At 41.8% G+C, this 576,716-nt stretch overlaps 2 protein-coding genes and 1 long non-coding RNA gene across 8 annotated transcripts; 2 read left to right on the top strand and 1 right to left on the bottom strand.

Moving 5' to 3' along the window:
• Positions 1-99,043: 99,043 nt before the first annotated feature.
• PRMT6 (protein arginine methyltransferase 6) lies at positions 99,044-100,256 on the top strand. Its single transcript, XM_040359906.1, has one exon. It carries the CDS (start codon positions 99,170-99,172, stop codon positions 100,190-100,192), a length of 1,023 nt encoding a protein of 340 aa, XP_040215840.1. The 5' UTR covers positions 99,044-99,169; the 3' UTR covers positions 100,193-100,256.
• A 61,029-nt stretch (positions 100,257-161,285) lies between these two features.
• LOC120945604 lies at positions 161,286-181,157 on the bottom strand. The gene is made up of 3 exons (XR_005750603.1): positions 180,769-181,157; positions 161,789-161,900; positions 161,286-161,670 (listed from the first exon to the last, which is right to left on the bottom strand). It is a non-coding gene; the product is annotated as an uncharacterized LOC120945604 (long non-coding RNA).
• NTNG1 (netrin G1) lies at positions 178,908-568,987 on the top strand. 6 transcript variants are annotated; one of them, XM_040359899.1, is made up of 10 exons: positions 178,908-179,720; positions 226,189-226,940; positions 360,137-360,777; positions 469,320-469,492; positions 477,090-477,110; positions 479,491-479,529; positions 480,257-480,322; positions 495,558-495,617; positions 516,300-516,467; positions 567,554-568,987. In XM_040359899.1, the coding sequence occupies exons 2-10, from the start codon at positions 226,710-226,712 to the stop codon at positions 567,769-567,771; spliced, it is 1,617 nt and encodes a 538-aa protein (XP_040215833.1). In that variant the 5' UTR covers positions 178,908-179,720; positions 226,189-226,709; the 3' UTR covers positions 567,772-568,987. The 6 variants fall into 6 exon arrangements, with proteins under 6 accessions (XP_040215833.1, XP_040215834.1, XP_040215835.1 ...); XM_040359900.1 differs by lacking the exon at positions 480,257-480,322; XM_040359901.1 differs by lacking the exon at positions 516,300-516,467 and having other exon boundaries at positions 178,909-179,720.
• Positions 568,988-576,716: the final 7,729 nt, after the last annotated feature.

Here is a 576,716-nt window from a genome sequence, read left to right as displayed (position 1 = left end):
AAGGCTTAAAGCACTAGGTTGTCCAGAAGAAGTCATGTCAACCCTGCTTAACGCCAGAAGAAACAGTACTAACAGAGTGTATGAACGTATTTGGTCAAAATTTTCAGACCACATGTCGTCGAGGTCCAACCCTCCTAGCTCTCCAGAGGTTCAAGATATCCTTAGCTTCCTACAAACGGGCTTGGTCTTACCTTTAGCAGTCAGTTCTCTCCGAGTGCAAGTCTCAGCCATCTCTGCGTTTACAGGAATCTCTTGGGCTAACCATTCCCTGGTTCGCCAGTTTTTCAAAGGTGCCATTCGGCTCAGGCCCCAAAGAAAACCGAGGTTCCCCAAATGGGATCTACCTCTTGTTCTGGACTATCTTACCTCGATCAGCTCTAATCCGGATAAACCTCTTTCAGCTAGAGACCTTACTCTCAAAACCATCTTTTTAGTTGCAGTCACTTCAGCTAAGAGGATCTCCGACATAAGAAATCTGGGTTCAAAAGAACCATTCCTGACCTTCTTTCCTGACAGAGCAGTATTAATTCCTATGCTGGGCTCAAATCCTAAAGTGACATCCATTTTTCATGAAAATCAGGAAATTGTCCTGCCCACCTTTGGGTTGTCTGAAGATCAAAGTGTTCATCCCCTTGATGTAGGACGCACATTAAATCTATATCTAGAAATGACAAGTTCTTTCAGGCAAACAGACTTTCTTTTTGTCCTTCTCCATGGGAAGAATAGAGGGAAGCGGGCATCAATCAGATCCATCTCAACTTGGATAGTTCAGACCATCCAGAGGGCATATAAGGAGAAGGGCCTGGCTCCTCCAGAGGCAGTAACTGCACATTCAACTAGGAGCATCTCGACTTCTTGGGCAGCCTCACGACATGTCGCACCTGAAGTTATATGCAGAGCGGCTTTGTGGTCTTCAATTAATACCTTTGTCTCTCACTACTGTATTGAGCCGGCTGCTTTGTCTTCCTTAAATTTTGGTTTACAAGTGCTGTCGGTGGACAGTGTTAAATAAATTTATGTTCTCAGCATTTTTTTGCCCACCCGGGTTTCTTTTTGTGAGTTATTTCCCACACGTATGCTGCCATGGAGCCAGTCAGGAAAAAGGAAAATTTATTACCAAATACTTACCGTAATTTTCCTTTCCTGATAGGCTCCATGGCAGCAGGAGTCCCTCCCAAAATGCGTGGAGTAGGATAGTTACGGAACAAGGCTGAGAGCCCACAGCTAAGATTTATAGGGGAGGGGTCCTATTGGGTAGTTATGGAGGCGGGGCTAACCCACACGTATGCTGCCATGGAGCCTATCAGGAAAGGAAAATTACGGTAAGTATTTGGTAATAAATTTTCCTTTTTTAGCTAACAATACACTCACCAACAAACACCAACAAACAACAGAGCAAAAGCAACTTGCTTTAGGAAAGGGGAACACAGGGATGTACTTTTGCAAAGGAAGTGCGTTTGTGTGGGGCTATTTATACACATGGTGGATCTCACTTAGTCTGCTTGGCCTTTTTCCTATCTCACTGATTGCGCCGGCCCGAGTTCTGAGCATGCCCAGTGAGGTGCAGATTTGTGCGCGCATGAGCAGTACAGCCAGCCCTTCATTTGCATGGGGTCACGGCTCATTTCAATGGAGCACGCCCACTTCCTTCCCACTTGCAATAACCCCGCCTTACGTCTCGGTATTTACGTTACGCTGGCGCTCATTTGGGCGCAAATGCTCTGTGGATACGGCACTTACATCACAAAATTCAGCCGCCTTAACTTAACTGACATACGTTAGGACAAACTAAATTTGCGCCGCTCTACGTGAATCTGGCCCTATGTACCTTGCAGAAATGTAATACTGAATACTGTATCTCCCTCTCTTTTCCTTTCTTTATTCCCTTCTTCCTCTTTTTCCCATGCCCCTCTGCATTTACTTTGCCTGACTTAACTCACCAGTTATTATTTAGCGTTACGTCGCTTCCAATTATGATATCTATTTGTGTTACGTCGACACTTGGTTATCACGTTATCCCCTTCCCTTTTTTATTCTTTTGTGCCCATTATTGTTTTACTTGTAAAAAATAACAATAAAAATATATTTAACCTAAAAAAAAGTCTGCTTTAAAACAACATTTTCTAAAGTTACTTAACATTTTCCTGCTAGTTGGAGGTCATGTCAGTGTTCTTAAGCTTGGCTTCATATTAAATAGACTTCCCTTTTGAACTTTATTCTAACCCTTTAAAGTTTTTAAAGGTTTTAAAACCTTTAAATCCATAAACAACAGCTGTAAATCTCAGAAGTTGGATATGCACGACCTCAGAATGTGCCCATCTGCCTAGATACAATGACATGTCATAGGACACTAGGACAGTGAGCTGTCAGCCAATACATTAAAAAATAATTCCAGTCACTGCCAATTGGAAAAAACGTGAGGATGTTTTTGTATCCTGGTAGACGTACAAGGGTATAGTTCCATTCACACCTGTACATTTAGGTGTGGTGGATTTAAAAAAAAAAAACAGCTTGCTGCATCTTTGATTCACATGGGTGCCGATGCTCGCGACCGCCGGCCGCGAGCAATCGCGGGCACAAGAGGCAGAACAGGGACATGTGTATGTAAACACACAAATCCCTGTTCTGTGAGTAAAGACAGATCGTGAGTTCCTAATATCTTTGAACCCTGATCTGTCATTTCCTCTAGCTCAGTCCCATCCCCCTACAGCTAGAAACACACCAGGGAACACAATTAACCTCTTGATCACCCCCTAGTGTTAACCCCTTCCCTGCCAGTGACATTTTTACAGTAATAGTGCAATTTTTTAGCACTGATCACTATATAAATGCCAACGGTCCCAAAAATGTGTCAAAAGTGTCCGATGTGTCCATCATAATGTCGCAGTCCCGTTAAAAATCGCAGATCACCGCCATTACTAGTAAAATAATAATAATAAAGATGATATAAATCTATCCCCTATTTTGTAGATAGCTGCTATAACTTTCACGCAAACCAATCAATATACGTTTTTTGCAATTTTAGAGATCAATAGTAGCATGCCCAGATATGAACCAGCCCTAAACCCGATCTTTCCCCTAGCTTTACAGCTGCTAGAGATTGCTAGGGAGCTGTGACATGTTAAAGGGGGAAAAAGGTAAAGGGCAAGTCCAAAATAGGACAGGGAGACACTTTGATAGCTACTGGGCTGTCCTTTCTATTATTTACACTTTTGAATTGGTAATCTTCTTTTTAATGAATTTAATTAATTTGATTCATAAGGTTCTTTATGCCAGCATGATTTTCTCTTTCATCACATAAACTTTTTATGAAAAACTCTCTTAATAGTCCCAGAGTCCAGTATACTATTGTAGCAGCGCTACTCTCAAACCACCATCTGAAAGACCTCTATATGTAGTGCATATAGGAAACAACTCCTCACCTCTCCGGTCAGCAGGATTGCAGTTTTGACTCAACAAGCGAAAGCAAGTGGTGGAGAGTGTAACATCCAAGACAGATGTAGATGATGATTCCATGCTGATTTTATTTCACGTTTCGGTGAGTGCATCCCCAAAAGAGTGAAAGGAGCACTGATTAATAAATATCCTGATCAACCACATCTCGTTTACCTGCACCATTATTGTTTCCTGTATGCACTACATATAGAGGTCTTTCAGACGATGGTTTGAGAGTAGCACTGCTACAGTACTATACTGGACTCTGGGACTATTAAGAGAGTTTTCTATTACTGTTTATGTGATGTTTTATGTATTTTAAACAGCTGCTTTATTTTAATTTGTTTATTCACACTCACATCCTACTGCCAATTATCTTTATTGTTTACTCTTGAGCGCTGAGTAGTGCTAATTTTTAGGCAGGGCGAAACTAGCACTTTTGGTTTGGATGATTTTCTCTTTACTAGAAATAGTTTTGATCGGTCCATGAAGTCTTTGTTTACATTGAGGCCCCATACACACGACCGAGTTTCTCGGCAGAATTCAGCCAGAAACTCGATCGGAGCTGAATTCTGCCGAGAAACCCGGCCGTGTGTACACTTTCGGCCGAGGAAGCCGACGAGTTCCTCGTCGAGCCAAATAGAGAACATGTTCTCTATTTCCTCGTTGTTCAATGAGGAAAGTTGGCTCGCCAAGATCCTCGGCGGCTTCACACAGAACTCGACGAGCAAAACGATGAGTTTTGCCCGTTGAGTTCCTCGGACTTGTGTACGGGGCCTGACACATGTGCTCAGCTTGACCTTAGCTCTGCTTGTTGCACTTGTAATGACCTATGGGCCATGTATACAGCGATGTGAATGTGGGGTGCCCAGTATGCATTCCTAATGCCTGCCAAATGCTGCTTGAAATACACAGCACCAGAAAGACATTGTTTAATTAATTACATGACCATTAACTGTTGCAATTCCAGTTACTATTCTCAAAAAGAAAAGCAAAGCAATTGCTTGTTTATTTTTCAGTCACCATGAGCAGTAATACAATAAGTTTATATATGAAAAAAAAAGCAAGAAAAAAAGATTACATCAGAATCAGGTCAGCTGTAACATAGAGGGGAAGACCACTTGAACAAGATAAACCAAGCGGTTTTATGAAAGAGCCTGTTTAATTCCCAGATCCTCACTCCAATCTCTCTGTATTTTGTACCATGCTAATCAGAATCCCCCTGTGGCTGATTTATTATGCACTCAACTAAGCAATAAAATGATGCTGTCTTGCCAGCCTGTTTCACAAGGTCTCAGAAAGCTGGTTTAGATGTAATTTAGAGGTGCCAGTAAGAAGAACAGGGTTAAACGCTTGCACTAAATTTAGGAGACAGCAGGGCTTAATAGATCTACATCCTTCCAATAACCCAGTAGACATTTCTATTACAGGCTCTGTGCATAATGTACTTGAAAGGAAAAGTTCACCAAATTTACTACTCCATTAGATGATGCTGTTATGCAGTTTGCAGCAGCATCAAGAGGAGCTTAGCTGCTGAAAATGTTCATTTGTTCACATAATGTCTTGTCTCTTATTCTTGGCATTTAATAAATCTTAAAGTTGGACATTTTACCATTCGCCGTTGAAAGCCAACAGCTGTGTTTTCTTATTATTACATAGAGTCTTGAAATTCCATATCATTATAAGTTAAAGTGGTCTTGAGTCACTAAATTGTTCCAACATAAACATTAAGAGACCGATCTACTAAAAATTGTAAAAAGGTGAAGTTAAATGAAGAGATTTTCTGTACACTTCAAACAACAAATACTTTGTTATAAAGAAGTTGATAAATTTTTCACATTCCCCTGCACAAGTAAAGTTCTAAATGTCAAATTAGCTGTTATCACTTAATTTCCTTGTGTGATATTTCTACTTGACTCTTCAAAAGGTGGAAAACGTTCAAGCATTAATAATATGAGAAAAAACACTTGTGTATCGTATTAGCATATTTTTTTCTTTGTTTGCTGTGTTAACACCAAATTGATTATTACCAACACTAGGTGTTAAGTTCTTTAGTTTTTAACCTTCTAGATCTGATTGGGTTCAATGGGATTGCTGGGCAGAGATGGGTTCAGTCATCAGTGGCACTCACTTAACTCAGTTCTTCCTCCTTGTCTACCTCTCTTCGTGTGACTGCAGTGACACCTATCCTGATTTAATGAGATGGGGTCTCCTCACAGGGCAGAGACAACCTCTAGCTCCTCCCCCTTTATGGATCAGCTTACCTCTAGTTTCTGTCCCCCTGACTTCCATGCCCAATCTGCTTGCAGCTGTGAACTCAATGGAAAGTGTGACTTGAGTGTACTATGTTCAGGCAGCAGATCTCCCACAGTGGCGGAACACCAGGGCCTGCTCCCAGTTGTAAATGTGACCCTTGTGACCCTGGTAGCTCAGCGACTGGCGTGGGCTTAAGGGACAGCTGCTTTGCATCCCACAACATTGACTGGGCTCATGGCAGCTGCCCTTTTTGCCCCAAATTAAAGATGGCCCTGAGTAACAGATTAACTAGTGTATGTTAACCACTTGGTGCCTGCACTATAGCCGAATGACGGTCAGGCCACAGCGTGGACCCCAAATGCTGGGAGGACGTCAATAGACGTCCTCCCCTTTGTGCACTCCCCAAGCTGTGATCACCCGAGTCACTGTAAGGGGGCAGTCCCGGCCAATGACAGCTGATCATGTGATGTAAACAAAAGCCGATAATCGTTTCTTTTCTCCACACACTGACAGCTTGAGGAGAAAAAAAATCCGATCACCGGCTTATGTGAAAGGAACATCGGTCCCGAAGAGGAAGGAGGCACATCTGCCTCCTCTGTGCCGCAAGTAACCCCTGCCAGTACCCCCTGCTAGTGCCACCTGCAAGTGCCCACAGTGCCCACCAGTGCCACCTATCAATGCCCATTAGTGCCACCTATCAATGCCCACCAGTGCCACCTATCAATGCCCACCAGTACCACCTATAAATGCCTCATCAGTGCCACCTAGCAGTGCTGCCTATCAGTGCCCATTACTGCCACCCATCAGTGCCCATCACTGCCACCCATTAGTGCCACCTATCAATGCCACCTTTTAGTGCCACTTCTCAGTGTCCACCAGTGCCACCTATCAATACCCTTCAGTGCCACCTTTCAGTGTCACCTCTTAGTGCCCACCAGTGCCACCTATCAGTGCCCACAAGTGCCGCCTTATCAGTGCCCATCGATGCAGCCAATCAGTGCAGCCCATCGGTGCCTATCAGTGCAGTCCATCAGTGCAGCCTCATCAGCGTACATCAATGAAGGAGAAAAATTACCCGTTTGCAAAATGTTATAACAAAATATAAAAACATATAATTACTCCCTTGGGAACATATTTAACCCCTTGATCGACCCCTTAGTGTTAACCCCTTTCCTGCCAGTCACATTTACACATTTGTAATCAGTGAATTTTTATAGCACCGATCGCTGTATAAATGTGAATAGTCCCAAAAATTTGTCAAAAGTGTCCGATATGTCCGCCGCAATATCGCAGTCATGATAAAAAAAAAAACGCAGATTGCCGCCATTACTAGTAAAAAAAACAAATAATAAAAATGCTATAAATCTATCCCCTATTTTGTAGACGTTATAACTTTTGCGCAAACTAATCAATACGCTTATTGCGATTTTTTTTTCAAAATATGTAGAAGAATACATATCGGCCTAAACCGAGGAAAAAAATTATAAAAAAAAAAAGTAAAAAATATGGTGTTTTTTTTTTAAAACTTGTGACTATTCTTTTGTTTATAGCGCAAAAAATAAAAAACGCAGAGGTGATCAAATACCACCAAAAGAAAGCTCTATTTGTGGGGGGAAAAATTACAAAAATGTCATTTGGGTACAGTGTTGCATGACCGCGCAATTGCCATTCAAAGTGTGACAGAGCTGAAAGCTGAAAAATGCCCTGGGCAGGAAGGGGGTGAAAGTGCCTGGTATTGAGGAGGTTAATTGGTTAAACTGACCTTGTCTACAGACAGAAGTTTATTCCTTTGATCTAAGAACGGAGAGCTACATTGTATCTCTTCATTACCTCCCTGCTCTGAGCAATGTATTTTTCATGACAGCTCTGGCTCTGCACTGTTTATAGAAAAAAAAGAGTCGACATATAGTCATACATACAGTGACAGTCAGCGTCAGCAAGTGAGAGAGCCTGTCTGTACAGACTAACCCCTCACTATATGTACATCTCTTCTGCACCTCTCCTTGCACACAGCCCCCCCCCCCCCCCCTAAATGGCAGCTAAGAAACCTAAGGAAGAAAAAAGCCTGCAATTACATTTTAAAGCTGCAAGTGAGGGAGCCTGTCTGTACAGACTGCCCTCTCACTATATATACAGCTATACCGCTCTCCTGTATTTCTCTGCCACAACCCCCCCCCCCCCCACACACACACACACACACAGTGACTGGTTGCCCCTAACAACCAATGCAAAAATTTATGAAAAACTGACCATTTGTCAGTTTACATCCGTTTTCGTCCAATCCGTTTTTTTGACGGTTGGAAAATAGGGGTTTCATCCGTTCAAAAATACGGATGTTGACAGAAGCAGATGAAAATGGATGAAAATAGATGATCATTAGTTTTTCCAATGGAATGCACTGATGTCTGTTTTTCATCCGTCAACAGATGAATAAAAAATGGAAAACGGTCCTTTTGTGTGAAAGAGGCCTAACTCCCAAGCCCTTTCATAAACATTACAGAGAACGTGATACTAATTAGGACTCCCTGCAAACCACCACAATGGAAGATGGTTCTACTGTCACACTCCATTGGTAAGCACTTCTACTGTCTCTAGAGAAAACGGATTTACCTCGTAAGTGGAAAAAAAGATAAGGACATCACATGCTCTCTGTTTTAATTTTATTTTCTGAGCCAATAAGAATTATTAAAAATTGAAAAAACGTGCTTCCATATATTAAACAAATGACATCCACAGTGATTCATCCACCGCACATCACAGACAATCCTCTTGATGAATTTGTGACTAACTACATTAAGGTGTCACACAAGGCCACTCTGCATTACATGTTACGTCCTTGAAAGGACATTCTCAGAAGCTAGAGGCCAATCGGGTGGGTTAAACTTTGAGTGGGATGTATCTCATTATGATTGATTCAGCCTTTCCCTCCCTTTTTTTTGGGCTGTTTGGCACCTCTCTCTTGTTCTTCTTCTTACACCATTCCGAGACATGCATGAAGACCACTGCCCCTCACCCTTTTTTGGAATATTTATTTGAATTTCTTCATATTGGGGCTTGGGGATTCCATGTCCAGGCCTACAGTATGTGTTTTAGGCATATGCTCTTTGCTGTTTGTTTTCTAGCCTTGCATGAGACCTTTTGATATATATTCTTACATACAGTTTTTGCCCTTCATGAGCCCCTAGACATTTTTGCTGATATAAGTATCGGTATATAGACTATTTAAGCTGTTTTTCAATTGGAGTTATCATAAGCTCAATATTGTATGTTTTAATGGGTTGTATTTATCAAATTGATATTGGCGTTTGGTTGGCTTCGTTTGTCTCTCTTTTTCTTTCTTTCATGTTGAGTTTTAATTTTGAGGTAAGGGGGTTTCTTTATATTCCCTGGAACCCTCAGTGTTAAGGATTTGAGTGAACAGTAACTAACTAATCATTATAATGCCATTGTATCAATGGGCTATTATATAATCATACATATATCCTCTGGCGCTTTTAGTGTTACGGATTTCAGTGACCATTAATTTATAATTAGAATACCACTATATTGATAGGCTTATACACATTTTATATATATATATATATACATACACAGTACAGACCAAAAGTTTGGACACACCTTCTCATTCAAAGAGTTTTCTTTATTTTCATGACTATGAAAATTGTAGATTCACACTGAAGGCATCAAAACTATGAATTAACACATGTGGAATTATACATAACAAAAACGTGTGAAACAACTGAAAATATATTTCATATTCTAGGTTCTTCAAAGTAGCCACCTTTTGCTTTGATTACTGCTTTGCACACTCTTGGCATTCTCTTGATGAGCTTCAAGAGGTAGTCACCTGGCGCAGCACCCCATCACTCTCCTTCTTGGTCAAATAGCCCTTACACAGCCTGAAGGTGTGTTTGGGGTCATTGTCCTGTGGAAAAATAAATGATGGTCTAACTAAATGCAAACCGGATGGAATAGCATGCCGCTGCAAGATGCTGTGGTAGCCATGCTGGTTCAGTATGCCTTCAATTTTGATTAAATCCCCAACAGTGTCACCAGCAAAGCACCCCCACACCATCACACCTCCTCCTCCATGCTTCACGGTGGGAACCAGGCATGTAGAGTCCATCCGTTCACCTTTTCTGCGTCGCACAAAGACACAGGGGTTGGAACCAAAGATCTCAAGTTTGGACTCATTAGACCAAAGCACAGATTTCCACTGGTCTAATGTCTATTCCTTGTGTTCTTTAGCCCAAACAAGTCTCTTCTGCTTGTTGCCTTTCTTTAGCAGTGGTTTCCTAGCAGATATTCTACCACGAAGGCCTGATTCACACAGTCTCCTCTTAACAGTTCTAGAGATGTGTCTGCTGCAAAAGGTGGCTACTTTGAAGAACCTAGAATATGAAGTATATTTTCAGTTGTTTCACACTTATTTGTTATGTATAATTCCACATGTGTTAATTCATAGTGTTGATGCCTTCAGTGTGAATCTACAATTGCCATAGTCATGAAAATAAAGAAAACTCTTTGAATGAGAAGGTGTGTCCAAACTTTTGGTCTGTACTGTATATACCCCCCTCTCATTTTGTTTATTTTATATTTTTTAATTTTTATTTATCTTTTTCTAAAAAAAATTGCACAGTCGGGATTATTATACCTGGGGTTAAACTTTTGAAGCCTATCTATAGGTCACTCATTGATATATTTTCATTAGTGGCTTTTATTTCTTTGTTCGCTTCAAATCTGTTTAACATATTTTTATATATTTTTATTATGAGGTGTGCATATATATATATATATATATATATATATATATATATATACACACATATACATTATGTTGTTTATTTATGTCAGGAGTTTTTATGAATAAACTCTGCCGATTCAATGGAATTGGGCTGACAGAATTGATATCACGTGTTTGTGTGTGGTGTATTATGTGCATTGATTCATCACACCAATCAGCCTGTGCTTATAGGAAGCGTGCTTACTGGGGGTAATCAGCAATGAATAAGCACAGGAGTGTGAAACACATCTGATGACCACATTGTTGTTACTATGGGTTTGAAACAAAGTAGTGCTTTTATTCCTGGAAGTGCCGCCAGCTTCTTCTTTCTATCTTGCTCTGGACCAGGCAGCACCTGCAATTATATAGCAACCAGGGATCCCTACAGGTTGCCTTGAAGTGGTGTTTCCCTCACAGTTTTTCATTTTTCTGTGGATTACTGTTTTTCATTTCATCATCTGGATTAATTTATGTATTTATTTTTTTTAAAGAGTGTCGACATGGTGTTTTGAAAAAGTCATTTATATTAGTCATCCGAAGAAGGACTTGATTTATTATTTTTATTATTACAGAATATACAATATATTATGTTGATTATGTTTATTATATTATGTTGAATTGAATTTATGTATCTGCATTTGGATATTTATTGGCTATTTCACAATAATCACATGTACTAGAGCATAAGGAAGAAATAAAGGGGAGCGCTGCGCTGTTTTATTTGTTGTTTTATTTATATAATTGTGTGTAATGGCAAGAAACACACATTTGTGTGAGCAACAGTTTTGGCTTTTTGTGTATTTAAAGGAATGGCAATAAAGCATATTGTAAAAATGAAAAGAAAAAAAAAAGAAAAATAAATACATTATTACAGAAAAAAATTGCAAACAGTAATTGGTAGATTGATAATTCTTATAATTAACAGAAATAGCCAGAGGTGAGTATAGTACTGTATAGTAAGTTCCAACATTGATTAAATAAGCTCCCAACACTACATTTAACTCCAATAATACTGCAAGTGAATTATGCCTTTTCCATTATAAGAAACATTAGTCAGTAATAGTTGAACTGATTCTGGGGTCCCCATTCTCAGACAGTTTAGCCTTCTATACCAGATATTAGATAATTTATCTTATAGATTCCGCTAGACGACATATTCCCATTTCTATTAGTCTAGGAGAGAATTGACAGCTATAATTCATTAGCACAGAGAAGGAGGCTGAATAGACACTCATTACTTGGTAATTAGCTTTCATGTTTAAATGGAGTTTCTCTGAGGCCTCGTACACACGACCGAGAAACTCGACGGGCGAAACACATCGAGTTCCTCGTCGAGTTCCTTGTTAGGCTTGTCGAGGAACTCGACAAGCTTGCTTTGCGTACACACAGTCAAGCCAAAATCTCCTCATTCTCAAACGCGGTCACATACAACACATACAACGGCAGGGGAAGTTCGATTCCACTGGCTAAACTCTTGGGGCTGCTTTTGCTAATTTCATGTGTTTGCGTGTTAAATAAAAGTTTGGTAAGAGACGATTTGCACTTTTCAGTCTGTTACAGCTTTAAAAATGTGTTATCTCCATTACAAATGCTACTTTTACTCCCGTCTCATACTTTAATCTGAGCAAGCGCGGGTTTCTTAGCATACAGACGTCCGAGTTTCTCGTTGAAAACCAGCCCGTCGAGGATCTCGACGAGCCAAATCAGACTCCCGTCGAGAAAATAGAGAGCTTGCTCTCTTTTTGGCTCGTCGAGGTTCTCGACAGTTTCCTCGAAGAAAATGTACACACGACCGGTTTCCTCGGCAAAAAAATATCTCCCAGCAAGGTTCTTGCTGGTTTTTGCCGAGAAACTTGGTCGTGTGTACGAGGCCTGAGAGTTTTCTGTCTGATTATCCTATTACATATGGCGGTACTAAGCACTTTGGATCCAGTAGTAAGGCCAAATGCATCTGCATAGGTAGTCAACCAAAATCAAGTAAAATACTGAAAATCGCCACTAGGTCTATATTCCACATTTAGATGTGTATTTGTAACTATAGTTGGACACATAAGCAAAATAAACAATACATACCACTATCAGTCAGCCAAGCCAGTTTAGAATGACCCGATTATATTTTCAAAGAGCTAAAACTTAGTTAAACAAATTTGGATATCTGCTATAATTTTTTTTTTTTGATGTCCTAATAGTTCAAGAGTGAAAGGTCGATTTAGTGATGCATAATACAAAGATATCAACAACAGGACACTGATGATTTTCTTTAATGGAGGTACTTACTGTACATGATCAGGAGGCATGCAATATTAAATAACAAAGGCATAATGGAGCTGGAAATGTGTGAACATATCAGTAATGTCTTTTTACTTTGCCTGTCAACCCCAAAGCAATAAATTGGTATGGATCAGTAGATCATAGTGATGGCAGTGCCCAGTAATGTATTTATATTGCATTCTAAGGCCAGGATTCACGTAGAAGCGTGTATCTTTGTGCGGGCGTAACATATCCTATTTACGTTACGCCTCCGCAACTTTGACAGGCAAGTGCCGTATTCTCAAACCAAAGTTGCGGCGGCGTAGCGTAATTAGGCCGGCGTAGGCCCGCCTAATTCAAATGTGGTAGATGTGGGCGTGTGTTATGTAAATTTAATGTGACCCCACGTAAATGACGCTTTTTACGAACGGCGCATGCGCCGTACGTGAAAGTATCCCAGTGCGCATGCTCCAAATTAACCCACAAGAAGCCAATGCTTTCGACGTGAACGTAAATGACGCCCAGCCCTATTCACAAACGACTTACGCAAACAACGTAAAATTTTCTAAATTCGACGCGGGAACGACGTCCATACTTAACATTGGTACGCCTCATCTATGCCTCATATAGCAGGGGTAACTTTACACCATGAAAAGCCTAACGTAAACGGCGTATCTGTACTGCGTCGGCCGGGCGTACGTTCGTGAATTGGCGTATCTAGCTGATTTACATATTTCTAGGCATAAATCAGCGTACACGCCCCTAGCGGCCAGCGTAAATATGCAGTTAAGATACGACAGCGTAAGAGACTTACGCTGGTCGTATCTTAGTGAAATTTTGGCGTATCTGATTCTTTGAATCAGGTGCCAAGATACGACAGCTCGGACTCAGAGTTACGACTGCGTATCTGGAGATACGCCGGCACAACTCGTACGAGAATCCGGGCCTAAGTGTTAAGGCTGTATTAAAGTGTATGTATGGTCAAATGTTTTAGTAGTTTTAGATAGAGTAGGAAAAGGTTAAAACATCTGCCAGTTTATTTTTTACTGGAGTACCATTGGAAATTTCTTTGATTTCCTGTCCCAAAGATGAGGAAATTTCTACCGAAAATCAGAAAGTTTATGCGTTTTGTGATCTTCTTGTATGGTGATCAGCTTAGGCTTATGACATCATGCACAGCTCTTTCTCTCACTCTCTTGAGAGTTTGCCATAAAAGGGAGGGGGATGAGTCATAAGAGAGCCAATGAGAGCTGCAGGGCTGAAAAGCTGGAGGTGTGCCTCTGTGTGTCTGTGTAAATCCAGGAAGTGGAACAGGCAGCAGCTTCAGCTGCCCACAGTTAAAATGGCTGCAGCCAGTCTTAGTGGAGGGAGATTTCTGCAACATATTTGGCAAGTACAGAATCAAAATATATAAAATAATATGCAAAGTGGTTGGAGGGAAGCTCAAGAATGACAAAGATGTTTTTATTATAAATTATGTGTGTAGACTGCAGTTCCTCTTTAAGCTACATTTAAACACTTAGCTCCACAGTCCACTACAAACACTGCCTCCTATACCTATACTTTTGATTCAGTACTGAGGCCCTGTAAGGACACACCCCTCTATACCATAGGTGTCAAACACAGGGACCGCAGGCTGGATCCATCCCTCCAGGCCATTTCATGTGGCCCTCGCACCTCTCCTGTAGCTGCAGGAGAGCTCAAGCCCTCCTCTGGTCCTCCTCCTGACCCTTACTTTCTGCTTTTAAGCAATGCATCCAGCTTCTTCCCAGCAGCCAAACTGGATACTCAGTGATGTAGTGATGCTAAATATACACTAGATGGCGGTATATGGAAAATACCTAAATAAATGTGGTAGTAGAAATGTGATCAAAATGTGACTAGTTGTAAAGTGTAAAACCATAAACAATAATGATTCAGGTAGATACATAGACTCTTCAGTGACATACAGATCTATGCATATTATACACTGTGAACGTGGTACTACCATCCACAGCTGGAAGCAAAACGTGTAACAGATCCGTGGTCAATCAGGTGTTCATTCATCTGATAGTGTGATCAAAAAAGTATATATATAAAAATTGAAATAGTCCTTCCAATTTAGTAACTCTGAAGTGTAAACAATAAATAATAAACAGCAGCAGATATAAAGTTCATTCGGTGGGTGTCATCTTGGTGACTTGCTAGGTGAACAGACAAAATAATTTGAGTGCAGTCGCTGTGGCTCCGGTGCTCCCCCTTATGTATCCCCACTCACCAGAGTTGAACACCCCTGCAGGGGTAACAGGCGTAGGTAGGGATTTCCACCAGGTGCTCCTCAGCTCGGATCTCCAGGCACTCGATTCTCCCAACGTTCCCTTTAGATTCCACAGCGGGGCAAAAAATATAAAGACGGCTGTCTTTATATACCTCCGGAGATAAAAAGGACAGGGACTCCCATAGTGTAGTAATTTAAGTGGTAGCACTCAGGCTAAGATTTATTGGCTATGCCAGCACGAAATACAGGTAACAAGAGTACAGGGACTCAAATATATTGGGATAAAAAATATGAAAAGTAAAATTAAATAAAAGGTCCAGGCTGGTTGGATTTGCCAGCCGTTAGGGTAACCTATGTACCTATATAGTATGGGAATGTCCACCATACTCTCGATACTGTTCTACTTCTACACCTATACCCATATATTAGAAAATATTATGAGTTATGGTACCATCACCTACTAGCTCAGGTGTTGACTTTACCTACTTTATCCTTGATTTTATTTACACTGCATTTCTCCTAATATTTTTCTGAGTTTTTTCTTACATCCCTCTGAGAGATCTTGCATTCTTATACTCATTTTTTAGACTCCTCGGAGCCGTTTATAACATATGTTTTATTAATTATTGTGGACATAATGTGGCATCTCCGAGCCATCTCATCCATTATATTATTAACATACCCCCAACATTTCTCCTGCACGGATATAATGTTAGCCTTGTATTGAACATTATTATTATTATTATTTTTTACTACTAACATTCCATATATTTATGTACATATGAGGTTTCCCCTGTTTATGCATTGTTTTTTGTATGAATCGTAAGAGGTGATAAAACCACACTAATGAAGGGTTTACAAGATCCTAATATGTTATATTGTTCAGTCCGCGGTAACCGTAAACATCCCAAGGGAATTGACTGCTTTCAGCTAACCCACTGATTCGGAGGGAGCCCTGCAACAAAATCCTGATTGGTTGATGCCTTAAGTGGGCGGGAGGTTACACGCTGACGTCTCTTATATAAACTGGAGGAAGAGGTAGGCGTGTACCCGCTTCAGAAGACGTGATTGGACGAAACGATCGTCAAGCGGATACACGCACACCCCCACGCACTTCCGGGAGACGAGCTGGGACGCATCTGGAGCGCACGCCGCTCAACCAGCTCTGTCACAAGCACCGGCTTACAAGTGCATAGTGGGACACTGCTGGTACAGCAGTTTTTAGTTTTTTGTTTTTATTACCCTAACGGCTGGCAAATCCAACCAGCCTGGACCTTTTATTTAATTTTACTTTTCATATTTTTTATCCCAATATATTTGAGTCCCTGTACTCTTGTTACCTGTATTTCGTGCTGGCATAGCCAATAAATCTTAGCCTGAGTGCTACCACTTAAATTACTACACTATGGGAGTCCCTGTCCTTTTTATCTCCGGAGGTATATAAAGACAGCCGTCTTTATATTTTTTGCCCCGCTGTGGAATCTAAAGGGAACGTTGGGAGAATCGAGTGCCTGGAGATCCGAGCTGAGGAGCACCTGGTGGAAATCCCTACCTACGCCTGTTACCCCTGCAGGGGTGTTCAACTCTGGTGAGTGGGGATACATAAGGGGGAGCACCGGAGCCACAGCGACTGCACTCAAATTATTTTGTCTGTTCACCTAGCAAGTCACCAAGATGACACCCACCGAATGAACTTTATATCTGCTGCTGTTTATTATTTATTGTTTACACTTCAGAGTTACTAAATTGGAAGGACTATTTCAATTTTTATATATATACTTTTTTGATCACACTATCAGATGAATGAACACCTGATTGACCACGGATCTGTTACACGTTTTGCTTCCAGCTGTGGATGGTAGTACCACGTTCACAGTGTATAATATGCATAGATCTGTATGTCACTGAAGAGTCTATGTATCTACCTGAATCATTATTGTTTATGGTTTAACACTTTACAACTAGTCACATTTTGATCACATTTCTACTACCACATTTATTTAGGTATTTTCCATATACCGCCATCTAGTGTATATTTAGCATCACTACATCACTGAGTATCCAGTTTGGCTATTCACTTAACCTGTTGATCCTTGCTATTCAGCATTAGGATTGTTTACAGGTCCACACCCTGGTCACACAGGGTATATAACAGACAGCGCCACTACCCCCATCCCTTCTTACCTATATCATTTATGTTTTCCTTGGACAACATGTTTTAGGGGGGGCAGCAGTCTGTTACACTTTTCTTTTCCCTTCCTCATACCTACTTTACATACGCGCAGGCAACACCTTCCTTCTTCCCAGCAGCAGCATAAGGAAAAGGGTGGTAAACTGTGATGTAAGGGAGAGTGGGGGACTCAACTTCTGATGGCGGGGTGGCTCTTGACATCAAAGGTATGGGGAGGGGATGCGCTGGACATCTAATCTTACAGATACAACCGTCCCTTTTGAGGGCAATCATAATGCTAATGTGGCCCACGATGAAATTGAGTTTGACACCCCTGCTCTATACTATAACTTTGGTGCTTCGCAGGTTTACTCTCAAAAACTATTGATAAATGTTTTCATACAAGATTTGCACATCATTCACCCATTTCCCCTTATTGAATCCAATCAGAAAAATGTGTTAATCTTGATTGATATGTGTGTGACTCCTGTGTAAAAACATACACTATTATGCAAAAGTTTTAGGCAGGTGTGAAAAAATGCTAAAGAAGGCTTTAAGAAATATAAATGGTAATAGTTTATTTTTACCAGTTGATGAAATGAAAAGTAAATGAACTGAAGTGAAATCCAAATCAAATCAATATTTGGTGTGACCACCATTTGCCTTTAAAACAACATAAATTCATCTATGTACACTTACACACAGGTTTCTCCTTTCTTTTACTCTTTTTTTTTTCTTTCTCCTCTCCCTTGTCTCCTACGCAATCTCCGACTTTTTCTTTCCCCTCCCCCCGATAATGTACCGAGCCCTAGTGGTTATTAGGGACATCTCCCCTGTCATGAATTTATCTCTGGTGAAATAACAGACTTTGGGTGAAGTAAAGAGAAGGAGGGGTAGATCTATGAGAGGACTAGAAAATAGATATTAAGATAAAGATATAAGTGGTTCCCTCTCCAGACTCTCCTTTTTGTCTTCCTTTTGTCCTTTATTTTTATTCTTTCTCTGTTCTATGAAGGTTAAATAAATACATTGATGTGGAGACCCATGTTTTAATCATCTTTTTTGTTATAGAAAACACTGAGACTGTTTATGTATTGTGAGTATATGTATTGTTCTATGTATGTTAAATGTTGAAAAAAAACAAATAAAGAAACAAATGGCTGCTTTCAAGTACATCCATTAGCTCTCTAACCTGTAGAAGGTCATATGTGTTCTTCATTCTCCAAGAATATTGGTGTATTCTTATACCAATCTTGGGATGTGAACTATGGCAAATAAAAAATGTGTCCCAGGCAGAGCTGTACTGGTGATGGCAAGGTTTCATGAACAGCAAAAAAGGGTCCCCATAGGCCACTTACCACACTAAAACATTAAAGATGTACTCCTGATGCCCATCAGTCTCACAAATGCAGTCCCAACTTTACCGTTTATCTAACTCAACACTGCTGGTCTGGGAAAGGATTTCGATGAGGTGGCCATATACCTCAGGCAGAGGGCAGAGCAGAATGCAGGGTGCAATATATAGAGCTTGTGTGATGGGTCTACCTTTCCTCTCTAAAATCCCTGCTAAGGGTTCTTATAGTATAAGAAAATCCTTCTGATAAACACTGGTTAAAATGCTTACTTGCATAAAGTGGCCCATAAAGTTTGCCCTTCTTTAGAGCCAAATGCCTCAATACTATGTAGCAGCAGCAGTAAAGTATTTGTTACCCCAACACTTCACATTCCTGAAATGTGCCTGCTGTATCATCTACTTGTATGAGAAAGTATCCTGTTCTTTTTGTACTGCTTCCCTTATGTGAAATCTGTGGTGTCCCTGCCAGTCACATTGCTTTCCTATTAAAAAAACTGGTCACACTAAGCAGGAGAGCACATTGTGGTCAGTTCCCTAGCTATGCTCTCCTCCAATGACCAGGCTTGTCCTGACCCCCCCCCCCCCCCCCCGCTGCACAGCCATTCACTGAGAAGCTCATTGCACTGCTGCTTCTCCTCCCCCCAGCTCTTTTGCAGCTAAGAACAAAGGGCATTTGTGACAAGGTGATCATTTAAAATCACTTTAAAGCCCTCTTCAGATATTAAAGGGAAATATAAAAGGGCAGGTGTGGTTTTGAGTTTCTCAGAGAAAGGGGGGTTGGCACATTACATTATCTGGTTTTGGGGGACATTACCGTATTTTCCGGCGTATAAGACGACTTTTTGGATGCAAAAAAATGCATCCAAAGTCGGGGGTCGTCTTATACGCCGGTAAAAGTCTCCGTGCTGCGAGCGTCCATGATTTAAAAGCCGCTCCTTCTTCTCAGCGTGTCCTGTGATAGGCGGAACACAAATCTTCCCAGCAGCGCCTCTGTTCTGTGTTCCTCCTATGCCTTCTCATCCTCGTACGAGTGGATGTCAGTGATAGGCGGAACACAGAACAGAGGCGCTGCTGGGAAAATTTGTGTTCCGCCTATCACAGGACACGCTGAGAAGAAGGCGTGGCTTTCAAATCATGGACGCTCGCAGCACGGAGACTGTCACTGGCCTGGAAACAAATCAGCAAAACGTGAGTGATGGCACTGTTGGTTACAGTAGGGGCAAGTGATGACACAGTGGGGGCAAGTGATGGCACAGTGGGGGCAAGTGATGGCACAGTGTAGGCAAGTGATGGCACAGTGTAGGCAAGTGATGGCACAGTGGGGGCAAGTGATGGCACAGTGGGGGCATGTAATGTAATGGCACAGTGAGGCATGTAATGTAATGGCACAGTGAGATTTGAAAAAAGCCTGTTTCTGTCAGTGGTTCCGGCTGCCTCTCAGCTTCCAGAAAGACTAGTAGGAAGGGGGTAGTCTTATATGGCGATTATATCCCAAAACCAAATTTTTTCCTGGAAAATTAGGGGGTCATCTTATACGCCCAGTCGTCTTATACGCCAGCAAATACGGTAGTTAGCCTAGTCTCTTTTTAAATGTATGCGCATGCATCTGAGGGTAACTGTATTGCACTGCGGACATCACTTTAAAAGTTTAAGATAAAAAAGGGTTTCTTTAACATCAATTAAAACTTCACCAAGCAGGGGTCCTTATAATTGCAATATTTACATTAAAGTCATGTGGGATGTGACTTTCACATGTTACATGCTTGAACAACAGTTTCTGTAGTGTAGTTGTTATCGAGTTCACCTGACATTTTACATGCTTGCTCTTCCATATGTGTATTATTTATAGCAGTTTGTAGAATAGCCCCAGAGTGTTAAACACTTTGCATTCTTTGTCACCCTTTTTAACAGCTTCTCAGATAAGACAATACCCAGGGACAGGACTGCTGTTAGAAATCACGGGGGCCTGTACAGCCTACCTGGTAGAGCCTGCTCCCTCGTCATAGTGCCCCTCCAATCATAAGCATTCCCCGCTCTGCAGCTGTACATATACCATACCTCACAACATTTTGAGATGGAATAAGGGACACCTACTAGAAAATGTATGTAGGCATAGGACAAGCCCCCTGCCACATCCCCTTAAAGGAGAATTTGTCAAAAAAGGTTAATTAAATCCACAAGGGCTTTTTTTTCCCACTACTATTCCTTTATACTGGCTATTAAAATTTACAAATGCAGCAATTTAGAATATGAAAGATAAAAAGTAAATTTTATATACAGCTTTTATAGACCAGATTAAAATGAGGGACACATGAGGGGGAAAGAGGAACAGAGGGACATTGCTCCAAATCAGGGACAGTCCCTTCCAAATCAGGGACAGTTTGGAGCTATGTATATACAACAGGCATATACTATAGGTACAGCTGTGTAGCGGGGAATGCATTGGCCACTTATGAATGTCAGTGTGAACTGTGACAGCTTCCCAGCAGGTTAGATCAGGCGTATTCAGAATAGGATGCAAACACGCCTGAGCTCATCCTTGCTAACAAGAATGCTGCAACTGACTTTAAAGCCTGATAGGTATTCCCTAAGCCCTAAGGTACATCTAATAGATCTTTTCGCTACCAGAGTCACTTTGCCTTTTTTGCACACATCATCAAATTCATTTTAGGACTATAGATTACTTAAAAACCAGCAAACCCGATGTATTTTCTGAAGACAGACATGCTAGAGAATAAAATAGCAGTAGTTCCACTATTTTATGTCACACAATATTAGCACAATATTTATTAAATGTAAAGTTTCGGTAACAAATACACTAAAGCTAATTCTAGGGCACATAGATGCTTAAAGCGGAGGTTCACCCAAAAGTATGGAAAAATGGGGAAAGAAACTGCGCTAAAACATACTATAAAAATTTAATCCCAATATAATGAACAAGTGTATCTGTGAAAATAAGAAAGCTGCAAACCTGCTGATAAACAAAACCGTGAACAAAGGTGATAAAAATATAAGTTTGCGCTAACTGCAATATGTCTGCACAAAATATGGGCAAAAATAATAATTAATGTCATATGGTGCACATGGGGCACCATATGACATGGTGCCCCTATTGATGAATGACGGCTACAGCGCTTCACTTCCCGCTTCCCTCACCGATGATAGCGGCGGAGGAAGCCGACGTCGCGGGCGACCTGAACAGGTAAGTGTCCATTTTTTAAGAGTCAGCAGCTGCTGTATTTGTAGCTGCTGGCTTTTAAAAAAAAATTCAGGTGAACCACCGCTTTAACGCCTTCAGATCCGCACTATAGCTGAATGACGGCTACAGCGCGGACCTACTTTACTGGGAGGCCATCAATAGACATCCTCCCATTGCACTCTGTGATCACTGAGTCAATGAGCCCCTTACCCTGGCCCCTTACCATGTGATCAGCTGTCAGCCAATGGCAGCCCATCACGTGATGTAAACAGAAGCTCAGTAATCGTGTTTTTTTCTCCTCATGCTGACATCGTGAGGAGAAAAAAAAGCCAGTCGGTCCCGAAGAGGAAGAGGCACGTCCGCCTTGTCTGTGCCAACAAGTACCGCCTGCCCGCAATGTACCACCTGCCCGCAATGCCCATGAGTGCCACCTATCAATGCCCACCAGTGGTGTCAATCAGTGCCACCTAGCAGTACTGTCTATCAGTGTCACCTACCAGTGCCCATCATTGCCACCCAGTGCCCATCACTGCTACCCATCAGTGCCACCTATCAATGCCCTTCAGGGCCATCTATCAGTGCCACTTATCAGTGCCCTTCAGTGCCACCCATCAGTGTCACCTCTCAGTGCCCACCAGTGCCACCTATCAGTGCCTATCAGTGCCCTCCAGTGCTGCCTTATTGGTGCCCATCAATGCAGCCTAATCAGCGTACATCAATGAAGGAGAAAAATTACCTGTTTGCAAAATTTTATAACAAAATATAAAAATATTTTTACCGGGGTTTGCTTTACACTTTTAATACTTTTTTTTTCATCACATAGAGGACAAAAATCTCCCCCATGTGAAGTATTTCTAAGAAGACAGTCTTTGAGTCTTATGAGTCTTTTAGACCCCTGATGTCTCACCTGTGCTCCAATGTAAATAATGGACTGCAGATCCATCCAACAAAAAACAAGGTGTGACAGCCAACATTGAAAAAGTGTCCCCACAAATAGAGTATGTAAATAATATTGTGTGGCGCTAACTCAAATAAAGTACTAAAGTGAACAAAATAATCAATATGCAATGAAGTCCATAATAAATACAAACGGTGAATAGATAACCCAAAATGCATGTGCAAATTAAGTATATTTCTTTAATCCTAGATTCAAAGAAAGTGCTTGTGTAATCCAAAATCTAGAATTAAAGAAATATACCACATTTGCACATACATATTTTGCACATCTTATGGATTTTGGATTATCTATTCACTGTTTGGATTTATTATGGACTTCATTGAATATGGATTATTTTGCTCACCTTAGTACAACCACCAGATCTGAAAGGCAAGAGTTGGGTTTCCAGATTCCTTTTATACTTTATACTTCTGTTTGTGGGGCAGTAAGAACATGCATTTTTACTGCCCCCAAGCTCTCTCCTAAAGCTGCAGAGGCATTGACACCATGGTATGTATTCTGGTAGTGAGAGTGGAGGGTTTTACACACACTCCCAGTGGCTGCACCATAACTCCTGAACAGAGAAAAGGCTCGGACCTGAGCCGCAAACTGTATTAAAGTCTATGAGACTTGAAAGATCAAACATGAAAAATCAAAGTCCCCATTTTTAAGGCTTATATGTAAGTTATTGGCCATAAAAAGGGTATGGGAAGAATACTTTAAACAATTCGCCCAACAACTAGCGCCTTACCTAACAACGCTGACTTGATTATAACTCTACCAAATCCAGGGAAGGAGCCGATAGCCTCCCAAAACTTTTGTCTGATCTCTCTCCTAAACTTAGACCTGAAAATCTATCGAAAAACAAATCGCCACACGACTACTCAATAGTATGCCCACGCCAATACATAGAGATCAGTCTGGCTTCACCATTGGAGGACAAGTGTCAGACGCCACAAGGAGGTTGATAGACATCATACATTATGCAAAGGCTTTCAAATACAGTTATTTATTTATTTTGTAGTTCATATGCTTTTGTTTTGCTCATATGCCAGCTCTGTAGGTCGAGGTCTCACATTTTTTTTCTCCTCCTTTTTCCCATATTCCTTTTCTTTTTTTCTTATGAGGGATATTTGTTTTTGCTTAGGTTTCGATGGACTTGTTTTTTTTTATTGTGCTAACGTTCTTTCTTATGTTATAATGCTATGCTTCTTTCATTGCCCTGTATGTCTATGAGAGCTAATTCCATAGATACCTGTATGTACATATGGCGCTGAGGTTTATGTCTTACAATGTTATGGGTCTGAACTCCATTTGGAAACAATGGCTGGCTCTGAAGGAGCCTCAGGGGCGGATGTGGTCATTCTCCAGAAGACGCACTTTCGGGCGGCTCGTTGAAGTTTCCCTTTAAAAATGTTCCTACCTCCTTCCTTGCCTCCAATTCCACGGGCAAGGCTGGAGTGACAGTTCTAATCCAAAAATTGTGTCCCATTAGGGGTGATAGTGTACACGCTGACCCTCATGGGAGGTTTCTGATCTTGGAGTGTGGCTACATGACCTCATATTTTACCCTAGTCATCATTTATGTTTGGTCTTTGATTCTTCTCACTATCGATCTCAGCCCTTCATGATAGTGGGGGGAGACTTTAACCTGGTTATGTCCCTCACTAGAGACAGGCACGCTCTGGTGTGGGACATCCCTATGCGAAAAGTTAGCCAAATCCTTTTGTAAATGTGTTAGATTCCACCAACTGTTTGACTCATGGAGCATCAAGCATCCCTCTGCTAAACAATATACGTTCTACTCCATGGCCCATAAAATGTACTCCCGCCTAGACCACCTCCTCATTTCAGCCCCACTTATTCTGCATGTCGTTGAATCAGACATATCCCCTATCACATGGTCTGATCACGCCCCTATCACACATTGTGTTATCTCAAATCCCCGCCAGGTCATGTCATCGGTGTCTCAACGATCACCTTCTAAAATCTGAGATCACTCATGCTAAACTGGCGGCAGACCTAAAGGAATTCTTCCAATTCAATGTGGGTACTGTTTCAGATTTTTCTACATTGTGGGAGGCACATAAGACGTTTTTTCAGGGTGCATGCATTGCAGAGGGCTCCCGCTTGAAAAAAGATAAGAACAAACTTTTACAATCCCTCACGGCTGCTTTGGTAGCAGCGGAGCACCACCTGTTGTGTAATCCCACAGTGTCAAAACTGCGTAAGGTCACATTCCTTAGGGATCAAATTACATCTTTTCACCTTAGTAAGATTGATAAATCCATGTTATGTGCAAAACAGAAATTTTATGAGTTCTCTAATAAGCCACATAGGATGTTGGTCAACAAGCTTCGCCCTAAATGGAGAGTGGCACACATAGTGAGAGTGAAGAGTGCTGCGCATCCCGATAACGTAATGAAAAAAAGAAAGTTTCCCTGGTGGGGTTTTAATGCAGCATAAAGTTCCAAAAGTAGCAGAATTGAGAGTAAAAATGTATTTAAATATGTTACACTACATAGCAGTGATGGACATTAAAATGGAATCTCGGATCAAAGCACATGAATATTACACACATGGGTTGCAAACACAGCATTACAAATACAGTTGTACAAAATGAAAACATCTGCATGAATAACATTTCTGACGCGTTTCGATCCCAATCGGGGATCTTCTTCAGAGGATTGGATGTTTGCTGAAAGAAAATATGTAATAAAATTCAGCTAATTTCCTGGGTGTGTACCCAATAGTTAGAAATGCAAAATGTATATAATAACCGATCAGTTGTGTGTTAAAAACATAAAATATTGACCAGAGTTATGCTAGCGGTTGTCTCAAGGAGGTCCCACAGATCTCTCGGCCACTAGGTCGCCCGAAGTCTGGTGACACCATGCCATAAGCAACTTACAGGAAGCTATGCAAAAGAGGGGGATACCTCAGGGGGCATGCACAAAGCGACGTACAGAACCTGCAATGAAGCAAAGAGGCATCATAGTAGGAAGCAATAGTACTGCTTCCATAGATTAGTTAAATTGAAGTATTTTATGGATAGACCAGAAATCTACAAAATGCGCCCTTTGGAATTATATGTATATATGTATATAATGATGTGCTTTAGGAAAAATGTATGGATAATGGGAAGTGTCGACAATGTAATTTAAATTATAGGAAAAATAACAGTGTATGTTAAATAAGTGTGTCAGATATTGTTAGATTGAATGTTGTGTGAAAAGAGTGCCAATAAATATGTGCATAAGAAGAAAAAAAAAAAAGGTGAATGCATAAAACAATTAATTGGTTAATTAATTTAATGTGAGCAAGTGCAGTGTTGGGATAAATGTGAGTATACTGAAGTGTAAAGTGTCGAATGTTAATTAAATTAAATATGGATTGGTGCCGAGTGCATCCAAGCCACAGTGGGTTAGCAAAAATTTGTATGGTAAGATGTATCAAAAAAGTTGTTAAAGCGGGGGTTCACCCAAAAAAAAATGTTTAACATTAGATTGAGGCTAATTGTGGGAAGCACAATCAAGTTTTTTTTTTTTAAATCAATGCAGTACATACCGTTTTAGAGATAGATGTTCTCCGCAGCTTCCGGGTATGATCTTCGGGACTGGGCGTTCCTATTTGATTGACAGGCTTCCGACGGTCGCATACAGCGCGTCACCAGTTGCCGAAAGAAGCCGAACGTCGGTGCGGCTCTATACGGTGCCTGTGCACCGACGTTCGGCTACTTTCGGGAACTCGTGACGCGCTGTATGCGACGGTCGGAAGAGCTGCCAATCTAATAGGAATGCCCAGTCCCGCAGCCCATAACCGGAAGCCACGGAGAACATCTATCTCTAAAACGGTATGTACTGCATTGATTTAAAAAAAAAAAACACCCGATTGTGCTTCCCACAATTAGTCTCAATCTAATGTTAAAAATGTGTTTTTCAGGTGAACCCCCGCTTTAAGTAAAAATGTGGATTATTAACTTTGAAGTTAAAGTAACCAGTACGGCCATGACTAGTATATTTACAATGTTGGATTATGTCTGGTCATCCATGAGAAGGGGCCGAGGATCGTGAGGCAATCCGTACGGCTGCCTCTGCATTACATATGTTACCTTGTGGTAGGGGGATGTCCTGATTGCTACCACAGGAGGTCCCGCCTCCCCTCACACATCACCCCCAGAAGTATATGCCACAATAGAGGTCCCCCCGCCTAGCTCCCTCGGCGTTCCCGAAGGACAGTTGTCCCCGCCCACTGGCGTCCCCCCTGCCGCAATCGCGTGATGTCCTGGCGTCTCGGCGAGCGCACGCCGTGGCCGTGCGTGCGCGGACAGTAGAGGAACGTCCAGGAGGGATCGGGGATGCCGATGGCAGGAGGGAACGCCCCACAGGGTGGGCAGAGGGGGATACCCAGCCGCCCAAGGAGCGTGATAGGAGTACAGAACCCTGTGCTCCTCCCGCAGCCAGGAAGTTGCATGGAATGGAGCCACCCAGGTGCAGGAACAAAGCAGCCGGGATGACCTGTTGGGGAACCCCTGGGGAAACAAACAAAAGGAGAAAAAGCCCACATGGGAAAACCAAAAAATGTCCCAATACTGTATACACGCATATGTGCCTACTTAGGCACTATGGTGTAGTTGTAATGGAGTATGCATGGTCGTTAACATATTTATAATGGTACATAATAGATAGTCTCAGTATATACACAAGAGGTAAAAATTAATGGTTAGCAAATTCAATGCTGTCAATCAGATGTATAAATAATCAAGTAAATTAAATGATTGTATTCAATACCAATCGTATTGGGTTTCGTATTTTGTAACCAGGACGGTGCTGGACAACAAGCTTCGCCCTCGCCCATTTCATTCCTTTCCTGATTTCCTTCTTCAGGCGGATGGGACTCAAACTCATTGCCCCTTTGAAATGTCTAAGATTTTTGGCTCTTTTTATCGTAAACTGTACAATTGCCTTAATCCTGATAATCATTTTAACTTTACCCAAGCAAAATTTGTTGAGTTTTTTTCTAGCCTAAAGCTCCCCAGATTATCTTCTTCAGACTTAATTGAACTAAACGCAGCCATCACCTCGGAGGAACTCCTAAACACAATCAAGGATCTCCCACTCCATAAGTCGCCAGGCCCTGATGGACTGCCCTATTTTTATTATAAAACCTTTTTCGACATTTTGTCCCCCCATATGTTGACTTTGTATGTCACCCTACTCAAGGGGCAATCTTCTCATTCTCAGTTTTTCCACTCCTATATCTCTCTCCCAGATAACTATAGGTCCATAGCTCTTTTAAATTCGGATTATGAAATTTTCACCAAAATACTTGCATCTAGACTTTCTAAATGTATCCCTAAATTGATTAACAGAGATCAAGTAGGCTTTGTCCCGACTAGGCATGCAGGAGATAACACCGTCGTACCATAGACCTGGTTGATCTTTTAAACAGATCTTCACATCAGGCTCTTGTTTTGAGTTTTGCAGCTCAAAAGGCTTTTGACAGGTTGAGTTGGCCTTACATGTTCTCCACTCTGCTTACATTCAAATTTAAAGGTCCTTTTTTCAAAGCACTAGAGGCGTTATACTCACAAGTTACAGCCCAGGTCCAGATGTCCTCTTTTCTGTCGCCTTGCTTCCCCATGACAAATGGCACTCCACAGGGATGTCCTCTATCCACTTTACTCTTTATTCTATGTCTTGAGCCCCTTGCTGAGCCCATCCAAATACACTCAGATATCCATGGGGTTTGATGCGTCAGAGGGAGTACAAGTTGTCACTGTTTGCGGATGACATACTGCTAACTATCACCAGTCCGCTCTTGTTCCTTCCCTCGCTTCATAGTTTCCTTTCCTCTTTTGGGGCCATATCTGGCTATAAGGTCAACACAACAAAAACCGAGGCCCTACACTTACACATACCACCCTCTTTACTATCTCAGCTTATGGAGTCCTACCCTTACAAATGGTGTTCCTTCTCCTTCAAATATCTGGGAGTCCATCTCACCCTTACCTCATCCTCTCTCTACTCCGATAACTACCCTTCTGTCAGGGAAGACGTCTGCAGAGTACAGCTGCTGTCCCCCAGCGCACGCCTGTGCGCAGGCGCCAACCAAGGATGCTCAGAACGGCCGCAGGCACTTCTGAAGATGCGCATGCGCGTCACCGGAACTGGCGCCAGTCTGTCTATTTAAACAGAGCTGTGACACTGACTTGTTGCTGTTTGGTCTACAGCGTTTACCTGAAATTTTGATAGCTGTGTGACTCCTAATACCTTCCTGGCTTCTCCCTGACTATGTTCCTGCCTGCTGTTCTGTACCTGATTTGCCTGTCTGTTGCCAAAACCTGCCTGTGACCCGACTACGCTCCTGCCTGCTGTTCTGTACCTGATCTGCCTGTTTTTTGCCAAAAGCCTGCCTGTGACCTGACTATGTTCCTGCCTGCTATTATACCTGATCGGCCTGTTTGTTGTCTACCCGGCTCATCTGACCCTGCTTCCTGCTGTGCATCCCAGCCTACCATCTGTCAAGTCTGCCAGCCTATCTGCCATCTCACCTGCCTGCTACCAGCCAAGTCCGGCTTCCTGCCCATAAGTTCCTGGCTATTACCTGCACAGACTTCAGGATTGATCCTAGGCACTCTTACCCCACCGCGCTCCAGAGCCAGCTGTCTCACCATCAGCGGGCCTCGAGCCAGAGCCGTAAGAGAGGTCTTCCTCCACACGTTAGGCCTTCCTCCACACCCTCCATGTACGTGACACCTTCCCTGATTTTAGATATTAACAAGTCTCTGCAAAGTTGGACAAAATACCCACTTTCCCTTTCTAGGTAGGATTAATGTTTTGAAAATGTCCATACTACCCAGGCTTTTATATGATTTTGAGATATTATCTGTCCCCGTCCCTCTTTCCCAGCTCAAGGCCATCCAAAGGAGTTTTTTTTAATTCATCTGGAATGGGGGGGCCCACTGTATAGCGAGTTCGGTGGTCTTTTCTCTGAGGTCCAGGGGGGGACTGGGGCGCCGGATATTATTAAATATTATTATGCCTCTCACCTTTGGTGAGTTGTCTCTTGGTCGAGTCTCCTGTCTCCGAGCCACTGGTCCGATATTGAGAAGGGGGTGCTTTATCCATCTTTGATTTGGTCTCCTGCTCCCCCCACTGGCCCCATTTTTAGACGTCAGTGTACCGCCCCAATGAACTTTACTTTAAATATCTGGCGTAAATGTTTCAAAAATTTCTCTCTCGCTTGGCTTGCTCCCCTCTCATGAATGTTCTTTTTAATACAGCTATACAAGACAGCCTATCCTTAGGGCGTATCCTTCTATGGGTAAACGCCTCCCTATTCCAACTTTGTAACCTAGTACATCCAATCTCTAGCAGGCTCCACACCTATGACACTCTCCTAGAGAAATTTGACATCCCTTCACATCTATTTCACTTCTATCTACAAGTTAGGCATTTCTTCCATTCTCATTCTCCGTCCCTGACCCTGGATAAGCCCACCACCTTCGAATATCTATGTACCCAAGGCCCCCATCAATTACACTAGGTTTCCTCTATATATCACTCCATGAGTCTACCCCTCTTACTGAAGTTACTCATTTATATAGGAGGAGAAGGCCTATATTGCTAGGTAAGCGCATTAGCTTCCAGATGTAGCTCCCAGATGTGGGATAGGATATGGTCTTCTACTTTCAAGTTCTCTAAGTGTGTATCGCAGAGGGAACGTTCATTAAGGTTCTTATGCTTTGGTATAAGACCCCCAAAGTTATCCACAAATATGACTCCTCATGCTCAGCAGATTGTTGATGTGAACCAGAAGTGGCAGTGCTCTCTGGTCCAGCCTTTCTGTTTCGATGTGATGACATTGATCCAGACAGTTACTGGTCTGTCCCTTATGCTGGATCCGTTACACTACTTGCTGAGCCTTCCTTTCTCAGGTATTACCAAGAATAGCAATCGGTTGATTTCATATTTTCTTTTAGCTGCAAAAAGGCTTATTCCACTGTGCTGGCCATCTACCACTCCCCCTCCGTGGTCTAGATTTCTACAACTTATAGCTGACATAGAGAATAGAATATCTAACTGCCATTGTACAAGACAATAGTTCTTAATTTAATAAGATTTGGGAACCATGGGATTGTTCAGAATATGGGACGCCTCTGCCGACCGCTACACCTGAACGTACTCGGTCCCTTTCCCCTGAGGACTCTTGTTGACTTCTTCTTTGTTAAATTTCTATTGAATGGTACCCCTACGAAATATCACTCTTCATACCTTTATTCACTAAGTTTGCTTTTGTGTTAATTTCTTGACCTCATCTCTTCGTTGTCTTGCCTATGAGTTGTTTGCCTTTATTTTTGTGCAATGCAGTTCACCCTTGTGTTCTGTTTACGTGGACATTTTTTCATGTAATATTGCAACCCTTGTTACTCTTGACTGTTTGTATTCTGTAATGTTTGTCTTTCTGTAAAAATAAAAATACAATTATAAAAAAAAGTGGTTGTACACCTTAGGCCTCGTACACAGGACTGAACATGTCTGCTAAAACTGGTCCGCAGACCAGTTTCAGAGGACAAGTTTGGTCGTCTGTACGTCCGACCGGACAATTTTCCGGCGGATCGGACAGGTTTCCAGCGGACAAATGTTTCTTAGCATGCTAAGAAACATGTCCGCTGGAAGCCTGTCCGTCGGACATGTTCGGTCGTCTGTACGACTTACCGGACATGTCCGCTCTGCCGAAAGCCCTCGAATGCGTCGAAGTGATTCGACGCATGCGTGGAAGCATTGACCTTCCAGGGTCGCGCACGTCGCCGCGTCATCGACGGCGCGGCCACGTCACTGCGTATCCTGTACGTTGGGATTTTGGTTTGATGGTGTGTACAACGGCGGACCGTTTTCATCGGACAGTCCGTCCGTGTGTACGAGGCCTTAGACATGAAATATGACCAAAGAACATCCTTCTATATTGAGTACTTGTCTCTATCCAAAGCACGGAGAGGAAATTCTCATTGCTGCCTCGTTCCTCTGCTTTCAACCAGGGCTGGTGCCAGCATAACTGGGCATAGGCAGCCGCCTTAGGGTGCCGGGATGGGCAGGATAGTAAAATCTGAATCTGGATATCCTCACCTGTGTCAGCAATGATCCGCATCCTTTTCACAGGAGAGGACAGATCACAGAAGAATGTGTGACCAGTGTGCTGATTGGAGGTCCCTGGCCAGGTGTGCTAAGTGTTTTTGGCAGTTATGTGAGCCTTGTGTCAGATCCAGGATATGACAAGTGAGTTATATGTTGCTAGGAACGCTGGCCTCCAAGCAACCGGTGTCAAGCTCTGCAGCTGAGCACAGCAGGAGGAAACCTCCTCTGTGCAGAGCTGCTCCTCCTCCCTGCTCCACCTCCCGACTCTGGCTCTCATTTCCTGCCTCCAGGCTGCTCCTGCTGGGTAGGGCGAGGGAGTAGCTTCCCTTGCCACAACAGATTTCTGGCTCCAGAGAAATACAGTGCCCAGCATCTGAGCAAGTGTAGTGTGTCACACTGCCCCCTCTTGTCAACCTTCCCTCTCTTTTTATGACACTCCCTTCATGTGAAACTGCACCCTCCTTTCACACTGCCCCTCTCCTGCCCAAGCCTCATCCAGTCACACTGCTCCCCTCTTTTCACACTGCCCCCCCTCTTTTTACACTCCCCCTCCTGTCAAATTGCTCCCTCTTTTCACACAACCCCTCCTTACGCGCTACCCCTCTTTTGACAACACCCCCTTCTTGTCAAACTGCCCCCTTTTGTCACACTGCCCCTCCTGTCACAATGCCTCCCTCCTTGTCTTACTCCCCTTCCTGTCACAATGCCCCCTCCTGTCAACTGCCCTCTCTTTAAACACTGACCCCCTCCTGTCACACTTCCCTCTCTTTTCACCTTCTCCTTCCTATTAAACTGCCCCCTCTTGTTACACTGCCCCCTCCTGTCACACTCCTCCATCTTTTCATACTGCCCCCTCCTGTCACATTGTCCCTTCTTTTCACACTGCTTTCTTCCTGTCAAACTGCCCCCTCTTGTCATACTGCCCCTCTTTTCACACTGCTTCCCTCTTGTAACACTGCCCCCCTCCTGTCATATTGCCCCCTTCCTGTCACACTGCCCACCTCCAGTCACACTGCCCTCTTTTCACACTGCTCCCTCTTTTTACACCTCTCCCTTCTTGTCACACTGCACCCCTCTTGTAACACTGCCCCCCTTTTTTATCACTGCCCCCTCCTGTCAAACTGCCCCCCTTGTCACACTGCCCCCATTTTTTCACACTGCCCCCTCCTGTCATACTGCCGCCCTTCTGCCATACTGCTGCCCTCTTTTCACACTTCCCCCCTCCTGTCACTCTGCTCCCGTCTTGCCACAATGCTTAGGTACCCCTCTTTTGTCACAATGCCTTCTTACTGTCGCACTGCCCAGGTACCCCTGTCCTTCCCAGGTACCCTTCTCTATTTACCATGCCCCCCTTTTATCACAATGCCCAGATGCCCCTCTCCTGTCACACTGCCCAGGTATCTCTCTCTTGTCACAATGCCCCCTCCTATCACAATGCCCAGCACTTGAGCAAGTGTAGTGTGTCACACTTCCCCCTCTTTTCATACCGCCCCTTTTCTGTCAAGCTGCCCCTTCCTGTCAAACTGCCCCCTCTAGTCCCACTGTCCCCCTCTTTTCATACTTCCTCCCTCCTGTCACACTGCCCCCTCTTGTCACACTGCCCCTCTGCTATCACACTGCTCCCTCCAGTCATACTGCCCCCCTCCTTTCACACTGCCCCCTCACATCACACTGCCCCCTTCCTGCCATACTGCCCCCCTCCTGTCACACTACCCCATTTTTTCACACTGCCCCCTCCTTTTTATATTGCCCCCTTCCTGTCACACTGCCCCCTCCTGTCACACTACCCTCTTTTCACACCCCTTCCTTCCTATCGAACGTCTCCTTTTGTCACACTGCCCCCTCTTTCACACTTCCTCCTCCTGTCACCCACAACCCCCGTGATACTGCTGCCACCCTGTCAAACTGCCCCCCTCTTTTCACACTTTCACTCTCATGTCATACCCGTCACTCTGCCCAGGTATCCCTCTATTGTCACAATGCCCTTTGCTTGTCACAATGCCCAGGTACCCCTCTCCTGTCACACTGCCCAGATACCCCTCTCTTGTCACAATGCCCCCTCCTTTCACAATGCCCAGATACCCCCATTCTGTGACTGTCACACTGCCCAGGTACCCTTCTCCTCTTACACTGCCTCCTCCTGTCACACAAATAGTGTATTTCAATATGCCACTACATCTAACAACCCCCCCCCCCAAACAATGCTGCTGTCTGCTGTCTCCTGATGAATGAGCATGCATGCCCCGAACCCGGGCTCCTCCCCACTCCCCCTCCATCCGGAAGTGATGTGTACATCCGTCCCTGAGCTGTTTATGAGAACCAGGAAGTGCTGGGAGCCACCAGCACAGCTGGGATCATCAGCTGTCTCTTCATCTGCGAGCCTACTGCCTTCCCCCAGGAGTGGATGAATTAGATAAATCCTTCTATATGCGCTGTTATATCTACGATCTTGTGAGTTCCAAATTGTTTATCCTGTAATAAAATGTTTTAACATTGCTTCACTTAGATGGCGCTGCTCTGCTTCGTGTTTTTCTGTCTGCTGTGCTCCCTGTGCTCCTTCATCTGGAATACTTTTTGTATCACCTAATGCTAGTACATTATATGTGAGGGTTTTCGGATTGCAACAGTTTCGTAGTCAACATGTATCACCCAGATTAATATTGTCATATTGCAGTTTCCTCCTTGTGTAAACGGTTTGATGCCAGTCTCCTGAATGTAAACACAAAAGTGATGTCACAACGTCACTTCCGGTTTACTTGGCTGCCAATGGCGCCGTTTTTTTAAAAATATACAGTATTCAAAAACACGGTTTTTGCCGATCGAAATACTTTGAAGTATAAAGGATGGGCAGCACAGTGGTGCAGTGAGTAGCACTTTCGCCTAGCAGCAAAAGGTTCGCTGGTTCGAATCCCAACCACGACACCATCTGCTTGGAGTTTGCATGTTCTCCCTGTGTCTGCGTGGGTTTCCTCCGGGTACTCCGGTTTGCTCCCACACTCCAAAGACATGCTGGTAGGTAAATTGGATCTCGTCCAAATTAGCCCAGTATATATATGTATATCTGTGTGTATGACTGTGTGTCCCAAGCGTGTCATGATCCTACGGGGTAAAAATGACAGCACCAGCCAAGCAGATACTGGCTGGAAAAAGCGCCCAGAGGCGATTCAGTTCGCATGCGTTGCGCTATACAAGTCATTCATTCAAAGGAGGGATTTGGGGTCTTTTAGGCCCTGTACACACGATCAGCCCAAACTGATGAAAACGGACTGAAGTTCAGTTTCATCAGTCCAAACCGACCGTGTATGGGCCCCATCAGTCAGTTATCCTTCGGTCCAAAAATGTAGAACTTGCTTTAAAATTTAACTGATGGACTGATAACCGATAGGTCGAAACTGATGGTTAGTACGTAAAAGCATCGGTTCAAAACCCGCGCATGCTCAGAATCAAGTCGACGCATGCTTGGAAGCATTGAACTTAGTTTTTTTCAGCACATCGTTGTGTTTTACGTCACCGCGTTGGACTCGATCGGTTTTTGAACTGATGGTGTGTAGGCACATCAGACCATCAGTCAGCTTCATCGGTTAACCGATGAGAACGGTCCTTCGTTCCGTTCTCATCAGTTTGGACTGATCGTGTGTACAGGGCCTTAGACCCTCGATGCCTCCATAAAGAGTACCCGATACCACCTAATACTGTCACAAGGGATGTTTACATCCCTTGTGACAGCAATAAAAGTAATATTTTTTTTTAAACACAATATAAAATTGTAAAAATAAATAAAATAAATAAGAAAAAAAAAATTTAAAGCGCCACCCGTCCCCGCAAGCTCATGCAGCAAAGAAAACGGAAGTTCAAATCACACATGTGAGGTATCGCCGCGATCGTCAGAGTGAGAGCAATAATTCTAGCACTAGATATCCTCTGTAACTTTAACCTGGTAACTGTAAAAAAATTAAAGTATCAACCAAGGAAATCTTTAGGTACCGTAGTTTGTCACCATTCCACGAGTGCGTGCAATTATAAAGTGTGACATGTTTGTTCTATTTACTCGGCGTAACATCATCTTTCACATTATACAAAAAAATTGGGCTAACTTTACTTTTTCGTTTTTTTTTTTTATTCATGAATGTGTCTTTTTTTCCCAAAGAGTTGAGTTTAAAACACCGCTGCACAAATACCGTGTGACATAACATATTGCAACAATCTGCATTTTATTCTCTAGATTCTCTGCTAAAAAAAATATATATAATATTTTGGGGTTCTAAGTAATTTACTATAAAAAAATATGGATTTTAACTTGTAAACACCAAATGTCAGAAAAGGGTTAAAAAGTGGTCGTAAACCCTTAAGCCCTGTACACACGATCGATCCATCCGATGAAGCTGACTGATGGTCAATCGTGCCTACACACCATCGGTTAAAAAAAAATGATCGTGTCAGAATGCGGTGACGTAAAACACAACGACGTGCTGAAAAAAACGAAGTTCAATGCCTCCAAGCATGCGTCGACTTGATTCTGAGCATGCGTGGATTTTTAAAACAAGATTGTTTTTTTTTAACCTATGGATAAATAACCGATGGGGCCCACACACGATCGGTTTGGTCCGATGAAAACAGTCCATTAGACCGTTCTCATCTGTTTGCGGCATAAGGCCCATTCACACCTGAGCATAGCGGGCCTGATTCCCAAAAAAGCTGCCTAACTTAACTTTCAGCAGTTAAGTTACACTGACTTAAAATTTCTACCTAAGTGCCTGATCCACAAAGCACTTACCTAGAAATTACACGCCGTGTAACTTAAGTGCCTCCGTCGCAAGGCAGTCCTCTTCTCCGGGGGGCGTTTAAAATTTAAATGAGGCGCGCTCCCGCGCCGGCCGTACTGCGCATGCGTGTGACGTAATTTTCCCGACGTGCAGCGCGCGAACGTAATTTACGGCGGGCTTTGTGGATTGCGACGGGACACTTAAGTTGCGACGGGTGAAAAAAAAAAAAGCGCCGGGAAAACAAAAACAAAAAATAAAAATTGTCAGCGTCGCTCGGCATGCATTCCTGAGAGGGAGAACTCCATGCCAATTTTCAAAGAAAAAAACGGCATGGGTTCCCCCCCCCAGGAGCATACCAGGCCCTTAGGTCTGGTATGGGTTGTAAGGAGACCCCCCCTACGCCGAAAATTCGACGTAGGGGGTCCCCCTACAATCCATACCAGACCCGTATCCAAAGCACGCTACCCGGCCGGTCAGGAAAGGGAGTGGGGACGAGTGAGCGCCCCCCCTCCTGAGCCATGCCAGGCCGCATGCCCTCAACATGGGGGGGTTGGGTGCTCTGGGGCAGGGGGGCGCACTGCGGGCCCCCCCACCCCAGAGCACCCTGTCCCCATGTTGATGAGGACAGGACCTCTTCCCGACAACCCTTGCCGTTGGTTGTCGGGGTCTGCGGGCGGGGGCTTATCGGAATCTGGGAGTCCCCTCAAATAAGGGGGCCCCCAGATACCGGCCCCCCACCCTAAGTGAATGGATATGGGGTACATCGTACCCCTACCCATTCACCTGGAGGCAAAAAGTAAAAGTTATTAAACACACAACACAAGGGTTTTTAAAATAATTTATTAGTCTGCTCCGGAGGCCCCCCCTGTCTTCTTTATTAGCTCTAATACCAGGGGGGGCTTCTTCTTCCACTCTCCGGGGGTCTTCTCCGCTCTCCGGGGGGGGTTTCTTCTTCCGCTCTCCGGGGGGGGGGTCTTCTCCGCTCTCCGGGGGTCTTCTTCTATCTTCGCCGCTCTCCGCTGTTGACTTGGCGCACCCCGGTTCTTCTGCAGCTGTCCGGTGCCTTCTTCTTCAGCGCTGGCTGCCTGCTATCTTTGTGTGTTAGCTCAATTACTAACAGGCAGCCAGCGCGGTCTTCTGTGACATCAGGTTCTTCTTCTCCCTTCTTCCGATGTTGACACGTCGCCTCTTCTCACTGCAATGATGGAAGCGCGCCTTGCATCCCATTTATATAGGCATCACCGTCCCATCATGCTCCGGTAGGTACCCACGTGTGCTTACAAGAACATTTATTGTTGCCCACCAAAACCAATTGAAATCCTATCTTCATTTTTAACACAGCACTGTAAAAAAGCACAATGGATATACTGTAGGTAATATTTAGTTGGTTGCTCACTTTCCACAGTATGTATTTGATATTCTGGCGCAGCAGATTATTGTGTGACATGGATCAGACATCTGCTGTTTCAACACAGGAGAGAAATTATTAAAAAGTGTTAGTAGCCCCCTTTTTGGAACATATGCAGCCAGAAAAGACTCAGTAGTGCAATATAAAACACCTGCTCTTTTTCTAGCACAGCACAACATGCATCTCTACCTAGAGAAGTGGAAAAGTGCTGTCATTAGGGATGCTTCTTCAGACAGTAATTATGTATATAGAAGCACAGTAATGAACTGATGCACTTCATTGCCTTCTAGGTAATGTCTCCATTACCTGATAATACTCGAGATAGGAAAACAATTAGAACTTGTTAAGCTGACAAATGCTCAAAATATTCACATGAGAATGAGGGATCTGTGCTCGAGGTGATAAGACATCAACAAGAATTTGAATGTTCAAACATGTGTACAGGTATAAAGAAAGAGACACAGGGAACCGGGAAGCCAGAGAAAAGAATAGTGTGCGGAATAAAGCAAACTTAAAGGGTTTGTAACGGAATTTTTTTTTTTTATCTTAATAGCTTCCTCTACCTTAATGCAGTGCTGTTTTCATGTCCTCATTGTTCGTTTTTGCTCTCAAGTTGCTGTAATTCTTCTCTGATCTCCACACTTCCTGGTTGTCTGTTTCCTGATAACCACAGTACTGGGAGCTTTCTCTCTGTGGTCACTAATCAAGGAGGTGTGATTACTGTGTGTCTAAAACCCCTCAGCACCAATCAGTTCCATTTTCCAAACCATCACTGCCCTGTATTGGCTCTGTGGTTGTGTACATCACAGAAGCAGGAAACAACATGCAAAAACAAAACTAGAAACTGCAGGTACATTATATGATTGATTTTTATCTATTTTTAATCATTTAATCAAAAAAAATCATTTACAACTCCTTTAAATGTCTCCTGGAAGCTCAGAAAGGATATGTGCCAAATATTTTTGTGCTGTGCTATGCAGTTATTACTAAAGTGACTATTATATTTAGGACACTTTAACGACTGAGCTACTGCAAGATTCAAATAAAAATGAAGAAAAACATTGCCAAAATATGTTAAACCACTTCAGCCCCGAAGGATTTGGCTGCCAAATGACCAGGCCACTTTTTGTGATCTGGCACTGCGACGCTTTAACTGACATGGCTCTCAAACAAAATTGACCTCCTTTTTTTCCCCCACAAATATATCTTTCTTTTGGTGGTATTTGATCAACTCTACGGTTTTTATTTTTTGCGCTATAAACAAAAATAAAGCGTGAATTTTGAAAAAAAACTATATTTTTGTGCTTTTTGCTATAATAAATATCCTCAAAAAATATCTAAAAATACTTTTTTTTTCCTCAGTTTAGGCCGATACGTATTCTTGTACATTTTTTTTCTTTTTACAAAAAATATCGCAATAAGCTTTATTTATTGGTTTGCGCAAAAGTTATAGCGTCTACAAAATAGGGTATAGTTTTATGGCATTTTTATTAATATCATTTTTTTTTTACTAGTAATGCTGGCAATCAGCGATTTTTATCGCGACTGCGACATTATGGCGGACACATCGGACACTTTTGATGTAGACAGACATCGAGTCCGCGGGTCCCGCAGGCATGGTCACGGAATCCGCAGCAGAGGGGCGGGCACTCACACAGCGGCAAATTTAAAGGGACGTACTTGTACGACCATTTGCCTGTCCATGCCATTCTGCCTACGTAAATGTTTGTGCGTCGGTCGGCAAGTTGTTAAACCATAGTTTGAAGTATTTCAACATGATTAAAAAAGCCCTATTCAAGTTACATGTCTTTTGTATGATGATGGCAAAGTTGCATTGAATGTCTTTATTGGTCCACGTGTAAACGCAGGAGTGTCAGGACGGCCACCAACACACAGCTCCTTTCTCTATCTGCAAAGTAGAGAGTGTCCTGACACTCCTGCTCGCCCCCTCCCCCCTCAAGAGGCTTTGTTCACACTAGGGAGAAAGTGTTGCATTACTGTGTGGAGTTACAGACAGAAGAACAGGAAGTGAGGATTTCTCAGAAGAAATAAGGACACCATATGAAAACACCTAGAAAACACCTAGAAAACACCTAGAAAGTCCTACTCGTCCTCTCTCTTCTCCCTCTTCCCACCCCCCCCCCTTAGGCCCCATACACACGATAGAATTTATCCGCAAATACGGTCCAGCGGACCGTTTCCGCGGATAAATCCTCTCGAGGATTTCAGCAGATTTTAATGCGATGGAGTGTACTCACCATCGCATTGAAATCCGTGCCGAAATCCTCTGGCGATGATGTGTCGCGCCGCCGTCGCCGCGATTATGACGCGGCGACGTGCGCAACGCTGTCATTTAAGGAATTCCACGCATGCGTCGAATCATTACGACGCATGCGGGGGATCCCTTCGGACGGATGGATCCGGTGAGTCTGTACAGACCAGCGGATCCATCCGTTGGGATGGACTCCAGCAGATGGATATGTTTTGCATGTCAGCAAATATTCGATCTGCTGGAATCCATCCCAGGGGAGATATATCCGCGGAAACAGATCCGCTGGCGTGTACACACCATAGGATCTATCCGCTGAAACCCATTTGCTGGGATTTATCTGCAGATGGATTCTATGGTGTGTACGGGGCCTTACACTCCCTTTTCCTTCCCCCCCCCCTTCCTCTCTCTTCCCCTCTCTTTTCTCTCCCTTGCCCCCTCCCCCCCCCCCCCGCCCTTGCTTCCCCCACCCTCTTATTATGATAGATGGGAGTGTAAACTAAGATGTATATGTTGGGTAAATGAAAACGTTATCCCTTGGAGATCTGTCAATATCAGGAGAGGTTGGAAAGGAAACAAAAAGATGCTAAGATATAATACAAGCCCCACAAAAAAAAAAAAAATCTAGGATTATAAGGATGGATCTAACTGTGTACCCACACAAATATTTTATGTATGTATCATGTTGTATGTATGTTAAAGTATATGTTTTTATGTATGAAGAATCTATGAATTATATATGAGATGCTGATTTTTCTTTTTTTTTTTAAAAAGAGTTTCTAAAGATTTTTCTATGAGAAAAGAATAAAAACAATTTAAACAAAACAAAAAAAAAATGTTAAGGTTCTCCATCTGTGAAGACTGTAACTACCTTTGGTTTCCATTTTCTCCAATTGCTTTGCATCTAAAAGGTGGCTGGTGCTGATCTGTACATGTTGCTCCGTTATTGCCTAGGAGCACACTCTGAAATACTAACTTGGGGGTCAGGGGGTTGCTACATATGTAAATCCAAGCATGCCTATGCATATGACTACCAGGTGGTGATTACATTGTTTCCCTAGCAAATGACATCGATTGTCCATGAACCCTGTTACAGCCATGGCAACCTGCTTACTGACCCAACATAATAGAATAATATAGCTGTAAGCGGCTCACCACCATGAAGATAGATCACTAGTTCTACTGTAACAAAAAAAAGTAACACACATCCCATGATTTACAGCGACAAATTAAATCCAGTAATGAGTATTGGGGCTTTCAAAATCTAAGTGGAATCAAAAATACAGAAACAGATGGAAATGTAAGAATAAGTGTTTAGGGTCTGAAGAAAGCCGTATTGCTCCCCTTTAAGAGCACATGATTCACAGTTAAAGATGACTGGTAGAAAACTAAAGTACCATATTTTTTGCTCCATAAGATGCAAGAAATGGGGGGAAATGTCAATGCGTCTTATGGAGCGAATACTAACCAGGCCTCCCCCACCCATCGCCGCCGCCATGTTACATACCGGCAGAAGGGAGGCAGCATACACTCTCTGCTGAAACCCACTACTGGGGTCAGATTGGTCCGCAGCGGCACCAACCATCTTTCTTGGGCCTCTCTGGGCCCGGTAGAAGAAGCCATTGTGAAACTCTCCCTGAGAAATGTAATGCGGCTGTAGGAAAAACATGTTGAAAGGGAGGTGCTGCAAAGAAGCTGCTGAAAATCAGGGTGGAAAAAAGGATGGAAAATAGGTAAAAAAAAATGATATTTCCTTTTAAAAAGCTAGTTGTCTTTATACTTAGTGTATGTGCACCAACACAGGTTGAACTGGATGGACTATTGTCATTATTCAACCTTACAGTAGGTGCACGCGATATTGTGTCAATCTCGCTCCCTTTCTCGGCGAGATTGAGCACCTACGAGCCCCATCGCGGGAGCCAGCGCCGAGCTGGCTTGCCGCGCTAGAGACAAAGCCGTCATAGAAGGGACGGGAGATCCGACTTGGATTCCCGCCAATTCTACACGTGTGCGGCGTTTGTTATGAATCCTGAGGGGGAAGTCCCCGCCGGATTTTAAATAAAAATCCGGCATGGGTTCCCCCCTCAGGAGCATACCGGGCCCTTAGGTCTGTTATGGGTTGTAAGGAGAGCCCCCCCCACCCTGAAAAAACGGCGTAGGGGGTCCCCCTACAATCCATACCAGACCCGTATCCAAAGCACGCTACCCGGCCGGGAAAGGAGTGGGGACGAGCGAGCGCCCCCCCCCCCCTCCTGAGCCGTACCAGGCTGCATGCCCTCAACATGGGGGGGTTGGGTGCTCTGGGGCAGGGGGGCGCACTGTGGGGCCCCCCCACCCCAGAGCACCCTGTCCCCATGTTGATGAGGACAGGGCCCCTTCCCGACAACCCTGGCCGTTGGTTGTCGGGGTATGCGGGCGGGAGGCTTATCGGAATCTGGGAGCCCCCTTTAATAAGGGGGCCCCCAGATACCGGCCCCCCACCCTAAGTGAATGGATATGGGGTACATCGTACCCCTACCCATTCACCTGGAGGAAAAATGTTAAAGTCAATAAACACAACACAAGAGTTTTTAAAATAATTTATTAGTCTGCTCCGGAGGCCGCCCCCTGTCTTCTTTAGCTCTGTTTACCAGGGGGGGCTTCTTCTTTGACGTCTTCGGGTGGGGGCCGCTCTTCGCCGCCGTCCGGTTCTCTTCCACCACCGGGGGGGGTCGCTTTTTTAAAAGCGCCCACTCCTCGGCGGGTTTCCTCCGACGTCTTCGGCAGGGGGTGGTGTGCTTCTTCTTCCGCTATCCGGGGGGGTCTTCTTCGGCTATCCGGGGGGTCTTCTTCACTCTCCGGGGGTCTTCTGCTATGTTCGCCGCTCTCCGCTGTTGACTCGGCGCACCCCGGTTCTTCCTCCAGCTGTCCGGTGCCTTCTCCTTCAGTGCTGAACGTCTATCTTCTTCTTCCGTGCTGTGACGTATTCTTCTTCTTCCGGGCTGTGACGTCATCTTCTTCACTTCTCCAGATGTTGACATGCCGGCTCTTCTCGCTGAAATGGCAGGTGCGCTGCTTTCATCGGACCTATATAGGCCTCACAGTCCCATCATGCTCTGTACCTACCCATGTGATACCTACCCACGTGGGTAGGTATCACATGGGTAGGTACCAGAGCATGATGGGATTGTGAGGTCTATATAAATCCGATGCAAGCCGCGCACCCGTCATTGCAGCGAGGAAAGGCGACGTGTCAACATCGGGAGATGAAGAGAAGTGAAGAACATGACGTCACAGCACGGAAGAAGAACTCACAGCACGGAAGGAGAAGAAGACGTACAGCACGGAAGAAGAAGGCACCGGACAGCGAGAGGAAGAACCGGGGTGCACCGAGTCAACAGCGGAGAGCGGCGAACATAGAAGGAGACCCCCGGAGAGTTGAGAAGACCCCCCGGATAGCGGAGAAGACCCGTCGGGATAGACGCCGGAGGAAACCCGCCGGGGGGTGGGGGCTTTTTTAAAAGCGACCCCCCCGGCGGTGGAAGAGAACCAGACGGCGGCCCCCACCCACCCGAAGATGTCAAAGAAGAAGCTCCCCCTGGTAGAAGAGCTAATAAAGAAGACAGGGGGAGCCTCCGGAGCAGAAAAATAAATTATTTTAAAAACCCTTGTGTGGTGTGTTTATTAACTTTGACATTTTTCCTACAGGTGAATGATTAGGGGTACGATGTACCCCATATCCATTCACTTAGGGTGGGGGGCCGGTATCTGGGGGCCCCCTTATTAAAGGGGGCTCCCAGATTCCGATAAGCCTCCCGCCCGCATACCCCGACAACCAACGGCTAGGGTTGTCGGGAAGAGGCCCTGTCCTCATCAACATGGGGACAGGGTGCTCTGAGGTGGGGGGCCGCAGTGCGCCCCCCTGCCCCAGAGCACCCAACCCCCCCATGTTGAGGGCATGCAGCCTGGTACGGCTCAGGGGGGGGGGGGCGCTCACTCGTCCCCACTCCCGTCCTGGTCGGCCGGGTAGCGTGCTTTGGATACGGGTCTGGTATGGATTGTAGGGGGACCTCCTACGCCATTTTTTTCGGCGTAGGGGGGCTCTCCTTACAACCCATAACAGACCTAAGGGCCCGGTATGCTCCTGAGGGGGAACCCATGCCGGATTTTTATTTAAAATCCGGCGGGGACTTCCCCCTCAGGATTCATAACAAACGCCGCACACGTGTAGAATTGGCGGGAATCCAAGTCGGATCTCCCGTCGCTTCTATGACGCGCTTGCTGGGATGTGCTGTCACTATTCCAGTGAGTGCGAGATGTCGGCGAGATCTCGGCACCATGTCGCCGAGAATCAGCGCGATGCTGTCGTGCTAAAAACACAATATCACAAACACCTACTGTACCTACTATGTACCTATGTGGCATACAGCAAACTAAATCCTATTTATCTAGGGTTTACATCTACTTTACATTTTATGGCTGAAGCCATATATTTAGATATATGCCGACACAAACTTTATTAACGAATGAAACAATTTCTACAAGAGCTAAACATTTAGAATGATAAGTATTCTGTAATATGTAGAAAATAATCAAATTTCACTTTGGTTAGTGACCAGCCTCAGAACTTCTCTAGGGTATTTGAAGATTGTTTAAAGGGGTTGTAAAGGTTTTTAATGGTTTTTAATAACAAACATGTTATACTTACATCCTCAGTGCAAGGGTTTTGCATAGAGTGGCCCTGGTCCTCCGCTTCTGGGGTCCTCCAGCGGAGCTCCTGGCTCCTCCTCTTCTCGAGTGCACACACGGGGAGCCACATTCCATGGGGGCACTCCTGTGCTGCTATCAATCTATCCAATGAGGACCAGAGACAGTGGCTGGAGATGCTGTGTCCTTGTCCCCATCGCTTGAACGATCGGGTTCAGGTAAGTAAAAGGGGGGCTCTGGGGGGCTGCTGCACTACAGAAGGTATTTTACCTTAATGAATAGACTGCATTAAGGTAAAAAACCTTGACTGTTTACAACCCCTTTAACACTTGAAAACCATAGCAGGTATGCTATAGTTCTATATGCAATGCTCTTTGCATCTCTAGGCAGTGCTCAACTTCGAGGTTATATTTTTAACAGATGACTGAGGCTTCCTCTTTTCTAGTCCTACATATTAATGAATCAACCGAAGGACACTGGTCAGTTTCTCAGATTTCTGTTATCGAACCAACTAAAATAAACCACAGAAGAATTATTATGTTCTAGCTTAATGTTCAGCTCCTAACACCATAGCACAGAAATAGTAAATTAAAAATCCAACTGTTCATAAGCAAGCCTAAGCATGCCTGCTTCACTTCAATCACTGACCTGATCATCACTGTGTAGCCATTAGAAATTTAACACTACATTACACAAAGTAACTTTATCATCAACAACAGGACGGCTGTACAAAATGTATAATATATATATATATATATATATATATATATATATATATATATATATATATATATATATATAAAGCTTGCACCCGGATGTAATGATAGATACAATGTAGATGCTAACACAATTGCTGGCTGCAAACATACATAAAATAATCATGAGAAGTGTAGTCCTTAATAGGATATAATACAGTTACACCAAAGTGAATAAAAAGTCCATCCTTAGTCCTCATATCATAACAGTACAGTGATTAAAGATATGACCCAAAGAGAAAGAGATCCTCCACCACCTCAGGAAGCACACACAGCCTCTTACCAAATGGAGCTGACCACCTAATTACAAGTGGTCAAGACACGCAATAGTACTCTTGGATAGCCTACAGGGCACACGGTCAAGCGATATACAGCAAGTAAAATAAGTATTGAACACATCACCATTTTTCTGAGTAAATACATCTCTAAAAGGTAACAACCCATGCAATTCATATATACAAAGAAAACAAAAACAAATAAGTTAGGAATTAAGTTAGGTGTAATAAAATACAATGACACAGGGAAAAAGTATTGAACACACGAAGAAAGGGAGGTGCAAATAGGCACGTAAAGCCAAGACACCAGCTAAAATCTATCATTAATTATAAAGCAATCCTGCCCCTTGTCAGTGCAAATTAATGGCAGTTGGTTCAGTCTCAACCGATGGCCTATAAAAAGGTGTCTCATTACCAAGGAGTCACACAAGAAACATCTCATGATGCGTAAAAGCAAAGGCCTCTCTCAAGACCTTTGCAACATTATTGTTGCAAAATATTCTTATATTGGTTACAGAAGGATTTCTAAACTTCTGAATGTTCCAGTGAGCACTGTTAGGGCCATAATCTGGAGGTGGAAAGAACATAGGTTTACCATAAACCGGCCACGACCAGGTGCTCCTCGCAAGATTTCTGACAGAGGAGTGAAAAGAATTATCATAAGAGTTGTCCAAGAGCCAAGGATCACTTGTGGAGTGCTTCAGAAAGACCTGGAATTAGCAAGTACAATTGTTTCAAAGAAAACAAAAAGTAATGCACTCAACCACCATAGCCTGTATGCACGCTCACCACGCAAGACTCCATTGCTGAAGCAAAAGCATGTTAAAGCTCATTTAAAGTTTGCTGCACAAAATTTAGACAAGCCTGTGAAATACTGGGAGAATATAGTCTTTAACCTAATTTAACTCTTTGAATGCCATAATACACAACATGTTTGGAGGTAAAATGGCACTTCACATCACCCCAAAAACACCATACCAACAGTGAAGTTTGGAGGTGGGAACATCATGGTGTGGGGGTGCTTTTCAGCTTACGGTACTGGAAAACGTCATGTCATTAAAGGACGATGAATGGAAAAATATACCAAGACATTCTCGATAAAAATCTGCTGCCATCTAACAGGATGAAGAAGAAATGGGTGTGGACATTTCAGCAAGACAATGATCCAAAACACAAAACCAAGGAAACTCTCAATTGGTTTCAAAGAAAGAAAATAAAGCTGCTAGAATAGCCCAGTCAATCACCTGACTTGAATCCAATAGATAATGGAAAGAACTAAAGATCAGAGTTCATAGAAGAGGCCCACGGATCCTTCTAAATTTGAAGACACATGCAACTAGTTTCTCCATACAGGAGCCGTCTTTAAACTGTCATTACCAACAGAGGATTTTGTACGAAATATTAAAAAAAATTCAGTTAACGTGTTCAATACTTTTTCCCTGTGTCAGTGTCATTACACATAACTAATAACATAACTTTATTTCTGAATGCATTTGTATGCATGCATTGCATGGGTTGTTACCAACATGTGTTGAAAATTTCATGTCAATAGTACCTTTAGAAATATGTTTACATAGAAAAATAGTAATGTGTTCAATACTTAATTTTACCCGCTTTATATAACCAGCTTAGAACTCCCCCACACTGAAGTGGCCAGATGGTAAAAGGCAGTTATCTTCCAAGGATGTATCTCAGGGGAATAAACAAAACCCTCTCATGGTGTAGTATTTTATTAAATACAAAATAATCCAGATAAAACATAGCACAATAACAATGTTCCAAAGTTTCAAATCAGTAATATTGCCGCACTCCATTCCAGTATGTGATGACATCGCCCTATGCGTTTCCTCATCATAAGGTGTCATCAGGGACATGCTCCATCTCACAAGGCCCCTCCCATCCTGGAATTTATATAGGCACTAACTCCACCCATTACATCACTAGAGGAAGGTTTTCTATAAAAGTGGCCTAAGACCCAATTACCACTTTCCCTGTACCAGACTGTATTGGAGACATCTATTGGCAAGCAAGATAACTGCACCTGGTAACACTCTCCTGTTTACACTGAGTATGCTGGGGAGGAGGTGGGGCTCTTTACAGGTCCATTTTTTTACATTAAAGTTACGTTGGATTGGAGTGCGGCTGCCCTGACCATCTTTTGTTCTTATTTGCCATGTGCATTGCTAGCACCCTCAGTTCCTGAGAAGAAGATTGCACCCAACAAGACCTGCTTGGAGCGGCAATCTCTGTCTCTTTACAGGTACAACATAGATGGAGTAGCATTAAGGTTGGATTCTAGGTATGGAAATTCGAGATGGCCTGCCGGTTCGCGGCGAACTTTCGTCGTTCGCGGTCCGCCAAACCGTCTGACATCTGGCGATGTTCGCAGCGGTCCGCAATGTTACATGGGTAAGAACTTTGACCTATGACACATCTATCAGGTGGTGCAGGACAGCCAATTGAGACATTTCAGCACATGGACATACCCCCTACCTTATAAATAGACCTGATCTGGCGGCCATCTTACATTCTGCGGTTTGTCAGTGTAGGAAAGGGTGTAGAAAGGGTGCTGTGTTTGGAGCAGGGACAGGCTGTATTCATTCAAATAGCTATCTAAAATGTCCACAAAAGTCCTTTTAAGGACTGGTATAGGTGTGCTACTTGCTCTAGTACATAGGAGTCTAATACATTCATATACTTTTTGTCAGTGTAGGGCGAGGCTGGCGTTTCCAGCAGGGACAGCGTTTAGCGACACAAATCGCTACCTAACAGGTCCACAAAAGTCGTTTCAAGCACTGGTAGAGGTGTGCTACTTGGTCTGCACTGCAGTACATGATAGTGTGTAATAAATTCATAAACTTTTTGTCAGTGTAGGGCGAGGTTGGTGTTTCCAGCAGGGACAGCATTTAGCGACACAAATCGCTACCTAACAGGTTCACAAAAGTACTTTCAAGCACTGGTATAGGTGTGATATATACTTTCGAATATAGAAAGCATATTATAGTGGATTTGTATTGTGCAGCATTGTGACTGGCGGTGTATTTGGTTACTGCTGGATTTCTGCCTCTTTCGCTGCGTTTCCTCTGCTACACACTTTAAAAAAAAATCCTGAAAAAAAAGTTTCATAACTGGTGAAATAAACCAGTGGTCCCCCAAAACGACAGATTTTGTTATATACCTTCTTCCACATATACTGCGCTTCTCTAGAGACTTTTGTCACAGGGTCATTTAAAAAATGACAGGCAGAGGAAGAGGCAGGCCCTTATGCAGGGGTGGTAGGGGTAGGGCAGGAGCACCAGGCCGGGACCAAAGTGGGAAGTGGCACAATGTTCTTTCGATTACGTCAAAGGACGCACCATACTTGGTTGAGTGGCTCGCCACCAACACCACCACCACCATATACCCTCCGCTTGAGTCACAGGAATTATTTTCCAATCCATCAGAAGACATTTTGGATGCGCAGCCATTCTTGGCATTGGATCAGGAAGAGGAGGTAGCAACAGCCGGCACTCAGCAGTCTGACGACAGTACTCAGATCAGCCCTAGGAGGTTGGTGCCCGCTGTTGCTGCCTACTCCGAGATCTCTACTGTTAGTGATGGGGAAGGTGACGTTGATGACGACGTGTCTACAGACGTCACGTGGGTGCCCACAAGAGAGGAAGAGGAGGGGAGTTCAGAGGGAGAGATGTACCAACATATAGGGAGGAGAAGTAGGCCGAACTTACATTGCACAGGAGGGACAAAGCAGACTCCTAATTTATCAGGAGCGAGCCATCAACCATGTACAGTCACATCTGGCGCTCCCAGGACGCCGGCCCATGGCTCCGCAGTGTGGGCTTTTTTTAACGTGTCCACTGCAGACAATAGTTTTGCCATCTGCAGCCTTTGCAGTCAACGTATAAGTCGCAGTAAGCCCAACACTCACCTAGGGACGACCGCCTTAGGAAGGCACCTAGCCTCCCATCACCGAGCCCAGTGGAAGCAACGCCATCAGAACCCACAAAGCCACACTCCAGGCTCTCACCATCCAGCCTCTTCTCCTTCTCCTTCCCCTCTATGCTCACAATTGTCCTCCACTCCACCCTCCATCATGCCTTCCTCACGTTTTTCTGCAAAAAGGCAGGCTTCCGTGGCCCAAATGTTCAATCGTAAAAAAAAGATGACGCCGGAGAACCCTCTTGCCCAACGGTTGACCGCTGGCTTGTCGGAACTGATAGCCTGCCAACTACTGCCATATAAACTGGTGGAGTCAGAGGCCTTTCGAAACTTTGTGGCCATTGGAACACCACAATGGAAGGTCCCAGGAAGGAATTTTTTTCACAGAAGGGCATCCCAGAGCTATATGGCCATGTTCAGCAGCAAGTGAATGTACCTCTGGCACACAGTGTCGGTGCCAAGATACATCTGACCACAGACACGTGGTCTAGCAAACACAGGCAGGGAAAGTATATAACTTTCACTGCCCACTGGGTGAACCTTCTGACCGCCGTCAAGCATGTAACCCGTGGCACCCATGGAGATTTGGTTTTACCGCCACGGATTACATGCACGCCTGCCTTTTCTTCTCCTCCTCCTACTCCATCCTCCCTCTCCTCCTCGGCTGACTCCTCATTTTCCGATGCTACCGTCTCTTCCCCTGCGCCACCCAAGATCCCCAGAACCTATTCGACATGCCAGGTGAGACTTTGCCATGCTGTGCTGCGTCTGTTGTGCCTGGAAGACAAAAGCCACACTGGTCCTGCACTCCTTTTAGATTCGCGTTCACAGGCAGATCAGTGGCTAACACCACTTATAAGGAGGAAGACGCTCACAATAGTGTAAAATCGCAAGTAACTTTTAATAAAAACGCAATAAAAACACTCACATTTCAAATTCCAATAACGAGCATCAGATGCAATAGCTGTCTCCACTCCTGGCCGGGAGCGGAGATGACGTCACCGGCGGCTCACAGCTTTCCTCATGCGTTACGTGGCTGGTCACGCCACTTAATCATAGGATTCCAGCCGGGAGTGGAGACAGCTATTGTATCTGATGCTCGTTATTGGAATTTGAAATGTGAGTGTTTTTATTGCATTTTTATTAAAAGTTACTTGCGATTTTACACTATTGTGAGCGTCTTCCTCCTTTTATGCACCTTGTGGGAGCCATTGGTCCAATGAAAGAGTGACTGGAATTTTGATCATATGCTGCTGCTGGTGTGGAAGGAATAGTGACCCGCATACGTATTGGGGAAGTGAAGCTGCGGCCAGTGGGAATTCATTAAGGCTTATTATAAGCCTCTTAGAGGCGAGAGGCTGGTGCTACTGGTCACTTGGAGTGGAGCAGGTTTTTTGGATTTGTTTTTGAGCACTGCACTTTGTGATTAATCCTGTGGACATTCCATTACCTTTGGGCTGCATGTCTTGGATTTTTTTCCCTGGATTGGTATATTTTTTGCACATTAATATTTCACAATTGCATGAAGACTTTTTTCACATTTTTTATATGTTTGGACTTCAGTGATATTGAATATTCTATCTTTTTATGGATGCACTTTTATATCCATTTCTGTTGCACTTTTGTCAGCACGTATCACTTGTATGCACTTTAATTATTTATTGTTGCACATTATTTACATGGAAAATTTGTGTGATCTATTTATTGTTTAACTTCATTGATGCTATCACAAGTTTATTTATTTATATAATATCAGTGAGCACATTGCACTTTATAGTATTGATTGCTAGGTTATTTATTTGTTTAATATTGGTAAGCGCCCCAACACCCCCCCATTCCTCATATACTATTAGTGTGCGAACATTATTTAGTTGTGGCCGCTGCCTAGTTTAAAATACCCTTGTATTTCACTGTATTATGGTGGATTTCGTTTTATATTAATTATTAGCTATTCTCAATATAGTGTGGTTTTGCGCATTAGTTCCCCCCATTGTTAATGGCGGAAATGTTACAACCATCACAGAGGGCTATCAGAATGCAGCACTTCCAGGCCTTGCTTCGAGAAATGCTGCATTCTGCTTTTGCGTCCGCTGGCAGAGGAATTTCCACTCACAGAGAAACAGTTTTGGGTACCAATCCAACAGCGCCTGCAAGAAGAGGGCGGTTTGAAGATGTCTTAGTCACTAATGATATGAGATCATTCTTTCAGCCGACCCATCGACAGCTGTCCTCCGGATCCAGCATCAGGGAATGCCTAGACCGACAGGTGTCCGACTACATCGGGTTAACGGCCGATGTGGACACACTGAGAAGTGATGAACCCCTGGACTACTGGGTGGGCAGGCTTGATCTCTGGCCAGAGCTTGCACAATTTGAAATGGAACTGTTGGCTTGCCCCTCATCCAGTTTCCTGTCCGAAAGGACGTTCAGTGCAGCAGGGGGGGTAGTGACCGGTAAGCGCACTCGCCTAGCTCACAACAGTGTTAATTACCTCACATTTATAAAAATGAATGAAGCATGGATCTCGGAGGAACACATGTGACCAGTAGACCATGTTTCATTCAAATTCTGGTGAACGCCTGTGGGCTAATTTTTAGGGCCTGTAATGGCCGACACTTACTTCTGTATCCGGTGAATGGCTTAATGTACCACAAGCCACAGAATACAAAGTTGTTTGCTGTGCGGTGAACGCCTGTGGCCGTGGGATAATTTTTGGGGCCTGTAATGGCCAACACTTACTTCTGTATCCGTTGAATGCCTAATGAACCACCAGCCACAGAATACAAAGTTGTTTGCTGTCCGGTGAATGCCTGTGGCCGTGCGCTAATTTTTTGGGTCTGTAGTGGCCAACACTTACTTCTGTATCTGGTGAATGCCTAATGTACCACCAGCCACAGAATACAAGGTTGTTTGCTGTCAGGTGAACGCCTGTCGGCTAATTTTTGGTGCTTGTAATGGCCGGCACTTACTTATGTATCCGGTATTTCACTTAATACTTCTGGTAGGTCAGTGACCATGTTGTGGGACTATTTGTGCACAGCTAGTATTTTGTGGCTGCAAATATGACCTGAAGGTTTTTAATATACGCCTGCCATTAAAGTCAATGGGGCCCACCGCAAACTTGCGGTTCGCAGACATTTGCGATCGTTCGCGGACCGTCCTGTCAGATGTTCGTCCGACACTAAAGGCAATTTTTATACTGCAAGCATGTATGAGCCATACCAGTGGGATCCCCATGGAAGCTGAAAATCACTGTAGTAGGCATTACTACGACACTGATATCTGCTAGCTTCCAGGTTCTGTGCGGAGCAGCTGCTTTTCTGTTTGCTGAACACAGGAGGTTCCCTGCTTGGCAGGGACATGATTCAGAGAACACTATCCATAAACTCAAACAATGTGTTCTCTGATTAGATGAAATGGAGATTGTGACTTCACCACCCCGCCTGTCCACCTTTTGTTTTCTTAACCACTTACAGTAAGGACCGCTCACTGTATATATATATATATATATATATATATATATATATATATATATATATATATATATATATATATACACACACACACACACACACACATACACATACACGTCATTTTATTAAAGATGGATATCTTGGTAACGGCAGCAGCTGCTGCCACAATCGAGATATCCATCTTTTCAGTGAGCGATAACTGTGGTCTCCGTGGCGGATTAGCCACAAGATCACCGTTAACGGCAGTGGGAGAGGGGCCCCCCCCCGCGCCTTCCGCCGCTTACCGGAGCCGTCTGCAGCCGCGGAGGAGATCGGGTCCTTCCTCCTGCTTGGCCTCCTGCTATAGCTATTTTTTGCATTTTAGTCTAAATATGATATCTGAGGTCTTTCTGACCCCAGATCTCATATTTAAGAGGACCTGTCATGCTTTTTTCTATTACAAGGGATGTTTACATTCCTTGTAATAGGAATAAAAGTGACCCATTTTTTTTTTGTGTAAACATGTATAAAAAAAAAAAAAAAAAAAATAAGAAAAAAATAAATAACATTTTAAAGCGCCTCGTCGAGCTTGCACGCAGAAGCGAACCCATACGTGAGTAGCGCCCGCATATGAAAACGGTGTTCAAACCACACGAGTGAGGTATCACCGCGATCGTTAGAGCGAGCGCAATAATTCTAGTCCTAGACCTCCTCTGTATCTCAAAAGATGCAACCTATATAATTTTTTAAACATCGCCTATGGAGATTTTTAAGGGTAAAAGTTTGACGCCATTCCACGAGCGGGAGCAATTTTGAAGCATGACATGTTGAGTATCATTTTACTCGGCTTAATATTATATTTCACAATATAAAAAAATTGGGCTTACTTTATTGTTGTCTTATTTTTCAATTCAAAAAAGTGATTTTTCTTCCAAAAAAAGTGCACTTGTAAGACAGGCTACGCAAATACAGTGTGACAAAAAGTATTGCAATGACCGCCATTTTATTCTATAGGGTGTTAGAAATAAATAAATATTATATATATATATATATATATATATATATATATATATATATATATATATATATATATATATATATATATAATGTTTGGGGGTTTAAAGTAATTTTCTAGCAAAAAAAAAACTGTTTTAATCTTGTAAACACCAAATCTGAAAAACAGGCAAGATCCTTAAGTGGTTAATGAATGCAAAGCGTTCTCTACTTGGACAAAGTGTTCCCTGAATGGCACACTTTCTGTGTTCACAATGTGCTTGGTGCACACAAAGTTGCTTTGTATTCTTTGTGGCTATTGAGTAATATATTTAAATTACTCTAAACGTTTGTGTGCACAAAGTTCAGCTTTAAGGACAGAACGTTACTGCAAATACAAGCACAAGGGAACCCTTAAGAGGCCATAGGGGAACCAAAGCCTTTGAACCTGCATCCTCAAAGACAGCTGCACCAAATTTTGCACTCTGCAGTTTTAGTAAATCAACCCCAGTGCCATTGTCAGTCCACTTTTACCTGCCTATGGTTTGAATGGTCCTAGGAAGCTAAAACATATGATTTGCTAAAGGAAAATGCACTGGCAATTGCTTATACAACAGTTGTACGTCTCTCTGCATAACAATACATCAATATAACACTATGTAAGCTGATTATTGTTATCATTACCAATGAAACAAATGATAACCTATGTAATTAAATTAACCGATGATGGTAAAAGGGAACAGTATTAATCTGAAAGAGAAATAACTAAATCCATTATTCCTTGTACTAATCACTTACATTCACCTCCACATCCACCTTAAATATTCATGAATAGACCCTTCTGAAGAGAAACCTCATTTACAAATTAGAAAAAAAATGGTTTGTCTTATCATAAAATTACAGTCAGTAAATTATTATTAGTGAGATAACATAGTTCAGTGCTTAGCAACCTAGAAAGGTCATTGTATTGTTCAAAATGCCACTGGGTATTACAGAGCTTTTAATAAAAAAAATACAGTTCCTTCTCTTTTTTTACATACTTCTCAGCAGGGAAAGTTGTAAAAGCTTCTCAGTGGGTCGTACGGCCACCGTTTGAATTTGGCTTTGACTTAAAAGGATTGGAGTGGGTTGCCAAGAGAATGGCCCCATATATCCAATTGCCATTGACAATGGGATGTCTATTCTGCCCCCATCACAACCAGCATGTTTAATGCAGCTGTATGGATTTACACAGTGGGTTTTCCAAAGGACCTAGCATCAAACAGGGCTGAAAAAACAAAAACCTATTTGTATGTTTCAATTTCAGGAACTCGAGGCAGAGGATTGTGGGAAAGAATGTGTGTAAAATTCACTCAGTATTGATTTTTAGCTATTATGAAAAGAGAAAGAGCTAAGCAATTGAAATTAAAGCATTGAATGTCCTATTGCATGCAGAGCATTAAATACTGTTATGAAAGATGGTGAGAAGTTCATAGCCCTAAACTAGAATATATGTGCATTTTGTCAGATACTGGTGGATGCGGGCCAGAAGCAACAAATCAGTTCTGATGTGACTAAAAGATACTTCCAATGGTAGAATTTTTTTTTTCAATGCCTCAACCTATAACACTATAAAAGTCCAAGACATCCTCCAGGTTAACTAACTTAATTTGTATTACCAGTTTCATGGTGTAATTGTAAAATGCCTTGTTGCCTCCTCCCTTTGCAGGCACATCCAAGTGCCTGCCTTTTATGCTTTTGGGTGCAACATGCAGGCAGTGCTGGAGAAACTTGAGTTCCGCTTTAAGCATGGTCAACCCTGTGGGCGGTTGTCCACTGTGGGGTTCCATTTGCAGTCTCTTGAAATTTCACTGCATAGGTATCTCCTATTTCTTAATGTCAAACTAGCCTGTCAATAACAACCTATTCTACTTGACCTTACTTTGCGTCCCTCCTGCCATTTCAGATATGTAGCCCCTCTTAGTCAGACTTGTTATGGCTAATCACTTCTGTTCCATTGCCTTATGGTCCATTCTTTTTTTTTAACAGCATAGCACCAGCTCATTTTAATTTGGCACAATAAGGTAGTTTGAAACCTGGGGCACCTGAATTTGATAGTAGAATGACAAGCTTCGCTAAAAGTTGGCTGCAAAAAACAACAACATTGCAGTAGCAGTTTTTCTTAATAATTAGGGATGATTATCTTTCAATCTGGCCAATAGAGACCTGATCTAGATCGACCCTAACCCCCCCCCCTCCTTCACCACAACCAACACCACGATCCCTGCATCCAGCTCTGTAGCAACAGGTCACTTCTAATAATGATCCGCCAGCAATCATTTACTGTGGGAGTGATCTACTGCTGCAGGGAAAGGCTGGTCAAAGTTGCAGCAACAATTTTCTGTGCTCAGAAAAGGTGCCATGATGTAACTTGTGACGTCACTACACTCCTGATGTAAAAGCAGTGGCGCTGTGTTAATATGCTATTTTACAATGCACTCCTATGGAGTGAATGATTAGAAGTCTAAGATGATTTCACCTCCTGGGCTTAGAACTGTGTTCCAGGAGTTTCAGCCTTAGCACTGGGTCCCAGCTGCCATTTCCAGTGTTAGTGCCTGCAGGAGCAACCAAGTCCTAGTGGTGCTAAGACAAATAGCTATTGTGCCTGAGCCATATTAAAACAGGACCCAAGACTCAAATGTTTAATTAATATTTGCAGAATTATTATAAAAGGCAACAGGTTTATATACATTAAAAAATACCGTTACAGTATGTATGTAATTGTACAGCATAAGATCTGGTGACTTTTCCTGGCTGAGGTTCATATCTTTTTTTGTGATGCAATGCATCCATATTGATGTATAGCACAAACTAATGTCTAACACACAGTATGTGCTGTATTTTAGCGTAACCAGAGAAATAACCTTCCAGCATGACTATATGAAAATGGGGTAGAGACAGAAAGGTCAGAGATGCACTGTTTAATGCAGTCATGGTTTATGAGAACCTTCTGATACATTTTCTGCTGCATTGCTATCAACAGTCCTGGATTTAATGGAACCGTCCCACAGTGTGAGGGAAATCACATGGTCCTGTGCACTCAGAGATAATCCTTCTACGTCCTGCATTCTGTAACCGGACATCTTCCTGAATGCTTGTAGCTCCCTCAAATGCCAGGGCCCATAGTCCGTAGGCAAGAGGCTATCTTGGAGTCCCTACAAAAGCCCCTGTCTGGTTGGGTCTGTCAACCTAAACATTGACAACAAGGCATTTTTTTCCTTCCCACTTACAACAGGCGACCGTAATTCTTGTCTCCCACTGATCAGCAATATAAGGGGCACTATGACATATGAATATGTTGAATAGTCCATATTAGACATATGCAATTTGTTTTGTTTTGATTTATTACTCACTCATTCGTAAAAAAAAAAGTAAAAAAAAAAAAAAAAATTCAGAGACCGATTTTTCTGTTTTGAGAAGTATATTATTAAAAATAAATAAATGTCCCCTGAAGCACCATCAATCACAATGAACACCATCCCACAAGAAAAAAAAAAAACCTTGCCTCCTGCCAAACATGACGTGTCCCGTGGAGAGACACTCACCAAATGACAGGTAAACATGGGAGTGGTAGAAAAAATGTAGTTGCGCTGTGATAAACTGTAAAGAACTGTATGAACTATAACGAGTGATGATAAAAAATGCAAATGAAGCAATAACCAATTTGGTTAAATCATAAGTTCAGTGAATTCCAAAGAAAACACAATTGAAATGAATTCTTCTGCGATTCAAAAATTTAGGAAATCCACCATAAGGAATGCAGGCTTACCAGATGGCAAGCAAAGATGACTTGCGGCTGTAAACCCCAGCCCGGGCCTTTAACATGGACTGCAGCACACACCAGTGGAATTTTTCAATGGATCCTCAAAGGCACAGATGTCACCAAGTGGATGAGATACCCAAAAAATAATAGGACTCACAATAGTGAAATACCGAAGAAAAAAGTGTAAAATTTAATGAGATAAAACACTTACAAGAGAACGATCATATAGAAGCATAAAAATAAAGCTGGCCGGCTAAGCGAACGCCTGTCCGCTCGGACTGTCACGCGATAGACGTGGTTTTTATTTTTTGCGCTATAAACAAAAATAGATTGACAATTTTTAAAAAAAGGCAATATTTTTTAATTTTTGCTATAATAAATATCCCCCCAAAAAGAAAATCGATAAAAAACTAATTTGTTCCTCAGTTTAGGCTGATAGGTATTCTTCTACATATTTTTGGCAAAAACATAAATAAAATCGCAATAAGCGTTTATTAATTGGTTTGCGCAAAAGTTATAGCGTCTACAAAATAGGGGATAGTTTTATAGGAATTTTTATTAATATTTTTTTACTAATAATGACGGCAATCAGCAATTTTTATCGTGACTGCGACATTATGTCGGACACATCGGATACTTTTGGTGCTATTTTGGGAACATTCACATTCATACAGCGAACAGTGCTATAAGTATGTACTGGTTACTGTGTAAATGTGACTGGCAGTAAAGGGGTTAACCACTAGGGGGCTAGGAAGGGGTTAAGTGTGTCCTAGGTAGTGATTCTGTTAGGGGCGTGGCAACGAGTAACATGTCACTGATCACTGCTCCCGATAAGAGGGAGCAGACATCAGTGACATGTCACTAGGCATAACGGGAAGATGCTGTGTGTACACTGGTATCTCCCCATTTTTCAGCTCTGTGATCCAATCGCGGGACACCGGCGCACATCGAGTACGTGGGTCCCACGGGCATGGTCACAGAGCTCACGGCAGGCGCGCGCGCATGGTGGCAACTTCAACCTGACGGAAATATACGTTGATTTGCCTGACGTATATGTACAGGAGCCGATCCTTAACCAGTTAAAAAACCTCACCATGCCTCTTACTAAACACTTCAGACTGTCTACATTCCAAAAAGTGGCCATTTTGCAGGTATTTGTACTGACATTTTAGGGCCTCAAGAATGAGATAGGCCATCAGTACATTAGGATTGATACATTTTCAAATATACTGTATATATTGAGAGAGTGGGTAACCGCTCAAAGAGAACCAGGTAATCTGATTCCTGTGGTCCGAGCCAAGGGTGCAGGCAGTGCAATCAAAATGCAGGTTAGGATGAAGGAAAAAAGCTGGGACAGCCGCACTCCAAAAAAACTCCTCCTTTAATTAAAAATCACAAAATACATGCCACAGCAAAAAACAGCACAACAAAAGAAAAGCTGACGTTTCGCACTATGCCTTAGTGCTTCTTCATAGCTATGAAGAAGCACTAAGGCATAGTGCGAAACGTCAGCTTTTCTTTTGTTGTGCTGTTTTTTGCTGTGGCATGTATTTTGTGATTTTTAATTAAAGGAGGAGTTTTTTTGGAGTGCGGCTGTCCCAGCTTTTTTCCTTCATCCCAACCATACTGTATATATTATATACACACACACACACACATACCATAGTTTGTAGATGCCATAAATTTTACACAAACCAATAAATATATTTACCAGACATGTAGCAGAATACAGTAAATTTTTCCCAAAATGTATGAAGAATTTAGATTTGATTGGATATGATTGTATATGTTTTTTTTTTTTTATGTCATTTATATAGCCAAAAAATAAAAAAACAAGTGATGATCAAATACCACCAAAAGAAAGCTCTCTTTTGTGTGAAAAAATTATATAAAATTTTATTTGCGTACAGTGTTACAATTGCCAGTTAAAAGTAACAGTACTGAAAAGCAAAACAATGGCCTGGTCATGAAGGGGGTAAACCTTCCAGAGGTCAAGCGGTTAATGAAGTACATTTTTAAAGGTAGGAAAAAGGTTAGCTCTCTGCCTATATTCTGTTTTTTAATACCCCTTTAGGTTTACGTGTGTCTGTGAGACGTGAGACTCTCACTCACAATAGAGTAATTGTGGATGCAAGGACTGTAACAAATGTGCACACGGTATACTGTGAGTAGGCTCAATTTCTGAACACATATGGAAAGTACGATTTGGAACAGCATCTAGCCATCTACAGCTATCAGGAATTTGAGTCTGTATTTGATTTTAACTGACTGGTGGAATCATCTGTATGCTGCACCTGTGCCACTCTTGTACCCTGAAATGCAGTTTATTTGCAGTAGGAGCTAAATTGCTAATGTGCAGGTGCAATAAGAGTGTCAGACTGACATGAGAAAACACTGAACAAGACAGTCCATTATCCTTTAACTCTGAGTAAAATACTACTTTAAGGTGGAATGAAACTTCAATGTGCAGTTATTCTATACATTCTGTACTGTCTGTGTCTTACTGCTTGTTAAATGGTAGAAATTGCAGTGGTGTAGGAGGTGCTGTTGCTGCTAGCTTAGCCTGCTTCCACAAGTCCTTTTCATATGCATTCCTCCAACACAGAACAAGATTGTGGAAAGACATACCAGCGCACTTGGACCAGCACCAGAAGCAGCTGGGCTCACAAGGTTTGCTGCTGTGTCTTATACAATATTATAACACTGCTAAAGATTGTGCTGTGGGTGTTTTCTACTTGAATGCTATAATTATGCTGAATAAGGCTATTATAAAGGGGGTGCCATGATGAAGTTCCTTGAAGAGGTCATTTTTAGGAAGGCAGGAAAAAGGGTTGTTTATCATGATGATGGGGTTAATATGCTTGGGGAAAAGTACGCCAATGACAGCAATAATGTGATGGTGGGAGGATATCATGCTACTTAGTGTATTATGCTGTGGTGGAAATGTGATGATATCCTACGAATGGTGGGGTTATTAAGCTGGTAAAGAGTCTTATGCTGCCAGTGGTGTATTATAATGCTAGGAGGGGATATTATGCTGCAGATGGCAGGAATAGTAAGCGTTAGGTGTAAATATTTTGTAATAATGTGACTGGGATATTATCCTGGGGAAGTGAATATTATGATCTAATTCGTGCTGATAGAATATGCTGAGGAGGAATATTAGGCTACGAAAAATGGGACACAATACTAGTAGGTATAGTAAGCTCCAAGCAGGGCTGGATTTATATTATCTGCCCCCCTAGTGCAATTGTACAGGTTTTCCCCATTTCTACCCCAGTCAACTAGTATCATGCAGCGCTCATCAAGGCTAGGAACGAGGAAGGCAAAAAGAGAGTTTGTCAACTCTGTGCTAGCACTGAAAATTAGAAGAATTGGGTATTTTGTCACCTTATGCCGCGTACACACGAATGGAATTTCCGACCGTGTGTATGCCCCATCAGAGAAATTCTATCGGAAATTCCGATGAATTCCATTGGAGTTTAAATATAGAACATGTTCTATTTTACTCCAATGGAATTTGTCAGAATTCCGATGTGCTTTTGGCCGTGCAAAAGCAAGATCGTCTGCACGCGGCATTAGTCTACTTGATTTTGCCACTTGGAATCAAGGTAGATGAACTGTATGTAGACAGTACACAGGGCAGATAGGGTTGTCACCTCATCCCTTTAAACCCAAACACATATGAATTACTAGTTCTGAGGCTAATTTCATGCAATGTGACTTTAATTACCACCTTAATCAGCAACAGAATCTGTGTAATTAATATGTGTTTGGGTTTAAAGGGATAAATGTGGCAACCCTAAGTGCAGGGCCCAGCTGAATTGCATGGATAGGTTAAGAATGTGCTTAGGAAAAAGTTGCAACACACAGGCCCAGATTCTCAAAGGAGATACGACGGTGTATCTCCAGATACGCCGTCGTATCTCTGAGTCTGAGCGGTCGTATCTATGCGCCTGATTCTTAGAATCAGTTACGCATAGATTTCTATTAGATCCGACCGGCGCAAGTCTCTTACGCTGTCGGATCTTAACTGCATATTTACGCTGGCCGCTAGGGGCGTGTACGCTGATTTACGCCTAGAAATATGTAAATCAGCTAGATACGGGAATTCACGAACGTACGCCCGGCCGACGCAGTACAGATACGCCGTTTACGTTAGGCTTTTCCCGACGTAAAGTTACCCCTGCTATATGGTGGCGTACATGCGGCCTACCAATGTTAAGTATGGACGTCGTTCCCGCGTCAAATTTTGAAAAATTTACGTTGTTTGCGTAAGTCGTTCACGTCGAAACCAATATGTCCTTGCGGCGTACTTTGGAGCACTGGGATATTCCACGGACGGCGCATGCGCCGTTCGTGAAAAACGTCAATCACGTCGGGTCACATAACATTTACATAAAACACGCCCCCCTGTTCCACATTTGAATTAGGCGGGCTTACGCCGGCCTATTTACGCTACGCCGCCACAACTTACGGAGCAAGTGCTTTGAGAATACTGCACTTGCCCATCTAAGTTGCGGAGGCGTAACGTAAATAGGATACATTACGCCCGCTCAAAGATGCGCCGATCTACGTGAATCTGGGCCATAGTTTCTCCCTCCCCATCTAACATACAAGGATAAAAGTATTTTAGAACAAAGTACACTTCCATCTCAAACCTGAACTAATAGAAGCAGATTTGTTATGCCAAACTAGTTTTAAAACCTTGATGAAAGAATTTGCAAATCAAGAACAAATTATTTTAAGTTAAATACATATTAGGGTAAGTAAATAATTTACATAGAGGGGTTTAGGTTCAAAATGAAAAATGATTACCATCAAAGTAATAATTTATTAAATAAAAGGGTTTGAAGTGCATTTTTTTCATTTTTGTTAACATCAAAGTGTAAATTTGTGATATTGTGAACATCAAAGTGAAAACTGCTAATTCAGAGTGAAAACAAATATACAATATTTATTTTTAATTATCCTTATCAAAGAAGTGAGTTCCCTCATCAGTTCTATATAAAAGGACCTCAGTCAGTTGTTGATTTTGATCAATGCGCAATCTGTTAAATAAAATGAACAAATGATAAAATGAAAACGCTTATTTGTAGTATATTGTGGGGTTCATACATTTTCCAGCTTTTATTTTACTTTTAGCACTCAAGTCATAATGTATTGTCAGTTAAGAGCTGGAGGGCCGGAGAAGTGCACCATTTTTGGGCTGTGCTTAGAGTATTAGGGCACCATGCATGTAGGAATAAGGTCCCGGCTACAAGGTGTGGCGTTTTTAGGAACCTTTGCTGGGTGTTGTATTCAAACTTGCTTGGTTTTTCTCATGATGGGTTTGAGGATGATAGCACTGGTAAAGGGTAAAAGAGGTTTGGGTATGCTCACCGCCTCCTTTTTCTGGTTCAATAATTATTTTATTGGGGGGAGAGGGGGGTTGCAGAGTATTATGATTTGAGACTTGCTGAATTAATGACAAAATAAAATAATGATTACCAACACTAACACTTTCTCTCTTGTTTCTCAACCTCCTAAAACTGGAGGGTTCCTAAGTGTTTTCTGTTTGCCAAAAGGATACAGGAAACTTTCACATTTGTTTCATTTCATTGTGACATGTGCAAATAACATCAGTCAACATCAAAAACGTATGCATACTTTTATGACAATTGTAAAATTAAAATAGTTTTTATTTTTTTTAAACAACCTGCTGGACATTCCCACGGATTACTTTCTTAAAGTATTACTTAACCCAGTGTTTCTCAATTCCAGTCCTCGAGGCGCCCTAACAGGTCATGTTTTCGGGATTTCCTTCAGATGAAACAGCTGTGGTAACTGCTAAGGCAGTGAAACTGATCAAATCACCTGTGCAAAATAATGGAAAGCCTGAAAACATGACCTGTTGGGGCGCCTTGAGGACTGGAGTTGAGAAACACTGTTTTAAACTACGACAGTAAAATGAGTCTGTATATGCAGTAAAGCAGGCTTGGTATACTCACTGTGGAACCTAAGGGGTTAATCCTTGCATTGTGTAAAAATGCTGTTTGATCCTGTCTTCTCTGATCCTGCCCTTCTTCCTCTGTCCACAATCCATCTTCTAATAAGACAGAGCCTTTGGACACACTCTGCACATGCTCAGTTTGGTGTGTATTGCTAGAGAGTTTTTATTGTTATCTTGGGAGCGTGCATGTGATTGACACAGGTAAAAAAAGGACTGTCCAGACAGAGGGTCAGGGGTCATGCGGCCTCATAGGACGGTCAGAGTAGAAAGAAAACTCCTCCTATAAGTTTTAACCAGTGTAATATTTGGAATTGTTTAGCTTCAGTGTAGAGCTTACCAGTGGGCTGAGTCTACGCCAGATATGCAGTTTAAGGGCTTTTTTTGGCCCATGTTTATTGAAGTAAAAGAAAAAACAAGTCCAATGACAGGACCATTGCCCACACAGGGGTTTCAGCTTTCCACAGCAACAATGTAAGTTACAAACGAAAAATTCAAAGCCATCTGGCTCTCTTTAGCAGCACTCCTGCTCAGGAATTAGGCTTCAGCCCTCTTGGCCATATAACAGTTCAAACACTTTTCCAGCTTTTATGCTGCTCATTCCACCGGCTTGGGCCCTCTGTATAACTATACCATGCAGACATGCATGCTTCTCCCTTGCATGCCTGGACTCCTCGGGAGGGATGAACCAAGAACCATGGTCCTGACTGGACCACCAGGCCCACATACACCTGAACAATTAGTGTGCTGGCTAGCCCTAAACCCTGGTCCAAGGATTGGAGATTTCCTCCCACCCAAATCGCTGGGAAATCTCCAGGCTCTGGGTCCCCAACTGGACTTTACAAACCACAGAGGAAACTGACACACAGTTTCCTCCAAAACGACATAATTGTCCTGGAGCCCCCAACCTGCCTGGTTGACAATCCTGGGAGACACACCAGCTCATGGCTAATTGCACTGTCACACTATACACTGATAGAGGTTACAATGGAATTTAGCAGTTTATATTTACTAAAAATATTGCATTTCCATGTTCTGTGTACTGTGGGAGACCAGATATAGTGAATGCAGGTTCTGGGTTTAGTAACAAGTTAAAGCTGTGCTATAACTGATTAAGCAAAATCATAAATTCACCCACAGAAGCATGCAAACAAAGTGTTAAAAAAAATAAACGATCCATCACTGTTGTAGTTAGCTATCAGTCTTTATTATTATCCAGGCTATAATACAGAGTCTGTAATCACAGTAAGACAGTAAGTCCCAAAAGGTTTATATGAAACTCCAGGTAGGTTAAGGAAAAAGCAGTCCCCTCTTGGTGAGCTGTGTGAAAATTTTAACAAGCTTTTTTTTTACAGATTCTTTTATATATGGAAGCTGGCTACTCCGTAACATCTATTGCATCAATTCTTTATTGGCTACATGACAGGATAGAGAAGTAATAGGCTGTCTTACCATGTCCTTTCTCCAACTGACTGGAACGAAAAATCCCATTAATTTCAATAGAGAAGTGGTCTGTTGTTAGGATGCATAATGGGCAACCCCTCCATAAGGTTAAATAATTTATTTTTTTTCACATGCAAAAAATGAGGGACAGGCTGTAATGTGTGCAGCAGTCGACTGGTAAGTAAAATAAATAAGAAAACCCCTTGCCACAAGGTGCTTACTTATCTCTTTGTGACAATGGTGGCCGGTAGGGATGAGCCCTAAGTTCGACTCGAACATCGGGTGTTCGGCTGTTCACCGAATAGCGAACAATTTAGGGTGTTTGTGGCTAATTTGAAAGCCACGGAACACCCTTTAAAAGTCTGTGGGAGAAATCAAAAGTGCTAATTTTAAAGGTTAATATGCAAGTTATTGTCATAAAAAGTGTTTGGGGACCCGGGTCCTGCCCCAGGGGACATGTATCAATGCAAAAAAAGTTTTAAAAACTTTTTTTCAGGAGCAGCGATTTTAATAATGCTTAAAGTGAAACAATAAAAGTTAAATATTCCTTTAAATTTCCCATTACCAATTCACATAGGGGGGCTGGGATCTGGGGGTCCCCTTTGTTAAAGTGGGCTTCCAGATTCCAATAAGCCCCCCGCCCACATACCCCCACAACCACCGGGCAAGGGTTGTGGGGATGAGGGCCTTGTCCCCATCAACATGGGGACATCCTCCCAATGTTGAGGGCATGTGGCCTGGTACAGTTCAGGAGGGGGGCCGCTCTCTCATTCCCCTCCTTTTCCTGTGGCCTCCAGGTTGCATGCTTGGATAAGGATCTGAGATGGATTTTTAGGGGGACCCCTACGCCATTTTTTTTAATGGCTCAGGGTTCCCCTTAATATTCATAAAAGACCTGAAGGGCCTGGTAATGGACTGGGGGGAACCCATGCCGTTTATTTCAATTACTTTTATCTGTATTGCCGGAACCCGACATTTCATTATAGCTGCGAGCAGTTTTAAATTACTTTTTTTTCTTTAGAAATGTCATTTTGCACAGGGACTGTGGAAGAACGTGCCACTTTACAGGCATACTATAGCCCCCACCCAGGTACAAAATTTAAAGGAATGTTTCACTTTAAGCATTATTAAAATCACTGCTTTTTAAAACTTTATTTTGCATTGATACATGTCCCCTGGGGCAGGACCCAGGTCCAAAAATACTTTTTATGACAATAACTTGAAGGAACAGATACATAAGAGGAATACAAGACCCAGCAATACCAGGATATCTGCATACAAAGCACAGCTTGACAGTTTAATGGATACATCATGAATGAACATAACAGAAAGATAGCCTTTTAGGAAGAAAATACAGAGCGAGAACCAGGAGCTGTTTGTGTAAACACACAGCTCCTGGTCCTGTCAGGGGAGAAATGCCTGACCGTCTGTTCATACAATGTATGAACAGCGATCAGTCATTTCCCCTAGTGAGTCCACCCCCCCTACAGTTAGAACACACCCAGGGAACATACTTAACCCCTTCCCTGCCCCCTAGTGTTAACCCCTTCCCTGCCAGATGCATTTTTATAGCACTGATCGCTATAAAAATGCCAATGGTCCCAAAAATGTGTCAAAAGCGTCCGCCATAATGTCACAGTACCAAAATCATTTTCAGATTCACAAAGCACTTGCCTGTAAAGTTGCGGCGGCGTAGCATAAATCCCTCCGGCGCAAGCCCGCCTAATTCAAATGATCCGGGTATGGGGCGGGGATAATTTAAATTAGGCGCGTTCCCGCGCAGAATGTACTGCGCATGCTCCGTTTTGAAATGATGTCGCACCGATGTAATTTTTTGAATGTAGACGTGAGTTACATCCTTTCCTATTCACAGACGACTTGCGCAAAAAAAAATCAAAATTCAACGCGGGAATGACGGCCATACTTTAACATGGCAGGTCTATCTATATGCCATGCAGCTTTAACTATACGCCGGGAAAAGCCGACTAGCGACGACGTAAGAGAATGCGACTGCCGCGCGTACCTTCGTAAATCGCCGGAAAAAGCTAATTAGCATACCTGACGTGGAAAACGATGCAAACTCCACCCAGCGGGCGCCAAAGTATTGCACCTACGATCCAAAGGCGTACGCCTGTCGGATCGAAGCCAGAAGCCGTCGTATCTTGGTTTGAGGATTCAAACTAAAGATATGACGCGGCAAATTTGAAAGTACGCCGGTGTTTTAGTAGATACGCCGGCGTACTTCTTCTGTGAATCTGGCCCTAACTTTTTTTGACATATTATAAGAATGTCTAATCTGTAATTTGATGCCTTTTGGAGATTTTTCCATCTTTCCTTGGCTTCGTTATGCACATTAATACAAATTTTTACCTGGGGTGCCAAAACGTTCGATCCCCACTGTAAACTCTTTTGCTACTAGAGAGCATTCCCCTTGTAGGCACCTGCCCACAAGTATATCAGCAGTTCCCAGTACTGTGATTTACAGCTTCCACGAAGATGCTACAGTTATGGCGTATTCATGCTTACATTGATCCAAGCGGTAACCATGTAAAAAACGCCATACCTGGAACTCATCTTTAAACCATTTTGGGGAGGCAGTTTGACATAATTACCATTAGTTTCTGAAATGCAAATATGTGTTTAAATTTTAAAAAAGTACCTCTCAGGCCCCGTACACACGACCAAACATGTATGCTGAAACTGGTCCGCGGACCAGTTTCAGCATACATGTTCGGTCATGTGTAGGCGCGAGCGGGCAGAATTCCAGCAAACATTTGCCCGCCGGGCCTTTTCCCAGCGGGCAAATATTCCTGGACTTGTTTTAAAACCGTCCGCTGGAATCCTGCCCGCTCGGACATGTATGGTCGTCAGTACAGACCTACCGTACATGTCCGAGCGCCCGCCGTCCCTCGCATGCGTCGAATGATTTCGACGCATGCGTGAAAGCATTTAAAAGGCAGGCCCACCCACGTCGCCGCGTCATCGTCGCAGCGACGGCGCGGACACGCCCCGCGTATTGTTTACGTGCGGACTTCTGTACGATAGTTAGTACAGCCATCGTACAGAAGTCCCCGGGCAGACATGTACATATTTGCCCGTGTGTACCCGGCCTTAGAGACTCCAACATCTACAAATCCCAAGCAAAGATTCTTGCAAAATGTTATGCTACACCATGCACTTACATCGCAAGTCAAAATTTGTGAAATGTTCCTTACTAAGACTCCACTCATAGAAACATTTGAGGCAATGGTCTTTAAAAGGGCCATATTTCAAAGATATGTAATGTCCTTTTGGGAAGTCATCAAGATGCATTTATCATCCCTAGTAGAAAAGGATGGGAAAATAACCTGGGACTACTTCTGGAAGAGTCCTGGCAACAAACCCTGAAACAGGTTGAAATTATATCTTTATCTCCCACACAGTTTATCCCAGCTTTTTATTATCTACATACAATGGCGTATCCAGGGTATGGCACATATGGCAAAGTGCCATATGAAGGGGTGCTCGTGTGTGGCTGGGCAGCAAGGCACTGACTTACCAGGGTCTTTTCTTCTCAGGGCCAGTTTAACATAGGGGCTAAATGGAGCTGCAGCTCCTAGGCCCCTACCATGATATTGGCCCAATACAGACATTCTACACACAATTACTGGCCGGCCGCCAGCCGCTACATTGCCTTGCAGTCTTGCCAGACAGCTGAATTATAGGCTCAAGACAGTGAGCAGGACCTTGACGTCCCAGGCGGCATTATGTTATCCAGAGGCTGTCCCGAGAGGCTGGTGGGAAAGTAGTGTGGGCGGCGAGGCTGCAAGCAAGGAGGAGGAAGCGCTGTACAAGTAAGCTCTGCCTCTGCCTGGGGCTGGGGAAGTCAGACAGATAACTGCAGCTCATTGTACTGGCTCTGGCTGAATTGGGTTAACGGTTTAGGAGGGATGGAGGGTGAGCGGGGGGCGGGGCTGTCAGTGCCTCCTAGGCCTATCACTACCAGCTTATTAGTGCACCTCATCAGTGCCACATATCAGTAACAGTGTCACCTGTCAGTGCAGCTCATCAGTTCCATCTGTCCGTGCCCGTTTCACCTATCAGTGCAGCTCATCAGTGCCACCTGTCAGTACCAGTGTCACCTATTAGTGCCCATCAGTGCAGCTCATCAATGCATTTTTTTGTTAAGGTTATCTGAAAGATGGGTTTCAAATGTTTTGACAGGGCGCAGTTTCAGTGCTTGCCATAGTCGCCATATTCACCAGATACGCCTCTGTCTAGATAACATTTTATACTTTACTGAAATGATTTAAAAGTGGTTTGAAGGAAAGCCCTGTTATGCAAGTTGTTCTAGTTTCCTGGGTGTGTATGATAGGGAATTTAGCTGAGGAATTATATCCTAGTAAGATAAGGGGGCCAACATCCAGGCTTTTGTTTCTTGCCCGAAAAATCATTGCATTGAAGTAGGCATTTCCATATCTACCTACATTAGAGGACTGACAAGCACATGTGTTATGTACCACGTACCTGGTAGCCAGAGCCCGGTTGTAGGAGGAGGCCTCTCTTACAGCTCCGGCTCGGGAGCTGCTGGATTGGGAACAGCAGACTCAGGAGCCTGGCGGGGTAGGAGTGCCGGCGTGCTGAATAGATGAAGTTGGTGTAGATCCCTGCTGGAAGGTTAAGCTGGAACCGATGAAGCTGGAAGCGGGGGTCAGCGACCCTAACGGAAGGTTCGCGGTAGCAAGCTGAGAAGGTAAGCCGGTTAATAGACAGCAGACGGAAGCAGGGTCAGACAAGCCGGGTCACATCAGATAGTTCAGGTAATCAGGTAGGACAAGCAAGAGAGTGGTCGTGGTACAGGCAGGAAGGTCTGGCAGCGGTGGATCAATCAAAGGATAAGTCAATGGTAGCCGAGGTCAGGATCGGAGAGGTGCGGAAGGTCAAACAAGCCGGGTCAGAAGGTTTCAACAGGTTTTTCAGGTTTACGAACGCTCAGAGACTGTAGATCAGACAGCAATGTGCTGGAGCTGTCAGTGTCCATTTAAAGCCGTTTTGGCGCCAAGGGATCAATGTGCACGCGCGCGCTCCCGCCGCGCGAGATCTTGATGTGCGCGCACCGTAGGCGCGCGATGGCGCGCCGTTGTGTTAACCCTCTGGAAGGCTGACGAGGCTGAGAGGTGAGTCCCTGACAACATGTCAGTTTGATCCTTCTTAAAGGGTCACTAAAGGAAAACATTTTTTTAGCTAAATACCTTCCTTTACCTTACTGCAGTCCTGGTTTCATGTCCTCATTGTTCGTTTTTGCTCTGATGTTGCTGTAATCCTTCTCTGTTCTAAACACTTCCTGGTTGTCTGTTTCCTGATTAAAAAAGTAATGGGAGCTTTCTCTCTGTGGTCACTAATCAAGGAGGTGCGATTACTGTGTGTCTAAAACCCCTCAACACCAATCAGTTTAGTTTTACAAACCATCACTGCCCTGTATTGGCTCGGAGTCTATGTACATCACAGAAGCAGGAAACAGCATGCAAAAAACGAAACTGAAACTGTAGGTACATTATATGATTGATTTTTATCTATTTTTAATCATTTTTAAAAAGGAATCAGTTAACTATTATGTCTCTATACCCTGTAAACAGTCATTTCAGCAAAAAAAAATGTTTTCCTTTACAACTCCTTTAAGTGTTTGATATACCAACACAGGGATACTCTAGTCTAGATAAATGTAATAAAACTATGGGCACTTTGGTTCTCTGTCCTTGGTCTGGCACCTACTTCTTTGACGATGAGGTGTAAGGGCCCTTTCACACGGGCGGACGAACGGTCCGTTTTTTACAAGTCCGTTTACTTGTAATGCTTCCCTATGGGATTGCAGACGTTAGCGGATGATGCATCCGCAAACGTCCGTAAAGATCTGCCTCCGCAAAGATCCGCTTTTTCAGACGTAAGAAAACCCTATTTTTCTTCCGTCTGGCGGAACGGATCAGATGAATACGGACACACGGTCCGTATTCATCCGATTCCCCATAGGGGAGAGCGGAGGAAAGACAGGGCGGTCTCTGCACAGTGTGCGGGGACCGCCCTGTCCGCCGACAGCTCAGCGGGGATTTACGGATGATCCCAGCTGAGCAGACGGACACACACGGGGCGGATCAATACGGATCCGCTCCGTGTGAAAGAGCCCTTAAAGTCTCCTTGACCACTATCAGCTATGCTGATGAGTAGTGTCAACAATTACTAAGCTGCAATAAATGTCTTATTGCCTTTCACGCTGAAGTACAAAAACATAAGAGAATTTTTTTTAGGGGTTTGTAGGTGAATAGAGGTTATACTAAGGCAGGGCTCAAAATTTCAAGTCCTGAGCTACTAGCCAGGCCTCAAGAGTTACTCGCCACCAGTTGCCCCACCTAATTCATACACTGCCCTGCGCCTAATTGCACCCGTAAACACGCCCTCGTAGATTATCTCATGGAATGACAATGTTTTATGCAGAATCAAGTTACAAAATTAAATATTACCAACAACAACTTTAACAAAATGGGACAGGGCACTGGGGGCAGACCAGAGGGACAGGGCACTGGGGGCAGACCAGAGGGACAGGGCACTGGGGGCAGACCAGAGGGACAGGGCACTAGAACTGGGTCTCTTCCCCATTCTCTTGCTGTCTCCTCTGCAACTCCCATCCATCCTCTCTCTCTCTCCCATTCATGTCATCATCAGGAGCCTGTGTGTGCGGCTCCAAGCTTGCATGTCCCCACTTCTCCCTTTTATTCAGGCTGGCAGAGAGGAGAGGAGCTGCAGCACAGCGGGAGGGAGTACAATCCAGTGCTGAGATCCACACAACTGCACAGCCATTGACACCATAGCACAGCGCACATTGACACCGCACAGCACACATTGAGACCAGTCTGTTCACAGTGCTCAGGCTAAACTGTTGGACACTTACATAGAGCACAAGGAGAAGAAAACTGCACAAACTAGAAGGCTGCCGCTCTCATGTCAGGGCAACTTTCAGTGAGCGCTGCACCGGAGTGGTAATTTTGGCAATCCTCCACCTCACTCATTACTTTCTGCTCTCCAGATACATTGGTCGGGCCCGGGGGAGGGGGGCAGGCTCAGAGAGGTCATACTGTTAGGTCCCATGGCTTAATGAGAATTGTAAGTAGAGCACCTGTGTACTGCTCTGCCTGTGCGCGGCTCACCAGACTACTTTTCCCGAGCATGCACCTTTCCTCTTCGGCCGCCAATCTCATCGGGACTCTAAGTGTAGGCACAGATTGGAGGGAGATTGATCATGCAGCCCTGTCATCACTCGCCCCCAGCTTAAATCCACTCGCCAAATGCTAGTAGGCGAGTGGAAATTTTGAGGGCTGTACCAAGGTCTACTTTGCGTATTGTACCTTAATATTTTGCTTTGATTTATTTCATTACTGAAAGATAACATGACCGTGTATGTTTTTTGTTTGAAAAATTTAAAATAAAGCTAATGAAATATTATCTCCAATTAAAAAAGTAGAACACTTTTTCTAGTGAGATAATTAAACCTTTTCACATTGATCTACATTTCCACAAACTGGAAAGTAGACACCATGAAAAACTTTGTATCTGGGCCTACCCACTCAACAGTACAGTACAGCTCACAAAAATCAAAAAGCAGGAAAACATCATGCAAGTGTACTGTATGTGTGTATTCCTGTTTCAGGCACAACCTGCTGTGGAACAATTGCCTTATACTGAACAAAATGGAAATTGCATTATATGTAGGTGGCAGATCCATTAAATATAAAGTAAGTTTAAGTGAGATAAAGGTGGTAAATTCGAACATTCTAATGTTTTGGTCTTTGCAGACAAATAGCACCTAAAAGCATTTCATAAACGAGTATAAAACACACATAGTCCTTCATGACAGTAAGCTAGTAAAGAGCTGTGATACAAAGCATCAAAAGCACAGTGTTCTTTTAAAATATATAATACCGTTGACAACATCCACAGCCTTAGAATACCAGCATATGGGCGTCTTTACACCCACAGAGCTGCATTGACTCTACCGTCAGCACATCTCCGTTTGGCTTTTTGATGAATTGAGGTTACTGTATGACACATTGCTTATCAGGGAAGATGCATACATTAGTAGACCAACAATACAGATGATGTTGGATATTTATTCTCATGTAAGAGACCCCATAGTGTCTATATTCTCTATACATGACCTGTAAATTGTGTATGTGTTAAAAAAGCATCTTTTCAAATGTCATAAAAATATGTATGCTAATATTCTACATAAACTAGTTTGTATAGCCATTGGCATACGGCACAAGTTAGGCCCCATACACACGAGAGGATTTATCCGCAGATACGGTCCAGCGGACCGTATCCGCGGATAAATCCTCTCGAGGATTTGCACGGATTTCCAGACGATGGAGTGTATTCACCATCGAATCGAAATCCGCGCCGAAATCCTCTGGCGATGACGTGTCGCGCCGCCGCCGTGATGATGACGCAGCGACGTGCGCGACGCAGTCATATAAGGAATTCCACGCATGCGTCGAATCATTACGACGCATGCGGGGGATCCCCTCGGACGGATCGATCCGGTGAGTCTGTACAGACCAGCGGATCGATCCGTGGGATCCGATTCCAGCGGATAGATTTGTTGGCATGTCAACAAATTTTTATCTGCTGGAATTTGGAAATATCCGTGGATAAATATCCGCTGGAATGTACACACCATAGAATCTATCCGCTGAAACCGATCCGCTGAGATTTTTCAGCAGATGGATTCTATCGTGTGTACGGGGCCTTACACATAAGGCCCCATACTCACGACCAAACATGTCTGCTGAAACTGGCCCGTGGACCAGTTTCAGCAGACATGTTTGGTCGTGTGTAGTTACGAGCGTACAGAATTTCACCGTACATTTGCCCGCCGGGCCGTTTTTCAGCAGACATTTATTTGCAAACTTGTTTTAAAACCGTCCACTCAAATCCTGTCCGAACGGACATGTTTGGTGGTGAGTACACAAAACCAACGTACAAAAACCCCGCGCATGCTCAGACTAAATGAGGCCACGGGAGCGCTCGTTCAGGTAAAACTCACGTTTGTTTGGGATATGGCACATTCGTCAATAGAAAGATTAATTCTAGCAATAGAACACTGAAGCAAACCACACAATAAACAACGCTTGATGCCGTCGTTTTATTCATTCTTCTCTTGCTATAAATAATCAGTTATTTAGCTCATGTTATTTCAACTGAGTTGTTCCATACTGAAAAGTGACATTTGTTAGTTGTGATGTAGTAAGATTTTAGCAATCTTTTCTTGGCCCGACGTATCATATTTTTAGTGGTCCTCCACATGTCTAATTTTTTGCTTTTAATGTTTAATGTTTATCTTTCCCACTTTATTTATGTGTTTATAGTTATGTCACCATTTAGAATATTTTAATAGGAAATAGTTTTGATTTTGCTTTTGTTTGTATATTTAACTGGATTATTTTGAAGGTTGTTTAAATTGTCTACCATGTTGGCACACCAAATGCCCCCCCCCCCCCCCCCATGAGTTAGTGAATATTTTAGATTAAACATTTTATTTGTTTGTAATGTTTGATGCCTAAAATAATACCCACAGTATTACAAACAATAGGCACGTTTTTCAAATCAACAAAAAGGCTTTTATTTTAGCAAATGATAAAAAGGAACAAAAACAGAATGGCAGCACTTGAGCAGCTAGCAAAATACATGCAAACTTGCATTTCAAACATGGTGAAGGCTAAACTAGCCAACCTCAGGAGGCACACAAACTAAAATCTGAAGCAGCAGCACATAACCAAAGGAACCCAAGCTGTGGTAGTCCAAACAAGATGCCATTTGTGGGGGATCAAATGGAAGGCAGGGCATCAACGTCTCCTCTTCCTTGCAACCTTCCTTCCAGGCTGCCTTACAGCGGGTCTTCCCTGGGCCCTTGCAGGTGGGGATGATGTGGCAGCAGGAGTATGATGTTCAGCAAGCCGGGCCGGGTCACATAGCCCAGTGTCTGGGGTCAGCAGCTCCCTCTGCATCCACCAAAGGGCCTGGTTGATGATGCCCTTGGCCAATTGCCTCTGCTCCTCCGTGCCTTTATTGAGATCATGTGCCACGGAGGCACTGTAGGCCTCAGTGGGGTTGAGGGGGGCCCTCATGATGGCACTCGCCTCCCTAATCATTTGGAGGCTGGCTTCCTCCACTGCCCCCAATTTCTTCTTACGGCCTGGTGGCCTAATATAAAGGGGAGGAGCCTGGCTGGTGGTGCTTGTCCTGGGGAGCTGCTCAACGCCACTGGGCCCGGCCTCCTCCTGGCTGCCACTGACCCCTTCGGCCTGGCTGTCAGTGAGGAGAGGATCTGCCACCTCCTGGCTGGTCTCTTCTTCCTGTGTAAAAAAAAGGGACATGTTGTAATATATTTAGGAATATAATCACTCACATTTTCATGCTTGAATCTTATTTTTTGCCTTGAATTTAAACTTGAAAACAGACTCACCCTCTGACCCCTGCAGTTGTCATCCCTGACACCTATTTGTTTGCCCACGACTTTAGATTTTTACTTCCCAGCTTGTATTTTATTAACCAATATCAAGTCAAGAATCAAACAATAATTAATATTATTACATAAATAGTTATGAAACTACTATACCTCATCATCGTAGAGGCGCAGATCTGCCTCTCTGTCAGCCAGGCCCTCTTCATCCGACTCTGCAGGGCTGTGGTGATCTGGGGAAGTCCCGCTGGGAGGTAGCGTAGAGGGAAGGTTGGGATTCAGACTTGACATTGATGGCCTGCCTTCCAGTTGATCCCGCAAAAATGACATCTGGTTGTAATACCACAGCTTTGGTTCCTTTGGTGGTCTTGCTGCTGCTCCAGATCTTAGCTGCTTTTGGTGAGCTTTGTGCCTATATGTGCCCCTGAGGTTGGCAAGTTTATCCTTCACCATGTTGGCACTGCATTCTGGCACCCATGTCCTCATGTATGCTGCTAGCTGTTCAAGTGCTGCCGCTCGTACGTCCTTGTTGTGGTAGGTGGGCTGCTTTGAATCCCACAGGATGGGCATTTCCCTAAATTTATCCAGCAAGTGCTGGATAATCTCTTGGGTCTGCAGGAGATCCATTGGGAAATGATGATTTAGTGATTTTTATTCTAGATTGAAAAAATAAAAAGAAACCAAAAACACAATTAAAAAAAGCCTCAGCATTTACATTGATAGAATATGTTGTTTAAAAAGTAGTACCTATATAGAAATACAAACACAGTGTCTCTTGTTTAGAAAATGCTGGCCAGCTTGGCCCCATTGGTTGGTTGTAGCTAACATTATTTTTATACATGCCGCCCCTTTGGTTACATTGCAGTAAATAATTGAAATCTAGAACCATACACAATTATTACAAATGACAGCATTCATCAAGGCACTATTGCATGTGTAGATATCCTGCCCCTCAGCATTGATTACATGAAAGAAACTTCCTAATGACCTCTGTCCAACCAACACAGAACAATACTTGGCCTGATCTGAATACACCCTACATAATTGATAATGAGTCACAGCATTTTTGACCTCTCTATTTTGTGATGTCTACAAAAGCATTTGGGTACGAAAATCTCATTCTGGTATCCAAGAGACATAATAGCTTAATAAAACTGTGCAACCAACAGACCAAACCCCCATCCCATGGCTCTACATTTTATAGCCCGCTGCTGATCCCATGTTTAAATTTCTTACCTGCCTCTCTCAAAATCCTCGTTTGTTACGCTCGCTGAATTAACACGTAACCTACGTAATCACGTCAAGCGCCTTTTATCCACTCCGCGTATGTATGAAACGCCGCCCTCGTCACCTTTGCCATGCCCCTAATCAATTGAAAAAGTAAATATGGCGTTAACTGTGTAGGTTCTGGAATCGCGCGAATATTCTCCGCGTAACCTACGTCAATACGTTGTTGGCATTCGCGACACTCCGCATATGCAAGAATCCCCGCCCTCATCTCCGCCCCTGACGGGACATTTCCTCGTTTCCACGCCCCTAATCTCTGTGGGAAGGAAAGATGGCGATGTCACACGAGCGGGCACGGAGCTCTCATGGCGCAAGTGAAGGGACAGAGGCAGGACCGTCCCGATCCAGGCCTAAAAGATATAAAGCCACTAATATGGCGTTTGAAGAAATGGTGGAGTTGGTTTACATCATGAGGAGGAAGGATTATGATGGTGAATGTGGGCCCTACAAAACACCGAACCGTAGAAAGTCACACATAATGGACAAGGTGGCAAGGAGAATGAGGAGAATGTTTGGTGTCACCAGGTCAAAGGAGCAACTCCGGAAGCGTTGGTCCGATTTAAAATTGAGGGAGCCACATCACATGAAGAAGATCCTCAAAATTCTGCGTAAAAGTAAGTCCATATTATTTAAGGGGGGGGGAATGTCTGCAATAATGTGTTGACATGTATTTTTTCACATCTGCCTCCTTGGCCTGCTTGTACTTTTGAACACGTGTAGATACTGTATTGTGTTTATGTCAAATAACAACCCTTACCAAATTTCGTGAAATAGTAAACACGCGTAATATGACATTGTTTAGCAAAAATGCGACGTTACTCCAGGAACAACACACCTGGACATGGCTGACTGGCCCCAAACTTGGTTTTCCAACATTGTTGAATAGCAAAATCACAGAAATTAAATTGAGTGCATGTGACAGGCAAACAAGATTCATTCTCCAAAATGCAAATAAAGCTGATGTTTTAACATCTGGAAATGCAAAGCACCTGTGTCTCAATAATCAAAGTATATTTATTTGGAGGGTCGACGAGAATTAATGTTTTGGGGGGACATCCATGTGTGTCACTTCTTTGCAAAAAAGGGGCAGGATCAGAGCTTGGCCTAGAACTACGCCAAAAATGGAGGATTGCTGAAAGAATAAACAAACAAAAATCATCATAAATGTATCGTCTATGCAATGTGTGCGATTTATGATATCCAATATCTGTGTGCTGATGAGTATACCTTTTGTTTTTCCTTATTTCTTATAGGGGAAAGAAGACGCCAGCAATTGGAGGAGACAGAGAGGGCCAGACACCCACAAAATCAAACACCTCCACATGTTGAGGAGGAGGAGGCTGTGGAAGGAAGAGAGGAGGATGTGGAAGGAGAAGAGGATGTGGAAGGAGAAGAGGATGTGGAAGGAGAAGAGGATGTGGAAGGAGAAGAGGATGTGGAAGGAGAAGAGGATGTGGAAGGAGAAGAGGAAGGAAGAAAGGAGGAAGGAAGAGAGGAGGAAGAAGTAATTTTGGACTTAGAATTTATAGCAGATGAAGGGAAAGTGGCGGAAGAACAATTTGGCGAATTGAAAGAAGGTGGATTGATGGATGAAGGAGGAGTCGAAGATGATGGGGAGGTGGTGGAAGAAGGAGGAGTGATAGAAGATGATGGGGAGGTGGTGGAAGGAGGAGTGATAGAAGATGAAGAAATTGGGGATGTGGAAATTATCAGGCCATCAGGTCAGTGTCACCCCTATATTAATAGGGCCAAACATATGCAGATAGGCTGGAAACTATTTACATATTTTGAATGCCAATTTGTTTCTTTTTAGGGGATGAAGATGGTGTAGCACATTTTTCACGTGCAAGTGCTTCTATAATTGTACAGCAAGTAATGGAGTGCAGCACGGAAATGGACAATATGCGGGAAAGGATGCTAGTCATGGAGCAGAATGTGCGAAATGTCATTTCAGAGTGTAGCACGGAAATGGACAACATGCGCCAAAGGATGCTAGTCATCGAACAGAATTACAAAAATATCATTGACATGATGGGCTGTGTCAAAGACTGAACCACAGAAGCCCATCCCCCGCCCATCCCCCGCCCACAAAACCCTTTTTAATTTTTGTACTTTATAATACGCCAAAATTTCTAAATGCACACACAGTGTGCCAATATGTGCTATCTGCCATCACAGACTATCTATTGTCTGTGCTTTGTGGGTACAAACCCCTCCTCGATCCTCAAGTAGTTGAGAGGAAGAAGGGTTTGCTCCCACAAAACACAGACATTGATCACCCATGATGTCAGATAGCACATGTGGCCATTTGTCTGTTTAACCAATGACATTTGGCGAGTTTTCACTGAATGTGTGCATTTAGAAATTTTGGCGTGTTCCAGTGTGAAAGCACACCATCCATGACTGACTGCTGTTCTTTTTTTAAATTTTTGTTTGGTGTTGATCTTTTTTGGTTTGTAAATGTTTACAGTTTCAGATCACAAAACGAACAAGAAATCTCACCTAAAGAAATAAGTTAACGAATTTTCTTTAAAAAAAAAAAAATCTTTTTGTTGTGTTAAAATCTTGTTGAAAAAATTATACACAAACAAATACAAAGCCAAAAAATGTTTTGTATAAAAACAATACCCAAACATTTCTAAATGTAAATAAATGTCTTCGAAACAAATACAAAAAAAAAAAAAAAAAACATTAAAAAATAACCAAAAAAATTTCTACATAAATTATTCTGGGTTATTGAAAACCAAACTAAATAATAACTTTAATTTTGAACCAAAGTCTAAAAAACTTATGTTTAGAAGTGTGTATATATATATATATATATATATATATATATATATATATATATATATATATATCTATATCTATATCTATCTCTAGAGATAGATATATAGGAGACAAGCCCAAAAATTCTGGCGTATAGTTTCAGTGAAATTATTCTTACATTGTGTTTCGATCAGTATTATTGCTAATCACTGTCAATAAAGACAAAAAAATAAATAATTCAAAGCCAATATTTTGTACCAAAAATTTGCAGGAAATGTTTTCTGCAAAAAAATACACATTTCTTGTTGAAAAATGACTAAAATAAAAAAATTTAATTGTGACATCAAAAGCAGCAAAATTAGTGGCTTCTTATTTCTAGACTGAATACCCAGTTAGTAGATGAGTGAATAATGTGCAAATGTGGTTAGTTAATACATCTGAGTAAGTAAATTTGGCACTAGAAGTGCACTATTTTTGGAGAGAACCTGGAAGACAGAAAAATAGAGAAAAAGCAGTAATGACAAACAACTGTATAAAGTCCAATGGTCTAATTATTTATTAGTTGTGAGAATATTCCTTTCTTTGGGGGGCCGAATTAGAAAGAAATATGATCTGGCATAGCAATGGCCCCCCGACCCATGAAGTACTCAACATATTTGTCGCGTACCTCACGAGCAGATTGGGGGGCCAAGCCAGCGCGACCAGTGTCCAGGCCAGGAATGTTCTCTGAGGGTAGTCCTGCCTCAGAGCCCATGGAGGCTAGGTACGTCTGGGAGTGCCTGCGTAGAAAATTGTGCAAAATGCAGCAGGCAAATATAATGGTGTTCAATTTATATTCCGCCAAATGTATCGATGTCAGGAACAGGCGGAACCGGTTGCTGAGGATCCCAAAGGCATTCTCGACTACCCTCCGAGCCCTGGACAACCGAAGATTGAACACCTTCCTCTCTAAGGTGAGGGTCCTCTGGGGAAAAGGCCGCATTAGGTGAGGTCCAAGGCCGAAAGCCTCGTCCGCTAGGAACACAAACGGAAGTCCTTCCACATTATCTTCATCTGGTGGCAATGCCAGACCACCAGTTTGGAGACGATCATAGAAATCAGTCCGTGCGAACACTCCCCCATCTGACATCCGGCCGTTCTTCCCCACGTCCACATATAGAAACTCATACTGTGCCGACACCACCGACATCAACACAATACTATGATAACCCTTGTTATTATAATAGTAGGACCCCGAGTGGGGTGGGGGCACAATGCGGACGTGTTTCCCATCTATTGCTCCACCGCAGTTAGGAAAATCCCACCGCTCGGCAAATTGGGAAGCCACAGACTGCCATTCCTGTGGTGTGGAGGGTAGCTGTGGGGACAAACAAAAAAAGAGATTTAGTACTTTGGCACATAAACATTGCAAACATAATCCTACAAGCATCCTTGTGCAACTTTACATTTTTAAAATAGCATTTGCAAATTGTGAAGGGAGAATTTCGGGGCACAAATATATAGGCCCACTTAATTAATAAGAGACTCCACAGCCCTCTGATGGGGACAAAAACACTTTGAAGGGGGGGTGGGGGGTGTTTAAACTGTTTTTAGAAAACAAAAAAAAAAAAAAAAAAGTGGCAAGGTGGGGGTTGGCCCGAAGATAGCATGCTGGACAGGTTAATATTGGGTAAGATCAAAATATGCAGGTAGGCCAAAATAAAAAGAACATGTAAAAGCTGATATCAACATGCATAGGGAGAAAAGGGAACGTTAGTTAAACACACAGCATATCTGGGAAATAAAATAAAAAGTTAGTTTGCCACATTATTAAAGACACATTGTGAGGTTAAAATGAGGAAACTTACCTTCATATACTCCTCGTGCATAACTTTAATGATGGCAGCACACGTGTCCGGTATGATGACCCCAAGCGCCTGCGGAGAGATGCCTGTCGAGAACTTGAGGTCCTGCAGGCTCCTCCCAGTCGCCAGGTACCGCAACGTGGCAATAAGCCTCTGCTCGGCCGTGATGGCTTGGCGCATCACAGTGTCCTGCCTCGTGATATAGGGGGACAGAAGATCCAGCAGACTGTTGAATACGGGGTCCGTCATGCGGAGAAAATTCCTATAGTCATTAGGATTATTCTCCTGGATTTCCCTAAGCAGAGGCATATGAGAGAACTGGTCACGCTGGCGCAACCAATTCTTGGTCCAGAAACGCCTCCGCCCCCTGTTTCTGGCCAAAGTACTGGAATAATGAACATATCCAGCAGCCATCCCATAAACAGCACCAACTCGCGAAAATTGACGCTGCTGCTCCATCATGGCTTCAAACCGGCCGGCTGGTCAGTCAAGAACACACTCCAACAGAAAGCACAATCAAATCCAGCGGTACCTGCAAAGAACGCACGACACACAGATACGAACGCACAGTACGAATCTGCAAAGCAGAACGAACTGCACGCCTGTACCCGAATGCCAACTACGTACCCACAAGCACACGCACTGAACGAGAAAATACTACCTGCTAAAGCCTGGAGACCGAGAAGCGCGAATCAGCTCTAACCAAACCTTCACTAACACGAGCAAAGCCGTAACTAGCAAAAGCGGAACAGAGGGCGTCGCCATTGACTTTGGCCTTTCCCTTTATAGTGACGTCAAACGTGGATTACGTGCACGCGTTCAGGTCCGCAGGGAAATATGGTCCGCTGGTGTGTACAAGCCAGCGGGCCAAATGAAAAAACAGCCTTGTACGCCGGAAACAGCCCGTCGGACATTTCGAGCGAACATGTTTGGTCGTGAGTACTCGGCCTAAGAGGCAATTGAGTGAAAGTTTTAATCTGGCTGTAATAAAAAGCATCTTAATTATAATGTAGTTACCTATAGTTACTGTAGTTAATTAGGAGATAATTAGTAAATTGTACTATTGCACATTATTCTTAATTTTCCACATCCTTAATGAATATCCCAAATGTCTAAAAACACATATTTGTCTCTACCGCTTTGTATGCAGGAATAACATTAAATTAATCATGCCTATGAGTATGCATTGTTCTCAGGATTTTCAGTGCCCGTTTGCAGAGAAATGTTAAAATAAATGCTATACAGAGGGAGAATATTTTTATTAAATTTTTTCAAATGAGAAATGTAGGTCTAATGAGACACACACAGATGTATAAGGTAAACATGTGATTCTTTTAAAGGGAACTGGCTTTGGGTCATCTCCAATAGTGGAGAATGTTCTGAACTGCAAACAATTACTTTTCTAGTCCTTTTTCTGGCAGTTATGGTTGGGATATATGTTTTGACTCTTATGCCGCCTACACACAACCGTTTTTCATGACATGAAAAATGCTCCAGAGCATTTTTCTCGACGTGAAAAATGGGCATTAAAAATTTAGAACATGCTCTAATTTTTCACGTCATTTTTCACGTTGTCGTTTTTCACGTCGTGAAAAACAGTCGTGTGTAGGCATAACGACGGGAAAAAAACGTGCATGCTCAGAAGCAAGTTATGAGAAGGGAGCACTGATTCTGGTAAAACTAGCATTTGTAATGGAGATATCACATTCGTCACGCTGTAACAGACTGATAAGCACGAAGACTGAAAAGCGGCAATCGTCTCTCACCAAGCTTTTACTAACACAAAATCAGCAAAAGCAGCCCAAAGGGTGGCGCCATCTGAATGGAACTTACCCTTTATAGTGCCGTTGTACGTGTTGTACGTCACCGCGCTTTGCTCGAGCATTTTTTTCGTGTGTATGCAAGGCAGGCTTGACAAGAATCACGTCGAGAAAAACTTATTTTTTTTCTAGGACATTAAAAATGGTCGTGTGTACGCGGCTTTAGTGTAAAGTATTAGCTAGGGACTGACTGCAATAAATCCCATATGCATAGGAGCTACGTCTACAGTATACCTGGCAAATGTAGCTTTACCTTATCTAGACAAAGTCATTTTAGGCGGGTTCTGAGAGCGACAAGGTCCGCTAGTATATCAGTGGTTTGAAGCCTCGTGTGGAGAGTTTCCATTTGGTGAATTTCCCATAGTATTTTGAAGAAACATTGGTTTCTTTGTTTCTTAAATAATCCATCATGTTTAATGAAGGAGCCTCTTTTGTCCAACTTGAGGGCCTTCCATACTACATGTGGCAGTACTACTGAGCTTGCATTGGCTGTGAAATATTAGTTTGGGTTTAGTCAAATCTGTCACAATCTGTGGGCCTTGCAACAGGGATTCATTAAGATGTCAGTGCCAAGAGGTATGCAGAGCCAGGGAGACTGTATGATCAGTAGAATCATGGTCTGAGAAGGTAGGAGGTGGTAAGGTTTAACCAGGAAAAACAATCTATTCTTGTATGTAATGTGAGAAAGAGTAAATATGAATAATTCCTGGTGGTTGGATGGTGGATTCTCAACATGTCCACCAATTAGTGGAGATAAGGATATTGGTACGTTTGCACCCGAAAATGGTGAAATGAGAAGTGGCTTTTGAGGAGTCCAGTGTAAGATCGAGTATACAATTTAAATAGTTTCCCACCATGACAACACCCTCCCCGAAGCCAGACAACATTTTAAAAGGAAAACAAAATTGAGCCGGTAGCCATAAAAGGGGCGATAACAGGACAGGGTCCACATCCACTTAATATATGTCCTAAGAGGAGCCGACTATCCAGCATATAGCTGTATCAAGGGCGTTATTTGGGCTGCTTTATAATACTGCACCAGATTTGGAACGCCCAAACCCCCTGCATGCTTCTGTTTGTGTAACACTGTCTGATTCAATGTTGGCCTTGTCGAACCCCAGGCAAATTTTAAAATGTGACATTGTAAAGAACATATGACATGGGGGGACTGAAACCAGTATGATTCGAAAAGCGTACAAGAGTTTCGGAAGAAGGGTCATCTTGAAAATGTGACGCACTTATCCCATAATTCCAGTAAACGAGTGAGTGACCTGATAAGGGAGGGGTAATTAGCCATATATAGTGAATGGTGGGTTGGTGTTAAGTTAATCCCCAAATAGGAAAGAGAGGGTGACCAATGAAATGAGAAGTTTGTAGCCAAAGAATGTTGAACCGAGTTCAATAATGAAACATTTAAAAACATTCTGATACTGCTCCTAGTAGGTGGATACCACATTAGTCAGACTTTCACAGCCTAGTGAGAAAGAATCTAAGGAGCAGCTTCAGGCTTTCTATGGGCATAAATTACACATCTACTTTCCTGACTACGTATATTTCTGGAGGAACACCCGGACAATAGAAACACCCACAAATTGACATATTTTGGAGAATAAAGACCCCAAAGTATTTTCAGGAGCCATGGTAAGTCTTGAGGATTACATTTTTTGGAAAATGCAAAAAAATATATATATATATATTATTTTATATTATTATTATTATTATTATAATACATGGGCATACTTAGAATTTCACTCCAAAACACATTCTAATACTCCTAAGTATGGGGATACTAAATGTGTCAGACTTTTTAATGTTTTGACTGACTATGTACCAGAAATTGTATCTTGTGTATCACAAAAATCAACCAACATTAGATCAAAAACAATGTAATTAATTACCAAATAGGTGGGATGATGAATAAAGACAAAGAAAGTGATAACTGTGCTAACTATATATAGCGGTGTGTTATACCAATTTTTTTTAAACAGTGAATATACAATATTTACAAAGTACCACAATGTGCTTGAGACATTTCCTTAAAAAATATATCAACAATTATGTGAAGCCAATCCCCAAAGTCCTATTTCTTTCAATGAATCATATGATGCCACAAATAAAAAAAATATATAAATATATGTGTATATATGGAGACAAGGATAACAAATATATATGTATTATCTGTATATAATGTCTGGTGACATTGTTAATGGTGTGGCAGTGACCATGAATACTGTTTATGGCTTACACTGGTCTGACAACACTTGTACTGATGTGGTGGAGTTCAGGAACACTGTTGCCATCTTACACTGGTCTGGAGACACGAACTGGTGTGGCTGGCAATCAAGAACACTGTTACTGACTTACACTGGTCTGGTGACACTTGGATGGGTGCGACAGTGAATATTGGCATGAATACTGTTACTGGTTTATACTGGTCTGGTGACACGATGGCTTGTGTGGCAGTATACATAAACACTGCTGCTGGCTGCACTGGTCTGGTGAAACTGGAACTTGTGGAAGTGATCAGGAACACTGTTACTGGCTTACCCTAGTCTGATAACACTGGGACTGGTGTGATAGTGAGCAGGAATACTGTTACTGGTTTATACTGGTCTGGTGACACTGGGGCTTGTTTGGCAGTGAACATAAACACTGCTGCTGGCTGCACTGGCCAGGTGACATTGGAGCTTGTGTAGTGGGGATCAGCAACACTGTTAATAGATGCAATGGTCTGGTGGTGATTAGGAACACTGGGCCAGATTCAAGAAGCAATTGCGTCTGTGTAACCATAGGTTACACAGCGCAATTGCTTACTTGCTCCGGCGTAGCGAATGCTCCTGATTCAGGAACATCGCTACGCCGACTGCAGCCTAAAATCTGTGTGGCATAAGGCTCTTATGCCACGCAGATTTTAGGCTGCATTCTTGCGTTGGCCGCTAGGGGGCGCTCCCATTGTGATCTGTGTATAGTATGCAAATTGAATACTAACACCGATTCACAACGTTGCGCGAGCCCTGCGTACGCAAATTACGTACGTCGGGTTTCGCGCAAGGTTACACATCCTAATAGCAGGCGCAGCCAATGCTATAGGATACCCACGTTCCCGCGTCGCGAGATTTAAAATCTACGTCGTTTGCGTAAGTGAATCGTGAATGGCGCTGGACGCCATTCACGTTCACTTTGAAGCAAATGACGTCCTTGCGACGTCATTTGCTGCAATGCACGTCGGGAAAGTTTCCCGACGGAGCATGCGCTCTACGCTCGGCGCGCCTAATTTAAATGATTCCCGCCGGTTACGCCGGGCAATTTTGCCGGCGCGCCCTCGCAATTTACGGAGCAACTGCTCCGTGAATCGAGGGCAGCGCAAAATATTTGCGGGGGCGCAGGGCAAAATCGTTGCCCTGTGCCTCCGCAAATAAAGCGCAAATGTACCTGAATCTGGACCACTGTTTCTGGCTTACACTTGTGTAGCGCTCACCCCCGAAGGAGCCGCTGGTTGATTTTGGGATCGGCCTACTAAGTTACCCTGGCGGTGTCTAGGGGTGCAATTGTGAGAACAGCGGTAGTGAGCGAATGTCCAGACATCCAATAAAGAGTTTTCAATGCTTTATTGTCCAGGCCAAACACGGCCAACATCAACATAAATTGGGAAGGTCAAAATTGATGAAGGAAAGAAAGAGAACCTTGCGTTATCAGACCTGGATTTGAATGGAGCAGTCAGTACTGCTCTGCATAGTACCAATTTCTATAACTCATCGCCACTCTGCTTGGAGTGGGTAAAGTGCCCCCGGACAGACCCCTATGATAGGCCTGGCAGCCGAAGCATCACTCTGAACTAGCTGGGAGGAACAGGTCCCTCTCACAGACCTGGCTCTAGGGCCTTTGCCACAGGCCAATTTCAATAAAGGACTTAGGTGAATAAAGAGAGCGAATCCTCCCAGTAGACTTTTCCTAGATAGGCCCCCGGATGACAGCAATCATACCTGTCAGTGGTCCGGACACCTGATCCTAGATTGGGACTTTCTCAACGGGTCCAGGAACCCAGTGAAGCATTGGGGTCCCCTTTCTTCTCAGGATGAGGCTTGATGCAGTTTTCTGCTTTGGCCAGGTGGGCCGCGCCGGCGGGGTCCATGGATGCGCGTATCCTGAAGGTGGGTACCGCACCTGGAACAGGGACCCCGCAAAGATTTCTTAACACATGACCCCTGTCACAGATATACTCTTCCCCAGCATGCCCTGCGAGGGAAAACTCCTCCAATTGGCTGCTGGGGAAAACTCGCTCTGCCAAAACCCCTCTGGCGCCAACTGCCGGCCAGGGGTGGTATTGCACCCCAGGACCACAGACTGACCCAGTGGACATTTCTGGGATGACAGAAGTCCCAAATTTAGACAAACACTGAATAAGAGCAAAGTAACTCTCCCATACCACACTAACTTTAGCGTAGTGCCCATGCTGAAAGCAAGGGGGCGCTACACTTGTTTTGAGACACTGTATACTGTATGTGCGTCACTGATTAGGAGCACTGTTGCTGGTTTGCAATGGTCTAATGGCACTAGCCCTAGTATAACAGTAATCGCGAACACTGTTGATAATGGCTTACACTGGTTTGGTCACACTGGGGCTTTGGTGTCAGTGATTAGCAACTCTGCTGATGGCTACACTGGTCTAGTGACACTAGGACTGGTGTGTAAGTAATCAGAAACACTTTTGCTTACTTACGCTGATCTAGTGACAGTGGGAATGGCATGGCTAGTGATCAAGAATACTGTTGCTAGCTTACACTGGTCTGGTGATACTGGGAGTTGTGCAGCAGTGATCAGGAACACTGTTGCTGACTGCACAGGTCTGGTGATACTGGGATAGGTGTGACAGTGATCAGGAACACTATTGTTGGCCTACACTTGTCTCATGACACTGCATGGGTGTCTTGTTGATCAGGAATACTGTTTTTGACTTAAAATGGTATTATGGCACTAGCACTGGTGTGGCAGTGATCAGGAACACCATTGCAGGCTTACACTGGTCTGGTGACACTAGGGCTTGGGTGTGGTGGTGATCAGGAACACTGTTTCTGGCTTACACTGGTCTAGTGACAGTGGGACTGGTGTGGCAGCGATAAGGAACATTGTTGATGACTACACTGGTCTGTTGACACTGGGACCTGTGTAGTGATGGTCAGGAACACTGTGACTTGGCTGCACTGATATGGTGACAATTGGTGAACTGGTGGGGTGGCAATCAGAAATACACTGACTGGCTGCACTAATGTGGTGACATTGTACTGCTGTGGCTAGTAATCAAAGACAGTGACTGGCTGCACTGGCATTCAATGTCAGCAGAGCAGCTTGTCAGTCTCTCTGATCACTGCACTGCTCTGGTGACTAATTGTAAAAACAAAGAAACACTGTGAAAGGAAAGGGTTCAAATGCTGCAACATGCAGCTTTTGTTTACAAGTGTGATCGCTGCAAATTTCATTGGCCCTGTACCCCGATCTGTAATCTGCTGTGTCCAACGAGCACAGGGATCACAGAGCGTGTCGATGCATGCACTAGATGAGGTGTGAGAGCAGCAGGAGCAGGAGGATATTGAATATGCCCTCCCAACTCCAGAAAGCCATTTTTATAAAGTAGCCAGACGACAAGTGGTTAAAACCTGCCATCGTCTCCCTCTGAAACTGCAGCCTACTAAAGTTGCTTACATAGTGTGCATCAAGTCTGTACAGTACAGTGGAACCTTGGATTGCGAGTAACGCTGTTAATGAGTGTTTCGCAATGCGAGCACTGTATTTAAAAAAATCCGGACTCAGTTTGCGAGTGTTGTGAGCAGGATTCAAGCCAAAGCGGTGTGCAATACCGCGTTTGGCCTGAGGTGGGGCGACATTCGGAAAATCTGCTTGGAAAATATCAGAAATACTCCGTTACCGAGCCTTTCTGAGTTCAGCCGAGGTGTCTTCGGCCCTTTCCGAGTGTTTATGAGGCTCTCTGGCGCCCCCCCCCCCACCTCTGGCTGCATGCGGTATTGCATGCCATTGAAGTCAATGCGGAACAAATTATTTTTGTTTCCATTAACTTCAATGGGGAAACTCGCTTTGATATGCGAGTACTTTGGATTACAAGCATTCTCCTGAAACGGATTATGCTCGTAATCCAAGGTTCTACTGTATTTGTGTTTTTTCTGTGAAATACACTCTAAGGCCTGGATTCACAAAGCACTTACGCCGACGTATCCCGAGATACGCCGCGTAAGTCTATCTATGCGCCGTCGTATCTGTGTGCCGTGCCCACAATCTGAGATACGCCTAAAAATAGGCTTCCTACAACCGACGTAACTTGCCTACGCCGTCGTATCTTGGGCGCATATTTACGCTGGGCGCATTTGCCGCTCCCATTTATTTTCTATGCACATATGCAAATGAGGGAGATACGCCGATTCACGAACGTACTTGCGCCCGGCGCATAATATACGCGGTTTGCGTAGGTCGTACGTCCGGCGCAGTTATTCCCCATATAGGAGGTGCAACTCATGCTAAGGTATAGACCAGGTAACACAGCCGTCGTATTTCACGTCATTTAGGTAGTACGTGAATAGGGCTGGGCATAGGTTACGTTCACGTCGTAGGCAGTGATCCGTCGTAACTTAGGGAGTATTTCCGACGTGATTCTGAGCATGCGCACTGAGATGCGTCCACGCGACGGCGCATTCGCCGTACGTTATTCGTATCTTTATGGCGCTCAGTCCATCATTTACATGGGGTCATGTCTCATTAGCATGGCTCACGCCCACTTCCACCTTCGCTTGCTTACGCCGAGGAAACCCAGCGTATCTTTAACACCGAGTGGGAGCAAGTGCTTTGTGAATCCAGTGCTTGCATCTGTGCGTTGCGCCGGCGTAGCATAAAAGAGATACGCTACGGAGGCATAAATATGCGCCGATGTATGTGAATCCGGGTCTTAATATGTATGGCTATTATTTGTGAATTAATACACAAATTTTTATTTCTTGATAAAACCTGCTGTGTCTTTTTTGGGTTCCTCGAGTAAGACTTTCATATTCTAGCTGAAAGGTCAGTGCTCACCATTCCAACTATGCTAATGATACCCTCCCACCACATTGTCCATCACACCACAAACCTAGCGATGTTATGGAGGTCAAATAGAAAATCTGTACATCAGAGCACCATCATGTACAGATAACATCCAGAACATTCCTTGTTGCGATCACAAACTTTGCAAGGCTAGTGTCTGGGCTGGTAGTGTTATATTGAAAGGGAACCATTGTTTACATTTGTGCATATGGACAAGGTGGTGCTTAGGCCTAAGACTAGATAATACCCAGGTTGCATTGCCATCCCTGCCCATGTTTTCTTCAACACAGGAGGGATAGTCTTGCACTTAAATAATTCCGAATTGAAAATGATAAAGCAAGCAAGCAGAATCTCTGCCCCTCATTTTAGGCCTGGCAGACCTTGTTTTTTTATATAAAGGGGGTCTACTAAAAGTGTCAGATATTGCAAAAGGAGTTGCTTTGGTGCACACAAGTATGCAGTGACCTAAAAGAATAGCTTTGTCTTTGTCAAACAAAAAGCAGCTTGTGTTAGGGTGGTCAACCTATGCCCTTTAATTTGCTCCTTGCACCTATCTCTCCAGTACAGTTGATCCAGACACCAGATTTAATAAATGAGATGGCAGCTATGGCAAACAGGGAAACAACACTGAGGGTGCTTTGAGAACATTAATGTTGCCCACTTTGACCACAAAAAAGGCAGCTTTGCCCGTTTCAGCAAAAAGTGTCAAAGTAGAAAACTAGGCCAGAGTGGCACTTCAGGCAAGCAGAAATGTCCAGCTGGCAGGACTGGGCAGAAGATGTAATCAGGAACTTGAGCCAAAGGCCAGACACAGTAGTCAGACAGGAAAGTAGAAAAAGCGTAGTAAAGAGCAAGACAGGGTCATGCACAAAGAATCAACAACAGTGGAGTCCGTGGGAACAAGCCCAGATCAGATGCATGAGAGAAGCAGAGGACAGGTCCAGAGGCCAGATAAGTCGGTTACAGGAGATTCAAGGATGCAGAATACACGGGAGCAAGGAAAACTGAAGATTAACCAGCAATCTCTGAGAATATCTTCTGTCCTTGTATAGGTCATTTGGCAACAGCAATTGTTGAGAATGTGTGCATCATGCCACATGTGCCAGCGTCCATAGGCATGTGCCAGCGTGCATGAGCCCAACACGTAATTTCAATACGTCTGTGCGCATTCCTAAGCAGATGAGCATGGCCATGTTGGATATTGGCAAGTGTGCCAGGCCTTTGCTTGTGCACATTCCTTTTCCAGTGGATGGGAAAAATAAATGGCTTCTATAAACTCTTAAGGAGGAGAGGGAGGAAAAAGAGTTGATTAGAAGGCCCAACAATTAATGGCTCCTATGCACCCTTGAAGAGGGAAAGAGCGCATTATCAGAACTTATAGGCATTGGCTCAAATACTCTGGGTCAGCCCAACTGGGGAGGAGTCATTCGGGTGGAAGCTGGAGATGGAGGGTTAGGCTATCATGGCCTTTGAGGAAGCTCCCCAGTCTGGGGGGGGGGTGACCTTGGGCCTGGGCTTGGGTGCGGACAGGGGGCCCGATTCAGATACCTGAGCGTATCTATCCGGCCGGCGTAACGTATCTTAGATACGTTACGCTGCTGTAACTTTGGGCGCAAGTTCTGTATTCATAAAGAACTTGCGCCCTAAGTTACGGCGGTGTAACGTATGTGGGCTGGCGTAACCCCACCTAATTCAAATGGGGATGTTGGGGGCGTGTTTTATTTAAATTTTCTTTGACCCCGTGTATTTTACGTTTTTTTTTTAACGGCACATGCGCCGTTCGTGAAAAAATCCCAGTGTGCATGCCCGAAAATCCGCCGCAAAACATCATTGCTTTCGACGTGAACGTAAATTATGTCCAGCCCTATTCGCGAACGACTTACGCAAACGACGTAAAATTTCAAAACTCGGCGCGGGAACTACGGCCATACTTACCATTAGCTACGCCTCATATAGCAGGGGTAACTATACGCCGAAAAAAGCCTAACGTAAACAACGTAAAAAATTTTGCCGGCCGAACGTACGTTTCTGAATTGCCAGATCTACCTAATTAGCATATTCCTTGCGTAAACATACGGAAGCGCCACCTAGCAGACAGCCTGAAAATGCAGCCTAAGATACGACGGTTACACCAGTCGGATCTTAGGGATATCTATGCGTAACTGATTCTCTGAATCAGGCGCATAGAAACAACCAAACGCACTCAGAGATACGACGGCGTATCAGGAGATACGCCGTTGTGTCTCGTCTCTGAATCTGGCCCCTGATCTTTTCAAAACAGGATGCAGGGGAGCAAGAAGAGGACAGCGGGAGAACACTCCCAGGCGAGTCTCCAGGATGAACAACAAGGTGCAGCCAAGTGGGCTGGCGAGTGACACACAGTCAGGACTGACTGAGATGGAGCAGTCTGGGATAGGTGAAGAGCCAGTCAGGAGGACTGTGGTGGCACAGGCAGTGGAAAGGGACAGTTTCAGTCAGGAGGGCTGTCAGTGACTGAAGAAGTGGTACTGGTAGCAGTAGCCACAGATAGGACAGCTAGCCCTAAAGACTTCCATTTTTGCTACACCATAAGGTCTCAAGGTTCCTGCCTGCAATGGACATTTGTTCAGACTCAGCCGAGATTGTGCTGGATCTGAAATCTGTGCTAGCTGGCCCTGGGAGTGATAATTTGCAAGCAAGTGTGAGCTGGAGGTAGAAGAGGAGAGAATTTATATATTGGATTCTATATAGTTCAAGCCCCTACAGAGTTTGATCAATCAAATGGATATCCCATATGCACCCTTCCCCATCCAAGTTGAATTCCCCTAAATAAAAAAACAAACAAAGCTGCAAGGACTGCTTCTTTTTGTCTCCGAGTGACTGGAAATTCATGTGCCTGGCTGTGCAGGGTGGGAGACAACCACATTTACCAGCGACCCCTACGGGGGTAGCGCTACATGTAGTTGAAGCTACATGCACTACATACAGTGCTTAGAGCCAGTGCAGCATTAAGCCCTTGTTCACACCGGGCCAATTTGACATGCGATTTGCCAAATTGGAGCCTATTGCCGACCTTGCGGCGCCACACTGATAACCAAAAGTAGTTCATGCACTACTTTTGGCGACTTTGGGGCGATTTCAATAGACATCTGTGCAGGAACTGGCATAGATGTCTCTCAAATCTCCCCCGAAGTCGGACTGAAATGCCGGTTTAAAAAAACCGAACTCGCATTCAGTGTGAACCTAAGGTTAGTGAAAGAAACAGTTCATTTGGATCAGCTTGGTCCAAACAAACTATTTAAAGTGACAGGAAACATGGAGATTAGCTTTAAGTGAACAGAACTGCTTTACACATGCAGTGACTTATGAAGAGGGATCCACATTTGGATTACTTTTCAGAGGGCACTTGACAGGCAGCGAGGAGGTGTTCCAACGCCTCGCTACTACCTGATTTAACCCGGTATGCCACACTACCAGGCTGCAGCCATGACTCGCATGGGTTGTGTTTGGCGGCGGTAATGCCTGCCGCATAAAGCCTTAGGGGAAGATCCACAGAGCGAGTACGCCGGCGTATCTACTGATACGCCGGCGTACTTTCAAATTACCCGCGTCGTATCTTTGGTTTGAATCCTCAAACCAAGATACGACGGTATCTGGGTTAGATCCGACAGGTGTACATCTTCGTACGCCTTCGGATCTAAGATGCAATTCTTCGGCGTCCGCTGGGTGGCGTTCACGTCGTTTTCCGCGTCGGGTATGCAAATGAGCTATTTCCGACAATCCACGAACGTCGCATTTTTTTCCGGCGTCTCTAGTCGGCTTTTTCCGGCGTATAGTTAAAGCTGGTATTTCGTTGCGTATAGTTAGACCTGCCATGTTAAGTATGGCCGTCGCTCCCGCGTTTATTTTAAATTTTTTTTTATTTTTGCGTAAGTCGTCCGTGAATCGGGATGGACGTAATTCACGTCTATGTTAAAAAAAATGACGTCCTTGCGACGTCATTTAGCGCAATGCACGGCGGGAAATTTAGGGACGGTGCATGCGCAGTTCATTCGGCGCGGGGACGCTCTTCATTTAAATAAAACACACCCCCTAATCGCCGATTTGAATTCCGCACCCTTACGCCGCCAGAGATAGACTACGCCGCCGTAACTTACGGCGCAAAATCTTTAAGGATTCGATTTAAAGCCAGGTAAGGTACGGCGGCGTACACAAAAAAAAAATTTATTAGTGCTGAATCCCAAACAGGGCACAAATCCGCCACCGTGTGCAATGGCCCCTCACCTCAAATCCAAGGATTATGCATATCAAACCACCAAAGCAATCTCCATATGATGTCATCCATCAATGGTCATCGCACAATTACACCCCAAAACACTTTCTGCTACTCGTCCAACGTATGAGAATACCACTTGTGTCAGTGCAGCACATGTGCTTTGGTGGTTTGATATGCATAATCCTTGGATTTGAGGTGAGCGGACATTTTATTGCACTGCACTTTATTATTTGATTACAATTGTAATCTATTCACTGAGTAGCACATAAGTTAATTTCCATTCGTTCACATAATGCCTGCCGAATGCAACACGCTGTGCCATTTCTGCCATGTGTACAGCCCTGAATGCATGTCAGTGCTTAGGTGGGAGGTAAAACCATGGCTCAACGGCCTGGTTTCAATGCTCCCTGAACAAGCCCCAAAAGTCTGTATGTTTTTTTTTTGGATACCTCTCTGTAAGACCCCTTTCACACTGAGCCACCCATAGCGTCGGTGGTAAAATGCTGCTATTTCCCCGCCGACGTTATGGGCGGATTTGCGGCGCATTTCGGCCGCTAGCGGGGTGCTTTTAACCCCCACTAGTGGCAGAGAAAAGGGTTAAAACCACGCTGTTCCATTGATTTCAATGGTCAGTGGCGGTGGAGGTGCGGTAAACAAACCGCTCCAAAAATGCGGCTAGCAGGACTTTTTTTTACCGTCCTGCTAGCGCAACGCTCCAGTGTGAAAGCCCTTGGGCTTTCACACTGGAGACAATGGAGCAGCTGTTTGAGGGCAGATTGCAGGCGCTATTTTTAACACTATATCGCCTGCAATACGCCCTCAGTGTGAAAGGGGTATTTTATGGGATGTGGTACCTATACTTTGGAGCCCACATTAATACACAAACCCATACTCAGTTTTATTAACTTATTAATCTTAGAAAGTATTATTTTACCAGTAGGGGTAGAGAGTCTACTAAAACTGGGAGCACTCAGAATTTAGTGTAGGTGTGCATAGAAACCAATCAGCTTCTAACTTCAAATTATGGTTGTAAACACTTAAAACCACTTTTTACTACAGGTAAGCTTATAATAAGGCTTACCTGAAGCTACATAGGATATCTCCTAAACCTGCACGGTTTAGGAGATATTGCTTGTATCAGCATGTGCCGACATCATCAGCACATGCGCACTGAAGCAATGATACGTTCCCGACGTTGCTTCAGCTAGCGTGCCGTTACCAATGGCTCCCGCACACAGGCAACGTCATCGCGGCCCTGGCCATTAACAGCGCCAGAGACCGCAATACCCGGAAGTAACTCTGGGAACGATGTCGCTGGCCAGAGCTGTGTACTGGGACCGCTGCGGGGGGTTCGATCTAAGGTGAGTATTTTTATAATGAGCTAGTATGCTATGCATACTAGCTCATTATGTCTTTGTCTTGCAGTTTTTTTGGGGGGGTTTACAACCGTTTTAAGAGGTTGTAAATCTTTGCGTTTTTTCACCTTAATGCAACCTATGCATTAAGGTGAAACAACACCTTGCAGTGTATGGCCCCCCAGCCTCCCCGATTTACTTACATGAGCCCCGAATCCTACCGTCACTCTCTCCATGGGTTCTCAGGTCTTCATTGGATAGATTGATAGCAGCGCAGCTATTGGCTCCCACTGCTATCAATCAAATCCAATGATTCAGGCGCTGGGGGGGCGGTGCTGAGTCCTGCATTTGGTGGCTATGGACGCCGAATGCTGGACACAGGAGCGCGCCCGCAAGGCGCTTCCCAGAGCGGGTTATCTGATGCGGGGAGGAGCTGAGAGAGCCACCGTGGGACCCCAGAAGAGGATGTTCGAGACCACACTGTGTAAAACGAGCTCCACAGTCGAGGTTACTATGACATGTTTGTTATTTAACCAGTTGCCGACCGAGGCATGTACGTCCACAGAATGGCACGTACAGGCATATGGGCGTACATGTACGTCCCCGCCTTTCCGCAGGTCGGGGGTCCGATCGGGACTCCCCCCCCCCCCCGGTACACGCGGCGGTCGGTAACCCGCGGGGAGCGATCCGTGACGACGGCACGGCTATTCGTTTATAGCAGCTCCGTCGCGATCGCTCCCTGGAGCTGAAGAACGGGGAGAGCCGTATGTAAGCACGACTTCCCAGTGCTTCAATGTGGTGGCTGCATCGATCGAGTCATCCCTTTTATAGGGAGACTCGATCGATGACGTCAGTCCTACAGCCACACCCCCCTACAGTTGTAAACACACACTAGGTGAACCCTAACTCCTACAGCGCCCCCTATGGTTAACTCCCAAACTGCAACTGTCATTTTCACAGTAAACAATGCAATTTAAATGCATTTTTTGCTGTGAAAATGACAATGGTCCCAAAAATGTGTCAAAATTGTCCGAAGTGTCCGCCATAATGTCGCAGTCACGAAAAAAATCGCTGATCGCCGCCATTAGTAGTAAAAAAAAATAATAATAATAAAAATGCAATAAAACTATCCCCTATTTAGTAAACGCTATAAATTTTGCGCAAACCAATCGATAAACGCTTATTGCGATTTTTTTTTACAAAAATAGGTAGAAGAATACGTATCGGCCTAAACTGAGGAAAAAAAAAATTGTATATATGTTTTTGGGGGATATTTATTATAGCAAAAATTAAAAAATATTGAATTTTTTTCAAAATTGTCGTTCTATTTTTTTTTATAGCGCAAAAAATAAAAACCGCAGAGGTGATCAAATACCACCAAAAGAAAGCTCTATTTGTGGGGAAAAAAGGACGCCAATTTTGTTTGGGAGCCACGTCGCACGACCACGCAATTGTCTGTTAAAGCGACGCAGTGTCGAATCGCAAAACCTGGCCTGGGCATTTAGCAACAAAATGGTCCGGGGCTTAAGTGGTTAAAAAAATAATAATATATCGAACCTACAGTATCACTTTAAGCTTTGACAATAAAACCTGGAAGCGGATCGGTTTCTAAGCAGAGCTGCACCAGATTTTGCATATTTCAGTTTTTAGTAAATTTCAATCAGTAGATCTATACTTTGACAAAAAAAAATAAAAACACTGTATACATTATATAATAAAAGCACAGTGACCTGTGAACTTAAGAAAGAGCAGTGATGCCAGAATAAAGACAAAACAGGAGGATCTCATTTATTTTTCATGTTGCAATGTTTTTACACCCCGCTGGATGTTTTGGAGCATGGATATCTAATGGCTGCAACAGATACTGGGGGTTATTTACAAAAGGCAAATCCACTTTGCACTACAAGTGCAGACTACAAAGTGCACGTGAAATTGCACTGAAAGTGCAGTCACTGTAGATCCGAGGGGGACACGCAAGGAAAATAAAAAACAACATTTTAGCTTGCACATGATTGGATAAAAAATCAGCAGAGCTTCCCCTCATTTCAGATCTACCCCTCATATACAGCGACTGCACTTCCAAGTGCATTTTCAGTGCAATTTCAAGTGCACTTTGCACTTGTAGTGCAAAGTGTATTTGCCTTTCGTAAATAACCCCCATTGTTTGCCTTTGAGACAGAAAGTGGGCAGACTTGATGGACCTTTTTTTCTGCCATCATTCTTTTGTCCATCACGTGCCAAAGTTGCAAAACTTGATTCAGGTGTTAAGATTTGCTTTACCTTCCATCATAAAGGGATAGAGCTTCAGCCTTTCATACTAAAGTCTATTCAGGCTGTTGTCCTGCAGCATATCTATTACTTACGTACTCCAGACGGGGAGAGCTGCTTGCACAGCAGACGATACTATACACTTTGAAACAATGGTTCTTTTGTGTCACGGCTTACATAAAAAGCAAGCATGCTCAGACACAATAGTGTTCAGAGTGGAGGAATGAGACACAGTAAGAACACATAAGAGAAGCCTAGCAGGCAGGCAGCTTGTAGTGCTAAAACAAAGTGAAACCAAAACAGAGGAAGGAGGAGGGGCTGAACTGGCAGCAGACAGGAAGAGCTCCCCTTCCAATCACATTGTCCCTTCCTGAGCCAATAGACATTGCTGTTAGCTGTGCCTCGCTCACTACTACAAGGACTGGCCCATCGTGCAGGAAGGATCTAAGCATGGCATTCCTGAAGAAAAGAAAACTTGACAGAACGGAGCAGGACAGTGAGTACTTCCAGTGTTACTCAGACATCACAGTTCATGAGGAAATGCTCTCAGACACCGTACGAACAAATGCATACAAGACAGCCATATTTCGCAGCCAGGACTGTTTTGTTGGCAAAACCGTGCTGGACGTTGGCGCTGGCACAGGCATCCTCAGTATATTCTGTGCGCAGGCGGGCGCGAGTAAAGTTTACGCAGTGGAAGCCAGCACCGTGTCCCAACTGGCGCGTGACATTGTAAAACAAAATGGAATGGAGGGTAAAATAGAAGTGATCTGCAGCCCGGTGGAAAGCGCCAACATACCAGGTGAAGTAGATGTTATTGTCAGCGAATGGATGGGGTACAGTCTTATGTATGAATCGATGCTAAGCTCTGTATTATTTGCCCGCGATAAATGGCTTAAACCTGGTGGTCTGATATACCCATCCCTTGCGGATCTCTTCATCGTGCCTATTAACGACACTGTGGTGGAGGAGCGGCTGGAATTTTGGAGCGGAATGAAGGACGTGTATGGCGTTGACATGTCCTGCGTGGGAACGTTTGCACGTAAATGTATCATGGGTCAAGACATGGCTGTGTGCCCGATATACCCGGAAAATGTGCTTTCTCACCCTATAAAGTTTGCCACTTTGAACCTTGCCACTATCACGCAGGATGACATTGCTAACGTCACAGGTTCCTTCAGGTTCTGCTGCTATGGTTCTTCCTTGATGCATGGATTCGCTGTCTGGTTCTCCGTCAATTTCCCAGTCGAGAGAGGACTTACCTTATCCACATCTCCTTATGGTCAAGAGACGCACTGGAAGCAAACGGCGCTGTACCTGGAGGAAGAAGTACAGGTAGCGCAGGATACAGAGATTTCTGGGGACATCCGCATGTCACCTTCTGAAAGCAACGGAAGACACTTGTGTGTGTCTATCACTTATTCTATAGATGGAGGTGCCCGTAAGACAAGGAACTTCCAGATGGGAAATTGAGAACTGTGTGGGGAAAATAAGATGTGGCCGTTTTTTTTCTAATAAAAAACACATTATATACAAATATTATTATTATTTTATATTTTTAAATAATACTGGCTTAACATCATTTTTATTTTTTCATCTTGAGTAAGGAAGGGTTAGAAACTTCTATATTTTTTTTGTTGATATTTGTGTCCCCAGTGGTGAAATTCCGCTTACTTGTTCTGTGGTCACGCAAACAGGAAGTAAGTGAAAGCCCCAGAGACAGAGATGAAAATAAAAATCTTTCAGAGGTTCTAACACCTACTCACATGACCCAAGACTATCGCTTTTAGATGGGGTTAGGCTTTAAGTATTGGATTCTTGTGGGAAGAGTTCTAGCAGATTTTTGGTCTTGTGTGTCCCAGATGGGGTGTTTTTTTTTCCTCATTTCCTGCCCCCATGCCTGGTGGTCACAGGACAAGAAGCATGGGGAAATCTCAATATCGCCTGATTAAACATAAACTGAAAGTGATTAGGTTTGATTTCATATTATACTGTATGTTTTGATAACGATAAAAAAAATGTATAATATATGATAAGCCTAAAGCCAACCATAGATGGTTTCACATTGCCGTGCTGCAGTTTGGCTGGGAGCAGCACAACATACCGTATTTATCGGCGTATATCGCGCACTATTTTCCCCTTAAAATAAGGGGGAAATCGTGGGTGCGCGATATACGCCGATAGCCACTTCCCACGCTCAGTTTGAAATCCTGCGCCGACATATACCGAGTGCAGTACACTCGGGTACATTCGGCTAGTCTCGGCTTCGCTCGTGCTCACGCATTAACGTCACAGAGCGTGAGCGCGAGCGAAGCCGAGCCTTGCCGAATGTACCCGAGTGTACTGCACTCGGTATATGTCGGCGGAGGCGTTCGAACTGAGCGCGGGAAGCGGGGACTCGACTTGAGGCGCGCGCTGGAGAAGCCGGGAGGACACCATCGAGGCCGCAGACGGACGCCGGACCGGACGATGGACGCTGGGAAGACACCAAAACTGTAAGTAATAAAATCGTATAACTTTTTTTTTTTACAGGAATTTCGGGGGCAACTTTAGGGGTGCGCGGTATACGCGGGAGCGCGTTTTTTTCCCGCGATAAATACGGTACCTGTGGTTTTGGTGTGGGTTACTCGTGCTTTCTCAGAATTCTATTTAGATTGTGTGTTTTTGGTGCGTTTTCTGAAGGCGCGCCAAAGATGCAGCATGCAGGACTTTTGGTGTGTGTTTGCCAGCCCTTACATGTCTCACCCCCACCTAGAAGAAGAAGCAAACTGATAAACTCACCAAACCGTCACTCTGCTCTCTCCTCCTATCAGCATGCTTCATGATTCTCCTTGCACTGCAGCACAATCACTACTGCACACTGTGTTGCTTTTTCCCTCCTTAGTCTGAATTCTGCTTTACATGGACTGGAAAAGGCCAAGTAAAATATTTAATGATGTATTAATGAATGCTTAATTTGTGTCTTTTTTTTGTAGTTTTGCAAAAAAAAAAGTTTTGATTTGAGTACAAACATTTTGCATGAAAATTCTCAGTATATTTTATGACTTGGCAAATGTCATTCAAAAAGTATTTCAGCATTTCTTTTGCTTTTAACTCTCGAAAATTGACTTTCCTAAACAAAAATCAAATACAATGTTAGAAATGTGTTTGTTTGAGACAAAATTTTTATCCTGTTTCTTCAAACTTGCTCGTCGTTGCATTCCAAAACGAACATCAATTTGACCACACATCAGAAAATCGAACAAACATTTTTCAAACAAAAGATATTTATACAACACTTTACATACTGTACATTAACTACTTTAGGACCGGAAGGATTTACCCCTTAATGACCAGGCCACTTTTTGGTGATACGGCACTGTGTCGCTTTAACTGACAATTGCGCTGTCGTGCGACACTATATCCAAACAAAATTGACGTCCTTTTTTCCCCCTCAAATAGAGCTTTCTTTTGGTGCTATTTTATTACCCCTGCAGTTTTTATTTTTTTGCATTATAAACCAAATAATGCATACATTTTGGGGAAAAAAAAGCTATATTTTTTTACTTTTTGCTATAATAAATACCCCCCAAAAAATATAACAAACAAATTTCTTCCTCAGTTTAGGTCAATATATATTCTACATATTTTTGGTAAAAAGAAAATCACAATAAGCGTATATTGATTGGTTTGGGCAAAAGTTATAGCGTCTACTAAATAGGGAATAGATTTATGGCATTTTGATTTTTATTTTTTTACTAGTAATAGCGTGATCTGCGTTTTTTTTATGGCAGGACTGCAACATTGTGGCGGACAGATCGGACACCTATCTGACATTTTTTGCACTTTTTTGGAAACCAGTGACATTATTACAGTGATTAGTGCTAACAATATGCTCTGTTATTGTACTAATGACACTGGCAGGGAAGGGAGGAAGTTTTCTAACTGTATGGGGGATGGGCTGCCTGGGGAAACACACATAGCATAGCAGAAAGACAGGATCTGTGTGATCTCCCGTCAGAATGGAGATTTGCCTTGTTTACACAAACTGATCCCTGTTTTGTCACTGCAGAGAACGTTCGCGGGTGGCCGGCCCACCCGCTGATTGGTTCACCAAGTGGGCGTGTATGCGCGCCCACAATATAGAGTTCCCAAGCCGACGTACAATGACGGTGATTCGCGGGAATGAGCCCACCTGCCGCAGTGCAATAACGGCAGCTGGTCAGCAAGTGTCCCTGCTCTCAGGCTAGGTTCACACTGCTGCGAATTGAAAATCGCGGTAAAATCGTGATTTTACCGCGATTTAAGAGACATCTGTGCAGTGTTCAATGTAAATCGCGGCCCGAAATCGCAAAAAGTAGTACAGGAACTACATTTTGAAATCGGTGCAGCGCCACAGATGCGGCGTCGCACCAATTAGGACAGTGCCATTGCCGGCAAATGCCGCCGATTTGAGATGCGATTTGATATGTGAAATCGCATCTCAAATCGTACCCAGTGTGAACCTGGGCTCAATGAGCTTGCAATCTTATGTCACACCTCATATACATACATATAGGGGGCAGTTTGAACAAGGGCCGTTTAATCTACCAGCATAGGGAGAGCATACAAGATAGTGTCCTGACCTGGATATGAACCGTTGATGTCATTTTTCCAAGGCAGAAGTACCAACCACTAAGCTACTGTGCTGTCCATAGAACAAAATGGTTTTATCTGTGTTTACCTTAGCACATGCTCCTGGCTCATGTACTAGGGCAAATACACATGTATCAGACTAAGCTTAAAAATCTATGCACTGCTCTTTCCTATGCAAGCTAGACAGTATGGTTGCATCCCAGATCTGTTTTCTATGCCTAATTTTGATGAATGGGGAATAAGAAGTAATGCCGCATACACACGACCGTTTTTATGACAAGAAAAATTCAATTTTTCAAATTGGTCGTTAAAAACAGTCGTGTGTAGGCTCCAGAGCATTTTTCTCGACGAGAAAAATGGGCATTAAAAATTTAGAACCTGCTCTATGTTTTTTTTGTCGTTTTTCATGTTGATGTTTTTCTCGTCGTGAAAAACGTTTGTGTGTACGCTTTAACGACGGGGAAAAAAACGTGCATGCTCAGAAGCAAATTATGAGATGGGAAATTTGCATAATCGGCCCAAAGGGTGGCGCCATTTGAATGAAACTTCTCCTTTTATAGTGCTGTCATACGTTGTTGTACGTCACCGTGCTTTGCTCGAGCATTTTTTTATCACGATCGTGTGTATGCAGGCTTGAGAGGAATCACGTTGAGAAAAACTTTTTTTTTTCCATGACATGAAAAATGGTTGTGTGTACGTGGCTTTAGAGTTGGAGGTCGCTGCCAGATGAACTTGCAGCCATGGCCAAAAGTTTTGAGTGACACAAATATAAATTTTCACAAAGTCTGCTGCCTCCGTTTTTATGATGGGATTTGCATATACTCCAGAATGTTATGAAGAGTGATCAGATGAATTGCAATTAATTGCAAAGTCCCTCTTTGCCATGAAAATTAACTTAATCCCATAAAAAAACATTTGCACTGCATATGTGACGAAGACTTCGGGGCACCCAGGAAAGTCCAGAAAGCGCCAGGACCGTCTCCTACAGTTGATTCAGCTGTGGGGTCGGCACCACCAGTGCAGAGTGCTACTGTATGCACAGCAAGGAGAAGACTTTTGGAGGATGGGCTGGGGTCAAGAAGGGCAGCAAAGAAGCCACTTCTCTGATATTCTGGAAAAGGTACAGTGATTGGACTGCTGAGGACTGGGGTAAATTAATTTTCTCTGATGAATCCCCTCCGTTTTTTTGGGGGGGTCATCTGGAAAAAACCTTGTCCGGAGAAGAAAAGGTGAGTGCTACCATCAGCCCTGTGTCATACCAACAATAAAGCATCCTGAAACCATCAATGTGTGGGGTTGCTTCTCAGCCAAGGGAGTGGGCTCACTCATTATTTTGCCTAAGAGCACAGCCATGAATAAAGGATGGTACAAAAACATCCTCAGAGAGTAATTTCCCCCAACCATCCAAGAACAGTTTGATGAACAATGCCTTTTCCAGCATGATGGAGCACCTAGCCATAAAGCATAACGTTACAACTAAGTGGCCTGGGGAACAAAACATTGACATTTTGGGTCCATGGCCAGAAAACTCCCCAGACCTTAATCCCATTGAGAACCTGTGGTCCATCCTCAAGAGGTGAGTGAACAAAAAATTAGAAAAGCTATACCTGTGCTCAAATCCCAATAGCTTGTACATGTATTTAAACTATCAGATGCTAAAGGTGTGTGACCACATATTAACACTATAAATTCTGGATAGACCCTTTGCATACTGCTACCCTTTCCAGCAAACTATGCAATGAAAAACAGGGATATTGCAATACATGTTCCACTGTAGCATTTGCACTGGCAAGGAAGTGTAGGACTGGTCATAAGAGGCATTACATTGATGCAGTTGGTCAGGTTAAACATGTATTGCAATATATATGAACTAAATATCCCTGTTTTTCATTGCATAGTTTGCTGGAAATGGTGTAGCAGTGTGCAGAGGGTCCATCTAAAATGTGTGGTTGAACAAAAAAAATCACAAATTCTGACAAACTCCAAGCATTGATTATGCAAAATGGACTGCTATCAGTCAGGATGTAGCCCAGGAGTTGATTGACAGCATGCCAGGGTGAATTACAGAGGCATTCCCATGCCAGCATTCCATTGTTTTCTGTCCCAATTAGGGATGGGCGAACAGTTCGGCCCGAGCATATGTTTGTGCCGAACTTTCGCTGTTGGGTCGTTCGGGAAATAGCCGAACTGTCGGGACGTTTGACCGTTTGTTCACCCCCCCCCCCCCCCCCAAACTGACCACAATGCATTGCGGCGCTGAACAGTGCATTGCAAGCCCTAATTGGCTGAAGTAGTGAAAACTTCAGCCAATCAGGGCACAGAGCACTGGAAGAGTCATGATTGGACTCTCATCATGACTTTATCTAATCATGGCTCATTCCTGCCCCACAGTATAAAAGTATTCTTGCAATTCCAGCCATTATCAGTGTGATTTTGGCGTGGAGAGAGATGGAACAGGGCTCTGTTCAGTGCTGTTAGCTAGTTAGTGTGCTATACTGTGCTATTGTGCTTCAATTGTCAGAATATTAGTTTAGTGTCAGTCTAGAGATAGTGTGAGTGTTGTGAGGAGGACCATCATTCAGCTCTGCATAGTGTGCTGCTAGAGTAGGGACAGATCCGATAGTTTCATGGTAGTGTAGTGAGACTGTGTCTTTTATACATACAATAGTGTAGAGTAGGCATAGCTCAGATAGTTTCAGTGTAGTGTACTGAGACCGTATCAGTAATTTTGACATTAGTGTATAGCTAGAGTAGGGACAGTTCAGATGGCGTCAGTGTAGTGGCGGTTGAACACCATCTGTTTGATTGCGTTACTGCCAGTTAAAAGCCATTTACTTCTGTGTGCGTTACTAACAGTTTAACGCCATATAGTTTTGCGTGCGTTACTGCCAGTTTAATGCCATATAGTTCTGTGCATCACTGTATGTTTGGCGCATTATATTGCAGTATATTATATTGTATCTGTGGAGTTTGTCTGTGCAGAGTACTCAAATTAAAGGGCACCAAACACCTCTTTACATTGATTAAAGCGCATCTACGTACATATTTCAACTTCTCCTTTACATTTGATTATAAGCACCGCCCCCTCCCTCCCAATAATGTCTGGGAGGACAACAAGGAGAGGCAGACGTTCCCTTGGCACTGTAAGGGGGCCAGCAACAAATGTGTCCACAGGCAAAGGTGGACGTAGTGGTCAAAGACCAATGTTTTAGTACCTGTCTGACAGGTGCAAATCATTGTAATTTTTTACAGCAAGGCAAATTCTTGCTTTCATCAAGATTATCTCTATAGGGTCACCGACACCCAAGGACCAATTTTAGTCAGAGACACCAGAATGTATCCAAAAAATCTCAAATCTTGATCCCAGTGCACTACATTGTGGCCTCATCATACACACTGGCTCCCCAGCTGTTGCTGAGCAAAATAAAGGCGGCTTTCAGGAAAAATTTCATTTTTTTTGGGGCTTTATAAATTCAATTAGTGCTGCAGTAGATTATAGACATGGTACAGATCTGCCACGTTACAGTTAGACTAAGGGAACCCCCCAGGCACTATATTGGAAGGAATTTTTCATTTTTAGGCTTTCACTTTAAAAATCGAAAAATCACTGCTTTTCACAAACTTTTTCACAAACTTTTTTTTTATTGATACATGTCCCCCAGGGCAGGACCCGGACCCCTATAACCATTGTATGCCCAATTACTTGCATTTAAGCCTTCAAAATGGGCACTTTTGATATTTTACGTTCGGGTCCCATTGACTTTAATGGGGTTCGTTATTCGGGTCCGAACTTTCGCTGTGTTCGAACGTTCAGGTCCAAAACCAAACAGGGGCCTGTTCGACCCATCCCTAGTCCCAATATGGCACGCGGGTGCGGGTCCCTGAATGCACACAGGGTGAGTTCAGGGATAGGCACTTGCATGTCATAATAGGACTCAGCAGTTGTGTCCATGCAGCTATGTGTCTCAATAGCCATCGATGAGATGCCGACATGGGAATGCACACAACATTTGTGCATCCTCGTGCAAGGAAAAGATGGTCCTGCACAGGGCACAGATTTATTCATCCCATGTGAACAGGGCCTAAATAATGCTCTTAAGCACTTTTAAAAATATATATATTTATATATACATTTTGCCATGTTACAACAAAAAACATAAATGTATTTTATGTGATAGACCGACATTAAAGGAACACTAAAGGTTTGTTTTTTATTAGATCAATTGATTGCTGTAAGCTAGAGCATTTAAATATCACTTACCTCGTTTTTCCTTTTGACCTCCAAAATACAGTGATCCGGGTTTGAAAATGCCATTTCCTGTCTCTCCTCTTCTTGCTTTCCACCAGCATCTGAGCCGTTTTGCATGGTGGAAAGCAGAATGTGCTCACCCCCTCCCTATGACTACAGCCCTGCGTAAAGATGCTCTCTTATCCCTCACAGGCATGGAGGCTAAGCCTAATGGGAACTGTAGTTCCCATTAGGCCGTGATGTAGCAAGAATGAATGTGCACTGCAAACCAGGAAGTCAGTGAGAATATTGATTCAGGAGAGCTGGAGGTGAATAAAACAGCTCAATTTCAACAGGTATTAAACTAGTTATAATGCAAAACATTACTTTTTACTTTATCAGCTACTGTCAGACTTTAATTTAAGAGGAAAATATTTTTGTCTTTACAACCCCTTTAAGTGGCACATCATTGTGAAGTGAAAGAAAAATTATAAATGGTTTTCAATTTTCTTTACAAATACATTTCTGAAATGTGTGGCATGCATTTGCATTCAGTCCCCTTTACTCTGATACCCCTAACTAAAATCTAGTGTAACCAATTGCCTTCCGAAGTCACCTAATTAGTAAATAGAGTCCACCTGTGTGTGATTTAATCTCATTTATACTGTAAATACAGATTTTCTGTGGAGCCCATTCACACAGGGACATCTTGGGATCTGACTTGAAGTCGCCCCAAGTCGAGCTGTTGAGAAAAGCAATTGAAGTGAATGGAGCCGTGTTAATGTACACTACTGAAGTCTCTCCGACTTCAGAAAAGGTTACTGTACTACTTCAATTTGTAGGCAATGGAAGTCGCCTCAGAAGTCGGATCACTGTCTTAACAGAAGCAACAATACAGGAAGATAACATACATTTCTCAGGTAAACCCCTCCCTCCCACAGAGCTGATTCTTGTTTGATTGGCCACTGGAAAGCCTCCTGTCCTGGAGGCGACTTGAAGTTGCCTTGTACTGTCCTGGAGGCAACCTGAAGTTGCCTTGTAAGTTGCCTCAGGTCGCGCTGTGATTTACTCAACTTGTGTCCAAGTTGCCTCCCAAAGTCGCGCTGGAAGTCGTGTTGCCCCTGTGTGAATGGGCTCTAAGAGGCTTGTTAGAGAACCTTACTGTATAAACACCATCATGAAGGTCAGGGGACACACCAGACAGGTCAGGGATAAAGTTGTGGAGAAGTTTAAAGCTAGGCTAGATTATAAAAAAATATCTCAAGCTTTGAACATCTCATGGTTCACTGTTCAATCCATCAATTGAAAATGGAAAGAGTATGGTACAACTGCAAACATGCCCAGACACGGCCGTCTACCTAAACTGACAGGCCGGGCATTAATCAGAGAAGCAGCCAAAAGGCCCATAGTAACTATGGAGGAGCTACAAGAGATCCACAGCTCAGGTGGGAGAACCTGTCCACAGGACAACTATTAGTAGTGCACTCCACAAATCCTGCCTTTATGGAAGAGTGGCAAGAAGAAAACCATTGTTGAAAGAAAGCCAGAAGAAGTCCCATGTTCAGTTTCTGAGAAACCATGTGGGGGACACAGCAAACATGAGGAAGAAGGTGCTCTGGTTAGATGAGACAAAAATGTAACTTTTTGGCCTAAAAGTTAAATGCTATGTGTGGTGAAAAACAAACACTGCACATCGACCTGAACACACCATCCCCACCGTGAAACATGGTGGTGGCATCATTATGTTGTGGGGATGATTTTCTTCAGCAGGGACAGGGAAGCTGGTCAGAGTGTATGGGAAGATGTTTGGAGCCAAATAAAGGGCAATCTTAGAAGAAAACCTGTTCGAGTCTGCAAAAGTCTTGAGACTGGGGCAGAGGTTCACCTTCCAGCAGAACAACGACCCTAAACATATAGCCAAAAGTACAATGGAATAGTTTAGATCAAAGCATATTCATGTGTTAGAATTGCCCAGGCAAAGTCCAGACCCAAATCTAATTGAGACTATGTGGCAAGACTTGAAAATTGCTGTTCACAGACGCTCTCCATCCAATTTGACAAAGCTTTAGGTATTTTGCAAAGACGAATGGGCAAAAATGTCCCTCTCTCATTGTGCAAAGCTGATGGAAGAATACCCAAAAAGATTTGCAGCTGTAATTGCAGCGTAAGGTGTTTGTACAAAGTGTTGACTGGGAGCTGAATACAAATGCGCGCCACACTTTTCTGATATTTATTTGTAAAAAAAAATGGAAACCATTTATAATTTTTCTTCCACTTCACAATTATGTGCCACTTTGTGTTGGTTTATCACATACAATCCCAATGAAATACATTAACATTTTTGGTTGTAACATGACAAAATGTGGAACATTTCAAAGGGTATGAATACTTTTTCAAGGCAGATTCAGGTAGACGTGCCTAACTTTAGGCAGGCGTAGCGTATCTGTAGCGTATCTCATATACGCTACGCCGCCGTAAGTTAGAGAGGCAAGTACAGTATTCACAAACAACTTGCATCCTAAGTTACGGCGGCGTAGTGTAAATGTGCCGGCGTAAGCGCGCCTAATTAAAATGTGGAAGAGGTGGGCGTGTTTTATGTAAATTAAGCATGACCCCACGTAAATGACGTTTTGAACGAACGGCGCATGCGCCGTCCGTGGACGTAACCCAGTGCGCATGCTCCAAATTACACCGCAAAGACTCATTGGTTTTGACGTGAATGTAAATTACGGCCAGCCCCATTCACGGACGACTTATGCAAATGACGTAAAACGTGAAAAATTCGACGCGGTTCCGACGTCGATACTTAACATTGGCTGCGCCATCTTTTTGGTGGTTTATCTTTACGCCTGAAAACGCCTTACGTAAACGGCGTATATTTACTGCGACGGGCAAGCGTACATTCGTGAATAGGCGTATCTCGCTGATTTACGTATTCTAGTTGTAAATCAGTGTACACGCCCCTAGCAGCCAGCGTAAATAGACAGCTAAGATACGACGGCGCCGGCGGTCGAATCTTGGCAACATTTAAGCTTATCTCAGTTTGAGAATACACTTAACCACTTCATTACTGGGCACTTAAACCCCCTTCGTGCCCAGACCAATTTTCAGCTTTCAGCGCTGACGCATTTTGAATGACAATTGCGCGGTCATACAACACTGTACCCAAATTATATTTTTATCATTTTTTTTCCACAAATAGAGCTTTCTTTTGGTGGTATTTGATCACCTCTGCGATTTTTATTTAAACAGAAAATTTAGAAAAAATTCCCTCGGTTTAGGCCGATACGTATTCTTCTACATATTTTTGTTAAAAAAAATCGCAATAAGCGTATATTGATTGGTTTCCGCAAAAGTTGCGCCTACAAAATAGGGGATAGATTTATGATTTTTTTTTTTTACTAGTAATGGCGGCGATTTGCGATTTTTTTTTTTTGTCAGGCCTGCGATATTGCGGCGGACGTATCGGACACTTTTGACACAATTTTGGGACCATTCACATTTATACAGCAATCAGTGCTATAAAAATGCACTAATTACTGTATAAATGTGACTGGCAGTGAAGGGGTTAACACTAGGGGGTGAGGAAGGGGTTAAATGTATTCCCTCATTGTGTTCTTACTGTGTGGGGGGAGGGGACTGATGCTGTGTCCCTATGTAAAGGGACACAGATCGGTCTCCTCTCTCCCTGACAGCACGTGGAGCTCTGTGTTTACACACAGAGCTCCACGTCCTGCTGTGTCATCGACGATCGCGGGTGTCTGGCGGACATCACGGCCGCCAGGCACTCGCATCGGCTCCCGAGCGATGCGCCGGGCATGTTGTTTCCCCGCTGCGCGCCCCCAGCGGCGCGCACGGGGAATCACAACAACAGGACGTCTAAAGACATCCACTCGGCACTTGAGAGCCGCGCTGTGGACGTCTTTCGTCTATAGCGCGGCCCCCTAGTGGTTAAATATACAACGGCGCAGATTCGGAGTTACGACAGCGTATCTACTGATACATCGTCGTATCTCTACCTGAATCTGGCTATATGTGTGTGTGTGTGTGTGTGTGTGTGTGTGTGTGTGTGTGTGTATGTATGTATGTATGTATGTATGTGTGTAAAATATATATATATATATATATATATGTGTATGTGTGTGTGTGTGTGTATATATGTGTATGTATATATATGTATATATATATATATATATATATATATATATATATATATATATATATATATATATATATATATATATAGGGACGCCAAGTAACTTTGCTAATATATGATCTCTTATCTCTCCCAGAGCAGCACCTTGACTAAGACCAAGACTGAGAACTTTGGATTTTGGATTCCTCTTGTTGTGTATTGTTCTACAGTTATTTTTTAGCTAAAGAGTCCAAGGGCTTCCTGCTTCTAGCACCTTGCATGTAGGGCTCCCCTTAGTTTAGCAGCTTGTGTGCAGGGGCTGCCTGCTTCCAGCAGCTTGAATGTAAGGGCTGTTGCTTCTAGCAGCTTGTGTTTGGGGGCTGCCTGCTTACATTTTGCGTGTGAGGGCTGCCTACTTCCAGAAGCTCATGTATAGAGCTTGCTTGTTGTAGCAGCTTGTGTGTAGTTGCTGCCTTCTTCTAGCAACTTGTATGTAGGAATGAGCCGAACACACCCTGGTTCGGTTTGCAGCAGAACATGCGAACAAACGTGAAATATCAAAAGTGCTAAGTTTAAAGGTTAATATGCAAGTTAAAAAAGGGGGAGTCGGATTGTTTCCAGAAACAGATAAACGCACCTCACAATTCCAAAAACTTATGAAAATAAAGGAAAATATGAGAGAGTGAGAGACGTCAATGCTGTTTAAAGGTAAGCACATTGAACACAATTTGTTGAAAAAAAATATAAAAATGTATTAATAATCATTAAAAGCAGATAGACAAATATTGATCTAGACCACAATAGTTTCAAAAGCAAAGTTTAGCGGGATGCAGCTGTTCAAAAAGTTTCGCACAGTTGTGCTTCGTCAGGGCCTTGCAAACTTTCTTTTGAGTTGTGTGGTTTAATCTGCTAAAAACTAGTAAACCAGGACGCGGCCTATAAGTCCCAAAACTGAGAGGAGCAACCAATTCAGCAATACCCAGTGGTAGCCAGCTCCACTGAATCAAGATGCGCGGATATTAGAACGTTAAAGCTAATACCCCCAGGTACAAAATTTTAAGGAATATTTCACTTTTATTGTTTCACTTTAAGCATTATTAAAATCACTGCTCCCGAAAAAAATGTCTGTTTTAAAACCTTTTTTTTTGCATTGATACATGTTCCCTGGAGCAGGACCCAGGTCCCCAAATACTTTTTATGATAATAACTTGCATATTAACCTTTAAAAATAGCACTTTTGATTTTGCCCATAGACTTTTAAAGGGTGTTCTGCGGCTTTGGTATTTGCTGCGAACACCCCAAATTGTTTGCTATTCGACGAACAGGCGAACCCCCGATATTTGAGTCAAACTTATGTTCGACTTGAACATCGGGCTCATCCCTACTTGTATGTAGGACCTGTCTGCTTCTAGCAGCTTGCATGTAAGACCTGTCTGCTTCAATCAGCCTGCATGTAGGGCCTCCTTGATTTTAGCAGCCTTTGTGTAGTGGCTGCCTGCTTTTAGCAGCAATAAAAACTGCCTGATCAGAAGTGAGAGCATGTGATCTGGTAAGGAAACATTAAGTGGGGTTAAATAATCCTGCCAATGACCACTAATAATAGCACTTATCAGACTAACAAATGACGCGCCAAATTGTTGGGTATTGAGGTACAAACGCTGCCTTCCACTCCATTACAGTGGCTTGGCTTAGTGCAGGCGTGCTCTCCCTCTAGCTCTCCCTTATGTTGGCGATGGCCAATGACCATAAAACATAGGGTGGGCTGAGGTGGGCAAGTAGATGTGGGGAATTGGGTGCCAGTGGTATAGGGGAGCTTGGGTCACCCGAAAGGAAAGGGCAAGGAGAAGGAAGATTAGAGATTGTCAGATACACCATCAGTGACACCAATCAATGCCCATCAGTGATGCCAGTCAGTGCTGCCTAGGGCTCTTAATTGAGATAAGAACACACTATAGAGGATAATGCTTTATATTTCATGTCTGAGGTTTACAACCACTTCAATATCTACTTTATGGCTTCATTCACACTGGCATATGAGTATTTCCTCCCAGTTGTCTTCCAGGACAGCCCTTGAGAGATGGAGCTCCTCCCACTGGATATGAAACACATTGCTCTTAGCTCTTTAATAGGCACCTGGTCAGTTTTTTGTGTTTCCTCAATGAGGAGACATGTTGCTTGTCTAAGGTCTGTCGAAGCCAAGCGTTCCCCTCACCTTTTTCTTCAAGAGGCCATGGGTTCTCTCTGCACAGAGGTATGTAGTTTCCTGTCCCCCCTCTCTCCGGGCATGGCAAGGGAGAAGGGCAGTGATGGCTGAACATCAGCGAGCGGTATCAGCATGGGGAAGGCACGGTCTCCTCGCTGCAGGACACTGCGAACCCAGGAAAATGCCAGATGTCACTTCTAGGGGATGGAATGTCTTCACTGCGTGTTGGAGGTTGGGGTTCTGGCAATGGGAGGGCTGAACTGGTGTATTAAAGGCGCAACAGCACAGGCTTTAAAGCGCAAGGACCAACATGAAGGGATCCCACGCTCTGGGTGAGGCCATTGCCGGCTCATCACAGGTAGATTGGCAGTGACCAGAGTCTTTTTTACTGTGCAATTATTTTTTGTTTTTAGAAACAGGGGGAGCTAGGAAGGCCCCGGGGGAACCTTTTTTAGTATCTTTTTGGGCACCTTAAACATGGCACCGGGAAGAAGGGCTGGACTAGCTGGGGTCTTATTAAACAGCTACAAATTCCCCCTTCTCTTCCTTTTTTGTCCCCCTCTCAGAAAGAATCTTTCAGATCAGAAAATGCAGCTACAAAAACAGACAAGAAAAAGTGTCCTTCCTGTGGTGCAAGGCTTTTATCTAGCTACACTAAAACTTTATGTCCCGCATGCATCACAGCCGTGTTAAAAAGCAAGGAGCAAATTTCCTCAAGGATGAAGTGCAATCCACCTTCCAGTCATTACGGAAATTTATTGCGAATGCACAAGTCCCAAACACGGCCATCAGTCAGCTTGATCAAGTGCCCACCTCCCATACTCTGGTAGCTTCAGGCTCACGAGAGCCTTCAAAGAGTAGGGAAAATCCCCTTAAAATTACTGACCTGGATTCCTCCCAATCAGATTCGGGACAGGAGGAGGGTCAGGAAGAAGCCTCAAAATCTACTAAGTTCAGGCTTCCCCAGGATGAAGTGGATGAACTTCTGGGGGCAATCTAAGATACCTTAGAAATTAGGGAAGAAGAGACTCTACTCTTAAGGCATGATAGAACGTACCAAGGGCAAAATAAAAAGAAACTTGGGGTATTCCCGATGCACCAAGTCATGTCAGACTTGGTACTTAGGGAGTGGTCGGAACCATAAAAGAGGCCCTGATTCTCAGGTAGCCTAAAAATAAGGTTTCCTTTCGATGAGGACTCAAACTCAGTCTGGAACCAGTGCCCAAATCTAGATGTTCCCCTAGCGAAATTTTAAAACACTCCGACCTGGCCTTTGAGGGCATGGGGCACTTGGGAGACCCTATGGATAAAAGAGGTGACCTAATCTTAAAAAGGTCATGGGATACCTCTACAGCCAATCTGAGACCAGCACTAGCAATGACTTGTGTAGCTAGAAGTTTTGAATTTTGGTTAAAACAGCTGCAAGAGCATCTGACGGCTGGTTCCCCCCAGGGAGGAGTTGTTAAAATCTTTCCCCGTGCTCTTTAAAGCAGTATGCTTTATTGCAGATGCCTTGGTTTAGTCAGTAAAGCTGTCAGCCAGAGCAGCCTCACTATCAGTTGCACCAAGGAGAGCCCTTTGGCTCAAACCCTGGACAGGGAATACAGCCTCTAAGCTTTGCCTATGTAGCGTTTCTTTTCCAGGCAGATTTCTCTTCGGCTCTCAGCTGGATAAAGCTTTAGAGTGTATGGCCAAAAGGAAGAAGACCTTCCTGGCTAGGAAGAAGTCAATCCCCCCCCCCCCCCCCCAAAAAAAAAATCGTCCCTATAGGGGAAATATCAGAGATCAAGATAAGGGAAAATCAAAAAGCACTGGTCTTGCCAGAAGAGAAGGCCAAGGGCAAATATGCCTTTTAACCCTCCTAGCCAAAATTCTGACAAAAAGTCACAGTGATGCCAGGTGCCAAGGTAGAGGAAGATTGGAGAAATTCCTTTCCCAGTGGCAAAAACTAGCCTCCAACAATTTTGTCAGGGAAGTAATCGAAAGAGGTTATGCCTTGGAGTTCAGCAAAAGGCCTCCCGCGAGAGTACTAATTACACAGTTATCCAGGGACCCGGCAAAACTCATAGGGGAATTGTTAGACCAAAAGGTCCTAATACCAGTCCTAAAACAGGAAGAAGTAAAGGGTCTTTACTCGCATGTTTTTGGTACAGAAACCTTTAGGCAGGTACCGCCTGATCTTTAATCTAAAGCCATTAAACGCAGTCATACAGTACTAGAAATTTCATATGGAGTCATGATTTTTTCATGGCAATGATAGACTTAAAGGATGCCTATCTGCAAAATGTATTGTATTACGCTGTTTATATTATTTCTTCATGTTAAAATACCAATAAAAACGTTGAAACATAAAGGATGCCTATCTACACATCCCCATCAGAGAAAGCTCCCAAACATTTCTCTGAATGGCAGTACAAATAGGGGAAAGGATCTATCACTTTCAAAGCCTAGTCTTAGGCCCCATACACACGATAGAATCCATCTGCAGATAAATCCCAGCAAATGGGTTTCTGCGGATAGATCCTATGGTGTGTACACGCCAGCGGATCTGTTTCCGCGGAGAAATCTCCTCTGGGATGGATTCCAGCAGATCGGATATTTGCTGAGATGCACAACAAATCCATCTGCTGGAATCCATTCCAACGGATGGATCCGCTCGTCTGTACAGACTTACCGGATCCATCCGTCCAAAGGGATTCCCCGCACGCGTCGTAATGATTTGACGCATGCGTGGAATTCCTTATATGACAGCGTCGCGCCGTCGCCGCGTCATAAGCGCGGCGACGGCGCGACACGTCATCGCCAGAGGATTTCCGCGCGGATTTCAATGCGATGGTGTGTACACTCCATCGCATCGAAATCTGCGGAAATCTTTGAGAGGATTTATCCGTGGAAACGGTCCGCTGGACCGTATCCGCGGATAAATTCTCTCGTGTGTATGGGGCCTAACCCTTCAGCCTTTCTTTGGCCCCGAGGATCTTTACCAAGATCCTGGCAGAGTCCCTTGCACCATTAAGGCTGCAATCAATAATAATTATCCCATATTGGACGACTTTCTGTTCATAGCACCAACAAAAGAGGAACTACTGAAACCACCTAATAGTGGCACAACAGTGGTTATCCCAGTTATGGTGGATTATCAATATGGAAAAGTCGAATCTCTCTCCCTCTCAAGAAATCTTGTTCCTGGGTTACACTATCCGTTCCAAGGAACAGAAGATTGTACTCCCACAAGAAAAGGTCAATCGCTATGGACAAAGGATGGCACAGATGCAGAAAAATCTCCCAGTCACAATAAGTGAGATAATATCGGTCTTAAAACTTATGACAGCCTCCATCCTGGCAGTCAGATGGGCCAGGTTTCACCAAAAAACACTTTAATCCTTTCTCCTTCAAAATTTGGGGAAGAAGGACTATGGTGGTGGAGAAGCCAAGCCAATCTACAAGAAGGATTTTTATGGACCTTCTTAATCTCCCGAATACTGACTACAGATGCCAGCAGTCTGGGATGGGGGGCCCATTTGGTGGGACAATGGGTGCACGGTATATGAACTCAACTAGAGAGACAGCACTCATCCAGCTATAAAGAACTCAAAGCTGTAGCCAGAGGAATTGCAGCATTTCAAAAACATCTCAGGGGCCAGCACGTATAAGTCAGGTCTGACAATATAACCTCCATAGCATACCTGCCCAAACAAGGAGAGACCAGAAGCCCTATCTTGAGTATAGCACAGGGATTTTTTTCTTAGACGGAGTAGAATCTGCAATCCTGTTCAGCAATCCACCTCAAAGCGGTTCAGAACAACCTATCCAACTTTTTGAGCAGACAACCTCACAAGAGGAATGTTCTCTAGATCCAATAGTGTTTGTAGAAATAGTATCCAGGTGGTGCCTGTCAGAGATCGACTTATTTGCCAGCAGATCGAACACAAAACAAAATACATTTTTCTTGCTAAACCCAAGGGATCAGCTGGTGGCAGTCGATGCTCTTCAGACCGCATGGACTTTCGGGCTATGTTACACCTTCCCACCACCCTATTTTTAATTCCAAGAGTCCTTTCAAAATTCAGGACAGAGTATACATCTCTAATCCTACTAGCCCCATTTTGGCCAAAGAGGGCTTGGTTTTCGCTTCTGCTATCATTAAGGGATCAGCCACCCTGGATGTTGCTATCCAGTCAGAACCTACAATCTCAGGGAACAGTCCTCCATCCCAGTCCAGCCATGCTAAACCTAGCGGCATGGTATCTAAAGCAGAGATCCTGAAGTCTAAGGCCGCGTACACACGATCGGAATTTCCAACAAGAAAAGTTTGATGTGAGCTTATGGTCTGAAATTCTGACCGTGTGTAGGCCCCATCGGACTTTTTCTGTCGGAATTTCTGACAGCAAAAATTTGAGAGCTGGTTCTCAAATTTTCCGACGCAAAAAAAATACGCATGCTCAGAATCAAGTACGAAAGGGAAGCGCACGGTCTGGTAAAACTAGCTTTCGTAATGGAGATAGCACATTCGCCACGCTTCAAATTATTGGATCTTTTAATGCAGCGCATTCTTTTCTTCTTTATGATGCTAGAATAATCAAGTTGTTTTGCTGCTGATATTCACACAGAGTTCTGACTATAACTTATTTCTTTATTATTTCTTGCGATCTCCTGAATAATCTTTTTCTTTTTTAAAGCCATATCGCCATGATAATGTTTAGAATTTATTTTTATAGTCATCTTTTATCCCTTTTTTATTGTAATCAAGATCTCCTGTTTTTCTTATTACTGTATTTATCGGCGTATACCACGCACAGGGCAAAATCGTGGGTGCACAATATACGCCGATACCCGATTTCCCGCGCCGAGTTTGAATACTGCGCTGGCATATACCGAGCGCAGTACACTTGTGTATAGTCGGGCAGGCTCGGCTCCTCTGGACGTACAGGACGTGAGCGCGAGAGTAGCCGAGCCTGCCCGACTATACACGAGTGTACTGCGCTCAGTATATGCCGGCGCAGTATTCAAACTCGGCGCGGGAAAGCGAGGATCGAGCGGGGAGGATGCCGCAAAAGGACGGCGGACCCGAGGAAGAGGACACCCGAAGCCGCAGACGGATGCCGGACCCGACGAGGCCGCCGATGGACGCCGCGCAAGACACCAAAACTGTGTAAGTACTAAAATCTTTTTTTACAGGAATGTCGGGTCCACTTTAGGGGTGCGCGCTATACGCCGGAGCGCGCAATACCCCGATAAATACAGTATTTGAAAATTATTTTCCAGTGATCTCCATATATTTTATTTTCTAGTGATCTCCATATTCTTTTTTTGTGTGTGTCAAGTTACCACAACAACATTATTATCTTGTATTTTCTAACCTCAAGGAGGTTGGTTGGTGTCCCTTGTTAATTTGACATTGTATTTTTGAAATGTACATTAACCACACACAATTTTCAGCTCATGACTGTTGCAAATTGAATGTTAATAAATAGAAAAGACTGGGGGCGTGGCTTGCCGGCGCCGAAGATGGAGGCCTAATCTAACAGCTCCTCAGTGAGGGAGAACGACGAAGCGACTCCAGCCCACCTAACACGCAGGATTCGAGCCATCTTTTCCCCCACAGCTGCTGCACAGTCCGGATGACCATGTCCCGCAAGCGGATGATGGAACACAAGCCGAAAAAGCTTACCACATTTATGTTTCCACCGGAGGACCAGGTCAGTGACTCCCATCATGGCGGCGGAGGTGGCGGCCTTGCTGAGCCGCGTGACGCCTACACAGATCTTCCTGATGAAAATCAGCAAGAAGCGGGCATATCAGCGCTGCATAGATCCCCCACACAAGGCACAGAGATTGATCCCCTTACAAGCAGCCCAGCTAAGGCCCGGATGCGGATAGATGCACCACTCCCACGGCCACCCCAAGCACTAATTGAGCCCCAGGCCTTTAACCCGCTCCAATCCAACCAAGCCCTGCATAGCTCCATGGCATCTTTCCCCACAGGGCAGCCAGTCATGGACACAATACTGAAGGACATGCTCATGTCGCTCCAATCATCACTAATGACTGATCTCTCATCCCTGTTTCACAAGATGAACTCTGATATGCGTGATATGGGTCAGAGAGTTACCACAATTGAAAAAGGTATGAGAATGTACAACCACTGTGAATGATCTGATCGATACGTATAAGGGGGTGAGAGATGAGCAGGAATGGGTCCGGGCCAAGCTGGCCAATTTAGAAGTCCGCTCCAGACATAATAACATAAAATTGAGGGGGTCCCAGAGGCTATCCTACCTGCAGAGATATGCCAAGGATCTCATACACACTATTCTGCCTGATGTTTCGCCCAGAGATATTACTGTTGACAGGACAGGATCCTATCACAATTTTATCACTCAATGCCAAGGGATTGAATCATCCAGCAAAAAGACATTCTCTATGGCACACAGCGGAAAAACTCAATAGTGACATATGTCCAAGAGACACACCTAATGGCGAAGTCAACAGCCTTTTTTCTAATGCCAACTACCCTTATGTCTACCATGCCACTTACTCATCGAAAAAACGTTGAGTCCTGGTGGCTATAAAAAAAAAGCATGGACTTCCACCTGCAACAGGTGATTTCTGACCCCCAAGGTAGATATCTAATTCTACTCTGCACCCTCGACAACGTTAAATACACACTGCTCAATCTGTATGCTTCCAACGCCCAACAGATGACCTTTATTCAGAAAACATTCCGCAGAGCCCAAACAGTAAGACAGGGCCACCTCCTTGTATGTGCTGATTTCAATTTGTCAGTTGACATACATATGGACACTACTTCCGCAGCGAAAAGGAGAGAGTCTCCTCTGAAATAATTCCTCATATCACAGGACTTATTTGATGTTTGGAGATGTCATCATGGATCTGAAAGAGACTACACATACTTTTCTCCGCACCACAAGTCTTACTCGAGAATAGACATGTTCCTTACTGACAAGTGGCTGCTACAAAAAATCAGCGCATCTGTGGTCAGACCACGCTCCGATCACAATCTCTATTAATGACACTGAGTGCCAGCGAAATACTTTTCTATGGCGAGCCAACAATTTCATTCTGCAACATCCAACCCACTCTCAGGTAATTGCAGAGCACATTAAAGAATACTTTGATCTTTTTGGTGGTTCGGTGGGGGACCCCGCCATGGTGTGGAACGCGCACAAAGCTGTTATAAGAGTGGTCATTATGAAACTAAGCCACATACAGTAGGTGTTTGTGATATTGTGCTTTTAGCACGACAGCGTCGCGCTGATACTCGGCGACAGGGTGCCGAGATCTCCCCGACACCTCGCACTCACTGGAATAGTGACAGCACATCCCAGCAAGCGCGTCATAGAAGCGACGGGAGATCCGACTTGGATTCCCGCCAATTCTACACGTGTGCGGCGTTTGTTATGAATCCTGAGGGGGAAGTCCCCGCCGGATTTTAAATAAAAATCCGGCATGGGTCCCCCCCTCAGGAGCATACCGGGCCCTTAGGTCTGTTATGGGTTGTAAGGAGAGCCCCCCTACGCCGAAAAAAACGGCGTAGGGGGTCCCCCTACAATCCATACCAGACCCGTATCCAAAGCACGCTACCCGGCCAGCCAGGAAGGGAGTGGGGACGAGCGAGCGCCCCCCCCCCCTCCTGAGCCGTACCAGGCTGCATGCCCTCAACATGGGGGGGTTAGGTGCTCTGGGGCAGGGGGGGCGCACTGCGGCCCCCCCACCTCAGAGCACCCTGTCCCCATGTTGATGAGGACAGGGCCCCTTCCCGACAACCCTGGCCGTTGGTTGTCGGGGTATGCGGGCGGGAGGCTTATCGGAATCTGGGAGCCCCCTTTAATAAGGGGGCCCCCAGATACCGGCCCCCCACCCTAAGTGAATGAGTATGGGGTACATCGTACCCCTACCCATTCACCTGCAAGAAAAGTGGTAAAAACACAAATAAACCACACAGGGTATTAAAATATTTTATTTTTCTGCTCCGGAGGCCTCCCCTGTCTTCTTTATTAGCTCTTTTACCAGGGGAGGCTTCTTCTTTGACGTCTTCGGGTGGGTGGGGGCCGCCGTCTGGTTCTCTTCCACCGCCGGGGGGGGGTCGCTTTTAAAAAAGCCCCCACCCCCCGGCGGGTTTCCTCCGGCGTCTTCGGCGGGGCTCTTCTTCTTCCGCTATCCCGACGGGTCTTCTCAACTCTCCGGGGGTCTCCTTCTGTCTTCGCCGCTCTCCGCTCTTGACTCGTCGCACCCCGGTTCTTCGTCTCGCTGTCCGGTGTCTTCTTCCGTGCTTTACGTCTTCTCCTTCCGTGCTGTGATGAGTTCTTCTTCCGCGCTGTGACGTCATGTTCTTCACTTCTCTCCTTCTCCCGGTGTTGACACGTCGCCGGCTCCTCTCTGCAATGACGGGTGCGCGGGTGCATCGGACCTATATAGGCCTCACAGTCCCATCATGCTTTGTACCTACCCATGTGATACCTACCACGTGGGTAGGTATCACATGGGTAGGTACAGAGCATGATGGGACTGTGAGGCCTATATAGGTCCGATGCAAGGCGCGCATCCGTCATTTCAGCGAGGAGGACCGGCGAGTCAACATCGGGAGAAGAAGAGAAGTGAAGAACATGACGTCACAGCGCGGAAGAAGAACTCATCACAGCACGGAAGGAGAAGACGTAAAGCACGGAAGAAGACACCGGACAGCGAGACGAAGAACCGGGGTGCGACGAGTCAAGAGCGGAGAGCGGCGAAGACAGAAGGAGACCCCCGGAGAGTTGAGAAGACCCGTCGGGATAGCGGAAGAAGAAGAGCCACGCCGGAGGAAACCCGCCGGGGGGTGGGGGCTTTTTTAAAAGCGACCCCCCCCCGGCGGTGGAAGAGAACCAGACGGCGGCCCCCACCCACCCGAAGACGTCAAAGAAGAAGCCTCCCCTGGTAAAAGAGCTAATAAAGAAGACAGGGGAGGCCTCCGGAGCAGAAAAATAAAATATTTTAATACCCTGTGTGGTTTATTTGTGTTTTTACCACTTTTCTTGCAGGTGAATGGGTAGGGGTACGATGTACCCCATACTCATTCACTTAGGGTGGGGGGCCGGTATCTGGGGGCCCCCTTATTAAAGGGGGCTCCCAGATTCCGATAAGCCTCCCGCCCGCATACCCCGACAACCAACGGCCAGGGTTGTCGGGAAGGGGCCCTGTCCTCATCAACATGGGGACAGGGTGCTCTGAGGTGGGGGGGCCGCAGTGCGCCCCCCTGCCCCAGAGCACCCAACCCCCCCATGTTGAGGGCATGCAGCCTGGTACGGCTCAGGAGAGGGGGGGGCGCTCGCTCGTCCCCACTCCCTTCCTGGCTGGCCGGGTAGCGTGCTTTGGATACGGGTCTGGTATGGATTGTAGGGGGACCCCCTACGCCGTTTTTTTCGGCGTAGGGGGGCTCTCCTTACAACCCATAACAGACCTAAGGGTCCGGTATGCTCCTGAGGGGGGGACCCATGCCGGATTTTTATTTAAAATCCGGCGGGGACTTCCCCCTCAGGATTCATAACAAACGCCGCACACGTGTAGAATTGGCGGGAATCCAAGTCGGATCTCCCGTCGCTTCTATGACGGCTCTGTCTCCATCGCGGCAAGCCAGCTCGGCGCTGGCTCCCGCGATGGGGCTCGTAGGTGCTCAATCTCGCCGAGAAAGAGAGCGAGATTGACACAAAATCGGGTTCACCTACTGTATGTAAAAAGAAGAGGACGCAGCGTATTGATGACCTGACCTCACAAATTGCCAACATTGAGACCCTCCATAAACACAAGCCAAACCCAACACAATTGGCCCAATTGCTGTCACTAAGACAGGAGTTGAGAACTCTACTCCTCAACTCCTTCGAACAAGTGCAGCGCAAACTGAAAGCCACCTTCTACGCTACCTCTAATAAAGCAGGGAAAAGATTGGCACAATGACTGAAAGGGAGAAGGATCAAGGCAAAAATTACACACTTACAGTATATCAATCTCACACTAATCAGAAATTAACTAACCCTCAAGACATAGCCAATGCATTTAGCGACTACTATAGTGACCTCTACAACATCAACCAAGATCCATCCACACCTCAACCCTCACACGCTGATATTGACGCATTCCTGCAACGTATTACCCTCCCCACACTGACAGAACAATTTGCCTCTTTAAATGAACCCTTCACTGAACAAGAAATACTTGCAAGAATACGCTCCTTACCATTGGGGAAAGCCTCAGGGCCAGACGGTTTCACGGGGGAATACTACCGACAATACTCCGACCAGTTAATCCCACACCTGACGCAATTTTGCAATAACGCTACCTCCTCTTCTATGCTCGCTAGGGAAACATTGAATGCTATTATTGTTACACTCCCAAAGCCGGGAAAAGAACCAACCTCCCCTCAAAACATTGGTCCTATATCTCTTCTGAATCTGGATGTTAAGATATATGCTAAAACCATTGCCAGACGCCTACTAGAGATCATGCCAGACCTCATCTATTTAGATTAATCTGGTTTCACTAAAGGGCGACAAGTGCCAGATGCCACGAGACGTATGATTAACCTGAGTCGAGTGGAACGCCTTCTCTGCTGTTTTCGTTAGACGCAGAGAAGAGGTTCAACAGAGTGCATTGGTTATATCTGCAAAAGGGCCTCCTTAAGTTTGGATTCAGGGGTCAAATTTTCAGGGCTATTATGGCACTTTACACCAATCCGTCAGCCCAAGTATACTCGGCAGACATGCTATCCCAACCGTTTAATATAACGAATGGCATGCGCCAAGGATGCTAATTGTCACCATTGATATAAAATGTATTGATGGAACCTCTAGCTGAACATGCTCAAATCCGCTGATTGCGGGTCTGACTATAGGCAAAGTTTCGTATAAAATAAGTCTCTTCGCTGATGACGTTATATTGATTCTTTCAAATCCAACCACTTCTTTGGCAGAGGCCCACAAGCTGCAAACCTGGTTCGGCAAAGTCTCCTACTATAAACTGAACACGTCCAAATCGCACATTCTAGACCTCAAGCTTGACGCCACAACAAAAAACTTACCGCAGGCCCAATACCCATTCACCTGGCCAGATAAAAGTATCTCGTACCTTGGGATCCACCTCCCTATATCAGTCAAACAGCTCCTCTCGGTTAACAACAAGCCTCTCCTTGCCAAGCTAAAATCAGAAACTCAACCCATACTCAAACAAAATTTGTTGTGGCCTGGCAGACTGGCAGCATTTTAAAATGCTCCACTTACCACAAATCTTATATTTGTTCAGGACTCTCCCCATACCCATACCCAAATATTTCTTTAAATCTCTCCAAACGCTACTCAATAAGTGTATATGGAAAGGATCTAAACGCAGATGTGCCCACTCCAAACTTCTGAAACATAAGTCAGCAGGGTGTGCAGGGACTATAGACATTGCAGACTACTACACTATGGGAGCTCACCCAAAAATTGTCTCTGAGGTGGTACCTCACTCCATCAAAGCTTGCATCATTCAGCTCAAAAGCGAATGACATGTGCTGGAGATGTAACTCAGCCAAAGGTGACATATACCATATAATGTGGAAGTGCACCAATAGCCAACCCTACTGGAGAACTATTTTTCAGATCCTATTAGATATATCTAACCAGCTCATACCCCCAATGCCTGAACTGGCGATCCTAAACCTCACTATAGACTCGTTACCCCAAACTGTCAGACATGTAGTTACACATATTCTCTTGGCTGCTAGGCTAAGCATAACTAGATTGTGGAAAACAGACAGATCCCCTACCATTGAAAGTACATTAGACTTGGTAAACCTCCATTATGGATATGATATGACTTTGGCATCTAGCGCTGGCACTTTGAATAAAGGGAAGACCACATGGTCACAGTGGGAAAGGTGGTCTGGAGCAGCAAAGTTACTTTGATTTTGTTTTATCTCAACAAGTACTGTCATGATACAGCCGCAAGTTAGACTTTGATTTCCTCAGTTCGATGATATACGGGTTACGCTTTGATCAACTGTAACCTTCCTCCAGGTAACAAAAGAGATCCCAGTGGGGGTTCCTGGAGGAAGGTCATATTGACTCTACACAACAACCTGTATCTACTATAAACGTTTAAGATTTTCCTGTTAGTAGTTCATGAACCTGTCTATGTTTGTGCACAAACCTGAGATGTATTTTACCGTAAATTAACGCTGCACATTGTAGGTCTGTATCTTTCTGTTTCTGATATAATTCAATAAAAACCTATTGATGACAAAAAAAGATAGAAAAGACTATCATTCTGACCGCAGCATTTTTCATTCCTATCCCAATCATTTTTGGCCACTACTGTCTATTAAAATGTAAAACACTTTTTGTTAAAGCATTAATTTGTTATAAAAAATAACATCTAGTTAACATCATTAATTTTAGGAAAATAAATATTTTGAACAATACTATACCTGGCTCCAGCTGGGCTCCTCCACTTCTTCCTGGGTGAAAGGCCCAGGTTGTTCATCAGAAGCCTCAGCTGGGGTGGAAGGAAGTGTTGAAAGTGATGGCCTGACTTAAATCTGGTCTTTCAGAAAACGCATTCTGTTGTAGTACCACAGACTGGGTACATACACGTCTTCTGCTGCTGCTCCGGATTTTAGGGAATCCAGGACCTTATTCCGTTCCTTCCTATATGTGATCCTCAAGCCACCAATTTTGGTTTGCAAAAAGATGTCTGCCGTGGGGACCTGTGGCTTCACAAATTCCAGCAGTTTCTCCATCGCTGCCTGCCTAGCTGGTTTGTTTTTGTATAAGGGGTGTTTGACCTGCCACAAACAGGTCAACTCCATGTACATATCTATAAACTGGCCCATGAAATTTGGGTCGGCGCTTCCGTTACACCTTCCTCCGCTCACAGATCGTAGGTACGACACACGCGTGTTAGCTTTATATACACTGTGCATGTGTAAAACTCTGCACACGTCGCCCGCCCCTGACGTTCTATCTAGTATTTTCTCCGCCCCTTCTCTTTCATCGCAGTGGGAGAGGACACATATTCATCAATTATTTTTTGGGGTTTATATCTATCTATCTATATATATATATAAAAATTTATTCATTCTACACATATGTACATAGATTTATTCATGAGCACTTTATACAATCACATATGTTAGTTAAGGTCTTGATTGTGCTCACAGAATTTTTTGAGATTTAGGCCGGGTTCACACTAGTCCAACAAACGCTTGGACATTGGGGGCTCATGTCGCATGACGTCTGAAAGTGAATGTTTCTCTATGGGAGCCGTCTTAACTGGTCCGACACATGTCAGAGCTCCCTGTACTACTTTGGTCCGACTTTGATCCTACTTCACTCCATTGAATATCATTGAAGTCGGATCAAAGTCGGAACGCTGTCTTGCATGCTCCGACTTTGGCATGCAACTTGTACTCTGCTGATCTTGAGGGGGAACTCCACGCCAAATTTTAACTAAAAAACTGGCATGGGTTCCCCTTCCAAGAGCATACCAGGCCCATGGGTCTGGTGCGGATTTAAAGAGGAACCCCTACACCGGAGCATGCTGGGACTGTGACATCATAAATCGGTGCGAGCCACGCACCTGGCAATACAGCGGGAGGGAGCGTCGAGTCAACATCGGAAGAAAAGAAGAGGGAAGAAGAAGGCGACGAGGAAGAAGGCAACATGGAAGACCGGGCTGGCCGCCACCGCCGCTAGTAAAAGAGCTACAAAGAAGATAGCGGCGGCGCAGCCCGGCAGAAGGCACCGGAGAGCGAAGGCTCCCAGATTCCGATAAGCCCCCGCCCGCAGACCCTGACAACCAACGGACAGGGTTGTCGGGAAGAGGCCCTGTCCTCATCAACATGGGGACAGGGTGCTTTTGGGTGGGGGGCCGCAGGGCAAGGAGGGGTGCGCTCGCTCGTCCGCACCACCAGTCCTGACCAGCCGGGCTGCTGCTCGGATACGGGTCTGGTATGGATTTTGGGGGAACCTCCATGCCGTTTTTTTGGTGTAGGGGTTCCTCTTTAAATCCGCACCAGACCCATGGGCCTGGTATGCTCCTGGAGGGGGAACCCATGTCGGTTTTTTAGTTTAAATTTGGCATGGAGTTCCCCCTCAAGATTCATATCAAACACAGTGCCTGGTACTGGCAGGGATCCAAGTCGGATCCCCGTTTATTGAAAGTCCGATGTATTTCGGCTTCAAGTCTCAGGGCAAAGTTGGATCCAAAGTAGTACTAGTGTCGTGTCGCACCAGTGTGAACCCGGCCTCAGGCCGGGTTCACACTAGTCCGACAAACGCTCCAACATTGGGAGCTCATGTCGCATGACGTGTAAAAATCAATGTTTAGCTATGAGAGCCGTCTTAACTGGTCTGACACAAGCTCCCTGTACTACTTTGGTCCGACATTGATCCTACTTCAGCCCATTGAATATCATTGAAGTCGGACCAAAGTAGGAGCCTTGTCCTTACCATCCAACTTTTGACATCCGATTACAGCAGCAGTATAAGGAATTTATCTCACTCTGGGATTGTTTTGATTGGTCAAAGAACAAGTCAGACTATCACAAAGTCGGATCAAAGTAGTATTCTGTTCATGAAAGTCGGATAAATGTAGGACAAATGTAGGACCAATGTAAGACCAATGTAGGACCGATGTCGCAGAGCAAAGTAGGATGAAAGTCGTACTGCTGTCGTGTAGTATAGTGTGAACCCAGCCTCAAGGTGATCAATTGTATCTAATTGATTGATTAATTAACTAAGTCATTTTCTGGTCACATGGTCAATAATAATTTGTATTTATTCGAAATTCATTCTTGTGAATGTTAGCTATGATTAAGCACTGTTTGATAGTGTGAAACGCGTCAACTCTTCTGTTCGTTTTGCTGTGGCATGTATTTTTGATCCTATTTTTTTAATAAAAGGTAAATACCAGGGGACTTGAACATCTCTTCCACTTTAATTTTCATTCCTATATCTGCCAATAGTTCTGCTTTAATGCTTATTTTTAGCCATTTGTATTATATTTTATACTAGTTTAGACAGAATTATAACTTAATTTTTTGATTTACAGTTCTGTCCCGAGCAGTATTTTTGATATGCTTGGGTAATATTGTGATTCTTATTGCTATCTTGAGAACCAGTCACGCATTAGTTGTTGCAACTGCAATTTCTGCACTGTTGTTATAGAAATCAAAGTTCCAACAAGGGTATTGTAAGAGTCTAATGTTGTAACTGACATTGTTATACTGCTATTGTACTTTACAACCTTAAAAACATAATCTTATAATGTTATGGCAGTGCATTGATCAACATGTCTCTTGCCGTCCTGCTTATGTATCTATCCTTACCTGATAGGTAACATAACCCCGCTTGTAATAATATTATTTCCTGGTCTGTTTTCTATCTCCAACTCATGTTCAGATACAATTCGATTTGCTGCATGTCTGTTTCCTATCTTGCTTTCAAAGCATCGTTTTTATTTGAAACTAATTTTCTGTGAAAAGAACAATGATTTCAGTGGTTGATTGATTGTTATTTCAATGTTTATTTGTGGGGAATGTTAATATGGTGGCTTTCAAATGTATTTGTGTTGTTTTATTATGCATAAAAACAACATTTAGGCAAATAAACTGCTACAATGGGAGGTCAAAAGTGTAAGCAAAAATACAAAAAATGATTTAACCAGCTGAAGGTGAAAGACATGGGCTTGATTTCTTTTTTCAAAGGTAACATTTTGTTTATATTAAAAAAAAAAGGTAGATTTTGTGAAAAACATTGTTTTAATCTAATACAATTTAGGATTTAAAAAGTATATGCATATGTAACCTGGACTGTAGCTAATAACTGCTGCAGAATTGTTATCTTTGTTGCTGCTGTATTATTGCATATACAGCAATCTGTGACAGTGTTAATAAAAAACAATTAATTTATTGGTGGCATCAAATAAGAAAAGTCCAATAGTGTCCATATAGCAGTTAAAAGATATCAGATCCCAGGAGTGTACTGACAGCACTCGGCACCCTTGTCAACATACACCTGTGTAGTGCCCTGCTCCTGTTGAGTAGGCGCTAATTTGTAAATTTAGTTACCTGAGCTGTAGTTTAGCTCAGAGGATTATACCAAATTGTGGGTTTCTGTTCCAGTCCAGCTGTGTTGCACATGTTCCCCTTGCCTGCAGGTGTTGCTGTCACTGGGAGTCAAGGTTGGAAATGCAATAGGCTGGATGCATTGGGTGCCTTCTTCCCAGAAGCAGCACAGTGGGCGTGGTCAACTCACTGTGCATTCTGGGGGAGGGTAATTAAGGGACAGACACCGTTCTGGCGGGGTCTTCCAATCCCGACCTATTGGCCCTCCTGGCCTCAGGGATGTGTTGACACTGTTTTCCGGGCTCAGGGCCCGAGGCTCCGCAACTGATCCAGGGGTGGTCCTGTGCTGTCTTGCCTGCAGGAAGAAGCTGAGCAATTGGGGACTTAATTGAAGGACACATCCGGACCAACTTGCCTCACTGTGCTGCCGGCCTGGCTGAAAGATCCTGGCACCGTGAGCTGTGTACTTTCTTTAAAATTTTGCAAATGTGTGCGTGGTTACACGATCCTGTGGCAGAGGGCTGTGTAACGACCCAACAACATTCATCAAGTCTGTGGCAGAGATTTTGAATGAGATTTGTCCTCTGGATCTAAGACTACCCATGATCCGAAAAGCAAGGTACCTGAATCTTCCCTATCCCTCTACACCCCTCTGTTGGAGAACCTGTTTAATAAAACTCTTGAAGAAAAAGAAACCAAAGTGTTGGTGCGGACATTCTTTTGAATAACTCTTCAGGAGGGACCCCTAGATCGAGTGTGGTGAACAGTAAGCTAACGGCAGGCCCAAAATTAAACCAGCAGCTCCTTCGGGGGTAGTGCTACACCTGCTTACCGGAAGGATATGACCACATTTTTATAGCCGTCATATAGGCTGTTATATACCAAACAAATCGCGGGCATGGAAAACACTGGAGTCCCTCACTGAAAGTAGGATAAGCAAGACCAACCACTCTCTTAGAAGACCAGAACTCCACCTCCTAAACAGTTGTATCATCTGCTTAACTGGTCGTCAGTCAGCTCACCAACCCAGTAAAATACAAAAAAAGGAATAATAGTGTAGTAAAGTCCAGGCAGATTTTTTTTAAAGCAAAGTAATACACTCACATAAAACTCCTCTGATACACAGCGATGCACAAACAACTAGATTCCAGTTTCCAAGATGGTGGTCAGCCAGTGTGCATGGTGATGTGTGTCCTAGCTCCTGACGATACATCTCGTAATATGTGACATCATCAGGGGCACTTACAACACTTTCAAATCCCTTCTTGAACAAAAGTTATTCCAAGCTGAAACTGACAGCTATTGTTACGATGATTCCCTAGACTAACACCAATGATACTGTTTGGGCCATCTACAGAACCATCTCCCTCTTTAATTTAAACAAGATCAGGATATTAGCCAAGGTCCTTGCATTCTGCCTCAGTTCTCTTATCGGGTCCCTGATACATAAGAACCAGGTGGGGTTCAAACTCTTACCCCAGGCTGGTGACAACGTACGCAGGGTGGCCCCACTAATAAATGCAGCACGCACCAGATGAATAGCAACCTGTCTCCTATTTCTGGATATTAACATTCAATATGGCATCTTGGTCATACCTCCAATATATTCCCTGACACTGGGGATTTGGTCCCCACTTTTTACAATGGGCTGCATCCCTCTATGAACAGCCTAAAGCATATGTGAGGTATGCTGGTTACTGGTCTGATTCTTTTACAATCAGTAGGGGAACCAGACAAGGGTGCCCCCTCTTTGCCCTCACTATTGAACTCTTGGCACAGTTGATACAGTCCAATCTGAATATTAAGGTAGTAGAGATGGGGAGATTTTAACACAAACTTTGTCTTTTTGTAGATGATGTGTCTTCTTGATGTTCCTCCTCATTTCAGCGCCTAATCTTCTCTATATATTAGACATTTTCTCTCAACATTTCACTACCCCTGCCTGAACTTGCTCAACTGCAAAAGGCCCTTCAATTTACATGGGCACCACATTTTCTACCTTATTTCGTTGTCAACTCTCCAGCAGACTAGACAACTCACCCCCTATTCGAACCCACCTTACGTCATTACTCTCTTGTTTGTCCTCTATCCTAGTTTTATGAATGGGGAGGATTAATGCTGCGTAGATGACTATTCCTACCTGAAATTGTATTTTCCGAGTACTGCCTGCCCCAGCTATTATTTACGAATTTTGCAGCTTTGCATCTCCCAATATATATGGGGGAATGAGAAACCCCATCTTTCCAGACACATCATGCTAAGCTTCAAGGCAGATTTGGTCTCACCATCTTTGCAAAATATTATTATGCACCACGACTTCTGAAGTGCCATGTGGTGAATGAAACTTCCATTTGGGTAGGTTTAGAAGCAGCCGATTGTGACCCTCTTTCAGTTGTAAACTCTTTTTCGACTGTGCCATTCTGAACAGAATCTCTAACCCGATTACAAAATATTTTCTCACCTTATGGTATAGAATAGATTCAAAACCCCTTTTGGGCTCATCTCCCAACACAACCCACTGTTCTCCTACTTTAAAAACCTTTCATTTTATCCAGCATTTCTCTGGCATCTTTCCACACCTGGATGGCTGATAATAATAAACAGTCTACTGCTACTAATTTTAAATTTATGGCCTAAGAGGAATCCTATGGCTTGCTCAATACAGAAATATTCCACTACTTACAAATTAAACATTTCTATTTCCCAAATATTTTCAGAGGTTTTCTGAAATTTTCTACATCTCCATCCCTTTCTCTTCCATGATTTTACCCAATCCTCTAGCACTGTTCAATTTCTACCCCCAAACTTGACTCAAGCTCAATTTAACCTGGATCTACAAGTGATTAGGGCCACAAAACAGACTACTGGGAAGGCTTTTTTAACATAACAGAGTCTAAGAACAGAATTACTCAAGCCATTATTCATGCTAAAATCAATGCTGAATCAATGCATGAATCTATCCACGGCCGCCGTGACTGCACCCTATTTATGTATCTGGCCCCTTTCGGGTCACTGGCCATATGAATTAGAGCAGCTGTTGCGATACTGATTCTCCTCCCGGCCAATCGGAAAGCAGGTATGAAACCTGTTTCCTGATTGACCAAATCATCCTATTGGACGCCTAGTGTCGAGGGGGGGAGAGATGAGACACTGCAGAAGCTGCTCCAGGAGAGGACACTGGAGCAACTCTCCCTGAGCCCGCCATGCTCTCACCATCCACATCAAGGGTAAGGACAGCAGGTGGTGGTAGGAGGGGGCTGTCTTAATGCTGCAAGTTTTTTTTTGCCCCCCCCCCCCCAACAAAAACACCAGCCGCCACTGGTCCTGGTTACTAATAATCAGAATGCTGCAGGTGTTTAACCATATCATTATTGTCTTATTGACAATATTTTCCACTTCTTGATTAGAGTTTGAACACTGCTGATTGGCATTCTCAATTCCTTGGATACCTTTTTATATCCCTTTCCTGTTTTATACAGTTCAACTATCTTTTCCCGCAGATCCTTTGACAATTCTTTTGCTTTCCCCATGATTCAGAATCCAGAAACATCAGTGCAGCACTGGATGCAAGATGCAAGGGTCTGTCAGGAGTCCAGAAACTAATTGACCTTTTATATACACACTAATTACAAGCAAACAGATCACAGGTGAGGATGGTTACCTTTAATAGCCATTCAAACCCCTTTTTGTCAACTTGTGTGCATGTTATCAGGCCAAAATCACCAGGGTATGTAAACTTTTGATCAGGGTCATTTGGGCAGTTTATGTTGTCATTATGATTTAAAAAGAGTAAACACAGTTGATTGATAATAAATGGCTTCAGCCAAACACTAACCATGAGAGAAAGAAAAGTTTTTGTGTTAACATTCATATTCTCTGAAAAATGGCCAAGAAATCATACATTCTACCAGGGTATGTAAACTTATGAGCATATATAGCTTATAGCAATAGAGCTTCAACTTTTTTGCAGATTTTGTAGATGTAAGCAAAATGCAGTGCAGTTGATTTTTTATGATTCAATATATTTTTTATCGATAATTTTACAACATAGAGAAACATGAAACCTTTATATGAATATAAGGCTAATGTATGCATATTCAGTTTAAGGAGTAAATATATAAACACGAAGAAACAAATTGAGTATTCCCATACCACTCTAGCCAGTACAACCATTTATTGGATACTGAGGGTTAGTGGCCCTGGATACTGAGGGTTAGTGGCATTCATTCGTAAGAGTATGTACCAAGGTAACTAGTTTAATGTTTGGCTGGGATGTCAGGTATTTTCCAGTGGCAAACGGTAGTTAGCCTGGCAGCCTGTAGGATATTGGTGGATACATTGTGGAGACAACAGGGAATGTTTTCCATGCTAATGCCTAGAAGGGCAAGCTCAGGGGAGGGGTGAATGTTAGTCCTGTTACTGCTTTTAGAAGTTGGTACACATCATGCCAGAAATTAGATATCTGGGTGCAATTCATTAGGAGGTGGTACAGATTCCCCGCCCTTCCACATTGTCTCCAACACATGGGCTGCGTGGCAGGGTCGAATAACTGGATCATAGACAGGGTGATATACCATCTGAGGGTAACTTTGTGGACTCGTTTCCATAGGTTTAAGGACCTAGTGGCTCCAAAGTTGACTTTGAAGGCTAGTAGCCTTTGGGATTCACTGAAGGAGTGGCCAATATCCTTTTCCCATTTCCGTAAAAGCAGGAGATTTACTAAAGGAAAGCTTGTCTCCTAGTAGATTAAAGAACGATGATGCTTCCATACCAGTGGGTGCACCTCTATGTGTAGGTGAGGGTTGTGTAGCAGACAATGAGTAAATTGTATGTATTGGTAGTATTCTGTCATAGTCAGGGGGAAAGAGTTTTGTAAGGACATAAAGGATATAAGGAGGTTGTTAGTGTACAGATCTGGGACGTGTCGTATACCTTTATCTTGCCTTTATTGCGTCTTAAGTTTGGAGATAAGCATAGAGAACACAGATATTGGCAATGGTATTCTCCAAGGGGAATCTCCTTTGGGTGCGTTAGTGAGTAGGTAGTTAAATGCCAGTTTTGAGGCGACAATGGCGAGTGATAGGGTGGTTATCTGTAAGTTGACCCGGGCTGAGCTAAGTAGCCAGGTGCTTAGATTCTGACTAAGGACTTGGGATGTTTCAATGTTGACAAGGACATGCAAAATCGGGTGTAGTTTAGGCCAATACATATTCTTCATATTTTTGGTAAAAAATCGCAATAAGCGTTTATTGATTGGTTTGTGCAAAAGTTATAGCGTCTACAAAATAGGAGATAGTTTTATGGCATTTTTATTGATATTTGTTTTTTACTAGTAATGCGATCAGCGCTTTTTATCGTGACTGCGGACATTATGGCGGACACATCGGACACTTTTGATGCTATTTTGGGACCATTGTCATTTATACAGCGATCAGTGCTATAAAAATGCACTGATTTACTGTGTAAATGACACTGGCAGGGAAGGACTTAACCAGAGGGGGTGAGGAAGGGGTTAAGTGTGTCCTAGGGAGTGATTCTAACTGTGTGGGGGCTGGGCATACTGTGACACGACACTGATCACTGCTCCTGATGACAGGGAGCAGAAGATCAGTGTCCTGTCACAAGGCAGAGCAGGGAGATACCTTATTTACACAAGCATCCTCCGTTCTGCAGCTCTGTGACATGATCACAGGACACTGGCGGACATCGAGTTTGCGGGTCCCACGGTCACGGAGCTCGTGGCATTCAAAGTAATGTATATATACACGTTTCTTTGTGTAGCCGTGCCATTCTGCCGAAGTATAAGTGCGTGGACCGGTCGGCAAGCAGTTAAGTTGGGCTAGTATCGCACCATTATAGTAATCTCTGAAGTTTATAAGTCCTGCACCCCCTACCAATTTGTGTTTTTGGGAGGATGGGGCGGAAACATCTATCTTTTTTATTTTGTCATATGAAATTCCCAAGGACACTTTGTAAGGCAGAGAGGAAGGAACTAGGGACCCAGAATTGGTAATGATCAAAATAAGTATAGCAGCTGTAGTAGTTTGAGCATTTTAAATGCTGCTAATCTGCCTGACCATGATAATGCTGATCTAGAAAGCTGCTTGAGTTCTTTTGTGAGGTTGGTTAAGAAGGGGGTGAAATTAGCTCGATAAAGGGAGGATATTGAGTTGGTAAATTTTAAACCTAAGTAGGAAACGGATTCAGCACCCCATGTATATGGGTATTTGTGTGCCAATTCTGTTTGTTGTTCAGTGGGAATTCCTAATGGTAGAATGAATGACATTAAGAGCTGGTTCCCACTGGTGCGAGGTCCAAAATCGGATGTGATCTCTGTGCGATGCGATTTCAGCCATACAGATAGTAGACTGTTTTTTGTTCCACAGCAGAATCGGATCGCATGGGTGTTCACACATATGAATCATTTTGGAATTTGCAGTTTGCACTGTGATATGCAAATTAATTTGTGGGGTGTCATTAACTTTCAATTGACACTCCCGGCAGTTCACATAGGGTAATGTGAACTGCCGCCAGGAGACAAGCGATGCCGGGACCCGCAGTGGATTCGCAGGTCTTTCCCGCATCGCTGCAGTGTGAACCGAGCCTAAATCGTTTGCTTTGTAAAACGAAACTTCACTAAATCCTGATAATGTATGATGTACTGAAGCTAGGAAGGATGCAGGGTTGGCCGTGGGCGAGGATAATGTTGTCTGTCAGTAAATACATTTTGTGCTCAATGGTAAAACCTGTCACCTTGGGATCTAATTTTCTCTGCCAGCAGTTCCATAGCTATGTTGAAAAGAAGAGGAGATAGAGGACACCCTTGCCTGTTTCTTTTGCTTATGTAAAAAGATTTGGATAGCATAGAAGAACAATAAACTTGGGCTGAGGATGCGAATACAGTGCCATTATTGCCAAAAAGATATGTTCATGAAAACCAAACTTCTGCAGAGCCATAGCCAGGTACTGCCAGTGCACCCGATCTAATGCCTTCTCTGCATCCAGAGACAGAAGCAGAGAAGGTACTTCACACCTCTCCGCATGGTGGATGATATTAATCATCCCTCGAATGGCATAAGAAGTGTGACGTGAAACCCGATTGATCAGGGTGGATAAGGGTTGGGAGAAGGTTAATCAATCTATTTGCAATGACTTTGGCATATAGCTTCATGTCATAGTTTAGGAGAGATATGGGGTGAAAGTTTTGCGGGGTGTTAAGTTCTTTACCTGGCTTCAGTAACGTCACAATTATAGCTTTTAACATTTCTTGTGGGAAGGAGGCCGAGGAAGCAGCAACAATGATGAACAGTTGAACCAAGTATTTATTCAAGATTGGTTGGAATTGTTTATAGTATTCCCCTACAAAACCATCTGGGCCTGGGGAGTTATTGCTTGGTAGAGCATCTATGGCTTGGTCTATTTCTGAAATAGTAAAAGGAGCATTCAGAGCCGCAATTTGATCAGCCGATAAACACCGAAGATGTACTAAATCCAAATATGATTGGATAGAAGAAGGGTTTGGCTGGATTAGGGAAGGTTCAATTTTTAAGTTGTAAAGAGCGTTCTAAGTACTAAATGCATCATCTACAGTATGTCCTGCAGGTTTCTTAATGTTTCCTTTGTGATAGGGTGGTAAATGAAGGGTATATAAAGGGTATACATCTGTGCGTTTTGAGCCGGTGTGATGTTTGGAAAGGGTCATTGACTTTTTTTCCCTCAGCACATTGTTTAGCATGTAATAGACTTCAAACAGATCAGCACCAAAAATGCAAGTGTTAAGTTTTTGATGCATTTTTTAAGCATTTTGCTTTTTGAATTTTATAGGGTAATACTAGGAAAGCTTGACAGTTCTTTACACTCTCCGCATTCAAGCAGCATCAAAGTCGTATCAAAGCTAAAGATCCTACTTTTAATTCTTCTGGGGTAATCGAGTATGAATCCCTGACACCCCTTATGTTATCACTGACCTAAGAAGAAAGTATAATTCATTATTGTATAGCATCTAAGAAAAGTAAGCACTTTTATATTAGGCCACATGTCCCAGTAGGATGTCATTTCCTGATTTCTATTTAATCCTTATGAGTGACCAAAGGATCATGGGCTTTCTGCTTTGGGGCCAGGAAGGAAATTGATGTTGTTTTAAATCACTTCATCAGTTCACAGAGTCAGTCAGTTTTGCTAGCAGACCAAATCATTCCTTCCCAGTAATTCCCAGCTTGGAGCCAACCACATGGATTTGTTTCAAGGATTGGTATGTATTGCTAGATTTTTATGAGATTTGAAAGTGAACTATTGAGTCTAAAGTCAGTTTATAACTTAAGGTCCACTTTATATGAGCACTTATTGTCTCTCAGCAATAGCAACAATACAGCTTAGGAAGAAGACACCTCAACCCAGGAGCCTGTATTCACTAGGGATGAGCCCGATGTTCGAGTCAAATGTAAGTACAACTCGAACATCGGCTGTTTGCTTATTCGCCGAATAGCGAACAATTTGGGGTGTTCGCTGCAAATTCGAAAGCTGCGGAACACCCTTTAAAAGTCTATGGGAGAAATTAAAAGTGCTAATTTTAAAGGCTTATATGCACGGTATTGTCATAAAAAGTGTTTGGGGACCTGGGTCCTGCCTCAGGGCACATGTATCAATGCAAACAAAGTTTTAAAAATAAAAGTGAAATATTCTTTTAAATTTCGTACCTGGGTGGTGTTTATAGTATGCCTGTAAAGTTGCACATTTTTTCCGTGATTAGAACAGTCCCTACACAAAATCAAAATTCTAAAGGAAAAAAAGTTAAATCAAAACTACTCGCCACTATAATGAATTGTCGGGTCCCAGCAATACAGATAAAGGTAATTAAAAAAAAGGCATGGGTCCCCCCCCCCCCAGTCCATTACCAGGCCCTTTGGTTTTTAACATTTTTGACACTTTTTTTGTGAAATGGTAGGGGTACAATGTACCCGTTACTGTCATGTACCTGGTAGTAGAGCCCAACATGCAGGGAGCGGCCTCTCGTAAGCCTCTGACTTAAGAGCCCCTGGTAGAGTAGACAGGGGTCAAAGAGTGCAAAGGGACACAAGTGCCTGGCTGGTAAGCTGGAGTAGAGGGCTGGATGTGGCTACTAGAGGGTGTACCGAGGTCCAAGCAGGATACAGACAGCAAGCTAGGAGCTGAAGACAGTGTAACGTCACTTGTGAAGCAGGAGACAGGCAGGGTTGAACAGGCCGGGTCAAACACAGGCGGGCAGATCAGGTACCAAGGCAGAATCCATAAGGGAAGTCAAAGTCCAAGCTGGGTCAGTTCATCAGGCGGGCATTAATCAGAGTTGGAGGGAGAGCAGGAGCGAGGTCAGTAGTAGCCGGCATCAGGGACAGGCAGTGAGCAGGAGTAGTCAAAGCTGGATCAGGTAACCAGAAGGCAATCAGAGTATACAGGTAGCAGGGAATCTTCAGAAACACGCTGTAGACCGGACAGCAAGATAGTGGAGAAACTGGCTTCTTTAAATAGGCTGTTTGGCGCCAAGTTCTGTCATGACGCTCACCCGCGAAGCAGGCCGCGCACCAACACGGGCACCCGTGCGCCACCGCGCACGTGCTGGGGCGGGATTCCTCTGGCGCTGTTGTTGGTGGGCAAATTGCTGAAATGCCTTTCTTGACAGTTACCAATTCACATAGGGGGGGCCGGGATCCTGGGGTCCCCTTCATTAAAGGTGGCTTCCAGATTCTGATAAGTCCCCCACCCACAGACCCCCACAACCACCGGGCAAGGATCGTGGGGATGAGGCCCTTGTTCCCATCAACATGGGGACATGGTGTTTTGGGGTCCAGTGGCCTGGTTTGGTTCAGGAGGGGGGTGCTCTTTTGTCCCCCCTCATTTCCTGCGGCCTGCCAGGTTGCGTGCTCGGATAAGGGTCTGGTATGGATTTTTGGGGGAACCCCACGCCATTTTTTTATTTTGGCACAGGGTTTACCTTAAAATTGGTCTGGTATGGATTTCGAGGGGGGCCCCTATGCCATTTAAAAAAAAAAATTGGTACAGGGTTCCCCTTAACTACTAGCCGACCAGCCACCGTCATTATACGGCGGCAGGTCGGCTCTCCTAGGCGAGAGCCAGTAGCTATACGTCCTCTCTTTTAGCCGCCACTAGGGGTGCGTGCGTGCCGCCGATGGCGCGCGCGCGCCCCCTCGCCCCCGACTCCCGTGCGTGTGCCCGGCGGGCGCGATCGCCGCCGGGCACATGCGATCGCTCGGTACAGAGCAGGGAACGGGAGCTGTGTGTGTAAACACACAGCTCCCGGTCCTGTCAGCGGGGGAAATGCTGATCTTCCGTTCATACAATGTATGAACCGAGGATCAGTGTTTCCCCTAGTGAGGCCACCCCCCCCCACAGTAAGAACACACAGAGGGAACATACTTAACCCCTTCCCCGCCCCCTAGTGTTAACCCCTTCCCTGCCAGTGGCATTTTTATAGTAATCCAATGCATTTTTATAGCACTGATCGCTATAAAAATGCCAATGGCCCCAAAAATGTGTCAAAAGTGTCCGAAGTGTCCGCCATAATGTCGCAGTACCGAAAAAAAAATCGCTGATCGCCGCCATTACTAGTAAAAAGAATATATTAAGAAAAATTACATAAAAATACCCCCTATTTTGTAAACGCTATAACTTTTGCGCAAACCAATCAATAAACGCTTATTGCGATTTTTTTTACGAAAAATAGGTAGAAGAATACGTATCGGCCTAAACTGAGGAAAAAAAATGTTTTTTTATATATTTTTGGGGGATATTTATTACAGCAAAAAGTAAAAAATATTTTTTTTTTTCAAAATTGTCACTCTATTTTTGTTTATAGCGCAAAAAATAAAAACCGCAGAGGTGATCAAATACCACCAAAAGAAAGCTCTATTTGTGGGAAAAAAAGGACGCCAATTTTGTTTGGGAGCCACGTCGCACGACCGCGCAATTGTCAGTTAAAGCGACGCAGTCCAGAATCACAAAAAGTACTCTGGTCTTTGGGCAGCAATATGGTCCGGGGGGTAAGTGGTTAATATTCATACCAGAACCAAAGGGCCTGATAATGGACTGGGGGGAACCCATGCTGTTTTTTTCAATGACTTTTATCTGTATTTCCAATACCCGAAAAATTCATTACAGCTGCGAGTAGTTTTGAATTACTTTTTTTCCTTTAGAAATGTCATTTTGTGCAGGGACTGTTCCAAACACGGGGAAAATGCACCACTTTACAGGCATACTATAGGCACCCCCCAGGTATGAAATTTAAAGGAATTTTCACTTTTATTGTTTCACTAACTTGCATATTAACCTTTAGAAAAAGCATGATTTTTCATGTTCGTGTCCCATAGACTTTAACGGTGTTCGCGGCTCATCCCTACTAAGAATGACACCCCCAATGACCTGCAAACACAACCCATGCCATAATAATCTTCTTATAGTAGGTGAGGTTGAAAAAAGACATCAAGTCCAACCCACTAATATGTCAGTATAACATTGTATATCCCTGTATGTTGTGGTCGTTTAGGTGCTTATCTAATTGTTTTTTGAAACTATTGATGCCCCCGTTGAGAACAAGGGCTGTGGAGGGGAATTCCACATCCTTGCCACTTTTACAGTAAAAAACTCTCTTCGTAGTTTAAGGTTAAACCCCTTTTCTTCTAAATCTAATGAGTGGCCACGTGTCTTGTTAAACTCCCTTCCGCGAAAAAGTTTTATCCTCAATGTGGGATCACCAGTACAGTAAAATACAATTACAAATGACAGGTCAATGTCAGAAAACAGTCTGGGGAAGTTACATTGTTGACCATTTATGGTCATATACAAGCCAGCCAGAAGCCCGGGTCCAGTATATAGAAGTCTTGTGACTTCTATCAGTGTCTGCTTAAAGGAGGAGTTTTCATTCTCTCCTGATTGTCCTATGGGGATGCAGGACCCTTGACTCTCTGTCTGGACAGCGCTGTGTTGATCACATGCACCATCCCCCCAAAAAAAAAAACTCTCTAGCAATACAAGGAGAGTGCAACGTTTCAGAGTCACGCAGGACTCCTCTGTCAGGCATGTGATGACGAAGCGGTACTGCGTGACTGCAAAACGTTGCACTCTCCTTGTGTTGTGATCATGCAAAAAATAATCAGTTTGGATGCCACTTTTGTTGATCCATGGTGTGCTGGCACATATCTACTTTGTGACTTTGTGACAGTATTCAGCTGTAATCAGCTGGTTGTTGCTGCAGCACCCAAACTTTGAGAGCTTATCCAGGAACGTGTGCGAAGGGAATATGAAGTGTTACTAGTAACTAACACTGCCTTGACTCCAAACAAGCCATGCACATTGTGTGTATGGAAATGACTCCTGGGAGATGTAATTTCAGATAGTATGCCAATATCAGTAGAAACTGAGAACCCAGCAGCTGTTCTTTCAAGATTTTTTACAATCCTAGTTATGAAAATACAAGACATAATAAAAGAAGTTTCTAGCAAGATACAGTAATGCAGTAAAAAAATTATGGGGCATGCTCTTAAGGGGGAAGGGGAGGTTTGGGGTTAAATCTGGGTAATGCTTTAACGCGGAAGTAAACCCATCCATAAAAGTTTAGGTTTAATTTCCAGCATGTGACAGAAATGTAACGCTCCCATTGGTTGTGCTCTCAACCAAACTGTCAAACCATCCAATGGCTGTTGTCATAACTGATCACACGTGAAGCATCATGGCAGTTGTAGATTTAAACAGAGGCAAAGATGGCAGCTTCCTTGGCTGAAAACGATAGTGGGGTTTACTTGCACTTTAAGGGATATAGGCCTTTGGATAATATCCTTTTATGGTCTTGCCCATGGGCCAGTATTAGGGCAGCAGAATTTTTTATATTCTTCTTATTTGCAAAGTCCTTAGTCCTATTTTTTTTAATCAATGAGTACAAGGCTTTCCTCTGGTTGGCCAAGGTGGAGAGGTGGGCAGATTATTTCATGATTTCCATCTCGATCAATCAGAGAAAGTGTTTTTTGATAAAAAATACAAGGCTTCTCCTGAATGGTAGAGAAACTCTCAGGTCAACACTTTTTAATTCCAGGAGCAAATGGGAAGTGGACAATGTTGCCGCCACTTACTGTATGTAGCTATATATTAATGTTAGTGTATGTAACATATGCTTATAAAATTTTTATTAAATGTAATTCAATTTAAATAAAAAGTTTATTTTTACATTACATACCGTGTTTTAGACCCAGCAACATCATTACTAGGTTTCTGTGCTTTTCTAAACAATGCAGGTAAATCATGGCTGGTGGCAGGGACTGGCAGGGTGCTGAACATAGCTTTCTGAAAACACAGCATCTTAAAGCTGAGAAGAAAGGGCTAGATAATCCTTTATGTCCATCAGCCAGGAAATTATGTGAAAGTAGCAAAGTAGGCTTTCTGCTGCTTCTAATGTATACAGTGAGAAGCTCACAATGTGCAGTGAATTCAGACTATGCATTTTCAGTATAGGAGGAAAGTCTGAACAGCTGTACAAGACTGAAGATACGGCTAGAGTTCTGCTTAAAAGTAAAATCCACAGCCTGGACTTCCCTGACTTTATTAGAGGGAACATTTTAAATGACAGGATTTTTAGCTATTTGCCATAATGCCATGGAGCTCACACATAAAAACCACAGGGGTGGGGTTGAACAAGTTGATCCCTGATATAATAGACACTGGGCCAGATTCACAAAGAGATACGATGGCGTATCTCCTGATACGCCGTCGTATCTCTGAGATCCGACGGTCGGATCTATGCGACTGATTCATAAGAATCAGTTCCGCATAGATCTCCCTTAGATCCGACAGGTGTAAGTGACTTACACCGCCGGATCTTAGGCTGCAATCTCCCGCCGGCCGCTAGGTGTCGCTTCGTTTTTTTACGCGACGAATATGCAAATGAGGAAAACCGCCGATTCAGAAACGAACGCCCGCCCGTCGCTTTTTTTTCACGTCGTTTGCGTTCAGCTTTTTCCAGCGGATAGTTATCCCTGCTATAGCAGGGGTAACTGCGGCGTATCCTATGTTTAGTATGGCCGTCGTTCCCGCGCCGAGTTTTAAATTTTAACGTCGTTTGCGTACGTCAATTCAGAATTTGGCCCGACGCTAGTTACGCTCACGCCAAAACCACTGACGTCCTAGCGACGTCATTGTGAGCAATGCACGCCAGGAAATTTAGCCGGCGGCGCAAGCGCATTTACATCGGCACGGGGACGCGCCTGATTTAAATACTACACTCCCCCTAGCCGCGGAATTTGAATTCCGCCGGGGGAGTTACGATCCGCCGGTGCAAGTTTCGAGGTAAGTGCTTTGTGAATACTGCACTAGCCTCGCAAAATTGCGCCGCCGGATCGTAAATCAGATAGATTACGCTAATCTATCTGAATCTGGCCCACTGAATCTAAAGGTTTACCCTTTTTTTTGCTTGACATGTTAACATCCTTTAAATGTTTGTAGCCTTAGGACTGGTTCACTCCACAAAAACGTATGCCAAATTCATTCTGGATGCGTTTCTGCAGTCGTGTTTTTGATGCATTTCCAGATGCATTCCAGATGCTTTTTTCTTCTATTTTCCAGGTTTTTTTTTCACTGTTTTTTATGTGTTTTTGATGCGTTCCAGTGCGTTCCGGGGCCTTTTTGATGTATTTTACCACATTTCAGTACAGTCCCTTACAGGAAAAATGAGAACAACTCTTTTTTCCCCCTGGGATTCCTGGCGTTTTTTTAGCCGGCAGTTTCCCAATGGTAACCACTGCGGTGGAGCATACACACGGCCGGGTTACCCGACCAAAGCTCTCATGGCAGTTTCCTGTCGGGAAAACCGGCCGTGTGTAGGGGGAAAAAGCTACCAAGCAGGTTCTTGGTTTTCCCGGCAGACTTTTTTTCCCACCGGAAAAAACAATCGTGTGTATGCAAGGAGTAAGCCGGGGGGTTACCCAATGATGTGGACAGGCGACCACGCCCCTTCTTACGTGTCATGGTTGTTTCGTTTCTCGCTGGGAGACTGAGTTCGTGGAGACTGGAGCATCGCTGGTGAATGGATCATTATTGGACATGGAGAGACGGGATTACATCGCTGGACTGGACAGACATCGAGAGATTGGATTACATCGCTGGAATTTATTTTTTATTTTTAATAAAGGACATGTCCCAAGCTGTGTCTGTTTTTACAATTGTTTACACTTTCTTTGTGAAATGGTAGGGGTACAATGTACCCCGTTACCAATTCACATAGGGAGGGGCCGGGATCTGGAGTTCCCCTTTGTTAAAGGGGGCTTCCAGATTCCGATAAGCCCCTCGCCCGCAGACCCCCACAAACACCACGCAAGGGTTGTGGAGATGAGACCCTTGTCCCCATCAACATGGAGGTTGATGGCATGTGACCTGGTACGGTTCAGGAGGGGGGTGCTCTCTCGTCCCCCCCTCTTTTCCTGCAGCCTGACAGGTTGAATGCTCGGATGAGGGTCTGGTATGGATTTTTGGGGGGGAACCCCATGCAATTTAAAAAAAAATGACGTGGGGTTCCCCTTAATATCCATACCAGACCTGAAGGGTCTGATATGAAATTTGGGGGGACCCCCACGTTTTTTTCAATGACTTTGATCTGTATTGCCAGGACTCGACAATTCATAAATAGCTGCGAGTAGTTTTAAATTACTTTTTTTCCTTTAGAAATGTCATTTTGTGCAGGGAATGTTCTAAGCACAGGAAACATGCGCTACTTTACAGGTATACTATAGACAGCCCCCAGGTAGGAAATTTAAAGGAATATTTCACTTTTATTGTTTCACTTTAAGCATTTTTAAAATCACTGTTCCTGAAAAAAACTTCATTTTTTAAAACTTTTTTGCATTGATACATGTCCCCTGGGGTAGGACCCAGGTCACCAAACACTTTTTATGACAAAAACTTGCATATTAACCTTTAAAATTAGCACTTTTGATTTTTCATGTTCGTGTCCCATAGACTTTAACGGTGTTCGCATGTTCGAACAAATTTTTTGCCTGTTCGCATGTTCCGGTGCAACCCGGACCGGAGGGGGGGGGATTTTGGCTCACCCCTAGTCCCGATAGATGGCTCTTTCCAGGGTCCATTCCCTCCGGGTATCCAGGAACCTATCCCAAGCATCTTTGTTGTGAGGTCCCATCTGGGCTTTAGGAATGTGCAAATAGTCCCAAAAAATTCCTCTTTCCAGATGGCACAGGAGACCTCAATGATGTCCATTACACCTTGCTGGAAAGTACAATCCCTGCTCCAGAGCAGTCCTTCTTTGCACCTCCCTCTAAATCAGGGAAAACCTAGGGAGCTCCCTGAGCTTGCCTCTGCTGGGTAAGACACAGGCCTGTGGGGTCTAGGTGATCCACTTCTTGTAGGCTGTGTTTTGTGCCTGTAACCTGCCTCTGGTGACAGCTGGCTCTGTCCTGACCGGGGATGGGGCAGTGGCACTATGGGGTTATTGTCAAGGTGATAGCTGATCATCTGTGCAGGTCGATGTAGGCTGCTGCTCCTCTGCCACTCTGCTCCTTCGGGGTAGTGGACCTATCACCCCAACCCCCCCTGGAATTACTTCTGTTAGATCTTCAGCTTCTTGAGCATCCCCCCAAGTCCACTCTTCCTCTGACTTGGACTCTGGTACCAATCAGCCTCCAAATTCAGCTTCTGGTATGGGAGACCCTCAATCTATTTCACCACCACTGTCACTCCCCTCTGGCTCCCCTCTGGCTCACCTAAAGACCTGTGGTCCGTAACAGCTGGCTCCTTCCAGGTGGGGCTGACAGGGTGGACTTCCGCAGCTGGCTTCACCACTGGGACATACTGAGCTGGGTTTGGATCTCTCCTGTCATGGCTCTGAACTTTGATCTTTAAACAGCTGCGATTCTCAGGCACTCACCCCTGAACTTCCTCTGTCAGCCGGCTGAGATTCCTCACTCCACTCCACGCATAGTCCTGATGACAGGTTCAAAGCATAGGTCACTGGTGGCAGATTGCTGGGCATTATCATAGTTAAAGGCTCTTCACAGTGCCCACACTTCAGTCAGGCTCTGACCACTGCTGTAGGTTTCCTGCACCCAGGACACAACTCGCACAACTTCTCCCTGCCATTGATCATGCCGAGAGCAAATCCCCAATGGTGCTCTAGCCGCACCCCAGTGTCCACCATTTGGTACTGGCCGTCCAATGCCTGCATGTAAGGAAGGTTTACAAACGGGCTGCAGGGCAGTAGGTAAATAAAGAGAATATTCCTGTGCTGCCTGGATAATAATAAATAATGGAACACTAGCAGCAGACACCGGATTGGTCAATCCGTATCAACAATAAATAGATAAAAAAATCATTATGTGGGCTGTAGGTAACACGCCATAAAGCAAGCCTCCTTCATTCTCAGATTCTGGGTACGCTGGGTTTGTTCTAGGGCATGGCTCTGCTCCCAAGCCTTCAGATGAGTTGGTGCCAGCAGCTCTGATAAGCAGGCTTGTTCCCGCTTGCTCTGTAACTCCTTCCTGACCGAACTGAACTTTGCAGGCGCAGATGCCATCCATACAGTCACTTCACATACACTGTTATATGCAGGACTTGTTGCAACATGACCTAAGCCAGGCAGAATAGCTGAACCCAGGGGGCAATTTACATCCAATAATGGTTGCTAAGGGCAATAGTGCGTTCTATACTTATTTTAGCAGCACCACAGCAGTCTTTCATTGCAGTTGTAATTAGATGGCTGAAAAGCACAATCCCGCCAGTTCCCACCAGTTAATTCCGGTTGTCATGGGAAACAACGGACACATCCCTGCACTTTTTACTGGTTTCAGCAGGATGTTCCGGCACACAGTCACTTTTCCAAGCTATAATCAGACATCTGCACATTTTGTAATCCATGGGTGTGGCACACAATACAGTCCCCACTGATCAAGGCAGGCTCTGATGTAGCTGTCCCAGCCAAGGTAAGGGCAACTGGGTATGCAGTATAGCTGGTTGGCAGCAATCTCCTCATGATTGCTATGGACAACGACACTTGAACACCAACTTGACATTTACAGTTCAGCAATTTATAATGCTGTCTCCGTCATTTCAAAAATTTGAAAAAAACATTGTGGGGTCGCCCCCCAATCCATACCAGACCCTTATGCGAGCATGCAGCCCGGCAGGTCAGGAAAGGGGGGGGACAAGCAAACACCCCCCCTCCTGAACCATACCAGGCCACATGCCATCAACATGTGGCATGCTTTGGGGTGGGGGGCTCTGTACGCGGCATAAGCCCTCATGATAAATGGTGTCTAATTTGACAGCCAGTTCCCTTGTGTGCTGTATAGGTTGCCACATCCTTTCTGTTTTCTTTCCAGGTGCTGATCTCCTCTCACACATAGTTAGCTCAAATCAACATATAAGCATGCAGTGTTATTTTCAGACACTCAATAAAATACTCCATCACACTTGTCCTAGAACAAACCACCAGTTTCTAGTTCAGGGGCCCTTTGTACAAAGGGCAGACACCAAGGTCTAGACAGACACTACTGACTTGACCACATTGAAGTATTTGCAGAGACTCCAACATGCAAAGTCTCTGCCCTACCTACATGATATCACTTAGGCGCTGTGAAGGGTGCTCCAACCCACATAATGTATCTTGAGTAGATGTTGACAGGTTTATTCGCCCCCAGGCATCTTTTATGTCCTGAGGACTTTGGTAGTGATTTCTGTTGTTCTGGCATTCCCACCTCCACTTACCAGCTGCAGCCATTACAAGGTTGTCTTAATGTCCCATTGAATTGCTTATCTGTTTTTCATTATGGAGAAAGAAGTAATCTGAGTGATAATTAATGGGAAGGAAGCAGGGTCAGGAATTTTCTGCACAGATCTTGAAGAAGTAAGAAGCCTTTAAGTAATTTTGCCTATCAGCCTTTGCTCAACTGACCCTTTAAAAATACTGACATTAGCAATACTCTGTACCATGGAACCAATGGAAAGATTTACGTTTAATCAGGTTTGGAGCATTCAGTTCCACCGCATAATATTCTGTATATCTGGGATTATCCTGGTGTCTCTTTCCTGCAGTGGATTCAGATGTCTCTAGGACAGTGCTGACACAGTTAATATACATTAGCATTCTGTGATGGATAATGCAGATGTCTTAAATGTCACTTAACCTTTGACATGGTTAAGCTGGCCAGGAATCAATGCCATTATTTCTCTGCCTATACAGAAGGAAGAGAATGTTTTCCTGTCTTTGTACTATTGATTTGTCTGCTTATGTTAACTGTATTAACATACTGTATGCAGACGTCTCCCTCAGAGGGTTTTGCAATTTCCCTGCTGTATCTGTTTATCATTCCCTTTGTACACATATATACCGATCTGCAGAGATAATGATTTGCATCATCTTAGATATAATATGCTGTTATGAAAAAAGAGCTGGGGAGGGAGATGTAGCAGGGGTCAGTGAAGCTGCTTGGGGATATGTTACTTAGAGCTGATAGAGGAGGAGTTACTTGCAGCAATTACAAAGAAACCTACGGGAGTTTTGTAGTAGCTCTTGGAATAATTATGGATATTAATTATGCCATTATAGCACACATTAAATTAGCGTATGTGTAAACTCTTGTAGAATATTTACATACAAATATTAAAAGGGTAATTTCAATTGAAAGAAAATAATTTTCAGACAGTTATAATGGCCGTTGCCTATTTATATGCTAAAAACCCTTGGAGCTGTCTGTCAGTGTTCCTTATGTTTAACCACTTCACCCCCTGGAAGGTTTTACCCTCTTAAAGTGGAGGTTCACCCAAAAACTACATTTTTAACATTAGATTGAGGCTCATTTTGTGAAGGGGAATCGGGTGTTTTTTTTTAAATCGAAGCAGTACTTACCGTTTTAGAGAGCGATCTTCTCCGCCGCTTCCGGGTATGGTCTTCGGGACTGGGCATTCCTATTTGATTGACAGGCTTCCGACGGTCGCATACAACGTGTCACGATTTTCCGAAAGTAGCCGAACGTCGGTTCGCAGGCGCCGTATAGAGCTGCACCGACGTTCGGCTTCTTTCGGCTACTCGTGACGCGATGTATGCGACCGTCGGAAGCCTGTCAATCAAATAGGAACGCCCAGTCCCGAAGACCATACCCGGAAACTGCAGAGAAGATCGGTCTCTAAAACGGTAAGTACTGCTTCTGTTTAAAAAAAAACACCCGATTCCCCTTCACAATCTAATGTTAAAAATTGTTTTTTTCGGGTGAACTCCCGCTTTAATGACCAGAGCATTTTTTGCGATTTGTGGCTTTAACTGACCATTGCACGGTCGTGCGATGATGTACCCATACAAAATTGACGTCCTTTTTTCCCCCACAAATAGAGCTTTCTTTTGGTGGTATTTGATCACCTCTGCAGTTTTTATTTTTTGCGCTATAAACAAAAAAAGAGCGACAATTTTGGAAAAAATATATATATTTTTATACTTTTTGCTATAATAAATATCCCACAAATTTCTGCATCCGTTTAGGCCGATATGTATTCTTCTACATATTTTTGCTAAAAAAAACGCAATAAGTGTATATTAATTGGTTTGCGCAAAACTTATAGCGTCTACCATATTTGGAATAGATTTATGGCATTTTTATTATTATTAATGTTTTACTTGTAATGGTTGTGATTTTTATCAGGACTGCAACATTGCGGCGGACAGATTGGACACTTTTGACACTTTTTTGGGACCTTTGACATTTATACAGTGATCAGAGCTGAAAATAGCCACTGATTACAGTTTAAATGTCGCTGGCAGGGAAGGGGTTAACACTAGGGGGCGATCAAGGGGTTAATAGTGTTCCCTATGCTTGTTTCTAACTGTGAGGGGATGGGCTTATTGGGACATGACAGAGATCATGGTTCCCGACCACTGGGAACAGTTGATCCCTGTCATGTCACCGGTCAGAATAGGGGAAATGCCTTGTCTACATATACATTTCCCTGTTCTGTCTGTATACAAGGCAATCGCGGGCCGCCGGAGGACATTGAGTCCTCTCGACCCGCGGGGTACAGCTACGGCAATTCACGCAGGAGAGCCTTTGTGCTGCCGCCGAACTGCGGCTGCCGGTCTAAGAGCAGTTAAAGTAACATTAAACCCTTTGCTTGCCTTTAACTGGCCCTCGGGGCACTATTTCACCAACCGGCACCATCAATGGGGCACTCTTCTTCCATTGACACCATCAATGGGGAACTTTTTTTCCATTGACACCACAAATGGGGCACTCTTCTTCCATTGATACCATCAATGGGGCACTCTTCTTCCATTGATATTATCAATGGGGCACTGTTCTTCCATTTATACCAAACAATGGGGCACAGTTTTTCCCATTAAAACCAATGATGGGGCACTGATGTCAGAGCATTTTCTACTCCTACTGTCTGCAGTTTGGCCCCCCTGAAGCCTGAAGAACAGTAAACTGGCCCTTTGCTTAGAAAGTTTTGAGGCCCCTGTGATATACTATTCAGGAAACGTTTTGAATATATTGGCACATAGTGTGTTGGTTCTGAATAGTTTTGCATATTTTTTTATCAATACTAAGAAATTGTGACTGTAATTATATGGATATTATTTTGATATACTTGAAGTATAGCACCCTTTTATACATTTTTAGTATGGTCCATGTAGTTTACCTTTCAGTATCTCTGTAATATAACGTTTTGTGTTTTACTATCTACTCTAATGCTGCTTACAGACGATCGGAAATTCCGACAACAAAACCGTGGATTTTTTTCCCGACGGATGTTGGCTCAAACTTGTCTTGCATACTCACGGTCACACAAATGTTGTCAGAAATTTTGAACGCCAAGAACGCGATGACGTACAAGAAGTACGACGGCACTATTAAAGAGAAGTTCAATACCTGTCGTGCTAGTAGAAGTTTGGTGAGAGACAATTCACGCTTTTCAGTCTGTAACAGCGTGACGAATCTGCGATCTCCATTACGAACGCTAGTTTTACCAGACCGAGCACTTCCGTCTCGTACTTGATTCAGAGCATGCGTGGAATTTTGTGTGTCGGAATTGTCCACACAAGCTCTCAAATTTTTGTTGTCGGAGATTCCGACAGCAAATGTCCAATGGAACCTACACACGGTCGGAAATTCCGACAAAAAGCTCCCATCAAACTTTTGTTGTCGGAAATTCCGACCGCGTGTACGTGGCATTAGTCTTATGAGATTTAAAACCCTATACAAGCTATCCATTAAACCTGTATCTGCAATAGCTTCAGCATGTAACTTAACTTACTGCACAGGCCATGGGTTACAGCAACATGAGTAGAAATAATCCATATGTTGACAAAATTCCTAGGCTCCATGTATCAAACTGTCGCTACTAAGAACTATAGCAATTGCCCACAGCCACCAATCAAATCCAAACTTTTAAGTGACATTTTTCATAATTCTAATTGGTGGCTATAGGGCAATACTGACAGCAGTGTTGATAGTGCTAACACTTTGATATATGTACTCCGGTGTTAACTGCTTTTTAGAACACACTGCAGGAATTTCCTATCACAAACCACAACCTCCCCACTTACCTCCCTCATCTAATGTGTGTGTGTGTGTGTGTGTGTGTGTGTGTATATTTGGTGTCTGTAAGTCTGTAATTGGTGACTTTCGGTGCAATCATTTACTTTTGAGTGTGCTTTGATATTCGTGGATTATTTTTTTTCAAGGTCCTCTTTTAGCTTTGTGATAAACGGAATGTAGCTTGCTAACCTCGCTAGTCCTAAATGAATATAATGGAATTTTTTGTAATATAAAGCTTTGTCATTAATGTATTCTGTCCCATATAACCCATCCATAAATTTGACTTTCGGTAATTGTTTAGTGCTTAGATTCTATGAGACTGCAATTCGGCAGGCTATACCTTCATACCATTAAACAGCATCTTCACACATCATCTTAATGCTGCTAGAAAATCACCTCTTCATTAAACGCTTCTACATAACATTCATTTTAATAGCAGTGCTATCATTCTCTTACCTATTCCTCACAGATTTCTCGGTTCCCAGTTACACATGAAAAACCAATCAGGGCTGAAATTCTGTTTCATTTTTAATGAGCATTCTGACCTGCTTGTCCCTGAACAACACAAAACACTTAGAATAACATGTAGTCATATATATTTAAATTAAACACACTGCTCCAAACTTTCCACCAAAAATAACAAAACTAAACATTTCTGAAATCTGGATTTCTTATTTACTTGTACAAACTGATCATATGTTTATCCAGCTTATACTTTGTTTGAAAGTACGTTGAGTTCAGATATCACATATCAGTGCTATCAGTGCCAAGTTAGTGCTTTTCTGCTGTTAACAAGCAGTACTATCAACCCCTGCCAAGCCGGTTCAGGCTGAAAAGCTGATAACTGGCCTTAAAGCGGAGTTCCACCCAAAAATGGAACTACCGCTTTTCGGAAAACCCCCCCTCCATTGTCACATTTGGCACCTTTCAGGGGGCATGGGGGAGCAGATACCTGTCTAATACAGGTATTTTGCTCCCACTTCCAGGCATAGATAGACAAGCCACCCGCGACTATCTACACCACTTCCATTGCCTCCTCTGTCCCCCCGCTGTCTTCTGGGACACACAAAGGTCCCAGAAGACAGCAAGGACCTGTGGGATCGCGCAGCACGAGTCGCGCATGCACAGCAGGGAACCAGGAAGTGAATCTCCCACTTCCAGGCATAGATAGACGAGCCACCCGCAGCTATCTACACCACTTCCAGCACCTCCTCTGTCCCCCCGCTGTCTTCTGGGAGATACAAAGGTCCCAGAAGACAGCAAGGACCAGTGGAATCACACAGCGCGAGTCACGCATGCACAGCAGGGAACCAGGAAGTGAAGCCAGAAGGCTTCACTTCCTGATTCCCTTATCGGAATGATGATGGTGGTGGCAGCACCCGAGAGCAGAGGGACAGATTGGCTTTGGGTGCCGACATCGCGGGGGCCCTGGACAGGTAAGTGTCCTTATTTTAAAAGTCAGCAGCTGCAGTATTTGTAGCTGCTGAAAAAAAGTGGCGGAACTTCGCTTTAAACAATTTCTTTCACCGTTAACAAAAACAGCTTTGACTAAAGTTGAATAAAGCCCTTGCTATAGGTATAGGCCATTTATGTACCTCCCGAAGCCTGGCCAAAAACTCTCAGAGACGGCATCATCTGGTTCTGCTTTGTTGCTAGGACATTGCCAAGACAAGATTACTGCTCACCCCTGCTATAACAGGAGTGAGCTCTCTAATTCCTGAACATGTGTGGTCTAGTATCTCCTCTGCTGCAGCAATGTTGAGCCCAGAGCTACTGAATCAGGGAAGAGAACATACATATGAGGCGGTCCCAGAAGGGAAAAGGGACAGCTGTAAATGCAGAGATCCAGAGGGCATCTAAGACATCTTTTAACCCTGCCGGCCCTTTAAGGGGATTGGAATATCAGGGAGCAGGGTTTGTGACCATGTGATCACCGTGATTGGCTGTCACGGTGGACACGTGATCTGAAAACGCCCTATGAGCCGCCGGGAGCGCATAGGGTGCATGCTCTTGGCTCAGCACGGTTGGCGCTATTGCACACAAAAATGCAGCCACTCGCCCGGCAGTCGAGAGGCCACATATTTGCACGTGATTGCCACAAAGGTGTTAAGTATAGCCCAAAATGGATCCATCCAAGAGAATGGCCGGTCAAAACGCTCCAACACCAGGAAAGATTCATATATTTACAGCTTTCTTTTTTGGGATCTTATCACCATGGGATCACATCACCACACCACCAGGCTCATTGTTTTTAACTACCATCTGTAGGCTTGCAATCGCTAACCTCTCTATGAGTTTCCAGATGTATACTTTTTTCCCTGTTGAAAAGTGGTACTCGAAATGTGTCAGGCAGCTTCTACATCTTCTTACACTTAAACCTATGAGAATTGTATATGGGGCCCTGTTTCCCTATGGTCTAAGCCTACAATCTATGTTTTGTAATATGGGTTCATGGTCTGCAATAAACTGTTCTGTTATATTTTCTGGTTTTGAATTATATTTTTTGCTGGGAAAGTCCCATACACTAATAATACAATTTGTTGGATAGACTTTATATTATTTAGAACCAATTCACTGTTTTGCATTTCTAGCAAGCAAGAGAGTTGATCCAAGACAAGGTCTAGACAAGGTCTTATATAACCTACTTTCCCGGTGACCAATCTTCATTCTGATTCAGCAATTCATGTTTAAAAAAAACTGCTTTTGGGAATATAATACTTATTTCAAGCATATCCCATAATGACGTAATCAGATTTTTTTTTTGGAGCCAAGGGAAAATCATGAAAGTATGTTGTATTTCTACAAGTCATTCCTGAGCTAAATAGGCTGTGGGTAGGAGAGATGTGGAAATCCTAATTTATAACTTCTGATCTGTTTCTACTGTGATGCAGTGAAACACCTTCCCCTGACAGCTAATAAACTACAATCTCTATTTTTAGTTTTCTTTTCATCACCTTTACATGGGATTGAGAATTGATCTCCCATGATAGAGGTTGAAACAATCCACATGAACATTAAAAAGTGATGTGCAAATTACCAGTAGCTCAAGACCAGTATAGCTTCTTCTGATATTGGATGCCTAGTACAGTCTCCAATTATCCAATAACACAGTTATAGTTATCAAATAACACAGTTTTTAAAGATTACCTATTTATATACATTGTCTTTATCATTTGCATTACGTCCTTTCCTTTTGTTGCCTAACTGGTGTTGTTATTGATGTATTTCTCATACAGGTAATCTAGGAATATCAGCACATCAGGAATTCATCCAATTCAGAGATTATGCTATTAGCAAACAATAGGGATGTTAAGAGTTACATAATGACAACACAGTCATGGCCTGTGATCAAGACCTGGATGAGTGGAAAAACATTGCCATGTTTTTTTTTTAACCCTATGGGATGCTAATCAAGTAAGCTATTAAGTGAATGAATTCCCGATGTGATGATTGCTTCCTTCTTGGCTGTGCATGTACAGTGGATAGGGGGAGAACGCACTGTGCAGTGTATTCAGGTCTTCTAGTGAAGGAGAAATCTCTTTTATTACTTACCAAAAAAGACATGTTCTGCAGAAGGAGGCACATAGTCTTTGCTTAATGGTAATATGTTAATCATTCAACTAAATAAAGGTGGAGAACAGTGTTTCTAGGCACAGACAGGGTGAAGTAGGAAAGAGTTGCTCTGCATGATTACAGCAAGGAGATCTGCACCGCTCTATGCAGTCATGTCAGGTTTTATTGGATTGAAAGTCAGTCCTCATAGGTCACCGGTAGGAATGAATGCATGTAAAGGGAGAATAGCATGAAAATACAGTGTTTCAATAAAACAAGCCTTCTAGTAGATTCTTGTTAGAGATGTCTGGTCACCAAGGAAGCTCTATTCTCAGCCAAGTAGCAGCTGACCGAGAAACTGGGGATTGAAAAGAACTCAATCAACCTGTTCCCTATGAAGTGAAAAAAATGTAATGGAGTTTTGTACAGAATAATTCGATAATTGATTTTTGTTGTAAATAGGCTTTTTTTTTTAGAATAGTAGGTATGAAACACAAGATAGCAGACAATCTAAAAAAAGGTCTCCCCCACCCCAATTTATGAATTAAATTTTGCATGGAGGGTATATATATATATATATATATATATATATATATATATATATATATATATATATATATATATATATATATATACGCACTGTGTGTGTATGTGTGTGTGTGTGTGTATATATATATATATATATATATATATATATATATATATACACTAAATATATACAGTGGAACCTCGGTTTAAGAGTAACTTGGTTTGAGAGCGTTTTAATTTGCAAGCAACTTTTTTTTTTTATTCTGACTCGGTTTGCGGGTGTTGACTCGCAAGACGAGCAGAATTCAAGCTAAATATGCCTGCATTACCTCATTTGACCTGAGGTATGGGGGAGCAGAAGCCGAGCAGAGTCGAAAATAGGCCTGCTAGGGGAGAGTTTTTCAAGTTGATTTCTCAACATAAAAAGTAAAAAGATATGGATGGATTGGTGAGTTTACTTTGAATAATAAAAATGGGTTTAACAGCTTTTTCAGTTTGTGGTGCTCAGATACAGTTAGGTGAGCAGCCTCAGATGATACACAGAGATGAAACATATCCCTACATAAGTCCTAATTGTATATCTGCTGTCTTTCCCTTTATACATTCTTTAGAAAGTGCAGATCATGTTACAAATTATGTTTCCTCTTCTAGCAGTCGGTATGGAGTCTGGGCTTACACTGTGTGAGAGCTGATTGGAGGAAAGGCACACACCCCCCTTCCACAAAAGAAGAGGAATATGTGCAGAGCTGTATTCTGAAAAGACAAGCTCTCTGCTTATCTACCTCTAAGCTCCCTCCCTGACACAAAGCTGCTGTTATCTCATATGTTCGAGAACTTGTCAGCAGTCACTCTGCTGATAACAGAGGAAAGGAGCAGCAGAAAGACACAGCATTTAGAGCTTTGAAGAGAGATACGTTACCACTACCGATATATGTACTTAGGTCAGATTTCATGAATGGGATTTAAAAAAAAATCAGTTCTCTGCTAATGTGTGTTTTGTAGAAAATAAACACCTAACTAGCCATATAAATAGAAGCAGCTTGCAGAAGAGCCACTGGGATGTAGATTTAAAAAAAGAGATCACCCTTTAAAAGAAAGCCCTGGCTTATTCAGGTAATTAGAAACATTTTGTACACCTTTATTAATGTTTTCTGTCTGTTCTTCCTTACCTTGACGTAGGCCAGCACTGCTCTTGTTAGCTTCTAAAATACTAAATACCAACCTTTAAATTTTGATACTTTTATGCAACATCTTTGAGTAATCTAGTAGGCCACATGTATTTAAAAAAAGCAACGTTAGTGTTGAGCAGAATACGCCATATTCGATTTCGCGATATATCACGAATATATAGCCGAATATTCGAGAAATATTTGCTAAATTCGAATATTCGTGATATTTTATCGAAATGAAATGTTTGCGAAATTTCGCTATTGCGAATGCGAAAATAATTGCGAAATTTCGACAACTGCGGTAGGAGCTCAGAATATTCGTGATATTTTATCGAAATTTCGCAAAATGCGAATGCGATATTTATTGCGGAATTTCGACAACTGCGGTAGGAGCCCTCTGATTGGCTCAGAATATTCGTGATATTTTATCGAAATTTTGCAAAATGCGAATGCGATATTTATTGCGGAATTTCGACAACTGCGGTAGGAGCCCTCTGATTGGCTCAGAATATTCGTGATATTTTATCGAAATTTCGCAAAATGCGAATGCGATATTTATTGCGGAATTTCGACAACTGCGGTAGGAGCCCTCTGGCTCAGAATATTCGTGATATTTTATCGAAATTTCGCAAAATGCAAATGCGAAATTGATTGCGGAATTTCGACAACTGCGGTAGGAGCACTCTGATTGGCTCATTATGAAATCGAATATTCCTGATATTTTATCGAAATTTCGCAAAATGCAAATGCGATATTTATTGCGGAATTTCGACAACTGCGGTAGGAGCACTCTGATTGGCTCTGATGCAAAAGAAGGGCGGAGAAAATAATCGCGCGATATTCCGATTGCCGAATAATCGCATTGCGATTTTTCGGCAAGATAAAATGATCGCTTCAGCTACTCGGCCCAAGGTCTCTAATCATACCAGCAATGCTTTTAGACGTCGATGGAGATCTCTAGGATGTGATCTGTTCTAAAAATAAAATTGAAAAAATTCGAATATTCGGAATAGCGAATATTCACCGCAAAATTCGAAATATATCGCGAATACTCGAATATGCCATATTCGAGCCGAATATTCGCAATACGAATATTCGTGAGCAACACTAAGCAACGTCATGAACTAAGAGCAAACTTTATAACTTGTCATTTGTTTTTGTTTTATACGGAACTTTGTTTTGGGTAATTTTATTATGATTACAGAACACAGAATTTCCCTCTACTGAGCTGTTTAATTCTGTATCAGCACCGAATGGGTTTGAAAGATGATCACTCGAGTCCTGCCACATGAACATAGAAGAGACAAACCCCAAAAAATGCTACAAATGCTTTGAACCTTAGAAGAAGATTATCACTTCTTTACTCTGCATTGAAGAATGTGCAGCATTTTGAGTCCCTTGCCAGAGAGAAATATATCTGTGACCTTTCTGGGCATGTATGGGCTTGTTGTAACTAGAAAACCCATACCGTCTTTCTCATAGGTATTTAGATGGGTTCATACTTTGGTTCAATCCAGAATTAATGGTTAAAGGATGTTCTGTTTTTTTTTCTCCTTGCACATATCATTTAAACCAATATATACTGCTGTGATCTAAGGGCATTTAGGGTTCATTTGCTAGGTGATATGCCATATACTATATATATATATATATATATATATATATATATATATATATATATATATATATATATATATGTCTGTGTCATGAAGTATGTGGCTGATCCAATACAACATGTGTGAACATTTTGGTGTAGAACTAGCCTCATAACTCTTTGTCAGCTATATGTGGTCCAATGCTTGCGGTGAGTGTGGTGAGTGCTGACTGTCCCCAGTGGTGAGAAACCGTACTGCAGAGTTTCCCCATTGCGAGAATGGAGCTGGTTGACCACGAGTGAAGGGTCCTGTTGACACAAACACGCATGCTGCTGCTTTCCTCTGGCAGCTTTAATGTTAGCGAGTGCATGTTAGTTCTTGTCACGCGTGGTGGAGAGGACCCGGTGGAAGACCCTTTCTTTGCACTGATATTCATCACATATTTTGGACTCTTTTGCATTGGACTTGTATTCACACTGATTTATTTTTATTATCATTTTTGAATATTGTGAATGCTTTTTGCACATTATGAATGCTGTGTTGATAGCACATGCTTTAACCACTTAAGCCCGGAAGGTTTACCCCCCTTCACAACCAGGCGATTTTTTGCGATATGGCACTGCGCTACTTTAACTGACAATTGCACTGATGTGTGATGCTGTACCCAAATACTATTTATGTCCTTTTCCCCCCCACACAAATAGAGCTTTCTTTTGGTGGTATTTGAACACCTCTGTGGATTTTATTCATATAAACAATTTTGAAAAAATATATATTTTTTTTTTTACTTTTTGCTATAAAACATACCCAATAATAAAATGAAAAAAATTGAGTTTCTTCATCAATTTAGGCCAACATGTATTCTACATATTTTTGTTTAAAAAATCCCAATAAGCGCATAATGGTTTGCGCAAAAGCTATAGTGTCTACAAACTATGGGATAGATTTATGGAATTTTTTATTTATTTTTTACACTTTTTGGGGACCAATGACACTAATACAGTGATCAATGCTAAAAAAAATGCTCTGTCACTGTACTAATGACACTGGCAGGGAAGGGGTTAACACAAGGGGCGATCAAGGGGTTAAGTGTGCTCCTAGGGAGTGATTTATAACTGTGTGGGGATGGCTTAACTGGAGGAAGACAGAGATCTGTGTTTCTGCACAGCAGACACACAATATCTTTACCTTCCTCTCTGATAGAAGGGCGGTCTGCTTTGTTTTCATAGACAGACCGCTGTTCTGCCTCTTCTGTCAATGATCGACGAGTCTCAGCTGATTGGTGCCAGCTGATTGGCTCCCACTGTGTCCAATCACAGCAGGAGTGGGTCGCCGGCAGCACGCATGCGCCCCCCAGACCCTGTGCACGGAATCACGTACAGGTACGTGATTTCACATAGGAGGGCTGCTCTGCTGCAGTATATCTGTGCAGGGTGGTCCTTAAGTGGTTAAAGTGGACCATGGGTAATTTTTTTCATCTTTCCATCTATTAAATCTTCTGTCCTTGTTGTTTTAACTTTGGATAGTAAAACATTTTTTTCTGCCAGTAAATACCTTATACAGCCCACTTCCTGTTTCTTGTCTGGTAAACAGCCTAGGCTTATGACATCATGCACAGCTCTCTCTTTCTCAATCTTGTGAGAGTTTGCCAGGAAGGGAGGATGAGTCAAAAGAGGGCCAGTGAGAGCTGCAGGGCTGGAGGTGTGCCTCTGTGTGTCTGTGTAAATCCAGGAAGTTAACAGGCTAAACTGGATAACAGTTAACATGGATGCAGCCAGACTCAGTGGAGGGAGATTTCTGCTGCATATTTGGCAAGAACAGAATCACAGTATATATAAAATAATATGCAAAGTGGTTGGAGGGAAGCTTCAGCGTGGTACAGATGTTTTTATTACAGACTGCAGTTCCTCTTTAAGTTTGTAATATTCTATATTTGGAAGCTCTACATTGTTTTCTTTGATGGTTTGTTTGGGTACTGTAGATTTACCTATTGCCAGCTGCCCATTTTTTTTCTTTAGCGCTGACCCCCCTTTTATGTTTTCATTCTTTGTCAGCTGCCACAAAACTCATTTGCTTGCCCTTCTGCTTATTGACATCAATCTTCCCCTGGGGAAAGACTTATCCATTTTGCTTTATCCCAAAGATTTTCATTGGAGATTGAGATTCACTCTGATTTCGACATTCTACATGTAAATGACTGCTGTATCAGAAATAGAAGCAAACTCTGTTGGTCCCCTCAGAGTAGGCAGAATTCCACCTTTAAAATAATAGAATAATAAGGTATGAGACAGATCACTGAATCCAATGCATCTTTAATTTGTTATCTGACTATCTGAGGACATTCTGCTGACATAGACATTCTTGCCTTACCATACCTCTTTATACAATTGAACGTCTTCTCTAATGCACAACTCTAAAATATCAATATTCCAAACTGGTTTTCTCTTCTGCGTCTTATTTGGCTTACAAAGTTTGTTGTTTCATTATCTGAAATGACAAATACAGAATAAGAAGCAACGTATTCCTCACAAATCAAACTCCACATACACATGCCATTTTTAGAAAGACCATACATATTTGGAAAATGGATATGCACAAATATTTTTTTAGGAAGGTTTTGTAACATATGTGAATGACAGGCTTTTTGTCATGGTTAAATTTTGACATTAGACCATGTTAGTCCTAATCTGTCCATAATTGGCTTATGCATGGATCAATATCCATCCAAATATTGTTAGGGGGGATGAACATCTTATATAATAGAAGGATGTGCCGTGCATGTGGTCATCACACAAGCCCTTCTATTACTCCCCATGGAATCCAGTAATTCTACTTGGACAACAGTCACTCAAAGTTCAATAAGGCCATGTATGTTATAATCGGATTGTATCATCTCCTTGCATTTATTTTATTTATTACAGATACTTATATAGCGCTGTCTATTTATGCAGCGCTTCACACATATATTGTGTATTTACATCAGTCCCTGCCCTCAAGGAGCTTAGCAATCTATGGCTCCTAAGAGCTCTTTCACACGGGCGGACCGTATGTCCGATTTTTCAAAAAAGGGACATACGTTGATACCTATGGGATTGCGGGTGTCAGTGGATGAACATCTGCTGACACCCGATCTCATCCGGGTCCGGTTCTGCAGACCGAGGAAAACCCTATTTTTCCATCCGTCATCGGATCGGGTGAACACGGACAGACGGTCCGTGTTCATCCGATCCCCCCCATAGGGGAGAGAGAAGATCTGACAGGGCGGTCCCTCCACAGTGTGCAGGGACCGCCCTGTCATCCGGCGGCTCAGCGGGGATCAGCGGACCGATCCCCACTGAGCAAGTGGACGTTCACGGGGCGGATCATCACAGATCCGTCCCCTGTGAAAGAAGCCTAACTCACATTCATACATACACATATCAATAGAAATGGGATTCTGCGCAACCTATCACGCACACATGGTAAGTGAAAAATAATAAGTGACAAATAAATATCTAAATGTATGAATATATAAATAAATATATAAATGGGGGAGCTCGCAAGCTCAATAAGCAATGAGACCAACAATAAAAGTGAAAAAAGTCCCAAAAAATGATGAATGAATGAGTGATATCACCAATCACAATCACAATAGGAATGCTAAAGTGACAATGTGCAAAAATAGTCCTATATAGAATAAAAACTGCCAAAAAGGAGCTGCTGGTGTTGCTGAGTTCCACTTAGAATGTTGACAGAAGAACACACATATCCCTCCCTGGGCTCACAGAGCTCTTACCTCCAGGCCAATAGTAAGGGGCATCCAGTATAAGCCTCACTGGCAATCCTCTATGGGTGATCGCAGCCACTCTGTACCCGTCTTCCTCAGTAGATCCAGATAGTACTCAGACACAAGTGGAAAGAGAGGGAACAAAAGGAGGGGCTCCAATCGTGAAATACGTAAGAATCAGGGGTATTTATTAAAGAAAAAGCCTGTGCTTACATCAAAATAAATAAATAGTGCAGACGAAGACACGTGATCCCGTGTCGTAACGCGTAGGGATTGGACGGACGTACGTACACCTGGAGTGACATATGCTGGCGCCGTGGATGCCGCTCGTTTTAAATTTTTTGCTGCACTATTTATTTATTTTGATGTAAGCACAGGCTTTTTCTTTAATAAATACCCCTGATTCTTACGTATTTCACGATTGGAGCCCCTCCTTTTGTTCCCTTTCTTTCCACTTGGGTCTGAGTACTATCTGGATCTACTGAGGAAGACAGGTACAGAGTGGCTGCGATCACCCATAGAGTATTGCCAGTGAGGCTTATACTGGATGCCCCTTACTATTGGCCTGGAGGTAAGAGCTCTGTGAGCCCAGGGAGGGATATGTGTGTTCTTCTGTCAACATTCTAAGTGGAACTCAGCAACACCAGCAGCTCCTTTTTGGCAGTTTTTATTCTATATAGGACTATTTTTGCACATTGTCACTTTAGCATTCCTATTGTGATTGGTGATATCACTCATTCATTCATCATTTTTTGGGACTTTTTTCACTTTTATTGTTGGTCTCATTGCTTATTGAGCTTGCGAGCTCTCCCATTTATATATTTATTTATATATTCATACATTTAGATATTTATTTGTCACTTATTATTTTTTACTTACCATGTGTGCGTGATAGGTTGCGCAGAATCCCATTTCTATTGATTTCTGTATTTGTGTATTGTAAACACTGTAGGTTTTGCTGCACTGTATTTATTTTGTTTAGGTTAGCACTTATTAAGGGTCTATATTAGCGCAAAAGCACTTGTCACTTCATACATACACATAATTTATTCATACATGATATAGAGGTTGGGATAAAGAGCTCCATCTCAATATTTGCTGATGATACAAAGTTAAGCAGGGCAAAAACTGTACAGCAAGATGTGGAAACCCTACAAAAAGACCTAAATAAAATAATGGGGTGGGCAACTATATGGCAAATGAGGCTTAATGCTGAAAAATGTAAAGTAATGCACTTGGGTGCTAAAAACACAAATGCAAATTACTCGCTGGGGGAGAACCTCTGGGGGAATTCAGGATGGAAACATATCTGGGGGTCCTAGTAGATGACAGGCTCAGCAATGGCATGCATTGCCATGCTGCTGCAACAAAGTCAACAGAATATTAGTGTGCATCTAAAAGGGGATTTTCTCTAGAGATAAAATAATAATTCTCCCACTCTACAAGACTCTGGTCTGGCCGCATCTTGAGTAATCGGTCCAGTTTTGGGCACCAGTCCTCAGGAAAGATGTGCTGGAACTGGAAAGAGTTCAAAGAAGAGCAACAAAGCTAACAAACTGGAGGACCCCAGTTACAGGGAAAGACAACAAGCATTAAACGTACTCTCTCTGGAGAAGAGATGCTTAAGAGGAGATATGATAGCGATACTTAAATACCTTCCTGGTGACCCTAGCATAGGGAGGAAACTTTTTAGTGGGAGGGAGTTTAAAAAGACACACAGCCATTCATTGAAATTTACTGTCAGAGCTGTAAGGATGTGGAATTCTCTTCCACAAGCAAAGGTATCGGAAGGGAGCGTTGATAGTTCAAAAAACGAATAGATGGGCATCTTAACGATCACAACATACAGGGATATGTGATTTACTATTGACATAAACACACATACGCACACCCCACAGGTTGAACTGGATGAACTGGTGTCTTTATTCAACCTTACCAACTATGTAACATACTAGGGTCAATTTAGACAGGAGCCAATTAACCCACCAGCGTGTATTTAGAGTGTGGGAGGAAATCAGGGTTTCCGGTTGGGATTTAAACTTGTGGTTGTGATTTAAACTCTTTTTTATTTTTTCACAATTAAGAAGTGCAAAGGCCTCCCTATTTATATATAAAATAAGCAAATTGTTCAGGATTGGTCCTTACTACATAGCTACTGGTAAATCAAAAGATTTTTCCTGTTAAAGCGCACTCGACCAGGGCGATAAGAGCTTCATGGGCAGTGCATCATCAGGCTTCTATGGCACAAATCTATAAAGCTGGAACTTGGTCTTCAGTCCATACATTTCCCAAATTCTATCAAATAGATGTAAGAGGGCATGAGGATTCCGCCTTTGGGCATAGTGTGCTGCAGGCAGCAGTATAGGGCTTTGCGGCCGATGGCGGCCTGCTTGATCTGTGTCTCCCTCGCCTCATATTGAGCATTGCTCTGGGACGTCCCACTATGTAATGATTAATGATTGTGCAGATTGTAACATATACAGTATGACCTGCTTTTTAGATTTGTACAAGTTTGGATCGGTCTTAAATCAAACTCAAGTCTTGGCTGTGAACTGATTTTTTTATGTAATGTAATGTAACACCCTAAAGTTTAAAATCAAATTCAAATTTATTTTTTATTAGAAATAATAAAGTATAATTATGCATATAGAATTAGGATTGTGGGCATAGTGTTTTAATGGGTTCATATCCCAAAACGGACTCTGATTTTTGTTTATATGTTCACTGCATGCTTTTTAAGGTTCCATTTGGTATCCTGGCTTGTTCCCTGGTTATTTGGTTCCCACCCAGTTGGGTCCAAGTATATTTTGAATACCCGGTTAGTTATTTCCTCTGGGGAATGGAACTGAATGTAACTTCTATTGAATATATTGTTGTTACATGAATGAACACAATTATCAACTAATCATCATGTGTTGTTAGCATTCCAAGATTATCTGGTGTAATTGCTCATGGCTCTTTCGCTGTCCAGTTAGAAAACAAATGTAGTCATTGGTGCCAAACACAACCTAATCTTTTCTGGCACGTTGGGGAAACAAAATTATTTTCCCTCTTTACCATATATAAAAATTATTATATGTTTGCCATTACATTATAAAATATACCAATTTGAGTTTAAGTGGGGAAAAAAATCAAGCTACCTTCATAAATAAGGATGTTATCTATTACATGATGGGAATGGCATTGAATTACATTATATATAAAGATACAATATTATCTGATTTACTGCAACTAGTTCCAGCTACTAGTACAGTGTAACCCTATGGGGAGAGTTAAGCAGGACACTTCTGCCCAGTAATCTATTGTGCATTTTCCTTTTGCTCATTCTCCTTGCAACACCTACATTTTAATTCAGCAAATCCTCTAGAGTAACTTGTTTGACTTTTCCTGCTTTTCTCTCTCAGCTCCCCTCCCTTTCTGCCTGCAGGACACAGATCTATGTAGACGTGTACTGTTCCTATTGAAATGATAGGCAGCCTTCCCTACTATATATTTCTGAATCACTACTGCAGGGAACAGAGATGATATTTAACAGGTTAAAGGAGAAAGGTTCATCCTTGCCTAAAATGTAGCTGTGTCCCTATTTCCTCCCTGAATAATCCACTTGCTTGCTTGCAACACAGTGGGTTGGGTTTATGTGATTTGTAACACAGCTTGTTTTGACTTAATGCATTTCTTACCTGCCCGTCTGGAACTGACTTCACTATCCAGGTACTTAAATCCTCAATTGAGAGTGTGTGAGAGATGAACTTTAAGGTTCTTGTTTTGGACAGACTGATGAAGATGGGATATTTTGGTATGCTGAGACTATTTCAGTCTATACAGCTGTTGCATTATAAACAGGAAAGTGTTTTCATGACTTTTAAATGGTGCAAAACAAGTACTTAATTTTATAAAGAAAGACCTTTTTGCTAGTCATCATATAACAATCATTTCCATTTAGCTTGCCTCATAGTTATAGTTATACTTTACAATATATATAAATATATATATTGAGTATATTGAGTATATATATATACTCAAGTGCAAGGATTCCATCACTGCTGTCTTTGGGTGCAGGTAGGGGATGGCACAGAAGATCCTGGAACAGCAGAGGTGAGCCTGCAGACAAGATATAATTAAATTGAGGAATATTAGTGTTAGTGTTGCTGTTACAGTGAGGCTTAGTCTTAGGGCCACATAAAGGGTTAGGGTTAGTGATGCCGTTACTTGGAGGGTTAGTGTCATCAGGGACAGGCCCGGACTAGGACAAAAAATAGGCCTGGGCATTTTAGACTGAGCAGCCATCTTTTACAGGGACCGGGGGGTGCGGTCGGTTCTCCACAATGTAATGTGCAGGGACACTGTGATATAAAGGGAACTGCGCTCTAAAGGAGCACTGCAGTGATTACAGTGCCCCTATACAGTGCAGTCCCCTTTATATTACAGTCTCCCAGTCCTATTGTGGCCATACAATGCTAGTACTGTCTGTCTCCTATTGTGCCCACACTGCCCAGTGACACTGACCTGCTCTTTTTGGTGGTGCGGTACAGCATGGCTCTTCCTTGCTGGTGGTGTGGTAACAGTGTGGCTCTCTCGCTGGTGGTGCGGGAACAGAGTGGCTCTCTCACTGGTGGTGCGGGAACAGCGTGGCTCTCTCGCTGGTGGTGCGGGTGCAGCGTGGCTCTTTCTGGTGGTGCGGGTACAGCATGGCTCTTTCTGGTGGTGCGGGTACAGCGTGGCTCTCTGGTGGTGCGGTACAGCGTGGCTGTCTCTGGTGGTGCGGTACAACGTGGCTGTCTCTGGTGGTGCAGTACAGCGTGTCTCTCTCTCTGGTGATGCGGTACATCGTGGCTCTCTCTCTGTGGTGCAGTACAGTGTGGCTTTCTCTCTGGTGGTGCAGTACAGCGTTGCTCTCCCTCTGGTGGTGCAGTACAGCGTGGCTCTCTGGTGGTGTGACACAGCACAGCGTGGCTCTCTCTCTGGTGGTGCTGTACAGCGTGTGTCTCTCTCTCTCTGGTGGTGCGGTACAGCGTGGCTGTCTCTGGTGGTTTGGTACAGCGTGGCTCTCTCTTTGGTGGTGCGGTACAGTGTGGCTCTCTCTCTGGTGGTGCGGTACAGCGTGGCTCTCTCTCTCTGGTGGTGCGGTACAGAGTGGCTCTCTCTCTTGTGGTGCGGTACAGCGTGGCTCTCTCTCTGGTGGTGCAGTACATCGTGGCTCTCTCTCTGGTGGTGCGGTACAGCGTGGCTCTCTCTCTGGTGGTGCAGTACAGTGTGGCTTTCTCTGGTGGTGCAGTACAGCGTGGCTCTCTCTCTGGTGGTGTAGTACAGCGTGGCTCTCCCTCTGGTGGTGCAGTACAGCGTGGCTCTCCCTCTGGTGGTGTGACACAGCACAGCGTGGCTCTCTCTCTGGTGGTGCTGTACAGCGTGTCTCTCTCTCTGGTGGTGTGGTACAGCGTTGCTGTCTCTGGTGGTTTGGTACAGCGTGGCTCTCTCTTTGGTGGTGTGGTACAGTGTGGCTCTCTTGTGGTGCGGTACAGCGTGGCTCTCTCTCTGGTGGTGCAGTACATTGTGGCTCTCTCTCTGGTGGTACGGTACAGCGTGGCTCTCTAGTGGTGCGGTACAGCACAGCGTGGCTCACTCTCTGGTGGTGTGGTACAGCATTTTTCTCTTTGGTGGTGCTGGGGCTAGTTGACGCACTTCAGGCTATAATGCCTTAGTCATAACCGGGAGAGTTAGAGTTGGGGTTACAGGGAGGATTAGTGTTAGGGCTTGGGTTACAGGGAGAGTTAATGTTAGGGTTGGGGTTACAGGGAGGATTATTGTTAGGGTTTGGGTTACAGGAAGGGTTGGGGTTACAGGGAGGATTAGTGTTAGGGTTGGGGTTACAGGGAGGATTATTGTTATGCCGCGTACACACCATCACTTTATGTGATGAAAAAAAATGACGTTTTTAAAAACGTCACTTTAATTGACTGTGTGTGGGGGAAAACGTCGTTTTATGTCTTGTAAAAAACGACCAAAAAAAATTGAAGCATGCTTCAATTTTATGTGTCGTTTTTCAAAAGTGCACTTTTTACTTCACAGAAATTGACCGTGTGTACCAAAAAACTTCGTTTTCTAAGACGTTTTTTCATCCACGCATGCCCAGAAGCTACTTATGAAGCAAGCTTCAATGGTAAAACGTGGTGGAACGTAACCTCACTTTGCAAGATCATTGTGAGAAAACGATGGTGTGTAGGCAACTTCGTCTTTGAAAATTGAAGTTTCAAAAACGTCATTTTTTACTTCACAGAAAGTGTTGTTTTTTTTCATCACATAAAGTGATGGTGTGTACGCGGCATTAGGGTTTGGGTTACAGGAAGGGTTAGGGTTGGGGTTATAGCGAAGGGCTAGGGTTAAAGCTGGGGTTATAAGGAGGATTCGCTTTAGGGTTAAAGGGAATGTTAGGGTTGAGGTTCACAGGGAGTGTTATGTTTGGGGTTACAAGGAGGGTTGAGGTTACCGGGAGCAATATGATTAAACTTAGGTTTGCGGTTACAAGGTTCAGTGTTAGGATTAGGGTTACTGGGAGGGTTAGTGTTAAAAGGAGGACTATAGATATGGTTAGGGTTTAAGAGAGGGTAAAGCTAATGTATCAATATTGTTTGATTGCATTTTTTTCCCATATCATATATTACTCAACCAGAATTTGGAAAGACCACATACACCCCTTTATTAAGGCTACATACTCCCTGAATTAGAGAACAAAATCTCAGGTGGAAGGCCTGTGCCAAATATGCATTTATAAATATGGTACCTGTTTTGCCTATCAAGGCATTTGTAATTCTGTTCAGCCACTCTCACAATCCAGGTTTGTGATTACCCAAATTGTGAGTGGACAACTTGTAATTGGGCAGGACACTAACAAGGTCATCTCTATGCTTTCCCCCCTGCACCCCCTTCTGCAAGAAGAACGTTACCTATAAGCACTAGAACATTGATTGTCTCCACCTCTCTAACTTTCCGTGCTGCTATGCAGGAAATACAATTATGCTGATATCAAGAATATTCAGGTAGTTATGATAGTTCTGTTTTTTGTTGTTTGTTTTTTTATAATTAAATACATAATTTGTGTAAAATGTATTTATTTTTGCATTTAATATAGCTTTAAGCCAATCATTTAGTTTTACTTTACTGCCAAAATCCTTCTACAGTTGCAAAATTATCAACATGTTCACACACAGAGGGTTTTGTAAATGTGTTGTTGATTTGAATAAAACAAATGTTAAAGGATATGGAGTATAAATGGCATTATTTCACAAAGGAGTTGTTCAGTTAAACATACAGTAGCTGATAGAGTAACAAACATGATATATAACAAAAATAGAACCTTTAACATAAGATAAAAGATGGCGTATATTGGATATAGAATCATAGGTATAAGCTGTTTGTATAATATTCAATCCTTTTTGATCCAGGGAGATTATACTCTTTTATTTTTTATTTTTTTTAATCGAACTGACAGTTTTTAATCTTTCATAAATCATTCTGTTCTTTATTTCCCCTTTTACTTTTTTATTCAGTAATGAAAGGTTACTTGTCTTTCATTTTTCCAACAGTATGTAACAGTTATAAAAATAAATTCCACCACTTTATTTTTAGCATGTCTTAACTTGTGATAAGAGGATCAGCGCACTCGAAATGAAATAGCATAAGCTTTTTTAATAATTCACTGTTAGGTGAACTGATCTACTTGTGAACTGATAAAGGGGTCCTTTGGACCCCTAACAGTTCATTTATGTCTGCAGGGCAAGTGAGCAGATAACGCTTCTCACACTCATTGTAAATAGAACAAATGTTGTTTTCCCAATATATTGGATGACAAAATGCATTTGGGTTGATTTACTAAAACTGAGTGTTAAAATATGGAGTAACTGTGTATGGTAGCCAATCAGCTAAGCTTTGACAATTAAAATAAAACTTTTTTGCACTCTGCAAGTTTAGTAAATCAACATTACGGCTATATTGGTGCAGTACTGAATTGTAAGTTTCAAAGTATGAGGTGGGGGTGTCCCAAAGAAAACCTTTATTGATTTTTTTTTAATGATAATGACCCACAGTAAGCAACCTATGCTTTTAAATGGGTCACAGGGCCAGATTTCAGAGACTAAAGCCTCGTACACACGATTGTATTTTCCGCAGACAAAGCCTTGAACTTTTGTCTGAAGGACGTTGGCCAAAAACGGCACACAATCGTGGGCCAACAAACACGAACGTAGTTACGTACTATGTGAAACTTCAGCTCTTGAGCTCCACCCTTTGGGCACCTTCTGCTAATGTCCTGTTTGGTGAGCATTGATTCCGGATTTGTGTACACAGGATCGGAAAATCCGACAACAGACCATTGTCCGCGGAAAATTTTAAAGCCTGCCATCCAACAATTGTCCGCAGAAAATCTGACAATTGTCCGATGGAGCGTACAAACTGTCAGGTTTTAGGCTAACAGTCTGTCATCACAATTCCCGTCAGAAAATCCGATCATGTGTACGAGGCTTAACAGTGGGTAAATCCTTGAGGTTTATCATTAGTGCAGGATTTCCGACGGGAAAAGTTCCTGTTGGAAATCCCGAGGGGAAAGCCAAGAACCTGCTCGGTCAGTCTTTCCTCCTACACACAAGAGTTTTTCCTGACAGGAAAACTGCGATGGAGCATACACACGACCGGGATACCCGACCAAAGCTCCATCACAGTTTTCCTGTCAGGAAAACCTCTCGTGTGTAGGGAGAAAGACTGACCGAGCAGGTTCTCGGCTTTCCCCTCAGGATTTCCAACAGAAACTTTTCCCGTCGGAAATCCCGCATGTGTTATGCCCTGCACTTGTGTACAGGGCATAACACTTAGGGAATGCTCTCATTTTCTCATAGGAAAAACTGCCAAAAACCGCCAGGCAAAAGTTTGTCAGTTTTCCCGGCGGTAAAAAAGAGAGCTGGTTTTCTTTTTTTGTCTGGCGGTTTTTGGGCAGTTTTCCAGTCGGAAAAACTAAGAGGAGCATACACACGGCCGGGATTCCCGGGCAAAAGCTCTTCTCTCAGTTTTCCCGTCGGGAAAACCGGCCGTGTGTATGAGGCTTTATTCTGCTTGCTTCCCAAAACCTGTGAAACAAAGATGTGAAAGTTGCACATAACTTTTTTTATAGTATTTCTGGTACGGAATATGGCCTATGAAGCACTTAAAGTGACATTTGCAGGTTGGATTTTTAGTGACTACCTTTTAATCACATCTCACATCTCTTTTGTTGAGCCATTCTTAAATCATCATCGTGAGTCCCAAATCATGTTACTATAAATGTTTTTTTTGTTGGGCTTTTACGCACTCAGTAAATGTCGGTTATTTAACCACCAATAAAAGGAGAATTTAAAATAAGGAATAATGGCTCATATTTTTTTTTCCTGGACAAACCATTTGGGGTAATTTATTACATTTGCCAGCTCTGTAATTTTATGATATACCAAGCATTGTAATGAAATTCTGAAGAGACATTAGAGAGTGCACATTTACAAACAAATGTTAATTTATTACTGATCAACCTATCAAAGCTACTAGCCATGAATGCTAATGTATTCTTTAACTGATATATTTATGAATACAGTAGAACATTGGTTTGAGAGTAACTTTGGTTTGAGAGCGTTTTGCAAGACAAACAAAATGTTTTAATACATTTTGCCTTGGTATACAAGCAATGTCTTGATATAAGAGTAGCGTCCTGTCACAACTGAGTATAAAAAAGAAGAGAGGTGCCTCTAAGTGTAGCAATATGGTTACATTTAGTGAAGGTACAACATTTAGCAACTTATTGCTACACTAAGAGGTGCCTCTCTTCTGTTTTTTACCCTGTAAAAAAATGCTTTGATATACAAGTGCTTTGGATTACAAGCATGTTTCTGGAACGAATTATGCTTGCAAACCAAGGTTTTACTGTACTACTATGAGAGGTGAAAATTAGCTTCTCAATGGCTAATCATAACTGACAAAGGTGGTGCCCAATCCAGATGTTGGCACAAGGCCATTGGATCTTTTGTTAATCCATTATGCTTATAGAGATATGCAGTTTTAAATTGTTTTATAGTGAAAGTTTTAGAGATTTCTGAAAATAATGCCTCTGCTTAGCTGAAATCCAGAAAAAGCAAAAATAATCCCTTAGGCCCCTTTCACATTTGTGCGACTTGTCTTGCAACTTGGGACTGCAAAGTCGCATGACATGTAGTACCCCATAATTTCCAATGAGTATCATTCATATCTGTGTGACTTTGAGTCACACCAAATTCAAAGTAGTCCCTGCACTACTTTGGTCCGACTTTAATGCAAGTTACACAGGCATTCCCTGAAATCACGTCAAAATTGCAGCCACAAAATCGCACGATTTTGAAGTCGTGGTAGTGTGAAAGGGGCCTTACAGTGGGGCTGCCCCTTACCCTGCAAGGATTAAATGCTTGTTTATGCCTAGGGGGTCACAGAAAACTTCTCCATTCCTCTGCTCCCACAAGCTCCCTCCATGCGGTAAGAGCAATCCCTTCAGCCTCCTTTTCCCAATGCTTCACAGGTCTTCTGATGTCATCAGGTCCAATGCAGAGTTTATAGCCTTGCATTGGTTATGAGAACTCTGAGGGACAGTTCACTGACAGAGTGTAGGGAAATGGAGGAGAGTGCCAGCTCCCAGGCAGGCAGAGGATCAGGTAAATAAACTGCTGTTCCCCATCCCCTAGATCTACATGAACATTTAACCCTTGCATTGCACAGGCAGCCCAACTGCAAGGGGAATGCTCACTTTCCTGGAAGATGGGCATTAACATTTTCCTAGAGCCTTAATATTGTTTATTTAAATCTGAACAAGAGGCAGATATAAAAAGACACTAATTAAAAAAAAATGTATTATTTTTTATTGCAAATAGGCTATACTGCAGAACTCAGAGATGATGCAAGAGAAGCAGCAGAAAGTAGCCAATCAGGTCTGGTGCGGTCCAAGAACTATGCTGGTAGGAGGAGAGTGCAGAGGGTCAGAGTAATGAGCTAAATAGTCTACTACCACTGCTTTTATTATTCAGTCACAGGGTTGGGGATGTGGACGAAACCTATAGGTGAAATTGAAACTGCAACAGAGAAACATGAAGTCCCCTCCCCTGCCAGGAAGGACGGTGTACCTTTCACAACTGGATAGACTGAAATAGAAATCCTTTGGCATATGTATTTATCTGTCTATTTAGCTGTTTGCCATCTTTAATTGGAACTAAACTTCCACAAAAAGATTCCTGGTTTTGAAGGACCTTTTAAGCAAATTAAGATGGCATTATTTTTAGTTAACCACTTGAGTCCATGTTTTTTTATTCCTCTTGAGTCCCAGAGGGTTTTTCTTCTTTTTTTGTTTGTTTTTGTTTTAGCAATGTCTTGATTTCGCATATTATACCTTTTATTATACCTTTTATTGTCTACCCCAAAGTATTATGCATGGCTTTTTTTGGATTAGATAGGGCTTTAATTTGGTAGCAAATTGGATACATATATTTTTATTTCCTTGCCTTAGTAGTAAAAAATATAGTAAAATGTGTGTTGCTGTATAATATATTGCATAAACCGATAATGTAGCATTTGGTTAACGTGGCATTAAACCCAACACCAAAAATTAAATATATTGTAGCTTACATAGACAATCAATATATGTAGCAGCTGTATTAGTTTTAACCTTAACCCTGGGGATCTGGCCAGTAACACACCTCCTGTATTAGAGTGCCTCCACTCTGGATGAAGGAGCACAGAGGGCACATTTGGACAGCAGCATTGTCAATCTGGGGAAGGGGTGTGTTAGAAGTACTAGTCAATTTAAATACAGTAACAAAGCTGAGCTCTAGTTAATACCAATAAGCAGGTACAGCAAGCATATTTTTTTTCCTTTTTGGGATTAAGTTTTTACATAAATAAATAAAAGTTAAAGAGGGATTCCACCCGCAATTTTTTTAACAAACACTGTAGCTGCTGACTTTTAATAAGGACACTTACCTGTCCTAGGTGCCCGCGATGTCGGCACCCCCGAGGCCGGTCGCTCGATCCAAGCAGCTCCCGGCACCGCCATCCTTACTGAGGGAAACAGGCAGTTCACTCCCTGTTTCCTACTGCACATGCGCGAGTCTCGCAGCGATTTTGTGAATGGGCGGCTGCTTTCTGGGATACACAGTTCCCAAAAGGCAGTGCGCACCATTCCCCAGAAGACACCGCGAGAAAGACGAGGAAGAAGACCTGCCGCGGTGGATGAAGAGGTAGATTAGGAACTTCTGCACAGCAACCGCTCTTTCTGGTAAGTAAAAAAAAAAAAAAATTTTCAGTTTTTCTTCTATTTTTTTTTTTTTTGATTTTCTGTAAAAAAAAAAAAATTTCAGGGTGGAACTCCATTTTAATTATTTTAAGAACCCCTGCCAGTGATAAATTGTCTGTCTCATCCCTGTAACTGCAAGCGAGCTTTTCTGTTGAAAAACAACAGGCTTCTCCCCTTACTGTCCTATGATGCTGCATGAGCTTTGATTTTCTGTCTGGACAGTGCTGATTGGCCCTGTGCTGATCACATTCACCCTCTCAAAATAAAAAAAAGTCGCTAGCAATACACACCAAACTGAGCATGTGTAGAGTGCCTCCAAGGCCCTGTTCTATCAGCAGATGGGCTGGAGTTAGTAAAAGAAGGGGAGGATCAGAGAATACAGGATCTAACTGCTTTTTACACAGTACAGAGGATTAACCCCTTAGGTTCCACAGTGAGTATAACAAGCATGCTTTACTACATACAGACTGATTTTACTGTTGTGTGTTTAGTAACACCTTAATTTCCAGTTTCGGGACTATGAGTGGGCAGGCCACTTTTATTTCGAGCCAGGGTTTACCAATAAAGTGAGATTGATGGACAGTTCTGCATATTTAGAGGTGTGGTCTGGGTGAGACCAACCCATAAAGTGAGCACGCACCAGCCTGGGAAGTAAGCAGATAAAAGGCAGGTAGGGTTAACAGTGTCAGGAACCATCATTTTTGTAAGTATGATATGCATGCACAGTTGCACACAGTTCTTGCATGTTATAGATTCCCTTGGTCAGTCATATAGATTTATCACAATACCTCCATGGTATATTCAAGTTGCCTCTGAAGTGTACTTTTGTTCCTATCCTATGGCAGGGAGTGAAGAAATAATTAGCCCCATACCCAACACGGATGGTATAAATGGCAAATTACATGAATTGGGATAAAGAAGCAGAAACATTCACAGAGCTTTCATCTTGAGGGTCAGTGTTATGATTTAAGGACCTGATGGTGATCATCCTTTGTTGTCACCAGAGACCTACCTCTGCTTTCCATGCTCCAGATGTCATGTGCCATGTCCACTAACTACACCATGCGAGACTCAGAGAAATTGATCTAATACAACAACTAATAAAACACACTTCATGGGTCAAACTCAGTTCACAGAAAGTAAGGCTGAATGTAGGAGGTCTTCATCATTTTGTTTGCCATTGTTCTCTTGGGCTTTGACCACAGTGACCCAGGCAGCATTCGGTTTTTAATTTAAAACGTAATCCCAATCCCAAAATTCTAATATAAGCTTCAACATGGTAGTGTAATTTTTAAAAGCCATTTTAACTATTTATAAATCTACAACATTTATTAAAAATAATAGTTTGGTGACTTGTATGGTTCATCACGACACCTTGTATTGTTTTCTTTTGTTTATGTTGTTTTGATGTTCTTTATTTTTTTGATACCATGTCAATACATTTATACACTTTTATTCTATCTACTCTGTGTGAGTTTACCTACTCAGCTTTGTACCTCAATAGTCCTACTGCCCCCTTTTCTGTTTTGGTCTTTCGGGTGTTGGGGTCCCGCAAGCCCTATCTCTATTCTAAAAATAATAGTGCATGATCCTGCAGGGAAAGTCCTTGTTCAGGCACTACTGTTATAGGTGAACAACTCCCTAGGGGAGATTTACTAACAATAGTAGACACATAATCTGGGGCAGCGGTGCATAGTAGCCAATCAGCTTCTAGAGTTTATTGTCAAAGCTTAATTGAACCAGTTGAGGTTAAATGCCGATTGGTTGATTGGCACAGCTGCACCAGATTCTGTGTGCACCGGTTTTAGTAAAGTAAACCCCCCCCCCTGTCTCCTAATTGTATTGCGTTGTCACCCTGTCACAGGATCTTCTGAGGCACACACATTACCCAGGCATGGTCTACTGTTGTCACTATTAGGAAACCCCCATGCTGCCATCGCTGGAGCAAGTGAATGTAGACAAGAAATGGCAGCAAATAGGCTGCAGGATGTTAAAACGAACGAAAAAGGATGAAAAAAGGTGAAAATAACTATTAAAAAATAGCAATTGTGCTTTATCAAACAAAATGCAATTCAGTTAGGGTTTACATCTACTTTAACACGTCCTTCTTATATACAGATAATGGAGATATTTTCCCAGACCTTGAAATGTGATGTACAAAAAAAAATACAGACTGTGTACACAGCACTAGACAAGTCTGTGCAGTCCGAATCCCTAACACAAGTAATTCCATACTCTAGAGCCTGGACCAGCAGATAGCTTTATATTTTACAACCCCCTGCCTACGTACATGTTACATCGAGAGTTCTCCTTGTTATATGAATAGCTGGCTGCAGATGGCTTGATTCTGAAAAAGTTCCTGGAAATAAACACTGATTTCCTATGTTTGATTTACGCTTTAGAAAATAGTTAAGTGTCTCTGCTTACTTTCCAACAGGAGCAGAGTTTTCACAGCACAAACCAAGAAGAACCCAAACACTATGTCAACCAAGCTCAACTGTTTTGCACAATAAATTTGCTGAATTTCCAGGTCTCTCCATCTATCTTCCTGAGTGAGGAAAAATCTATTATCATTGATTGATGGCATAGATGAAAAATAATGTTCTTCTTTTCAACTCTCTCCAACCTTACAATAGGTTTAAAGTACGTCAGATTTACATATTATAAATAATATAATAATAATACATAAAGAAATAATAATAATAAATAATAATATAAACCTAGATAGATAGATAATTACATACACACCTATTTTTTTTCTTTATTGCATGTTTTAACACATTTTGTGGTTTTAACAGTTTTTACTTAAAGTGAACACTATTGTGTTTGTAGATATAGTAAGCATCATCACTTTATGGAACAATACAATTTTACAGTCATATACACTGTAAAAAGAAAAAAAGTACAGGTCATACATACAGCATAATACAAACACATATGGATCTTTTATTTAGTGTATTGTTTGTCATAAAAATAAATAAGTTGTTACATTCATAATTGCTTTGTGAATTAAGTTTATGACTACAGAAGAAAAATCCAACCCTTGCAGACAAATGCCTAAAATGACACTCGACACTGAACTATTGCTGCATGCACAAGCATGCTGAACGAGTTGGTGTCTACAATACCGCAGCACACCAAGGGTTAATATATGAGTTGGCAAGCACCCAAATTGTAAAGCTGGATTTTGCTGCAGATTTTTTATTCTTTTTTTTGCTAATGAAGTGAGAACTATTTCTTTCAAAAGCAAAATACCTTCCGTAACAGCTGGGATTCTACCCCTGGGAGAACCGCAGAGCTTGCAATCAATAATGCAGAGCTTGTCAAGGATAATCAGCTAAGGTCTTTAGGACCGCTCAGGAATCCCGGAGTAGAGCTAGTATAAGGTTTGCAATCTCTTGTTTGCTGGCATTTGGAAATCTTCTCTCCAAACAGCAAGACATCTCTCTCCTCCTCCTTGTGTGTGCCAGCAAGCACCCCCCCCAACTCCTGTCCTGCTCCCCGCCTGCTGCTGTGTGGTCAGCCTCTCCCCACCCCACCCAGTGTGGAGAGGTCCCTGGCTCCTCTCATTCCAGCATGTGTCCCCTTTCTGACACCTCAGAGCTATGTGTTTTGCAGTAACTTGGAGGGACAGACTGGTCACTACAAGGACAGCAAGGTCCCCACCCATCATGCCAAAGGTAATTGGGAGTGATTGATGCTGCCTCTCAATCCCTCTCAACAAATCTCCATTCTAAATACAATGAGAGCAGTAGCTCGTGTGCATTTCAGCACTCTGGACCAACAACATCTCCCCACATTGCACATCTGGAGGCCGAGAGTGAAGGGAGCTGTCGGAACATCTGGTGCACACAGCCAGGAAATCAACTCTTGATTCTTCCCTCCTCTTTTTTGGTATCTTTCTTCATTTTTGTGTCTTTCTTTTCAGGATCTAAGAGGATAACATTCACTTTATTTCCCAGAAAGTCCTGCCACATACATAGTATCCAAGGGGGGTCCCTGAATGAATTTTTTTGGCATGGATAATTGCAATTGAAGCTCTGCTGAACTCTTTGGATACAGGATCCAGCTAAAGAAGGAAAGGGGTGGGGGGGCTCATTCTCCTAAAAGAGAATCTGGATAACATACTCCTGTTTGCTAATGAGCACCAATAAAAGGATTATAACTCCTGAGACAGGGACTTCCCTCTAATTAGGACAGAGAAAGCCTTCTTTCAGTAAGTACATACTTTTTCCTGAATGTCGTTTTGCTCATTTGCATTTCTTTTATTGCTGAAATGTTCCAGGCACAAGCTGCAAGCAAGAGATTCAGGTGAACTCCCTTAGGGGGATGAGCAGGGGATGGAGGGGGGGGGGAGAGTTCTTTCTTAATTGTTCCTTATTTTTTTGTCAAGATGAGCTTTGAGGATGTCACTCTTTGAACAGGTTTGCTGCATCTTTGCTCTGTGGCTTGCTGCTCAGTGCCAGCTACAGCCTTTGAAAGAAATTCCTTCTGATCTCTGTTATCAACATGAGATGTGTAGGTGAACACAGCGCGATTGCTTTTTCTCTTCCATATAGATAGCGTGCACGGATTCAGAGACGGAGCGAGTTGAGAGTTGGATCTGCACGTATCCCTATACTATGCATTTTAGGGATTTCAATTACCAATCCATTCTGTATAAACCCTCTATCAATTTAATAATGTATGCATGTGTGCTGGAACTACATAGGAGGACAGAATACAAATTTATAGGGAACCTGTGCTAAGAGAAATGTCTTGTCTTTTTGGAAATGCCAGTTGCTTGGCTGTCCTGCTGATTTCATGTCTTCTGTACTTTTTTTGTTACCTGAACCAAAAAGGCAGATCAGGAGTTCTGACCCCAGTCTCACTTTATTGGTTGCATGCTTGTTCCAGGTCACAGTATCAGCATTATAGCCAGCTAGAATTTTTTATAAGGAGGTTAGTAACCTTGAGGTTTCTCCCCAGCACCGGTTACCTTTAAATCAGTGGATCTGAACTCCTGTCCTCATGACCCACTAACAGACCAGATTTTAAGTATTACCTTGGGGAGGTGCAGACTAGAATACTACAATAACTGAGCTGAGCAACTTATATCACATGTGATGTATTTCAGTTATCTTGCAAACCTGGCCTGTTAGTGGGTCATGAGGACAGGAGATGAGAACCACTGCTTTAAATGATAGATGGAAGCTCAGATTCTGCTCATGTACAATGCACAGGACGTATATGTGGCTTACTGTACTTGTGATAGCAGTACTTACAGTTTGAGTAAATGACTCCTTTAATCGACCTCCTTAAGAGTCAATGGATGAAGTCTGAAGTCATAAAAAAACATATGTCATAAAATTACAATCCATACGAAATGAAAAGCTTTAATTCCTAACTTCAAGCTGATGCCGCTCTTTGGCCATCGCACAGCGCTGCTGATGCTCCAGTTTTGTGAGGCTCTGTTATACGAGTGACTGTCTGTAAAGAGCATCCCGACCATTAACATCTCAGCATCCAGAGAACATTAGCAGTCAAATTGGTCCCTAAAGGACAATGCCGGTGATGTCTATTGCCATCTTGTGGATGTTACTGGTAAAGCATCTCTGGTACCAACCGGTTGCATGAGCAGTAGAAGCAGCACGATCCTGAAAGGTGGCGAGGAAACATCAAGTGCTTCTAGCTGTTTAAACAGTGTTATTTAACTTGCACATCACCACAGCAGAAGAAGAGAGAGGAGAAAGCATTTCTTCGCTGCAAGGCAGTGATGCAATTCACAGAGAGCTTGTTCTTTCTTAATGTACTGTGTGCACTACATTAGTGTGTTTGTTTTTTCATACCGTGCACACTACACAGGATAGACAAATCTAAGAGTACTGTCAAATATGCATCAGCATTATCTATATGAATTTTGACTTTTTTTATAATATATGATGCTGTGCACAGGGAGTCAGCTAGAGACTGAAAAACCCAAAGCAAGGTCATTGATTTACACAAGGAGGCTGATTTAACAAAGGAATCATTTTTACAGGTCTTGCTGATATCAAATGTCTGCTCAAGTTCAAGGGAAATTCCTAATATTACATTTCATTACTTGGCTGGGTATTGCAAGTGGGCACGGACTAAAGAATACATTATTCTTTTTATGAAATAAGTCCACATACAGTTTTAGCAGGTGTCCGACTAACTATATAATAGCACAACGGATAGAGTAAATGAAAATTATCTTTGTGTTCATCTTAAGTAAACTTTTACGAAAACACAGTCAAGATGCTATATATATATATATATATATATATATATATATATATATATAGATAGAGAGAGAGAGAGAGAGAGAGAGAGAGAGAGAGAGAGAGAGAGAGCTGCCTGTGTGTATAGATAGATAGATAGATAGATAGATAGATAGATAGATAGATAGATAGATAGATAGATAGATAGATTCAGGGTTTAACAGGGCTCCCTTACATATCATATACTGTATATTCCTCTGTTCGTTATCTTGCCCACAAAACCCTTTGCATTGACTAAAGTCAATTTACTTTTGCATTCACATCTCACACTGTAACTGAACACATGGAAATTAATGTGAAGCTGTAAACTTATGGGTGACACATCCTGTGAATATTTAGTAGTAGTGATCTCATTCCCGCAACAAGAAAACAGTCCAATTATCAAGCCAGAGTGATAGGATTGAGCTCTTATCAGGGCAGATAAACCCACTCAAGTGTGAGTCCATTTTTACAAATACAACAATAGCTGTTAAGCTTTGCAGCATGGGGTGTCTTATTGAATCTGCATCCATCTCTTCCAAAATACCAGGGAAGTCTGCCTGCCGCTTAAACATAGGAAGTGTAACTAACCGCTCCGGGGTATTCCATAAAGCACACATGCTTCAGAGCAGAACATCCCAAATGTCCTCTGCGCTCTAAAGAATTATTGCTCGCCCTTGATTGACAGTCTGTATATAATTAGTATTTTCACAATTAACAATACTCTTGGGGAAACATGCTGTCATTTCACTCTGACTGTTCAGTTCTGGAAGGAATGTGATTTATGGAAACTGGATATGCTTAAGCAAACTTGATTTAATAAAATAAATAGTTCTCTTTCCTTTACAAAAGTTCCATTTGCTTATTTTTTATATACCTATAATAAGAAAAAAATTATTTTATTGTTTATAACAAATCCAGCTGTCAGGTGGGTTTTTATATAAATACATCTATATGCATCAAATGTCACATTTTATGACAATTGCAAGGTGCAGCTTTTCATTTCAAAATGCTCCTTTAAGTATTACCTACAGTAAATGTCCATCCTTTTGCGTGAGAAAAAAATAAATAATAAACCAACTCTCTAGGTGTGAAGAACACTTCAGAAATCATTCTGCATGATCAGCAACTTGCAAACATATGTTTTTACCAGGAATTCTCCTTTATGCTACAATAATGTGGCTTTACACTTGTGTAGTACCAGTAAAACATGTCCTCGGGGCATTGAAAATCAAATCAGTTTGGTTTTTTTCTTCTGCGGTGTCAGAGGTGATAGAAAAACAAAGATTGATATAATGGTTGATATATGAATACAGGTGCAATGTGAAGGTATGCTGTTAATTTTAGGATAGGGTAGAATATCTTTACTGTCATTCTCATTAGTGATCAGTCAGCGGTTCAGGAAATGTAACAATAGAATGTAAAGCCTGCTTTAAAATTAGATGCCTATAACCTTTTAAACATGTTTGATGTAGCACCTTTTTAAACTGAAGATAGATCCAAATATTCTAACTAGTTATACCTATTATAGAAAACTGAAAATGTCAAGGGTCTCCTTGCTTCCTTGCGAAAAAGAAAATGAGGTCAAGAATATCTTAATTCTCGGTTCTGTTATTATGAGTCATTTCTGCTTCTTAACTCAGAAGATTGGAAAAAAAGGCCAAGAAATCCCACACACTTCTGATTTCCCCTTCATAGTCTGGATCTTGCTAGAATACGAATCTTCCCTAATTGTCAGATAAAAATATATCTTAATATGCACATCACTGGCAGCCAGCTGTTGCCGGTAGGATAATATGTCGTTTTATGGGAGCTTTTAGTGCAAATGACCTTAATTGCCTAAATGGTGTCGTATGGAAGACTTCAGATAAATTTATTTCCCTATTATATAGGTTGTAAAAGTACATGTACATCAGATTTTCATATTCACAAATCCACAATACCTCTGTATGACATGGTAAGGTTAAAGAGTTTGAGGTCTGAACTTTAATAACCACAGACACATTTCAGTTTTAACTCTGTGCCATCTAGTTGAATCTGATTTAAAAAAGGGTGATACTTCAGATTGAGGTTTACAGAGCTGTTTGCAGATACACATATGTAATATGAGTTGTGCACATATCATTGTATAGATCATTGGATGAGCAGTACACATATCATTCTTTAATACAAAGTTGTATAGATTGTACATTTACTGTTGTGTACTTTCGTAGCTATAAAGGTGTTCTCTGTAGATTTAGTAGTGTTAAAAATATGGGGCCCATCAGTCGTTGGGTATGTGGATCTCTCATATATATTCAAATACCAATATTGCATGTCAATATTTTCAGTACGCAGTCGCAAAATAATTAAATCTTTAACAAACGTGCCATAGAAAGATAAGAGCGTTCTATTGCTACACAGTGTCACACCCTGTGTAATTTTATCATGCATTTACATTACAGTAAGCCTAGATTCAAAATGTTAAAACTTGGCCACCATTACAAAGTTCTTGAAAGAAACCAAACATTTTTGACCTCTGTCCCTGCCCTTGGACGAGTTTACAAAACGTAAATGTTGTTACAGTACTCATAAAAATAAGCTAAGGCTCATTTAGGGAGCAACCAAGTAACCTGCGGGTATAGTGAAGGCTTGTAGGATGGAGCAGAGGCACCTTGAGCAAACCCGTGTGGGCTACGTGAAAGTGGGTCACATTGAGCATACACACGTATTTGGATAAAATATTGCCATCTGTGGACCGCATAATTACTTTCTCTGAAGTACAGTTTTGCTTCCATCAAATTAATGTTCATATTTGGTTGTACTAATAACAGTAGATACTTATCTACTGCCATCAGTAAAGCCCATGTTCCAGAATAAGCCTTCAACTGTCCTTTACCTTATCCCAAGATCATCAAATGCAGTTAATACATATACATGCTAGAAGTATACTCTGGTTGCAGCATTTACCTAATCTGATCTATGTATTTGAAAATGATCACACACAATACATACATTTCTGAATAAAAGACATAACACAATATGCCCAGCCTCATACATTTTAAGTACCATTTATAGCTTAAATTATACTATTACTGAAAGGTTGCCTTCTTTCAGATCTGCAGTGATTTTTGCAATGTTCTGTCCACTCCCAGTATGTAACTAGATCTTTTAGGCGCTAAGGAAATAAGGTGTACAGCCTATCAGAATATACAAAAAATAATAATATAAGGAATCCCATTTTTAGCAAACAGTGAATATACCAACATCGTGCTTGTTTTCCTTTGCTCTCGTCTAATTTATGCCCTCCACCAGACAGTGGCAAGGTCATTTTAGCTAGTCTATCTAATGAAGAACATGATATGGCATATGGTTTTTGGAATGACATAGTATTTATATAAAAGCTGGCATGTCGTGTCTGGGTGCATGGATGAAAAAAAAGCAAAAGAATCAAATTTTCTGCCTAGTCAAGCCATTTTCCTGTATATTTGTCGCCCACGTATGTCATTATTTTATATGGCGGGTCACATACCTCTTGTTGACTCTTCCTCATTTTTTTAAATCAGCTCTGCCCATATTAGTTAAGAAAAGTAAATGGTATTTATGTTGCTACAGTATTATGGCTAAAAACATATATTTTTTTATTTATTAGCATGCTATTTTCATTGTTTTTTGTCCTTTGCTGCATCTCAACAGTGCTGATCTGCTGGAGCCTCTTAGCAGCCCATTTCTGCCTATATGCATGCACTCATGCATTTTTTTTTAGCATAGATCTCCTGAGGGTGACAGCAGTTTACCATGCCTGGGCAATATGTGTTGGAAACGGACACTTTTAATTTCCATTGTAAGATTGTGTGACAGCAGCACAAGCACAACTGTAAGACAGGGACAAAGCATTATCACCCCATAACAGGAAGCGCCTGAACGAGGCCCCTATGGCAGGATCACCAAGTTGTATTTTTATCAAAATCTGCAGATTTAAAGTGATTGAAATTGTATTAACAATAAAAACCTATATGAGGTTTTAATGCTTAGATTTACATATACAGTAAAACCTTGGTTTGCGAGCATAATTTGTTCCAGAAACATGCTTGTAATCCAAAGCACTTGTATATCAAAGCATTTTTTTTTACTGGATATAAAAGAGAACAGAGGCACCTCTAAGTGTAGCAATACGTTGCTAAATGTTGTACCTTCATTAAATGAAACCATATTTCTACACTTAGAGGCTCCTCTCTTCTTTTTTATACTCAGTTGTGACATGACGCTACTCTTACATCAAGACATCGCTTGTATATCAAGGCAACATTTATTAAAACATTTTGCTTGTCTTGCAAAACGCTCTTAAACCAAGTTACTCTCAAACCAAGGTTTTACTGTACTTCATTTATGGATTTAGTTATATCTGTAGTTGTTTTAGCGTAAGAGAATATATTAAGTGCTCAATCATTTATTTCTACGGCAAATAGTAATTGTATATAATTTTACTATGGTGGCTTGCCTTGGAGCTGTTTATAGAGAAGAGTTTTTGTTAATCAAGCGTGTTGAATAAAATATACATTGCAATTTAGGGAAGCTGTATTACCACTAATTTATTTTATAGTTGTTTACAGGCTTTCTCAGGTTAATAAGCAAACTCATCATTCTGACTGTTATATGACCCTCAATGGATGGTTTTACTATCATTAATGATAATCTTTATTTGGCGGAGAAGCAAACCGTTTAATGGAATGTAGGGTGTTTTGTCATATGGTTTCTTTTTTCGTGTATTTTTTTGACGTAAAAACAGAACACGTTTTACAAAAAAAAAAAAAATTCAGTTGGGTAATCATGAAATATTGCATAGAAATATTTCATATTAACTACATCCAGCCAGCAGGCGGTGAGAGTGAGTATGGTGCTGTGGTGCTTTAAAAAGCTGGTTTACTGCTTTGCTGTAAATACTGACTTGATTCGTAGCATTTCGCATTGCACAGACATATAGCTGAATAAGTCTGCTGAACGACTCAGAGGAAGGACACGGCTCCTCTTCATCTCATAGTGGAAACAGAGCCAGACAACAGATGCAGAACTAATGCTCAGCTTTCTTATTAGGCAGCCAACCATGCACAGCACACGCTGAAGAATGGAAGCACCCTGCATTAAATTCTTATTTCTAACATAAATATTGTATACATATAATACAGTAATGATATATATCAGTTAAAAAAAAAACATAAAAGTAAATAAAATTTTCCAGAAACTACTATGGTTTCCCTTTATATGAGCTTTGTGCAGCACCATCCACATCTAAACTGACCACTTTGTTAACCACTAGCGCAATATATAATCATTTTTTAAAATAGGGATGAATCAGGTAAAAGCCTCTTGTTCCTTGAACAAATGTGTTATTCTTATCCGGTGACACTTCAACTGATAATAGGTTGTATTCAGAGATCAAACATCAATGTAAATACAAAATAAAGCAGTATTATATTCATACTAGCATTCTTTTTTTTTTATTATTGTATTTTGCATCAAAAAAAGATGCAATATAATGGGAAAATTGCATTTCTACACAATTGGGTTGATTTAGTAAGGCATTTAAAACATTTATTAAAGAAAATTGTGCAAAAATTCACTTCAATTATCCTGTCATGTGAAAAGCAAATTCATGCTCACCGTGAATATTCAATCATCTGCAGATGCTTTTCAACTGATTGGACGACTGAAGTGAATATTCACACAAAGTATTGAGTAAAGATTCTCAGACGCCTTAGTAAAATCAGGCCAAATGTGTCAACAAGTCCGTAAGAAGACAAGAGAGTGAGTTTCCGAGACTGTTTAACTGTAACTGTATTTCCTAGAAAAAATAAATAAATGTGTATATATATATATATATATATATATATATATATATATATATATATATATATATACATATACAGTATATATATATATATATATATATATATAGCAAAATTGCAAAAATTTTTGGGCAAGGGGATACATAGTCTGTGCAAAAGCCAACTCTGGGTTTAGATGTGCGTGTAATTATTTCTAAGCTGGGTTAAAATGTCATGAAGGCCTCCAGTCTTGTTTGATTAGACTGGTTATATATGATCAAAGCTGCTTCCTAACAGAGCCGGTATTGTCACACACCTTTCAACGTGTCTATCTCTGCATATAGCATCCTCCCTGCTAAATCTCTACCACTGATTTCTTTCACAAAGCAAAGGTTTATTTTCTCTTTATCTATAAAGGCACTTGCTGCTGTCCCTCCTCTATACATCCTTTTCATTGTATTGTATGTCTACAACGGCAAATAATATACTGTATGTAACCTCTACTGATAGGATGACTTATATATGTATTCATTTTCATTTTACTGAAGTCGATTGGTGCAACTCTTAAAATCTTCCCAACAGCTATCAAACAATTACTATTTCAGGAATAAGAACAAAGCGTGTTGCTTTGCCGCATTACGTAGTTCCTTTATGGTAGAGCAGGTATGACGCTCAAAGTACAGAGAGCCCAAGCCCAACTGCCCAGGTTTCACAATTCTTCCAAATGGAGCAGTCAAACAATGAGGAATTATTTTTGAATTGTTACTATGGACTACTATGCTAGCCATGATGCTATTGGTCCTGCCAAACTACGCTTTATGCATCTGTCTCAACTTGGGCCTCCATAAAAATGACGGTTTAGCAGTAGATGAAAGATAGATAGATAGATAGATAGATAGATAGATAGATAGATAGATAGATAGATAGATAGATAGATAGATAGATAGATTTTCTTTTGGGCACTCATTAGTATGAGCTCTTGGGTTTGTAATATTGTTAGTTAATTTAATAGCCTTCCATTCAAATCTTCTTAAAATCATAAACAGGTAGATAGATAGATAGATAGATAGATAGATAGATAGATAGATAGATAGATAGATAGATAGATAGATAGAACGTTTACTGTTTTTTGGATTAACATTTTATGACCTCTTGGATTCATATTGTTGTTTGTCCATCTAATATAGTTTAACTCAAATGTTCTAATAATCATATGTTCTCTAAAGACCTCATTGAATACGTACATTCTCTGTACATGGTTGAAAGTATGAGTGAGAAAAGATTCTTGTAGTGTATTCTGTGCTGCAGTGCCTCGCTGCCTTTGTTACAGAGGCCTAGTAACAAGATATTTTTTGTACTCTGAACTGTTTTATCTTCACAAGGATAAATATGAGTAGTTACTTCAGAATATTTCACTATGGTCAAAATGTAATTTTGGATGGCTCCATTCTAGGTCATACTGGGGGCACAAGTCTAAAATTAATCTGTGCATCAACCGCTGCCATACTGTTTCATTATGATATGTACTGCATGCACTGTGAAATTCTTTAGCAGTGGTTTTAATTAGAAAACCCTGTTCTATTAACCAGTTCTTCATGCTATTAGTTTTACATTAATCATGTTTTTCAAACACTTGAAAACTAACTTAAAAGGCCAATAAACTTAAAATGCTATTAGCTTATTACAGGAAAATTAAATGTCACAAATAGAACATTTGCAAATAAGTGAAATTTGTAAAAGCCGAGTGTCAACCCTTTATGCTTTCTCTGGCTCTTTGCATAGCCATTATGCCCGGTTGTAATACCTATGTGTTTTTGGACTTATCTATACTGACACCAGTGAATATGGGTAAATGTGAATGAGGCATAAACCAGAGGATCAATCTAGACCAGCCTTTCTAACAATGGTTCTGTGGCACCACAGAGTTCCCCAAGAGATTGGTAGGGATTCCATGGACTGATTTTCTACCTACCCGTGCCTGTATAGTTCCTCTCCCAATGTCACACAACAGGAGGCGCTACACCGATTACCGATGTAACGGGGCATTCCATCCACTGGCCACCAATGTGAGGGAAACCTCCCCTACTGATCAATCTAAAGGGAAACTTTTCATCTGATTTCCAATTCAAAGGAACATTTTTATAATGACCGATAAATAGGGGCACTTTTCCTCTAAAGCTGGGTTCACACTGCTGTCGGATGTGACTTGCAGCTGGGGGTCTGGTGCGTCCCTGTTCTCTGTTTCAGAGACGAATCAGGGTCAAATTTTTTGGAGCCATAGACCGCCTGTAACAATCTCCTGTCATGCAAATTGGATCCGGAGAAATCCACATTCAATTCACACTAGTGTGAACCCAACCTGACACCCAGTTTAAAAAGATCACTTTTCCACTTACCGCCAATGTAATGAGAAATTTCCACGCTGACCACCAAAGTAAAGGAACACTGCACTGAAAAACAAGGTAACAAGTTTTTTTTCTAATGACCACCAAAGTAAGGGGACACAAAAAAAAATACTATCTGCTGTGTGTGTGGCACTTGTATAATGACCACCAATGTATAGGGTCACTTTTTTATTCACCTCCAGTGTAAAAGGGTCACTTTCACTGAACATCAATAAAAAGGGAGGGGGGCTATTTCCCCATTGAACACCAAAGTAAAGGGGCATTGCATTGACCACCAATGTATGGAGGAGTTGACTACCAATGTTACTTAGTTAGTTAGTCAGGTTGAAAAAAGTCCATCTAGTTCAACCAATAAAAGGAAAATCATACCATCCCATATACACAATCCTTTACCCACAGTTGATCGAAAGTGAGGCAAAAAAAAAAAAACAGCAAAGCATGATCCAATTTGTTACAGCAGGGGAAAATATTCCTTCCTGATCCCCTGAGGCAATCGGATTTTCCCTGGATGAACTTTACCTATAAATGTCAGTACCCAATCATATTATGTACACCTAGGAAAGAATCCAGGCCTTTTTTTAAAGCAATCTACTGAGCTGGCCAGAACCACCTCTGGAGGGAGTCTTTTCCACATTTTTACAGCTCTTACTATAAAAAAAAACATTTTCCGTATTTGGAGATGAAATCAATTTTCCTCCAGACATACACCCCTGTCCTCTGTGATGACCTTAAAATTAATAACTCAACACCATGTTCACTATATGGACCACTTACGTATGTGTACATGTTGACCATATCCCCCCTTACTCTCCTCTTCTCAAGAGAGAATAAATCCAGTTCCTCTAATCCAGGGGTAGGCAACCTGGGGCCCTCCAGCTGTTGTGGAACTATATTTCCTGTTAGGCATTGCAAGGCTGGCAGTTACAATTTCTCCCAGAGTCATGATGGGCTTTGTAATTCTGCAACAGCTGGAGGGCCCCAGGTTGCCTACCCCTGCTCTAATCTTTCCTCATACAGTAGCTGAGCTCCTCCATGCTTCTTATCAGTTTGATTGGCCTTCTCTGCACTTTCTCCAGTTCCCCGATATCCTTTTTGAGAACTGGGGCCCAAAACTGAACTGCATATTCCAGATGAGGTCTTACTAATGATTTGTAAAGGAGCAAAATGATATCTCTCTGGAGTCCATACCTTTCTTAATCCAAGGCCTAGTACACACGAGAGGATTTATCCGCGGATACGGTCCACCGGACCGTTTCCGCGGATAAATCCTCTCAAGGATTTCCGAGGATTTTGATCCGATGGAGTGTACTCACCATCGGATCGAAATCCGCGCCGAAATCCCATCGCGATGACGTGTCGCGCCGTTGCCGCGATGATGACGCGGCGACGTGCGCGACGCTGTCATATAAGGAATTCCACGCATGCGTCGAATCATTACGACGCATGCGGGGGATTGATTCGGACGGATTGATCCGGTGAGTCTGTACAGACCAGCGGATCAATCCGTTGGGATGGATTCAAGCGGATAGATTTTAAAGCATGTCTTAAAATTTTTATCCGCTGGAAATCCATCCCAGGGGATAAAAATCCGCGGAAACAGATCCGCTGGATTGTACACACCAGGGGATCTATCCGCTGGAGCCGGTCCGCGGATCAATTCCAGCGGATGGATACTCTCGTGTGTACGGGGCCCAAGAATGAACTTTGCTCGCTTTGGAAACCGCAGCTTGGCATTGCATGCTATTATTAAGCTTATAATCTACCAAAACCCCCAGATCCTTCTACACAATGGATTCCCCCAGTTGTACTCCCCCTAGTATGTATGATGTATGCATATTCTTAGCCCCCAAGTGTATACCTTTACATTTAGAAAACATTAAATCTCATTTGCCACCTAGTTGTAAATGGATGTTAAAATGTTCTCTGTCTGAAATTATTTTCTCACCATTATTATTATTACTGAGAAAAAAAGTTATTGTGTAGTGAAGGGGGTGTTAATATGTATCCACTCTGGGTGTAAAATAAGCTAGGTACACAATATTCCATATTCTTTTATTCTTATATTTTAAATTTACTGAGCACACTCATGTACTGCAAGTTGGAGAAATAATTTTAAACAGGAATCACTGAAACCTATTCATTTATTTTAAAGGTTTCTCTATGTAAAAAGGTTAAGAAAAGATATTCAAGACCTACGCCTATGGCAATAAGCTAAAGTTATCTAAAGACAACGGCCCGGATTCAGATACATTTACGTATCTTTCGGCGAGCGTAACGTATCTCAGATACATTACGGCGCCGTAACTTAGGACGCAAGTTCCGTATTCAGAAAGAACTTGCGCCCTAAGTTACGGCGGCGTAGTGTAAATGTGTCGGTGTAAGCCCGCCTAATTCAAATGTGGATGATGTGGGCGTGTTTTATTTAAATTCCTTGTGACCCCACGTATTTGATGTTTTTTACGAACGGCGCATGCGCCGTCCGTGAACGTTTCCAAGTGCGCATGCTCCAAATTACGCCGCAAACTGTCAATGCTTTAGACGTGAATGTAACTTACGTACAGCCCTATTCGCGAACGACTTAAAATACAATGCTGTTCGTATGTTTCCGATGTCCATACTTAACATGACTTACCCCTGCTTTATGAGGGGTAACTTTACACTGGAAAAAGCCTTACGCAAACGACGTAAAAAATGCGCCGGGCGGACGGAAGTTTCTGAATCGGCGTATCTACCTAATTTGCATATTTCTTGCGTAAATCTACGGAAGCGCCACCTAGCGGCCAGCGTAAATATGCAGCCTAAGATACGACAGTGTAAGAGAGTTAAGCCGGTCGGATCTTAGGGAAATCTATGCGTAACTGATTCTACGAATCAGGCGCATAGATACGACCCCGCCACTCAGAGTTACGACGGCGTATCCGGAGATACGCCTGACGTAACTCGTCTCTGAATCCGGGCCAACATCTTTACGTAGTAATCAATGTAATACTACATTCCAATTTTACCAATCTGTTATACTGTAATACTGCCATTGTTATTGGTAATTATTAAGAGGAAATCTTAAAAAAGTCCAAGTTCTTATTTGTGTGTCTCTTAATGTCTTGTAATAATTACGCTACTAATATCTGTAACGTGATGTATGTGGGCACAGATGTGTGTTGACACTGCCTATGATAACTACAGATATAACAGATTGATGTACTTTGCTTGGAAGATGACTGAAAACAGTTATTCTGGGCAAATTTTCTAGTGATTTTGCTAAGGACAATCACTGCAAATTGCCAATTTCCTTTGGACCTACGCCTGATTGAATTAATTTCTCCGTCTCGCAGAAAATGAGCGCTTTAGCTAATTTAAGTTTCATTATTCTACGCAGAGAATCTGTTTAGAGTCTGAAGTGGGTGCTGTGAATGAGACCAATTTTTGTTTATTAATTGCAAGGCAGCTCAGATCTAATTTAGCATTTGCTACTTTTCGATGCACATTATGGAGAACCTATGATGGTGGTCATATTTAACTATCAGAGTTTTTTTTTTCCTTCTAGTCTTGAATTTCTCTGTGATATTTTAAACTGTGAAACACATTTAACATGGATAGAGGAAAGAAAAACACTTGGCTGCTTTATGATTACTTTCTGAATTTAGAAAATGGAATGTTTAAAGGGGTGGTCAGCTTTCACACGGAACTGATTAACAGCTCACAGCATGTATAACGAGATGCCTTAATCAATGCAAACAAGAAACAGGTGATGCGACTTAATAACAGGGTCCCGAAGCTGCCACTGAAGTACATGAGATGGTAGATTTAACTACAGCTGGAGCAGACAGCGTGGCTGTTACTTGGCTCAACAGTGCAGGCTCAAGAGTCTCTCCGAAAGTAATGTTTAACCCTTTCCCCGCATTAAGATCAAGGCCATTTGGGCCATTTTTACACCACATCGTAAAATGTTTTTAGGTTTTTGAGCAATTCTTTGTGTTTCAGCAACATCAAACTAGCATGATTGATGGCTTTGTCACAATGTGTGTTTAACCACTTGCTGACCGCCGCATGTATATGTACGTCCACAGAATGGCACGTACAGGCAAATGGGCGTACAGGTACGTCCTTGCCTTTCCGCGGGTCGGGGGTCCGATCGGGACCCCCCCGCTACATGCGGCGGTCGGATTCCCGCGGGGAGCGATCCGGGACGACGGCGCGGCTATTCGTTTATAGCCGCTCCGTCGCGATCGCTCCCCGGAGCTGAAGAACGGGGAGAGCCGTGTGTAAACACGGCTTCCCCGTGCCTCACTGTGGCGGCTGCATCGAACGAGTCATCCCTTTTATAGGGAGACTCGATCGATGACGTCAGTCCTACAGCCACACCCCCCTACAGTTGTAAACACACACTAGGTGAACCCTAAATCCTACAGCGCCCCCTGTGGTTAACTCCCAAACTGCAACTGTCATTTTCACAATAAACAATGCAATTTAAATGCATTTTTTGCTGTGAAAATGACAATGGTCCCAAAAATGTATCAAAATTGTCCGAAGTGTCCGCCATAATGTCGCAGTCACGAAAAAAATTGCTGATCGCCGCCATTAGTAGTAAAAAATAAATAAATAATAAAACTATCCCCTATTTTGTAAACGCTATAAATTTTGCGCAAACCAATCGATAAACACTTATTGCGATTTTTTTTTTTACCAAAAATAGGTCGAAGAATACGTATCGGCCTAAACTGAGGAAAATTTTTTTTTTATATATGTTTTTGGGGGATATTTATTACAGCAAAAAGTAAAAAATATTGCATTTTTTTCAAAATTGTCGCTCTATTTTTGTTTATAGCGCAAAAAATAAAAACCACAGAGGTGATCAAATACAACCAAAAGAAAGCTCTATTTGTGGGGAAAAAAGGACGTCAATTTTGTTTGGGAGCCACGTCGCACGACCGCGCAATTGTCTGTTAAAGCGACGCAGTGCCGAATTGTAAAAACGCCTTTGAGCATTTAGCAGCATATTGGTCCGGGGCTTAGGTGGTTAATGCTGAACAGCTTCACCTTCAGGCTTATAGAGTTGCATCAGGCCGGTTGTACCCAAGTTGATCAATCGATCAACTTGGGTACATTCAGCCTGCCCACACATGGTTTTGAATTTGATGGCTGGTTTGAGGCTCACCATACCTTAACAATCTGGCCATACAATCAACTTTATTTTGTAATATTAGGATCTGCCTAATCTATCCAACCAAGAAGACCATTGTACTACATACTTGTCAGTAGATCTAAAGGAGATTGTGCAATCAGATTTTAGTGTTTATAATGAGCGCTACTGGCTTGCCTGTCCCTTTCACTGATTTGATTTTAGTTTGTTTAATCATGAAGCCTGGGTTCACATTGGAGCGATTTGTCATGCAATTTGAGAGATCAAATTGCTTGACAAGTCGCAGCCTATTGGAGGAAATTACACTTCCAATTGGTGTGACATGATTTTGTGTTGCTGCACCGATTTGCAAAAGAAGTTCCTGCACTACGCCTGAAAACTGTCTCACATGCCTCCCCAGTGTGAAAGCACAAGTGCTTTCACACTGGGGTGGTACGCTTGCGGGTGGGGAAAAAAAAGTCCTTCAAGCAGCATCTTAGGGGCGGTGTAGGAGCACTGTATACAGCGCTTCTACACTGCCCCTGCGCATTGAAATGAATGGGCAGCGCTCCGAAGCACCGCAACACGGGTGCTTTTAACCCCTTTTTGAGTGTTAAAAGGACCACACTAGTGCCTGAAAAGTGATGTCTAAACAGTGGTAAAGTGTCGCTAACCGCTAATGGACCCGCCACCTCAGTGTGAATGTGGCTTTATACACACACAGCAGTTGGATGGAGCTTTACTTCTACTAAGATATGTCAATGCTTAACGATGAAGACACGTATAAACATGGTGGACATGTGATTATTCTACCAGCCATGTACTACCATTATCATATGGAATATAGGGCCAGATTCACGTAGACTAGCGGCGGCGTAACATATCGTAGATACGTTACACCGCCGCAAGTTTTCATCGCAAGTGCCTGATTCACAAAGCACTTGCAATGAAAACCTAAGCTGGCGGCCTCCGGCGTAAGCCAGCGTAATTCAAATGGGCATGTGCCATTTAAATTAGGCGCGCTCCCGCGCCGGACCTACTGCGCATGCTCCGTTTCGAAATTCCCACCGTGCTTTGCGCGAAGTGACGTCATTTTTTCGAATGGCGACGACGTGCGACGTGCGTAGCGTACTTTCGTATTCCTGGACGTTTTATGCAAGACAAAAATTTTTTTACATTTCGACGCGGGAACGACGGCCATACTTTAAACAGCACATACGTGTGCTGTCTAAAGTTAGGGCAGGTCAAACAACGCCTAAAATTGAGACGGGAAACTATACTAGCGACGACGTACCGAACGCGAAAATCCATCGTGGATCGCCGTAACTGCTAATTTGCATACCCGACGCTGGAATACGACGCAAACTCTCCCCAGCGGCGGCTGCGGTACTGCATCCTAAGATCCGACAGTGTAAAACAATTACACCTGTCGGATCTTAGGGCTATCTTTGCGTAACTGATTTTATGAATCAGTCGCATAGATACTCTGAGAGATACGACGGAGTATCTGAGATACTCCGTCGTATCTCCGCTGTGAATCTGGCCCATAGTTACTAGATCCAAGAGCCAGGAGCTGTTAGAAAAAGTAATATATTATACATAGATATAGACATCAGACCACCCCTTCCTGAGCCTATATTGAATAAGAGTGAGAAATGCACATCACTGGTCTAATTCACAAGCTCTGCTACTGACTATTTTATAGCAAAGAATGACTTTTAAGGAGACACATATTGTAATTTTTCTGTCATTTTGTAAAACCCTGCTTCGGTATACACTGCAACTGCTATATCAATAGGAGTAATATTCATATTGATGGCATGTGCTTCTGGGGTTAAATATTTAATTGGAGAAGTCAGCACCAGTTTCAGATGTGTCCAACTGGAAATAAAAGCTGCATTTATTAGTGTGTTCAAGATAAAGGACACCAAGTAATCTGCTGGTACACTGACAAGGCTTGTGACCCCAAGTGTCTTATCTGTAATGTACTCCTGGTCACCGCTGGTCTGTGTCAGCCGCACATCATTAAACGCAGGCCAGGTCCACACCGCTCAGTCTGTCTGACATTGCTAATACGTTAATAATGTCTATGTGATGTAAAAGGCAGATATTAAACATGTCATGTTTGTTGTGGAAATGGAAGCCCTTCAGCATAACACTTAAACCCAAGACCTTCCTGGCAGCTGGTTTAATAATGTTAGATGTTTTTTTCATACTTGTAAAGATTCTAGGGCTTCAGCTTTTTTTTCGTATTGTCTCAATAAACCAGGAGTAACTGACTCATTAGAGCAATGGTCTCCAAACTGCTGCCCTTTGCTTGCCTTTATCTGGTACTGTGGGCACTTTTCCTTGCATTGGCATTAACAATGGGGCACTATTCCTCCCACTGACCTCAACAGTGGGGTACTTCTCCTACCACTGACACCAATGATGGGACATTATTTCTCCCACTGACACACTATTCTTCCTGCTGACATCAATAATGGGACACTGTTCCTCCAACTGACACAAACGATGGGACACTATTCCTCGGACTGACACCAATAATGGGACACTATGCCTGCCACTGACATCAACACTGGGGCACTATTCCTCCCACTGATACCACTGATGGGGCACAATTCTTCCCACTGATACCATCATTTTTCTTCCTCTGATCTCTCTGTCAAGATTGATGGCACAACCATCAGCCCATCCCTGCATGACAAGGTTCTAGGTGTAATCCTGGACTCTGAACTACCCTTTCGGCCCCACGTTCAATCACTGTCTAAATCTTGCCGCATCAACCTCTGCAACATCTCCAAAATACACCCCTTTCTTACCAATGACACCACAAAGCTCCTAGTTTCTCCCTGGTCATCTCTTGCCACAACTACTGCAACTCCCTTCTCATTGGCTAACCTTTACATAATTTATCCCCCTTCAGTCCATAATGAATGTTTCTGCCAGGCTCATCAAACTTAGCAATCGCTCAGTATCTGCTACTCCTCTCTGCCAATCCCTCCATTGGCTGCCTCTCACCCAACAAATTAAATGTAAAATACTAACAAATTACAAAGCCATCCACAACGTGGCCCTAGCTACATCACTAACCTAGTCTCAAAATATCAACCTAATCTTTCCCTTCATTCTTTCCAAGACCTCATGCTCTCTAGCTCCCTCGTCATCTCCTCCCATGCTCGCCTCCAGGACTTTTCCGAAAACCTCTCTAATCCTATGAAACTCCCTACCCCAATCTGTCCGATTATCTCCTACTCTGTTTGCTTTTAGACAATCCCTGAAAACCCTCTTGTTCAGAGAAGCCTATTTTGCCAACACCTAACAACTGTATTTTTATTTTCTCCATCAGCTCATCCCCCACAACTATTACCTTCTTACAGTCCGGCCCTTCTGCAATCTTAAGAATAGTAAACTTGCCCTTTGTTTAGAAAGTTTGGAGACTCCTGCACTAGAGGATAAAGTCAGAGGCATCAATACTGGCCCATCACTTGTACATCACAGGGCTTAATGCTGGCCCTAACAATACATGAATGCTTGATCACATATTCAACCATTTCCAAGAATCATTTGCTTTGCTTGAAAATGATCACCCAACACAACATAGAAAAGATTAGACTGTTTTTGTAAAATTCTATTGGATTTAGCTAGGACAAATTGTCCCTTTTTTAAGAAAGCGATCATTTGTAGATTTAAAAATGAGTGTGTAGGGCCAAATTTAGGCCTAAACATGTAAAAGACACAGAAAGTGACACAATCTACGTAATACTTCTTGCATGTCCTTTTGTTTGCAGACTTAGAGCTGTGTAAGTTTCCATTAACCAGAGCAATAAATAATCATGAATATAAATGAGGTTGTAGACAACCCATTTCATAATGCCATGCAAGTTGTGCATTGGGGTTGATTTACTAAAGCAGCAGAACGCTGCTTCCTGTGAGCATTAAAAACAACTCTCCCTGTATGCCTTCTGGCACCCCCACAAAATTGAATTCCTTTCAAATTGCTGTTGACTAAAATTAATCTCATTCACTGTATTGATGACACAAAAGGGTGTTATATGAAACTTGAATACCTCGCATATACCTCGCGTATACCTCGCTTATTTAGTAAATTGGTCCTTTGAATCCCTTAACAATTTAGCCAAAGTAACTAAAAGTGATTAAAAATTCTTTGTTCTATAACACAAGAGAACAACGTGGTTGTGGGAAACTCCCAGAATCCTGTGTTTTGGTTACATTAAAGAGTCCCTGTTCTAAGACCATTCATTTCAAAAACAATATTCGCACAGGATTATATGCAAATTTAATGTATTTTATGCAGTTTATTTAGTTCTAAAAGCATCCCTAGTGTAGACCAGTGTTTCTCAACTCCACTCCTCAACGCACCCCAACAGGTCATGTTTTCAGGCTTTCCATTTTTTTGCACAGGTGATTTCATCAGTTTCAGTGTCTTAGTAATTACCACAGCTACACCATGACCTGTTGGGGTGCATTGCCTTCTGGAGAAACACTGGTGTAGAGATCCAAATGATCTAATAGAGCTGCTTGTTCCCTTTCACTAGATGCTGCATGGAAGTTTACGGGGGAAGGGTGTAAGAACTGGGTTAGTTAAAGTGGAGTTCTACCCAAAATTGAAACTTCCACTTTTTGGAACCCCCCCCCCCCCCCCCTCCGGTGTCACATTTGGCACAGGCATTTGCACCCACTTCCAGGCATAGACTCCTGTGGGAGTCACGCCACTTCTCGTCCCCCCCCGCTGTCTTCTGGGAACCGGGCAGTGAAGCCGAAACCCTTCACTTACTGATTCCCACACCGAGGATGGCGGCGGCAACACACCTCAGCTGCCGATATCACGGGCGCGCTGGACAGGTAAGTGTCCATTTTTTTAAAAGTCAGCAGCTACACTATTAGTAGCTCCTGACTTTTAAAAAAAAAATCGGGTGCACCTCCACTTTAATAGACACTCTTAAACAGGATAGAACCATATTGTGAAGGGATTAGTGCCTATGCTAGAGAATTGAGCCTTTAGAACAGTCATTCTCAATGTTTCTTCCAGAGGTTGCTAAGGGTACCTTGAGCAGTGGCTGACTGACCGCCCAAGTGAAGGTGCAAGTGGCTTTGGCAGAGGCAGCGGCATGGCGTCAATGATCTCATACGTAAGGGTGACATTGTCACCCTTATATGCAAGGTTACATTCTGACCACCAGTATAATTAATATACTTGTTTTGTTTTTGGTGCTTTTACCTTCCATTTTTTATATTAGTGACAGGGTCTATTTAATGAACTTCTATGAGATTAATTCATTTTGGACTCCAAAGTGAAGATATTTTATATAAAGTCCCCCCCAAAGTTAACAATAGAAATGGTTATTTAATGTACCAAAGTAACTAGCATTCTATAATAAAGAATGCAAGGTAGTTTTATTTAACAAAAAAGGGTTTTAAAATAGTAAGGGTCTATTTATGAATGTTTTCCACCCAAGACTCAACTGTCATGCAAGATTTACACATTTTTGACTTCACTTTTTTTTTTTTATCCTAGTCAAAGTGGTGTGAATCTTAGATGAGCTGCTATTAATACAGCAGGGGAATGTACAGTTCAAAAGAGGAGGGCTTACATTTGTTTTTGCATACAAATTCATTTAAAAATAAAATAAAGTAGAAAAAGAAAAAGAAACAGCTGATTGGCCTGCTGGTGGAGCATTTTTTTTTTATTTGCTAATTTCTGTTTCTTGTCCTTAGGGGGAGCAGTCATGGATTTTGTATGTAATAGTAGCCATGCTTGTTAGGTATCTGGTGTAATAGAAGATTATTCCTTTCTGACTTATCATTCAACTCTAGTAGATTAATGCTTAGAACTTTATATTCCAAGATGCATGTATGGGGAATTTCACTTAGTATGCTTTTACACGTCAGCCATCAGATGCAATTAAATTACATAGCTGCTTTTCTAACATATAAAAAGAAAATTGCTTTAATCTTAGTAATACCAGCGTTCGAGAAAATCTTTCTTTATAAGGTGTCCGAATACCTGTCCAATCTGTATTTTTCTAAATAATAATATACTAGACTTTGGACTTTTGTAGATGATTAAAAACAAGTCCTCAAGATTCAAAATAAATGATAAAAGTGATGTTGCTCATAATAGTTTGTTGAAATATACCCAGCAGCTCACAGCACTAAAATTATAATTATACATTTTACTAGTAAATTGATCCAGAAAGGTGAACCAGGACTTTATCGGTACAATTCCTCAGTCAGTGAATCACACATCAAAAGTAAATAAAACCCATGTATTTATTAATTCAAATAGATAAAACTTCCATTGAAGCATATCAATAGTACACATTACCGTATATACTTGAGTATAAGCAGACCCGAATATAAGCTGAGGCACCTAATTCTACCACAAAAAACTGGGAAAACGTATTCACTCGAGTATAAGCCTAGGGTGTCCATCTGCGTGCCTCACTGTGCCTCACTGTGTACATGTGCATGCCTCACTGTGCCCATGCCTCACTGTGCCCATGCCTCACTGTGCCCATGCCTCACTGTGCCCATACCTCACTGTGCCCATGCCTTACTGTGTCCTTGACTAGACTGACGTTTAACATGGGAGTCTATGAAAGGGGTGCCTGGCTTTGAAAAATTGGTGCTCCCCAGCCGTAGGTCCCCCAGACAATAAACTTTGCACACTTGTAGAAAAGAAATGGGCCTACATGTGTACCAAGGTCCGGCTGGTATTGGGTCCCCAAAGTCACTGAAGAAATGACCGTTTAACATGGGAGTCTATGGAAGGGGTGCCCGGGTTTGAAAAATTGTTGCTCCCCAGCCGTAGGTCCCCAGGATAACAAACTTTGCACACTAGAGAAAGAGTGGGGCTACATGTGTGCCAAGTTTGGGGTCCAGGGGACCTACGGTCGGCCAGTACGTACCAGGTCCCCAAATCTGGAAAATCAGGCGCAAAAAGGTGACTCGAGTATAAGCCGAGGGGGGCATTTTCAGCAGAAAAAAATGTGCTGAAAAACTCGGCTTATACTCGAGTATATATGGTATTTATATACACTATATTGTCAAAAATATTGGAACGCCTACCTTTACATGAACTTTAATGGCATCCCAGTATTAGTCTGTAGGGTTCAATAATGAGTTGGCCCACCCTTTGCAGCTATAACAGCTTCAATTTTTCTGGGAAGGCTGTCCACAAGGTGAGCAAGGTCCATAAAGACATGGATGAGCGAGTTTGCGGTGAAGGAACTTGACTGACCTGCTTAAAGTCCTGTCCTCGACACGATAGAACACCTTTGGGATGAATTAGAGACTGAGAGCCAGGCCTTCTTTTCCAGCGTCAGTGCTTGACCTCACAAATACGTTTCTGGAAGAATGGTCAAAAATTCACATAGACACATTCCTAAACCTTGTGGACAGCCTTCCCAGAAGAGTTGAAGCTGTTATAGTTTCAAAGGGTGGACCAAATCAATTTTGAACCCAAAGGACTAATACTGGGATTGATCAGTGACCTGTTTACAGTAAAGCCCCAGAAGTGCCACCAATCAATGCCCATTAGGGTCACCAATCAATGTCCACGAGTGCCACTAATAAGTGCCCATGAGTGCCCATCAGTGACACAAATCGGTGACACAAATCAGTGCCCATTACTGGTACCAGTCAGTGCTGCCTTTTAGTGCCCATCAGTGCCTGCTCATCAGTGCTGCCCATACATTTTCATCAGTGCCCATCAGTGCTGCCCATCAGTGCCGCTCCTTAGGTGTCGTCCATCAGTGCCTCCTATCAGTGCCCACCGGTGTTGCCTATCAGTGCCACCTATCACTGCCCATCAGTGCTGCATAATAGTGCCTCCTCATCAGTACCACCTAATCAGTGACCATACGTGTAGCCTATCAGTGCCCATCAGTTCTGTCTCCTCAGAGCACATCAGTGAATGAGACAAATTACTTATTTACAAAATTTGCTGACAGAAACTAAGATTTTTTTTTTATTAAATACCACAAAAAGAAAGCTCTGTTTGTGAGAAGAACTTTTTTAAAAATGTATATGGGTACAGTGTTGCATGACCGCGCAATTGTCGTTCAAAATGCGACATCAGGGGGTGAAAGTACCCTGTATTGAGGTGGTTAAAGTGGTTTGAAAGGGAGAATTTTTTTTTTATCTTAATGCGGAGCAGCCTCCCCAGCACCCCCTAATACTTACCTGAGCCCCCTCTCTCTCCAGCGATGTCCACTAGTCCCTCAGCCAGCCATGACTCTCCCTCTTGATTGGCTGAGACACAGCAGCGGCGCCATTGGCATCAAAGTCAGTTAGCCAATCAGGAGAGAGGGGGTGGGGCCAAACGACAGCTCCATGTCTCCATGGACACATGGACATGCAGGTCAGCTCAAGTGCCCACATAGCAAGCTGCTATTGTTGTTAGTATTCATTCTATTTTTCTATTTTAACTAGTTACCGACCGCCCACCGTCGTTATACGTCATCACTTTAAAGATGAATATCTCAGTAACAGCAGCAGCTGCTGCCACAATCGAGATATTCATCTCTTCAGTGGGCGGTCCGGTACACGATAACGGCGGTCTCCGCAGCGGATTCGCCGCAAGATCGCCGTTATCGGTGGCGGGAGAGGGGCACCCCCCCTCCCGCCGCTCTCCCGCGCCCTCCGCCGCTTACCGTAGCCGTCGGTAGCGGCGGAGGCGATCGGGACCGTTCGGCTGGTGACTGGGGACGAGACTGAAGGAAAAATCTCCTTCACTTGTCCCCATAGCTCTGCTGGGCGGAAGTGACGTCAAAACGTCAGTCCCGCCCAGCGTCTTAAAGCAACATTTTTTTTTATTGTCATTTGAAAAAATGACATTTCCAAATATTTTTTTTTTTTTTTTGCATTTAAGCCTAAATATGGGATCTGAGGTCTTTTTGACCCCAGATCTCATATTTAAGAGGACCTGTCATGCTTTTTTCTATTACAAGGGATGTTTACATTCCTTGTAATAGGAATAAAAGTGATACATTTTTTATTTTATTTTTATTTCAGTGTTAAAAAATGTAAAATAAATAAAAATAAATGCGAAAACCCCCAAAAAATGTTTTTAAAGCGCCCCGTCCCGACGAGCTCGCGCATAGAAGCAAACGTATACGCGAGTAGCGCCCGCATATGAAAACGGTGTTCAAACCACACAACCGAGGTATCGCCACGATCGTTAGAGCGAGAGCAATAATTTTAGCCTTAGGCCTACTCTGTAACTCAAAAAATGCAACCTGTAGAATTTTTTAAACGTCGCCTATCGAGATTTTTATGGGTAAAAGTTTGACGCCATGCCACGAGCGTGCGCAATTTTTAAGCGTGACATGTTGGGTATCATTTTACTCGGCGTAACATTATCTTTCACAATATATAAAAAAATTGGGCCAAATTTATTGTTGTCTAATTTTTTAATTTAAAAAAGTGATTTTTTTCCAAAAAAAGTGCGCTTGTAAGACCGCTGCGCAAATACGGTGTGACAAAAAGTATTGCAATGACTGCCATTTTATTCTCTAGGGTGTTAGAAAAAAATATATATAATGTTTGGGGGTTTTAAGTAATTTTCTAGCAAAAAAAATGTTTTAGTCTCGTAAACACCGAATCTGAAAAACAGGCCCGGGGCTAAAGTGGTTAAATATGGACTTTTCAGTAATTCTAAAAGTCTGCATAAAAAACTAAATCCAGACATAATCATAATATACAGAAACAGGATCATTTACCATAAAATATTTACCTTTTTTAATTGAAAAGTCATTCTTGAGCTCCAGTTCTCTGACTTTGACTAGGCTAAGGTGATGTCATCATTAGTCTCCTACAGGATTGAGGAAGTATTTCTTCTGTCCCCAAAGATTAGATTTTGCAGAAAGACAGAGGTGCCACAGGGGGCTGATCTGTGTCAGACATTTGTGAACACAACTAAGAACTGCACAGACACCAGGATTTACAGATTGTGTCATCCATGAACCAGCATTTAAGCTGAAAAAGTTGATAACCCTGAATGATATCTGAACAAAGATGGTTCTGTTCCTTTGGAGAGAAAAGCAAATCAAGCCAATGTCAGGGGGGAGTACTGTGAACTCCTTTAATGCCGCGTACACACGATCGAAAATTCCGACAAGAAAAGTCTGATGTGAGCCTTTGGTCAGAAATTCCTTGTCAAAAGTCTTTATTTGCGATTTGTCAAAGGAGTTATACAAACATTGTAGAATAAGAACACATTGTAATTAAGGAGAGAGTTCTTTCGCATGTTAGTTATTGTAGCGTTAACTTATAACAATAACAATACGTCCTTGCTAAAAAGGTTTATAAAGATCTTGCAATATTATATTTCCGTGGTGGGATAACTTGAGGTGTAACTTGGTATCATACCAACTATATTAATATTTCCACACACAGATCTGCTTATAGAGTATTGCAGTGAAAGCTTCAATATTGTTATTCTTCGAAGATACCTGGGGTGAGATATGTATCATAAACCTATTAACGATCCATATCACCAGGACGAAGACAAAAACTGAGTCAAAACAAGACAAAAAGAAAAAAAAAGGGGAAATAAGAGAAATAAGGGAAATAAGCGAGAGGAGGGGACAGGAGGGAGAAGGTAGGGCAAGGGAGTCTGCAGGACTAGGCCGGAGGACAACCACCTTCAGCAAGAGATGCCGCTATCGCTCCATTGGCTGGGCTACCATGGCATCAAAACCTCATTATTGAAAGTATTAGACATTGTATAAGTAATCCAAGGTTTCCATTCTTGTTCGAACTTGGTAATCGTGTCCGTTTCGATGGCCGACATTTTGGCGTGAGTCATTGCTGTGTTTGTTCTGGCGTGGACTTCCTCCACTGACAAATTTGGGGATTTCCATGCTTTGGCCATTGTTTGCTTTGCGGCTGTGAAAAGTTGTCTGATAAGTTTGAATTGTGTATTTGATACATCCACCGGTTTTAAATTGAGTAGGGCTATTTTAGGATCTAACGTGAAATTCTTCCCCAGTAAAATGTAAGCTATTTGAAAAATTTTCAGCCAAAATATTTGCGCTTTCGGGCACGACCACCAAGTGTGAAAATAGGTTCCTATATCCGTGCATCCCCTAAAGCATAGGCCTGAATAGTTGCGAGTAAATTTAGCAATTCTGGCAGGTACCAGGTACCATCTAGCAAGCACTTTGTAATTGGTCTCTGACGCTATCACATTTGGGGATGCAGTTTTGATGTTGAGCCATATTTGATTCCATTCCGATTCACTCAGTTCTGTGTTTAGGTCCTCCTCCCATCGACGCATGTATAGAAGTTTCCCTGTGTAGGGATGTGTGATTATTTGGGAGTATATGGTAGATATCAGGCCTCTAGCATGTGGATCCTTTGTACAGATGGTTTCAAAAATTGACATCTGAGTTGGCGGAGCAGGTGCATCTGCCAGGGGTTGAAAAAAGTTTTTTATTTGTAGGTACCTGAAAAGTTCCTTTTGAGGGATTCCCTGTGATTCACATAGTGTTGGGAAGGGAATAATGGAGGAAGAGTTTAGGAATTTGTATTTTTGTGTGCAATCCCTTTTCACCCATTCTTTGAATGTACCTGGGTATACCCACGCTGGATAGAATTCAGGGTTCTTGATAAATGAGAGTAATGGTGAGTGCGGGGATTGTAGACTGTACTTGGCTTTGATTTTGTCCCATAAGGATAGGGAGTGTTTAAGAATGGGGTTACATACATGTTTGCGTAATTTTGGGGAGATCCAGAGCATATTGGAGATTGAGATAGGATCGCTTTCTAGCGCTTCTATAGCCACCCATAATGGAGCTTCGTGTTTTGCGTGGTACTTCACTAAATTTGCTAGTTGTGCTGCGTTGTAGTAATGTAAGAAGTTGGGGTAACCCAGACCTCCTTTAACTTTAGGTAAATATAGGGTTTGGGGCTTAATTCTCGGTTTGGAAGATCCCCATATGAAGGATGAAACTCTTTTTTGGATTATTCTAAAATAATGAGCCGGGATGGGGATGGGAAGTACTCTGAAGAGATAAAGTAATTTCGGCAGGATTGTCATTTTGATAGCGTTTATTTTACCAAACCATGACAGCGAGAGTAGGGTCCAAGATTTCATAAGGTTTGTTATGTGTTTTAGGAGAGAGGGATAGTTAAACGAATATAGATCAGCTACTGCAGCTGTTAGGTGTATTCCTAAATATGGGATGCTTTTTGTTTGCCATTCAAACGGGAGACCTGACCTAGCGGCACTTAGTTCAATGGTGGATAATGATATGTTTAAGGCTCTACATTTTTTAGGATTTATTGCTAAACCTGAGAATGAAGCGAACTGGTTGAGGATAGGGAATAAGTTGGGGCCTGATACCTGGGGCGACGAGAGGAAAAGTAGGATGTCATCTGCATATAAGCAAATTTTGTGCTTGATACCTCCCAGTTCTATACCAAGAATTGTAGATTCAGTTCTGATCCTTTGTGCGAGGGGTTCTACAAGGAGGGCGAACAATAATGGGGATAAAGGACATCCTTGTCTAGTACCTCTTTGTATTTTGAATGTCTCTGATTTGTACCCCGCATATTTAACATATGCTTTGGGATTTTTGTACATTTCCAGAATCCACTGAATATAATTGGGTCCGAAACCCCATTTCCGCAAATTAAATGCTAGATATGCCCAGGAGACGGAATCGAAAGCCTGCTTTAAATCTAGGGAGACAAAGCACGCTGGGATTCCTCTTTTTTTAGCGATATGTGCAATTAAATTCGCCCTCCTTATATTGTCCCCCGCCTGTCTATTGGGCATGAATCCTACCTGATCGCGATGGATCAGTGTTCCAATGAATTTATTAAGACGACGCGCTAATATTTTCCCTAGTAGTTTAATGTCAACATTCAGCATAGATATTGGACGGTAATTTTCACTTAAGGTTGTATCTGTGTGAGGCTTAGGGATCATACAGATAGTGGCCATTAGTGAGTCTTGCCTGAAGGATTTCTGTTTTAATACGTCATTAAATGCATCTGCCAACCTGGGGGAGATTAAGTCCTTGAATGTTTTGTAATATCTAGCTGGGAACCCATCTGGGCCAGGCCGTTTATTCAATTTTAGGTCGTCGATGGCCTCCGCTACCTCATCTTGCGATATTGCTTCATCCAACTGTGATTTTTGGGTTTCGTTTAAGTGCGGTAATTTGATCTGTGAGTAAAAGGTTTCAGCTTCCGATTCATTAAACGAGGTTGTTTCCGAATATATTTTCTTTAAGTGTTCACTAAATTTCTTCACTATTTTGCATGGGTTACTGGAGGTATATTTATTTGCTATTTTTAATTTTATTGGGTTATAAGATTTGTTGGTCGAGTTTAGTGCTCTAGCTAGGTAAGTCCCTGATTTGTTGGCATATTTATAGAATTTGTGCTTAGACCTAAGAAGGGTTTTGTCTGCCGATTCTGTCAGGAATAGGTCATATTCTAAGCTCGCTTTATCGAGCCGCGCTTTGGATGTGGGGGTGTGATGCTGTTGGAAGGCCATATACGCTAACTCATGTTCTGTTTCAAGGGTTTTTGCTAATTGAATCCGTTTGCGCTTAAGGTTTCCTATTTGTCTCTGTAGGGTCCCTCTCAGAACCGGTTTGTGTGCTTCCCAGAGTGTGAGTGGGGAGATTTCTGGGGTTGCATTCAGTTCTAAGTATTCTTTGAAATTACGTTCTATTTCTGCGCAATATGTTGGGTGTTTAAGCAGTATCTCCGGGAGATACCACGTTGGGTCATGGTTCTTCGGAATTGCTGAAGCTACTGTGGTAAATACTGCGTCATGGTCCGACCAGGGGATGGGAATGATGCTGGATGCGATCACCTCCGGCAGCATTCCTGTAGTTAAAAATATGTGATCTATGCGGCTAGAGGACTGATGAGGGTTGGAATAGTAGGTGTAATTGCGTTTTGTTGGGTTAGTTTCTCTCCAGGAGTCCACCAGGTTGTATTTGGCTAACAGATTGGAAAGATTCCATTTGGATTGTTTGTTTAGGGGGGAATAGGGTGTTTTGTCTAGGAAAGGGAGGAGAACCTGATTGGAGTCTCCACAAACAAATAGGGCTCCCCTCTTATGTGTATTAATTGTTTGAAAGAGGTGGTCAGAAATTCCAACCGTGTGTAGGCTCCAACTAAATTTTTCTGTCTGAATTTCCGCCAAGAAAAATTTGAGAGCTATTTTACCTGCCAAAGGTTTTGTATTTCTGTCTATCCAGTCCCAATATTTACAAAGCTCTGTCACACATAGAGATGAGCTTTGGATTCGAGTCAACTATGATTTTAAGAGAACTAAATGTCCAGATTTGGGCAATTTGCCCCCCTGCCTGATTCCCTGGCTGCTGCAGCCAAACATTATTAATATTATACATGATTTATATAGCAGCAACAGATAACACAGCACGTTACAATATATCATTCATAAATAGTCAACAATGTTACTTCCCCAGCCTGTTTTCCAACATTGACCTGTCATTTGCAACAGTATTTTACCATACTGGTGATCCCACAATGAGGATAAAACTTTTGTGCGGAAGGGAGTTTAACAAGACACGTGACCTCTCATTAGAATTAGAAGAAAAAAGGTTTAACCTCAAAGTATGTAGAGTTTTTTTTTTACTGTGAAGCCCCATACACACTATCAGTTTTCCTGCTGGTTTTCTCTTCAGGTTTACCAAAACCATGTAGTACAAGGACCTGCCTAAATGCATACAAATTGAAACTCTTATGCCGCATACACACCATCACTTTATGTGATGAAAAAAAACGACACTTTCTGTGAAGTAAAAAATGACGTTTTTGAAACTTCAATTTTCAAAGACGAAGTTGCCTACACACCATCGTTTTCTCACAATGATCTTGCAAAGTGAGGTTACGTTCCACCACGTTTTACCATTGAAGCTTGCTTCATAAGTAGCTTCTGGGCATGCGTGGATGAAAAAACGTCTTAGAAAACGACGTTTTTTGCTACACACGGTCAATTTCTGTGAAGTAAAAAGTGCACTTTTGAAAAACAACACATAAAATTGAAGCATGCTTCAATTTTTTTTGGTCGTTTTTTACAAGACATAAAACGACGTTTTCCCCCACACACAGTCAATTAAAGTGACGTTTTTAAAAACGTCATTTTTTTTCATCACATAAAGTGATGGTGTGTACGGGGCATTAAGGTTTGACCTCATATTATTATTATTATGGTTTTGGTAAACTTGAAGAGAAAAACCTGCAGGAAAACTGAAAGTGTGTATGGGGCTTTAGAGTGGCAAGGATGTGGAATTCCCTTCCACAGGAGGTGGTCTCAACGGGGGGCATCGATAGTTTAAAAAAACTATTAGATAAGCACCTAAATGATCACAACATACAGGGATATACAATGTAATACTGACATATAATCACACACATGGGTTGGACTTGATGTCTTTTTTCAACCTCACCTACTATGAGAAAATCATTGTGGCATGGGTTGCTCTGTTTGCAGGTCATTGGGGGTGTCATTCTTAGTAGAGATGAGCTAAACACCCCCCCGATACGATTCGCAGCAGGCAAAAAATGTGTTCAAACACACGAACACTGTTAAAGTCTATGGGACACAAACATGAAAAAATCAAAAGTGATCATTTTAAAGGCTAAAATGCAAGTTATTGTCATAAAAAGTGTATGGGGACCTGGGTCCTTACCCAGGGGACATGTATCAATGCAAAAAAAAAGTTTTAAAAACAGCTGTTTTTTCAGGAGCAGTGATTTTAATAATGCTTAAAAGTGAAACAATAAAAGTGAAATATTCCTTTAAATTTCGTACCTGGGGGGTGTCTATAGTATGCCTGTAAAGTAGCGCATGTTTCCCGTGTTTATAATAGTCTCTGCACAAAATGACATTTCTAAAGGAAAATAAGTCATTTAAAACTATATCGCGGCTATAATGAATTGTCGGGTCCCAGAAATACAGATAAAAGTCATTGAAAAAAAACAGCATGGGTTCCCCCTTAGTCAATTACCAGGCCCTTTGGGTCTGGTATGAATATTAAGGGGAACACCAAACCAAAATGTAAAAAAAAAATGCGTGGGGGTCCCCCCAAATTCCATATCAGGCCCTTCAGGTCTGGTATGGATTTCAAGGGGAACCCTGCATCAAAATGTAAAAAAAAATGGCGTGGGGTTCCCCCCAAAAATCCATACCAGACCCTTATCTGAGCATGCAACCTGGCAGGTCGCAGGAAAAGAGGGGATGTGGCATGGTACGGTTCAGTAGGGGGGGGGGGCGCTCTCTCATCCCCCCTCTTTTCCTGCGGCCTGGTAGGTTGCATGCTCGGATAAGGGTCTGGAATGGATTTTTGGGGGGAACCCCACGCCATTTTTTTTGGTGCGGGTTCCCCTTAAAATCCATACCAGACCTGAAGGGTCTGGCATGGGTTTTTGGGGGGAACCCCACCCAATTTTAAAAAAATCCACAGGTTTCCCCTTAATATCCATACCAGACCTGAAGGGCCTGATATGGAGTTTGGGGGGACCCCCCACACATTTTTTTTTTATTTTGGTTCGGTGTTCCCCTTAATATTCATACCAGACCCAAAGGGCCTGGTATTGGACTAAGGGGGGAACCATGCTGCTTTTTTTTAATGACTTTTATCTGTATTGCCGGGACCCGACAATTTATTATAGCCGCAAGTAGTTTTAAATTACTTTTCTACCTTTAGAAATGTAATTTTGGGCAGGGACTTTTCTAAGCACGGGAAACATGCGCTACTTTACAGGCATACTACAGGCATACTACAGGCATACCCAACTTTTAAGTACACAATGGGGTTATTTACTAAAGCTGGAAAGTGCAAAATCAGGTTCACTTCTGCATAGAAACCAATGAGCTTCCAGGTTGTATTACCAACGCTTAATTGAACAAGCTGGGGTTAGAAGCTCATTGGTTTCTATGCAGAAGTGAGCCTGATTTTGCACTTTCCAGCTTTAGTAAATAAAACTCATTGTGTACTTAAAAGTGGGGTATGCCTGCATAGACACCCCCAGGTATTGTTTCACATTAAGCATTATTAAAATCACTGCTCCCAAAAAACAGCAGTTTTTAAAACTTTTTTTGCATTGATACATGTCCCCTGGGACAGGACCCAGGTCCCTAAACACTTTTTATGATAATAACTTGCATATTAACCTTTAAAATTAGCGCTTTTGATTTCTCCCATAGACTTTTAAAGGGTGTTCCGCGGCTTTTCGAATTTGCCACGAACACTCCAAATTGTTCGCTGTTCGGTGAACGGGTGAACAGCCAATGTTCGAGTCGAACATAAAGCTCATCCCTAATTCTTAGTGATTGAAGATGGAACTACATCACTGGATTGAGATCGTATTTGGAGGACTTTTTTTGTAATAAAATATTTTTTAAACTGTGTGTGTTTTATTCAATATTTTATTATTGAATTAGTAACAAAGTACTATGTACCCAATACTCATTCATGTTCATGAAGGGGAGGGGATATACGGTGGCCCTTTTTTTTTTAAGGGGACTTCCATATTCCATAAGTCATCTTTCTGCAGACCCCAACATCCACCGGGCAAGAGATGAGGCCCTTTTCCTCATCAACATGTGGACAAGGTGCCTTGCCGGGGAGCCCCCTTTCAAGTACCCTTCCTATTGGGGGTGGGAGCTGTAAGCTCCTTTTGCTGGCCAGCCCCTCCCTTTGCTTCATTTTGTTTAATTTTGTTTTCTTCTAGGCATGTGGCCTGGTATGGTTCAGGAGTGGGGGGTAGGGCTGCCACCTCATCCCTTCAAAACTGAACACATATTAAAGCGGAGTTCCACCCAAAAGTGGAACTTCCACTTTAAGCATTCCACGCCCCCTTACATGCCACATTTGGCATGTCATTTTTTTTGGAGGGGGAGTGGGTGCTTCGTTTTGAGTGGGACTTTTGGTCCCACTTCCTCTTTTCGCCTACGTGCCGCCTAGGTGACCCCTCCTCTCTCCCTAGGAAGCCCCTCCCTCTCGGTAATCTTCTGGGACACGTGACAGGCCTGAAGATTGCCTGTCCACTGGAAGAGCACAGCGCTACTCGCAGATGCTCAGTGCGTGCCTGGCCGTGAAGCCGAAAGCTGTCATGGCCGGGTACCCACAGTGTGAATGGAGGTGCCGAGGAGAGGGAGAGAAGCGGGGCTCCATGCGGCCACATCGCTAGACCGTGGAAAAGGTAAGTGTCTGTTTATTAAAGTTTTTGTAGCTGCTGACTTTTAATAAACAACAAAAGACTGGAACTCTGCTTTAATTAACGCAGGTTCTGAGGCTGATTAAGGTGATAATTAAACCCACTTGGCGCCTCATCTGCATTAAATTAGCCTCAGAACCTGTGTAATTCTTATGTGTTTAGGTTTAAAGGGATGAGGTGAAAACCCTAGTGGGGAGCTGCATGCTAGCCCACCCCCCCCTTGCATTTCTTGGCTGTATACCTTGATAAGGGTCTGTCATGGATTTTGAAGGGAACCTCATGCAAAAAAGCAGACCCTTATCAGTAAATGTATGTCCTTATTGTGGGGAGGGTATCTTGCCCCTATTTTGGCTTGGGACCCCAGATAACTTTCCCCCATAATTCAAAAAAAGTATAACATAAACAAATCACACATGTCATTGAAACATAAATTTATTATAAAAAAAATGTAAATCCAATGTCAGTTACATCATTCAGCAATGTGGATCCTTTATCAATCACATCAATCATGATGAATGATGCCCCGACGACTTGCAGATGCAATGACCCACACCGCGGTGATCCTAATCCATCAATGCTCTGTTGCAAATAGCAGTTCCTTCCTGGGCAGATTGCTGAATCTCAACAAACTGGACAAGCAAGTGACACTTTGCCTTCTTCTCCTATAACCATGCTTCTTATTAGCACTTGAGCACAAGTGATTGTGCTACTTCTCCCTCCCCCAGTCTTAGCTGCAAGAGACTGATACCAGGTCAAATTCAGCTACTTACACTGATTAAGTTTTCAAAATACAGTTGCAGTATATGTTTTTTACAATAAATAAATAAATTGAATTGATTTAACACACATAAGAGGCCTTCATGTGCCCTGCATGGGTCCAGTTCTTTTTTTTTCATAGTACTGCAGATAAAAATTATGTAGTATTTATGTTGACTGAGAAGCACAATTTCCACATACTGTATGTTTGAAACAAACCATTTTATTAACATTCAACTGGTTTCTATCTTTTCTAACTGCTATGGTTTACTGACAGAGAATTGTCTATTATGCACTTAGTGAATTGCCCACTGTGTTTCCTCTCTAGCTAGTTAGAATGATAAATATGCTTACCATTGTCTCATCTTTAAAAACAAGTCCTCTCCTAGAATACTCACAGATCACCCCTTAAAGCACATAACTTAATTTAGCTGTGTTTTTGCTGGTTATTTCCATTTACACTAATACACCCACAAGAAACATGGCACCAAAACTGTCTTATGAACGCAGTACAATGTAAAACTGCATGTTTGCGCATGTACTCATTATTGTAAATGAGTTTGCCATGGAAACACTAGTTGGAACATCTGCTGACATTTCACTTGTCTGCTTCCAATCTGAGCCAACATGAACCTTCTTCTACAGTGTGTGGTATATATATATATATATATATATATGATAAAAAGAAGTTTGCACTCTGGTAGCAATATTCTACTTTTCTACATGAATGGGTCCTAATTTTGTTCTGGTCATGATAGATAAAAACAGTTTTATAAAAATAAAAAAAAAGAATACCCACACCATTTTATAAATATAATGTACAGTATATTTACCAAATAAATGGTTTAAAGTGGATGTAAACCCGATTCATGAAATTTGAGCTGGGCACATATATCTGCAGTATTTTGTTATCTCTTTTCAATGAGCTAAGTCTTATTGCTCACTTCTGAACGGTTCCTCTATTATCAGCCTGAGAACTCCTGACATATTTTTTGACTTTTTAGACAAAAGCAGCCTAAATCTTTTGTCAAAGGAGGTTGCTAAAATAGAGTAGCGGAGAGCAGCTCCTATTACAAAACAGCTCTGAGAGTCTCTGCCTATGATGAGAGGGAGTGTGTGCCTTTCCTCCAATCAGCAATGTTAGCTATCTTGGCTGTATGCCCAGACATCACACTCTGGGGTAGATCCACAAAGAAAGTATGCCGGCGTATCTATTGATACGCCGGCGTAATTTCAAAATTCCTGCGTCGTATCTTTGTTTTGAATCCTCAAAACAAGATACGACGGCATCTGGGTTAGATCCGACAGGTGTACGTCTTCGTACGCCTTCCGATCTTAGATGCAATTTTTCGACGTCCGCTAGGTGTCGTTTCCGTCGTAATCCGCGTTGAGTATGCAAATTAGCTATTTCTGACGATCCACGAACGTACGAGCTGCCGTCACATTTTTTTACGTCGTTTCCGTTCGGCTTTTTCCGGCGTATAGTTAAAGCTGCTATCTGTTAGCGTACTCAATGTTAAGTATGGCCGTCGTTCCCGCGTATAATTTTGAAAATTTTACGTCGTTTGCGTAAGTCGTCCGTGAATGGGGCTGGACGCCATTTACGTTCACGTCGAAAACAATGACGTCCTTGCGACGTCATTTGGAGCAATGCACCCTGGGAGTTTTGACAGACGGGGCATGCGCAGTTCGTTCGGCGCGGGGACGCGCTTCATTTAAATGAAACACGCCCCCTACCCGCCCAATTTGAATTTCGCGCCCTTACGCCGCGAGAGATACACTATGCCGCCGTAACTTATGGCGCAAATTCGTTGAGGATTCAAACCAAGTCAAAGTAATTTACAGCGGCGTAGCGTATCTGACATCTGCGCCGGGCGCAGCGTATGTATGTGGATCTGCCCCTCTGTGTTAACCAGGAAGAGAAAATCTCCTGAACATGATCTCAACTTTCTAAACTGTATATAAATGTGAACAGAGCAGATATACATATAAAACCTATATAGGGAGATTTGGTAATTCTCTGTGTATCATCTGAGGCTGTTCACTTCACTGGGTGTATGGAGGGTTTACATCCACTTTAAAGTGATTGAAAAGTTGTTTCCTAAATTAATAAACATGTTATACTTGTCCTCTCTGTGCAATGGTGTTGCACAGAGCATCCTGAACCTCCTCATTAGGGGTCCTCCACTGGCGCTCCTTCCTCTGCTGCATGTGCAACCGTGGGATCGTGCCGAAGCTGGGCCGTGTGTGTCCACTAACACACATAGCGTTGCTCGGCCCCACCCACTTGTTCTTCCTCTGCAAATAAGCACGGTGCTAGTTCAATACTAAATTCAGGGAAATTTTAAGTATGGAAGGGAGGAGAAACAGACACTACAAGTTTTTTTACCTTCCATAGAATGCATTAAGGTAAAAAAAAACAAAAATGTATGACTTTAGTACCAATTACAGTCCCAGTTCACACTGGTGTGATGCGGGAAACCCTGCGATTCAGTGCTGGTTCCCGCATGGCACCTGAATCACACACACTGGTTCACACTGACATCTGAAAACTGCTGGGAATGTCAATGTAATGTAAATAATACAAAAAATTCTCCTGCGCTCTGGTGTTTTTGTTATGGGGTAATGCAGTCCAATCGTAAGATAAAATGACAGGTCTTGCAGCCCTCCTCTGAACCATGGCTGTTCACAGACTAAGAAAAGAAAAAACAAAACAGGGAGGGCGCACGACCTAGTGCATTATCATAAGAGATTTTTATTTTAGTAAAAACAAGTGATTTATACTCACAAACGAGAGTTTGAATACAGCTTTGTCAATTAATCAGACCAGTCTTCTTGGTCCCTGCCAGCAAGACTTGATGATACCGAGGATTCAATGGTACCCTTTAGCGGCGGAACGGCTAACTCACAGGCCCTCAGTGCATATCTACACACACACACACACACACACAGGCATAGGGCAACATAGCCATACAATATTGTACTATATTATATCACAAAGCTGGAACTCCATCTATAGCTAAAGCTATATGGTATGCACACAGTGGGTGGAACCTGAAGGAAGGAACATCCAGTATTGCCTAATATTCAATACATACAGATATAATATAATATAATGGATTAATAAATTACTAAAAAATTATAAAAAATTATATTATTAGATAAACCTTTCTAGAATATATAAAAAAAAATGCTCAAAATTTGAATACACAACCCAACATTTGAAATTTCAAATGTTTAGAATTTCAACATTTACATTTAATAAAATTAGTATGATAATTCATAATACTAATGCCAGGTACATCAATAGATTATTTGGGGGTGGGATTTGCTAACTCTCTATACACACACCCACACACATATATACACTGGAGGGCTTTCTGGAGACAGCCATAACAGACCTCTCAGGCTCTGAAGAAAGGGGTGCGCCCCAGAAACGTTAGCCGTTCCGCCGCTAAAGGGTGCCATTGAATCCTCGGTATCATCAAGTCTTGCTGGCAGGGACCAAGAAGACCGGTCTGATTAATTGACAAAGCTGTATTCAAACTCTCGTTTGTGAGTATAAATCACTTGTTTTTACTAAAATAAAAATCTCTTATGATAATGCACTAGGTCAGTGCGCCCTCCCTCTTTTTTTTATTCTTTTCTCTTAATGTAATGTAAATGACACCTCAGATCAGTTTGTAGATCGCAGGGCGAACTGTTAAAAGGTGCAGGAATCAGATCGCGTAGGTGTGAACACCCATGCAACCTGATTTCATTGGAGGCCAAAAAAAGGGTCCTGCACCATTTTGGTGGGAATGCGATGTGATTTTAGCCATACAGTTTGTATGGCTGAATTTGGATCGCACAGACATCGCATGTGCTCTGCACAGCAATGTGAACCCAGCCTAAGGCCCCTTTCACAATGGGGCGGGAGCCACGGTGGTGTGTGTTCAAACCCATGACACTATACCATTCTCTGGCTATCTAAGCTAGGAACAGCTGTTACATTAAAGGAGAGTAAGACCCCTTTCACACTGAGGAGTTTTTCAGGCGGTACAGCGCTAAAAGTAGCGCTGCTATACCGCCTGAAAAACTCCTGCCCAGCAACCTCAATGTGAAAACCAGAGGGCTTTCACACTGAGGCGATGCGCTGGCAGGAGAGAAAAAAATCTCCTGTCAGCAGCACCTTTGGAGAGGATTCAATGGATGTATACCGCTCCTTCCCATTTAAAACAATGGGAAACCGCGGTAATACCGCCCGCAATGCGCCTTTGCAGAGGCGCATTGTGGGCGGTATTAACCCTTTATAGGCCGCTAGCGGGGGTTAATGCCGCACTGCTAGCGGCCGAATCCCGCAGCAAATCCGACGGTATAGCGCCGCTATTTTTAGCGCCTCTGTACCGTCGGATTTGCCGCGGGATTCGGCCGCTAGCGGTGCGGTATTAACCCCCGCTAGCGGCCGATAAAGGGTTAATACCGCCCGCAATGCGCCTCTGCAAAGGCGCATTGTGGGCGGTATTACCGTGGTTTCCCATTGTTTTAACCCCCCTGGCGGTATTCCCGAGTCTGACTCGGGGTTAGATTTTCATGCTGCGAGCGGTAACCCCGAGTCAGACTCGGGCTCGCCTCGCTGGATCCACAGGCACTGTTTACTTACCTTGTCCCTGGATCCAGCGATGCCACCGCACTGTGTGAGCGAGCGGGACCTCGCTCGATTCACACAGCGTCCTCCTATGCCGCCGATCTCCGTTCCCTGCGACGTTACGACGCACGGGAGCGGAGAACGGCGCCAAATCCAAAAAAGTAAACAAACACTATACATACAGTATACTGTAATCTTATAGATTACAGTACTGTATGTAAAAAATACACACCCCCCTTGTCCCTAGTGGTCTGCCCAGTGTCCTACATGTACTTTTATATAATAAAAACATTTCTTTCTGCCTGAAAACTGTAGATTGTCCATATCAACCAAAAATGTCCCTTTATGTCAAAAATTGTTTTAGAGCAGCTAAAAAACAGCGATAATAAATTATAATCACTTGCAGAATTGTGCGATAGCAATTTGTGGAGAAATTTGTCATAAAAAAAAAAATAATGACAGCGACAATTCTGCAACTGAGCAAATTTCAGTGATTTTAATTTGATTACATTATTGAATCATTTTTATTATAATTATATTATTATTAATTGTTATAATTATTTATAATTATTTATTATATTATAATTTATAATTTTGTTTTTAAAAAAATGTCATACCTGGGATGCCTACTAGTCTCTTGATTTAAGTGAGTTATTCCTAAAAATTACAGGCCTACAATATAAAACGCCAAATTTCCTTGCAAATAATGGTACCGCTTTCAGCACCTTTTTTCTGAAAGAATCATACCGCCAGGGAGGTTAAATGGGAAGGAGCGGTATACATACCGCTCCTCTCACCGCTCCAAAGATGCTGCTGACAGGAGATTTTTTTCTCTCCTGCCAGCGCATCGCCTCAGTGTGAAAGCCCTCTGGTTGAGGTTGCTGGGCAGGATTTTTTCAGGCGGTATAGCAGCGCTGTTTTTAGTGCTGTACCGCCTAAAAAACTCCTCAGTGAGAATAGGGTCTTACTCTCCTTTGATTTAACAGCTGTTCCTAGCTTAGATAGCCAGAGAATGGCATAGTGTTATGGGTTTGAACACACAGTCATAAGGAACAGCTGTGCGAAGAATACAGAGCAGAGGGGACTTGATTAACCTTTTTGGTCTCCTCTTACAATAAATTATCTTAGGAGTGCTCAGTTCTGAATAGTTCTGTAATAATAGTAAACAGTGCAAGTGGACCAATCTCCTACTATGGATTGGATGCAGGCACTGTTGGGCCAACAATTTTCAACCCAGCTACTTTGATTTTTCAATCAAAGGATGTCGGCTGGTGCGTTGCCAACATGGCTGCCCATTGATCAAATTTCTGCCAGTTCATTAGGTGCCAGGTAAAATTTGTTCAGTGTATGGCCAGCTTAGGAGGGAGAGGAATGACTGCACTGCCTCAATGAGGGGATGTTGCAATTTGCTTCCCTTAGGAGTGAAAAGCTGATCTTATTGACAATTCATCGTTTTTTAATATCATTTTTTAACACTGTAAGAGATGTAAGGTACTTTGATGAGGGCAAAGCTATGCTGTCACATAGAAGTGATTCCCTTGTGGCATTATTAAAAAAAAAAGTATAAAATGTAACAAAATGAGAAATGTAAAAAAATGTAAAAAAATGCACAGATAATGCATACCTAATTACTTGCACCGAGACATACTGCAATTACAATGGACAGATGAACATAAAACTCTTACTGAGCCACACACATTTGTTATCCCTTCACACATTGAGGCTTAAGAATGCCCTTTTCAAGAGTGTCATTTTAGTTTAAGACTATTTATGGCACACAGTAAATAGTTTTTAATGTCATGTCTGTTATGTACAGGTATTTATTGTTATTTCCTAACTTCACCCAGTTTAATCTTTTACCAGGGATTTTGGAAATTTTATGGTGTGTGCTTTCATTAAAAACAATGCTGCTATAATTTTATTCAAACATAATCTCTTTTAATTCTATAAGCTTTTTACTTTCCAAAAGTATACAATTCTGGTGACTTCGGTCAAATTTTAAGCCTACACTATGCATTTCATCAGTGCATTGAAAAGGTAATTGTGGTCATATTAGTACGCCGGTTCAACAATACAGTACTTTCTATGATGAAGACTTGCGTTTGAAAAACAAAATGCTGGTTAGACCATTGTAGTGGAATGTAGACCATCATGACACATGAAGGGTTAAACAGTCAAGGTCCTTGTTGGCAAACAAAAAAAAAGAACATCTGAGGTAATCACATTGAAATGAGGGTAATTGAAATCAGATATCGTCATTGTTAATTTCGTCGAATAAAACCGGCTAAAACATTTTAGTCGACTAAAATATGACTAAAACTAAAACAATTCAGATGACTAAAACTAAAATGGTATTTTAGTCAAAAGACTAAAATGGGACTAAAACTAAAATGCCATTTTAGTCAAAAGACTAAAACTAAATTGAAATTTGATATCAAAATTAACACTGGTCTGTAGTGCATGTTCATACCTCAATACCATAAATAATAACATATTCGATTTTTCACTTCCGTAGTATATAATGAGTTTGGAAATTGTAGAGAAATGCTTTAAGGGTCACTAAAGGAAAACAATTTTTTTGCTGAAATGACTGTTTACAGGGTATAGAGACATAATAGTTAACTGATTCCTTTTAAAAATGATTAAAAATTGATAAAAACCAATCATATAATGTACCTACAGTTTAGTTTCGTTTTTGCTGTTGTTTCCTGGTTCTCTGATGTACAGAGACAAAGAGCCAATAGAGGGCAGTGAAGGTTTTAGAAAATGAAACTGAATTGGTGCTAAGGGGTTTTAGACACACCTCCTTGATTAGTCACCACAGTGAGAAATCTCCCAGTACTGTGGTGATCAGGAAACAGACAACCAGGAAGTGTCCAGAACAGAGAGGAATTACAGCAACATCAAAGCAAAAACGAACAATGAGGACATGAGGACATAAAACCAGCTAAAAAAAAAATTCCTTTAGTGACCCTTTAAATAATGCATTAAAATGTAACTACATCCATTAAATTTTAGATGAACAACATGAGTTTTAGTTGACTAAAATGATTTTAGTCGACTAAAATGTACTGGAGATTTAGTTAACTAAATATGACTAATACTAAAACAATTGCAGAAGACTAAAATGGGACTAAAACTAAAATGCCATTCTAGTCTTAAGACTAATGCCGCGTACACGCGACCGTTTTTCACGACAAGAAAAATTCTATTTTTTTAATTGGTCATGAAAAACGTGTGTAGGCTCCAGAGCATTTTTCTCAATGAGAAAAATAGGCATTAAAATTTTAGAACCTGCTCTATTTTTTCTCGTCATTTTTCACGTTGTGAAAAACGGTCGTGTGTGCGCTTTAACGAGCGGGAAAAAAACGTGCATGCTCAGAAGGAAGTTATGAGATGGGGAAATTAGCATAAGCAGCCCACGCTTTGCTCGAGTATTTTTTTTTCACGACCGTGTATATGCAAGTCAGGCTTCAGAGGAATTACATCGAGAAAAACTTTGTTTTTTTCCATGACATGAATAACGGTCGTGTGTACGTGGCATAAGTCTAAAACAAATATGAAATTTGCTGCCAAAATTAACACTGGAGAAGGTTTGAACTGTCACGAAAAAAAAAAAAATCCAACTGCTCTTCACAACAGAATATGGAAGAAGTACAATAAAGCCCAATTAACCTCCCTGGCGGTATGATTCTTTCAGAAAAAACATGCTAAAAGCGGTACCATTATTTGCAAGGAAATTTGGCGTTTTATATTGTAGGTCTGTAATTTTTAGAAATAACTCACTTAAATCTGACCAAACAAGATTCTAATAGGCATCCCGTGTATTACATTTTTTTAAAAACAAAATTATAAATTATAATATAATAAATAATTATAAATAATTATAACAAATAATAATATAATTATAATAAAAATTATTCAATAATGTAATCAAATCAAAATCACTGAAATTTGCTCAGTTGCAGAATTGTCGCTGTCATTACTTTTATTTTTTTATGACGAATTTCCCCACAAATCGCTATCGCACAATTCTGCAAGTGATTATAATTTATTATCGCTGTTTTTTAGCTGATCTAAAACTATTTTTGACATAAAGGGACACTTTTGGTTGCTATGGACAATCTACAGTTTGCAGGGAGAAAAAAAGGTTTTTATTATATAAAATGACATGCAGGACACAGGGCAGACCACTAGGGACAGGGGGGGTGTGTTTTTTTTACATACAGTACTGTAATCTATAAGATTACAGTATACTGTATGTAAGGTGTTTGTTTACTTATTTGAATTTGGCGCCGTTCTCCGTCCCCGTGCGTCGTAACGTCGCAGGGAACGGAGATCGGCGTCACACGGAGGCACTATGTGAATCGAGCGAGGTCCTGCTCGCTCACACAGCGCGGTGGCATCGCTGGATCCAGGGACAAGGTAAGTAAAAAGTGCCTGTGGATCTAGCGAGGCAAGCCCGTGACTGACACGGGGTTACCGATAGTAGCAAGAAAATCTAACCCCGTGTCAGTCTCGGGAAGACCGCCAGGGAGGTTAAAAGACATTTCAAAGAACCTCAGAAGAATATTTGTTCCAGCCCATATGGCTAGAGAAGGTCTTCTATTAGTTCACAGTGGTTACCAAATTCTACTCCACTTAGAAAGATCAGCGCAGATAATGGCGTATAATGTTTAATCTATAGTTAAACTAGAAGCAAAACTTTTTTTTTGGATAGCGTAAGGGAGGGTCATAACCCCTGTCAGATTTTTCGCGGAGTCCCATTTCAGAGATTTCCCTTCAGTTCCTGTCCAGTAGCCAAATAGGAGGTGAGAGAAATTCCCTAATGTAAGGGAATTCTTTGGTGATCCCCACTGGAAGATTTTCCCTCTATTACTTTTCTGGGGAGAATCCTGTTATTTTACTTTCAAGGATAATGGTAAACAGGACAAATAGAATTGGGTGAATCTCCCTAACAGAGGCACAGACTAGCAGGCGTTTTAATCCCTCTCTACTTTACTCAAAACTAAAAAAGAAATGTTGCCTTTAGTTATACACTAAACATCAAAGAACCCTACAGCACCAACTAACATAAATGCAGGGATAAATTGCACTTAATATTATCTGTGTTCAGCAAAGGATTTTCATGCAGGTAGCATTGGTCACAGAACCAACTAGTTAGTGTGCTGAAATTTCAGGACAAGGGAGTCCAAATACAAATCTGTAGCTGTATATTCATGCTAGGAGATAAGATAAGGTTATAGTTAGGGTTACATACTAGGAGTAAGTATCAGGGTGTTAGATTTCATTTCAGAGGTAAGGTGAGTGGTTATTGAAAGCATTAGTTTACAGAGTTATGGTTAGGGTGTGATTCAGGATTAGGTGTTGTGCATTGCCTGCAAGTGCTGAATGATTGCTGGTTTCCAACCAGGACTGTTTAACTGCGGAACTGGCCAAATTTAAATATGTGTATACCCAGCTTTTGTTTCTTGGCTAGGGTTAAGGATTAATTTCAATGGCTAGGTTAGGTTTAGATTGTGGATGATTTTATTTATACAAGGAAAGCCTACATATGTTAAACAAACAGACACCCCCCCCCCCCTCATCAGGAGAGCAGCCAATCTGCTCTCCTCTACTCGCGTCTGTCAGCGCAAGTAGAGGAAAAGCTGATACACGTTTTTTCTTGTTTACACTGTGATCAGCTGTGATTGGGCTCTTTACCTAGATCGGAGATGTGGTGTGTCAGACTGACACACCACACCACCAATCGCCACACTGCGTGCCATAGCTGCTTATGTCATATGACGCCCACTCAAGATAACTGAACCACTTCCTGGGGCGGGCGCAAAGTGGTTAAAGACAGTTGTTATCCTTGAAGGATCTAATATATCCACTTTAGTAGGCATATCATTTTTAAAACCTTCAACATTGTCAAAGTTAAATGGAAACTACTATGCTGTGAAAGGCATGACTCTAGAATAATAAATTTCACAATAAAAGATCTTATACTCAAAGATGAATAAAGTGGATTCCATGTTTGTATACTTCAAAAATTATTACTGATAGATAATTTAGGTAGAGCTTCAACTACATCGTTTTAAAGAGCTAAAGAAGATTCAAGATGTATGGACATCTTAAGGGTCAGTCTAAAGCTGGCCATAGAGGCGGTCCGAATTTCGGCTGATTCAACAGGGTCTGGCCGAGATTAGATCCATCTATGGGCAAGCTGATTGTACACAAGCTGATTCATTGATCGACTTGTGTACAACCAACATGTCGGATTTCAAGCATGCAATTATTGACACTGGCTATAGCCACTAACAGTGATTGCTGTGTTCCCCCCTCCGGGAGAGCACAATAGCTCTGCGGGAAGATTTAATTTCCTGCAAGCCATGGTTGCAGAAAAGAAAATCGCAAAATCTATTCTATGGCCTGCCTAGGGGTTGGGGTTATGGTTAGTAGTCAAGGAATGTGAAGGAACCCTTTTAAAAAAAAAATTGTACTGAGAACCCGGCAAAGGTAGTTCGTGGTGTAGAGCCCAAACTCCAGTGTACCACCTCAGTGGAAACACTTCTGTTCAACAATCACCCATTCAAATACAGATTTCTAAAACACATATGGTTTGTATTCTATTGACTGCAGATAGAAGATATCTTTATTTCTAACTTACTGTGTCCCAGTAGAAATCTGCTCTATTGCTATTGATATTGCTGGCTTATGTCAACATTTTCACTAAGACAGGCACACATATAGGCATTCACAATATTTAGGAGTCTGCACTATCTCTCTTTGGTGTGGAGGGGGACTGGAAATGAAAGAATAGTCATCTGTAAATAAGACAAATGTTATAACACATAGAGGTTCATTTACTAACACTGAGCAGTGCAAAATCTGGTGCAGCTATGCCTAGAAACCAGTCAGCTTCCAGGTTTTATATTAAAGTGTAATTGAAGAAGTTAGAAGCTGATTGTCTACCATGCATGGCTACACCAGATTTTTCTCTCTCCAGTTTTAGTAAGTCAACCCCATAAACTGTATGTACTGACAAAACTATTAAAAGCTCAAGGAAGGCTATACCAAATTGGCATTATTTTTATTCTTTCTCAGTTCAAGATCATAACTGTAATAAGAGAATACATCTTTATTCCAATGATTTGCAATCGCATCACTTTCAATTGCTCTGCTTCTAATATACAAGTACGGTACTTTGATCCTTTTTCATTTTGAAAAATAGCAATAGAGTCATATTGTGTAAATTATCATTTTAGCTGTTGGTAAGGTTAGTGGCTTAAGAATACGATATGGCATTATACATCTATTTTTAAATCCACGACTCTTTTCTTACACATGGCTTAAACCACAAGAACCTCTCGCTGAATGATTATCTGTTGTCCTTATTGATAAGATCCATCAAATGTCAGACTGTGTGCTGTTACAGAAAAACATTGATTTTTTAGACAATAAACTCAACCTGATTTTTTCTCTTTTTCAAAGGTGGAAAAGCCAAAGCTAGAGGAAGATTGATTCATATCAAGTGCTGAGGTAATCTCATCTGAACTAAATCCCAACCTTGGAACAAAGGATGCACTTTGGTTTATCATCTGTGAGATATAAGACTTCCCTTTTTGTGTCATTGTCATATTTCTGAGAACTTTCTCTGGACATTAAAGGAATAGCAAGACAACTACTATAAAAGGTAGTTAAAAATCAAAGGCCTAACAAAAATCTCAATAACCGGCAAAGGAAATTACTGTTGTGCACAAGCATTTAATTGACTCCAATTACCAGAGAAGAATTTTGACGTTTCATTTATTTCAAGTTCATGGATCTGATAAAAATAGGCCAGTGATATATTCATGATCCGTATTGCAAGGTGGATAGAGAATGTTGGTTCTCCATCAATATCCTGAACTATACTGTAGAAATATATCTCCCAAAATCAAGTTGTAATTACTTATTAACATCTTGGGAGTTTCTGCATTCTTCAAGAGTGGTCAACAACAAAGAATCTCAATATGTACCTTTTCTTGGTGCTCAGTCTCCACACCCTGTGGGTGGCAGTCTCTATAGCAATGCAGCATGGACACTATGACATGTGTAAGACACAAACAAAGTCTGACGAAGTAATTGTGTGGGAATATATGGCTTGTCAGCCAGAATCTAGAGACATGACACCATATCTGAAGGTAAAGCTGGATCCCCCAAATAGCACCTGTGGGGACCCTCCAGAGCCTTTCTGTGCTATGGTAAGAGATTTTATTCATTACATTCATTGTAAGATTAGATCAAACACTAATTTAAGTGTTGTAACTAACTGTTTAATGTTTTAGAAATTATGTTTATTCATAGTTACAAAGTTGGTAAGGTTGAAAAAATTCATTAATCATTCCAGTTCAACTTGAGAGTGTGTGTGTTTGTGTACGTGTGACCACTATTTTCGATATCCATGTACATTGTGCCCACTAGGAAACATATCTAAATGTTTTTTGAAGTTATCTACACTCCCTGCTGACACCACTAATTGTGAAAGGGAGTTCCACATCCTTATCGCTCTCAGGCCTCGTACACATGACCGAGGAACTCGTCGGAAAAGACTGTTACAGCGTGAAAAATGTGTTATCTCCATTACAAACGCTACTTTTACCGAATGTGCGCTCCCGTCTCATACTTTATTCTGAGCATGCGCGGGTTTCTTAGCATACACACGCTCGCGTTTCTCGTCGAAAACCAGCCCGACGAGGAATACGACGAGGAAATTGAGACTCCAGTCGAGGAAAAAGAGAACTTGTTTTTTTCCTCGACAGTTTCCTCGGTGAAAAACGTACACACCACTGTTTTCCTCGGCAAAAAAGCTCTTCCACCAAGTTTCTTGATGGATTCTATTGAGGAAAACGGTCGTGTGTATGAGGCCTAACAGTGAAGAACCCTTATCGTAGTTTGAGTTTGAACAGCTTCTTGTCCAACTTAATTGTTTGGCTGCATGTCCTCTTTAGAGACTTTAGGTTAAATTATTTCCTCTCAATGCTAGAGTCCTCCCTCAAGTGTATTTGTACTTCTCTCAGGGGGAATACATTTATTGATTGTAGTTATTCCTCATAACTGAAGTTCCTTTTATTAGCTTTATTGCCCCTCTCTGAAAGGCACACTCAAGATGTGACCGAGCCAGAGTTTTGTCAAGTGGTAGAGTTTTAGCTTTATCTCTTTAGTAAATACCCTTTTTAATGCATGCTAATAGCCTGCTAGGCTTGTTTGCTGCAGCTTGGCATTGCATGCTATTTCTGTGTCTGTTATCTACTAGGACACCCAGATCCTTTTCCATCCCTGATTACCCCAGTGGTTGTCCCTAGCATGCAACTTGCATGCATATTCTGAGCTCCCAAGTGCATTACTTTACATTATTCAATAATAAACCCTTATCTGCCACATCGCTGCTCACCCCTCAATTCATATTAAGTCTTCTTGTAAATGTAGTATATCCTGTTGTGAAGTTGCTACTTAGCTTTTTTTATCATCAGCAAAAACTGATACTGAACTATTCACAAGTATATAATTTATGAACAAGTTAATCAGAATTGGTTCCAGGACTGAGCCCTTGGGTACTCTGCTTACAACTCTAGAATATTCAGAAAGTATGCCATTAATGACTACCCTCTGGTCCTGAAACTAGTTTTCTATTCATACAATGTCAACAATGCCAAAATACCTTAGTTTGTAAATGAAGACTTTATGGGGTACAGTATCAATTACCTTAGTAAAATCCAGACATCTACAGAATGTTCCATTAAATGTTTGCAGAACATTGCCTTATTCAAGAATTTTAGCTTAAATCTGCAATCCGGGAAAATACATAAATACATATACAGTTGAACTACAATTATGGGGGCCATTTTCTTACTAAAAATTTAGCAATTTTGTCTGCCCACTTCTGACATTTACAAATAGACTGCATAGCCAAGCTGGGGACCTAATTTGCCTCTACAGCAGTTTAGAAGTACAGCCTGGGCAGTTTAGCTTGTAAATGGACAACGAAGGTGCAGCACAGACAAATTAGGTAATTTGAATCTTGCTTCCTAGTTGACTCAGAGTGCTGACCTTCCCACTCCCAGTCTTGAGTGCTGCTGTACAGAGGATTGTAAGATGCTGATATCAGTTAACATTCAGGAATTTACAATGATTTTGTAATGGTTGCATGAAACTGCATGGAATGATATTGTTATGAATTTGAAATAATAAGCAATAAGTGTAATTCACTTATTTTAATATGATGAAGAATTAGCATTTGTTGTCACATTCTTCTAACAATTAATATATTTTTTTAATATATAGTAAACTATATTACCCAAAGTATTGGGCCATCTGCCTTTACACGCACATGAACTTTAATGGCATCCCAGTTTTAGTCCCTAGGTTCAATATTGAGTTAGCCCACCCTTTGCAGCTAGGAGAGCTTCAACTCTTCTGGGAAGGCTGTCCACAAGGTTTAGCATAGTGTCTATGGGAATTTTTAACCTTTCTTCCAGAAGCACATTTGTGAGGTCAGGCACTGATGTAGACGGGAAGGCCTGGCTCACAGTCTCCGCTGTGCAGGCCAGTCAAGTTCCTCCACCCAAAGCTCACTCATCCATGCCTTTATGGACCTTGCTTTGTGCACTGGTCCAAATCATTTAGTGGAGAAGGGATTATAGTGGGGTTGTTTTTTGGGGGTTGGGATTGACCTCTTTGTTCCAGTAAAGGGAACTCTTAAGACATCAGAATACCAAGACATTTTGGACAATTTCATGCTCCCAGCTTTGTGGGAACAGTTTGGGGATGGCCCCTTCCTGTTCCAAAATGACTGCGCACTAGGGTTGCCACATGTCTAGGATTCACCTGGACAGTTGGGATTTTGAATCACGTGTCTGGACACAATATTCAGACAAGAATGTGGTTTAGAGTAGGGCCTGATAGGAGGGTGAGGGGGCATTATGCATGTCACATTACCATTCTCTTTGAAATGTCAAAAGGTGTCCCAGGTCTGCTACTATACTATATTGTATGCTCATTTTTTTGCTGTGCACTTCTAAAGTGTTCAGGTTTGGCTTGAAGAAAGAGTGGCAACCCTATTGCACACTAGTGCACAAAGCAAGGTCCATAAAGACATAAATGAGCGAGTTTGGGGTGGAGGAACTTGAAAGGCCTGCACAGAGTCCTGACCTCAACCTGGTAGAACACCTTTGGGATGAATTAGAGCAGAGACTGCGAGCCAGTCCTTCTGGTTCAACATCAGTGCTTGACCCCACAAATGCGCTTCTAGAAGAATGGTCAAACATTCCCATAGACACACTCCTAAACCTTGTGGACATCATTCCAAGAAGAGTTGAAGCTATTATAGCTGCAAAGGGTGGGCCAACTTAATATTGAACCCTACGGACTAAGACGCCATTAAAGTTCATGTGCGTGTAAAGGCAGGTGTCCCAATACGTTTGGTAATATAGCATATATTATATGTGAATGTTCATATCACAGAGACCGGTATTGTGGCAATATTGAAGTTCTACCATTATTGTTAAGTTATTGATAAGTAAGTTAGTGCTGCGCTTTCAGCTGTGCCTCACAATGTGTTTTGTTTTACCTTTTAGCACATTTTTTAGTTTAGTGAAAAATTTGCATTTAGCATAGCAGACCTAATATGGTTACAGTTTACATTAAATGACAAGCTGGATAATGTTCTGTACCTAGTTTATAGTGTGCATAAGTTGATTTAATAAATATTGTGAATATCTGCATGGTGCCAGGGAATTTATCAAATAGTGTAATTCTTAACTGCAATTCCCTATTTTGTGAAATTCACAATGATAGCTCACAAATTTGTCCAACATTCACAGTAAAAATTATTAAATACATCAACTGAAGCTAGCCAAGGTATAAAATTGCACATTTCTCCATTGCATTTCAGAATTTTCTAACCTAAAGGTACTTAAACAAGAGAAATGTTCATCTCCTGGTTAGTTATTGATATTCACAAAGTGTTTGCAGCCATTTAGGATTATTGATTAGTTGCAAGTTTTGTAACAGCTGAGGGTAAAGTTAAATGTACACAAATTAACAGTGTGAAGCACTAAAAACACTATTTTTAGCCTTCCTTGCCCAGCTTGCATCAGCCATAGAGGAATGTTAGCACTAAAATTTGACATACCTTAAAGCTGAATGTAGAAAGACAGGAGATGGGAGATATTCTTTTCAATGGGGACTAAAACCTGACAACGGCTGTTAAAGCGGAGCTCCACCCTAAAGTGGAACTCCCGCTGATTGGAACCACATTTGACACCTTTCAGGGGGAGGGGGGTGCAGATACCTGTCTAAAGGCAGGTATTTGCACCCACTTCCGGCCACACAGTCTCGGGCAGACTGCGGGCATGACGTCACCTCCCGTCCCCGTCTCCCTCCGTTGTGTTCTGGGAACACTCGGCTCCCAGTACACAGTGGGAGCCAATCGGCAGGCGTAGCGCGACTCGCGCATGCGCCGTAGGGAACCGGGCAGTGAAGCCAGAGCGCTTCACTTCCTGGTTCCCTCACCGAGGATGGCGGGGGGCAGCAGAGTGACGAGCGATCGCTCGTCCTCTGCTGTGGACAGCGCTGGACTCCAGGACAGGTAAGTGTCCTAATATTAAAAGTCAGCAGCTGCAGTATTTGTAGCTGCTGGCTTTTAATATTTTTTTTTCAGCGGACATCCGCTTTAACTCTCCTCATTCTTTCCAAAACAAGATACAAGTGTTATATGATATGAGTTGCAATATATGAGTTCCCTCCCAAAAATATAATTTTGGTTTCCCTGCCAGGCAGCATCTGTAGTGAATGATGTAGGACTTTCTTTTCCTATGCATATGAAAAGCATGTTACACAACATGTCCTTATAGGCACTAGGGATGAGCCGCACACCCCCCCGGTTTGCAGCAGAACATGCGAACAGGCCAAAAATGTGTTCGAACACGCAAACACCGTTAAAGTGTATGGGACACAGATATGAAAAATCAAAAGTGCTAATTTTAAAGGTTAATATGCAAGTTATTGTCAGAAAAAATGTTTGGGGACCTGGGTCCTGCAACAGGGGACATGTATCAATGCAAAAAAAAGTTTTAAAAACTAAAGTTTTTTCAGGAGCAGTGATTTTAATAATGCTTAAAGTGAAACAATAAAAGTGAAACATTCCTTTAAATTTCGTACATGGGGGGTGTCTATAGAATGCCTGTAAAATAGCGCATGTTTCCGTGTTTATAACAGTCTCTGCACAAAATGACATTTCTAAAGGAAAAAAAGTCATTTAAAACTACTCGCAGCTATACTGAATTGTCGGGTCCTGGTAATACAGATCAAAGTCTTTGAAAGTCATTGGAAAATAATAAAAAAAAAAACGTGGGGGTCCCCCTAAATTCCATTACCAGGCCCTTCAGGTCTGGTATGGATTTTAAGGGGAACCCTACACCAAATTTAAAAAAAAACAAATGGCGTGGGGTTCCCCCCAAAAGTCCATACCGGACCCTTCAGGTCTGGTATGAATTTCAAGGGGAACCCCGTGCCATAATAAAAAAATGGCATGGGGTTTCCCAAAAAAATCCAAACCAAACCCGCTTTTTTTTTATTATTTTTCAATGACTTTCAATGATCTGTATTGCTGAAACCCGACAATTCATTATAGCCGCGAGTAGTTTTAAATTACTTGCTTTCCTTTAGAAATTTTATTTTGTGAAGAGACTGTTATAAACACAGGGAACTTGCGCTACTTTGCAGGCATACTATAGACACCTCCCAGGTAGGAAATTTAAAGGAATATTTCACTTTTTTTGTTTCACTTTAAGCATTATTAAAATCACTGCTCCCGAAAAAACAGCCGTTTTTAAAACTTTTTTTGCATTGATACATGTCCCAGAGGCAGAACCCAGGTCCCAAAAACACTTTTTATGACAATAACTTGCATACTAACTTTTAAAATTAGCACTTTAAATTTCTCCCATAGACTTTTAAAGGGTGTTCCGCTGCTTTTCAAATTTGCCGCGAACACCCCAAATTGTTCGCAGCTCGGCAAACGGGCGAACAGCCAATGTTCGAATCCAACTCATGTTCGACTTAAACATAAAGCTCATCCCTAATAGGCACACTCTTGTGAAATTTTAAAATAAGCCCTAAAGTTCATAGCAGGTTCACAGCCTAAGTGCCTAATGAATGTAATCTCGAAATTTGGAAGACTTTAGCTTTGAACTGAATTTCATAAAGTCAGTTATCTTTAGTCAAATCAAAAATTTTGAGGTATTTCTATAATTTCCGATTCCAAAATGACTTCTGTCAGAAAGGGACCAAAGTCTGTTTCTACCTTATGTTTACTGTTGCTGTTGACATCTTTAGTTTGACTGCCACGGCTACTACCACCAAGTCCTACTCTACTATATCCCTAATAGGATTTTTAAAGAAAGTGTCTCAAGTTGTTTTTAGCCTCATCATTTTGTCAGGCATGGCTGCCAGGACCTTCCCAAATCATTCTGCACAGTTTTGTATGATTTGTGCACTGTAATACTGTACAAACTTTTCTGCAGCCTGGATTAGAATTCCATAGAGTACAATGAGACTTCTGGTTAGAAAATTCAAAAGTTGGCGAATTTGATTGAACCACAGCTGATCAAACATTTCTGAGGTTCTCTCATTTCTAATTCCCAGTGTTTTCATTTTTCACCCAGACTTTGCTGTAGTACAGTTCACCACATTCCCAATAGTTAGTCATTAGATGTCATTCGGGCATGTCTACTGTCTCTGATGCTGAAATACCCTCTTTGTTGGCTCTTTCAAGCAGAAAGCTTGAAGCTGGGTTCACACTAATGCAAACTGGATGCGGATTTCCCAGAATCCAATTCACATGAAAGTATGGCTCTCAATGGAGCAGGTTCACACAGCTCCGGGGCAGGTGCGGTCCACACTGGAAAAGGGTCCTGTGCATCTTTGGCTTTCTGAATTTAGGCAAACATTTAGACCCAATTCGCACTTGAAATGATGAACAGGGACGCACCTGACCCCTTGCTGCGAGCCAAGGCTGCAGCTAGTGTGAGCCCAGCCGGATAGTAAAAATCTCAGTACTGAGATGTGTATCTAGCCACCAATCAGTTCAAACCTGCCCTGGGAGTTCCAATATGATTGATGATGCACAAGTAGAGAACACTGCCATCCTACTGAGCCAGGATTTACTTGCTTCCTGGAATTGTTATGTAAAGGTTCAGAAACTGATGACTGCACACAGTCATATATAATGACCAGTCTCTATAGGTGAATAGTTAGAACACAAAGGCACTTTGTAATGGACCTCTGCAGAACGACTGCTGCTTCCACAGAGTACAAGGGACATTCTCTGCATCATGCTGACAGAAAACTGTCTGTTCTCTTTAGATTTTGGTTGCTGTCTAAAGAAAACAACCATTAAAAACTTTTAGTTTAAGTAAGCTTTAAAAAGTGAAATACTTTATGTTTTTTTCATTGCAAAAACTTATAGATTTATGCAGGCAGCATAAATCTAAATGTGTTTTAAACAATTTATTAAGAATGATCTTAGTGGTTAATCATTTATAAAAGGGTTGGCCTTGGGTTGTAGAAATATTAAATGTACAGTGGTCTTATGTATCACAGTAGTTTTGCAGAGAGGTAATACAGAAAGAAATGCAAGTTTCATTATAAGGGAGTTTCACAGTCTACCTCTTATAAAGAGATCAGAGTGAATAATCGACATTTTCTCTACAGCTTTCATTAAAAATGTATCGGCAGCATTATGGATTGGGATCTATAAACCAGGCGTTTATCAGTAGATAGTGTAATGAGTCTTTGTAATGTGACAGGAGAAGATCCTTCATGAGATTGCTACAATGTATATAAACAGGCACGTTATCAGCCGATCAGTTTCCTGACACCTTCATCAGGATCTCATGTCCCCAAGGCAGATTATGCTGGCCAGATAAAGTCTGTACATTGTCATCTGCTAATCAATACTGTTTGACACTTTGAGAGCAGAGCCGTTGCAGAATAAATTCTGCTATGGGACTAGCTCTTCTTTTTTCTCCCTTTAGACCATTGAATGAATTGGATATTTCTTGGCCTACAACAATTAGGCAATTCCAGGCAAACAACTAAATACACAAATACTGCCAAAGGATTTGTATTTTTGTTGAGACAGTCTTCAGATTTACATTGCCCTGCCAGAGAACAGAGCTAGGTTAGTGAGTCAACTTTTTTCTTCTGTAGATAAGCAATACAACCAGGCCATCGACTTACCCCCAGCCTGTGATTCATCAGTATGGATGAGCTAATATAAGATTTTCTATTGGTTTCAAAGCTCTTTTCCACAATTCTGGACATATCCTAATTTTTATGGGTTTTTACGCTAAATACAACCCTCTATTTAAAAGTACTTATTTTTTCACTTAAAGTGGAGTTCCACCCCCCCCCCCCACTAAAAAATTGATATTAAAATTTTAATAATAGGACACTTACCTGTCCTGAAATCCAGCAATGTCGGCACCCCAGTCAATGTTTCCATCAGCTCTTGGGTGCTGCCGCCACCATTCGTGGTAAGGGTAACCGGCAGTGAAGCCTAATGTGCATGCGTAAAGCGCACTGAGCTTTCTCAATGGCCCAGGTGGGGAAAGTCAGAGGGAAGCTAATTTTTCTGGGGGACTTTGCCGCATCTTGCTGCAACCAGGCCTCCCGGAAGTGGGGCTGGGTACCTGTGAAAAACATCTATGCCATAATGTTTGTCAGCACATGTGTTTTGGGGGGCTATGAGAAATAGCTCTCCCCAAACAAGATATTGCTCTAAACCTGTAGGTACAAAAGGGAAGAACCAGAACCTTTGTTTAGTGGAAGAGTGGGCTTGATAAAACATTTGGCAGTTCCTCCACTCATACCTTCCTGGGAAATAAATCAATAATCAAAACAAGATTTTTGGAAGCAGAAGAACTACTGCAACCAGCATATAACATAACCATAAGTATTGCACCCCAGTGTAGAACTAAAATAAGCTTTATATAAGGAAAGATTAATAACAGTACTTACATCCAATGTACAAACAGATATTATTAGCAAGTGCCTGGTCCTGGAATTGTATACATGTACCTAGGTATATATAGTTGTACATAGAGATACCTCCAGATGGATTTCAGCAAAGTGCAGTTGCAGGGGCCCCTGAGGATGATGCAACATCTGTCTTTGTGTCAGAGACCTGAAGACAAGATCTGTGGTCACAGAGAGATCCTCCAACTGTTGTCCAACCAGCCTGGAATGGAGCTTCTCACAGCAGGAGCTGTGTTGTGGCACTGAAACTGTGGCACTGGAACTCAGAGTCAGTCTATCCACTCTGCGCTTTAGTTCCTCCCTTATAGTTTCTAATCTGACATACAACTGGATCTCTAAGCCTATGGTATAACAAATACAAGACTCTGTCTGGTATGAGGATTTAACCCCTTTGCGCCGACCACACACATATGTGCTGCCCTTATGGAAGTGGGCTTTTTTAGTGGGGCTGCATATATGCGTACTTCCCTTTGTGCTGGCAGCACACTACACAGCCCGCTTCCAGCACAGACACCAGGGTTTCACTGAGAGCCCTGGGTCTCATACTAACGATCGGGACCCGGGACTGTCGGTGTAATAGCCTCCCGGCATCTCCCCGCAGGGATGTAGTCCCAAGGGAGGGGGCAATCACGCTGACTAACCCCCAGTTAGAATGGCTTGGGTGATGGGGGTAAGCTTACTGAGGCGAAACGGGAAGTGAGAAATTCAGATAAAGAAAAAAAACTTTTAGAAGGGAAATCGAAGGAAAGGGTAAGTGAACCAACAATGCACTCGCTTACAACAAAAAGGAATTCTGCGCTCATAAAGGTTTACCATTCTAATTCCACATAATGTTTGTGAGGAATAACATTCAGTAGATCTCAGTTTGTTCGGAAGAACCAGTTCTTTATGTAGAAAAGATAAACAAATGTATACAGCACAACGCAAAAAAATGTTCCCAGTGCCTGCATGAACACACACACAATCGTTCAGGGCTTCAAGGGTTAAAATTTTGCAATTTTGTTTCCAGCTGCATTCATAGAAAACAACCGTGCTGATTGTAATTGGAGTACATTACCCAGGACGTCACTATGGCGTTTGATGTCACTTCCTAGTTAATATCTGGCACCTGGGCTCCTGTACACTTTCCTGTATGTGTCCAAACGTGCTCCAGCCTCAGTGTTTGCAGCTGCTAGGAGCGCAGCACAGAGATGACAAATTCAAATACATTTTCAATTTTGAGTCCTAATGACTGTGACAAAGCCCTGGATAGGGCGAAACGCGTAGTCTGGGACTGTTTCAAAACCCCTCTTTTATTTTGGAAGACCTAAGTCAGTAATATCAAGAAAAGATTTTCATTTATAATCGCCATTTACAACTTAAATTTTTTTTCCTCAATGCAATTTGCACTTTGTCCACTGGAGGGCGCCTAACATTCGGCTGAACTTTTCTCTGCCTGCTTGTCAGCACGTTCCAACAGGAAGATTGTCTCTCCATGGCTGTCATCTCTGTGCTGCGCTCCTAGCAGCTGCAAACACTGAGGCTGGAGCACGTTTGGACACATACAGGAAAGTGTACAGGAGCCCAGATGCCAGATATTAACTAGGAAGTGACATCAAACGCCATAGTGACGTCCTGGGTAATGTACTCCAATTACAATCAGCACGGTTGTTTTCTATGAATGCAGCTGGAAACAAAATTGCAAAATTTTAACCCTTGAAGCCCTGAACGATTGTGTGTGTTTTCATGCAGGCACTGGGAACATTTTTTAGCGTTGTGCTGTATACATTTGTTTATCTTTTCTACATAAAGAACTGGTTCTTCCGAACAAACTGAGATCTACTGAATGTTATTCCTCACAAACATTATGTGGAATTAGAATGGTAAACCTTTATGAGCGCAGAATTCCTTTTTGTTGTAACTGTATTTTGGTGGTACTTCTAGGTACCTGGATTTCTGCAGCACGGATCGTTTACAGCCCATACGAGGGTCTTAAATATTATATTGGACAATAGTGTTAACCCATAGAGCGCCAGTGAATCTTTTTTGTATCAATAAATGCACTAGCTTAAATGAACATATTTAGAAAACAAAAAATGAACCTTTACAACCCCTTTAACGTGGGTTTTACTGCACTATGTGTAGCGCTTCTTTTTTACATGACTTATGGCCAGTGGGATGAAGTGAGTTTGTTGTGAAGATGTTAGTCTTTTATCTTTATCCCCGGATTTTGATCACAGTACTGGCAGTCTTCTTCTAACCTTCTATAGTGTTTTCGTGGAGTTCTCTTTTCTCTTAATTCTCTCGTTTTCTCTTAAAATTTCTCCTAATTTTAATAATGTATAATTAACTATTATTTAATTAATTTGTTTTGTGACTTGCCCACTGTATTTGTAAATATTAGGCCCTGGAAAGCACTTTTTTTTAGTATTGTGTGCCCTTGCCACCCTCCAACCAATGTTCAAAGTTCTAGCACTGGTGGCATGGGTTAACCATCTTACAGCCTCATCAGAAACACAGTCTGCATTCATTCACACATCACTGGGGCTCTGCCTGTAAGATGCAGGTGCCAATTTTCTCTCCAGACATAGTGTGGATACGCTTGGTTAAAGAGCACTCCTGTATTACAGCTGCTAACTCTGCGCTATTCATCACTCTAACATCTGTACATTGTGTGTTGAGGAGTAATGAGGCATCCACACTGAGATAACTGGAAGCTAAAGTGCCACTTTCTGGATGCTTTGTCTTTTGTTCAGTAGCTGTTAGTGTTTAGGTGCCTGCAGGCATCTATTACACATGTTTATGTGTATTTTAGGAAGCTGGAGATCTTCTGCACAGCACAGGGATTTCCTGTTTATTACCAATCTGTGCCATACAATGCATGCCCTTTATTATTGAACTTCATCTCATGTTGCCGATGCCTTAGCAGCAGGTGAGGATTTTAATTTGGGCAGAAAGTCGAATGCAACAGAGGTTTATTTTCAAAGATACCTATTTCCATAGAAACCATAGCTCCCGAGTCCCAACTGTCCCTCATTTGGAATAGATTGTCCTTCTGATCTCTTTCTGGTCTGGTGAATACATTGCTATTAAAATATTTAACTGGCAAAAATGTTATAGTACATTTTTCCTAACCTTGATATTGATGTATTTTTTTTAACCCAGTAGAAATAAAAATGATTGTTGAATGATAATAAATGAAAAGAAGAACATTTTGAGTTTAACTGATTATATATTTGGCATATTAATTCTTCATTATCTGTGTCACTTGGGTGAGGCAGGGGTCTGTCCTTTGCTTCATACTGTATGCTAAAAGATGTGCCTCTTTCTCATCTCAGAAAGTTTGAAGCCAACAGCTTCCTAGGAAATGCAATTGGAATACAATGTTTATTATGTATAAGCACTGCAGATTAATCTTTAGTTTTAAGTAAAAGTTAAAGAAGTATGTCACCCCCCCCCCCCCCCCCCTCAAAAAAAGTATTGTAGCTGCAAACTTTTCTTAAACATATATTTATCAGCCCAAGAAGTCCAGCATTGTTTTATCAGCCCACAAAGTCTAGTATTGCCTTCCTACAACCCAAAGTCCTCACTGCTGTTTTCGAGAGTATGCTGTGACTTCCAGATCACCCACAGTCCCCATCCTACTGAGCATGCAACAGTGCAAAAAAATACATGTTGATAATTTTAGAAAACCAGGGTTGTCCTGTAAAAACTTCCTGTGTTATCTCAAGAAGCCTAATTAACCTTCACAACTCTTATTTTGGGACTATACAGTAAATAATTTGTTTTTAGGTTGTGAAAAAATAGAATGATGGGATGATTTGAGTAGTTTAGTGACAATGGACATTCATACTCTTGTCCAATAACAGAACATCTAAAAATCTTTGAAAGGAACTCAAGACATTTAATGAATGGATGGGTTGCACAGCAAGAGACTAACTGTGATCGCTATGCTCAAACCCCAGTTGTCAGTTTTCATCTGGAAGTTTGAATTTTACATCATGTCAGGGGGTGCATGAACCCAACATTTTTCATAAAAAAAGCAGACGCCATGTGCGGAGGCACACATCATTAGAGGTGTGTTACTGGTACCTAGGTATACAAAGTACCCCAGATGACGATCTAGTGATCGAAACGCGTCGGGACCCGCTGACCCTACTGCTCATATGTTACATGCTTGATTTTATCTGCTGAAATGTGAGTGTAAACTTTACTTTTTTTTTTTGCTGCCAAGTAAATCATTTATACAGTTTTACACTATGTGCATCCTCGTTTTCTCTTCCATCTTTTCCACACTCTGAGCTTCCGGATCTGCTGACACTGATATATGCCTATTGTCATTACTTGCTGATATTGGGTTAATTTCCTCCTCCGTTATACCATGTACTGCACCGCAGTGGAAACCATCTTGCTGTTTGTCATTCAAGCCATTTTGGAACCAGGACACCGTCATCTTTTAGCCTATATGACCTAATAAGTATATGCTTAATTGGGTCCATATATTCTGGTAAGCCTCCAATTTACCCTGGTGGTGGATCTACTATCAATCTTCAGTTCACTTTTTTTCAATATTAAGTCACTTTGGACTAATTGATTTGGAATTTTCTATGGGACTTATATAATTATATTTAACCCTGATTTACATGTTTATGTTATTACTCACGGACTTTTGAGCACTTACAGTGTTATCAACTTATGTTTTTTAGATCTGGTTTTACAGTTTTCCTTATTGTTTCACATATATTTAGCGCTACATTTTTTTTGTTCCCCGTGTTACTGGTACCTAGCTAATGTCCCCAAAGTTTCATTTTAAAGTCTGTTACACACAATCAAGTATTAAAAATTAAGTGTACCTATCTTTGTAGAAAGACAGTTGTTGGTTACAGCGGTGATGGGTTACAACTGAATACAGAAGTAGAAATTTCTGCATCAACCAGTTGACTTAGTAAGGTCAATGACTGCAAACATGCCATGCCTTCTAAGTGGTAAATCAATGGTTTGTGATATAATTTACAGATCCATCAATGAGTCCAGTCAGACCACTTTATCAGCTCTTCTTATATAGCACTTCAAGCAATGAGCTATCAATCTGAGCATGCTGTGCTATTACCTAATATGGAAGCATTCCTGAAGCTGGACATCATACTGTTGCTAACTGTGTATTGTGTATTTATGCTCGTGAAGATCAGGTCACTACAAAACAGACTGTGAATTACACTGTTCACTGCTGGGCTCAATATTGAACTCTGCATTGCCCATTATTAGAAGGGATAAGTGGAGCCTCTCATTGATGACCCCTGGACTTCCCAACGTATTTGCTACATGCTGTACAGATATTCAATATTCATCCAGTGATTTCAAAGAACAGATTTTTTTTGAGATTTACTCATCACTGTTTTCTTATACTCCACTGTAGGCATGCGTAATATAGAAATCATTATTTTATGGCTTCTAACATTGAAGATATTGGGGTTGATTTATTAACGGTACGGTAAATAGATTTGGTCATTTTTTAAGGGATATCTTTTCCCAGAGCTTAGTGAAAGAAGTGAAGCTCTGCTAACTTCCATCATCCAATCATGAGCAAGCAAAACACATTTTTTATTTTTTTATTTTCCATTTGCATGATTGGGCATTCTTTGCAGAATTAAATTGTACCTCATCCACTAAGCTTTGGAAAAAAGTCACTTACAAATTACAATTTCACTTGTAAAGTGAACGGCCTATTTGCCTTTTGTAAATCATCCACTTTTGAATTCGCTATGTAAAACAAACAATATAAAAAAAAATTGTCAAAAATTCACCTACTGTATATGTATTGTTTAATCTATGGATTGCTCTTAACTTCATATTTTTATGCTTATTTACTTGTATCACCTACTAAATTGGTCAAAGTAGTAGAACAGCTATCCCCCATGCAATATCTAATAAGATATCTGGGGCCAGATTCAGACAGAATCGCCTATCTTTAGGCGGGCGTAGCGTATCTCAGATACACTACGCCGCCGTAACTTAGAGCGGCAGGTCCCGTATTCAGAAAGAACTTGCGCTCTAAGTTACGGCGGCGTAGTGTAAATGGGCTGGCGTAAGCCCGCCTAATTCAAACTAGGCTGGTAGTGGGTGTGTTGTATGTAAATGATTCGTGACCCCACGTAAATGACGCGCTTTACGAACGGCGCATGCTCAGTATCACGTCGGATTTTCTCCGTAAATTACGCCCGCTCAATGTTTAGTCGACGTGACCATAAGCTACGCCCAGCCCCATTCACAGACGACTTACGCAAACGACGTAAAACGTGTAAAATGTTACGCTGTTCCGAAGTCCATACTTAACATTGGCTGCGCCTCATATAGCAGGGGTAACTTTACGTCGGTCAGAAGCCTTACGTAAACGACGTATATTGATACGCCGGGCGCAACTACGTTCGTGAATCGGCGTATCTTACTCATTTGCATATTTTTTAATGGGAATGCCGAATGCGTCCAGCGTAACTATGCGCCCACGATACGCCCGCGTAGGTAAGTTACGTCGGACGGCTGAAGCCATGTTTTCAGGCGTATCTAGCTTTGTGAATCGGCGTAAAGATGCGACGGCGCACATTTGAAATTACGGCGGCGTATCTGGAGATACGCCGCCGTATCTCCTTTCTGAATCTGGCCCCTGATGTGTAGCACACTTCTTCTAAGCTTTGCGTAGTTACATTCAACCTTTCAGTGAGATTTTCTTCCATCTATTTTGAGAATAATTGTGTCAGTTTTGTCACAATAAATGTGTGGAGCATCTATTATGAATCTTTGCTGTCAAACTCATCATTGTGTAAAAGTGGAAAGAGATTGTTGATTGTATAAATACATTGGCAGGGATTGGCAACCCGTAGGCTTCTTGGAAAAAAAAAAAAAACACTGTAATATTTTAGGCCACGATGTTTGTTTTGTGTTTTTGCAAACTGAGAAGCCCCTAATGCATTTGTCGGACCCCTGGAGAATGGTCATAATGTAACTAATCTGCAATATATCTCTCTCAGATATAAACTAATCTGAGCGTGACATCCGAGACAGCTGGATATTCAATTACCAGTAATGACACTGTTCTGTAAGAGCAGGAGATGCATTCTCTCCCTATGCTGACACGTTGTCACTTTGTATTATATTAGCAGTCATGATACTGGCTGAAAAATGACATTCCTACTTTATGAGATACATATATTTTAGTAACACATAGTCTAAATGAAATTAAAAATAGAAAATATTCATATACTGAATAAATGAATGATTGAATCAGTCCAACACCTGTTGTAATTAGGTGACTCACATATATCCGTCAAATAGAAGCAGAAACTAGCAGAAACTTAGTGTCACCTTTATAAGCCTTTTTATGCAAGAGGTTTTTGCTAAAGTTGGTTTGAACATCCCATAGACTTGCATTTCAAGAAGGAACTGTAAAACCCAACCACAAAAAAAGCATGCATATATAATAAACACATGTAGATGCCACTATAAGTTTAAATTGAACAAAGAATTTTTTATTTTATTTTTTAAACATGCACCCCAATGTAATATCACTTTTCAATCATGTTGTTCAGTGATTTAAATCCAAATCCAGCATAAATCATAACAACTCTACTCTAAGTTGCTCTACAATCTTGACAACCGACCACACTTCCACCAGTAAATTACAGAATCCCTGGTGCTACTGAAATATATTCAACATCACAGAGGATCCCAGGGATGTCCCTGACCAAATATATATATGATCATGTTTGGTCAATGATGTTGCCTGTGCTGCCTGGCTTGCTTTGTTTTTTACTAAACAGCAGCTGGGGCTTTAGGTGGGCAAACTGTCCAGATATAAACAGATTGTTTGGTTGTTCACAAAAACTGTGAAAAGACTGTGTCTGGATCAGGTTAAGGCTGGTTTCACACCATTGTGCATTGGGTGGGGGATCCCCTCTTACATTACGCAATAGCAGGAGATTTTGACTGGTTCTGTATGGAGCAGGTTCACACATCTCCGCAGCAGATCTGGTGTGTTTTGCAGAAAAACACTGTGCGTCTTTTGGTCCATTTTGGGTGCGAATTCAGCCCAAAATTTTGGCTGAAATCTGACCTGAAACCATGAACCACCATGCACTGGACCCCTGCTGTGAGCCACATTCTAAAACAAGCCTAAAACTGAACCCATAGATCATCCCTAGTTACAACAGTGGAATGAACCTATGCAATGTGCATTAGCACATCAACTTTTAGGGCCGGTTCACACTGCTGCGGTGCGAATTTAGCACAAATTTGATCCGATTGCGTTTTGAATTTTCATTGCGAATTCTTTATGTGTTCTTGAGATTATACTGCAAATATTGCAGTCTATGAAGCTGAATTCACATCACACACGGATCAAACTCTCACAGGACCCTTTTTGTACGCAGCTTAGGCCCTGTACACACGACCGAGTTTCTCGGCAGAATTCAGCCAGAAACTCGATGGGAGACGTATTCTGCCGAGAAAACCGGTCGTGTGTACACTTTTCGCCGAGGAAACCGACGAGGATCTCGTCGGGCCAAAAAGACAACATGTTCTCTATTTCCTCGTTAGTTAATGGGAACAGTTGGCCCGCCGAGATCCTCGGTTGCTTCACATGGAACTCGAAGAGCAAAACGATGTGTTTTGCCCATCGAGTTTCTCGGACGTGTGTACGGAGCCTTATGCCGCGTACACACCATCACTTTATGTGATGAAAAAAAAACGACACTTTCTGTGAAGTAAAAAATGACGTTTTTGAAACTTCAATTTTCAAAGACGAAGTTGCCTACACACCATCGTTTTCTCACAATGTTCTTGCAAAGTGAGGTTACGTTCCACCACGTTTTACCATTGAAGCTTGCTTCATAAGTAGCTTCTGGGCATGCGTGGATGAAAAAACGTCTTAGAAAACAACGTTTTTTGCTACACACGGTCAATTTCTGTGAAGTAAAAAGTGCACTTTTGAAAAACGACACATAAAATTGAAGCATGCTTGAATTTTTTTTGGTCGTTTTTTACAAGACATAAAACAACGTTTTCCCCCACACACAGTCAATTAAAGTGACGTTTTTAAAAACGTCATTTTTTTTCATCACATAAAGTGATGGTGTGTACGCGGCATTAGATTCGCATCGCATTGATGTGAACAGCACTCATGGAAAACAATGTTATTTAAATGACTAACTGACAAATTTGAGCGATCTCAACGGCTCAAATTCGCAATAGAATTCGCAGCAGTGTGAACCGGCCCTTAACCTCCATTGGAGCATGTTTGACAAAGTGACAATGCAGGAGAACAATTGGAAGACAGGGAAAGATAATTGTCATCCTATTACAGAGTATCCCTGAACAAAGATCTTCAAGACAGGAACACCAAGCATTATTTTAATAAAAGCCGCTGTTTTAAAAATATTCAAAGTGACTTATAAAATCACTTAGAATTATTCCATCTTATATACTATAAAGCTATATTTTAGGGAATGTGTTATTGCATACATTAAAGTAAATTGGGTCAATCAATGCATTAGGTGAGAGATACTCAGCTGTACTCTTCACAGAAAACACGCTCTTCTTCCATCTGTACAAGGAGAAAGCTTGACAGGTAATGTACCTTTGCCATAACCTTCCCTTCATTAGAAGAGAGACAGTTCTCAAGTGCTATATAAAATAATGTATGTTACATTATGTCAACATAGTTACAGTATGCAAACAAATTAACCTGGAGTACACTTCTCCAAGCTGTATGTGTGATAACCACATTAATTAACTGAAGTAAACTCTTACTGTGAAAATAATATGTATTTTTAAATTGAACATTGGTTATCGCAGCAGTGAAAGTGAAACGGCCAATGTTGACATATAATACATCTTGTGGTTCCACAAAGGATTCAGTATTATTTTTATCATCACACTTTATTTATATAGCAATACACCTCATGACATTGGTCAAAGGAAATTGATAAATGATATTCTTCATATATTTAGTCATTTCAGAAACCTTGTCTTGTTAATTATATTTGACAGCAAAAAGAGCTACAGTACTAGGGCATGTTGACTTCTGTTCTTATCATTTCGTAGAATTAAAAGTCTTATGTTTTCATATATTGTTTGTGCCACTAGGACATCAATATACGGAACATTCAATAGCTGTCTTAGATGAAGTTTAATGCAGTTTTTGCATAGTGTAGTTATCTGAAATAATAAATAGATGCATACATTTTTGTGTCGACTTGCTTTCAATTGTCATCTCATTCAAGAAATTCAAGTCACAAGACTGAAGCCTCTGGAGAGAGATTGGCCCGGATTCACATACCTTGGCGCATAGTTAGGCCGACGTAGCGTATCGAATATACGCTACGCCGACGTAGCACAGAGCGGCGAGAACAGTATTCACAAAGCACTTGTTCCCAACGTTGCGCCGGCGTAACGTAAATTCGTAGGCGTAAGCCGGCCTAGTTCAAAGTAGGTGGAAGTGGGCGTGATCCATTTAAATGAACCGTGACCCCATGCAAATGATGGGCCGAACGAACGGCGCATGCGCCGTCCCGTGGCTGCATCCCAGTGCGCATGCTCAGAATCACATCGAAACAACTGCCTAAGATACGTCGAATCACTGCCTACGTCGTGAACGTAACCTACGCCCAGCCCTATTCACGTACTTCTACGTAAACGACGTAAAATACGACAGCTGTTCCCTGGTCCATACCTTTGCTTGAGTTGCGACTCATAGATGGGGAATAACTATACGCCGGACATAAGCCTTACGCAAACCGCGTATATTATGCGCCGGACGCAACTACGTTCGTGAATCGGCGTATCTCACTCATTTGCATATTCGAATCGGAAATCAATGGGAGCACCCCTTGCGGCCAGCATAAATATGCGCCCACGATACGATGGCGTAGGAAACTTACGTTGGTCGGATGAAGCCTAATTTCAGGCGTATCTTGCTTTCAAAGTCAGGCGCATAGATACGACGGCACACCTGTGCACTTACGCGGCGTATCTCGAGATACGTCGGCGTAAGTGCTACGTGAATCCGGGCTATTATGTATGTCGATGAAGACAGGTCAAATTTATCATAGGGCAAGCTAGAAAATACATATAGGTGTTTATGTCAAAGGGCCCATAGCCAGACCTTTCACTTCTCCAAATGAGCAGCAGACATTGAGGCCAGTAGGGTGTCTAAATATTGGTGTTCAACAGATAAACCAAGTATAAGGTTCCCCTTGCTCAGAACTGCAGCAGTAACCAGCAATGAGTAGAGAGCAGGAACTAGTGACGGAAGCTAGTGGTGTGCTTACCCCTAGCCTTGCCCTAGCACTGATGCATTTAATGTCTGAGGGGTGGTAATCTTATTAAAAGTATACATGCTTAACAGCAGCAAATCCCTAATGTAAATGGGCAGGGGATGTATACTTTCCACCAAGTGTGTTTTGTTCCTACTTCCAGCAGCATGTTGGTTAGTCTTGCTGCATATAAATGTGCCATGGCAGCTAGACCATTCCACACCAAATTGTACATAAAGTAAACCTGTCTTGGGAGAAATATGGACGCTTGAATCCTGCTATTGCTAAGTACTGTATCTTAAGATGATAATTGCTGAGTTGTCATACCGATCCTTTTTCTTTAAAAATATGAATTGCTTAATTAGAAGAAGCATGTCCATAGGACCTTCTGACTTTCCGGATCTGTATATTTGTTTCAGTTCAGTGACATAGAAAGTATTCCAAAAGAGCGACAATCTACAATCTTTTATTATTAATATCACACCTAACAACATGAAGACAAAACACAGTAATGGGTTCTGGGGGCAAAAATCCCTCTTCACCTGGGCTTGAACAATGTTGTAAAATAGTGTCTATTAGACTCAAAGCAAAAATGATAACGGACATCACTTGCATCCACATCACCCAGCCATTGATGCAATTGCAATCGTATTTTGATCCTTTCTCCTGTCAGAGATTTACATTCAGTGGGCCAGATTCACAAAAGAGATGTGCCGTCGTATCTCTGTGATCCGCCCGTCGTAACTATGTGGCTGATTCATAGAATCAGTTACGCATAGATAGCCCTAAGATCCGACAGGTGTAATTGACTTACACCGTCGGATCTTAGGATGCAATTCTAGGCCGGCCGCTAGGTGGCGATTCCATTGCGGTCGGCGTAGAATATGCAAATGACTAGTTACGGCGATTTACGAATGTACGCTTTACCCGTCGCTCTAAATTTACGTCGTTTCCGTCGAGATACACCGCGTAAAACTAAGGCTGCCCTATAGGTGGTGTAACCCATGTTAAGTATGGCCGTCGTTCCCGCGTCGAAATTTTTAAATTCACGTTGTTTGCGTAAGTCGTCCATGAATGGCGCTGGACGTCATTTACGTTAACGTCGAAACCAATGACGTTCTTGCGACGTCATTTAGCGCAATGCACGTCGGGTAATTTGACGGACGTAGCATGCGCAGTACGTTCGGCGCGGGAACGCGCCTAATTTAAATGGTGCCCGCCCCATTTGAATTAGGTGGGCTTGCACCGAGCGGATTTACGTTACACCGCCGCAAGTTTAAAGGTAAGAGCTTTGTGAATCAGGCACTTACGCTGTAAACCTGCGGCGGTGTAACGTAAATGGGATATGTTACGCCGCCGCAGCGTAACGTATTTGTACCTGAATCTGGCCCAGTGTTTTTTGTTTTGTCTGCAGTCAAAACATGTTTGCAACATTATTCAAGCTTTCATTAAGAGGAATTTTTGGTCTTTGAAACTCATCAGCTTTCTTTTGCCTTTAGTTATGTGTGATATTAACAATAAAAGATCTTGGACTCTTAAGATGATGACTTGGTGCTTTTCTTATGGTTTATATGTGAACTTCTCAATTTGAGTGGCCCCTGTGTCTCAGAGGACCTCCTGCTTTGTGGAGGGCTACCACAGCCAAGCCATTAGCATAATTAATGATTCCTCGTTACAGCTAAAGGATTTGGGTCCAGTGCACCATTCCCAAAAGCCAAGATTAGCATAACATCCAGGCAGCTCTTATTTATTGAAGGAGGTCAGCCATGCCATCCCCTTTATTTCTCTCATGACAAGTTTTTATAAAACTTGCTTAAGGGGCCATTCTCACTTGTGCTTGCTTGCTTTAGTCCCTTGTTTACAAGCTTTCTTCAGTACTTTAAACATATTGTAAAACAATGCACAGTGTATGCATTATAGGTACAGGCACAGTATAAGGTACAGGCCCATTTGTTTTTAATAACAACCCAACACACATAAATACTCAAAGCACCTGAGCCTTAATAAAAATCACGTTACTATGTTTTGTGCTAGAAAAAAATAAGTGAGATTAATTTTTTAGTTAGCGTGTGTGCGTTTAAGGGGCTGTGCTGAAAAGAAATAGGCCTGCTTAAAGCATGTCACTGCAAAAACAAAAACATGCATTAATGCACGCACAATGCAAATGGGCTCTTAAACTTAACAAACCAGCAAGAATATGGCACTTATCACCTCCTGCCATACTGTTATAACAGTTCATATGCATAAAATTCACAAGAGCAATACTGATAAATCGACATCCTATGCAAATCAATCCTCAATTCCTTATTCATGAAACGATCACTTATCCATGGTTAGGGGCTACATTTTCATTTCAGTGCAATTCCTCTTGCATGATTTTGTTCATATTATCACTCATATAAATTATATATGCAACTTCAGTGACTTGGGCAAATTTGGGAATCTTATGAGATATTGTCAAGCATTCTTTCTGAGTTTATTTCTGGCTAACATATATCTATTATTCAGTTTAGTTTTTAAAAAACATGAAAGCTGAGGACTACGGATGAGCTTTATGTTCGAGTCGAACATGAGTTCGAGTCGAACATTGGCTGTTCGCCCGTTCGCCGAACAGCAAACAATTTGGGGGGTTTGCGGCAAATGCGAAAAGCCGCGGAACACCCTTTAAAAGTCTATGGGAGAAATCAAATGTGCTAAGGTTAATATGCAAGTTATCATCATAAAAAGTGTCTGGGGACCTGGGTCCTGCCCCAGGGGACTTGTATCAATGCAAACAAAAGTTTTAAAAACTGCAGTTTTTTCAGGAGCAGTGATTTTAATAATGCTTAAAGTGAAACAATAAAAGTGAAATATTCCTTTAAATTTCATACCTGGGGGGTGTCTATAGTATGCCTGTAGCGCATGTTTCTCGTGTTTATAACAGTCTCTGCACAAAATGACATTTCTAAAGGAAAAAAAGTAATTTAAAACTACTCGCGGCTATAATAAATTGTTGGGTCGGGCAATACAGATAAAAGTAATTGAAAAAAAAATGGCATGGGTCTGGTATGGTTATTAAGGGGAACCCTGCACCAATTTTTTTAAATGGTGTGGGGTTCCCCCCCAAAATCCATACCAGACCCATATCTGAGCACGCAACCTGGCAGGTCGCAACAAAAGAGGGGGTACGAGAAAGCGCCGTCCCCCTCCTGAACCATACCAGGCCACATGCCCTCATCATGGGAAGGATGTCCCCATGTTGATTGGGACAAGGGCCTCATCCCCACATCCCTTGCCTGATGGTTGTGGGGGTCGAAGGGCTTATCGGAATCCCGCCCCCCTTCCCTATGTGAATTGGTAATGGGTACACTGTACCCCTACCATTTCACAAAAAAAAGTGTCAAAATGTTAAAAACCACAGGAGGCAGTTTGGGACAAGTCCTTTATCAAAAAAAAAAATATATATATATATATATATATATATATATATATATATATATATATATAAAAATAAAGTTTCCAACGATGTAATCCAGTCTCGAGCGATACGGAGAAAAAAAAAGCCCCGCCGCTACGAACGATACCGCCTCCATAGGAGGTGCCCGGCCGAATGACGCTCTCCTGCCGTGACAGCTCTTTATAGGTGAAGGTGGGGCCACCCGTCACGTGTGGGAGACCCCGCCCCCCTCTGACGCAAGGAGAATGGCGGGGGTTACCCATTGAAGCGTATGGGTGACCCCGCCCCCTCTGACGCGTCACAGGAAACTCGCTTTGGACCATAGGTGGCTGGGCATGTCACTGGGTAACCCCGGCCTTTCTCCTTGTGTCAGAGGGGGGCGGGGTCACCAGCGCACGTGATGGGTGGCCCCGCCCTCAGCTGTAAAAGAGCTGTCACGGCGGAAGAGCGTCATTCGGCGGGACGCCTCCTATTGAGGTGGTATCGTTCATAGCGGCGGGGCTTTTTTTTCGTATCGCTCGAGACTGGATTCGTTGGAATCTTTTTTTTATTTTTTTATTTTATATTTTTAATAAAGGACTTGTCCCAAGCTGTCTCCTTTGATATTTAACCACTTTCCTACCGTAGGATGTCATGGACTTTAGGGGGGATATCTGAATGATGCCTGCAGCTACTGGCATCATTCAGATATCCTTCTCTTCTGCCGGTGATTCTGCGCACCATAAGATTGATCAAAGCGGCAGTTCCGCCACTTGATCGTTCTTATAGGTGGCGGGAGGGGACGTCCCCCCCCCTCCCGCCGCAATCCGGTGCTTCTCCGGGCTCTCCCGTGAGCTAGTTTTTATATTACTGGGTTTACACTTTAAGATTAAAAAGAAAACCTTCTGACTTTACAACCACATTAACCTTTCCCCGTTAAGCCCCCTCGAACTGGCAATGCAACTTAGCCACCATTTTCTACGTGTGCTGTATCCAATTTAGCTACAAGTTCAGGATATGGAAATAGCAAGTATATTTTCTGCTACATCAGTAAAATACAGTGTCCTAGAGTTGCTGGGGCTCCTGGAACTTACATAACTCCCCAATTTTTATTTCCTTGATTGACATGCCAACAACTAATTATTTTGGCTTTCAGGCAAGTTTATTTGCATACTGAGGACTTGGGCTGATCTCAGTAGTTGCAAACGTTTATATACACATTTACATTCAGTTGATTTTGTTTGTTGCATGAAGAGTTCTTCTTTAATATCTCACTTTCCATACCTTTCCAATCCTAGGAGTAGGAATATGGTGAACTCTCAAGAAGTAAATACAGAGGCTCTCTAATATGTAGAAAATGTTGTATATTGGTGTATTTGATGAATTAGTGTAAGCTGATGCTCTTACTAGAAATGTATTCTTAATGCACTAGGAAGCTTTAAATAATGTGTCATTGAAATGAGAGTTAGCTGCACTCCAAAATAAAGATAAACAATCATTACCACTCAGAATAATGTGGTTTATGTTCCCCTAAACACTAATACAGGATAAATTGCCTGTAAATCCATATATGTAGCAAGTGAACAAACACTGTACATGGAACATGGGAAGTATCTGAGAATCATCTTCAGATATTGAAAAGTCAATAATATATTTTACTGCTATTACTGTATATCTGCTTATTTTGCCCTTCTTTGCATATCAATGCTACTGATCTCCTACTGCTTTTTTTGTCCACTTCCTATCTAGCTTCACTCCCCTTAACATCGACACCACATCATAGCTGTAAATCAGTTTACAAGTAATGACATTGGTGCACCATGCCTGCACAATGTGTGTTGGCACAGCTACTTGTAGTTTTAACTAGAGTGATTGTGATAGGTTGACATTCACCCCATAACAGGATGTGCCTGAAGAAGAACTTCATGATATGATAACTGGTTATTCTTTTAATTAAATCTACATATTTAAAAAAAGATTGAAAACATTTACAATTATATCATTAACATGTTAAAGTCTTTATGACATTAATTTGGTTCAGATATACAGTATAATAATAATAATAATAATAATAATAATAATAATAATAATAATAATAATATAAGTGAAATATATTAGTATATTATTACAATTTTAGAATCTGTGCCAGTGTTTTCTGTGTCTACAGTTATTTGATAGTGGTAGTTATTTATTAGTAGTAGGGGAAAAGATGCTACTTGCTATGAAGGCAATCCTGCCAGTAGGTACATGTAGGCAGGAGGAAGCAGGTAGAGTTCCTCTTAAGGGCTGCACCTCCTACTGATAGAGTGCTTTATGAGTATCCATATTTAAGGTGGGTGGAGCTGGGGCTATAGGCTCGCTGTAGCCAGGAGAGAGACAAAGAAGGGAGATCTGTTTGAGGTGGTTATGCTCTCACCTTCAGGGGAGGAAATTGGAAAGGGATCCTGCAGAGAAAATGGGAAAGAGCTTTAGCGTGTTCTCTTGTTCTCCCCAAAGTCAGAAATGAATGACTATGGGAGCTTGTAGCATAGGGAGAGAAAGAAAGAAAGAACAAATATCAATTGTTGAGAGCCATAAGAGAACCAATGCCTCTTGACCTCAAGCCAGTATTTAGAGTGTAACTATCCCAATATATGGCCTAAACAAATAATTATACATTCCATAGAACAATTTATGATGTTTTTAATAAAAAAATGTTCATATGTAGGTTTCCAAAGCTGTCACGGCTGTGTAAAATCCTATTTAAATGGATCCAATATTCAGTGCACACCACCACCTGCTAAAATGCCTGCTCAACTCAAGGATGAGTATAAAACTCATAGACAGATCACTCCTTGAGTCCACCACGATCAATCCACTTTACCAATGGTAGTAATTCCTACAGTCCCCAGACTGCACCTCTGTGTTGGTAATCAGCGTTTGAATTGTCTCCAAACACCACCTTCCTCCATTCTCTTTTTAATAATCAATTCCACTTATATTTCCAGGGGTAGGAAACAAGGAACAAGAAATAACAATAAAAACAGCATGTATCAATTTACCAGCTCATTCACCGCAAATCTAGACTCACGGCGCTTCGCCTGACATCACAGATTGGACTCCACCCCTCTAAATGCGTGTCGGCCTCTCATTGGCCTTCATCAGTAGATACAAGTTTGTTTTTTACTAAAAGCCTGGCCTTATACAGCCAATACCTGGGGAGTGGAGTGAGAGGTGAACGTTACTTCTGCAAACCTGGCCATATGGGCCCTGACATATGGATGAGGTGTCCCAGTTAAGTGGGGGATAACTGCACAAGGGCTAGGAGGATGGGTAGTTTAGACCTCAGGCCCCCATCCGAGCATGGGACAGTATTGATTTGAACAAAATCATCTGTTATGCCTTACAACCTGCACATAGGGGCTAGAGCCTGGCTGCACGTGGGATTCACATGAGAGTGAGCCCTAGCCCAGCCCTGCCTTACATACAGCTAGTTTCTAAATGTCCTCTGTCAGTAACAGCATGACAGCTCGGTCAAGAACAAACCTCAGTTCTGCTAATTTGTCAACGGAGGACCAGCAGCAGTACATTAATGAAAGTTATTACTCAACTTGCTCTGTTTCTCCTCCTGACAGAATTTTCTAAATGTAGAGGAACCTGATTCATTTAGTGTTCATTTTCCCTTTCACAGTATTTTTTATCTGCCTGGGGTTCCGTTTAAAAGATGTTAAATCCTGATATTCCTGATTGTCCCCTAGCCACATAATTATATCTTGGAGAGGCCATTGACTTTCCACTTCCTAATCTCCCTTGGAGGATTCTTTTGGTTAGGGATTCCGCTTGAATAAAGGGAGTTTATTAACAGTGACCCAAGTAAACACCGGTCACTGTTCTGAAAAAATTTATCCCAGAAATGTTTTCTTTTTTTTGCAAATAGCTTGCACTAATAACTAGGAATCAGGTGCGCTATGTAGCTCTGGGCAATACTTTTCTCTATTATGTCATCCAATGGTAGTAGAATTGCTTCCTCAATTACAGTACTGCTGGATAGGAATTCAAGTTTATAGTCATATTTTTAACATGGGTAAAGGAAGCAAGAAAACATACATCTGTGGTACCTAGGGAATGGTTTATGCTTTGAGCTTTACTTTTTCTAAATATGAACCCTACTTAATACATTATTTCCACAATTCTTAGCCAGTGGTACATGTTTTTCACAGACTCTTATGAAAGCGTATTTGGCAATTCAGGGCAAATTATTAGGTTCTGTTTAGAGCTAGGTGGGTAAAGAGCATATACTTTTCTAGCACTTATTGCCTCATTGTCCTGTTCACCTGCTGGATCCTCTAATAACATGGGACTCTGTTAGAGCTTATACTCAGCTAAGGGTACTCTCTTCATATCCCTACAGACAGTGTTTGAGTTTGGAGGATGGCAGCTTAGAAGCAGAATGCTGCATTGGGAGCAGGCATGGGGTATCGTACCTCCACACCTGGAAGGATTGTGTTCTCTTTCAGATCCATCAGGCAAACAAGGTACCGGATGAGCAAGTGCAAGGTGTATGCTCTGTACCCTACCTGCTTTAAAGCTAATCTGGTACTTTGTTCTGCATGGCCAAAGGATATATTTTCTTTAACTTATCAGCCTATACATATTTCAAAAATATTTCAATAAAATATTTTTTTGTTGCCAACCATATAACAAATTGTCTGGAAGCTAATTTATGCATTCTTAGCATTACAGACATACTTCTATTGGAAGATACCTGTGATAAATTGATCACTTAAAACATAATTTCACTGCATCTAAGCAAAACAAACCAAAAACACTATATTAATTATTTGTATTATTCAAAGGAAACTCACCCATTCATCCATGTGTCTCTGTGCTTTACTTTACTCAGAATCACTTTAAAAAACACCCCCAGCATTTCTGACCTTGCCCATCTTCAGTAAGGGTAGATGATTCATGTAGTATTTACTTCATAAAAGCCATCTGCCCTTAGCTCAGGCATGCAGGCAGGAGTGTGTGCAGAGCTGAAAAAACTTTTCTTTTCTCTCTTCCTCCTGAAGACTCCTGGGCTGTATGACTTATTTTGCCTTGGCCTGAAAACCATGAACTAACTGATGAAATGTAAGAAAGAAGGTTAAAACTAGTAACTAAGATATACTTTCCTATTATTCTATTCACTAATGCTTGCAACACACGTTTCAAAATTCTTAATGTTTAATAAGAGAATGAAATTCCGCTTTAGGAGGTACTTATGGTAAAATAATGAATACCAATGGGTACCTGGTGAATGCTGGTTTTAAAATAAGGATGTCTAATTTAAAGCCCAACTCCACACAAAAATGAAATTGTAATAATGCATTGTGCATCAATTACCTTACTCCTCAGTCGTGATTCCAAACACCTCTTTATCCTGCAGTGTATTGGGACAAAGTCACAGTTTACTCTATAAGCCAAACTAATTTCCTGCCTTGGGGACCAGACGATTTTCCTCATTCATTATCTTCTTGGGAGCTGGTCCCCTTACTGCTCCAATGAGTTCTGCCACTGGAGCCTATGTGAAAGGACCCAGCCGCTAAAAGTGTTGCCTCCACCAATAGGTGGTGTCTACATCATGCATGCAGTGAAGTGAATACTTGAAAAAGGACCCCAGGAAATAAACAGAAGCATACCAGCAGTTAGTCAACACAAAAGGTACCGTAATACCCTAGAGTTGGGCTTTAATTAAGATGAGAAACACTGCCGTTGTTAATACATGACACCATTATTTGTTCTTCAGTCAGAAAATTGATCTGTTATTGAGAATGATAGAAGGGAAGAGACATCTGAACAGAGCTGAAAGTTATATAGCGCAGCCTTCTCGCTTCATCCATGAAGAAAAGTCCCTGTACTTTTGCCCAGTGGTGATGCCAGAAAAACAGCAAATAAACTGCACTGCTGATCTGCAGCTTTCAGTAGAGTGACTCTGACAGAGACTAGATGAGCGGAAGGCAGCATGTGGTTATGGGGTTTGGAATGCTGAGCCAGGAGAAATTGGAAACCTTGAGTACAGATATATTTTTCACAGCCAATCTAAACTAAATTAAGAAGTCTTCTGCCTGGCACAGGCCACCAGCAGAGACAGGGTTACATCAGTACTGTGCATTAATTAACGTTAATCTATTCTTTTGGGCGGTCTTTGAACATTGTACTGCACTGCGGATATTGTTGGCACATTATAAATAAATGCTAATTATCCACATGGCAGACTGGTGATACTTGGCATTATGAAAGGCTGGGAGGAACGTGCTTTATGAACAGTGATGCAGCAATGGGAAATGTGTGCATGCTGTAGATTCAGTCTGGTAATCTCATGTTGTAAACTCTCCAGGACAGTGCTTATAGACACGAGCATATAAAAAACAAGTATTATTTACTGCAGATGTGAAGATTTCAGAGATTTTTACCATCCAGCCAGTGCAATATTAAACTCATAAGTCAAGGTTTCTCCATTAACTAGAGCAGTACATGAGTGACATATTTAAGGGTTTTTCACTCTAAGACTCATGTGTACTTATTTGCTGTGACACAGTTATGCATCGTCTTCCTCTAAGGATTTCCATGTACTAATGTCGGTGACATATTTAACTTCTTAGTTTCTCTGAGGGACAATATCTGCTTCAGGCATTGACACATTTAAGGTCTCTTTTCCCTTAAGACTGGTGCGCAAATGTTTGTTTACATTTTCTAGCCAAAGCTAATTTAAAGTTTCCGTTATCTATTGGTCTTCTTCACACCAGGCATATTGCCCTGCTTTGTGCAATGTAGGAAAAGTGCTTGAAAAAAATGAATGCCTAAAATAATCTATAGGACCTGTTTCCACTAATGTGCTGCATTGCAGTGTCCTGGGAAAAAGTCCTGCAAGTTGCATGTTTGGTGCATAGCTCTGCCTGGCCTCTTTTAGTGTGAATGGATCAGATCCTTTAAAAACGTAGTGTGAAAATGCATAGCAATGAACATTACTACAACATGTAAATTGTTAGCTGGAGAAGGATCTACTTAATAAATGTATGAAAATGTGGAGTGTTCTGATTGTAACTTTTACTATACAGGGCTACTGTACACCCTGACCCATGCGTGAAGTATCTTGAGACACACCCTGGGTGCCATAGTTGTCGAAAGGTAGATTTGGGTGTCAAAGAGTGTTTCTATACTTTTTTTTATCATGGCACTCTTTAAAATTCTGCACAATCCCGAGGCACCCTGTTATTAAATGAAAACAAATAAACTAATAGTTTTACATAACGCAGCTACATCCACACACATTGGACACCCAACAATAGAGTTGATTTATTCTTCCAAAGCAAACACACCTTTGCACGATGGTACTAACTAGTATTCCAGCATTTCTCTTCTCCCTCTCCCTCAGTTTCTCTCTCACTCAGCTAATGTAACCTCAGTGCTAATGGGGAGGGGAAAACAAGGATGCTGTGGAGGCACGTGACGTCCTCCTTATTATCCAATTATATCATTGGTTGTTTGGACACCGGCAGCTAGGTTGTAATGCTGCATGAAAACATAGCTGTGTGTAATCAAAAAGTAGGCTTGATCCATCCACTGGTCTGTATACAATTTTTGGGCAATTTTTTGTCATTTTGCCAAGCACCCCTGAAGAAACCTAAAAGCTCCTTAGGGTGCCTGGGCACCTAGTGAAAAGGCCATAAGCACTGGATGCCATCTTTGGAGAACCTGTGTTTTTTTTTACTGAGTTCTCTCAAGATTACAGTGTTTTAGATGAAGATGTATTATAAATAGCACAGTCTGCATCACAAAGGTGTCCTGGATTGGGAAGTAAGTAGACAGGGACATAAACTCATTTGATAGTAACAGATAGTCCTCCCTCTTTATCTGGAAGCAATTTGGAGACCTGGAGACTCTATGAGCTGAGGTGCTCTATTCCTTATGAGAAAACATGTCTACTGTTGCCCTATTTAGTTATTAGCGTGGTTAAGACTGCAACGTGAATAAGAAGCCTGAGGCCTTGTACACACGATCAGTCCAAACTGATGAAAACGGACTGAAGTTCAGTTTCATCGGTTCACCGATGAAGCAGACTGATGATCTGATGTGCGTACACACCATCAGTTTAAAAACCGATCGGGACAGAACGCGGTGACATAAAACACACGACGTGCTGAAAAAAACGAAGTTCAATGCTTCCAAGCATGCGTCAACTTGATTCTGAGCATGCGCGGGTTTTGAACCAATGCTTTTGTGCACAAACCATCTGTTTTGACCGACGGTCAGGCGTCCATCAGTCCGATTTTAAAGCAAGTTCTAAAACTTTGGTCTGAAGGACAAAAGTCCGATGGGGCATACACACGGTAGGTTTGGACTGATGAAACTGAACTTCAGTCTGTTTTCATCAGTTTGGACTGATCGTGTGTACAGGGCCTAAGGCATGCCTCATAAAGGCTTCTGTGTTTAAGAACTGTACCCTTGTCCTGAGCTCATGTTTGCTTTTAAGTGCTCTTTACTGTTCAGAAGTGAACATTAGAATGTTATTGTATTTGTCATTCTATTGGATCTCTTAACGGAACATTATTATCTCCTAACAGTACAGTTGTGCTGCCTTGTTCTATTGTTACCTCTGTTACAAAGTAAGCACTCACTACAAAGTCAGACTCACAGACACAAATTAAATGTCACCTATCATACTAAGTCCTGCCCCCTCTATGCTAAACCCCACCTATTTGTCATTAATATGTGACAGTTGGTGCAGAATTTTGGGCTACCACTGTAATCACGTTGGTAAATCCGGGAAACCTTGACCCAGAAAATCTTCCCTGGCAATCTAGGATTGAAAAAAAGGTCTTCTACTATTTAAGTTTTCAAAGGAAAACAATAGCCTCTTTTCAGAGTGAAAATAGTTTTCATTATTGTAATATTTACCTTAAAGTAGATCTCCATGGAAAGGACAGTGGACGTAAGAATAAGGTACTGATAAGACTTACACTGTATTGGCAAAAGTATTGTGTCACCTGCCTTCACATGCACAAACTTTAATAGCATCCCAGTCTTGATCAGTAGGGTTCAATATTGAGTTGGCCCACCCTTTGCAGCTATAACAGCTTCAACTCTTCTAGGAAGGCTATCCACAAGGTTTAGGAGTGTGTCTATTGGAATTTTTGACCATTCTTCCAGAAGCGCATTTGTGAGGTCAGGTCATGTGCGTGTAAAGGCAGACAATATTTTTGGTAATATAGTGTATATCTATGTTGACCTTTCCCACATAAAGCTCTCCAATTTTTTTTAGAGTATAGCTTATTGGTAATAGCTTGTTTTCTTTCTTCTTTCCCTGCAAGCAAAGGAAGTAGAAATAGCATGGACCAGAAGCATTGTGCTAAAGGTACCACTGGCTTCTGGTCACAGTTTTCAGAGAGCTTTATCTCAGAAAGAACAGTACAGGAGAAATGGAATTAACATATTACACTTTCCTCCTGCTATTCTTTCCTTTGAAAATTCATGAAGCTCATCTTGAAAGTATTTTTTGAGGTGACTTCAATATTTTACATGCTTGGTGTTGAGCATATGCAATTTTGAATTACACATACAGATCATCCCTCTAGCAACTAATAGAATTTCAGATAGTCGGTCATCCTCTTTGAATAGTGATGCAATATTGCTTAGTGAAACCACATGGAGAAGGCACTGGGCCGGATTCAGAAAGAAGATACGACGGCGTATCTCCTGATACGCCGTCGTATCTCTGAGTCCAGCCGTCGTATCTATGCGCCTGATTCATAGAAGCCTAAGATCCGACAGGTGTAAGTGACTTACACAGTCGGATCTTAGGCTGCAATTCCAGGCCGTCCGCTAGGTGGCGCTTCCATATCTTTTACGCGTCGAATATGCAAATGAGCATTTACGCAGAAACGAACGACCGCCCGGCGCTTTTTTTTTACGTCGTTTGCGTTCGGCTTTTTCTGGCGGAAAGTTGGTAAGTGCGGCGTATCCTATGTTAAGTATGGCCGTCGTTCCCGCGCCGAGTTTTGAATTTTTTACGTTGTTTGCGTAAGTCGTTTGCGAATACGGCCGGACGTAATTTACGTTAACGTCGAAACCAATGACGTCCTTGCGACTGAGGCTTTTGGTATCCTCTTTCATTGTAATTTACCCCCTTTATGGGAGCAAGCCATTCACTACCCTGTTCTCTTGGCAATTGGCCCAAAGCTGTCACTGGGGGGTGGGAAGACAGTCCTCAGCCCTGAGTAAGCTCAAACAATAGCTTATTTTCCAACATCCCGTAGGAGCAATGCACGCTGGGAAAATTTGCGGACGGCGCATGCGCTGTTCGATCGGCGACGCGCCTGATTTAAATAGTACATGCCCCCTAGCCACGGAATTTTAATTCCGCCGGGGGATTTACGATATGCCGCCGCAACTTTAGAGGCAAGTGCTTTCTGAATAAAGCACTTGCTTCAAAAAATAGCGGCGGCGTAACGTAAATCAGATAGGTTATGCGGATCTAAAGATCCGCTAACCTATCTGAATCTAGCCCAATATGTATAAATCTCAAAGCAGTCTGGTAGACTTGTATTGAGAGAATTGCACAGTAAGGCAAACCCATTGTATAGCACCAATAATGAAGAAGAGCCTGCATATGTAATAAATAATATGGCAACTTCTATATAAATGTTTACGTTATAATTATATTATATGCTAAAAATGCAGTGATCATATAACCTACATCCCCATCATACAATACTTTCAAATGTATATCTAAATAAAAAAAGGTAGACTATATTTTCCTTGAGAATGCCACGCAGCATTTGTCGCCTATTAGAGAAAATATCTGAAAAGCTTTATTTCTGTTATAAAAATATATAGGTTACAGCAGTTACTGAGATATTGTTGTAAAAAGTCAAGAGGCTGTGTTTTTGTTAGAGAAACAATACACTATCCTTGTTATAGAGATGTTAAATCACTGTTTTCTGAAAAAGAAGCCTTTAAACTATACTGGAATTATAGTGTAATTTTAGCGATAACATCTGGTTAAGTGAGAGCATTTCACACACTCTCCAAGCACTTTATCTGGCAACAATGGTCCTCTTTGGTCATCCTGGCAATATTGTATTATTTATAGCAGCTCTTTGCAAGCAACAAGTGCAGTTGATCAAATGTAGACTGTTCAGTTAGCCATGTGAAAGGCAGAGTATTCCTCAAGAACTTCGAGCGGAGATCTTATATGCATTAATTGTTAGCCACAACCCGGGTCTCTAAGCTGTGAATTGGCTCTTTGAGTGGGTAGAAGTGGTGATTTTGGCACTTAACACCAGTTATTGCATAGCTGTTATTCAAGTGATGGTAACATTGCACAGCCAGTATCATTTTTATTAATGTGTAAAACACCAATTTATAAAATAAGAGTACAAACAAACAATATGGAGGTAGCAGCCTGCTGCTATGCGTGTTGAAAGAGCTATAGAAGCCTGTTTTTACTAACCGTGAATAAAAGATAGATGTATTCCAACCAAGTCTATTACTATTCAAGCTTAGCAGTGATCTTACAAACATAACCTGTGATATTTTGAAAATGCAATACATCTTGTGCTGTTTTGGTAGCCTCTTTCATTGTAATGTACCCCCTTTATGGGAGCAAGCCATTCACTACCCTTTTCTCTTGGCAATTGGCCCAAAGCTGTCACTGGGGGGTGGTAAGACAGTCCTCAGCCCTGAGTAAGCTCAAACAATAGCTTATTTTCCAACATCCCATAGGTAGGTGTAGTGGTTGGCACTTTCGCCTAGTGGCAACAGGTCACTGGTTCAAATCCCAACCATGACACTACTTGCATGTTCTCCCTGTGCCTGTGTGGGTTTCCTCTGGGGTACTATGGTTTCCTCCCACACTCAAAAGACATGCTGGTAGGTTAATTGGTTCCTGTCTAAATTGTCTATCGATTGGTTTGCGCAAAAGTTATAGCATCTACAAAACAGGGGATAGATTTATGGCATTTTTATTATTATTATTTTTTTACTAGTAATGGCGCGATCTTACGATATTTATCGGGACTCAGACATTATGGCAGACACATCGGACACCTTTGACACTATTTTGGGACCATTTTCATTTATACAGCGATCAGAGCTACAAATAGCCACTGATTACTGTATAAATGACACTGACAGGGAAGGGGTTAAACACTAGGGAGTGATCAAGGGGTTAAGTGTGTCCTAGGGATGTGTTCTAACTGTAGGGGGGTGGTCTCACTACAACATGACAGAGATCACTGATGAAAGGGAGCAGTAGATCCCTGACATGTTGCTAGGAACAGGGAAATGCCTCCCCGTTCTGCCTCTCTGTGACACGACCACATGCCGCCGGCGAACATCTCCCGCAAATTTAAAGGGACATTCAGGTATGCCCATTTGCCTGCCCCTGCCATTCTGACGACGTAAATCGGTGTGTGGCAGTTGGCAAGTGGTTATGAAAAAACATACAGAATCTATCTTATTTGTAACCCGGCACTGCCTGTATACATATTAATGGGGATTATATATCAATTGGCTCTGCTGTGAGATATACTTACATAGAATTTAGAACTCTTATAATGAATAGGGAGTTCCCCCGTATATTGCATAATATACCTATGGAGGAAAGAGGACTGTAGGTATGAAGAGTTACCCCTAATATAAAATGGTATGGTCTTTGCAGCAGGTGAGTATGAAGCCTTATACACACGACCGAGAAACTCGACAGAATCCATCAAGAAACTTGGTGGCAGAGCTTTTTTGCCGAGGAAACCGGTCGTGTGTACGTTTTTCATCAAGGAAACTGTCGAGGAACTCGACAAGAAAAAAAGAGAACAAGTTCTCTTTTTCCTCGACGGAAGTCTCAATTTCCTCGTCGTGTTCCTCGTTGGGCTGGTTTTCGACGAGAAACTCGAGCGTGTGTATGCTAAGAAACCCGCGCATGCTCAGAATAAAGTATGAGACAGGAGTAAAAGTAGCATTTGTAATGGAGATAACATATTTTTCAAGCTGTAACATACTGAAAAGTGCAAATCGTCTCTTACCAAACTTTTACTTAACACGCAGTAACATGAGATTAGCAAAAGCAGCCCCCAGGGTTGTGCCAGTGGAATCAAACTTCCCCTGCCATTGTATGTGTTGTACGTCACCGCGTTTGAGAACTAGGAGATTTTGTCTTGACAGTGTGTACGCAAAGCAAGCTTGTTGAGTTTCTCAACAAGCCTAACAAGGAACTCGTCAAGGAAAACTATGTGTCTCGCCCCGACGAGTTACTCGGTCGTGTGTACGAGGCCTGAGTCTTGCTACTCCACCCCATGAACATGGATTGACTGGATAGAATTATGTGCCCACCCCTTAAAGGGGATTTGAGGTATGTAGGGGTGTGGGGTTGTTCAGTGTTTTTTTAGTACTGAATAAAAGGTTAACTTAATTTGCAAAGATGTGCAGTTTGGTATCAGTGGTGTTAGAATGATTGTGATAATAATGGAATGACTATAGAATACTTTGATTTTTTTTTAACAGATATTGCACCATAAAAACAATTGGCACCAGATGCATGTACTTGTTAATACGAGATTCATGAGGAAGCAATGAAACTCAGTAGGTCCACAATGTCTCACTCGCGTCAAATGCTGCAGGCAACATTGGTGACAAAGGAAAACCATTATTTGGATTGATAGTGTATACTGAGTTGTTTGGCGCCTTCACATTTTTACCCCTGAGGTCAGTTGTGTGTTTATAGGGCATCAGACATCAGTCTTCTTCACCTAGCAATTTTGTTAAGCATAGGCATAAATAGGCAAATAAAGATAGTTCTACAGTAAGTACCTGCTCACACAGCTCTAAACTGATTGCAGTTGTTCCAAATAGTCCTCCTGACTCCTGGCCATGTTAGAAATATACACCACTCAGCATTGTGCATGATCAGCACCAACCAAAAAAGCAAGCTTACATTTTAAATATATAATTGCTTTAATGCATGTTTGTCAATCAGTGCATCAATCAGTGTTGTCCTAACCACAGAGTGGTTACATAAATGAGAGTAACGTAATGGCTATTTCTGTCTGTCCTATAGGTATTGTGTGTGTAGAACGTCTGAAAGTAATTGGATGGGTGAGAAAATGATGTTAGAGACATTTTATAACATACGCTTCTGCACACACAAAGACATAAATATAGGAAATATAATTATCTGTGATTTAATCAGACAACGCATTTAACCCTTGTTTGTGCTTCATGCACATTAGCCCTGAGTTATTTCATGGTGTTCTGCAGCTTCTGCGCTTTGCCCCCAAGTGCTTGTTAAATATTCAATTTTCTTGTTAGGAAACCATCCATGTTCTATCACCAATACTTTGCCTCTCATTAGTGCAAAGTGATTAACCTATTGATTATCAATAGCACCTTATTAAGCCGAAATTACAGCTCTCCGAGTGGGTCTGTTCAATGAGGCCTTTTCTTTTCTTGTTAAAAAATTATATGTGCTATATATATAGGGTAATCAGGGAGAGTTGGCGCAGCATATATTAACCATTTTACTGCCAATGATGTTTAACTAAATAGCTGAAAGTTTAAAAATATTTTTTTTTTCAACGTTCTTTTAAAAATGTATTTAACCACTTAAGACCCGGACCATTATGCAGGTAAAGGACCTGGCTCCTTTTTGCGATTTGGCACTGCGTCGCCTTAACTGACAATTGCACGGTCGTGCGACATGGCTACCAAACAACATTGGCGTCCTTTTTTTCCCCACAAATAGAGCTTTCTTTTGGTGGTATTTTATCACCTCTGCAGTTTTTATTTTTTGTGCTATAAACAAAAATAGAGTGACAATTTAAAAAAAAATTCAATATTTTTTACTTTTTGCTATAATAAATATCCCCCAAAAAAGATATAAATGTATTTTTTTTCTCAGTTTAGGCCGAAACTTATTCTTCTACATATTTTTGGTAAAAAAATCACAATAAGCGTTTATTGATTGGTTTGCGCAAAAGTTATAGCGTTTACAAAATAGGGGATAGTTTTATGGCATTTTTATTAATAATTTTTTTTTACTAGTAATGGCGGCGATCAGCGATTTTCTCCATGACTGCGACATTATGGACACATCGGACACTTTTGACAAATTTTTGGGACCATTGTCATTTTCACAGTGAAAAGTGCTATAAAAATGCACTGTTTACTGTGAAAATTACAATGGTAGTGATGGGGTTAACCACATGGCTGGGCACGGCTGTACGTGCTTGTGTCCATCCGTGCCATTCTGCTGACGTATATCAGCGTGAGGCAGTCCTTAAGTGGTTAAAAAAAGTCTTGCATTGATATTGTTTTTTCTTTCTTTTTTTTTTGTACTTTTCAATACAACCCTTTCATTTTGTGGGTACAATACCCCTAATGAGAAAGCAGTCAGAGATCTTTCATATAGTTAACACTGTTTGATACTAGAAGGCCTGATTATTTGAAGTTTCTTGTGAAGCTTGTAGAGGATAGCTTTGCTTACAAGCATTGCGGCATGCTGACAATATTTTAAAAATGCAGGTATAAATAATGGAAAAAACTAGTGATTTAAAGCAGAATTTTCAAAAAATGCCCCATTAGTATACACACACACACACACATACACACAAAACACTAAACAGTTATTACATTTGTGAAATTTCTTACCGTTTAAGTGAGATGTCTGTTTGAATTTTCAGGAATTCAGCTCTGTGATTTAAAAAATGCATCATGTATTCTGGCAAGGAGGAAGTGTTAGGCCCCGTACACACGACCAGTTTCCTCGGCAGAATTCAGCTTCCGACCGAGTTTCTCGCTGAATTCTGCCGAGGAAACTGGCCGTGTGTACACTTTCGGCCGAGGAAGCCGACGAGGAGCTCGGCGAGGAAATAGAGAACATGTTCTCTATTTCCTCGTTGTTCTATGGGAGCTCTCGTCCCGCCGAGCTCCTCGGCGGCTTCAGTGCTGAACTGGCCGAGGAACTCGATGTGTTTGGCACGTCGAGTTCCTCGGCCGTGTGTACGAGGCCTTAGAACCGTGATTGCATCATATCCTCTTCTCTCTCTCTAAACTGTAATCAGCCTACATTTCCCATGAATCCTTGGGATTGGAATGAATGTGGGAGTTACACTAGGCTTGTACGTATAAATGTGAACTCGCCACTTCTACATAAACGACACCCCTCCTTCTGCAGCCAGCAAGCCATACTGCCCAGTAACACACGGTATGATAGGTTACAGCCTTATGAATGCAAAGCATTTTTAATATTAATGCATTTTAATATAATATTAATTTAATGCATTTAATATAAATGCAAACCAGTGCAACGTGTCTTTGACCACCAGTGCTGAATGTCAGGGATCACCAGTGACTTATCAGTGCCCATCGGTGTGGTGTCACCTGTGCCTTATCAGTGCCTATCAGTGCCCATCAGTGCGGTGACTCCTGTGCCTTATAAGTGCCCATCATTGCAGAACAGGGATAGTTACAGATAATCAGGACAGAGCACATCTCGGGCTGACACTTCTGTATGTAAGAACACGCTCATCGTACAGCCCCGCCACCCTGCACCAAAATTGTAATAGACAGCGCAGAGCAGGGAGGTGGGAATTATGACGGGTGTTGTTCTCACATACAGACCTGTCAGCCCGAGTTGCGCTCTGTCCCGATTATCTGTAACTATGCCCACACTAGAGAGAGATGTCAGGCGGGTGGTGGCGGCAAGGGGGCTAGGGACGGTGCTGGCAGGGAGGAGGAGGAGGGAGCAGAGGAGGAAAATACCACCTCTATGGGCGGCACAGACCGGGGGGTGTGAGACTTACTCCGTCCACTACAGTGAGCCAGGCGGAAGTTCAACTCCCTGTTAGCTTTCAAAGGACTACAAGGGGGCGTGTCAGACCGCTGGCTGAGGTTACTGGAGGAATAGCAGCCAGCAGTCTTACAGACAGGAAATCAAAAGGCAATAATGTTTTTTCAGCAAGTTTAGCAGGTTATTGCAGAGGAACTACAGAGCTCCTAAGAACATGTCTAACATAGTTGGTGAAGGTAGATCAGCGACGGAAACATGGAAAACTGTTTTTGTTCTGCTTTAAAGCCCAAGTTCAGCACAAGGGGCATAGCTCACAGTCAGTAGGATGTGTCCCTTGTGCTGATGCCTTTTATTTTATGTGTAATCCTCCTCCATTCTTGACCCCCCCAGCTGCCAAAACCTTGAAACCTTCTAGTTTAGCAGGGTTAATAGAACTCTAGGTCCTGTCATAAGCTCTCATCAAGAGTGCCTGACTATGCCAGCCCTTTCTGCCCAGCTTGTTTTATGATAGAGGCTGTCTATGAATGGAGGATAGACAGATGATTGAAAAGTCCACCCCCTCCATTCATGGATCACATCCTGGATTCTATGAATAGAAGAGCTGGATGGAAAGGGTTGGCATAGTCAGAAGCTCTTGATGAGAGCCTGTGACAGCTCACATAGCTCTATTAACCTCCACCACACCAGAAGATTACAGTGGCGGGGGAACATGGATGAAAGAGAATTTCACCTAACAGAAAAGGCATCAGCACAAGGGACACATCCTACTGGCTGTAAGTTATGTCTCTTGTCCTGATTTTTCTGCTTTTTTTTTACTGCACTTAAACTTTAAATGTTTGCTTCCAATAAGCATTGAAATGATACATTGAATTTGCTAGCAAAGTTAGCTTCCTAGCACAGCCACAGTGCCACCCCGCCTCCCCCCAGCCTCCTTCTTCACAAAGTGTTTTGTTTATTATCTGTTCTGGCCTAGCTCCTCCCCTCTCCAAACTACCTACATGATCTTTCGTGTAGCAGCTTGGAGAGGATTTCGAGGGAATACTATATTCAGCTCTAAGACTGGTAGGGATGCATACCTACATGCATACCTCCCAACTTTTTGATATGGGAACGAGGGACTATTGGTAAAAGTATGTCGGCATAGGACACACCCCCTGCCACACCCCTTAAAGGAGAAATATACAAAAAAATTGTAGTTTAACCCCCAAGTGCTTTTTTTTTACCAATACTATTCCTTGTTTTTTTAATTTTACAAATGCAGCAATTTAGAAATTGGATAAAAGGTTTGGCACTGGGAAACACTTTTTGAAAGATAAAAAGTGCATTTTATATACAACTATATAGAACAGAGCAAAATGAGGGACAAATAAGGAGGACAGAGGGACAGAGGAACCTTGTTCCAAATTGAGGACAGTCCCTTGAAATCAGGGATAGTTGGGATCTATGCTTAATTGTAGTTTTCCAGGCTTTTGGATGTCTACACCAGGTTAAAGATAACATGCCTAAAATACATTAAATGCACATATACTCCTAACAAACACTGATGTTAACTACTTAAAGACCAAGCCTATTTTGAGACTTGTTTGAGAGAAAATTACTTAGAACCCCCAAACATTATATATATATATTTTAGCAAAGACTCTGGAGAATAAAATGGGGGTCATTGCAATACTTTATGTCACACTGTATTTTCGCAGCATTCTTTCAAACGCAATTTTCTGAGGAAAAAATACACTTCACTGAATAAAAAAAAAAGGGTAAAGTTATGTGTATATTGTGAAAGATGATGTTATGCCGAGTAAATAGATACCTAACATGTTATGGCTTAAAATTGAGCACACTTGTGGAATGGCGTCAAACTACAGTACTTAAAAAATCTCCATAGGCGACACTATAGCCCTGGTTGATATTGCAGTGATTTAGCATGCAATTTGACTTTTATATGGTAGCTCTCTGATAACAGCATTAAAGTATATGGGCCAGATCCACGTACCTCGGCGTAAATATAAGCGGGCGTAGCGTATCTCAGATACACTACGCCGCCGTAACTTAGTGCGGAGGTTCCTCATCCACAAAGAATTTGCGCCGTAAGTTACGGCGGCGTAGTGTAAATGTGTCGGCGTAAGGGCGCGGAATTCAAATGACAAAGATGTGGGCGTGTTTTATGTTAATTCAACTTGACCCCACGTAAATGATGTTTTTTTTTAACGGTGCATGCGCCGTCCATGGGGGTATCCCAGTGCGCATGCTCAAAATCACGTCGCAAATAGTCAATGCTTTTGACGTGAACGTAAACGACGGAAAATTCGACGCTGGCCCGACGTCCATACTTAACATTGCGTACGCCTCATAGACCCAGGAGTAACGTTACGCCGAAAAAAGCCTTACGTAAACGATGTAAAAAAATGCGCCGGCCGGACGTACGTTCTGAGAATCGGCGTATCTAGCTAATTTGCATACTCTACGCGGAAGTCAACGGAAGCGCCGCCTAGCGGCCAGCGTAAATATGCACCTAAGATCCGACGGCGTACTAAGATGTACGTCAGTCGGATCTAGCCCCCATTCAGGCGTATCTTGTTTTGTGGATACAAAACAAAGATACGCCGGAGCATCCTAGAAGTTACGCGGCGTATCAATAGATACGCCGATGTAACTTCTTTGTGGATCTGGCCCTTTATATATATATATATATATATATATACACACACTAATATATATATTTTATATTTATATATATATATATATATATATATATATATATATATATATATATATATACAGTATATATATATATATATATATATATATCACTAAGATACATATATAGTTACTGTACAAGTTTACATACATTGTTGATAAGGTTGAAGCCAGTTCAGCCTGAGAATGTGTGTGTGACAACTGTTTTCCCTATCCATCTACATTGTGTTCACTAAGGCCCCGTACACACGATAGAATCCATCCGCTGAAAAATCTCAGCGGATCTGTTTCAGCGGATAGATTATATGGTGTGTACATTCCTGAGGATATTTATCCGCGGAAATTTCCCAATTACAGCAGATAAAAATTTGTAGACATGTCTACAAATCTATCCGCTTGAATTGGCTCCCGCGGATCGATCCGGTGGTCTGTACAGACTCACCGGATCGATCCGTCCGAAGGGATCCCCCGCATGCTTCGTAATGATTCGACGCATGCGTGGAATTCCTTTTATGACAGCGTCGCGCACGTCGCCGCGTCATCATCGCGGCGACGGCACGACACGTCACCGCGAGGGGATTTCGGCGCGGATTTCGATCCAATGGTGAGTACACTCCATCGGATCCAAATCCGTGGAAATCTTTGAGAGGATTTATCCGCGGATACGGTCCGGTGGACCGTATGCGCGGATAAATCCTCTTGTGTGTACTAGGCCTAAGGCCGTGTACACACGGGCAAACATGTACGATGAAACCGGTCCGCCGGACCGTTTTCACCGTACATGTCTGCCCGGGGATTTCTGTACGATGGGTGTACTAACCATCGTACAGAAATCCGCGCGTAAACAATGATGACGCGGCGACGTGGGCGGGCCTGCCAGTTAAATGCTTCCACGCATGCGTCGAAGTCATTCGACGCATGCGAGGGATGGCGGGTGCTCGGACATGTACGGTAGGTCTGTACAGACGACCGAACATGTCCGAGCGGGCAGGATTCCAGCGGACTGTTTTAAAACAAGTCCAGGAATATTTGTCCACTGGGAAAAGGCCCGGCGGGCAAATGTTTGCTGGAATTCTGTCCGCTCGGTCCTACACATGACCGAACATGTCTGCTGAAACTGGCCCGCGGACTAGTTTCAGCAGACATGTTTGGTCGTGTGTACGGGGCCTAAGAAGCACATCTAAAAGTTTTTGAACAAATCTACACTCTCTTCTGACACCACTAACTGTGGAAGAGAGTTCCACATCCTCACTGCTCTACATGTATAGAACCCCTTCACTGTGTGGACGCATGTCTTCTTTAGAGACCTAGAATTAAAACATTTCCTTCCAATGCTAGAGCCACCATTCAAGGATGTGTATATCACTCTCATATCCCCTCGTAAGCACCTCTTCTCCAGGAAGAATAGGTTTAATGCTTGTTATAACTGAGGTCCCCAGCCCCCTTATTAGCCTTGTTGGCCTTCTCTGGACTCCACTTCAAGCACATCCTTCCAGAGGATTGGTGAGCAGAACTGGATGGCATACTCAACATGTGGCAGAACCAGAGATTTGTAAAGAGATAAAATCATAGTTTTGAAGTGCCTGATCTCCTGCGCTACTATATGCACACAAATGGGTTGTATAAAAGAAATGTAGAAATTTAACCAAAAAGAGATATAAGATAAAGAGAAACCCAATAGCTATTCTCCCTGTTTGGTGGTTGCCAGTACTACATCCAACCGACCCTTAAGGGGGCTGCACCCCCCTATTGTGCTACGCATGCTATCTAAATGCACCAGAGCTAGTGCACTGAAACATATGAGCTGTCATTTCTTATGGTTTTTATTAAAGTGGTTTTTAAAAGGTTCAGGACTATGTCAGTTTTCTGATTTCTTTCTGAGTACTACCGATAAGGATTGTAGCAGGAGACAGAGGATTTACTTATCACTAAGGATCCAACCACCCACCAGTTTCTTTAGCCCCTTAAACGGAAAGGCACATATTGACCTGTGGAAGATCAGTAATGGAGGTGAGCGCATAGTTTGGAAGGAGGCGGGCACTGGAAATTGCTGTAAACCTTTTATGGGACCCATGTACTAGCCATTTCACTATATTGGATGTTTTGTGTTTCAAGCTTACTTTATATCACTGGAAATGCCTATCACTGAATAGTAATGGTTTAGGCATTACCTTGGTGTTTTATTTAAAGTGTCTTTTGTTGTTTATTATTTATATATTCCACACAATGTATTGGTGTATAGGACCTCACATGTAGTATGCCCATAGTGTGTTGTATTCTATATTATTAGTGTGTTTTACTATGCAGTACTAGTGGGGAGTTATAGAATCATAGAATCATAGACTCATAGTTTTATCTAAATAAATACTCTTGTTAACGCATGCCAATTCATCTTGGCAGTTTGTATTCTGTAGAGTAATGGACATTACAGCTCTGGGAAAGAAACTGTACTTCAGTATGTTTGTTTGAGTCTTGATTGCTCGGTATCTTTTTCCTGAGTGAAGTGGAATAAACACGCTGTGTCCTTGGTGAGTTGAATCTTCGCTGATGTTACGCGCCCTTTTCTTTATTCCACCAGCATACACAGTGTGCAGGTTTGGTATTTCAGAACCTATAATCCGCTGTGCTGTTTTCCTATGGAGCTTTAAAGACAGCCTGGCCTGTTTACGTCTCGTGAGAAAGAACAGCCTCTGTTGTGCCTTTTTCACCAGATGGGAGAGTTTAGATACACAGGCATCTTATACCTGTAGAGTCATACAATGTTCCAATTGTGTACCACTGAGCACTACTACATGCTACGTGTGTAGTATATAACATAGGGGGCCATTTGTCCCATCTGTTCCAGCAGGTCATTACTAGCAATTTTAATAGCTTGAATAAACGTATAAAAGTTGCTCTTGTAGCTTTGGTTCTGGGTCAGGAAAGGTAGACCTATTAAGCGATTTACAGCTCAAGAACTAATATGTACTGCATGTAGGATAGGGGGGCATTCTTGTTTTTTTTTTTTCTATTTCTCTTTCTCTTCCACAATCCGGACTTTCTGCCTCACCTTCACATATTGCAATTATAACTTACTTTTTTTCACCTTGTCACTATATGAGCCATTTTGGCAGAGTCAGGAGTAGCCTACCTGCAGTAAGTAAAGGAAGCAGCACACACATAGGCCTAGATTCAGGTACGGCCGATCTACGTTGCGCGGGCGTAGCGTACCGTATTTACGCTACGCCGCCGCAACTTAGAGAGGCAAGTGCTGTATTCACAAAGCACTTGCCTCCTAAGTTACGGCGGCGTAGCGTAAATGAGCCGGCGTAAGCGCGCGTAATTCAAAGTAGGCTGTAGGGGGCGTGTTGTATTCAAATGAGGTTTAACCCCATGTAGATGCATGGCTGAACGAACGGCGCATGTGCGCGCATGCCCAGTATCACGTCGTATTTACGCCCAAAGATACGTCGGCTCAATGCCTGTGACGTGAACGTAATTTATGCACAGCCCTATTCGCGTAAGACTTACGCAAACGACGTAAAAAGATAGGCCTGTTCCGACGTCCATACCTTGCATGGGATGCGCCACCTAGGGAGCAACTTTATCTTTACGCCGGCGTATCTCTAACGTAAATGGCGTAACTAATTGCGACGGGCGCACATACGTTCGTAAATCGGCGTATCTAGTGATTTGCATATTCTACGCCGAACTCAATGGAAGCACCACCTACCAGCCAGCGTAAATATTGCACCCTAAGAAACGACGGCGTAGGAGACTTACGCCGCTCGTATCTTAGCCTAATTTAAGCGTATCTGCTTTCCAGAATACGCTTAAATTTAGGACGGCGTAGATTCAGAGTTACGTCAGCGTATCTACTGATATGCCGGCGTAAAGCTACCTGAATCTGGCTAAAAGTCTACAAAAGGTTGACATTTACTGTATTGGGAAGACTTCAGGTTAGCAAATGAGAAGGTTGATTTATGAACGCAGGTGCTGGAACTAGTATTACACCTCATAGCAACAGGTGTGGTACACAGGTAAGCAAATATACACAAATTCTTCAGGTGGCAGGTCAAGTATTACTTGTTGTAACAGGCTCAGTAACACTCACAGTAACAGGCCCAATAACGATTGCAGTAACAGGCTCAGTAACACTCACAGTAACAGGCCCAATAACGATTGCAGTAACAGGCTCAGTAACACTCACAGTAACAGGCCCAAAAACTATTGCAGTAACAGGCTCAATAACGATTGCAGTAACATGCTCAGTAACGGTTGCAGTAACAGGCTCAGTAACGGTTGCAGTAACAGGCTTAGTAACACTCACAGTAACAGGCCCAAAAGCTATTGCAGTAACAGGCTCAATAACGATTGCAGTAACATGCTCAGTAACGATTGCAGTAACAGGCTCAGTAGCAGTTGCAGTAACTGGTACCATTGCCTCTCCACTCAGCTGCAGCACCATTCTGAGCAGGAGCTATCACAGTCCTTGACAGCACAAGAGTAATAGGGCAATACTATGTGTGTGTATATATACAGTATATATATTTATATTTATATACATAATAGGCCAAACAGTATCGGGAGAGCCCTGGGTCACAAAAGTGCGGCGGTATATACCAAGGCACAGTTTGTTACAGTACAGGCACAGTCTCTGCTACTGGGATCTGTCTGCTGGAGGGGTGCCCAACTGGCAGGGTGATTGACACAGGTAATAGCTGTATCCTCTACTTTTTTCCTCTTTGCACTGGAACCCGTCCCTAATGCTAATCCTCTGTCCCTGTCAGATGGTGTTCCTCTCCATATACTGTCCACTTGCAAATGAATGACAAACTCAACAGGGCAGTGCTATTTAAAAGCATTGCCCCAACCAAGATGGCCGCAGAAGGTTTGAAAGCTGCAGGGTAACATGATACCCTTATACTCCACTACATCCCTGAGGCGGCAAGGTGCCACTTGCTGGGTGGAGTAGAAACTGCACTCGCCAACACCCATGTTCTATAGGAAACCAGCCACCATGCCCCGTGATCACTGTTGCACACTTTATGTGGGGCACTCTCTTTGGTCAAAAGATAAAAAAACTGTCCCTACTCTGGAAATGCCAGTTAGTGTTTTTGCCCCCTCCCCAGGCCAAAAGTTCCCAGTCCTCCCCTATTCAGAATAATATTCCTTTTAAAACATTTTGTGCCTGTAGACACCCAGGAGTAGCTTTGTTATGTAATAAAAACATATGTATTATGCCCACAGACTACTTGTATTACTCTCTTTCGACACAGGGACCCGTTGCCCATAACCAGTCATTATTAAAGTCCTTACAGATGTATTCTTTTACCTTAAAGGCACTTTATGGACAGTCTAAAGCCCTGTACACATGCTCAGTTTCCCCGGCGGTAAAAAGTCCACCTGGAAAACCGAGGGGAAAGCCGGGAACCCGGCAAGAAAACTGAAACTCTCGAGCTTTGGCCGGGAATCTCAGCCATGTGTATGCTCCATCGGCACTGCCTCGCAGTGTTTCCCATAGGAAAGTATTAATAAATCTGGCGGGAAGAAAACACCAGGAATCCCGACGGGAAAATAGAGAGCAGGTTCTCTATTTTCCCGCCGGGATTCCAGGCTGTTTTCCTGTCGGGAAAACTGCGAGGAAGCATACACATGTCCGGTCTTCCCAGCCAAAAGCTCTCTTGGCAGTTTTCCTGACAGAAAAACCGGTCGCGTGTATGGGGCCTAACTTTATAAAGTTCACAACTCCAATTTAAAATTATATTGTTACCCATCTGAAACTCCAAACAGTGAATTAAACTGGCATTAAGGGGAGGAGAAATCTCCATTACATGATAATAAACGTAATGAGATGTCATCCCTTCAGCAGAATTAACTTTAAATATGAGATATACATTTGTAAATAGTGGATGCCATAGACCTACTTCGTTAGCTGATTCCTTTAGTTTCCTGTGACAAATATTATGGAAATCCAAAGAAACCCCAGCTGAAGCCGAGAGGATTCCTGCAGACTTTGTCTCTGCTTTCTGTCTGCATTATTCATTGGTCCCGGAACCTCATCTGTATGCATCCCAGCTGTGGAGACTGGTAAAATATTCTGCATTACTAAATATTTATAGTATGAGGATAGATGGGAAAATAGACCAACATTGGTCATAAACTTATTTCTATTATTACATTGTTATCTTCAGTACTCATTTTCTTAAGTAGCTATGTTTTGATTATGTATTAATTATCACTGATTAAAAATCGTTGTATAACTGTATTTGTTCAAGAATTCAATGGTGATACAGCACAATACATGTGTTATATGGTATTCTATGTACAGTATATCATATGCACTGTTTAACCACTTCCGGCCTGGCCTATAGCAGAATAACGGCCGGGCGGTGGTTCAGTTATCCTGACTTTGCGTCATATCATGTCCAGCAGGATAACAGCCGCCACACGCCCGTGGGGGCGCACATCCCGGCGATCGGTGGTGCGGTGTGTCAGTCTGACACACCGCTACACCGCTCTCGGTAAAGAGCCTCCACCGGAAAGTTTCTGGGCCAGATCCACATAGCGCGGTGTAATTTTAGGCAGGCGAAGCGAATCGTAAAAAAAATGCGTCAGGTGGACGTACGTTTGTGGATTGGCGTATCTACCTAATTTGCATACTCGACGCGGAAATCAACGGAAGCGCCACCTAGCGGCCAGTGTAAATATGCACCTTAGATCCGACGGCGTACTAAGACGTACGTCAGTTGGATCTAGCCCAGCTTCAGGCATATCTTGTTTTGTGGATACAAAACAAAGATACGCCGGAGCATCCTAGAAGTTACGCGGCGTATCAATAGATACGCCGACGTAACTTCTTCGTGGATCCGGGCCTCTGCCTTTTTTATCTGTTTAGCAAAAAATAAGAACCGCACAGGTGATCAAATACCACCAAAAGAAAGCTCTATTTGTGGCAACAAAATGATAAAAATTATGTTTGAGTACAGTGTAGCATGACCGCGCAATTGTCATTTAAATAACGACAGTGCTGAAAGCTGAAAATTGGCTTGGGCAGGAAGGGGGGTGTAAGTGCCTGGTATTGAAGTGGTTAATACACAGAGGCCCAGGAACTGGGCTTCAAGTGATGGTTTGTATTTTATAAGTCTTCTATCCATCCATTGAGCTATAATGGCACTCTGCTACAATATCTCACATACCAAAACTTTGCTGAATATGCACATTTTGTTAGCAACCTATGTTGTGAATTGCCCAGTATATCTGTCAGAATAAAGCATAATGCTGGTTGAAAACACATTGCTGACCAGGTCTGTGATGTGTGCTGTATAGAATAAAAAAAAAACGACGCACAAAACTGAGTACTTGCAGAAGAGTCACAGCTTTCCAAACCCTGGGATGCATAAGAGTCATACATTTAAAGCAAATATTACTAATACAGTCTTGCTGAAATGGATGAATGAACAGTAACATTAGTAGTAAAATATTGTGAAGTGGTAGTGAATGCAAATTCACAGCTGAAATATGTAAGTGTGAAATGTCTTACGTGCCAAAATCTTTGAAATCTTGCTTTCTAATCCAGACATTCATGTCAGGATGGCCTCGCTTTTCTTTACTGCATCTTAAGCAACTCAGCTTGGTCAAGGACCTCCTAACAGTGAAAGAGCAATATACTGATGAGGTTAACCCAGTACTCCCCCCTTCTACTAAACAGGTCCTTGTGTAATGTACAATGTAGAAAAAGGCCACAGGGTAAAGCCCAGGGAAAAAATCTTCTGGTATTGCAGAGGTTACCAACAGAGGCAGAGAGTGCCGAGGATTTACTCTGGTTACTCACCCCTTCCTGCCCCCTTGGTCATTTTCAAAACTCCTATTCCCCATACACACGATTGGGATTTCCGATGGAAAAAGGCAGACAGACTTTTTCCATCAGAAATTCCGACCATGTGTATGCCCCATCGGATTATTTCCATCTGAAATTCCAATGAATGCCATCTGAGTTTAGATCGAGAATATGTTCTCTTTTACTCCGATGGAATTCCGTCAGAATTCCAATGTGATTTTGTTCGGACAAAGGTCCGACCGTGTGTACGGGGCTTTACTATTATTTGTCCCTCAGTGCAACTCTTTCTGTAAATGGAAGAGGAGCAGATGAACGACAAGATCTCCCCTGCCCAATCACAGAACATGTTGCATTGCTGTACAATAATACTATTCGTTCTGTAAATTACAGGAGTAGAAAGGGACAGGAGAGCAGCTGCCGCACTGAAAAATTTCACTCTGGGCAGTGTTTGGTACTGTATCACCATTACCACCAAAAACAACAAACTTCAACATTAACCACTTGAGGACCGCCTAACGCCTATATATGTCGGCAGAATGGCATGGCTGGGCACAAGCACGTACAGGTACGTTGCCCTTTCAGTGGCCAGCCATGGGTCGCGCGAGTGCCGCCGGCGGCGCGCTCGCAACCCGGTCCGAAGCTCCGTACCCGCGGACCCGATCGCCGCCGGGTCACAGGAGCTGAAGAATGGGGGTGAGTGTAAACAAACCTTCCCCGTTCTTCTCTGTGGCTTGTCACTGATCGTCTGTTTCCTGTTATAGGGAACGACGATCAGTGGCGTCACACGTCCAGCAACGCCCCCCTACAGTAAGAATCACTTAAATTACGTTCACGTCAAAAGCATTGACTATTTGCGACGTGATTTCGAGCATGCGCACTGGGATACTCCCACGGACGGCGCATGCGCCATTAAAAAAAACTTTATTTACGTAGGGTCAAGTAGAATTAACATAAAACACGCCCACATGTTAGTCATTTGAATTGCGCTCCCTTACGCCGGCACATTTACTCTACCCTGCCGTAACTTATAGCGCTAATTCTTTCTGGATACGGAAAATACGCTGTAAGTTACGGCGGCGTAGTGTATCTGAGATACGCTACACCTGCCTAAAGATAGGCAGATCTTTGTGGATCTGGCCCATAGAATTTTTCTCAAAATTGTCTCTCTATTTTTGTTTATAGCGCAAAAAAATAAAAACCTCAGAGGTGATCAAATACCACCAAAAAAAGCTCTATTTGTGGGAAAAAAAGGAGCCAATTTTGTTTGGAAAACGTTGCACAACCGCGCAATTGTCAGTTAAAGCGACGCAGTGGCAAATCACAAAAAGGGGCCAGGTACTTTACCATAATGGTCCGGGTCTTAAGTGGTTAACTTTCCTGCTTCAAACTCATTTAAGTAGTCTGAAACTGTCAGCATTTTTTTAACTTAAAATAGAAAGGGCATTTATGTTTTTCTTTTTGTATAGATTAGGGGAAGTTTATAACTCCTCTAAGGTTTATTTCTACCATCTGTGTCCCAATGGGGAGATTTCCTTAACTTCCTGTCCCACAGCCAAAACAGAAAGTGAGAAGAAATCCTTCTGTAGTTAGGGAACCCCTGGTTGTCCCCAGGGTCACCAGAACTAGTGTTCCCATTGAAAGATATCCGCGCTGTTTATGTTCTAGGTACAAACTAATATTTCGGATTTTCTTTTACTTTAAACATAGAAAAGGTTAATCTCCCTAACAGGAACACAGACAGCAATTAAAAGCTGACAGAAATTCTAATCCCACTCCACTATATCCAAAATGAAAAATAAAGCTTTTCCTTGTATTTTAACACATTGAGAACAATAAAACATAAATATTTCCACAGCAAACTATTTGTTATAATTCTGCAGCATTCCCGATTGAGGAGTGGCAGACACTGACCTTTCTCTTGCAGAGGATCTGCGGGCTGTCCCATTTCTTTGGACTACTATATTAGGGTCCTGTTTGGATCTCATGTATAGGATTACTGCTTGGCAATATTGTTTATTGGCCAAGTTTATTCAAAGAGGTCTCTTTGTCTGACCAATGAATCGGATATGCAACAAGATATTCTCTCTTGAAATACACAGGACATTTTAGAGATTCCACATAATCAGCTCTTTATATTCTGGACGGATGCGATCCTGGTTTGCTCCACGGCCGCCAATACGCTGATCTGTTTTCTTCTTTGCCCTTTTTTTATCCCATTCTGGGATACAATTTTCCTCTCACACGACTTTAGGGTCCTGTGGATATTCCACAATCCTCGTTTTGTTTTTTTCTTTTGTTTATTTCCGCTGTGGGCATCCATGCATGCGTGTCTATATTACAGTATAAAAACATACAGCGAATTCTCCCTGAAGAAGGAGTTTCGCCTCCGTAACGCAAAGGAATCCTTCCATTGTTATGTGGCTGCACGTTTTATATGATCCATCAATTTTCTCTATGTGGTATTTTGTACAAATAAATATAAACATTTTTACCCTTTTGTGGTTATACAATCTATGCCTACAAAGTCCAGCCCTTGAGGGGAAACTTTTTTCTACATCAGTTTAGGATGTTGGCCAGTATCACAACAGAAAGTTTTTTTGTAAACCATCTCCTTCTATTTTGATATGTTAACAACTGGGTATAGGTTAATTTTACTTTTACAAGACACCTTATCTGATTTCAGGGAATTTTTGTTACTGTTAAAGAATGTGAATTTTAAAAACATGGTTACATTCAGTCCCTCAAACAACACTTATGCCCCGTACACACGTGCGGGATTTCCGACCGGAAAAGTTCCCGTCAGTCTTTCCCCTACACACGGCCAGTTTTCCCGACAGGAGCTTTGGCCAGGAATCCCGGCCGTGTGTATGCTCCATCGCAGTTTTTCCCATAAAAAGTCCACCGGTTTTCCTGGCTGGAAAAAAGAGAGCTGGTTCTATTCTTTTGTCCAGCAATTTTTGGGCAGTTTTCCCATTGGAAAAACAGTGAGGAGCATATACACAGCTGGGATTCTCGGCTAAAAGCTCTTCTCACAGTTTTTCCGTCGGGAAAACTGATCGTGTGTATGAGGCATGACAGCTTAGTAACCCTATTCTAATACTTAAAACATTGCTGTTGTGCTAAATAAGGAACAGCAACTACAATTATGCTGGTCTTGAGTGAAGGGAATATATACAACCTGTTTGAAGGATAACCTTTCTTCTCCCTCTCTACCCTTTACACTTATATAACCATGTTGTCTTTCTCTATGTGAAATCCCAGCTTTTGAGGACCAAAACTATGGTCATCTGAATGACTGGGATATTCTCCAACACTTTTCTCACACACTCGTAAATTTAGATGGCAATTAAATCAATTTAAAGAATCTGGTGATATATCAAATGAAGATGAGGCTGCCGTCACATTATTTGCTGAACTTCCTTACCAAACCGTCAAAGGTAAGAAAGGATCGCAAAAAACTGGAGGTGTAAATGACACCCTGAAGCAACAACTCATATGATATAATAAGTTCTATCAATTGTACCCACTATTGGCTTTCCCAGTTGCAGGCTTTATTTTATTCATATTGCTTTGTTTATCCCTTGAAAGGTCCAAAACACTATAAGACTGATAATACAATACCATTAATAGACCATATAAATTTCTGTAGCCTGGGGAACAATCATAAACCTTCACACAATATGCTGTTTATTGTCATTGTTAACTGCCATTTTCCCCATTCATTCCAGACAGCTGAAAGAGAAAACACTTTGCAAAATACCCCTGGGCTTCATAGAAACAGGTTATCTTTAAGACATATTTATGGAGGTTATCTTTAAGACATATTTATGGATGACTTAATCACAGTTTGCTGAAAGCTCAAGTCCTTTTGCGAGTCGAACAAACTTTTGCATGTCTGACATCAAAAAGCCTTAGAATGTTTGGATAGACTTTTAATTCATGTTATGACTATTTCATTTTATTCTAATGTAGCCCCAATTGTAGTAAAATGCACATTGACAATAAAAAGAATTATAATGAACTAATATTCATAGGATTACAAGAGTTCTCTAGATGTTCAGTGTAAATTAAGGGAGAATGCATTCATCATCTGAAAATGTGGAAAGAAGGGCTTTTATCATTTAAGCTGCGCATAGTGCCTCTTGACCTTATCCTTGTTGAAATACTGTCAAGGTAAATACAAGTGGTGAATGATGGCAGGTCTGCTAACATAGACATTAGATGAATACAGTGATAATGCAAAATAATTCCAGCTGGTAGGTAAAAAGGCTGGGATAAAAAGGAGATTATAATCCATTTACCATGAGATTTGCCATATACAAACCACATTATTAAAGTAGATCTAAACTCGATCAATAAAAGCTTGTATAAGCTTTAGCATAGCAATGTAATTCTAAAAGTTATTTACAAAATATTTAAATCTTTTATTTTTTTAAGAAAACCTGGTGATTTCACTATGAAGGTCCTTGTTTATGCACTTCCTGTCATGGAATGACATTTCTCTCACAATTGTGCAACTGTCACTATGTCACATGCACCCCTAGTGATTACTATAGAGGGACATGCCAACACACACTGTGCAAGCATGGTCCACTCTTGTAACTATTAGCAAACGTGTTTGGATCAATGATGTTCAGGTTGCTAAAAGGCATGTCTACGTAGGCTGGAAGGTGCTACAAGTGGCTAAAGAAGATTGATAGCAAGGAGATGCATGTGAAAACAATATTTTATGGTTACAAAATGGCAATTGTTTGCAGTGCTTTAGCAAGTTAAATGTCGTCCAGTTAGGGTTTTAAAACTACATTATGGTTAGCTCTGAAATTTCCAAAAAGAAACAAAAGAAACTTATCGTCAAATGTCTAAATCTGCATCACAAATAAACCACTAAGCTGGTAATAATATTACAAAAATCTACCCAAGCACAGTTCTATCCAAATATGCTTTTGCGTTTTTGATTAATAATATGTCTTTAAGATTCCAGATATTAGGCACAAACCAGGACACATAAAAGTAAATCATTTCCCATCTCAGTAATGAGTTCTTCCCCCACTCCAGTGGGTGTTTCTCTGCTACTGACACATGCAATCTGCCAAAATGCTCGCAAATGCATGTTGGTGTCTTTCATTGTAGTCCATGTAAAAAATAAAGAATAGAAATGTAGCAGTATTAATTAAACATAGGCAGTGTAAAAGGTGCATGACTGACACCCCCTTATATGTTGAAGTGGCAGAAAAGTCTACCGGTACAGTACAGGCAAAAGTATAATTGATGGAGTCTGTCATTATCTGTTCAGGCTTTTTTTTTCCCAAAAGCTTGCCCTTGTCATTCATCGTTCTGCCTGTCATTGTAGCCCTTGTCACACCATTTTCTGGGGAAAAGACATTTGCTAGAATTATATGAGTTACAATCGATCATTCCCTTTAGATAAGAGGGCTGCTGGTAGATTCAGTGGGGTACATAAACATGTATACTCATGGAATATATGCATGTGTGCTCATGGAAAACACACATGCAGTTATAAGTGCTTATTGTGTGAGCCATACTTTTTAATAGTTGAGTGGTTTCCCAATGTCATGGTTTCATAGCTAAAGCTGTTTGTTAGAATGTTCATGACATAAACAGATTTACAAGTATTTGCCGAGCATTTGTGTTTACAAGCTAAGCAAATACTTTTACTACTAGTCTTACTTTACAGAAACAATCCCAATTGGGCAGGAAAGTCCATGCCAATCTACTGAGTCTTCCTCCAAGATCAGTCAGACAGAATTTTGCAGACAGCATGTAGATATGAGATCATTCCCTATCTGCCTAGACTAACAAACAATAATTTCCCATCTATGGGTAGGTTAATATAAACATCTCAGGATGGAAATTTTGGAGCTACTACTACTGACTCTTTTCTAAGGGTTATATCCTAGGGCATGGGTGCTCAACCTGTGGCCCTCCAGCTGTAGCAGAACTACAAATCCCATTGTGCCTCTGCCTTACAATGCCTCATGGGACTTGTAGTTCTGTAACAGCTGGAGGGCCACAGATTGAGCACCCATGCACTATGACCATTATCCCAACCCTTTCCTTTTTACGTGCAACAGTACTTCTTGCAGATTGAGGCAAATGTATAACCCTGATTCCTGGTACACTTTTTCCAGGTACCTGACTTGCCAATTACTGAAGCAAGGATATGGATGATGCCCTGAAGCACACACTTTCTAAAACAAGTCAGCAGCGGCAGCTGCTGTGTTTCTATTTTGACCGGTTTCTTTTAAACATTACTTCAGAAGAAAGAACAAGGATTAGATTCATGCTAATAGCCTTAAATCAAATATGTGTAATGTTCTCAAACTATATTACCATAAAATAAAATTAACATTTCCATAAAAACATTAACGGAAATGTTTGAAGATCCTTAGAACAACGATTTTGCCGTTGCCAAATTAGCTGAACTAGATAGATGTTTTAAGTGATCCGCAGGTTGTAAGAAGACAAGAGGCATAATTACCTATGGAAAGCCTATTTGTTCCCTATAATTTGGTGTAACCAAAACACAAGTACTTTCAAGATGAAAACATTGTAATTAAAGGAATTGAGGGCTTGATTTTTAAATAAATATGTAGCCTGTGAATTCATTAGAGAGCAATTAGTAACACGTATTTGAAAACCAGCTGAAGGTAAACTTGTTAGAAAAAATCTAATTGAGATGAACTGACCTAGCAATTGGCTATATGATTTCTTAACTAACATGGAGAAGTAAAAATACACAGATAGTTAGGACCATCAACTTCAAATGTATTTTTGGTGTATTATTTAGCGTACATCAAAGCATTATGCTAAATATACAAGATAATAATATAATAATGTGTGTGTGTTAACATCCATTATGCATGCTCATCTCTTTTCTTCTGTATTTGTTAGCTGTTCTTTCTATCTATTTATGTTCAAAGTCCAGCCAACATTTGTGTTTTCAAGTGCCCCAAGCTCTGTCAATCTCTACTATTCCTTAAAATAGTAAACTGTGGTCTCTAACATCTAGTGTTGGAAGTCAACTTATAAAATCCTGATTCAGAAAGAGAATCTTTCACTTTGCTAAATGGGCCAAAGTGACATATTATCTACTAAGTAAAACAACATTTTCTCTCCAATGATACTCAGCATCATCTTTTTCCTATTCTGCTCCTCAGTAAATACTAGGTCATTCTAAGTATGAAGTTGCATGTGATCTCCTCCTAGGATGTAGTGCCTGGGCCCATCACTTGTCTTCTCATTCCACCACCATGAGAGGAAGAAAAATTTGAATCTTAACTCCAGAACTTTTAAGCTACAGATATAGTAAGAAACTATTGAATTTTTTTGTCTCCATTTGGGAGATTTCCTTATGCATTATGCCCAATGCGAGGGAATTAGAGCAAGCAGGAACTTCTAGTACAGTGGATGAACTTATTGTTTGCTTCTTTCCTGTCCCTGTGACCCCTGTCCTTGTTTTACAGAGGGTCACTGAGACACACTGAGTTTAAATCTCCACAATACATTTTATAGGCAGAAATAAAGCCCTAAGAAAAGTTCTAATCCTTTCCAACTTTATTAAAAACAAAGGAAAAAAGTTATGGCTGGAGTTGGACTTTAATCCCATGTGAGTTTTAACACATTCTGACGCAGAGCTTTCACATAGTTCGTATTCAATTCTCCAGCAGAAATAGTTGAAGCATGTGAAAAGTGAGTACAAGGTTCCCTTGTTTATACAAGGGAACCTGTCATTTTGTCCTAAAGGGTTTTTATAACAAGTCTCTTTAAGGCTAGGATCACACTGACGCGTCTGTGTGTCCCAGCAGGGGGTCCGATGTGTCCCCTGTACACCGATTCATGTGCGAATCAGGCCTGAATTTTTGCCAGAATTTGCACCTGAAATGGAGCCAAAGACGCACAGGACCCTTTTCCAATGCATATCGTGACCGCTCCGGAACTGTGTGAACTGATTCTATTGAGAGCTGGTCACAGTATCCTGTCAAGTGAATTGGATGTGGGAGAATTCAGTGCGAACCCAGTCTTTCAAGAAAATTATAATGGTTTGGGTGCAGTTGAATCTTATTTTTTATGTCATATAGTTTAATATGCTTAAATGTTTTTTATCATTTGCTGTATATATACAATTTTGTTTTACAAATAAACATGTACAACTTGAACAGGATACACAGAGCATGGTGGATTTTCTAAAGAGAGAAATTATCTTCTTTGAATCATGTTGTTATTGATTGAAGTTGAAGATAGGGAAACTTTTGTGTAAAACTCAATCTTTTAAAGGATATGATAATATAAAATATCCTTATATAGTATTTATTATTTAAAAAAGCAAATCTCTTTAAAAAATATTATTTTTTTGTTTCACTATTCTTTAACACTATTGTTTATGATGTATATTCTTAAACTCCAAAAGACAGTATTGAGTCTAGTCCAAGAGGCAGAAAATATGTCAATCAATAGCAATGCTATCAGTGTTTGAGATCAAATGCAGTGATTCCCCAGCAACCAGTTCCTAATGACATTTGCCTCTTATATGAATTGATAATGCGGTCCTACAGAAAACGGCATCTCCGGGTGATTATAGCTGCTCTACCAGTCTCGTACTACTTACTGTTTTGGAAAAAGTAAAAGATAATGGCAAAAATCATATTTTTACAGCTCAGGATGCTCTTATACTACCTGCTGGAAACCTCAAAGCCAATGATGTACTCTGGATCCTTTGATCTTAAGTAGCATTCTCTTAAAAGCTCCTTACAAATGTATTTCAATTGTTACATAGTAAATAGATGACCAAAAAGTTCTAAGTTTGAATACGCTAATACATAAATTCTTTAGATATGATGCTGTTTACCTATAGATACTTCTGAACAATGTTTCTGATAGAAACAATACTGAGGATTCCAGAGTTACTTCAGTCAAAACAGAAAAGGAGCCCCAAAACTTCTATCTATCTGTGCCTTAGTAGAATACGTATAATGTCCATTGGTGGTTCATTGTTTTAAAATTAGTAATACATGAACTGAGAAATCTATCTATCCTATCTATCTATCTATCTATCTATCTATCTATCTATCTATCTATCTATCTATCTATCTATCTATCTATCTATCTATACCTTGCTAAAATACATACAATATTCAGTGATGAGTAAGTGCTTTATAATAAGTGATTAGTGAACTAAGACATTTATCAACCTATCTATCCTGGATAAATCTAATACGGTGGTATACTATTCCATCATTCTTATCATCTTTTCTGACCGAGGACACAGCTGATATGCTATTTGCAGCAACCAAGCAGCAGGGATAAAATGAATGGGCACAACCTTATTTCAAAGTATCAGGATGCAAGGTGCAGACACATTTTGTGCTGTAGAGATGAGGTTAATGGCAGGGGGAAGACTGCATTAGGGTAGAGACAGTAAAATAAGGCTGGGTTGGAGTAGTGAATTAGAAAAAGTCATAGTTAGGGTAACAGTGGGAGAAATTTGAGTTGGATTTGAGAGAGACAGGAGAGAAGGATGGGTTAGGGTAGTGAAATGGAACTATGCTGAGTTAGGGTACTGGCAATAATGAAAGCCGGGTATGGTAATGGCAATGGGATTAGGGTGGAGTCAAGGAAGAAGGCTGATTGATGTAGTGGCATGAAATAAGAAAGAAACAGGAAGAATGAATGAACTACCACAGCGCTGTGGTAGTTCATTGAAAATTACAAGCTAACAGCCGCAAAAGCTGCTGGTTTAGAAACAGAAATAAACTGGGTTAAAGGAGATCTACATTGCATCTGGCCACCACAAACCATAAACACGAATAAATAAATTTTTAATATTCAAAGCAAACTCATCCATCCATGTCTCTGTAATTTATTGTGCATAGAAAACGCCCCTATCATTGCTGGCCATGGCCATTTTGAGTAAGGGCAGATTATTCATGTTGCCTTTATGTCCTGGAATCCATTTGTCCTTAGCTCAGGCATGCAGGTAGAAGGGTGTTCTTAGCTGAGAAAACCTTTCCTCCCCTCCTGAAGACTCATGGGATGTGTGACATCAATTGCCTAGGCCTGGAAAACAGAAAGTAACTGAAGAAATGAAAGGAAAAAAAATAAATATACCTATTGTCTAATGCTAGCAGCATAAGAATAAAAATATTCAATGTTGACTGAGGGTGTGTAGTGCCGATTTAAGATAGTGGCATGAAAAAAGGCAGGATTAGGATAGTGGAATTGCAAAAAGGCTAGGTAAGCGTAGTATTATACACAGAAGTACTGGAAATTGGCCCTACCTAATAGTACAGCCCAGCGCTCAGGAATAAGCTACAAATATATCTTTAACACAACTGGTCAGATGTTAATACCAAAACAAAGCAGCTGCTTAAACTAGTAACATGTATGTCAACAATGCAGAAATATTGGAAAACTCCCAGAGAGTCCACGAAAAGCCCTGCAGCAGCGCTACAAACAATGCGTTTGTGTAAATAACAGTCAGTGAAGATGACAGGGATTGCTGTGCTTTAACATAAGTGCTCCTTTCACCAAGGGATGTTCACCACGTGGGGGATTAGTCCCCTTCAGGGGATGTACTCACCAGATGTAAGGTTTCAAACAGCATTCATTACACCTCCGTATCCGCCGTCTATGGTTACCACTTTAGTGATACTTGATATTCAATTCCGCAATCATATGTGGAAAATATAATCCATATAGAGCAGTATCGTTTTTTAAAGCTTTAATAAACCCAAAAGTAGATACCCCCTTTGTACATATATGCGTACCAAAAAGCTATTAAATACAGGTAAAAGGATGTGTGTTGCAATAACTCTCACTAACTTGACCCTGAAGACTGTCGTTGTATAGTTCATCCAGCGTCTTCCTGGTTAGCCTCCGTGGAGCGCACACAATGGGGAGTCCCACCCTGATGCGTTTCGTCACTTCCGGACTTCGTCTGAGGGTACCCGGGCAGGAAGCCAGACTTGGCTGGTAGCAGGCGGGTGAGCTCGCAGATAGGCTGGCAGACTTGACAGATGGCCGGCTAGGATGCACAGCAGGAAGCAGGGTCAGACGAGTCGGGTAGACAACAGACAGGCAGTTCAGGTATAACAGCAGGCAGGAACATAGTCAGGTCACAGGCAGGCTTTTGGCAACAAACAGGCAGATCAGGTACAGAACAGCAGGCAGGAGCGTATTTAGGGGGAAGCCGGGAAGGTATCAAGAGTCCCACAGCTATCAAGAGTTCAGGTAAATGCTATAGACCAAGCAGCAACAAGTCAGTGTCACAGCTCTGTTTGAATAGGCCGACTGGCGCCAGTTCTGGTGGCAGGCAGGCACGCGCGCCCGTGCACGCGCATCTGTAGAAGCACCCACAGCCGTTCTGAGTGTCCTTGGTTGGCGCATGTGCACAGGCATGCACCTGGGGACAGCAGCTGTACTCTGCAGAAGTCTTCCCTGACACACACCAGAAGGTAGAATAAGGATGAGTATATAGTTGATGAGGAGGGTTGTACACCACAGTGCTTTTCATTCTTGGATCATATTGCTGAAGACATAGTTGAATAGCTCTTTCCTTTACATTTCATATTAGGTTAGGGAAAGAAGCCTACGACTAACATTTCTCGTTGAAGTCAATAAGTATGGGTGACAGTGACCGACCATACACTGCATTATAGTCTTTACTCAAACTATGTTTCTACGACAGATATTTCAGTATTGCATTATAGATCAGATAGTAATCATTACTATATTGATTCAAATTTCAGCCTGTCTTGTGCTTAATGGAAGATGCAGACTGTTTTCTTAGCCATTTTTCACAATGACAAAAGAACAACTGATTATTAGTCTGTGTTACATACATTTCTCATATATGACAGCCTTTAAATTCCAATAAATATTAGTTCCACATATTCTGTCTTTACACAGCCTTGGTACTGGGCAGCCCATTAGGAGCTGCATCATAATATTATGACATTCATACACAAAAACTCATGCTGTGCATATCTGTATATGAGCTATGTTAGAGAAATACATATTTACCAAATGCAAATTTTCACAAAATGACAATCCATGTGTTAATTAGTAAAAGAAAAGATGTTCAATTTCCTGTCACAACATTGCCTAGAAAATTTGCATGAGTTTGCATTACAATTCATAACAGCTTATAAAGCACTTTTTGAAAACCATTCCACATGCTCATATTCGCTACATAAAAGGTTAGCGACCATGTATTTGTTTTATTTTACAAGATTATACATCACCAACAGTGTTTTACAGAGTATATAAACCCATTTATATCAGTCCCTGTTTGACAAAGGAACTCACAATCTGTTGTCTCTCTGACATGCTCACTTATGGACGGTTTTCATTGGACAAATCGATCGTGTGTGGCAATGCTGTATCTTGGCCTAGGCCAACAAGGATATTGCATCCGCTGGAACTACAGATTGGCTCCCCCACTGTGCAGTGGGCATGTGCAAGTGTCCACAGTATCTCGTGCACGAAAAACATCGACCACCCGTATGCCCTGGGTGGTCTCTAAGTGGTAAATGAGTTTGCATTGATTTTCGCATGTGCAAAATGCTCCATGCTGAATTCAATGCAAACTCATTAAACAGTCCACATTCAGTGAAAATTCATGTACGGCAAAGTGATCTGTGCTAGAATCAATACATAATTCATATACACTAATAAGCTGTAATACTATGAAACTGATGGTGTGTGATAGTGAGTGCTAATGTATAGAAACAAATAGGTGTAGCTCCAAGAGGACAAATGGTGGGGCCTAAAGAGGTAGGGGTAAGGTTTACAGGCGATAGGGTGTGTCTTAAACAGAAAGGGGTGTAGTCTTGATGGGAAAGGGTGGGTCATATTTGAATTAGGGGGTGCATATATTTAGTCAGGCCTAGGGCAGCACGAAACCTAAATATACCCCTGGTGTGTGGGCCCCATCGGTTTTGTTTCCATTGGTGTAAAAAAATAGAACATGTTTTACATTTTTCCTATGGATAAAAAAAACAATAGAAAAATCCGATCGTCTGTCTGGAACTCCATCGGACAAAAATCCATGCATGCTCAGAATCAAGTAGATGCATGCTCGGAAGCATTGAACTTCATTTTTTCGGCTCGTTGTATTGTTGTACGTCACCGCGTTTTGGCACAATCGGATTTTTGACTGATAGTGTGTTGGCAAGACTGATGAAAATCAGCTTCATCGGATATCTGATTAGATTCCATCAGATATCCGATCGTGTGTACAGGGCTTTAGTTTACAATGAGAGGACACCTATTTATCTACCAGTGTATTCTGACTTGTGAGAGGACATCAAAGCTCCTGAAGGAAACCTACACAGGCAGAGTTGTTGTTATTCTATAGTAGGAAGTACCTGCTATAGAACACTGACCTCTATGACAGGTTCACCAAGAACTATTTGAAAGCTGCGGAGTACTGTACTTTTTTGTACCTTCTTTACATTTCTAACCTGCTATAGAGTTATAAACTAAAAAAATGCATTGTTTGTTGCTGGCAACATGGACATGTTCCTGTAGTTTACAATTGTATATCAAAGTCCGTTTTTTAAGTTCCACTTTACCTCTCATAGATTAAAATGTGCAGTGCATAAAATTGGTTGGAAAACATTTTTTTCATTAATTCCTAAAAAAAAAAAAAATACAAATATACCCCAGCCATGTTCCACTGTTTTTATCACTTTAGTACAATAACAGTTCCCTTAAATTGTCTATAAATCTCACCATTTATTTGTTCGTTTTCAATCAACAAAAAGACAAGTCTTCAATCTGAAGATTAAGTAGAATAATTTAACAGGCTTGTGTTAATTTTATTACCCTCTAATTGTAAACCACAACATAACTCACATTGTCCTTGAAGGCAAACTAACAGATTTTCTTATTATGGTATTTAAACACAAACCCTTTCACGACTGATAGTAGGACCCTGTTCATCATTTGTCATCTAGATATCTATCACAGGGTCAGAACAACAGATTGTAATGTTCTGATGTCCATTAGATCTACCACAATTTATCTAGGTGCTCAGATTAATTATTGTGTTTTTGAAGGTGGTTAGCAAATTGGTTGCCTGATTGCACTTTAAAGATTCATTACTTGTTCTACTTACCTTGTGGTTTAGGGAGGGGGGATCATCAGATGTGTTCAGTTCCATTATCCTTAGGAGTTTAACATATAAAAATGAGTGTAAGGCAGAAGAGATGTTTACAATATTTGATTTGGCAGAGAACATGTACTGTACTGTATTTCAGCTGTTCATTAAACACAGCAAATTGATAAAACATATTTCTTTTTTGTAAAACTGAGATAGGCCTGTCAGTTAGATAACATGACCCATGTATAGCCCATATTTAAATTGAGATACAGTATTAGCTATGAGCTGTTCTGAGTTAAATTCTAATTCCAAATAATCTCATCTCCAATGACATTCAGATGAGACGTGGTAATTAGTTTTTTGTGATGTGCCTGCCACATGATTACATCCTGTTAGGGCGGCCACAGATGAAACCCCGGTCAAATACAAAATGAGCATAGTAATAATAAATGTGATTTTAGATCAGCATTGATGTTGAAGTTTGATCATGTAAATTAATTAACCTTTAATTACCAGTAATCTCTTCCCTGTCAAATTTTATCAAAAAAGCCCCTAAAAGTGTTGTCCTGTTTCTTTATCACTCTGCTTTATTTAAAATAAACGCGCACAAGGAGGATATGCATATATGGTCCCCAATTATTCTTATTGTTTGCCAAAAGTGGTTTAAAGCCGAAATCTGGGCTAAAGAATTATTGTCTTAATACAAGAGGCATGTTTATTCATCTTCCAGTCTTGGTGTCTTTTGTGTATTTATTTGAAATCAATGCAGCAATCCAACATGAAAAAAAACCTCCTATGCCGCGTACACACGACCGTTTTTCGGGTTGTAAAAATGAAGTTTTTAAGTGTCTAGAAAAAACAACGTTTTTTTCAACCCGATCATTAAAACGGCCTTGCCTACACACGATCGTGAAAAAAAAATGCTCTAGCAAAGCGCGGTGACGTGCAACACGTACAACGCCACTATAAAGGGGAAGTTCCATGCGGATGGCGCCACCCTTTGGGCTGCTTTTGCTGATTTAGTGTTAGTAAAAGACGATTTGCGCTTTTCTGTCTGTTACAGTGTGATGAATGTGCTTACTCCATTATGAACGCTAGTTTTACCAGAACGAGCGCTCCCATCTCACAACTTGCTTCTGAGGATGCACGTTTGTTTCACGTCGTTAAAGCCCACACATTACCATTTTTTATGACGTGAAAAATTAGAGCATGTTCAAAATTTTTAATGGACATTTTTTACATCGTGAAAAATGCTCTGGAGCCCACACACGATCGTTTTTAATGACAAAAAAAAAACGTAATTTTTTACAACCTGAAAAACGGTCGTGTGTATGTGGCACTACACTTTGCCCCTCTGCTTTCCTTTAATACAGACCAATTCCTGCGGTTCTCTCACCACGTACAAGGTGGCAGATCTTGTATTTGCCCCTTCCATTTTCTGCCCACAGCCTGTAGTGGGAGGACTGTTGTTTTCCTCCCACAGCTCTTCTCTCTGCATGGACTATGTGCAGCACATTGGCAATGTCACAACTAGTGTTACAAAGTGAGTTTTCAAATATATTTTAGTACATATAACGTGGATTTTTATTTTTTGTTAATTACTAAATTGCTATTAAAGAATATATTTACATTACATTTTTTGTTCAGCTTTGGAGTTCAGCTTTAACATTCTTTGCACCAATTACTCTGTGGTCTATTTCTTATAAATAAAACGTGGTACAAATAATGGCTATGTATGCAACATTTAACATGTGGGCAGATTTCTATATGGCTTTGCCATCTGCAGGCTACATTTGTGTTGCATCTCCCATGTGCTGGAGTGCCATTCAAAATGAAATGGTACCACAAGGAACCACCACAAAAGTGTTACCATGTTTGAGGGTAACATGTACATTCACCACAATTTACTACATGATAGATTTTTACATTTTTTAAATGGTGTGAATGGGGCCTCCCTGCTAGTAGGGTACATTTTTTAAAATGGTGTGAATGGGGGCCTCCCTGCTAGCAGGGTATTTTTTTTTAAATGGTGTGATGGACGAATTAGATTTAGATGCAGCTTTTTACAGATTTCTGAATGTCTGTCCATCTTTACTTCTGAGACACCGACTGATGCCCTTTTTTCCCATCCATGTTAGTGACCTGTTGCCAATAACCCTAATTAGTTGCTCTTCCTTGTTAGTACCACTTACTATGCCCGCTTTTTGTTGCCCTGTCCCAATTTTTTTGAGATATGTTGCTGCCATCAATTTCAAATTTACCATTTTTTTTTTAATTTTACTTTTTCTCAGTTTAATATGGGTTCTATTCCTATGTGAATAATAATAATAATACTAAAAAAAAAAACGATTAAGAGATTTGCAAATCATTGCATTCTGTTTTGTTTTGTAGATTTTACACAGCGTCCCAACTTTTTTTGGAATTGGGATTGTATTTGGGTTTAAACTTAGATAGAAGGCTGCCTTAGAACCTAACCATGACTGGAATCGCATATGACTATTAGAAACAGAAAACACTCATGTTAAGATAGCTTTGTGAGAAGTACTTTTTTGCTCTTGATTTTATCAATCATTCTCTCAAACAACATAAATGTTTGAATGTCTTTGAAGAAGTCACACATGGTTAGGTATCCATTTGTAAAATAACCATCTTGTTTACAGTGACCTATATAAACTATTCCACTGAGGTCACTAAGCCCTGTTTGTTCCTCTTTTCCATAAAATTTTGAGAGATGAAGGACAAGGAGTTTGAAACGGGCCTACCAGAAATAACATTAGATATGTCCCCCTCTGTGTGGACATCTGTTTGTGTCTGTTAACCTCTCAGCTCTCTATTAATGAATCAGAAGAGATTTTTCTTAATTGTGTTATATTTATGCTGATGTGAATTATCTGTATAATCTAAACTCTCAAACAGTAAGCCCATTACCTGTCTTCTTTTTACATGTTTGTAACCCCCTGCTTGCCAGCGAAAATAAAAATGCAGCAGAGCACAGCTGCCTACTCATTGCAATCCCTATTATATATCTCTGTGCAAGCTATGATACGTCATCCAACATCTAACCTGTAATTTTTATCTCTTAACCAACATTTGTGAACTCGTGGAAATAAAGGCTGATTAGACTCTACTGTGTGTTTCCCAACCGGCTATCTGCAAATTTGTCCCAATTGCCTCTCGGCTGGTGGATCAGATGCAGGAGTGAGGTGTGTATTTTGGGAATCTCAGCTTGATGGGTTCCAGGAATAGCAGCAAATACGTCTGTATCGTATAATTTGCAGTCATTGCCTCAAGGACTTTGGCTCTACCACTAAAATTACTCTGCTTAGACCCCGTTGAGAAGTACAGATACAGCAAGCTTTCATATATTTCTGTCTTTTCACAATCCAAATTCAATTTTTTTTTGTTTCACCTTGTAAAGGGCAAAGATATTCTTTTGTTGAAGGAGCTAAAGCATTGGTAACATTTTGCTACAGTAATTGGACTAATCCCTTATGCCATAATCACTTTCAGCTGGGATGTATTTAGCTGTTAACTAAATCCACTGTGTATTTTCTAAACATAGTTATCTTCCTGAACTGTTTGGATTAACAGAAAGAAAAAAAGATTTAGTAAGTAAAATTGAATGCATGAAATCCTTTTTTTGTCCTCACTACATTTTCTCAAAATTAGTTACACTGGATTCTGATTTGCCATTCAGTTAAATAACCACCACCATAAAATGAACAATATCCCTGATACTTGGTACATTGTAAAGTGTTGGCACAGAATCACCACTTTAAGTGCCTGTTCCCACTACCGCGACTCGGTACCGGATCCGACTTGTCGCGTGACATGAGAAATTACATTTAAGTGAATGAGAGCCGTCTTAAGGCAGTGTGCTCCGACTTCAGAAAAGGTTCCTGTACTACTTCAAGGGGACTTCTAGGCGACTTGTACCCATTGATTTCAATGGAAGTCGCCTCCAAAGTCGGACCAGTGTCTTAACTGAAGCAACTTTACAGGAAGAGAAAATAGTTTTCTCAGGCAAACCCCTCCCTCCCACAGAGCTGATTATTGTTTGATTGGCCACTGGCAAAGTTGCCTGTCCTGGAGGCGACTTGAAGTTGCCTCGCAAAGTCGTGCCGACTTTCATGTCGCTGAAGTGTGAACCGGCACTGAGTGGTATTCTAGTTTTCTCTATTTAAAAAAAAAAACAGAACATGCACCTCCCCAACCTCACCAAGGATGCCAGATGTCATCTTGGCACATTAGGCATATGGACTTGTACTCTATTGGCTGCAGGGCCTACTGTGAATAAACCAGGGCCCAGCATAATTCTGTACAGCAAACTCTAACTAATCAATACTCTGCCCCTAACCACCAATTTAATAATAAATGATTTGCAGTATAGGAGTATGTAGAGTAAACATACACATGGCATGGGTAGGAAGCTCCTGGTTCTACACATTTTGCAGTGTAGAAGTAAAATAGTTCAGTGTAACATGCCCTGGCCAGTTTAAAAAAAGTGATCTGGGGCACATTGTCACAATGCCTTCATGTGTGATTGCTAAACTGCGCGCAAGCACAGAACATTCATAGATCAGTAAGCACTCATAGATCATGGAAGTGGGGATCACTCTGGTCTGGTTGGCAGAGATGATGACGTAACCATGCTCATGCCTGGGGCAATAAGAGCGCAGTGGATGATCCCTTCTTTGGTAACAAGGGAGTTAATGAAAAAAATCATTATTCTTGCTTAAGATTCTATATACAATGTAAAATAGCTCTTCAAATTGTATCTATGTGCCAAACTTTTGTGCATAGTTTCTTTTAGTACATAGTTACAAATGTCAGTACCCAGTTATATTATGTACATTTAGGAAAGTATCCAGGCCTTTCTTAAAGCACTTTACTGAGGTGGCCAGAACCACCTCTGCAGGGAGTCTATTCCACATTTTCACAGCTCTTACTGTGAAGAAACCTTTCCGTATTTGGAGGTGAAATCTCCTTTTCTCTAGACGTGTCCCCTTGTCCTCAGTGTTGACCGTAAAGTGAATAACTCAACACCAAATTCACTATATGGACCGCTTATATAATTCAAGAGTGAATAAATTCAGTACAGTGGGGTTTAATAGAACTGAGGTTGCCATGACAGGTACAATGATCTATGAATGCAATAAATAAGTTTGCAGCGCAAAACACTGTAATATCCACAATTGTATTAACAATTTGTACCAAATATATATTGATTCTAAAAAAGATGGAGTTTATATGATTTTAGCCCTCCTCTTATATGTTGAATAACTTAAATAATATTCATAATATGTGAAATGGAGTGAAACTAAACATTCTCTATATAATGAACTAAATGAAGTGCAAGTGCTTATTCATTGAATAAATGTCTGTAATAACGCAACATTAGTTGTGTTGAAAACAATACTCATAAATCCGTAGACAATAAATAATAAAAAACTATGAATTACCATGTGATAAACCAAAAAATACATATTAAAAAAAAAGTGTATATAAAAAAAAAAGACTGAATTTATATACACCTAGTGCCAGATTCACTTACGATCGCGTATCTTTGTGCGGGCGGAACGTATCTGATTTACGTTACGCCTCTGCAACTTAGACGGGCAAGTGCTGTATTCTCAAAGCACTTGCTCCGTAAGTTGCGGCGGCATAGCTCAAATCGACCGGCGTAAGCCCGCCTAATTCAAATTTGGAACAGGGGGGCGTGTTTTATGTAAATGTTGTGTGACCCGACGTGATTGAAGTTTTTCACGAACGGCGCATGCGCCGTCCGTGAAAATCTTCCAGTGTGCATTGCTCCTAATACGCCGCAAGGACGTATTGTTTTTGACGTGAACGTAAATTACGTCCAGCCCCATTCACGGACGAGTTACGCAAACGACGTAAAATTTTCAAATTTCGTTGCGGGAACGACGGCCATACTTAACATTGGTACGCCGCACTTACGCCACCATATAGATGGGGTAACTATACACCGGGAAAAGCCTAACGTAAACGGCGTAAATGTACTGCGTCGGCTGGGCGTACGTTCGTGAATTCGCGTATCTAGCTAATTAGCATACCCAATGCGGAATTCAATGGAAGCGCCACCTAGCGGCCAGCGTAAATATGCATTACGATACGACGGTGTAACACAGTTACGCCAGTCGGATCTATGGGAAATCTATGCGTAACTGATTCTAAGAATCAGGCGCATAGATACGACCGCGCAACTCAGAGAAACGACGGTGTATCTGGAGATACGCCGTCGTATCTCGTTTAAGAATCTGGCCCCTAGTCTTTAAACTGCGCAAGACCATATATGTCATATGTATCTGTTGGAAAAAAGTATTATATATGATTAATTATTGAAATATTATCTTTTGAATCCTGGCTGGGACTCTTCTGACCCCTGGGTGAGACCTCCTGTCTCCAATATGGCAGCTGCCTCCAAACTGGGAGCTCTGAGCCATCCCCAGGCTTGAGTATATAATGACACTGCACACCTGTGTACCCAGACAGGCTGCAGGGATCCAGTAAAATCTGTACATAGGATTGATCCCACCCAAGACACTTTGGAACCTTCAAGCTCCAGGCCCCAATCTAAGTTTACAGAATCCAGAGAAAGCCAACAACACAGCTTTTTCTGCTCAGAAACAATTCTGGAAGGCTGGAACCTTGCATTAAGCCTGAATGTGAATCCTGTGTTATTTTATCCTACATTATCACAGTGGCAGGCCTTCACACTGTCACACTCCTTACAGGTAATGCAGTTCATGAGGAGGGTTGCCTTGAATAAGCATACCTTTCCACGGTAGTGGAAAGTCCACTTTCAATGAATTTTGCATTAGTGACTCGGAATTCATTAAAGCCATAGCACCATTATTACAGGCAACTAGGATTTTCATAAACAGATTTGATACGGCTGTCTTCCTATTTTTATTGTGACACATTACCTTTAATGTCCACCTAGGATTTTGTAACAGGGGTGTCCTATGCTATATATCACAGTGCTAGGTTTGGCTCAGATCTGCAAGGTTAAGACATGCATTTTATATTGCTCTATATTGCTTTAACCCCATAACGCTGTGTTTTCTCCTGTGAAATCTGAACTCATAAAATATTTTCTGTCTGTCAGCTTAGGGCTCATTTTACCATTTGATTTTTCTCACCTTATGAATATTAACATTATAAGCTCAGAGAGGTCGAATATAAAACAAAACTACAGCTCAGGAGCGGTACGGCAAGCACACGTTATCTTCAATAAAGCAGAACACGCACCCAATCTGCCTGCAGCGAAACATAATTAAAATAAGAAAAAGATAATTGGGATATTTGTTGTGACAGCAAACCCGTAATGAATTGTCTTATTAATAGTAAAATATTAGGGGGATGCAAGCAATTACCAGTACAACATAAAGATATACTCAAATACACAGTACTTGTGTGGTAGAAAGTCTTAATAAAGCGTTTTCAGATACATAAATTCATTAATGTTATGATTATAATTTTGCCCTGCACCATTCACTGAAATAACTCAGGATCAGAGATGTCTTGTCAAAGTGTATGATGTTAGCTCAATATTAACTGTCCACTAATTGTACTAGGCTTTTCTGATCTTCCACGCAGGGCAGGGTCCCTCCCCAGCAAAGTAAACTCATCAATCCATGCTCTCTTGCTACCTCCCTGCTGCAGGAGTCCACCCTAATCTGGCATTCAATGGCATCAGAGATAACTTAGGTGGATGACATCTCTGCCCCCCCATGTGACAGATTAATACCCACAGTGACCATCTTACAACATACCCAGTATTCCCTACATATCTTTTTCCATCCACACTTCCTTCCCCAGCTTCCCCTGCATCTCCTCCCTCCACCTCCTCCTATGCCAATTGGAGTGCTTCTCCTTTTAGCAATTTGGGAATAGTGCCTCAGACCTGCTTCCCGACTGGCCTGGAGGAGAATCAGGAAGACAATAGTGAATGTAATTAATTCGCTATTGTCACACAACTTGGTGGGCCCCAGACGCAGTCCTCTGCGCCCCAAGCCCATCCTTTTTTTTAAGCCTATTAGAGCCTCTGGCTCTAATCACTTGCTTCAAGAAGAAAAAAAAATTGAAATCAATTCTTCAGGGCGCACCGCATGTAGATTTGGGGGGCGGAGGCATGGATGAGAAGGCGGCACCCTTGCGCCCTGCATTACCGGGGCTGCCACTACACCATACCCTTAATCAGTTTACGATTCCCTCTCCTCAATCCTGCTTATCAAGAGGCATGGCCTTCCATGTATTCCTTACTGTAAGGAATCCCTTACATGTGTAGCGCCATGCTCCCATTGAGTATGCGCTATGTGTTAAATTTTAGTTGCCTGAGCTGTAGTTTAGCTCAGGAGGATTATGCTAAATTGTTGGTTCTATTTCAGTTCAGCTGGGTTGTATAATGTTCTCCTTGGCAGTGGGTGTCGCTGTTACCACTGGTCAAGGTTGGAAAGGCAGTGGGCTGGATGCATTGGGTATCTCTTTCCCATATGTGGCTCAGGGGGTGTGGTCAACCCGCTGTGCATTCTGGGGAGAGGTACTTAATGGACAGACGCCATTTTAAAGGGGGCTTCCGATCCTGATGGCCCTCCTGGCCTCAGGGATGTGCAAGCTGTTTCATAGCCTCGGGGCCGGCTGGTCCGAGACCTCGCAAATGAGAGTAGGCCCAGGAGTTTCTGGGGCCTACTAATCCAGGAAAGGTCCTTCGCTACCTTATCTATGGGAGGAAGCTGAACCAGTGGGATTCAATTGAAGGGCGTATCCTGGCAAATTTACCTCACTGTGCTGCCGGCCTGGCTGTACGGTTCTTGACACCGTGAGTTGTGTACTTTATTGGAACTGTACAAAGTGTGCGAGTGGTTACACGATCTTGTGGCAGAAGCTCGTGGGACGGCCTGACAACACTTATCAAGTCTGTGGCAGAGACTTTGGCGAGCTTCGCACAAGCTGCTAGGCCAGTGAGAATAGGCCTATCTGGTGGTTGCTGACATCCAATGTGGAACTGAATTAATCCTCTGGATCAGCAAAGCAAAGGTACCTGAGTCTCTCCCCATCCCTCTACACCTCTGTTGGAGAACTTTGTTCAATAAAAACCTTGAAAGAGACTTTGTGTTTGGTGCAGACATTTTTGTGGACAACTCTTCAAGCAGAACCCCTGAAACGAGCGTATGGAACAGTAAGGTAACGGCAGGCCCAAATCTAAATCAGCAGCTCCTTCGAGGGTAGTGCTACACATGTTATTTTTTTTTATATAGATAAGTAAAATCTTAAAAAATCCATATTTGGGAAATGAGATGGTTTAGGACAAATTCTGAGTTACAAACATCCCACTTACCAAGGACTCAACCCTTTCCTATCCAAAAAAAGTAAAAATATTTTTTTTTGCTGGAGTTACACTGTAACCAAGGAACTGTCTGTATTTCCAATTAGCTATTGTGTATGTCAATTATCTTATACTTGTTTATTTTGGTTTATGTATTCAGCTTATTGAATTTAATATATATATATATATATATATATATATATATATATATAGGTATTAACTCGATGAATTTTCTGTTACTGGTCACACTTATTAGAAACCACAAATTCAATTAGGGACTGTGATTGAACATTTCACACTCACTTCAACAGCTTAGAGAATGAATAGCATAGGTCATTGATGTTGTCATTGTGGGGTTGATTTACTAAAACTGGAAAGTGCAAAATCTGGTGCAGCTCTGCATGGTAACCAAGCAGCATGTTAATTTAAGCTTTGGTCAAAAAAATGGAGGCTGATTGGTTTCTCTGCAGAGCTACACCACATTTTGCACTTCCAGTTTTAATAAATAAACCCCTGTGTCACTTAATTCTAACGTGATCATATGTAAATCTCAAACTCTCTATTACTCATTTTCAATTAAATGCTAAAACCTTTAAGTGTGATTTTCGCTAGCAATGTATTATACCTGTAAATGGTGCAAAATAATACATTCTCAACTCATCTAACAGGTGGTGATGGGTGAATCTACCAAGGAGAATCGTGTTCAAAATTCAGTGAACATGAACTTAGAGACAAATCTAAGTAATGTCTATAGGGGGGAAGAATCTTTATATATTCTGGCCATTTTAGGGACAAACTGCAGTCAAAAAGGCTTGAGAAGTTAGGCATTGTCATAGGAAACGCACCAACGCCCCCCCCCCCAAAAAAAACAAAAAAACTGCAGATAGATGGTCTTTTTATGTGACTTTGAGGGAAGCTTTGAAAATGTACAAATACATTAAATAACATTGTAATTAAAAATAAAATTGTGATCTGGTACCTATGGAGATATGCCGCCATCCCGATACATGTGAAAACAAAATATTTGCCCATGGGAGTTTAAACAAGGCATGGATAATAAAAATATCAATTTATTGAATAGATATTGACACATACATATAAAAGTTGATTAGAATGTCACGCCAGGTAATAAAATACATTACATTATGAAGTACATACAGTATAAAATATGCATCAAGCTGATATACTTTTCCTTATACACGTTTTACACAGCCAAGCTGTTTGAATTGCAAAGAAGTGCATCCTATAATTCAATGTATTTTGTGAATGTAGTTTTAATTCTTCAGGAGTGAATGCCAAATAAGATGTGGTCTGTAAAAAATCAGCTTGAAATTTGAATTAGAATAACATCTCCAAATGTTGACTGCTGCGCAATGTCTGGCCCTGGGGGGTAGTGGAAGGGAACCATGGCACCCAATGGAAAAACCATATGGGTAGCACAAGAGAGTACATGGATGGAATGGTGAAGATGCAAAATGACAGAAACAACTGAAAGATCTTGATGCTTGCAGATATGGTGATAGTTCTCCAAAAAAAAATCTAGGTTCCAAATGGTCCACTCTCCATTGGCCCCCTCAATTGATACGAGAGGGAAACCAGGCTCCTCCCAGCACCATGTTGGCCCACAGCTGAAGGAGGAACAAGGTTCCACCATATACAGCCCACAAACACATGGGCAAAATGGTGCCATTTTTGTGGTCTGTGGATGGTACTGTAATGTATGTTATTAACCGGCTTGACCTTCTAAACAACTTTTATATGTATGTGTCAATTTCTTTTCAATAAATTGATATTTTATTTTCCATGTATCATGGCTCATTTAAAGTCACATGGGAAAATATTTTGTTTTGTTTTGACTTTAAATAACATGCTTGGGGTGCCTTGAAGCTGGATGTGGTGTTACAGAGCAGTATGGTTTTCATAGACAGTCTCAGCAACAGTGTACCTGGCAGCCCGTATTTGGCTGTGGAATTGATTTTTCTCACAATTATCTTAGTTTACATACAGCAGTACCCAAAATTATTAATTTCATTTTGAATTTAAAAAAAAAAAAATATTCACTTAGCTTTATCAGCAACACATTATTTTTCATCAAACAATATTAGACAGACAGAAGCTGGCCAATAGTTCACTGCCCATGTTCTCACTGATGTAAAACTGTTCTGCTGCTGCCCAATTTCTATCAACTCTCATTAAGAATTTAGAAAGTGCAGATGATACAGCAGTGTGAAAATGGCCAGCAGCAGGACATTTATAATGAGGGAGCATTGACCAAAATGTACCAGAGAAAAAGAGTACAGACAGGTTATTTACTCACACAACAGGGACAAATTGCCCTGCAACAGCATAATTGTAAATAGCAAGGCTAGACCCAAATTTACCAAAAACAAAACATATAGGCAGGAGCTTTACTACAGGAATAAAGACACTGCAGATGATACAGCAGTGCAAATATGGCCAGCAGCAGGACAGTTGTTAATCAGAGATAATAGGCTTAACTGGTGTATGCCTAACTTTTATTATATATATGGTGATAGGGGTGTTATGTATTTGTGAGTGCTATAATATGATATTGTTTAGATGCACATTGTCCTAACGTTCAGCTTTATTTCTGTTTAAATTATACAATGGCTTGCTGTTAAACAACAAACAGCTTGCTGTGTAACAAGTGAATGTTTTAGGTACCAAAAGCACCACAAATTGAAAAAAAGACTAAAGCAACATACAATTAAATAGTACAAATAAAAAAAATAGCACTTCTTTAAACAAAATCCCATTTTGTGAAGGGAAGGGAGGCCATGCAGCAAAAAAAAACAAAACAAGGACAAGACAGACAGCATCTAAAAATGACCGCGGACCTCAAATTACCACAAAATAAAATGAAAGATAAAAAAGCCATCAATAATAAGAGCCTAACTGGTCAGTAAAACCAAGGATTAGATTTCCCAAAAAGCTATCAACAGAAATTAAAGTACAGTTTCTTACCTAACCATAATCTTTCCCTATGCAGTTTGTCAGCTTTCCCTACCACAGCTTCTGATTCATTGACGCTAAGTTCTACCCCACTTGTATAGGCTTATCCAAAAGCCCCTTTTATTGGCCCTTTAGTAGGTTCACAGTGTATTTAATAACTTGCCATATTCTGTGTAGTATAAGTATCTCCTATGATCTCAAGTGCCATCTAGTGGCCATAATGTGGTATTTGTTTTTAAATACTTTAATCGGAAAAAAAATGTCTTTTGGCAACTAGGTGGTGCTCACAATTATAGAAGATAATTTTTTTATACAGAATGCAAAATACATATAGTTTTTACCATTCAGCAAACATTTTACACCTATGTATCTTTTTAGGTGTCTTGATAAGCCCGGGCACAGAGGGCACATACCTCCAATTTCCTTTTCTTTTTGGCCCAGAAATATGTTGTTTCCACTGCCAGTGTGACCTTTAAATCTCTGCCACCTATCTGCCCTTGTTTTTTAGCTATATTAAGTTGAGATATGGTGTACATCATGGCAGGGTTTTTTGAATTGCCCTTGGTGTGTTTTTTGTGCATGATGATAGGTTGCTGCGTCGGCTTGGGATGTTCTATGTGGCATGGGGGAAGGAGTTTATTTTCTGTCAGTGACTTCAAGGGAGGTGCTGCCTGCCTGTTGTAGAAGGTGGCTTTGGAACCCCTTAAAACTTGAGAACATTTTAGCTAAGCCCATATTTTGCACTTTTACACTTCATATGTTGCCAATATACCTTTTCTGGGTACACTGTACTGCTCCAAAATATTGTAAACCCTAGCTCCAAAGAATAGTTAAGAGGACATAACTTATCAGTGCCCGCTGTGTCATTTTATCCCATAATGATTCTTCCCAGTCTATACGTGTTTTCTCCTACAGAGCCTTGTCTTTCTGATGGAAACTGATATTTAACCTACTGTACGGGGATTGCTACCGTTCAACCAAAAATCAGATAAATCGATTAAGTTCACTGGTGATTTTTATGATGACTTGAGTTCACGGGGTGTTTCTGCGCACTACTTTTCCATAGCACACAGGGGTTAATTCTTTTCCTAATGACATAAAACAGAGGCTCAGCTCTCAGAAAGAATATTATATCTCTCAGAAGTATCTGGAGATTCTGCATCAATCACAGTCCACATCTGAAGTTTCTCTTCGCTGGGGCAGAACTGGGAAATTAAGCCCCAAATCAGAGGGCTGGGATTCATCTCACAGCCTGGATCCTTATTAATGTCCCAGAGGGCAGCAAGAAAGAGAATTATTATTGTATCTCTTGTTATATGCTTCTTGTACATTCAACCCCACACAGAGCCTTAACTCTTTCACTGATACGGGTCTTTACAGTTTTATATTGAGCAAAGCAAATTTCATATTCTCAGGAAAAAGATGCAATTGTTTTTCTCTTTTATTAACAAAATGTTTATTACTGTTTAGGTTTTTTCTTAGAATCATACATATATGGACATATATGGACATTAAAGTGGATATACTGTAAACCGAATTATAGTTTGCTAAAACAAAGCCTATTATAAACAATACCCCATGAAATACTTTTTTTTCGTTCTTTGTTACATCTCATTGCTGATGACTTTCTGCATCCTCTTTGAAGCAGTATGTGTGCAGCACTCCAGTGATGGCTATATAGCATTTCTCAGGACAGGTTTTCTAATGGTGATAACAGCAGTAGTGTATTTAGGTTTTGTGCTGCCCTAGGCCTGACTAAACTCGTGCAATTTCTAATTTAAATATGACCCATCCCTTTCTGTCAAGGCCACACCCCTTGCTGTTTAAGACCCGCCCTGAAATTTGAGTGGGGACACTAGTTCTGAGGGCCTGGGAGGCAATTGATTCCCTTAATTTTCATAGATTTCCTCTCACTTCCTGTTTGGCTATGGGACAGGAAGTGAAGGGAAATCTCTGCAATGGGACAGGGATGGTAAAGTATAAACTGACGGGGCAATAACCTTTCCTTACTCTATCCAAAATAAAAATAAAAATGTTGCATATAGTTCTACTTTAAACACAAATTTCTGAGAATTTTATGGAGAGGACTAATGCCCCATACACACGATCGGCATTTCCGATGGAAAAAGTTAGACAGACTTTTCCATCGGAAATTCCGACCGTGTGTATGCCCCATTTGAGTTTTTCCATCGGATATTCCGAGTAATTCCGTCAGAGTTTAGATAGAGAACATGTTCTCTTTTACTCCGATAGAATTCCGTCGGAATTCCTTTGTGAGTTTGGCCGGGCAAAAGCCTGATCATGTGTACAGGGCATTAGAACATATAACCATGCCAATGCTGCAGCAGAAAACATATAGCACAGTGAGGAAGGATTGTGGTCCAGGATGACAGAACAGTCAAAATTAGAAGCGGCACCCCCCCACATACCAGAAGCAGTGCGGCCGCTTTATGGAGGCGCTAGACTAATCTGCCTCTCAGCCCAGTCCGCCCCATAAAGTGTAGCACAAGCCCGCGGGGACTTTTTCCATGCTGCCCCCTGCAAAGTGCTGCCCTAGGCCTGGGCCTTGTTGGCCTAGGCCAGGATACAGCATTGGATAACAGTGGACCATACCTGTGCACTGGTGTAGTAGCGGCCTCTTGAAGTTTCCACTGGAAGCCCACAATATAGGGTGATAATGTAGGACCACAACTGGGAAACAGGGACAGAGAGTTGCCACCCTATAACAGGAAGTCACTGAATAAGGACCTTCATATCAAGGTCACCAGATATTATTTTAATGAAGATACAGATTTAAATATATTGAAAAATCCTTTTCAAATACAAGTGAACACTTATTTGAGAATTTAGTGATGGAGTTTATATACACTTTGTAGCATAATATCTCTTTTGATCATGTATCCCCTTTGTGGTGTTTAACAGTCAATTAAAAACGTACACCGATGCACCTGCTCTATGTGCAGTCCTATTTTTTGTAAACGGCTTGCCAACACATTGTACAGCAGAGCTAAACACACAGCACCCACAATTTAAATGCAATGCATTGTGGTATGCCTCATTTTCAAAAATGGGTCATGTCCTTTTTTTTATCATTGAGGTGCATGAATGCACAACAATAGCATGCTTAACTGTTAATGAGCCCTACAAATTATACACAAAGAATGTGACTGGCAATAGGTTTTGGAAGGTTACTTTTTTGCATACATCCTATTATGAACCCATTTCCAGACACATTGTTTAGAAGCTCAGAGCAAAGATTCAACCCTAAAGACCAAAACTGATGCAAATGCAGCTGCAGAGTAAATATGTCCCTAATCAATAAATCAGATAAATTCCTTAATTTTCCAACTTTTAAATCTGCCCCATTGTTTAAAATAAAGATAAATATGAAATGCATCAACCATTCTTTACTATAGGTATAATTTGTATAGGAATCAATATTGTGCTAGACTTTAAATAAAACATAGGGGATTGTATGAGTTGGGCCTAGCAGGGATATATGCTTATTTCTTTGAAAAGATAGACTCAAATGCAGCATATTTGGTATTGTGTGTTTAGCTATGTAAACCTGAAGAAAAAGATATCATGCAAACATTCAAAGATAGCAATCCATACAGTACCAATATTTTAGATTGAATATACCATTACAGAACATATACGTTAGTTGCCTTGTGTTACCATTGTGCTGAGAGTGAGTGTTACCAGCTTGTATAGCATTAAAGTGAATAGGGCCTTCGGTGGTGTATGGGTTAAGACACAGTCTAGGAAAGGAAGCTGCCAGTCCAAGATGTATTTGCTCATCTTCCAGCCTCAGCAGGAAGTCTCTAATAGAGCCTACCCGGCCTCTAAGTGCAGCTGTGGATTAATAATGAATGGCCATACTACAGTAACACAGTGAGACTCCACCGACACAGCAAATCAGAGTATATGAAGGTAAGACACCTTGTCTTCCTATACAAGTGTGTGAGATCAGATAGTATAGTATATTATTAGAAAACACCACAGCAAGCTCCTCCTATTGCTTTTTATGGATACTTCATGTAGTGCATTAATATTCACTTCTTTCCAAGGAGATAATTTAAAAGCAAGAATTAGATATTTCTGAGTGATCTTGCCAAAATATTTAACATGTAGCAGATCTCTTGCATTAGTAACTGACAGGCATGTATGTAAATGAATCACAGCTAACAAGAATTAAATGAGCGCACACAGTACATATAATTAATAAAGAACTGATCTTGGTAACAGTCTTGTGACAGAATCCTCCAAGCCAAGTTTAATCTGATCTTATACTATATGAACATATTTTTGGACATATGTCATTTTGAAGCAACCTGTGCACCTTCTAGAGGTGGTCACATACATTACAAACTAGGGTTGTCCCGATACCGATACTAGTATCGGTATCGGGACCGATACCGAGCATTTGCCCGGGTACTTGTACTCGGGCAAATGCTCTGATGCTTCACCTGATACCTGGACAGTCAGGGTGATCAGTGCAGTGGGGGAGTTACAAGCACCCATCACCGCTGACTGTCCTCGTATCCTCCTCCAGCCCCCCTCCATTCTGCTGCTGTACCCCTCCGTGTCCCCCTCCATCCTGCCATCTCCCTCCGTGCTGCCATCTCCTTTTCTGTGCTGCTGCCATGTGCCCACATCCGTGCTGCTGCCATGTGCCCCCTCCATGCTGCTGCTGTGTGCCCCCATCTGTGCTGCTGCCGTGTGCCCCATACATGCTGCCGCCGTGTCCCCCCTCCGTGCTGCCACCGTGTCATGCCGACGTGCCCCCCTCCGTGCTGCTGCCGTGTCCTGCCGCTGTGTCCCCCTCCATGCTGCCGCCGTGTCCCCCTCCGTTCTCCTCCTCCACCCCCTCGATCTGTCAGGATGGAGAGCGGCGGTAGGAGCCGGTAAATCCTGCTCTTACCTTTTCCTAATGTACAGAGTCAGTGATGACTCTGTACATTCACAGAACTGAAACATCATAAACTGTGTTTACAATGTTTCAGTTTATGAATGAAGAGAAGCCGCTGTCTTCTCTCCATTTATTTTCAGTGCAGTGGAGGCTGCTGAGAAAGGGACTGGGGAATCTGTGTCCCTAGTCCCTTTCTCTGTCTCAGAGGGGAGATGTCAGAGGTCTGTTAAGAGTCCCCTGATATCTCACCAAAGCCCCCCAACAGGGCTGAGCCGCACACTTTGCAGGGACCGCCCTGTCAGATCTCCGCTCTCCCCTATGGGGGGATCGGATGAACATGGACCGTCTGTCCGTGTTCATTCGATCTGCAGACGGATGGAAAAAATTGTTTTTCCTCCATCTGCAGAATCGGAGGATTGCGGAACCGGGTGAGATCGGATGTCAGCGGATGTTCATCCGCTGACACCCGAAATCTCATAGGGACCAATGTATGTCCCTTTTTCATCCATACACGGATGGATTAAAAAGTGGACATACCCATGTGAAAGAGCTCTAACAGGCCAGGTTTTATGTATTACCTTGGGGAGACGAAGGCTAGAATACTGCAATCACTGAGCAGCAAATGATATAACCTGTGATCTATTTCAGTTATCTTGCAAACCTGGCCTGTTAGTGGGCCCTGAGGACAGGGTTGATGACCACTGATTTATACTGTTTCAGAACAGTCTACTCTTTATTTACTGGCTAACATTCCACTCATTTTAAATCCAGTCAGTTAGTTCCTTGAGCTAAATAGTTGTAGGTAAAGCTACACTATAAAAAGTGGAACCTTTTGACTACCGTATATAAGTTTCAAGAGTTAAAATTCAGTGGCAGCTGTTAGGATGTTAAAGTGTATCCAAAGTCCAAACTTTTGTTTTAGATTTGTATATGATGGAGAGTGCCTAGAACCTCTATCAGGGTTCTCTTTGTATTACCCATTGGGGAGATTACCGCTCTTGATTTGTCATGGAGAATATTGTCATTAAGGAATTAAGGTAAGGGAGAAACCAATACTTTCAGTTGCTACCATAACAGGAATATAAACCTTCAAATGGAAACATTGGTTCTGGTGACAACTGTCTAGGAGGGCATTTTCTCTCACTTCCTGTTGTGTTACAGAACAGTAAGTAAGGTAATTCTCCCCAATGGGGTGATTTAAACCATTATCTACTCTATCCAAAATGAAAACAAACATTTTGGCTTTATTTTTACTTTAACCACTTGGAGCCCCGGCCATTGTAAAATGACAGCCACAAGGTGGCTCTACAATGCCGGGAGGATGTCTATTGATGTCCTCGGCTCCTCCGGCCACTGAGGGGCTGACGCGCGTGCCTGGCAGCCGCGATGTCCGCCAGGTACCTGCGATCGGCTGTTACACAGACAAGGACGTGGATCTCTGTGTGTAAACACAGATATCCACGCCCTGTCAGGGAGAGGAGACCGATTCTGTGTCCCTTGTACATAGGGACACAGATTGGTCACCTCCCCCAGTCAGTCTCCTCTCCTCACAGTTAGAATCACTCCTAGGGAACACATTTAACCCCTTCCTCGCCCCCTAGTGTTAACCCCTTCCCTGCCAGTCACATTTATACAGTAATCAGTGCATATGTATGTATAGATGTGAATGGTCCCAAAAATGTGTCAAAAGTGTCCGGTGTGTCCACCATAATGTTGCAGTCCCAATAAAAATCGCAGATCACCGCCATTACTAGTAAAAAAAAAAAAAAAATCATAATTCTGTCCCCTATTTTGTAGGCGCTATAACTTTTGCGCAAACCAATCACTATACGCTAATGCCACGTACAGACGGTCATTTTTTTGTGATGAAAAAAAACGACGTTTTTGAAAACGTCATTTAAAATGACCGTGTGTGGGGAAAACGTTGTTTTATGTCTTCTGAAAAACGACAAAAAAAAAAAAAAAAAATTCGAACATGCTTGAATTTTTGGTGTCGTTTTTCAAAACGTTGTTTTTTGTGTCAATTAAAATGATAGTGTGTGGGCAAAACAACGTTTTTAAACCCGCGCATGCTCAGAAGCAAGTTATGAAGCGAGCTTCAATGGAACAGAGTGCCGTCGTACGCGCTGAATGTAACCGTGCTTTGCTAGAGCATTTTGAAAAACGATGGTGTGTAGGCAACGTCGTTTTTGAAAATGAAGTTTCAAAAACGTAGGTTTTTTTCATCACATAAAACGTCGTTTTGTTTCATCACAAAAAATGACCGTCTGTACGCGGCATTATTGTGATTTTTTTAACAAAAATATGTAGTGGAATACGAATCGGCCTAAACTGAGAAAAAAAAAAAAAAAACGTTTTTTTTAAAAAATTGGGATATTTATTATAGCAAAAAGTAAAAAATATTGAATTTTTTTCAAAATGTTCGCTCTATTTTTGTTTATAGCGCAAAAAATAAAAACCGCAGAGATGATCAAATACCACCAAAAGAAATCTCTATTTGGGGGGGGGGGAAATTACGTCAATTTTGTTTTGGAGCCTCGTCGCACTTGTCAGTTAAAACGACGCAGTGCCGAAAGCTGAAATTTTGCCAGGGCAGGAAGGGGGTACATGTGCCCAGTAAGCAAGTGGTTAAGGAAAGAGCTCATCCAGCTCACTAGGAGGTGCTGCAATTTGCATACTACAGCTCCTTGGAATTCAGGGTAACTTGGCTCTCAGGAAGACATCTAATGATATACTGTATACATGTTTAAGCACATTTGTATTGTGTGAAATGCGTCTACCAGGCAACTTCTTGTCCTGTGGTGTCACCTTGGGATGTCCAATAAAGGATCTTGAAAATCAGTCGTAGTGTGCAGCCATTCCTTAATTTTCTAATGATATATACAGATAGGCCCCTAATTGAATACTATATACGCTTATATTCGTTTAAAGCAATTAAATAATGTGAGCATATTTTCTAATAATACTCAAGATTATGTATTAGGTCCTGTTTTGACTAAGGATGTTGAGAAAATGTTCATTCAAAATATATAACTTAGTAGAGGAATGGACAGCGGAGTTCTGAAGCACACCTAACTGTTTGCAGATATTTAGGGCACCAAGAGCGAGCTCCTGGGCCAACCCTAAACATAGGCATTACTAAACCAAGCACCACAGTCAAACACTACTGCCCTTGAATTCTCTATAGGAGTGAATTGAAAGCAGCCCGGGAGTTCTAACTAATTGATCTTGGCTTCAGGGTATGTAAACAGCTGGTGTGTGCTTTAAAAAAAAAAAACAATGAATAATGTGTTTAGATGGATTTACACTTTAATGGAAAATGGTGAGAAATGATTTATTTCTGGAATAAGTCTTATAGCCTGTAGATGAGTGCAGTTTGCCAGAGAAAAGTATGTAAAGTTGATATCCTCTTTCTTCGCTACTTTAAATTTACTCTATTGTTATTAAATATCATTAAAGTACAAGAGCAAGTGATGTCCCAGGTACTATACAGCAGCAATTCTCAGGCCCCGTACACACGACCGAGTTTCTCGGCAGAATTCAGCCAGAAACTCGATCGGAGCCGTATTCTGCCGAGAAACCCGGTCGTGTGTACACTTATGGCAGAGGAAACCGACGAGGATCTCGTTGGGCCAAATAGAGAACATGGAACATGTTCTCTATTTCCTCGTTAGTCAATGAGGAAACTTGGCTCCCTGAGATCCTCGACGGCTTCACAAGGGACTCGACGAGCAAAACGATGTGTTTTGCTCGTCGAGTTTCTCGGACGTGTGTACGGGGCCTGAGTCATTCAGGGTTCTGTGGAACTCCAGGGTTCCTTTAGAGGTTGGTCGGGGTTCCTTGAGCTGTGGCAAGTTGACCTCTGATCTGATGGTGCTTCCATTTCTATGAGCTAGGTTCATTGCTATTTGGCAGAGCCAGTAGTTTTACATCAATGATCTTTATAGTTGTCTGTAAGAGTGGCATTGTAACCACCACTGTAAGGGGAATATACTTCCAAATGATCACCAAAGTAAGAGGCATTTTCCAGGGGTTCTCTAAGACCTGAATAGGTTTTTAAGAGTTCCTCTGGGCTTAAAAGATTGAGAAAGGCTACTATACAATAACCAATATATGGATCTCCCAGTTATCCAATTGGGATATCTGATACAATGTGATATTTGGAGTCAAGAATATTTTTTCTGTGTTTCCCCATTTTATAGTGGAAACACATCAAACGGAATTTGAACAGGGAGTCATTTTCTAGACGCTTCCAATAGTCAGTTAAGCTTTTTAACTGAGGAAAGATCTGATTGATTGGTGTCCCTATTAAAACACTGAGGAAATCTCCAGCTGGCTAAGCGGGGGATCTTTGCAAAGTCAGAATTAGGAAATTAAGAATGATGTTCTTTTTGTATAATGAAGCCCTGGGAGGATTAGAGCCTGCCCATTCCATATCCCTCTGTAATACTCCAAACAGTGTACAAAACATGATAACAGGTGCAGTCATTCTGCACTGCACTTCTAGCATAAACAAGTGTAATTAGTGTGACTTTACCTGAAGAAACTGTGTAGAACATATATATCTATAAACTTTTTTTTTTTTTTTTAATGCCCAACAGTAAAAGTTGCCTTTTGCAGAAATTCGAAAGATGGCATAAATTTTCAGAAAAGTTGTACAACATGAATATTCTATTTAAAGTATAGCTAAACCCTCACCTTGTTAAATAACCCATTCTGTTTAAAACAAAAATGAAAGGCAAAACATTTGTGTATAGATTGAAAAACAATACAAATACCTTTATTACCTGTTTGAGACACATACAAACTAAGGGCCAAATCCACAGAAAAGATACTCCGGCGTAAGCCGTCGTATCTCTGGTTCTAACTTTGGAACTGATCCTCAGAAGCAGTTTTCCTAAGTTAGGCAGAAGATCCGACATCTGTAAGGGACTTACACTGCCGGATCTTAGGATGCAGTACCGCATCCGCCACTGGGGGCATTTCGAGTCGAAATGCCTCTGTTAGTATGCAAATTAGCACTTAGGGCGATCCTCAAAGCTTTTGTGCCTAGTTTTTTCGCCGTAAGTGTTAGTTTGCCTGGTGTAAAACTAGGGCTGCTTTTACAAAGTGTAAAGTTAGTCACACCTTGTAAAGGCCCATTCAAGCGACGGCATTTGGTATGCATTCCCGAGGGAGAACTCCACGGCAATTTGTAAATTCCAAACCGGCATGGGTTCCCCCCCAGGAGCATACCAGGCCCTTAGGTCTGTTATGGGTTGTAAGGAGACCCCCCCTCCGCCGAAAAATTGACGTAGGGGGTCCCCCTAAAATCCATACCAGACCCGTATCCAAAGCACGCTACCTGGCCAGCCAGGAAGGGAGTGGGGACGAGCGAGCGCCCCCCCCCCCTCCTGAGCCGTGCCAGGCCGCATGCCCTCAACATGGGGGGGTTGGGTGCTCTGGGGCAGGGGGGCGCACTGCGGGCCCCCCCACCCCAGAGCACCCTGTCCCCATGTTGATGAGGACAGGACCTCTTCCCGACAACCCTTGCCATTGGTTGTCGGGGTCTGCGGGCGGAGGCTTATCGGAATCTGGGAGTCCCCTTTAATAAGGGGGCCCCCAGATACCGGCCCCCCACCCTAAGTGAATGGATATGGGGTACATCGTACCCCTATCCATTCACCTGTAGGCAAAAAGTAAAAGTTAATAAACACACAACACAAGGCTTTTTAAAATATTTTATTATTCTGCTCCGGACGCCCCCCCTGTCTTCGTTATTAGCTCAATTACCAGGGGGGGGCTTCTTCTTCCACTCTCCGGGGGTCTTCTCCGCTCTCTGGCGGTCTTCTCCGCTCTCCGGGGGGGGTTTCTGCTTCCGCTCTCCGGGGGGGGCTTCTCCGGACTCCGGGGGGCTTCTTCCATCTTCTCCCCTCTTCCGCTCTTGACTCGGCGAACCCCGGTTCTTCTGCAGCTCTCCGGTGCCTTCTTCTTCAGCGCTGGCTGCCTGCTATGTTTGTGTGTTAGCTCGATTTCTAACAGGCAGCCGGCGCGGTCTTCTGTGACGTCATCTTCTCTTCTGTTCTTCTCCCCTCTTCCGATGTTGCCTCGTCGCCTGTTGTCGCTGTAATGATGGAAGTGCGCCTTGCATCACATTTATATAGGCATCACCGTCCCATCATGCTCCGGTAGGTACCCACGTGGTGGGTGCACGTGGGTAGGCACCCACCACGTGGGTACCTGCCGGAGCATGATGGGACGGTGATGCCTATATAAATGTGATGCAAGGCGCGCTTCCATCATTACAGCGACAACAGGCGACGAGGCAACATCGGAAGAGGGGAGAAGAACAGAAGAGAAGATGACGTCACAGAAGACCGCGCCGGCTGCCTGTTAGAAATCGAGCTAACACACAAACATAGCAGGCAGCCAGCGCTGAAGAAGAAGGCACCGGAGAGCTGCAGAAGAACCGGGGTTCGCCGAGTCAAGAGCGGAAGAGGGGAGAAGATGGAAGAAGCCCCCCGGAGTCCGGAGAAGCCCCCCCCGGAGAGCGGAAGCAGAAACCCCCCCCGGAGAGCGGAGAAGACCCCCGGAGAGCGGAGAAGACCCCCGGAGAGTGGAAGAAGAAGCCCCCCCCTGGTAATTGAGCTAATAACGAAGACAGGGGGGGCGTCCGGAGCAGAATAATAAAATATTTTAAAAAGCCTTGTGTTGTGTGTTTATTAACTTTTACTTTTTGCCTACAGGTGAATGGATAGGGGTACGATGTACCCCATATCCATTCACTTAGGGTGGGGGGCCGGTATCTGGGGGCCCCCTTATTAAAGGGGACTCCCAGATTCCGATAAGCCTCCGCCCGCAGACCCCGACAACCAATGGCAAGGGTTGTCGGGAAGAGGTCCTGTCCTCATCAACATGGGGACAGGGTGCTCTGGGGTGGGGGGGCCCGCAGTGCGCCCCCCTGCCCCAGAGCACCCAACCCCCCCATGTTGAGGGCATGCGGCCTGGCACGGCTCAGGAGGGGGGGGGGGCGCTCGCTCGTCCCCACTCCCTTCCTGGCTGGCCGGGTAGCGTGCTTTGGATACGGGTCTGGTATGGATTGTAGGGGGACCCCCTACGTCAATTTTTCGGCGGAGGGGGGGTCTCCTTACAACCCATAACAGACCTAAGGGCCTGGTATGCTCCTGGGGGGGGAACCCATGCCGTTTTTTTCATTGAAAATTGGCATGGAGTTCTCCCTCAGGAATGCATGCCGAGCGACGCTGTCATTTTTTTTTATAATTATTTGTTTTCCCGGCGCGTCTTTTTTTCACCCGTCGCAACTTTAGTGTCCCGTCGCAATCCACAAAGCCGCCCGGCGTCAATTACGTTCGCGCGATGCACGTCGGGAAAATGACGTCACACGCATGCGCAGTACGGCCGGCGCGGGAGCGCGCCTCATTTAAATTGTAAACGCCCCCCGGAGAGGAGGAACGCCTTACGACGGCGGCACTTAACTTACACGGCTTGAAATTTTTACGTAAGTGCTTTGAGGATCAGGCACTTAGGTAAAAACTTTAAGTCAGTGTAACTTAACTGCTGAAAGTTAAGTTACGCCGCCTGGCTGAGGATTTGGCCCTAAGTTCCTTATGCAGCTGAGATCAGAGAGCTAGGGGTGGAGAAACAGCAGCACGCTGAACTTCCCAGTGAATGGCTGTTTGGGGTGGGGGTGTGAGCATAACACTGAATTCCCAGCACAGCTAAAGAATGGATCACACTTTGTTCTCATGCCTAATGTAGTCAGTTATTAATATCAAAGCATAGGGATTAGCAGGAACACCAGGGATTTTACACAAACAAAGCAACACAAAGAGAACATGATACTTTTAAATACAAGTGCATGGTACAGCTTCACATATCGGGAATATGAAATGTTGGGTTTACAGACTCTTTGAGGCCCCGTACACACGACCGAGTTTCTCGGTAGAATTCAGCCAGAAACTCGATCGGAGCTGAATTCTGCCGAGAAACCCGGCCGTGTGTACACTTTCGGCCGAGGAAGCCGATGAGTTCCTCGTCTAGCCAAATAGAGAACATGTTCTCTATTTCCTCGTTCAATGAGGAAAGTTGGCTCGCCGAGATCCTCGGCGGCTTCACACAGAACTCGACGAGCAAAACGATGAGTTTTGCCCGTCGAGTTCCTCGGACGTGTGTACGGGGCCTAAGTCATCAAGAACAAATTCCACATGTAGTTCTTATTGTGATCTTAGAGCATCACTGAACAAGTTAACATTGAATCTCAGTGTATTCCTTTCATAGGCATGCGCACAGAGTGTGTTGGGTGTTCCTCCGCACACCCTAATCACCCTGTGTGGCGAAGTTCCCCCTGTTTGGAGCTCTGATATTTCACCAAAGCCCCCTAACAGAGTTCCTAAAAAAAGTAATTATAATAATGGGAGGGTGAAGGTCCACTTTAAATTAAGAAGATCACCCATACATGCTCAAGTGCACTTGTGACATAAAGTGGCAAATATAAAATCTCCTTATCACAGTGGAAGAGTAACATGTATCCTGTAAAAAAAAAATATCCCTCTGTTCTGTGTGGTACTTTGGTGCTCCAATCTACGAATCTTGCTGCTATTCCGTCTATGGCCTCAGTCTGTCTCTTGGCTTCTACTGCTCATTTGCTTGTTGACTGCCCCTGCCCCGTGTGTCTTTTTGGGCCTGCATAATTGCCTCCTTCCTTCCTCTTATCTTGGTCATTAGAGACAACTCTCTTGCCCAAATCGTGTATCAACATAAGGCTGACACACCTTAGACATAACTTAGAAGACCCCTTAACCACTTAACCAGCCGTGTGCCTCGCGAGTGCGGCCGCGGGTCCCAGGAACTCGATGTTCCCGGGAGGCCCGCGATTGCGGACGGCAAGGGCAGAACAGGGGAATGCCTTTGTAAACAAGGCATTCCCCTATTCTGCCTAGTGACACTGTCACTGATGACCGGTCATCAGTAACGTGTCACGTGTAGCCATGCCCCCTAACAGTAGGGGCAGCACCACCTAGTGGTTAACCCCTTCACTGCCAGTGTCATTTTAACAGTAATCAGTGCATTTTTATAGCACTAATCGCTGTAAAAATGACAATGGTCCCAAAATGGTGTCAAAAGTGTCCGATGTGTCCGCCATAATGTCGCAGTCACGATAAAAATCACTGATCGCCACCATAACTAGATTATGAATAAAAATGCCATAAAACAGTCTCCTATTTTGTAGAAGCTATAACTTTTGCGCAAACCAATCAATAAACGCTTATTGCACTTTTTTTTTACAAAACATTTTTGAAGAATACGTATCGGCCTAAACTGTGGAAAACAAATGTTTTTTGTTTAATATATTTTTGGGGTGATATTTATTATAGCAAAAAGTTAAAAATATTGTTTTTTTTTTCAAAATTGACGCTCTTTTTTTGTTTATAGCGCAAAAAATAAAAAATGCAGAGGTGATCAAATACCACCAAAAGAAATCTCTATCTGTGGGAAAAAAGGACGTTAATTTTGTTTGGGAGCCACATCGCACGGCAGCGCGATTGTCAGTTAAATCAACGCAGTGCCGAATAGCAAAAAGTGGCCCGGTCATTGACCACTAAAATGGTCCAGGGCTGAAGCGGTTAAACATAACACTTATCTAAGAAAACAATTTCTAAATGCCTGTTTGCATTTGCACAGGTTGTTGAAAAGACAGATGTGGGTACTGCTTTTTTTTTTTACTTATAACCCAAGTAGAAATGAAAGCTTTGATTTTTCAATTCTATTGGCTGCCATGATTGTAACAGGCAAGGGGACAAGCAGGCTGTGGGAGGCAGTTGTGGTCAAGTAGTACATGTCCCTGCAATAAGTCAGAGTGAACAATGCCTTTTTTCACATGGCCCCCTGAATTCCTTACCCTGTTGATGATGAATACACATACAGTAAAACTTTGGATTGTGCATAATTTGTTCCAGAAACTTGCTTGTAATCCAAAGCACTTGTATATCAAAGCGAATTTCCCCATAAGAAATAATGTAAACTCAGATGATTCGTTCCACAACCATTTTTCATAAGTCCTATAGTTTATAGTCCATATAAAAAGATTATAGCAATGTGATTTGGTTGCATAACCATACAATTTCCATCAACAAATGAAAGCCTCCATAAGGGGATTAGAAGCAAAATCCAGCAGGAGATACAAAATATAAAAGAGAAGAGGCGCCTCTTAAGCCCTGTACACACGATCAAATATCTGATGGAATCTAATCTGATGGATTTTTTCATCGGATATCCGATGAAGCTGACTTTCATCAGTCTTGCCTACACACCATCAGTCAAAAATTTGACGTACCAAAACGTGGTGACGTAAAACACTACGACGTGCTGAGAATGCTTCCGAGCATGCGTCGACTTGATTCTGAGCATGCATGGATTTTTGACCGATGGACTTCCACACAGACAATTGGATTTTTCTATTGTTTTTTTATCCATAGGAAAAATTTAAAACATGTTTATTTTTTTTTCACCGATGGAAACAAACCGATGGGGCCCACACACGATCGATTTGTCCAATGAAAACAGTCATCGGACAAACCGATTGTGTGTACAGGGCTTAAGTGTAGTAATACGGTTACATTTAATGAAGGTACAACATTTAGCAACTCACATGGTTGATGGTTAAAAGAGGCACATGGGACGGGCATCTGGGGTAAAGCTGTCCATAGACCATCCTCCACACCACCGGCTCTCACCGTTGTCAGTCTGCAATCGTGCCCAGGAAGACTACCCTGCAATAGAGTGATCTGAAAGTGGAGCTTGAACTGCTCGTGGAGCGCAGCATGGAAGGGATGACGTTGATGGCGGTGAGGAGGAGGGTCTATGTAAATAGCCTTACCTAGGTTGCTAAATGTTGTACCTATATTAAATGCAATCATATTGCTATACTTAGAGGTGACTCTCTTCTCTTTTATACTCAGTTGTGACATGACTCTACTCTTACTTTCAAAGATTTTTATTGATTTTATCAAACAAAAGAAAATAAACAATGGGCACATTCCACTACTCTTATATCAAGACATCGCTTGTATATAAAGTCAACATTTTATTAAAAAATTGTGCTTGTCTTGCAAAATGCTCTTAAACCAGGTTACTCTCAAACCAAGGTTTTACTGTACTGTATATAAATGCAGGGCAACAAGACATGATAATGGTTGAGAAGGCGGGCTGTACTATCAAATCTGCAATTGTACATTTTAAACTATAAGGTTATGTATATGAAAAATAAAAAACGCAAACTATTATTTTTTTCTGATGGAATGAAATTCTAATACTTCTTTATTACTAAAGGGCAAAGATATTAAATGTTTCATCCCTGTTCAAATTGTTTAATATTCAGTGTTGTCTGTTTTTATATCTCTAGCACTAAAACAGCAATCTGTCCACTGCAGATACACCACCAGCGCATTTATTATTAGTGCATAGAAGCTTTTTTGTAAAACAATCTGGAGCCCATTTTGATAGTTGCACATTTCTTGCCAAGCACAACACTACAACATTATTCGAAAACTGCTATGTCGACTAGCAGCTAACAGGTTTAAATGCTTTTAAAACTGCTGAGTGCCCTCTGAAATGAATTTACATAGCTTCATAAATCCATAGGACCTGCTGACTACTAAGACTGATATGGAAGGACAAAATATAAGTGTAATTAATATTCTATTTTAAATTTTATTAAAATTTTTATTTCAACTGCTGAAATTGCAAGCTAAAGTTCAGGCAAAATCATTAAAATTGAATAATAAAGTTTGGAAATGCAGCATGTTAAAGACATAATTAATTAACCTTTTATAGCCTTAGCAGTCAATGGCTACCAAAAATGCTTTACTATTATATTAAATTCACTAATATGCTGCCGTGGTGGGTAATCTATAGACTATACAAAATCTGAAAAAAAGTGTTGGTGGCTAGTTGACTTTTTACTGCTGATCATCCAGCAATGACTGAGTGAACTAAAAATACGATCGATTTCTCAAGTATTCCGGTTTGTTCACTGTGATCTAGCGTCACGTTACAGATTCATGACAATGAATGAACGCCATTGTGTAGAGAATACAATAGAAAAGCACTCGTTCTATAGCAGTTGGGCATTTATAGTGACCTACTTTACTACATTGCATAGTAAATTTTCTAGTAGTGTAATACTCTAGCTAAAAATCACTGCATTATGCTGGTTTTTGCCCTTTTTGAGATAAAATGTGACGTTTTTAGATAACATGATGACCGATACGTCCAGTCCTGACTTTTTTGGGGGATATTAAAATTTGTTAGGAGAAAACATATACATACAGTATATACTGTAATATATCTATCTATATATATATATATATATATATATATATATATATATATATATATATATATATATATATATATATACATAACTGGCTGTAGTGCAGCACCTAAGGATTTCACAATAACATTGATAAATGTTAAGTTTTTTTTTTTGTTTTTTTTTCTAGTTTTAAATAGAGTGGGCATAGATTAGAACCTGCTGGTTTTTGCTGCCTGTTTCCCTTTTGGGAAGATTCACACTCATTTCTGCCCATTAACAGTTGTTACTGAACGAAATGTGAGTTGAAATCCCAAATTTGACAGTTGTCACCAGGACAGAAGTAAGTTAAAACCTTCCAATAAGGACACTTGTTCTGATGACAGCTGCCAAAGTTAGGATTTCCTTTCAATTACTGTCATGTCATCAATAAACGAATCAAGATGAAGTGTCCCCAGTAACAATAACAGTGATTAAAAAAGCCCTACTGAGGTTGTAGTCTTCAATGATATCCCCAAAAAAGTTGATAAAATGGGTAATAATATTGTGCATTGAATCATTTCTATATATCTTGGATAATAATAAAAACAAAAAATTCACTTTAAGATACATATTGTATAGACAATAGAAAACTTACAAACATTAGTATAAACACATTTTTTTTATTTACTTCCCTTACTAATAATACTGGAATAAGAAACAGTTACTGATACAGCAGATTGCTTAGTTGAATATTAAATAGGATCCCAAAGGATCCTGTCAAGTTATGATATAGTTATTTATTTAATGCAATAACACATTTCTCTAATGTACTACTAGCTACGAGCTGTTTATTACCGGAAGAAAAATTATGTAGAGTAATAGTTAGCGAGACAAAACATGACATCTTCACGATCTGTAGCTATTCAGCTTTATTCAATAAGGAGTCCTTAATTCTTCGGTGCTCATTCTTAACAATACTACCAGATAAATTCACATAGCGTAAAGGACAACTGCACCCCCTGTCAGGGCCGGACTGGGACAAAAATTTGCCCATGGACTTCATCCAGACTGGCCCACTTTGACAGGTCTCTCCCATGGCGGCCTGACAACTCCCGCACCCCCCCCCCCTGGCCACCCAAGCCCCCTCTCCCCCTTCACTAGCTACTAGCCATTCTACTTTATTAGAGTAGAACGGCTGGTACTAATACTCTTATAGGCAGTACCAGTGGAGAAGCTACCCTGCCCCCTGTTCATATCTATAGGTTGGCTGGACTCCCGGAGGAAACCATGATTAAGGCTAATCCATAGAATTGAATAGGGCCATGGCACTCATCAGCACTAACATTAGGACCAGGTGGAAACATGTTCACTGCAAAGGCTGTTTGGTGCTGACCAGGGCAGCAACACAAAGATGACTTCTTCAAAGAGAAAGTTAAGTATTTAAACAAGTGGACTGCATTAAGCAGGGTAAGGGGAGATGATTAAATATAATCAAAACTTGGCTTGGGTGCATAGATAAGGGTGAAGTTCAATCCTCAAATTTATTAATCTTTTTTTGGGTCTTATGAACAGGTCACCATCCTTTATCATTGTATCCATTTGGCCTCTATACCATTCTTTTGGCAGGCCCTCCATTTGGCGGCCTGCCCCACCCACAGCTCCCGGGCAACACAATCCTATTGGTGCCCATTCAGGCACCTGCCCCTTTTTGAGAGATGTTTTAATCCCACTTTTTTGACTGTTTTTGTGTCTGATGTATGTTAGTTATCAGCTTGAAACTCATTTATCTCCTAAAGAATTGAACTTTGTTTCACGAAATGCAACAAAAGAAGAAATTGGTGTCGGGTTAACTGATTTAAAGTCCCGTGGGCACCTGCTTTTAGGCATAGGAATTGATTATATAATACTATATGTATTTCATAGTATAATAAGGGGGAAGGGGGTTTTGGTCCAGTAAGCTGTGCTGTTTCTCTGGAGATCCAAGCCTTGGTCATGTTGTCTGAATAACAAGATTGGCTGGAAAAAAAGGTAACTGTTTGTTTTGAGTTTTGCTTTGATATTTTTTCCATATTAGTTGCGGAGTAAAGTACACAAAATTTCAGACACATAGATGCCTCTGGAAAATGCTAGTCTGTGAAAGTTAATTGGAGTGTAATCAAGCCTAGGTGTATGGCCACCATCCTTTTCCAGCTTTGAGTTGTGTTTGTAGGTTGCCTAAGACTGCAGTTCGACAAACTAATAGCAACCCTTTTAAAATAACATATTCTTTGGCAGTGCTGGGACAAGGTCATCCAGTGCCCAGGGTGAAGATGCCAAACTGCGCCTTTTCTTCCCTGGGAAGGGAGGGGAGACGGTAGGGTGTGGGATGCAGCATTCTGCACCGACATATATGTAACATTCTATCCCGTAGTAAAAGTAGGGGCTGGAAGTGATGTGGAAATGTCCTGCCATCAGCATGATATAAAAATGCCCCTGTGTTGATGGTGTCACTGGAAGGTAGAAATGCTCCTGCATTTGTGAGGTCACTCGGTGGAGTGCATTAACCTAAAGGACCCTTGTGGCTCTGGGTAAGACAGGGGGGGAGCTCTAGGGCTTACTTGCTCCCCTTTTCCTCTGTGCACTTATATTTCAGACCTTCTCAGTGTGGCACCTGCCCAGCAGTGAGGACTGCTCTTTCTTTTTGCCCTTTTTAATCATATAATACATCCACTAACAAAGGGAGAGACCGAGAAGGGCAGACTGCCTTTCTGGTAGGAGCCTGTACTGAGGAGGTGGTGTGTTGCCAGCAGCTGGCCACCCTGCCTCCCACCCACATTAGACTGTTGTTGGAATGAGTACAGAGCAGCCCATTCAAATTAATTGGATGCTAAATTGCACTGCAGGGGAATGCAGACTGCAGTCCTGTGCAATTCTAATGTGAACTGGCCCTTAAAGGGGCTCAGTTATTTCTGTTTTTCAACAAACATTTCTTTCTCTGACTTGGAATACTTTTTTACTCCAGTCCTGATATGTCACTGTTTCTTATATGGGGGATTTGAATGGTGTTCTGCACTATATTGGAAAAAATCAAAGAGTGTTGCTTTTTTCAGTTGCTGTCTGAAGGTTCTCAGTGCAAATTACCTTGCTGGGATACTAAACACATTCAGGCAAATTACTGCTGCCAGCCTGCCTGAATATGTGTCCCCATCTATTGAGCGAGCCCTCAGTTTCATCTGCCTTCCTAGAAGTGGAGCAGCTCTCTCCTTAAATCTCGCACCAGTACCGGGGACATCACGTGCAATGTGCACCAGAAGGTCCCATCCACCTTCACCAGCAGGTCCCTCCCACCTTCACCAGTGAATCCAGAGAACCTCCACCAGTGAGTCCTGCCCACCATCACATCTTCTCTCTCCCCTCCTTGGGAAGGAGGTGTTTGTGGTTTCGCCCTGCCCAATCCCTTTCAACCACATAACACAGCTGCTGGAGGGAGGAGAGAGCAGAATCCTCTCCTCCAGCAGCTGTTCCAGTCACTGGTATGCACTATGCTATTCTCTAGCTGAATGATAGTGGTGATGGTCGGCAGCATAACTCCTATTATTCAGGCACCAACAAGCTCCCAGCGTCCTCTCTATACAGGATGGCACCGCGTCCAGGGCGCCCTACCTTGTCTTGTTCTTTGGTAACAAAATATATTTGCATTTGTAATAACAAAACAACCACTAACACTAAACACTTTCCATTGCAAGGTTAAATATTTCCTAACTGATCGCTAACTTCAATGGAATTCATAAAGAGTGTTGCAGACACTTTTAAGAATTCTGCCGCACACCTGCAACAAATTCACATATAAAACAGAAACTTGAAATTGAATTTGTGGCTCATCTGACAAGATTGTCCCTATCATCACCAGTTTCCACCGTTCAAGAGAGGACACCCAGGAGGCCAGACAGCTACCTCAACTGGCACTTATAGAGCCACGATTGGGGGAAGCACTGGTACTGGAGTGCCTATATCGAGAGAAGGTTGGAAAAGGCAGCACTAGGAGCCAAACAGTTGTGCTACAGGCACATGTGCTGACAAGGAACATGAAATCAGTAAGAAAGAGTAATGGCTCATTAGTAATCTGCTGCTCATTCATTGTCCATTCACAGGCTGGGGGATGGACATATACTTACCTAGGTGGATATACCATTGATCTGAATCTGCAACTGTCCCCTCGCCGCCTCTGCACTCGGAACTGAGTGGTCAAACATCACTAAGTGCTCAGTTCTCAGGTCCGCTCTGAGCAGAGAGACAAAACTGTCAGTCACCGGCTCCCTGCTTTGTCCCTCCAGGGCATACTGTTTCACTAGCTGCTGAAAACTGGTCACAGGATTGCAGAACAAACTGCACTCCTGTAATCCACATGTAGCGCTACCCCCGAAGGAGCCGCTGATTTGTTTTTAGGATCGGCATATTGAGTTACCCTAATGTGGCATATGGGTGCAGGTGGATAACAAAGCAGTGAGCGAAAGTCCAGACAGTGAATAAAGAGTTTTCCAATGCTTTATTCCAGGCCAAACACGGCCAACATCAACATTAAGTGGGAAGAGCAGGTTGATGAAGAAGAAAGAAGAACCTTGCAGTGTCAGGCCCGGATATTAATTGAGCAGTACTTGCTCAATATAGTACCAAACTGTTATTTGTCGCCACTCTAGTTGGAGTGGGTAAAGTGCCCCCCGGACAGACCCCTCTCACAAGCCTGGCATCCGAAGCGTCACTTAGGATTTTCTGGGAGGAACAGATCTCTCTCACAGACCTGGCTCTAGGGCCTCTGCCACAGGCCAATTACTTTTAGGTGAGCTAGATGGATAGATTGAGCGAATCCTCCCAGTAAGTTTGTAGCATAGTACCTGTCACCATTCCGGTCATCAGATCCCCGATTGGCTCGCTCAAGCCCTGTTGGACAACCTGCCTCCGGGTTCCCCTCAAGCCGACTCCCCAATCGAACGGCACCCAGCCTGGGATCCTTTCAATAGACCTGGGAATCCAGTAAGTCACTGGAGTCCCTTTTTTACCTCAGGATGAGGGTTTAGGTAGACTGCAATTTTGGCCTGGTGGGCCTCGCTGGCGGGGTCCATGGATGCACGCACCCTGAAGGTGGATGCCGCACCTGGAACCGGGACCCCGCAAAACTTTGTTAGCACATGACACCTGTCACAGATATACCCCTCCCCAGCATGCCTTGCGAGAGAGATAACTTCTCTAATTGGCTGCTGGGGAAAGTTGCTCTGCCAGAACCCCTCTGGCGCCAACTGCCAGCCAGGGATGGTATTGCATCCCTGGAGCACAGATTGACCCAGTGGACGTTTCTGGAGTGACAGACGTCCCGACTTTAACAAATTCAGAATGGGAGCAAAGTAACTCTCCCATTCCCCACTAACTTTAGCGTAGTGCCTGTACTGAAAGTAAGGGGGCGCTACACACAGAAGAAGTAGGGCCAAAAAAGCTTTCGCCCTACTTCTCCTTTAACTGAAATAGTAAAATGTCAGGTCAACGGCTAACTGCTGTGAGATAGAACTGTGTAAATCTTAGGACTGGCTGTCGAAATACAATTTTGACTGACAAGTATACTGTAACCACAAGTATACTGTAACCGCTTCATTATAGTATACTGTATGTGTTTCAGCTGTTCATTTGGCTGTTAGCTTGGAATTCAGTTTAAACTGAAACCTACCTCCTTCCATGTCCCCCCCCTCCCTTACCTGTATTGCTAGGTTATCTTCAAAGCACATACTCACCCATCCATTATATCTAGCATTGTCCTGTCAAATCCACTGGTTAAGCCTAAGTCCGCGCTGCCATCTTGGCTCTTTTCTGCTGGCTGCCTCTTTTAGCTTTAGACAGCAGCTCATGATGACATGCCGGGTCCACCCTCTAGTCACCATGTGTGCCTGGCCCTGTAGCCTCCTGGGAGATGTGATGTGAGTATTCTAGGAAGCTGCAGGACCAGGGACACGTCATTCTGGCCTAGGCCAGAGTCAAATTTAAACAGAACAAACTCTCTTTAGAGGGTTACATTCAAATTGAAGTTACAATCATTTAACTATACTACTATTATTCATATAACGCCAACAGTTTGCGCAGCGCTTTACAATATAGAGGGAGACAATACAGCAACAATACAAGAGGTTTAGGAAGGCCCTGCTCCTGGGAGCTTACAATCTAATATACTATACTGCATGCTTGCCATCTCTCTCCTGGGAGATGTGGCGTGTGTATTCCAGGAGGCTGCAGGACATCATTCTGGCCTAGGTTAGAAAGGCAGTAGGGGGCAGGGACAGAATCAAAATAAACGAAAACTAAATAAACACAGACAAAAAAATTAAATAATATTTGTAATAGCAGAGGGGGAGGGGTTTTAAATGGAACAAACTCCCTTTTGAGAGTTAAGTTCCACTTAAAGTTACATGTAGCCTACAAACATTTAGCTATACTACATGCTTGCCATCTTAATAAAATTAATTAATAGCATTTATTTGCATGTTTTCCCTAAAGATTCAGCTCATTATTTAGCATGACTCCTTTGCATTTGGAATAATGCTGGAGTTCCCCTGCTGCCCATTTAAATAAAGCATAGCATTAAAATTACAGTTAAAACCAGGAAGAATGTATTTAAATAAAGTGGTTTTAAAACTAACTAAATACAAGATTTCGGTTTTTAATGAAAAAGGAATGCATACGGCATTCCTGTCTGAATGATTCTTATTACCTTTAAATGCACACTTTAAGTTCTAATTTCCACTTAATGGGTGGTAAATTCCAGAACCGTTAAAAGAACACAACACCAATATCAATTTACCACTAATTGAAAGAAAAGTATTTTGGACCAGTGTCTGTTTAATTATTCAGCAGCATTTCATTTGGGTAAATGCGGTTTTAGATATAATAATATGCACTTAATTGTGGAACAAAACAAGTCTTGTTGCATGCAAGTTGAGGTTCAAGGTAAAAGCTTAGTGTTAACTGCTCAAGTTGCCGCAAGGGCACAAGGAGTTTGCATTACTGTGCTGATATATTAACCATATTACATCAAACTTAATAAGCATAATTACCTATAAGGTAGATAAAACAAAGTCCAAACTATGTTATCTCATTACCAGCCACCATTAAAATAGAATTTATTGTGAACCTACAACTTTTAATGTATTTTCAAAAAGTAAAACTTTAGAATATATATATATATATATATATATATATATATATATATATATATACTGTACAGTAATAGATTGTAAATTCTTATGAGCAGGGTCATCAAATCCCTCTTGTAATAAATTGTAACTACACTTCCATATTTATATATACTGGGGCAGATCCACAAAGAAATTACGCCGGCGTATCTATAGATACGCGTGCGTAATTTCAAAATTCCCACGTTGTATCTTTGTTTTGAATCCTCAAAACAAGATACGACGGCATCTCGGCTAGATCCGACAGGCGTACGTCTTCGTACGCCGTCGGATCTTAGATGCAATTTTTCGGCGGCCGCTAGGTTGCGTTTTCTTCTAAATCTGCGTCGAGTATGCAAATTAGCTATTTCCGACGATCCACGAACGTACGACCGGCCGTCGCATTTTTTTTACGACGTTTCCGTTAGGCTTTTTCCGGCGTATAGTTAAAGCTGCTATATGGTGGCGTACTCAATGTTAAGTATGGCCGTCGTTCCCGCCTCGCATTTTGAATTTTTTACGTTGTTTGCATAAGTTGTCCGTGAATGGGGCTGGACGCCATTTACGTTCACTTCGAAAACAATGACGTCCTTGCGACGTCATTTGGAGCAATGCACCCTGGGATATTTTAGGGATGGCGCATGCGCAGTTCGTTCGGCGCGGGGACGCGCTTCATTTAAATGAAACAAGCCCCCTACCCGCCGAATTTGAATTCCGCGCCCTTACGCCGCGAGAGATACACTACGCCGCCGTAACTTCAAATTCTTTCAGGATTCAAACCAAAGCAAAGTAAGTTACAGCGGCGTAGATGTATGTGGATCTGCCCCACTGTGTGTATATGTCTATCTATCTAGATAGATAGATAGATAGATAGATAGATAGATAGATAGATAGATAGATAGATAGATAGATAGATATCGATATATTTATAGATATGTATCAATATACACTTTTTAGTTATTTCCAAAATTCATTGTACAGTACATTGCGGCATTTTTTTACTTGTTCACAAATTTGTATTGAATTAACAAGAAGCATATTATACAGTGAACATAAGTTAGCCCTCTGTGATGGATTAAGCGTTCATTGGTTACAAAAAGGAAAACAATATATACAATGTAGGTGCCATTGAGGGCTTGTTGACTCAGTCCACATAATAATTATAATTAAACTTCATGCACTGCATTGAAAGAAAATTCTATCCATCTTTTTATTAAACCCGACAATCTGACAGACTATTTACTGTATAAATGGCAGTGCATTATACTGCATCAGAATGCACTGCGCTGCATGAAAATGCAATACGTCCTACTTTTTTATTAAGGCAAATTTCTTTGTCTATGCGTTAATAATGCTATTTTACTATGTGAAAGTACACTGACTATTAACCAAGGATCTCAGACAGTCTTAGGCCTCATGCACACAAGGCGTTTGCCCAGTAAGGAAGAGTCTGATGTTCAAGTCGAACGTGCCGTCAGAAGGGAACAAGGTCACCCGTTTACATCTCCGGGTGGCCCTGCCCTCAGGTATATAACAGCCGTCATTGCAGAAAGCCTGCAGTCAGTGGGAGCCTCCCAAGGAGGCAGAGTTTTTCTTTTTTTTATCGGTCCGTCTGCGCTGTGATCAAAAATGAATGGACATCGCGCGACAGTTTTTTTTTTATAAAGGACTTGTTCCAAATTGTCAATTGTCATTTTTACAATTTTTACACTTTTTTGGTGAATGTGTAGGGGTACAATGTACCCAATGCCCATTCCCATGGGGGGCTGGGATCTGGGGGTCCCCTTGTTAAAGGGGGCTTTCAGATTCCGATAAGCTCCCCATCCGCAGACCCCCACAACCACTGGGCAATGGTTGTGGAAATTAGGCCCTTGTCCCCATCAACATGGGGACACAGTTCTTTGGGGGGGACCCCAAAGCATCCTCCCTATGTTGAGGGCATGTGGCCTAGGATGGTTTAAGAGGGGGTCTCTCTCTCTCGTCCCCCCTTTTCCTGTGGCCTGCCAGGTTTCATGCTCGGATTAAGGTCTGGTATGGATTTTGGGGGGGCCCTACATAATTTCTTTGGGCTCGGGTTTTCCTGAAAATCCATACCAGATGTGAAAAGCCTTTTATTTACATTTTAAAGCAGGGTTCCCCTTAATATCCATACCAGATCTGAAGATGTGATTGCAGTAAGGACATTAGGTTATAAGCTTTGTCTGTTTGTTAATGAAGGGGAAAAAAAATAACAGTAGAAAATAGCTCCACTTTTATAATTGCAAGAAAGGGTTAATGCAGTTGTTTATGATGCTTGATGAAAAAACAAATCCTGGAAATGAGAGATAGATGAAAAGTTCACAAGGGCGACATTAAGGTTGAATTCTTTCATTTTATCTGTTTGCTTTAAAATTCAGCGACATAAAATATGTGTATGAAATATTTAACAGGGAGAGCAGACTTCATTAAAATCTGTAGCTTGGAACTTGTGTGTATGTGAAAGAGAGGGATTCTGCGTGTGTATTAATATATAACCCGTTCACCTCAGTGGCAAGGGAGAGTTAAACATGCTTTAATTAGACAGAAGAGGAATGTGACCAGTGATTATAGGAACAAAGTGTACAAACAGCAGTGACCTGTTTGAAGGGTCAGGACCTCCCTAGTGAATGTATGAATTGCAGATAACAGTTGAATACATTCACTGTTAGAGAAGCTAAAAGTAAGGTTTTCAGACAATTCATTTTAAAATGGCTTGGCTAAAGGTTTACCCTAAAGTGGACCTACCTCGTGGTGAGAGCAAAGGGTTTGCCGGGGAATCAAGCCAATGGTGAAGAGAGAATTATCAGTTCCACTGGCTCTGTGGAGAGCTAGTCCATCACTGATACATATTAGACATGTGCATTCGTTTTCGTCCGAATGCATTTTTGTCCGAATTTCGGGTATTTTTGTTATTGTTTTAACAAACGAAAACGAACGCGCAGAATCCGAAATCCGAAACATCCGACATAAAAAATGCTTTACAACAGTTTGATATAGATAGGAGATTCGACATGACACTGACAATAGCAATCTGTGTCTATCGAACCTGTGGTCGAATGTGCCTAACCTTAACTATATTAGTCCAAGATTATTCAACATAGAGAGGAAAGATTTGACATAGAGAGAAAAGATTCGACATTATAGAGACAGTGTTTGGGTAGACCATTCGACATAAACAACGAAAATTCGACAGAGCAGAGAAAAACATACAAACGTCGAATCTGTCATCGAAGGCTTATGGTGTCTTTCGAAAGTTCTAAGAAGATTCGACAAGCAGCTAAACTGTACGACGCCGCAATTATACATTTTCGGGCAAATGCTCTGCCCATAGGCTATAGAAAAATTTGAATGTTAGTTGACTAGCAATAATAATTTATAAATATAATTATTACTAGTGTCAGACAACATTAGAATTCTCCTATAGCTTGTAGGCGGAACATTCGACTGGAAATGTATGATTGCGGCATCATACAGTTTAGCTGCTCCGTCGAATCTTCTTAGAACATTCGACAGACACCATAAGCCTTCAATTGACAGATTTGACCTTAATTTATTCGGATTTTCGGACGAATGCATTTTATAACGAAACAAAACAAATAAAAACAAATTTCGGGAGTAACTAAATAAATGTATTTCTCGGATAAAAACAAAATTCCGAAATGAAATATTTCAGTGTGCACATGTCTAATATATATTTCAGATGTAGTAAAGAGTAGTAAGAAATGTAGTATGAGTCCTCATATGTGTCAATTAGCTGTTCATCAGTCTGTGTCTCTGATTTTAGCGTTGTTGTTATGTCAAGAGAGCTCCCCTTTTCTCTGTTTTCTTTTCCTTTTCCCTTTCTCTTTAATCTGTAGCTACACAGGCCACCCTGTGTATGTGGCCCTGGGTTGTAGCAATTTAAATCAATGTTTAAGTCATGCTGAAGCCTTGCATTACCTTCTGAAGAATGGTGGGAATTATACACCATTTTATAACAAGATTCTGAGCTAAGCACACTGTACTTAAATGAGTTATGGACATTATGCTGTTATAACATAGCCATATCTGTACGGCCATAGCACATGATAACAAACCTGGCTCCTTTAAATAAAACAGAGTAGGGTTAGACACTTTTTGAGATAGAGATACTGAAAAGGAGCCCTCGGATAACCACTCAATGGTGTATGGTGTACCCAACCTGGGTGCTTCGCACTATGTTTGTTTTTAATTTGGCACATTTTTGATCCAATAAACAATGAATACATTTAATTTTAGATTAAGCTGTCCTCACTTTCCTGCCACTATACTAGCCTACTTGGTTCCTGTCTTTAAGGAACATTTTTTTCTCTATATGCTTTTAGGCTTTAGTGATAGTACCACATGGGTTTAAGTAATATGGACATATAGCTTTTAATTTTTTTGCCTTGTTTTTTGCTTAATGCTATAGTTGCCTTGTACTGTGCCCATGTTTGGTTTTTCACAGTTCCCCACTGGTAAAGCCCAAGCACGCTTAGATCATCACCTCTGTCATGCAGTGGTGATGCTTCTCAATACACTTTAGCCTTTGCAGGGCCCCGGATAAGTCAGTACAGCTGGCCCTCCTGCACCTTGTCTGGTTCCCATCAGTTCAAAAGTGGGGCCCAGGCACCTGTTGAGCAGGAGGGCAGGCTGTACTGCCTTATTGAAGAAACTGATCCTTAGTTCTAATATGTGTGCCAACACCCTCTGCTGTCTGGGTCAACCTGTTTGCCCCCCTCCCCTGCAGAGCTGCCAGCTTCCCTCCTATCCCGCCGGTAGCTGCTGCAGGCACATGGAGGATTTGTTTCAGGATGAGAGAGAGGGTGGGCTGTCAGGTAGGCTGTACAGGGGGGCATGATTTCTAACAGCACCCCTGAGCCTTTGAATGGTAACAATTCCACAATTCCTTTAGATATTTCTTTAGCAAGAAGACACCTTATCTAAATCCCTACTGTGATGAGTTGTTTGAGTCAAAGGGTGGAAATCTGGACTGCTACCTTCACACAAAATGTAATAATCCACACATCGATCCATGCACAGTGCTCTGATCAGGGGTGGTACCTACAGGTGTCACAATTGTCACCCGACTGCAAGCTGCAGGAAACCCGTGTGGACCCCCTGCATGCCTAGATAGGAGTGGCAGGGGCAGGGGCGGCTGTATATAGAGGAATCAATCTCTCTATTTTTCTACACTGAATGCCTGTGGGAGGAAGAGGAGGAGAAACGATCATTCAGTGGCTAAAGGAGAAAAATAGAGAGATTGATTCCTCTACAATGCAGCTGTCCCCATCACTCCTCCTATCCAGCTTTCTTCTGCTGCCCCCCCTCGTGCTCTCCAGCCCACCTGTGCTCTTTCCCACCCCCCTATCCTCCCCCACAGCTCTGTCAGGTTCACCCATCCCCTCTCCTGCCAGCTGCTGCGGGGGTAGAGCAAAGAAGGGCCCATAAATGTGTCATTTACCTGTACCTTCCTTTTCTGAATGGAGAGTCACTGATCTGTACTGATCACTGGCTCTGTCCATTCATAACTGCTTCAGTTTGTAAATTAAAGGGAAGCTCTGTACAGAGCTATTCCTGTCCATACATTCTGTGCAGCTGAGGCTGCAGAGAAGGAGATTGAGGCCTGTGTCTCTTTTCTCTGTCTCAAAGGTGAAACATCAGAGGTCTGTTTAGACCCCTAATATCTTACCAAAGACCCCCCAATGGGGCTCCTAAAAAATGCTAAAAAAAATAATTTAATAGTAATATGAAAAACGGTAGAAAAATAAAATAACAAAAATAAAAAAATCCTGGCACCAGTGGCGAAACTACCGGGGTCACAAAGGTCACACTTGCAACTGAGCCCTGGCTTTCCACCACTGCACTTGGAGGGAAGAATCAGGGGGTCCTTTATGATTTCTTGCACTGGGGCCCTGAAGGTTCTAGTTATGCCAATGGCTCCAATTAACAATGCTTACTCTCCTTGAGTAGCATTGTTGATTGGAGCATTGTACAGAGGATGGACCAGTGCAGATTTGAAAGCACATTTTCCACATTTGCCCCTTTCACATAGGCTTTGTCCGTTCAGTCACATTTTCTCAAAGGAAACATGTATTCAGTTTACATCAGTTTTTACATCCACCCACTGGCGTCCTTAGACTCATCTCTGCTGTCAGTCAGAGATTCCCTGCTGACAACAGAATGTAAACAAATAAGTTGTCACTAAAAACTGTTCCAACCCAAAATTTACAGCAGGCCTATTGTGTCTGGTATGGATTTTAAGGGGGACCCTGCACCAAAAACAAAAAAGGCATTCTATACCAGACCCTTATCCGAGCATTCAGCCTGGCAGGCCAGGAAGGGGGAGAGAGCATGTGCCCCCCCCCCAACCTATATCAGACCACATGTCTTCAACAAAGACCCCCTTGTTGCACCTTGTCCCCCATGTTGATGAGGGCAAGAGCCTCATCCACACAAGCCTGGCTTGTTGGTTGTAGGGATTTTTTAAATCTGGAAGCCCCCTTTAACAATAAAGGGCCCCCGAATCCTGACTACCTGACTACTAAAATCACAAGTACATTTTTTGACAAGTATGAGTACTCCATACTGATTCACATAGGGGGGGGGGGGCGGAACTGGATCTGAGGGGCATCTTATTGTTAAAGGGAGATTCCAGATTCCAGAAGCCCTCTGCCTGCAGAACCCACAACCTAACTTAAAAGAAATAAGCATTCTACTACACCAGGTTGCTTCAAGAAGACCCTCTGGTGACAGGTACATGAACATACATTTACCATTTAAAACAGAGCTGTGGCCAGGTTATAGGCATTAACATATTCCTAACACACTGTAGATAACCAGGCACTGTGGAAGAATTTATCCTCAGAATTTACAGTTGAAAGTACATTCACTTTTATATCGGCAGGTCAGCTCAGCCTGCTTCAACACAGAACAAGTCCTCAGGAAGTGGGGGAGAGCACTTCACCGTGACCTGACTTAAATTCACTACTTTTCTTGTAAATACTGAGGATGAATTGCACCACGATGTAACTGCAGAGATCAGAGAGGGTTGGTTTTAAAATGTATTTACTGCTTGTTAAAAAAAATGTATAGCCTGGCCACAGCTCTACTTAGGGAATGCATTAAGGTAAAAAAACTTAAGACTTTAGAACCACTTTAGGGAGCTGCTGAAATCATTAAATATATCCAACTGACATTTTACCTAGTTCTTTACAAAGCGAGAGCAGCTAATATGCAGGCCAACAACTGACAAGCTCTTCACTGCGCTGTACTGAATGACAGTGCAGCTTATTCAGAGTTCTCAGGAAATGTTCCAGCTATATCATGAAAGCTGAGCCATCTCCCACTTCATTCATTTCACCATGATATGCTATTTTTAAATTAGGCTGTTTGTGATTGCAATCCTACGTTATATCATATTACCATATCATTCTCTGCACACCAGCTGAAATTGCACATCGGATTAACGATGCCTTTGTTGGTTGCCGAGGCAAGGAAAAGCAGATCACCACAAAAGCAAAGCTCATTCACACCACAACATATAGGTTAACGCATGTGTGTTGCAGCGTGTTGCATACGTTGTAATGCGCTGGCATACATTTTAATTGTATTGTCTGCCAAAAGTCGATCAGGAGTGTGAGTCCCCTGAGAGGCAAGGCTCTTGTGGAACTCGCAGGATGGAGAGGGGGCTCAGGTAAGTATTAAGAGGGCTGAGGGCTGTTGCACAGAGAAGGGGCTAGATTCAAGTAGCCCGCCGTAAGTTTGTGCGGGCGTAGCGTATGTTATTTACGCTACGCCGCCGCTACTTACACGGGCAAGTGCAGTATTCACAAAGCACTTGCTCCGTAAGTTGCGGCGGCGTAGCGTAAATGGGGGCGGCGTAAGCGCTCCTAATTCAAATGAGTATGAGGGGGCGTGTTTTATGTAAATGGCTGGTGACCCGACGTGATTGACGTTTTTCCCGAACAGAGCATATGCCCTGTCCGTGGAATTTTCCAGTGTGCATTGCTCCAAAGTATGCCGCAAGGACGTCATTGGTTTCGACGTAAACGTAAATTACGTCCAGCCCTATTCGTAAACGACTTCAAAATTCGACGCGGGAACGACGTCCATACTTAACATTGCGTAAGCCTCATAATAACAGGAGCAACCTTATGCCGAAAAAGCCTAACGTAAACGACGTAAAAAAATAGCGCCGGGCGTACGTAAATTTGTGAATCGGCGTATCTAGGTCATTTGCATATTCTACGCCGAAAACGACGGAAGCGCCACCTAGCGGCCAGCGTGAATATGCACCCTAAGATACGACGGTGTAAGAGACTTACGCCAGTCGGATCTTAGGCTAATGTCGGTGTATCTTGCTTTCTGAATACAGAAAGAAGATACGCCGGCGCAGCTTTGAATTTACGTGGCGTATCTATAGATACGCGGGCGTAAATCAATGCTGAATCTAGCCCAAGGTTTTTTACCTTCATGCAATAGAATGCATGAAGGTAAAAAAACCTTGTGCATTTACAACAACTTAAATATGTGCTTCAAAGCAAACCTGTTACAAACCTGGCCAATCTGGACTGAGCTTATGATGAAAAAACACATAAAAAAGGATAGCTTCAGTAAAAACTACAGAACAACTGTTTTCAAACTTACGGTAGATGCAAATTTAGAATTTTCCTGTAAAAGTTAAACTTAAATCTGCCCTTTCTGCCTCCAGAGCCACTGAACATAGAGATAATCCATCATATTAAAAGGCCAACAGGAAAGCTTATAAGGCAGAAGGTTGGGAACCAAGCTTGACATTTAAAATTCAGTATTTCCATACAACTTCAGTTGCCTTTATCTTTTTTAAATCTACTGATCATCTTGTAATGCTGCTTTGCCTTGCATTGAAGTACATAACTCAAAAGCCCAATTGTAGCCCAAAAAATGTATTCTACTTTAGATAGAGCAAAAAGATGTTTTTTTTGTAAGGTGTTTTTTTTTTCTTAAGGTGTTTTTTTCATTATATCAGAAAAGGCTTATAAATGGCGAAAAGGTTTTCCCTGTTTCTTGTCCTGGTATCAAATGGACAGGAAGTGACGGAAAATCTCCCCAAAGAAGTCACAAAGATAAATAAAAACCTGATCAATATTTAAACTTCCCCGCTGTATTCAAAACTAAAAACAGGCTGGAATAAAGCTTTAAAGGACAGCTGTAGGTTTGGTATAGTTGTCCCTTGATCAAATTTCCCCATCCTCCTAAGTGCAGTACACCTGCTCAAATACTTATCGTCCTCCTCGATGGAGCATTCTTTATTATGCAATCTTACCCAGGGATAAGTAGTCTTTCCAGCAATTATGTTCCTGCTGGGTCTTCACTGTGGCCCTGTCCATTTCTATGGATAAGTTATACTCATGGAGGTCTCCAGTAGTCCAGCAGAGTATGTCTTACCCATAGAAATGATTGTGGCTGTGCACACATGCGCACTACAGATAGGGCATTTTCTTGGAAAGGCACCAGGCAGGGTAGCAGAGCAAAAACTGCTGGATCAAGGAAGAAGGCAAGCAGTGGCGGTGCGTCCATAGTGGGCGCAGGAGCGCAGCACCCTCTCTCCTGCACCGTCACACAACAATGAATAGATTCATACATTGCATGAATCTATGTATTGTCGCCGCTGCCACCCACTATTCAGGTGGCCGGCCCCCTGTTGAGCGCCGGTTATCTGAATAACAGCAGTGGGTGTGTTTTAGAAGTGTCTATCAGTGGGCTCTAATCGGCTTCCAAATGGTTAACTAGGGGGCACACAGGGTGTGCATTCACTGGTTAACACTGATACGCGTCTCAGCCAATCAGGTTCACTGGGTCTGGTTACCGGTCACCTGATTGGCTGAAGCGATATGGAGGGCGGGAGAAAACATTGAGGGATTGTGGAGGAGAATGGCTGACCCGAGAAAGGTAAGTGCCGGACGGGGGGTTAATCTGGCGGTATTTTGGGGGAAATCTGGCGGCATTTTATGGGGCAAACTGGCAGAATTTTACGGGGCAAACTGGCGGAAAATGATGTGCACAGTGGCGACCATTGATGGGCACAGTGGTGACAATTGATGGCACAGGGTGCTGCGTTTGATGGCACAGTGGCGACAATTGATGGCACAGTGGCTGCGTTTGATGGCACAGTGGCAACGTTTGATGGCACAGTAGCTGCGTTTGATGGCACAGTGGCAACAATTGATGGCACAGTGGCTGCGTTTGATGGCACAGTGGCAACGTTTGATGGCACAGTAGCTGCGTTTGATGGCACAGTGGCGACAATTAATGGCACAGTGGCTGCGTTTGATGGCTCAGTGGTGACAATTGGTGGCACAGTGGCGTCAATTCATGGCACAGTGGTGACAATTGATGGCACAGTGGCTGAGTTTGATGGCACAGTGGCTGCGTTTGATGGCACAGTGGTTGCGTTTTGATGGGCACAGTGGCGACAATTGATGGCACAGTGGTTGCGTGTGATGGCACAGTGGCTGCATGTGATGGCACAGTGGCTGCGTTTGATGGCACAGTGGCGACAATTAATGGCACAGTGGCTGCGTTTGATGGCACAGTGGCGGCAATTAATGGCACAGTGGCTGCGTTTGATGGCACAGTGGCTGCGTTTGATGACACAGTGGCAACAATTGATGGGCACAGTGAGGCTGCAATTGATTTGCATTTTATTTTCCGTTTGTTTGCACCCCCCCAAAAAATTTGGAGCACCAGCCGCCACTGAAGGCAAGTATATAAACTGGTGCTCTGCACTATTGGGGTGGGGAGAATTGCAATAAAGGACAATTGTACCAATGGTACTGTTGTCCTTTAAGTATTACTGTTTATGATAACCTCATCCAGATCTTCCAGTTTCTGTGAGTTAAATTGAAGTTTCTTTACTGGCTTCAAGGCAATTAGCCAAGGTCGATGTAAGCATACCACGAAAAAAAGAGAATCAATCAGGTATTGACATGTATTATAAACGAATACAGCAGCAGTGATGGTACATGACTTTATAATAATATATATAATACAGAACAAACACAAATGAAAAATCACATATGTGTAAAAATGCTGATGGCTTGCCAATACACAGATTTATCATTACATGCCTCCTGTGACTGTAAACTGTATGGGCTAACTTATTACACTTCTGTAAATTCTTTGCCACACTACAGCAAGCAACGCAATGAAGCCGGCTTCATCTGAGCTACAAATAATGAAAGGGTACTTCCAATATTAAGGAAGACTGTCCCATTACTTGTAATGCAAATATCACAAATGAGCCCTGAGTGACCTGCCAAGCCAATGGTGTACATCTGTTTAATTCCTTCTTTCAACATCTCTCAGCACATCAATCCACCCACAGAACTTGCCCTCCTCACTATAACACCTGCCTTTCATTGATTTTCTGCACATTTGCTGGGAGATTCTAATTTGCTTCATATCGATTTCAATAAAAGCATTTTGCTGATGAAATTAGGAGCGAGAGGGCCTTCTTTTTTTTCCCTTTTTTTTCTTTGTTCCTGAAGGACGAGCTCGTCTTTCTTGTCACCTCACTGGCATCTTCACCCTGACAGTTTTTTAATCTCTTTCCAAGACATGTCAAAACTAATCTCCAGCAACTTTACAAGAAAGCCTCACTTTGTGTGTTGCTGAGTTTCCCAGATGTCTGTGATAGATCAGCGATACATTGAGCTGAAATCAAAACAAGGGAAATGGGTTTTTAAACATACCGTTTATCATATCGGTCAATGCAACCATCTGCAGTTACATTCTAATAAATAAATAGAGGGCATCCAGCCTTTTACAGGGCAGGTCAACCTCATGCCTCTATTACTGACCATGGTGGAAGTAATTTATCAACTTTGCAAGGCAGCGCAAAAAAGGCCCAATATAGAAAGCGTAGGTGTCCAATCTTGAATTCATAAATTTCTTCTTCTGCTGTGCCAATGGAAAACATACCTTTCCTGTGTGCGCTTTAGGACAGGCCCAGTGCAAGGATTTTTGCCTACTTAGGCAAATGTGCATTTAATGTGTGTAATTATTTTTATTTAACTTTTATTGCTGTTGCATAGGGGACCAATAGCCCCCTATGTGATAGCATATAGGTGGCATGTTCACTGGGGGTCTATTAGAACCTGGAGGTCTCCTCTTTTATCCACTGCAGCAGATGGAACACAGACCATGCTCCATCAGCTGCTTCCCCCAGCACTGATCCCGGAGAATGACAGCTTTGGTACAGGAAGTGACGTCATACATTTCCCGACTTGTTCATTCCCCGACTTGTTCATTCCCCGACTTAGTTGGGGTAGGCGGTACACTTTGGTGGGTCAGCCACACCGTGTGACCTTTGACCTCTGGGAACCCGCGTTCTGACCTTTGGGGAAGGTCCCTGTTCCAAGTCCTGAGTCCTAGCCATATTCTTCAATGGGAAACCCTAACCCTAACCCCTAACCCTAACCCCCTAACCCTAACTCTAACCCCTAACCCTACCCCTAACCCTAACCCTAAGTCCTGAGTCCTAGCCATATTCTTCAATGGGAAACCCTAACCCTAACCCTAAGCCCTAACCCTAACCCTAACCCTAACGTCACTTCCTGGTCTGTGTATAGAAGGGAGGCTGCGCAAATGGAGGTCTGCTGAGCTCCTGTCACCCTTCCCAGCGACACCTACCATTACCACACTGGGCCCACAGGTGGGACAACAAAGCCTGATGAACATGGCAAGGGGTTTCACGGGAGGAAAAACAGCACATTGTGGCAGTGGTGGATGTGATGGTCTGCTTTACAGCCACTTGTATCACTTCCACATGAAAGCTGACAGTCGGCTTTATTAAAGTGCACACACTCCTAGCCGCTATAGTGTGTAAAAAACACATCTGCATCACTGTAAAAATCAGAATCCCCTGCAAGTGGCTGGGAAACCGGATTTACCAACCCCCCCAATAAGGCTGCTTAACCACTTGTCGCCCGCCCTATAACAAAATGACGACGGCAAAGTGATTTCAATATCCTGAGTGGACGTCATATGACGTCCTCAGGATATTGAGCCGATGGGGGCGCGCATCGCGCGATTGTTGTTGCAGGGTGTCAGTCTGACACCCCGCACCACCGATCTAGGTTAAGAGTCCAAGATGGAAACTCGTTACCACGTGATCAGCCGTGTCAAGGCTGATCACGATGTAAACAAGAAGAGCTGGTTATCGGCTTTTCCTCAATTGCATCTGTCAGACGCAAGTAGAGGAGAGCAGAACGGCTGCTCCTCTGACAGGGGGGTTTGTGCTGATGCACCCCCCCCCCCGAGGATGCCCACACTAGACCACTAGGGATGCCACTAGGCCACCAGGGTTGCCACCAGACCACCAGGGATGCCCTCCACCAGGTATGCCACCCTAGACCACCAGGAATGCCAATCAGTGCCCACAATGGATACCAATCAGTGCCCACAATGGATGCCAATCAGTGCCCACAATGGGCATCACTGATTGGCAGGCATTGTTGTTTGGCACTGATTGGCATCCATAAGTACAATATAATACAGTACATCCATGCCCATCTGTGCCACCTATCAGTGCCCATCCATGCCCATTCGTGCCACCTATCAGTGCCCATCCATGCCGCCTATCTGTGCCCATCCGTGTCACCTATCCGTGCCCATCCGTGCCGCCTATCTGTGCCCATCTGTGCTGCCTATCTGTGCCCATCCGTGCCGCCTATCTGTGCCGCCTATCAGTCCGAGGAAACCGGTCGTGTGTACATTTTTCATCTAGGAACTCGTCAAACCAAAAAGAGAGCATGTTCTCTTTTTCCTCGACGGGAATGGAGAAAATTGGCTCGTCGAGTTCCTCGACAAGCCTAACAAGAACTCGACGAGGAAAACGATGTATTTCGCCCGCCGAGTTCCTCAGTCGTGTGTATGAAGCCTTACATTTTACACAAGAAGCTCTATGAGTACTTTGAAGGAACTCTGTTGTGTGAGGATGTTTTGGGGGGAACATGGGAGATGACCCTTTCCTGGCAACACTTACATTTACTGATGCTGTAGCACCAGGGTAATCCAGGGATCCTGAGCCTCGGCTAAGTGGGAGTTACAGCTTTTTTTCCTGGTGTTCATTTTTAGTACCTAAAGCAATGGGAAGGAAATGATGCATGTACAGCCTGTTGCAGTTCTAAACTCTTGAAATTAACTTAAAGTGATACTAAATGCATAGGCCGGGATTCAGAAAGGACTTACGACGGCGTATCTCCAGATACGCCGTCGTAAGTCCAAATGAGCGCCGTCTTATCTATGCGCTTATTCAGAAAGGCACTTACGCCTGAATTTGGCCAAGATACGACCGACCTAAGTCTCTTATGCCGTTGTATCTTGGGTGCATATTTACGCTGGCCGCAAGGGGCGCTTCCGTAAATTTACTCATCGAATATGCAAATAACCTAGATACGCCGATTCATGAACGTACTTGCGCCCGTCGGATTTAGCTACGCCGTTTACGTAAGGCTTACGTCCAGCGTAAGTTTACCCCTCATAAAGCAGGGGTAAGTCATGTTAAGGTATGGACGTCGGAAACGTCGGAAAAGCATCGTATTTTACGTTGTTTGCGTAAGTCGTACGTGAATGGGGCTGGGCGTAAGTTACGTTCACGTCTAAAGCATTGAGCTGACGTATCTTAGCGAGTATTTGCGACGTGATTCTGAGCCGTTCGAACGGCCATGCATTTACATGGGGTCACGGTTAATTTAAATACAACACGCCCACGGCCTTGCTACTTTGAATTAGGCGGGCTTACGCCGGCCATTTTATGTTACGCCGGCGTAAGAAAGGGAGCAAGTCCTTTCTGAATATCAGATGCGCTACGCCGCACTAAAGATAAGACAATCTCTCTGTATCCCGGCTATACTGTTTAATTTACGTTGTCCCTTTTATTTCTGTATGTGGATGATGGCAGTGTAATTTTATTATTAAAAAAAAATATATAAGTGCCTTTTTTCTAATCGATATATACAGCTATCACATGACCGAGATCTTTCCCATCCTGTCTGCATGGAAGCAGTAGCAGGAGAAATACAGAGTAAAAATAAATAATATCAATAAACTGTGTTAAATTAGCATACAAATATATATATTTGAAATCAAATCTTTAATATTTTGTGGAAATAACATGGTATGGGTGGATTTCTGCGGGTCACCCCCCCCCCCCCCCCCAGCCTGTGTCTTAGAATAAGAGGGAGGAGAAGCCACCATTAATCTACAGGTAATATACCTCCTCCCTTTATGTTTAGCTGGTTAGTGGGCATTGAGGAGAGAGGGAATGGGCTGGCATTTACCACTGTGGGCTGCTTTACACATGGGCTGCTCAGGTGTGATAGGGAGGAAATGCTCATTATAGAAACTCATTGAAATCTGAGCATGTACAGGGTTGCCACCACAGTTGCAAGATCCCTAGCTTGGATGGGAACATGAACAGAAGGTGGCGCTAGAGAGCAGCAGGATTAACCAGGCTTTTTTCAGAATACAGAAAACAAATCTCATAGCGACAGAGTACGAACAGCGTGTAAAACGCCATTTATTGATCGTTTTTTATGATTTGACTTTAGTGACACTTTAATGGTAGGACAGGCTTTTCTAGAAATTCCTACTTCAATTCACTTATCAGCCACTGGGAACATCACACAACATCAACTGGAGCACAACAAACACAAAACAGAAGGTTTGAATGTTTCCCCATTGCAGCTGTTTGACTTTAGCAGAACTGTTTAGGCCCACATAGCCTCCAGATATGCATCCTGCATACAGAGTCATGATACCCTCTAAGCTTGTGGTCTAGCCATAGGCCTCACCACAGGCACACAGAACACAGAAACAAACATTACACAGCAATGCCATCAGGGAACACATCCTTGCACGAGTACAATGGTAACTCTGTCACAAGTGGCTGAAAAACAGTTGCAGTCAGCTGTATACAATTACAAACTTGCAAACACTGTTGCAAATCCTCTACTAAATAAAGGCCAAGTCAGAAAAAGAATTACCAAAGTGAGGCAACCACTTACAATAATGGAAATATTTTCTTGCATGTCTAGAACGCTATAGAATGTCACTTGCTAGTAAGGGAACCTGCAGGGGATGGACATCTTAATGGTCCAACCAGTCAAGGAGAAACTATATAGGAAAAGGTGTGGTCTCTTAGTGATCCTGTGGCTGGTGAGTTGTGACTAGCTATAGGGCTGATCATCTGACAGCCTAAGTAGTGACCTCATTTACACTAAATATGTAGCAGAGGGCAAGCTGACAACTCATGGGGCCCTCGGGCAATAAAAGATTATGGGGCTCCCGGGCAATAGGAGATTATGGGGCCCCCAAGAAATAGGAGATTATGGGGCTCCCAGGCAATAGATTATGGGGCCACACAGTACTGTATACACACACACACACATACAGTATACATACACAGGATACACAGACTCACAATATAAACAGGCAGTATACATACACACAGAATACACATACAGACACACATGCAGTATACATTCACACACTAAGAAGGTACTGGAGAGGCGGGGCAGCTATAATCTTGGGATTTTTTTAGACCAAAAGGATGTCGGTAAGGGACACAGGGACACAGATTTTTACATACTGTGTCTGGCTTTACTGAGGCTGGCAACCCTGATGGGGCCCCCTAGTGGCATGGCAAGCAAGCTACCTACAATAGTAACTACATATCAGGGGCGGACTGACCATTTGGGCCCATCAGTCCTCCCCTGATATGTAGTTACTATTGTAGGTAGCTTGCTTGCTCTGTAAATTTCCCAGCTGCAAGACATTGCTGCCGCTGCTTGGTTTGTAAGAAAGATAACCATCCAAAGGTTGCCTGTTAGAGGTTGGTATCAGTTATTATTATCTTCTATACAAAATGATCAGAAACAGTTGTTTATTCTGAAGTTGTCCTGGAAAACCCGTTAAAATAGTTGCATTGCAAATTGTGCTGTAAACTGTTCTTTCGCTGGGTGTTCATGTAAACTTTACTGACAAATCAGATGTTTTATATGAGGTTAAGTTTTCAAGTCTGAATAAATCCCTACATCTCTAGAGGTCCTAGCTCACCGGCAGACTTTGTATTCAGGAAATATCAGCCTCTTAGTGAAAAATAAGTTATTTTACCTCCTATGCTGCGTAGACTGGAATCATCTTATTCAGACATCAATTTCGATTTTTCTCTGTTATTTTGCTCTTCCGTAAATTCTACTTCACTTGCTTTTAGCATTTCATAAGAATGATAAAGCCACTGAAGGACTCTTGTACCAGCTTTTTTAAGGAGATACGAAGACCAAATAACTCACAGCTAGGAAACTTTAAAGTCTGGCTCCAGGAAAACAGAAAGGGGACATCCCCTCCCGCCATCAGATATCCCCTCTAAAGTCCAGGATGCCATATGACGTCCTACGGTAGGGAAGTGGTTAAATGAACGTACACTATATTGTCAAAAGTATTGGGACTTTTACCTTTACAAGGACATGGACTTTAATGTTTGACCACTCTTCCAGAAGCGCATTTCCACTGATGTGGATAAGAAGGCCTGGCTCGCATTCTCTGCTCTAATTCATCCCAAAGGTGTTCTATCAGGTTGAGGTCAGGACTCTGTGAAGGCCAGTCATGTTCCTCCAGTCCAACCTCGCTCATCCATGTCTTTATGGACCTTGCTTTGTGCACTGGTCCAAATCATTTGGTGGAGGAGGGATTATGGTGTGGGGTTGTTTTTCAGGAGTTGGGTTTGGCCCCTTAGTTCTAGAGTCCTGACCTTTAACCTGAAAGAACACCGCCTTCTCATCCAATATCAGTGCCTGACATCACAAATCCGCTTCTGGAAGATTGGTCAAACTATCCCATAAACACACTGCTATTATAGCTGCAAAGGGTGGGCCAACGCAATATTGAACCCTACAGACTAATACTGGGATGCCATTAAAGTTCATGTGCGTGTTAAGGCAGGTGTCCCAATACTTTTGACAATATAGTGTATATTAAGCTTTAACCTAAAGCTGTAAAGTATAGCAATGATAAACAATTATAACAGGCCTGAAATATTTGCAGTGTTTGTGTATACGGAAGTATAAATGTATAAATACAAAACAGTCCCAGTGGATCTCAAAGCACTTCAAAGCTGAAGCAAATGCATGTATATGTGCTGTGTTGCTTTGCATTGCATTGATTTGAGCTACTTTAAAATTCCAAGCCTGTGTACATGAAACCCTGGGCTTATTATGCATAGTCTTTCATAGGGGATGCTACATAAATCCTTGGCAAGCATAAAGTTCAGCTCCCCTTTTAACAAGTGGATAATGAGTTAATATGTTAGGGGATGATTAATTATGCAAAAAAAATAAAAAAAGCTACAATTGGCCCAAAGAGCGAGCGAAAAAGTTTACAGCTAACCAATGCACCATTTAATATGTTAATATATGAGATACATTTACCTAGACACATATTTGGTTGGTGAGGAGGTATGCAGTCATACTGGGGTGACATTTTTAACCTTTTCTTATCCATGGGTTGGGATTATGGGGTCAAGTTTTAGAGCACCCAGAATGACAAGTCGCAGGATGTACTTTTTATTATTATTGTTATTATCCAGAATTCATATAGCCCCAACAGATTGCCTAGCACTTTGCAATAAAGGTAGACAGCAGTGGTGGGCAGTCCATTAGGGGCGCAGGTGTGTTTCCCCTCTATCCATACGTCTACCCCCCCTAATCAACATGTAGGGCTCCAGACACATGGATTCCAATGAGGGTTTTATTTATTTTTGAAGCATATGATTGGAACCAGAGGCTGTGCTAGGCTTCAAAAAAAGGGTGGGCTTAGGGCACAGAGCACTTCACCATGAACCCACCCAGTTGTGTGACAATAGCAAATGAATATTCACTATTATCACACTGATTCTCCTCCCGGCCAATCAAGAAGCGAGTCCTAAGACCAGTTTCCCAGATGGTCTGAAAGGAGAAGCCATCCTATTGGCCTAGGAGGAGGGAGGATGAAGGAGAAGACGAACGGCCACCTCGATGCCGAGTAGATGCAGGTGAAGCCCAACCGATGGAGGGGGGACACAGAGGAGACTGAGGGGGGAAGCCGCCATCACAAGTCAGTCCAGGGACAGCACAGGGTGAGTGAGCCAGCAACTGGAAAGGGGCGCGGGTATGGTGTGCGGTGCATTCTGGAGCGATGGGGAGGGGTCCATGGTCTGGCCCATCTGCTAACCCTCCCAACTGATGAGCACCAGCCACCACTGGTTAGACTGTATAGTTACAATACAATTTAAGACAAGAGGGTTAAAGCGGTAGTAAACCCTCTCTGATATGTTTTACCTAAAGGTAAGCCTAGATTAAGGCTTACCTGTAGGTGTTTGCAATATCTCCTAAAGCTACATGGTTTAGGAGATATTTGCCACAAAGAATGCACCGATGTCTACGGCTCATGTGCGCCGTAGACAACGGTGCAGGCGCACTGACAATAGCCATTCATAAACCGGCAATGCGGCTTTGACGGCTCCACGCATACGCGAGGAGTGACATCTTCGCCGCTCCGTCCAATTACAGCGCCGGAGCAGTGATACCCGGAAGTAACCTTCCGGAGAGATGTCTGCGGCCGGAGGGGGAGACGAGGATGGCTTTGGGGGCTTTGATCTAAGGTAAGCGTGCACATCGCTGGATCGGATCAGACTCAGGTAAGAAAAAGGGGGGGGGGGGTCTGGGGGAGCTGCAGCACAGAAGCTGCTTCACCTTAATGCATAGAATGCATTAAGATGAAAAACCTTAATGTGAAGTTCCACCCATTTAGAAGTCAGCAGCCACAAAAAGTGTAGCTGCTGACTTTTAATAATCAGACACTTACCTGTCCCACGGTCCAGCAGTGATGCAAGTGCATGAAGCCCCGCTCCTCTCCTCCACCTCTCCACAGTGCCACCATTGTTACTGTAGGCACCTGTCTGTAGCTTCACAGCCGGGTGCGCACTGTGCATTCGTGAGCCGCGCTGCATGCTGTAATTGGACAGGGCAACCTTCTGAGACCTGTGACATGTCGCAGAAGATTGCAGGGAGGGAGGGGGAAGAGGTGATCTTCCTTCCGGCGCCACGGTGCCAGGGCGGAAGTGGGAACTGGGGGCCAAATTCTCAAAAAGTCTGCCTAACTTAAATTTCAGCAGTTAAGTTACACTGACTTAAAATTTCTACCTAAGTGCCCGATCGTCAAAGCACTTAGGTAGAAATTTCAGGCTGTGTAACTTAAGTGCCGCCGTCGTAAGGCGGTCCTCCTCTCCTGGGGGCGTTTAAAATTTAAATGAGGCGCGCTCCCGCGCCGGCCGTACTGCGCATGCGTGTGACGTCATTTTCCCGACGTGCAGCGCGCGAACGTAATTAACGCCGGGCGGCTTTGAGAATTTCGACGGGACACTAAAGTTGCGACGGGTGAAAAAAAAAGACGCGCCGGGAAAACAAATAATTATAAAAAAAATGACAGCGTCGCTCAGCATGCATTCCTGAGAGGGAGAACTCCATGCCAATTTTCAAAGAAAAAAACGGCATGGGTTCCCCCCCAGGAGCATACCAGGCCCTTAGGTCTGGTATGGGTTGTAAGGAGACCCCCCCACGCCGAAAAATTGACGTAGGGGGTCCCTCTACAATCCATACCAGACCCGTATCCAAAGCACGCTACCCGGCCGGTCAGGAATGGGAGTGGGGACGAGCGAGCGTCCCCCCCCCTCCTGAGCCGTGCCAGGCCGCATGCCCTCAACATGGGGGGGTTGGGTGCTCTGGGGCAGGGGGGCGCACTGCGGGCCCCCCCACCCCAGAGCACCCTGTCCCCATGTTGATGAGGACAGGACCTCTTCCCGACAACCCTTGCCATTGGTTGTCGGGGTCTGCGGGCGGGGACTTATCGGAATCTGGGAGTCCCCTCAAATAAGGGGGCCCCCAGATACCGGCCCCCCACCCTAAGTGAATGGATATGGGGTACATCGTACCCCTATCCATTCACCTGGAGGCAAAAAGTAAAAGTTAGTAAACACACAACACAAGGCTTTTTAAAATAATTTATTATTCTGCTCCGGATGCCCCCCCTGTCTTCGTTATTAGCTCAATTACCAGGGGGGGCTTCTTCTTCCGCTCTCCGGGGGTCTTCTCCGCTCTCCGGGGGGGGTTTCTTTTTCCGCTCTCCGGGGGGGGGGCTTCTCCGGACTCCGGGGGGCTTCTTCCATCTTCTCCCCTCTTCCGGTGTTGACTCGGCGAACCCCGGTTCTTCTGCAGCTCTCCGGTGCCTTCTTCTTCAGCGCTGGCTGCCTGCTGTGTTTGTGTGTTAGCTCAATTAGTAACAGGCAGCCGGCGCGGTCTTCTGTGACGTCAGGGTCTTCTGTTCTTCTCCCCTCTTCCGATGTTGACTCGTCGCATCTTGTCGCTGTAATGATGGAAGCGCGCCTTGCATCACATTTATATAGGCATCACCGTCCCATCATGCTCCGGCAGGTACCCACGTGGTGGGTGCCTACCCACGTGCACCCACCACGTGGGTACCTACCGGAGCATGATGGGACGGTGATGCCTATATAAATGGGATGCAAGGCGCGCTTCCATCATTACAGCGACAACAGGCGACGAGTCAACATCGGAAGAGGGGAGAAGAACAGAAGACCCTGACGTCACAGAAGACCGCGCCGGCTGCCTGTTACTAATTGAGCTAACACACAAACATAGCAGGCAGCCAGCGCTGAAGAAGAAGGCACCGGAGAGCTGCAGAAGAACCGGGGTTCGCCGAGTCAACAGCGGAAGAGGGGAGAAGATGGAAGAAGCCCCCCGGAGTCCGGAGAAGCCCTCCCCGGAGAGCGGAAGAAGAAACCCCCCCCGGAGAGCGGAGAAGACCCCCGGAGAGCGGAAGAAGAAGCCCCCCCTGGTAATTGATCTAATAACGAAGACAGGGGGGGCATCCGGAGCAGAATAATAAATTATTTTAAAAAGCCTTGTGTTGTGTGTTTACTAACTTTTACTTTTTGCCTCCAGGTGAATGGATAGGGGTACGATGTACCCCATATCCATTCACTTAGGGTGGGGGGCCGGTATCTGGGGGCCCCCTTATTAAAGGGGACTCCCAGATTCCGATAAGCCCCGCCCGCAGACCCCGACAACCAATGGCAAGGGTTGTCGGGAAGAGGTCCTGTCCTCATCAACATGGGGACAGGGTGCTCTGGGGTGGGGGGGCCCGCAGTGCGCCCCCCTGCCCCAGAGCACCCAACCCCCCCATGTTGAGGGCATGCGGCCTGGCACGGCTCAGGAGGGGGGGGGACGCTCGCTCGCCCCCACTCCATTCCTGGCCGGCCGGGTAGCGTGCTTTGGATACGGGTCTGGTATGGATTGTAGGGGGACCCCCTAAAAGGCGGAGGGGGGTCTCCTTACAACCCATACCAGACCTAAGGGCCTGGTATGCTCCTGGGGGGGAACCCATGCCGGTTTTGAATTTAAAAATTGCCGTGGAGTTCTCCCTCAGGAATGCATACCAAATGCCGTCGCTGGAATGGGCCTTTACAATGTGTGACTAACTTTCCACATTATAAAACCAGCCCTAGTTTTGCTCAGGCAAATTCGGAACTTAGGCAGAAATCACAGTGCTGAAATGCTTTGAAAATCTGCTTAAGTCCTCATTTGCATACGCAAAGCTGCATTTCAATGAGAAATGCCCCCAGTGGCGGATGCGGTACTGCATACCTAAAATCTGACAGTTGTAAGTGTCTTACACAATGTCAGATTTTCTGCCTAACTTTGGAAAAAGCCTTTTGAGAATCGTTTCCAAAGTTAGGCACAGGGATACGCAGGCTGAACAGCAGTTAAGTCTGCGTATCTCTTTTGAGAATCAGGCCCTGGGTGCCCATAAAAACAGGGTACCCGCTCCTCCCCCCAAAAAAAAATTACATGACATGGCATGTCAGGGGGTCACCTACACTTAAAGCAGAAGTTCCATTTTTGGGTGGAACTCCACTTTAAAGCTTTAGAACCACTTTAACTTTAGAGAGATTTTACTTCCTGTTGTGTCCCTGGGAGAGGAAGTAAAGACACAGGGAGCAAAAAGAAAATGGATAAGGGTTTTAACCATTCTTTAATCTGCCCAAAACTATATATATCTATATATATATAGATATATATTTTGAATATACTGTATTTAAAGCGTGTTAAACCCCAAAACAAAAATTTTAAACATTACAGATTACCGGTCCCTAGATGCGGTGGCTACAGTACATTTCTGTTTCAAGTGAAGAACTTTTTCAGCAAGTACATAAAAAATACCTGGTAATCTTGCCAAAAATGTGGTGCCCTTGTCATGCATGTAGTTCCCTCCATAAATAGCCTGAATTAATGAGTGTAAACAAAAAGGAATATGTTATTCACAAGATTACAAGGTGCAAAAAAGGGGAAAGACTGAAAAAAAGAAAATCAATGCCATCTCTTTATTTAAAGACTGGAAACGTCAATACTGTATATTACATTTTTGTTTTGGGTTTTGATACACTTAAAGTGGTGCTTTTACATATATCAACCTACATATTTAAACTTGACAATGTAATATGCAATCTAAATCCTAGTACACACGAGCCAAATGTCAGTCGGCATTGGTCGGTTCAATAGAAACCAGCTGACATTCAGGCATGCACGGGATTCGGCAACCAGTCCAACAGAAGCTAGCCATTTGGCGGCTTCTGTCAAAGGGTCATGACCACAAAAGGTCTGCTATTCTCTCAGCCAATGGAGTGTTCTTGGGAGGGGGGGGGTCCTCCCCTGCCAGAACACAATAGCACAACAGGGGAGACTTTGGATTGTTAGTACAGCGACGCCGAACCTGAGCTGTCAGTACTAACACATTTTGAAGTTAGTACAGCACTCTTGCTATAGTTAGGCAAAGTTTTGTGAGATCTCTTTGGCATATAGGGGTTAAATTATTTTGTTTGTTTTGCTTTTAAAAATCAGTATTGTTTGAGTAATACTACCTCCCTGTTGGTGTATATGTACGGGAAAAATAAAATGCCATTGTTTAATAAAAAATATAATGGAAGATTCACGTAAGGATCAATATGCTGTCTCTGTTCTTTTTAACACAATTTATTTATAACTGCATCTTGTAAATAAAGCATCAGGAACAGAATCTGCTTGTTCTGGCTCCTCTTGAGAGAGCTAATTGCCACTGATCTTTTTAAGGCAGCCATGCAATGCTGAAACTTCAATTTGGTTTCAGGAGGAGGATGCTTTGAGTTCATTATACTGATACATTTGCAGTGACTTTAAAGCATATAGGACAGGCTTTCTTCTATGGATTGTTAGGAATAAAATATTTATATTTTTTCTTATATAGATATAAGACATTTTTTATAGATTTTTTTTCTTCTGTTCAGTCTTTTACAAAGTTAACATCCTTGCTTTAGAGCAGAGTTCAAAGAGAAAGGGTTATGGATCGCTGGGTCATCGTTTCCTATATTCTAGAAAAAGGAATTCCTCATTAAATATGGGACAGCCTGTTTAAGATCTGAGCACAGATTACATAACTGGGATGAAGGTGAATAAAAGTAGAAGAAATGGGCCAGTGTGGAGTCAAACTACTGTGACTATTCAGAGTCTCCCATACAAGAGAAAAAAACACTTACTTAAAGTAGAACTACACTGCATCTCAGCAGCATTGAATTTGGGGGGACCCCCAAGCATTTTTTTTTTTTTTTTTTATCAATGACTTTCAATGACTTTTCTCTGTATTGCCGGGACCCGACAATTCATTATAGCCGTGAGTACTTTTAAATGACTTTTTTTCCGTCAGAAATTACATTTTGTGCATGGACAGTTCTAAGCACGGGAAACAAGCGCTACTTTACAGGCATACTATAGACACCCCCCAGGTAGGAAATGTAAAGAAATATTTCACTTTTATTGTTTCACGTTAAGCATTATTAAAATCACTGCTCCCGAAAAAACGTTTGTTTTTAAAACTTTTTATTTGCATTGATACACGTCCCCTAGGGCAGGACCCAGGTCCCCAAACACTTTTTATGACAATAACTTGCATATAACCCTTTAAAATTGGCACTTTAGATTTTTTCCATAGACTTTTACAGGGTGTTCCGTGGCTTTTCGAATTTGCCGCAAACACCCCAAATTGTTCGCTGTTCGACGAACAGGCGGACAGGCAATGTTCGAGTCGAAGCTCATCCCTACTAGAAGGGATGTATGACATAATTTGCTTAGGAAAACAAACAGGAAGTAACAGTAGAAATGTAAAAAAAAGTTCAAAACAAGTAAATATGATATACTTTAATGTCTATTTACTAATGCTAGCAGCATAAGAGCCGGTTCACACTACCGCGACCTGGGGGGCGACTTGTGTCACCCCAAGTCGCACGACATGACAAATTACATGGAAGTGAATGAGAGCCATCTTAATGCACAATACTGAAGTCACTCCGTTTTCAGAAAAGGTTCTTGTACTACTTCAAGGCGACTTCTAGGAGACTTGTACCCATTGATTTCAATGGAAGTCGCCTCTAAGTTGGATCCCCTGTCTTAACTGAAGCAACTTTCCATGAAGTGAAAATAGTTTTTTTAAGGCAAACCTCTCCCTCCCACAGAGGAGATTATTATGTGATTGGCAACTGGCAACTGGCAAAGTCGCCTGTCCTGGAGGCTACTTGATGTCGCATTGTAAGTCGCTCCATGTAGCGATGAAGTCGCACTCAAGTCGTCTCCAAGTTGCCTTGTAAAGTCGCGCTGGAAGTCGTGTTGCCCCAGTGTGAAACGGCACTGAGAATTTAAAATAGTTAATGTTGATTGAGAGAGTGAAGTTCCACTTTAAGGCTTCATGTACACTGGAAGTTTTTTGACGTTTTTACAGCAGCTGTTTTTGGCAGTAGACATGTTATCAGCAGTTTTGGGCAGTGGCATTTTTGAGTGGGTTCTGAGAGACGTTTTTCAGCTGTAAAAACGCTCTAATGCTGATAAACGTCGATAAATGCTGATAAACGTCGATAAACGCAGATAAACGCTCAAAAATGCCACTCATAACACATAACATATTTGATCCATTGAAAAAGTAAAGAAAACATTTTCTTAAAAAAAAAAATACAAAAAAACATTGACGCGGATAAAGCTAAAACATGCTATTGCAAAAACGTTGGAAAAAGCTGAAAAAAGTTGAAAAACTAACTGCAAAGCTACTGGCTACTGGCAGCAGCTGTTTTTGGCAGTAGACGTGTTATCAGCAGTTTTGGGCAGTGGCGTTTTTGAGTGGGTTCTGAGAGACGTTTTTCAGCTGTAAAAACGCTCTAATGCTGATAAACATCGATAAACGCAGATAAACGCCCAAAAACGCCACTCATAACACATAACATATTTGATCCATTGAAAAAGTAAAGAAAACATTTTCTTAAAAAAAAAAACGTTGACGCGGATAAAGCTAAAACATGCTATTGCAAAAACGTTGGAAAAAGCTGAAAAAAGTTGAAGAACTAACTGCAAAGCTACTAGCATTTTTATAACGTTATTTTAACGTCCAGTGTGCATGGGGCCTAAGTGATGGGCCCAGATGTACAGAAGATGCTGTTTGGACAGGATCTCATCACACTGCATTTGTGTAAGTTTCATTGCTTAAAATGTACATCCAGGCAAACTTTTTTCATTTACTTTAATGTGCTATCAGTGGTTCCATTAGGGAGTTTTACCCTTACTTCCTGATGTCATACCAGTGTTGCCAACCACTAGTATTTTTTACTGGCAGCCAGTAAAAAATGGGCACTTTTTCTCCTGCTAGTAAATGCCAGTAAGAGGAAAAGGTTGCCAGTAAAAAATATGGCTGACTCTTGGCTTCGAAATGTGCATAGGCAGCTCGGGCCCGGAGCCGGCTGAGACCATCCAAGTGCCCACTACAGTGTGTTTGGGCTGTGCCGGTGGGGGGTGGGTCTGGTGGAGGCAGTGTCTGAGCGTGTCGTATGATGTCATGGTGCAAGGGAGTGGAGCAACCAGAGCCTCCTGTGTGGCTCTGCAGGACAGGATTAAGGCAAGCCAGGAGTATGGGACTGTTATTGCTGTTGGGACTTGAGAGGACTGAAGGGACCACCTGGCATGGAGAGAGACTGTCGCTGTGACCCAGGAGGGGATGTGTTGTGTCGGTGATCTGTGCTGCTGCACACTGCTGTCAGTATCACTGTGAGAGTCAATTTCATGTGTGCATCGCCCATTCTAATGTATTGCCCTCCTGAGTCCTGTCCCTGAGCTACTTACTATATATAAAAAAAAAATGCTTTATGCCTTAATACCTCCCTCGCATTGCTAATTGCATATTGTACTTATTTGTAGCATAAATACTGGATTTTGCACTTAAAACTAATTGTGTAACTTTTGGAACTGCCAGTAAAAACTTGGCTGTGCCAGTAAATTTTAGGTGTTGTGTCAGTAAATTTCAATCTGGTAGGTTGGCAACACTGTGTCCTACTAATGTTTACTAAGAAGTAAAGAGTACTCTTCATAGCAACAAAAAAATAATATGCTTTTCCTTGGTAGAGTAAGGGTTAGCTAGAACCCCTATCAGATTTCTTATCTTGAAGGGGCAAATACAAGAATTTGAAGACTTTCTCCAGGGTCTGAACTCTATTTTTCCTTCCATTGTGTTCCTTGATATATCTATCACTGTTCAACAGTTCCCTGTTCTAGATAGGAACACCTTTATGCTATTTACAAATGCCCATCCCAGGCATATGATCACAAATCCTTCAGTATTTGTAAGAGTTTTTCATATTACAGTGAATTGAATGATCATAATACTCAGACTGATAAAAAGTAACAACAATTTTTTCAACGAGGAAACTGGATTGCAGTTCAGAAAATGAATACACGGGTTCCTGTGGATCAAAATTGTAATAGAATTCAATTTACACAGTTTCATCATTTTCTTTCTGACAGTGTTAGAAAAATTGTAAATAGACAATCTTAAAGTTTGAAGCATGATCAGGATGTATGTAATGAGGTGAAACATTGCACACCTACTGAAGAAGCAGCAATTTAAGGGATATATTTGTGTGTGCTGATCCAGTTGATACATTTAAAAAAAAGTGCATGTAAAATTTGCAAATGTAACATCTGTAGTGCTCTTATATGTGGTTCTTTCTGTTTTCATCCACACTCTGGACACAGATATGCTATACAGGGAAAATAACTGTAATACTGTTTATTGTATTTACGTTTTATTATGTCCCTGTTCCCTGTATATGTGGGAAAAACTATCGGTCGATTTAAATGTAGCTTTCAGAAACATCACAGTGAGATCAGGGTGGCTCTTGAGAGTTACCGTCTGCAAAAGCCAATAAATCCTGACAAGCTTGTACCTGTACATTTTGTACAGGCACACTGCTAAACCTACAGTCTTAAGGCCGATACACACGATCGGATATTCCGACAACAATTGTGTGATGGATGTGTTTTGTCGGATAATCCGACCGTCTGTATACTCCATCGGACAATTGTTGTTGGAATTTCCGTCAACAAATGTTGGATGGCCATGCTCTCAAATTGTCCGGCAACAAATGTGTTCATCTGATCATCTGATCTTGTGTACACAAGTCTGTCGGACTAAAATCCAAAGTACAAACGTGCATGCTCCGAACCAATGCTAACCATCAATCAACACTAGCAGAAGTTGCCCAAAGGGTGGCGCTAAAGAGCTGAAATACCACGTAGTTTTGTTTATGTTGGCTGAAAAAGTTCTGCCGTCTGTATGCAGAACAAGTTCACGGCCAACGCCCTTTGGACAAAAATCCACAGATTTGTCCGATGGAAATCTGATCATGTGTACGAAGCTTTAGAAGTATGGTGGTAGATCATGTGCCACATTTGGTCCATGGAGGTGACCAAATCAAGTTACTGTTACCAAATAGTCCTATTGGATATATCCACCGATAAAGGATGCCTTATCTACACTTTGCCTGTTTGATCCAGCACACAGGGTTCTGTTAGAACGGTATGCTCTTTATTAAGGAATGTATATGACTATATTATGGTTTCTTATTATCTGGCTAGCTATGCTGTAGGGTTTATGGCTCTGGAGGTTGTGTCTTCCTTGTAATAGCTAGTGTATACAGTAAAACCTTGGTTTGAGAGTAACTTGGTTTGAAAATGTTTTGCAAGACAAGCAAAATGTTTTAATAAATTTTGCCTTGATATGCAAGCAATGTCTTGACATAAGAGTAGCGTCATGTCACAACTGAGTATAAAAAAGTAGAGAGGAGCCTCTAAGTGTTGCAATATGGTTACATTTAATGAAGGTACAACATTTAGCAACTTTTTGCTACACTTAGAGGTGCCTCTCTTCTCTTTTATACCCTGTAAAAAAAATACTTTGATACACAAGTGCTTTGGATTACAAGCATGTTTCTGGAACAAATTATGATCGCAAACCAAGGTTTTACTGTATATGCTTGTGGTTTATATTACTTCTTGCTCTTTGCCACCTTGAGAAAGGAGTCTGCCTTGGTCCCGGACCACTGGTGTGTTATTGTTTACTCTGCATAATTGTACATTGTTCTTGCAATATGACCTCGCTATAATCTTGAGGTTTATTGGTTGAGCACTGTTTTTTCTTCAAAATAATTTATTTATGCCTGTGTTGTGTCCCTGTTATACATTTCCCTATAATTTCCCCACCTATTTTTATCAGGACAGGAAGCAATGGTACATTTCTTAGATCGAGGATAGCAATAAAACATAGATAGTTTTATTTCTTCCTTACGCTACCTGTGACTAGAAAAATAAAGGTTTTCGCTTGATATACACTTTAACATACTTTTATGCCGCGTACACACCATCACTTTATGTGATGAAAAAAAACGACACTTTCTGTGAAGTAAAAAATGACGTTTTTGAAACTTCAATTTTCAAAGACGAAGTTGCCTACACACCATCGTTTTCTCACAATGATCTTGCAAAGTGAGGTTACGTTCCACCACGTTTTACCATTGAAGCTTGCTTCATAAGTAGCTTCGGGGCATGCGTGGATGAAAAAGCGTCTTAGAAAACAAAGTTTTTTGCTACACACGGTCAATTTCTGTGAAGTAAAAAGTGCACTTTTGAAAAACGACACATAAAATTGAAGCATGCTTCAATTTTTTTTGGTCGTTTTTTACAAGACATAAAACTACGTTTTCCCCCCCCACAGTCAATTAAAGTGACGTTTTTAAAAACGTCATTTTTTTTCATCACATAAAGTGATGGTGTGTACGCGGCATAAGACTCTATGGGCCGGATTCAGCGTATCTATCCGGCCGGCGTAATGGATCCTAGATACGTTACGCCACTCTAACTTTGGCCACAAGTTCTGTATTCAGAAAGAACTTGCGCCCTAAGTTACGGCGGCGTAACATATGTGGGCCAGCGTAAGCCCGCCTAATTCAAATGGGGATGTTGGTGGTGTGTTTTATTTAAATTTGCTTTGACCCGCGTATGTTACGTTTTTTTTGAACGGCGCATGCGCCATTCGTGAAAAAATCCCAGTGCGCATGCTCGAAAATCCGCCGCAAAGCGTCATTGCTTTCGACATGAATGTAAATTACGTCCAGCCCTATTCGCGAACGACTTACGCAAACGACTTAAAATTTCAAAACTCGGCGCGGGAACGACGGCCATATTTAACATTAGCTACGCCTCATATAGCAGGGGTAACTATACGCCGGAAAAAGCCGAACGCAAACGACGTAAAAAAAAAGCACCGGGCGGTCGTTCATTTCTGAATCGACGCAAATACTAATTTGCATATTCCTTGCGTAAAAAAACGGGACTCTATATGTATTCCTGTGCATAGGAAAGAGAAGCTTTATGTGGTTTCCACTTATGCCCCATACACACGATCAGGCTTTTGCCCGGCCAAATCTCATCTGAATTCCGATGAAATTCCATCGGAGTAAAATAGAACATGTTCTATATCTAAACTCCGATGGAATTCATCAGAATTTCCGATGAAAAAACTCTGATGGGGTTACACACGATCGGAATATCCGATGGAAAAAGTCAGTCAGACTTTTTGCACCAGAAATTCCGATCGTGTGTACAAGGCATTACAGCTGGGGTCATTTGAAGCCGTGTCAAGCAGAGGGATACTAAATAGTAGCCCCAGAATATCTTTTGCATCACTCTGAGGGCCCAAACCTGCTTCTTTAGTTCAAGACTGTAGCCCACTATTTACTAAAGTAGTTATACCATTACATTTTTTTCATTCATTACACTTATTAAAATGTTCTTCATACTTATCAATGAAAGTAATGATATATACACATAAAACATGTTTTCTAAGTTTAATATCAATAATCATTTAATATGGTAATATTAGTCTTTATGATAATTGTATTTATCTATTTGTCATTTCAAAATCCTTTGTTACAGTTCGGCATCTTGCTAGAGTCTAACACCTTTTGGTTTTGATATTTTCAGGGTAATCCATACATGTGCAACAATGAATGTGATGCCAGCACAAAGGAACTAGCACACCCTCCTGAACTTATGTTTGATTCTGAGGGAAGAAACCCCAGCACCTTTTGGCAATCTGTGACTTGGAAGAACTACCCTGGCCCTCTACAGATCAATGTTACATTGTCCTGGGGCAAGACCATAGAACTCACCCAAAACATTGCCATTACCTTTGAGTCTGGCCGACCTGAGAAAATGATCTTGGAAAAATCTCTGGACTATGGCTTAACGTGGCAGCCCTATCAATTTTATGCTGCTGATTGTCTGGATGCATTTAGGATGGAGCCCAAATCCGTGAAAGACTTGACTTCAAGTACCGTCCTAGACATAATATGTACAGAGGAGTATTCCACTGGTTATGCAGCACATACCAAAACCATATCTTTTGAGATTAAAGATCGTTTTGCAATATTTGCTGGACCACGGTTGCATAACATGGCATCACTCTACAGCCAACTGGACACCACCAAAAACCTGCGAGATTTCTTCACGGTGACGGACTTAAGGATTAGGCTTCTTAAACCTGCTACAGGAGCCACTTTTGTTGATGAAAGAAATCTGGAGAGATATTTCTATGCGATATCTGATATCAAGATCCATGGGAGGTAGGAACATATACTTTAAAATAAATATAGAACATTTGTGTTTTCTTTATGATAATAGTTACTGGTATAAAAACCTAGGTTCTGTAAAGTTATTATATCAAGCAACTTTTAAACTGCTGAGTAAAATATTATCTTTTATAATTTTATTTCCAGCATTACTAAGAAACATTTGACTTACCATCTGTAGGTAGTGTGTTTGCCAACTTTTTTTACCCAGCAACAGGAACTACCAGGTTCTCCTGGAATGTGTTTCTTAATTTTAAAGGCAATTAAAATGAATGGAATACATGACCTTAGTGCTTAAGAAAATTGGCAATTATGTACTCTGTGGTAGATGTTATATGTACAATGCTGTGGAAAGCTATTTACCTCCTTCCCGTGCTGTTAACAGTTTAACTATCTGAAGAATTATACTGAACAGAAATGGCCCAAATCACGCCTGGTTAAAATTAACAGCTGACTCTGCACTTTAATTAAGTTAGTTTAAGACTTGTATCGCATAAGCAATTAGATATGTAGTGTGTAACATTAAATATGTGTGCCACTGCTGAAGTGGTTAGAATTGAATGAGCATCCTGACTGCCTGTGACGTGTGAGTGGAGGGTAATAGTCCACTAGTCCACTCCCAAGCAGCTATATGCAAGTGTTTTTAGGAATGCATCACAGGAAAATGACTATCTACTCAAAACTATCCTGCACCAGGGTCCTCAACAAGTTAAAGACTTGGCAGAATTCAAACTACTCACCTGATGTAAATTTTCTATTGAGGCAAACAATGTATTCCCAGACCAACAACATTACATAATAATTGAACGATTAGTTCACCTTTTCACAAAACAAGATGGATTGACTCACAACATCCTCCCCACACCCCCAGTCCCTCCTTGGATTGTTATTTTCACTGCTCACACTAGCAGATTTAGTGGTCCGCTCTTCTGTATATTTATTTCCTTGAGGATACTTGCCTAGTAGAAAGAGGGCTTAATTGCCAGTGTGATCTCTTGCCAGCCACCAAGGTCTGCTCACCATTGCAATCATTATGATACTGCATTTTTCAGATGCCCAGACTTGCTACACCTCCTGGCATGGGCACCAGAAAATAATCATCAAAATAAATAAGTGCAGCGGGACCAGGGGTGTAGTAAGTTTTTTTTTTTTAAATGATGAGCTAACCCGTTAAACCCCCAATTACCTGTAAAATAAAGCAGTAAATAATAGACATGTGCACACTGAAATATTTTGTTTCGGAATTTCGTTTTCATCCGAAAAATAAATATATTTAGTTACCCAAAATTAATTTTTATTTAGTTTGTTTTGTTATAAAATGCCTTCGTCCGAAAACCCAAATTACCGTATTTATCGGCGTATAACACGCACCCTAACTTTAAGAGGGAAGTTTCAGGAAAAAAACTTTTCACAGCCCCCTGCGTATAACACGCAGGCACAGTTTACCCTCTATTTTCAGGGTAAAAAAGTGAGTGTTATACGTCAATAAATTTAGTAATTAAGGTCGAATCTGTCAATTGAAGGCTTATGGTGTCTGTCGAAGAAGATTCGACGGAGCAGCTAAACTGTACAATGCCTCAATCATACATTTCCGGTCGAATGTTCCGCCTACAAGCTATAGAAGAATTCTAATGTTGTATGACACTAGTAATAATTATATTTCTGAATTATTATTACTAGTCAACTGACATTGGAATTATTCTATAGCCTATGGGCAGAGCATTTGGTTGGAAATGTACAATTGCAGAGTCTTACAGTTTAGCTGGTTGTCGAATCTTCTTAGAACTTTCGACAGACACCATAAGACTTCAATGACAGATTTAACTTTTGTATGTTTTTTGCTGCTTCGTCGAATCTTCGTTGTTCATGTTGAATGGTCTACCCCAACACTGTCTCTATAATGTTGAATCTTTTCTCTCTATGTCAAATCTTTCCTCTCTATGTAGAATAGTCTTGGACTAATAGAGTTAAGGTTATAGGCACATTCGACCACATGTTCGATAGACACAGATTGCTATTGTCAGCATCATGTCGAATCTTCTATCTATATCGAACCAATGTAGCAACGAAAACAAAAATAAAGCATTTTTTATGTCGGAACTTTAAAATTTCGGATTCTTCGCGTTCGTTTGTTAAAACGATAACGAAAATACCTGAAATTCGGACGAAAATGCATTCGGACGAAAACGAATGCACATGTCTAGTAAATAATAACCTTTTGCAGTTCCTTTTTATGACCTCCCATTCCCTGGTCCACTGGGAAACCAACACTTCCAGAGTTAACCTCCTGGGTGCAGTGAAGGACCATTTTGCAAGAATTTACATTCTGTTCCTCATGGTGACAAAATGTATTACAATAGACCAGGGGTCTTCAAACTTAAACAATTTACTGTCCTTCAGATTTTAGGGAGGCCAGACTGTAGCCAGTGGGAGTGGAAATTTTCCTGGCAGCAGTGGGAGTAAACATTGCCACATTTGGTATTAGGGGGAGGAATAGTGGCCCATCATTGGTATCATAGGGAGAAATTGAAGAGATGGTACCCCATTGTTGGTGTCAGGTGGCATAATAGTGTCTTGTATTAGGGGTAGGAATAGTGCCTTAACAGCTGGATAAAGGCAGTAGAACTATAGGCAAGACTTTATTTATTTTGGATAGAGTAAGGGAGGGTTATAATCTCATTCATTTTATTTTTTTTGCAATTTGTGTCCCATTGGCAAGATTTACATTCACTTCCTGTCTATTAGACAAAACAGGAAGTAAGAGGAAATCCCTGCAAATAAAAGGGAATCCCCTGGGGGCCACCCAGGTCACCAGAACTCCCATTGGAAGATTTATCCACTCTTACTTTTCTGGGGACAACTTTCACTTTTAATTTCAATAATAATGGTAACCAGAATAAGTAGAGAGGGTAAATCTCTCCAACGAGGCATGGACAGCAATAAAAACCCAATAGGTGTTCTAATCCCTCTCCACTCTATTCAAAGCTTAAAAAAAGTTTAGCCTATAGTTTAACTTTAACTTTCTCTTAAAACCTTACCACTAAAATCTATTGAAAGCTATAACATGGTGATGGAACTTCAGTGGATGTTCAGCTTTAAATAAACGAATATCTGCCATAAGGGACTTTGTTCACGCACATCTTGCTATGACTGACAACTGTACTCTTATATTGTCACCCTGTCACATGCACCCCTGGCAGGGACTACAAGTGGCCATACCAACACACATTGCTCAGGCATTGTCTATTGCTGTCAAAATCGGGAAGCTGGTTTAAAGAATGCTGAAGTAGGAACATGTGCACTGTGATTGACATAAAGAACAGACATTAGCCACATCAAAATACAAAAAGGAATACAAATAGGGAAAAATATTATAATTTTTTTGTTTTATTTTTTTATAATAAATAAATCCATAAATAAATAAAACACGGTTATTTATGGTACTCAGTGCTTTAGCAAAATAAATGTAATCCAGTTAGGTCTTTTATCTACTTTAATGTTGTCACCATAGGTGTGTATTACATTGCATTATAGGAGATGAATTTTAAGGGAGAAAAAGATGTGCAAACACTGTGCAGATTACTTTAGTTATAAATAGATAGATATGGATTATCTGTCTTTATGTAATGTTTCACACTAAGGAAGGGAAGTTGAACTTCTCAAAATAGGTTGGTGTTTTAATAAAAGTTACTTGTTACGCTGCTACTGCACCACTCTAGTCTTTATTCCCCTTGGACCATCAATCAGCTGCTCATCCGGCGGGAAGGTAAGCAACTGAAGATCGATTCCTCCACAAAAATGATCAGCCTCTCGAGTTCTCTCCTCTGATGAACAAGATTTTAAGAGAGCAAGAGGAAAACAAATAGGATCTGCTAGCGTCTCTAAGTGTTCACAACAGTGAAATGGAGTGGAAAGTTGTTTTTAACTACAAGACCTAAAATTTATGTAAACTAAGACCCTCTCACACTGGGGCGGTTTTCGGGCACTTTAGCGCTATAAATAGCCTCTGCTAAGTGCCTGAAAACCGCCTCTCATTCATTCCAGTGTGCCTTTTTACACTGCTGCGGTGGGCTTGCAGGAAGGGAAAAAAAGTCCTGCAAGCAGCATCTTTGGTACAGGTTGGGAGCACTGTGCTCCCAAAATGCCCCTGCCCATTGTAATGAATGGGCAACGCTTTCAAAGCGCCTTAAAAGCATTTTGAAAGCGCAGCAAAACAGGAGTTTTAAACCCTTTTTTGGGGTTAAAAGCACCCCCCGCAAGAGCGCCGCTTAAACAGCAATAAGGCGCCATTAAAACGGGCAGCACTTTACTGCAAATGTGGTCGCAGCCTCAGTGTAATCAGTCAAATCTTAGTGTATATTAACTTTAACATTTCAAAGTGATTTTAAACCTTTATTTTTTTTCATAACAAACATGTTACTTTCACTTAATACTGTGATTTTGCACAGAGCAGCCCCGATCTTCCTCTTCTGGGGTCTCCCGCTGGCCTTGCTGGCTCCTACTGCTGTCTGAGTACTTCCCCACTTCCCAACTCATCTGTGTTTCTCAGGTTTACCAGTTCTGCAAGGTTGGCTGGGAAATGATCACACGGTGAGGCAGGTTGCTCCTCTATGGCCTTGGAGGACCGGAGCGAGGTCACTTTCAGTCCATTCTGTTCTTGCTTTTAAGGGTAAAGAAGAGATTTGGGGTCTTTTTTGACCCCAGATCTCTACATAAAGAGGACCTGGCATCCTTATTTCTATTACATGAGATGTTTACATTCCTTGTAATAGGATTAAAAGTGATAAAAAAAAATAAGAATTAAAGGGACAGTGTAAAAATAAAAAGTAAAATAAATAATAGTAAAAAAAAAAGTAAAGGGCCCTCCATGCCTCCGTGCTTGCGTGCAGAAGCAAACGCATATGTAGGTTGCGCACGCATGTGTAAATGGTATTCGAAACCACACATGTGAGGCATTGCCACCAACATTAGTGCGAGAGAAACAATTTCAGCAGTAGACTTCCTCTGTAACTATAAACAGGTAACCTGTGAAGGCATTTAAAGTGTTACCTATGAAGATTTTTAAGTACTGTAGTTTGTCTCCATTCCACAAGCGTGTGCAATTTTAAAGCGTGACATATTAGGTAGCTATTTACTCAGCATAATATCATCGTTTACATTATACCAAAAATTGAGGTAACTATTTTATCCAGAAAAATTATGTTTGCAAAACCGCTGTGCGAATACTGTGTGACATAAAACATTTCAATGATCGCCATTTGTTCCCCTATGGTCTCTGCCAAAAGAAAATATTATGTGGGCTATAAGTAGTTTTGTAGCCAAACAATACTGATTTAAACTTGTGAACAAAAAGTAGCAAAAAAATGAAGACTTTAGAACTACTTTAATGTAATTTTTAATATTTTCAAATCTATAACTTTTTAAGAAAAAACTAGTACCTGGTGGTGCTGCCATGAAAGCTGTTTGGGCACTTGGGGAATGTTGTCATTCTGTCACATGAGCTTCCAATAGAAGGCATTTATTAAACAGGCATGGTCCGCTGCTGTCACCATCAGGACCTGAGAAAGGATATGCAGCCATTGCTGGAGAGCAGTCATTTTAAGTGACCCGCAGCACTGAGATGCAATCATGGATGAAAAGATGGGGAAAACAAGGGCATTTTCACCCCCTTCCTGCCCAGGGCAATTTTCAGCTTTCAGCGCTGTCACGCTTTGAATAACAATTGCATGGTCATACAACATTGTACCCCAATAAAATGTTAATCACAAATAGAGCTTTTTTTTTGGTGGTATTTGATCACATCTGCAGCTTTTATTTTTTGTGCTATAAACAAAAAAAGACTGTAAATTTTGAAAAAAAAACACAATATTTTTTACTTTTTGCTATAATAAATATCTCAATTAAAAAAAAAAAAACGCAATAAGCGTATATTGATTGGTTTGCGCAAAAGTTATAGCACCTACAAAATAGGGGATAGATTTATGATTTTTTTTTTCTAGTAATGACGGTTATCTGCAAATTTTGTCATGACTGCGATATTGCAACAGACAGATCGGACAGTTTTGACACTATTTTGGGACCATTGACATTTAACAGCAAACAATGTTATAAATATGCATTGATTACTGTATACATGTAATTTGTAGTGAAGGGGTTAACACTAGGGGGGATCAAGGGTTAAATGTGTTCCCTAGAGAGTGATTCTAACTGTGGGGGGAGAGGACTGACTGGGGGAGGTGACCGATCGGTGATCCTTATGTACAAGGAAGACACCATCGGTCTCCTCTCCCCTGACAGGATGTGGATCTGTGTGTTTACACACACAGACCCTCATCCCTGGCTCTGTAACTGGCACTCACGGATGCATGGCGGACATCACAGCCACCAGGCACACGCATCGGCTCCTGAGTGAAGTGGCACGCACCCCCTAGAGCCACCTTGCGGCCATTATTTGACTATATGCGGGATGGGAAGCGGTTAAAAAAGTGATTGTTAATGATACTTTGAGCAAACTAAATGTCATTCATCTAGAGTCTACATCTACTCATAGAAGCTACTTTCTATGAGGACACACCTGAGGGCTCACTACTGAGTCAGGCTGTGTACGTCTATAGATACACACAACAGGACTAAGCCCTGCCCATCTCCCCCCTCCCCCCACCACCATTCCCTTCTTACAAGACTGATAGCAGCAGGAGCCAATGGCTTCCACAGGTCTCGCTTAGTCCTGTTAGGAGGGGAAGAGAGACCAATGCTTCTCCACTCGGGCACAGCGCTGGATCAAGTTAGGACTTGTGTTAACAAATACTGGGACATTTTTGACCTGAATGCAGGGAATGTGTTATGGTAAAAACAAATCCTGCCTTTAGATCCACTTTAGGAGCACATTTAACTTCTTTGTAGTGCAATTACCCTGCACACAAAACGTGTATTAATGCACATTATGTTACAGATTACCGTGCATTGCAATAACTCAACTTATTTGTTTAAATAAGCGGCCTAGCGTATTAAAACACACTAAAAAATGTGCACATACTATTTTGAACAACGTAGCATTCCACAGTGCACGGTAGTATGTTACCTGGCTTTCACTGTTGTGCACTGTGGTGGCATTCAGAATGAATGCCACTGCATATAACAAGAGTTGCCATGCATTGTGGTAATGACCACATTAACACAACAGAACAGTGTAAATGGGTCCTTAATGTTTAAGACTCTTTCTCTGGGATTCAAAATAAATGCAGTCTGGAATTGAAACCTTTGGGTTTGCTGTCACCATTATTTAATGGTTCAATAATGAGCCCCTAACCACACTGCAGCATTGCGCAGTGTATTTCACTGGTATATTGTTTAGAAAAAATCTTAGTGAAATATCCACATACAATAAGACAACAAATCTTGCTGCATGTTCTCAGCATTCACAAAATATGTCTTCATTTTTAGCAATACAATAATATGCCTTTATAGTAATTTTTACTATTTATCCAGAAGTGTTTTGTTTGTTTGGATTTAGCTTTTTTCCTTACGAACCTCCTGGACAGGTAAGTGTATAAAACCAAGAAGTGAATCCTTATGTCTCCAGAGTGTATGTTCCTGCCAAGCTAGGATTAACAGCTTATCTAGGTATGTTCTGTGAATGGTTTCAGGACCTGAACAAAATGTTTCATACCGAACACTAAAAATGCTGTCTTTCCCATCAGTGTGGGATTAAGTTCTAGAGAGCCTTTTTTGCAACGGGGGACTGGACAGATAACAAGGATTAGCTGCTATGATACCGCAGGCCGCCAACAGCCCATTAAACTATATGAGCTATCAAAATTAGCCCTTGCAGTGCCAGACAGATGAAGTACACTCTGGAAAAATAAGGGCAACACTTAGCAATATATAAAAGAGCAGTGAAATGGATAGAGGTTAATTGCATAAATAGGAAATGGCGTATTAAATAATAAGGTAGTATATAAACAATGCCTATTCGTAATGTTGATGAAATAGAAACCTTACTATACTGATCATGGCTTCACGTGTTAACATATGTAATGCATCAGATTATACACTGCTCAAAAAAATTAAAGGAACACTTTTGAATCAGAACTCCTGGGATATTGATCTGGTCAGTTAAGTAGCAGAGGGGGAGGGGAGTAAACAGATGGGGTTGTTAATCAGTTTTAGATGCTTTGCTGTTAATTAAAATTAACAACAGGTGCACTAAATGGACAACAATGAGACGACCTCCAAAACAGGAATGATTTTTCAGGTGTAGGTGTCTGACATTTTTTCCCTACTCATTTTTTCTGACTGTTTTTCACTAGTTTTGCATTTGGCTAGAGTCAGTGTCACTACTGGTAGCACGAGGCGATACTTAGACCCTATAAAGTTGGCATAGGCAGTCCAACTCCTCCAGGATGGCACATCAATATGTGTCATTGCCAGAAGGTTTGCCGTGTCTCCCAGCACAGTCTCAAGAGCATGGAGGAGATTTAAGGAGACAGAGCTGGACAGAGCCGTAGAAGGTCCTTAACCCATCAGCAGGACCAGTATCTGCTCCTTTGTGCAAGGAGGTACATGATGAGCACTGCCAGAGCCCTACAAAATGGCCTCCAGCAGGCCACTGGTGTGAATGTCTCTGGCCAAACATTTAGAAACAGACTTCATGGTGGAGGCCTGAGGGCCTGACATCCTCTAGTGTGCTCTGTGCATTTTCCATTTAACACCAGAATTGTCAGGTCCTCCACTGGTGCCCCATTTTCACAGATGAGAGCAGGTTCACCCTGAGCATATGTGACAGATGTGAAAGGGTCTGGAGAGGCCGCAGAGAACTTTATGCTGCCTGTAACATCGTTCAGCATGACCGGTTTGGTGGTGGGTCACTGATGGGTCTGGGGAGGCATATCCATGGAGGGATGCACAGACCTCTACAGGCTACACTATGGCACCCTGACTGCCATTAGGTATCTGAATGAAATCCTTGGACCCATTGTCAGACCCTACACTGGTGCAGTGGGTCCTGGGTTCCTCCAGGTGCACAACAATCCCGGGTCTCATGTGGTGAGAGCATGCAGCCTGTTCCTGGAGGATGAAGAAATTGATAACATTGAATGACCCCTACGCTCACCTGACCTAAATCCAAAAGAACACCTCTGGGACATTATGGTTCGGTCCATCCAGTGCCGCCAGGTTGCACCTCAGTCTGTTCAGGAGCTCAGTGATGCTCTGATCCAGATCTGGGAGGAAATCCCCCAGGATATTATCTGTCATCTCATTAGGAGCCCTGATGTTGTCAGGCATGCATGCAATCACTTGGGGGCCATACAAACTACCGAGGACCCTTTGGAGTTCTTGCAATTAAATTTCAGCAAAATGGACTAGCTTGCTGCATAATTTTTTCCATTTGATTTTTGGGGTGTCTTTGAATTCAGCCCTCTGTAGGTGGATAATTTTATATTTTCATCAAATGATGTGCCATCCTTTCATTCCTAACACATTACCCAGTCCATATCAGTATAGATATCCAGCATGAGATTTTTGCCCGTTGAGATCTGATATGTTTTCAAAGTGTTCCTTTAATTTTTTTGAGCAGTGTAGTTAATTTTGCTATCTTTACTAAAGTGGTTTGGTGGGATGTGCACAGAGAAACAGGGTATAGTGGAGGAGGGGCAAGGGAATACCTATAGCAGTCCATCCTGCATATTTAATGAAGGCTCCATAGCCGAAACGTGTCAGTATATAGCCTGTACCTGTGTTACCATGTAACAAATAAAGTACTTTTAATTAAGAGCATCTGAGTTGCCAGCCTTCCTGAGTCAAGAATTTTACCTATGTGACCTGAACGCACTGGCTAGAGCACCGGATCACAGTTCATGGACTTCCACATTAGAAGGAGAGCTGGGGTAACAATTTTTTTTTTCATGCTGCAGCTATGGTGCTTGGGAACAAAAAAGGTTAATTGGAGCCTGCAAAAGGTTTCTAAAATGATCCTGCTTTATTATTTGCCCCTCATCCTGTGCAGTTGGTTCACTTTATGCACAATGATCCACCGAGGACACCACTGATAATAAGTGAGTACTGACACATAACACAGGCAGTAACGGGAGCTGTGGTGATAAATACTGATGCTAAAAGGGGGCAGTATAGGCCACTGTCCACCAATGCTAATGGCTATTATTGGGGTAATATATTATCCACTGGAAATGTTTATTGGGCCTCATATTAGCAGCAATATAATAAAGAGGATTATTATTAGGTCTGCAGTATAGGCCATTGACCACCAATTCAAAATGGCAGGTACTGGAAAAAATGGACGCCATTATAATTTTTCTATGGGGCCTTGTGGTTTGTTGTTACAGCACTGTGGAGGAACCAACTCAGTACAAAAAAATATAGACATTTTATTTGCATATTTTCCCTTGCATGACTGCTAGCGGATACTGTAGGCAAATGCAGTGGAGAACTCATAATACAGCTTAGGTAACATATAATTATGTACTTGTATCTTAATTACTACTGGTGAACTTCAAAATATAATAGCTCAGATTTTTTTTTATTTATTTGTAGAAACTACACCCTGGGGTAAATTCTCTAATAGACTATGCACTTTCCTTAGTAAATGTAGTGCGGTAACACTTTACTTTATAAAGAATACCTAATCAGATGCAAGGAAAATAAAACAAAAAAAACATTTTTGCTTGAATATAATTGGATGATGGAAATCAGCAGAGATATTTTTCCACATTTACTAAGCTCTGGGTAAAATGAGTGCAACTGAACTTGCAAGGTGCACAAACTAGTTGCCTTTAGTAAATACACCCCATTGCTTTACACTGTGTAGTGTTATGTATATTAGTAACATACTGTATATGTACAATATTTATTATACATGTACAAATGTTGCAGTTGTCGTCTAAAAGACTATACTTGTCTTGTTGAGCGCTCAAACTAGCTAGTACTGCAACTTGCATTGCCAAAATAACCACATTTACACATCTATTTCTGCTCTGTTCATTACATGTCATTTACTGTATGCTAGGGACATACAGGGATCTGGATTATTGTTTTTTTCTGTTTGTTTTTTAGAGACTTTAGTGTTTGCATCTATCGTGTGATTTTCAGAGGCAAGCATTTTCCTCCAGAGCCTAGTAAATGTGGGGAAGCTCTGCTGACTGCCATCATCCAATAATGTGCATGCAAAAATGCTGTTTTTTTTTTTTTTTTTTGCATGTGATTGTTAATACTTTGCAAAGCGATGCTTTACCTCATTAAGTCAGCAGAGCGTCCCCTCATTTACTAAGCTCTGGAGCATATTCCCTTGTAGAGAGCAACTGCACTCAATGCTGTATCCTGGCCTAGGCGAACAAGGCTCAGGCCTAGTGCAGCACCTTGCAGGGGGGCAGCACAGAAAGAGTCCCCCCCGGCTTGCACTACACTGTTAGTATAGTGCCAGTATTATGGGGAAGACTGGGCTAAGAGGCAATTTAGTCATAAAGTAGGCCCCACTGCTTCCAGAATATGGGTGGCCGACATTCTGCAACTGTTCAGGGGGGGGGGGGGTTGGTGCTACTTCCAATTTTGACTGTCCTATCATCCTGGGCCACAAACCTTCCTCACTCTACTATATGTTCCTGCTGAACCATTGGCATGGTTATATCTTCTTAGTCCTCGCAATAATATTATCAGAAATTTGTGCTTAAGGTAGAACTATAGGCAACACTTTTTTTTGGATAGAGTAAGGGAGGATTATAGCCCCTGTCAGTTTAATCTTTACCATCCCTGTCCCATTTCAGAGATTTCCCTTCACTTCCTGCCCCATAGCCAAACAGGAAGTGAGAGGAAATCTATGCAAATTAAGGGAATCCATTTAAGTCGGGAGTCTAAATTTCCTCGTCGTGTTTCTCGTCGGGCTGGTTTACAACGAGAAACACGTTTGTGTCTAAGCTTAGAAACCCGCACATGCTCAGAATAAAGTATGAGACGGGAGCGCACCTTCGGTAAAAGTAGCGTTCGTAATGGAGATTGGTATCTATTTGTCATGCTGTAACAGACTGAAAAGCGTGAAACGTCTCTTACCAATTTTTTACTTAACACGCAGTAACATGAGATTAGCAAAAGCAGCCCCAAGAGTTGTGCCAGTGAAATCAAACTTCCCCTTTATAGTGCCGTCGTACGTGTTAAACGTCACCGCGTTTGAGAACGACGAGATTTTGTCTTGACAGTGTGTACGCAAAGAAAGCTTGTCAAGATTCTCGACAAGCCTAACAAGGAACTCGTTGAGGAAAACTATGTCGTGTATACGAGGCCTCAAAGGGGTTGTAAAGGAAAACATTTTTTTCCCTAAATAGCTTCCTTTACCTTAGTGCAGTCCTCCTTCACTTACCTCATCCTTCCATTTTGCTTTTAAATGTCCTTATTTCTTCTGAGAAATGCTCACTTCATGTTCTTCTGTCTGTAACTCACCACCGTTATGCAAGGCTTTCTTCCTGTTGTGGAGAAAGCCTCTGGAGGGGGGAGGGAGCGAGCAGGAGTGTCAGGACGCCCACTAACACACAGCTCCTTTCTCTATCGCAAAGTAGAGCGTGTCCTGACCCTCCTGCTCGCCCCATCCCCCCTCAAGAGGCTTTCGCCACACCAGGGAGAAAGCCTTGCATTACGGTGGTGATTAACAGACAGAAGAACAGGAAGTGAGCATTTATTCAGAAGAAATGAGGACATTTAAAAGCAAAATTGAAGGATGAGGTAAGTGAAGGAGGACTGCACTAAGGTTAAGAAAGCTATTTAGGAAAAATAATTGTTTCCTTTACAACCCCTTTAACCCCCCTTTAACCCCCCTGGCAGTATTCCCGAGTCTGGGTTTGGGGTAAGATATCAATACCAAAAGCGGTATCCCCGAGCCAGACTCGGGATCACCTCGCAGCGTCCACAGGCACAAGTTACTTACCTTGTCCCTGGATCCAGCGATGCCACCGCGCTGTGTGAGCGAGCGGGGTCATTGCTCGATTCACACAGTGCTTGTGTGCCGCCGATCTCCGTTCCCTGCGACGTTACGATGCACGGGGGCGGAGAACGGCGCCAAATTCAAAAAAGTAAATAAACACAATACATACAGTATACTGTACAGTATGTAAAAAATACACACCCCCTTTGTCCCTAGTGGTCTGCCCAGTGTCCTGCATGTACTTTTATATAATAAAACTGTTCTCTCTGCCTGCAAACTGTAGATTGTCCATAGCAACCAAAAAGTGTCCCTTTATGTCAAAAGTGGTTTTAGAGCAGCTAGAAAACAGCGATAATAAATTATAATCACTTGCAGAATTGAGCGATAGCGATTTGTTGGGAAATTCATCATAAAAAAAAAAGTAATGACAGCGACAATTCTGCAACTGAGCAAATTTCAGTGATTTTGATTTGATTGCATTATTGAATTTTTTTTATTATAATTATATTATTATTTGTTATAATTAATTATAGTTATTTATTATATTATAATTTATGATTTTGTTTTTCAAACTTTATCATACCCGAGATGTCTACTAGACTCTTGTTCGGACAGATTTAAGTGAGTTATTCCTAATAATTACAGGCCTACAATGTAAAACGCCAAATTTCCTTGCAAAATAATTGTACCACTTTCAGCACCTAAAACCAGAAAGAATCATACCGCCAGGGAGGTTAAGTTAGAACTGTAACATTTTAATATAATACAGGTGCATTATCCACTTGCATAGAAGTTAGGGAGGTAAGGCACATGTCCATCCATACTGGCATGGCGTCTGTCCCTGCACAACAGCAATAGTACAGTTATCTTAGCCTGGAGGAGGGATATCCTGGCCGGCAGGATTTTTGCAGCCAGAAAGTTGGAATCAAGGCTTAAAATTGTGGATAGTGAGGTCTGGAACGCGGCGTTGGGCTTGATGATATCACTGGAGGGTTGCGACGACATTTCAGAGCATGCACACTGGCCAAGGCATGCTCCTTTCTCAAGCTAATAGGACGTAGACTGCAGTGCATCATGGCAGCCAACTGAGGCACATGTAAGGCTAACAGCAGTCTACGTCCTATTAGCTTGAGAAAGGAGAATGCCTTGTGTCCAATTGGCCAGTGCACATGCTCCGAAATGTTGTTTGCGACCCACCAGTGACGTCATCACGCCTGACACCGCATTCCAGCCCTCACCATCGACAATCAGCCGAATCCAAGCCTTGTTTACACCTCTCTGGTTGCAAAGGTTCTGCTGGCCAGGATACCCCTCCTCCAGGCTAAGATAGCTGTGCATACGCTGTTGCGCAGGGAGGGACACTACACCAGTGTGGATGGACATCTACCTTACCTCCCTAACTTCAGTTCTGAAGCCAAACTCCAGCTAACATTTTATAAGCAGTTACAGAAAACAGTTGGGTTCCTTTTGCGATAAAGGCTTTACATAAATAAATAAAGCTGATTTTTTACAAACACCCCTGCCAGAGCTGAGTGGTTTAACCCATCCGTGTAACCAGGGCTGTTTGAAGGAATTTGGGGGCCCCAAGCAAAATGGACATGGAGGCCCCCCAACCCCCCCCCCCAGCATGCACACACGCAAAGCCCCCCTTCCCATGTTTTTTTTACTCCCCCCTCCCCTCCCCATTTACTTTTTACTCCCCCCGAGCCCCCCCTCCATACCGGGTCCGTACCACGCGGCAGGAGATTTCGTTTCCTGTTCCCGGCCGGACTGACAGGAAGTGAGCACTCAGTGTGCACTTCCCGTCAGTCCGGCCGGGAACAGGAAACTGAATCTCCTGTACCGTGCGGTACCCGGCCGGAGTACGGACTGACAGGAGGAAGGAAGAAGAGCTTAGCAACGCTACAGAGAAGGGGAAGTGACGACTCAAGGCAGCAGTGCTGCAGGTTCTCTATAGAGCGCTGCAGCATATAGGAAGCTTAGCACAGCAAGGGCCCTGCTTGGGGCCCCAGGCCAGCTCGGGGCCCCAAGCAATTGCTTGGTTTGCCTGCCTTGTAGCGACAGGCCTGCGTGTAACTGATACATCTGCAAGATGTTCTTTTTTTTTTAAACAGACTTACTGACTGGATCTACAGATGAATATATAAGAAAGATCACATCTAAGTATTTGTTGTTTCTGGGTTTAAAAATGTTTAACACAAAAAACAAGTGTATATGTATTTTTTATTATTCAGGCTATCTGAGCCTAATCATTTGACAAAAAAGGCAAAAATAATCATGCCTTGGGATAAGGCAAAAATAATGAGTGAAAAACAGCTGAAAATGAAAATGTATGAGTTAGGTGACACAGATAATGACATGTTATGTTGGATGTTTCCATGCTGGAAGCCTGGAAATTGCAGTAATTACAAGTAAATGCATGCTGTGAACAATAGTGACTTTGTGATATGTAAAAGATGAAGAGAATGACAAAGGTAAGATTAGGTCATAGTCTGGAAAAACAATAAAAGTATAACTCCATTGAAAACTATCCAGCAAGGACTGCGAGGATCATTGACCCAAAGTGAGAATTTAGCAATACATGGATCTAGTGTCAGCCAAGTGTGTCTCGTTTATCATGAAATTTGCAATACCTTTCACAACGTTGTAACCTCCGGGTCTGGAATTCTGCAAACACTGTTTCTTCATTTCTGTGTGCATATGCCATACATTTTTCATTGCACTTGCAGCATTTTTGTTTAAGTTCAGAGACACATCAATGCACACATACAGTAGACCTGTTCAAGGGCATAGTTTGAAAGTTTGAAGTGCTGCCGCATAAATTCCGATCATTGAGGGAAATCAAAAAAGATTCTACAAACGAATATTACATTTAACCTGAACTAAGAGAAATGGTCACCCCGTCTGACCTCTTCGGGAAAATTCTGATTGACTGCCTGTCATGCGGATCCTCTGATTTATTTGCTTATAGTCTCTGAGCAGGAACAAGTATGAATTCCACGAGTCCTGAATTGACTGATTTCATTGGCTGCTTGCTTGTTCTTTCCCAGTGACTTGAAGTATTTAAGCAAGAAGCAATGAGGGTTATTTACGAAAGGCAAATCAACTTTGCACTACACGTGCAAATTGCACTTGAAACTGCACTGAAAGTGCACTTGAAAGTGCAGTCGCTGTAGATTCGAGGGGGACATGCAAGGAAAAAAAAAAAACATTTTAGCTTGCACTTGATTGGATAATAAAATCAGCAGAGCTTCCCCTCATTTCAGATCTACCCATTAGATTTACGGCGACTGCACTTCAAAGTGCACTTTAAGTGCAATTTCAAGTGCACTTTGCACTTGTAGTTTGCACTTTAGTAAAAAACCCCCAATAGGGCAACTAACATTTTAAAGTGACCCTGTTGCTAACTACAGGCATACCCCACTTTTAAGTACACAGTAGGGTTTATTTACTATCGGTGGAGAGTGCAAAATCAGGCTCACTTCTGCATAGAAACCAATGAGCTTCTAATCCCAACTTAATAAACGTAATAAAACCTGGAAGCTCATTGGTTTCAATGCAGAAGTGAGCCTGATTTTGCACTCTCAAGCGATAGTAAATAAAGCCCATTGTGTACTTAAAAGTGGGGTATGCCTGTACACATAATTAAAGTGGGAGTAAACTCCCATATCTGACTTGTACCTATAGGTAAGCCTATAATAAGCCTTACCTATAGGTACTGTAAGTATCTCCTAAACATGCACCATGTCATCAGCCCTTGCACTTTGAAAGAACGGCCATCCAGACTGTTCCTTCAGAGTCCTGTGCCGTAAATGACGGCTTCCCCGTGCATGGCTGTGCGTCAATAAGGGAATACGGGCGCCGCCCCCTCTCTCCAGCCACCCCTCTTATGACCAATGGATAGATTCATAGCATAGCATGGATGTTCAGGAGCCCGGCTCCTTTTGGGCAGCTAGGCACCTGGATTACAGCGGTGCTGATGTGTTTTTGAAGCACCTGATTAAAGCCATAGGCTCTAATAGGCTTTAAAATAGGTGCTTGGCAAAAAGCGAATGAATATTCGCTTTTCTAACACTGAACCACCTTACCGCCAATCGGGTGCTCAGGTCTGCTACCCGTCACCTGATTGGCTGAAATGACAGGCGCTGTGATTGGGTGCCTATTAAGAGGAGAGGACAGGAGGAGACGCATCGGAAATTCCGATCGTGTGTTCGGGGCATAAGGGGTGGAATAGAGAATCTTTACCCTACTTCCTGTCTGGTCCTTTCCTGAATTTCCTCTCTCCAAAGTGAGGAAATTCTTCACTTAGACATTGACCCTTTTGGAAGATTTTCTCATAATTCCTGTTCCAGTGACAGCCCAGAATTTGAGGTTCTCCTTCACTTTCAGTCCTGATGACTATGGTTTCAAAGCCAATCAATAAAAACCTGAAAGAGGTTATGATACCTCACCATATCCAAAATAGTACATTTTACACTTTAAATTCAGCAGTCTTCTGCCGCGTACACACAATCATTTTTCAGCATGTCCAAAAAACAACGTTTTCCCAACTTCATCATTAAAACGATGTTGCCTACACACCATCGTTTTAAAAAAATGATCTAGCAAAGCGCGGTGACGTACAACACGTACAACAGCACTATAAAGGGGAAGTTCCATTCGCCTTGGGGCTGCTTTAGCTGATTCCGTGTTAGTAAAAGACAATTTGCGCTTTTCTGTCTGTTACAGCGTGATGAATGTGCTTACTACATTATGAACTGTAGTTTTAACAGAACGAGTGCTCCCGTCTCATAACTTGCTTCTGAGCATGCGCAGGTTTTTTACGTCGTTTTAGCCCACACACGATCATTTTTTACAACCCGAAAAACAACGTTTAAAAATGAAGCACGTTCAAATGTTTTTTTGTCGCTTTTCAGAACCTGAAAAATGATGTGTAGCCCACACACGATCATTTTAAATGAAGTTTTTGAAAAACAACGTTTTTTTTCATGCCGAAAAATGATCGTGTGTACGTGGCATTAGTCTCGGTTCACACTGATGCGGCGCAGGATTTGTAGTGACTCCTTTGTTGCGTAGGTGCGGTGCGATTTGAGCCATACAAAATGAATGGGCTCAAATCGCACTGGAAAGAATCGCATGTGATTTGAACAGGAATGTAGTTTCCCGCCCCGCATCAGTGTGAACCAGCTCTACATTACACCTAAATATAAGGGGGCAGATCCACAAAAGAATTACGCCAGCGTATCTCTTGATACGCCGCGTAATTTCAAATTTTGCCCGTCGTATCTTTGTTTTGTATCTTCAAAACAAGATACGACTGCATCTCGGATCGATCCGACAGGCGTACGTCTTAGTACGCTGTCGGATCTTAGCTGCATTTTTTCGGCAGCCGCTAGGTGGCGTTTCCACTGATTTCCGCGTTGAGTCTGCAAATTAGCTATTTACGGCGATCCACGAAGGTACGTCCGGCCGGCGCATTTTTTTACGTCGTTTGCCTCCGGCTTTTTCCGGTGTATGGTTACCCCTGCTATTTGGTGGCGTACTCAATGTTAAGTATGGCCGTCGTTCCCGCCTTGCATTTTGAATTTTTTACGTTGTTTGCATAAGTCGTTCGCGAATAGGGATTTGAGTAGAATGACGTCACCGTCGTAAGCATTGGCTTGTTCCGGTTTAATTTTGAGCATGCGCACTGGGATACCCCCACGGACGGCGCATGTGCAGTTGAAAAAAAAAATTGTTTACGTCGGGTCACGACGTATTTACATAAAACACGCCCCCATCACATCGTTTTGAATTCCGCGCCCTTACGCCACCAAAGATACACTACGCCGCCGTAACTTACGGCGTGAATTCTTTGAGGATTCGGGAAAAAAAAGTAAATTACAGCGGCGTAGTGTATCTTAGATACGCTACGCCTGCCTAAAGATAGGCAGATCTTTGTGGATCTACCCCAAAATGTTTATGCTCCTTTGTTGGCTTAACACAAAAATGGCAATGCCGAAAACAAGAGCTTCAATGCGGCAATGTACAAACAGTTTATTTAGTAAACCATACCCAATCTCTCATACATCTCATTTGCGGTGGATTGACCCTTTTGGTTGCATAAGGGAGGACAAAGGAGTACAATGAGGATCCGCTGTATGATTAATGCAAATTAATTCCTAATTTAATATCCTCCTTTTTTTTAAACTGATGTTCATACAGCATTATACAGATTTGTATGCTGAATGGCATCTAACACTTTAGTACAAAGACCATAAAGTAGCTGACTCCAGTAAAGTTTTGTCAAAGCGAGGAGCTGAGATAAAGGAATAGAGGGGTCACCTAGGTAGAAGTCACCTAGACCATATTTAGAGGCATAGACAAAGTGCAGCAAAAGTCATAGATTCCATAGTACTTGATGTGTAATCTTCGCTCCAGATTTCTCGTATGCAACCCGACATATGGGTTTGTAACATCATTACGGATTTTCAGCTTTATGAACGGATTACTTTCAAAGCAGCTTGTTTTCCCTGATGAGATTCAAGTGCCACTATTTGTGGCTATTGTTCCTGATAATTCCTAAAATAAACTGATCAAGATCATTAAAAAAGGGCTTATCTACTTAACAGATTCTCACTTCATCTCGTTCCTCTAGAGCCTATTAAACAAAGTCCCACTGAGACAGGACACTGTTATGCTGCAGGGTTTGGCTCATCCATTCTGGAATAATAGAATGGATAATAAATAATCATTTCTGCCTTCCTAGAGAGTCGTAGCGTACTGCAAACAAGGAAATTGCTTTCGTTTGCATTTGCAAATTGTTCTTGGTAAAGAGATATCCCAGGATTGCTTTTAGTTTTTTTTTAAAGAGAACCTGTCACCAAATAAAAAATTGCAAGTAATGCAAAGAATTTCCGATGAAAAAAAGTATTTTCCGTTGGTGTTTAGAAATAGAAATAGAACATGTTTCATTTTTTTCCGATGGAAAAAAAAAACGATAGTAAATTCCTATCATGTGTGTGCAACTCCGACGGAGAAAAAACCCACGCATGCTCAGAAGAATCAAGTCAACGCATGCTATGATGCATTGAAATTCATTTTACTCGGCTCGTCGTAGTGTTTTAGTCACCGCGTTTTGGACGGCTGACAGGTTGAATGGAATTCCGACTAAAAATTCCATTGGGTTTTGGGGCAATCGGAAATTCCAATCGTGTGCACAGGGCATAAAAGCACGGAAAAATTCAATATTTTAAAGGCTTAGGGCTCTTTCACACAGACGACCCGTTCAGGTCGGCCTGCCAGTTTTTTAGGCGGACCTGAACGGGCGCTCCGTGCTCCTCTATGGAGCCGCGGATGTCAGCGGTGACATGCCCGCTGACATCCAACCCGCTCCGATCCACCATAGTGTGACGGAGGAAAAACCTACTTTTCCATCCGTCTGGTGGATCGGATCGGGTGAACGCGGACAGACGGTCCGTGTTCATCCGATCCTCCCATAGGGGAGAGCGGAGAAAAGACAGGGCGGTCCCTGCACAGTGTGCGGGGACCGCTCTGTCATCCGCCGGCTCAGCGAGGATCAACGGAGCGATCCCCGCTGAGCAAGTGGAGGTTCACGGGGAAAGGTCATTACTGATCCGCCCCATGTGAAAGGGGCCTGGCTAAACTTGCCCAGCTCTTCTGCCTCCCCAACTCCTCACATAAACATTTATCTGTCAAAAGATAAGTGAAGAAGAATAATACTGTAGAGCGTCACTGCAGGGGCTGCTGACACCAAAGAGGTGGCACCCAGCAGCAGTCTCTGGGTTTTTTGGATTTCTGCACAATGGAGGCATTTATAGGAAAATAACATGAATTACCTTAAAAATTATTTAGACATGTGTATGTAGCCCCCCCTTGTCCTAAACAGGGGCAGACTTTATAGTTTTTCACCTGTTTTTACCTAAGCATGTATCCTTACCTGTCAAATGTCTCCCCTCTGTCTGTTATGAGACCCGAAAAACTACAGATTCTGTGGGTGGGTCTGTTGTCTGGAGCTCGGTGGGTGGAGTCGTGATGTCAGTAGACTCCCCACTCACCTCTACACTCCCCTTGCCAACATGCATTTTCTCTTGTGTATTCCTTACACTAAATTCTGCTATGATCCCTAACATCCAGTCAAAATCCAGAAAAGTAACCACATGACTTCAGAAAAGGAGTGGGGGTGGGAATTAAAAAATAATGGCTGTCTCCAGGCTAGTGCATGAGATATGTAAATAACCTGATGTTGCAACTGTGATCAGGTGACCTCAGACACACACACACTGCAATTCTGCCCAGCTCTCACTAGATACATCTAATCTAAATCAGATCACTTGTCTGTGTATATTCTGCTTTCTATTATGTGTTTTCACTGCAATATACATACATTTCCTACACTGAACTGTGGATAACACCCCATGATGAGAAAGATCCTGTCAAAACACAGTAAATGCAGCCAATCCTGGGAGAGCTGGAAGGGAGAGGAGGGGAGAGGGATGTGAATTGTGATTTTTCTTCACAGGATGTGCCTCTGTCTCAGGCTAGTGCATGAGATATGTAAATAACCTGTCACTCACAGCAAGGGGGCAGAACGGACTAAGGTTTTTCTCTGTAAGTCCGTTTTATTTCACTGAACAATAAAGAGGATTGCTCAGAGCTGGATTAACTCTGTGTGGCAAGACTGGGCACAGATGATAGGAAATCTTATACCCTACATTGTGACATTAAAAAAAATGTGGGTTTACATCCACTTTAAGCCAATCCAGTAGGAAGTTTATGCCACTGGTGTATGCTGGGGGAGGATATAAATATGTTGCCAAGTAAGTGCTGCTGAATGGAGCTTTGCTGTAGGCCCGATAGCCTGTTTTGGGGCCTAACGTATACTGAACTGGCCCTGAAGCTGTCCTGTCTGCTCTGGAGGAAGCTGTGCCAAAGAGAAGATCCAGGGGAGGTCCCTTGCTAGAGCCAGGAAGAAGGTATGGTGACTCAATTGGAAGACACACTGAAATTTGCAAATGTGCTTACAGTGTTCCTTAAAGGTGCTGACACTGAAAAGCTGGACATTGATCTTGATTTGGAGAGTCTGTAAGTGATTTGCTATGGTATTTTGGACACTTAACCCTCACCTCCTTAACCGCTCTGCAATAAAACTTAAAAAAATGCAAAAGTGACTCCAAATATCCTAATTCGGTCCCCCAATTTTAGCCATAGACTCAGCCCTTGAGTGAACTGCTAGCCTGCCCCTGTCTCTGGAGGTGCTCTCCTGACTTTGGGGTGTCAGAGGGGTGTATATAGCTTTATATAGTTTTAACATTTAGTCTGCAGGTTGCTAATAAGCCTTCACTATTTGTTTCGTGTTGTGGTCTGCTAAGGAGCAGGCAAGGTATTGTAAAATTCCCTTGCACAGACCGTTCTGTATGGAACTTTTGGACTATGCTTTTGGTTTTTATAGGGTTAGATGGTAGAACCTTATATAGTGATTTTTTTGTATGTATATACGTAAAGGGCTTGAAATGAAAACATGAAATGTACTTCACAGTATTCTATCATATGAGCCTTCTGTGTTCACTATTGCTAATTGTGTTGTGGTATCTGAGAGGAGCATGTCAGAAATGAAGTCAAGCTGTCAAGGTGAGAAGCACAGGCTGTCTGTAATGTTACCGGGAGCAGCAGGATATCCACAAATTCAATTTGCACAGCAACAACAACTCAAGCTTTCAGGGGGATTAGGTGATGTTTTTAAACAACTTGGGAAATAGAATTCCTCCAACACATTCTGGGTGTGCCAGGGACCTACTCCCATAGCTCCACTAGCTGGTTACTTTTTAGCAGCTTGTATAGTCCCAGTCCTTCTCTATGTTGAGTCTCTTCATCAGTGATTTTGAGTCTATCTTATTAGATACATAGGACCGAAGATTAAATATGTTAGATAAGGGGAATGTTACATCCTCAGTCTCTGGGGAATATTATTCAACTGTCACCTAATTCTATCCCTACAGGGATACATACTATTACACAACACGGAAAATAACAGTAAATAAAGATAGAGGAAGGCTTTATATTTTCTTTCCAAATTGCACTGATTATCCCTAAAGCCTTATATTGACCCTATTGAATCTCCAGTGCCAAATCTACGCATACATTTTACACTACAGGTTTACAATTTTTTTTTTTTATCCTTGTTCCTGACCCCAGATTTTCTCATAATTACTTTAACCACTTCCATACCAGGCACTTACGCACCTTCCCGCCCAAGCCAATTTTCAGCTTTCAGCACTGTCGCACTTTGAATGGCAATTGGGTGGTCATGCTACACTGTACCCAGTGTAAATTGGCGTCCTTTTTTCCCCACAAATAGAGCTTTCTTTTGGTGGTATTTGATCACCTCTGCGATTTTTTTTTTTGCGCAACAACTAAAAATAGACTGAACATTTTGAAAAAAAATGACGTTTTTATTTTTTTCTGTAATTTTTTTTGTAAATAAGTATGTTTTCTCTTTCAATTACGGGCACTGATATGGCGGCACTGATGGGCACCGATGAGATGGCACTGATGGACATCAATGAGGTAGTACTGACAGGCACAGATATGGTGGCACTGATAGGCGGCACTGATGGGCACTCATGGGCGGCACTGATGGGCACTCATGGGTGACACTGGGCACTCATAGGCGGCACAGATGGGCACTCATGGGCGGCACTTATGGGTGGCACTGATGGATACTTATGGGTGGCACAGATGGGCACTGATAGGTGGGCACTGGGCATGGATGGGCACTGTGGGGTGGCACTGATGGACACTGTGGGGTGGCACTGATGGACACTGTGGGGGGGCGGCACTGATTTACCCATTTTGCCAGTCAGTGCCCATTTGTGGGCACTGATTGGCATCTTTTTTTTTTTATGCTTTTTTTTCAGACTTTTTTTATTTTTTTTTACTTTTTTTTTAGTTTGCCCTTCCCTGGTGGTCCAGGGTGGGCTTCCCTGGTCGTCCAGTGAGGCGATCCAAGGGGGGGCTGTGCTGATAAACAATCAGCGCGAACCCCCCCTGTCAGGAGAGCCGCCGATCGGCTCTCCTCTACTCGCGTCTGTCAGACGCAAGTGAGGAAGAGCCATCAACGGCTCTTCCTGTTTACATCGTGATCAGCCGTGGTTGGACACGGCCGATCACGTGGTAAAGAGCCTCCGTGAGAGACTCTTTACCGAGATCGGTGTTGCGGGGTGTCAGACTGACACCCTGCAACAACAATCGCCGCGATGCGCGCCCCGGGGGGCGCGCATCGGCTCAGATTCCTGAGGACGTCATATGACGTCCAGTCAGGATTCTACAACCACTTTGCCGACGTCAATATGTCATTGGCGGGCGGCAAGTGGTTAAAGTGGACCAAGCGTCTTTTCATGCTAAGGTGAACTTGTGCTTTGTCCACCAAGGACAAGCAGCAGGTATAGTTTAGAGTGACACTGTCTCTAGGGATCACTTCTAAACACAAGGCAGTCTGTAAAAAGAAGAGTGAAGCCCTGTACACACGACCGGTTTTCCTGCCAGGAAAACTGCCAATAGAGCTTTTGGCCGAGAAAACCGGACGTGTGTATGCTTCCTCGCAGTTTTGCCGACAGGAAAACTGCCGGGAAAATAGAGAACCTGAGATTTGGCATATAACGGTATGGAAGTGGTTAAAAAAAAAACTGAACCTTTAAGGCCGCGTACACACGACCGGTCCAAACCGATCAAAACGGACTGAAGTTCAGTTTCATCAGTCCAAACCGACCGTGTGTACGGCCCATCGGTCTGTTGTCCTTCAGACAAAAATGAGAGAACTTGCTTTAAAATCGAACCGATGGACGGCTGACCAATAGGTGGAACCAATGGTTAGTACACAAAAGCATCGGTTCAAAACCCGCGCATGCTCAGAATCAAGTGGATGCATGCTTGAAAACATTGAACTTTTTTTTCAGCACGTTGTGTGTTTTACGTCACCGCATTCTGACCTGATTGTTTTTTGAACTGATGGTGTGTACGCACATCAGACCATCAGTCTGCTTCAGCGGTGAACCGATGAAAACGGTCCGTCGGACCATTCTCATCGGATGGACCGGTCGTGTGTACGCAGCCTAAGATAAGTAAAACACTTATGGGGAAAGTAATTTGGGTTAAGGAGTAGGGCACCAGGGTTTGAAGTTGTCACATATAGAGATCGTATGTGTCCTTTTATAAACAGAAGAATCCGAAGAAAAAGGAGGGACTGATAGATCGACTCAAACATGGAGATAATATATTTTGAATATATTGTTTTATAACTTTTATTGCATGATATTTGTTTAAGATTTCTTCTGTATCAAGGAATTAGAATATATAATGATGTAGCTTTTTACCAAGTATCCATTATCATGTGTCTTTCTGAATTCTTGACCCGTCTTCTCTTGGTGCGGGGAATTAGGAGAGGGAAAGACTGCGCAATTTGGCTACAGAAGTTATATTCCGAGAAATATTGCTTAAGAAACATGTGGTTTGGGAAAGCCCAAAGGTTATTGTTGACTCTTTTTTAGATAATGTTTCGTAATAAGATATTTTTATTGATTGTTTATATAAACAAATAGTTGGCTAAGAAATACGTGATGAGAACATGCTAACAGATGATATAGTCCAGATGATTGTGAAAGATGTAACAGGAAAATTCCATTTATCTTGTAATACATTATCTCACAAAAGTGAGTACACCCATCACTTTTTTGAAAATATTTTATTATATCTCTTCATGTGACAACACTGAATAAATTACACTTTGCTACAATGTAAAGTAGTGAGTGTACAGATTGTGTGAATTTGCTGTCCCCTCAAAATAACTGAACACATAGCCATTAATTTTGTGTATTTGTGAAGTGTATTGCGCTAACTTATATAAACATTTTACCACGACTGATCCTGTGAACTTGTTACTCAAAAAAACAAAAAGTATGTACAGTACATGTGTCTATGATTATTAATTAATGTGCAAACAATCAACAAATAGTGTGCAATAAATACCAATACAGTGCCCTGTGCCAAACTATAACATATGAATTTCTCAATCCATCAAAAAAAATTGAAATAAATCCAAAAAGATTTCAAATATGCTACTGTTACAATCCACAGCTTGAATGTGCCCCAAGAAAGCAAGAAACATGTATTTTATACAAAAAAATATAAAATAAAAAAATAAATAAAAAAATATATATGTAAGAAAGTCCTTAATAGATAATTTCTTGCAGTGATGCCCAGCTATATCACTGCAAGAAATTATCTATTAAGGACTTTCTTAGCACATTTTTTTATTTTTTTTTATTTTATATTTTTTTGTATAAAATACATTTTTCTTGCTTTCTTGTGGCACATTAAAGCTGTGGATTGTAACAGTAGCATATTTGAAATCTTTTTGGAGTAAAAATGTCCAAATTGGGCCCAAAGTGTCAATATTTTGTGTGGCCATCATTATTTTCCAGCACTGCCTTAAAGGGTCACTAAAGGAATTTTTTTTTAGCTAAATAGCTTCCTTTACCTTACTGCAGTCCTGGTTTCATGTCCTCATTGTTCGTTTTTGCTTTGAAGTTGCTGTAATTCTGCTGTGATCTCCACACTTCCTGCTTGTCTGGCTCCTTCTGAAAAATCTCATGGCAGCTTTTCATTGTGGTCCAAGCTGTGTGTCTAAAACTCCTCAGAACCAATCAGATTCATTTTAAAAACAAAACACTGCCCTGGATTTGTTTGTTTTTGTTCTGTGGGTCTCTTTACTTCACAGAAACATGAAACCAGTTTAAAAACGAAAGTGAAACTAAAGGCACATTATATGATTGAATTTAATCTATTTTTAATCACTTTTAAAAGGAATCAGTTAACTTTTATGTCTCTATACCTTGTAAACAGTCATTTCAGCCAAAAAAAAATGTTTTCCTTTAGTGACCCTTTAACCCTCTTGGACATGAAGTTCACCAGAGCTTCACAGGTTGCCACTGGAGTCCTCTTCCACTCCTCTATGATGACATCACAGAACCGGTGGATGTTAGAGACCTTGCCCTCCTTCACCTTCCATTTGAGGATGCCCCACAGATGCTCAATAGGGTTTAGGTCTGGAGACATGCTTGGCCCGTCCATCACTTTTACCCTAAGCTTCTTTAGCACTGCAGTGGTCGTCTTGGATGTGTGTTTGGGGTCGTTGGAATACTGTCCTGCCGCCCAGTCTCCAGAGGGAGAGGATCATGCTCTGCTTCAGTATGTCACAGTACATGTTGGCATTCATGGTTCCCTCAATGAACTGTAGCTCCCCAGTGCCAGCAGTACTCATGTAGCCCCAGACCATGACACTCCCATCTAAATGCTTGACTGTAGGCAAAACACACTTGTCTTTTCCTCACCTGGTTGCCGCTACATATTCTTGACATCATCTGAATCAAATAAGTTGATCTTGGTCTCATCAGACCACAGGAAATGGTTCCAGTAATCCATGTCCTTAGTTTGCTTGTCTTCAGCAAACTGTTTGTGGGCTTTCTTGTGCATCATCTTTAGAAGAGGCTTCCTTTTGGGATGACAGAAATGCAGACCAATTTGATGCAGTGTGCCGCGTATGGTCTGAGCACTGACAGGCTGACCCCCCCACCCCTTCAACCTCTACAGCAATACTGGCAGCACTCATACATCTATTTCCCAAAGAAAACCTCTGCATATGATGCTGAGCATGTGCACTCAACTTCTTTGGTCGACCATGGTGAGGCCTGTTCTGAGTGGAACCTGTCCTGTCCTGTCGCTGTATGGTCACTGTCTGGTCATGCAGCTCAGTTTCAGGGTCTTGGCCTAGGCCATCTTTATGTAGAGCAACAATTATTTTTTTCAGATCCTCAGAGAGTTCTTTGTCATGAGGTGCCACGTTGAACTTCCAGTGACCATTATGAGAGAGTGCGAGCGATAACACCAAATTTAACACACCTGCTCCCATTCACACCTGAGACCTTGTAACACTAACGAGTCACATGACACCAGGGAGAGAAAATGGCTAGTTGGGCCCAATTTGAAAATTTTCACTTAGGGGTGTACTCACTTTTGTTGCCAGCGGTTTAGACATTAAAGCGGTAGTAAACCCATCCTGTGCTATTTCCACCAGATCGAGCTTTCCTACCTTGTGAACTAGTTGCTCTGTGTAGAACGTTTCCTGCCTTATCTCTTTCTGTCTAAACTGTCCTTTTCTTATCAATGAAATAATCGGCGCATGCGCAGTTAGTCCCAATTTTCCGGCAGGCACTTCTTCTTGCTGGAAAATTTGTATTTTCATGCTGGGGCTGCATCATTTCCTTTGCGTGACATCAGCTCCGAGATCCTGCAAGGCTGTTTGCCATTCATAAGCTGAGCCTTAACCCGGCAGCGAGCGCGCAAGATTAGGGACATGGAAAGGGACTAAGGACGGAAGTAGTAACAGTATTGAACACGGAAGACAGAAGTCAGCATGGCGGCGGCTGCAGAGGAAAGAGGTATCAAATGCAAAGTTTTTAAAAGTAAGAAGCCTTCATATATTTTCCCTATAAGGTGCTATGATTTAAATTGACTTGATGAACTTCATTCTGTGTTTTTTCGGGTAGAAGTATGAGAGTTTACTACCACTTTAAAGTGTGTTAAGTTATTTTGAGGGGACAGAAAATTTACAGATACTGTATGTTCATGGTGTACCATGCCAATAAACCATATATGAATAACCAAAGCTGATTGGCGTTGATGTCGTCCCTTGAAAGCCCAACTTAACATCATACACCAATCAGCCATAACATTATGACCACCCACTATAGCCCATCACCCGTCAAGGCGACTTCTAGGCAACTTGTACCCATTGATTTCAATGGGAGTTGCCTCCAAAGTCGGATCACTGACTTAACTGAAGCAACTTTACAGGAAAAGAAAAGAGTTTGCTCAGGCAAACCCCTCCCTCCCATAGAGCTGATTATTCTGTGATTGGCCACAGCCAAAGTCGCCTGTCCTGGAGGCAACTTTAAGTCGCGCTGAAGTCGTGTTGATGTCGCCTTGAAAAGCCGCGCTGTAAGTTGGGTTGCCCCTGTGTGAACCGACACTTAAGGTATGTTGTGATATCTGGCAACAAGCAAAAGTAGCAAATCCTTTAAAGCCATAGTAAACCACAGCCTTAAAAAAAACGGGGAAAAAAAACAAGACATTGGCATAATGTGCTAGTATACAATGTATACTAGCACATTAGGAAATGTTTACCTTAGAACGAAGCATGGACAACACGTTCACTTGATGCCTAATACATCTCACTCACTTTCAGGTGGCATTTTCACAATGTTTTTTCACTTTACCTGTGAGTAGTCATAATTTTATGGCTGATCGGTGTATGCCTGGTGTATGCCTGGTGTCAAGCTCCAGGCTCTAGGCTTTGTGAGGACTTAGGCAAAATTTGGACAACAAGGCCCCACTCATGCCCATAATGAATACAGTTGGTAAAGGTGAGCGGCGTGGGCTGAAGGAGCAGCTCAGCTGCTTTAGGGCCCCACATGAACTTGCATGCCCACCCGGTGTGCCCTATGGCTTCCCGCACAGCTTTTACAGATGGCACATGGAGCCTGTTGGTCAGTCCAGTGATCGAGCAGAGGCAAATTAGGTGACCGCAAGGCCCCTGTGAGTGCAAGGCTTTAGGTGGCCGCCTAATTAGAGAGCCGCCTCTGTCAAGCTGTGTTTCTAGACATAAAGAAAAGCATAACATAACAAAATATTACAGATTAACGCAACAGATGTAGAAGAAGATCTGGAATTTCATAGTTCTACTGACAAACTTACATTAGCAAATAAGCCCTTAAATGCTTCTATGTGTACTTATATTTAGGTTCCAGGTGAAGGTTCAGTTTTGGATTTCATTAAACTCCAGGACAGCTGCTGTCTGCATCAAACCTGCGGTGTAATTTATGTGCCGCCTTCAATACAAGGGGCTGAAAGATGCAATAAAACACATTTATGCCAGATGTAGCCTTGGTGGTGAGGTTAATGATACATCCCGTGTAACAAAAATTCTCAACTCCAGTTGATTTTCTTTCCCCGTACAATGAGGAGTACGAAATAAAAATGAACTAATCAAGGCAGCTTAATTCATTTAGACCTGAAAGAAAAAGCCCTGTACTATATCTGATGGCATCGCCCTGCTTAATTTTGCCATGTTTTGTGGTGGCAAAAAGAGAAAAAAAAAATCTATGAAAAACAGAAATAACTAAAAAAGAATACGTGAGAAGCACAGAGCGGCTAGCTATGGATTTCATATCCCGGTGGAAAGGTAACACGCAGATCTAACAGCAGTTTGTTAGAATAGCTATCCTCTGCTTCAAACGAGGACAGAACAATGTGAAGTTAGGATCTGAGGCTTTGAACTGAATAAAGCAGAACCGGGAATTCAGTAGCAACAGAAAAGCCAAAAGCTCTAACGAAAAAAAAAAAAAAAAAAAATCACTGCAAAAAATACGTGACAAGGTTATCAAGCCACATGTTTTTTGAAGCAAAATGTTAACTCTTTGTTCACACTACAACCAGTTATCACATGATACTTAAAAAATGCTAGAGATCTTTTACTGAAATGACAAACAAGCATGGTACTATGGAAGTGCAATCTCATCAATAAGTACATTGTCAAGAATGGTGATTGATTTCACATTTGTTGGTGTACCTGCTGAGATTGTGAGTGATTCCTACTGCTTCTGAGGAAGCCATTGGAAGGATCCACATACATAGCCGGCATTCCCAGGGACGACTGCGAGGAACAGGGCAGAGGAAAGTGTACCATCTTTCCTACTAAGCAATATTAAAGTCTTGTTTTTTATAAAAAAAAAATAACAAACATGTCATACTTACCTGCTCTGTGCAGTGGTTTTGCACAGAGCCGCCCGGATTCTCCTCTTCTCTGCTCCCTCGCCAGGCTACAGTATATCCTTCGTTTACATGCAATTGCACCTTAGTCAGCCATATCCTGCATGACATCATCCCATTTATTTTAGTTTTATTTCAATTTATTAGACTGCAATCCCACAGTTGGAGAATAGACTCATCAACCATACCTATATGCGTACAATTGCACAATTACACATGTATGTCTGTGCGCTTTTTTCAAGTCCCCCTCACTAGCCAAAAGATTCCGGGCCAGATTCAGCAAAAACTGCGGCGGCGTAACGTATCGTCTTTACGTTACACCGCCGCAAGTTTTCAGCGCAAGTGCCTGATTCACCAAGCACTTGCATGTAAACTTTCGGCGGCGTACCGTAAAGCCGTCCGGCGCAAGCCCGCCTAATTTAAATGGGGCGTGTACCATTTAACGTTCTGCGCATGCTCCGTTTGGAAATTTCCCGCCGTGCTTTGCGCGAAATTACGGCGCCCCGACGTGTTTGTGAATGGCGACGTGCGTAACGTACTTACGCCGGAAATTTTTTTTTTTAATTCGACGCGGGAACGACGGCCATACTTTAACATGGCTGGCGTAAAGTTAAGCCTTGAAAAAGCAGGCTTAACTTTGCGACGGGAAAAAACGACTTGCGATGACGTAACGCACGCGAGTACCTTCGTGGATCGCCGTAAAAGCTCATTTGCATACCCGACGCTGGAAAATGGCGCAAACTCCACCCAGCGGCGGCCGAAGTATTGCAGCCTAAGATCCGAAGGCGTACGAAGCCGTAAGCCTGTCGGATCTTAGCCAAATGCCGTCGTATCTTGTTTGTGAATCACAAATTAAGATACGATGCGGTAAATTTGAAAATACGCCGGAGTATCAGTAGATACTCCGTCTTATTTCTTCTGTGAATCTGGCCCTCCCTTTTTACTTGTATGTATCTGTGTGTGTGTATATATATATATATATATATATACACATATATTTGTATAGCACTAGTGACACCTTGTAGCAGCATGTTTTAAAGTATATGTATTTTTAAAAGCTTTTAAAGATTTCTATTTATTATTTTATGGCCTCTTAATAAGCTTCAATATAATTTCCCCACTACTGTTCCCTCTTCCACACGTTTAGACATATGTATTGCTGTGCCCATCAATTGTCGCCACTGTGCCATCAATTGTCACCACTGTGCCATGCCAAACGCAGCCACTGTGCCATGCCATCAAACGCAGCCACTGTGCCATGCCATCAAACGCAGCCACTATGCCATCAATTGTTACCACTGTGCCATCAATTGTTACCACTGTGCCCAGCAATTGTCACCACTATGTCATGCCATCAAACGCAGCCACTGTGCCATCAATTGTCACCACTGTGCCCAGCAATTGTCACCACTATGCCATGCCATCAAGCGTAGCCACTGTGCCATCAATTGTCACCACTGTGCCCATCAATTGTCACCACTGTGCCCATCAATTGTCACCACTGTGCCATGCCAAACGCAGCCACTGTGCCATTCCATCAAATGCAGCCACTGTGCCATCAATTGTTACCACTGTGCCATCAATTGTCACCACTATGCCATGCCATCAAACACAGCCAATGTGCCATCAATTGTCGCCACTGTGACATCAATTGTCACCATTGTGCCATCAATCATCGCCACTGTGCCATCAATTGTCACCACTGTGCCATGCCAAACGCAGCCACTGTCTGTGCCATCAATTGTCGCCACTTTGATTCCATCTTTTTGGATCAAACCGGCCGGCGGTGGACTCTTTGGACTGTTTCTAATATGCCTGCCGCGGTGGACACCCCCCCACCTGTTCCTATTATGCCTGCCGCGGTGGACACCCCCCCCACCTGTTCCTATTATGCCTGCCACGGTGGACAGCCCCCCCGCACCTGTTCCTAGCCTCGGCCGGCTCCAGCCGAAGTCTGGAGACAGAGAGGACTGACTGGTGTGGGCAGCAATCACCACAGCAGGTGCCAGTCGCCAGGTCACTCACACGTGCAGCCAGCCGTTGAGCAGCCGCCGCGCCACCCGGGCGGAGATACTGAAAGTGCTGTGTGTGACGTGCCTGACGTCACATCATCACACAGTCACAGTGCAGTGTGACAGGCAGAGGCAGGCGCACAGGCTGAGCTCCGCTGACTGCTGAGGCTCGCCTCGCCGCTCGCTGGAGCGGCGAGGCGGAGGAAGAAGAAAGAGTCCTCCCCCCCACCTGTTCCTATTATGCCTGCCGCGGTGGACACCCCCCCCCCGCACTGTACAAAGGTTAAAAGTACAGTCGGATAGACACACACGCGGCGGCGCTGGGCATATCATCTTAAAAAAACTAAAAAAAAAATTAAAAAAAATCCTCAATGTCAGGATTGTGTCACCCCTCTAGCGGGTGTTACCCGGGTGTGGACCGCACCCCCCGCACCCCCCTAGCAACGCCTCTGCTTCCAAATGCAAAACCATTACATAGAGCAGGTACTGAAAAAAAAAACATAAAGCTTTACAACAATTTTATACAGTCACAACTACAAGAATGGTGAGAGGCATGACGCTGAACTTACTAATTCATGTAGTGTTTGTTTTTGAAAAGCCTCCTTGGACATCTGTAGTTCATGCTGCCACAAGGAGGAGTATCCCACTTTACAATCTTGTAGCAGAAGTTTGATATCTTACCCTAATGGTGCTTCTCCATCTGGCAGCATTTACCAATCATCTCTCCCACAACTTCAGCATCACTCATCTTCTACAGATTCTGCAAGAAGTTACTATCATTTATTTACAGTGTTCAATCGATGTCTTGCAGCCACTAATCACCGAGAACGAGATGAACCCTCGACCTTGAGAAACTGAGAAGGCTTCTATTACCCACCCCAAGTCTTCATAAACGGCTTGTTTTGCCTCTTGCTTAAAGGGCTAATCACTTTTATCCCACACAAACAAATTCACTTTCAAAGTAAACATGTTATTACTTTCTGGGGGAACCTATAACTAACTCAAAAACAACTGATTTGTTTCCATAGAGTCAGTTGGAGTCATTCTAGCAGACGCTGAGAACTTTGCAACTAAAGAATGTTATATTATTAGCCATTAATGATCTGACAAGTTGCTTTTTTTATAGTTTAATACATAACACAGTCATTTAGAAGCCAGCTGTTGCAAGAGATATAAAGCAAAAATGTCAATGGCACAGGTTTTTATCTTTTCCAAGCAAATCATTTTTTAAAGCTGTATTATATATTATTACAAGTTAAGGGGATGCCTAATGAACAATATTCAGGAGCTGCATGATCAGGTAACTTGGATTATGCTGATGTGTAATAAATAGGGTGAACGTTAGAATGGCAGTCAGGGCCAGATTCCAGGCAAGGCCAACAAGGCCAGGCCTCGGGGCGGCAGTGGGTGCAAGGGCGGCACTGCAGCTGAGAGGAGAGGACACTTTTACTTTCATATCGGGAGTTTCCCCCTGTCATGCGGATGGTGAGAGGAGAAAAAACAGAGGGAAGAGGAGGTGAGATAGTTCTTGGCAGCAGCAACCCTCCTCCCGGCTCTCAATGTCATTTTGTCATTTTCGGCAGCAGCTTCTCAGTGTCCTGAGGAAAAAGTCCCCCGGTGGATAATGTCTCCCTGTACTGCGCAGGCGGGGGCGGCATTGAAGGACCTGGCCTTGGGGCGGCAAAGGGAGTAAATCCGGGCCTGATGGCAGTGTTTCTGTCCAATGGATGCTTATAGATGCTTCCTGGTATTTACCAAGAACTATTAAAGGGGTTGTAAAGGTTTGTTTTTTATTTTCTAAATAGGTTCCTTTAACCACTTAAGACCCGGACCAAAATGCAGGTAAAGGACCTGGCCAGTTTTTGCGATTCGGCACTGCATCAATTTAACTGACAATTGCGCGGTCGTGTGACGTGGCACCCAAACAAAATTGGCGTCCTTTTTTTTCCCACAAACAGAGCTTTCTTTTGGTGGTATTTGATCACCTCTGCTGTGTTTATTTTTTGTGCTATAAACAAAAATAGAGCGGCAATTTTGAAAAAAATGCAATATTTTTTCCTTTTTGCTATAATAAATATCCCCCAAAAATAGAAAAAAACGTTTTTTTCCTCAGTTTAGGCCGATACGTATTCTTCTACCTATTTTTGGTAAAAAAAAATCGCAATAAGCGTTTATCGATTGGTTTGCGCAAAATGTATAGTGTTTACAAAATAGGGGATAGTTTAATTGCATTTTTATTAATAATTTTTTTTTTACTACTAATGGCGGCGATCAGCAGTTTTTTTTTGTGACCGCGACATTATGGCGGACAGATCGGACAATTTTGACACTTTTTTGGGACAATTGTCATTTTCACAGCAAAAAATGCTATAAAAATGCATTGTTTACTGTCAAAATGACAATTGCAGTTTGGGAGTTAACCACTAGGGGGCGCTGAAGTGGTTAAGTGTGACCTAATATGTGTTCCAAACTTTAGGGGGATGGGGCTGGACGTGTGACGTCATTGATCGTGCTTCCCTATATCAAAATCTATAACAGTAACACAAACACTTTTTATTTAAGTAGGCATTTGTATTGCTTCTTGTGTCCCTATAGCAGACTTGCTCTTACTGCTCTCCTGGTGAAATCACTGTCACCAAACCAGTAGACAAAAAACAATAAAAACAAAACGCAAGCTACAATCCTTCCCCCACTCTATCCAAATAATAATAATTTAAAAAAGTGTGTGCCATTTTTACTTTCTCACTTTAAAGTGGAGGTTCACCCAAAAACGTATTTTTTAACATTAGATTGATGCTCATTTTGTCAAGGGGAATCGGGTAGTTTTTTTAAAATCGAAGTAGTACTTACCGTTTTAGAGAGCGATCTTCTCCGCCGCTTCCGGGTATGGACTGCGGGACTGGGCGTTCCTATTTGATTGACAGGCTTCCGACGGTCGCATACATCGCGTCACGATTTTCCGAAAGTAGCCGAACGTCGGTGCGCAGGCGTCGTATAGAGCCGCACCGACGTTCGGCTTCTTTCGGCTACTCGTGACGCGATGTATGCGACCTTTGGAAGCCTGATGGAAGCCTGTCAATCAAATAGGAACGCCCAGTCCCGAAGACCATACCCGGAAGTGGCGGAGAAAATCGCTCTCTAAAACGGTAAGTACTGCTTCGATTTTAAAAAAACTACCCGATTCCCCTTGACAAAATGAGCATCAATCTAATGTGAGGCTACGGCAGTATGCTGAGCCTGCATGGGATAGAGCAGAGGGAGAAGTGGGCTGCCGCGCTCTGGGGTAGTAACAGCCTCTGATTGGTCAGCTGCGGCAGCCCCCTTCTCTGATAGGTCCGTTCGCGTGAGGTAAAACCCGCACTGGACGAGCCTATATAAGGGAGAGGCTGAGGCGATTTGCTCAGTCACATCTCCTGACAAGCAGCATCGCCCGCCTCTCCCTCTCTCTCAGGATGAAGCGCGCTGTGCAGGACAGCCGTGAGGAGCTCTTATGTAGACTCCTAGAGAAGGCGGAGAGCAGGGGAGGTGAAGAGTGGCTGAAGCGTTGCCTGTCTGAGGAGAGTGGCTCTGTTTTATCTGTCAGCCCAGCTGCAGTACCAGAGATGAGCGTGGGCGCCCCCAGGAAACAGCCTGGAAGAAAAAAGAAATGTAAGACCAATAATTTAGCTCCTCAAGCTGAGGGAGCTGCAACAAGAGGTGCTTCTTGCCAGCAAGGGAGCAGCGCTGCCTCTTCCCCCCCTCCTGGGGACTTGGGTGAGCATGTTTTACCTGAAGTTGTTTTCAGTAATGTTAACCAGTTATCTGCATTTTCTAGTCTAATTGAATCTTTGTCTGTCATTGTGCAGCAGTTCAAAGGTATACATGATGCGGATTTTACCTCACAAAATGTAAATATGTATGTGCAACCAGGTGAGAGTCTGAGTACTCAGGCATGCACAGTAAGTCAGAGTGCACAGGAGACTGGTGCTGGAAATAGCGATAATGCTATTGATATGGAGGAGGTTGGTGTGGTGTGGCATGAGGCTGGTCATCCCTCTCTGCTAAATAAGGATGTTACTGTCAGATCGAGTGTGAGGTGTCCTGCTGTTAATAATACTTTACCCCTCAGATCCTCGGCTGCTATGGTCAGCGAGTCTTCCTTTAAGGAACCCCTCCCTTGCAGTTTATCCCCGCTGGGTTTTCATCTGTCTAAGTCAGTCAAAGAAAAAATTTGGAGGGGTGAATATCTCGATATATTATCACTTCTCCCTGCTTCTAAGGAGTTTTTGGCTAAATCTGACAGGCAGTCCAGCGAAAGAACAGAGGAAGATAGGAGGAGAGCGGTTCCTAAGACATTTCAAAACTGGCTGCAAGCGTTCTGTATCTATTCAGCAGTTATGGGAGAACGCTTCCCGGGGAAGTGCTCAGGTTTATTCCAACACCTGGATATTATTGCGGAGGCCTTTCGCCACTTTGGCGGCTCCGCATGGTTCTCATATGACGAGAATTTCCGTCAAAAACTAGCTGTGCACCCATCGCTGCATTGGGGGGCTAAGGACGTTGGTTTATGGTTAAACCTTATGCTGCCACCTAGGCCCCAGTTCACCCCTCGCCCCGCTTCAAATGGTCAGAGTCCAGTCAGGAAGGGTGTATGCTTTGCATTCAATGAGGGTCAATGTAAATTCTTATTGAATTGTAGATACAAACATGAGTGTTCTTATTGTGGCGGTACTCACGCGGCGAGCAGATGTTTTCGTAAAGCTGCCGCTAGTTCCTCTCATTCAGGACCCAAGGACACACATGGGAAAGGCCCCGACTCCGGTGAGCCTGGCAAGAATGCGCCCATGGCTCGAGCGCTATCCAGACCACAGGATGGCGGCTCTGCTAACTGAAGGTTTTGCCAATGGTTTCTTAGTGCCATCCTTTACTGGTTCAGGGTGTACACCAGTTAAAAATTTACTATCGGTATCCATGCACTCTAACTTAGTGCTTGAGAAAATTTGCAAAGAATTGTCTGAGGGTAGGGTGGCTGGCCCCTTTAATGACCCGCCATTCTCTAATTTCCGGTTGTCCCCTTTGGGCATCGTACCCAAGAAAGAGCTGGGTGCGTTCAGACTGATCCACCACCTATCTTACCCACCGCATTCGTCACTCAATGACGAAGTTGCCTCTGTGGAGGCTCCAGTCTGCTACGCCTCATTTGATGAGGCTTTGTGTCTTTTGAGGCAAGCAGGGCAAGGGGCTGTGCTAGCAAAGGCTGATATTAAGTCGGCTTTCCGCCTTCTTCCCGTGCATCCACAAGGCTTCAATTCTTTGGGTTTTCAATTTTTGAATAAATATTATTTTGATAAATGCATGCCAATGGGGTTTTCTATGTCATGCTTTTATTTCGAGGCTTTTTCCTCCTTCTTACATTGGGTCGTGTCAGTCGTTATCCCTCAAGGCCTTATCCTACATTATCTAGATGACTTCTTGTTTTTAGGTCCCCGGGGGTCATCAGTGTGTATGGAAGCTTTACAGGTTTTCTTTGACGTTTGTCATGACTTTGGCGTGCCTCTGGCCCAGGAGAAAACAGTTTTTCCCACGACAGTTATTGAATTTTTGGGGATCACGGTTGACTCCGAACGAATGGAATTCAGATTGCCACAACAGAAGATACATAAAATGAAGTCTATGATTGCAACCTTTCTTGTCAGTAAGAAGGTGTGCTTAAAGGAGGCACAATCTTTGCTGGGTCTTTTTGCTTTTGCAGCCAGAGTCATCCCTATGGCGAGGGTATTTTCGCGCAGGTTCTCGTTAGCCATAAAAGGTATGGTGAACCCTTACGCTCATTTCCGAATTTCAAAAAGCATCAAGGATGATCTAAGAATTTGGGATGCTTTTTTAAATGAGTTTAATGGTTCCTCGGCCTGGCAAATGGACTTTATTAATAGTTCTCAGTTGGAATTCTTCACCGATGCAGCTGGCTCTGCTGGGTTCGGGGCTTTCTTGGATGGGCGCTGGTGCGCCCAGTCCTGGCACCCTGATTGGCTCCAGAAGGAGATACTTCAAAATCTAGTTCTGTTGGAGCTCTTTCCAGTGATTGTGTCGGTGGTTGTGTGGGAAGACATCTTTAGGAATCGTAGAATCTTAGTTCATACGGATAATAAAGGTGTCTTTTTTGCCATCAATACTCTGTCCTCTAAGTCTGATCCCGTTCTGAGGTTATTGCGTTTCCTTGTACTTCATTGTATGAACTGTAATATATGGTTGAGAGCTGAGCATATTGCAGGTAAAGAAAATAACATAGCAGATTCTTTATCTCGTTCACAGTTCAAGAGATTCCGAGAGTTGGCGCCATCAGCGGATCAACATGGCACCCCTTGCCCAGACTTCCTCTGGGGCTTAATTTGGGAATAATATTCCGGAATCTCAAGGCTTCAGTAGCGGAAAACACCTGGAGGGATTATAGGCTTTCATGGCACAAATGGTGCTCTTTCTGTCAACCATTGGGTTTGGATCCACTAGATGTGTCTTCTTACGTGGCTTTGTCTTTTTTGTCCTTTCTCATTCAGTCTAATCTGTCCCCGGCTTCCATAGGTAAAATATTGGCTGGAGTTTCTTTTTTCCTTAAGTTTGCAGGCCTTCCTGCTCTTACCTCTTTCTTTCAGGTCACCCAGGTTTTGAAGGGCCTCAAAAAGTCTAGGCCCTCTTTAGATAATAGGCGTCCCATATCTATCCCCATTTTGATCGATCTTCTTCAGATCCTTCAAGATGTCTGCTCATCCAATTTCGAATCTTTGCTTTTTAAGGCTGCTTTCTCTATAGCATTCTTTGGAGCCCTTCGGTTAGGTGAGTTTACTGCAGCAAATAGAAACGCTTTTTCATTTCTCCGTTTTTCTCATGTTCAGTTTGACGTCGGTTCTGTCCGTCTGTTTTTGTCCAGATCAAAGTCCTCTCAGGTTGGCCAGTGGTTTTCTTTATCCAGTTCTCCTAATGAGGCTATCTGTCCCGTGTTTCATGTTCGTAATTATCTTTTGGTCAGACCATTGAGTAACGATTCCTTTTTTATTCATGAAGACTTGTCCTCTCTAACTAGGTACCAGTTCTCAGCTGTTTTGGCCTCCTGTTTGAAGCGCTTGAATTTATCTGGGTACCAATTTTCTTCCCATTCTTTCCGAATTGGCGCTGCCACCACAGCTGATTCTATAGGTTTTTCAGAGAGTAAGGTTAAAAAAGTGGGCAGGTGGGGCAGCAATAGATATAAGTTATATGTTCGTCCCAGTCTTCTAACTTTATGATTCTCTTTCAGATTTATCCAGGAATATCGCTTGGGTCATAGGTCACTCCTACGTGTTCTGGGCTTACAAGCACTCCGGATCCAGATCATACTCTGCTAACCTGGGGCTTGATCCTGATTTATTTTTAATTTTATGGTCAGGTGTTAGAGGTATGCGGTGGCGCAATTTAAAAGACCACCTAGCTTATTTGTCTGGCCTCAACCCCAAGTGATAGTTATCCACGTGGGGGCTAATGACTTGGGTAAATTCAACACATGGGACTTGTTATGTGAAATGAAAAGGGATCTCTATTCCATAACTCAAATGTTCCCAGGTTCAGTGTTAGTATATTCTGAGATGGTTCCCAGGCTGTTATGGTCGCCGCACGGCACCCTTTTCTACGTGGATAGAATCCGCAGACGGCTAAATAGGACGATTCATAGTTTTATGCCTTCAATTGGTGGCTCTTCCTTTCGTCATTCCGAGTTAGAGGGTTTTTTGCCTGGGTTGTTTCGGGTTGACCAAATTCATCTGTCAGGCATTGGCCTGGACATTTTTAATATGGGTATCCAGTCCATGATCGAATCAGCCACGGTGGTGGGGGGGCCTCGGCCAACAGCTTCGCGGTTGGCCCCGGCCGGTGGGGAGTAGTCGTCCAGCTTTTGCTGGATGGACAGAAATTAATTTGATTTTAAAGTTTTAAGTTTAGCCAATTTGGCCTTTTGTAATTTAATTTATTTATTGAGAAAATTTTTGTAACCCCGCCCCCACATTTTATGGATGACACCGTGGCCAATTTTACCAAAGTTAAATAAAAATGTTGTATCAAATTGTTGTTTGGTCTCCTTATTCAATACCTCTGTACTAGCCCATGTGAGGCTACGGCAGTATGCTGAGCCTGCATGGGATAGAGCAGAGGGAGAAGTGGGCTGCCGCGCTCTGGGGTAGTAACAGCCTCTGATTGGTCAGCTGCGGCAGCCCCCTTCTCTGATAGGTCCGTTCGCGTGAGGTAAAACCCGCACTGGACGAGCCTATATAAGGGAGAGGCTGAGGCGATTTGCTCAGTCACATCTCCTGACAAGCAGCATCGCCCGCCCGCCCACCCTTACCTGTCAGTTTGTCATAATAAGTCATGGGGTCGTCTGTATGGGGGGAGTAGTCGTCCAGCTTTTGCTGGATGGACAGAAATTAATTTGATTTTAAAGTTTTAAGTTTAGCCAATTTGGCCTTTTGTAATTTAATTTATTTATTGAGAACATTTTTGTAACCCCGCCCCCACATTTTATGGATGACACCGTGGCCAATTTTACCAAAGTTAAATAAAAATGTTGTATCAAATTGTTGTTTGGTCTCCTTATTCAATACCTCTGTACTAGCCCATGTTAAAAAAAAAAATTCGGGTGAACTCCCGCTTTAATGCCCCTATCCTGATCTGTGTGAATTTGGATAGGGAAATTATAAAATAAACAGGGTGCAAAGTTCCGGTAATCTGCTGGGTTTTGAGCTATATTGTGTGAGATAATGAGAATATTTGTGATCTTATGCCTCGTACACACGACCGGATTTTCAGAGAAAAAAACGTCAGACAGGATTTTTTTCTAGGAAAGTCCGGCTGTGTGTAGCCTCCATCTATTTATTTATTTATTTTTGGAAGTCCGATGGACCTTAGATAGAGAACCTGTTCTTTTTCTTTCCGACGGACTCACAGTGGACATTTGCATAGTCAAAAGTTTGACCGTGTGTACAAGACATAAGAGCTCCTTAGAGCAAAGTACCTAATCCTTAAAACGAAAGTAGGCCAGTTGAGCTAGTTGGGGCATATTACACAGATATTTTTCCAAGAGGCTTTCACTGAAAGTTCTCCAAGGCAGGCAAGATTAAAATTAGTATTATTTAATGTATACATATCTGTGGCAAACAACACCTTTGGTAAATTATTCAACAGTATATCAGTAATCAGAGAGTCTCAAAAAATCTGTTCTATTGGTGATTGAGTGGAGGCTAAGATTTTCTCTGCTGTGTAGATATGCATGCTATCCTCTGGGGTCTTCTGAATTCACTAGGGGGGCCTATGCTGTGCCCCAGAACACAAGATTACCCTCAATGGTAACCTCCAATCAAGGGTTGTTTGAATTTAAGGCAATGGTGCAGGATTTCCCTAATAAGAATGTAAAGAACTTCCACATTAGGAGAATGATTTTACACAGGGTGGGGAATCTCACCCTATATACCAATTATATAGTTTTACCCTATAATCTCCTTTACCCTCTGCCAATAAAAAAAAAAATCCCATTGGGCCTGGATGTTGGTGACCATAGTTCAGCAGTGAGGTTCGTAAAACTTTCCAATCAGCAGGAAACATAAGCTTTGCTGATTGTAGGGATCAGGGCTGTGTTGGATCTTTTCAGAAAGACTATGGCTTTCACACATAGAGCAATGGTCCTTCTCTGCACCAAGCTGACAGGAACCAGCTTTCTAAAGTAATTTTTTGCACACTTTTTTTTTGATGTACCTAAACAAATGTATGTATCTAAATTAAACTGAAATGTCAATTAAGCTTTAAACATTAAAGGTGAACTCCTCAAAATGTGAAACTTCTCCCTTGCAATGGGCTTGTACATGCACTGCAAGGGTTAACAGCTCATTTAGCTCTAGGGGGCATGAAAAAGTAGATTTACTTACCAAATTCCCTACTCCCGCAGGATCCTCTGGCTGCTAGGCCAGTCCCAATAGTATCTCCTCCCCTATGTTCTGGCCGTCTAAGGTCCTTGCATCATCCAGACTGATGCAATGGACATGAGTATCCCGAGGGACAGTTCATCACTAGAGCAGAGCATGGGGAACACCATTTGCCAGGAGAACAGAGGATCAGGTAAGTAAAATAGCTTTACCATCCCCTGGCCAATCCACGTATTCCAGAAGTTGGGTATTGCCCGCATCTCATTATACTGAGGCAGAGGATTAGCAAATAAAAGGGCGAATACAAGGTCGCCCCCCACCTACCGAGGAAGCCCAATAGGAGGGTGTAACACATATATGTGTAAGGAGCCGAGCCTGTGACGTCATTCCAATGAGACTCCAACATCAGTGGTGACCTGAGGATGTGTTATGCCTGATTTTTATATCTTTTTTGTAAATTTGTTTTATCCCTCGTTTTAAGATAATAAAAGGTTATATAGAAAGCACTATGGTTGCTCCACTTTTTTATGGTACTCTTTGTGGCTGAAAAGTAAAAGTAAAAGTTCACCTGAATCACACTTAACTGGATCCAGGAGAAGGAGGACAGATATGGAGACATCCAGAGGAGGAGTGGATAAGGCATATGAGACTCTGTAGTGGGGTCTGATGCATGAGGTGAGTGGGTACTTTGTAGAGAGTATATGGTTTATATATGAATTGTGCTGCACTGTTATATGTACAATTTATAGGTATTGGGGTGTATGTCCTGAAAACCCTAATGCCCTGTACACACGATCGGTCCATCCGATGAAAACGGTCTGATGGATTTTTCCATCAGTTATCCGATGAAGCTGACTGATGATCAGTCGTGCCTACACACCATCAGTTAAAAAAACGACCGTGTCAGAACGCGGTGACGTAAAACACAACGACGTGCTGAAAAAATGAAGTTCAATGCTTCCAAGCATGTGTTGACTTGATTCTGAGAATGCGTAGATTTTTAACCGATGGACGTGCCTGCAGACGATCACTTTTTTCTATAGGTTTTTTATCCATCAGATAATTTTAAAACAAGTTCCTAATCTTTTAACCGATGGATAAATAACCGATGGTGCCCTCACACGATCGGTTTAGTCTGATGAAAACGGTCCATCAGACCGTTTTCATCAGACAAACCGATCGTGTGTACGCGGCATTAAAAGTGTGAGTGGCATTTCGGTTGGTGTTTTGGGACTTGTCACTTATTTGTACAATTTATTATATTTTGGTTGTTTAGTTACACATTTATTTGTTATTGCAGTAGTGGTTGCGCTGATTGTGTAAGGCCCCTTTCACATGTATGGATCCCGTTAGAATCTGTACATGTCTCATTAGATCGCTCCGTTGATCCCCGCTGAGCCGGCAGATGACAGGGCGGTCCCTGCACACTGGTGCAGGGATCGCTCTGTCAGATCTCTGCTCTCCCCTATGGGGGGATCGGATGAACACGGACCGTCTGTCCGTGTTCACCCGATCCACTCTGAAAACAGATGGAAAATAGGATTTTCCTTCCGTCTGCAGAATCGGAGCATAGCGGACACGGATGAGATCAGGTGTCCCATAGGGATACATGTATGTCCATATTTCATCCGAAAACGGATGGATGAAATTTGGACATTCGGTCCGCTAGTGTCAAAGGGCCCTTACACTGAATTGAATTTCCATGTTTTGTGTACTGTGGGAGACCAGATATTGTGAATGCAGGGTCCTGGGTTCAGTAACACTTTAACTTTAACACTCTAGAACCCTCACCTTGGACTTCTTGCAGTCATGTAACCACAAAAAGAAAAACTATAAAAAACGATTTAAAAGCCCTTTTTAAAGTTAATCTGGCATTATATAGACTATAGAAGACAAGTGAGGTGATTGCCCGCTCCATCAAACTTTAATTATAGATATATTAAGTAGTTTACTTTTTTTGCTGCTCTGGTTAGATCTTAAAGACAGGGCTTACTTGTCTTGAAAGTTACTGTCGATAAAAAATAATCTGTACATGTAAAATATTTTTTTGAAAAGTATTACTTTTTGACTATAAGTTTTGAAATGGTAAGCGTATACCTATCCCTTTTTTCCAATTTATGATTTAAACTATTTCTAAAAGCTTTGCCTTTACCATTTCTTTTAACTGGTTTGGCACTTTAGCATTCGATCATTTTTCCTGTATTGCATATATTTTGTCAAAGCTATAAACCTGAATATTAAGGAACAAATTAGTATGAAACTGATACTAAGTGAAGCCAACTGTGGTTTTCCTAAGTACTCTTTCTTTCCGTGTATAAAATGACCAATTTGGTCAATAGTTTTTCCCAACATTTGTCTCTTCTGTTCTCGGCATCAAGCAATCCCACAGTTTTTCTATTTTTCCAGCCTGTAGCTCTTTTTTTTATTCTATTAAATATATCAAAATAGTGCATAAAACATCTTTAAATCAATAAAGTTAAGAACATGATTCAGTTTTTATCTCCACAAGTATATTTAGGTTTGAGGTGCCAGGAGTTCTTCTCTTGAGAACATATCAGTTTCCCAAGTTTTACAACAAACAGCTGAACAGCTAATAGCATACAGTACATCTTTGTCAGGAAGAAAACAGGTGTAGTTCATTGCATCTTTATGTTGTTCTGTGTTTAAATATGTGGTCTTTAGAACAAGAACTAGTACTGTATAACGCCAACGTGTTTCAAAATATTTTGAATTTTGAGTTAGCCAATTAATAGCATAATTTAAATGGCAAGCTGCCTGCTCTCTTTGATGGGTAACACGGTATAACACTCCACTGAGATCTTCTTTATAAGAAAAGCCCCTTAATGTCACTCTTTTCTCTAGAGTGTGTTGCCACCCTGACTAAGCATTGCTTCTCTAACACACAATAATTGCATAAAATAGATTATCATTATGTGCTACTGCACCTAATGTACATGATAGTATATCATTAAGTGCTTCTAAAGGGCTTCGGCACAAAGGAAAAATATTTTGTTCTGGCAACATGCGGGTGATAGCCAGCATGGATTTATAAAAGACAGATGTTCTCAAACAAATCTGTTTCCTATGACAAAGTAAGGGAAACTTGGACAGACGGGGGGCTATAATATGTAATGTATTTGAGCCATGTGTTCTGCAGTTTTATGTTTTTTACTAAGTTTTAACATGATAATATGAGCAGCAAGTTACTTAAAATTATACCAAATGTATAACTAAGTCACCTGTATTTTCAGCCATATGAACAATGTGCCTGCTTGTACTTAGTAGACATGTGCATTTGTTTTTGTCCGAATGCATTTTCGTCCGAGTTTCGGGTATTTTCGTTATCGTTTTAAAAATTTTTAATGAACAAGCAAAATTCGAAATCTGAAAGATCCGACATAAAAAATGCTTTATTTTCGTTTTTGTTGCTACAACAGTTTGATATAGATAGGAGAATCAACATGACGCTGACAATAGAAATCTGTGTCTATCAAATCTGTGCTCGTATGTGCCTAACCTTAACTCTATTAGTCCAAGATTATTCTACATAGAGAGGAACGATCCGACATTATAGAGAGAAAAGATTCAACATTATAGAGACAGTGTTGAGGTAGACCATTCGACATGAACGACGAAGATTTGACGAAGCAGAGAAAAACATACAAACGTCAAATCTGTCATTGAAGGCTTATAATGTCTGTTGAATGTTCTAAGAAGATTTGAGAAGCAGCCACAAAAATCCACAATATAATTATTACTAGTGTCATACAACATTAGAATTCTTCTATAGCTTGTAGGGGGAACATTCGACCGGAAATGTATGATTGCGGCATCGTACAGTTTAGCTGCTCCGTCTAATCTTCTTAGAACATTCGACAGACACCATAAGCCTTCAGTTGACAGATTCGACCTTAATTCGGATTCTCGGACGAATGCATTTTATAACAAAACAAAATAAATAAAAGCGAATTTCGGGAGTAGCGAAATTAATTTCTTTTCGGACGAAAACGAAATTCTGAAACAAAATATTTCAGTGTGCACATGTCTAGTACTTAGTATTATTTTTTTTATTTTATTTTAATTGTTCCAGTTTTATTAATAATTTTTATTATTTTTTTTTATTTTATTTTTTTTATAAATGTCCCTATAATATTGGTCAGTGGGAGAATAAAATGCCTATGTGTCAGTGGTCAATGAGAATAATGAATGCTCTGTTGGAATAAAAATATACCCTTACAACAGCGAAGAGTGGGAATAAACCATGCCCCTCTATCAGTGGTCAGTAGGAGTAATAAATGCCCCAGTGTCAGCAGTGAGTGTAAGTAAACCATGCCACAGCTTCAGTGATAGTAAACCATGTCCCTGCAGCAGTGGTCACTGGAAGTAAAGTGCTCTTTCTTCAGTGGTCAGTGGGACTAATAATTTCCCTGTGTCAAGGGTTAGCGCAACTGAATGATACCTTGGCATCAGTAGATGTAATAAATGCTCTAGTTTCAATGCCCCTGCATCAGTAAGCGGGAATGGAAGAAATGGCACTATTTTGTCAGTGGAAGGAATAACTGCCAATGTCATTGGTCATAATGGCACTCCTGTGTCGTTAGGAGGAATGGTGCCCCTGTTTTAGTGGGGGGAATGGTGCCCCATCATTAGTGGTGATTTGCCTTGTAGGCCCTGTGTCCCATGCTGCCCCTTATTGTGATATCACAACCGGAACTATACAGGCACCATTGGGAAGGTGATCACTCCACCTGTATTGGGACAATAGTGATCCTTACTGAACCCACATCATAGTATATATATATATATATATATATATATATATATATATATATATATATATATATATATATATATATATATATATATATATATATATAATGATACATTAGTATATATTAACACAATAATAGTTAATATGGTTTATGCATTGTATTCTCCATCTTATCTAAATGAAGCTAATATGGCAGCTTGAGTTTATGCAGTAAACAACTTACATAACTTACATAGATTGAGGTAAACAACTCAAAATGGACTTTCCTAGAGTTTTGGGAAACGACCAGTTGGTAATTTGCCATTTGCTAGTTCATGGGTGCTCAACCTGTGGCCCTCCAGCTGTTTCAGAACTTCAATTCCCATGAGGCATTGCAAGCTACTGACTGTTGCAAGCATGACTCCCAAAGGCAGAGTCATGATGGGACTTGAAGTTCTGCAACAGCTGGAGGTCCACAGGTTGCGCACCCATGTGCTAGTTGGTAATTTGCTAGTTTTTATGAATGTTGTGTGATAAAAAACCTTATATAAAGGGACGCTCTGATAAGTCTTTAGAGCATGCACTGGTCTGCCTTGTATGTGCGTGCTCTCCGTAATTACATAACAAATAAATATCATTTGGAACTATCTTGTTTGAAGGCAATTTCACAGGTTTCCTGTAAAATAAAAAACTGGAGATAAAAATCCTATACACACCCAATGATGCCTGTTAAATTGTCCTGTTCTGAAACACTCTGTATTAAGAAAACATTGCTAATATACTATACTTCAAAACCCCTTAGAGTTCAACTGAATGAGCTCTGTGCTAGTTTCAATGCATTCCATTAACGTTATATCAACAACATTTATGAAAACACTAATCCATTTCCTCTTATGTTGTTTTTTTTTTTCAATTTTTACAAAATAAACCTTTCCTATGTGTTCTATCAATAACAGCAGCAGTTCTCAAGCAAGTTATGCTTCGCTGGTTGCTGTAAACTGGCCCCTGGCCCCCTGCAATATAAAAGGCCCTGTATGCAGGGCTTTCTCATTTCAAGCTGGACAGACTGTATGACACTGTGCAGCTTGAAATGAGAAAGTTTTACATACAGGGCCTTTCCTTTTGCTGGGACCAGTCTACAGCAACCAGTGAGGCATACCTTCCTTGTCGGCCATAGTCTGAGGACCGCTGCTGTTAATGAAAGTTTTATTTTGTAAAGATGGAAAAAGAAGAAATGGATTAGTGCTTTCATAAATTTTGTTGATATAATGTTTATAATTTTATTTTATTACTTTATTTTATTACATTTTTTATTACATTTTTCATGAGGTTCCACCTTAGAATTCATGCCAGAGTTTTTGGGGTGGTTTACACAAAAAAAGGCATGGAGCCCCCTCCTTAAAATACAATGTATCCTGACTGCTTTGTTTACAAGACTGGGGATTTTCAGCTAGTAAATGAATGGGGAATGGACCCAGTTTTTCTTTATACAACATTTTTACAAGATTCATTACAATATACATTTGTTCCCTCATTATCTAAAATATAGAATAGAACCTTGTTTAATATTTGAAAGCGTCTTTGTCATAAAAATATGTTTTCAACATTCACAATCACATTCACTTCTTCTTACTTTCGTCCATTCACATTCATCCTATGACCCTCTCGCCCCCCCCCCCCCCAAAAAAAAGTTTCCTTTTCCCTTTATTCTTTTGCTCTATTTTCTTTTCCCTTTTCTTTTCCTTCTTTATATCCCTTTATTTTCATTTTATAAATATCCTTTCATTCTTATCGAGGACCGAAATTCTTCCCATTTTTGCTGTATTTCTGGCATTTGATTCTTTATATATCCTTCTTCTCTTATTTGTTTTTCCATATATTGTATTTTGTTCATTTCACATACCCATTCTATGATGTGTGAGCTTTTGTTATCTCTCCATTTGAGGGATATTATTGTTCTCGCTGTCGTTAACATATGATGAAGAATATCAGTTTTAATACTCTTTATTAATTCTGGCATCAGGGATAACAGTGAGATATCTATACTACAGTTTCTCTCTGCTCCCAAAACTTTCTGATATATCTCATTTATTTTATTCCAAAAGTTTCTCACCAGATGGCATTCATACCATATATGTTCCATAGTGCCCTTACACCCGTAACTTCCTGATCAACCGTTTGAGCAATGAGAACAAAAGATCACAGATCAATTAGTGAAATTACTTGCATACTATTGACACATCAAGCCAATTTTGCTACTATGATTTCCGAGTCAATAAAGCAGGTAATCTGATTCTAAATATTTTTACATTATTAGGAGATTCAGTCCCATTCAACACATTATTTGGTTCCCATAACCCTGAGGACTATGAATATCCTCAAGTTAGAAATCTCTACTACAACTAATTATTGTGTTACCAATCTCCACAACCCACAAATGTTCATTCAAATACCTTTCTTTCATCACGTATGTATTTTCTGTATCTCTCTGTAACTCAATAACCCACTACTTGTTCCTAAATCACAGCTCATCTCGGTACCTCATCTATTTTCCCTCTATATATTTTTACAAAGGACGGCTTGTCTATCTGGTATACGTTGTTAAATACTAGAAACAGAGGTAGGCAAATTGAAGGCAAAGAAAAAAAAGATTTGAGAGAAGGAAACAAATGGATTAAATAAAATCCGCTTATAATACACAAAGTCCATGCCCTAGATTTATCAAACAGTGTAATTTTGTCTTTCATGAGATAATATCACTTCATGCTATGTGAATCCACGCTTGAAGTTAATCAAACATAGACTAAATTGACACAATCAACATAGTCCAATAGCAGAAACATAGGGCCAAATTCTCAAAAACTCTGCGTAACTTAAATTTCAGCAGTTAAGTTACACTGACTTAAAATTTCTACCTAAGTACCTGATCGTCAAAGCACTTAGGTAGAAATTACACGCTGTGTAACTTAAGTGCCGCCGTCGTAAGGCGGTCCTCCTCTCCTGGGGGCGTTTAAAATTTAAATGAGGCGCGCTCCCGCGCCGGCCGTACTGCGCATGCGTGTGACGTCATTTTCCCGACGTGCAGCGCGCGAACGTAATTAACGCCGGGCGGCTTTGAGAATTTCGACGGGACACTAAAGTTGCGACGGGTGAAAAAAAAAGACGCGCCGGGAAAAGAAATGATTATAAAAAAAAATGACAGCGTCGCTCAGCATGCATTCCTGAGAGGGTGAACTCCATGCCAATTTTCAAAGAAAAAAACGGCATGGGTTCCCCCCCCAGGAGCATACCAGGCCCTTAGGTCTGGTATGGGTTGTAAGGAGACCCCCCCACGCCGAAAAATTGACGTAGGGGGTCCCCCTACAATCCATACCAGACCCGTATCCAAAGCACGCTACCCGGCCGGCCAGGAAGGGAGTGGGGACGAGCGAGCGCCCCCCCCCTCCTGAGCCGTGCCAGGCCGCGTGCCCTCAACATGGGGGGGTTGGGTGCTCTGGGGCAGGGGGGCGCACTGCGGGCCCCCCCACCCCAGAGCACCCTGTCCCCATGTCGATGAGGACAGGACCTCTTCCCGACAACCCTTGCCATTGGTTGTCGGGGTCTGCGGGCGGAGGCTTATCGGAATCTGGGAGTCCCCTCAAATAAGGGGGCCCCCAGATACCGGCCCCCCACCCTAAGTGAATGGATATGGGGTACATCGTACCCCTATCCATTCACCTGTAGGCAAAAAGTAAAATGTAGTAAACACACAACACAAGGCTTTTTAAAATATTTTATTATTCTGCTCCGGAGGCCCCCCCTGTCTTCGTTATTAGCTCAATTAGCAGGGGGGGCTTCTTCTTCCACTCTCCGGGGGTCTTCCACTCTCCGGGGGTCTTCCGCTCTCCGGGGGGGGCTTCTCTGGACTCCGGGGGGGCTTCTCCGGACTCCGGGGGGCTTCTTCCATCTTCTCCCCTCTTCCGCTCTTGACTCGGCGAACCCCGGTTCTTCTGCAGCTCTCCGGTGCCTTCTTCTTCAGCGCTGGCTGCCTGCTATGTTTGTGTGTTAGCTCGATTTCAAACAGGCAGCCAGCGCGCTCTTCTGTGACGCCAGGGTCTTCTGGTCTTCTGTTCTTCCGATGTTGCCTCGTCGCCTGTTGTCGCTGCAATGATGGAAGCGCGCCTTGCATCACATTTATATAGGCATCACCGTCCCATCATGCTCCGGTAGGTACCCACGTGGTGGGTGCACGTGGGTAGGCACCCACCACGTGGGTACCTACCGGAGCATGATGGGACGGTGATGCCTATATAAATGGGATGCAAGGCGCGCTTCCATCATTACAGCGACAACAGGCGACGAGGCAACATCGGAAGAACAGAAGACCAGAAGACCCTGGCGTCACAGAAGACCGCGCCGGCTGCCTGTTTGAAATCGAGCTAACACACAAACATAGCAGGCAGCCAGCGCTGAAGAAGAAGGCACCGGAGAGCTGCAGAAGAACCGGGGTTCGCCGAGTCAAGAGCGGAAGAGGGGAGAAGATGGAAGAAGCCCCCCGGAGTCCGGAGAAGCCCCCCCCGGAGAGCGGAGAAGACCCCCGGAGAGCGGAAGACCCCCGGAGAGTGGAAGACCCCCGGAGAGTGGAAGAAGAAGCCCCCCCTGCTAATTGAGCTAATAACGAAGACAGGGGGGGCCTCCGGAGCAGAATAATAAAATATTTTAAAAAGCCTTGTGTTGTGTGTTTACTACATTTTACTTTTTGCCTACAGGTGAATGGATAGGGGTACGATGTACCCCATATCCATTCACTTAGGGTGGGGGGCCGGTATCTGGGGGCCCCCTTATTTGAGGGGACTCCCAGATTCCGATAAGCCTCCGCCCGCAGACCCCGACAACCAATGGCAAGGGTTGTCGGGAAGAGGTCCTGTCCTCATCGACATGGGGACAGGGTGCTCTGGGGTGGGGGGGCCCGCAGTGCGCCCCCCTGCCCCAGAGCACCCAACCCCCCCATGTTGAGGGCACGCGGCCTGGCACGGCTCAGGAGGGGGGGGGGCGCTCGCTCGTCCCCACTCCCTTCCTGGCCGGCCGGGTAGCGTGCTTTGGATACGGGTCTGGTATGGATTGTAGGGGGACCCCCTACGTCAATTTTTCGGCGTGGGGGGGTCTCCTTACAACCCATACCAGACCTAAGGGCCTGGTATGCTCCTGGGGGGGAACCCATGCCGGTTTTGAATTTAAAAATTGCCGTGGAGTTCTCCCTCAGGAATGCATACCAAATGCCGTCGCTGGAATGGGCCTTTACAAGGTTTGGCTAACTTTCCACATTGTGAAACCAGCCCTAATTTTGCGCCGGCAAATTCGGAACTTAGGCAGAAATCAAAGTGCTGAAATGCTTTGAAAATCTACTTAAGTCCTCATTTGCATACGCAAAGCTGGATTTCAATGAGAAATGCCCCCAGTGGCGGATGCGGTACTGCATCCTAAAATCTGACCGTGTAAGTGTCTTACACATGTCAGATTTTCTGCCTAACTTTGGAAAAAGCCTTTTGAGAATCGTTTCCAAAGTTAGGCACAGAGATACGCAGGCTGAACAGCAGTTAAGTCTGCGTATCTCTTTTGAGAATTTGGCCCATAATATTTAATACATTACATCAGTTGATCAAAATATATTTTTTATGTATTTATAGAAATTAAAAAAAAAAATCTAAATGGCAAAACTGAAGCAGAGATGGAAGGGATCAAAAGATATACAAAGGATAGAAATGAGGAAGAAATACAAGTAAAAAGCTAAACACAGTAAAACAAGGCAAGAAAATGAAAATTAAGTGTAAAAATAAGAGAAAAATAATGAATAATTTGTCTGTTTGGATTCATTTTATCATGGTGATATTTCAAGATCCGATTGCTGAGGCATTCAGAGCAGATTAACTTTTTTATCATTTTAATGACGTTGTGACTATGAAAGATTACAACATATCTTATCAGTAAAAATATTAGATACAAATCTAGAGATTCATTTACCTTATATCTCAGAACCCAGCCTATTGCTAAGAAACAAAAGCAGGAATGAGGAGCAGAAATCCAAGTGAAGAAATGAATGGAAATGTAAGATTAAATACAAAAAATACAATCTGTATTAACTAAGGCAACACAAAGGGGTTTAGTTACTAAAGGAACATAGCATGTTAACAATTGTAAAGTGTGTGTTCTTTTAGCTTAGTAAATGAGGCAAGGCTGTGTTCAATTCAATCATTCAATCATGTACAAGCAAAAACTCAATTTTATTTTCCTTGCACATGATTGGGTATTCAGAATAAACACAGTTTCAAATCTATGCTACGCTTTAAATTTATGTGTAGCATTCCCTGCTCGCGGTGTGCACTGAATACCCTGAATGTGAGTAATATGCTCCCAGGTTTCACTTATTCTTTCCAACCCAAACACTAAGGTGTATCTATAAAAAAAAAAAAAATTGTAGAGCTACTTATTTTGTGAAACTGCATATACATTTGGTCTGTGCAAATTCTGGCAAAATCAAATGTTAAAGTGGATGTAAACCCAATTCATGAAATTTGAGCTGGACACATATATCTGCAGTATTTTGTTATCTCTCTTCAAAGAGCTAAGTCCCGTAGCTCTCTCTTGACCCATTCCTCTGTTATCAGCCTAATAACTCCTGACAAATTCTCTGACACATCAGATAAAAGCAGCCTGAAATTTATGTCCGGGGAGGTTGCTATAAATAGATTAGCAGGGAGCTGGCTCTGTTACAAAACACCTCTGGGAGTCTCTGTCTATGAGGAGAGGGGGTGTGTGTCTTTCGTCCAATCAGCAATTTTAGCTATCTTGACTGTATGCCCAGACATCACACTCTGTGTTAAACAGGAAGAGAAAATTTCCTAAACCAATCTCAACTTTATAAACAGTATATAAAGCAGATATACATGTAACACCTATGCAGGGAGATTTGGTTCATCCCTGTGTATCATCTGAGACTTCACTGGGTGTATGGAGGGCTTACATCCACTTTAATAATATATTTCCTCTTCAGGTCAGATGTTCTTCATTTATAAGTATACTATGAATCAGAAAAATATTGCATTATGTCCACCAGATGGAACTGATTATCATTATAAATAGGGTTGTCCCGATACCGATACCAGTATCGGTATCGGGACCGATACCGAGTATTTGCGCTAGTACTCGTACTCGTGCAAATACTCCCGATACCAAAATAGAATACTTTTTTTTTTTTTTTTGTGACATCAAGCGGTGCATAGAGGCAGGGCCGGATTAACCGTGGGGCTGATGGAGCTGCAGCTCCAGGCCCCCATCATAATATAGGCCCAAACTTAATTCTCTCACCAGGGCCCGGCGGCCGGCCGACGACCGCTATATAATAAATCCACACGTCCAGGCAGCTGCAGTGCCATTGGATGGCACTGATAGGTGGCACTGGCATTGATTGAATGGCACTCATAAATGGATGGCACTGATAGGTGGCACTGGCATTGATTGGGTGGCACTGATGAGATGCACTAATAAGCTGCCTCCCTGCACTGATGCACTGATCTGCACTGATAGGTGGCACTGGCTAGCTGCACTTTTGGGCACTGGCACCGATGAGCTGCACTGATAGGTGGCACTGGCAGTGATCACTCCTTCAACGATATGTAGTTTTCCAGTACCGTATGCTAAAAAACAGCCCCACACCATGATGTACCAGTTCTTCATAATTCTAAAGAAAATATCCTTAGTCTGTATTGTAGTTTGAAAACGGTCACATGACATTTAAAAAAAGTATCGGTATTCGGTATCGGCGACTACTTGAAAAAAAGTATCGGTACTTGTACTCGGTCTTAAAAAAGTGGTATCGGGACAACCCTAATTATAAATACTATATAAAATATCACTATAGGAAACAAGGAAGATAATATAAGGACTAGTATTTATCTTTACGACATGCAGTTGAAAGTAGAAGGAAGGGAATGTGTTTATTCTGGTCACAGTATACAGGTTTGCTGATACAAACTATGCTACCAACTAAAAAGTAAGCACTTTGGCTTCTAGAGGTGTTTTTTTTTTCAGAACCATGCTGATATCAGTACACACTTCATGGTGTATTGTTTTTTCCTAAAAAGCAAATGCAAACTGACTTAGACCCCTTTCACACTGAGGAGTTTTTCAGGCGGTACAGCGCTAAAAATAGTGCTGCTATACCGCCTGAAAAACTCCTGCCCAGCAACCTCAATGTGAAAGCCAGAGGGCTTTCACACTGAGGCGATGCGCTGGCAGGAGAGAAAAAAATCTCCTGCAAGTAGCATCTTTGGAGCGGTGAGAGGAGCGGTATGTATACCGCTCCTTCACCGCTCCTTCCCATTTAAAACAATGGGAAACCGCGGCAATACCAACCACAATGCGCCTCTGCAGAGGCGCCTTGCGGGCAGTATTAACCCTTTATTGGCCGCTAGCGGGGGTTAATACGGGGGTTGTCGCAACCAAACCAAAACTGCACCGAAACCTCCTGCCAGAGTGTTTGGGAAGCGTTACGATAGACTTGAATGGGAGGCGTTGAAAGGCAAAAAATGCCTCCTGATTCGTCATGAGGCTTCAATTTTGAAATGACGCTGACGCTTACTGTTTTGATAGTGTGAACAGCACAATGTGCTGTCTATTATATCTTGTGCATAGGTGTTTGAGGGGCGTTTTTAATGCCTCTCAAACGCCTGTTCCTAATGCCAGTGTGAACGCAGCCTAAACTTAGTTTCGACTCAAACATCGGGCTCATACCTACTCCCAAAGTCGGACTACATTGCTGGGTTGAAATCGTTTGAGTTGTTTGTGTCTCCTGGGAACAATGACAAAAGCTCCCAGGAGACATTGCGGCATCGAGGAAGTGACAGAATACCAGCACACTACCCGATGAATCCATATACAGGAAGCGGCCAGTAACATAAAGGATTACTAAGGTTTGCCTGCCCCTGACAGTGACTTGAGCTGGGCATTGCCACTTAGTGAAGGATCGGCTCGGGCGGCTCGGCTGCTAGGGGCTGCTCTAGTCCTGCAAAGGGAACTGCTGTGAAAAAAGTGCAGGGATGCAGTTCCCAAGCGTTCTCGCAGGACTTGAGCCCTGCTCACAACAGTATACCTGCAATGTGAGAACTAAGGCACTGTTGCCTTACCTAAAGCTAAGAGCTAGAGCAAGAGCCAGGGCTAGAATCTGGAGATTTGAAGCAAAATTAGGTGAAGTCACTATTTTATAGCTCACTATTTTTCTTCCTGGGGAGTGTTGAGGGCACAGAGCAGTATTAGTGACAATGTATTGAAGCTGCTAAGGGAAAAGGTTAGGGAAAATAGACAAATTGCATATGGAAAGATTAGGATCAGATAGAAACCTGTACCTTAATTCTGATCCAGAGTGGGATGCCCCTGCTGTATGCAAGTCAAGCTAAATATTTTCCATAGCCAAATGTTTGCTGCCAATGTATGTTGTTGTTTAGACTGTCCATGAAAACCATACTGCTCAATTACGTACAGCTTTAAGGCATCTCCCATGCATGATATATAAAGGATTTATGTATTTTAATTGTTTCCCTCAAAGCAGCTAGTAAAGACGATTTCCCTACTGTATGATATTTCCTAAAAAACATTCTAGTGCATTATTTCATGCCCTCCGTTGCAGTGCCCAGCCTCCTATGCTTTTTTTTACAGCGGTTTATCCATTAGCCCTAAAAATGTCCAGTATCTGTTTTGCCCCCATAGACTTCAGATTTGCTGCTAAGTTTGGGTTTGCCAAATTTCAAACATGATTCACAGAACACTCAGTGAATTGAATGACCTGCAAAGTTTGCTCATCTGCACTTCCAACTGCACCACAATTCCTTTGTTAGAAAACCCATGTCTTGGAAAAAATGTGCCCGGTATGTTTTTGAGGACCCACTGAAAATTAATTGGCATTGGTAATTTTTTTACAAATACTGAAGAACTTAAAGGCTTAAAGGGATTGTAAAGGTAAAAAAAAAAAATTCTAAATAGCTTCCTTTACCTTAGTGCAGTCCTCCTTTACTTGCCTCATCCTTCGATTTTGCTCTTATGTCCTTTTTTCTTCTGAGAAATCCTCACTTCGAGCCAGTTCACACTGGGGCGACTTGGGATCCGAAAAACAATGCAAGTGAATGGGAGCGGTTTTAATGCACACGACTCGAGTCGCTCCGACTTCAAAAGAAGTTCCTGTACTACTTCAATCTGACTTGTAGGCGTTGATTTCAATGGAAGTCTGATCCAAGTCTGATCCAAGTCTTATCACTGTCTTAACTGAAGCGACTTTCCAGGAAGATAACATACATTTCTCAGGCAAACCTCTTCATCCCCCTCCCTCCCCTAGAGCTGATTGTTTGATTGGCCACTGGAAAGTCTCCTATCCTGGAGACGACTTCAAGTCATGTTGCAAATCGCCCCAGATCGCCCTGTGTTTCATGCTCAAGTCGTGTCGGAGTCGCCTCTGAAAATCGTGCTGGAAGTCGTGTCGCCCTAGTGTGAACCGACTCTTCCTGTTCTTCTGTCTGTAACTTCACACAGTAATGCAAGGCTTTCTCCCTGGTGTGGAGTGTCGTGCTCGCCCCCTCCCCTGCAATACAGGAGAGTCAGGATGCTCTCTATGTTGCAGATAGAGAAAGGAGCTGTGTGTTAGTGGGTGTCCTGACTCTTCTGTATTCCAGGGGAGGGGTCAAGGATGACACTCCACACCAGGGAGAAAGCCTTGCATTACTGTGTGGAGTTACAGATAGAAAAACAGGAAGTGAGGGCTTCTCAGAAGAAATAAGGACATTTAAAAGCAAAATCGAAGGATCAGGCCTCGTACACACGACAGAGTTTCTCGGCAGAATTCGGCGAGAAACTCGGTCAGAGCCGGATTCTGCCGAGAAACTCTGTCGTGTGTACACTTTCGGCCCGATGGAGCCGCCGAGGAACTCGTCGAGAAAATAGAGAACATGTTCTCTATTTTCTCGTTGTTCTATGGGAGCTCTCGGCCCGCCGAGCTCCTCGGCAGCTTCAGGGCTGAACTGGCCGAGGAACTCGATGTGTTTGGCACGTCGAGTTCCTCGGCCGTGTGTACGTGGCCTGAGGTAAGTGAAGGAGGACTGCACTAAGGTAAAGGAAGCTATTTAGGAAAAAAATGTACCTTTACAACCACTTTAATTTTCTGCTGTCGGCTGAAAATTGTATGCAGCATTATGTTTTTCCTCCAAACAATGAATAAAAAATAAAAAAAATAGCAAGCGAAAGTAAACAGCTGCCCGCTTTACATATTTATTAATGAACTTTATGTTTTGCCTGCAGTTCTCATTTAATAAATAAGAGCAGATGAATGACACAGGTAATGAAATTCAGGAAGAGACTAAAAATTCAGGGACATGGCAGGGGGACTGGCACAGAAATAATGACGCTGGGGAAAGAAGAAGTAAAAAAATGAAGAAGGTAAGGACCTAGCAGAAGCTGAGCAGCATTGCAATGCTGGTTTTCTGATTTGGACACGAGCAGATAAAAGCCTCTACAATGCAGAGAGAGGTAACACAGTAATTAGCTCTCTGCGGATCTCTGGATTTTCATCAGGGCCCAATCAATCCCAAGGATCGTAGGTTAAACGACAGAAGCCAAGTACAATGGGCAATCAGTGTGTGAAGCAGCTGGCCTAATACTCGGAATAACTCCACCTTTACCACCTCTAGAGGCAACCTGCTATACACACACATATACACACAAGCACACTCAATCATGATGATCAAAAGATGGTTCAAGGTCAAGAGTGATATGTTAATTGTCCGGGCCTTTTTAACCCTTCCAGAGCCAGTTCTGATAAAATAAAATACCACATTGTTCTTCAGTGTGTTTTTTTTATGATGCTTTCAGGATTTGTAACTATTCCTTTCCCGATGCGCTATATCACTGACTAGATTGAATTAGGTTCCCGCAGGCAGTATGGAAAATTGCTGAAAATAGATTTTCTGAGAAACTTTCAAATCCAATAGGATGATAGGGGCACCGGCAAATGCTTTCTAAGGTGCTTATTTATTTATTTATTTTCTCAATTTCCTGCTTTCTCTGACCTACTTCTTGTCAGCGTGAGGAGAGCAGGAGATGCAGATGATAAGAACCTAAATCCAGGCGGCAGAAATATTATGCTGAGTTGTGGTAAATGTTAATTTCCACTGTTCATATCCTTTACCCCTCAGCTGAAAGAGATGGCGATTAACACAACTTTGAAGATGTTGTTCTTTTTCATTTCATTTTATTACAATTTGATGTAAATTAAATTTTAAATATAACTATATATGTTACTGTTTGAAAATGCTTTAGTTCTTTCTTTTGAAATAAATTTAAGGGAAAACTTAAAGAGCTTTGTAGATATTCTGTAGATGCCTGACTCTTGGTAGTGCAACAAATTCATGTGTCACAATGAAGTATTTGTATTTGTCGCAACTCCAGCAGAACTGTCCAGGAGAGTCCACATAATTGACACCAACATGGAAGAGGTCTTACTATTCTTCACTCTTCTTAGATATAGTGCTGCGGAATACCTTATTGAATCTTTTGCAGCAATACTGACAAATAATAAAATGTTGCTACTATGAACTAGTTACATTTGGTGCAAGTATCGAACGGTCTTATAGAATAGATTGCATGACTTCCAACAGCATCCACGTCTCCAGTCCTCTGTCAGAAATACCTTATCGGTTTGCTCCTATTGTATTTATTCATTAAAAATATCTTACCTGAGTTATAGAAGGTGCACAGAGCCGTATCAAATTATCTATATCTATTGTGAGTACAGACCTTTGGCATAGATCCCATTGTCCTTTCACACAAAGGGTCAGATCAGGTCTGCCTATCCATTTTTCAGGTGGACCTTATAAGACCCTCCATTTATCCCCCATTCAACCCTATAGACCGGTGGGTGAAAGCGGATTTATATCCGTTTAAATCCACCTACCTCGAATCTGATCCAGTTCAAAAAAGAAACGGAAGAGGATCTGTCCCCCTCCATCTAGGTGCATCAAATTGGAGGGCAGTCAGGTTTAAATGGACAGGGGAGTCTGTTTATACCCACCAGTCCAAAGAGCAGGGCAGGCTTGGTCCTTGTCCTTTCTGCATCAGCTGAACAGACACAGACCTGTCATCCGTCCACTCTGCTCGGATCAGAAGGGGATCAGTGGACAGATCCCCTGTTGATCTAATTGCCATCTGCCACGTGTGAAAGGGGCCTTAGTGTGATCTGAGCCAGGCCTCTACCAACAATCCCCTGCCTTTATCACATATTGAATACTTGAACCCAATTGAACTAAATCCTCTGTGTTCTACCCAGCAGCTACCAAAATAGTGTGTTAAGTACAGAGCATACCCGGTAGTAGAGCCTGACTTGCAGGAGGAGACCTCTCTTACAGCCCTGGCTCAGGAGTCACTGGAGTGGGGACAGTGAGCTCGAGAGTGCAGCGAGGTAGGAGTGCCTGGGGTAGTTGTAGTAGCCTGGAACAGTGGCAGGATGATGATCCTCCAGGGATGGCTGGAACTGTAGGCAGCAGTAGAGATGTATAAAAAAGGGGGGAACTAATGCGCAAAACCAACCTGACAAGGGCACATAAAACTAAACTAAATAAACAAATAAAACTAACAAGCAGCAGCCACAACTAAAAGTGCTCACACACTGATAACAGATTAAAATATGGGGGGTGTAATGGCGCTTGCAAATATCTAAATAACCATAATAATAATTTATGATAAAAAATAAGAATTTTGACGCATTATTCTTATTTTATCATAAATTATTATTATGGTTATTTAGCAGTAGAGATGGTTGTGGTTCAGCAACCCAGGAGCTGGCAGGTGCAGGAACAGCAGGAAGCTGGAGCAGGGTGAGACAAGCCGGGTTAGTTGTAACACAGAGCAACTGACAGTAGCAGGGTCAGACAGGCCGGGTCAGAGCAGGTAATCAGATGGTTGGATACAGGAGACTAGGCTTGGTCAGAGGTACAGGCAAGGTCTGGCAACAGGTAGGCAAATAGAAGACCGAGCAGGGTCAAAGCAAGCCAAGGTCGGGATAGGAGATATCGGATGGTCAAGCAGAGTCAGGTTGGTACACGTAACGGATAAACAGGTATTCAGATTACTGGTACAAAGCTGCAGATCAAACAGCAATGCATCATTGCAGTTGCTGGCTTTTTAAAGGCATAATGGCGCCAAGTAGCGCTAACGTGCACGCGCGCACCCAATGCATGAACGTGCGTGTGCAAGAGCCTTCTTTCCATACCAGCAGGTCTCTCACATAGTGTTTTCCCCCAAAAAAACGATTTGAACTAAAAAAGTTAACAAAACTTGGAAGCGCTCAAATATATCATGCAAATATATGTGAGCTTAGATCATGTAAACCTCATGTACATGAAAAAAAAAAAATTACCTTCAATTCAAAATTTGTGAAAACCATCTGTAAATAAATACATAAAAAATCCCAATTTCTGTTTGTTAAAACAATGCAATTTAAAGAGTTTAAATAGTTCAACAAGACAAAATAAAGTGCATTCAAACTAAATATTATGAGTCATTTTTCCTTTTCTTCTTCTTCAGTGATTCACAACAAATTACCCAACAGTGCTCTGACAAAATAGGATTCAAGTGCTTCAGTGCTCACAACCTAGTGGTTTGGATGACTCACCAGAGATCATAGGCGTGCGCAGGGGATGTGTCTGGTGTGGCTGAGCACACCCAAATCACCCTGTGCGGCGCAGATTCCCCCTATTGTCTGGTGCTGATATTTCACTAAAGCCCCCCCAACAAAGCTCCCAAAAAATAGTAAAAAAAAATAAAGAATAATATTGTAAAAAAATAAAAATAAAAAAATCATAAAAATAAATAACTCCCAGAACTGTCCACTGCCCTACTGATGGCAATCTGTGCCCTACTAACATTGTTCTCTGCCCTACTGACTGACCCCATCCACTGTCTTGCTGACACCAACCTCTGCTCTACTGACTGACATCATCCTCTGCCATACTGATATGTCAACTACTATACTGACACTGTGTTTTAATGGTTTCTAAAATGTTTGTTTACAATTATATATGAATGTGTGTGTGTGTATATACTGTATATATGTATATATATATATATATATATATATATATATATATATATATATATATATATATATATATACACACGCAGCTTTGGGGTGCATATCCTAATGCAATAAGCTGTGCATACCTGTGTCAGAGATGAATGACCTTCCAATAAGAGAAAGGTCTAATAGCAATTAAGATTAGTATTCACAAACCAGTGGAAAAGCCTTCCAATCCACCTGCATTGCCTCAGGTTCTTTCTCCTATCAAGACCCGGTAAAAACATACAAATCAGTTAGAGGGGGACCTTATCACGTAAAACCATAGGACTTTATTAAAAGAAATTAAAAATCCAATTCCATTCACAGGATACAGTGCCACTTATGTCGGGAACCTAGAATAGATTGCTTGCTCTTAAAGAGGGAGAGCCGCCGCTCCACACTGCTCTCTTGGGAGCCGGCCTGTATTTCACAGATCCAGAAAGCCAAAACTGGAAGTGCCCTCTCATGCAGCAACCACGTCCCGTCACGTTTCGTCCAAACATACGTCTGTACAGACATCCTATCTTTTTTAAGTACCTTTTCATTAACCTTTCCTTTGCATTGCTAAGGCATTAACACTTGCGGTACAATAATCGGCATACGCACTAGACAACATGCGGTTCAATTCAAATTGATAACAACAATTTAACATTGTAAACTATGCATTTCTCCATTTAACCGTATTACATAAGAAATGTTTAAAAACAATTAAAAATAGATTCAATATTTAATGCCCAATATTTAATTTCCCTAGTTTACAGAGAATGTTTTCTATAAGTATAAATTCTCAGTTGTCAGTTTTCATCCGATCTTGTCCGATTCGATCCTCCAGACAGATGGAAAATAGGGTCTCCATCCCTCTGGATTTCACGGACAGGATCAGATCGGATATCGGTGGATGTCACCGGAAATGTCACCGCTGACATCGACCACTGCATAGAGGTGTATGGAGCATCCGATCAGGTCCACCTGAAAAACTGACAGGCAGACCAGATTCGAAAGCCTGTGTGAAAGGGGCCTAAACAACACACATCAAAATCCAAATGCACATTATTGATATGCATAAAAAAAAATAGGTAAAAATGTACAGGTTCAGTATGTCTAATTCCAAGATCCAGTGGGTTTCATTCTGAGATATTCATTTCTTTTGATTATAACTGCTCCAATTTTTATTTACTCTGCTAATACCATAAAAATTCAAACCTTGTGGATCTTTGTTATGAACCAGTCGAAAATGATTGGGCACACTGTGTTTCCTATAACCTTTTCATATAAATAATGTGCTCGTTGATCCTAACTGACAAGTTTCTAGTAGTTCTCCCTACGTACTGAAGTGCCCTTATGGCATGCATGCTTCGCAGGAGATGAATTTTCTAATAGGCTATTTATGGGCTGTGGATCTGAATACAAACTCAGTTCTTTTTCTCTCATTATTTGAAATTGTTCTACAAACAGAGCTCCTCTTGCACTTAAAAAATCCCTTCTGCTCTAAAAATGTCACTGTCTTTTTTGGTGTTTCAGGGATGTTATGGATTCATTTAGTTCTTAGCCTTGAAGCTCTCCTATAAAAAAAAAATTAAAAAAAATATTTTGGGAGTCTCCTCTTTAGTGTTTCATCCCTTGCCAAAAAAGGGAAAAGCTTTTTCAATATTCTTTTAGCTTGTCTATGTTGTTTCTTAAAATCTGTAATAAAGGCGGTTTCTCCATATTTTTTTTATTTTTTACTTGTTATGTATTAATTCCTCTCTCTGTATATTCCCTACTAGTCTTGTAGTAGATTCTGCATTTTTCATGTGATACTGTTTATCTAAAAACCTTTTGGCTAGCTTTTTCCTCCTTATAATCAACATCCAAATGGCAATTTCTCCTTACAATTTGACTTTTAGAGATGGTTTTAAGCCATGATGAATGATGACAACTTCCATAGGGTATAAAACCATTTCGATCAGTCTCTTTAATCACTTACTGCCTAGCCTATTGTAAAATGATGGTTGGGCGTCAACTTTGTTGTTCCAAGAGGACGTCATGTGAAATCCACCCAGAACACAGCTTGCATGCGGCCGTAAGGCCACGCAGTGGTGCGACCTATCACTGGCTGTGTCTGGTGACTGATCAGTGTACCGGCCTGCTGCTGGTACCATGTGATTGTTGTATCCAATCACAGCAGATCACATGACAACTGTAAACGAATGGCTTTGATTCATTTCATTCATTGTGCACAGTTGTGTTGCTAGCTGTGATTGGTCACAGTGATCACATGGTACAGACAGGGCCAATCACAGCCCATCTGTACCATGTGATTAGCTGTTGCCAATCACAGCTAATAACAACAATACATTCTGAATACATTTCATTCCAGAAAATGGTTGCTTATGCCAGTGAAATTTACTGGTATAAGCAATCATAATGTGTTAAAAGAAAAATCCTGATCACTTCCCCAAAGTATTACAATGTTACTATAGTAACACGGTATTGCTCTGGTCACAGTGTGTTCAAAAAAATAATAATAATACTGTCCCTAATCCACACCACACCAGTTATATAATGACGCTGTACTGCTCTGGTGACAGTATGTAAAAATAAGTAAATTTTTTGATATACAGTACCATAGTAGTGAACTTTCCTACAGATTAAATAATAAACACTGATTTGGATTATTTTCCCCTAGGAAATGTAGCAGAATACAATTGGCCTAAATGTATGAAGAAATATTCTTTATTTTTAAAATATTATAACAGAAATGTTATGCCTTTTTTTTCTCATTTGCAAAGCAAAAAAAAACAGTGGTGATTAAATGTTACCAAAAGTACCATATATACTCGAGTATAAGCCGAGTTTTTCAGCCCTTTTTTTTCCGGCTTATACTCAAGTCAGTACCTGCCAGTCCATTGCCGCCTGACCTCACGTTGCCCATTGCAGAATCCGATCTGTGTACCCGAGTCTGTGACATAGACGGCGGCCATGCAGTTTTAAAAAATCACGCTCCTCTTTGTGCTGTTCCGTGATAGGCAGAACACTTGGTTTCCCAGTAAACACTGTGTTCAGTGTTCCGCCTATCACGATCGCCCTCTCGTCCTCTTGTCTATCACGAACAAGAGGGCGATCTTGAGAGGAGGAACACTGAACACAGTGTTTGCTGGGAAACCGAGTATTCCACCTATCACGGAACAGCACAAGGAGGAGCGCAATTGTTTTAAAAATGCACGGTCGCCATCTATGTCACAGACTCGGGTACACAAATTCTGCAATGAGCATGGTGAGGTCAGGCTGCAATGGGCACGGTGAGGTCAGGCTGCAATGGGCACGGTGAAGTCGGGCTGCAATGGGCACGGTGAGGTCAGGCTGCAATGGGCACAGTGAGGTCAGGCTGCAAATAGGCACAGTGAGGTCAGGCTGAAAATGGGCATTGTTGACCCTTATTTCCACTTACAGTAGCTGCTGCATTCTCACCCTCGGCTTATACTTGAGTCAATAATTTTCCCCATTTTTTGTGGTAAAATTAGGTCCTCGGCTTATACTCGGGTCGGCTTATACTCGAGTATATACAGTAAGTTTGTGTGAACAAAATTATAGAAATTCTATATGGGTACAGTGTTGCATGACCGCATAGTTGTCATTCAAAGTGCGACAGCACTGAAAGCTAAAAATTGGCCTGGGCAGGAAGGGTGAGAAAGTACCTTGTATTGAAGTGGTTAAAATAAGAATTTATATCATATTTATTTATGCTCAGCTTTGACCCTTTTCTACATTGCCAGTGCACCTTTGACGTTTTACAATTTTTTTAAGAACAGTAAACTTGAAATCAGAGTGCTATCGACCAAATAGCCCAAAATCCGTTGTGTAATTTGAATTTGTAGTGAGGAATGATGCAATACAAACCTTCCCCACACTTATCTTTTTATGAAGTGAAAAGGTGAACTGGAGGAGGACATTTGCATCGTGTAGTTTCCACATGTTTTCATATGTATATAAACCAGGCTCTGTTTACAGTATATTTAAAAGTAGGATTTTAATAAAGTTATTTTGTTCCGGCTAATAGACTGACTCTGGGAATTGTCCTTTTTTCCTAATAACATACACATATATAGTAGTAGTAGACAATAATGCAACAGAATCTGAAGATGGCATGCCTAGAGCAAAATGTACTGGTTGCTCATGGGTAAGCACAGAAGGAAAAGGGTTGTTAAAAATGGCATATTTTCAAAATTAGCTAAAGCCAGTGATCCTATACCAAAAGCATTAAGCTTTTTTTAAGCTTCTGTGACATAGTATCTGGAATAGAAATGAGTACTGCAATTTAGAAAATTACACAAAATTATGTAAAATAATTACATATCAGTAAGATCATGACATATTACAGAATAACTTCAACAAAATGGCAATGTAAAAAGTTAAATAGGTGGTTAAAAATTAATCAACTTAATTATAATGTCGATTACTGTAAGGTTACGCATTTAGGCTGTAATTATAGCATTGTCCTTTACACGATAACTGAATACAGTTGGGGAACACAGGGCCAGATTCATGTAGAATCGCGGCGGCGTAACGTATCCCAGATACGTTACACCGCAGCAATTTTTCATCGCAAGTGCCTGATTCACCAAGCACTTGCGATGAAAACCTACGCCGGCGGCCTCCGGCGCAAGGCGGGCCAATTCAAATGGGCGTGTGCCATTTAAATTATATATATATATATTCGCCAGCACACCAGGGATCATAACGTCCAAAGATTTAATGCATATCTATAGATATAGATATGCATTAAATCTTTGGACGTTATGATCCCTGGTGTGCTGGCGAATATATATATATATGATTTGCTTTCCGGTTCCCAGCCGGTGATCGTTTCAGCACCCTTTTACTACTTGGCCATTTTGCCGGAAGGTGTGCAATCGGAATATTTTTGAGATTGCCATTTAAATTAGGCGCGCTCCCACGCCGGACCTACCGCGCATGCTCCGTTTCCGAACTCCCGCCGTGCTTTGCGCGAAGTGGCGTCATTTTCTTGAACGGCGACGCGCGTAGCGTAATTCCGTATTCCCGGACGGCTTACGCAAACAACATTATTTTTTACATTTCGACGCGGGAACGGCGGCCATACTTTACACAGCAATACGATTGCTGTGTAAAGTTAAGGCACCAAAAAAAACGACTAACTTTGCGACGGGAAACTAGACTAGCGGCGACGTAGCGAACGCGAAAAACCGTCGGGGATCGCCGTAACTCCTAATTTGCATAACCGACGCTGGTTTACGATGCAAACTCCCCCCAGCGGCGGCCGCGGTATTGCATCTTAAGATCCGACAGTGTAAAACAACTACACCTGTCGGATCTTATGGCTATCTATACGTAACTGATTCTATGAATCAGTCGCATAGATAGAAACAGAGATACGACGGCGTATCAGGAGATACGCCGTCGTATCTCATTTGTGAATCTGGCCCACAGTCCCTACTTGGCAATAATACATTCACATGGAATAAAGTCCAATATGACACACAATTCAATCATTTAAATTTACCCAAATCTAGAACTTTTTCCGACTAGGCTTCTATCTTTATTATTTAGCTGGGTTTTGGAAAACTGTTGTATTTTTATGCATTAATAGCAACATTGTTATATTAATCATAAAAAGTTTATTATTACTGTCCTGTTTGCATAACAACACTAATAAGAGGACCTAAATACTATTATATGTTTTTGCAAGTTCTCTGCTTTTAGAAAACATGTGGTTTGCAAGGTCGTAAAGCAGGCCTAAGTGCAGAAACTGACTTTAGGTCAACTTGCCCTTTATGCTGCTTGCTATCTGAAAAACCTAATAAAAGCAGCCATATAGTTATCTGTTACCGTTGTTACAGTGGCATATCCAGCTGGATTATTTTTTAACATTAGCTACCTGTGATCCTCCATATAACATAATTATTTTCAAAAGAAAACATTTAATTAAATAATTACTAATTATGAAAACAGTGATTTTTTTTTTTTTTTTTAATGTTTTATACTACATACAGTATAATCATGTTAACTAAAAAAAAGTCTGAAAGTTTATTTGTGGCACACACTGCCACATTGCAAAATAGAAAAGTTTTCTGTTGGCTGAATTAAAACAAATTCAAGGAGTTGACAGTGACATGTATTACGTCATGGCGAAACACAGGGATAATAAAAGCATGATTAATAAAATTAAAGGTGAATTATATGTGACATTTAACTAACCGTCCAAATGGTCCTCACATTAATGACTTTAAACTATCTGCTGTTTAGTAAAAAAAAAGCCTACAAATAAATAACTTTGATAATTATTTTTTTTTCTGTGGTCACGTGACCGATAAACCCTTCACGTGGTGTTTTTTCTCTCTTCTCAGTGGGTGGAGATTACATAGGGAACTGAATGAGTGATGTTACTGAGGGAGGAAGGAGCAGTACCTGTCCATTGAGATGGATGTTGGCAGAGCCCAGGCAAGACAGCGCATACGCAGCAGAGGGCAGAAACCGCACTGAAGATTGAATGAATTATGTAGCTGGGGGGAGGATAGGGAAAGGAGTTGCAACTGTCTGTTGGGATAAGTTTTGTTGGAGATCAGACAATGACGCAGGTCATGCGCATTGCCGGTGGTATAGCCACGGTGTCCCATTGGGCGGGAGCGGTGGAGCGGTATACACACTTTTTTTACTGTCCTGCTAGTGCACCGCTCCAGTGTGAAAGCCCTCAAGGCTTTCACACTGGAGACACAGCAGTGGCTGTTTAGGGTCGGTTTGCAGGTGCTATTTTTAGCGCAATAGCGCCTGCAAACCGCTTCATTGTGAAAGGGGTATAAGTCTTCTACTGTATCAGAAATCTTCCACTTTTGAACTGCCACTAAACAGTGTCACCCACATGCCCAATCTGGTGTCTTCTCACCTGATGCAATGGACTTCCTAAAATAATCAAGGTGGTCAAAAGCACTTTACTTTCTAGAGACTTGCCATGCAAATTTGCTACAAATTTGAAAAGTGTCAACTAGAACTTGTGCTTCAAGTGCTCTGCAAGTCTACAACTTGTCAGTAAAAATGTCAGCAAGTTAATAAGACTTACAATTCAACACTGCTACAAATTTGTGGCAAGTTATTCTTGATTTCTGGGAACATACACAGTGGCAGCTCAGCAAGATGGTGCCTGGCCCTCCCAGCTTGATGTCATCACATAGGCCCCGCCTTTCTCATGCATTTTGCCCTGCTGGGCTTTCTCTAAAGGCTACAGATGGGAACATTGGCATCACACTTATAGAGCACAGGGGGGGGGGTGGATCATCATGAAAATGTGGTGCCTTACTGCTGAAGCCTTGCCATAGCTAAAATACATACAATGTTGGCTATTGCAGGAACCAAAATAACCTATGCTTAATTATATTTACTATGATATATACACTATGATGCTGCTGTATCTAGTACAACATTACCAAGCTCCATGTTTCTTTATTTAAAAAAAAAATGTTAAAAACTAGATCACCTTGGAGTGTCTGCTCATTTTTGGTCATTTTTGACTTGCTATGATTGCTATGATGATTGACCTTTTTTTTTGGTCTTCATTTTTTTTATATAAAAAAATGTTAAAAATGTTTGGCTTTTTTTAAGGTAAACTTCACGTCATCTTATTTTTAACGAATTTATTAAACTAAGTGAGCATTAATTTTGAAGTATAAAAATTCGGTTTAGTAAATGAACCCAATCATGTGTGTGTTAAATTATTAGCATAGTTTATGTGCAACCTACCATCCATATTTACTAGAATCTTGCCGTTTTCAAATATTTATTAAAAAATATTCAAATTGGCTTTCCACAAACTGTTGGTTACAGTTACATGTCTTTCTTTCTGTGACTTTGAGAACTAATAGGAGAAGATTGCAGCTGTGCTCTTCATTAACAATGACTAGAACACAGACTGCATAATATTTAAAAGTAGTGAAAAGTGTTCAATTGTTTTTAGCGTGCTTCCTATTCAACCATGCTGCAGTGTTCAGTTAATTGGATCTTATTCTTCTTGCAGCACTCCCTCCATTGCCAGACAAAGGGTTAGTGCTTACGGAGTAAAAACGTTTAGTTTATGTTTGAGATGACAGGTTCAGAGCTCACATTTAGCTGATCGGAGAGAGTGAGGCTTCCAAGAGAAGCTTAGCAGTGCCAGAATATATTGTATTTGAAAGGGAATAAATGGAGAGATGAAGGGTAGATTATAAGATGCGGCCGGAGAACACTGAGAGTTGAACGTACTTCACCTTCTTCTTCCCAGGAGAAGGACACAAATCTGGACACAGCAACAGGGCTGGAGTGTAGATGACAGATGTGGATGTGGTTCAGAGTATAAATTCACCTATTTTTGTTATTTTTCCTTCTGTAACCAAATGTTAGCATCTCTCTCTCTTTTTTTTATAAATTATCGTTTTCTAGGTCCTGAAGAGACACTAAAAATGATTTTAATGAACTTGCGTTACTTCTATCATCATTTAAATGTTAGAAAAATAAAAGCGTTCTAATTGTGAAGAAATTTATCTAAATTAGATCAAATGTCGAAGATCTAAGGGCCAGATTTACGTAGAGCGGGCGCGATTTTACGTAACCGGTTTATGTTACACTGCCGCAATTTTTCCGATTTAGTGCCCAATCCACAAAGCACTTACCTGGAAATTTGCGGCGGTGTATCGTAAACAGGTCCGGCGCAAGGCGGCCCAATTCAAATGGCGCGGGTACCATTTAAATTAGGCGCGCTCCCACGCCGGACGTACTGCGCATGCTCCGGTCGCAAATTTCCCGACGTGCTTTGCGCAAAATTACGACACGCCGACGTTTTGTGAATGGCGACGTGAAAAAAGAGTTACGCCGGGAAAATTAAAAAATTTCAAAATAATTCAAAAGCGACACGGGAAAGACAGGCATACTTTAACATGGTGGAGTACTTTTACTTTGCGACGGAAATCTAACACTTGCGACGACGTAACGACGGGAAAAAGCTTTGTGGATCGCCGTAACTCCTAATTTGCATACCCGACGCTGGTTTACGACGCAAACTCCCCCCAGCGGCGGCTGAGGTACTGCATCCTAAGATCCGACAGTGTAAGTCCATTACACCTGTCGGATATTCTGCCTATCTATGCGTAACTGATTCTATGAATCAGTCGCATAGTTAGAAACAGAGATACGACGGCGTATCAGGAGATACGCCGTCGTATCTCTTTTGTGAATCTGGCCCTAAGTTTCTTCTGAATACATACCCCCAATGGATTGCTCAATATGTCCCTGTACCCCCTTTGCCAAACTGTGAAAATCCTCATCACTGCCCTATTGGGTACCAGTAAAACTTTGAAGGATGTTAAAGCTTATGCCGCGTACACACGGCCGTTTTTAATGTCATGGAAAAAAACAACGTTTTTCTCAAAGCGATTCTTGTCAAGACTACCTTGCATATACACGACCGTGATAAAAAAATGCTCGAGCAAAGCACGGTGACGTACAACACGTATGACTGCACTATAAAGGGGAAGTTCCAGTCGAATGGCGCCACCCTTTGGGCTGATTATGCAAATTTCCCGTCTCATAACTTGCTTCTGAGCATGCACGTTTTTTTCCCCGTCGTTAAAGCGTACACACGACCGTTTTTCACGTCGAAAATAGAGCATGTTCTAAATTTTTAATGCTAATTTTTCTCGACGAGAAAAATGATCTTTAGCATACACACGGCCGTTTTTAACGACCAATTAAAAAAATAGCATTTTTCGTGTCATGAAAAACAGTCGTGTTTACGAGGCTTTAGTTCTACATTACAAAACAACTACATACATTTTTTTTGTCTTCAGGTGTAATTATATAAAAAAAAAAAGGAAATCTCAAGAACACCAGCTATCTCAAACTAGTATTTATGGTGATTGATGGTGATACACTGTTTAATTTGATGTAATTATCTTTATTCAATCACTTAAGAGGTAGCGCGGCATCTTTAGCCTATTTGTCTATTGTTTAGTGATTGGTTGAACACCATTCGATGCAAGCTGCAACCCATCATTAATGTCACATTAATTTATACGTATATGTAATATACGCACAAGTGTTAGGCCCCGTACACACGACCGAGGAACTCGACGTGCCAAACACATCGAGTTCCTCGTCGAGTTCAGTGTGGAAGCCGCCGAGGAACTCGGCGGGCCGACTTTTCCCATTGACTAATGAGAAAATAGAGAACATGTTCTCTTTTCGGCCCGACGAATTCCTCGCTGAAAAGTGTACACACGACCGAGTTTCTCGCCAGAATCCAGCTCCAAACGAGTTTCTGGCTGAATTCTGCCGAGAAACTCGGTCGTGTGTACGGGGCCTGAGAACAGGAGTTATACACCATTACACACAGATACTGACAATGTTACTCTCACATCACATGACAGTTGACTGCTTGTCTTGCCATTATAGGGACAGCAAGTAAGGGAAGATCTCCCAAGTAGAGTCACAGACCGAAATATAAAACTGACAGAATTTTTAACTCTTCTTCACCTAATCCAAACAGAAAAAAAAATTGTCTATATGTTTGCTCTGAATGTCATGTAAGGTCTATTTACAAATTGGCACAGACTGATGACTTAACTGATTAGGACCCTCTCTGCCCCATAAACACGTATAAAGTGTCCAATGACACTTCTTACAAATCATGGTACCTGCCTTGTAATGCACACGATCAGTCCATCCGATGAGAACGGACCGATGGACCATTTTCATTGGTTAACCGATGAAGCTGACTGATGGCCCGTCGTGCCTACACACCATCGGTTAAAAAAACGATCGTGTCAGAACGCGGTGACGTAAAACACAACGGCGTGCTGAAAAAAACGAAGTTCAATGGTTCCAAGCATGCGTCGACTTGACTCTGAGCATGCATGGATTTTTAACCGATGGTTGTGCCTACTAACGATCGGTTTTGACCTATCGGTTAGGAATCCATCGGTTAAATTTAAAGCAAGTTTGCTTTTTTTTAACCGATGGTTAAATAACCTATGGGGCCCACACACGATTGGTTTTGACCGCTGAAAACGGTCCATCAGACCGTTGTCCTCTGTTTAACCTATCGTGTGTACGAGGCTTAAGAAAGCTTGGTTGTTGTAGGACAGTGTCCTCAAGTACCCCCAACAGGCCATGTTTACAGGATTTCCTTTATCTTGCACAGGTGCTTTAACCACTTAAGCCCCGGACCATTTTGCTGGCCAAAGACCAGGCCACTTTTTGCGATTCGGCACTGCATCACTTTAACTGACAATTGCGCATTCGTGCGACGTGGCTCCCAAACAAAATTGATGTCTTTTTTTCACACAAATAGAGCTTTATTTTGGTGGTATTTGATCACATCTGCGGTTTTTATTTTTTTCGTTATAAACAAAAATAGAGCGAAATTTTGAATAAAATTTAATATTTTTTACATTTTGCTATAATAAATATCCCCCAAAAATATATAAAAAAACATTGGCCCAGATTCAAGTAGCAATTGCGCCTGTGTAACCATAGGTTACACAACGTAATTGCTTACTTGCTCCGGCGTTACGAATGCTCCTGATTCAGGAACATCGTAACGCAGACTGCAGCCTAAAATCTGCGTGGCATAAGGCTCTTATGCCACGCATATTTTAGGCTGCATTCTTGCGATGCCCGCTAGGGGGCTCTCCCATTGTGCTCAGTGTATAGTATGCAAATTGCATACTAACACCGATTCACAATGTTGCGCGAGCCCTGCGTACGCAAGTTACGTCGTTTCCGTATGGCGTGTTTAGCGTAAGTCTGCCCCTTCTAATAGTAGGGGCAGCCAATGCTAAAGGATACCCGTCGTTCCCGCGTCGCGATATTTGAATGTTACGTCGTTTGTGTAAGTGATTCGTGAATGGCGCTGGACGCCATTCACGTTCACTCTGAAGCAAATGACGTCCTTGCGACGTCATTTGCCACAATGCACGTCGGGAAAGTTTCCCGACGGAGCATGCGCTCTACGCTCGGCGTGGGAACGCGCCTAATTTAAATGATTCCCGCCCCCTACGGGATCATTTAAATTGCATGCTCTAGCGCCGGGCAATTTTGCCGGCGCGCCCTCGCAATTTACGGAATCGAGGGCAGCGGAGCAAATTTGCGGGGGCGCAGGGCAAAATCGATGCCCTGCGCCTCCGTAAAAAAAGCGCAATTCTCTTTGAATCCGGGCCATTATTTTTTCCTCAGTTTAGGCTGATACGTATTCTTCTACATATTTTTGGTAAAAAAAAATAGCAATAAGCGTATATTCTCAAAAATGCTGATGTCGCCCTTCCTTCTAAATTACAGCACTGCTCTGCGCTTAAGATGCAAACTGAGGTAATATTGGGCACAGGTATTCAGATAAACAAACAAGATAAAAGCTGCTGCTTAAAACGGGAAAAACAATGATAAATGTACAGTAAATATAAAACTTCTAAAACCATAAAAGGTCCAAAGTTCAAATAAAACACTGTAGCAGCGCTATTCCCAGACCATCGTCTGAAACACTTCTATATGTCCATAATATATAGGAAATCAGATGATAGTGCTGATAGATAGGCAGAGAAAATCTTCAATTAGTGCTTCCTTCACCAGAGGGGGCGTTCACCACGTGGGGGGATAAACCCCTTAAGGGGATGCACTCACCACAATTAAGCAAAAGTAAAGCCTTGAGCATATGTCTCTGTATATCTCCTGGATGTTGCACTCTCCACCAGCCAATGTGTTTATGTTCAATCAAATCGCCATCACATGGAAACAGAGGGAACTCAAATAGTGTGATATTGTTTTAAATAAGTGTAAATTTTATTGAGCCCCAAACACATCCCCTAATACATTCAGCGTACCATAAATATAATAATGACAAGCAAAGATAACAAATAGATGCCAGTACTGTGCCTGTGAGTCTTTCTGGCCGGACAGCGCAGTATGCTAAGAGCAGACTTTTTTCTCCTGTTCCTGGTTCCAAAAGGCTGTACACAGTGTTAGGTCATTGGATTAGCGTCACACCCTGACGTTTCGTCTTTAATTGACTTCTTCTGAGGGCGTGACTAGGCTAATCCATGACCCAGTATTAATATCCGCCCGTGGAGCGCATCTCTGCTCTCATAGGCTGTTCGCGGTCACGTGTGCGTGTCATGTTGCACATGCGCACACGCGATCCGTTAAAGCAGCCTGGGAGGAGGAGTAGTTTGGCCAGCAAGTGGAGAGTGTCTCCTCTCTTACTGGCCAGCTACAATCACGTGCGCGCGTCATGCCGCACATGCGCTCCATGTGACCGGAGCCCACATAGGGCGGAAGTGGAGCATCAGCGCGTGAAGCGCATCTCATCGCCCATTGGTCGGCTCGGGCCACGTGAGCGCATCACGCCACGCATGCGCACACCCGCTTAATGTTATAAATCATACAGTTGAGGGGCTAAGCCGTTTATACAACCCATATTTTCAAGGATATACCTTAGTATTGGTAAAGCATAGCGGTACTCCAAACCTAATGCATTTACATCTAGCAGCATCTTAGTTATAATACCGTGGGTATATTTATACACAACAGCGTTTCAAGACATAATGATAAAATCGACTTATAAAATATGATGACATTTTTTTAAAAAGTATATACTGGGATAACATTTTAAAAAAATTTAAAAAAAGGGGAAGAAATAACACCTTTTAAGAAAAATGACATTTTTTGAGAAATGACATTTTTTGAAAAACAGCCAAAGTGTATGATCAGAATATATAATATGATATTAGCCATAGAATATGTTACGAGCATTAGAGATGGACAAGTTAAAACTGCACAATACTGTTATAGTTCTCCCAACTCGGTGATAAAACCTCCATAAGGATGGTAGGTCATAAATTCACTGGCATAAAATGCCCCAAAGCCGTACATGTATATATTGTGCAGAAATATATATATTGTGCAAAAAAAAAAAAAAAAAAATATATATGTATATATAAATCCAGCTGACCCAGCAATAATACCACACTGACACCAGACAATGTCAGTACAATCCAGTCAATGAACTGGGTCACTGGATGTAATCCCCACTCTCTAAATACATATAAGACCTACCTATATCTGAAAAACACTTTCTAATTTGTATAGATTAAAAGTGATCAATAAAGGATAAAATACATCATGGGAGTTACAATCAACACACGTGACTTGAAAATATAGTAAAATGGTGTGTAAATGAAGGACCATGCATAACATGCATTAAAAACTAAGATAAAAGATAAAAAATAATAAATTTTATATATAAAATATATAAAATCCATAAGAGAATAAACCTGAGCCTGGGAGAACTTTTTAAGCGTTACTAATAAAACAATTAATGTCCAATTCTATATTGAGGCCTTTGGGCGCTAAAACATCAGTAGAAAAAATCCAACGAGTTTCTCGTTTGGACAATTCACGTACCCTATGTGAGCCTCTCCAATTTTTTTCGAGGTGCTCTACACCCCAAAATTGAAGCCCAGAAGGATCTTGATTGTGTTTAAGCTTAAAATGCCACGACACATTATGGTCCTTATAGCCTGACCGGATATTGTTAATGTGTTCTAAGATGCGTACTTTCAGCTTTCTTTTGGTGCGACCAATATAAAGAAGGTCACATGGGCATTTCAAAGCATAAACTACATAGTCTGTGTTGCAGGTCATAAATTGTTCTATTTTGAATTCCTGGTTATTAGATGGAGACAGGAATCTGTCTATTCCCCTTAATGGTCTCAATATGGACTGACATGCTTTACATCTTTTACAGGCAAAGAAGCCATTTTGGTCCCAAAAGGACTTTGGTTTAGCAGGGGGATCCAGAACTTTTTTAACTATCCGGTCTCCATGGTTGGTTGATTTCCGGTAGATAAATTGAGGGTTTTGGGGAAGAACATTCCCTATTTTCTTATCCAACTTTAAGACATGCCAATGTTTATTGAATATCGCCTCTACTTCTTTATATTGCATATGATACTGTGATATAAACCCCCATTCTTTGCTGTTTGTAGTACTAGTTTCAGAAATAGGTTTTGGTTGTAAACACTTATCTCTTGGTATAGCCAATATATCTTCAACCAATTTTTCCATCACTATCGGCTTATATCCTCTGGCTTCAAACCTATCTGTCAAAGTCTTTGATTGTATCAGGAAATTGGAATCTTCAGAGCAATTCCTTCTTACTCGCATAATTTGTCCTTTGGGAATATTTCGAATCCATGAGGGATGATGACCGCTGGAAATGGGCAAATAACTATTCCTATCGGTTGGCTTGAAGTAGACTTTCGTTTGCAATTTCGTATTTTGGCGATATATTGTGACGTCCAAAAAATGTATTTCTGTTTCACTAAATTCCGATGATAATTTAATATTATTTTCATTGTTATTTAAAACAATTAAAAATTCTTCCAGAGAACTTTGGGGGCCAGTCCAGATAAAAAATATGTCATCGATAAAACGTTTATAAAATAGAAGCTCTGATCTTTGATTGTTAAAAATCACCTTATCCTCCCATTCGGCCATAAAAAGGTTGGCGATGCTGGGAGCAAATCTGGCTCCCATCGCAACGCCTCTTTTCTGTGAATAAAATTTGCTATCATACCAGAAGTAATTATGTGATAAGCAAAAGTTCAATGCATGTCCTAAGAATACCTTCTGATTATGTGGCAAATCTTCTCTACTACTTAATGCCCAATTTAGGGCTAAAATCGCATCATCGTGCTGTATTACTGAATAAAGAGACGCCACATCTGCTGTTACTAATATGATAGGTTGGTCAATAGTAAAGACTAGATCTTGGAGACAAATTAAAAGATCTTTGGTGTCTTTAAGGAACTTGAACTTTTGCTTATCACATAATTACTTCTGGTATGATAGCAAATTTTATTCACAGAAAAGAGGCGTTGCGATGGGAGCCAGATTTGCTCCCAGCATCGCCAACCTTTTTATGGCCGAATGGGAGGATAAGGTGATTTTTAACAATCAAAGATCAGAGCTTCTATTTTATAAACGTTTTATCGATGACATATTTTTTATCTGGACTGGCCCCCAAAGTTCTCTGGAAGAATTTTTAATTGTTTTAAATAACAATGAAAATAATATTAAATTATCATCGGAATTTAGTGAAACAGAAATACATTTTTTGGACGTCACAATATATCGCCAAAATACGAAATTGCAAACGAAAGTCTACTTCAAGCCAACCGATAGGAATAGTTATTTGCCCATTTCCAGCGGTCATCATCCCTCATGGATTCGAAATATTCCCAAAGGACAAATTATGCGAGTAAGAAGGAATTGCTCTGAAGATTCCAATTTCCTGATACAATCAAAGACTTTGACAGATAGGTTTGAAGCCAGAGGATATAAGCCGATAGTGATGGAAAAATTGGTTGAAGATATATTGGCTATACCAAGAGATAAGTGTTTACAACCAAAACCTATTTCTGAAACTAGTACTACAAACAGCAAAGAATGGGGGTTTATATCACAGTATCATATGCAATATAAAGAAGTAGAGGCGATATTCAATAAACATTGGCATGTCTTAAAGTTGGATAAGAAAATAGGGAATGTTCTTCCCCAAAACCCTCAATTTATCTACCGGAAATCAACCAACCATGGAGACCGGATAGTTAAAAAAGTTCTGGATCCCCCTGCTAAACCAAAGTCCTTTTGGGACCAAAATGGCTTCTTTGCCTGTAAAAGATGTAAAGCATGTCAGTCCATATTGAGACCATTAAGGGGAATAGACAGATTCCTGTCTCCATCTAATAACCAGGAATTCAAAATAGAACAATTTATGACCTGCAACACAGACTATGTAGTTTATGCTTTGAAATGCCCATGTGACCTTCTTTATATTGGTCGCACCAAAAGAAAGCTGAAAGTACGCATCTTAGAACACATTAACAATATCCGGTCAGGCTATAAGGACCATAATGTGTCGTGGCATTTTAAGCTTAAACACAATCAAGATCCTTCTGGGATTCAATTTTGGGGTGTAGAGCACCTCGAAAAAAATTGGAGAGGCTCACATAGGGTACGTGAATTGTCCAAACGAGAAACTCGTTGGATTTTTTCTACTGATGTTTTAGCGCCCAAAGGCCTCAATATAGAACTGGACATTAATTGTTTTATTAGTAACGCTTAAAAAGTTCTCCCAGGCTCAGGTTTATTCTCTTATGGATTTTATATATTTTATATATAAAATTTATTATTTTTATCTTTTTATCTTAGTTTTTAATGCATGTTATGCATGGTCCTTCATTTACACACCATTTTACTATATTTTTAAGTCACGTGTGTTGATTGTAACTCCCATGATGTATTTTATCCTTTATTGATCACTTTTAATCTATACAAATTAGAAAGTGTTTTTCAGATATAGGTAGGTCTTATATGTATTTAGAGAGTGGGGATTACATCCAGTGACCCAGTTCATTGACTGGATTGTACTGACATTGTCTGGTGTCAGTGTGGTATTATTGCTGGGTCAGCTGGATTTATATATATATATATATTTTTTATTTTTTTTTTTTTTTATTTTTTTGCACAATATATATATTTCTGCACAATATATACATGTACGGCTTTGGGGCATTTTATGCCAGTGAATTTATGACCTACCATCCTTATGGAGGTTTTATCACCGAGTTGGGAGAACTATAACAGTATTGTGCAGTTTTAACTTGTCCATCTCTAATGCTCGTAACATATTCTATGGCTAATATCATATTATATATTCTGATCATACACTTTGGCTGTTTTTCAAAAAATGTCATTTCTCAAAAAATGTCATTTTTCTTAAAAGGTGTTATTTCTTCCCCTTTTTTTTAAATTTTTTTAAAATGTTATCCCAGTATATACTTTTTAAAAAAATGTCATCATATTTTATAAGTCGATTTTATCATTATGTCTTGAAACGCTGTTGTGTATAAATATACCCACGGTATTATAACTAAGATGCTGCTAGATGTAAATGCATTAGGTTTGGAGTACCGCTATGCTTTACCAATACTAAGGTATATCCTTGAAAATATGGGTTGTATAAACGGCTTAGCCCCTCAACTGTATGATTTATAACATTAAGCGGGTGTGCGCATGCGTGGCGTGATGCGCTCACGTGGCCCGAGCCGACCAATGGGCGATGAGATGCGCTTCACGCGCTGATGCTCCACTTCCGCCCTATGTGGGCTCCGGTCACATGGAGCGCATGTGCGGCATGACGCGCGCACGTGATTGTAGCTGGCCAGTAAGAGAGGAGACACTCTCCACTTGCTGGCCAAACTACTCCTCCTCCCAGGCTGCTTTAACGGATCGCGTGTGCGCATGTGCAACATGACACGCACACGTGACCGCGAACAGCCTATGAGAGCAGAGATGCGCTCCACGGGCGGATATTAATACTGGGTCATGGATTAGCCTAGTCACGCCCTCAGAAGAAGTCAATTAAAGACGAAACGTCAGGGCGTGACGCTAATCCAATGACCTAACACTGTGTACAGCCTTTTGGAACCAGGAACAGGAGAAAAAAGTCTGCTCTTAGCATACTGCGCTGTCCGGCCAGAAAGACTCACAGGCACAGTACTGGCATCTATTTGTTATCTTTGCTTGTCATTATTATATTTATGGTACGCTGAATGTATTAGGGGATGTGTTTGGGGCTCAATAAAATTTACACTTATTTAAAACAATATCACACTATTTGAGTTCCCTCTGTTTCCATGTGATGGCGATTTGATTGAACATAAACACATTGGCTGGTGGAGAGTGCAACATCCAGGAGATATACAGAGACATATGCTCAAGGCTTTACTTTTGCTTAATTGTGGTGAGTGCATCCCCTTAAGGGGTTTATCCCCCCACGTGGTGAACGCCCCCTCTGGTGAAGGAAGCACTAATTGAAGATTTTCTCTGCCTATCTATCAGCACTATCATCTGATTTCCTATATATTATGGACATATAGAAGTGTTTCAGACGTTGGTCTGGGAATAGCGCTGCTACAGTGTTTTATTTGAACTTTGGACCTTTTATGGTTTTAGAAGTTTTATATTTACTGTACATTTATCATTGTTTTTCCCGTTTTAAGCAGCAGCTTTTATCTTGTTTGTTTATCTGAATACCTGTGCCCAATATTACCTCAGTTTGCATCTTAAGCGCAGAGCAGTGCTGTAATTTAGAAGGAAGGGCGACATCAGCATTTTTGAGCGTATACTTGTTTTTATTCTCAGCAGCTATGGATGCTTTGAGGTTCTTGAGCAACAGGAATTTAGATATGAATACACTATTTATCGATGATGAACCTACCACAGCTCAAGTAAATTATAACAACATTTTATCAGGACTGGGCAATATCTTAGAGAAACAAGTAAGAACTTGGTGGGACATTTGTACCCTAGAACAATATATTAAAAATAAAATTATCATTAGAAGTTTGAGGTGGGATGTCATACCACAAGACGGTTTGGACGATCAAGGATCGATCCAAGAGTGGTATGATTTTTTCATAGGGGTTGGGTTCAAACTACAAGAGCTCATTCTCCAGAGAAAAAAACGTAAAATGACACGTCTTGAATCTAAGATCAATGAATTACAACACCAATTGGATCCGATAAAGGAGAGTCAGCAGATCACCGAATTTAATAGTAGAATGAATAAACGGCTTGAAAAAGTCGATAAGGACACACAAAAAAAGAAAATAAAAAAGTATCATAGAGATATGGGGGATTTTAAAGCAAACACTATCTTTGCATGGCAACAAAATCTACCAGACACAGTAAATATGGTAGAAAAAGTGCGACCACAGCAGAACGAATTAGTACAAATTGCACCACCTCAACCCCAGATCAGAGAACCGGTAAATACATACGCGGTCGGAGACGCGAGCTATGGCACACCAACACGATTCTCTACACCAGTTAAGAGGGGCCGTGGAAAAACAAGAGGCCCAAACCCTAGAGGGAATCAGGGCCAAGTGCAACAAAATGGACCTTACCAGGTACCAACATATAATAAATTCCAACCATTACAGACATACCAACAAAATTATTATGAAAATGCTCCCCCACAGCGTCCTTTTTTGGGGAGAGGCGGAGGAGGAGCACCGAGGAGAGGGAGAGGTTATCCACCTCGCAGGGGGAAACCCCAGTATTATCCTGCACCCCAATTCAGAGATCAGAACCCACGAGAACTACCACCATTAAACCAATGGGAGAGAGAACAGGTGCCCCAGCCAAGGCACGAGGAACCAGAGGATGTAGAGCCGGAAGGAAGACTCAACAAAAGAAGAAGACATCAGGAATAGGGGGGATCTTTAATTTAAGCCCGGTAGAGTTGACACATAAAGAAATCAACATTCTTAATCTAGGCTTAAAATGTGGAATGAAGAGGCCTGTAAATAAGTTTGACGTCTTCATAGACGTGCATAAATATATTCGCAAGTTGAATATAAAAAAATATTTTGTGGGGAACAGCATGTGTGCAAATAATAAACCAACGCTAACAAATGGTATACAGAACAGTGGTTTGAAAAATAAATCCCTCTTTAATCCGCTCAATAACCCGAATCACCAAATAGAGGTTTTTAAAAGTCTAGTCTTGCGTGACTTAGATGAACTGAAGCCTGCAAGAAATGTGAACTTTAAGCATATTAAAGAAGGGATCGATAAACTCGAAGAGAGGAATGATATCATTATCAGACCGGCGGACAAAGGGGGAGGTGTGGTAATTCTCACTAAAGAATTTTACCACAACCAGATCACAGAAATGCTAGCAGAAGAAGACACATATGCAACATTAAAACAGGACCCAACAACGGCGTATACAGGACAACTGGCAACAGTGATTAACATTGGCTTTAGATCAGGAGTACTAACTCCAAAAGAACGTAAATACCTGATGCCTGCTAGTAGCAAAGTCCCAACTATATACACTTTGCCAAAAATCCATAAGGACCCCATGAATCCTCCAGCTAGGCCAATAGTGAATAGCATTGATTCAATTTCGTCACGATTAGGACAATATTTGGATACCTTCTTACAGAAAAGCGTCAAAACCACTAAGTCATACCTTAAAGACACCAAAGATCTTTTAATTTGTCTCCAAGATCTAGTCTTTACTATTGACCAACCTATCATATTAGTAACAGCAGATGTGGCGTCTCTTTATTCAGTAATACAGCACGATGATGCGATTTTAGCCCTAAATTGGGCATTAAGTAGTAGAGAAGATTTGCCACATAATCAGAAGGTATTCTTAGGACATGCATTGAACTTTTGCTTATCACATAATTACTTCTGGTATGATAGCAAATTTTATTCACAGAAAAGAGGCGTTGCGATGGGAGCCAGATTTGCTCCCAGCATCGCCAACCTTTTTATGGCCGAATGGGAGGATAAGGTGATTTTTAACAATCAAAGATCAGAGCTTCTATTTTATAAACGTTTTATCGATGACATATTTTTTATCTGGACTGGCCCCCAAAGTTCTCTGGAAGAATTTTTAATTGTTTTAAATAACAATGAAAATAATATTAAATTATCATCGGAATTTAGTGAAACAGAAATAAATTTTTTGGACGTCACAATATATCGCCAAAATACGAAATTGCAAACGAAAGTCTACTTCAAGCCAACCGATAGGAATAGTTATTTGCCCATTTCCAGCGGTCATCATCCCTCATGGATTCGAAATATTCCCAAAGGACAAATTATGCGAGTAAGAAGGAATTGCTCTGAAGATTCCAATTTCCTGATACAATCAAAGACTTTGACAGATAGGTTTGAAGCCAGAGGATATAAGCCGATAGTGATGGAAAAATTGGTTGAAGATATATTGGCTATACCAAGAGATAAGTGTTTACAACCAAAACCTATTTCTGAAACTAGTACTACAAACAGCAAAGAATGGGGGTTTATATCACAGTATCATATGCAATATAAAGAAGTAGAGGCGATATTCAATAAACATTGGCATGTCTTAAAGTTGGATAAGAAAATAGGGAATGTTCTTCCCCAAAACCCTCAATTTATCTACCGGAAATCAACCAACCATGGAGACCGGATAGTTAAAAAAGTTCTGGATCCCCCTGCTAAACCAAAGTCCTTTTGGGACCAAAATGGCTTCTTTGCCTGTAAAAGATGTAAAGCATGTCAGTCCATATTGAGACCATTAAGGGGAATAGACAGATTCCTGTCTCCATCTAATAACCAGGAATTCAAAATAGAACAATTTATGACCTGCAACACAGACTATGTAGTTTATGCTTTGAAATGCCCATGTGACCTTCTTTATATTGGTCGCACCAAAAGAAAGCTGAAAGTACGCATCTTAGAACACATTAACAATATCCGGTCAGGCTATAAGGACCATAATGTGTCGTGGCATTTTAAGCTTAAACACAATCAAGATCCTTCTGGGCTTCAATTTTGGGGTGTAGAGCACCTCGAAAAAAATTGGAGAGGCTCACATAGGGTACGTGAATTGTCCAAACGAGAAACTCGTTGGATTTTTTCTACTGATGTTTTAGCGCCCAAAGGCCTCAATATAGAATTGGACATTAATTGTTTTATTAGTAACGCTTAAAAAGTTCTCCCAGGCTCAGGTTTATTCTCTTATGGATTTTATATATTTTATATATAAAATTTATTATTTTTTATCTTTTATCTTAGTTTTTAATGCATGTTATGCATGGTCCTTCATTTACACACCATTTTACTATATTTTTAAGTCACGTGTGTTGATTGTAACTCCCATGATGTATTTTATCCTTTATTGATCACTTTTAATCTATACAAATTAGAAAGTGTTTTTCAGATATAGGTAGGTCTTATATGTATTTAGAGAGTGGGGATTACATCCAGTGACCCAGTTCATTGACTGGATTGTACTGACATTGTCTGGTGTCAGTGTGGTATTATTGCTGGGTCAGCTGGATTTATATATATATATATATATTTTTTTTTTTTTTTTTTTTTTTGCACAATATATATATTTCTGCACAATATATACATGTACGGCTTTGGGGCATTTTATGCCAGTGAATTTATGACCTACCATCCTTATGGAGGTTTTATCACCGAGTTGGGAGAACTATAACAGTATTGTGCAGTTTTAACTTGTCCATCTCTAATGCTCGTAACATATTCTATGGCTAATATCATATTATATATTCTGATCATACACTTTGGCTGTTTTTCAAAAAATGTCATTTCTCAAAAAATGTCATTTTTCTTAAAAGGTGTTATTTCTTCCCCTTTTTTTAAATTTTTTTAAAATGTTATCCCAGTATATACTTTTTAAAAAAATGTCATCATATTTTATAAGTCGATTTTATCATTATGTCTTGAAACGCTGTTGTGTATAAATATACCCACGGTATTATAACTAAGATGCTGCTAGATGTAAATGCATTAGGTTTGGAGTACCGCTATGCTTTACCAATACTAAGGTATATCCTTGAAAATATGGGTTGTATAAACGGCTTAGCCCCTCAACTGTATGATTTATAACATTAAGCGGGTGTGCGCATGCGTGGCGTGATGCGCTCACGTGGCCCGAGCCGACCAATGGGCGATGAGATGCGCTTCACGCGCTGATGCTCCACTTCCGCCCTATGTGGGCTCCGGTCACATGGAGCGCATGTGCGGCATGACGCGCGCACGTGATTGTAGCTGGCCAGTAAGAGAGGAGACACTCTCCACTTGCTGGCCAAACTACTCCTCCTCCCAGGCTGCTTTAACGGATCGCGTGTGCGCATGTGCAACATGACACGCACACGTGACCGCGAACAGCCTATGAGAGCAGAGATGCGCTCCACGGGCGGATATTAATACTGGGTCATGGATTAGCCTAGTCACGCCCTCAGAAGAAGTCAATTAAAGGCGGAACGTCAGGGCGTGACGCTAATCCAATGACCTAACACTGTGTACAGCCTTTTGGAACCAGGAACAGGAGAAAAAAGTCTGCTCTTAGCATACTGCGCTGTCCGGCCAGAAAGACTCACAGGCACAGTACTGGCATCTATTTGTTATCTTTGCTTGTCATTATTATATTTATGGTACGCTGAATGTATTAGGGGATGTGTTTGGGGCTCAATAAAATTTACACTTATTTAAAACAATATCACACTATTTGAGTTCCCTCTGTTTCCATGTGATGGCGATTTGATTGAACATAAACACATTGGCTGGTGGAGAGTGCAACATCCAGGAGATATACAGAGACATATGCTTAAGGCTTTACTTTTGCTTAATTGTGGTGAGTGCATCCCCTTAAGGGGTTTATCCCCCCACGTGGTGAACGCCCCCTCTGGTGAAGGAAGCACTAATTGAAGATTTTCTCTGCCTATCTATCAGCACTATCATCTGATTTCCTATATATTATGGACATATAGAAGTGTTTCAGACGTTGGTCTGGGAATAGCGCTGCTACAGTGTTTTATTTGAACTTTGGACCTTTTATGGTTTTAGAAATAAGCGTATATTGATTGTTTTTTTTTTTTTTTTACTATAAATGGCAGCGATCTGCACAATTTTTATCGTGACTGCTTAACTTTATGGCAGACACTTTTGACACATTTTTGGGACCATTGTAATTTTTACAGCGACCAGTGCTATAAAAATGCACTGATTATCCTGGCAGTGAAGGGGTTAACCACTAGGTTAACACTAGGTGGCACTGAAGGGGTTAAGTGTGCCCTAGGGAGTGCTTCTAACTGTAGGGGGGTGGGCTGTGTGTGACAGGACAGTGATTACCGCTTCCCGCTTCCCATTACAGGAAGCTGTAGTCCCTGTCCTGTCACTAGGAAGACTGGGGAAATGCTTGTTTACATAAGCATTTCCCCCTTCTTCCTCACTGTGCTGCCTTTGCAATGTATATTACATGCTTGGCACTCTGCAGTGTCTGTTTCTTTAAGACCCTCCATTTTCTTGATGCCTAGAGGCGGGTCTTCTCTGTATGTCTAAGGCTTGCTGGGACATTTCCTGTTTCATTCCAGCTCTAGCTACTGTAGTGACCAGATCCACAAGACATCTTAAAGCTATCACAATTTGCAAACCTGACGAACACCAAAGCCTGTGAGTAAAGGGGTTTTGCTAGTTCAGCTTGTGTAGAGGGATGCTAGACATTGCAGATAGAGAATGTGTGTTTCAGTGTAGTAGGCAAAGCACATGTTAGGCCTATCTTTTGTATTAGCTATGTATAATGTATGTTGCTTGAATAGCCATGCTTACATTTGTCTTTTTATGTTTGTTTCACAGTTTTACCAAATCAAATCACTATCACATCACATCTCATCCCATATCATCATACTATTGTACACATTCCTGTTCATTATATCTCAGTAAAGATTGCATCAGTTCAACAACCAGCGCGTCTTTCATTGGGACTTGGTTTATACTTGATGTTAAGCTGTGTACCTAAAGCAACACACAGCCGAGGCATTACAGTAAAAAGGCTTTAAATCGTTGTCAGAAGCAGCTAAACAGCTTTGAATCGTCTTTCCGCAGTAAAAGAACTATTAACTCCTTTCAGCCACGTGGAGTGAAGCTAAAGTGAAACTAATTTCTCTCACTCACTACAACACTGATACTGCCTGTGTCCAGTCATCATCATTATCCACTCTGCCAGCTAAATCAAGATGCAGAACACAGAGAACAACACTCTGACAGTTAACCCTCAATGCTCCTATAAGGAGGATGACACACACAGCTTGCCAAGAATCAAGTCTAGATGCACAACATTGTCTAGAGCATCTAGTCAAACAAATCTGACTTCAGCTAGCGCAGATTCAGCAAGATCTAAGCGTACTAGTTCTAGACATTCAAGCATCACCAGTCTGTCATCGGCTAGCGAAAAAGCGACTAAGGCAAGAGCAAAAGCAGAGGCAGCTTGCGCCATGGCTTCTTATGCGGAGCAAGAAGCTGAATTGATGAGAGAAAAAGCAAAAAGTGAATCCGAAGCACTCAAAAAGAAAGCAGAAGTGGAAGCATCTTTACACTTACTCAAACAGCAGAAAAACGCTGCAGCAGCCTTAGCCGAGGCAGAAGTTTTCACAAGGGCTGCCGAAGCTCAGTACGATGGCATAGAAAACCAGACGTCATCCCATAGCGCAATCCAGCGCACCCGTGAGTACGTACAGTCACAAGCAACCATGTACACCGACCAGCAATCCAATGACGCACCTAGGTCTTCATTGACTCCACTAGCAATAAGCAACTTTGATACTACGCAACATTGCAAGGCTGAATCAGGATCCCAGAGTGGGAAGTCAAGTGGTCGCATGCTCGGAGACCAATCTGCCAACCCTCCAAGAGTGCAAACGGATGCTCGCGTACTCCCTCCTCAAGCAAATACAAGTCTGGATTATAGCAGAAAGACTTACAACAGACGAGAACAACCACCTAAACAAAGTGGATTCAGTCAAGCGCTTCATCAGCCTTACCAGCAGCAGCCATACCCTGAGTTTACACCCGAGAAGTATTCGCCAGACGCAACAAGTGCTATAGAAGTGGCAAAATTCCTGATGCACCGTGAGATAGTAGGCGCTGGTCTCATGAAATTCGATGACCGTCCAGAAAACTACTGGGCCTGGAAGTCATCTTTCCTGAGTGGTACCCAAGACTTAAATATGACGGAGAAAGGAAAGCTTGACCAGCTCGTCAGATGGCTAGGACCAGAGTCCACTGAGCAAGCCCAAAGGATCAGATCAGTACATGTTCATGACGCAGCAGCAGGACTTGCAATGGTGTGGCGGAGACTAGAACAATGCTATGGATCACCTGAAGTGATCGAGGATGCTCTGCTGAAAAGGATAGAAAACTATCCAAGAATAACAAGTAAGGATTACCAAAAGCTGAGAGGTTTGGGAGACCTACTCTTAGAAATAGAAGCCGCTAAGTCTAGTGGATATCTGCCAGGTCTCTCATATCTGGATACAGCACGTGGAGTTGAGCCCATAATCGAGAAACTTCCTTACAACTTGCAAGAAAGGTGGGTAGCTCAAGCTTCAAGATACAAGAAAGATCATCGAGTTGCATTTCCACCGTTCGCCTTCTTCGCTGAATTCATAGAAGACCAAGCTGAAATACGCAATGACCCAAGCTTTGCTTTCCTGAACAAGAGAACGGCAAGCTTCCCAAAGGTAGAGCAGAAACCTCCAGGGCTTTACAAAGAACGCAGAGCAACAGTTTCTGTAAGGAAGACAGAAGTTCCGCCTGAATCTGCAGCCAATCAGGAAGACAACACAAGGAAGAAAGTTGAGGAGCCAGACAAAATATGTCCTATCCACAACAAGCCTCATCCACTAAGAAAATGTCGCAGTTTCAGAAGTAAGACATTAGAAGAGCGCAAAGCTTATCTTAAAGACAATCGCATTTGTTTCAGATGCTGCGCTTCAATTCAGCATCTTGCAAAAGACTGTACAAAAACAATACAATGCGCAGAGTGTAACAGTGACAAACACTTGTCAACACTGCACCCGGGACCACCACCATGGAAACAAGAAGTTCCGGCAACTCAAGAAGACCATGGTGGGGAGCAAGGCGAGAGTACAATGCCAGCAGTAACCTCAAAGTGCACTGAGATCTGTACAGAGCAGGGCCGCTCAAGATCATGCTCCAAGATATGCTTAGTCAAGGTGTATCCAGCAGGTTTCAGAGAGAAGGCAATCAAAATGTACACAGTCTTGGATGAACAGAGTAACAGATCTCTGGCAAAAACAGAATTCTTTGACCTCTTCGGTGACAAAGGAAGTCCAACTCCATACACCTTGAAGACTTGTTCTGGAGTTGTAGAGACAATAGGGAGAAGAGCAAATAACTACATCATCGAGTCATTAGATGGAAAGACAAAGGTGACTCTTCCTACCCTCATAGAATGTGATGAGATACCAGACGACAGGTCAGAGATTCCCACACCTGAAGTTGCTCGTCATCACCCACATCTGGTGCGAATAGCAGACCAAATACCAGCACTAGATCCAGATGCTGCAATCACCCTTCTACTCGGGAGAGATATTCTCAGAGTGCACAAAGTCAGAGAACAGTACAATGGGCCACACAATGCACCATTTGCACAATGCCTTGATCTCGGATGGGTCATCGTTGGAGAAGTATGTCTAGACGGACTGCACAAACCAGCAAAGGTAAATGTCTACAGAACACATCTGTTGCAGAATGGTCGTACATCTTGTCTTTGCCCATGTACCAACAGTCTACACATTAAAGAGAGATTAGATAACCCAAAACATCATCGAAGTATACAGAGGTGCATGGAAGACTTAGCCTCAACTGGAAATGCAGATGAACTGGGTTGTAAGGTGTTTGAAAGAACACGAGACGACGACAAGCCAGCACCCTCGGTGGAAGATACCCTCTTCCTTGAGATCATGGACAGAGAAGTCTACAGAGACAAGTCAGGCAGCTGGGTAGCCCCTCTACCCTTCCGGTCACCACGCCATCGCCTTCCTGACAACAGGGTACAAGCAGAGAAACGCTTCAGTTTGTTGCAGCGCACTCTACAAAGAAAGCCAAATATGAAGAAACACTTCCAAGCCTTCATGCAAAAGATTTTTGACAACAAGCAGGCAGAAAGGGCACCACCACTACAAGAGAACCAAGAACACTGGTACTTACCAATATTTGGGGTGTATCATCCTCAGAAACCAGGTCAGATACGTGTAGTATTTGACTCTAGTGCGAAGCACGAAGGCATCTCATTAAATGACGTCCTTCTCAGCGGACCTGACCTGAACAACACACTCCTTGGAGTACTCATCAGGTTCAGAAAAGAACTCGTAGCAGTAACAGCAGATGTACAACAGATGTTCTACTGTTTCTTCGTTCGAGAAGATCACAGAGACTACTTAAGGTTCCTGTGGTATGCAGACAACGACTTTAACAAAGACATCACAGTGTACAGGATGAAGGTACATGTGTTTGGAAACAGCCCTTCCCCAGCTGTAGCTATCTACAATCTGAAACGAGCAGCACAGCAAGGTGAAAGACATGGTCAAGAAGCCAAACAGTTCGTCATGAAGAACTTCTACGTGGACGATGGACTTGCTTCTTTCTCCAGCAACGAAGAAGCTATTAACGTCCTGAAAAGTACAAAAGAAATGTTGGCAGAATCCAACATAAGATTAAACAAGGTAGCTTCCAACAGCTACAGAGTCATGGAAGCATTTCCAATGGAAGACCGTGCTAAAGACCTCAAAGACTTAGATCTAGGAACAGAATCACCACCCTTGCAAAGAAGTCTTGGGCTTAGTTGGGACCTAAAGACTGACAGTTTCACCTTCAGGGTCTCCAGAGAAGAGAAACCATTCACAAAAAGAGGCGTCCTATCTACAGTCAACAGTCTTTATGACCCCCTGGGATTCGTAGCACCCATCATCATGCAAGGCAAAGCTCTTTTGAGACAGATCACTACTGAGCAAGAACAAATTGACTGGGACGTACTTCTTCCTGAAGAGAAGCAAATGCAGTGGAAGTTGTGGAAAGACTCATTGTTAGAGCTTGAACAACTCAACATTCCAAGACCGTACGTATTTGTTTCCTTGTCTGCTACAAAGAGGAGAGAATTATGCGTATTCTCTGACGCTTCCACTATGGCTATTGCAGCTGTAACTTACCTTAGGGTAATAGACACTGAGGGACAAAGCCATGTTGGGTTCATCATGGGAAAATCTAAACTAGCTCCCAGACCTGCTCACACTGTCCCACGTCTAGAACTTTGTGCTGCTGTCTTAGCGGTAGAGATGGCAGACATGATTACGACTGAACTGGACATTGAGATCCATGCAGTGAACTTTTATACAGACAGCAAGATTGTGTTAGGATATATTCACAACGCTTCAAAAAGATTTTACACATACGTGACCAACAGAGTGACACGTATCAGAAAGTCTACAAGTCCAGATCAGTGGCATCACATCAGCACAGACAAGAACCCAGCTGATCATGGGACAAGATTGGTGTCAGCCGCTGTACTCAAGCAAACTAACTGGTTCGTAGGTCCATCGTTTCTTGGTAAGCCAGAAACCAAAGAGACTACTCAGGTAGAGACCTTTCAGCTCATAGAACCAGATCAAGACAAAGAGGTAAGACCTCAAGTTGCAGTTTGTAAGACTTTAGTTACCAGAGACAGTCTAGGCGCCCATAGATTTGAAAGGTTTTCCAGTTGGAAGTCTTTAACCCGTGCAATCGGAAAACTTATCTGTCTAGCTAGATACTCCTGCAGAGCTACTAATACTGATCAGCGTAGCAACGACCATCTTGAACAAGCTAAGGTCGCGATCATCAAATGCATCCAGCAGGAAGTCTTTAAAGAAGAAATTCAAAGCCTTCTGAAAAAGGAAGAGATTTCTCGACTCAGTTCGCTCAAGAAGTTGAACCCTATCCTCGACGAAAACGGAGTACTAAGAATTGGAGGTCGTTTGTTGGCAGCGGATATGACTATCCAAGAGAGACATCCCTTCATCATACCTAAGAATCATCACATCGCTCTTCTTCTGGTAAGACACTATCATGAGCAAGTTGCACATCAAGGATGACACTTCACTGAAGGAGCAGTACGGTCAGCAGGATTGTGGATCATAGGAGGTAAGAGACTAGTCTCCAGCGTGATCAGCAAATGCGTTACCTGTAAGAAGATTAGAGGGAAACTTGAGGTTCAGAAGATGTCAAACTTACCTGCAGACAGACTTGCTTCAGATCCTCCGTTCACTCACGTAGGTCTAGACGTTTTTGGACCATGGAACATCTCTTCTCGCAAGACCAGAGGAGGCAGTGCCGAAAGTAAACGTTGGGCTGTTCTGTTCTCTTGCCTGAGTACTAGAGCAGTTCATATTGAAGTGATTGAATCTTTATCCACTTCAAGTTTCATCAATGCCTTGAGAAGATTCTTCTCTATCAGAGGACCAGCGAAATTGATTCGTTCAGACCGTGGCACAAACTTTATTGGGGCCTGCAAGGAGTTGAAGATCATCTCTACAGACTCTGAAACAGGTTCCTATCTTCAAGATCAAGGATGCACTTGGACTTTTAATCCTCCACACGCATCGCATATGGGAGGAGCCTGGGAGAGGATGATTGGAGTAGCTCGTCGTATTCTGGATGCCATGCTCCTGAAGGTTGGGTCTACTCGCCTCACTCATGAAGCTTTGACTACACTAATGGCTGAAGTCGTGGCCATTATGAACGCCAGACCTTTGGTTCCAGTGTCTACAGATCCGGAGATGCCGTCAGTCTTGACACCCGCAATGCTGCTGACCCAGAAGATGGAACCAGTGACAGCTCCCTCAGGAGACTTTGACCTCAAGGACTTGTACACCAAGCAATGGAGACAAGTTCAAAGTCTTGCGGACATTTTCTGGAAGAGGTGGAGACAGGAATACCTGGTGACACTCCAGCCACGCAAGAAATGGCAAGATGACAAACCCAACTTACAAGTTGGAGACATTGTCTTATTAAAAGACACTCAGGCCCACAGGAACGAATGGCCTATTGGACTCATTGTGGGGACTGATCCTAGTAGTGATGCTAGAGTTAGAAAGGTTGAAGTTAGAATTGTTAGACAGGGCATTCCCAAGGTGTATGCTAGGCCAATTTCCGAAGTAGTTTTACTTCTATCCAAAGGTTAGTGGCATAACAGAAGGTATGCCAGGTGGGGAGTGTGCTGCCTTTGCAATGTATATTACATGCTTGGCACTCTGCAGTGTCTGTTTCTTTAAGACCCTCCATTTTCTTGATGCCTAGAGGCGGGTCTTCTCTGTATGTCTAAGGCTTGCTGGGACATTTCCTGTTTCATTCCAGCTCTAGCTACTGTAGTGACCAGATCCACAAGACATCTTAAAGCTATCACAATTTGCAAACCTGACGAACACCAAAGCCTGTGAGTAAAGGGGTTTTGCTAGTTCAGCTTGTGTAGAGGGATGCTAGACATTGCAGATAGATAATGTGTGTTTCAGTGTAGTAGGCAAAGCACATGTTAGGCCTATCTTTTGTATTAGCTATGTATAATGTATGTTGCTTGAATAGCCATGCTTACATTTGTCTTTTTATGTTTGTTTCACAGTTTTACCAAATCAAATCACTATCACATCACATCTCATCCCATATCATCATACTATTGTACACATTCCTGTTCATTATATCTCAGTAAAGATTGCATCAGTTCAACAACCAGCGCGTCTTTCATTGGGACTTGGTTTATACTTGATGTTAAGCTGTGTACCTAAAGCAACACACAGCCGAGGCATTACACTCACCATGACACGATTGCGGGTATGTCTGCGGGACCTGTGGTCGGAGTCATGGAGCTCGCAGCGGCGCGCGTGCGTCCACAATGCAGCTTCTTAAAGGGGACGTATATATACATCCTTCTACCTGTCCGTGCCATGCTGTCGACGTATATCGTCGTGCGCTGGCTGGCAAGCAGTTAAACCAGAATCAATGGCTTGGTATTTTGGATGGCTATTTTATCTAACAGAAAGTCCCAAAACATGGCCTGTTGGGGGTACTTGACAGGGTTAAGAATCACTGTTGTAGAAGACCTTACCTCTTGGTACTTAGACAATGTATGTAATGCGGTCTGACATTTCCAAACAAAGCTACGCTCTGCCCCTTTTACTTCTTTATCTCATTAGAAAATTGTTGCATGATATAACTGCATTTGTGAAAATGTCACCATATTTCAAGACACAACACTTGCATGGGCACAGATGCGATCAAGATCTAGCGGGTCAGAATATTTAGCAGTTCCCTTTGATCTCAGCTGCTACAGCAGACATTATCCAGGCCATAATATTCTGCCCAGTTTTGGAGGAAATATCCAGCATTTGTGCCGCCTATTCATAAAACTATCTATTTACATACACAAGCAGGGATAAACATCTACACAAGAATCAGCATCGCTGGTGTCTTTGATTCAAATCTCACACAGGACACTATTTGCATGGAGTTTGCATGTTCTCCCTGTGATGGCTTTCATCCCACACTTCAAAAACATGCTACTAGGTTAATTGGCTCTTGTCAAAATGTATTGGCCCTATTATGTGTAAAGCCCCATACACACTATCAGTTTTCCTGCAGGTTTTTCTCTTCGGGTTTACCAAAACCATGTAGTGCAAGGGCCTGCCTGATTGCATACAAATTGAAACTCTTGAGGTTTGACCTCATATTAGATGGTTTTGGTAAACCCGAAGAGAAAACCTGCAGGAAAACTGATAGTGTGTATGGGGCTATGTGTTTATGTATGCATGTAAAATAGGAACATCAGGTTGCACTCTCCTTGTGGGCAGAAACTGATTTGAATGTAAAACGCTGCATAAATTGTTGATGCTATATAAAACCTTAAATAAATAAATAAACACATGTTGTTTTGTATGTACATTTAGAGAATCAATTATAAAAATTTACCTTTTCTTATTCAATTACATAGTATTCTAACCCCCATTGGATGCTATTTATAGGTAGATTCACAGACAATCGCCTAAACTTGTGGCGGCGTAGCTTAGCGTGTTTAGGCTACGCTGCCGTAAGTTAGCTAGGCAAGTACATGATTCTTAATGTATTTGCCTGCTATGTTACGACGGCGTAGCCTAAAGCGGGCGGGCGTAAGGGCGCCAAATTCAAATGTGTGTTAGGGGGGCTTGTTGTATGCTAATAGTGCTTGACCTTACGTTTTTTACGGCTTTTTTTAACTGCGCATGCGATGGGCGCCTACATTTCCCAGTGGGCATTGTGGCTAAGTACGCCGCACGGGCCTATTGATTTTGACGTGGACGTAAACAACGTAAATCCCGATTCACGGACGACTTACGCAAACGACGTAAAAAATTCAAATTTCGACGCGGGAACGGCGGCCATACTTGACATTACTATTCCACTAGGGCCTAGCTCTAACTTTACGCGGCCTATCTCTTACGTAAACGGCGTAAAAGTACTGCGTCGGCCGGGCGTACGTTCGTGAATCGGCGTATCTCCTCATTTACATATTCTATGCCGACCGCAATGGAAGCGCCACCTAGCGGCCATCCAAAATATTGCAATCTAAGATAGGACGGCGCAAGCCGTCGTATCTTAGATATGTTTAAGCGTATCTCTGTTTGAGCATACGCTTAAACATAAGTCGGCGTAGATTCTGAGTTAGGTCGGCTTATCTACTGATAAGCCAGCCTAAGTCTTTCTGAATCTACCTATTAGTTTGCTAGTGCATTGTGTAACATAAACGATTGGCAGTTTTTTCCATTTAAAAAACAGTTTTCCCAGTGCTGCTGATCACTCTGAATTTATTCAGCCACTTTCTGTCTATACTGTATGTACTTGTTCTAGCATCGGTTGCACATTATTACTGAGGACCAGCTTTCTGATAATGACTAGTGTTGAGCAGAATATGCCATATTCGATTTCGCGATATATCTCGAATATATATTCGAATATTCGAGATATATTCGCTAAATTCGAATATTCGTGATATTTTATCGAAATTAAATGATTGCGATTTTTCGCTATTGCGAATGCGAAAATAATTGCGATTTTTTGATAACTGCGGTAGGAGCACTCTGATTGGCTCAGAATATTCGTGATATTTTATCGAAATATCGCAACATGCGAATGCGATATTTATTGCGCAATTTCGAGAAATGCTGGAGGAGCGCTCTGATTGGCTCAGAATATTCGTGATATTTTATCGAAATATCGCAACATGCGAATGCGATATTTATTGCGCAATTTCGAGAAATGCTGGAGGAGCGCTCTGATTGGCTCAGAATATTCGTGATATTTTACAATACAAAATAATTGCGAATATTCGGCAAATGCGGAAGGAGCACTCTGATTGGCTCAGAATATTCTTGATATTTTACAATACAAAATAATTGCGAATATTCGGCAAATGCGGAAGGAGCACTCTGATTGGCTCAGAATATTCTTGATATTTTACAATACAAAATAATTGCGAATATTCGGCAAATGCAGAAGGAGCACTCTGATTGGCTCAGAATATTCTTGATATTTTACAATACAAAATAATTGCGAATATTCGGCAAATGCAGAAGGAGCACTCTGATTGGCTCAGAATATTCTTGATATTTTACAATAGAAAATAAAAAGTGTTTTGCATTGGTGGTGATTCTTTACTCTATCCATCTGTCACAGCCGTTTGTCAATCAAACACCTTGAAGATTGAACACATGCTGCATGCTTTGGACTTTTTTTCACTTCACATATCAAAGACATTTTTATGAAAGATTATTTTTCTATTATTGGGACTATATTTCTTTATATATTTGTTTCACTGTGTATTTCACAAGTTATTTGCGCTTGCTTATTTTATAATTTGCCCACATGTCTTGTCACTAGACATATTTTTTATTCTTGTAGAGCGACTCCATTTTCTGTCTTGTATTAAATTATGTTGTATAACATTTTTGAGTTGCTGCTGTATTCTCCCCTTTTTTTAAGGTATGCGCAATTTTTTCCTTCTTACAAAAAAAAATAATATCAAACATACAAATATTCATAACAGAAACATACACAAAGCCCCCCCCTTTTGCATCAGAGACAATCAGAGTTCTCCTACCAAAGTTATCGAAAATTCGCAATCATTTTCGCATTCGCAATAGCGAAAAATCGCAATTTTTTTTTTTTCAATTTGGCAACATAAAAGGATCGCCTCAGCTTAGCTACTCGGCCCAGGGTCTCTAATCATACCAGCAATGCTTTTAGACGTCGATAGGATGTGATCTGTTTTAAAAATCAAATTGAAAAAATGCGAATATTCGGAATTGCGAATATTCACCGCGAAATTCGAAATATAGCGCGATTTCTCGAATATGCTATATTCGAGTCGAATATTCGCAATGCGAATATTCGTGAGCAACACTAATAATGACACAACGATGGACCATGACAGAGCAATGCATGTCAGAATGGCCACTTGTTGCCTCCATCAGAGCATATTATGATGGTGACAATACAGGGGGACAACTGAAAGGCATTTGTTACCTCAGGAAGTGTGGGAATAAGAACCTTATGGCAGGATTGCCAGGTATCATTTTAATGAAAGCTGCAGATTGAAAAAGCTTGAAAATTACTTTTGAAATGACATTCACGGGACATTACCTTTTGGTAATTGTCAGTTTTTTGTTTATAAATGTTTGAATTGGTGATTTATGGTTTCATTCACACCCATAAGTTTTCTAGCACGCATTTTCTACAGGTCAGCATAGGTAATGCTAAATGCTGCTAGCTTATATCTGTGTGATGGGTTGTCCTTTTTTGATGCGCCTATGCATGTTACTTAGCTTACTAATGACAACGGCAGCACATGAATGTGCATGAAGACACCCTTTTTTTTTCTTTATATATATATATAATCTTAACGTTACAAATAAATAATTAATGCAGGTTTCCATACACTGGTTTCACAAACTGCTTTCAGGTTGTCTCTCTAATATAAAGTATGTTAGAGAGAGAGCGAGTGTGTGTGTGTGTGTGTGTGTGTGTGTGTGTGTGTGAAGGGGAAGGGGTGGGCAACCTGGGGCACTCCAGCTGTTGCAGAGCTACAAGTCCCATCAGGCCTCTGGGAGTAATTGTAACTGCCAGCCTTGCAATGCCTCATGGGAAATGTAGTTCCACAACAGCTGGAGGGACCCAGGTTGCCTACCCTGGTGTAGGTGAGTGGAGTACTCCTCTGGCTCATTTGGGTTCATTTAATACAGGTGTGCAGACTTTGTGCATTTTCTTTGCATAGAGAATGTAAACCCTAACAATGGAGAGTTGCTCCATTTTGGGCTGTTAAATATACTAATGAAAGTGATTTGTTATATCTGTTTAAGGGCAAACCTGTTGATCCTACCAGAAATCCAGTGAGTACTAACTTGCTAAGCTGAACTGAAATCCTGAGCAGTATTATTATCCCTAGTCAATTCACCTTCGTGGGCTGAAAAATTTATAAATGTAGCCACCACATCTAAGAACTAGTAAGCTGCTATATATTATAGTTTTGGTTAAGAAATAGTTATTCAAAGGCAGCATTTTAAAGTGTTTCCAAAGTCAAAACATTGTTTTTTGTTTTGATAGTATGGGGAGACTTAAAGTGACACTATAGATTCGCTTTTTTTAAAAAAATAACAAACATTTCATACTTACCTCCACTGTGCAGTTGGTTTTGCACAGAGTGGCCCTGATTGTCCTCTTCTGGGGTCCTACGGAGGCTCTTGCAGCTCCTCTCCGCAAGAGCTAACCCCCTCTGGGAAGCTCTCTCCCGAGGGGGTTAGCTTGCGGGCGCACTCCTGTGCTATACAATCGGTGTCCATAGCCGCCGATTGTATAACTCGGCCCCGCCCCCCTGGTGGCCGCATCATTGGATTTGATTGACAGCAGTGGGAGCCAATGGATGCGCTGTTATCAATGTATCAAATGAGGAAACGATCAGGCATGGGTAAAACGACGCGGGATCGCGCCCCCGTAAATTTGTGGCTCAGGTAAGTAAAACTGGGGGCTCTGGAGCGGTGACTGCAAGGTGTTTTTTCACCTTAACCTCCCTGGCGGTATGATTCTGTCAGAAAAAAGGTGCTGAAAGCGGTACCATTATTTGCAAGGAAATTTGGCGTTTTATATTGTAGGTCTGTCATTTTTAGAAATAACTCACTTAAATCTGACCAAACAAGATTCTAATAGGCATCCCGGGTATGACATTTTTTTAAAAACAAAATTATAAATTATAATATAATAAATAATTATAAATAATTATAACAAATAATAATATAATTATAATAAAAATTATTCAATAATGTAATCAAATTAAAATCACTGAAATTTGCTCAGTTGCAGAATTGTTGCTGTCATTATTTTTTTTTTTTTATGACGAATTTCCCCACAAATCGCTATCGCACAATTCTGCAAGTGATTATAATTTATTATCGCTGTTTTTTAGCTGATCTAAAACTATTTTTGACATAAAGGGACACTTTTGGTTGCTATGGACAATCTACAGTTTGCAGGGAGAAAGAAACGTTTTTATTATATAAAATGACATGCATGACACAGGACAGACCACTAGGGACAAGGGGGGTGTGTTTTTTTTACATACAGTACTGTAATCTATAAGATTACAGTATACTGTATGTATAGTGTTTGTTTACTTTTTTGAATTTGGCGCCGTTCTCCGTCCCCGTGCGTCGTAACGTCGCAGGGAACGGAGATCGGCGTCACACGGAAGCACTATGTGAATCGAGCGAGGTCCCGCTCGCTCACACAGCGCGGTGGCATCGCTGGATCCAGGGACAAGGTAAGTAAAAAGTGCCTGTGGATCTAGCGAGGCAAGCCCGTGACTGACACGGGGTTACCGATAGTAGCAAGAAAATCTAACCCCGTGTCAGTCTCGGGAAGACCGCCAGGGAGGTTAATGCATAGGATGCATTAAGGTGAAAAAAACACAAAGGTTTACAACCCCTTTAAAACCTCTATCGTTTTTTTTATATTTTTTGCATCAGTTTTCAGATAGGGAGACTCGTGCGCTAAGGCTGGCCATACATGAGTCTTTTTTTATTCATCCAGCAGGTTGAGTGAAAGAAAATTACTCGATACCCCCATTCACACATTTGATGTAGATGAGACTCCCACATCATCAGCATACACTGACCAGCACCCCTGGCTATGATTAATAAAAAATATTCTAACAGGCTGGTTACAGGCTGGTTAAATCAATAGATCGAGTGGAGCTGCGGTGGCTCAACGCGATTGGCACTGCGCTGACAAGCCATTCACCTCTGCAGCTAGGGGTTCGGATCACGCTCTCGGCTACATGTGAATTGAGTTTGGTGGTCTCAGCCCGGCTCCCGGTGGGTGTGCTATGCGAGGTAAGCCTGCGCTTAGTACACCCACCCCCCTCCCACAAAAACCACCACACTTACACGCACTCGAAATTGGGTTAACATCACGCACTTTGACCACGCGGTCTCTAAAAAGAGAGGCGAAGGACTAACGGGGCTGGTTGAGCGGGCAAATCCTCTCACTCCCTTATAGGGAGTCCATCTGCCCCGTTGGGCTTTAAAGCGGAGCAGGTAGGGCGGGCTGTGTGGGAGGACCCCCTCACACCCGCCATTGCCACCCGGGGCATGGAGAAAGGTGGCAGATTGCCTCTGGGGGAGGCCTGCCTACTCCCAACTCCTGCAGTCCGGCTCCTCTCTCGAGTACACGCACAAAATACACATAAAAAAAAAAAATCAATAGATCGACTTGTGTACAACCAGCCTGGTCAGCTGGTCACTGCTAAACCATTTTGATCCATGTATGACCGGCTTTACTGTTCTGATGGCCATTTTGTCACTGGGGCTGAATATGAACAAACATTTTAATTTAAAGTTGTCAACAAAAGAGAAATAGACTGGAAATCTCCCAATAGGAATTCTAGTTCCAGTGACTACTGTCTTAGAGGGCATCCATCTCACTTTGGAGAAATTTCATATTACTTCCTGTTATTTCTACAGGGCAGAATGTTAATGAATATCTTTTGACATTCAAGAAAAAAAACTGATAACCATTCCATATTCTATCCAATTTTTAAAATGACGTCTTAGCTTAAAGTGGAGTTCCACCCATTTAAAAGTCAGCAGCTACTTTTATTAATCGAACACTCATCTGTCACAGGTTCCAGCAATGCAAGCGTACGAAAGCCCCGCTCGTCCCCCCCTCCGCTCTGTGGCACCAGCATTGTGACTGTGGGAGCCCGGCTGTGGCTTCACAGCCGGGCATGCACTGGGAATGCGCGAGCCGTGCCGCGTGCCGTGATTGGCCAGGCAATCATCTGGGACCTGTGACATGTCCCAGATGATTGCCGAGTGGGGGGGGGAGGTGAACTTCATTCTGGTGACGCAGAGCCCCGGGAGGAAACGGGAGCTGAAACCCTCTAAAAAGAGGGTTTACGCTCCCTCCCAAAAAAATGACATGCCAAATGTGGCATGTCAGGGGGTCACCTGCTTTTAAAGCGGAAGTTCCATTTTTGGGTGGAACTCCGCTTTAAGATGTGCCTAAAATTGATCTGAAAAAAAATGTGAATTGTATTTTTTAGTCCTGAACATCATAAATATAAAAAAAATATACAAATCACTGTGCATTCCCTTTAACCGCTTGCCGACCACCCACCGTAGTTTTACGGCGGCAGGTCGGCTCGGCTGCACAAAATCACGTAATATTACGTGATTTTGCATTTCAGCCACTAGGGGCACGCGCACGTGCCCGGCGGGCGCGATCACCTCTGGGCACCCGCGATCACTCGTTACAGAGCGAGAACCGGGAACTGTGTGTGTAAACACACAGCTCCCAGTCCTTTCAGGGGGAGAAATGACTGATCGCATGTTCATACAATGTATGAACAGCGATCTGTCATTTCCCCTATTCAGTCCCACCCCCCTCAGTTAGAACACACCTAGGGAACATAATTAACCCCTTCCTCGCCCCCTAGTGTTAATCCCTTCCCTGCCAGTGACATTTTTACAGTAATCAATGCATTTTTAGAGCACTGATCGCTATAAAAATGCCAATGGTCCCAAAAATTTCTCAAAAGTGTCCGAAGTGTCCGCCATAAGGTCGCAGTACCGATAAAAATCGTTGATCGCTGCTATTACTAGTAAAAAATATATATATTTATAAAAATGCCATAAAACTACCCCCTATTTTGTAGACGCTATAACTTTTGCGCAAACCAATCAATAAACGATTATTGCGATTTTTTTACGAAAAATATGTAGAAGATTACGTATCAGCCTAAACTGAGGAAAAAATAGTTTTTTTATATATTTTTGGGGGATATTTATTATAGCAAAAAGAATTTATTTATTTTTTCAAAATTGTCACTCTATTTTTGTATATAGCGCAAAAAATAAAAACCGCAGAGGTGATCAAATACCACCAAAATAAAGCTCTATTTTTGAGAAAAAAAGGACGCCAATTTTATTTGGGAGCCACGTCGCACGACCGCGCAATTGTCAGTTAAAGCGACACAGTGCCGAATCGCAAAAAGTGGCCTGTCATTGACCAGCAAAATTGTCAGGGGCTGAAGTGGTTAAAGCATTAAATTCTTTAGAAACAGAAACTTTTACTTTTTTCAAGACTGCGTTTAGTGAAAATCTCCATGTTGTGGTTATTTTTTTTGCTTTTCCAGATGTGCTGCATAAGCTCCGCTAGAGCCAGCATAGACCAAATCCCATTGGCAGGTGCTGCGTATTGTAATGAAGTCAGTTTAAAATTTAAAGCGTAAGGGCATATCTACATTGCATCCACAGTGTCTTTTCAGCAGAGAAGATTGAGAACTGGGGCAGGTGTGGAAATGTATATACGAACATTGCTTGCTGCCAGCAGGGTTTTATGAATTGCTGTGATGGAAAAAGCTTTGACAGGAACAATGTTAGGCTGCAGAGTGGCTGATGTGCCAGGATTGTCTCTGTTGTATTTCCCAGTAGTTCCTCTACCAGACATGTGACCCTCACCCTTGTCCTTTTAATCTTGAGCTCTGAAACTTTAACACAGAATAACAAGGAGGTGAAAATGTGTTTAAACTCAGAACATATGGCAAGTCATTAAAAATGTATCAGAGGCTCTCCCGTGACTGCTGGTTCCTCAGTGGCCTTAGTTTTGCATTACATTAGCCAAATAGGTTAAAATAAATGTTTAATTATTTTGCAATTATTTTTAGTAATATAGTTTACTTGTGATCAACTTGATGTAAATATTTTTATTGATAAGTGTTATTATTTAAATGTTCTTTTTGTATATGTACAAGGGACAGCCAAATATCATAGGCATTAAATATGCAAGCTCTGTTACCTGCTTTGTATTAGTAAGTCACAGGTCCCGAGATTGACTGTCTTTAAGGCTAAATTAGCATATCTTACCAGTCATTAACCAAGTATTCAAATCACATTCTTGGATATACTGATGACAGCCACTAGAGAGAGAGTTTATCATTCTGCATTTATGATGCAATAATCAAAATATCCAACAGTGAGCCTGAAAAAATGTAAATGTTGGAACAACATCTCAAAACTCCAGTGACCTTGTCAAAGAAATAGAGAAGCATTTCCAGGTGTCAATGTAACGCTAAACTTAAAGTGGAAGTAAACCCTCCTATTTTTTTAGCCAAGGACGCTGCCATCTTGGTCTCTGTTTAATCTGTAACTGCCACGATGCTGCACATGTGATCAGTTATGAAACCAGCCATTGGATGGTTTGACAGTTTGGTTGAGAGCACAATCAAATGTGACATCTAGCATTTCCGGCATGCCGGGAATGTTAACTGTTTTTTTAAACTATCAAATAGATGGGTTTACTTCCGCTTTAAAGTAAGTCTACTACAAACCTGGGCATTAAGAAGGGAACATAGCATGAACATTGCATAAGCTGTGTGTAATATTGATCAGTGGATCTTAAGATATAGGCAGCTAAAATTTTATGTAGATCTCATCTATTACCATAAAAGTCAAGTTTGGTCAGGGTCCCTCCCAACTCATAAGCTTTCCTATTGGTCATCAATGCCATTAAAGAAGAATTCCAGGCAGGGCCGCCATCAGGAATTTTGGGGCCCCTTACACAGCTTCAGCCATGGCCCCCCTGGGAGGACTGGGGGGGGGGGGTTATCTGCTGCCGCGAAAATGTACAATGTCATCTGACCTCCTCTCCCCTCATTTCATGCAGCTAGTTGAGAACCCGAAGGGGGGGGGGGATGCTGCCGAAGATTACAATGTCATCTCACCTCCTCTTCCTTCTTCTCATGCAGCGGGGGGTGGCACAGTGAAAGTGAAATCTTTTCATCTCTTCTCTCCTCTCTCCAGCCGGGCCCCTGGGGAGCTTCGGGCCCCTTACTTGTGTGATGCCTGTACCCCCCTGATGACGGCCCTGAATTTCCAGGACCAATGAAACTATACTATATACTATACCTGTGGGATCCTTCTAGAAGCTGGAAATCACTTTAGTTGACACCGCTTTTTCGGTGATCTCCACTATGTTGTACATCACTGTGTCACATTATTGATCCTTTGGGATTTAACACCACACTATCCTTGGTTTAACAGTGATCTCCGCTAGCTTCCACCCAGATAGCTAGGATAATTGCCACAAATGTGTGGCAGTGTTGAATTGTAAGTCTTGTTAACTTGCTGCAAATTTTGACAAGTTCTGGTTGACAGTTTTCTAATTTGTTGCAAATGTGCATGGCAAGTTTCCCATGTTTTTAACAGGTATACTTTAAAGAGTAGCTCTACTTTCGTTGAGAAAAAAACCCTCTGGGTAGTCAATGTACATTGCAAGGATTTTAACAAACTATGTAGCAGATTCCTACCTTTTTGTTATTCTGAAAAAAATAGCTGTTTGTCTGTCTGTGCAGAGTGAGTCTGTATGGCAGGGATTTTATAATTACCTGCAGTGCTCTAATGAGGAATTGGCAGGGTTTGCATCCCTTTATACGTGATTTCCATTTGGGAATATCTCACCAAAAATTACATTTTTGTAGCAGGGGATGCCAAATTTGCTTTGAGACTTAATGCAGACTTCTGGGAAAATCAGTGAGCCAATCACACAAGCAGGAGATTAAATTTTCAGGGTTCATTCTGGACAACATCTGTGTACAGAGTTCTTGCAGGTAGCCATATTGCATTGCATTTTACAGAAAATTACAGTGCTGCAGATTGAAAAGGAAAGGTAATTTTTGATAACATCCAATTATAATATGACTTGAATCGCAATTGTATATGCTATATTATTTTTTATTATTTGCTTTTTTTCCCCCACGACTGAAGTTACCCTTTAAAAACAGAGGTTTTAGTTGCACAACATTTGCACATATATGTGGAAACCACACTGCCTGTCCTCAATGAATAACAAAACAGCAAATTTTTAATGCTATAAAAGGGAAAATGTAATCAAATACTTAACATAATTTTAATTTCCTGATGCCAATCCATGGCAGCATGCATGTGATATAGCTCCTATATTGCATGTATGCTGCCATATTGGCATCAGGAAAGGGAAAATTGTATAAAATACTTACCATACTTTTCCTTTCCTGACGCCAATCCATGGTAGCAAACTTGTGATATAGGGGCAGAGTTACAGTATGTCACATGTATGCTGCCATGTTGGCGTCAGGAAATATTATTTTGAATATATATGTTACCCGCTTGCCTACCACCCTTTAACAATTTCACTGCTACAGGGTGGCCGCTGTGCGCAGGATCATGTATATTTACATGATCCCACACTTCTGGGTAGTGGACGCTATGTATTCCTGCCGCTGGCTCCCTCCCGCTGTGATTACATACAGTGGGAGCTGATCGGCGTGTACGGTGGACTCGATGTCCGCCAGCACCCACCAATCATCCTGCAGCGAGACAAGGCAGATTGCCGTCATTACAGAAGGGAAGGCATGGATTCAATGTCTCTGCTAATTTCCGCCATTACTAGTAAAAATATATATATATCCCATAGTTTGTAGACTATATAACTTTTGTGCAAATCAGTTAATATATGCTTATTTGGATTTTTTACCAAAAATATGTAGCTGAATACATATTGGCCTAAATTTATGAACACACTTTTAAAAAATTGTAATTGTCGTTCTGTTTTTGTTTACAGTGCAAAAAAATAAAAACCGCAGAGGTGATCAAATACCACCAGAATAAAGCTCTATTTGTGGCAAAAAAAAGGACATACATTTTATTTGGTTACATCGTTGCACAATCGTCAGTTAATATAATGCAGTGTCATATTGCAAAAAATGGCGGGATAAAACGTTTTTGAGGTCAAGGGGTTAATGTTTGAATATATTTGTTATGTTGAATATACAGTATATGTAAATATTGTGTATATGTTTCTGACCACTTTGTTTTTACATGCATATTGACCCAGTTCAGAAGGGTAATTTATTTTAAAGGCCAACTCTAGGCAAATTTGAAAATTAGATCTTGAGAAGCATACAAGATGGTCTGCTAACCAGAGTGTAGCCAAGCGTCACCCCACTGGCCTACTCGGTCCCTGGATTCACACACAATACTGCTTTGCAAGCGTCACCTCCACTGGCTGGGTCCCTAGCTTTGCTTCAGCTACTCACAGTGGTCCCCGGTAACAACGTGGATAGTCCCTTAGTGGCGACAGCTTCCCCTCTACCTCTGACCCCGACAGGTTCTCTGGCTGGCAGCACAGTCACTTCAGGTTGGACTGCAAGCCACAGTCCCAACCCTACCCTGCTCTCTTGCTTCTGGATAGGCCCCTCAGACAGCCTAGCAGCCAGATACCCCCAGGATAGGCCTCAGGTCTCTGGCCTAGCAGCCCGGGGCAGTACAGCACACATCCACCCAGGCAGCCATCCAGGTAGCACAGAAACCCCGATCACCTGACTCCACCCAAATAAATAGGCTCTCCCAGCAGGCCAAGGGACCCAAGACCCATTGGCTGAGATACCCCATATACTCCTAATCTGTCCTTGTTACTGTATGCCCTTGTCTTATCTAATGCCACAGGTACCCAGCCACCTAGCGACAGAAGGGAGAAGTGCAGCAATTCCAGAATTAGGGCGAAGTTAGTTGACCATCTAGCAAATGGCCATGGCAACTATCACTTGGCAAGTAAATTTAAGAGCGACCCTGCCTAAACAGCAGAAGATATTTTATATGCTCAGAGGAAAATAAATGAAGATATTGTCTAAAGGAGCCAATTCAATTTCAACTGTTATATTTCTTTTTTTTAATATCTCATTAGATGCTGTGGGCAAAAACTCATGTTTGCTATCCAAACATTCCTCTGTATAAGGCCCACAATATTGACACAATTAATTTTTATAATGAGAAATAGAGATGTTTGATCATAAACAGAGATGCTCAAAAAAAAATGTTTGTTTCTTTGTCTTTGCCAGATGTAAATGTAACCTTCATGCGAACAGCTGTACCTTCACAAATAGTCGCCTGGCTTGTGACTGTGAGCACAACACAACTGGGCAGGACTGCGAACGGTGTAAGAAGAACTACCAGGGCCAGGCATGGAGTCCAGGTTCATACCTAACCATTCCCAAAGGCACTGCCAATATCTGTGAGTATTAGACAATGATGCATTCATTTTGAAAAGCACTTGAATGCACTAAGGTAGCACACTTTTATTGCAGCGAGCCACAATACACAGTAGTTCGTTGCTTTCGAAATGTTTTTATTGCGTTCTATTTTTGACACATTGTGAGTGAATTGGCAGTCCATTATATTCAACTGGCTGCCTTGTAATCTTGTAATACAATGCACAATAAAATGTGACATTATGTGAGTTAATGCACCGCAAAACTGTAAATGAGTACTAAAGGATTAAACAAGTAAGAATTAATAATTCTAGGTAAGGACCACATGAAAAATGTGAGAGCTTGGTAACTGAGTTAAAGCATTTAACTATAGAATTACTAGGGGAAGTGTAATGAAAATTTAGAAACAATGATTAAAGTTCACTTGTCTCCATAATTCGAGTTCTTAACATGCTTTGTACGCCCAAAAAAACAAAGTGCACTCGGTGTAAATATCATGCCCTGTCCCTCTTGACTATATACTTACTGGGCTGGATTCAGATAGAATGCTCTATCTATGTGCCGGCGTAACGTATATCAGATACGTTACGCCGCCGTAAATTTGGGCGCAAGTTCTGTATTCAGATAGAACTTGCGCCCTAAGTTACGGCGGCGTAACGTATGTGGGCCGGCGTAAGCCCGCCTAATTCAAATGGGGATGTTGTGGGCTTTTTTTATTTAAATTTCACTTGACCCTGCGTATTTTACGTTTTTTGTGAACGGCGCATGCGCCGTTCGTGAAAGAATCCCAGTGCGCATGCTCGAAATTACGCCGCAAAGCCTCATTGGTTTCGACGTGAACGTAACTTACTCAAAGCCTATTCGCGAACGACTTACGCAAACAACGTAACATTTTCAAAACTCGGCGCGGGAACTACGTCCATACTTAACATTAGCTACGCCTCATATAGCAGGGGTAACTTTACGCCGGAAAAAGCCTAACGTAAACGGCGTAAAAAATGCGCTGGCAGGATGTACGTTTCTGAATCGGCGTAAATACCTAATTAGCATATTCCTCGCGTAACTATACGGAAGCGCCACCTAGTGGCCAGCGTAAATATGCAGCCTAAGATACGACGGTACAAGACACTTACGCCGGTCGGATCTTAGAGAAATCTATGCGTAACTGATTCTCTGAATCAGGCGCATAGATACGACGGCCCGCACTTAGAGATACGACGCCATATCTGGAGATACGCCGTCGTATCTCCTATCTGAATCTGGCCCACTGAATACAACTTTTCAGTCTGGTAGTGCAGTCAGACTACAATTGCAGTTCAGTGTACCACAACTGCAGCGTGTATGACTTTTTCCTAACCCATTGATGCAAACATGTCCTCTTAAAAATGTTGAATTTTTTTTGTTGTCCTTGCAATATGCCTGCACTGTAAAATGTAACATATATAATGCATACAGTGTAGAGACAGCCTAAATGAGGAAAAAATAAAATTCTAGTTTTTACATTTAGGATGGAAGTGAAAATCCCCTTTAAGATGGTCATGCCGTACTTCACAACATTTCATTCAAAGTCTTTTTTTATCCTATTGTTTCACTCATGCACTGACATGAACAAATATGCCTGAATCCGTTGTTCTTATACTTTCGATCTTAGGAAGTATCTGCGCTAGAAACTCGCACTCTGCTCAAAAATAAAAGAAATAATAATACGATTCTCCCCACAATTGAAATGAGGAATGGACTTTTTTCCTATGACACGGCTGGTGTACTATTCATCAGCCATTCTGAATGTACACTTAGTAACTGGGACAAAAAATAATCATATGTATCGCACCAATCATCATCCTGATATGAGGAATAATCCCCTCTTTTTATTGAGATACGTGATGAACTGGGACATATGAATATCTTTTGCTTTAAGGCCGCGTACACACGACCGGTTCATCCGATGAGAATGGTCCGACGGACCGTTTTCATCGGTTCACCGCTGAAGTGGCCTGATGGTCTGATGTGTGTACACACCATCAGTTCAAAATCCGATCGGGTCAGAACGCGGTGACGTAAAACACACGACGTGCTGAAAAAAATCAATTTCAATGCTTCCAAGCATGCGTCGACTTGATTCTGAGCACGCGCGGGTTTTGAACCGATGCTTTTGTGTACTAACCATTGGTTTGGACCGATCGGTCAGCGGTCCATCGGTTCAATTTTAAAGCAAGTTGTAAAATTTTGGTCCAAAGGACCAAAGACCGATGGGCCGTACACACGGTCGGTTTGGACAGATGAAACTGAACTTCGGTCCATTCTCATCGGTTTTGACCGACCGTGTGTACGCGGCCTTAGGGGCTCCACTTTACTACACACTGGTTACTTGAGAAAGGAGCGCGCATGACCTTCTACAGACCAGCGCACGCTCTGAAATGCGTTGTGTAGCTTTATGACCCTTGTCAGCCACCGTCCCCCTGACGTTACCATCCAGCAGACGAGCGGTTCGTTCAAACAGCGCTCTTACAAAGCTACAGACTCGGCTCTTCCGGCTTCAGAACTGAGATATTTTCACAGATTTCAGGCACAGCCCGGCTCCATTTGAAATACCATCACTTCTATCCTTGTTCCTGCCATTTTAAATGTAAGTGTTGGATACCTGCACCTGTTATTACCATTAAACCAGATGACTTAGAGGCGTTTTTCCTGTCTTTATTTTACTGGTTCAGTGGAGGGCTTTTTGGGTCCTTTTATCTCTTCTCACCTTCAGGGTTGTATTTTTTTGTTGGGTCTAATGCCCTAATCTATGAGAATCCATGGTTTCCATACACTGCACTAATTAAAGCCCAAAATCCTGAAACAGCTGTGTGCAGCTTGGACTAAATAGCTTTATAGTAATAGGTTGTATCTGGATGCACAGATGGCCAATGGGGCAAATGATAGATTTGCATGGCTTCACCTACTATCCTAAAATGAGGAATAATCCTCATATGTTTGGTATATGTAAGGGATGAGGCATGTAAATACGTTTCAGTATAAGAAAGGTCTACTGTACTACTTTCTGATGACTTATAAATATTTTCAGTTTTAACAAGGCCATTTAGTACTTACATTATATGCCTCTATAAACAGTAATTAAGCATGAACATTGTTAAAACAATAATGCCACAATGCAGAAATAAGGGTTTGGTTAATAGTGTACCAAAGCACTTCAGGAGGGTAAAGGTTGACAAGGGATGATTTTAAGGTATGCATTCACTGAGGTGTTCAGTCAATGAATGTTTGAATGCTCTCTACTATCATTCTGCTCAATTAATTTTTTTAGTATGGAGCTTAATCTGAAGGCATATGACAGAGGGAACAAGAGGAAAACTGATGCTGATATGAATTTAATCTAATAGAAGCAGGAAATGTGTGTAGCAGCTGACCTAGCCTGCCCGTAACCCATTAACCAAATGATTTATGTCTAGCAAGACTTGCCTTGAAAGCGCTGAAGTTAGAATTCAAGACTCAGAGGTCCACTGCAGTCAAAAAACTGAAATATGTTTTTTTAAACAACTTTGTTCCAGGTTATCCTGTACAACATTTGATTAAACAAAGCCATTGGTATGTTCTGCTAATTACTGGCACAAATAGAAGGGACATTACGTATCTATTAGGGGGCATCAAAAGATGCTTTTATTTCCTTCAGAGGAATTAGAACCTTTAATATGTTTCTATTGCTGTCTGTGTTCCCACTGGGAATATTTGCCCTCTCTATTTGTCTAGGTAACCATTATCACCATAACTCAGGGTGATTACACATTTAACCATTGCACACGCATTAATGCTGTTTCACGAGTTAACATGTGTTGCGTTAAGGCAGCCATTTTGAATGTGCTATCAATGCACAGAAATGGACTAAAAAAAAAACATACAGCCTTTTGTCCGAAGCAGAGCACCACAACACAGGGTAGTGAGAAACCATGAGTTGTGGTGCACTGCAGTGCATATGTATTGGAGCTTCTTTGCTATAGTAGGTAACGGTACCATAACGGCACCACAACGTGCTAACACAGGTAGTGTTTGCCAACGTTCTCTGTGGTAATGTACCTACTTCAAAGGTGTGTTTCAGCCTTAAAAGTGAGATAAAACATTTTGACTCATTGGAAATTCTTGCAATAGGAATAGTTTTTGCCCTCCTTTAAAAAGTTAAAGTAGAAAAAAAGCCCAAGTCTAATAAAAAAAAAAAAAAAATGCCCCCCCCCCCTTATACCTATCCTGCATACCCTGTGTAAAAAAGATTTGTGTACTTACCTATAGTTAATCTGCTTTAGTCTCGTCATGTAACCCTGCAGCTCCAGCTGATCTGTGTAGTGAGCAGCTGTTTCAGGGGGGAGGAGGGATAACGAATGGGCCATGGATGAAGTCGCAGCTCTGGGAACTTCCAGCTGCTGTCAAGTGCTCCCTGAGCTGGAGCTGTAGAAACACCTGACTAGACCACAGCAGATTAATAATAGGTAAGTACACCCAATGTTTTTTTTATACAGGTTAGGTAGAATAGTTAGGAGGTGAGAGGGAACATTTTTGAGAATATTTAGACCTATACTTTTCTTCCACTTTAAGGAAAGTCATCCCAATGTGGCACAGACAGCAAAACACATGGGGTTTTAACCATTCCATACTGTATCCAATTAAAAAAAAAAATTTTTTGGATTTAGATGTATTTTAGCCAGTGATTAAAGAAATTCTGTAAGGCTGGATTCACATCTATGTGTTTCCCCCTGTTGAATTTTCCATTAAAATCAATGCAAAGCATCAAATGCATGTGGACATGCCTTGCGGCACACTTTTTTTACCACTTCCTGCCAATGGCACTCATATATGCGGCCTTTTGGTGGGTGGGCTTTAGCGCAGAGAGGCTCATATATGCGACCCTATGTAAACACTTTTCTTTGCAGAGAGCACATGTCCAGCGCAGTTACCGTTGGGGTCGGAAAGCTCCCGATGCATACTTGAGATCAGGAGCTTTCCAATCATGTGACCACTGTGATAGCCAATCACAGCAGTCACATGACCCAAATACCCACCTCCCAGCATTTGGAAGCTCTTAAAGAGCCAGGAGGCAGCGGCGGATAGGGGTTAAGATTTTAAAGAGGCCCCTGCACATACCCCCCTGGTGCATTACCAGGTCCTTTGGGTGTTGTATGGATATTAAGGGGAACCCAGCACCCAAATTAAAAAAAGAAAAGGTGTGAGGCCCCCAGGCCCTATATACTCTGGACAGCAGTATACAGGCGGTCCCTGGGTTACAAACAAGATAGGGACTGTAGGTTTGTTCTTAAGTTGAATCTGTTTGTAATTTGGAATAGGTACATTTTGTAACTGTAACTTCATCCAAAACATCTATTTTTAAGCTTTTTGGATAACACAGAGAAGGGTTATCACTCCTGTAACATTGTTTTGCTGTCTGTGCCCCTGTTCAGTAGATTTCACCTCACTTTCTGTCCCATTGACAATTGGATTTTGAAAATTTTAGGTTTTTAGGGAAACAAAGATTGGTGAGAAAGCATCAGTGGAGACACTTTTTTTTCCCATATTAACTCTTACAGGAGATAATTTCCATTCCTAGGGGTAGATTTCCTCTCACTTCCTGTTGTCTCCCTCCATTTGGAGTCATTTGTAAGTTGGATGTTTGAAAGTAGGGGACCGCCTGTATATACTATACGGCCTGCCCTATATACTCATCAGAAAACACTGCACAACGAAAGGATGCCCCTGCCCCTGTTTAACATGGGCGTGTAATTACAATTTTTGCTGTAATATTTCACAGCAGTGCTTGTTCCTGCGCTCAACAAGAGTATCTGAGAGGCTTTACAGTGTTGTGTCACCACCACCACCGCCGCCTAAGGCCCAATTTTTGTGCCCCTGTTTAACAGGGGAGCGTAATTATAATTTTTGAGCCAATATTTTACAGCAGGGCTCGTTCCTGCGCTCAACAAGAGTATCTGAGAGGCTTTACGGTGTTGTGTCACCACCACCACCACCACCATCACCGCCTAAGGCACTATTTTTCTGCCCCTGTTTAACAGGGGAGCGTAATTAAAATTTTTGATCTAATATTTCACAGCAGGGCCCGTTCCTGCACCCACCAAGAGTAACCGTGAGGCTTTACAGTGTTGTGCCTGTTGTGCACAGCCAATGTTTGAGTCTAACTCGTGTTCAACCCGAAAATAAAGCTCATCCCTAGTGAAGAGTTTGAACTTCTATATAAGATTTAGTGTTGTCGGTGGCACCATTAAGGAGACCTCTCCTCACTTCCTGTTCCAGTGACAAAAGCGAGAGAGAAATCTCTCTACGGACGCTAGTATAACTTGTTCTTTAGTAGAGTTATTTTTATACTGTCTGTACCTTCGTGTCCCAGGAACCCCAGTTCACTTAATTTCTTGGCACAGGGATACAAAAATAAACAGAAATCCTCCCAGTGGGAGTCACATATAGCAATACAAACGTATAGAAGTTCTGACCCTTCCCCACTGAATCCACAACCAAAACAATGGGGGTTATGTACGAAAGGCAAATCGACTTTGCACTAAAAGTGAAAACTACAAGCGCAAGTGCACTCGAAATTGCACTGAAAGTGTACTTGGAAGTGCAGTCACTGTAGATCCGAGGGGGAGATGCAAGGAGAATAAAAAACAGCATTTTAGCTTGCACATGATAGGATGATAAACTCAGCAGAGCTTCCCCTCGTTTCAGATCTACCTCTCAGATTTACAGTGACAGCACTTCTTACGCCCCGTACACACAAGCTTTTTTCCCGTCGTAAAAAAAAAAACTGATGGTTTTTCCGACTGATTTCCTCTCAAGCCTGCCTTGTATACACACAGTCACACAAAAGTTTGGTGAACTTTGGACTGCCAAGAACGCGGTGACATAAAAGACTACGATGAGCCGGGAAAATTAAGTTCTATGCTTTTGCGCATGCATCAATTTGTTTCCGAGCATGCATGTTTTTTTGTGTGTCAGAAAAGCATACAGACGAACGGTTTTCCCGCTAGGATTTCTCCTGATGGGAAAAAAAGAGATCCTGCACTCTTTTTTTTCCCACCAGTTTTCCTATGGGAAAATGTCAGATGGAGTATACACACGGTCGGGATTTCCGACGAAAAGCTCTCATCACAGTTCTTCCCACGGGAAAACCGCTCATGTGTACAGGGCATAAGTGCACTTTCAGTGCAATTTCAAATGCACTGTGCACTTGTAGTGCAAAGTGCATTTGACTTTCAGAAATAACCCCCAATGTGTTTGAATCTGCGGTTTATGAAAAGAATGGGATGTTTTGCAAGAATCCAAAGCTTTAGATGCAGATTGTGGTGATGAAGTGAAAGCATGCTGCGTCTCCATGTCTCTGAATAGACAATGTCAGATGGCACATGCAATATATTATAGAATTTTGCAGATTTGCATACAGCTCTCATCATTTTCTAAGCACCAATATCAGCATCAAACACGTCAGGCTTGCCTACTTTCATAGTATAATAGGCACTGTATAATCAGCATGCAGCTTTACACTGACAGATTTGATTTAAGCGTTGAGCATATATGCATTAAAGGGAAACTATTTGTCAACATATCTTTTCTTGTTCTCTTTCACAGGTGTATCCAGCATGCCCAGCAGTGAGTACAATCTAACAGTTTGATGTACCATATTTCCTGTTCTCTCCAAACATCCATCAGAGACACACTTCACAGCAAAGATAGGTGCAGTCTGCAGGGAAGACAGGATAATATTTGCTGCATTTCCATGTAAAATTGAATCAGAGAGAATAGAAGATACGTCTTATGACAGGTCTGACAGAATGCGGATCAGCTTGCCTGTATCAGGTTTTATTTGCCTGATATATTCTTCACAGGCACCGAGCAGAAGAATGGGGCAGACACACGTACAGACACAGAGACAGACAGATAATGAAATCAGTGCAGATAGATAGATGAAGTAAACACATGGAAACAATCTATTTCAAACAATCATATTACCTTCACGGTAACAGGGTTTTATTTAAATAGACAATTCTAAAGGATACATTTTTTTCTGCCAGTCCTAATCAGTCACATATAAACATATATACGTTGTCATGCACATTCTCTGCATACGGCCATATGTAGAGAGCTTTACTGTATATAAAGTTTTTTGGTGGATGTTTGGTGTTGGACTCCGTAAATTTTGCATGATATAGATGCTGCTTATTTTCTCCATTCCATTCAGTCCAGCATGTTTCTTGTGTCTGCTCATAACAGGAAAAAGAATTGGGTCCCAAAGATTAGATCACTTCACTATTCAAGGTTATAGTAGTAAATCAGCCCTATGCATCTAACCTAGCAATAGTCAACAACCAAGGCTAATTTCACTGACCTATTCACACAGGTTCTCTAATTGTATCCACACTCCTTAAAAAGTCTCACAATGTTTGTTATTTCAGTATGAATGGATGTAATTGGAATGATTTACTATAGGAGCAATAGAGACTAGTCACTTATGCCTCGTTTCCACTGAGCGGATCGGTTCGGGTCGCTTAGAATGGAACGGGTTAGAATGGTCCGGTCTATTCTGCTGAGCATTTCCACTGCAAATCGGACCATCCGGGACCATGCAAGGTTTAGAAAAAAAGCCTAGCACGTCCACCAATCAGTGAGATGTATTTGTAGGTCCGCCCTAATGGAACCGTTCCATTCTCTATGGCCCCACATCTGAAGCAGGACCCAGAATGGTCCGGTACGGTTCGCTTTTATGGCACGCTTTCATAATGGAAACTCCCAAAAAAGCGTACTGTACCGAACCGTACCGAACCGATCCGCTCAGTGGAAACGAGGCATAAGAAAGTTAAAGGGACACCAAATAATTCTCTTATTCCCCAAAAATAATCTATACACATCCAATAAGTAATGGCCCTTTAACCTCTTTTTCATAAAATCATTTCTTACTGTTTTTTTTTCACCTCCTTCCCAAACCTTTCATGTTAGTATATACTGCATAGTATAGTGCTGCATTTTCTTGGTGGCATTTAATCTGAACTGTTTATTCTGGGAAAGAAAAAGATACTTTATTTCCAAAATGCTTCATATACATTTAAGCCGGCCATACATGGATCAAAATTCAGCTGGTTCAGCAGGGATCGGCCGAATTTCAATCCATGTATAAGCAGGCTGGTTGTACAGAAGTCAATTTTTCGACTGGCCAACTGGCCATAGACAGACAGATGTATCTTTAAAAATAACACCTGCCTGCCCTTAAACACATTGATTCGAAACCTAGACTTGCTGCAGTCTGCTACACAGATGTAGACATTGACAAGAAAAAGCTCTGTCTCTGATGACGAGCTCTCCCTATAGCCATATACACTTATTGCTTTCTAGAGATGTCCTACAGTGCTTCATCCTTGCCAATTGTGACAGGTAATGGTCACACTGGGGCATCTTTGGTAGAGCTTGGCCCATATTTGATCACTTCCAAGGGTGCTGCTTTCTGGGGTAAGATCATATTTGAATGTGGGAAATTATTAGTTAGTGGTTTCTAAAAATCAGTGTTTACATACATCTACTGGCCAGCCCCATATAAGTGTATGGAGCAGATCTCTGCTAGTGTGGACATTGGATCAAGAAGCAGATGGAGAGATATGAACAATGTTGTGGGTTTCAGAGCAAGATCTGGTTAAGTATAGCAATTTGGAGGGTGGGTGAGCTAAAACCAGCAAAACCCTATGATATTACAGAAAGAATAACTAACATAACTAAATCATAGCCCAAAGCAGTTTATTTTATTTTGTTTCTTTTTTTCATGCAGTACATATTACATTTCTATACAGAAATCGGTTACATGGTAGAATCTTGTTTAGATACAATACATATTCCATCTAAGTAGTAGTTTGGGGAATGTGCAACAACTCTTCACTTTTGCACTTGTATAAATAATATTGTCAGATATAGATATGCAGCTAAATATGTACCTGCACTTATTATTTCATTGACTAAATTAGCACACCCTGTCTTTTTATGACAGCTGTACAAGACAAAAAACGGAAGCAAACCATCACTGCAGGTAACAATTTTATGATCTATCTATCTATCTATCTATCTATCTATCTATCTATCTATCTATCTATCTATCTATCTATCTATCTATCTATCTATATATGTATACTTATATATGTGCATTTACTATCTTCTACGATATATATCTATATATGTATACTTATATATTCCTTTGTATTTCATCTAATGTTCTTTCTCATTTTTAAATTGTGTGAGATGGTCTACCTATATAAAATGAGTTCATGTACCGTATTTGTATTTCCTCATCATCCGTGTAATTATCAACAAAGTTTGCAGATGTATTACCAATAGATAATTAGAACATGACATTCCCTGTGTATGATGTATTCAAGCCGCTCCTTCATAAAAATAGGAACTCTGTACAACCTGTGCTGTAGAAGTAGAATTTTTGGAGCATTCTGTGGATAGATTGGGTGATCTGTGTGGCATGTGCATGTTATATAAGAATTTAATATAAAATCCAGATTAAATACATATTAAATGTTTCCTTCAATGTAGCAAATTGTTGCATTCAAAATGGTTTGAAATATATTATTTCTAAAATATTAACTCTGAAAAAGTTATTTTACAAGTATAATTTTCAGACTTTTCTCCCAATTCAATTCACATTACAGCTCGACATTCTCCTGATCCACTTATGTAAATTATCCCTTTGTGACTTTAGCACTAAATAATGACTCATAATTTCTCCCTGTCCCTGAATCTACGCACAGCGCCTCCAAACTTTGATAGGATAAAGACGAATGCTTCTTTCCTAGACGTTGCAAACAGAAAGCAAGGTAGGATGTTATATAGGCTAATTCATGGCTAATACAATCCATGTGATTGTTCTTATACTGTATATAGGCAATAAAAGAATGAGGAAGTACACTAGAGTTGTAGGTAGTCAATGAAGCAGAGTGTAGTTGAGGCCTTGATCAGACATTTATCAATTTTTCATAAGTCTAGGTGAAACACTAAGGAATTTGAAAGGGAATACATAGTCTTATCATTACTATTTGAGATACATGTAAAAGAGATCAGCTTGATGTAAATATGTATGTTTTAGTATCGTTTATTTTTTATTTATTTTTTATGTATAGTTTAAGATCATATATGTGTATGAGAAAAACGGTGTTTGCTCATTCAATACACAGTCTCCACTTCCTGCTTTGCAGTGCTACACCTAGGTGGTACTTTACTCCCCCTTCTTACAGTGCACATGTGGGTAGGTGCAGCATGGTGCTGTGGCAGAAACACACACTCAGTCCAGATGCAGTTCAAAAAACTTGTATTGAAGTACAACAGTTCACAACAAGCCCAGTGGAAGGAGTTCCAACCAGGAAACACTCACGGGTGACAGCAGTGTGAAATGCAGCTGATCTCAGCCAAGCTGACAGCTTAAGTCTTGATGGGTGTAATGTGGCCTGGCCAGTCCTCACCTGGGACCCTTCCCTGTTGCTAATACTGTGCCTGACAGAATGATTATCTGCCCCTACACTACCCACAAGCTAGAATGTGTGCCAAACTCAGGAGCCAAGGTCTTAAATAGACTCTGCCACATCTAAGATGGCCAGAAGAGTCACATGGGTGGCCAGGACCCAACTGGATTGTTGCCCCAATGACCCAGGAAACCATAGAGGAAAAATGTTCCTCTTGACTTCTTCTCCCTCTACAATGTCGCTGTGGCTGAGCAACACCTGCAGTAGAGAAAGTGGACTGCACCTGCCTGCACACATCTTTGGACTTGATTTAATTTAATAAAACTGCACAAGAGCTAGAAGAAATTGCTATAAAGATAAATGGTAGTACTCAAAAAGGCGTATTCAGAAGTGAGCCTGATTTTGCGCTTTACAGCTTTAGTAAATTAACCCCATTGTGTACTTAAAGGTGGGGTATGCCTGTATAAAATATAGCAAAAACATATTTCATGCATAACCACAAAGAGTGTCTGAAAATTCCATATATAACAATGAAAAATATGAAATATTTCAACAATGACCACAATCAAAATGTGCAATATATAAATAAATACATTTAAAAAAACTGTGTCCAAAATAAAAAATGTTCAATAAATTAATATATAATTAAAATGGAAATCAAAGTTCATAAGTGTACACAATTAACCTCCCTGGCGGTCTTCCCGAGACTGACACGGGGTTAGATTTTCTTGCTACTATCGGTAACCCCGTGTCAGTCACGGGCTTGCCTCGCTGAATCCACAGGCACTTTTTACTTACCTTGTCCCTGGATCCAGCGATGCCACCGCGCTGTGTGAGCGAGCGGGACCTCGCTCGATTCACACAGCGTCCTCCTGTGCCGCCGATCTCCGTTCCCTGCGACGTTACGACGCACGGGGACGGAGAACGGCGCCAAATTCAAAAACGTAAACAAACACTATACACACAGTATACTGTAATCTTATAGATTACAGTACTGTATGTAAAAAAAACACACCCCCCCTGTCCCTAGTGGTCTGCCCAGTGCCCTGCATGTACTTTTATATAATAAAAACCTTTTTTTCTCCCTGCAAACTGTAGATTGTCCATAGCAACCAAAAGTGTCCCTTTATGTCAAAAATAGTTTTAGATCAGCTAAAAAACAGCGATAATAAATTATTATCACTTGCAGAATTGTGCGATAGCGATTTGTGGGGAAATTCGTCATAAAAAAATAAAAGTAATGACAGCGACAATTCTGCAACTGAGCAAATTTCAGTGATTTTGATTTGATTACATTATTGAATAATTTTTATTATAATTATATTATTATTTGTTATAATTATTTATAATTATTTATTATATTATAATTTATAATTTTGTTTTTAAAAAAATGTAATACACGGGATGCCTATTAGAATCTTGTTTGGTCAGATTTAAGTGAGTTATTTCTAAAAATTACAGACCTACAATATAAAACGCCAAATTTCCTTGCAAATAATGGTACCGCTTTTAGCATGTTTTTTCTGAAAGAATCATACCGCCAGGGAGGTTAATGTGTAAAATCCAATCCAAGTAGAAAAATGTGTGGTGGCTGCACCTTTAACAATTAATAAAAATGTGCAGTGATTAGTAAAATCCGCAAAGATGACACGCTGGTAAACACAGTACTCCAAATCACTACCAGATAGTGTAACACACTCCTCACGGAATATTGCGATTCCACACAGCGATCACTAAGTGCTCAAATCGACCTGTGGCAACCTGGACTCCCACATCAATGGCTACAGGGCATACCTGGAGTGTGGCTCACAAGGAGGTATCAATAAAAGAAGAATAACTCCCATAGTGCAGTATCTGATAGTTAAAAAAAACATCCTTTTTATTAAAAATACACTTACAGAGGTAGAAACAAAAAACAGCATAAAATTCTAGTCCACCACTGCCAGACCTCGACGGGTGTAAAGGCATCACATGTCTGGCCCCACACAATGTTTTTACTGCTAGGTACAGAAAAGTGTGGAATGGTGGGCCACTGAATCATGTCGTTTTAGTGAATATTCTATAATTATAATATTATTATTACTCTTTGAGCCATAGTGAAGGGATACCCTTTGAACTCCTGACACGTGATATCTCCAACCAAAGGTGACTTTTCATAATAAGATACTTCTGGACTTTACTTTTGGCATTTTCCTTACTGTGCATGAGGATTTTGATGATGTCTGTGTACTTGCTGGGAAGATCCACTCTGCCTAAGACAGGATTTCCCTGAGGCCCCGTACACACGTCCGAGGAACTCGACGGGCAAAATACATCGTTTTGCTCGTCGAGTTCCTTGTGAAGCCGCCGAGGATCTCGGCAAGCCGAAATTTCCCATTGAACAACGAGGAAATAGAGAACATGTTCTCTATTTCCTCGCGGAGATCCTCGTCGGCTTCCCCGGCCAAAAGTGTACACCCGCCCGGGTTTCTCGGCAGAATTCAGCTCCGATCGAGTTTCTGGCTGAATTCTGCCGAGAAACTCGGTCGTGTGTACGGGGCCTTACTCTTCTCACCTTCTGTTTTGCCTAGACATAGAAAGAAAAGGGAATTATTTCCAATGGCACACATACAGCATAGAAACTTGAGGGTTTTGACCCTTCCTAACTCTACTTAAAAATGTACGTGGATTGTAGTGTCCTCTGCCATGCATACATTATGCTTTTAATTTACATATTCATAATTTTTGAATAGGCCAGAAATATTCTGTCTTGATTCTGTGCAACATGGGCTAATATTAAATACTGTGGGGACACATGTGATTTGTTTGGCCTGGTTGTGGGTCCATTGATGTAACAACAAATAGTAAATAAAGTCCTACTCTGAAAATTAAGCCCTCCCTGTTTGGGTGCTATCTCAGCAGTTATCATGCAGGGGTCAATAAAACACATAGTTCTACTGAATAGGCAAAAAAGGATACCTCGCTAATGGTGAACTGTGAGCTGCAACTAGACAGTGAGATACACATTAACCAGAAATATACAAAAAATAAAGCTGCACTCTAAAAAATACCAACAAACAGAATTGGGAAATTAACATGTGATATTATTAAACAAAACATAAATTAAGTGATAATGAACTAACTGGTAACTAATAAACCAAAATGAGTAAGTTAACCAATTACCATGAATGTCATACATGTAATACTATTAAAATAAACAATATAAGTGAGATAGTCCATAAGTAGTTGAATAAGTGTGGTAGACAATATGAAAAGAACCAGTCCGTAATTGGTGAATTGAGTGAAGTATGGCAGACCCAAAAAACACTGGATACTAACCAAGATGATAGGTTATGCCCCAAACGTGTGCACCGCCACCGTACAAAATATGAGCTTACCAGAAGCAAGCTTATTGCAAGCCTGTAGCTTAAACATAGCCTGAGTCCTGTGGCCAGGAAACAGCAGCAACATGTCAGATGATCCAGACAAGTAAAACGCAGCAGGTCACCAAGGGAATATCACGATATTTAGCAAGGCTCAGACAGGTCAATATATCACCCAGAAAGTAAAAAGGGGCTCGCATAGTTTAAAACCATACAAATGGAGGTTTATTGTAAAAGAATGTACTTACATGTTAAAACCTTCCAAAGTACAAAAATAAACAGCCAGCCGGCAAACAAGCATACACCAGTCCACAATGAGAGTAGCGCGATGGCGTCAGTACGTCCAACCTCCCAATGCACGTTTCGTCATACACTGACGTTCGTCAGTTCTCCAAGACAACGTCAGTGTATGACGAAACATGCGTCGGGAGGTTGGACGTACTGACTCCATCAAGCTACTCTCATTGTGGACGGGTGTATGCTCGCTTGCGGGCCGGCAGTTAATTTTTGTACTTTGGAAGTTTTTAACATGTAAGTGCATTCTTTTACAATAAACCTCCATTTGTATGGTTTTACACTATGTGAGCCCCTTTTTACTTTCTGGGTGATTCATCGACCTGTCTGAGCCTTGCTAAATATCGGCATATTTCCTTGGTGACCTGTTGCAATTTACTTGTCTGGATCATCTGACGTGTTGCTGCTGACTCTTGGCCACAGGACCCGGGCTGGGTTAAAGCCGCAGGCTTGGAATAAGCTTGCTTCTGGTAAGCTCATATTTTGTACGGTGGAGGTGCACACGTTTGGGGGATAACCTATCATTTTGATTATTATCCGGTGTTTTTTGGGTCTGCCATTTTTCACTCAATTCACCAATTATGGACTGGTTCTTTTCATATTGTCTACTACACTTATGCAACTACTTATAGTCCACATAAGTTATAATATAAGTTAGATAGTCCATCTAACTTATATTGTTTATTTTAATGGTATTACATGTATAACATTCATGGTGATTGGTTAACTTACTCATTTTGGTTTATTAGTTACCAGTTACTTCATTATAACTTAAAGTGGAGTTCCACCCTGCATTATTTTTTTTACCAAAAATCCTGAAAAAAAAATGAAATGGAGGATGGCGGCACAGGGAGCTGCTAGGATCGAGGGATCGGCCTCGGGGGGGCTGACATCGCGAGCGAGTAGGACAGGTAAGTGTCCTTATTAAAAGTCAGCAGCTACAGTGTTTGTAGCTGCTGACTTTTAAAAAAAAATTGCGGGTGGAACCCCCCTTTAATTTATGTGTTGTTTCATAATATCACATGTCAATTTCCCAATTCTGTTTGTTAGAATTTTTCAGAGCGCAGCTTTATTTTTTGCACATAGTACTACTGGATGGCCTTACCTTTCCTTTATTTAACACACTAAATTTATGTGAAATAAAGCATATATAAATGTGAAGTCACAAAGAAAATCTATTTAAAGTAGAATTCCTGCTAAGTCTAACCAGGTGCAACCCCCCTTCCCACTCCCCAACACCTATATTAGTTAACCTGTAAAAAAGATATACTTACCTATTTTCAGCCCACTCTGGTTTGGACATGTGATTTGGACATGTGATCTGGCTCCCAGCATGTGTCAACCAGCAGGGAAGAGGAAAGATTGCCAACAATGGTTGCACCATGGGAGCCTATGGGGGACGTCACCGCTCCGGGTTTTCATAGCCATTGTCGGGTGCTCTGTTCATTCACCTGCAGCCATCACTGGCTGACACGGAATCGTGTCAGGGAACCAAAACAGGCTGAAAATAGGTAAGTATATACATCTTCTGTTAGTATAGGTCAGGGGTCTCCAAACTGCGGCCCGAGGGATGTGGCCCTTTGCTAGCCTTAATCTGACCCTTGGGACACAATTCCTTCCACTGATATGAGGCACTATTCCTCCCACTGACACCAACTATGGGACACTATATCTTCCACGGATACCAATGATGGGATACTATTCCTCCTACTAATAGGGGGAATACTCCTCCTCCTATTGAGCGCCAACCCTGAGGCCATATTTATTCTCACTGATGCTGGGCCCATGACATGTTCTGCCCCTGCTGGCCACAATCCGGCCCTCCTAAAGTCTGAAGGACAATAAAGTGGCCCTTTGTTTGAAAAGTTTGAAGACCCCTGGTATAGGTGTTGGGAGGGGAGGGGTCATTTGTAAGCTTAGTTAGCTAATGTAAACAGGCAATGACAACTCAACATATGCGCTCATTGAAAATGCACAAAAAGCAGCGGTTGAGGACCTGGGAAGAAGATGATTGGGGCTGCTCTGTGCAAAACCACTGCACAGAGCAGGTAAGTATAACATGTTTGTTATTTAAAAATAAATAAAATCTGAACCCTTAATATCACTTTAATCTTTAGAAAAATCGACCTTTTTATCTAATTTAGCATTTCATTATAAATATCCAATATTTCCAATATAATTGCGTAAAACTGATTATAGGTCTATGACACAGACTTTCCAATTTAAACGTTTATCCATAAGCCACTGTACAAATAGGCATACTATTACGTATTAGTCATGATGAGGATATAAAAAAACATACTTTTTAATACAAAAAATGTAACTCTTACAACCCAGTTCAGATGTGGCAGATGTGAAAGAGTGTTCCCACTTGCAATTTTAAAAGTGCTATTTACACTTGTTTCCACATATCACACACAGGGCAGTCTATTTACTTCAATGGGCTGCCCTATGCATGTTTGTTGCCCTCAAGAATATTCTACTCTTTTTCTGGGTGACAAGCTTAGTGCGATTTTTAAATGTGTGTTTGGTGTGCAATTAAGATTAATGGTACCCAAGCACACATTGTGCATTTAGACGTGATTTGGAATTATGGGCAGAATCGCATCAATTCTGCCCACAAATCCAAATTGTCGAGTGTGAATGGGGCCTATGAGTTGCAGGTAATTTAAATCCGTGCAGTTTGTATACACAACCCAATTCCAAGAAAGTTGGGACGCTGTGTAAAATGTATATAAAAACAAAATGCAATGGTTTGTAAATCTCATAAACCCATATGTTATTCACAATAGAACATAGAAAACATATTAAATGTTTAAACTAAGAAAATGTGCCATTTTAAGAAATTAATGGTAGCAACACATCTCAAAAAAGTTGGGACAGGTTTGTTCATGTTTGCCACGGTGTAGCATTCTTCTTAACCACCTCCCACCCGCCTGACAACTTTTTACGGCCACAATGTGGCTCTTAATTGCCAGGAGGCCATCTATATACGGCCTCCAGCCACTGGGGGCGCGCGAGCCACGCATGCCTGTCGGCCGTGATGTCCGCCAGGGACCCGCGATCGGCAGTCACAGAGACAGGGACTTGGATCTCTGTGTGTAAACACAGAGATCCATGTCCTGTCAGGGAGAGGAGACAGATGTTGTGTCCCTTGTATATAGGGATAACCATCCGTCACCTCCCTCAGTCAGTCCCCTCCACCCACAGTAAGAACCACCTGGCAGGGCACACATTAACCCCTTCCTCGCCCCATAGTGTTAACCCCTTCCCTGCCAGTCACATTTATACAGTAACCAGTGCATATTTATAGCACTGTTCGCTGTATAAATGTGAATGGTCCCAAAAATGTGTCAAAAGTGTCCGATGTGTCCGCCGTAATATCGCAGTCCTGACAAAAATCACAGATCGCCGCCATTATGAGAAAAAAAATAATAATAAAAAAAAAATGTCATAATTCTATCCCCTATTTTGTAGGCGCTATAACGTTTGCGCAAACCAATCACTATACGCTTATTGCGATTTTTAGTTTTACCAAAAATATGTAGAAGAATACGTATTGACCTAAACTGAGAACATTTGTTTTTTTTAATTAGATATTTATTATAGCAAAAAGTAAAAAAAAATGTTTTTTTTTCAAAATTGCAGATGATCAAATACCACCAAAAGAAAGCTCTATTTGTGGGGGAAAAAAAGGACTTCAATTTTGTTTGGGAGCCACGTCATTGTCATGAAAAAAGTGACAGTGCTGAAAGCTGAAATTTTGCCTGGGCAGGAAGGGGGTATATGTGCCCAGTAAGCAATTGGTTAAGCAAGACTCTGTAAACATCTGGGAACTGAGACCATTTTCTGGAGTTTTGGGGGAGGAATGTTGTCCCATTCTTGCCTGATATATGATTCTAATGCCACGTACATACGATCGGTTGATCCGATGGATTTTTTCATCAGATATCCGATGAAGCTGACTTTCATCAGTCTTGCCTACACACCATCAGTTAAAAATCCGTTCGTGTCAGAACGTGGTGACGTAAAACACTACGACGTGCTGAGAAAAATTAAGTTCAATGCTTCCGAGCATGCGTCAACTTGATTCTGAGCATGCATGGACTTTTAACCAATGGACTTGCCCACAGACGATCGTTTTTTTCTATCGTTTTTTAACCATCAGATAATTTTAAAACAGGTTCTAAGTTTTTTCACCAATGGGAAAAAAAACGATAGGACCCACACACAATCGGTTCGTCCGATGAAAACGGTCCATCGGACCGTTTTCATCAGACAAACCGATCGTGTGTACAGGGCATAACTGTTGAACAGTCCTTGATCTTTTTTGTCATATTTTTCATTTTAAGGTGTGTCAAATATTTTCAATTAATAAAAGGTCTGGACTGGACTGCAGGCAGGTCAGTTAAGCACCTGGACTCTTCTACTACAAAGCCATACTGTTGTCATAGATGCAGTATTTGGTTTAGCATTGTTCTGCAAGGCCTTCTCTGCAAAAATACATCATCTGGATACATTGTACCCCTACCATTTCCCAAAAAATGTGTCAAATATGTTAAAAAAACACAGTAGACAGCTTGAGACAAGTCCTTTTTTTCTAAAGAAAAAAAAAATCCCACTTTTAAGTACACAATGGGGTTCATTTACTAAAGTTGGAAAGCGCAAAATCAGTGAGCCTGATTTTGTGCTTTCCAGGTTTAGTAAATAAACCCCATTGTGTACTTAAAAGTGGGGTATGCCTGTAGCCCTGTACCGAATAACAGACTTACTGGAGGGATCACTAAGTGAAAGTACCTCAATAAAGAAAACTAAAGTACCAAGAATTGGTAATATGCAATATATTATATGTTCTAAAAATCAAATTGTATTAACAGTAGGCTATGAATTTTAGCTACTATGTTAATGGTTGAAAAAACTAGCACACTTATACAAATTGCCAACCATTACCAGTATAAGATAAGTAACTTGTTTGGTTACACTAGTATCTTCCTTATGGCATAAGGTTGCTTTTTAAATGACTAACTGAAAATTCACCTGATAAAGCAAAAAATGAAAAAAAGGAGCACCAAGTTGTGAGCTGCTCTGATAATCCCAAGAGATGTACCAGAGAATTGTAAAACCCTGCAGCTCTTTTATGAATTTTGAGCTGTTGAGTACCAAGGGATTCCATTATATACAAGAAATTATTGTCTTCTCATCATCTACAGCTTTGTTTGGTTAAGTGAGCTAAGTGAGTTTTTGGTGCAATAAGGGGTCACGAAAACCTACACCGTTTCGTAGAAATGAAAGCTGGTTGAAAGCAAAGGATTTTTCTTTTTTTTGCCATTGTACATTTTCAATATTTTTACTGAATAAGTAGACTCTTTCTAATAATATGCTTCATGACGATTTTAAAGTGCAAAGGCACAGTGGAATTGGCAGTGATGTAATACAGATTGTCCAGATCAGATCACAGCAATTATCACTGCAATGCCGGTAGCTGGATTCTGATTTTCCATTTGCCACTTTATATAGGACTAAATAATAACTTACATTCTTATGTCCTTATCCAGAAATGTACCACCAAAATTGGTTTCATGCAGTAACTCATAGTAACCAATAGGAAGTTTGTTTTATTGGTTTGTCCAGTCAGGGGCAACAACTGGAGCAGAGAAAACAATGAAAAACATGGTTCAGTTCTAAGGCCTCGTACACACGACCGAGTTTCTCGGCAAAAACTAGCAAGAAACTTGCTGGGAGATATTTTTTGCCAAGGAAACCGGTCGTGTGTACATTTTCGGCGAGGAAACTGTCGAGAAACTTTGACGAGCCAAAAAGAGAGCATGTTCTCTATTTCCTTGACGGGAATGGAGAAAACTGGCTTGTCGAGTTCCTCGACAGCCTAACAAGGAACTCGACGAGGAAAACAATGTGTTTCGCCCGTCGAGTTCCTCGATCGTGTGTACGAGGCTTTAGAAAGAATAGACGCCACCATAATTAAATTCCTTTGCTCTGCAACTCCTGATCCACATTTGGTGGACTTTTACAGCCGCTGTGTCCCAATTGATATGAATAGGAATGACTGCACAGGGATGCATGGGGCACCTGTGCATTCCCATACAGATAAACACAGCCCTTGCACAGGCTTACCCTGTAGTAAGCTTGTGTGGATGAGGCCTTAAAGTTTTACTAAACCCAGGACCCTGCATTCACTATATCTGGTCTCCCACACAGAACATGGAAATGCAATAATTTTAGTAGATATATAAACTGCTAAATACCTTTTCTTATCAGCAGTATATAGCAATGACTTCTATCAGTGACCGGCTGAGCACTGGTTAACCCCCCTGGCGGTATTCCCGAGTCTGACTCGGGTTAAGATTTTTATACCAAAATCGGTATCCCGGAGTCAAACTCGGGCTCGCCACGCTGCAGCCAGAGACAAAGTTACTTACCTTGTCCCTGGATCCAGCAATGCCACCGCGCTGTGTGAGCGAGTGGGACCTCGCTCGATTCACACAGTGTCCTCCTGTGCCGCCGATCTCCGTTCCCTGCGACGTTACGACGCACAGGGGCGGAGAACGGCGCCAAATTCAAAAAGGTAAACAAACACATTACATACAGTATACTGTAATCTTATAGATTACAGTACTGTATGTAAAAAATACACACCCCTCTTGTCCCTAGTGGTCTGCCCAGTGCCCTACATGTTCTTTTATATAATAAAAACTGTTCTTTCTGCCTGCAAACTGTAGATTGTCCAAAAGTGTCCCTTTATGTCAAAAATGGTTTTAGAGCAGCTAGAAAACAGCTATAATAAATTATAATCACTTGCAGATTTGTGCGATAGGGATTTGTGGGGAAATTCGTCATAAAAAAATGTAAGTGAGTTATTCCTAAGAATTACAGGCCTACAGTATAACACGCCAAATTTCCTTGCAAATAATGGTACCGCTTTCAGCACCTTTTTTCTGAAATAATCATACCGCCAGGGAGGTTAAAGCTTGTAGGAGGATTTTTCATTCTACTCTGACTTGCCTATGAGGCTGTATTACCCCTGACCCTCTTTCTGGACTGTGCTGATTGGCCCTGAGCTGGTCACATACACCCCCCTGAGCATGTGCTGAGTGACTCCAAAGGCTCTGTCTTATTGGAAGATGAATAGAGGTTGAGGACAGTGGAAGAAGGGGAGGATCAGCGAATACAGGATCAAACAGCCTTTTTACATAAAGCAGAGGATTAACCCCTTAGGTTCCACAATGAGTATAACAAGCATACTTTACTGCATACACAGACTTATTTTACTGTTGTGGGTTTAGTAACACTTTAACCCTGTAGTCTAAATTAATGCAAAACTATAGTCATGAACAATTAATGCAAAGCTAACATTAAATGTATTCTTTAAAATAAACACATTTAAATGCAACTCTAGTCAACAAGTAATCAACGTCATCCAGTAAGCCCTGCAATTGTACCGAAGTGAGAATATATATGAACTGTATGTTTCACAAGAGTATTATATAATTAGGCTGTTGAATCGTCAGGCTTTTCACACTAGAGTTATCTATAAACACCAGCAAAAGACATTGTTTTATCTTTTGTCACACTTCACCCTGTAAATTATTCCCTAGCTAAAAAAAACCTGAAATAGAAAGTGACGTTGAAGGGGAAAACCTAGAAAATTAATAATTGTTTCTGGTTTAGAGCCCTTTCACACTGTGCCGCTGATAGCGTCGATGGTAAAACGCCGCTATTTTTACCGCCGACGTTATCGGCGGATGTGCGGTGCATTTCGTCCGCTAGTAGGGCGCATTTACCCCCTGCTAGCTGAAGCAGCGCATTGCGGGCGGTATAGCCACGCTGTCCCATTGATTTCAATAGGCAGCAGCGGAGGAGAAGCGGTAAACACACCGCTCCTTCTCCGCTAGAAAGATTTGGCTAACAGGACTTTTTTTACCGTGCTGCTAGCGCACCACTATAAGACGTATAAGAACCAGTTCACACTGGGGCAGCAAGACTTGCCAATCGACTCGGCAAGGCGATCTGCCCACGACTTCAGAGGCGACTTTCAAAATGACATCTGTATTGAAGGCAATGCAAGTCACCCTGAAGTTGTCCTAAAGTAGTACAGGAACCTTTTTCTAAGTCGAAGCGACTTGAATCTCTCCTATTAGAATGGTTCCATAGTACAGAGCGGAGCGCGACTTGTAAGGCGGCCAAGTCGCCCCTGTGTGTACCGGCTCTAAGAGTTGAGATGATGGTGTTTCGGGGTCTCGCCTCTTTCACTCAGGTATCATAAAATAAGCACTGGGTTAGAATAATTCTGATTTCATTTAGTAAAAAAAAAAAAGATTTAAAAACAAACTTGGTGGGTCCATTGTCCTCCGCTATCATACCTTAATGGGGCACCAGTGAATATGAGGAGGAGAGATTAGTAATCGCAGAAAATACAGTGGAAAAACTCTCTTAAGATTTATAACTCAAGAACTAAAACTCCAGCCTGTGGAAGCTGCTAGGTCAGGTCCTGACCTAGATTCATAGATAGCAAATAAATGCAATTATCTTGTTCATCTGCTCCAAATTATTGTGTCTGGGTCTCCGCACTATAGCCGTAACAGAACAAAATACGGCTGAATCACTGGCCTTAATTGCATGGATTAGCAAGGGCTGTGCGCAGAATGAGAGCAGAGGACTTTAGAGTCTACACAGGCAATAATTCAAACACTCACATACAAGGTGGTGGGAGAAATAGGTAAAGCTGCAGAATGTGGGAATAGGGAAAAACGATTTCACTCTCCTTTATTATCCCTGGCGGAGCCGTCACTCATTATCCGTGTGTTAATAGAGCTCCTTCTGTGTGACACAGATCATTAGTTTTATGACATCATCTTTCTACTTTCTGCTGTAGGTTACTTAAAGTATATCGCCTTACAAATTAATTTTATGGATCCCTAACACGAGAGGGCTTGTATTTACAAGTCATTATCTGGTCGTGATTTAAAATTTTCAATGAAATATTTAATTTCATTATACTTGTAGCTATTAGGTCAAAAGTGCTGATGTTAATAATATCTATGCCTTCTCAAATGTCATTTAGCTTTAGAGGAAATACTTCGGTATATCATATTTTCCTGCGTTCGGCTTTTGTGCCTGTAAAATATGAATCTATAAGATAAAATGCAAGATAACAAGAATGGTAAACCAACTAGCTTAAGAAATAATGTAGTCCGCTGTCATTATTGTGTAATAGGATAGTTTGTATATATAGCATTTTAATGGCTTAAAGTGGACCAATACTTCAATGTGAAATTAAAAAAATGATAAAGGGCTTGCGGAGAGGGATAAATAAAGAGCAATAGAAGTTCTTAAAAACCTTTCCCAGAAATTACTGCTTCTCTCTACCTTCACTGCTTTTCACAAATGTCTATTCTTGTGGCCACATGATCTCTGCTAAAGGAAGGGATGACATATGAGCAAGAATGACTAGACCCTCACATGTGGCCAGCATTGGGGGGACAAGAAGCAGATTATTTAAAAAAAAAGTAATTTAGCTCTTTTGTCACACTTTATTCAGGTCCATCAAATCTGGTTTGGAAGTGATTTTTATTATCGTTTGTTTGTGTATGTTCTTAAACTGATGTGTTTAGCTGTTGGTTTTTAAGTGTCACTAAAGGCAATATTTTGTAGTTTTTGATAGAGTGCAGCATGGGTGTGCGCAGCCTATTGCATTGGGGTGTGCATCCCAAAGTTCAAACACACATGCGTGTGTGTATATATATATATATATATATATATATATATATATATATATATATATATATATATATATATATATATATATATATATATATATATATACTGGATGTACTGGATGTACAAACATGTCATGTATTCAAAAAACTAAAATATCACCATATATCATATCAGATCTTGAAAAATAATAATTGTGAGGTTGGAGGAAAAAAATAAACACAAACCACCCGAAAACCACCCACTCCAACATACGTTAATTTCAGATTATGTGTATAATATTATCATCCAACAACTACAGTATTACACAACTTCCATAATGACCCACTTGGGTAAGTGCAAAACATTCTGCTCCTGAAGCAAAAAATGTGTTGACTAACCTAAGGTGAGTGGAGAGCAAAGCACAGGGGTAGATTTACTAAAGCTAGGAAACTCTGGTGCAGCTGTGAATTGTAGACATTCAGCTTCTAACTTCAGCTTGTTCAGTTAAGCTTTGCCACTAAAGCCTCAAAACTGATTTGCACCATATTTGACATTCTCAAGTTTTAGTAAAGAACCCCCACAGTGTCTGTACTTACCAGTTGGGGTCATGTTGGAGAGTCTGCCCCTGGACCTCTAAAGCTTAGTTAAACAGGTAATTTTTAATTTGCAATCTCTTCTTTACTGGCAGTGGCAGGCATTGTGATCTATGGCCAAAGTAAAAAAAAAAAATTAAACCCTATCTAGCAAATTCAAAGCTACAAGTAGTTATAATTTACTGTGCACACCTGTGGCTTTGCCCTAATCATGCATATTTGACTAATTATAATGATAATAAACTCAAGTTATCACCAAGATTTGACTAAAACGTTTAATTTATTGATGTTTTTAGAGATCAATAAATGCAATGACCATAAATATTTTAAAGGGGTATTTCTGCAAGAGCCAGAACTTATAATACGATTTTGTTTTTTTAATCCTCTTACAAAACCTACAACGTAAATATCTTTATTTGCTTGTGCTAATGGTTCACCGGTTTACTATTTGTTCCATCTACTGCCCATGTAGGGTTTAGTGCATAATCACCTCTAATATTTTATTTTAATGTACTCACAATTGTACATCAATCTTTGTACATCTATTGATACTTATTTTCTGTTTTGCTTACATTTTCATTTCGTTTTTCTTTTCTAATTAGATTTTTTTTTCCTTCCTTGTCTGTCCAGTTTTTCCCAAAGTAGCCCACTCTACAGTGCCACCTGCTCGTGTTTCGAGTCACAAGAGAGGTAGGAATCCCTCCATTCATACAGTGGCTCTGGTTTGTGTTGCATACAGATTGAACAGATTTTATTCCACCCAATAAAATGCACAATTTTGAGGAGAATTTTCACATGATTATAACTTCTCTTCTGGCGGTTCAAAAGTTCAAAAAATTAATAAAATAACATTTGCACCAGCAAATAGAAACATGTACTTGTATGGATGCGGGGGAGCCACAGGCTGCCCAAACCAGTATATAGTACAGTACAGGGGAAAAACATTGCTACAACACATGGCTACAGTATTCCAATAAGAAATTTTAGGCTGTTGCAAAAAGCTGTCAAAAAAGCTGCTATTTTCACTCATGGGTGATATTTAGGTTATGACTATCTTTGGCAAGTTGAATCAGTTTCTTATTTCCTTAAAATATTTGAAAAAAGTGCCTGATTTGAAGTCAGTATGAAGCTAAGCACAGTTGCCTGCTTTCTCTATGATGTAAAACTAAGTACTAAAGAACTGAGTAGAGAAAGTATGACATTTTATCATGGCTACAGCAGGGATAGTGGAACACAAAGTTGTGTTTTCCCCAAGAGATAACAAAGAGAATACAGTGAAAGTACAACTGTGCCTTCCTGAAACAAAGGTCTAGTATAATACTGTGTATTTTATTGGGATATTTTATGTTCCTGATGGTACATCTCACCATAGTCCTTTTGCGATTAAGATGCCAGGGAGTGATTCAACCTGCCATCATTCAACCAAAGCTAAAATATAATTTTCGGATGAGCTAAACTGTTTAGTAGGATAATAAGGAAATTTCATCTATATAAAAATGTTACAGATGGTAATATCGGCACCATGGGGAGCTCACATGTTTAGTAAGACTGACAAATAAAAAGTAACATAATATGCCTACTGCTGATTGAGCTTTAGATCTAATCAGCAATATTAATTTAGACTGCTTTCTAGATGAGAATAGTTATTTGGTAACATCAATTTCTGTGCCTTTTTAGATACTTTTAACAGTTTATTTTATACTTGATTACACAAGTATGTCTTATACCTGTCCTATCTTTAAAAAAAAAAAAAAATTGTGATATGATCAAATTAGATAATTGGGGTTTTATTTAATACAAGCACGAGGATCAGCATTGGCCCTATCATGTGCATACTAGCGTTTTCTATATATGTGATGACTGCTATAAATTAAGAATACTATTGCTTTTTGCCCTATGTGAAAGATTTGCTTTTAGAGCAATTTATCTCTGCTCTTACAATTTGAAAAGCAGAAAATGTCAGTTAGTGTTGATAGCATTAATTTACTAAAGAAAATAGGCTGCTAACTTCACCTTTCAAGGGGATTTTTCCTTAGCTTGGTGAATGTGGTAAAGTGTGCTCCTTTCCATCATCCAGTCATTTGCAAGCAAAACAACTGTATTTTTTATATTTTCTTGGGAATCCTTTGCAAATTAAATTTTTACCACATTCACTAAACCAGGGATATGCAATTAGCGGACCTCCAGATGTTGCAAAACTACAATTCCCATCACGCCTCTGCCTCTGGGTGCCATGCTTGTGGCTGTCAGAGTCTTGCTATGCCTCATGGGACTTGTAGTTCTGCAACAGCTGGAGGTCCGCTAATTGAATATCCCTGCACTAAACTAAGCGGAAATTCCATTACAAAGTGAAAATTCCATTGCAAGCTGAACAGACTATAGTAATCAGCCCTAATGTCTCCAGGATGCCTTTTTATAACTCCCATTTTAAAGCATCTATTGAAAGATGTTCTAGATATGCAGAAAACCATTAAAAAAAGGTAACAAGGCTTTTTTTTGTCTCTACCTCAGCTGTGCTTTTGAACACATGTTCTACTCAGACAAAAACTACTGTTCATTTTAATAATTGTTGCCTACAGCAAAAACAGAAACAATTAAAAAAGGGTCCTCTATTCTAGACCCTTGAATTTCACAACTTAAATGCTGTCCAGGACCATACCATTGCCTTTTTCATCAAAAAAATAATATTAACTTAGACAGACCAAAGGGCTTATTTAGTAAGTAAAAAGCAATACTTAAGTTCAAGGTACAGTGCCCTATAGTAACCAGCCAGATTTCATATTTCATTAATTTATCTGCCATTAATAGAAATGTGACTGGTTGCTTTGGACATCTCTGCTTTGCATGCCATCCATTCTATTTGCATTGCAAATTAAATAAGAATTTATATGTGTTTCCAAATGTAAAAAAAAAGAACAGTAAAACATTAATAAGAGTTTTACTGAGAGTATGGAGGGGGCTACCCTGTGTTAGCTAAAAAAAAAAAACTGACAAGGAACCAAGCTTTATCTGTTGTTAAGGAAGACCACTTGAGTATTAAAGCATGCTTGTACTCTATATAAAACTTTAAAAGATAATAGACCAGAGCAGACACCTTCAATCGCCAGAATACTCTTGTTTGTCATCTGCTCTAATCTATTATTACTTTGTTACCGTTGCCTGATTTTCACTGAATTCAATGCTAAGGTCTATCCACTGGCATTTTTTTCTCTCCGATCAGTGCCCTTAGAGGTCACAAAGACAGTGTAATTAGACAAAGGGTGGGTAAGTAGTGAAGACAATAAGTCACCAAAAGTCAGGTCCAAAAAAACAACTGAAACTAAGCTAAAGAAGGTCTCAGAAAGTCTTTTCAGGTCAATGAAATAACAGCAAGTTCCTTGTATTAGCACTTGGGTAGTTCACATAAGGCTTACTATCAGTGAGCTGTCTGTGAGGTACTCTTTGCATAAGGCCGGCTACAGACATTTCAAATCAGTTCAGCAGGAACCGGCCGAGATTTAAACCATTAATGGGCAGGCTGAATGTATCAAGTTGATTGATTAATCAAGTTGAATACAACCAGCCTGCTATAGCTGCTAGCAATAATCCCTGTCTTCTTCCAGCAGGGATGGCTTACCCTGACCGCCCCTGCTGGGAGAAGGCAATTGTTCGGTAGGAGGGATTCCAACATCAACACTGTCTGTGTTGATGGGGAATCAGGGAGGCTATTTTTTGTCAGTGGGGAGCACAATCAACATTCTAGATTTAAATGATATGGGGACTGTGCCCACTAAATTCATTTATGAAGGTATACCTATTAAATTAGTGGCTAAAACAGGATTGTAGCCCTAATGTTGGCATACATCATAAACAACCTTGCAATCAAAGATTCTGAAGTTTCAATTCTTTTCCTCAAAGGAAAAGTGACTCAAAACAAAAATAAGCAGCTGGTTTGGTCAAATTAACTGGATTCTACACTGTGAGTGATCATTCTTTTTAAATAAAAATAATCATTAATCAAATTGCCCATCCAGTGAAATTAATATCTTATAACAATCTTTATATCAAACTATCCTATTTTGAAAATGCATAGCCATTGTGTCTCATCAGAGAGGTTTCTGTTAATTTCCTATCCCAAAAGCACAACAAAAATAAAGAAGAAATCTCTACAAAGTGAGGGAAATTCTTCTCTTATTCAGTTGTTACCAATAGATTGTCACCCAGATTAAGTCTTGTCTTGGTAATAACTGTTTAATGTTTGGTTTTCCATCACTTCCTGTCCTAGTGACAATGGTCACCAGAGCATATTAAGACGGTAAATTAACCTAGCGGAGACACAGACATGAACAAAACCTGTTCAATTCTAGAAAAAAAAGAAATGTTTGGCGATATATACACTTTAAGGGGTCTGTTTATGCAAACTTCAGTGTATGATTGTCTCAATTATTTGCATATCCGTCAGGAGCAATTGCCATAATTTGTGTAATGTGTTCACTTCCCAAGATCATCATCTAGTCATAGTCATTAGATGGAGCTGGAGATCATAGGAAGTAAACATATTACACAAATTATGTTGATTTTTTTGTTTGTTTCAATGTTTTTATTAATAATTAATTATATACAGAAAAACAAATTAAAAATCAATAATATACAGCAAAGTGTACATATAATAGCATATGGTATTCAATATACAAAGCAAAGTATATAACGTTATTGTATAGTATATTCATTTTATTCAAGCAAAATATAGAATGCTCAAATGATATAAACAAAATCAAGTATTATCAACGAAAACTATATAATTAAAATCTATTATAGTACATTATATAAAATATAAAAGAAAATAAAAAGGGAATAAGGATAATAAAGGAATATGCAGCCAATTTTTTTTAGTAATATAATAATTATGATTACTAGAGTCTTTAGTAAAGTAAATAAATGATGTTGATTTTTTATGAAAGCTGTGCGAATGCTTGAGACATTCGCACCCTGCTTTTTATTTATTTTTTCATAAATAGACCGCTATGTGTATAGCCAACATAAAACTATACTAATACAACCTAATAACTGGTAGTTTTAAAAATATAATTTTTTGACCGATGGAAACAGCCTGACATAATTATCTTACATTAGGGCACTAGAATAATCTGTGATTACCAGCCACTTTTGCTGTGGGCCATTGGTCTTCTTTTCCTCTCTCTTCCTCAAGATTTATTTATAATTTTATTATACAGAGACAAAGACAGTACAATCTTTGTTACATTCCATAAATTCTTTGTCGCAGAACAGTACAGTTCATGTTCCTAGTCGGTGATTTAAAATCTGACATATCTGTAACACTGTATGAATTTGTTTTCTATGTGAGTATGCATTGTCATAGGTCACTAGTACTAGTGAATGGATCAGTAGCTTTTTATATGGTTTGCTTTGCTCTTGCAATAGAAATACCGATACTACAAGCCAAGCTTATTCAATGCAAATAGCGTTAGTGATTTGTATTTCAGTAAAATGCTTTTTAATGATAAACTTCTATGCTTACCTGTCCAGCTACACTAGTGACCATGAAGTGAGCTCTGTGTGTCCGATAAGCTTAAAGCTTTGTAATTAACTGTCTCATGCAAATGTCTTCCATGGCGTTATTTTGTCCACCTATTTTACCATTAGGACCTTTGTTATTTGTTTACAGTTTATGGAAGGAGGATACTTTCTTCCCATGTAAATGGTGGTCAATTGGGAAACTGATTTATAAGTTCTAATAGTCTTCACTTCATTATACAATTTACAAAGTACATTTATAGGTAAACTCCAGGCAGATAAAAAAAGACAGATTAATGTAGCTGTGTATGTATTAACCACTTCAATACAGGGCATTCTCACCCCCTTCCTGCCCAGACCAATTTTTAGTTTTCAGCGCTGTTGCACTTTGAATGACAATTGCGCGCTCCCAAACAAAATTGACGCTTCTTTTTTTAACACAAATAGAGCTTTCTTTTGGTGGTATTTGATCACCTCTGCGGTTTTAATTTTTTGCGCTATGAACAAAAGAAGAGCGAAAAAATGTTTAAAGAAAACACAATATCTTTTACTTTTTCATTTAATAAATATCATAATTAAAAAAAAAAAAAATGTCCTCAGTTTAGACCGATACGTATTCTTCTACATATTTTTAGTAAAAAAATCGCAAGCGTATTTGATCGGTTTGGCAAAAGTTCTAGCGTCTACAAATTAGGGAATAGAATTATGGCGTTTTTTTTTTTACTAGTAATGGCTGCGATCTGCGATTTTTATTGCGACCATGACATTGCGGCGGACATATCGGCCACTTTTGACACATTTTTGGGATCATTCACATTTACACAGCGATTAGTGCTATAAAACTGCACTGATTACTGTGTAAATGTGACTGGCAGGGAAGGGGTTAACACTAGGGGGCACTGAAGGGGTTAAATATGTTCCCTAAAGTGTGTTCTAACTATAGGGGGAGGGGGACTCACAAGGGGAGGAGTTCGATGTGTGTTCCTCTGTACTGGGAACACACATCAGTCTCCTCACCGCTGACAGGACATGGATCTGTGTGTTTACACACACAGATCCATGGTTCTGCCGTGATTGCGGGCAATCGTGGGTGCCCGGTGGACATCGCGTTCGACGGGCACGTGCACCTGGTCCCGAGCATGTGCGCCCCCTAGCAGCCGGAGATGCATATGACGTCCAGTCTGAAAGAGGAAAGGTTCCCGCCGACGTCATTTTACAATGACTCGGTAGGGAAGTGGTTAATAAATTATTAAAAGTACTTTTATAAATGCAAGCAATGCAAGTACCTTGTTTTTGTTTGGATGTTGCCACTCGCAGTCTCTGTACAGCATAGCTCAAACTGGAGGATATAGAAGCAGTACAATAAGTCAATAAGGTGTCAGATGAAATCAGCTGTCTCCTGCGTCACCTTTCACTGTCAAATCACAGGGTACTAGTGGGGAGGAGACAAGGCTGTGCTGTGTGAGAGAGCAGTGTAAATCTAAGGACTGAATGGTAGCATTACAAATCTGTTGGCAGGTAAAACAGCTCTATTATTTCATATGTGTACTTAGCTATTTTTATGGGGTCCAGCTTTAAAGCTTTTATATGGATTACCTTTTACTACCTGTTTATAAGGTTTTGTGGTGAATAGAGAGAAGGCATGCAACTATATTGGTACACATAGGGGTTGATTTACTAAAGGCAAATAGACTGTGCACTTTGCAAAGAGCAGTAGCCCTCTGCAAGTGCCGTTGCTTCAGAGTTTAGTAAATGAGGTAAGGCTTTACTTTGCAAAGAGTACCCAATCAGATCCAAGGAAAAAAAAACATTTTTGCTTGTACATGATTGGATGATGGAAGTCAACAGAGCTTCTGCTCATTTACTAAGCTCAGGAGCAAGAGTGCCTTTGCACTTGCAAAAGTGCACAGTCTATTTGAATTTAAATCAACCCCATAGAGTTGTAGGCACTCAACATGTGAGACCCTTGCTCTTTCTGCACAACAATAATTGTTAGCATTACAGAAACACAATTGTATCATGTTGGCCATATTTTGAGCAAACTGCACTTAAAGAGGAGCTCCAGGCTCCTTCAGAGAAAATTAAAAGTCAGTAGCTACAAATACTGTAGCTGCTGACTTTAATATAAGGATGCTTACCTGTCCAAGGATACCGTAATGTCCTTACTCGGCTTCTGGTGCAGGCACCAGCATCTATAGTAAGGAAAACAGGAAGTGAAACCTTGAGGCTTCACTGGCGGTTTCCTACTGGGCATGTGCTTGTCGCACTGTGCCTTGTGGATCGTTCCGTAGTATTCTGGGACCAGAGATGTGTCCAAGAAGACTGCGGGAGAAGGAGGGGGGCCAAACTTCCTGCTCAGTTTATTGTGGCAATCTGAGCTACAAGTGGGAGGGGGTACCTGTCAAAAAACAGGTAACCGTTCCCCCCAAAAAGTGCCAAATGTGGCAAAGGGTGCAAACAAGCAGAGCTTTACCTTTTGAGTCGAGCTCTGCTTTAAGCTGGTGTTGACTAAGGATGACATTGTTATCAAAAGAAGATAAAACTGCCATTCACTGTTGAACCTTTTTTTAACCATAGATTTGGGAAGGGTAGAACCTCAGTTGGGTTTTTATTGCTGTGCCCCCTTCCACCTCCATTCCTCAATAACACATGATGTGAGGGGACTTTTAGTTGCCATGTATCTCTCCACGAGAGAGATTTGTGATAATTTCTTGTTCTAGTGACCACAAAGGACGTGAGCTGATATTTGCTCATTGAGGAAATAAACAGCAAATAACATCTAAAAGAGGTTTTAACTCTCCCACCCTTTCTACCAAATATGTCTGGAGCTACCACAATAACACATAGGACAGAACACTGATAAGATAGAAAAATCCCAATGAACTGAAATTGAGTACTGAAAATCAAGACTTTCTGAATCTAAAAATAAAACCACATTTCCTACATACTTTCAAGGCAGCTGTTAGAAATAATGGGGCCCCGTACAGCCTACCTGACGGGGCCCCCTTCAACCACACCCTTGACCCCACCCCTGACCCCGGCTTGAAGCGATTTACATATATGTGCGGTGCCACCGCATGCATTTGCAATTAATAAGCATAAAGGAGTGGGGGCAGTTTAAATTTCTTTTAAATTGTATTTTATTTATTTTATTACACATAGAAAAACAAATCTTACACTGAATCTTTTTTTTTCATTTTTTTCATTTTTGCTTTCACAAGGGATGAACAACATCCCTTGTGATAGCATGGGCCATGACATGTCCTCTTTATGGAGAGATCTGGGGTCTTTTAGACCCCATATCTGTCCTCTGGCCTCCAAAGCACAATATCAAACCAAGATCAGTTTGATCAGATACTTGTTCAAGCCGGTAATGGCTTTTTAAAATGAGCCCGAAACCGAAAGTGATAAAATCCTCATCACTTCCAGTTTCTGACATCACACGTGGGAGGAACGACATCCATCCTTCTCACTGTGTCCCAGTACCTGGATGCTACTGGTCACATCTTAAAAGCAGTAAAGATGGTGGTGGAACCCCCTTCCACTGCCTGTAAAAGTAATCCAGGGGCTTCTTAGCCACTGGGATTACTTGCACTTTGTGCAGAATTGCTGGTGTTAAAAAAATGATATCTTGATTATTGCTGTTGTGATGACCAAGATATCACCCTTCCAATCCAGCGAAGTACTGGGAAAATGATATACCCTCACTGAAAGCAAGTAGCAGTGGGGGAAGAGTTTAGAAAACAATTTTTTTTTTCAAACGCAGACTGCATTAACAAATTGTAATGATGCCCGGGCCCCACTGTGTAGCTGATGGAAGCGGGCCCAGTACAACAGGGCTGGTTGTACTGCCCTATCATCGGCCCTGCACACTTTCATAATCTACATGGGGGCAATTCTCAAGTATGTATTATAACTTTCAGTAAGATAACCACTTCCTAATTAATAGAAATAATAGAAAACATTACCCGTATATTTTAGCATTGTAAAATGGATGCTGCCATTATAATTATTTAGAATCATGTATCACACTAAATGGTGTCAGTGTTAATTTAGCACTTTCCTAATTTTTTTTAACTTTCACATTTGAAATTCCTAGTAGAGTAAACCATTTATTCAGTCAATGACAAGTTCACTTTGATTTTCTTTGTACATTTCCACCTTGTTGTTTAACTGGCTGTTTAAATTGTGCCGGCACATAGAAGAGGGTGAGCTTCTCTCGTTAAGTGGTAATTGGGAAGGACAGTCTGCAGAGGTTAGAGGATCTGCTGTACAGTATCTGTCATTCTCAAGCAGTCTAACAGCCTGATGCAATCCCTCTATAGTAGGCAGAAATAATACAACATTTTGACCTCAGCTTATGGACAAAAGCTGGCTTGCATCTGTATTCCATCCCAAGATAACGCTTTCTATAATAGGATTATTACACTATATATCTCCTGAACTGTGCCCTAATATCAGGGGCATCTAAAATCAATATCACATGCTGCTTTTTCAGCTAGAATTCAAACCTAATTTATTTAGCTTACCTTTACCTTTTTTTTAACTTATACTTTTTTTGCAGATTTCATCACAAGGGCACGTTTAAATATTTTTCAGAATAGAATAGGTTTTTAGTTTGGGACTTCCTGTTTAAGTAAAAAAAATCACAATAAGCATATATTGATTGGTTTGCGCAAAAGTTATAGTGTCTACAAAATAGGGGATATACAGTATTTATGGCATTTTTATTGTTCATTTATTTTTTACTAGTAATGGCAGTGATCTGCAATTTTTAGCAGGACTGTGACATTGCAGCAGACAGATCGGACACCTTTGACACTTGTTTGGGACAAATGACAGTTATACAGCGATCTGAGCTAAAAATTGCCATGGATTACTGTATAAATGTCATTGGCAGGGAAAGGGTTAACACTAAGGCCCGTACACACGAGGAGACATGTCTGATGAAAACGGTCCGCGGACCGTTTTCATCGGACGCGTCTGCTGGGAGCTTTTGGTCTGATGTGTGTACACACCATCAGACCAAAATCCCAGCGGACAGAGAACGTGGTGACGTAGAAGACACCGACGTTCTCTAACACGGAAGTTCAATGCTTCCATGCATGCGTCAAATTAATTTGACGCATGCGCAGGATTTCGGGCCACTGGTTATACGTCATAACCAGCGGACATGTCCGATGAGTCGTACTAACCATCGGACATGTCCGACAGACATGTTTCCAGCGGACAAGTTTCTTAGCTTGCTATTTTGTGGCCTATAGTAGACTTGCCATGTTAAAGTATGGCCGTCGTTCCCGCGTCAAATTATTTTTATTTTTTTTTTTTGCGTAAGTCGTCCGTGAATAGGAAAGGACGTAAATCACGTCGAAGTTCAAAAAATGACGTCGGTGCAACGTCATTTCGCGCAAAGCAAGGCGGGAAATTTAAAAACGGAGCATGCGCAGTACGTTCCGCGCGGGAACGCGCCTAATTTAAATGAGCCACGCCCCCTACCCAGATCATTTGAATTAGGCGGGCTTGCGCCGGAGGGATTTACGCTACGCCGCCGCAACTTTACAGGCAAGTGCTTTGTGAATCAAGCACTTGCCCATAAAACTTGCGGCGGCGTAACATAAATGCGATACGTTACGCCGCCGCAGATGTACCTGAATCTGGCCCATGCTTTTTATGTCAAATAATATCTTAAAAGCTCAACAGACATAAAAAGTATAATTCATACTAATGATGAGTTGCATTCTTACTAATAGCTGATAATACTAATAATAATTTTCAGATTTTCTTCCTATACACTAATCCCTTTGAAGGACACAACCTTTGGAAAGTCTGAGGTGTCTGGCAATATAAACAAAATGGGTTGAACACGTATACAGCTGATAGTGTTTAATTTATTGATGTTAAATACAACATCAAGTACTTCACGTAAGGTATCTTGTGCTGCTTTTGAGTTTTGTGGTTGAAAATGAACATCATCCTTTAGTAATAATTGGCTAGAAAGCCTTTGAAAATACACATTAGCCATTCTCCTCACCACTTTTCAAAAATTGTTCAAAAGAGTTCAGTTTGCCTGTCTTCTAACCTTTGGAACATAAAAAAAAATCTTGCAACTAAGCTAAGTGGCAATTGCTGGATTTTACAATACTCCCTTTGGCAATTGAACCTTTAGAAAAATTCTATAGAGGCACTGTGTATATCTAGCAGAGTGTAATCCAAATCAATAAACTTAATTCTTGACATAACAAGACAGAAGTAATGACTGAGAGCTGGTAGATTTGTAAATTGAGTTTTGCAATTAATTAGCGATTTGTTTTTGCTCTTAGGTAGATGACTTGAGGTAGGCCGTACACTGACTGTACCAGAATGCAATATTAGATATTCTGTATATATTTAATGCTGGTGTTCAATGTGTTTGAATACCTACTTACTTATTTACTTTGTGTTTAGATTAAAACCCGTTAAATATGGCATAAACACTAGTTTAGAGCTTCACTTAGAAGAAATCCCATTCCCTTAAAGCGGAGGTCCAGGCTACAAAAAAATTGAAAAAAAGAAAAAAAAATTATACTTACCAGAAGTGGCTGTTACTAGGCAGGTCTCGTAAACTGCCACTTCCTTGTCCATGGTGGGTCTTCTCCTCATCACGTTGCCTCCTGGGAAATGTGTGTGTCTCAGGAGACATCCGCCCATTCACATAGTGCCGCGCAGCTCGCGCATGCGCAGTAGGGAATCGGGCAGTGAAGCTGCAATGTTTCAATTCCTGATTCCCTCACCGAGGATGTCGGCGGGGCAGCCGAGACCTGAGCGATTGCTCGGCTTCGGCTGCCGACATCGCGGGCACCCTGGACAGGTAAATGTCCTTGATACAAGAAAAAATTGCGCTTATCACAAAATTATATATATATAAATAAATCTATATATATAACAGTCGATGTCAACCAAAAAACTACACCGAAACAGATGAATAGGGAGGCAGCAGCTCTTGTGCAGATGCACTAAAGAGATATAGGAGAAAATAGGGGTTTTAGAGCTGCGCCATAGCACCCAGACTTAGTGTGATCAATAGTCCATATATGTATTGTGGTATATCCTTAGTGGAAACTGTGTTGGTAAAATGCAAGTCTATGTCCTTCTGATTATAGCATAAATCTGCTACACATGAAATGCTTCAGACACCACCGTGATTCCACAGCACACTTCACTCTTTTGTAAGAGCCCACCACCACTAAATGCAAGCAGCTTACCAGATAAACTGCAATAAACAGCAATCGGCTGTGACCCAGCCGTGGCCTTTGGGGAGAGATCCCACTCCCTGGATCCAGATCTGCACCCTTTGCTCCCGCAGACGTGACAGACCACACCGCCCGGTCATACACAAAAATAGCAGAATATAGTGTAATTCCGTATGGATGTTTTATTAAAACCAAAAAATAATAAGAGATGTACTCACATTTTAAACAATAAAATCGAGCGTTTTTAAAATCAGTTTGTTGCCGGCCGGCGAACACAAAGCAGAGCCCTTCCTCCTGAACGCGATGACGTCACCGCACGTCCTCCCAGACGTGTTTCGTCATTGGACGTTGTCAATGGGATAGGGTGTAGCGGTGACTCATCCTTAATATATGCTCAGACCTTACCATGAGGTGTGAGCGGGGTACTGAAGACGCCATCTTGGTCGAGGGCAAAATGCCAATACTCGACCGGGATACAGTACCTAAACTTATCTTGAAGAACATAGATTACAAAAGCAATCAGGCTACATGGCGGACAGACACTGCCAATCATATTGCATTGATAAATGTAAGGAAAATAAATATTTAGGTTAAAACAAGGGAAAAAAACAAAGAGAAAGAAATTCCTATATTTAAATAGCATTCTAACCGGGATGTTTAGGAGGAAGAGATCCATGATAGATACATTCCCCACTTGAATCTCTCTAGGGCGACATCTAGTGGATTAATGAAAAAAAGACCACAAAAAAATGTTTTTTCAATTAAATATGTGTGGATAGTAGCTACCTAGGCAATTGATAGCTGCCAATGCTATGAGCCTTATTAAGGTCTTACTAGACCAATATACACATTGTCCTTATTAAAGGTCAGCAGCTACAGTGTTTGTAGCTGCTGATTTATTTATTTTTTAAGCCGGCTTTAATTTACATGTTTACCTTTGTTTTAGCATTGTTAGACTTCATTTAAAAAAAAATGTCAATAGAATTTATTGTAAGAAGTAACAATACAAAGACATGGTAAAAGCGACAGGACAGTGTCACATGTCACCTGAATTGAATTTTTTGACTAAGTAATGCTTACAATAGAGAGTGCATAAAAGTGCTTTTAGGAAGTTCAGGGTATATTACACTAAAAGAGTATTAAATGCATAGAAAGATTTGTTGTACCCTGATCTCCCATAACTGGGGGGGAGGGGGGTACAAAGAATATGCATCAGCTTCCAGGTTTTATTGTCAAACCAGTTCCCGCCCAGCTAATAGCAGATTGACAGGCAGGCGGTGGCTTTGTTATCCTGATTCAACGTCATATGATGTCCTGTCAGGATGCGCCGATCGTGCAGCCATGGGGGCAGGGCGCGGCAAAGATATGGTATGCGGCCAATGACCGATCAAAGCATCGGCTCGTTGCCAATACCTTGTGACCAATGTGACCAATAACAGCAGGTCACATGACAGTTGTTCATGCCATCCTTTGTGTCAATTGTGTTGCTAGCCGTGATTGGTCAATTTGATCACATGCTACAGACAGGGCAAATCACAGCCCATATGTACCATGTGATTAGCTTTGACCAATCACAGGTAATCACAACAAAACAGACTGAATGATTCAGTTGTATTTAGTAAAATGCTTGCTTATAGCAATGTAATGCACTGCTATAGGCAAACATAATGTGTAAAATAGTATGTAAAAATATACAAATGTCTTCATTTTCGAAAACAACATTATGAGAACAAATTACAACTTTAAAAAATTCACCATGCCTCTTACTAAATACATTAGACTGCCTACTTTCCAAAAGGAGTTACTGGGGGGGGGTGTATTTCTACTGTCCTGGCATTTTTGGGCCTAAATTTTTTTATATATATATATATATATATATATATATATATATATATATATATATATATATATATATATATACCATATAGACATATAGACTCTATAACCTTCCTACAGACTAAATATTAGACGCTGGTTTGGGTTATTTTCACCAATGTAATGTAGCAGAATATATTTTGGGCTAAATTTATGAACAACAATTATTCATTATTTATTTTTTAACATAATCGAAAAAAGAAAAGAAAAAATATTTTGTATTTTTTTTTTACAAGTGGTGATTATATACCACCAAAAAAAAAAGCTCTATTTATGTGAACAGTGTTGCATGACTGTGCAATTGTCATTCAAAGTGCAACAGCGCTAAAACCTAAAAATTGCCCTGGGCAAGAAGAAGATAAAAGTGCCCGGTATTGAATTGGTAAATTAATTGAATTAACCACATTAAAGCGGACGTCCGCCAACATTTTTTTTTTTTAAAAGCCAGCATCTACAAATACTGCAGCTGCTGACTTTTAAAATAAGGACACTTGCCTGTCCAGCGCCCCCGCGATGTCGGAACCCAAAGCCAATCTCTCCCTTGGCACTCAGATGCTGCCGCCGCCAGTCTTCCTACTGCGCATCCGTGAGTCACACTGCCCAATCCGAATGGTCCTTGCTGTCTTCTGGGACTTGTGTGTGTCCCAGAAGACAGCGGGGGATGGAGAAGGCGCCGGAAGTGGTGTAGATACCCGCAGATAATGCGGATATCTATGCCCGGAAGTGGGTCGAATTCCTGTCTTAGACAGGTATCTGCTCCCCCTCCCCCGAAAGGTGCCAAATGTGACACTGGAGGGGGGAGGAATTCAGACAGCGGAAGTTCAATTTTTGGGTGGAACTCCGCTTTAAGTTGCTTGAAGCTAAGGCTTTAACTGACTGAAATTTAAGCCATCTTTCAGCCTGGGTTCACACTATAGCAATGTGGGTGACCAGCGTGATTCCAGCGCCGGTTCCCGCATAGTATCTCTCATGCAGGCAGCTCACACTGCCCTCTGCGAACCACTGCAGGTGTCAATACAATGTTAACGATACCCCCAGATCGGTTCACAGGTCACAGTGCGTGCTGTGGATTCGGACAGGAATCAGATCACATGGGTGTGAACACCCATGCAATCCGATTCCAGTGTGGGAATAAAAAAGTCCATGCACCTTTTTTGTGCAAATTCAATGCGATTTCAGCCATACAACTGTATGGCTGAAGAACTCACGTTGCACAGATATTGCATGTGATCGGCACAGCAGTGCAGGTGCGAATCACATGCGATGTCTGTGTTCGCAATTGTGTGAACCCAGGCTCAATGCTGACTCTCCCACAGGAGTCAGTAGAAGTCTCAATATTGCGCAGATACAAGCAATATACCAGCAATATACCAGCAGGGCCAGTGCTACCACTAGGCAAACAAGGCTACCGCTTAGGGCAAACTGCTGCCTAAGGGTGCCCGGCCACTGGTTTCCCTTTGCGTCTGCATGCTCTGCATGCTGCAGCATGTAACTAACTCTCAGGCCTCGTGTGTCTGTTTTTCATCGAGGAAACTGTCGAGAAACTTGACAAGGAAAAAAGAGAACAAGTTCTCCTTTTCCTCGATGGGAGTCTCAATTTCCTCGTCGTGTTCCTCGTCAGGCTGGTTTTCGACGAGAAACGCGAGCGCGTGTATGCTAAGAAACTCACGCATGCTCAGAATAAAGTATGAGACGGGAGCGCACCTTTGGTAAAAGTAGCGTTTGTAATGGAGATAACACATTTGTCACGCTGTAACAGACTGAAAAGTGCAAATCGTCTCTTACCAAACTTTTACCAACACGCAGTAACATGAGATTAGCAAAAGCAGCCCCAAGGGTTGTGCCAGTGGAATCGAACTTCCCCTGCCATTGTATGTGTCGTACGTCACCGCGTTTGAGAATGAGGAGATTTTGTCTTGACCGTGTGTACACAAAGCAAACTTGTCGAGTTCCTCGACAAGCCTAACAAGGAACTCGTCGAGGAAAACGATGTGTCTTTTCCAACGAGTTCCTCGGTCGTGTGTACGAGGCCTCAGGCAGCTGCTCCGTCCAACCGGTAGTATAATTAGAGGCGCTGGAGCCAGTGCTAGAGGAAGCAGAGCCGATGCTTCCTGTATAGCGCCACCTGCTGTCACATGGGCAGGGCAAAGGGGGTGGGGTCGGGGGAGGAGCCAATGGTGGCGGCAAAACAAGGTTTCGCCTAGGGTGTCAAAAATCCTTGCACCTGCCCTGTATACCAGCAATAGCTGTAGCACAAAAGTCAGCTGTCAGAGGTAGAGCAGTATATTATTCTCTAATAGTCTCTAAAATATAAATTAGTTTTTTTTTAATTTTCAGAATAGTTTTTACTGCCTGTGTGCATACATGCAAGAGTAATGAATGGTGTCATAAACTGAATACTGCATGGATAGGAACACAAAGATTGGCTGAATAGTGCTTACTCATAAAGTGTTGTTTTGTTTAGCCACTTTTTTAAGTGTAGCATTTTCCAATTTGTGCGTCATAAGTGTTGAAACATCAGTATTTCTTGGATATATCACACAGTAAATGTTGTTGATGATTCATGCACCGTAGCTGCTGCCCAATGTACTATACTGCTTACAGGAAGACTGATTCTGTTTGTAAACTATCACTACTGGATGTGGATGAACGAAAGTGGTCCACATTGTAAAGATAGCCAGCAACAAAGAGTCTTGTCTTTTCAATTAGCTCGCCCTCCTGTCTCCCCCTTCCCATAACTCATTGTGACAATTTTTAAAGACTGGGGCAAAGCAAATCTGAAGAAAATTGGAATTACTGTTCATGTTAGCTATTTAGGATTTGTTCTTTCATTACCTGTGAAAAACAAACAAGAACCCTTTCAGCTACTATGGCAACTGCTCCCCGTTTGCTTCACTTTTTTATGAATCAGCTGCATTGTGTTCTAATGCAACATAATACACAGCAGCGTGTTCTGATGTTGTAGCTTGCAATATTCCAAGGTTGAATGCAACTTATGAAAGACATATAGTTAAACACAGTGTTACCTATAACATAACATGTATTTACTTTTCTGATTAGGCATATGAGACTAGACAAAGATATGGGGCACATGGGTGTTGGATGCTAATTACACCTTAATAAGCAAAAAAGTATTCATACCCCTTTGAAATTTTCCACATTTTGTCATGTTACAACCAAAAACATAAATATATTTTAGTGGGATTTTATGTGATACACCAACACAAAATGGCACATAATTGTGAAGTGGAAGGAAAATGATAAATGGTTTTCAAACTTTTTTACAAATAAATATCTGAAAAGTGTGGCGTGCATTTGTATTCAGCCCCCTTTACTCTGATACCCCTAACTAAGTGCCTTCATAAGTCACCTAATTAGTAAATAGAGTCCACCTGTGTGTAATTTAATCACAGTATAAATACAGCTGGTCTGTGAAGCCCTCATAGGTTTGTTAGAGAACCATTGTTGAAAGAAAGCCATAAGAAGTCCCATTTGCAGTTTGTGAGAAGCCATGTGGGGGACACTGAAAACAAGGAAGAACGTGCTCTGGTCAGAAGGCCTAAAAGCCTAAAAGCAAAACGTGTGGCAGAAAACTCTCACAATCGACATCACCCTGAACACACCATCCCCACCGTGAAACACGGTGGTGGCAGCATCATGTTGTGGGGATGCTTTTCTTCAGCAGGGACAGGAAAGCTGGTCAGAGTTGATGGGAAGATGGATGGAGCCAAATACAGGGCAATCTTAGAAGAAAACCTGTTAAAAACTTGAGACTGCCTTGAGTTTACCTTCCAGCAGAACAACGACCCTAAACATACAGCCAGAGCTACAATTGGATGGTTTAGATCAAAGCATATTCATGTGTTAGGCCCCGTACACACGACCAGTTTCCTCGGCAGAATTCAGCTTCCGACCGAGTTTCTGGCTGAATTCTGCCGAGAAACCCGGCCGTGTGTACACTTTTGGCCGAGGAAGCCGACGAGGAGCTCGGCGAGGAAATAGAGAACATGTTCTCTATTTCCTTGTTGCTCTATGGGAGCTCTCGTCCCGCCGAGCTCCTCGGCGGCTTCAGTGCTGAACTGGCCGAGGAACTCGATGTGTTTGGCACGTCGAGTTCCTCGGCCGTGTGTACGGGGCCTGAGTATGGCCCAGTTAAAGTCCAGACCTAAATCCAATTGGGAATATGTGGTAAAATTTGAAAATTGCTGTTCACTGACGCTCTCCATCTCATCTGACAGAATTAGAGCTATTTTGCAAACAAGAATGGGCAAAAATGTCACTCTCTAGAGTCCCAAAAGGACTTTCTACAAAGTATTGACTCTGGGGGTCTAAATACAAATGCACGCCACACTTTCCACTTATTTATTTGAAAACCATTTTGAAAACCATTTATTATTTTCTTTCCACTTCACAATTATGTGCCACTTTGTGTTGGTCTATCACATAAAATCCCAATAAAATACATTTACGTTTTTGGTTGTAATAATAGCATTGGGGGTTATTTATAAAAGGCTAATCCATTTTGCACTACAAGTGCACTGAAAGTGCAGTCTCTTTAAATCTAAGGGGTAGATCTGAAATGAGGGGAAGATCTGCTGATTTTTTCATCCAATCATGTGCAAGTTAAAATACTGTTTTTTATTTTCCTTGCATGCCCCCCCCCCCCCCCCCCCCGGATCTACAGCAACTGCACTTCCAAGTGCACTTTCAAGTACACTTGCAGTGCACTCGTAGTACAAACTGGATTTGCCTTTAGTAAATAACCCCCAATATGTGGACAATTTCAAGGGGTATAAATACGTTTTCAAGACACTGTAGCTAAATTGTACAGAGACCACCAGGTACACAGCAAGTGAACAATTTTCCTATTGAGTTGAATAGTGAATTATTCAACTTTGGGGTGCCAAGTTACAGGTGCCATAACTAGGCAGAGAAGGACAAATACGTTGTAAAAGTGAATTCAGTCAATATGAGGATGTCATTCATTTTAGTGTCACACGATAAAAGAACATTTCTCTTCTTAGTGTCCTAGCACAGTGGTCATCAACCCCGTCCTCAGGGCCCACTAACAGGCCAGGTTTGCCAAGATAACTGAAATACATCACAGGTGATATAATTTGCTGCTCAGTGATTGCAGTTTTCTAGAGTGCATCTCCCCAAGATAATACATAAAACCTGGCCCGTTAGTGGGCCCTGAGGACAGGGTTGATGCCCACTGTCCTAGCATGATGGGCCTTTCGATGCAATATACCTCTAATGTAATAATAACTTGAGCAAATGGGATATTTGACAGCTGCAGGACTGCTCATTAGGCATTTTGGGTTCACATTGTACAAAATACAGTTGATTTTGCAAAGGTTGTCAGTGAACATTGTTTAGGGAAAGGGGGTAGAGAAGAGGAATCGACAGAAGGGTCTTGTCTGCTGTTGATATTTGGGAGATAAAATAAAATGACTGCTGGATGCGAAAACATTTTTTTTTCCCCAAACTCCTCCTAATTGTGCCTGCTGCCTTCACTTCATTGAATCCGTGTCTACCTCCTTTTTCATTTCTTTCATGATCCTCATCTGCTTTGCTGTGCAATTCATGTGACCTTATTTACAGCCTTTATTGGTCTGCAAACAGTGAATCATATGTACAATGGGCAAACACTCAATGCTCTCAGGTTCATGCCAGGTAAAAGGTTGATATTATTATTATTATTATTATTATTATTATTACCAACATTTTGCACATTTATCACCTGAAGAAGAAGATAGATTTTTATATTCACCACTGCTACCTGTTTCTAAATACTCCAATGTTTGTATTACAAAGGAAGATTAGTATAAATATAATATAATATAAAAATTTTCTTCTTGCAAATTATATTTAAAAACTAGAAATTTAAAACCATTTTCCTACTTAGCTATAGCAAAATGTCATCGCTCATTTGTGCATAACAATGCCAAGCCCTCCACTCTCCATTAAAGACCTCAGTAGCTGTCATATTTTATTGGATGGTTCCATTACTTTATCCAATAAAGATGATTGGTGTAGTGATAAGATCACATTTCTGTCATTACTGAGACTCATATATATATATAAAACTCTGGCAAAAGAAAAATTAAGCTTTTACCCATAACCACCAGACAGGCGTTAACATTTACTTTTTAACCTAATGTAAAGAAATGGCATTTTGAATAAATGACGTGCATAAATCTTCATCATTTTTATATGCTTTGGGGTTTATAAAATAACATGTTCTGGCGTGGCTTGTGGTAGCAGGAATGTAACAACCCATTTTTCAACTTTTTATAACTGTAAAGTAATACTATATATACTTTATAACCCAAATTAGGGGAAGAGAAAGAAAAAATAAGAATAATAATGTCTTACCAGCACTGAAAAACGAGTGCATAATGAATCTACAATTTACTGTGGATGTTTTCAGACCAGCTGTAAAATGTGATATACTTTATTTTATCATATTATAGTGACTGAGTACCTGTCGAAGTTCTACTATTGCCAGGGGGCTGTTTTTGGAACCCATATAGTACCACCCTTGGTGAATCCTAAGGCATTTCTGTTTGATTTCAGCATGGTGTTCAGTGTGAAAATGCTTCAGTCATTATCATATTATTTTAATGAATGCCCTTATAGTTTCAGTATCACAACATCATGCTGACATTTACCACCCTGTCCCCACACACAATCCTTACCAAGCATGCCTTCTCTCTTTCTCTCTTTCTCCCCTCACCTACTTCCTCACAAGATTGCTATTGCTACGGGCACTCCAACCGCTGCACTTACATCGAGGTTGTAAACACGGCGGTCTGCGTGGGCTGCAGACACAACACTCATGGCCAACAGTGTGAAAAGTGCAAGAAAGGCTTCCACAGAAATGGGTCTGCCAAACTGGATGATGTAAATGTATGCATAGGTCAGTTTTTGAATGTGGCTCACATGCCAGAAAAAAAATGTATGCATGGCGGGGATGGACATGAAGGGGTATGGGTGCCTACATAATATTGAATGCGCAATTGTGCTATATCACATATGTTTTGTCCAACAATACATATATTGTTGTTGGTAATTGTTTAGGTATCCATTAACTAATGGTTTTACTAGGACAGAAAAATCCTGATTATATTCACACAAAATAGTAAGAGGCATGGTAGTACCTTTTTTATGATAGTTTTGATGATTTTAAACTCCATATATTTTTACTTATTTATTAGAGTTGTGAAATGTTAAGGCTTTAAAAAATACATGAAGCTACCTTTACTATTCACTTGAAAACATATCTATCTATGGGTGCTGAATGAGAAAGAAAGGGGTTTTGGGACTTTACATGAAGCAGGAACCAAAGGGGTAACTGCCTGCATCCCAATCATTAATGTTTTAAAGAGAGGTGTAAGGAGTGGGACTTTATATGAAGCACACAGTAGCAAATAAGGAAGTCAAGTGACTGGGAAATTATATTTATCTATATTGTATAATCTCATAAAACCTCCAACAATAAACGTTAGATCATTTTCAACATAAGTTACATAGTAATCCACAATCCAATAGACATTCGTATATTACATACAAAATAGGCAGTTGATACATTTATATACATAGCCAAGATAAAATTGGAGCCAAAATGGTCTAGATGATCTTTCTAAAATTCCTCTCAGAATAAGGCCTCGTACACACAACCGAGAATCTCGTCGTAAAAGAAACATCGTTTTCCTCGACAAGTTTCTTGTCAGGCTTGTCGAGAATCTTGTCAAGCTTTCTTTGCGTACACACTGTCAAGACAAAATCTCGTAGTTCTCAAACGCGGTGACGTACAACACGTACGATGGCACTATAAAGGGGAAGTTCCATTCCACTGATGCCACCCTTGGGGCTGCTTTTGCTAATCTCATGTTACTCGTGTTAAGTAAAATTTTGGTGAAAGACGATTCGTGCTTTTCAGACTGTTACAGCTTGACAAATGTGCTATCCCCATTACAGACGCTACTTTTACCGAAGGTGCGCTCCCGTCTCGTACTTTATTCTGAGCATGCGTGGGTTTCTAAGCATACACACGAATATGTTTCTCATTGTAAACCGACGAGGAAATTGAGACTCCCGACGAGAAAAAAGAGAACATGTTCTCTTTTTTTCTCGTCGAGATCCATGACAGTTTTCTCGCCGAAAAACATACACACGACCGTTTCCCTCGGCAAAAAAGCTCTGCCACCAATTTTCTTGATGGATTTTGTCGAGGAAAACAGTCGTGTGTATGAGGCCTTAGAGGAGGAAAGGAAGGGAAAAAAGGGGTAACACAGTTGATGTAATAAATTATTAAAAACATGAATTAGATCATAGAGAATCTTGTTGACCCATGGTAAAATGATAGTAAGAATTTATGGCTCAACGCGTTTTGCTGCCTTATAGCCGCTTATTAAGAGCATAGACCATGGACTAGATCTAAGTTTATTGTTAGAGGTTTTATGCCCAAAATTTCCTATGTGAGATTATACAATTTAAATAAACATAATTTCCCACTCATTATCTTTGGGTGCTGTGACATCATTATATAGATACCCTGAATTTATATACACATCTTGTATTTTAGTTATTGGCATTAAAGGTAAATAGGTAAATCGCTTAACTTAACATGCATTATGTTATTAATTTTCACACATATGGAATTAAATTAAATCCAGTAGTTTACTGACTCCTTAAAGTGTTACTAAGCCAAATCAGTCTGTACAGGAATACCCCACTGTTAAGTACACAATGGGGTTTATTTACTAAAGCTGGAAAGTGCAAAATCAGGCTCACTTCTGCAAAAAAACAATGAGCTTCCAGGTTTTATTACCAGGCTTAATTGAACAATCTGGGGTTAGAAGCTCATTGGTTTATATATACTGATTTTGCACTTTCCAGCTTTAGTAAATAAACCCCAATGTGTACTTAAAAGCGGGGTATGCCTGTATATGCAGTAAAGCATGCTTGTTATACTCAATGTTAAGGGGTTAATCCTCGGCAGTGTGTAAAAAAAAGGCTGTTGGATCTTGTCTTCTCTGATCGTCCACTGACTGCTAATTATTTCCTAATAACACAGAGTCTATATAGTCAGGCTGCATTTGCTCAGTTTGGTGTGTATTGCAAGAGAGATTTTTTTTTTTCTTGGGAGGGTGCATGTGATCAGCACAGGGTCAATCAGCACTGTCCAGATAGAGGGTGAGGGGTTTTGCAGTTTCATAGGTCAGTCAAAAAACTCCTCCTAGAAGCTTTAACCAGTATTTGGCTGGATACTGATAGAAGTCACAAGAGAGCTCTAACTGCTGATAAGAAAAGGTATTTAGCAGTTTATATTTACTAAAATAATTGCATTTCCATGTTCTGTGTAATGTGGGAAAGAAAGAGGGAGAGAAAGGACGCGCCACCTGAGTGTAGTATTACGACAACTTTAATGGCACTGTATAACATCACATTTACAGGAAGTAAGAGATAACAGACTTCCTGTAAGTGTGATTTTATACCGTGCCATTAAAGCTGTTGTAATACTACACTCAGGTGGCGCTTCCTTTCTCTACCTTTTCTTGCCGACATACAGAGCCAGCTCTCTGAGGATAGCAGCCCCCTTTTGATCTGCCACTACTTGATTTATATTTATGGACCAATTACCCAGTATATCACCATCTTAGTTACGGTGTGCACTGTATTTGAGCTTACAGTTATTATTACCCTGTTTTTCCCTGTGTGTGGGAGACCAGATATTGTGAATGCAGGGTCCTGGGTTTTCTAACACGTTATGGGTTCATTTACTAAAGACAAATAAACTTTGCAAGGTAGTTTTTCCCAGAGCTTTTTGAATGTGGTGGAATTTCACTTTGCAAAAAACATGTAATCATATGCAAGGAAAATAAAAAATAAACAGCATTTCTGCTTATTCATGATTGGATGACAGACATCAGCGGAGCTAAACCTCATTGACTAAGCTCTGGGGAAAATTCTCTTCTAAAGTGAACAGCCAATGTGCCTTTAGTAAATCAACCCCCATCTGTCAATGCCTATATATACTTGACATCAAGGACTACAATAGTTGTTCTGCTCAAATGGTTAAGCAAGCCCTAGTAAAACATTCATTGGAATTTCCGATGTAATTACTCCGATGGGGCATACACACGGTCGGATTTTTCCGATGGAAAAAGTCTGTCTGACTTTTTCCATCGGAAATTCCGATCGTGTGTACGGGGGCTCTATAAGCAGTTCACCAGTGATAAAATAATCTGAAGAACAAAAATCTTCACTAGACTGTCCACTCAGACTAAATAAAGCAGGGTATACACACTTTGAAGTTGATTTACTAAAACCGGAGAGTGCAAAACCTGGTGCAGCTGTGCATGGTAGCTGATTAGCTTGTTCAATTAACCACTTCCATACCGGGCACTTACGCCCCTTCCTGCCCAAGCCAATTTTCAGCTTTCAGCACTGTCGCACTTTGAATGACAATTGCACGGTCGTGCTACACTGTACCCAAACAATTTTTTTATCATTTTGTTCCCACAAATAGAGCTTTCTTTTGGTGGTATTTGATCACCTCTGCGGTTTTTATTTTTTGCGCTATAAACAAAAGAAAAGTGACAATTTAAAAAAAAAAACACAATTTTTTACTTTTTTATTTAATAAATATCACAATTTTTTTTTAAAAAAACTTTTTTTCCCTCAGTTTAGGCCGATACGTATTCTTCTACATATTTCTGGTAAAAAAAATCGCAATGATCATATATTGATTGGTTTGCGCAAAAGTTATAGCGTTTACAAAATAGCTGATAGATTTATGGCATTTTTATTTTATTAATTTTTTTACTAGTATTGGCGGCGATTTGCGATTTTTTTACTGTCACCGTGACATTGCGGCAAACACATCGGACACTTTTGACACTTTTTTGGCGCCATTCACATTTATACAGCGATTAATGCCATAAAAATGCACTAATTACTGTATAAATGTGACTGGCATTCAAGGGGTTAACACTAGGGGGTGAGGGAGGGGTTAATATGTATACCTGTATTGTGTTCTAACTGTGGGGGAAGGGGGGTGACTGGGGGAGGTGACCGATCTATGTCCCTATGTACAAGGGACACAGATTGGTCTCCTCTCTCCCCTGACAGGACGTGGAGCTCTGTGTTTACACATAGAGCTCCACGTCCCTGCTCTGTCGTTACCGATCGCGGGTACCTGGCGGACATCGCGACCGCCAGGCACGCGCATCGGCATCTCGGGGACGCGCCGGGCGCGCGCGCGCCCCCCAGTGGCCGCAGGAATACAGGATGTCATATGACGTCCTGTTGAATATTCAGAGTCACCGTGGAGCCGTCATTTGACGATGGCCCGGTACTCTACTGGTTAAACTTCGACAAGAAAACCTGGAAGCTGATTAGTTTCTATGCAGAGCTGTTCCAGATTTTGCACTCTCCAGTTTTATTATATAAGCCTCGTCGTTTTTCTTCATTCAACTTGCAGGTTGAACAAAAAAAACTGACAGATCCATGCATCAACACAAAGGTTTTTTTTTTTATGAAAGGCAAATTCACTTTGACTACAAGTGCAAACTACAAGTGCAAAGTGCACTTGAAAGTGCAGTCGCTGTAGATCCGAGGGAGACATGCAAGGAAAATAAAAAAACAGCATTTTAGCTTGCACATGATTGTATGATAAAATCAGCAGAGCTTCCCCTCATTTCAGATCTACCCCTCAGATTTACAGCGACTGCACTTCCAAGTGCACTTTCAGTGCAATTTCAAGAGCACTTTGCACTTGTAGTGCAAAGTGGATTTGCCTTTCATAAATAACCCCCAATGTGTGATGTACAGGCATACCCCGCTTTTAAGTACACATTGGGGTTTATTTACTAAAGCTGGAAAGTGCAAAATCAGGCTCACTTCTGCATAGAAACCAATGAGCTTCTAACCCCAGATTGTTCAATTAAGCTTTGGTAATAAAACCTGGAAGCTCATTGTTTTTTTTTTTGCAGAAGTGAGCCTGATTTTGCACTTTCCAGCTTTAGTAAATAAACCCCATTGTGTACTTAAAAGTGGGGTATTCCTGTAGTGATCTCTCCCACTGAGCTATTGTATTCTGACATTGAAGGCTATCCCCACCAGAATATACAGATTAGCGCTTGCAGCCAATGGCTGCAAGCACTGATTGAATGCTGGTTTTCCAGCATGACCAATCGACAAAAGCTGGAAATTAGACCACTTTCTGTTGAACAGAGAAAAGTACACACATACTGAAAGTTGAACGGTTCCGATTAAACCAGATGACTTTTGGTACTTGTGCACTGGGCTTCAGTTATTCCCCCTCTGGGTGCTGATTCTGTTTTTCTCATATTGTAGAGATTGTGAATCCAGGCTTTCAGTGAAAGCTTGCATAGTAAACACACCTCAGCCCTCCCTGTGACAGTTATGTGCCACCGCTCTCTTCAGGGTTATATTATTATAATATTATTATTATTATACAGGATTTATATAGCACCAGCAGTTTACGCAGTGCTTTACAACTTGAGGGTAGACAGTACCAATACAATACACTTTAATACAGTAGAAATCAGAGGACCCTGCTCCCTATGCCCCGTACACAAAAAACTGAATTTCCGTCTGGATTTTTCTGACGGAATTCCATTCAAGCTGTCTTGCATACACACTGTCACACCAAATTCCGACCATCCAAAACGCAGTGACGTACAACACTACGATGAGCCGAGAAAAATCAAGTTCAATGCTTCCGAGCATGTGTCGACTTGATTCTGAGCATGCATGTTTTTTTCTCCATCGGAGTTCCATACAGACAAATGGAATTTCCTATTTCCGATGGAAAAACTCAGATGGGGCACACACACGGTCGGAATATCCGATGAAAAAATTCAGTCTGACTTTTTCCATCAGAAATTCCTATTGTGTGTACAAAGTTTTAGAGCTTACAATCTAAGAGAGTAGTAGAAATAGGTCAGTGATCAAAGCAGCCACGAGCAATGGACGTGTGAGCTTAGCTACTGACTTATGATAAAATGTCAAACTTTGCATATTATTAACTGCACTGTTTAGTGTGCACATTTAAAAAAAATAAGGCGTGTGTTGTTGCTGATGGAGCATGATGTGCGCTTGATTACATATTTTGGCAACGGCAATGGAAATGTCCAGTGTCTGGATCGTTTTGTTTGTCAATAAATATCTAGTGAAATCTACTAAACACCTAGTCAGCAGATGCTCAAGAGAAGTGTCAGAATCTACTATTGTTAGTTACATTTACCTTACTCTGTAAAATCACAGAGAACAACAAATAGAGACTGTTGGGAAGGTAAGGGGGGTAAAATCTCGCACCAAATACAAATATTAATAAATAAATAATATACAATATAAATGCTGAGCTGCTCCCCACAATTACAGTGATATGTAACCATAGAAGTGAGTGAAAGAAAAGGGGGCGCTAGCAAGTGTTGACCTTCTATATATAAACAAATAAATAGTTGTGTCCATAACAGTGATTCGTTAGAGTGATGAATAAATCCAAATGTACATATTAATAATGCCACAACAGTACATTAATGTCCATAGTTAGTGCAAACTCCCAATTGGGAGATAAATAAATAAATAAATTAATGTGCAAAAAAGTCCATAAGTGAATGATGATAATTAGAACTTTTAAGATGATTCCACTTAATTAGTACAGATTTCCACCTCCACCAGAAATAGAGTAGATCACCGCAAAAGTGCACATGGATGGCACCTTACCGCAAGATGTTGACCACCTTAATTAAAAGGGAGGTCAAATAAGGCATAAAATCAACCATGGATTCTAGGCTAGCTTCTGACTGTCTTGATATTGCCACTCTCCACACCACATGGATTGGTCAAAAAAAGGTGAAGAGGAAGATCGCCATAGAATGATACCTTTTATTAAAATAAGTTAAGAACAAAACAACGCCAAATGGCCTCTTACTTGAATCGTGCCTTTCCCCGGCACTTAGGTTGAATGGCGTTGAATGTAAGTGGAGAGGTGGTCCCTGCTTGCTGGAAGCCTGAAGAGCGGCGTGCAGCGTGCGTTCCAGTTCTCAAGGAAAGAGAGCCAGGATGACCGGAAGTACGTTGATCGTGCGTGACCAGTGCGCACGTACGTTTCGTGATTGCCACGTCGTCAGGAAGCCTGACGACGTGGCAATCACGAAACGTACGTGCGCACTGGTCACGCACGATCAACGTACTTCCGGTCATCCTGGCTCTCTGTGAAAAGAGGAATGTCTGCAGGTAAAGGATGCTTATTATGAAAAATAATGTTTTCCTTTACAACCCCTTTAAAGAATGGAATACATGTTATTTTCACCGCCTCATTTGTTGTTGTATAAGGATAAGGACATTTTTATTGTCATTTCAAAAATATACGGATGTAAACATAAATACAAATACAAAAAATATTGATATTATTAATAATCATAAAGTGCGGTATTATCAATCTCAAATTGCAGCAAAGCCCAAAAAAAAAATTCAGAGTGATGCAGAATTTATCAATCTCACAGCATCAGGAAAAAAGCTGATCCCCATCCTGGTGTTTCTAGCTTTGATGCTGTATAACCTTCAGCATAAAGGGGGGGGGGGGTGCAAACAGTCCATAGGCAGGATAATGGGGAACAATATATATATATAGTAGATAGATAGATAGATAGATAGATAGATAGATAGATAGATAGATAGATAGATAGATAGATAGATAATTTTCTGGGAAGGATACAATTTCTTCTTTTTATGTTTTTTTTTTTCTTTACAGAACACATTTTGTTCTTCTTGAAATGAGACATTTCTCCTGGGGTTCTCACCTCCACCAAAAATGACAGACATTTTACCGTTACTAATATCTCTCTATAGACTTAATTAATGCTTCTCATTCTAATGATTATTACCAGACTGCCCACCTATGCTATAGCTTGACTCAAATACAAGAGCATCTGTCCAATCAGACAAAAAAGCAAGAGTGAGAGGAAGATGAATATAAACCTTTATCACACCTCTGAGAAAAGCAAAGGCGCTGGGAATGGGGCGAGACTCTTCATCTTAATTAAAATGAACAGCTTTGGCTGTTAGAGGAAAAATAGGCCCCTGAATTTCCATGAGCTTGAAATAAAAAAAAAAAATAGAACACGTGTAATTATTTTTGATTATTTATGGGAAAGATGTGAGTCAACATTTTATTTACTTTCCTATTTATATCTAGGGAGAATAACAGATAGATGAGTGGATATGATATAGACAGACACATTATAGCTAATTAAAATTCTGAAAAAAAGACCACATAAAGCATACTCTGTGGAAAGACATGTCTCAAACATTGCATGCCAACCAATCAGATAAGCTCTACACTGGTAAACTGCAATAGGAAAATAAAGATTTGAATATGCCTGGTTGCTGTGAGCTGTCAGAGACTGTTTCAGATCAGATCACATAAACCAAGCCTACTATCATGTAATTCAGTAAATATCTATGTATTGAACATTGCTTTTTGGTCTTATACAGGTTGCTACATGCAGGACATATATACTTTATTTATTAACCTGAGCCAAGGGTGAATGACAGTCTTTGTTATCATAGCCATGAATGATGGTCTGGTCATCCATTATGCACCAATACCAAACAGATCATTAACCTTCATTATATGCAGAAATTAGGCTGCACCTCTTATACCATGCTATATATTCAGGTTTATTTGGTCCTGAGGGAAATGATATTGCACAAAGTTTAGTAGCCAAGCATATTTCCGAAAACTGCATTCAAATCAGTGAAAGATCTTGGCTCTCAAGAATTATAATATTACAAAGTACCTTAACTCTCTGCATTATCCTTCTTATTAAAGTCATATGTTTAACCATGCAATTTCCATGTCAACTTCATAATAAAAATGGAACACCTAAAACCAGAAATTAATAAAAAGGCACTTGTGTTGCCAATACCAACCTATCCACCATGTGTACCCTGTGCAACATTGTTTCTATTCCTTACTATAGTTTTTAGAAATTAGCCCAATAATACGCATAGACTTAAAAGCTCCAAGATACAATTATCTGTTTAACAAAAAATGGGTGCTTTTATTAGGAGTACAAAAAAAAGTACTGTGTTGCCATTTTTGTTTATTTGAAAATTAAAATAGTGCACGTGAGTGGAAAAAGAGAACTGATATTTCTTTGAATGTAGCTGTTAAAGAAAAATCTCTGAAAATGCTTGATCTTTTCACCATTACTCACATTCTAAATTACTGTATATTTATACTATGTGATTGTAACTATTTTAGGGCTATAACTATTGTTATCATTATTATCATTATTATTATTTTTATTAGATGTGGTATCGGTAATGGTATTATAATCCCTTATTCCTGAATTAAATCTATTCCTGTTGCTTTACAATATGCTCCTTGCTCACACTACTTACAACTTCTACCTTTCCAATTAGTCACTCATAGTACCTTTATCTTTCAGTTAATTATAATGCTTTCCTAGTTAATGTATCACATTTTTAATAATTTCCTAAGCATCCCATGACATTCATATGCAGACCCTCTAATGTTCACCCTTTCAGCATCTCATTACTTTAATCTCTAACTTCTAAGGTTTACAGGGGTTCTGAAACTGACTGACTCTGACCAGATGATGCAATTAGTAGAAGTCTGCAGACCATTAGAGTTACATAATTAGCCAGGTTTAAAAAAAGAAACTTGTCCAGGGTGTTCAACCAATAGACAAATAAATAAATTCTAAATCTGCACCCCCAGATCACTAATTCCACAATTGTTTCAGAGGAGGCAAAAAAAGTATATAAAATATGGTCCAATTTAAAAAAATCCTTCCTGATCTCTTAAGGCACTGAAGCCCAGCCTGCAGCCCAAGGGCCACATGTGACCCTTTAGTGTTTGAAGTTTGTCCATTGAACCCCAGCAGTTAGTAAAGGGAGTGCTGATTTGTAAAGGAGCTGTAATATTAGTGATCTTAAGTTTCATGCAACGTGTCCATAGTCTCTGACCATCTACAGCATTACTCCAGTCTCCAAACACTTCTGTAGCACAGTCTCAGATGATTTCCTCTATTACGTCCTCAGTTTATGAGGTACTCCTGTAACAGTACATTAAAAAAGACTTATGTGTGGCCCTATGGTGGTATCAAGGGCTGCATCTGTGTACCCCTGTACCTTGTACGTTGACTACAAGTGCCCTCAGCCAATCAAATTTCCCTTGGATTACCAAAATGAAAAATGTGTCGATGGTAAGGCCCCTTTCACATGGGTGCCTCCGTTGGATGGACTCCGCGTGCTCAGTGGGGGATCGCTCCGCTTATCCCCAATGAGCAGGCAGATGACAGGTCCGTCTCAGGTCACTGTGCAGAGTGGTGACGGATTCAATCCCGCTCTCCTCTGTAGGGAGATCAGGTGTAAATAGACCGCCTGTCCGTTTTCAATCCTATCATATCCAACCCGCCAGACATATGGAAAAGAGGACCACCATCCATCTGGATTTGGTGCACAGGATCGGATAGTGGCGGATGGCAGCGGACATGTCACGTGAATGGAGGGTCCGATCAGGTCTGCCTGAAAAACTGACAGACAGACCTGATCGGACAGCCTGTGTGAAAGGGGCCTAAATGATTTTGAATACAAAGCTGGGTGATGGCACACAATCAAGTCCAAATATGTAATTTGCTTTGTGTGTCATCACCCATCTCTGGGGCTTTGATGCTGGTTTATGATGTTAGATCACAAGAGAGTTCTAGGCCTTCCTAACTAGCTGTCTATGTGGACATGGACAAATCATGAGCTACAATTGTGATGCTTTCACAGCAAATTGTGACTGGTATAGTCAGATCAGTGGGTAAAGCTCCAAATCAGCCCCTTCAGTCGGAACCTGATATGTGATGACAGAAACCGTTTTTTACTCTCTGATGGGAAAATTTATATTTTCTATAGATGGTGAGATTTTATATTTGTTAGGCCTCGTACACACGACCTGAGGAACTCGTCATAAATGAAACATCGTTTTCCTCGACGAGTTCCTTGTTAGGCTTGTCGAGAAACTTGACAAGCTTTCTTTGCGTACACACTGTCAAGACAAAATCTCGTCGTTCTCAAACGCAGTGATGTAAAACACGTATGACGGCACTATAAAGGGAAAGTTTGATTTCACTGGCGCCACCCTTCTGAGCATGTGCGGGTTTCTAAGCATACACACAAACGTGTTCACGAAGAGGAAATTGAGACTCCCGACGAGGAAAAAGAGAACTTGTTCTCTTTTTTTCTCATCGAGTTCCACAACAGTTTTCTTAACCCCCTGGCGGTGTTCCCGAGTCTGACTCGGGGTGAGATTTTTTGGCTACGATCGGTAACCCTCAGACTCGGGCTCGCCTCACTGAATCCACAGGCTTGGTTAACTTACCTTGTCCCTGGATCCAGCGATGCCACCACGCTGTGTGAGCGAGCGGGACCTCGCTCGATTCACACAGTGTCCTCCTGTGCCACCAATCTCCGTTCCCTGCGACGTTACGACGCACGGGAGCGGAGAGCAGCGCCAAATTCAAAAAGGTAAACAAACACAATACATACAGTATACTGTAATCTTATAGATTACAGTACTGTATGTAAAAAAATACACACCCCCCCTTGTCCCTAGTGGTCTGCCCAGTGTCCTACATGTACTTTTATATAATAAAAATTGTTCTTTCTGCCTGCAAACTGTAGATTGTCCATAGCAACCAAAAGTGTCCCTTTATGTCAAAAATGGTTTTAGAGCAGCTAGAAAACAGCGATAATAAATTATAATCACTTGCAGAATTGTGCGATAGCGATTTGTGGGGAAATTCGCCATAAAAAAATAAAAGTAATGACAGCGACAATTCTGCAACTGAGCAAATTTCAGTGATTTTGAGTTGATTACATTATTGAATAATTTTTATTATAGTTATATTATTATTTGTTATAATTATTTATAATTATTTATTATATTATAATTTATCATTTTGTTTTTAAAAAAATGTCATACCAGGGATGCCTACTAGACTCTTGTTTGGTCAGATTTAAGTGAGTTATTCCTAAGAATTACAGGCCTACAGTATAAAACGCCAAATTTCCTTGCAAATAATGGTACCGCTTTCAGCACCTTTTTTCTGAAAGAATTATACCGCCAGGGAGGTTAATGAAAAACATACACACGATCGTTTTCCTCGGCAAAAAAGCTCTGCCACCAAGTTTCTTGATGGATTCTGTCGAGGAAAACGGTCGTGTGTACGAGGCCTACGTTTTTGGTAATCGAATGTCAAATGGAAAAAAAAAAGCTGACGCAATACTTTTCTATTGTCAACCAAACAGCCTTTTTTCATTTTTTGTACATATGTCAGAGCATACTTTACATGTGCTTGTATAACATTTCTTATCTTGAAAATGAGGTAGTACCAAGTAACAAAAAAAGTGTAATCACAGTTTACAGTGTTCACTAGTATCAGAATGTAGTATATTTGTTTGCTACACCTGTAAACAGCTGATTTTCTATATTTACAAGTTGTATACACAAAGGGTCCAAATGATCAGGGTGAGCTTTTCAAGTCTCTTTCCGTCTATATTTTCTGTCATAGTTGTACTTCACAAACAAACAACACCCGTGGGATCTTTTAATAAAATATGTATGATCTGTACAACTTGCCCATGTTGTGGTGTCTTTTGCATTTCTAGGCATTGTGGTTTGTGGATATCATAAACTAGCCCAAGCTAAAATAAGATTGTGCCTCAGGTCATTTGTTGCATTTAGAGTCCAAAAACTGCTTAGGTGGTTTTAGAATATTTGAGGCTAGAGTTCTCAGTTGTAGCCAAAGATTCCAGTGAAATTGCTGTGTTCTCTAATAAACATTACTGGACTGCAAACAAAATATCACACAGCTAAGCAGAAAGGGAAACATTATTTAGCTAATAAAAATAAATCCATGCGGCGTTGATCAGTTATTTTGAGGATTGTAGGCATAGGGTGTTAATTACGTTTATCATCTTACTGGTTTATAAATCTGCATCTTCATAGTGGTGGTCCAGAATTATTGACAGGTCAATAGAAGTCCTAAGGGGAAGTTGCAGGACTTCATGCATCATTTGGAATTTCTTCAAGATTGACACTTTGAAACAACAGGAATGGTGGCGCATGGGTATTTCTAATTTTCACCCTGTAATCACCTTGACCCAATCCACTCTAGATGAGGAGTCTATGGAATTCTTCTAAAGTAACACACTGCAAAAAAAGCAAAGATAAGCCACAAAAGTTAATCATCTTGCAACATTCTGCTTATATCCGAGTGTTAAAAGTTGATTTCTGACTCACTGTAGTTACTGCACAAAGCGGATTTTTACACCATGTTATTAACCACAGCAAGACATTTTGCTTGCTCAATAACCGAAAATGTACTATGAAACGAAACGGGTCGTTGAGCTTATTGAACTGCCAGCCTCTAGTTATTACTTGTTTCTTTCATACTTATTTAAGGAGCATACAGAGTTATGTTAAAACCACCCTATTAGTAGCTTTACAATCTGTACAAATTAAACCCTGTCATGTCTTAATATAGCAACAGTAGTAGTGTGCACTTTTATTATTTTAAAGCAGTTTTTAATCTCCAGCCACATGACTTCTCCCAAGTAGGGTCACACAAGATCTACATGAGATGGACCAATCAAGGAGAAAGCAGGCACAGGGAAAGCATCTCTTTAGTTTCTATACACTAGAAGATCCATCTGTCTAGTTGTGAATGTTAACCTTTTGGCAAGTCATAGGGGAAGAGGAACTAGGGTGGATGATGTGTGTAAGACAACTTGCGTACACACAGTCAGAATATTATAATGACCACACATCTTAGTTCAAAAGGTAGATACTGACCCGAAGGATAGCCTGGAGAAAGACGAAATAAGTGGCACTTTTTTTTCCGGGAAGGAGGTAAAATTTGATTATAATCAGAACACCTCTGAGAAGTATCAAAAGATCTGTTGTTACAGTTAAAAGATAGTTATTACAGTTATTTATTATTTAAAGCGGAGTTCCACCCAAAAGTGGAACTTCCGCTCATCTTGTTCCTCCCCCTCTGGTGCCACAATTGACACCTTTCGGGGGGGAGGGGGGGGACAGGATACCTGTCTATGACAGGTATCCTTTCCCACTTCCGGGAGTCCCTGCCGTGGAGCTGTAACGTCACCGTGGGGCTCCCTCCTTCTCCCCTGGCTGCCGGCCCAAAAGGGGAGAGGAGCAGGGCCTAGTGCATGCGCAGTAGGGTTCCTGGCGTGAAGCCGAAAGGCTACACTGCTGGGTTCCCCAACCCGCAATGGTGGCGGAGCCCCTGACAACTGATGGAAACATCAGCTGCAGGTGCCAAAATCGCTGGACTCCAGGACAGGTAAGTGTCCATTTATTGTGTAGCTGCTGGCTTTTTTTTTTTTGTTCAATGCTGGAACACCACTTTAAAGGCTAAGTTCACCTTTAGGAGCATGTTACATGTTTTGTCCATATTTAGGTTGGAACATGTAACATGTGCCTAGTGACCAACCTCCACCAGCTCTCCCTGCTTTGTAACAGCAAGAGGGGGATCTCTTTGCACTCGCTGTTACAATTTGAATATATCAGGGCCATGCAGGGCTCCATACAGACGGATGCATCATTCATGCACAGTTTCCTATGAATGAGTTAAACTACAAGTACCATCGGCCTCTGTGGCCGAGATATTGTAGTTCTCAATGAACTGTGAGAGCACTGGTAAGCATCCTCGTAGTTTATTGATTTCTTCCTGTCATTCAGTAACTGCCAGCCTGTATCGGAGGTCAGGCAGACAGCTTGCAGAGTGTCTGCAGGATCCATTCATTGCACCTCCGATCTGCTGATTGCGGGTGGCAATGCTTTAAAGGCTGCAATGTAAAAAAACAAATAAACTTTTACCTGCAAAAAGATGTGTATTTATTTATTTTTTACAAGAGGTGAACTTATCCTGTAGAGTAAACCAGTGTCCAGAGTGTCCACGCTAAGTATTTAGACCCGTAGAACAACAGTGAACGCAATAAAATAAATCAACTAATTTACCTCAGTAGATGTAGACATTGTGGAGAAATCTCAGCTTTTTTCTATGAGATCAGGTCTTGGTAGCCTGCCAGCCTTCTAATGTAAACACACAGCAGGTGTTTTAAAGCTGAGTACCAGGGATTTTTTATATATATATATATATATATATATATTACATACAGTATAGTTCTGGCTTTCATACAGTGCATATAGTGAAAGATAGTGCTCAATGATTGGACAAGTGTAGGGGAAAATTAATGTCATAGGCCCGGATTCACGTACAGCGGCGTATCTTTGAGCGGGCATAACGTATCCTATTTACATTACGCCTCCGCAACTTAGACGGAGCACTTGCTCCGTAAGTTGCGGCGGCGTAGCGTAAATAGGCCGGCGTAAGCCCGCCTAATTCAAATTTGGAAGATGTGGGCGTGTGTTATGTAAATGTTATGTGACCCCACGTAAATGACGCTTTTTACAAACGGCGCATGCGTCATCCGTGGACATATCCCAGTGTGCATTGCTCCAAAGTACGCCGCAAGGACGTATTGGTTTCGACATGAACGTAAATTACGTCCAGCCCCATTCACGGACGACCTACGCAAATGACGTAAAATTTTCAAAATTCGACGCTGGAACGGCATCCATACTTAACATTGGTACGCCGCATGTACGCCTCATATAGCAGGGGTAACTTTACGCCGGGAAAAGCCTAACGTAAACGGCGTATCTGTCCTACGTCGGCCAGGCGTGCGTTCGTGAATTCGCGTATCTAGCTGATTTACATACTTCGAGGCGAAAATCAGCGTACACGCCCCTAGGGGAGTAAATATGCAGTTAAGATCCGACGGCGTAAGAGACTTACGTCGGTCGGATCTAATACAAATCTATGCGTAACTGATTCTAAGAATCAGGCGCATAGATACAACGGCTCAGACTCAGAGATACGACGGCGTATCTGGAGATATGCTGTTGTATCTCCTTTGAGAATCTGGGCCATAATCTCCCCTCATCCAACCACAGAAAACATTGTATTCTCTGAAAATAACATAACATTTTTAGATAATGGATAGGATGGAGTCTGAGCAAACCAATATCCTTTACATATATATACTGTATGAAAGCCAGAACTGTAGGTTTCAGTGCTGGAAGTTTGGTGCTTACACTAGTGATGGGATAAATGAAATTAAAGCCTCGTACACACGATTCGATTTTCTGGCGGAAAATCTGACCGTTTGTATACTCTTTTGTTGGATTTTCTGTGGACAAATGTTGGATGGAAGGCTTTAAAATTTTCCGTGGATAACAGTCTGTTGTTGGATTTTCCAATTGTGTGTACACAAGTCCGTTGGACAAAAGTCCAAAGTACAAACACTCATGTTCTGAAGCAATGCTCACCAAACACAACATTAGCAGAAGGTGCCCAAAGGGTGGATCCAAAGAGCTGAAAACACATTGTTTCGTGTTTGTTGGCTGACAATTGTGTGCTGTCTGTATGCAAGCCAAGACAAAAGTCTGATGCTTTGTCTGCGGAAAATCCGATCGTGTCTACAAGGCTTAAGAGTTTTGCATAACACAGCAGTATCCCCACACAAATTGAACACTCATCATTAGAGGTAATATAATAGCCTAACATTGTGTGTTTTTTTCTGGAGCTCAGCTTTAAGATGTTAGAAAACTGTAACCCAACTTTAAGGTCTCTGTTGTGATCTTTGAAGATCTTTGAGAATCAATTACTTCACATTACAAGTAGCCAGAGAGGTGAGTGATGGCTTGTTTTAAAGCTCTTGTACTTTATTTTAGATCTTGTCTATATGATAACACAGAGGATGATCTTTACCTGAATCTTCTTTGTGAGCAAAAGCAGCACATTAGAAAATTTGCCATTCTGGTTCCTATAGAAGTGGTTTAATCGTCAGTTCCACAAAAAGGGATCCAAACATGTTAATGACATTTTAAGTAGGCATGTGTGCATGTGCCCCCAAGACTCACTCAGTGACCATCTCTGCCATGCATTTCTTTAAGGAATCTTTAAAGTGGAGGTTCACCTTGAAATGTTAATTTTTAACCTTAGATTCCTGCTCATTTTGTCTAGGGGAATCGGCTAGTTTTTTTTTAAATCGAAGCTGTACTTACCGTTTTAGACGGGACTGGGCATTCCTATTTTGATTGCCAGTCTTCCGGCAGGCTTCCGACGGTCGCATCCATCGCGTCACGAGTAGCCGAAAGAAGCCGAACGCGGCTCTATAAGGCGCCTGCGCACCGACGTTCGGCTACTTTCGGAAAATCGTGACGCGATAGATGCGACCGTCGGAAGCTGTCGGAAGCCTGTCAATCAAGAAGGAACGCCTAGACCCGAAGACCATACCCGGAAGCGGCAGAGAAGATCGCTCTCTACAACGGTAAGTACAGCTTCTATTTTAAAACAACTAGCCGATTCCCCTAGACAAAATGAGCATCAATCTAAGGTTAAAACATTTTTTTAGGGTGAACTCCCGCTTTAAAGTACAGCATGCTATTGCCGTGCAAATCTCAAAATGCAAGTGGGAATGTGTATCCATACTATGCAATTTGGAAATACTTGCACTACTGATATAGGCAGAACAAAATTATATAAAGAGCAGGGCCCTCCTGTATTGAATTGTATTGTAACTGTACGGTCTGCCCTCGTGTTGCAAAGCACTGTATAATAATAATAATAATAGTATAAAATAAACGTGAGAATTTAGGGGAGCATGGACAGGTGAGTATTACATTTAGAAGATTGCTGGATGGTGTGGGTATAGTTATTCTTTATTGCTAAAAAAAACATCAAATTAATAAAAACTTGCATACAGTGTTCCTTGGCATTTGAGGATCCCTGATTGTTTGATAGGAAAACTATATAGGCATGCAGGCACCTGGTGTGGTATGGGAATGGAAATTTAGCAGTTTTTCAATGACTTCATGTTTGCATTAAGTGTTAGACCAGAGTTGTTTACCAGCAGTTGCTGGGATGTTTTATTTAAAGAAACCTTAAGTATGTATGATTGAATTGGTGGTTAGTTGTCTGGCTGTCGGGTTGATCCACAAGGCTTCAAAATAGACAATAATACACCTTTTAGAGGACTTTATTGGTTTGCTATGGGTTGGTAGTGTAATATTATTATGTTTAGTGAGTCTGTTTGCTTTTTTTATGCTGACTCGCGCAATTTAAAAAAGTTTATCTAAATATTGCAACCAGACATGCTTCATGTATACATTGTATGATGGATTTCCTGCAAACTTTGGACTTTAGAAAAAAATTATCACAGTGAATCTAAAAACTGTTCTTTAAATGACACACATGGGCGTCCGCTCCATAGGGCAAGGAGGGGCGATTGCCCCCCCTGGAATCCAGTGCTGTGTTTTGGCCTGGGCCGGGGGGCGGCAAAAAAGCGGGGGCGTTGGCGCGGCAAATTCATTTACAGTCGCTTTCTCTCTCTCTTCGGCTAACAGAAAACATGTATATACCGTATTTGCCGGTATATAAGACGACTGGGCGTATAAGACGACCCCCTAATTTTCCAGCTAAAATGTTGGTTTTGGGATATACTAGCTGTATAAGACGACCCTCTTCCTACTAGTCATGCCTCGCCTCACTGTGCCATTACATGCCTCACTGTGCCATTACATGCCTCACTGTGCCACCATTACATGCCTCACTGTGCCATTACATGCCTCACTGTACCACTATTACATGCCTCACTGTGCCATTACATGCCTCATTGTGCCACCATTACATGCCTCACTATTCCAGCATCACATGCCTCACTGTGCCACCATCACATGCCTCACTGTGCCACCATTACATGCCAGACTGTGCCACCATTACATGCCAGACTGTGCCACCATTACATGCCTCGCTGTGCCACCATTGCATGCCTTGCTGTGCCACCATTACATGCCTCGCTGTGCCACAATTACATGCCTCCACGATCCCTTACCTTATCCCTAACATGCAGAATCTCAGTCAGACCGCAGGCGTCCATTTTTCAAAAGCTGCGCCTCCTCCTTGTGCTGTTCTGTCATAGGCGGAACACTCTGCTTCCCAGCAGACACTGTGTTCAGTGTTCCGCCTATCACGGATGCCCTCTCGTCCGAGACCATACTTAAAAAGCCCTCACTGGACCCATCCAATCTTAACAACCTACACCCCATCTCCTTGCTCCCTTCCTTATCCAAACTACTTGAAGGTTTGGTCTACAACCAACTGAGTGACCACCTTGTTGATAAAAGCCTTTTTGATCCCCTTTAGTCTGGATTACGTCCTCAACACTCCACAGAAACTGTTCTCCTAAAACAAACAATCTACTAATGGCCAAAACCAATGGATACGATTCTGTACTCTTACTCCTGGACCTCTCTGCTGCTTTTGATACAGTTGACCACCCCTCCTCTTTAAAAAAAACTTCATGCCTTTGGTCCCCTTGACTGTACTCTTTGCTGGTTCTCTTCCTACTTATCCAGCAGCACCTTTAGCATTACTTACAATTCTACTTCCTCCTCTCCTCTTCCTTTCTCTGTTGGGGTCTCCCAAGGTTCTCTTCTTGGACCACTCCAATTTTCAATCTACAACTCCTCCCTGGGTCAGCTGATAGCCTCCCATGGCTTCCAAAACCAACTCTACGCTGACGACACCCAAATTTATTTCTCTTCCCCTCAGCTCACTCCTTCAGTGTCCTCACATATAACTCATTTACTATCAGTTATGTCAGTCTGGATGTCACAACACTTCCTCAAACTTAATCTATCCAAAACCAAACTTATAATTTTTCCTCACCCACGTGCCTCTTCCCCTGATCTCTGATCGATGGCACAACTATAAGCCCATTCCCACATGCCAAGGTCCTAGGTGTAGTCATGGATGCTGTAATCTCCTTTAAACCCAACATCCAATAACTGTCTAAATCTTGCCGCCTCAACCTTTGCAACATCTTCAAAATGCACCCCTTTCTAACTAATGACACAACAAAGCTCTTAAATCACTCCCTGGTCATCTCTTGCCTCGACTACTGCAACTCCCTCCTTATTGGCCTACCTCTACATAATCTATCCCAGTGGTAGTGCGTCCATAAAGGCACATGGGTGCTGCCCCCTCTCTCCAGCCACCCCCTCTATGACCAATGAATAGATTCATGGATAGCATGAATCTATATATGGCCACCGCTGACACCCCCTATTCAGGCGCCCGGACCCTTTTTGGGCGACGGGCGACTGAATTACAGCGACAGGGGGTGTTTTTGAAGCACCTGATTAGAGCCATAGGCTTTAATAGGCGTCAGAAAGGTGACCTGCAAGCAGCATGCTTGGTGCTCGCAGTTCACCCAGCTGTTAGAACAGCGAATACATATTTGCTTTACTAAAACTGAACCACCTCTCCGGCAATCAGGTGCTCGGGTCTGTTATCCATCACCTGATTGGCTGAAACAACATGTGCCGTGATTGGACGCCTTCCAGGTGTGCAATCGCCTATAGGAGAGGATAGGAGGAGAGGAGAAAAGAAGACCCATACCATTGAGGACACCGCTCACCATCACCCACTGCCCCACCGACACAGGGGTAAATGAGCGGGCGGGGGGACCACAGTGGGAGCATTTGATGGCACAGTGGCAGCGTTTGATGGAACACTGGCAGTATTTGATGGGCACAGTGGCAGCATTTGATGGGCACAGTGACGGCATTTAATGGGCACAGTGGCTGCAATTGATGGGCACAGTGGCTGCGTTTGATGGGAACAGTGAGGTTGCAATTGGTGTTTTTTTTTTCAGAATTCTTCAGTTTGTTTGCACCCCCCAAAAATTATGAGCACCAGCCGCCACTGGTCTATCCCCTCTTCAATCCATCATTCACCTTAGAAACCACTCTGTGTTTGCTACTCCTCTCTCTCAATCCCTCCACTGGCTTCTGCTCACCCAAAAAATGTTATTTAAAATACTAACAACTACTTACAAAGCCATCCCCACCTCTGCCCCCAGCTACATCACTGACCTAGTCTCAAAATATCAACCTAATTGTTCTCTTCATTCTTCTCAAGACCTCCCGCTCTCTAGCTCCCTCATCATCTCCTCCCATGCTTGCCTCCAGGACTGTTCCAGAGCCTCTCCAATCCTATGGAACTCCTTACCCCAATCTGTCCGATTATCTCCTACTCTATTAGCTTTTAGACGATCCCTGAAAACCCTCCTCTTCAGAGAAACCTATCCTACCCACACCTAACAACTGTATTTTAATTTTCTCTACCTGATCATCATCCACACATTACCTTTTGTTTCACTTGACCCTCCCTTCTAGATTGTAAGATCTAACAAGCAGGGCCCTCTGATCCCTCCTGTATTGAACTGTATTGTAACTGTACTGTCTGCCCCCATGTTGTAAACGCTGTCCAATCTGTTGGCGCTATATAAATCCTGAATAATGATAATAATCAGTTCAATGTCCTTCTGGATTTAATGTGGAACTAAAGTGTCATGACTTTTAGTTTTTGTTTGCATTGCTGATCTTTCATTTCAGTTTAAGAAAGTTAAAATGTATTTATAAGCTGTATGATATTCCTCCAATCCTAAATGTCAATAGAAAACTACATTAACACCAAGAACAATGCAGCAAGCAATTTATGATTGCCTGGAGCTCTTGATATTAATATAAGGGGTATATGGATTCCTACCAAATTTAACATGGCGAGGATGCTTGCTGCTTTTGCCTGTGGTGGCTATTCACAGTTAAACAAAGCTTTTTTTATAAATAACACAAATATATATATATATATATATTTTCTGTTATCTATGAATGAAACGAACAGAATGAATTGTAAGTAAATGTGTTACTACTGCCACCTAGTGCTGAGCTGAGGAATAGTTGTCAGAAGTAAAGCCTCAGCCTATTTTGGTAATCTTTTATGTTGGGAAACATAAATGTACCACTTTACAATAAAACATGGCCAACAGTGTATATAGTACAAAAATTGTAAAATTGTATATATATATATATATATTTTTTTTTTTTTTGGACAGACAGGGGTTTGTGGAGGCCAGAGCCTTTATTACACATATTTTCTAAGGTTGTCACCTTTTCTGAGAAAAAAATCAAGCCTTAGGACCTCTTTCCTATCTATAGGTCTGTAAAACAGCAAACAGATGGCATCCCTAGTTAAAAGATAAAAATGGGAGCTGTGATTTCCAGCTCAGTTATTAAAGATGCAGAGTTACCTTTTAGATTTTCGCTTTATTACCTGGCAAGTCACTGTTATAAGAGGAAATTAAGAAAGACTTGTAGACTTCAGAGGCTACTTTCTTGTTTAAGGTCAGCAACTCACTAGTTAGTGAAGCTAGGATTGACAGCCATTGACAGAAGTTAGCAACTGCGCCACTCATTAATGTGGTTTCACAAGTTAATTTTAAAGATACACTCCTGACAAAAAAGCGTACACCTTTTGAAACAAAAAAAATGCTCATGACTTTGCAGGTAAAAACTTTGCGAGTAAAAAGATTGTGGGGTGCAATGCCAGGCTCCTTTAGACACTCAGTACAGCTGACTGCCGTATTTTTATATGGGCTGTCTTCATTACTGAAGTTCAGTAATGAGCTATGAGAACACTCACCAGTACCCTCACAGTACATTGAGAACTACAAGCCTCCTGCCACTGTGAAAGATGAGACTTGTAGTTAATTTTTTCACATATCTCTGTGAATGAAGGGTGCAGCTGTGTGGATGGAGCCCCGCACCACTGCGCTGTTTTTATATTGTGATAGAGGGTGCAGGGAGAGGATCCCCTGCCTGGTATCACAAAGGGTGTTTGGTGGTGTGGGCAGGTGCTGTATAGTAACTTGTTACATGGTAAACCCAAAATATGCATGTAACAAGCAACAAAAGGGTAACTTATCCTTTACAGTTAAATATTTTCCTTCAAAAGGATATTAATACACTTTGTGTGCACCAAATACCATAAACCCAGATCTTACCTTGTAAAAGTGATATCATCACTGTGCTGTATGAAGCCTGTGCAGTGAGCAGAGCTGTGGGAGTGGCCCAGCGGGTTAATCCACTACAGGAGTAGCAGGAACTGATTTTATTACAGGAAGGTAAAGTTTCATACTAGATTACTGAACAGATCTGGAATGTAGCATTAACTTGCTACAGAAGTTTTTACAGTAAATTCCCCATGGGAGTGGTGACAGCAGCAGAGAGGAGGAGTGAGCTGGGAAGAGGTGCAGGCTGTGCTCCCCCCATCCTGTTGGAGCAACACTCTTTGATACAGGAGTTGATTACAGAAACACTGTCAGACTGACAATGCAGGGCTTGATTACCGCCCCCTCCCCCCCCCCCCCCCACACACACACCTCTTTCCTAGACTGTTACTGTCGCAGAAGCAGAAAAAATGGGTAGGGGGCAGGTAAGCAAACCCTCCACATTCCCAATCTGACAGTGTTCCTGTGTCAACTGTATACAGAAAGGAGGGGGGGGGTTGGAGGGGGAAGAGCACAGCCAGAACCTCCTCCTGGCTCTTTCCTTCTTTCTGCTGATGTCACTACTCCTGCAGTAAGTTTTCACCATTGTAGTATCTGAGGTCTGTAGGTTTCAGGATGGTAGGGTGGAATGGTACTAGGGACACAATGGGAGAAGGGATAGGGGTAACAAACATGTTGGAGATGGGGGGATTTATGCTAGAAGGGGACATTTAGGAGGAAAATGTGTGCTTGGAGGGGTTATTTGTAATCTTCGCCCTGGGTACTAGATGACTTTGCCCTGGCACTGATCCCAGAGTTCAGTTTTAAGCCTGCAATAAAAAAAATGTAATTTCAAATGCTTAAAAAAACACATTTAATGAAGGTCGTAGCAATATCCTAGGTTAGGGCAATAACAGGGCTCATGAAGCACACAGATCTTGTTTTTGAGAACCATGGTTTATTAAACAACTAGCATTCAATATCTGAGGCCTGAGTACTGTCTGATTACTGAATGAATAAAATACATTCTTGAAAATGCCAGCCTGTACTGTAGTGACGGCTCAATGTACTTAGCAAATCTGAAAAATGTCACTTGATATGATTTTTTGGGGACTTTATGATAACTGTAATTTACATTTCCCTTGGCACGGCAGTTGCATTTAGCATTTAGCATGGTTATGTCATACCACATAGTAAAGGTCACCATAGTTTTATGAACATATGGTTCATACATATGGCTGTTATGTGTGACAAGATGTTTCCCTTAATTAACAAAATTATCTTTTTCTACCATGATTACAAAATTACTGATCGTAGTATGATTGATGTAGACAGGTTACATATATTGGCACACTATTAATGTTACAATATGCATGGCAGAATTGGCATGCTGTAATGGGTATATACTTGAAGTACAAATCGTACTCCAAATAGTGTGTTCTTGTATTTCAAAAACCAAAGAAGAAACAAAAAGAAATCCATAACAGTGAATGAAAAAAAGAGCCTTATTTCAGAGACTTATAATCAAGTGTTAGTTCACCTTTCTGCCCATGTTTCATATTACACTTTTTAGGGTGTAACATGAAACGTGGTCACTAGGGATAAGCTTTATGTTCGAGCTGAACATGAGTTTGACTCCAACATTGGCTGTTCGGCCATTTGTCCGAATAGCAAACAATTAGGGGTGTTTGCGGCAAATTTGAAAGCCGCGGAACATCCTTTAAAAGTCTATGGGAGAAATCAAAAGTGCTAGTTTTAAAGGTTACTATGCAAGTTATTGTCATAAAAAAGTGTTTGGGGACCTGGGTCCTGCCCCAGGGGACATGTATCAATGCAATTTTTTTTTTTTAAATTGCAGTTTTTTCGGAAGCAGTGATTTTAATAATGCTTAAAGTGAAACAATAAGAGTGAAATATTCGTTAAATTTTGTACCTGGGGGGTGTCTATAGTATGCCTGTAAAGTAGTACATGTTTCCCGTGTTTATAACAGTCTCTGCACAAAATTAAATTTCGAAAGGAAAAAAAAAGTAATTTAAAACTACTCACGGCTATAATGAATTGTTGGGTCTTGGCAATACAGATAAAAGTCATTGAAAAAAACAGCATGGGTTTCCTCTTAGTCCATTATCAGGCCCTTTGGGTCTGGTATGAATATTAAGGGGAACCCTGAAACAAAATAAAAAAAATGCGTAGGGGTCAACCTCAAAATCCATACCAGACCCTTATCCGAGCATGCAACCTGGCAGGCAGCAGGAAAAGAGGGGGAGAATGAGAGAGCAACCACAAAACCACAGGATAGAGCTTGGAACAAGTCCTTTATTTAAAAATAAAAATAAAAAAAAGATTCCAGATAGAAAACCCCCCCGCTAACAGCCGAAATGCGCTGCAAATCCGACAGTAAAATAGCGGCGTTTTACCGATATTTTACCGCCAACGCTATGCGCAGCACAGTGTGAAAGGCCTCTTAGAGTCCAGGATTTGGCAATTTTCCACAAAGGCATAAAAGTCGATATCTAGCAGCTAAGTCCATGAGGGTCTACAGGCCCCAGACCCCCTGGGAAACCGGACTGGACTCCAATCCCCCCCCCCCCCCCTTTCCCCGGAGGTGACCCACTCCAGCAGAGCAACAACTACATTTTGGTAGTCTTTTCCCCAACCTCTCAACAACCCCAGGGCATTTAGTAAGTCCTATGTATATGCCATGACCTGCAGGAGGCAACAACCTTGCTAAAAAAAGTGGGAAAACATTAACCCTACCTGTTCAGTTACGACTAGCTCAGCAGGTCAACCTGAGGACAATATCAAGACTGTAACAATTTGCACCTGGCTGGCCCAATTACTTTGAGGGCATAAACACAGAAAGAAAAAAAGCATTAACCCTTCAGAATCCTCTTGGAAGCACCTGCTAACATAGACAGCACAGGAAGCGTCACCATACCTGACCCGTGCTTCCCCGAAAATCTAGGCACTCAAACTCCCTCAAGAATTCACTCTACCTAATTGCATAAATGCATTCTTACAGGATTTCAAACATACAGTTTTTCCTGCAGGCAGAGATAAAGCATGGTGATGTCACCGCCACTTCCCACAAGCATTAGCATTAGAAGCTGCGTTTTTTTTTCTAAAATCTTTATTTTTGTCAGGCATTTTAAAGGTTGGCTCACACTAGCCTGCACAGTAAAACGCAGAGTTTTACTGCATGGGTAATCGTCAGTGCCAGCTTTGGCAGGGAGCAGTGTGATGTCGATTTTAGTGCATTACACTGCTTATTTTAATCTTTTTTTTTACTTTACTTAAAGTCTTAAATAGTGACGCATCAGTCACATCTCCAAACAGCAGTGCAGTGCAGTAAGTTGTGCTGCATTGTGGTTATATGTGGTGCCATTCAGCATTGTGGTGGGAACTGGGCACATAGAAAACAATTGTCTTCTATGTATCCTGGTGGTGATCTATACTTATCCTGTGTGGAAAAACATAAGGTCCCTGCACATAACATGAACAAGCCCTTAACAATATAAATTAATGGGGGAGTTGCTGTCAGCAAAAAGTGTCTTCTATTCCCAAAAAGTTTGCTATATGGGAAACCGGTACTGACAGAAATGCAGGGGATCCCATTGCTGACCTCCTTCTGAAGATTGGAGTTGCTTGGCTCTCTCTGGGTTTGGTACTTCCCTGGTACAGGAAGAGACCACAGTAATTGAAGTTATAATTACTTCAGAAGAGTTGATTCAAAATATTGCAACTAATGGATTAACATGACAGCCAAGCCTCTAGCATTTTTTAGAGGAAGAGTTCAACCATGACAGCCTGTATATTTTTCACAGCACAGGTTTACTTTAAAGAGTTTTCTCTTGCTTTCAGCTATGTCTTCTATGGTAACAGCTGCATGTTATCCCTTGACAACGATCTGTTTGGTGTCATTGTTACATGCCCTTCTTTAATTGCATATTGTGCCCCTGCTGACAGATAGATGAGACAGACAAATGTCACCATAAAAAGGAGAGGAGTTTTATAGCAGATTGGTGGAAATTGTCAAAGGACAATTTAAAGTTGAAAATTGGCAGTTTTCACACATTTATATGCAAAGCATATATGTAGGCAGGTATACTAGACCCCTGTATAATCCAATTAAATATAAAAGTATTTAAATGTACACTATATTACCAAAAGTATTGGGACACCTGCCTTTACACGGACATGAACTTTAATGGCATCCCAGTCCTAGTCTGCAGGGTTCAATATAGAGATGGTATTTTTTTTATTTTGAGAATCTTGCAAGCAAGAAACACATTTTAGCTTTTTTTTATATAAAAATACAAAATATAAATATACATAACATAACATATTGTATACTAGACTAAACATAATAATAAAGGCTTACTTCAACCTATTATATATGAACAAAAGTTTTTTTTTTTCACCAAGAGAAATATCACTACATTATATTATGTTATATATATATACACATGACTAAATAGCACAGACATCTTCAAAAATTCTACACATTACTCAACTTGATTAACATTCAGACCAAGAAACATAGATCATCATGTGTATGTAGCCTTTCTTCAAAATTTATGTCTAGCCTTGAAAATTTAAGGCCGCGTACACACGACCGGTTTTCTCGGCAGAATTCAGCATGAAACTCGATGGGAGACGTATTCTGCAGAGAAAACCGGTCGTGTGTACACTTTTCGAGAGCATGTTCTCTATTTCCTCGTTGGGCAATGGGAACATTTGGCTCGACAAGTTTTTTGACAGCCGAACAAGATGTGTTTTGCCCTTCGAGTTTCTCAGCCGTGTGTACGCGGCCTAAGGGAGTGCCCAGAGAGAAAATAGGGAAAGAACCCAACACCCAGAGATCAACAAACAGCAGCTACAGGCCTGATATTCCTGTCTGTCTTTCTCGAGACCCCGAATTTTCCCTACCTCACCAAGAATCTCACACACCACCACCGGAACAGGAAGGACTTTCTGCCGAAGGGATACCTGACACCTTGCATTCCAGGTGTAAGATCGGACTACTAAGCTGACTAGAAAAAGAGTGTCCAAATCAAATCCCTTGAAATTCTGCAATGCTCCATACACCCAATCAGCATAAGACATGCTAGGCAAGAAAGGAATATTCAGTCCCCTTCCCACCTTTTTATAGACTTCTATATTGAATGGGCACTGAAGCAAAAAGTGGTCCATGGTTTCCACTTCAACCTGACACTCCGCTTTTGGACAACCACGATTGTCCAAGGAGCGGCACTTCACGTTCCCCCTCACAAAGAGCCTACCATGGAAAGCGAGCGAGGCCTGGTCCCTAAATTTCAACGGAATCTGCTCAGAATTTATTAAACGTAAACCCTTCCTCATAATATGACCTGGGCAATCCCTAAGGCCAGTGGCGCATGAAAGACAGTACTCACGATCTTCTCACCTAGGAGTCTCCTAGGGAGGGACCTAATATCCTCCGCTGTCACATGCCACCGTTTAAGAATTTTTAGGCACGGGGCAACATAAGCCGGGAGCTTACCATGCTGGATCCTTAGGCTTTTCACTGGCCCGCCACTCTCCCAAAAGCCCAGAAAAGGGCTAAACCAGATCTGGAAAATACCTACCCATCCAGGCGGTCTCTCTGCTAGCATGTTACCAAAATTGTGTTTTAAAAACATCAGCGCAAAGAACACAACCGGGTTGACCATCCCTAGGCCACCCTTCCGCCTAGATAGGCATGTCACATTCCACTTCACAAGATTCAGCCTGTTTCCCCATAATAATTGGAAGAAACAACTATAAATCCTGGTATGGCAGGACTCTGGCAAGATGCAAACAAAGCTGACATACAGAAAGTTAGGAATCAGGTAGGTCTTAATCAAGTCCACCCTTTCCCTCAAGGAGAGCCACCACCCTTTCCAGCATTTCACCTTGACATCAGCAACATTCAGCCTGGCTTCCCAATTTGACTTAGTGTAATCATCAGGGCCAAACCCCATGCCTAATACTTTGACTTTCTGCTGAGGCCTCTGAAAGGTGTCCGGAAGTCCAAAGCTCCCACCTCCCTCGCTCATTCAAAAAAACTTCACTTTTATCATGGTTGACCTTGGAGCCTGATGCCTCGGAATACTGCTCTATAACTGAGACCACCTCCTGCGCCTCTTCTGTCCCAGAAATAAAGACAGAAACATCATCAGCATAGGCTACAACCCTCAAGGGCGGCTCACCAGTAATGCCCACTGGCACTCCACACAACGGTCTGCTCTCTAGCCTTCTGATGAAGGGGTCGATTACGAACACGTATAGCAAAAGGCTCAGCGGACACCCCTGGCGCACCCCCGATCCAACCCTGAAGGGCCGTCCAACCCAACCGTTAACAAGCATGAAGCTCTCTGCCTCTCTGTATAAAGTCTTAAGCCATCCAATAAACCCACCCTCCAGGCCATACTTGTCAAGGAGAAGCCAAAGGTACTCATGGTTAACACGATCAAAAGCCTTCGCCTGATCCAATGCTAGCAAATACTTTCCCCAGCCTTCAGCTCTGCAACGTTCCAGAGCCTCCCGGACATCTAACACCGCAGTGCTCTTACCCTGGACCGAACAGTTTTGCTGATGAGAAAGCAATCTGTCTGCTACTGACGACAAGCGTCAGAGAATTATCTTTGCCAAAATCTTTGTATAGACATTGAGAAGGCTAATGGGGCGACAATTCTCAATCATCGAGGGATCCTTGCCTTTTGACAACAGAATCACAGCAGATTGTCTCATGGAGGGAGAAAAGAAAAAAGGGGGTTCCCCATGGTGGACTTTTAAGGCACTGATAGTATTAATTCCAAATATATAGGATATTGACGTAAAAAAATAGTTATTATTCACAATTATACATATTTATCAAAAAAATGAAATATTGAATTAAAATATACAGTTCCAAAGATTGCCACCATATAGGTAAATATATGAAAACTTTCTTTACACCCGACGCATTTCGGGGTAATCTTCTTCAGGGGTGTGTAGAGAAGGACAATAAGTTCATCTAAGCATAACAATACATAAAGATAATTACATGCATTTAGAACATTATTATTAAATATATACAAAAAGTTTTCTTTATATATGATGTATATACATGTAATCATTCACTTACGTATTATAAATGTAGTAGAAGGATGATGAATATTTCATTGGATGCGATTTTTTAAAAGCATTGAAAATATAAACAGCATGAGGTTGCCAGTCAAGCAAGAAGTGGGTATCAGCATATACTAATTATGCAGGTTTGAGAAGGATGAATAAAAATACCTTTAATTTAAACTTTGATAAGGACTCGGATACTTTTCTGGATTTGGAAATTTACAAAGGTATTGGAGGTAAATTGTGTACTAAACTATATAGAAAACCTACAGAAGGTAACACAATACACCAGTGGAGAAAGTGTAGCGCTGGTAAGTAATGATTACATTTCAGTGAAAAATTATATAATAAATAAATATACAAAACTTATGTGCAACACCACATGTGAATTGATAGTGTGAACACTAGTTAAAGTCCATAAACCTCCAATGAATGGATATTAATGGTAATAGGATCTGGATAATGCCAGAAAAATATAAAGTGAAAAAACGTTCATAAAGGAAAAGTTCGTAAATAAGGAGTCCAGTGACTTAAGTGAATATACAGAATCCAATGGTGATATCTAGATAGGAGATCCACCACCACTTATGACAGGGTGCTTACCGGATAGATTGGACCCAGAAGGGCGTATACCCACTGGGCCAATCAAGCTTGTAAATACGACACACTTTAAGGGTATACCGCAGATGTATCAAAAGCCAGGAATCATTGATAAGACCTCAGACCGGGAAATCCAGGGGTTCACACCAGGTGATGGTTTACAGCAAATTCCAGAAACGACACATCAGATATCCCAATGAAAAAGAAAAAATTGGAGCGCACATAGCATAATTCCATATAAATAACACAAAATGTATTTAAAAGAAACTCACATATTGCAGTGGTAAAACAAGCTCATAAAATCAGGGTAGCAATGACGACAGCAGTCCTTCCCGACATGTTTCGTTACAATAGAACATCATCTTTGCTGTAAACCATCACCTGGTGTGAACCCCTGGATTTCCCGGTCTGAGGTCTTATCAATGATTCCTGGCTTTTGATACATCTGCGGTATACCCTTAAAGTGTGTCGTATTTACAAGCTTGATTGGCCCAGTGGGTATACGCCCTTCTGGGTCCAATCTATCCGGTAAGCCCCCTGTCATAAGTGGTGGTGGATCTCCTATGTAGATATCACCGTTGGATTCTGTATATTCACTTAAGTCACTGGACTCCTTTTTTACGAACTTTTCCTTTATGAACGTTTTTTCACTTTATATTTTTCTGGCATTATCCAGATCCTATTACCATTAATATCCACTCATTGGAGGTTTATGGACTTTAACTAGTGTTCACACTATCAATTCACATGTGGTGTTGCACATAAGTTTTGTATATTTATTTATTATATCATTTTTCACTGAAATGTAATCATTACCAGCGCTACACTTTCTCCACTGTACTTTATAGCAATTTGATCTTCTTTGCTGTGTTAGCTGCTCCATTTATTTAGTATTAGATAGCGTGGTAATTGTTGTTTTTTTGTAACACAATACACCATGCTACGAGCCTCCACCCACAACCGTTAATTTACTCTATTCCTTATAGTCAATATTTAAGGATAAAGCGTAACTGCACTGATGACAAAACCTTTGTAATAGAGGCTGGGAAACTGCAGGATAGGTTCCTTCTTAGGGGCTACTCATATGCTTCTTTAAAAAGATAATTTAAACAAGTAACAATGAGATCAAGAAATGATCTACTCTACAACAAAAAGCCACCAAAAGACAACAACATTTTGAGAATTATCACAAGATATAATCAACAACAATATCAAGTGAAACAAATCATTGAAAAATATTGGCATATGTTGACACTAGTACCTATACACTGTAAATACAAAGGCACTTTCATGTGTGGAAAGTGCAATTACTGTAGATATATGCTTGTACAAAAGAACCCTGTCCTTCCAAATGGAAAAACATTTTATCCGAAACACTTTGCAAATTGTAGAACCTTGGGAGTCATCTACCTGTTGCAATGTAGCTGTGGTTGCTTCTATATTGGGAAGACCAAGCTGAAAATCTGGAGGAGGATCTATAGACACTAGGGTTGTCCAGATACCGATACCAGTATCGGTATCGGGACCAATATGGTTGTGTGATCTGGACCTCCCTCTGGGACGCCATGTTACCTTGGTACATGGTGGAGTATTCCCCAGTGTCAAATTTTTGATCCTGGATAGGATACACCCCAATCCCAGGGGGGTGACTGGAATAAGACCCTCCTCCAGATGGAACTTAGATGGATTTTCCAGTTAAATGCCACATTGCCTCCAGGCTTAAATGAGGCTGTTTGCTTAATTGCCCCTGAATCTCCACCATTTGAGACAAGGCGATCAAGTTTTCTCCGTAGCTGCTGGTAGGCAACTTCCTTTTTCCTAATCCGGCTTTTGGAAAACTCTCACCACTCCGACTTACTGCTGCAGAAATCCAGGATGGTTACCTGAGCCTGAAAAAAATCCTCAAAAGATTGTCTTAAGATCCTCGTCATCCAACAGAGCCGAATTCAACCTCCAAATACCCTTTTCTTTAGGTGGCATATCTGAAGCATTGAGAATAACAGACAGCATAAGATAATCAGAGAACTCCACCATAAGACACTCAGGAGTCGAAAAGGCAGAGTCCCCCCCCAAAAAAATATCTATCCTGCTCTCACAACTGCCTCGCTTAAATGTGTACCCCGTGCTGTCTGGACAATGCTTGTGCATCTTCCAGACCTGCTTCCCTGGCTATCGTATTCAGAAAGACACTATCATATCTCAGGCTGTCAGTGGAGCCTTTCCTGTCTTTGAGCCTAGTAACGGTGTTAAAATCACCTCCAAAGACAACTTGCCGAGATGTAAAAAAGAAAGGCTTAATCTTTGTAAAGAGGCATTTCCTCACTCATCTAGTTTGTGGTCCATAAATATTTATTAAACGCTGATCATGCCCCTTCACAGAGACGTCCAGGACCATACACCTTTCAATCTCTACCTCGATAACCCGCTGACGCGTTACCTTGCCAGTAAAAAGTACTGCAACTCTGTTGTAAGGCTCAGCCGCAAGAGACCAGAAGGAGGGCCCATGCCTCCACTCCCCCTTTGCCAGGTGGACATCGGCAAGGCTATTTAGCCGGGTCACTTGCAAAAATAAAATATCAGCATCCATCTCGTGGGAGTTTCCTCCCACACTCCAAAGACTCGCTGGTAGATTAATTAGCTCTTGTCCAAATTGGTCCTAGTATGGATGTGGGTGGGGCTTAGGCAGTCTAGTGGCAGAAACTAGAATTACACTCGCTAATTACCTAGGTTCTAAGCAGGAGTTTGCTTTCATGCTGAAAATCAGCATTCAGGCATAACTTAAGGCTAGAACGACCCACAATGAACACAGTTAACCCTCTATTAACCCATGGCTAACTGACTGTACTGTTACGCTAAGCAGCAACCCAGCAATACCTGTCACCTCACTTCCATTTAGTAGTGGATACAGAAAATGAACCTCACTCTGTAACTATGTTCTTGCTCTCTCAGGGACCCCCTCTACCTCTCTCTTCAGTGACTCCCAGGCTAGGTCTCTAGGCACCTTAGTGTACAAATTTAGGGGGAGCTACTGCTAGTGAAAGGGGACAAGCACAACACCCTATCACTATCAGAGTATTTGTCACCTATGCCAAGTCACCCATTCCCTGGCTGGTTGATTGATTTAAGCTATGATACATGTATGGTTGTCCCAAGCAACGGCAATATAGCCTACACTAGACATCAAACTACATGCTGTTCTAAAGTGTACTGTATCTACTCTAACCTACAGCCCCCATGTTACAAGCCCTGTTCTTTGAATACGCCATGCAATACACCACAAGAGAGGAACTTCAGACCAGGCATTAAACAGTTAATGGTAACTTTACTGTAGAAAGACAATTTACTGTAACAGTTCTTATCAGGCAGCGTCTCACATGAATTCCTGTACAAGCTGCTTTAGTGCCCATAGGGTAATTATACCTAAATAACAGCGGAGCGTCCTTAGTGTCCATTAGAGGCAGAGTCCTTGATTGGTAATAACCCACCAGAGGTAGCACAGAGTCATGTTTGGCCTCAGGCTACCAGTCCCTTAGGAAGCCCTGAGTGGGCCAGCTGGGGGTGATGTCCACGAGCATAACGGTCTACATCCTGTCAGTATTTATAGAAGCTTTCTAATGGAAAGAACCCCTTTTCATGTGGATCTGTGGAAAATTGGCGGGAAAATCTAGCCAATTAATCTCTCAGATCCACCAAACATTTACATTGTAACAGTTTCACAGGAAAGACAGCAGACTTGACGCAGATACCTGCAGAACATGAGTCAGCACAGAAAAAACATGAAACCATCTATAGGCACCTGCGTACATGTGTATGCTTTTGTATGCATGTGGCATAGCTACCTTAGACTGTAAACTCCTTGAGGACAAGAACGGATTGTAATGTACAGTATGTAAAGCGTTGCTTAAATTGGTGGTGTTATGTAAATACCTGTATTACATAAAGTGCCGGTGGGAAGGAGATCAGGGACTATTTTTGATCTCCGTCTGCAGTAGACATTAACAGTCCATTTTTCCTATCACTCTTGTATTGAATTGTAACTGTACTGTCCTCCCTATATTGTAAAGTGCTGCACAAACTGTTGGCAATATACAAATCCCAGATTACAGTATAATAATAATAATTTTAGACACTCAGAAACATATTAGGGTAATAAATATAATAATGTTTTACATTTAAAAAGCCCATACATCCTCGCATATATAGACTGTATATATAAACACACACAAATTCCCATTGTTGGTGAAAGACCAGGGAATTCCCTTGTCAGTTATTATCCGGGTTACTACATGGGATTTATTGCTGAGATGATGACACGGGCTATAGGTTAGTAAGAGTGTATCTTAAAGTTTCATGAACATGTCCACTCTATTTTCACAAACAGAATATCGCATTAAATTATAGCCTACAGCTTTTCAGGCTCACTTGCTGCTGACCTTCTTGTGTGGCCATTGCTTGAAGAAATATCACGTAATTAGATGTAGGGGGAAGCCAGATTGACTCCTTCAAATATTCCAATGGGAAACATAACTGTGAAATGCTTTTTGGTTGCGTTCTAAATTACAAAGTCCCTCTGTGAAAGGGCAAGTCATTTATTACATTGTACGAGACTCATCTGGGCAATGAGTAACTTTTTTATAAGAAGCTGCTGCATGCAAGTAGCCACAATGAATTAAACAGAGAACAAGGAGATAAGGTGAACTGTGCATACGGCAATTGAGTCAGAGGCCATTTGGGGCAATAAGACCGTTTTTCTTCTGATTGTTCTTTATTAATTTATTAAAAGCACGAATACCATCACAGAACTGTAAAATTGCTGTGTATATGTCTTTTCGTAGTTAGTCAGGTTGAAAAAAGATACACGTTCATCTAGTTCAACCAATAAATAATTTAATTCATATAGATAATACTGCTTTAAGCATATATATATATATATATATATATATATATATATTTATAAACATTTTTTTTTTATGTTTGCTTTGGTTGAGAAGATTGTTATGCTGTTAAAGTGCCACTAAATCATTTCATCATTCTCCAAAAATATAATCCATACACATTCACTACTTATAGGCCCTGTAATCTATTTTTCATGAAATTGTTTGTTCCAGTGTTCTTTTGCTTCCTTGTAATGTCCTCCCAAACCTAATCTCAGTGGATCAGCAGTTTTAGGCACTATCATTTATGCATTGGAAAAGGGTGGTTTGAGTGCCAAAAATGATGACAGGTAAGGCAAGCATTGATCCAGCAAAGTACTTATTAGCTTGAAAGTTCAGGTAGCTGTATGGTTTTTGGAGCCAACTATGTCAAGGGCTAATTTAGGGTATACTTCGAGTCAGAAGCTGGGGGAATGCACGTAAGGGTTAGGGAAAAGCTGAACTCTAGGCAAACAGTTTAAGGGTAACTCCACTTTCGTGGGGAAAAAAAATAGCAAATAGAGAAAAAATAATATAACGTATACAATTGTGACACAGGTCATATTGTAATTTAACTGCTTGCCGACCAGCCGCCGCAGCTCTACGGCGGCAGGTCGGCTCCCCTGCGCCAGAGCCCGTAGCTCTAAGTCGGCTTTAAAAGCGGCCACTAGGGGCACGTGCCCCCCACTCGCCCCCGACTCCCATACGTGTGCTCGCGGGCACGATCGCCGGGCACACGCGATCGCTCGTTACAGAGCGAGGACCGGGAGCTGTGTGTGTAAACACACAGCTCCCGGTCCTCTCAGGGAGAGAAATGCTGATCTTCTGTTCATACAATGTATGAACAGAAGATCAGCATTTCTCCATGTCAGTCCACCCCCCCTACAGTTAGAACACACCCAGGGAACATACATAACCCCTTCCCCGCCCCCTAGTGTTAACCCCTTTACAGCCAGTGGCATTTTTATAGCAATCCAATGCATTTTTATAGCACTGATCGCTATAAAAATGGCAATGGTCCCGAAAATGTGTCAAAAGTGTCCGAAGTGTCCGCCAAAGCAACTGAAAAATGCCAGAAAAACGCCCCAGTGTGAAAGGGGTCTAAATGCAAAATGTGCTGCCCGTAGCAATCCACCAGAATCCACCATGTACTGCCCTTACCTAAACAAAGTAAATTCAGATTGGTTGCTGGAGCGACTATGCTTTGTACTTTGCACATAACTTTGTTTATTGAATAAGCAGCATCTACTTTTGGTATACATTGCAATTGCAAAAGCTGTAAATCTTCCAAGTCACACGTGCTTCCTAAAGTACTCATGTATATCCACTGCAATGACTGACTATCTAGCTTACAGCTCTGACAGCTCAAACTCTATTAAATATTAGAAGATGTGATATGTCAGCAATCCGCTGTCAGTCTTCTTAATTCATGGAAAGGGTGGCACTGACAATAAGGATCTGATTTACTAAGGTTGTATGCTCTCTTGCCGGACCATTGATCGGTTCTCTGATTTACTTGAAGTGAACACACATTCCTGGCTTGAGACTTTGTTCTTGTGAATTTGCTAAAATCATTTTTTTGGAATGGCATATTACAAAGTGGACATCTTCCTGCTCTCAGGATTAGAAGAGTGGGATGTTAAAATTGAACAAACCTTTTTTATAACGTTGGATTTCTTTTACCTAGGGGCAAGTTCACACCACAAAAATGCACTCTGGATACATTTTTGCTTACAGTTCACATCACACGCAGTTCAGGTGCATCTTTGATACGCTTTGCTGTGTTCCACTACAGTTCTGTGCAGAAAAAATGCAGCATGTTCTACTTATTTTTTCTGCATCGTAAACTGACTGGAATTGCCTGCACCAGTGTTAACTAGTGCCACTGGAATACATGGAAATCCCTGTGCATGCATATTTCATGCAGAAAAAAAATGCACTGGACTGCATCTGGTGTGAACAAGCAGTAAAAGCTGTAATTCAATTTAGCTTAGAAAATGTAGCATGATGAGTTAAAGGTGAATAATGTCATATCTATATTGATGAAACCTATGATATTGTCCTTCTCCAGTGGTTCTCAACTCATGTCCTCAGGACCCACTAACAGGCCAGGTTTGCAAGATAACTGAAATACATCACAAGTGATATAATTGTATTCTCATTGATTGCAGTATTCTAGTCTGCATCCCCCCAAGGTCATACTTAAAATCTGGCCTGTTAGTGAGTCCTGAGAACCACTGTATCTACTCATTCAACAGTTTCCTATATAGTTACATAGTTAGGTTGAAAAAAGACCATCTAGTTCAACCATAAAAATAAATAAGATAAAAAAATATCAAACAATCCCATATACCCAATTCTATACCATACTATATGATCCAGAGGAAGGGGAAAAAACCCAGCAGAGCATGATCTAATTTGCTACAGCAGGGGAAAAAAATCCTTCCTGATCCCCCCTGAGAGGCAATCGGATTTTCCTTGGATCAACTTTACCTATAAATGTTAGTACCCAGTCATATTATGTACATTTAGGAAAGAATCCAGGCCTTGCTTAAATCAATCTACTGAGCGGGTCAGAACCACCTCTGGAGAGAGTCTATTCCACATTTTCACAGCTCTAATTGTGTTGAAAACTTTCCGTATTTGGGGATGAAATCTCTTTTCCTCTAGACATAAAGAGTGCCCCCTTGTCCTCTGTGTTGACTGTAAAGTGAATAACTCAACACCAAGTTCACTATATGGACCCCTTATATATTTGTACATGTTGATCATATCCCCCTTAACCTCCCTGGCGGTATGATTATTTCAGATTTTAGGTGCTGAAAGCGGTACCATTATTTGCAAGGAAATTTGGCGTTTTATACTGTTAGCCTGTAATTTTTAGGAATAACTCACTTAAATCTGACCAAACAAGAGTCTAGTAGGCATCCCGGGTATGACATTTTTTAGAAAACAAAATTATAAATTATAATATAATAAATAATTATAAATAATTATAACAAATAATAATATAATTATAATAAAAACTATTCAATAATGTAATCAACTCAAAATCACTGAAATTTGCTCAGTTGCAGAATTGTCGCTGTCATTACTTTTATTTTTTTATGACGAATTTCCCCACAAATCGCTATCGCACAATTCTGCAAGTGATTATAATTTATTATCGCTGTTTTCTAGCTGCTCTAAAACCATTTTTGACATAAAGGGACACTTTGGTTGCTATGGACAATCTACAGTTTGCAGGCAGAAAGAACAGTTTTTATTATATAAAAGAACATGTAGGACACTGGGCAGACCACTAGGGACAAGGGGGGTGTGTATTTTTTACATACAGTACTGTAATCTATAAGATTACAGTATACTGTATGTAATGTGTTTGTTTACCTTTTTGAATTTGGCACCGTTCTCCGCCCCTGTGCGTCGTAACGTCGCAGGGAACAGAGATCGGCGGCACACAGAGGCACTGTGTGAATCGAGCGAGGACCCGCTCGCTCACACAGCGCGGTGGCTTTGCTGGATCCAGGGACAAGGTAAGTAAACCATGCATGTAGATTCAGCGAGGCGAGCCCGAGTCTGGCTCGGGGTTACCGATCGCAGCACAGAAATTTAACCCTGAGTCAGACTCGGGAATACCGCCAGGGGGGTTAATCTCCTCTTCTCAAGCTATGCAATGTCTGGAACCAACGGTTGGTGGGTTGGGGTAGGGATTCTACACTTGGGAATGATCCCAGACTTTTGTACCCATGTGAACTAGCAATGTGTCCAGGTCCAGTGATAGATTGTCAGATAGATTGTAAAGAGATGACTAGAAATTATCATCCATTTTGCCTAATTGCAAGTGAAGCAGATTTGATGGGATTTGGGTCGCAGTTGTGTTTGTAATGGGTTGCCACTATGGCGTCAATATAGCCAACTTTGTCCAGGCACAAAATCAGAGAGTTATCATATAGCACACTTTTTCAATGTTTGAAATTGTATACTACCGCGATCTGAGATGTACTGTAGTCTTAACAATGTAGTTAATGTACCACAGATACAATTCCTTTCTATAGAATTAAAACATAAGAAATATTTCTACCCATGACACCATTACCCCTCTTAAAACCTGTGACACAAGTTAACTAATATTGGGGACAAGGGAACATGGAGGACATGGAGGTGGGGAAGGAGAGAGATAAACAGACAAGGTTGTGAGTTAAGAGTCCTGCCCCTGTTTGAAGTTTATCAAAAAAAATAATATATATATAAATATATATATAACAATGTATTTGTCTTGGCTTTACGAAAGCTTAAAGAAATGGTAAAGAGTGTCCACATTGTGTTATATGGCCATTGCTATTTGTCTGCCTTTAATAATATATATAATAATAAATAATTCTCTTCTTGGGTTGCAGTACAGGGGCAATTTTTTTATTTCGGTCCTGGGAGGAAAATGCTTAGACCAAAGTTTTACTGTTTATACATTGTTTTGACATTGGAACTTGTGTGTAAAACCATATGTAAGGATTACTTTTTTGTGATTTTGGGAATAGCAAAGCACAAGTCACCTTTTCTATTATCTTTTTATGCCACATATTCTGTTGGGCACTGCAAAGTCCTAGGCCCGGATTCAGAAAGGAGAAACGACGGCGTATCTCCGGATACGCCGTCGTATCTCTGAGTGTGCGGGGTCGTAACTATGCGACTGATTCATAAAATCAGTTACGCATAGATTTCCCCAAGATCTGACCGGCGTAAGTGTCTTACACCGTCGTATCTTAGGCTGTATATTTACGCTGGCCGCTAGGTGGCGCTTCCGTATATTTACGTGATGAATATGCTAATTAGGTAGATATGCCGATTCAGGAACGTACGTCCGCCCGGGGCATTTTTTTACGTCGTTTACGTTAGGAGTAAAGTTACCCCTGCTATATGAGGGGTATCCTATGTTAAGTATGGACGTCGTTCCCGTGTCGAGTTTTGAAAAGTTTACGTTGTTTGCGTAAGTCGTTCGCGAATAGGGCTGTACGTAAGTTACGTTCACGTCTAAAGCAATGACGATTTGCGGCGTAATTTCGAGCATGCGCACTGGGATTCTTTCACGAACGGCGCATGCGCCGTTCGTAAAAAACGTAAAATACGCGGGGTCACCATTCATTTTGATAAAACACGCCCACATCATCCCCATTTGAATTAGGCGGGCTTACGCCGGATCACAGACGTTACGCCGCCGTAACTTAGGGCGTAAGTTCTTTCTGCATACAGAACTTGCGCCCTATTTTCTGGCGGCGTAACGTATCTGAGATACGTTACGCCCGCCAAAAGATACACAAATGTATCTGAATCCGGGCCTTAGACTATAGTGGAGAGGTCTCCAATGCTGGCCATAGTTACATAGTTAGTCTGGTTGAAAAAAGACACAAAGGGCCAAATCCACAAAAGGGATACGACGGCGTAATTGCTGTAACGCCGTCGTATGCCTGTTCCTAACTATGGAACTGATCCACAGAATCAGTTTTCCATAGTTAGGGAGAAGATCCGGCATGTGTAAGGGATATTCACTGCCGGATCTTAGGATGCAGTACCGCATCCGCTGCTGGGGGCATTTCGTGTCGAAATGCCGCCTCGGGTATGCAAATTAGCACTTACGGAGATCCACGAAGCTTTTTAGCTTTGTTTTTTCTCCGTAAGTATTAAGTTGCATACGCAAAATTAGGGCTGCTTTTACATGGTGTAAAGTTAGTACACCATGTAAAAGCAGACCTTTCTGTCCAGCGAGGCGATTTTTTTTAAATTTAGATTTTTTTTTTTCGCGCAGTATTTTTTTTTTTTTTTCTGACGCAACTTTATTGACCCGTCGCAATCCACAAAGCTTGGCGTAACGTAATTTCGCGCTATGCACGTCAGGAAAATGACGTCATGAGCATGCGCAGTACGGCCGGCGCGGGAGTGCGCCTAATTTATATGGGAATCGCCCCCATTTGAATAGGAACGCCCAAAATTTCTAGGTAAGTGCTTTGTGGTTTGGGCACTTAGGTAGAAATTTTAAGGCAGTGTAACTTAAATGGAAAAAATTAAGTTAGGCACGATCTTTGTGGATTTGGGCCAAAGTCCATCCACACATAGAAGACTATTTATAAAGGTTTTCACGCAACAGGCACACACATTTATCCCAGGAGTCAAACATGTTTTGCAATTAAATCCAATTAGAAAATGTGTGAGGGTAATCTTGGGTGAAAACATTTATAAACAGACCTCTAACAATTGATTGTTTATGGGTTCAGAAATTCCCATTAATCTGCTGTTTAAACCCCATTGTGTACTTAAAAGTGGGGTATGCCTGTAGACTTTGAGGACATATAAAACACTGAGGTTTTCTGCAGCTCAGGAAGGTAGGGAGAATACATAGCTGCCATATACAAAGGTGGAGACCATGTTAAACGCTATAGGTGTTGATTTACCAAAACTGTAAAAAAAAATCTGGTGTAGCTCTTTAATTGAACAAGCTTTTTCAGAAAAGATAAAAAAAAATTTTTTTTAAATGAGACTACAGTCAAAAATGTAATGAAAAAATAATAGCCCATTATCTAAATAAAATAAAATAAAAATAAAAAAACAGTCTTTGCTGTAATACTTTCAATCCAGAGATGTCATCCACAGTATTTATTTTCCAATACGTGTCCTCAGGTCTTCCAGAGGTCTTCCAGGCTGAATGACCACCAGCATGAAATGATTGGCTCCTCTTGCTGCTTTTTCCTCTCCCACTCTATGCTCTGCTGCACACAGACTGCAAGAGTCTGGTACCAAGTCAAATTCAAGTACTTATACTACTTACATTTAAAACAAACAAAAAAAATTATATATTGACAAATAGGGAACAACACTAATTTGTGTCCTTTTTATCTGCATAGAGTTCTGAGCAGTCTTGTTCTTCGGACTATTAGGCTAGAAAGAGCTCTTTCACAAGACATAGGACATTGCGTTTTCTGTTCTGTAATAGACGACAGCTTTCTAATTGCTTTTAAATTATTTTGTTCTCATACAGCTCAATAATGGAAGCACCACGGATGGGGAAAGGTTTATTGGTAAAATAAAGAAAAAAATAATAAAAAAGCAAGTTTTCAAAATAGGCTAATATCTTCTTCTGACATTACCTTGTCATTTTAATATAATACTCCCATAAGATCAGAGGTAATAATTGCAGCTCCTAAGATGCCCAATTGGGTTTTGTCTGCCTCAACGGCTTATTAATTCTCACTGAGACATGATTCTTCAGACACATTACCTATTCTGCATTATTGCTAGAATGCAGGCAGCTTCAGTTGCATAACAAGTGAGAAGTGATTAACGTTAGTGCGTCGAGCGGAAGTATGATGGCTATAGCACAGGTGCTCTTGTTTTTCCGGCTGCTTTGGTTTCATGCATTTTGTGCACCTTGCATTCTTGTAATGAGGTGGAGGGTATGCCCTTGAAAAACATGTGTTAAGCACCACTAATTCACCGCCAGCCCGCTGCCGCTGTTTGATATTCCTGTCTATATTGGAAATCCATCCGCAGCGCTTGCATGGCCCTCATTAAAGAGAAACTAAAATGAAAATAATAAATAAATAACACAAAATGCCACGGGAGAATATTCAGCAGGGAGCTGCACTAATGAGGAGTTACAGAGAAACCAGATCCAAATGCATAATTATTTTTAATTGAATGCTTTGTGGGGTTTCCATGTGTGAAGAGAAGACGGAATGTGTTTGAACTGGGATGCCACAGCTAAACCTTGTATCACAAGGAGCTGCGTGAGGAGGCAATATGTATCTGCTACCCCATTTCTTGTCAGAGGGAACAATAACATTACATATGGACATAAGCAGCTGAGGCCCCCGGGTAATGACAGAGTACAAAAGTAGAACACTAGGGGCATGTTTTCATGAGACAAGGTGATATCTGGTGCCGTTTTATTTTCTTTTCCCATTCATTTTGTTCATGCATGAATTACTTTTGATATGAAGAAAATGTATACCCTATCTTTTTTTCTCACCATATTATAATATAAAATGGCAAGCTTTACTACTGCATAAGCGGTATGCTTTGGTGCATGTAGTATAAAGCAACCTAGTCGCCAGATCTTTATTTCAACAAAAAACTTTCCATAAGATTATATGTGCTTTCAACTTATTTTATGTGTGATGTTTACCTGTAAGGTCTCCCTTGTGTAGACCTCCAAATGCCCAGAGGCTGCTGCTGGGCACCGCCATCTTGGTTGTGATGTCAGCAGCCTTAGCAGACTCTATAGTATTTCCCTTCTCTCTTACCCCATACCTAAGTAAAATGTAATGTAGGGAGGTGGGGGAAAGGACAGAGGAGCTGGGCCAGCACAAGGAGTAATTAGACACTTCCAAAGAGGAGAGGACTATGATGTGCAAGGAGGCAGGGGCTGTGCTAGGGAATTAACTCTTCCTGGAGTAATCCAATTTTCTAGCAAGTTCAAAAGGCACATTATAAAAGTCAATTATAGAAAGGAATAACACTGCAAATTGTCAATGCTTTTAGGCTAAATGCACACCAGGGCTCATCTAAAAACCCTTTCTCCTGGCAGGAGACAGGCAGCTTCAACAAGGCACCTATAGACACAGCTGTGTGCATGGGCTCATTGATTACTATAGTCCTTCTTTAGATGCGAAAAAAAACTATACTGGAACAATAGCAAGAGTATAACATCTAAAATCCAGATCCATCCAAACACATACAAATAGAGAAAAAATAGCTTACACTTACATCGTTCGCCGCCACTCGGTGATCCGATTCGGTGGCATGACGTCACTGCGCAAACTCTACCCGACATGTGTTTTGTGCAACAGTGAGTCCTCAGGGGCCTCAAATGGACTTTTATTTATGAACTTTTTTGGATTGTTTATTTATTTATCACATTTCGCTGGTTTGATGAGTTTGAAATCCAGCGCATATCTACATAACATGATCACTGCTTTGAATATTCATATTATTGAACTTTAACACAGTATTTAATTGTATTCACATATTTGATCACAAATAATTTAAGGTATTTGTAGTGCTGCAATTTATATAATTTTCCAGGATTAAGGGAGAGTATATTGCCTTTATTTGCTAGCGGTTCTTTTCTGTGTGTAGAGCTGACTTTTTATACATTTTTAACAAATCTTTACGCAATGCGCATCTGAATGCAGCATGTGAATGAGCCCTAGTGTACAAAAACAAGAAGATATTGCACAAGGTAATTAATGACCTTTTAAAAAAATGAAAACATTGAGTTTAGCTATAAATTTGAAGTCTTGCATTTTTAAATGGAAAGTTAACTTATTTTTAACTTCCTTTTTACTTGACAGCTAAAATTCCCAGAGGGGTCTTATCACAAACGAAGACAATTTATTAGAACTGTATATACGATGTAAACCTGACAGGGAAAGCTGACATTTTTACATTACAAGTAAAACAAGAAAATATTTCCATTTAAACAACTTAGGTGTCCGGAGGGACACTTTCTGATGCTCTGTTGTTTTATTGAGAACCTGAAAATGCAAAATCTTCTAGCCAAGTAATAGAGAAATAGGAGTTAAAAAGAGCCTAGATTCATTAAAAGCTAGTGTTTAATTGTCAATTGAATTCTCTTTTTTATCATTTTCAGGACAAACTGCATGTGCTCTATAAGATAGATCAGTTACCAAATTTAAAGTGGTTTTAAACCGCTGGCACTTAATATCTTCTAAACCAGTGTTTCCCAACTCCAGTCCTCAAGGCACACTAACAGGTCATGTTTTCAGGATTTTCAGTGTAACTGTTTAAATCACCTGTGCAAAATAATGGAAAGCCTGAAAACCTGACCTGTTGGTGTGCCTTGAGGACTGGAGTTGGGAAACACTGTTCTAAACGGTGAACGCTTACAAGATATTTACTCTACTTATAGGTAAGCCTTATTATAGGCTTACCTGTAGGTAACAGCAGGAGACTGAAGTTTACTTCCACTTTAAGAAGAAATAAACACATACTATGCACACATACAGGGGTTGATTTACTAAAGGCAATTAACCTGTTCATTTTGTAAGTTAAATATGCAGTTTGCATGGGAATTTTCCCCAGAGCTTAGCGAATGGGGTAAATCTCTGCTGACTTTCATCATCCAATCATTTGCAGTCAAAAATGGTTATTCTTTTGCAAGGTGCAACTTCCCTTGTAAAGTGAAAAGCATATTTGAATTTAGTAAATCAATCCCACATAATAAGGCTTGTTAGGTAAGACAAACAACAAAGTGCAGTAACTCATAGCCATCAGCCTTTTCATCTTTCAGTGATCTGACTTAAATTCACTCCAAACATTACAATGTGATTTCCCAATCTACTTTAGATCTACCAACAATTATGGAGTGCAAGGCCTCATCTGATTGGATACAAATTCATTAGATAGATTAGGTATGTCTTCACTAGAGTTGGACGAACGGTTCGGGCTTAGCATCGCCTGTTTATCTGTTCGGCGAACACCGAATTTGCGAGGCACACAGCGGGATATTCGCCCGACAAATGACCTACATTGCACTGTGCAGTGCGCAAACGTTTTGCCCAATCAGAGCATAGTGAATAACTGCGTCCTTAACAACGGATGAGTCATATGCTATCTTGTGCTGTCCTCTCCTTGTGCTGTCCTCTCCTTGTATTGTCTTCTTACTCGCCGTTGATTACACGCAAAAAAAAAGCTTTCTGACGCTGTCTTCCTCTGTTGTGTTGTCTCCCGCTGTCTGTCTTTTCTTATATAGCCATGGCGCATGGCCATCTGATAACATCACCCAGAGAGTCGCCCCTTGTAGGGTCACATGACATCACAAGGGGCGGGTTCTCTGGCTGATGTCATCAGATGGCCACATCCCATCTAAGGTTTAAATGTCTCTGTGGTGAATTTATACAATTGTAAAGACATTTGTTCACAGACAGGGACACAAATGAAAACACACATTAGGGGGGGATTTACTAAAACTGGAGCACAAAGAATGTGGTGCAGCTGTGTGTAGTAACCAATCAGCTTCTAACATTTTATTCAATTAAGCTTTGACAGTAAAACCTAGAAGCTGATTGATTAATACACATGGCTGCACCAGATTCTGTGTGTTCCAGTTTAAGTAAATCTCCCCCATTGTGTAAGTCCAAGCAGTGAGAGTCCCTCATCTCTTTGGGTGGGTGTATATGCTGTCTGTGGTAAATGACCTCCTAATTACATGTATCATTACCCGTTTATTTGTGACACTCATTTCCACAGGCATAAGAAATTGTTTAAAGAAAGAAAACGGAGAGAAAATGCTACAGTGTAGAGCAGTGGTAAAATTGTGTAACTTTTGCGTCTACTAAGTGCAACACATTCATTTTTTTCTTGTTTTAATAAAAATGTCAAGGTTTTTTTTCCCTATGCTAGAAATCAGATACAAGTAAAGGTCAAATGGATTTCTAATACACGGCTTTAAACACTCATACACTTTGTGCTGCATGGGGGTTGTGCAGATCTGTCACTTGCTGTCACTATAATTTTTCCCAGTGGCATGGACTTGACAAATGGATTGTCAGGGAAAGGTCTGAACCTCTGAGAAAGCAGCACATTAGGAACCATTCATCATATGGCTTCTGCCACATAGTTAACAATTTTGTAAGCTGCCCATATGCAGTACATATTTGCCCCCAACATCTGTACACTTGTAAAGTTAAATTCCACGAGACCATTGCAGAAATGCAACTTGGTATACCTATTGCAGCACAAGGGATTATGCACTAAAAGAGACTGGAAAGAGAAACCTTCTATAATATTAATTATATTTTTTACTACCAAAAAGCTTACCAATAATTGTCATTATTTGATTATTATTACATCAAGAGAACCCATAGTCTTAGACAGATATGCATTTCTGTAAAGGCAGCCTGGGCTAGAGCTTAGGACAGTAAGGCTGCATTCACACCTGAACGCGGCGTATTGTACCGCGATTTGCCGCTACAATACGCCGGAGGGGTGATTAACATTGTCGGCTATGCCGAACGCCGAAAGCCGCCTGAAAAAAAGGGTCCGGGACTTGTTTTGAGCTTCAGGCGTACGGCGTTCTGGCGTTCGGCGTGGAGATGTGTACCATCTCCATAGCCGACAATGTTAAATCACCCTCCAGCGTATTGCAGGCTGCAGAAGCGTCAGGCGTAAAAACGATTAGGTGTGAATGGAGCCTAAGATTTTAGGCAACTCTTGAATTTATTATTTTCTCATGCCTTTCCTATTTAAAAAGTAAGTGAACCTATTTAACAGGTTATACTAGAAAACAACCAACGAGTTGTGTGGTCAGAAAGAACAGGGCATCAGTTAAAATGAGAACTTGGAATAGACTTAAAATAGAGCTTTCCTGTGTGAATCTGTGTAGGAAAGCTAAAGCCTAGTATACACTAGACATGTGCATTCGTTGTTGTCCGAATTTCAGCCATTTTCGTTATTGTTTTAACAAACGAAAACAAAAGTGCAGAATACGAAAACCGAAAGATCCAACATTAAACAAATGCTATATTTTCGTTTTCGTCGGTCGAATGTGCCTAACCTGAACTTTATTAGTCCGAGGTTATTCTACATAGAGAGAAAAGATTCGACATAGTGAGAAAAGATTCGACATTATAGAGAGAAAAGATTCAACATTATAGAGAGAGAAAAAAAAAACGCTGCTGGAGTTGGGTGGGGGAAGTAAAATAAAAATAATAATGATGATGAATGTTATTGGCTGATTGTAACCAAAGAGGAGTAAAATAGCTAGAACTAACTTGACAATTCAACATGAACGACAAAGAATCTGTCATTGAAGGCTTAAGGGGCCAGATTCACATAGAATTGCCCTGGCGCAGCGTATCAGAGATATGCTACGCCGCCGTATCTTACCTGGCGCATTTTCGAATCCAGGAAGATTTTGCGCCGTAAGTTACGGCGGTGTAGTGTATTTCTCGGCACGTATTTCAAATTGGGCGGGTAGGGGCGTGATTCATTTAAATGAAGCACGTCCCCGCGCCGATTGAACTGTGCATGCTCTGTTTTGGAATTTCCCGCCGTGCTTTGCGCGAAATGACGTTGCACCGACGTAATTTTTTGAACTTCGACGTGAGTTACGTCCTTTCCTATTCACGGACGACTTACGCAAAAAAAAATTTTAAAATTCAACGCGGGAACGACGGCCATACTTTAACATGGCAAGTCTATCTATACGCCACAAAATAGCAGCTTTAACTATACGCCGGGAAAAGCCGACTAGCGACGACGTAAGAGAATGCGCCGGCTGTGCGTACCTTCGTGGATCGACGGAAAAAGCTAATTAGCATACCCGACGCGGAAAACAACGCAAACTCCACCCAGCGGGCGCCGAAGTATTGCACCTATGATCCGAAGGCATACGAAGCCGTACGCCTGTCGAATCGAAGCCAGAAGCCGTCGTATCTTGGTTTGAGGATTCAAGCTAAAGATACGACGCGGCAAATTTAAAAGTACGCTGGTGTATCAGTAGATACAGCGGCGTACTTGCTCTGAGAATCTGGCCCTTAGTGTCTGTCTAATGTTCAAAGAAGATTTGATGGCGCAGCTAAACTGAGCGATGCCGCAATCGTACATTTCTGGTCAAATGCTCAGCCCATAGGCTATAGAAAAATTATAATGTTGGTTGACTAGTAATAATATTTAATAAATATTTTTATTACCAAATATTGTTGGTTCACTTACCTTTTCCTTCGATTTCCCTTCTAAGTGTTTTTTTTTTCTTTGTCTGAATTTCTCACTTCCTGTAAGCTTGCCCCCATCACCCCCTGGGGGTTAGTTAGTCAGAACAGCTAGCCAGAACAGCTTACTGAGCAGGAACAGGAAGTGAGAAATTCAGACAAAGAAAAAAAAGCATTTAGAATGGAAATCGAAGGAACAGGTAAGTGAACCAACAATGCACTAGCTTAAAGGGACATATTTAGAAAATCGAACCTTTACAACCCCTTTAACATGATGGCTCTCGCAGAGTCTTCCAGCCAGCAATTATCTTCCTTACACCGATTCACACAGGAAAGCTCTATTTTGATTCCATTCCAGGTCATTATTTCAACTGAAGCCCTGATAAAGCAGGAGTTCTTTTTTTTGTAATAAATTAATTCGGACTCGCTGGTCTGGCTCTCCTTCCATTAGTGCATGTTTTCCTCTTATGACTTGCTGGAGCACCCACATGAGGGTGGTCCATTGTGAGCAGCCTAGCCTAAACCAATGAGCTCTCTGCATGTTTTTTTCCTCTCACTATTTTGTATGAACTCAAAAAATGTAGAAAAACTAATTTCTTCATCAATTTAGGCCAATATGTATTCTGCTACATGTCTTTGGTTAAAAAAAAATAAAAAATCAATAAGCATATATTGATTTGCAAAATAGTTATAGCGTCTACAAACTATGGAATATATTTTTGGAATTTTCATTTTTTTTCACTAGTAATGGCAGCGATCAGCGACTTATAGGGGGACTGCGATATTGCGGAGGACTAATCAGACACTAACTGACAGTTTTTTGGGGACCAGTGACAGTCTTAAAAAATATGCACTGTCACTGTACTAATTGCACAGCAGGGAGTTAACATCAGGGGCGATCACATGCCCCATACCCAAAATTGCAGAATCGCTGCCCCGCAGTAAATGTGTATGGGGCGGTTGGCAACAGGTTAAAGAGAAACTTACCACTAAAAAATACAACAAAGGCACCTTTAAAATGTTTAGTAATGGCAATCTATAAACAGATACTTGCAGGTTTTCTATTCTTTGCATACCTTCGTGTTTTTTTTCCTTCCCAATATTAATACGAGGGCCATTTTTAATAAGGGCACATGAATCCATGCCCCTTTAATTCCTGGAAATCAGTCTGGAACTCCGGGTCTTCCCCCTGGGACATGTGACAGAAAGTTCCCAGGATGCAGTTGTAAAAGCAGGGTGACATCACCAGTGCTTTAAAGAAACCAGGAAGTGGAAACAGTAGTTGTAAGTAAAAGCAAAAAATGTTTGTTTAACGAATGTAGGAAGATTTCATATCAGCATGCAGAGCTGTATGCTACTGTGATTTTAGTGAAAGGAAAGGTCCGCTTTAACTGTAGTAGAGTAAAGAAATGCCACCAATTCGGCTCTGCTGTTTGTCAGGGATGTGTAAATCTCAGGACTAGATGGACAGAGTTTCCATTCACATGCAGGTAAACCAAATCCCGTACATGTATTTCAAACGTATTTCTTTGTTTGCCTGGAGTTCAGTTTTAATTGAAAACACTGATGATGTGATTGTACCCGAGCAGTTATGTTAATTATTTTGTGTTTTGTCTCAACAGCAAACATCTGTGACAATGAGTTGCTCCGCTGTCAAAATGGTGGGGTATGCCACAATAACATGAGGTGCCTCTGTCCTTCTGGCTACACGGGCATACTATGTGAGAAACAGAAGTGTGAAGATACTGGAAGCTGCTCTTCTAAATCTGGACAAGAATCTATCTCCCATAACCTTTATCTAATCACCATGATAATTGTAACTCGGCTGTGCACTTTCTAAAGAACGTGATTTATGTACTGTAGGTTGTAATGAAGAATGACCTGAGTCTGGATGACATCAAAAAATGTAAAGGAATAAATAAACTATATTAAAATAGAGAGGGCCTGACTGTACTAAGCCATATGTACCAATATGTGAATGAAAGATCCATGACTGTTATGATTCTGGCTCACAAGATGGCTGCCTGGGGGAATACTGCTGCCATGGTAACAGAACCAGCTGTAAAGGCCTATATTAGAAAAAAAAGGCCTTTGCAACCTGGTCATCAGAAACAGAACTGCTTCCATGGTAATTCCAGGTGTATGTAGCTATGACCTACGTGGAATGCCCTAGCAAGACAGCTACCTAAAGAGGACTGCTACCATGGCAGGATGAGCTGCATTGTTCAATTGCCCTTGACATGTTCCAAATGAAGAGGACAACAAGTGCTTGTTTGCCACTTCCACACGGTTATTGTACCTCTCTGCCCAGTGTGTGGACCAACCAAATAGCGTCATTCTTTGCTGCCAGTGCATTGTGGGTAAAGGAAAGCGACCATATTGGTCCCCTGATGCCCTTACACCTGTGCTTTTGTGAACGTCGCTCCGTATACCCTCGTTGGTCGAAAGATTTTATTTGTCCAATGTTAGTGGTGCACATAACTCCCTTCCTTGGCCCCATCTCTTTTAAGAGAATACTTCAAAGCTTGTATATCAAAGGTACGCCATGCTGATTAAAAATAAAAAATAAATAAAAAAAAAGGCGTATCATATCCAATATGAGAAAAGTCTAGAGATTAAGCAAAAATAAAATGTATTTATCCTTTTATATTCAAATGAAGTTATTTTTCTTGAAATAATGTAAAATGTAGATTTTTTGTATTATTGCAAATCCGTGTTTAACAGACAATCTATTAAGTGAAGCTCATCAAAATATCAGAAATATTTATTTTTATTTTTTTTCCTTATATATTATATATCATTTTAATTTTATTGCTTTAATTATTTTAACCTTTTCACGGCTAGAGGGGCTCAATGTTCCCTAGGTCCCCTTAAGTCGTAAATGGGTGAATTACTCAGAAAATCTTCCATAGGGAGCGTGTGCTGGTGTTCCGGAAAGCCACAAGTTTACATATACAAAATGTGTAATAATGTTCCACCAAAGGAAATTCTAAATGTTTTCTTGTTGTTTTAAAACACTGGAAGATTTCAAAGGAATAAAACATAACTAAAAATGATTTGAGAAAAATGCAGTTTATTTATTTTGAAAGCTAAAGTACATTGAAATCAATTAAAAAGCAATGTTGTACATTAAGTTATTACATAGCAGTTTGTGCAAGACAACAGAGGGCAACAAACAAGATTAAGAAAAAACATTTAAAAAAGAGCCAACAAAACAAGGTAAAACATTATTGATATGTTGGTCTTAAACAAAATGTGAACCTACTAAAAGGTGCATACTTCTAGCTACAAATTATTGTTTACCTGTAGGCCTCTAGAGCCCTCAAACCCATACACATCTAGTGTGCAAAGGTAAGCAAAAGCTCAATTTTGGAATTCTGGTATGTCTCCATCCCACAACTTTGTATTAGCTGATTTGAAATTTGCATCTTAACCACTTTTTCTTTTAGATGTTGGAAGAATTTTAGGCAACCCCAATATAAAAAGGCCACATTTTTTTTTTTTTGGATAGATCAGGGAAGAGTTAAAATTCCTATCAGGTTAAGTTTTGCTGTCCGTGTCCTGCTAAGGAAGTTTTCGTCCATTTCCCGAGTCCAATAACCAGGGGAATCTAATTGGTGCTTTTGCTTGTCAATGGTACCGGCAGACTGCAAACTTTATTTTTGTTCAAAAGTGGAGTTTGTAAAATAATTATTCTGTGGACCTGGAGTCAGTGTATATAATTCTCTTTCTGTTTAAAATAACCTGGTCAGCGTGTATTGTGATTAGCCTCTTAAAAGTGGCATATCAGATCACATAGACAATTCATGCATTCCCTAAAACATATGGCTTATAAATTAAGGTTTTAACAAGTGAGAAGGTGATGCTGGGCTTTTTTTATTAGAAAACACTGCATGCAACATGTCTTGGAAGTATTTAGATCTTTTGGTTTGTGTCCTTTGTCACAAAAAGTATGCTGTCTACAGAGTTCAAAAGCACAATTGGCCTTTCTGGACACAAGTTAGTTGGAGAAATGGCTTATCCCTTATCCAATGGCTTAATCAAAGGCAGGGCTGGACTGGGACGAAAATTTGGCCCTGGACTTCATCCAGACTGGCCCACTTTGACAGGTCTCTCCCATGGCAGCCGGACAACTCCCGCACCCCCCCTGGCCACCCAAGCCCCCTCTCTCCCTTCACTAGCCACTAGCCATTCTACTTTATTAGAATAGAATGGCTGGTACTCCTATAGGCAGTACCAGTGGGGAAGCTAGACGTTATTTCAACCGGGCAAAGAATCAGTTTTGTGCCCCCCCCCCCTTATGGGACACGTTTAGGCAGAAGTGAGAAACTCCCAGGCCATAGATGTTGAGTCAGCTGTCTGTCCCCTCCCCCATGCTCCTCTGTCGTCCCCCCTGCTCCTCCCCCCAGATGAGCGCTGCGGTGAGGGAGAGGAGGTGAGCATTGCGGGAAGGGAGAGACAGAGGAGCGGAGGGGGGCGGCGGTCCGCTGTCACTTAAGCTGGCCCACTGAGCCATCGGCCCACCGGGAAACTCCCTGTAGTCCCAATGGCCAGTCCAACCCTGATCAAAGGTTTTATTCCAACAAAGTGAGCCAAAAGGCAGACAACCTCTGCTGTGCTGTCCCTTTAGCTAACTTACAGTGATAAATCAAAGAGTGAATAAATCAAAGCGGAACTTTGACTCTGGTCCGGCCGCACCTGGAGTAAGCTATCCAGTTCTGGGCACCAGTCCTCAGGAAGGATGTACTGGAAATGGATTGAGTACAAAGAAGGGCAACAAAGCTAATAAAGGCACTGGAGGACATTAGTTATGAAGAAAGGTTGCGAGCACTGAACTTATTCTCTCTGGAGAAGAGACGCTTGAAAAAGGATATGATTTCAATTCACAGATACCATACTGGTGACCCCACAATAGGGATAAAAAAAAAAATTGTGGAAGGGAGTTTAACAAGACACGTGGCCACTCATTAAGATTTGAAGAAAAGAGGTTTAACCTTAAACTACGTAGAGGGTTCTTTACTGTAAGAACGTCAGGGATGTGGAATTCCCTTCCACAGTCGATGGTCTCAGTGGGGAGCATCAATATTTAAAAAAACGATTAGATAAGCACCTGAATGACCACAACATACAGGGATATACAATGTAATACTGACATATAATCACACACATAGGTTGGACTTAATGGACTTGTGTCTTTTTCAACCTCACCTACTATCTAACTCCAAGTATAATCTTTATTGCATTCTTATGTTGGTCTGGCTTGGCACAATTAAAGTATGCCTTACTCATACCCGATGGACCACTGAGGAAACTGGAAATCACTGTAGTAGTTGAAACTACTACAGTGATAGCTGCAATCTTCCAGGTTCTGCTCGGGTTCTATGAAAGTGCCCACCGAACAATGAGCACAGGGGTATAAATGCAATAAAAAGTGATAAGCGCTCAGAACCGTAGTTGAAAAACGACTAAATGATGTGAATCCACATAAATAATGTATGGTGATGTCATACAAAACACAAAGGGTGATGAAAAGTGACAGATGGTCACTAGTGAATCCTGAAAATAGAAAACAGAAAATGTCCTAAAAAATAGTGTCCTCCTATGTGAGTTAAATATTCAGGATGATGTCCAGTTTTTCCCTAGGATTCCTGGCTTGATGTGAATCTGTGCATTACAATAAAATCCGTGCCCAGTCTCCCAGAACTCTCACCTTACTGTTGCACAGGCTCTGCACAAATCCCACACCCGACTCTCTTCTCAATGCTTAAATCCCCCCCCCCCCTTACTTTCCCAGCTCTCCTCTCTGCACAAATCCCCACACTTTCCCTGCTGCCCTCTCTGCACAAATGTCCCCCTCTTTCCCAGCTCTCTTCTGTGCACAAATCCCCCCTCGTCATTTTCATTCACAGCTCCCTCACCTCTTCAGGAAAGATCTCTCTATATGGTTTGCACAGGCTTTTCTTTTTTATCTCAGCAGAGTACAGTGTGATTTAGAGGAGGGGGGGGGGGTGCTCAGCCCATTAGAACTGTAGCATAGAGCCGAGGAGGAGTTTTTGGGCTATTTACTCGACTCTGTGCTGGCAAGTGGGGACCAAATCTGCCTCCCGAATCACCACAGGCAGTTGCAGCTGTGGTTCTGGAACCTAAAGCCCTCATAGGGGGCTTGAGGGCAGAAGCCTTGTGTGCCCAGTGCTAGTACAGAGAAGCCAGTAGAGGAAGTGAACTGTGCAGAAAACTTCCTCTACCGGCTTCTGTGTTAAAGGACAGGTTGGAGAGAGGAGGGCTGCATGAGGTCCCGGCTGAAAAAACACCCTGGGTATGAATAATAAATACGTATATTGTGCAAACTTGGACCAATGTAAGTATGCAATAGAAATCCCTGGTTCTTAGCTTTAATAGTAACAATTCAAGGAGATGGAAGAACAATGTTACAAACCCCAGCTTTTTTGGGGGGAAAGCACTAGCAATCAAATTATTATTTATTTTAATGAGAAGGCCTAACCAGGAGATTCCTAGCAAGGTCAAAACCAGAATCAGAATCTCATGTAATCTCAAAGCCCAGTTACTACTGTAAATTACTGTTGAAATTGATGAATCTTCATCAAGTTTTTTCTTTGTTTTAATAAAGCAGGACGCATGAAGATACGTTTTTAACCCGTAATTTAAAAAAAACATTTTTGAAGTTGAGAACGCTTATAAAGGTCATTTATTATGCCTGGGTGTAGGAGTGCAGAGCAATAATAACATTAAGCTATGTGTGGGAAACCGCAGTGTCTTAACTGGCTACGAAAATGGGAAGAAAGAGGCAGGACAGGGGTGATTGATACAACATCTCATCTGCTGTCTCGATAGATTTGTCAATTAGCTCCTTCTTTCTCATTTCTGCTGCTATTGGCATCACTGCTGCTGTCAGTAAGATATCAGTTGCCGAGAATGATGTAAATGTAATTTTTAAAAAATTATTATGGGCAATAATGCATAGTGCAGTTTTGAAATAACAGTAGCATTGCAACGAATATACATATTACTAAAAATGATGTTCTTACATTTGCCTGGAGTTCATCTTAAAATATAAAAATGCTTTATCTATGTATAAATATACAGTAGGTTCCGAGAAACTGTGGTATGCAAAGCGCAAAACAAAAATGTTGCATTTCTTGAAAAAATATGTAGTCGTTAATGTTTTGAAAAGACAGTACAGGGAAAGCTTTTAATATGCCATACCAATGACATGCCAAATGGAATATGCTCATATCATCCCAAAGTAAGTAAAGTATCGCTAGCAGCCAATGGTCTTACATGAAACATTAAAATGGAAGTCAGGGCAACGGAGTAACGATATCCTTCTGCACAGTACAAGCATTCAAACCCTACAGTTGTAAAAATACACTGTGAAAGTACCATAAAAAAAATCTTCCAAAGGTATTTCAAATAATTTGGCTGTGTTGTTTCCTAACTGAAAAGTTTCAGCCTGGGCTCAAGCTGGTAATGTGATCTTATCAAACAGCATTGGGAAAAGAGTTGCTCTGCAAGTCAATTAACAAGTATGACCCAGAAATGTACTATAGAGGAGTGCACATTTAGTCATCATGGTCAGATGCAGACTCTTTTAACTCCATTTCCTGCAACTTGAGTCTCTGGATATACACAGGGAAGAATAAACTCTGCAACTTCCCTCCCTCAGTTCAGAAAGGCCAAGTGTGATGAGGCAGGGGTAGCTGTCCAAGTAATCTACAGCCAAGTGAGTGACCCAACTGTTATATAGTGCTCCTTAGTAGGCAGTAAGAAATCGCACACTACCAGTACCACACACAATGGAGCATGTGAGAGGTTCAATCGCACCCTAAAAAAAAATTGACCCATTACTTAGATTAAGTGGTGTAACTACACATACTGTACATTGCTCGATAGGTTGCTCTCCCTACTGTGATATATTTGGTCTTACTCTGAAGGGACCCACAGACATTTGGGCCACATTGCCCACAGAAGTACTTTACCATACTTCAACTTACTGGTATTTAGAGTGGAAGTTGCCTTTTTGAAGTTCATTAGCTTGGTAAAGTAGAATTTGAAGCATCACTCTTCACGTTAGTCCAATGTAAAGGTACAAACCAGCAAAAGGACATTCATTAAGATTCTGTCCAAGTTTGTGAGCCACAAAAAAATCTCTGCTATTAGAAGTTCAATGGCAGCTGTTTCTTGTTCTTTCACTGTTATCTCCAAAACTCCCAGAAGACGATTTGGATCCTGAACTCTTTTATACAGCCTAATAGTCATCTAGCTCAAGGTCAATGTTCGTTCTGTGGAGTTCTCTAAACCATCATTCGCTGATATGCCTGAACACAGGGAGGCATTTCGTCATCCTCTTGGAACCAAGACTCAACCCCTGAGGCATACCCAGACACCTTACTTCAGGAGACCTCCTGTACATTTTTTTAAGGATGAATTTGAATGGTCTACAAAACAAGTGGGGCGAAGAGTAGTGGAGTGCCCATTTATTAACCATGCACAGCTCCCTTTATCTATTTCTCATACTGTAACTCCCTAAGTTTTTTTACTTCCCTAGGGGGAAAAAGTACCTCAGCTTCCTTCCTTGAGGGCATGCATGATCAGGCAGAGTAGCTGGGCAAGTGATCTGCAGCCAGGTAAGCATCCCTCCATTGTCAGGACAGGGGAGCAGGCAGTTGAGCAAGAGCCTAATAGCATGCAGGTTTTCGGAACTGTTTTTCTGAAGTAGTGATTCTCAGCTATACTGTCTGTTGGTATAGAGTCTTAAAAAGACTATGTTATGCAAAAGACAACACTGTGAAGAGTCCATGTCCGTACAGCTTCTAAATCTGTTTTTAATTATTCAGCAGTTTATGTTTGCACTTTGCAATCTGGAACCTGTTTTGCATTATTGCTTCTAACTTTAGTCAACTACAAGTTACATTTATTCTCTGTCTAATCATTACCAATTCTGTTAAAGCACTATGCTGTCTGGCAATCATCCATTTTGGGCAAAGAAAGCTGTGGAGAAGTGCTGATGTCACTAACGGTTTACAAAAGTGGTCAAACTGCTGTCATGTTGTTGCAATGTCACTACTACAGCTCAAAGAACTAATAACCAATCCCTGATATATGAAGAATGCTGGCTGCATAGCAATAATGTAAAAGGTGAAGTAATTAGGCATAAGGACTGCAAAAAATAAACAAATTGCCTTGACATTTTCTTTTTAGATATAGTGGAGAAACATTTGAATTCCTATTGGGTTTTCCTGCTACATGTTAGAGAAAGGGGAGCAAAAGAAACACTCACAGAATTATTTTCTTTAGCAGAGTAGGGGAGGGTTAGAGTCCCTTTCAATGTTTTTTTAATGTCTATGTCACTGTTGTAGATTTTAATCTCAGTTTCTGACTGGTGTGACTATTGTCAGCAGGGCAGAATGTCAAGTCTTCTATAATATAGCCCAGGTAGCAGAAAAACTCAACAGGAGTTTTTATTTTTTCATTTACTATCCAAAACAAAAAAGGTTTTTGGCTTGATATGCAATTCTGTGAATGAAAGTAAAAAACCTTCTGTGTGCAGCAATCCCCCCAATTGGCTGAGGCAGCAGCGGAGGAGAGAGAGGGGGCGGGCCAAGTTGCCCCCCCTGTATGTGAATGGACATGCGACTGATCCTGCTCGAGTGCCCCCATAGCAAGCTGCTTGCTGTGGGGGCACTTAGCAGGAGGGAGGGGCAAGCAGCACTGTCGGGGGACCCGAGAAGCGGAGGATTGAGGCTGCTCCGTGCAAAACCATTTCACAGAGCAGGTAAGTATAACATGTTTGTTATTTAAAAAAAATACCTTTAATACCACTTTAAAGTGGAGGTTCACCCAAAAAAAACTATTTTTAACATTAGATTGAGGCTAATTTTACTAAGCAGAATCGGGTGTTTTTTTTTTTAAATGAATTTTAGAGATCGATGTTCTCCCGCCGCTTCCGGGTATGGGCTGCGGGACTGGGCTTTCCTATTTGATTGACAGCCTTCCGACGGTCGCATACAGCGCGTCACGAGTTCCCGAAAGTAGCCGATTGTCAATCAAATAGGAACACCCAGTCCCGAAGATCATACCCGGAAGCCAAGGAGAACATCGATCTCTAAAACGGTAAGTACTGCATTCATTTAAAAAAAAAACCACCCGATTCTGCTTAGTAAAATTAGCCTCAATCTAATGTTAAAAAAAAAAAAAATTGCTTTAAGTATATACATGCTGAAACCTATATCATATCAAGGCAACTTGAACATTCAAATATCCCAATATTCAGATTCTATCAATACCAAACTAAACACACCCATATATGCCTACCATGTTTCACCTTTCACTGACATTGAAACCACCTGCAGTTCCGATTGAGTAGTCCTCTTTCAGTCATACATTGATCAAAGCATACAGTATCTCACAAAAGTGAGTACACTCCTCATATTTTTGTAGATATTTTATTATATCTTTTCATGTGAAAACACTGAAGCAATGACACTTTGCTACAATGTAAAGTAGTGAGTGTGCAGCTTGTATAACAGTGTAAAATTGCTGTTCCCTCACAATAACTTAACACACAGACATTAATGTCTAAACTGCTGGCAACAAAAGCCAGTACACCTCTAAGTGAACACCTCTAAGTGAAAATGTCTAAATTAGGCCCAATTAGGCATTTTCCCTCCCCGGTGTCATGTGGCTCTTTAGTGTTACAAGGGAATGGGGAGCAGGTGCGCTCTCACTCTCTGATACTGGTCACTGAAAGTTCAACATGGCACCTCA

The sequence above is a fragment of the Rana temporaria genome, chromosome 7 (genome assembly GCF_905171775.1).
Source record: "Rana temporaria chromosome 7, aRanTem1.1, whole genome shotgun sequence".
Taxonomy (NCBI): domain Eukaryota; kingdom Metazoa; phylum Chordata; class Amphibia; order Anura; family Ranidae; genus Rana; species Rana temporaria.
This window is presented reverse-complemented; position numbering and strand designations above follow the sequence as displayed.

Coding starts and splice junctions, on each gene's coding strand:
- PRMT6 (XM_040359906.1), top strand. CDS start 99,170: ATGGCATTCCTGAAGAAAAGAAAACTTGACAGAACGGAGCAGGACAGT.
- NTNG1 (XM_040359899.1), top strand. CDS start 226,710: ATGTACCTTTTCTTGGTGCTCAGTCTCCACACCCTGTGGGTGGCAGTC. Junction 479,530..480,256: donor GAAGCAAACCATCACTGCAG/GTAACAATTTTA, acceptor ATCTACGCACAG/CGCCTCCAAACTTTGATAGG. Junction 495,618..516,299: donor TGTTTCGAGTCACAAGAGAG/GTAGGAATCCCT, acceptor CTTCCTCACAAG/ATTGCTATTGCTACGGGCAC.